Source organism: Pipistrellus hanaki, assembly GCF_964339955.1.
Source record: "Pipistrellus hanaki genome assembly, chromosome: 18".
NCBI lineage: Eukaryota > Metazoa > Chordata > Mammalia > Chiroptera > Vespertilionidae > Pipistrellus > Pipistrellus hanaki.
The window spans coordinates 5,450,011-6,026,726 of NC_140520.1; the positions used below are offsets into that span (position 1 = coordinate 5,450,011).

General features: G+C 46.9%; 3 protein-coding genes across 8 annotated transcripts; 1 reads left to right on the top strand and 2 right to left on the bottom strand.

Annotated features, from left to right (window-relative positions):
- Positions 1-6,913: 6,913 nt before the first annotated feature.
- Positions 6,914-150,440, top strand: VAV3 (vav guanine nucleotide exchange factor 3). Of its 3 annotated transcripts, XM_084866071.1 has the most exons (28): positions 6,914-7,388; positions 27,684-27,800; positions 53,128-53,186; positions 54,336-54,401; positions 55,280-55,388; positions 55,967-56,059; positions 57,053-57,121; positions 59,411-59,514; positions 61,195-61,294; positions 63,406-63,501; positions 64,933-65,001; positions 67,568-67,654; positions 69,320-69,405; positions 71,694-71,826; positions 72,194-72,303; positions 83,184-83,285; positions 83,825-83,925; positions 90,574-90,599; positions 95,594-95,639; positions 119,771-119,907; positions 131,496-131,561; positions 133,493-133,527; positions 134,234-134,350; positions 134,914-135,001; positions 142,849-142,978; positions 144,700-144,783; positions 147,227-147,378; positions 147,997-150,440. In XM_084866071.1, the coding sequence occupies exons 1-28, from the start codon at positions 7,185-7,187 to the stop codon at positions 148,036-148,038; spliced, it is 2,628 nt and encodes an 875-aa protein (XP_084722197.1). In that variant the 5' UTR covers positions 6,914-7,184; the 3' UTR covers positions 148,039-150,440. The 3 variants fall into 3 exon arrangements, with proteins under 3 accessions (XP_084722197.1, XP_084722195.1, XP_084722196.1); XM_084866069.1 differs by lacking the exon at positions 144,700-144,783; XM_084866070.1 differs by lacking the exons at positions 147,227-147,378; positions 147,997-150,440 and adding an exon at positions 147,009-147,204.
- An 18,590-nt stretch (positions 150,441-169,030) lies between these two features.
- NTNG1 (netrin G1) lies at positions 169,031-364,331 on the bottom strand. Of its 4 annotated transcripts, XM_084866077.1 has the most exons (10): positions 363,421-364,331; positions 354,617-355,346; positions 262,007-262,647; positions 226,896-227,068; positions 218,752-218,778; positions 208,392-208,457; positions 205,740-205,799; positions 198,816-198,983; positions 192,333-192,467; positions 169,031-170,764 (listed from the first exon to the last, which is right to left on the bottom strand). In XM_084866077.1, exons 2-10 carry the CDS (start codon positions 354,860-354,862, stop codon positions 170,487-170,489), a joined length of 1,794 nt encoding a protein of 597 aa, XP_084722203.1. In that variant the 5' UTR covers positions 354,863-355,346; positions 363,421-364,331; the 3' UTR covers positions 169,031-170,486. The 4 variants fall into 4 exon arrangements, with proteins under 4 accessions (XP_084722203.1, XP_084722200.1, XP_084722201.1 ...); XM_084866074.1 differs by lacking the exons at positions 198,816-198,983; positions 363,421-364,331 and adding an exon at positions 363,094-363,246; XM_084866075.1 differs by lacking the exons at positions 192,333-192,467; positions 205,740-205,799; positions 208,392-208,457.
- Positions 173,383-410,764, bottom strand: PRMT6 (protein arginine methyltransferase 6). Its single transcript, XM_084866078.1, has 2 exons — positions 409,270-410,764; positions 173,383-173,396 (listed from the first exon to the last, which is right to left on the bottom strand). The coding sequence occupies exon 1, from the start codon at positions 410,721-410,723 to the stop codon at positions 409,521-409,523; it is 1,203 nt and encodes a 400-aa protein (XP_084722204.1). The 5' UTR covers positions 410,724-410,764; the 3' UTR covers positions 173,383-173,396; positions 409,270-409,520.
- Between the last annotated feature and the right edge of the window lie 165,952 nt (positions 410,765-576,716).

The window sequence follows — 576,716 nt, forward strand, 5'->3', positions numbered from 1 at the left end:
TTAGTAAATTTGAGGAACTGCCCTTGGGGTCACGTGTCAGCTGCCAGCAGAGATTTAAGAGCAACTACATGAAATGGCAGCCATGTATACATTTACTACCAGCACAGCCACCCCACCTTGCTGTGGCTCTCTGTCCGCTTCTCTTTGGGGAGACGTGGAAGGGGTAGGATTCCAGCGTGGGGCAGAAGGGGAGTCCTGGATCAGCCGAGTGCATTCCTCTGCGGGAGAGAGAGGAGTCCAGTTTCTATGACGATCCACAGCGGCTGTGCCAAGACTGCCAGCCGGAGTGCCCAGCAGCGCTAATTGCCATGCGGACATCCGCTCATTAGACTCTGACCTGGAATGACTGTCACCCTTCACAAGGTCAGCAACGAATCCTGGGCTGGGCCCCGGCTTGGTCTCCTTCATCCTGGCTTGATTTGGGTCAGACATGCAGCTTTGGCAGGTCATCACCCACCTTGGTCGCGAAGGGAAGGGTACCTGTGAAGCAGGCGAAGGTCTCATTGGAAATAGAACATTAGCTAACAGTCCAAGAGCTCGGAGGGAACTGGCTGTAGTCCGCTCTGCAGGCTGCGGCGCTGTGATCTCGGGCAAAGTGTTTGACTCCCATGAGCCAGTCGCCTCATCAGTAAAATGAGGATATTCTCACCCTCAGAGGGTCGCCCTGAGGGGTGGGCAGGGAGGAGGTGGGATGGATCTCTGACACCTGTTGCATCTGGAATGAGGAAGTGCAGCTCAATGAATGGAACCTCCTTGGCCAGCGCCTGAGTGCCCCTGACCGAGGCCAGCCACCACCTGGACCATTGGTTCCAGCCTCCCCATGGAGGCTGTATCCTTAGTAACTCAGTTTCTTTCCTTCATCCTTCGCCTTCCTCCGTAACCAGTGAAAAGGGCTCAGTTTATGTTTTTTGTGTAACTCTCATTTTATGTTCTCACCTTACTTCTAGGCTTGTAGACAGAGCGACAGAGATGGAGTCCTTTGCTTTGGTTAGCTTGAGATGGAGCAAGCTTGGAGGATGGATGTTTGGGTGTATCCTAGCTAAAGAACTAAACATGTTTAAAATCACTGATCATCTGCCTCCTGCACCCTTTCCTCCTCCCCTAGGGATTGAGCCTGCAACCTGGGCATGTGCCCTGACTGGGAATTCAACCGTGACCTCCTGGTTCATAGGTCGAAGCACAACTACTGAGCCACACCAGCTGGGCAAGAACTAAACGTTTATGGAACACCTAATGTATGCCAGATTCTGACACTGGGGTTGTGAAACAGGACCTTCTATCAAGGTCACACATCATGCCGAGTGAGGCCAGCTCTTCCACTTATCAGCCTGGCGCCGTCTCCTTTCTGGGCCTCCTGTGTGTAATTTGCAAAATCAGACAGGACTTGGCATCGGCTCGGGGCCCCTAGGAAATCACAGCACGGTTTTCTGAGCCAGGCACCCAGCGGGGGTCAAGTATGAGGTCACAGGGAGTGAAGGCCGCAGGTCCTCCCGGGAGCGTCTCAGAGCGAGACCGGAGTCAGCCCCACTCCCTTCCTGTGGACCCTTTCCAGGCGGCAGCGCGATGGCAGCACGGTTTCCAAGTGGGATTTTATTGGTGTAAACACAACTGACAGCAAGCCTGGGAAAGACTCTTAGGAAGCTTTTGTATTTTTAAAATTTGTGGTTCCAACACCCACATGAGTTTAATCCTCCCCCTGGGGTTGCACTGGGACTTTGAACGACATCAATGAATTCCCACTGTGTCTGGCCCAGCACCCTGTGCCCCCGATGCTGCCGGGTGTGTGTGTGTGTGTGTGTGTGTGTGTGTGTGTGTGTGGGGTGACTCACTGGGACCTCGTTGGGGAGGGATGATGCCTCCCTGCATTGTTTGCTGTTGCAGACTTTGGTTTTGCTCTGTGACCATGGCTCCTGGTCTCCTCTGAACAGGGCATGTCCTCCTCCCGCCGTACTCAGAACGCCTAAATGTCAAGCGTATCCCCCCTCCCCACCTGCATTAAAAAAAACACAGTGATTGTCCAGCCGGGCGGGGCTCAGTGATTGAGCATCAACCTAGGAACCAGGAGGCCACGGTGTGAGTCCCCGTCAGATCATGTGCCTGGGCTGCCGGCTGGATCCCCAGTGGGGGACATGCAAGAGGCAGCCAATCCATGATTCTCTCTCATCATTGATGTTTCTATCACTCTTTCCCTCTGCTTTCCTCTCTGAAGTTATATAAATATATTACAAAAAAAAAAAAAAAAAACCCAAAAAACAATGATTAACCTCCCACCCCATTTTTCCTGCGGGTGCTGTCTGCCCCTTGAGGACTCAGCTCCCAGGAGTGCCGGGCAGGCGGGGAGGCCCGGGGTGCTCCCGGTTTGGGAGGGGTTCCGTGAGAGCCTCGGGTTGCCACATCTGGGGGCGGCTGTGTGATGAAAGGTGGCAGCTGCAATGGGAGAGTTTCCGGGAGGCGGGGCCAGGCGCCTCTCTCATTCCTCCCACCTCCATCCAGCTGCCATGTGTGTGAATCAGCTGCCCCTGGGCCTCCAGGGGTGTTGCTGCCAGATGCTCCCCTCCCCCCCTCCTGACGTGAGAGCCAGCTCCCTCCGGCTCCTCCAGCCCAGGGCCTTCTAGGGCTGCTGGGTGGCCACACGGCTGCACGCTGACGCAGAACCCGTGCAGGGCCGTGACAGTGACCCTGAAGGGCTGGGAGCTGCTCCCGGGTCGTGCCAGTGAGCACCTGGGCTCTCCTTTCTTGTGTCGGGTCTCTCCGCTGAGTGCAGGATCTGTGCCACCTCCCCTGTGCTCCTGGCCCCGGTCTGAGATCGATGCCAGCGTGCTCCTGTGGGCGTCACCGCTGGGGCGGAGGAGGCTGGCTTTCAGTCCGGGTCCCCTGAGTCCTCTCCTGCGTAGACACAGACACTAGAACGGGGGACACTGGGATCCCGCTCTTGCAGGTCTGAGCCTGCAGGTGTAGAGGAGCCAAGTGTCCCAAGGTTGGGGTCTCTGCCTAGCGGTGGAGGTCAGCGATGGTGGGATGTGCTTCAGAAAGCTTCCATCATCTGGGAAGACTGCCCGGGGTGGGGGTGGGGGGGCACCAAGTCTATCTGCCTGGCCCGGCTGCCGTGGCTGCCGTTCAGAGTTCTCGGCCTCGCCCATGGGCGCCCTGAGTGACTCCAGAGGTGAGTGCACCTGGTGGGCGGACCCCACCTCATCGCTGCTCCCTCACCTGGTGCCAGTGGTGACTCAGCTGGTCCGCGGGACTGCCCTCGCTCACCGCCACGCCTGCCATGGTGCTTCTCCTACCCCAGACTGGCACCTGACAGTGTTAGTTTCAGGTATACAGCATCATGGTTAGACAGTTAAATAATTTATAAAGCGATCCCTCTGATAATTCAAGTACCCACCTGACACCATGCTTAGTTATTACAATACTTAGAGGCCCGGTACACGAAGTTCGTGCACTGGGGGGAGGGTGTCCCTCAGCCCAGCCTGCGCCCTCTCACAGTTCGGGACCCCTCGGGGGATGTCCGCCTGCCAGCTTAGGCCCTACCCCCGAGGGATCTGAGATCCCTTGCTCCTTACCGCCTGCCTGCTCGTTCCTTACTGCTCAGCTCGCCACTCCTTAGCTCTGCTACGGAGGCAGGAGAGGATACCACCACCACTGCACTGGCCAGCTGTGAGCCTGGCTTCGGGCTGAGCGGCCACTCCCCCTGTGGGAGCGCACTGGCCACCAGGGGGCAGCTCCCGTGTTGAGCGTCTGCCCCTGGTGTCAGGGAACATCAATTGTGCCATTTGTTCCCTCTTAACCCTCGCTTAGGCTTTTATTATACAGATTATTGACTATATTCCCTGTGCTGCACTTTACATCCCCGGGACTGTTTTGTGACTGCTAATCTGTCCTTCTCAATCCCTTCACCTTTTTTTCCACCCAGTTCCCCAGCCCTTTTCCCTTCTGGCAACCACCACTCTGCTCTCTGTCTACGAGTCTGCTTCGTTTCTGTTTGCTCATTTATGTTGCTCTTTCGATTCCACATTTAAGTGAAATCATATGGTGTTTGAAAAAAGACACTATCTTCAAACCCAGATTTCCTTTGGATCAGTTTTCCCAAACAGCAAAATATTATCTATGTCTTTAAATGCAGAGACACGGAAAGGAGTAATTTCCTGCTGACTTCAAAAATCATTCGATTTTTAGAAGACATAGATCTTTTTCTTCGCCGATGCTAGCTCTGGCTCTTCCGAGTTGAGAAATGCTTTTAAATCTATAACGAAACTATTGCCATCTTCTTAGATAGTCCTCAAGACGTTATGAAAGGACAGTGTAAGTTTTCATCTCGGATTGTGAGAAGAGTGATTGATGAGCATGAGAAAAACAACGATGAGGCAGGTGTCTGCCCTACTATGTCCACACCGGAGGGGGCCCTGAAGCAAAGGCCTTTCTGGTCAACCTCACCCCGGGGCCGGGGACCACCGGCTTTGGTGGCCTCACGGGAGCGGGACGGGGGGAGGGGGCACGGTGACCCGCCAATCACACACAGATCACAGCAAGCAGCTGTGAAGAGAAATCTCAGCCGGCCGCCACATCTTCCGAGGCACTTTGCACGTAAGAGACGGATCAAAACGAAAGGCCCTGATAGCCAGCCGCAGGGAAATCTTTCACTTGGATTCAAGTAACTCGATTCCCCGGCTTGGCGGTAGGCGGGGGGCCAGCAGCCTGGGCTCGTATTGATAACCTGTCTTTGCAGCGGCGGTGGCAGCCCCTCACCCACGGTGCTGTGAGGAAGCTGAACCACTCAGCAGGCGCAGGGGAGCCTGGGAGATCAGTGCCGATCCTGGGAGGGCTGGGATGAGGGTTCACTGTGAATTATCCAGACGAGTTAGGATTTTCAACATTCTGGAGTTCTTTTGAAAAAAAAATTTTTTTATTTTTATTTTATTACCCTAGCCATTTGGCTCAGTGAATAGTGTCAACCCGTGGACAAGGTTTTTCTCTCTCTCTCTCTCTCTCTCTCTCTCTCTCTCTCTCTCTCTCTCTCTCTCTCTCATATGAACCGTAGCTGCCGCTCAGGGTTCTCGGCCTCGCCCATGGGTGCCTTGAGTGACTCCAGAGGTGAGTGCATATGAGAGAGAGAGAGAGAGGAAGGTAGGGGAGAGGTAGAGAGCGAGAAACCTTGATGTGAGAGAAACACAGCGGTTGGTTGCCTCTTGCACGCACCCCAACCTGGATGGGGGATCCAGCCAGCAACTGAGGTACATGCCCCTGACCAGAATTGGGGATCCAGCCAGCAACTGAGGTACATGCCCCTGACCGGGGACCCTTCAGTCCGCAGATGGACACTCAATCCCCTGAGCCAAACTGGCCAGGACAACTGTTTTTGTTTTATGAAGCTTCTTTCCCAGTTTAATTCCTCTTTTTGCAGGACCTGTGTTATAGGGTGGTTCTGATGTGTTGGATTTTGTTCCTAAAGATGAGATGTAGAGTTTAGGGTGATGCGTTGGCCAGAATTCTAGTTTAGAAAACACCTTGTCACCTCAGTCTGGACTGAGCGCAAGCGGAAATGGATGGGGAAGGGTGCGGGGAGGACATCCGGGGCTGACTGGCCCTTGAACACTGGGGTCTCAGCGTGCTCCCTCATCACAGGCCCGTGGAGGAGGCAGTCCCTGCCGACAGACCAGCGACATTTTTTAAAAATAACTTTCGACCTGCTTATAAAATTCACGTTTTATAAATGGGGGCTGCAGAAATGTAATCCTAAAACATGATCTGAAAACCAACCAGCAGGGTTTCCTATGTTACTTTTATTTTCACCTTTTAAAAAAACCTCACCTTTCAATGTAGAAGGCGGAGACCACATGCAGCCAGAACGGCAAGAGTTCAACGTGGCGATTTCTTGCCATAAATAATGTAACCACTAGTTTTGGTTTTGAGGGGCAGCAGTAGGAGCAAAAGGGGCAGCATGAAGACCCCCCGCCCCCCAAGACTTCAGAAATGCCGGTGTGCAGCTTCTGGTGGCTTGTTCCAACTTTCCCCGGGCGGACCCCGGGGCTGGGCGCCGGTGCTAATTGCTCTCGAACCCGGACCCTGTCACCGGCGCATGCGCACTGGCCGCCGGGCTCGGGGGCGTTCCCAGGCCGGTTTCTCCGGGGCAGGTTGTGTGCACCGGGGCCGGGACCGCGACAGCTCTGCACCTGAGCTGGGAAATAGAAAGCGTCTCTGTGACCTTCACCTCCAGCCCAACAGGCCCTGGGGCCGGGGGCGGGTCTCTGCCGGCGTGTGTGACACACACACACACACACACACACACACACACACAGTCATACACACACACACACACACAGTCATACACACACACACACACATACACACACACACACTCAGATACACACACACACACACTCTCACACACACTCACACACACACACTCAGATACACACACACACAGTCATACACACACACACACACACACACTCACACACACACACGCGCGTTCACGGTGCCAAAAACATCCTCGCGCGCTCGCAACTCCGAGGCAGAGCGATTCCCGGGGGGGAGCGGCGTTCAGGGACAGAACGGGGGGGGGCGGGGGGGCCATCTCTCCAACTTCCAGCGCTGCGTCCTCCGGGTGCTCCGCGCCCCGTTTGCACGTCTCCGGTCCGGGTGCCCCATTCCTCCTCTGCCTTCACAGAACCGCAGCCGCCTTTGGGGTTCCCGGGAGGAAGCCCATCGCGCCGGGAAGCCGCCCCGAGACCCTCCCCCGGCGCCCGGGGCGGTGCAGCTCCGCGCCCCGGGCCGCGGTGGGGGGAGGCGGTGGCGGAGGCCTGGGCCGCCCCGGGCCGCCCCCGCGCGGCCGCGCCCCCGGGCCGGGCTCCCCCCGCGCCCCCGGGACTCCGGCGGGCGGCGCGCTGGGCATGCTCAGTGGCCGGCGCCGGCTCGCGAGTCGGAAGCCCGTGCGCCGCCGCCGCCGCCGCCGAGCCGGCCGGGGAGCGCGGGACTCGCTGCAGCGGCGGCGGGCGCGGAGCGGGGAGCGAGCCGAGCCCCGCGCGGGGCCCCGATCCCCGGCCACCCCGCGGCGCCGGCCCCGATCGCGGGGAAGCGGCCGGCCCTGCGGGCGTCGGCGGGGCGCGCGGGAGCCAGAGCGGCGGCCGCCGCGTCCTCGCCGCCCGCCCCGGCCGGGCCGCGGCCCCCAGCCGCCGTCGGGCATGGAGCCGTGGCGGCAGTGCGCCCAGTGGCTCATCCACTGCAAGGTGCTGCCCGCCAACCACCGGGTCACCTGGGACTCGGCGCAGGTGTTCGACCTGGCGCAGACCCTGCGCGACGGGGTCCTCCTCTGCCAGCTGCTCAACAACCTCCGGCCCCGCGCCATCGACCTGAAGGAGATCAACCTTCGGCCGCAGATGTCCCAGGTGAGGAGGCCGGCGGCGCCCCGGCCCGGCCCCGGCCCCCGTGACCGCCCGGCGGATGCCTTTGTGTGGATGCACACCTCTCGGTGCGCCCGCCAGGCGCGCCCTGCCGCCCAGCCTCCTGCCTGGGGACCACCTTGCAGACCTCGGCTGGGGGAGGGTTGGCTCTTTGGCCGGAGGTGGCAGGAGGCTTTCTGGGCGGCGGGAAACAGTGCTGCCGGGGGACCCCCTCACCTACTTTTGTGCATGTGGGTGCGTGTGCGTGTGCAACAAAAGGATTCGGAGTCAGCCCCGTTACAATAGCGAAGCGGTGGGATGCACCGAGATGATGGGCTGAGTCTGCCTTTGGCTCGCGTCTCGTCCCCATGTTGTCTTGAAAGAGGAACCATGACTTCAGGGAGGACCCGAGGACGTGGAGGGCGTTCCGGGACCGTTATTTGCGCCGGGATGACCCCGGGCAGAGGGAGGCGAAGGGGGCGCCGCGGGGAGGCGCCCCGGGAGCCCCCTGAGCGCCTGGGGCCGGCGGGCGAGCGGGCGGCTCTGTTTACAGTCCTGGCGGAGCCATGTGTGAGAGGGAACGGGGCCCGGCTCTCTCGGCGGCAGCGACAGGAAGCGAGAAGTTTCGCTCGAGATTCCGCTTTCCCTCGCTCAGGGCGCGCAGGGCCGCCCGCTCTGCTGCGGCTGCGGCGGCGCAGGCTGGGCTCCGCGGCTGCAGGCGCCTCTGGGGGTGCGTGTGTGTGAGGGTGCACCGCAGAGTCAGCTCAGAAGGAACAGTGCTGCTGGGTCCTGGCAGAAAGTGGCTGCACAGAAAGTTGGTGAGCCCGACTCAGCACACCCCTGTCCTCTCTCACAGTGCAAAAAACCACCCCACTTTCAACTTAAAAGGGAGGGGAAAGGGGCCTCCATGACACATCCTGAATGATAGGGAACCTTGGCTGCCTAGCAACCAGGGCCGTGCCTTTCACCACACATTGACTTTATACACTTTCCTAATTATGTAGTCATCCCTTCTTCCGGACAGCAGTGTCTTATCAGGGCCCCCCAGCACCCCGAATCCGGCTCCCTCGCCTGTGTGCCTTCAGCCTGCTGGCCAGCTCTCCCCAGGCAAGAACAGGCTGGAGGCAGGGGGAGCCATGTGCTCTCAGAAGCCAGGCCAGTTGTTCCCCACTCTTCCCAGTCCTGGGTGGTGATTGCCGAGGCCTGGACCCCTTTTTGAGCGGCCCCGGTTCTGGCTGTGCTGTCCACGGGCTCAGCAGACATCTCCGTTACCCTGGGAGCCACCGGTGCCCACGCTCCCCCGGCCTCCGGCCTCCGAGGCAGAGCAGGTCAGGATGCTACGGCCCACCCGCAGGAAGAGCAGCGCTGAGTGCATTTCCTGAAACTCCGGTGTCCTGGACACCCCCCCCCCTCCCCGGGGGCTGTTCTCTAAGCTGTTCTCTATAATCAGGTTTTCTGGACAGCTGCGGATCTCCCTCTCTCTCTCTTTAACTTTCTATCCCTTGTTCCAATGTCAACAACCATAGGAAATCCTTCCAAATGTGTTTTTGCTGTTCTCTTTGTAGCACATATTAGATATAATTGAATCCTTTTGAGGACTAATGACCGTCATTAGAAGCAGCAGTAATGAAAATTGAGCCCTTAGGATGTTCTACAAAATCTGTTCCCTACGGGGAAAGGGGGGGGGGGGTGTATCACAGTGAGCACAGCGGATCCGAGCCCTGAGGAATCATTTCTGTGCTATCAGATAAGCCACCAGGCTGTAATGAGCTAAACAGCCCACGGCCCTCCCTAGGCTGCTGTGCTTTTTGGTTCTTCCGTCTGACCCTGAACTTCCTGGTTCCAGCTTCAGTGCAGTTTCCTCTCTCGTGTCTTCTGGGCGAGGGCTTCTCCCAGAAGTGCGCCCTGGAAGGGGCTGGCCCCTGAATGTGGCGGTCAGTTTTCCTCTCGGTTCTTGGCCTCATTTCAGAGAGACGGTTTCTAAACAGCTGGACAGGCGAGTTGGATTATTCAAGTTGTTATTAAATCCTCCAATGAGACTTCATTGAGCAAGCTGACATATAACTAACACCTGCAGGTGTCCAGCACATACTGGGTAACTTAATAGATAGCCACTATTAGCAAAATTATTAGAAATATCTCCCCCCTGCTATTTGTCATAGATTATAATGTAAATCTTACCACACTTGCAAGGTTACAGATTTTTCCGAGGGATGACATCTCCAAATATCTGCCTTTAGCTACTCATATATCTTTCTTGATAAAGGTTCTAGAAGATTCTGTCATAAGGTTCTTACTCTATCGGCTCTATTCATACTCCGTAGTGAATAACCTAGAAACCCTGACATGCATCCCAGCAGACTTCCCTTACCCTTCTGAATTTAGAGATGTCAATACTAGAACCCTAAGAGCCATCTGTCCACCTGATTGAGGCTCTACTGAAGGTATTAATTTCAAATGGATAGACTGCCCACGATCTTCTAAGCCAGGAACTACCTGCAAGCTCTCACTTTCTAGGTTTGTGGTATTTGAGGCTGCAATGAGCAGATGTTGACAAATGCAATTCTAGTTGATTTTTAATTTATTATTTAAATAGATTTTTTTAAAAATCGATTTCAGAGAGGAAGGGAGAGGGAGAGAGAGATAGAAACATCAATGATGAGAGAGAATCATTGATTGGTTGCCTCCTGCACGCTCTCCACCAGGGACTGAGCCTGTAACCTAGGCATCTGCTCTTGACCAGAATCGAACCTGGGATCCTTCAGTCTGCGGGCTGATGCTCTATCCACTGAGCCAAACCAGCCAGGGCTGGAATTTTAGTTTATTGATGTTTGGCTTGCGCTGTGGGACATGCCCATATGTCAAGGTTAGAGAGACAAGAACCTTGGAAAGGGGTGGCGATGGAGAGGGAGGAGGGAGGAGGGAAACCAGTAAAATGTGGTTCCAGGAATCCAAGTGAGGGAAGTGTTTGTAGAAGGAGTGATCAGACATGTCAAATGCTGCCAATGGAGTGAGTAAAATGAATGGAGGATGGAGTATTGGATTAAGCAAAATAAAGTTCTTTGGTGACCTTGATAGACACAGATTGGTGAGTGCTGGTCAGACACCCAATTGGAGAAGAGAGCCCAGGAGGAGAGGATGGAGACAGCAAGGCTTCTCCCTGGAAGTAATTTGGCTGTAAATAGAGCAGAAAAATGGGGCCATGGCTAGTGAGGGAAGAGGGATCGAGAAAGCATTATTTTCTTGTCACATAGAATGCATATTTTATACCTATTAAAAGAGTTCTTTTAGGTTGAGACAGAGTTTTTCATGTCTACATGTATGTGTGGGAAAATACGAATGTATACATATAAGAAAACATAGAGGACATAAACTGACTGTGTTCCTAAAACTTCCCTTCCCTTCCATGCTGTTCTTAAGACCATTTCCTCTCGGTCATCGATTTCCATTGACTATGGTTTTTTTTTTCATGTAATCTTTTATTCTGAGGACCAAGGGTTGGTGATGTAGCATTTCTAACAGAATATGCTACTATTGTCCCCAAGATTCCCTTCCAAGCTGGAGTTTGGTTTTGATGCTGTGACTGCTTAAGAAAAGGTAAAGAGAGCTGTATGTCTGCTCTCCTGGTGACCCTGCTCTCCTGCTTTCTTGCTACCGAGACAGCAGACAGAGGAGGGCTCCCCTCTTCCTGTGCCTGCGCCCACAGACACTGCTTCCTCTCCTGTTCTGTGGGTGAAAGATCAGAGCTCCCCACTCCCTCCCATGCTTCCTGCATCCTCAGCTCACCCCGGGATCTGCCCAGGTGCATGCAATTATGCCAGTAGTCCCCTTGTTTGATTCAGGAAATGTTTCCAGGGTAGAGTCACAGACTTGCCGAGCATTGGGTGTAATGGAGGGTGACTCCTAGGGTTTACCAGAACTCCCGGGGGGTAGGTGTCGGCGTCACCCTGTTTATAACTGTTTAATGGATGCCTGTGGGTCACAGGATGGGGTCCAGACTCCTTCACAAGCATGCAAGGGCCCCTGGTCTGGGCCGGTTTGTCCTCGGAGCTCTGCTCCACGCTGTTCCCTGACCTCTTGGTGGCTCTCTGTGCTGTTAAAAGGCTCTGACCCTTTGCACAAGCCCATTTCTCTGCTTGAGACGCCCCTTCTCCTCATTCTTCTGGTTGAAGAATCTATTCAAGGGTCACCCCTTGCAGTGAGGGCTTCCTTACTTCTCCCCGAGGCGTGGCTGGCCTCGTGCTGCTTTGTCTGGGGCTCGTGGGTGGAGCCAGCACTTCCCGCCCTGTTTGGCAATATTTTCCTCACCTGTCTCCCTTCCAGGCTGTGACCTGCCTGAGGCCACCCTAGGCCTCCTTGTTTATATGCATCTTTAGACACTGACACAGGGACTCATTCGTAGTACCCCTGCGTAAGTAGGCATGTACGAATCCGTTGATAGTGGATCGAAGATGGAGACTGTATACTGCCTTTTCAAACGTACAAGGTCATTAACACAAAAACCACCTGTTCACTACGTGGCATTGCTACACTGCTTACCGCCAGGTGAGCGACAGAACCTGTCTCAGAAATAGGCACGATAAGAGAACCTGCCTCCCAGAGTGCTCGTGAGGAATGAATCAGCCTGTGGCCCACACGTGCACATTTGCAATTTAGGTGAACTATTTGTATATCGTTATGACTACAGCTGCTGCAGAAACAAACGAGGTGGTGCGCTCACACCCACCGTGCCTGAGCTAATCGTCACACACGTGGACAGGCTTGTTATTGATCCCCGGGCGTTAGATACTCTCCGGTTTGTGGTAACTTGTACGCACACACAGTTCTCGGCGGATCCCAGGTTAGAATCACAGCATTCGAAGTGGAGTGCGTTCCCCTCAGCCAGGCCCTGGCACCTCTGAACGCGAACCCCAACAACGTTCTCTTTTCTCGCCGCGTGGCTCTCTTGCCGTGCCCCCTCAGAGAACGTTCTGGTTGGTCTTGTGGCTGTCGGAAACAGCACCTCCATGCTAGTTGGATATTGGGTCATCATTTTGCTTCAGGGTATCGAATGGAGCAATGGGGTGATTATGTACACATCATACTGTTCCGTGTAAAGTGGGAGGTAGACCTTTGACACGCATGTGATGGTTACAGGAAGTAAAACCAGATAGAAAAGCTCAGGAGAGTTAATGAGAGGGAAGGACAAAATGAGGGTAGCTGGTCCTCCTTTGGCCTTTGAACACGATGTCCCCGACAGCTGGCCTCTTTCTATTCTTCATTTAAAATTTTATTTTTCAACGACAGTTTACAGTCAGTGTTATTTTGTATGAGTTTCAGGTGAACAGCATAGTGGCTGGACAATCATATACTTTATAAAATAATTCCCCGGATAATTCCAGCCCCACCTGGCTCCAAACTTAGTTATTACAATATTATTGGCTATGTTCCCTGTGCTATACTATATACCGAGACTGTTTTGTACCTACCACTCTGTACTTTTCCATCCCTTCACCTTTTTTTTTTTTTTTTAAATAAATATATTTTATTGACTTTTTAGAGAGGAAGGGAGAGGGATAGAAAGCTAGAAACACTGACTAGCTGCCTCCTGCACAGCCCCTACCGGGGATGTGCCCACAACCAATGTACATGCCCTTGACTGGAATCGAACCTGGGACCTTTCAGTCCGCAGGCTGATGCTCTGTCCACTGAGCCAAACCGGTTTTGGCCCCTTCACTTTTTACACTCAGTTCTTCATCCCCCATCCCCTCTGACAGCCATCAATCCAATCTCCAGATCTATGAGTCTGTTTCTGTTTGTTTGTTTGTTAATCCTCGCCGTTGCTTTTCGGAGAGAGCTTTTCGGAGAGAGCGGAAGGGAGGAAGGGACAAGGGGGAGAGAGAGAAACAATGATATGCCAGAGACACATCTACTGGTTGCCTCCCGCATGCACCTTGAACCTGCAAACCAGGTTCATGCCCTTGACTGGATATCAATCTAACCACTAGCCACCCCAGCCAGGGCCGTCAGTCTGTTTCTATTTTGTTAGTTCGCTTATTTTGCTCTTTAGATTCCACAGATGAGTGAAATCATATGGTATTTGTCTTTCTCTGTCTGACTTATTTCACTTAGCATAATACCCTTCAGGTCCATTCCTGTTATTGCAAACAGTAAGTTTTCATTATTTTTTTATGGCTGACTACTATTGCATTGGGTATATACACCCCAGCTTTTTTATCCACTCATCACTGATGGGCTCGTGGTTGCTTCTGGTGCGTGGTTGCTGTAAATAGCAGGTGACAGCGGCCCTTGAGCACATGGTGAGTGTTCTCTTGAGCTGGGTGGGCAGTGCCTGCATTTTCCTGGGCAGCAGGGACACTGGTGTTTTAAATGATACCCTTCAGACAGTGGCCATTTTTCTTTTCTGTATTATAACCACTCTTGTAGATTCACAGACACTTATTACTAGCTATTGTTTATTTACATATTTTAAACATTTTATCACGTTTATTGGGGCACCATTGGTTCCTAAGACTATCTATGTTCCAAGTGTGCAATTCTGTATGTTCATCTGCATATTGCGTCGTGTTCTCACCACCCACAGACCAGGCTCCTTCCGTCATCACATACTTGACCCTCTTCACCCTCTTCTGCTCCTCCCTCACCTGACCCATTTCCCTCTGGTAGTCACCATACTGTTCTTCCTGTCTAAGTTTTTTCTTTGTTTTTGTTGGTTCATTTGTTGCTTTCAGTTTTATATTCCCCATGTGAGTGACATCATATGGTGCTTGTCTTTTTTCCGTCTGACTTATTTCATGTAGCATGATGCTCTCTAGATCATCCACGTTGTCGCAGATGGCAGTATGTCATGTTTTCTTGGGGCCGCGTAGTACTCCACAGTATATACCTATCACTCTTCTTTCTCCAGTCCTCTGTCACTTCGGTGTTTCCATGGCTTGACCGCTGAGAATGATGCTACGATGAACATAGAGGTACATGTCTTTATGAATAATGCCTTCAAATTTTTAGAGTAAGTACCCAGAAGAGGGATTGCTGGGTCGTAGGTATTATTAGCTGGCTGATTAGGATACCGTAGGTCCTCCCTTAATGCTGCTGATTGCTTCTGTGACCTTAAGTGAAACAACGTATAAGGAAACCAGTTTTACCGTAGGCCCACTGATAGAAATGAGCCGAGTTTTTTGAGGACCTGCTGTATTATCATATCCCTTTCTCCCCCGTCAGCACAGACTCTGCGTGGTGTGAAGACCCATCACGAGTTTGCCTCCTGCCTCTCCACAGTCTTGAGCATTCAGTGAAAGAACATTGAGCGGCAAGAGAGCGGCCACTTTGGACTTTTCTGGAAAGTTATTTAGAATCGGACCGTGTGCTGCTGTCAGACTGCGCTTTCAAAATCTGTGTTGCAAGAAGTGTAGTCAGCTTTCGAGCTGCTTGCTTAACAGGAAGTCGGCAGCACATGTCACTCACATGGGAGTTCTCTATCGGGTCAATTAATATGGAATATTTAATGAAACACTCGATACCCACCTCCCATGATTTTCAAAGTGCTTGTCTTAAAATAGATCTGAAACAGCTGCTCTAACAGACGTGAATGGCAGGAGCCTTCCCCGCAGCGTGGGGCAGATTTAACCAAAGGCACCCAGCTCTGGTCCCAGCTCTGAGTGCCTCAGCTGATACTGCTTCTCTTTGTCTCCACCTTCCATACTTACAGCTGTACCAGCAAATACATACAGAGCCACATGCTAAAGAAGCTAATTTTTTTTTTACACGTGTTTAATTCTCACCCGGGAGGCCTGTGGTTCCTAGCAGAGAGCTTTGGGACAAGGCAAGGCAGACATGTTGGGTCCTCTTTTACTTGTGGAGTCTCGGTATCCTCACATCTCAGGCAGGAAACGGTCAAACCTTTGCAGCATTGTGGGAAGAATGAGACAGTATCTGTAAAATGCCTGGGGCATAGTAGAAGTGACACAGGATTTTATTTTCTCCCCCCCCCCCCCCCCCCCACTTCCACGTCTAAGAGGCCGGAAAAACAAGATCTTATCGCCCCTGCACAGAGGGGGAAATTGAGATGCCCACTGGCCGGAGGGCAATTCTCAAGGTCACACGGACAGGATGTGGTGAGGACGGGGCTTGAGACCAGTTGTCCTAATTCCCAGTCCTGTGAGGTTCCTCGTTCCTGCCACCACGCTCAGGGGATAGATAGATGGATGGTGAACGGCGTGAGCAAATGGCTGGGAAGAGGTTTGCAAAAAGCACGACCTGCTCATAGACTTTTTAACGTGCAGTGACCCTGCATTATTTTGCATTGAAATTTGCTGTGTTTAAAATAGAAACATTTTAAATAACAAAACCGGTTTTACTTATTATCTGGTCTGATGATCTAGTCGGTAGACGATTTGCTTTTTAGTAATCTCATAGCTGCTGTGCTTTCCGTGTGGTTCTGTCTTCATGGGAGTCCGTGCCCATGATGTGATGGATTGATTCAATCATCCATTTGTCTACTAAGTATTAGGGGTCATAATGGATGCTGAGGCTTCAAGGATGGATCCTTAGTCCACACGGCATGGATTTTACCTCCGACACGTCCTGGCAGACGGAGCTGGGCAGGGAGATTTGAGTTGGTGGGTGTTTGATAGGCGGGAGATGCTTCTTTGGATGCATTGTTCATTTTCTATATGGAAGGTATGACACTAATGTCACAAAATGGGCTCTGTGTGTTTGAACTGACAGAGGCGACTCAAGAGCTTCTGGTTTCTTGGTGGATGCTCGCTCAGGCGTGCCGGTGGCCTCTGGAGACCACAAACCAGAAGCAGTAACATCCAGCTTCTCAAAGTTTTCGTGACACCTGGTCCTCTCTGGGACTCGAATGGACTCAGTATTTCCTTCAAGACCCAAAACTCTTACTTGGGGACGAGAAAGCAACCCCCCCCCAAAAAAAAACAAAAAAAAACCCAAAAACAAATAAAAAAAACACCCCAAAACAACAAAACACCCCCTATGCATTTCCCACCAGGGCCGGCTCCTTCATCCGGTCAGTTCACTTCTGCATTGCACTCACCCAGAAGCAGGGTCCCTCCTGGCCCTCACTCACTCACTCAGCCGGCATTTATGGAAACACCACATCCAAGGCCCTGGCGAGGCCCTGAGGCGTAACTCGGGACCCGGGCCATCGGAGCAGGGTGCTGGGGGCTGACCTCCTCACCCTTCCCCGTGCTGCCTGCCGGAGAACTTCTGAGTGAAAGTCCTGGAGGTGACTCAGCCTCTTCACGTCTGTCCTCTCTCAGACCTACCTGCTTGCCCAGCAGGGGTGGCGGTCTGGTCTCTATAAGGGAGGCACAGCAGAGCGGCTTCTGTCTTCAAGGAGGAGATTTACAGCTGATTGTTTGTTTACTTTGTTTTGCTGGAGTGAGAACCTGCATCCTCTGAGCTACATGTGTTAACATATATTAGCTTTTATCGCTAAGAAGTTCCCACTTCCATCTGATTCCTGTATGTATGGTACCTATTGCTCATTGGGTTTCTCCCTCAGCAGGAAAGGGGAGTGTGTATTACTTTGACTTTGAGGGGCTGTGCAGCATCTGTGGCCTAGCCCACAGGCCAGCGGCTTAACCAGGCACAGCTGTTTGTGCTGCTGTCTAGGCCTGAGCAAGGGCAGGATGCACTGGTCCTGGCTGGGCTTCGTGGGTGGGCTGAGGCGCTGATAATTTGGGGTTTGTGGGTTCAGCTTGGACAGGTGCTGCAGGTGAGGCCGAGGGAGAGGCTGGCCCTCTTCAGGCATTTGTGGAGGAATAGCATTTGCTGCTTGGACTGTGTTTAAGCCAAAGCTGCAGGCCAGGACCTCAGACTGCAAAGTCACCAAGATTTAAGGATCTTGTGTGCGGTTCTTCCTTTATTTTATTTTATTTTTTAAAAAAAATATATTTTATTGATTTTTTACAGAGAGGAAGGGAGAGGGATAGAGAGTTAGAAACATCGATGAGAGAGAAACATCCATCAGCTGCCTCCTGCACACTCCCCACTGGGGATGTACCCGCAATCAAGGTACATGCCCTTGACTGGAATCGAACCTGGGACCCTTCAGTCCACAGGTCGAAGCTCTAGCCACTGAGCCAAACCGGTTTTGGTGATTCTTCCTTTAAATCATGAGAAGGAGGCCACGGTGGGGAATGAAAAATTGGCTTCACCACATTCAATTAATTTCAGTTCCAGGCCGAAGGAAGGTCCTGGAGGGACTGACCTCACGTGACTTTGTAGTTTACCTAAGATTTTAATAGAACCCCCATCCCAGGACCCACCTCCATGGAGCCACTCTGAGCAGACGGAGACAGCTCCCTCCCTGCAGGTGGGTGGGGCTTGACGGCCCCTGGCCTGGGCTGAGCTCTGCCCGGCCCGGGACAGAGGCACAACTCGCTCTGCGCCTGATGTCTGCTCTGGATTTGTTGACTATATCAGTTCCGCCCATCAGGCCATTGAACTGTGACCACCTACCGAAGAATTGTAGATTTAAAAACTATTTCCTTCTTCAATGACAATTCACATTCAGTAGTATTTTGTGTTCGCTTCAGGTGAAGAGTTGTAGATTTTCTTAATAAGCAAATAAAAGGGAACACAACTGTCCAGCCAGTGTGGCTCAGTGGTTGAGCATTAGCCTATGAATCAGGAGATCACAGTTCAATTCTCCATCTCCAGTGTAGGGTGTTCAGGCGGCAGCCAATCAGTAATTCTCTCTTATAATTGATGTTTCCATCTCTCCCTGCTTCCTTCCTCTCTGAAATCAATACAAACATATATTTTTTATTGATATTTTACAAGAGGAAGAGAGAGGGATAGACAGAAATATCAATGAGAAAGAAACATTGATTAGCTGCCTCTTGCACACCCCCTAATGGGGATGTGCCCGCAACCAAGGTACATGCCCTTGACCGGAATCGAACCTGGGACCTTCCAGTCCATAGGCAGACGCTCTATCCACTGAGCAAAACCGATTTCGGCCAAACATATATTTTTTAAAATAGGGAATGCAGCCACCCTCACCTTAAGCTGTATTCCCGGGTGGGGATAGACAGTCCCCATGAGCCAGTGAAATAAATGATTGCAAACCCAAACATGAAGGTGGTGGTTACAAAGGTCTGAGCCCAAAACCCTCTGATTAAGGAGAAACTACAGTGGTTGGGGGGAAACTTTGCCAGAGGGGACAGGCCTGGCGCTGCCGGGAACTGACAGAGGTGACTCAAGAGCTTCTGGTTTCTTGGTCAAAGAGGTGACTCAAGAACTTCTGGTTTCTTGGCCTTATCTGCGAAAAGGAGCAGGTTAGAAGAGAATGGAGTAGGCTAGGTCAAAGGTTGACCTATCTGATGAGAGAAATGAAGGGGAAAATGAGCTCAGGCCAGAATAGAGAGAGAGAGAGGCAGGGAGATCCCCTCCAGTGGTCCTGATGAGAGAGGGTCAGGGGCCTAGAGGACAGGAGTGTGACGAGAGTCTGAAAGGCTTCCACAAGGATCCAGAAAGAGCTGGAAATTGGTTTTGCACAGCTCAGGGCCGTGTGTGGGTTTGCCTTTTGTGCCTTGCCTAACAGTTTTCGCTAGAATAGGTTGAAACGCAACTGACTTGTTTTCCCACGATGGAAGCCAGCCAGGGCTTATGTGTGCCCGTGGGGGCACCTTCCCCAGCTCAGAGAAGCCTTCTCCCGCCCCGCCAGGCTGTGGCCGCGGGAGGTGGCCGTTTTAGCTGGGCACAGAACACTAGCATTGGAGAGGAAAAGCCCTGAGTTTATTGGGGTGACCTTGGTTAATAAGTGGATACAGGTTTCAGGGGCACAGTTCGGTAATACATCATGTATATCTCATATTGTCAGATCACAAAGGGTCTTGTTCAGGATTTCGGATGCCACCCCCAAGTCACCATGGACTACGTTTGAAGAATGCTGTCCAGCTGAGGCCTACCTACCTGTGTCAGTGTTACAACGATGCCTACGTTGTATGAAAGCCTCATCCTGAGTCTTTTCGAATTTAATGAGGATGTTGGATCTTCCTCTGAAAACCTTAGGATGAGTGTTCAAAGCTTTTTAGCCAGTGGATCATTCTATACTTTCTTTTTTAAAAAAAATATCTTATTGATTTTGTTACAGAAAAGGGATAGAGTTAGAAACACCAATGAAAGAGAAACATCGATCAGCTGCCTCCTGCACACTCCCTACTGGGGATGTGCCCGAAACCAAGGTACATGCCCTTGACCAGAATTGAACCTGGGACCTTTCAGTCCACAGGCCGATGCTCTATCCACTGAGCCACACTGGTCAGGGGCAGTATATACTTTCTTAGGCTTTGTGTGGACGTGGTGGTCGGGAGGTAAACAGTTGTCGGCGTTCCCTACTCACTCGGCATTCAACATGCATTTCATGAGTGCGTTCCGTGTAAATGGTGGAGGACACCATCCGTGTCAGTCTAAGCATGACATACGTGATCCGTGTCCCCGAGAAGGCATTGAAGTCCAGCAGGAAGGAAGTGACGTAGAGCTGTGTCGTCACTCCTCGCATTTTTTGTGCAAAGGCCTGGAGGGACCCAGTTAGTCACGCAATGGCTTCATCCCGGCCTCCAAAAGGAGGGACTCCTCCAAGGTGGTGGTGGTGTTTGGTTTTTTTATTTTTGGTAAATAATCACGTATATTTTGTGGTATCTGTCTTTCAAATCTCCAGACACTGTGATTGTGTGGTCACATGCCCACTATTTATGGAAATAGGATTGTAGTGTGTGTGATGGAGCAATCTGGGGAGGGGGAGGAGGAGAATGGCGTGTACAGACTCTGTGCCACCCTCGCCGGGCAGCCTTTGTCCGCCCGCTTGTGAGGTGTGACCATCAGGGCTGCCCCCATGGCCCGCCCTCCCTTGCGTGACGGGTGGCATTCAGAAGGCAGTGAGAGGGATGCCCGCTTGGCGTCCCTGCCTTTTAACGAATGACTGTGTACAGAGTCGCAGGATAGTTGAGGAGGGAATGCACTGGGAGGAGGTCTGTCTGATCTGGGTGGTTAGACAGGAGGTGCCAGCCCAGATTCCATCCTGGCAAGGCGGTGCAGGGAGACCTGCTCCCAGGGCGCCCCCACTCGCCCGCTCATTGTTCTGGCACCCTCAGCAGCCCTTGGCCCTCTCACACTCAGCATTCTTCCTCAACTTGAAATTCAGGCTCCGTGCTGTAAGCCAGGCTCGTGGCTCCTCCAGGAGGTGGGCTGTGACTCATTCATGACTCAAGTGACCAGCTTCGGTTTCCTCCCAGTCAGTCCAGCAAATGAATGAAAGAATCTAAAGCCCCAAATGCAGAGTAAAGCGGAAGAAAAGGAGGATAGTGATTTGTGCACCATCTGCTGTTTCTCTAGATTGTCCTATTTTTTTTTTTTTTTTTTTTTTAAATCTGGCAGTGGTTCTCAACCTTTCTAATGCTGCGACCCTTTAATACAGTTCCTCGTGTTGTGGTGACCCCCCCCAACCATAAAATTATTTTTGTTGCTACCTCATAACTATAATTTTGCTACTGTTAACGAATTGTCTTTTTGTAATACGAGATCACATCAGATGAATGTTGCGACCCACAGGTTGAGGACCGCTAGCAGGGTCGCCTAAGACCATCGGAAAACACAGATATTTACATTATGATTCATAACAGTAGCAACACTGCTCTAGACCATGACATCAGTAGGCCATGTTTTCTTTCTTCTCCTTGTTGTAAATGTTATTCCTTCTAACCTACTGTCCTTTTACACCTTTCCCTCTGGATTTGCTGGTTAACCTCCAGGTGTTTATTATATGGGGGTAAAGAATGGCAGACTATTCCACTCTGTTCTGAAGGTTTTGGTCCAGATTCACATTTTCCATGATTATTTCTTAGCAGCTAAAGAACTTATGATTCTGAGCTAAGTAGAGGTGGATCTATTTTTTTGTCCTGGAGATGACATCTGAGAAAGTCTGGAGCTGTGCAATACTTACATCTAGCCCTTTCAGAAGATAACTTCAGAGACTTTGCTCTTGCAAGTTTTAAAGGATATTCATATTTTTAAAATGAAGTACACCATAGAGTTCTTACAGCTCCAAGATAAGCATATAAGGCCCTTTGAACATTTCAAATTTGAGTAAATCCAAATTTTTCTTGGACTGGAATGAAGAAATAGAGCTTTCTGAGTATGATCATAACGATAATGTCAAAAGCCATTTTGTACTCTCTGTCCAAACAAGGCTGCCCTGAGACCTGTGGTAGTGCTCTCAGATTTTAATCAGATCGCTCTTGCGAGCCAAGCTCCACTGAGGCCAAAGAAGGAAACGGAACACGTGCCCGCTTACTTAGGACTGTGGGAACATTGCTTTAGCTACAGACCGTGTGCTTTATTTTTTCCGCATTTTTTCAAGCAACAAGATTCACATTTTAGGTTTCAATTAAAATTTAAAGCATTTGCAAATACAATGGCAGGAAATGGGCAGAGGAGCCTTCACTTTTTTCTCCCTCTAGCCTCTGAACTTGGAAGTGAGCTAATGCATGTGAATCGATCCTGAGGACATTTGTATCCAGAATTTGACATGAACATATTTTGAGGAAAAAAGCGGGTCCAGGATATCCAAAACTACTACCAGTGGAACCCTATTGCAAATGCAGGATGTTTATTTTATTAAAAAAATTTTTTTTTCCAATTACAGTTTACATTTAATATTAATTTGTATTAGTTTCAGGCATACAGCATCGTGATTAGACAATCACAACTTTACAAAGTGGTCCACCTGGCACCAGTAGGCTTATTTTCAGAAGCCATCAAATGCAAACAAGAAGAGAAAGGTCGCTTCCAATCTCGCCTGCTCCAGATCACCCCTGTTTCCTTTCAGGATAGAACAGGAAAGCAGAAAGCACTGTCAGTGTTTCAGCAGGAAGAGGGGTTCGTGGGGGATGACACAGGGAGCGGGTATTAGAAATACCTGATGTATGACTGCTGGGAGGCCAGGAAGAGTGGAATCTCAGGAAGCCACCACCTAGGAGCTCAGTGACCTGCAGCCCCGGAGTGGATGATTGCCAAGCCTGTCTGTCACCCGCGGCTGCGCACACAGCCTGACATTCGTCCCCACTTCCGTCTGCCGCTGCTTGGGGAGAACACTGCTCCTCCTCTCTGGCCTCTGGTCCACACCGCCCACACCGAAATCCTGCCAGCACGGAACCTGGGAAATGTAGTTCCCAGGCTCCCAGCCCAGGGAAGAGTTGAAAGAGAGGCATGATAGTGAGGACTCGGCCAGGAGGTTGTCATGGAGACAGGGGTATCCAGGGTGGGTAGGCATGAGCCCTTTTCATTTTGGAGTTCAACCCCAAACCATGCGTTTATCCATGAACATCCACTAATGCTTCACGCATGTTCGATATCATTTTCTTTTTCTTTAAAAAAAATATATTTTATTGATTTTTTACAGAGAGGAAGAGAGAGGGATAGAGAGTTAGAAACATCAATGAGAGAGAACCATCAATCAGCTGCCTTTTGCACACCCCCTATTAGGGATGTGCCTGCAACCAAGGTACATGCCCTTGACCGGGAATCGTACCCGGGACCTTTCAGTCTGCAGCCGCCGATGCTCTATTCACTGAGCCAAAAACGTGTTTTAGCTTGGTTCAATATCATTTTTGAGAGAGAAGGAACGTGGTGTGGTGGCAAAGAGCAAAATTCAATGGAAGAGCGCTGTGAGATGGAAGATCACGTCCGTAATGTCATAGTCTTCGTACTGTGTTTAAAGCGACAGCAACGATAAAACTGCTAAGGACATCAGCTGGCAGGCACATATCTCAGCATCTTTCTCGAAGCGACGTGACCTCGGGCCAGAGGCTTAGGTTCCCTTATCTGTAAAATGAGGAAGATGCTATCTTCCTCCTCTGTGACTATCTACTTAGGGAACCCGACAAAAGCACATGGTGCGCCCTCACTCCACCAAGTAGTTCTAGACTCCTGATTCTGATTTACGCTGGCACTCGCTGCATCCCCTGAGCGGTTGGGGGTGGTGTGCTGTGTTCTGCCCAGTGCTAGGCCGGGGAGGTGGTCCAGGGTGGCTCTCTTCCTGCCCCAGAGATGGACCGAGGCTCCTGGAGTGGCGGCTCTCGTGTGGGATTCTCCGCCTGGTTGGGTGATAATGACAGCTTTCTGTTGTATGAGTTGCCCTTGAAGTCTGAACTCACGAAAGTGTCTGAGGAATGGTAATTAGAGAGCATGAAACCAGAGTTTTCTCACCGTGAATTTCCTGAGAACCACACTGATGTTGTTATCTCCCGACTTGGGCTAGAGGAAGCAGGCCTGAGCCCCGTGCGTGATGAGAGGGTGTGGAGACCCACACGGCCTGTTATTTGCTCATTTGGGAAGAGACAAAAGTATTGTTTAAGCTGTGGAGGGGAAGAAAAAAAAAAATCACATATCCTTTAAGAAGCTTGAAGCATAATACCTATGGACGATGAACAATGTCTCTTTGTCGCAGTGATGGAATAAGAAATTATTTTTTAACTGCAGAAGACTTGAGCTAGGCTTTACCAGAGGAAGTTGCTAAAGTACATTGAGTTAGGAGGGACCTCTGATATTTCAAGTAGTTTTTTGTTTAAGTAGCATGAGCCACAGAAGCAGCACTGGTGAGTTTTGAGTAGGTTGATAGGCCTGCCCAGAGGTAGAAGGCAATGTTGATAGCTTCATTTCATTTTTTAGGTCTGTCTTTCTTCCTCCCTCCCTCTCTTTCTTTATTCTTTCTTTCTTTCTTTCTTTCTTTCTTTCTTTCTTTCTTTCTTTCTTTCAGACGGGGTGAGGTCTCTGGCTTGTCATGCAGCCTTTGCTAGATACTAGGTTTTTACAAATAAGAAACCCAAAAGGTGTTTCTTATGTATATAGTTAAGGGGATATATAGGATGGTTTTCATTGAAATAGCAATTTTAAATTTAATTATAATAATTTCTATAATAATCACTGAGACTTACCTTAGGAATGTAATGAGAAGTTCTTGTAAGCAGTTCCTGGGACTATAGACAATATGCCATGTATTTGGTCTTTCTGTCTATATGTCTGTCTGTCTTTCTTCTTCCCTTCCTTTCCCCTCCCTCCCTCCCTCCTTTGCTTCCTCCCTCCCTCCCTTCCTCTCTCTCTTCTTCCCTCCCTCTCTCCCTCCCTAAAAACAAACTAACAAAATAAATTCCTTGAGAGTCCTGAGCCAGGTGCTCAGCATGGAGACGTGGCCTCAGTCGTTGACAAGACTTCCCAGGGGTAGAGCTCACTTGGTCATGTGCCCTGTGCCCTGTGCCGCTGGCCATTTCCAGCAGCAAGAAGTGAGGCCTCAGGAAGCAACCTGTGGGAGAGAAGCTCTCGCTCCGTCGTGGCTTGTGGCCACCACAGCAAGTCTCCGCATTCCTGGAAGCGGCTGTGATGGGCTGCGACAGTATTCTTTCTTAAAGGGTATTAGTAAGTGGCTGCAAGACCCCTTCCTGCCTTTCTGGGCATCATCAGTGCTTCTCCTGGGAATGGGCACTTCATCAGAGGTGCTAAGACTTCAAGGATCATTCTATGATGAGCATCTTTAAAAAATGGAGGGAAGGAGAGGGAGAGTGAGAGAGAAACATTGATGTGAGAGGGAAACATCGATCGCTGCCTTCCACACACCCAACTACCAGGGATGGAGCTGTAAACCTGGGCATGTGCCCGAACCGGCAGCTTTTTGGATCATGGGATGACGCCCAGCCAAATGAGCCACGTGGCTAGTCGATGAGAAACTTGAATCTGGGAGTTTTCCTTTTATGATGTAGGAACAATCCTTAGGCAATCTCAGCGTCCCAGTGGCACTTCTGTCTTCAGTCAGCTCTTGACTTGTATAGGAAGCAGCTTTTGCAACACGAGTTTCTGTCTAGTGTTTACTTGGGTGGCCATGCTTGACTTTGAATATATTTGTCAGGTTTTGGATTCTTTAACCTTTCCTAACTAGAAGGCAAAAAAGCAAGCAAACAAACAAAGAAGCAAACAAAGAAAAAAAAAGAAAAAAGGAAAAAAGGCAATACTTTATTATTATTATTATTTTTAAAGATGTGGCTTCCTTTTATTAAGAAGATTACAGGTTATGGGACAGCTTGGTTGCAGGAAATGGAGTCATGCCAAAGGACACTGGAAGTAGTTTGAAGGCATCCCCGGTGGTCAAATTTGGGACAGTCTGAACATGGAAAAGAAGGATGGCAATTGGTTATTACACAAGGAAAAAAAAGTGTATGGAGGAGTAGAGGGGCGGAGAAGGAATGATAGAATTAGAAAAAGCGCTGTTTTGCAGTCCCAAATGGAATAATGGAGGCAAGAATCAACGAGTGCTATAAATCCACATGAAAAATAATTAGGAAATAGGACAGCCACCTGGTTCCAAATCCTCACCCCAGGTGCTTTTGTTTTGTTTTGTTTTTTCTTTTTACTGATATAAAGGGGGACGTGCCCCTTTACCACAGAGATGTGGCCGTATCCATCTAAACCAAGCGACCCAGCGTGGCATCAGTCATAACTGGATAGCATAGCGTTCCCTGTGCCCTGATGGGAGGGAAGAGGAAGTTCACAGTATGAGAGTATTTCTGCCAAAAAGTGTTCAACGTGTGTCTAGACTTAGCTTTTGGCCCACAGGAAATACAAGGGATGGACGAACAGATTTTCATAATAAGACAGAAGAAGGATGTCGTCGATTCAGAGTGATCAAATTTGAGGAATTCCTGGAAAAGCGGGAGAGTACCAGTGACCTCTTCCAGACCCAGCACATGTTTGTGGATGCAATAGCATCGAACTAGCTCCGGGGCGAGTCGGGAAGGCTGGTTCTGGACAGAAGGGAAGGCCCGTTGTACAGTCCTGGCTCGTGTATGCCTGCCACAGTGGCTGCGTTTCACATACACTGCATGTAGTTTGCTTTCAGCGCTAAGACCTGCTGAACGAAGGGCCGGAGCGCTGGGCGGCAGTCACGGTGGTCTTTCCCACACGGGGGACGGCTGACTTGGGCGGGGACTCTTCGGGAGGGGCAGGGGCCATTACATTTGCTCCTGGGTGAGCGCTGAGTCGGCCACTTAATTATGTCAACAGAGCAGTTGCAGAGGCTGCCAGAGAGTCATTATTGTCCGTCTTGGCTGAATGCACGGCTTTTAATCTCTGAGAAGCGCAGAGCCACGCCGGGTCCTGCAGGTCCCCCCTGCATGTTTCAGAGAGAGCAGCTCCATTGTTTTTGAAAAGTCTTTCTCATTCCCTCTCCCTCTCCCTCTCCCTCTCCCTCTCCCTCTCCCTCTCCCTCTCCCTCTCCCTCTGATTACCTCTTCAATCCTCTATTTCCTTTTGCAGCAAAATTTGAGAGTCTGTATTTCCACTTTTTCTCTTCCCATTGTCTCCTGGACCTGCTGCCATCCACCGCTCCTTCCCACCCCCACATAGCACCTGCTTTTGTCTCGGGAGGCCGGGGCCTTCACACTGCCCGGCTCCGTATCCAGCGCGGGGCCGAAATCTTATCTGACCGTCAGCGGCTGCTGGCCCAGCCCATCACCTCTTCCTAGAAACACGCTCTTTCCTTGGCTTCAGGGTGGACTGGTCCCTGGGCTGGTCCCCTTTCTCCCTGGTGGCTCAGCTCACCTTCCTCCTCATCTCCTGGCCTCCTAGGCTTACCCAGCCCCAGGCCCTCTCCTCTCTGCCTTCTCCCAGGTTGTCAGACAACATCCTGGTGAAAACCACGGTTGTGTACACACCGTGTACACATACTCCAAAATCCTAGCTTTATTTCTATTTAAAAAAAATATGTTTTCTTTGATTTTAGAGAGAAAGGGAGAGGGAGAAAGAGACATTAGTGCTGAGAGAGAATCATCAATCGGTTGCCTCCTGCACGCCCCCTCGTGGGGATCCAGCCACAATCCGGGCGTGTGCCCTTGACCAAGAATTGAACCTAGACCTCCTGGTTCATAGGTTGACACTCAACCACTGAGCCACGTGGGCTGGGCCTGGTTTTATTTTTTCTATTGCACTTTATCACCACATGAAAAGAAAAACTAACGTTTTTTGTTGCTGAGTTTGTTCTGGTCTGTCTGCGTAGAACGTGGGTTTTACCAGGACAGACGTCTCGTCTGCCTTGGTCCCAGCCCGTCCCCTGTGCCCAGGAGGGGGGGGTGGGCTGCTTGGTCAGTCCTGCTGCAGGGGCCACCGAGCAGCAGCCTCAGGGACGGAGGGCTTCCCCTCCCGGTCGCTTTTTACGGCATCCGGGTGTGACCGAGGGCAGGCAGTGTGTGCATTCACGGCATACTCATCGCTGTTTCTGTCCCTCAGTTTCTCTGTTTGAAGAACATACGGACCTTCCTCTCGGCCTGCTGTGAGACGTTTGGGATGAGGAAGAGCGAGCTCTTCGAGGCTTTTGACCTGTTCGATGTCCGGGACTTTGGAAAGGTAACGCTGCGTTTTATATTCTCATGTATTTTTTTTTTTTTAATTGGAGAACCTTTGATCAAATACTTGTTTCTTGTTGAAATAGGACATGTGACTTAAGTAGCCTACATATCTCAATTATTTAGTTGAATTTCACATTGGTGGCTGAACCAATATCTATTATCTATCTATTATCTATCCATCTAATCTATCTCAGTAGCACTGGTCTCAGTGACATTAGAATTGTTGCCTATTTCAAGCAGTGTAAGAGGAACCTTTGGTGCAGAGGTCAGTAACCATTCTCCATCCTTTAGAGCTAGGGGGGCCCTCATGTCTGGGGACCAGTATTGTTTCCCTCCCGTCCTCGATATGCCCCAAAGACTCCCCATTTTTGGAAGCTGGGAATGTTCTGTTGCCCCTCTCTATTTGACTTGGGTGGGGGGCTTGGGGAGAGGAGGCCACGGATCACTGAAATGTTTGAGGTTGTGAAATAACTCCCTTACCAACAGCTATTTCCAAGGACATTTGTCACGTGGGAATTTGTTAACGTTATAGTTCTCGTGTGTGCCCCAAACACGTGTGTGTGCTCGGTGACTGGAATCGCCCTTCCAAAAGGGATGGTCACTTATTTTGTAGCCTTTGGGCATAAGGTTACACTTCCTGCATGTAAGAAGCCATAAAAGAGGTAATGACGTGAGTCTCCATGTCCCCATCCCCCGATTCCAGTCCTTCTGTGAGCTCTGAACCCCCCCACCCGCCAAAGCCCCACATGCATCCCGGCAGGACATGGGGCAACCTGTGCTGGTGTCCCACTCCCTGCGTGTCTCCCGGGGACCCCTCCTGGCCTCCGGTCACAGGAAAACGCCCCCGACCCAGGGCTCCTCGGCGTGGCTCGTGGCGGGTGCAGGTGCCTCGGGGACCGCCCTGGGCCTGGCTGGGAAGATCCTCGTTGGCTAGTGCCCACGGATCAGCCACGAAGACAGTTCCTGTCTGTTTTCACAACCCAGGATGAAGCGTTTGACATGTAAATCTCTCTTCTTTCAATTATCTGTTTGAACTCCCACTCTTGTTAGAAGTTTGACGTTTCTCCCTCGGAGTATTTTCCATCCTGAATTACTCAAGAGTCCCCGGGGTGTCTGTGGTCCACGGGCCCTAATCAGCCTCACTGCCAAGCTCCACGTGGCACTCCGTCTTCAGCCGTGGCCTGCCATTCGGGGTCCTGCGTGGTTCCGTGGACGGCTCTGACACCCCCAGCCTTCTGCCCGCCCCCCCAGCACTTCAGTTGGCCCCCATGGTGACCCGGCCAGGCCACATGCCCCCAGCTCTGTGGCGAGTTCTCTTCAGGGGCCCCCGGGTTGCTTTCTTGCCAGCACACTTGGGTCAGGGCCTCCTTATTATTAACCGGCTGCCTCCTGCACACCCCCTGCTGGGGATCCAGCCTGCAACCCAGACATGTGCCCTTGACTGGAATTGAACCCAGGACCCTTCTGTCCACAGGCCGATGCTCTATCCACTGAGCTAAACCGGCCAGGGCGAGGGGGTGGGGAGGTCTCCTCATCCAACCTCTATGGAGGTACCGACTCCCGCTCTCCGAGCAGCATTGGGGACCTCTGGTCTCCTTCCTCCCAGAAGGCCCGGACTTCCCTGCCCATCAGCCAACTGCCAGCCTGCAGCCGCCCAGCCCTCCAGGGTCCCCAGGAGACCACCTCTGTCCGCCCACAAAGGCCCTCTTCACGCTCTCCCCCTCGGTGGGAGGGGGCCTGTCTGTATTTACATAACTGAGAGCTCTCCAGTGATTCCTTCCGGACAAAGAGAGCTTGGTCCAAGGCCTCCTTTGTGTCTGTTTAGACGAGAAAGGGCAACGGCCTCTGGCCTCTGGAGAACTGTCTGGACGGCTGACACCATGGCGGCATCATTAGCATTCTCCTTTGTGTTTGCACAGAGCGGCCTTCTGAGGAACCTCTCCCTCTCTTTCTGTCACTGTCGTTGCTGCTATATTTCACCGGGGGAGTCAATGCCAGGCCGCTTTTCCCATTCGCACCGCATCTCACAGAACCCTCGTGCCCGAGCCACGCACGGGTCATTCTTCACACGCTGGTGATGACTCAAGTTCACGTTGGGTCTGCTCTCTAGTAGTTTTTTGAGCCAGTTCACAAAACCCTTCACTGTTTTCGAGCCTTAATACAGTTGAAAACCTCTAGAAGGGCGTTGCCCAAGGAACCCCCTTGTCTTGAGAAATATGAATAGGACGCCTGGGAAAAAGCATCCTTGTAAACATGAGTTGGGTAAACGTGCAGGCCGTGTCCTCCCGCTGTGGGAGGGGCATGGCACGCTAAAGGCACTGACAAGTCCTGCTTCGGAGACGGAAGCAGTGCGGTTGCAAACTGTGCAGCCCATTGCCAGAGCAGCGGCAAGAGGGGCCCAGAGTGAGCTCTCGTTAGGGTTGGATGTGATCTGTGAAAGGGAAGGAGAGAAAACAAGAGGAAGGAACGGAGCAGGGGCAACTTAGCGCGCTTCTCTCCCTTTTCAATGAATATAAGAAAAATCTAATGGCATTTACACTCACTTCTGTAGATATATTTTGCATCCCAGTCAGTCTTTTATGTCTCATTTTTTTCCCAAAGGTTTTTACTATATTTGTCCATTCTTAATTTTCCCTGTATTTCAATCAGCACTTGCTGATTATCTGATGGAGACTTGGTCTCTCTGGAACACTTAAAAGCTTTTCTGGGGTGTGTGTGTGTATGTGTGTGTATGTGTGTGTATGTGTGAGTGTGTGTGTATGTGTGTGTGTATGTGTGTGTGTGTGTATATGTGTGTGTGTGTGTGTGTGTATGTGTGTGTGATTATTTCTTTTAAAAATGAAAATATTGATTGTTTTGTGCTAGGAAACTTTCTAGGAACAGGTTTCTCTGTTTTTGAGGTTACGCCAAACATGCTGCTTAGCACACCTGTTCTTCTTCCATCTCCGCTGTGTTCAGAGGCCCTCAGCCCTGTCCAGCCCTTTTAGTGTAGCTTACCGAGGGCACATGCATACGGGGTTCATGGAGTCTCAGCTGCTGTCCCTCGGGGGTGAATGTGATGGCTGGGAAGTCCCCAGGGGGCTGGGTTGACTCCGTTAGGTGGTAGCACAGTGGCCCATGACTCGTCCGTCCAACAGCGGTGATGTGAACCCTCGGCCGTCAGGCCTTCAGCTGTTGTGCATGTGCATTTCCTATCCACGGGCTCCTGTGGAAAAGGAGGGCAGTGTTTTCCGTGTTTACTCGCCCTGTTATCTTTTGAATGGCTTATGCACATCTGTAGGGGCCCGGGAGCCCTGGCGCTTGCCCAGTGGGCAGAATGGAGGGGGGAGGGGCAGGACTGGATGGAGCAGCAGGAAGCCAGCCTCAGGAGCGCTCTGAGCACCAGGCAGCTGCAGGAAACAGTCTTGGCAGCGGCTGCAGCGGTGGGTCAGCCATGCATGCTTCCTCCGGAGAGACGCCAGCTTCTGAGTCACTTGTTTTCTGCCTGCAGCCCCCGTGTCTTCGGAGGACTGCAGTGGAGACACTGGGTTGGTTCTGGATCTTCCTCTGCTTAGACGGCCTCGGGGGTGTGAAAGGTCCCGCTGAATCGGTGTGTTTTAGGACTATTGGTGTCAGGACCAGCTGGTGGATAGGGCCGTCAAAGTCATTAGGTTAGAACCATGGTCAGTGTGGCTCTTCCACTAAACACGTCGGCCTGGGAGAGTCTATGTTGAAGAAGTGGCGTTAGAAGAAGTTTAAGTTTAAAAAATGTGGCTCTCAAAAGAAATCTCAGTCGTTGTACTGTTGGTATTTGGCTCTGTGGACTAATGAGTTTGCCGACCACTGGGTTAGAATGAATGGGTGGCACTTACATCTTCCAGGTGTTCTCCTGGGAACTGTGTGCACCCAGCTTCACACGGAATGTGCTGGGTGACCCCAGGCCTCTGCGTTCCCTCGCTGGTCTCCTGTGTGTCTGTGCAAAGGAGCTGAGGGGGGATGCTTACTGCTTCTGAGTGGGCAGATGCGTTACAGATTGTTTCTGCTCTGTAGCTGCCTCTCAGAATGTGTCTCAGAATGATCACCCTGGAGTCATTGTGTGAGGGTAGAGTCTACCACTGTTACCGGTCAAGTCTAGGTTAGGTTTTTTTTTTTTTTTTTTTTTTTTTTTTTGTGTGTGTGTGTTAATCCTCACCAGAGGATATTTTTCCATTAATTTTTTTAAGAGAGAGTGGAAGGGAGGGGGTGAGACAGAGAGAAACATCGATGTGAGGAGACACATCTATTGGTTGCCTCCCACATGTGCCCTTATCAGGCCTGGGGATTGAGCCTGCAATCGAGGTACGTACCCTTGACTGGAATCGAACCAGAGACACTTCAGTCCCCAGGCCGAAGCTTCATCCACTGAGCAACTGGGCAGGTCAAGTTTTGAAGACGATTGATACCACTGGGTGTGGGTTGGGTAAAGTCACAAAAATGCACTGACGGCCAGATCCAGGTGGGAACGAACTCTGCGTCTGCCCCTGATGTCTGTGAAGCCTTACGTCGCTTTAGCGAAACCACTGCTGACGGTTTTCTAGTGGCCTTTAGGTTTTCGGGAGGAAGCAGCAGAAAAACATGAACTTACTGACTGTCAGATGATAAAGTACAATTTCTCAGAGAGCTAATCAAGTACACTTTCATGGCATTGTAGACAGTGAAACTGCTCTAGAAGGGGGACGGTATTAACGAGCATTGCTTTTTCAAAAATGTTGTTTTCACTTGGAATTTTCATAAGTAAGTAGACGTTTAGGTAGATAAATAAAGCAATCCAGCACACACACCATCTTTTCTACACTGTTCTGGGCTCCCAGTTGGATTCCCTTCTATAGTACTTGAAAGATTCTGAGTGATGGCACAGAATTTTCCTCTGCAGCAACAGTTCCAATTAGTGGATGGTGAATTATTTAGAAAATCATCACTAATCTATTTTCCTACCCATTGGCCCTGGAACAGCATAGAATTAATTCATAACTCTCCTATGGGACAATCCCTCAAACACACGAAGCCCCCTCTTAAATCTTTCCATTTTGTTTATAACCTGCCCAAATCTGAGAGTAACTGGAAATAGCTTATCAAGACAGCACATCGAACACAAGCAGTTAAAGGTTACAACATCTCAAGACGAGGAAGAGATGAGTAGCTAAGTGGAGGAAGAGGCACTGTCATCATACCCACTCATCGGAGGACGAAATTTATCGCCCAGCTCGTCCTGATGAGTCAAGGGAAAAACATAATCCAGAAAGTGAGCTTTTGAATGAGCCATAAAGCCTTTGTGTCCAGTAGAATTTGTACAGAACACAGTAAGAAGTCCCAGAATGAAAACAATGACAGAAAGAAACCTACAGAAATTTAGAAAGATTACTATGCAAAATAGTTGTGAACATTAGACATTTGCTTTATCTGCCATTGTTTTATGCATATACTTTGCTAAGAGGATTGAAACAGATAACGTTGTATATAACGTTTCCAGGGTCATGCCTGACACATGAGAAGGTGCTAGAAAAATGGGAGTTGATAAAATATATATTTAAACATTATTGGTCAGTTGAAATCGGTTTGGCTCAGTGGATAGAGTGTCGGCCTGTGGACTGGAAGGTTCCAGGTTGGATTCCGGTCAAGGGCATGTACCTTGGTTGCGGACACATCCCCAGTTGGGGGTGTGCAGGAGGCAGCTGATAGATGCTTCTCTCTCATTGACGTTTCTAACTCTCTATCCCTCTCCCATCCTCTCTGTAAAAAAATCAATAAAATATATATATATATGTGTGTGTGTGTGTGTGTGTGTGTGTGTGTGTGTGTGTATGTATATATATATAAAATATATGTATATATATATTTTAAACATTATTGGTCAGAGACAGTGACTTCATATAAACCTCCGGTTCCCCTTTCTTCACACGAAACCTCTCTTTTCACTACTGTTGGCATTGCATCCCTTTGTGGTCAGGGTATGAACTGAATTTCTCTGAGGAAGCAAACAAGAGCGAGATGAAAATGTAGAGAAAACAAAATGCACGAAACATTTACTACGGATGGCTCCGTGATAATCAGTAGCCTCGCTACCATGTGTGATCCGTTAGAATTCTATCACATGCAGGCTGAACCCCATGACATTGCTAATATTTGACACACTTAGTCTTATGCGGTTTAACCTAATATTTTGGCTCTAGATGGCTTATGAAGAAGATACATAATTGTTTTAAAACGAGAAGAGCTGTTAGTGTGGATGATAGAATTGATACTTTCTGCATGCCTTTTTTTGGGGTGTGCGTGTGGTAAAACTAGAACCAAAGAAGCATACGTGGTAGGGAGTATGTTTTTCCTTCAACACAAAGGGGAACTTGGAAACAGCAGCGCACTACTTCTGTTTCCGTGACAGAAAAAGTTCTTGGAATTAGTCAGGGGACCCGGCTTTGTGTCAGGAAGAGCCATCCAGCTCTGTCTCTTAGTATTGGTGACCCTGTCCTTTGTTAAATCATCTCTTGGCTAGTCAACCAAAATGGAGTGTTGACTATTTGAAAATCCAAATGGCCACAAATCTGGCTAACTTTTAGCAGGCTCTGTGTAATTAACATAAGGTCTGTATTCATCTACCCAATTCTTTAAAAATATATATATATATTTTTATTGATTTCAGAGAGGAAGGGAGAGGGAGAGAGAGAGATAGAAACATCAATGATGAGAATCATTGATTGGCTGCCTCCTGCATGCATGCCCTCTTGTGGGGATCGAGCCCACAATCTGGGCATGTGCCCTTGACCCAAATCAAACCTGGGACTCTTCAGTCCACTGAGGGCTCTATCCACAGAGCCAAACCAGGTAGGGCACATCTACCTGATTCTTTGTGAAGTTGTAGTTCTATGTTGACAAATGAATACATGTTAGTACTTTTTGCTTAATATTGTTAGGTCGGCCTTCCCAAATTTCAGTTTCCTTAAGAACAGTGAGTTGTCCACCGAAACCGACTTGGCTCAGTGGATAGTGCATCTGGTCTGGTCTGTGGACTGGAAGGTCCCAGGTTCGATTCCAGTCAAGGGCATGTACCTTGGTTGCGGGCACATCCCCAGTAGGGGATGTGTACAGGAGGCAGCTAGTTGATGTTTCTCTCTCATCATTGTTTCTAGCTCTCTATTCCTCTCTCTTCCTCTCTGTAAAAAAATCAATAAAATATATTAAAAAAAAGAAAAAGAATAGTGAGTTGTGGCGTCCAAGATAAACAGATTTAAGTTTATTTTTTAGACTTTACTTTTGTCTGGAAAGGAAAAAGCATCCTAAACTAGGGATTGGGCACCAGAGCGTTGGAAAACATTGTGTGCTGCTTCCATGTCCACCGATGGTGGGTACCAGGCACTCTTTTCAATAGCGCATTTGGGGATTTTGCCCCCTCCCCGCCCCTTTGCTTGATCCCTTCCCCCAGTGACCTGTGGGGAATGGACCCGTGGCTCCCTGGGGAGTGTGAAGGTGCAGCTCCCTGGTGAAGCTGCCCAGATGACCACGCTCACACTGTCTGGCCTCCCCTTTGCCCTCTTCCTATTACCAATGCCAATAAACTAGCTCATTGCAATGATAACACAGTGAGTAAATGGAAGCAATTTCTCTATAGTTCTCAAAATATTCTATAGCACAAGCACTGTATTGATACGGCCATGCCTTTTGTAGGTGGGTAAATTCCTGTTGGTTGAAATACCTTTAAGATGATGCATGTGAAAAACACAACTTACTTATCACCTGCTTCTTTGCAGCCACACCCTGACTGGCAGGAGCTCTCTCCCGGGGCCTGCTCCCTCAGGGGCGGCTTCCTGCGGGATCATCACTTCTGGTTCCCTCCCGCTTCCTGTGCATTTAAAGAGCCTTCACCGAGCACAAGGATAGCATGTGGGGTGACTTTTCTCTCTCTCTCTCTCTCTCTCTCTCTCTCTCTCTCTCTCACAAATAAAGATGGAAACAGTCTCTTCCTGAGCCCGTCTCAAAAAGAACACAATGCTTTCCATTTAGTTGGCAAGCACAATTAACACGAAAGGTAACAAGCAGTTTATGATTGAAACATAAGATTTGCTTTTTTGTTCCTTTTCTTAGTGTTTTCCTGGTGAAGATGGGGCTTGGGATTACAATCGAATTAAGATGGAATGGATGTGGGGGGGACAGTTTCAGAGAACGCCCTCTCAAGGCCAGGGGAGGCGGACACAGGAAGTGCATCAGGCTGAGGGAGCCCTCTTCTCCCCCACTCCTGCCTCCTGTCTCTGCCCCTGGCTTTGGGAATGCGGGGCTGCTCAGTTTCTGTTGGGGGGGTGGAGAGGGGGGAGAAACAGTTGCTTCACTCCATCCCAGCTGCACCTGCGCTTTTTCTGCTTTTGCTGCGGGCACCTTCTGGAATCCTAGAGCCACTCCTCTCCTCCACGTTCTGAGGGGGGATGCCAAGGGCACACTTGCCTTGAGGAGCTCTTCATCCTCTATCACCCGGCCATCGGCCACCCGAAAGGAAGGGGTGTGATAGACTCCGTTAGATGCTTGGACGCTGCAGGGAGAGTTCACGGCGAGGAAGAAAACCCTCAACCATGGCTGGTCATTCTGAGAGTTTTGTACGTTCAAAGGAAGAAAACTTGGGTAGACTTAACCCTGAAAGGTAGAAGTCGGTAGGGAGCAGGGAAGGCTGAAGAACCGTTTCAGATGGTGGACAGAGAGAAATTGCATTTATTTAAGGAAAAGGGGTGGAGATATTAAAAGCGAAGGGCTCCACAGCCCCGAGCCAAAGGGTCACCTGGGTCCATGATGGCAGCAAAACATGCTTAGGAGAGTGCAACAAGGAAGGGCTCAGACGCAACCGAGAGCCCAGGTGGGGCCGTGGTGGCTCACTGGGTGGTCAGAGGAAAGGGGGCCTTGGTCACGGGTTCTGGGGATGAGCCTGGGACCAGCTGCCACTGCCCATCTCTCCCCTGGTTGCAAGCCTTGTGGGGTCCCGTGGAGGTTAGGGGATACATGCCTGTGGGGGAAGAGGGGAAAGGGAATGGCATTGGGCCCTTCGCCCTGAGAGCATCCCTTCCCTGCAGGTGGAAATCTTAGGGGCGTGTCTCAACCGGAGCTTCCTGAGCTTTGCAGGTGAGCTCTCCCCTGATTGGTCAGGGCCAGAGCAGGGTCATTAGTGTAGCGTAATTTACTTTCCAATGATTTTTTTTTTTAAGTTTAAATATGAACATTTTAACAGTGTTCATGGTTTAAATATGAACATGGAAGCACAAAACACCTTAGAAAACATAAGTCCGTTGGGAGGTCGAGAGGTGTTAAGACACCGATTGTGTTATATCCTGTGGTTGGTCAGTGGGAAGACTTCATACATGAGAAGAAACATTCTTAAGTTACTAAAGCTTTGCCTTTTACATTCTCTCACATAAAAATTCAGTTAACAGTGAAAGCCGGGAATTTGAAAACGCTGAGGGCGGGGGTCTGTGGGATGCCTGCTGGGATGGGAGCTCATTCCCGACCAGAGCAGCCTGCGGAGGTGTCTTACCCATCGGGACTCACACTGCCATGCGGACGCTGTGGCGGACGCCCTGCCCGCGGAGCGTAGAAGCTGAAGGGGACCTGAGGCAGCTTCCGGTCTAACCTTTTCCTCTTCCGGAGGAGGACACGGAGGTCCAAGAGAGGACCACTGACTTCTCCCTGGCCATTCTCTGTGCTCTTTCGGAACCATTTTTGCTCTTGGCACCTTCTGGCATCAACTACGGGCTATTCCCACCCCTATCTCCCCCCCCCCCCCCCAACAAATTCTCCAACTTTCTGGACTCCAACAAGGTGTGGCATCTTCATTCGGTTCCGACACTAACCACGTGGTGTCGTGTAGCCCCCGAGGTTCAGGGCTCAGTTCCACAGGGTGCTCCCACCTCAGGTGACAGTCCTGAGTGTTGGAAGCTCAGGGTACCCGCCCTCTGTCCGACGTGGCTGCAAAGTCGAGCGTTTGCACAACCCGCTCCTCAGAGTTGATCGTTTGCTGGAAGGCTCCCAGGACTCATGGAGGCACTTAAGTTCCTGGCATTAGTTTTGAAATAAACTGGCTTTGAATTAACACAGACCTGCCCTTCTATACAAAGCAAGCCTTCCTTACTTGGGCTTGTTGTTTTCTAAGAGCACTTACCCGAGTGTTTATTTAACTTGATCTTTTTCACAAAACAGTGAACCATCTTGGGCTGTCCGACTTCTCCAGCCCTGTGTATACAGCCCACTGACTGTCAAAAAAGCTAAAAGGAACCGGAGCCCCGGAGTCCATCTTATTAGAGGAAAGAACATTTAATACTCAACGTAACCACTCAAAAATAATGAACTGAGAGGATTGAACATCAAGATAAAATCTAGGAAGTCCCCCGAATTCTTAAATTCTAGGTGCTTTCTACCATCTCGCTTTTGGGAGAAAGCGCCTCTTTTAACTTTTTCTAGATAGTCTTTGCTTTATCATGTTGGCACTCAGATACCTCCCCTTTCTTGATATTTGGATATAGCGTTTCTCTCTCTTTTTAAATCTATTACAGATGATCTATCCAGTGATTCTCATCACTGATGTTTCTATCTCTCTCTCCCTCTTCCTTCCTCTCTGAAATAAATAAAAACATATTTTAAAAAGTGACCTGGCATAATAAAATTAGAAGCCGACAGCAGCCTGCTTCTAATGTGCCCGGTGTTTCCTTTGGACTTGAAGGCTGGCTGGTTCCTCCTGGTTGTACCTTCCTCCTGTCGTCTAGTGATGCCCTTGGCCTTGAGTGACATTCGTCCTGAAGCCCATCCCTGGCCCAAGAGGAAGTGTTCCTGAATGGAGGCTGTGATCTTCCGTGAGGGAGTGACAGGCGGTTTAGCTACTACATTCACGTGGAGTGCGTCCATCTAAGTTTTGCTTAAATCTTAGTTCTTTCCACGAAATAAAACGTGTGTGTGGTGTGTGAACAGCAGACCTCCAACCGGAGAGGGTGCAGGCTCATTCGAAAGGGCCCTGGGGAAGGCCCCTCATTCGGAGTGAGAGATACAGACCCCAGAGCCCAGTGGCCACAGTTGCCCGGGAAGGACTAGCCCCGCAGGGAGCACATTCCTGGCTGGACCTCATGAACGCACAGGAGGTGAAATTTTTAACTCTTAGCTCACCTAGATTCCTGTTCACAACACAGTGCTGTACTCATACCAGTGCCAGAGATTTTATTAAACTTGTGTTCATTGCACTCACCTATAAAAATACAGAGAAAGCCTGTCATCTGTTTTGACATGAAATACATTCCTTCATTATATTACAAAAGATTGTAAGCCATACATGGGCATTATAAAGATGTTTTTCAAGAGTTAAAAATCGAGGTTTAAAGTGTTTAATGTTGTGTTCGCGTGTGCTGGGCTGAAGTCAGTGGAACTAACTTTGGTAGGTTACTTGTGACTTCAGCTGCCAAATGCCCCCACTTAGAGGACAAAAAAAGATGCGGTTCTTTCACAGGAAATGCTGTACAGGACTGTGGTTTATGTAAAGGAAATGCCCACCGAGAGACACAAATGCTGTTAGTAGTTAATGGTGCACTTGATGCTTGAAGTGGAGCTGAGTTGGTATAAATAACTCTCACCCCAGCTTTTATGTTCATAATTGATTCTAACCCTTTAGGCAGGGCTTGGTAGTGATAGTGACTCTGGGTTTTCGCATGGCCTGCTAATGGGATGCAGGTAGGTGAGGGGACCGCATTCAGGCCATGAAGACAACGCAGACAGGAGGGTAAGGGGCTTTGGTTTGACTGGGACAGTGTCACATGACGAGTCAACCCAGATGGAAAGCCCCTATAGCGGTGTAGGAAGATTGGATAATGGCGGGGCCATGTCCCTTAGAAAACCTAAGTCAGGGACCTCCCATACGTGTCATCTCATGTGCAAATCTGAGCCGCTGGTCAGGGCTCTCTGGACCACTGCTGAGAGGATTTAATGTCTGGGGTCAAACAAAAGAAGGGTGATTTGATCACGACTAATTTGGGACATTGGCACCATGCTGATCAGACTTCCTAGAGATGCCTCTCCAGGTTTGTTCATCGTTATTTCTTGGGTGTGATTTTTCAGCCAGGTCTGAATCCAGCACAATGGCCTGCTTCCCTCTCACGTTTCTTGGCTGTGTAGACGGGAGGACAGACCCGGCCAGTGTGATGGCAGTCGGAAAGTGCGACACACAGGGAATGCCGATTTCATGTGTAGGCTAGTTCCGTTCACTCACACTCGGGCTTGGAGAGACAGAGGGACGAAGGCAGATGGTTACGTGCCAAATGGTGCTTTTCTTTCCACTCCAAGCAAGTCTCCCATGTTACCTCTGTCCGGCTGAGTCTCCGCAAATTTGATTTTTGCTTAGAGAAGCCTTGACTGGTTGTCCCACGGATGGTTTGGAGCAGAAAAGACCAGATAGAGCTAAACATATATTCCTATGAAAATACTGGAGACACGACAAGGAATATATGGAAGGTGATCTATGAGAAGTAATTAACTGTTAGGCCATGAATAGGTTAACTTCTACTAAAGATTTTTCTAAGATGAATAGAGCAAAGAGTTGCAATGAAAACATTTTTAAGATGAAAACTAGCAAACGGTGATAGTATTTAGTGCTTAGACACAGTTGTCATCCGCTTTAAAAAATAGCAGCTCAGACTGGCATTGCACCCTTTCCTTTCCCTGTGTCTCCTCCCTGGTATTGATATTGCTTTCAGGTCCTCTCCAGACCATCGATTTGATTAAAGCAGATGCGATCTTAAACACTTGGCCTTTGCAGCCCCAGCCTCTCAGCCTTTTGTGAGCGCGCTTGGCGGTAACGAGCTCAGGTTCCCGAAGGCCCTTGGTTTCTCACTGAGACGGGAGTGAGGTTCTTCCTGAGAAGCGTCCCCTAGCACCTATCAGCCCCCCTAGCACCCATCAGCTGCCGTTTGCAGAGGTGCCGCCCACGGGGGCGACTGTGAAAATGACCTTGTGAGGTTTTCAGTGTTTCTGCACACTCACACGCACATGCACACGCACACACACACTCACACTCATGTTATTACACTGAGCCACTGGGATGCCTAGGGGAGGGTGGGGGTTCTCATTCCCTCTGTTCACAGAGGAAGCACAGGAGGGTCAGTGACTCCCAGGCTAGCAAACAGTGGGGCCAGAGAGACAGCCAGCCTCACCCTAGGCAGACAGCCACCTGGGAAGCTCTCCCGTTTCGCTGAAGGACGCTCCAGAGAGAGAGCTCGGGAGCACCCCCTCACCTTTCCTTAGACAGAGTTATCTATCGCTGATGCTGCAGCAGGAAGAGGACCAGAGGTTTGCCTGTTATAAGCTGGTTGTGAGGCATAGGCATCGTTTTCAACACTGGAGAGCAACGTTGGTACGTGCCCTGAGAAAGGCACGGGTCCCCTTAGTCCCAGGAGGGAGGGTCAGCCGTGGCCGAGCATGGGGGGAGAGAGATTCGGATAGCAGGTGACTTGAAAGTGAGCTTTGATCGACCCTGGCATTTGGTGAGAACCCATTTTATTTTGATGTAGAATAAGAGCGTGCTCTTTGGGCAGAGGCGTTGGGGTAGGGAAGGTCAGGATGTTTGTGGGTAGGACTGCAGGGCAGTTTGACAGGTTTCTGGGAGGAGAGTAGATATAATTATCCATGTGAGATGAAAAGAGCCTGATGGATCTCTATCAGAGTCCTTGCACATGCCCTCCCCCACTCTGTTAGGGAGGGATAGGCTGCAGAATCTCCCCCACCCCCTCTAGACTGTTGTCTTTGAAATGAATCATAATATTTAGTAAAGGGTAATTATGTGCATTCTTATTTTCTTATCTGATATTTCATTGTTATTCCTCTCCACTTACATAGTTTTTAAAATCCTCACCTGAGGATATGTTTTTATTGATTTTAGAGAGAGAGGAAGGGAGAGAGAGAAACATCAATGTGAGACAGAAACATGGATCAGTTGCCTCCCATACACGCCCCGACCAGGGATCGAACCCACATCCTTTTGGTGCACAAGAAGACGCTCCAGCTAACTGAGCTACCCGGCGAGGGCCCATCATTGTAACATTTGTATTTCTCCTGAGGTGTCTGAAAACACTTTGCTTGCAGAACATTTTCTTCTAAGGACATAATGGCACGAATGGTTATTTTAGGAAACTTGAATTCTAAGACTAGCAGTTCTTCTGTTAGGTCTTCATCTATAGTAAGTCTGAAATAGAAGATTGCTTCTTTATTTTTTATTTCTATCAGAGAGGAAAGGAGAGGGAGAAGGTGATAGAAATATCAATGATAAGAGAATAATTGATCGGCTGCCTCCTGCATGCTGCCTACTGGGGATTGATCTACAACCCGGGCATGTGCCCTACTGGGGAATCGAACTGTGATCTCCTGGTTCATAGGTGGATGCTCAACCACTGAGCCATGCTGGCCGGGTGAGAATTGTTTCTTTATATTGTACTAGAGGCCTGGTGCATGGAATTTGTGCACTCGGGGGTGGGGTTCCTTTACCTGGCCTGCACCCTCTCACAGTCTGGGAGCCCTTGGGGGTGTCTGATGGTTTAGGCCCGCTTCCTCCTAGAGCAGGCCTAAGCCATCAGTTGGGCATCCTTATCATGGCTGTGGAGGTGAGAGAGGCTTCTGCCACCACTGCTGCACTTGGCAGCTGTGAGCCTGGCTCAGGGCTTCTGGCTCAGTGGTGCTCTCCTTATGGGAGTGCACTGACCACCAGAGAACAGCTCCTGCATTGAGCGTCTACCCCTGGTGGTCAGTGCGCATCATAGCGGCCGGTCATTCCACTGTTAGGTTGATTTGCATATTAGCCTTTTATTATATAGGATTTCTTCAGAGACAGCTTCACCAGCCAGGGAGGCCACTTTCAACATGACTTCCACAGATGGTGGCGTTATCCACCCTGCCCTTTCAGGCATCGAAGTCGTCAGGCAGTTTGCCTTGTGTTCTTTCTGCTGATCGGCAGGAATTAACACTTGCCCTTCATTGTCAACGAAAAGGGACAGTGACTCCTGCTTCCTACGTGTATTGGACTGGAAAGATTTTCAAGAATCGGTCGTCAGAAACATGAGGGTCAGCTATTTTTGTCTGGCAACCCCAGGCGTGAGGAGAGGACCAGGCGTTGTTGTTCAAGCTGTTGTCATAGAGTTTAATCCTGGTGTCATCACACCGCCCTGCCGATGCAGCCCGAGGAGGAAGTGCCGGGCAGCGCAGCGACTCTCACAGGCCCTGCAGAGAGCATCGTAACAAATCCCCCCACCCTCACTTTTTCCACTGAGAACTCAGCAGCGATATGTTTCTATTATTCTGACAAGTACAGTGTGAGCAGCCACACACGCATCCCTAAGGTTTCAGAGATTGGCACTTAGATTTGTTTCATATCACTCACTGTCTTTTTGTTGTTGTGATAAAAAATGTTTGTAGACAGCAAAAGCTTTCATGCTCCCCATGATTTTTGTTCTCCCTCTCCCCAGAGCTGAACAAGGGTGGGTGTATATTCAGTCTGTGAGCTACCAAGAGAAAAAAAAAATAGTCCCTATGTGTGAGAAGTTGCTAGTAATTACATTTTGAAGGAGAGCGTGAAGTTGTTAAAGACAAACTATTTGGTTTCTGTGAGGAAATATGTTTTGCTATTTCAACTCCAGCCCTGCGCCAAAGGTTCAGAAAATTTTGTAGCCTACTTTCCTCCCCACACTTGAGTGAAAAACACAGATCACTAATATTTAAGATAACAAACAGAAAAAAATATCTACATAGTAATGGTGACTTCTTTCTAGCAATTTTGGTGTCAGGAAATCTAGTCCAACAAAAACTCTGTATATATTTTGATTAAAAGAATCAAACTCCTTGGGGAGGTCAGACACTTGAGTGGAGGCCTATAGAATAAACTCCTTTTCATTTATTTTTTGCCCCAATGATGAGAATGAAATGGTAAGAGTGAGGGATCAAGAGGGAGATGAATAACAGCTTCCTGGAGTTCACCTGTGTGATTGTTTTGTGCTTTTATGAGTCACTAGAGGCTTGATGCACGAATTCGTGCACGAGTGGTGTCTGGCCGGCCCACCCCGATGGGAGCCGATTGGGCCAGGCTGGCAGGAGGTTGGCCAGCTGGCCCTGCCCCCGATTGGGGTTGGGGAGGACGATCGGGGGCCATGTGGCCGGTGGGGGAGTAAGGGAGAAGGGGCCGTGCGACTATGGCCTGCTGGCTTCGCCCCTGATGAGGGCCCTATCAGACCGGTTGGCTGCTGCAGTGCGCGTCACAGCAACTGGTTGTTCCGTCGTTCCAGACGCTTGGCTTTCATATATACAGATAATTGTATTTGTAAATGTCATTTATACTGTTTGTGTCTTTTAAATATATATATATTATTTGCAAAAAATGACACAATTCAGCTTATTTAAAAATTGTTTTTGAGATGAATGTGTATGTGTATGTATGTGTGTGTATAGTGCCCCCCCAAATGGATGCACACATTTTACATAATTATAAAGGCAGTGTTTATTAAAATACATTTTATTTTCAAAAGTGAGCCAGCAGCTGTTACAGTGTATATCCATTTTTTGGGGATACCCTGCAGTTTTAGTTCATTCTTTTCACTATTTTAGCCAAACCAAGATAGAATATATCATGTTTTGTGGATCCTAGTCTTCCTTCTGCAGAAGCAAATACATTGGAGTCTGTGGGTTCTGAGTAGTTACTGCTGAAAGCAGGACCAGCATCTTATGGTCAGACATGCTGGGGGTGCATCTCCACGGAGGCTAATTGAGGAAAATATGTCCTGGTTCCTGATTGATTAGTGTCGGCCAGCGGAGACTGAGATCAAACAGGGGGGTGGATAGTCTTTCCTTTGGGAGACTTGCCTCTGGGTGTGTCCCTGAGCTGCTGACTCATCATCACATCCAGATCCTCTTTGAGGAGGGACCAGTCTGCTCTGCCCCCTCATGCCCTTGAACTTGACCCACGTGGCAACCTGGTCACAGCCCTTGCTCAGGTCACAGTCCCTCTGTGCCATTTAGTGACAAGTGTGGGCCTGTGACCCTTTCTGAATTAATTGCCTCCTCGGGAGTGGTGCACAGAGCTGTAGGGATGGCCCTTGGGAATCCGGGCTCTGAAGCCTCTGGTTGCCTGGTGAGAGGGTGGACTTGAATGCAGAGAGCGAGCTTGGAACAGTACATTGCATGTTTCCCCTTCGAAAGCCATGCACTAATATATGCATCTCCCATCCTTCCCCCTGAATGTCTCTCCCTTCTTTCGTTTTTGGCCCGGGCATAACTGTAGACTTATGGCGTCTCTGCGAGGTTCTGTCCCGCCCGTGGCACTGCCCTCTTGGGCTCTGCCAGCCTCTTGAGAGCATCTTCCTCCCCTCTCCTCAGCCTCTGCCCATGACGGGCGTCCTCTCCTGCTCTGTGGGCCGTGGCCGTGGTCATTGCTGACCTGCCTCCTCCGTCCTCTTGTTTCCCCTCTGATCCGGCCTCCTCTGCTCTTCCTGTGCCTCCGGCGGCTCCTCCTGTCTCAGGGGAAGCACTACCCTCCTTCACAGCCTGGCAGGCTCCTCGCCATCCGCCCTCACCAGCTCCGCCAGCTTCCTGCCTTGTCTCCTTTGCCCCAGGGGCCTCGCTGTGGCCACTGTTCCCTGTGGCCCAGACCTGCCGGGCACCGGCATGCCCCCTGCCTCTCCTGCTGCCACCACCCTGGCCCCAGGTGCCCTCCCTGCCGGTGGCACTCAGACAGCTGTCAGTGACCAGCGCTGCTGTGGGGCTGGGTGGGAGGGAGTTGACTCATTCACTGGACGCTCAGTGGGGAGAATTTCTTTGTGTGGCCAAATGTTTGTTCAAAGGGAGAGACTGTTACGGAAAATAAGGTCTTTGTACATCTGTAAACTTCTAGCGGCGTTTCATAATTGAAAATGTGTTGTTTTTATTACATCACGTCATTTTCTAGTACCAATAAATTATGCTGCAGCCTGACTGCTAAACACTTCTCAAGTGCCCCGCTGGTATGGCTCATTGGTTGAATGTCGACCCATGGACCAGGAGGTCAAGGGTCGATTCCCAGGCAGAGCACATACTCAGGTTGTAGGCTTGATCCCCAGTAGGGGGCGTGCAGGAGGCAGCCCAGCGATGATTCTCTCATCATTGATGTTTCTATCTCTCTCTCTTCCCTTCCTCTCTCCGAAATCGATAAAAGCATATTAAAAAAATTCACAAGTAATTTTCTTCACTGTCACATACAAACATAAAACATAGCAAGGGATTTTATGAATGATTGCTATGATGCTCCCTCTCATACTGTCTGGGCCATTTGGGAAAGAAGCGTAATGTGAGCGCTGGGTCGGTATTCTAAGGCGTGTGATAAAGCCGGACCTGGTCTATAAAAATGGGTTGTAACCTTGATTGGTCGCATAAGCTAGTGCCGCTGGGGACTGAGTTTGCTGTCATTGCTTTGGCATGTTGTTTAAGTATTTTCATTTCCAGTGCATTCTGAATGTATTTTCCTGGTTTCTTTCCCGAGTTGATAAGGCCCTTGGTTTATAAGGTTTCTTTGTTTTTCATAATAGTTAGATGGGGTCCTGTACATTGCACAAGCTAATCCAATGTGATTTGACTATAAATTAGAGGCGCAATGGGAACCCCGAGCCCAGATGCCACATGGCGGGTCCTGGGGGGATGGCTGGGGTGGGGGGACAGGGGAGGAGACACCCAGTGCTGACACAGCAACCTCCTTCTCCCTAGAAATGGGATCCCGTGGTGCGGTGCTAACTGCTGGTTCATTCGGTGCTCTTCTTCTCACTGGGAGTTAGTGAGGTCGGTGTCCCAGGAAGCGGCTTGGGTTGAGTCTGAGCACAGTCACCTCAGCACATTGCTGAGCTGGCAGAGCCGTTCTAAGAAGGACTGCCAGGCATTGCTTCAAGGCGCAGAAAAGCCACACGGCCCCTCAGCCCCTCAGAGCCTGCGGAAGGATCACAGGCACAAGCTGACAGGGCAGCAGCCCCTCCTCCTGGGCAGGGTCCGCCCCGCCTCAGAGCCCCGGGAACAGCTGACTTACAGAGGAGCCCTACACTTGGCAGCACACACGGAACTTTAGCATTTCCCTGCCCTTTGGCCTAGAAACTTCGCTGTTAGGACCTTACCACCAGGAAATAAATAGACACATGGGCAGATACTTACTTATCTATTTGCTTGTTTACCCATTTACGTGTTGATGGACATTGGGTTGTTTTCACCTCTTAGCCTTTGTGAGTAGTTCAGCTACGAACAGATGTGTGCAGGTATTTGAGTACCTGTTTCCAATTCTTTTGTACATACTTAGCCGTGAGATTGCTGGGTCATAGGGTAATTCTGTGTAACTTTTTGAGGAACTGCCAAACTGCTTTCTTTCCACAGTAGCTGCATCTGGTCACACTCCCAGTGGCAACATACAGAGGTTCCCGTGTCTCTGCACCCTCCCTTTCCGAAGGAGTGACAGCTGTCCTCAGGGGTGTGAAGTGTCTCGTTGGGGTTCTGATTGGCATCTCCCTGATGGCTAACGATGCTGAGCATCTTTCCCTGTGCCCAGCGGCCATTTGTACCCCTTGGGAGCAGTCCCTAGGTAAGGGCCTTTGCCCGTTTTTAATTGGGTGGCTTACCTCCTTGTTGTTGAGTTGTACGAGTTCTTTATCTATTCTGGAGCGTAGACCGTTATTGAATACCAATACATATTTGCAAGAATTTTCTCCCATCTTTCTTTTCACTGTCCTTACAGTGTCATTTGGAAAGACCAACTTATTCTTTTTTTTTTTTTTTTTTCTGCTCGTGTGTTTTTGTGTCCGATCCATTGCCAAACTGCATGTCGTCTTCTTGGTCTTAGCTCTTCTATGGACGTCCTGCTCCATCCTGAGCTCATTTTTGTGTCTGGTGTGAGGTATATCCCAGCACCATTTACTGAAGAGCTTACTCTTTCCCCGTTGAATGGCCTTGGCGTCCTTCCTGAAAATCAGTTCTCTCTGTCCTTAAAGGTTTATTTCTGGTCTCTTAATGACATCCCAGTGGGTGTATATGTTTTATTCTGATGCCTTCACCAGTTTTGATGACTGCAGTGTTGCAGTAAGTGTTGAAATCAGGACTGTGTGTCCTCCACATTTGTTCTTCTTTAAACATTGTTTGGCTGGTTGGGGCCCCTTAATTTCCATCTGAAGTTGAGGATCAGATTTTTTTCCATTTTGTTCCACTTGGCTCATTGTGTTCCCCACCCCGTCTCCACCCTCCCAAAGCCTGCTCTGCACTCCCACGTGGGCCAATATTTAGATCCAAAAGTAATTCTTATCATTGGCATTGTGAGAAGCTGGGGAAAAGCTCGAGTGTTCAACAGTTGGGTGTTCAAGGGAGCGCAGCTCCTAGCTCTGGAGGACCGTGACATTGAAAGGATAGCCCTAAAAACCAGTGATATTGAGGGGGGGAGAGGGGAAGGAGGGAAGTGCTTTGGGTCACTGGGACACCATGAGAGTCGGGAACAGATCTAGGGTCTCTCCAGGCCTGTCTATAGTGTTTTGGAGTGGGGGGTGACTTGTGGGGCAGGTGGCCATTAATGGGGGTTTGCGTCATGATCATGATGTGTGCTCATTGGGGGGTTGGGGAGCAAGGGCCAGAAGTGACCTCCAGCTGAATTAAAAGGACTGGCTATTTCTCAGTTTGTACACTGGGTACCGCTTCCTTTCCCCACCTCGTAGCCACAAGAAAATTAGCTGCCAACAAAAATGTCGCACTGTCAGAAAAGAACGCGTAGCGCTTTAGAAGCAGTTTGAACAAGGGTGCGGCTGTTTGGAAGTTTGCTATTTTTTGCACATTCCCTGCTTTTTCTTTTTTTTCCAATCACTTTTCCTAAGAGCACTTTCTCAGCCTGCGTTCTCGTCATTCCTATCCGCTCCCCCTGATCACTAATGGCCTTGGTTTGTGAGCGCTTTCTCAGCATTCACGTCACTCAGCCCGCACGAGGCCCATGTTTCTACCAAAGATGCACGTTTGGCTTCACACCTTTGAGAACTCCTGTGTCAGCCACGCCTCCCAGGACGGTGGGTAAAACATCGCTATTTGGAGAGCTGATTAAATATGTATGTTGAAAGCCTTTTACTAAACCAGCCCATGGATTCTGAGATCAATCAGCATCGGTCCAGGGTGTGAAAATAGCTAAAATTGTGTCTTGGCTGATTGCGGTAGCCCTGCCTGTCTGTGAGCGATCGGAGTCCGGCCTGGCCCCTCATGCTTCTTCAGGGGAACAGAGACCTGGCCCAGCTCTGTTCCCGCTGCTCCCGAACCCCGACCCGCAACCCACTGGCCCCCTCACTACAGAGAGGAAAGAGAGAACCCTATGAGCACTTTCTGTTGCTTTTATTTTTATTTATTTATTTTTAATCCTCACCTGAGGATATTTTGCCACTGACTTTTAGAGAGAGTGGAAGGGAGAGGGAGAGACATCGATTACTTGGTTCCTGAAGGCACTCCGATGAGGGCCAGGGAACTGCAATCAAGGCATGTGCCCTTTCCCGGAATCGAACCCGGGACCCTCCAGTCCTCGGGCTGATGCTGTGTCCACTGAGCAAAAACGGGTCAGGGCACCTTCTGTTGCTTTTAAAGAAACATTTCTCTAAAGTTCCACTTAGTGCTCTTTCAACGCAGAGAGAGCCAAAGGCCCAGACAGTTTCTGGGCCGGCCCTGGCCGGTGGGTCCTGCCTGACACAGGTCCAGGCAGCAGCCCTGTGGGCGACTCTGGTCACAGGGACCTTGTAGGCTCCTCAGAGTTCTGGGTCAGCTGTTGTCCCAGGGCACCCTGTGGTCCCCCCCCCCAGAACACAAGCACTTTCTAACTGACGCCTGGATGGCACCCTCTGGCAGCCTTCTGCTCCATGCGATGAGCTAGAGCCAATTCAGCAACTGAGGCAGGAGCTGGGGGGTGTGGCCTGAGGCAGAGGCGGAGGGAGAGCAGGAGGAGTGGGATCCGAGGTTTCTGAGGATGAGTTGGGAGGACTTAGACCTGGTGTGTAGGAGAAGTACAGGTCTAGGAAGTCTCCCAGCATCTAGCCAGGGGAGGCAGAGGCAGACTGTGGGGATGGGAGGAGCAGGTGGGCAGGGGAGATGCCCTGTGGGGTCTTCAGAGGTGGAGAGCAGGGGCAGGAAGGCAGGTGGGCAGGGGGGATGCCCTGTGGGGTCTTCAGAGGCAGAGAGCAGGGGCAGGAAGGCAGGTGGGCAGGGGAGATGCCCTGTGGGGTCTTCAGAGGCGGAGGGCAGGGGCAGGAAGGCAGGTGGGCAGGGGAGATGCCCTGTGGGGTCTTCAGAGGCGGAGAGCAGGGGCAGGAAGGCAGGTGGGCAGGGAAAATGCCCTGTGGCGTCTTCAGAGGCGGAGGGCAGAGGCAGGCAGACAGACACAGCGAGATCTCGGTGCCGTGAAGATAAGTGCCCCTGAAACAAGGGCAGGTCTGTTTGGTTTAGAAAAAACTTTGCTTCGTGACCTCATCTCTCAGAGCTGTAAACCAGGTCGGAAAAATATTACTCCAGAAATGGCCACTCTGAGGCTGCTCAGACTGAGCAGTGCCAGTAAGTCCGCACAGAGTGTTGGCGCCAGAGCCTGTGGGGCTGGGGCCTGCAGGGGACCAGAGGCCGGCGTTCTGGCCCATCGGGCATCTGCGGACAGTCAGACATGCAGACCCACGAAGGTCCGGGAAGTTTCTCGTCGTCCTGAGTGTGCAGCCAAGGTTACCGCTTCTAAGCAGCCATTGCAGCCTCCCCCTCTGTCCCTCGGGCTGAGGGGACAGCGGGCCTCGCTCTCCCCTGGGCTGTGGGTGGACCTGGCGGTGCTGCCCACCACCCGTGGTCTTCCCAGTAGATGGGGGGCGGGGAGGTTAGACGATAAGAAGTATATAATCTCAATTTTGTTACTTTTCTGATGATGATGATGATGATTGATGAAGGCATTAAAGATTGTGGGCTCGATTCCCAGTCAGGCACATACAAGAATCAACCAATGAATGCATAAAGTGCAACCACAAATCAATGTCAGGAGAACGGTGGAATCATTGTGTTCTATACATGAAACATTACACAACATTAAAATCAACAAAGGAGATCTGTGTGTGTGTGTGGACACAACTGTCTTTTTCTTGTTAAGTGTATTGTTTCAGAGAGTGAGAGAGGGAGAGAAAACATTGATTTGTTGTTCTACTTACTTATGCATTCATAGGTTGATTCTTGTATGTGCCCTGACCGGGGATCGGACCTACAGCCTTGGTGTATGGGATAATGATGCTCTCACCTACTGAGCTACCCGGCCAGGGCTGTGATACGTTGTTAAGTGACAAAAGCATGTCTGGAAAAATCTGTATAATAGGAACACACTGCCCCACTCCCTATCCCCCACCCCACCCCCCACCCTCAGTTGTCCTGGTCCTTCCCTCCCCTGGGCATCAGCCACTTGTCGCCTCTCAGTCTGTACTGCTGGGGCTCAGCTCAGACTCCCTGTTTCTCCCCTGGACGGTGGCGAACACCCCCAGCGAGTCTCCCGATGCCTTGTCTGTACCCCAGGTTCTCCCGCCCGAGTGCCTGCCCTCCACTTTGCGGAGGGATCTTCTCAGAGTGCAGCTTTTATCCCGCTGTCTTCCTTCTTAACCGTTTTCCTCCATCCTCCCCAGGCTCCGGGGTCTCACCCCCTCGCTGGAGCCCGGAGCAGCCTGCCCACCTCCCTTCCCGCCTCCCACACTGACTCTCAGGCATGTTTCCCGGAACTTTCGTTGTTTCTTTACAGATGCCACCACGTTAACAAGCAAGGTGTAGAGGGCGGTGCAGAAGGAGCATTGTGATGTGGGTTCGTGGTTGGTTGTGGGACTGGAAGTACTTCACACACATTCTGACTAGCTACCCCCTTTTCTGGAGTTAAGGACCGCAGTTTCATCTTGTTTTGAGGCGGCCTTTTAGAAGAGAATACATTTCAGGGACAACAGCGCCGACTCTCCTGCCTTGGGCACTGTTTTGTTCTGTCCATATCCGGGGGTGGGCCTCTCCAGCGCAGGGGCCTGAGGGTTCGGTACTCGTTTGTCCCGGGGTCACTCTGCCTGCACAGTGCACAGCTGTTCTGCAAACACGCCTCGGACTAAGCAGTCTCTGCTTTGGCTGCACTTGGAGCTAATGGGGTGGTGTGTGTGTGTGTGTGTGTGTGTGTGTGTGTGTGTGTGTGTGGTGCTCCATGTATAATCAGAAGAACCCAGAATCGAGAGAGGGTGCCGGGAGGTGCTCTCTAAGGCATGCTGCATAGTCTCTTGTCATGCTCCTCTCCTCCGAATCTGTATCTTTATTTTTATAGCACCAACTAGTGGGAAATGCTCCTTTTTAAAGAAATGACAGGAGTTCGGTGCAGCTTGCTGATGTTCAGAAACACTTGTACTTTATAAACTCATTCATGGCAGGAGGAAAGGGATGTAGCGCTGTTGTCTGGCTCCCTCTGGTGGGCAATCATATGGAAAGATCAAACTCCAGTTTAGCGGGGGAGAGGGACGGGCTGTGAATAGTTCTGGTTATTGGTAGTAAAAGGAAGAGAAAATGCATCTTGTGGATGTATGGTCATTCTCATGGGAAAGCTCCCCAATAATAGCAATAGTAAAATGCTCAGCAATACTATTTTCCTTTTGATCGCGTCGCGACACGGCTGAGACCACAGTGTCAAACAGGAAAATGGTAAGCTACTAATGCTGCAACCGTGGCTGGGTAGGCCTTCTTAAGGGACCTTGAAACAGTAGATGAGCAAGGGTAATTAAAAAAACTCTTTTTATTGAAACACACAGAATTAGAATAAGGTGATTTCCTTAAAGTTGGAGATTTTCAGGAATGGCAACCATTTCAATATTTTGCATGTGTTACCTTTGTAGTCCTTACTATAATCTAATGATCATAATAATCTGATGAAAAAAACTGCAGCCCAGAGACATTAAGTAGTTTGTCCAAGGTTATCTGACTCATGAGTGGGAAGCCAGGATTTGAACCTGTGGGGCCTGGCCCCAGAGCCCCTGTGCTACATCACATTGCCACACGGAAGGCTGACTGGTGGAACCTGCTGTGATGATGGGAAAGTCTGATGTCTGTGTGGCTATTGAGCAGTTGAGGTGGGGCCACTTCAAGAAAGGGACAAAATTATGCCGAAGGTGCTTTACTGTCACTCCCAGCTCTCCCACTCTGCACCTCTTTGGCGTCTGCAGAGTCACGTGTCTGCTGTCATTGTTGTCAGATTGCTGAACTGCTCTTTGGGGAAAAGAACTTATCTTTCCGGGAACACGCTTTCAACGAACCCGTCCCTCTGTTCTCAGGTGATAGAAACACTGTCGCGCCTCTCCCGAACGCCCATCGCGCTGGCCACAGGAATCAGGTAAGCTCGTTTCTCCGCGGCCCACGTTCAGGGTCACGATGGCTCGTTGAACGGTCACTGTCTGCAAAGCATGTTGCACGCGAGGACTGCCTCTCACCCGTGCAGGCTGTCCGGTTTGCAAGTGCCAACACACGTTTGAAACTTTGTGACCAAGAACACATTCATAGAGCCAGATGAGATCCGTTGGCTAAACACGGTTCTCATTTTACTGGTGACTGTCGTTGATACGGTTCTTCTTTTTTTTTTTTTTCTTCCTTCAACCTTTCTACACATGTGATTCACCAAGACAAACACACATGCTGGTTTAAAGAGTAAAACGTTGTCTCTGTGGTCTGATTTCTGGAACTTGGTTAGACGTGGATTTAGAGCATCATGTGCATATTACCAGAAGGGTCATAGAGGCATGAGGCAGAAAGGATGCTCATGGCTAGGAATAGGGATCCATGGCAGTGATTGCCTTTGAACGGGAGGCAGAGAAAACATCCTGTTCTCCCTGAGGCCACTTACCCAATAATGGAGCAAACACACACAACTTAAAACACCTCAAAGTCTAAGGAGAGGAATATATCAGAGCCAGTAATCATTTACACAGGACACAGTATTCTTTCTCCTAATCATTTTCATTATTAGCTTGTCACCCAGTTGTTTGTCAAGAGTGATTGTCACCCAGTTGTTTGTCAAGAGTGATTGTCATCAGTTACTTGCGAAGGGTGATCACTATCCAGTCATTTGTCAGTCACATCAGCATCCCATAAAGTGGGAAGAGCTGGTGTTGAAGGCAGGCCTGCTCTCTGCCGGGGAGCTGAGGGGGGGCTAAGGGGGAGCCAGGAGGTGAGCCTGCGGAGTTGTGGCTGGGGGGGGGGGGGGCGGGGGTGTCACTAAGCACAGCAGCCTGTCTGTCCCCAGCTGCTCAGAGGACTGGGGTGACAGCACACCTGCTGCTGATGCCCTGGGGTAGCAGGCGCCTGGTCTCCCTGGGGAGCCTCAGGCCCAGCCGCACTGGGAGAAACGCCAGATGCCGTCTCAGATGTGGTGACTGACCAGCCCGCGCCGGCGGCAGGCGGGCTGACACGGGTCATGAGGCAGTGCCCCTCCTGGATGTCGCTTGCTCACCTTGTTTCCTCTCCCTCCTTCTCTCCCGCCCTCCAGGCCCTTCCCAACGGAAGAGAGTGTCAACGATGAGGACATCTACAAAGCCCTCCCCGACCTGATAGAGTACGTGAGCTCCCGTGTCATCACTTCTGCGTCCCCTGTGGGTTGTAGCAGTGGGGGGTGGTGGGGGTGTTAGCTCTGTGCTGGGAAGGAGAAATGGCTGGCGGCTGAGGTGTAAGAATCAACCCCAGGCCCGGAAGGGAAAGCGTCCGAGAGAGTGACGTCCACTGGCTCCTGGCTGCCTCTGTGAGTCCCTCGCGTGCAGGGCTCTGAGGAGCAGAGAGGCAGGCTGCTGCCAAGTACAACGTGAGCCCTTCCCAGGCGAGTGGGTGGTGGAGACGGAGGAAGGAGGCAGTGAGGGGACATTGAGCCGACCCTGCACCCCTCTCCTGGGGAGGCAGCACAGACAGCCCGCGTGGCAGCTCCAGGAAGGTGCCCTCCGGCAGGAACGTGGTCTGAAGCCCACTCACTGCACGAGGCCTTGGCAATGAAAAGCCTGCAGAGAGCGAGGCCTCTGAGAGACTGTCACATCCTAGGTCCCCTTCAGCTCCCCATCTTCTCCGGGTCCTCGTCTTCCTTAGTGTGACCAGCGGGAGGCACACGGTCTAAGTCCCGGCCCTGCACGCACCTGCGCTGTCGTGGGCAAGTCCAACACCTGGTTGTCCTCTTGACGTGAGGTCATTTATCTGCCTGACCGCACCCCCGGGGCCGGGCCTGGGGGGCCGGGCTCCCACTGCAGAGGTGCCGTGGGCGCTGGGCGCTGTCAGGTGCTGTTGTCTCTGTCATTGTCCCTGTTAGGAGGGACGGGCTGTCCCCAGGCCTTCGACGCCACACGTTCCACTTTATGTCCCCTCTGGATTTCCTACGGGAACCAGGAGGCTGCTCCCAGCTCGTGCATTTCCTACCAGACAGTGACCTTCCCCCTGTGCCCTCCGTTCCAGCGAGACGCGTGCGGAGGACGAGGAGGGCCTGTATGACTGTGTGTACGGCGAGGACGAAGGCGGCGAGGTCTACGAGGACTTGATGAAAGCGGAGGAGGCGCAGCAACCCGTAGGCACTTGCTTTGCTTTTTTTATTTTATTTTTTAGTTACTCTGAGTATTTTATTGGAAAAATGACCATTTTAGAGACTCAATGTAATTGTTTATGTAACTTCCGCTGGATGTTTTTTTTTGTTGGTTTTCTCTCTTACCTCTGCCCGCGATGTGTATATTGGAGGCTATGTCAAATCTAAAAGAATAGTTACCTGCTTTGTAACAGAAGATTTTCTTTCTTAACAGTACAATCCCATGATTCCATGAGATTAAGTCCCATGGCTCCTCTGCTATGGTTTTGCTGGGTGACATGTCATTTGTCACTCCGATTTGGTTTCCTTACCAGAAAAATGAAAGGATGAGACCAGAGCTTCCCCATGGTTGTTTTGACCCATAAAATGCCATGTGTCTATGGCTCCAGCTGCAGTGACAAGTCATGGTTACCTGGTTATAACCATGCCAATTTTTTGGTTAGTGTTTTATTAGACATAGAAAACGTCAGAAAACCAGCAATGGTTTTGATCTCTTTCTAGCTACTGCCAGAGAGATTAACACGTGAATTGGATTAATTTCAACGGGATCATTCTAATTGCAGAAATGTCCAGAGAATGACATACGAAGTTGCTGCCTCGCAGAGATTAAGCAGACGGAAGAAAAATACACAGAAACACTGGAGTCGATAGAGAAGGTAAGTAATCAGGTGTCACTCTTGAGGCCCCTCCTGCCTTACCTGGTGAATGTGTTGGGCTCAGTGTTTCCTCTCTCTCTCTCTCCCTCTCTCTCTCTCTCTCTCTTTCTCTCTCTCTCTCTCTCTCTATATATATATATATATATGTGTGTGTGTGTGTGTGTGTGTGTTCTAATTTTCAGTAGAACTTTGGATTTACAGATCTCAAAGCAGGTTTAATCCTTCCACAACTATTTATTTGATTAGAGCACATGTGTCAAACACAAGACCCGCGGGCCAAATCCAGCCCGCCAGGCCTTGCAATGTGGCCCGCACCGCGCTGTCATCACTGCACTCCGCTGTCAGTTTATGACATTGTCAGTTTATGACTGTTCAGTAAACCATTCGGCCCTCGATTTAGGCTGGATTTTAGATTTTGGCCCCTTCTCTGATTGAGTTCGACACCCCTAGATTAGAGGGCCAATGCATGAAATTTGTGCAAGGGCCTTGGCTCCGGACCCCGCCTGCCACCACTGCAGCTGGGGTCCTCTGCCTCCTCTGCCTCGACCCCCACCCGCTGCGGCTTTGTCCGGAAGGAAGGACACCTGGAAGGATGTCTGGCCTAATTAGCATATTACACTTTTATTATTATAGATTCATTTTAGTCTCTGTGTGCGGGGATTGAGAATATGGCAGTGAACACAATAGAACTCTGGTTCTCGGTCATGAAAGTTATAGGATTTTATAATACATCATCTGTCTGTTCCATTGTGTGCTCACCACTCTAAGTATTTTCTGCTTTAAATGTATTAACTCGTATTTATGTATTCCTATCTCTGTTCAAGTGTATAATTTGCAAGGCAGAGGAAATAGCTTCTGCTGTTTCTTGGGCATTCATAATACTGATAAACAACGGACTTTCAGCCAATATTCATTGTTTGTTGATGACAATCTGTTATCTAGATTAGGATGAGTTGTGCTTTCTAATTCTCATTCTCTCTCCTCTCCCGGTAGTACTTCATGGCACCGCTAAAACGGTTTCTGACAGCAGCAGAATTTGATTCTGTCTTCATCAACATTCCCGTAAGTGAAACTATGCTAGCTAAGCATGGGGTACTTCTTAAAACCTTTATTGGGGTTCCAGATCCCTGTTTTAGCATTCTCTGGTATTCTTTAAGAATGTTGACTCTGTTTGCTGCCTCTAGAGTTCTTACAGCTATATTCTCAAGAAATAACTGATAAGTCATACTCTTAACCAAAAGTCACTCAGAATTAAGGTGACCAGATGTCCCGCTTTTGGCGGGACAGTCCCGATTATTAACAATTTTTCCCGAGTCCCTCGGCGTTTTAAAAAAGTCCTGATTTTTGGAAATAATTTTAACAAATTGTTAAAAATCGGGACTGTCCCGCCAAAAGCAGGACATCTGGTCACTTTACTCAGAATACATGCACAAGACACGTGGCTAAGGTTCCTGTGGAGGGAGTCTCAGTTAAATAGTCCCCGGGCTCCTGCCTGTGTTTGTGAGTCCCCTTCCGGCCCTCTCACTGCTCCGTGTTCCTCCAGCCCCTGGACCCCATCTTATGGACACCATCCTGCCTCCTTCCATCTCCTCTGCTTCCTGCCATTCCTCCACTGTCATGGTGTCTCTTTTCTGCTTCCAGTTCCTAGTATATCAACCTTAACTCCCAGGCATGTCCCTTGACTAGGAATCGAACCGAACCGTAACCTCCTGGTTCATAGGCCAATGCTCAACCATTGAGCCACGCCAGTGGGCTCAACAGTCTATTTTAATGGAACTCCCCCCCCCCTTTTTTTTTAAAATAGGTTTATGTAAGCATTTCAAGTTACAGAGCACCTTCCATGGTTTTTTTTTTTTAATCCTAAGAGAATATTTACTTGGAAGCATGAAGCCAACCAAACGCTATGCCAACTGAGGTCATGCTGGGCCAGACTCATGTTCCGAGGCCTCTGGAGCTGGCTTTGTCTTATTGGACAGCTTTCATGTATAAAACATCAGCCTTTATGTACAGGCGTGCCTGCATCACCTGACTGGCCCGTCTGGTCTGTTTTGCTTCTGTTACGTACACAGCGGACGTGCCCCGGTCGGCTAGAGGTGGCACGTTGGTCTTGTCCTTCCTTTGGGCCCAGCGAAGACATTGACTGATTTGTGACTTTGCAGGAGGAAAGGTCACAACGTCAGGTGGACAGTTAGGATGTAACCTAGCGCATGTCTAGGAAGGTGAGAATCTGGAACCACCCAAATGTGGTCATTGTAACCGAGGACCCCATTGGACAGGCCTTTTCATGAGCCTCAGCCAAGGACAGGCCCGCCCGGCCGACATGGCTCAGTGGTTGAGTGTTGACCTAGGAACCAGGAGGTCACGGGTTCCATTCCCGGTCAGGGCACACGCCCAGGTTGGGAGTTCAGCTTCCCAGTGTGGAGTGTGGAGGAGGCAGTGATCCAGGACTCTCTCATCATTGCTGTTTCTCTCTCCCCCTCTCCCTTTTCTCTGAAATCAATAAAAACATATAAACAAACAAGTACTCCCTCCCTTCCCCCAAGCCAAATGACAGGCCCAACCTGTTCCTGGTTCCTGTGGGCAGTGAGGTTGGCAGTGAGGTCGGAGGGATGCTCAGGGCACAGGGAAGGAGATAGTGGGGGCCAGCCCCCTTGGTTCCATGTCCCCATTTCCTGGCTGTGACAGGCAGGACCGTCTGACTGGAAATTACTTGCCTGACATTCTGCATGTGAGGAGGTGGGGTAAGCCTCCTCATCCAGTGTATCTGCTCCTCATTTCTACCCCAGTCATGGTAATTTAGCCCGATGGTTGTTGGCTCAGCCCTGGGACACCACTAATTGACCAAAGCTCAGATCTACATTTCCATGCCCCAAGGACACAGTCCTCACTTATCTTGTCAATAAGACATTAAACACTGGGGCAGTTGAATTTAAACATTTAAATTACAAAATGAAAATGAGCGGTGCATATTTTTATACAAGGAATGAATTGCCCTTTAATAACCAGTGAAATAATGTCTTTTGCACAGGACATTGGCATTCCGAGTCAGATCTTAAACAGCTGTTTCCTGTGGCCTGTCACTCTCCCGTCCTCTTCCCTCCCCTTCCCTTTCCTCCTTCTCTCCACTTCCTCCCCCTCCTCCCCCCTTCTCCTCTCTTCCCCTTCTCCCCTCCTCTCCCTCTCTCTTTAGGAGTGTGGTGGATTCTAGCAGGTTTCTGTGCTGAGTGCCTATAGTGTGTCCTTGGATGGCAATTCTAGCAGCATTAGGGGTTCTGGGTTCCGGTGATTTTTTTTTGTTTTGTTTTGGTTCTGATTTCTAACTAACTTTGACCTTGCTTTCTTTTTTCTAAGGAACTTGTAAAAGTTCATCGGAACCTAATGCAAGAAATTCACGATTCCATCGTAAATAAGCACGACCAGAACTTGTATCAGATTTTCATTAACTACAAGGAAAGGTAACTTCTGAATTTACAATTTTGGGGCTGTTCGCTGGTAATCGTAGTGAGGGTCGGTGTGACATCACTCACAGGAATCACCACTGTTCGTGGGGACACTGTGGGGCAGTGGTTAGAACTCGGGACCGGGGGTCTCCGGGGGCAGTGAGCTCCCTGGGTGTGACTGGACAGTAAGAAAACAGAAAAGGAGGAGAAGGAGGGACTCTTCCACTCTGTCATGGAGCCCTGGGCTTCAGGAAGTCTCTCTAACTTGCCCACCTCCTTTCCCCATCCGTATGTGTCAGCTGTGGGTGAGCTGCTACCCCGTGCTTTTTCCAACTCTAATATGTTACCGTTCTCCATTGTGGGTGTTTGATTCATGCTAAAGTCAGTTTCCCTTTGTCAGTTAGAAAAAAAAAAAAAAAATCTTCCCGACAGCTCACGTGAGTTTAACATTTTACACCAAGCACAAGAGTTCCTAGTGCTGACTCAGAATCGGCTCAGCCATTGCTTTGCATCGACGACTAGACAAACACGAACTTTCATCAGTAGATTTAAAAGAAGCATTAAGTTTCCCAGCCTCTTTGGGAAACGGCTGTGTCCTCCGGGGACCCCTCTGGGGAGCAGGCTGAGTCCCTGCTGTGTGATACACCTTCTGCGCGCACAGCTCAGGCCCCTCGTCCCCGCTTCAGAGGCTGCATTTTCCTAATTAAAAAGGAGGACGGAGAGGAGGCTTACGAATGAATGGAGTCACAGGTAGAGGTTATGGTACAATGGTAGCATAGCAGCCTGTTTCTGTGTGTGAGCACACAATAAAAAGGAAGCACCTTTGCCGCTGACATGCAATGTTCGATTAGTTTCTGGTGGACAACATAGTGAGTGGACATTTATATACCAGGAGCTTAGCCAGGAATTTTAAATTTTGTTGGTGTGACTATTTGCACTCAGCATCTATAGTCCTCAAGCCAGTTTTTAAAACCCACCTGCTGTAAAAATGTCCTTGAGGTGAATGCCAGTCAGATGCAGAAATAACAGGAGTCATTTAAAAAAAATATTTTATTAATTTTTCACAGAGAGGAAGAGAGAGGGATAGAGAGTTAGAAACATTGATGAGAGAGAATCATCTATCAACTGCCTCTTGCACACTCCCCACTGGGGATGTGCCCACAGCCAAGGTACATGCCCTTGCCCGGAATCGAACCTGGGACCTTTCAGTCTGCAGGCCGACGCTCTATCCACTGAGCCAAACCGGTCCCGGCAGGAGTCATTTTTAATCCATCACTGTGGCCATCCTCCTTCCATGGCTGGCCGGGCGGTGTGTGTGCATGAGGACGAAGGGAGAAGGCTGAGCGGAGAGGGCCTGGGAGGGAGCCATTGGCTGGGGTTCCCGAGGCCGTGGATGTCGAGGTGGAAGTCCCGCCTCTCCTCTCGCATGCCTGTGCTCCGTTGTCCTAGATCAGTGTTTCCCAAACCTCTGACATGTGTGCACCCCTTCTGTAATTTCCGTAACGCTGAGCGCCCCTCGTACTCATGAGAACGTAGAATTAGGCGCAGCTAAGCACGGTGCAGTGCATATCCCCGCCAAACTCCGGTGCAACGTGTACCCCCACCAAACTCTCCCCGGACCCCTGGGGGTGCGAGTACCACACTTTGGGAAACACTGTCCTAGAGGTTTCCTCCTCTGCCTCTTTCCCTCCCCAGGCTGGTGATCTACGGGCAGTACTGCAGCGCCGTGGAGTCGGCCATCTCCAGCTTGGACTACATCTCTAAGACGAAAGAAGACGTCAAACTGAAATTAGAGGTGCCTGCAGTTTTGTCTCTTAGTTTATGAACTAACCTAAGGATATGTCTTTTCACGCTCAGTGCGACAGTTAACTTCCCCATGTGGTCTCCGTATAACGTTCTCAGGATAATCTCACGGCCGCTCTGTAAGGCGCGTTAGTGGCTGCCTTACACGAGGACCGCGCGGTGGGAGTGACAGCCGCGGGACCCCCTGAGGCCGTGGCCGCCTCAGGAGCCCATCTCATCAGAGCCTCCTGAGGGGGAGATGGATGTGGGCAATTTCCTCATTTTGGGGCTGAGAAAGCCTGTGACTTAAGGACTGAAAGGAACTAGCTTTCCCCGCCCTCCTCCCCACCCCCCAGTTTTAAACTGACTTCCACCACATAACAGCGTGAATGGTAAGAGTCTAACGCTTCTGCTCCTGGTGCCGTGTTCAGATGTCATAGAACAGGAAGTGTCGGATGCGGCCTGTTTTAAGGAGCTGAATGTGCAGAGTACTGTCCCTGGGTGGGACTTTCCAGGGAGAGCAGACCCATCATTACCCCCGAATTAACCTCCCATGTGAGACCCATGACCCAGAACGCTCTCTGATGCATGGAAGCAAGCAATCAGCGCAACAGTTATCTTCCCAGTGACCTGCGGCAATCGGCCAGGCTGAGCTGGCATTTGTTCTTGCTTAAGATCCTCCGTCAGACACTCATTAGGCACCACGGTCATTAGAGCCGATGGAGCTTGCTTTACCGCTTCTGGTGATAATATCGTTTTATGTTCCAGAAGAGCTAAGTGTGGGCACAGGGAAACCAAGGCACGAGCTAAGGAGTGTTTCCTTGATCATAACTTCTTTCCTGAGCACCTTCCCAAGTCCTTGGTCTGGGATGTGCAGTTGTCTGAGAGTTTTGGACTTACTGAGTTGCCCACTAATAATAGTATTTTTATGAGCTCTGTTTTTTAAATTTATTTTTAGAGAGAGAGGCAGAGAGGGAGAGAAACATCTACCGGCTGCCTTCTGCACGCCCCCTACTGGGGATCGAGGTCACATCCAGGGCATGTGCCCTGACCTGGAATCAAACCGGTGAGTGACCTTTTGGTGCACGCACTGGGCAAGGCTCAACCAACTGAGCCATTCGTTTTGAACTACACTGTAGATATGTGAGAAACAGTAAAGTACTAGTTTAAAATACATTTTTAAAAAAGAGTAGTGTGAGGTTAAAAAAAAAAAAAAAGAAACTTGAGGCTTTCGAAACATAGACTCCTGTAGTAGTTTTACACTTGAGCATATTCTTGGAGTCAATCATTTCATTTCACTCAGTTCAACAAACACATAAGCAAATCCTAGATTCTTAGAGGAATGGGAGACATCTTGGGGAAGGGATTATGTACAATAAGAATGAAAAACACGCAAGGCACACAGAGAGAGCATCGTTTTGATTGGGGTTGTTGCTGAAGACCTAGACGTGTAGTCCTTGTGGAGAATGCTGGGTTCTGGTGGGAACTGGGCCACGCACATGGCCGTTGGAGAGAACCGGGGTGTGCTGGTGGGGAGGCCCACGTGGGTGGGATGGGCCGGGGTGTGGGTGGGATTGGGGACAAGGCAGAGCTCTCAGCCTCGGAGGAGGAAGGCCCTGGAGGGCCCCACAGGAAAGACTCTTCATCTTCAAATACAAAGAGTTTTTCTTACCGATTCATATTTAGAGCCGAAATGCCCCAAGTTTGGTTTGTTTTTTGGCTTTTCATTGTAGGTGCTTTCTATTTTTTTGAAAGAAGGCTTGTTAAGAAGGAAAAGATGTTTATCGTGCAGTCACAGTGTTGTGTATGGCCTTCACGTCTTCTTGTGTTGGCTTTATGACCCCCTTTGATAAAACTAACAGGGTCTTTAAAATATATATATATATTTTATTGATTTTTTTTTTTACAGAGAGGAAAGGAGAGGGATAGAGAGTTAGAAACACCGATCAGCTGCCTCTTGCACACCCCCTTCTGGGGATGTGCCAGCAACCAAGGTACATGCCCTTGACCGGAATGGAACCTGGGAACTTTCAGTCCGCAGACTGACGCTCTATCCACTGAGCCACACCAGTCAGGGCACTAACAGGGCTTTTAACCCACGTTTTAAAAACCACGTTTCACCAGGAATGTTCCAAACGGGCCAACAATGGGAAGTTCACTCTCCGAGACTTGCTCGTGGTCCCAATGCAGCGCGTGCTGAAGTACCACCTTCTCCTGCAGGTACGTCACTCACAGCCCCTGCTCATTCATTCCTTCCACAAAATGTTCACGAGGCATCACTGTGTGCCCGATGCGCCTTGTCTGGGGCCCGATCCCCTCGCAGTTCTCAGCGATCAGTGGGGGGCGATGGGAAATAACAGCTGGAAACTCGCCTTCCTTGAAACCACTGTGATTCTCCTTTCTCACAAGGTCACACTTCCTGTCCCTCAAACATAGCTGGCTCCAGACACTATAAAAATTAAATAATCAAGTCAGAACAAATATGAAGATCCCTTCCGCCAAGTCCTTTGTAGTCGGTACTGATCACTTACTAGATTCTCGATATTGCTATCCACCCGGATTCGGCAGGTGGATTCTGCGAGAACTTTTGCCTGATGACCATAACCTAGAGAAGCTGTGTCAGATTCTAGGTTGCTTTCTGCTCTTGTAGATGATAATAAGGCTACCTGTATTTTGAAGGGATTCTCGTTATAACCCCGAAGCTTATGGTTTCCACGGTTAGTCCTCTAATGAGGGTGGAGAGTCTTATAAATTTAATTTGATGGCTGTACCAGGAGACTCATTAGTTCTGCTCCAAAGGAATGTCCTACCGCATTAGCCTGTCTGCTCTGCTGACGCTTGTGAAATGTTGTCTTAAACAGGTCTCCTACCTGCATGTGAAATATGATTTGGAGTCTTCTGTGCTTTGGACCTCCTGCATATTACATTTCTTGCACCGTAGCTGCAGAATGATTAGTCATCCCTATTTTTGTTCTACTGAGAAATCAGAGAAATTCAAACCCTGATTATTTCTTTAAAATGCATTAAAACATGTATGAGACCTAAACTCAGAGCAACTTTACTCAAATTGGATTTTATGAAGAAATAATAAGGAAGACTAAGGCAATCAGTTTCTGAGACACTGTGGAACTAAAAACCTGTCCAATATAAGAGGATAATTTATTTAGGAACGTCGGTTACTAAATGCCACTGGAAGAGTTTAGAAGGTGCTGTTTTCAGGATACATCTGTTTGTATCACAGAGCTTTAGTCAGACTTCTCAAAGTATAAAATGTGACTATCCTTTTATGAAATTTAGCAAACGTTTTCCTAATTCTTCTTGGATTGTTTTGTACTTTAAATTTTGAAAGTATGTTAGTCCCATGATGATGGGCACTTGGGTTGCTTCCAGATATTGGCTATTGTAAATTACACTGTAACTGAGCATTGGGGAGCACATGTCCTTTCAAATGAGTGTTTGGGCTTCTTTGGATATATTTCCAGAGCGGAATTGCTGAGTCTTATAAGGCAGTTCCACTTTTAATAGTTTGAGAACTTCTCTACTGTTTGTGGCTGCGTAAACCTACATAAAGGGTTCATTTTTAAATGTTTTCTTCCTTACATTTGGGTGTTAATTTGATGAGAACAGTACTAAACCGTGTCTTCCAAATAGGAACTGGTCAAGCATACCACCGACCCCTCAGAGAAGGCGAATCTGAAACTGGCTCTGGATGCGATGAAGGTAAAGCGATGCGCCGTGACCTTGCTTGTGTTTGATATTCTTGCCTAAAAACAAGAGAATGCTCTCTGCTAATTCATATGTATGGTGTGCTAATCTATATATATATATAAAAGCCTATATATATATATATATATATATATATATATATAGGCTTTTATATATATATAGATTACATATATATAGTTTGACAGGTAGCTGTGATGTGAAATGACCAACAGGGAGCAGATGCTCCGACTGGTAGGTTAGATTGCTGTTGGGGCCCTGTCAGCCCTGAATCTGCTTTACCCACACCCCGGACCCAGAGAGGAGGGAGTAGGAAACCCGGTTCCTCTCGGAATCAGTGGTGGGTTAGATTACCACTGGGGCCCTGTTGGCCCCGAATCTGGTTCACCCGCACCAGATTCCCTTCCAATGTGCACGAATCCATGCACCGGGCCACTAGTATATTATAATATACATAAGTATTTGTATAGTGTTGTTTTTGGTGGGGAGAGTTGAATAGTTTTTAACTGAAATGCATACATCTGCATGAATTTAATTGTTAGACAAAGACACATAAAACCAACAGGTGAATTAAAACAACTTAAAACTATATATTTTTATTGATTTCAGAAAGGAAGGGAGAGGGAGAGCATGAGACAGAAACATCAATGATGAGAGAAAACCATTGATCCGCTGCCTTCTGCACGCCCCCACACTAGGGACCAAGTCTACACATGTCTCCACTGGGAATCTAACTGTGCCTCGCTGGGTCATAGGTCGCTGCTCAACCACTGAGCCACGCTGGCTGGGCAAAAATAGTTTTGTTACTTATGAATGTTATGACAACATCCATAACCTTCCATAGCATGGTTGTCGTTGACGTTCTCTGCGTGGTCACTGATAGGACATGGCCGGCTTGTTTAAGCATCAGCTGGGCGGGTGCCCGCGGAACACAGGGGTGATGCACTTGCTCAGCCGAGGCCTCTGCCAGGCTTCCTTTTGGGGGTGCTGAGCGTCCGTGCACATGAGGTTCAGGTTGGGTTTCTGTGCTCAGGGAAGCCTGGAAGTCAGGAATGACCAGTAGACAGAGGCCCACTTTCTGAGCACCTGGGGGCTCTATAAGACCCGACTTCCACGCCATGCTGGACTTTGAGAGAAATATTCGTCCCTAATTTATTTATTTTTATATATTTATTTTTATAAATATTTTATTGATTTTTTTACAGAGAGGAAGAGAGAGGGATAAAGAGTTAGAAACATCGATGAGAGAGAATCATCGATCAGCTGCCTCCTGCACACCCCTTACTGGGGATGTGCCCGCAACCAAGGTACATGCCCTTGACCGGAATCGAACCTGGGACTCTTCAGTCCGCAGACCGATGCTCTATCCACTGAGCCAAACCGGTTTTGGCATTCATCCCTAATTTAAAACAGAAGCAAATGTGTCCTCAGAGCAGCACGTGAGGTGATGGTGAGACGGTGACGATACTTCTCCGTGTCTCTGGGCCGTTTCCCAGCTGGCCCTGCTGTTCCGCTGCTCTGTATCCGCCCCGTCAGGGCCCATCACCCGGTTCCTTATTGTTATAAAAAGTCACACCAAGGGTCTGATGTTAAAGTGATCATTTATAGATACAGGCTCTGAAAAGCCAGACTTTCATTTAGAACAAAGCTCAACACTGCCTTTTGTCCGAGTTCTGTTCCCGCTGCTTCAGACGAACCGAAGGGAACAGAAATGATGAAAAAGACCCCAGAACATAGAATCGAGAGCGCGTACAATAAAAATAGCTGGTTGCTTCTGTTTCCTCTAAAATGGGGGCAGCCGATTAAAAATAGACGACCAGTGTGAACGGTGCCCGTTTCACGGAGTTCTCTGCTCTCTCGCCTCTACCCCCTCTCCTTTCAAAGGAGACGGGATTGAAGGCTCCCAGGAACAAAGACATGAGCTGATGGCGAAAAGTGGGCCTGCCAGATTCCTTGTCTCACTTTCCGTTACCTTCCCCTTCCTCTCTGAGCCCTCCCCTCTGCCCTTATTCCAACCCGCATGGAATGTCCTTTGTTAATGTGTTTGGAAGGTACATTCTCTTGACCTGTTCCCTTTCTGCTGTTCTGCGTGGGGTCACTTGGTTTTTATGCTGTTCTTCTCGAGGGTGAGGTAAGACCTCTTTGGTCTTCCCAGCTGTCCTCCAGACATAAAAAAAATAAATACATTTCTATTGCTCTCTGAGAGGAAGGGAGAGGGAGAGAGAGAGAAACATCAGTGGTGAGAGGGAATCACACATGGGCTGCCTCCTGCACACCCCACACTGGGGATCGAGCCCGCAGCCTGGGCACGTGCCCTGACCTGGAATTGAACTGTGACCTCCTGGTTCATCGGTCGATGCTCAACCACCGAACCACCCTGGCCTGGCTGTCCTCCAGAATTTTTAACATGCTCTTGGTGATCAATTTTGACGGATTCCATTGCCATTGAAAAGCCATGGTCCTTTTTCTGCTCCCAAGGGAACGATGTGCTTTCTTTCCAACAGCTCTCACCTCTTCTCCCATCTCAGGGGCCTTCTTTTTGTCCCTTCTCGTTCTTCCGCAGGACTTGGCACAGTATGTGAACGAAGTGAAGAGGGACAACGAGACCCTGCGTGAAATCAGGCAGTTCCAGCTCTCCATAGAGAACCTGGTAAGTCAGGGTCATTCCGTCGGGCTCCCCTGCCCCGCCAAGCGGTGTTTTTGAAGAAAAGACACTTTACTTTCAGTGTTCCAATCCCAGTTTATTTTCCCTCTTCCTGTTTGGCCGCATCCACACAGAGGGCTGGGACACCTGAGACAGTGGCTCTGCCCTCTCCTTAATCACACAGCTCCTTCCCCCGCCATCCACATCCTAGACCGGTGGTCAGCCAACTCATTTGTCCGCAGAGCCAAATGTCAACAAGGTCAACGATTGACATTTCTTTGGAGAGCCACATTTTTTAAACTTAAACTTCTTCTAACACCACTTCTTCAGCATAGACTTGCCCAGGCCGTGGTGTTCTGTGGAAGAGCCACCCTCAAGGGGCCAAAGAGCCGCATGTGGCTCGCGATTCGCAGTTTGCCGACCACCAGCCTAGACCTTGGCGCCCTTACCGCCATACACACTTACGCTGATTCCCGTGCATTTACTCATTGTACGTGTATTTGCTGGGTGACTCTTACGCACCCGACCTTGAGCTTGGGGCTGAGGCTGGAACTCTGAGCCATGCCGTCTCATGGTGGAGGAGGCAGGGAAAAGAGAGTTTAAAGAAGCTGTTTTGAGATAGTGCTGTGAAGAGGGCGATCCAGTGGGATCAGAAGGGGAGGCCTCGTTTCGATAGGGTGGTTCGAAAAAGCCCTTGTGAGGGAGAAGCCCCTGGAGCCTGAAGCATAAGAAGAAGCTGCAGCACAGGGATCGGGGGGGGGGGGGGGGGAAGGATTCCAGGCAGAAGCCACAGTGTTACTGCTGGGGAGACGCCCCCTACTGGGGATGGAGCCCGCAGCCCCGGGCACGTGCCTTGACGGGGAACGGAACCGTGACCTCCCAGTCCCTGGGCCGATGCTCAGCCGCAGAGCCGGCGGGCTAAGTGAGAACTGGTCATTCTGAGACCTCAGAGCAGGGACACCCTCCTTGGCTCTTTACACCAAAGTGGGTCCCCAGCCGTGCATGCCGCCTGTCATGGCAGTCAGGTATTTGTAAATGCAGACTTGTTTGTTTCCCTGATGGCCAGTAGCGCCACAAGGGCCAGGTCTCTGTCATTTCACCTGTGGCGGTGGCTGACACCATGGATACCCAAGAAACACTAGTTCCTGCAGCTTCCTGGTGACTTGGGTTCTTGTGACGAATGCTCCTTTTGGGAGCTGCCTTCCTCGTTGGGGTAAAATTAGTTAATGTCCTCGGCCTGCCTCCCAGGAGGACCACGGACAGGCTGGTTTTGAAAGTGTATCATGTAGACCTGAGCTTTTTAGAGTAAGTGCTCTGGATGTGAGATGATAAAAGTTGTAGTGTAACAGAGAGTTGTTCTTTTTTAAAAAAATATATTTTATTGATTTTTTACAGAGAGGAAGAGAGAGGGATAGAGAGCTAGAAACATCGATGAGAGAGAAACATCGATCAGCTGCCTCTTGCACACCCTCTACTGGGGATGTGCCCGCAACCAAGGTACATGCCCTTGACCGGAATCGAACCTGGGACCTTTCAGTCCACAGGCCGACTCTCTATCCATTGAGCCAAACCAATTTTGGCCAGAGAGTTGTTCTTAACATCCTCACTGACATTTTCCCTGGGTTTTTATGTGACAGTGAAACACTGAGACACGTACATTTTCTCTTTTAGAACCAGCCAGTGTTGCTTTTCGGACGGCCGCAGGGAGATGGTGAGATTCGAATCACCACTCTGGACAAGCACACAAAGCAAGAGAGGTGAGGCAGAGGCGGTGCACTTTCCGAATAGGTCGTTCGTGTCCGAGCCCAAGGAGACCTCAGACATGGCTCCTCCAGGCAGAGTGGGGACACGGAGGAGGAAGCTGAGGGGCAAGCCAGCCTCCGTGTCCTAAACGTTCCTCATGCACATCCGCCATGGTGTCCCCTCTGCATCTGTTGATTTGTCTAAGTTGTTAAGTAGGAAATGGCAGCCGGGGTAAAAGGACGTATACCTGACACTGAGAGGAGAGAGGAACCACAGCACCGATAACTACCATCACACACAGTGGTTTCATTTCTTGGGTCTACATTTTAAATTAACAAAAAACAATACCTGATGCCTGAAGGAAGATGTTTGAGGAGGATCATTGCGTGAGTGAGCCTTTCTGGAGGGGAATTCGTAGGTGGAGACCTTGGAGATGAGTTAGCTTGGCATGGTGTCCCAGACTCTATGTGATTTTCATCACTTGGTTGAAACTGCCCTTTCCTGGAACCTGTGCAGATGAGAAAGCCAGCCAGCAGGGGGCAGCATCAGCGCTTGCTTCCTCCTGATCCCCGGGCTCTACAGATAAGCTTCCAGGAGACACACATCCTTTTAGCATCTCCAGGAAAATAGGCTTTGAAAGCGCTGCAAGTGTTAACGCTGCGTGAACGTATCATTATCATAGTTTCAAAAACGTGTGCGTATAAACCACAGAGTTTTCGAAAGGTACAAGATTTGGTATTGGGTGATGGGATGATAGTTTTCTCCCCAGTTATGTTGTTTTTATTTTTTATTTATTTTATTTATTTTTAAAAATATATTTTATTGATTTTTTACAGAGAGGAAGAGAGAGGGATAGAGAGCCAGAAACATTGATGAGAGAGAAACATCGATCAGCTGTCTCCTGCACCCCCCCTATGAGGAATGTGCCTGCAACCAAGGGACATGCCCTTGCCTGGAATAGAACCTAGGACCTTTCAGTCCGCAGGTGGATGCTCTATCCACTGAGCCAAACCAGTTTCGGTTATGTTGTTTTTAAAAAGAAAAGAGGAACAGCAGCATGTAAACTTCACCATGTTTTCTCTAGTTTGCGCTTTGCTCCTGTGCCTCAGGCGGTGGTCCAGGCGGCTTCTGCCTGCAACCCCGAGGAGCAGCCTGCAGGGCAGGAGCGCGGGCCCACAGCTGGGCCAGGCGGGAGCCCGCTCGGCACCTCCCTAATAGCATGACCTTCAGCCAATGAACTCCCCGGTCCTCAGTTTCCTCCACAATAAATGACGGTACTCATACCTGGCTCCCCAGAAGGCCATGGGGGTTACATTGTGTCCATCATCCCAGTGAAAGGCTTTCGAGCTGATCCTAATAACCTCAGTAGAAGTTCATGGCCGTTGCTTTCATTCATATCATTCTGTAAATCGCTAGCTTTTAAACTAAAACAAAAGCAATTGTTCAAGGGCAACACTTTTTATGGCTAACCTCAATTGTTTCTTTTTTTAAAATATATTTTTACTGATTTCAGAGAGAGAAAAGGAAAGGGAAAGAGATAAAAACATCAGTAATTTACCAGAGTCATTGATCGGCTGCCTCCTGCACGCCCCCTACTGGGGATCGTGCCTGAAACCCCAGGCATGTGCCCTGACTGGGAATTGAACAATGACCTCCTGGTTCAGGGGTCAACGCTCAACCACTGACCCACACTGACCTGGCTCAGTTGTTTCTTATAGCTATGTTGATTGTGCCTGTTGTTCTTATTAAAAGTTTTCTTTTTTCCCCCCCTATCCCTAGTTGGTTTGGCTCAGTGAATAGAGCCTTGGCCTGCGGACCAAGGGTCCCGGGTTCTATTCTGGTCAAGGGCAGGTATCTTGGTTGCAGGCTCCTCCCTGGCCCGGACCCTGGTCAGGGCTCGTGCAGGAGGCAACCAATCAACGTGTTCCACATCGATGTTTCGCTCTGTCTTTCCCTCTCTCTTCCGCTCTCCCTAAAAAGCCAATGGGAAAATATCCTCAGGTGAGGATTAAAAAGCAAAATAAAAACACACAAATAAAAATGGGTTTCCTGTTCTTTTTTAAATAAGGAAACTGAGGTACAGTGAGGCCACTCGTTTAGTTAGGAGTAGTGAAGGGTACGATGCTCACAGTTCATCCTTTCCAAAGTGCAGCACTGCCTTGTCCTCAACTCAGAGGAAAAATGTTTGTTTGGTTTAATTCTGTGTATAAGAGAAGAACAAACACGTGCTTCCAAACCATTTTAAATCAGCCTTTCTCTCTCTCTCTCTCTCTCTCTCTCTCTCTCTCTCTCTCTCTCTCAGGCACATCTTCTTATTCGACTTGGCAGTGATTGTCTGCAAAAGAAAAGGTGACAACTATGAAATGAAGGAAATAATAGATCTCCAGCAGTACAAAATAGCCAACAATCCTACAACGGATAAAGAAAACAAAAAGGTGAATTCTTGGAGATTCATAGCTGCGGTTTCCTCAGGACTTTGAACGTTCAAGGAAAACGGGCTCATCCATTCCCGGGAGGGGTAACTCATCGATTTAGGAGTTTATGTTTTTGGAAATTGATCAGGGGAAAGAGTGGGACGGTGTCACAGCTGATAGGCTCATCCCAAATGCTGGTGACCAAGACAGTCTGACACATTTGCATAGAAATGGTTGTGGATGTGAGGTTGCCTGCGGGGGTCTTGCTGGGTCCCAGGTGAACGTTACGAGAGGCTGTGGATGGTGATGGTGGTGGTGCAGTGGATTTGGGAACGTGATGTTACTCATGCATGATCCGTATTAACCTGAGGAATATTAATTTTAACAGTGGTCTTATGGCTTCTACCTCATCCATACCCAAGGACACAATGGGTTAGAATTTTATTGCAAAACAAAAGATTTAAAGAAAAAATGGCTGGAACAGTTTGAAATGGCTTTGTGAGTATTTCTCCTTTTAAAAGTGCTTCTTCCCTTCTGCTTCCCTCTCTGATGAATAATATGTGTAGAGGCTGCGGTAATGCAGGCAGGAGCCCGTGCTGCTGGCTCTCTGCTTGGCGACCTCGGTCTCTGAGGAGAGGTTTGGGTGAACTTCTCCAAGGAAAAGCAAGAGGGAGCTCTGGCCTTCTGTTTGGATTTTTCTTCTGGGCGTATCTTAATTCTTCAGCTTCCAGCACCCACGGAAAGAATTATTCTAATGATAAACTTTTACTGTTATTACCATGTTTTTAATATATATGCATTTTAAAATGGAATAGAAATGACTTTCCCCCAAATACATGCACACACATACACCCCCATGCACACCCCCCTATGCACATACACACACATGCGCACACACACACACACACATATACACATGCACACACACACCCATGCACACACATATACACCCATGCACAAATTTTGTTTTGAATAGAAAGGTTGATCCCCTCCCACCTGCTCGTTTTGAACTCATTTATTGTTCGGATCCTGGAGGAATTGCCGGGCGCCTTGAATGAAGGCTTTCAGAGCTCGGCTTCTTTCAGGGCTCTTTGCTTTGATTAAAGTCGCAGCTCAGCACAGAGGTGGGGATAATTCAGACCTGTTCCCAAAGGAAGGGCGTGGGGAGATGTAATTACATAAGAACCAGCCATTCGGGGGTGTGTGTGTGTGGGGCTCCTTCCCGTCTTGATGCTTATGGATTATGACCCGGCTGTGGAAACACCCAGAAATGGAAACTGTTAGCAAAGGTGGAACTAAGGAAAAAAGACACCCGTGCTTGTGTGATCTGCTTCATTTGTATTCTAACATTTCTTACCATTGCAGACAGAGTCCACCAGGGCCTTTTTCTGTGTTCTTTTTCTTTGCTTTGTTTTAAGAGACGCCCCTGTGTATATAAAATGGAGGTGGGATCAGATGGTTTTATTGTAGTTCTGCAGTGAGAAGCTATAACGGATAGGATGGTGCAGGTAAAATATTTTAAAGCTTATAGACTCTCCTGGACTCAGCAGCAATCACCACCACGAGCTGTCTGCAGAGTCTCAGCCCCGTTACCGAAGACCTCAGAGCCTCAGTTTCCCCCTCAGTAAAACAGGGACGAGAGTGATTTGACCTGCAGAGCGTATGGTCAGGCAGAGGGCTCTCCCACAGGAGCAGACCTGTGTGTTACCACCACCATGAACATTGTTCTGTATTTAGGATCCCAGGGTTCTACCGTGGGGACTTCGAACACGAGAGGGCACCCCCAGGACACGCCTCTAGGCCTTGAGATTGACTGACCTTTATGGCGCCAATGAAACAGAAGAGGGTAGAGCTGTGGGCATTCACGCAGTGGCTGTTCTACAGCCCCCTTTGGTTCGGGGCACAAGTGGTGCCCTCAGGGACGCCTGCCCAGGCCTCCCAGGCCGAATCATAGAATCATAGACCTCGTGTGCTTCCCTAGAGAGGCTTCAGGTGACAGAGGGCACCTGCGCCAGCCGGTGGGATGGGCGTGGCAGGGTGCTGGGCTGATGGGCAGAGGCAGCACTGAGCAAGCGCCTTTACTTCTGCGGGGAAGGCGTGCGGCTGTGTCTTCTCCAGGGTCTTGTGCAAACATGGCATCGCTGGTGAGCAGAGGAATCTGTGCAGTGGGGAAAGTTACGTTTCTTGCCCAGAGCAGACATGGGGACTTGGCCTGTGTGCTAGGGCGGGGCAAAAGTGGGTTTACAGTTGTCCCCGTGGACAATAATACAGTAATTAATAAATAGTAATACAAGAAGAAATCCTGGGTTTGGGTACTCACTACCATAAGCCTCCTTTGGCCCCACCTGTATTTTTATTCAGTTGCCGTAGTTTCCATGACATTAGAAAATGTGGCTTTGAGCGCCTACAACGATCAGCGTTCACAGTATGGTTCGGAAGCTGTGAATGTGTGTCCCCGACCCCTCCTTGCCAGTGTGTGTTCATGAATTCCGTAAGATTTAAGCCAGTGGACATTGTCCTACCCGCATGATAGCTCGGGAAGCCAGCCTTCGCTGGAGCATTTCGGCAGACATGGCCAAGTTCAGGGCTGTGTCATTGGCGGTAGAGTTGGGGGGTCTCAGGTCCCAGACTTTTCTTTTTTCTTTTTTCTTTCTTTCTTTCTTTTTAAAATATATTTTATTGATTTTCCACAGAGAGGAAGGAAGAGGGATAGAAAGCGAGAAATGTCGATGAGAGGGAAACATCGACTAGCTGCCTCCTGCACACCCCCTACTGGGGATGTGCCTGCAACCAAGGTACATGCCCTTGACCGGAATCGAACCTGAGACCTTTCAGTCCGCAGACCGATGCTCTGTCCACTGAGCCAAACCGGTTTCTGCCCCAGCCTTTTCTTTAGCCACGAAGGTGTTGGCATAAGCAGCTGGCCTCCAGCCCTTTGTCTAAAGCCGGAATCAGTTTCCTTTTTCTTTCCATTGTGACGAGGAGCTAGAGCAGCGGCGTCCAACCTTCCCCGTCTTGTGGCCCACACACACTGGTCACTGCGGTTCTGCGCACACCCAGATGCGTTCTTTGCAGATCTGACCAAAAGAGAGGTACAGCTTTGGTTCATTCAACTGGATGGCTATTGCTGTGCTGGCTGTTGTCATTTTTTTTTTACTTGACCACCTAAGCCAGGGGTGGGAAGTATCTGGCCCGCGGGCCATATAAGGCCCGAGAGGTTATATGGTCTGGCCCTGCCAAGGCATTAGGAGCCAGTTAGTTAAATGTTTGACCAAATACAGCAGGCTAATTTTTCAGTGGATCATTTTGTATGGCCCGAGAACGATGTTATAAATATCCAATGGCCCTTGGCAGAAAGGTTTCCTACACTAGATTTAAGGGAAAAGAGGTCAGTGGTCCTGACTGAAGAATCAGATATTGCATGTTTTAAAAATTCTTGTGGCACACCACTCTAAAGTCCCTGACCTAGAGCATCAGACAGTTTCTTTAACTGTCCCAGAAATAAGGCAAAGTTGGGTAAAATATGAAATAAAGAAAGTGGATAATAGAATAAGACTTTTTAAATAAAGATTTTTTAATTGATTTTTTGAGAGAGAGAGAGAGAGAGAGAGAGAGAGAGAGAGAGAGAGAGAGAGAGAGAGAAGTGAGAGAGAGAGAAGCATTGATCGGCTGCCTCCTGCACACTCCCTACTGGGGATCCAGACCAACACCTGGACATGTGAATTGAACCGTGACCTCCTGGCTCATGGGTTGATACTCAGTCACTGAGCCACGCCAGCTAGAATGTATGTAAGTACATTTAAATAGCAATTCTAACAAATGAAGGCAAGCACTAACCTTTGAATAGAGGTTATCGTTGGATGAAAACAAATTCTCTAACAAAAGATTTTAATATTGTGCTGTCAATATCTCTATCTCAGACATCGATGATGATGGGTGGACAGCCTACCTTCAGGGCTGTGGGAAAAATCAATGGTCTTTTAAAAATTTGAGCTCTGATATTTGCCAAGTATTTCTGCTTCCAATAGAGGGAAAGCATAAGAAGATGATGCAAACAGGAAAAAAAATCCATCGATCTATTCGTAAAAAGAAGTGGCTCCCACAAGATAAGTCACTACAAAGCAGAACTGGATTAGATTAGACCCACACAGGCTACAAGAATTCAACCGGTGTGCTCTGGCCCCAAGGGGCATGTTTCTTGGATTAGTGCTGCCCACTACTGGCCGCGTGGCTCATTGTAGTTTCAGAACTGTCAGAGGAAGTCACTGATTTCAAGCAGTGATTTTCAGCCTTTTTCTTCTCCTGGCACAATTAACCAATTACTACAATTCTTTGGCGCGCGCGCACACACACACACACACACACACACACAAATATATATATATTTCCCCCCCCCCAATATGACAAAAAATAGGTATAACTTTTTGCTTTGTTGGCTGTTGTGGTTATTTAATTTGACAATCAAAGGGAAAAGAGGTCAGTGTCCTATCTAAGCGGACAGGGATTGCGTGTTTTAAAAATTCTTGCTGCACACTGGGTGAAAATGGCTGGATTAAAGTAATCAATCCATTCTCTACATAATAATACTTTGGCTTATTAGGTGTTTAATATCGAAAAGCCCTCCTCGGTAAAAACCAGTCATCAGAGAGCCTCTTGGGTCCCCCGTTCTGTGTGCTTTTTGATGGAGTGTTCTCAGCCAGTTCCTTTGGCTTTTCGAGACGGTATGTCCACAGATTATTCCAAAAATAAGCATTTGGTGGTAATAAGTCTTCGCTGGTCTGATACGGAAAGTATACTGCGCAGTGACTGAGGCTGATTTTCTGCCTTTATCTCATTGTTTTTGGTCTCTAGGATGGCTTTGTGTATCCTTTTGTTACTAAAGACTCAAATTACAACCTCCCCCCCCAAAAGATGGTATGTTCGACGAGATGGGCATAGACTATCAATTTTATTTTTGTTATGATTTTGAATGTAAGGAATGCCTTAATTATAATTAAGCTAATTTTCTGTATTATTTAATCATCATTCTACTTCCACAGATGGATTAAGGCTTATTGAATTTTCCTGATGGTTTACAGAACAGGTCCACAGAATTCAAAGCGGAGCAATCACCTGTAGGGCATAAAAGCCTTAATCTTCCCAGAGGGACCACACATAGCATTGTCTGGCCTGTACATCCACACACATTCTTATAAACACACACACACACACACACACACACACACACACGGTAATAACTGTCTGATGTCCTTTTGAGAACCCAAAGAGAAAAGTGTCCTGATTGTTGTGTAGAGAGAAAGGAGAGTACACTTGCACCATTATTTTTGTATCAGAATTAGCTTCTGCACTTCCTCCGACTCCTCTTGCCATTCACAAGCCTTCCACACATTCAAGAAAGAGGCTGCAAGAAAAAAAAAAAAAAAAAAAAAAAGGATCACCAACATTTTCCAACCTGCCGCCCGTTGAGCCGGTGAATGGCTGCAGAGTCCTCAGACCCGCCTGGGTCGCGTGGGCAGTCGGTGGTAGCACCGGGCCCTTCTGCATCTGGTTTCTCCTGCTCTCCCCCCTAACCCCCCACTTTGAACTCCACGGAAACGTCTCTTCTGTTTGGTTTCCTACTGTGTTTGTGGGATGATGTCTAAGGTCTACACAGGGACACCTCAGGCTCCTTAAGCTTTCGTTTCATCCTCGCTGCCTTCCCTTTCCTCCAGCCCATTCCAGTGATTACCAGCGCTTCCCTAATCAGTAGACACTTAACTCCAAACCCCTTTATGAAATCCGGCTTATTGGCAATTTTACGTAAGTGTGAATTCATAGGGGTGCATACGTTCTTTCTGATTGGTGTTTCAGGTTCCTAGAAGTGGGCACACTGGGTCAAATGGCAGTTCCATGTTTATTTTTATTTTTAATTTTTTGAGGAAACTCCACACTGTTTTCCACAGTGGCTGCACCAGTCTGCATTCCCACCAGCAGTGCACTAGTGTTCCCTTTTCTCCACTTCCTCACCAGCACTTGTCACTTGTTGATTTGTTGAGGGTAGCCATTCTGACAGGTGTGAGGTGATACCTCATTGTCGTTTTAATTTGTGTCTCTCTGATGGTCAGTGACTTTGAGCATTCTTTTTATATGTCTCTCTGCCATCTGTATGTCCCCTTTGGAGAAATATCTATTTAGGTCCTTTGCCCATTTTTAAATTGGATTGCTTGTCTTCTTTTGTTAAGTTGTATGAGTTCCTTACATATTTTGGAGATTAACCTTTTATCAGATGTATCATTGTCCAATACATTCTCCCACCCAGGGGGCTCCCTTTTCGGTCTGTTGATGGTTTCCTGTGCTGGGCGGAAGCTTTTTATTTTGATGTAGTCCCACTTGTTTACTTCCTCCTTAGTTGCATCTGCCCTAGGTGATGTGTCCTCAGACATATCGCTATGTGAGATGTCTGAGATTGCTCTGCCTATAGGATTTTTATGGTTTCACGACTTAATATTTAAGTCTTACTCATTTTGAGTATATTCTTGTGTGTGGGGTAAGTTGATGGCCTAGGTTCATTTTTATTTATTTTTTTGCATGTATCTGCCCAGTTTTCCCAACACCATCATTGTCACCTGGACACTCCTGGCGGGAGGGACTCCCAGTAGCGCCTAGTTCATTATCCCCAGCCTCTGTGGCGTGCGGACACTGCATGAGGTTGCTCCGTGGCGTTTCTTCTAGTAAATCAAAGCCCTCAGGATAGCCCAGCTCCTCCTCCGTCTGGAAGGTGGTCAGGTCACCGGGGCCCTTGAGAAACCAACAGGCCCTCACCACAATTAAACAGGCCAGGAGGGCCCCGCCTCCTGGCCCTGACCTCGGGCTGTTTGTTATGCATGCAACCCTCCTCCCATGCCGTGGGGCTTTTAAAATGCACCCGCAGCAGCCGCTTTAATTTAAAAAGCCAGGGTTCGATATGTCAAAGCTCAACTATTCTCCGAGAAGGAGCTTTAATGCGTATCTATTATTAATGCGCTATCAAAGCAGAGCCCCGAGTTGATTCCCACAAGCGAGTCATTAGTCAGAGGCTGCGCGGAGCAGGCCCGCGCGGTAACAGACGCATCTCATTTCGGGGAGCCTGGCTATCGGGGGAGAGGAAGGGAAGGAGAGGCAGGAAGTCTGCCTGCCGTTTCCAGTTAGGAGAGAGAAAAACGGAGTTTCATAGAACATCGGTCTTATTCCTTCCTGGCCACGGGGACAAGAGACGCTTTGGAGGAAAGAATAGGAAAGACAGGCCTTACCACGAGGCATCCGGAAGGGGCCTGGGCGGTGAGGGATCCATTGGGAGCTGTGTGACCCCTTCTAAGCTTTGTGAAGATTTAATGAGACAAATATTCGAAGTGTAGCGCTGTGCTCGAATGCTAATTCTCTTAGAGGACTGAGGCAAGGAATGACTTAAAGAATAATGAAGCTTGGCCAGTGTGGCTAAATGGTTGAGCATCGACCTATGAACCAGGAGGTCACAGTTCGATTCCTGGTCAGGGCACGTGCCCAAGTTGTGGGCTCCATCCCCAGTGGCGGAGGGCAGGGGGGTGGTGGTTGTGCAGAAGACAGTCCATCAATGATTCTCATCACTGATGTTTCTATCTCTTCTATTTCTCCCTCTCCCTTCTTCTCTGAAATAAAAAAAAATACATATATTAAAAAGAAAAAGAAGGAAAACAGTAGATCAAATGCTCTGTTATAAAAGCTGGTGGAGACCCACACGGATTCTGAGCCATTTTCTTTGCACCCAAGCAATGCTGACTAGTATTTGCCGATGGAAGCGGACAGGTTGCGATCCTCCCTCTTGCCTATGACTTTGCTTTCCTCATACGCTTGCTTGGGGATACCAGAAAAATGTCAAATAAGTATCAGCTAAAACCAGAGAGAGGACAGGCAACCACAGAACAAGAATACTGTGTGGTATTTGCTAATGCTTTGTCATGCATGGCCTGCTTTTGCATGTTTCTGGATCAAACCGGCGACTCCTAGGTTCCCTCTAATGACAGCTGAGCTTTTCTGAGCACCGTCCCGTGTCCTGCTTCTGTCAGCACTGCCAACACAGGTCCAGCTCCCTACGCGACCCACACATGGGATGCGGTGGGGAGAGCTGCCTGCTTCATGTGGGCCCCTGGCCACTCACAGAGCACAGGCTGACAACATCGCTGCCGTGTGGGTCTGGAGTCAGCAGTTCACCAGTGCTAGCCGGTCCTCACCGAGCACCAGGCCCGGGCACGTCCTGAGCGCTTTCATGCCTTCTCCCCATCGGGAGTGGAGGTTGATGGGTATTTCTGGTGCTGCTCGCCCACGTGCCCGGGTCACGCTGCCGGGTCAGGTGTTGGGACTTCAGCCCAGGTGAAATCCGGCCTCCGGCCCTCAGCTCTGCTTCCAGATTCCGCTGGGCCCCAGAAGCTGTCGGGTCAGAGAGTTAACTTTCACTCTCTAGCATTTTATTTTATTTTATTTTATTTTATTTTATTTTATTTTATTTATTTTTTAAAATAATTAAAAAATATATTTTATTGATTTTTTACAGAGAGGAAGGGAGAGAGATAGAGAGCTAGAAACGTCGATGAGAGAGAAACATCGACCAGCTGCCTCTTGCACACCCCCTACCGGGGATGTGCCTGCAACCAATGTACATGCCCTTGACCGGAATAGAACCTGGGACCTTTCAGTCTGCAGGCTGACGCTCTGTCCATTGAGCCAAACCGGTTTCGGCAGTAGCGTTTGATTTTAAATGTTAAAAGCGACGTGCAGTTAGCGTTTCCTAGCATTTCAACCATCCCCCTGCTGTCCCACCTGCCGCGTATGGTCTCCTCTCCCCCGTGCCACCCACTCCGCAGGACACTTTCAGGATTATTTCCTCTCTTATCAGACGCTCCTTGTTAACCGCCCCGTGTAATTCTCCTCTCGGCTTTTTGCCTTCTGAAAAGTCAGCTTATATTCCTAGTTAGCTGGCAGAAGTATTCAGTAGAAACGGTCCAAGGTCAACTTGAAGTGACCCTAAGAGAAAGGCTTCACTGGTTTCTAAAACGAATCCAGTTCTTCCCTCTCTGGGACCCACTGGCATGAGTTTCTGCCTGAAGGAGACCTACTTGGAGTCCGAAGCTCCAGGCTGATGAATTTTTCAAGGTCCCAGGACCGCAGGTGTTATCTGACAGCTCATCTGTGACTCTTACCTTAGCGTGCACGGAGAATGAACAGCCAGCTCTTCCTGGCCAAGGACACGGGGTTCGATGCGCTTTTCACAGCTAACTCTATGGACTCAAGAATCAAGTGGTGCCCGGCTGGGGTAGCTCAGTGGTTGATCGTTGACCATGAACCAGGAGGTCATGGTTTGATTCCGTGGTCAGGACACATGCTCAGGTTGCAGGCTCCATCCCCAGTAGGGGGCGTGCGGCAGGCAACCGATCAATGATCCTCTCTCATCATTCATGTTTCTATCTCTCTATAGTCTCTCTTCCTTCCTCTCTGAAATCAATGAGAAAAACATGTCTTTTTAAAAGGAGAATCCAGTGTTTTCTGAACCATGGGAAGAGAGCTTTGGTTCCAGATTCCCATCTTGTCTCTGCTCCCCCTCCGTGAGGGAGGAGGCTCTGATGTGCCAGTAGCAGCAGCAGCAGCAGCACAGAAGTGCCTCTGCGGAGCGGCTGAGCTGCTCAGCATGCACAGGCGTCCTCTCCTGCAGAGAGAGGTCGCCTGCAGCCTGGAGCGGGGAGATCCCAGGTGGCACCGATGCGCAATTGCATTTGCAGCACGCTCCCGTTCAGCCCACGGGGTGGAGGGCTGACCTCTGACCCCGCTGCCCCCCTGCCCGCTGCTCCGAGCGCCTTGGCGCATGTTTTTTCATGAGGCTCCTCCCGGCCCCTCGGAGCCTGCTGCCCGGCTGCCCGCCGGCGCTCCGCTTCCTTAGGCCGAGGCTCCGCGAGGCTGGGAGCTGCCGGGTGTGTGAGAGGGGACACCCCAGCTCATCGGTGTCTCACGCTGTCCCTGCAGCCCCCCAAATTGCCGTGACACCCCAGAGAGCATCGTCTTGACTCTCTAAGGGTAGCTCTGATTCGTACCCGTATGTAACGGACCCTTTTCTAATTTTTCTGCCTTGGTCTGGGAGCTGGATAAACTGCGAAGATGTAAAAAGTCCTCTAGAGACGGCCAGACTTAGCGGTTTCAATGGACCCACTGGTCACACAGCGGGAAGGATATGAAGGTGAAACTGCCTGGAGCTGTAGGTTTGGTGGTGGGAAGCACAGACCAGGGGCCGGAGGCCTTGGCCCTGCCATTTTCTTTGCCTTCACAGAAGCAACTGTGTCCTAGGTTGTAAACGAGTGACATCATTAGTACCCCCAGCCTTGATTGGCATGAAGTAATGATCAAACAAAATAAAGATCAGCGTGTGGTTGTCACCGTGTCTGTAAAGAGGAAATGCCTTGTGTCAGTTGGCATTAGGCTTAGTGTATTTTTGTGTATGGGTAAATGAAATATAAAACAGCCTGGCAGGTGTGGCTCAGAGATTGAGTATCAACTCATGAGCAAGGAGGTCACGGTTCGATTCCCAGTCAGGCCTCATGCCTGGGTTGTGGGCTCGATCCTCGGTGGAGGGCGGGCAGGAGGCGGCCGATCGAGGGCTCTCTCTCATCATTGATGTTTCTGTCTCTCTCTTCCTGTCCCTTCCTCTCTGAAATCAATAAAAATATATTAAAAAAACATAAATGATAGCATTTATTTAGCTTTACCTGGATAGTAAGGAAAGTGAATTGTTTGCTGAGGAGGAAGCTTTTTGTTTTGTGTGTTTGGTTAAGCCTGCGCTAGCTGCCTTCCTCCCTCACTGAGCTGCTTGGCTGCCCTTGAGGGAGTTGTTAGTGGTCAGACTGGCACCTTGTTCCAAACGTTTCATGAAATGATTTTGTTCACTTTTATAGACCCTCATAGCAGCCGCGTACCCGTGCGGAGGTGTGCTCAGTGGAGGGACCCTCTTCCCCGCCCCCGCCCCCTCCAGCTAGTTCATAGCTTAGGGCTGTGGCCAGAGGCAAGAAATGACTGTTGGGCTCGTTTTGTGTTTTCCCCCAAAAGGTTGGCTTCTGTGGCTATTCTGTAAAATTCTCTGGGAACACTGGATTCTAAGGAGGATAGGTCCCTTAACGCCTCACAGGCTGCTGGCTCTGACACAGTGAGGTTTCAGTGCAGGTTTTTACGCAAAACACACCCATGGCTCTTAGAAACATTGCGTGTAGGGATATAGGAATAGCTTTTTTGCTCGAATCAGATCTCCACCCCTTGGGATGGTGATGAACTCACGTTTCCGATGACTGGACTGCTCCTTCCCTGTGAGACTTTCTTTAGGAAGATCCTTCTCTCCCTTCTTCTAGATCCAACATCAGGCCAGACCACGCAGACTCCAATTTCCACGAGTTTAAGATGCACACCTTCAGCCGGGTGACCTCCTGCAAGGCCTGCCAGATGCTGCTCAGGTGAGCTCCGTGCGGCTGGGCCTGGCCTCAGGGCGCCGGTCTCACTGCTGAGCGCGGCAGGCCCCTGGCGCCCCAGCCAACATTCCAGGGGGAAGGGGGGATGGAGATCTTATCTTTTTTTTTTTTTTTTAAATATATTTTATTGATTTTTCACAGAGAGGAAGGGAGAGAGATAGAGAGCTAGAAACGTCGATGAGAGAGAAACATCAACCAGCTGCCTCTTGCACACCTCCTACCGGGGATGTGCCCGTAACCCAGGTACATGCCCTTGACCGGAATCGAACCCGGGACCCTTCAGTCCGCAGACCGACGCTCTACCACGGAGCCAAACCAGTTTTGTCATGGGGATCTTATCTTAACAGTGTGCACCCCACAGAGCCCTCCCGGGCCTTGAACTTGGGGTCCCCCAGGCCCTGGGAGGTCCCCTGCCTCGGCTTCGGCACACAGCACTGTGTTCCCCTGTTTTTCTCGCACTAATGATTGCATCAAGGCCGAGCTCGGCGCCTGCTCACCCCTCTGTCTCCCGCTTCGCCTTGCAGAGGAACCTTTTACCAGGGCTACCTATGCTTCAAGTGTGGCGCCAGGGCACACAAAGAATGTCTGGGAAGAGTCGACAACTGTGGCCGAGTGAATTCTGCGGGTAAGTCATGCTTCTAAATCTTGGGGTGATTCTGCTTCTCATTGGAACACAGAACTTGCTGACTGTAATTCAGGCCCCATTTACACGTGGGATGTGTTTATATATAGTAGCATCTTTGATTTGACACTCATGGACGAGCACAGGTTAGAGGATTGTTGAAAGTCATGTGACTTCTCTACACACGTGGCAGGCAGTGGGTTCAGTTTTCAGAGGAGTTAGGGAGGTTTTGTGTCCCCCATTTCACTCACCCCAACCCTAATCTCACTCAGGCTGGACCCATACCACCCAGACAGACATGTGGGGTAACAAAAACAAAACAAAAAGTTATTCTTCATTTCCATCTTCAGGTCCTGAATTCCTCCCTTATTCTCTTAAATACTCAGCTCAGAAATGCTAATGACTCCAGCAGTAAGCATCACGCAGAAAACTCACGAGTTAACGAATGGAATACATTGTCATTTCCCAGCATGGAACAAAGAGCAGTATTCTTTGGATTTTGTGTAAATATTTCCCCCTGGTTTTTTAAAAATAGCACCCCACGATTGTCTCACGAACCCGTCGCTAGCCATCGGCCATCGCACATTCAGGAGCCTTCCGCCTCTCCTCCTGGGCCCGCTCTTTCTTCTCTTTCTTTCCCGGCCTCTTTATTCTTTCCCTTTCTTCTCCTCTCTCTTTGTCCTGTTCCCCCGAGTTTCTCTGTCTGTGTTTTATCAATAAGACCTTTCAAAATCAGAGAAACTTTTTGAAGAGAAGAAAGGGATCTTGAACAGCTTGAGCTCAAAAGGCAGCCATGTCAACCTTTGATTTTCCCAAAGGGAAAGGTGGACATTGAATTATTTTGGATAATGCGAAGAAGAGGGAATGTGAAGAAGAGAATAATAGCTTGTTTTAGGACTGGCTTCAGAAAGCGGGCAATGTGGGAAACGGGCGAGTCCTATTAGAGGGCTGAGATCACAGCACACGCCTCACCGGCTCCTTCGGCGGACACCCGGCCAGGCCAGGGCCCCGGGAGCCGCTCCAGGGCCGGAGCGGGGCAGCTGCTGGGAGAAGGTCTGCCATTGGCTGAGCACGTGCACGGTGCCTGCCCCGGGGGCCTCTGTGTGTGGTGCCAGGGCACACACAGGATGTCTGGGCTCGGTCAGGGTGCTTCTGCAACTCACTCGAGCTCTGTCAGGTGAAGGCGATAAGGTTAGCACCCACTCCTATGTCTGAAGGTCAACAGTAGACTACAGTCCGGCCTCCGCTGCCCGGCGCTGGTCTGGTGTAAATTGTTCTCCCGTTAGCTTCTGTGTGGGTTTTATGTATTTGCCAAAGTTAGCCTGTATTGTGGCAACTAAACACCCCCAGTCCCAATGGCTTTAACTCATCCCTGTTTATTTACACACACACACACACACACACACACGCACACACACACGGTGCTGTGGCCCTGGCCCTCCGGGACAGCTCTCCTTCTAGCTCATGGCTCAGGATCCACACCAGTTCCCTCTTGTGGCTCTGCCTCTTCCACATTCGGCCTCCAGGGTTGCTGCTCTTAAGCCTCAGGGATTGTTAAGTGAGCAATGCCATTTTGTTTGCTCACAGCCCATTGGGTAAAACTGGTCATGTGACCTCAACTGAATGACAAGGGCCGCTGGGCATTGTGGTGGAACTCACGGCCTGTGTGTGGTGAGCCCTCCTCTCTGACGCTTTTCATTTCCTCTGGTCGATTATATGCTCCTTCACTACTGGAGTGTGTTCCTCATGTGTATCTCTCACTTAGCACCAGGTCCAAAGACAGGATGCGTAAGACCAAGTAGTTGGTCCTTTTCCCCCCAATAGAAATGTTTCCGCCCCACGCAATCCTTCATCTGTTGGATGTGGCTCAGTACCAACCTTCCAGCATTGGAAGTAGCTGAGTCACCTGTTTTTGTGGACGTTAAGCCTTCTCTGGATGTTAAGTCTTCCCAGGGCTCAGAAACCCTTCATACTTCATGCTCCGAATCCCTTAAATCTACCCAGTCTTCATTCATCCTTGAAGTAATAATTACTTGGCAAAAAATGCCCCGCATTTCTGAGTGAAGGAAGGAATGCGTTCTCATGAATATTCCACTTCGACAGATTACGAGCTCCAGTACAAGGGAATTATGGGAAAGGCTTTTTGATAAAGGCTGGCTGTTTATAAGACCCACTGCGCAGCTTGGAAACAGATTGGAAGGTTGGGGGTCAGTTTGTGTCTTCACATCTGGAACCTCACACGGGTGTAACGAGCAGGCAGTCTCACCCGACCCTCTGTGTCACTGAACTTGAGCGGACACCTCCCGCTCGCCATGGCAACCTCAGCGGTCAACGCGCAGGGACTTGGAGGTGTCTGCCAGCACTTCCATTTGCCCGTTTGGGTCAGTGGCATGATACAGTGATCATTATTAAAGGGAACTGGGTTCTGTTACATGGTTGGATTCCTCTTAGGGTCCGGAAAAGACTTGAACTCAAAGCCTCTTGCCAAGTATTGCTTATTGTTTTCCAAGATTTTGCGGTAGATCTGAGTGGTGAGCACAGGAGCCACACAACTTCCTCCAGAACTGGTACAGCCCCCACTGTCTTCTCGAGTTACTGCTGCACAGAAATGGCCTGTTTAGCCACTAGTAATGACTTGTCTGTGCCCGCTTTGGAGACCAGTGATAGTACTGGGTGTTGATTTGCTTGGTTTTAAGAAATATTGATAGAACTTCAGACGAGAGACCAAGCAGATTGCATTGTAAGACTCACACCGGGAGCCACTCGTATGGGATGGACACCTATAATAGGGCCAGATTTTTGTTTAAGCAAATGAATCATGGGACGTGAGTGCACAGCCTCGGTGGAAACCATTTCTCTCTCACACCTGCCCACGGCGCCCCGGGCTGGCTGCAGGCTGGAGCCCCGCTCGCCCCGCCCTCAGCCGCACCCTGGCTCTGAGCCGCACGAGCTAGTTGGGGCCTGATGAGAGAACCAGAGGTCTGAACCCCCCTCGGGCCCGTGAGTCACCACCTGGAAAGGTGCTTGAAAGGCCAAGAACATTTTACAGTTTGATCAACAGGAGCCCGGGAAGTAGGCTGCAGGGGAAAGGCGGGTTGAGGATGAAAGACTTTTGGACAACGTTGAAGAATTGACTTGTTATCCTAAGGCAGCTCCCAGGAGAAAGAGACAGGGGGCCGTGTCTTCAGATCTCACCCAGCAGCCATCCCAGCAAGCCGGAGGTAGACTCAGTGATGATCGGCCCTCGCTCGGGGTGTTGGGCCTGACGTGGGACCGTGCCCCAGAGCCATGTAGGGGTCTCGGCGCCCGTGTTGGCATTTGGGTGCATGGCAGGAGGTAAAGGACGGCATGGCAGGCCAGAGAGCGGAGCCGCGTCTCCCTAGCACCTCATCCGGGAGCTCCTTCCCTGGCTTCCCGGCCAGCGGGCACTTGGACCCGGGACCAGCCTTGCCGCTGGGCCCCCCCCTCTCCTCCCTGTTATTTTAGTCGAAGTTAACACGCCGTTGCATCGATGCGGTGGTCAGGATTTAGCTTCTGCCTGTGAATGAGTCAATCTGCTCAATCATTAGAAATGTGTCAGTACAGGGTCCTCGCTGAGAACTTGTGAACCCAGAACAGATTCTAAGAGTCATTTCCAGCCTGTTGGCTTTGGCCCTGCTCTCAGAAAATGCACAGAACCCTCCCACGAAATGATGAGTAAAAGGTCTGACTCCCAAGAGCCATTGTTTACGTGATCCTCGCGGCCTGCGCAGGTCAGAGTGTGAGCGGCCTCCTGCCAGGGCCTGGGGTGGGGGGGTCGGGAATGGGCCTCTTTCTCGGGGGGCAGAGTGCAGGGGAGGGTGGGGGCTGTGAGGACGGGGAGTGGCGGCCAGGGCCAGGGTCAGCCCCAGTGCAGGACCCTGGCCCTGGCCTTGGCCTGGCACCCAGCCAGAGCCCCTCTTCCATTTTCCTCTGCGGGTCACACGCGGAGGCCCGAGGAGAGCAGTGCCTAGCGCATCCCGTGAGGATGATAAGGAAAGCGGGTCCTCGAAGTGGGGGCAGCAGGAAGCGGGAGGAGTGAGGGAGGAGCGGTGTGTGGGGTGGCTCCCCGAGTCCGTTCTGTCCCCACTTGTGGCTGCCTGGACCCCACACCCTTTTTCTTCACTTTTATTTCAAAGAGAGGAAGGAAGACAAGGATAGAAACATCCAGGATGAGAATCATGGATCAGCTGCCTCCAGCACACCCCACACACTGGGGATCGAGCCCTCAACTCGGGCATGTGCCCTGAATAGGCAGTCACACCGTGACCTCCTGGTTTATGGGTGAAGGCTCAACCACAGAGCCATGCCAGCCATGCCTCACACCCTCTTGACTTCCGTGAGAGGCTCCCTCATGCAGGCGACTGGCCAGGATGCAGAGAGCTTAAATGAGGGTCTTTTTCCTGGACCCATTTTCAGGGTAAAGAGGTGCACACACAGCAGCCTGCCCACCTGGGAGACCATGGTCTCTTCCTGAGGCGCTCCTAGATGCCCGCCGGGATGTGGTGGGTTTTACAGGTGCATTTAAAAATTATATATAGTTTATTGATTTTTTACAGAAAGGAAGAGAGAGGAATAGAGAGTTAGAAACATTGATGAGAGAGAAGCATTGATCAGCTGCCTCCGGCACACCCCCTACTGGGGATGTGCCCGCAACCAAGGTACATGACCTTGACCGGAATCGAACCCGGGACCTTTCAGTCCGTAGGCCGATGCTCTATCCACTGAGCCACACCGGTTTTGACATACAGGTACATTTAATGCACATTGTAAAGGACCTGCTTCCCCACGACATGAGAACACCTCTGAGCAGAGCCAGGAGCAAAAGGCTCCTCTGGGATGGACGTGAAGGCGCATGCTTCTGTGGGAGCAGGCCCGGGGTGTGTGTGTGTGTGTGTGTGTGTGTGTGTGTGTTTTCCGATGGCAGAGGTCGTCTGGGAGTATGGAGCTCTGCTCAGTCTCCGGGGCAGGCAGCCTTGGACTCCCCTCCCGCTGGCTTGCTCTGCCTCCCTGGTCAGAGGGGAAAGGAGCTCAGAGCTGTCTGGGCAGATGGGGCTTTTTGGTCGAACCAGTGAGGCAGGTATTATGACTGCTGTGAGGACCCAAGGTCACCTCGCCCTGGGCCCAGACCCTCTCCCCAGCCAGCCTCTCCCGGCCCGCCCCCTGCAGCCGGCCTGTGTCTAGAGCACATGTGTCAAACACACGGCCCGCGGGCCAAATCCAGCCCACCAGGCCTTGCAATGTTGCCCGCACCGCGCTGTCATCACTGCACTCCGCTGTCAGTTTATGACATTGTCAGTTTATGACTGTTCAGTAAACCATTCGGCCCGCGATTTATGCTGGATTTTAGATTTTGGCCCCTTCTCTGATTGAGTTCGACACCCCTAGTCTAGAGGGAGGATGAGGAGTGGAGTCGCTTCCCGCCCAGGAACCCCGGGCAGAGGCCTCCCCCCGCTCCCCTGACCGCTGCCCGTGAAGCCGGGGTGATGGGCTGGAAAGCAGGTCCAGGAATGCAGACGCAGCTTGTCTCAGAAAGGTGACTTTTCGCCTGTGGGTTTTCTTTCCATGAATCAGGAGCAGCCAGTCCTTCAAATGAAAACAAAACCGGAGCAAAACTCCGGCTCCCTGCCCCAGGCGGTCACTCTGTGTGCACACCTGTGGCCGCCGGGCGGGCTCTGAAGGACGGGGCACCCCTGACCTCTGCTCCGGGGGCTCCCCGGCCTGCAGAGCTCCCATTGGGGCTTTCCCCTTCGCCCTGGCTTCCCCCTCGGTGTCTTTTTCTCTTCCCAGTCCTCCTTTAGAGGATCCTGTCGGGTGGGAAAAGCTCAGGCAGAGACGAGGACGGCGAGGTGTCTGCCTTTGCAGCAGAGGCGTTGGGGCCTGCCCGGGCGGCCCTGGGGGTGGGGGAAGGAGCAAACAGCCCCACGGGCCTCCCTGTGCAGCCGGGTCTCTCATTCCAGGGGGCCCTCTGCTTTCCTCTGCTCTCCGCTCACCTGAAGCCCGGGCCCTGCGTACCTGCGTTTTCAGGAACTAGCATGGAGCGGACGTCATGGTTTTATACATAGACAGGTCCCCTGCGGGGGGGAGGACAAGCCGATCGGAATCCAGCCCTCTGCTTTTTAATTTTTTTATTTCCCTCTTTAAAGCGAAATGCGTTCCCCACCCCCTTGAAATTAAAAGTACGTGTTGCAGCCACTTAATGCAAAAAAGAATGACACTCAGCATTGTCCTGTGCTCAGTGTGCAATGCTTGCAAATAGCATAGCGCCTTTGTCACTTGGTGTGTGGAGGTTCTTAAAACCAGGCGTGTTGAAAGTTCCCACCCCGCTTTCTCTCTGCACGTAAATTTAGTGTGAGCCGCCGCTTCCAGGAGCTTTATGGGGCTGGACTGACATTGCTCCACAAGCAGTTGAAAAAGCCATGCTTAATGAGTCACCCTCCCGGCAGCCAATAGGGCCGGGGCACCGGTGTTGCAAAACAATCCCCAGCCCAGCCCGAGGGACCCTGGAGAGTGATTGCAGGTCCCGGGCAGGGCTGCGGAGCCGAGCGTGTGACCGGCTGCACACGGCCCGCGGAGGCTGCTGACCACACGGACACTGTGCACTGACAATGCCCATCTTTACCTTTCTTTCAGAACCCGGGACGCTCAAGGCGCCGGAGGTAAGAGGAACCTTTCCGCCTTCCCAGGTCACGTTTGCATGTGGGGTCGCTTGCTAACAGGCGCGGTGAGCTTTTGGCCTGTTACGTGTGCCTCTGAGAGTGGAAGGAAACAGCCAGGGAGCAAGCCAGAGCGTGTGAGCGAAACTCGGGGTTCAGTCAGAGGTGCGTTCACAGTCACCCGCGGGAGGTCTCGCTGGAGGGAAAATGTGGATGGTTAGCTTAAGTCTGGTGTGAACTGGAACTTGCAGAATCTTACTGGTCCAGGTGAATTTCAATGCTGTGGCATTAATGGGTGGGTGCATTCCCCTGCCATGGAATGCCACAGACCCGGAGGTTTAGGACAGGCAGTGCCCCTGGAGGCATTGCCTTGGCAGGAGGAGGCTGGCCCTGTCTGTACAGAAGGAAGGTGGCCTCCTACCGGGAGGCTGGGCCTGTCGCTGTCACACAGCCTGTGGCTGCCGGGTGTTCCCTGGCATGGAGGTTCCAGCGTTGGCCACTAGGAATGTGCTTGTACATTGGAACACAGACATGGTTCATATGGATCCAGTCAAGATCTAGGAACCGTTTCCTTTGGGTTTAATGCAACCTCACGTTGGATGGCTTAGCACTGTGATCCCTGTCACCCCTTGGAATGAAGCCATTAAAAAAAAAAAAAGAGAAAAAAGAAAGATTGAAAAACATGGCCAGTTCCAGGCAGCCATGGCCGTGGCCTTCAACCCAAAGTAACCCCATTTCTTACCTGACCTCCCCCAAATAAGGTCCTAGCAAAGGAAATTAAATAGGAACTGTGTGTGAGGGGATGTGAACCTGAAATACATGATCGGAGAACTTCAGAATAAAAGAATGACAGAAACATGCCATGCCAGGTTATTTTAACACAGTTGCATCTCATTAAGAGTGCTGTCATAGTCATATGCATTTAATAGGCTGGTGTTCATATGGTTGGTAAAAATAATGAAAAGCACCGCAAGATATCCATAGGAGGTAAGCTATTTTCTGCTTTTCTTGTTTTGCAAAAGCTCGACCTTTTTTTCATCCAGGATAACAAGAGTGTGACGTGGACGTTCAGGTGTGCCTCTTCCATGTTCACACGGTATTTTAGACTCTAGATCGAGGGGATGGGTTGAACAAGATAATACTGGTTCTGACATGGGCCACATGGGGTGCCCCAGGGAAAACGAGTTACTGAGGAATTTAGTGTTTAGCCTGACAGGCGAGATTGCCATCAGGACCGTGAGGATTGCTCCAGAGGCGCCATGCAGACCTAGGAGAGCCGCCCCCTCTCCCCCTTGCAGGCTGGTGCCAAGGCTGTCAGTACAGGTTTTGAAACCTTGCAGACCCTGGGCTTCATCTCAGGGCTACTTTACCTCGATCCTGTGGGATACAGACGTTACTTTTCTTTCTCTGGGAAGGTCATTCCACTTGATTTGATTCAAGTTATGCCAAGAAAGGAAGAGGAGAAGTGGTTCATAGTTTTCACAGGCTGCTAAACAGCTCTCTCTGGGCATTTGTTTGTTTGTTTGTTTTTGGTGTGTGTATGTGTGTGTGTGTTCTTAAAAGTTACACATGAGGCTATCCTGAAAGGAATTCATGTTCATGTTGAGTTTTTGAAAATGTGGCGTCGGGGTTTTGGCAACTTGCCTATTAACTTTTGAATATAATACGTGCAATTTTTATTTCCTGTGTGAATATGCTAGTCCCATCTCTACTTTGGATGGGTAATTACAGCAAGCTCTTATACTGGCTCATTTCTCCGGGAACTTGAGCTCGATTTAAGGGAGAATTGGATGGTAGGAAGTGTCTTTCACTCCGTCCTCCCCGCCCCCCCTCTCCCTCCACCAACTGCTGCTGCTGTGATGTCCGGGAGTCTTCCCTGAACGGAAGGGTGAAGGCCTCTGTGAGCTCTGGGGCGCTTATTGCTTCCCCCCTCATGAAGTTCTCCTTTCCCTCCATGGACCTGCTTGTAGTCCTATGTGGTTTCCCTTTCCAGAGCCACGATCACACTGTTTACTGTTCATGTTCTCCCTCTTTGTCAAGGTGGGCTGGGTTCCAGTAGCCACAGGCCCCCTGGGCCTCCTCAGCCTCCCCTGGGACATGCACCTCACGTTTCATTCCAGCATGGGCTCCAGAGGCCACCTCAGCCCCAGGAAGCGAGGCCATCATTGCATACCTGCTTCACACTCACCTGCTTTCAATCTGTTCCCTCATTACCTTCAACACTGAGGGCGGAACCAAAGCCAGTTCCTTAGAGCAAATGAACCCGTGCTTGTTTTGTTGGTAAAACCAACAGAATTAGGTGTGTCCAAAAAGAGGCAAGAAGAGAGAGTCTTAGAGGATCAAAATATTTCTTTAGAGAGAGAGACAAGGTAAAAGGTGATGCATCAAGAAATAAAAGGAGGTTCTTTGGTGGTTGTATCTCCCCCGCCCCTCCCAGGTAGATGGAAGGGGATGGAGGAGGCTCTGAAGGCGGCCCCCTCCTGATCCCCTGGGGCCTTACCGAGCTCCGAGCCCACCAGGCCCTGCTGGGGACAAGGTCAACGCGAGTGCAGTGCCAGGCTTTTAAGAATGCATGCAGGGAAGTGGAGTGTGCTTACATATGCTCTGCTAAACATTTCCCAACAAAAGACTTTTTAGGTGCTTTTCAAGTATAATAAATTTCAGCCTCTCTAAATGCACTTATTCTGAGCTGAAATTTCCTCTTTTTTTTTAAATTGGCCAGATCTGTTCCATTTCCCACTCTCGCTGTAGAGAAGTTTCTGTTCTCAAGGTCACTGGTTTTTCAGTGATTTTCTGGAAGAAGAACCTAAAACCTAAGCAGTAGGGCAGTAACTTTAGCAGAAGAATGTGTCCTTTATATGAATTTAAACATTCCAAACATCATTAAGTTAATAAGGACAATAATAATAATAATAATAATAAGCTCTCACTTAATAATCCTTGCTATGTGTCAGGAACTGTTCCAAGCACTTAACATAAATTAACTCACTTAATTTTCACCACACATGCTATGAAGCAGGCACTATTATTACCCCCCATGGAGGTGCAATCTCCTTTGGAGATTAGGGATCCAGACAGGCACCAAGACTTTAACTAACTCATGATCTAACGGGTGCCTGGTGGTCTGAATTTGAACTTGGGCAGTCTGATTCTACAATTCATACTCTTAAAAATTGCCCTGTGTTCCAAATTTCCATCCTAATTTCTAAGGTAACGTGGAGTTACTCTTGAAATCGAATGTTCTTTTTCACATTCTAAGTGGATAGTTTTTCAATAGTACTGGTTTAGGGATTCTAGAAGGAAGGCACAAAGGTTGAATTCTTTTTTTGTCTTCCAAGCCCTTTGAGAGTAGATGGTGTGAGAGCAGTAGGAAGACAGCTCCTGTTCTGCATGAAGAAGGAGGAGGACTATGCAGGAAGTCACTGCCAACAAAATATCCATCATTATAACTAACAACGAAATATCCACCATTATATAGAAAATATTGTCAGTTGAGCTCACTTACAGAGAGAACTCCAAAATGTTTAACATAAAATTTCAGGCAGAGAAGTGTCTTTCTTTTTGAAAGCAGCTTTCTTCCAAATGATTGCATGTGAATCTGTGACTCACCAAGCTTCTCCTCTGTGCCTGGTTGACCAGATGGCTGGGACTACACTGCTCCCAGCGTCTCTCTCCCTGACTCGTCTGTCCAGTACAGATATCCGTCTCATTGGCCTGGGCTTCAGTGCTGATGGTCATGATTCCCATGAGCCTTTTCACAAATTCCTTTTGAAAAAGTTATATGTAATAGATTTCTCCAATCGGCTTTCCCCTGAGAACCCTGAACGTCTGCTTACCATGGCGTGGAGGCCCCCCTGGCATCTGTGGGGGCCCATTTTCCCCATTTAATTCATGAAAGGAAACAACAGGAGGAACCCAAGGAGAAACCCATGGCTAGTGTGTGCTGAGCAAAGCTGGGTGCGCCCCGAATGGAGCACAGTCTACACAGGTACAGTCCCCAGCACACGGGGGAAGAACTGCAGCTTGAAAGTCGAAGGACGTGGCCGTTATAGGCCCAGCCTTTCACCCAGATGTGTAATACACAGCGAAACCGAGTCCTTTTTAATCCGAGGGGTTACCATGGTTATTAGGTAGGAACAAGTTCAATATGGAATCGAATTTGTTCCTGTGCATTTTCAAAGCTTTCAAACCTTCCTTTTTGCATCTCATCTGTAATCTTTGCAATGCACAGTTTTTCTTATGGATTCCTTTTCTCTCATCAAAATGGGCTTTTACTGTTCACAGGCTGCATGCCTGTTTTGTTTCTTGAAGAATTAAGATATAGCTGACCCTCAGTTAAAATACCATCCTCATTTAAGTGTTTGCTAAGATCTGCACGTGCGGTCTTTGGAGCTATATCTTCTCCAGGTGCTGGTCTGTCGGGCCTCAGAAATCGCCGAGTTAGTGTTTTGGGGTTCACATTTTTTGCTGGGAGCATGTTCCGACCACGCTGGGCTGCCTAGGCTTCGCGCTCATCACTCCTGTAGCCATTCTGACTTCAGAAAAATGAGCACTCACACCCAGAGGTGGCAAATGGAAGCATCTTTCTTTCCCCCAGTCTTACAAGTATTAACAAAGCCAGTGGAGGGGTGTTCAGGTGGAAACCTTGGAGAAACAAAAAGGTTAAACTATAAAAACAAGCTTTAGAACCCAATGTGTGCATTCAATTTAGTCACACCCTTTCCTGGAACAAGGACACCATTCATTGGCTTTCCAAAGTGTCAGAAAGTAATACACTTTAAAAACCAATTTATTCAGTTAAATTTTTTTGATTAAACATTTTAAACATACGTTTGAGATAGTAGGATAACAAACCCATAGATATCCATCATTGAAATGCAATGTAACCCTTGTATTGATTTTGAGCAATTTACTTTTTAAGGCTTCACGTTCTATTAGATCCTTCTCAGAGGAGTGCGCTTCACTAACACCAACTCTTTGTTTTGTCTTTCTGACAGAAACGGACCAATGGGCTGCGAAGAAACTCCCGGCAGGTGGACCCAGGTGCGTTTGGGTGCACGTGTCTGATGGTGACGTAGCAAGTGACTAGCAGCATCTCTGGGGGTGGTGACAGAAAGTCAGGCGGTGCGTTGGCCTCTGGTCCCCGCAGGTTGGTATGTAATGTGTGACCAGGAGTCAGCATTTCATGTGCCAATCATTCACCCGATGGTGCCACCTCGGCCAGGGTCCCGTGGTGAGTAACCTTCAGGAACACTCTTTTCCCAATCAGCACCTGAGCCAGTTATTTGCTTTACTGATCAGCCTCAGGGGGCCTGGTTAATGCCAGTGTATCCAGAACCCCCTCCCTTACCCACACCCCCGCCCCCCGCCCCAATCAGGGAAGAAAACCAACCAGCAAACGGGCTTAAAAATGAGCATTCTCTACTGGGATGGAGGGCTCATAAAATGGAGAGCTCCGGTACCCTTCCGGTTTGGAAACATGCTTTCCTTCGTCCTGCGTGTTAACTCGTTTCCAAATGAAGAGAGAACGGAAGGACTCTGGCTGCAGGGAACACGCGGTTGTTTTCCATGTCACGTGGTGAGGTCGGCCCCGTCATTATTGTAGGGCAATTACTTCACCGTCCATTAAGCAACGCCTTCCACGGTTTACTTTCCCGAGATCAGCTACCCACGTGGCCACAGTGTGTTGTGGGGGAAAGACGTTCGTGGCTCAAGGATCCCAACTCCATGAACTTGGTAATGAACCAGGTGGGACATGAAAGGAGAGTCTCGCTGGGATAGAATCCGGATCATGGGTTTGGTTTTCGCCTCATCACCAGTGTTCACCTCGTTGTCGAGTTTAGTTTTCAAAGCTTTCTAACTTTTAACTGCAGCCACACCCGTAGCAGCCACGCCAGCTTGTGAGCTGTGTGAAAGGATTTATGGGGCTTTGTTGCCTCCAGTTAGAAATTGCCTCATGGACTTGCCGAGATCCGTTCCAGTCAGTTTAACCTCAGAACACAATTGAGGCCATTAAAAAAAAAAATAGGAGTTCTGGTGGACTCTGAATAGTTCTAACTTTCTCAGGATGTTACTACCCTTTCCAGAGGATTCTGCAGTCATATGTCCAGGTTACTTCTGTTTAGGAGGAGCGTATGACTGTGAGCAGAATATTTTCCTTATTTTGTGTGAATTGAAAAATGTTTCAAAAAATTAACCTTTATAAATGTTATTTTAAAAATATTTTCTCTTCTGGATTTTTCATTTAGTCTACCCCTCTCCTCCACAGAGAAATGCATTTTTTGTTTGTTTATTCTATTTGTAAGAATATGTTTGACTATGAACAATGTATAGCCCCAAATTTTAGGATCCCTAAATTTTAAGGCTTAGATGACTTAAAGGGATGTCTAAAGTGAATTCACAGATGATAAATATGACAAAGTGGACTCATCATGAAATAGTTTATCCTCCTCTTTTCTAAAGGTGATGGCTTCGTAGAGGTTATCACTCTTCAGTTATTCCTGTTTGTCCAAAAATTTGTCCGAAGATCAAAGACTTGATGAAGATTAGACTTAGAAATACAAAAGACGTAGTATTATATGTTATGCTTGTAATTTTATATATCTATATGTCTGTCTGTCTATCTGAGATCTTTCCAGTAGGTGTTATAAATATATGAGTGTTTTCTCATTGTTTGACTTTTTTAAAAAGAGCAAGTCGTCGATGGCCTTTTGCGTTACAGCTCCTAATGTGATGGCAGCTACTTCTCCCCGAAGGTGGCTTCTGACATCAGCCTTGAATGTGTGTGCTAGAGTCTTTGCTGTCTTTGCTTCTTTCTGTCGCAAGTTGCAAAGCCTTGTTCAGAGCTAACCCTGCTCGCTAACGGCCTTGCTCTGCGTCAGTCACCACGTGACTGCTGTTTGGCATCCCTTCCGCTGTGACTCCCGAGATGTCTAAACGAGGGACCGGCAAACCAAGGGCATTCTTTTCTGTGCCAGCCTTTCCTGGACGTTCCTTTAAGCTATCTTCAGCTAATTCTGTGGTCTTCTCCAAGAGCGAATAGCCAGACTGCACGCTGGGGCCTCATGGGGGGTGTTGTAGAAAAGAGTGATGAGACAGGTTGGGGCTCAGATGGAACCACTGCACCAGATCGGTTTCAGGGCCGTTTCAAAGGTAAATGGCGGGTCTTCTCTGGGGACCTTTTGTGTGGACAAGAACTCGTTGTGTAGGAGGTGCCTAATACATATTCCCCACTGGGCGGAGGAGGGAGTAGAATCGTTCTGCATGCCTTGGCTCTTGGGCAACATGGAATAATCCAGTTGTAGGAAGCCTGGCTCCGAGCCACATTGCCTGGGCCGGCGACCCACCCTAGCTGTTGATTGCAGTTGACCTTCGGCAACTTGTGTCATCTCTCTGCTGTAGCTCCCTCCTTTGTCAAAGGAGACTAATGACAGAACCTTCCTTACAGAGCTGTTGCGAGCATGACAGGAGCTAGTACGTGAAAGTACTGGCAACAGTGCCGCCTATGCAGTCAGTGCTAAGAGGTGACGATTCTTATAGGTGCTTTGAGGTAGAGCATGTTATTTCATACTGGACACTCCGTCACGTGTAGGGGAACCAGTAACACTTGCCAGTTATTTCTTTTCAAACAGACCCAGCATTCCATGCTGCATTTCCATGGAAGCTCGAAGTTACACAATCACAGCCATTTTCAGATAGGCCCTTCCTCTCTGCTTGTCTCATGGCCTCTGTGGCATTTTGCTTTTCTTTGAGTAGAGGAACCAGTAACATTATTGGCCCGGAGTTTTGGGTGAAGTTAGTGGTGTTTGTGATTGCAATAAAGAAGAAAGGAAAACTGCTCAGTTCGAAAAGTTAGACAGTGCCTGTGGAGTTCTTTTCAAACCAAGAAAGATATGAATTGTAGATTTGCAGTGTGTCTCGTTAGCACATTTACAACATTTGCTCTTTATTAATAATGGTGGTTAATCATTATAAACAATATTTGCCAGTGGTTTTGCAGTTTGGTTTCCATTTCCTTGTCTTCTGTGCTAAGACGTTTACCAGTTTATGATCTTGGCTGTTTTCTTGTAAATGTAATAATGTGGTAGATGCAAATGCTGGTCGCTCTTTTGGATTTTTTAAATATAGCGAGGTATTTTCATCAGTTTGTACTTTTCTTCCTGAGACATCAGATGTTAGATTCAGGAAAATACCACTTAGAAGAGACAGATCAATTATTTCAGGAACACGGAGGTGCTGGGCCTTTTTCAAGAACATGAGATCATAAATCTCAAGGAAGTCTGAGCACCGGTATGATATTTTTCACCTAAAGTGGCACTCAAGGTCAGAGCGGCCAATTAAATTTTAACTGAGCTTTAAAAATGTCCTTCTGTCTAAGTGTAGGAGATGCAAGATTGAGTTTGCTTGTGGCACATCTGTATACCAGGAAATGTGTTCTTTTAATGAAATCCATGCCTTTAGACGTTTGCAAAATTACCTTATATTTGCAGGACGCATAGCATCTTGCATTCTAGTCCACGGTCACTAGCGTTTAAAAAATGCCAGCCATTGTTCTGCGTTGGGCTTCCTGGAGATGAGATGAAGCAGAAGAAATAAGTGTGCAGGTCCCTCATCTCCTTCTGATCGTAGGCTATGCATCAGATTGGGGATAACCTTGAACAGCAAACGGACAGATAATGGTTACATTGATAAGTGCTCTTTCTTGGGGTTCATCTTGATTGTGAGGCTACTGGCTTGGAAACACGGTCTCGTTCACAGAGATCTGATGTGTCTCAGCAGAGCCATCTGCACAGGCGGCCGCCTCTGTCAGGCAGGGAGCCTGCGCATGGGACGCGTGAGGGGCGCACAGCTGACCCAGAAGTGGGTTCTGTGTGAAACACTGCGGAGATCTTACTCGATCATCGCATGACGGAGACTGTTTCCCACCGAAGGCATCCCCGTGTCCGCGCCTCGGCCGCAGGGCCTGCTCCCGGAACCCCGCCAAGGACCCATTTGGAGTCCGTTGGCTGGGACAGGCGCTGTGTTTCTAGGAGGAGGGGATGCATCCCACTGTTGCCCACTCCCATGCTGGTGTAGATCGTCCATCCGATTAGAGAATTGAGGGAACAGGAGCCGGCTGCATGTTTGGTGGAAGGAAATGGGGAGAAAGGTGCTCCCCTCCCCTCCCCCCTTGCTGGAAGTGTCAGGGCGAGAATGTGGGCAAATGAGGGAAGGCAGCCCTTGAGGCATCAAGTTTAAGCCACAACCTGCCTCTGTGTCAGGAAAGGAGTAACGAGGAGAGGGAGAGAAGGGAAGCTCTCTTGGATTTTTGGGTCTGTGTCAGGTACTTGCACCGATAGGGGACCCTTTTAACCTCAGAGGCAGCCCTGTGCAGTGGGGTCGCCGAAGGCTATGTAGTGGGGGGATCGGGGTTCGTGCCCTGCCTCTCCACTTCCAAGATGTATAATCTCTTGCTCTATCATCTCTGAAATGAGAGCAGTAGTAGCAGACATACCCCCTCCCATCACTGTGGAGGTTAAATGAGTTAATAGAGCATTTAGCAACAAGGTTGAGTTCGCTCACAGTGAGTGATGGTTTTATTACTACTTAGTACACACTTCTGTGTTCATTTCCTTTTACTGTGTAGCAAGTTACTGTAAACTTAGCAGCTTGAGGCAGCACACACTTATTATCTCCCAGTTTCTGTGGGTCGGAAACCTGGGCGTTGTATGGCTGGGTACCCTGCTCCTGGGTTTCTCACAAGACCTCACAGAAGGTGTGAGCCAGGGCCGTGTCTCATCCGAAGGCTCAACCGGGGAAGGATTCACTTTGAAAGTCATGCAAATACTTGTGGGCAGGATTCGGTTCTTTTGGGTTGTGACCTCTGTTCCAGCTCGCTGTTGGCCCGGGGCTGTCTTAAGTTCTCAGCCACATGGGCCTGCCCAGCCTGGCTACTTCTTCATCAAAGTGTGCCAGCCAAGAAGGTGACAGTCTCCTAGCTAGATGGAACTGAACATCTTTACAACACACTCATGGAATGACATCCCAACACCTTTCTGTTGACAAGAGGCAAGTCACAGGTCCCACTCACATTCAGGGCAGGGGATCAAACAAGCTCTGAATGCCAGGAGGCAGAGATTGCTGGGGTTTATCTTGGGGTCTGTCTGCTACAAACCTCAGAGGGGACACTGCTATTTTTCAGTTGTGAGAACCAAAGCTCGGAGAGGTGAGGTGATTTACCCAAGGTCACACAGCCCCTGGCCAGTACCAGGACTTCATCGTGTGTTTGGCTCTCTGAATCTCGTTCTTCGAGAGGTCTTCTGAGTCCCCTTCTCAGTGCCCACCCTGAGGACAGAGGAAGGCTTATTTCCCGAAGCTTGTCTGTACAGTACAGTGCGAACAACAGTGAGTCTGGCCTATTTTGGAGGGTTCACTAGGGGCTGATGATAGGAAGCAGATTTATGGGCGATTTTATTTTACGCGTTCTTAATTTTGAAAATGTTCATCTGAAATTGCTACAGCATTTCAATTAATTTGGACGGGAAAAGCTGAGCACCAGGAGATTCCCCAGCAGAAGATGAGGCAGCTAATTAGAGGTTTGAAACAAGCAACTGTAGACACCGGCCCAGAGACACGCTGGGTGGTGACAGCCAGTGGAATGTGCTCTGCTGAACAGGCTTGAGATGGAGGGAATGGTTCCTGGCAGTCTCAGCATCGAGCTCCAGTGCCACCGAGTAAAAAAAGCCATGTTAGTGCTCATGTCGTTCTGGGAACCTGCTTTCTGATTATTTTGGAAGGTTTTCTTTTGGAAAACCAGAGGAGTGGCAACAGAAACACAGTAAATTGTCGTCAGAGTATTTTTCATGTCATTTATGATATTACATAAACTTTTAAAATATCATTTTTTTCTGAGTTTAAAGGTAGGACAGCACATATTTCTTTTTTAAAAATAACTTTAGTGATGTTAGAATTTTGTAGTTTGAAAAAGTTATCCTAAAAAAAAATTCAGACTCTATAAGGAAGTCTAGAAAAGATTTCTGGACAATTTGCCTGTCATCAGATCACTGATACACTCACCTTAACCCTTTTATTTTGTTGCATATTTCCCCCCTAGTACTGTGTGTGTGTGTGTGTGTGTGTGTGTGTGTGTGTAGGCACATGTTTATAAAACCTTGGTATTCTCTATGTGGTATCTGCTTGTATCACTTCATGTTGTCTCATGAGCATATTTGTTTATTCATTTGTTCATTCAGCCATTTGACAAGCCTGCAGGCTGCGCGCTAAGTTTACAAGGAGAAAGATGTGTTTTCCTTACACAGCACACAGGGACACGGAGCTGAGGTCAACTCTGAGAGCAGGGAAGACGTTCGGGGCTCTGCCTCAAAGGGCACAGCCTTTGGTGAAGTGGCATCTGGAGGTGGCGTCCACACTGAGACCCAGGGTGTGAGCAGGGGACCCACAGGATATGAGTGGAGACCACGGTGTCAGGCAGAGGAAGCAGCCCAACAAGGCCCTGGTTTGAGAGGGAGAGTGATGTCGGATGAGAATTTAGGGGCAGCCACACCAAGATCTTTATTCTTTCACATCAAGAAATTTGAGCTCTAGCCAGTTTGGCTCAGTGGATAGAGCATTAGCCTGCAGACTGAAGAGTCCTGGGTTCAATTCCAGTCAAGGGCACATGCCCGGGTTGTGGGCTCTATCCCCAGTTAGGGAGCAGGCAGGAGGCAGCCAACCAATGATTCTCTCTCATCATTGATGTTTCTGTCTCTCCCTCTCCCTTCCTCACTGAAATAAAATATATATGTATATTTAAAAAGAGAAAAAGAAAAAACCTATTCTGTGCTCATGAGCAGAAGGTGCCTCTTCACCAGAGGAAGGACAAGGTCAGCCAGGAGGCCGCAGAGGTCATCTGAGCCACTCTGCGAAGGTACCTTCAAGTCTTCCACAAACAATGAAACCGTCTCAGCATCCTTTATTGTTGGGCGGGGGTCTTTCTAATTTTCATCATTATGAAGACCACTTTGAGGGATTTCTACGCATGAATAGCCTTGCTCAGATAGCTGGTTGTTATTATATGAAATGGGGTCACAGAAGTAGAATTTCTGGGTCTACACATGAATTCCGTGATTCTATATATATATATATATATATATATATATATATATATATATATATATATATATGTTGCAACATTGCCTTTTATAAATATTACATTGAATTACACCCCCGCCATTAGTGGTGCATGAGGCTGTCTTACTAGATGCTTACCAAGAGAGTATAATTTGTACTTCAAGTCATTCCATAAGTGAAGTATATTACTGTTCCTGTGGTGTCATAGAAGTTCATAAGATAATATGAACTTGATTTCTAGAGATACAGATTCCTTTTAATGTCTATTGACTGTTTTATTACTCAGTAAATTATCTGTTTATCCCTTACCCATTTTTTTTTTTTTCTGTTCAGGATTTAGTGGTTCTATAGGATGTCAACCTTATATTTGTTGAAAAGTACTTCAGGTTAATGACTTGTTTCTACATAAAGTTTTAAATTTGCATATAGTCACATCTACTGGCATTTTATATATATGGTCATCCTCTCCCTGCTTTTATGCTTAGAAAGTTCTCCCATTCTGAATTGTGTCAACTACTGACTCCTAGTCTTATTGCTTAACTTATGTAGCATATTATTGACCCATGCTGTCTAACTTATTTTTTACTTAAGTAGTAGGTTAAAATTCTGGGAGCGGTTGCAACATGGACATCAAAGCATTTTTAAGAGTTTATAGTACAACATTCCACAAAGTGTAAATTTACCTTTTTATATGTTGTTTAACAGCCCTATTCCATGCACACTTTTTACTTCGTGCTTTGTTGCATACATATTTGGCTCAGATCATAAGTTATTTTGTATAAAATATGTCACAATGTATGTTCTGTAGAGATAGAAAGGGAATACTGTTTTAAACAAACACAAGCATTTAATGTTGAGATTTCCGGGCCTTCCTGTTTGTAAATTATGACAAACTAAGATGACTTCTCCCAGGAGTAAGATTACTTACTCTTCCTCCTGAAGAAATATTTTGTGACTATTCATTTGAATTCCAACTATCTCCATTGCTCTCTTTTCCCCTTGCAAATAGACATCATCCTTAATTTTACCAATCTCTTCTCATCTTAATGTATGCAACTACTCCTGGAGCCGAGACTAGACCTCTTATTTTAAAAGATCTATTGTTTTAACAATTTTTAAAAATCAAAATAAGAACATTTTAGCTTCCACTTAAAAGATGTTGTATCGTATGTCCTCATTTCCAAATCAGGGTGAAAATTCTTCGTTTTACAGCTTTAATCATGTTGCCATGAAAACATTAGGTGTTCGCCCCGCCAGTATGGCAGTGTGGCTCAGTTGATTGAGCGTCAACCCGCGTCCTATGCACCAGAAGGTTGCCGGTTTGATTCCAGGTCAGGAAACATGCCTGGGCAGTGGGCTCGATTCCCAGTGGGGGGCATGCAGCAGGCGGCCAATGGATGTTTCTCTCACATGGATATTTTTATCTTTATTCCCCCTCCCTAACTCTCTCTGAAATAAATAAAAAAAATTAGGTGTTTAATATATAGCCTTTCTTGGGGAAGACAGTTGCAAGCAGGTATAGTAACGGCTTTGGTGTCTGTCACGTTGCTCCTGGTGATCTGTCCGGGGAACGTGCCTTCCCATGTCCAGATACCAGCAGTTTTGTCGGAGCTTCCTGTGACTTTATTTTATTTATTTATTTATTTTAAAAATATATTTTATTGATTTTTTACAGAGAGGAAGGGAGAGAGATAGAGAGCTAGAAACATCGATGAGAGAGAAACATCAACCAGCTGCCTCTTGCACACCCCCTACCGGGGATGTGCCTGCAACCAATGTGCATGCCCCTGTCCGGAATCGAACCTGGGACCTTTCAGTCCGCAGACCGACGCTCTACCACTGAGCCAAACCGGTTTCGGCGCTTCCTGTGGCTTTAAATGGCCCCAACGTGTCTCGTGATCCCTTCCATTCAGAGCAGAACTTTCCTTCTTGAGCCTGAGAGTTCCCTTCCAGCCTGTTTAGAGCACATGGTTAGGATGAGAAGGATGAAGAACGAAAATATTCATAGGTTTCTCCACCGCCACCTGCTATTCTAGTGCTAATGTTATAGCCTTGAACTCCCAGAGGAAGTCATTTGCCATTTAAAACCTCTAATGCCATGCGTTGGGCATCCCATATTTTACAAGTTATGTATCTTCCATTTGAAATTCAAGCAGCATCCAAGAAAAGAATCCGGCCAATGGTTTTGAAAAAAAAAAAAAAAAAAAATGAAATGGCAACACCTTCTTGGAATCTGACTGTTCAAGGCTGTTTTTTTCCCTAGCAAAACAGGAAGAAATTGGGGAAAAGCATATGGACTCACATGGAGCATATGATGTATTTTCAACTTGAATTGGCACTTTACTCATATTTGTAGTGTGACCTAAAATTAATTCTGGTGGAGCAGCTAGGTTTGAGAGAGAAAAAAGATCTCTATCTGGGACTAAATCAACATTCGGGGCATCTCATTAATCACCGCCTTATGTAACTGCCTTTCCCACCCAACGAGAAGCTACTGGGATGAGAAAAGTTGGTGATATTAATGCCAAGTGCAGATCTTGCCTCCAAAAAAGAGTTCATTAATCATCATCGAAGCACAAGAACAAACATACTTCGTGCCTCTTGCCAATTTTTATCAATAACATTTCTGAAAGGCAAAAAACTCCCTTATTTTCCTATTTTTTTCTCTTCATCTGAAAAGGTTTTAATTTGGCTGTTATTTGATTTGGGATAATGTTATGTAAATTTAACAAGCTCTGAGAATGCCCAGGCATGCTATGTTGCAGCAAATGTATTCATTGAGATTAGTGCCTAACTGGAGACAACTGGAGACCCAGGTCAGCTACTTCCTGCCTGTGTGGTCATCGCATACAATGATGTACTTGGTACAGGGTGACTGGCCAGCCCAGGCATGGACAGAAATGGGTATCAATCAGGTAGAAAGCAGAGTGGGCTTCAAGGTAGAAGACATGGGTTTCAATCCAGGCTTCTGCATAAATAATTGGGCAAGTTAATAGCCTCGGTTTTCTCCCCTACAAAATGGAGGTAGACATGGTCGCCTGACCTTTATCATAAGATGACAATGATCATAAATGAAGTAATGCTCTCATTAAGATAGAAAACCACACCTCGTCATGACATACAAATCAGTGTAACAAGATAACCGGAAGTGCCAACTTGTGGACTCTTCATTCTTTTCATAAATCTCAGCCTCTCAAAGTTAGAATTATGTGGCAGATGAATTGTTTGGGTGAAATTTTAGGTCAGCCATATCGTTATTTCATTACCACCATTTACTGGCCATTTTACTGCTTTTTTTTTTTTTTTTTTTTGGTGACTGAGTCTTTACATCTTTTTTTTTTTCTTTCTTTCTCCTGATTTTAAAAATTATTTACAAATGAGAAAAATGAATGAATACCATGGCACTTAGCCATAGATGAAAGCAATGACAATCTAAAGAAAAAAGAAAGGAATAAAATAAACCACATGAGAGAAAACAGGTGTGCTAACAGAAATGGTCATAAATAGAAAAGAAACGGATGGGCAAGAATAGTTGGCTTCTGTCTCCTTGGTCTGCTGGCTGCCAAGCATCACAGAGAGGGATGCATCCATGGTGAAATTTGCAGGCACTCTGGAAAATGTGTTGATTTCTTACTTATCCCTACGAGAAGACACCCCTTTTTTGTTCACTTCTGTGGTCCCCTGTTAGAAGCATTGTTCAAAGCCAAAAGAACAACAAAACATTTTAAGGTCACGGTGGAAGATGCAGCTGTGAGGTTTTGGAAAATCACAGAAGATAGGTGACCAGCAACAGTAATGGGGGGCTCTTTGTGTACCCCATAAAGGATATGAGATGTAAAACACAAAGCAAAAAGAGATCAGCCAGGCTGGCATGGCTTAAGGGTTGAGCATCAACCTATGAACCAGGAGGTCACGGTTCGATTCCCAGTCAGGGCACATGCCCAGGTTGCGGGCTCGATCCCCAGTGTGGGGCGTGCAGGAGGCAGCCGATCAGTGATTCTCTCTCATCATTGATGTTTCAGTCTCTCTTTCCCTCTACCTACCTCTCTGAAATCAATAAAAATATATAAAGAAGAAATCGTAAGGACACAGAGCCAGGCTTAGTGCATTTTTAGGTCGAATGGTCCGGAAAGAAGAGGTTGAACCCAGTAGACGAGAAGGGGGCTTTTGTAAGGTGGAGGAGAACTAAAGAGCAAGCGAGACTTTTCCTGTCCTCAAGTTTAAATAACACTGACCCAACTCGCCTTTGTGCCCTGAGATCTTCCTGACCTTCTTATCAGCTCTTGACTTTCTCCCCTGGGGCTGTTCTCCGCAGAGTCAGCACTGGCTCCCTCAAAATCCCCGAGCCCCACCCCCGATTGCCTAAGAGCCGGAGAGAGTTGGAAGGAGCACAGGGCGGTGAGTGGCTTGGGAACGAACTGTGCCAGGTGCTCCCGCAACAAGACCCTGCTAGCTCCACGCACAGCCACCCCAGTGGCAGGCTTCCCTGAAAAACACGAAGCCTTGGGAACTCCTCCTGAGCCACCGACATGCCTTTGGGAGCAACTTTTTCTAGAACGGTCCCTTTTCCTCTCTCCAGTTTGCACAAGCATCAATCCCGGGACCTTGCTCCAAGTGCCTCCTCTCACCGTAATAAGGGAGAAGGCAGTGGGTGGTTCCCTCAGCTCTTATGCTGTGCATTTCACATGCATAGGCCACAACTTCCAATGCTTACAGATGACTTAATACATTCGTTGGCATGTTGAAGCAACCCTGGGGCGAATACTCGGGGGTATTCATGATACTCATGGACTAGGTGAATCCTTTTTTTTTTTTTTTTTTTTTTAATTATATATTTTATTGATTTTTTACAGAGAGGAAGAGAGAGGGATAGAGAGAAACATCGATGAGAATCATTGATCAGCTGCCTCTTGCACACCCCCTACTGGGGATGTGCCTGCAACCAAGGTACATGCCCTTGACCAGAATTGAACCTGGGACCTTTCAGTCCACAGGCCGATGCTCTATCCACTGAGCCAAACCGGTTTCAGCTGAATCCTTTTTTAAAATCCGCATGAGAAGACCTGTGGGGTAGATATTATACCCACTGCACAGATGAGATTGCTGCCCAGAGCGTTTCAGGCAGGAATCGAGTTCACATAAGTAATAAACATGGAAGCTGAGCTTTTAACCACAGTTTTCATAAAAAAAACAACAAAACAAAACAAAACAAAACAAAACAAAAAAAACTAAAAAAAAAACTTACAAAAATTTAAAAATGTAACCAGCGCAAGCACGAGGCTTTTAACCTGGGGGCCTTGGGCAGGGGGTGTACGCTCACTAAAGGAGTGCACTGTACCCAGAGCTTCCTGCTGGGACCAGGGTGGCCTCAGATGTGGATGGAGCCAGAGGCTCGGGGGAGGGGTGAGTGAGCAGGGTGGGCTCCAGGGAGATGCTCTGGGCCGAGAGCACGGGAAGAAGCAGGCTGAATGCTAATTCCCGAGGAAAGAGGCCTCTGACCTGCGCGCCGGGCTCCTGGGCGGTGGGCAGCTTTGTAATTGCACGAACGTCCGGGTCCCGGAGCAGAGGGTGACCGGGAGGTGACCGGACAGCCCGGGATGGGCTTTTCTGAAGGGCACTCCTCCCCCATCTGCCAGGGGGAGTCACAGGCAGGTCAGCGGCCCCTGGAGGACCTGCCGCCCCGGTCACTGCGGGTCAGCAGGGGAGGAAGCTCCCTGGGCCGCTCATTAGTGTGTCTTCCTTTGATCTTAATAGGATTAGGTGAGACAGGCACGGCCAGCTGTCAGGAAACGACCGGCTAATGGAGCCATGCCGCCCTCCCTGTGTATTCCTTATCCGCACGGCCCTTCCCCTAATACCTTCGTGAGGATTCGTGTGGGAAGGGGTGTGGGCATGGCAGTGGCATCTTAAGTAATTCATACACGTCAGTTATGTTTTCCCATCTCCTGCCTCCCTGCTGGTCCCGTCCATGTGCGTGCAGTCGTAGCAAAAACCATCGCCAGCGAAGGGTCTGGGGCCTCAGGACAGGAGTGCCCCTTTAAGAACCCTGTCTGCACCATTTGGGTTCCCAGGCAGCTGGGGAGGCCTCGCTGGCTTGTCTGTCCTGCATGGTGGCCCGGAGCAGGCCTGCCCGTAGTGCAGAGTGCGGGCGGGGAGACCCAACAAGGAATGAAGGCTTTAGGCCAGGGGTCTTCAAACTACGGCCCGCGGGCCACATGCGGCCCGCAGAGGAGTCTGATCCGGCCTGCCAGGTTTTTTGGGCAGTGAGCGCAGCCGAGGTGTTACAGTAGGAATTAGTAGTTCATATAGTCCGGTCCTCCAGCTCTCTGAGGGACCGTGATCTGGCCCCCACTTTAAAAAGTTTGAGGACCCCTGCTTTAGGCCGTGCACCTTCTGGTCCCAGTGGTGGAGTGCTCCCCTCCTCCCATCGCCACACAGAGCGGCAGCTAAGTCATGGAGCAATGACCTGGAGAAGCATAGGAGGACCCGCTGGAGGAACACTGAGAACTAAGGATAGAAAGGAGCAGCCTCACCAAGATTGCTTTTCAATGCAAAGATGTGAGGCTGAGTGGTTGGCGTTGCCAGCTCAGTGCTGAGCTCTGCCCTCCCATGGTGCAGCCCCCGGAGCTGCTCAGCCGGGGCCTCCCTCTGTCCTCGCCCAGGGAGGGGCTCCCTCGGTATCCACCTTCCAGAAGTGCTGGGCGAGGCTTCACGGGGAGAGGGCATCCGTAGAGCATCGGCCCAGGGTCTGGCTCCGTGTGTGCCCTGAAGAGACGCTCACTGTCGTCATGGCCACCACCATCAGGACTGGGGATCTGGGCGGGTGCGGGAGGCGAGCCGGAACCCGCAGAGGCAGGGCCCGGGCTGCAGGCGCCCAAGGCCCACGGCGATGCTGTGGTCCGTGCATGCGGCCGGCTCCCAAGGTCCTAGCTTGTAATGCTCTTAGGAAAGTTAATGGTGCGTGGATTCCTGCGCTCGGCTGCCCTGGATCTTGATCCGGGCTCCGCTGTTTACAGCGCTGGGACTTGGCACCAGTCACCTGGCCCCTCTGAACCCTAACTTCCTGTTCTGGATCCACCGGAGAGGACTAGTGTGAGGCTTACATGAGTTAACATACAGGAAGCTCTCAGAACAGGGCCCGGCACATGGTAAGCGCTAGACTAGGTTTAGCTAGCATTACTTATTTCTATTTTTTTTAAAAATTATTTACTGATCCGTGGGAGACAGGAAAGGAGAGAGAAACAGTGGATGTGAGAGCACAACACTGAGCAGCGGCCTCCTGCCCACCCACACCGGGGATGGAGCCGCCCCCGGGCAGGTGCCCTGACCGGGAATCGAACCGTGACCTCCTGGTTCATATAGGTCGACGCTCAACCAGTTGAGCCACACCAGCCAGGGCAAGCTAGCGTTGCTTTGTAAAGTGAAATCTCTTCAGTTACCCTGAGACAATGCTAGGAGAGTTTCCTCCGCAGAGATAATGACAGCATTGAAAAGGCCGTGGATAAATGTTGAAAGATGCTGACAGCGGGCGGGCCGGTGGCTCAGCAGCCTCAGGGGGAGAAGCTGGGCACAGCTGGGCACCATCCAGCTCACACTGCAGGAGGCAGCCGGCAAGGTCTCAGCCCAGCAGTTTAGAAGTGAAAGCAAACAAGCCATTTACATTTGTTTTTATCCTTTGGAAATTAAGAAAATGGGTTGTTATTGAGGCTAGCAGTTCTTTTTTTTTTTAATGCTTACTTTTCAGATGAGTGTATCTAAACAATGAAAATCACCATCTGTAAATATTGGTGAGTCTACACCAGTGTTGTTAATTTTCCCCCCCAGACTTCAAGAACAATGAATAAGAGAGTCTCAACCCACAGCAACGTAGAATACAGAAATGTTTATAAGGTGATATCCTGATATGTTTGGCAAGAATCTTCAAGTGAAAATCGTTTGTCTCTCAGATCAGCTGCTCAGAGCGAAATCGAAACAATCGGAGATCCATTTAGGATTCGTAAGAGCTGAATCGGAGCATCAGTATTTGCTCGGATTCTGGAAGGAAATTTGCTGGGACAAGAAGGCAAGGCGAAGTAAAATACTAGCACATTGGCATTTTTCTGAAACAATTTTTTTTGGAAACACTCTTTTTTAGAAACACTTTTTTGGGCAATTGCCTTGAATCATATTGCATGTAATTCTGTCACTTTCTAACTTGAATATCTTTGCTGAAGGAGCTTATACAGTCATGGTTTTGGTTTTGATTTTTACTTTTTTTTTTTTTTCCAATCCAAATCTAGAGTTCAAAAATCTAGAGAAAGTTCAAGCTTAGAGAGAGGTCCCCGAAGACCCAGAGGTATTTTCAAAGCCCTTCCGATGGAATAGTATGCACATTTATTTTATTGAGAGTGATATTTGTTTTCTGTCAGAAATACTTGAATTAGCACAGTGTATTTAACTTTTTTATTAGTAGAGTTTTTTTTTAATAAGCCAAATTTATACAATGCTGTTCAACCATGTAAAATTTACTATGTTAAAATTCCATTTGAGTAGTCACACATGGGAAGTATATTTTAATTTGGCATTGGTAATTGCCACCTCCCCAGAGGTTTCCAATGAGTCTCCACTAACCAGATGCACTACAGTAACACATCTCAATGATAAATGCATCCATTGGCTTCATCAATAGTTTAAAGCAGTGATTCTCAGCCGCAAGAATGTTTAAAACATTCGATACCTGACGATTTTCCCCTTAGATTGCCAAGTGAAAAAATGACAGCAGCCAACACCACAATAGCCATCCTGTGTGAATGAATCAAATCATATCTATTGTTTTGGTCAGATCGGCAAAAAAATAAAATAAAATAAAATAAAAAAATATTTTTTTGGTGTGCCGCGGAATTTCAGTAATCTGTGTGCACCGTGAGTTGAAGAAGGTTGAAAATCACTTGTTTGCACACTGGCTACTGCAGGTATCTTTAAAAGATGAGCTCCCAGCACATATCCAACATGATCAGGTTCATAGAGAACAAGACGTGGGAACCCCGGGGAAGCTTCGGGAAGGCCCAGCAGCCTTCGCAGCCTGGGCAGCTGTGTGCAGTCCCTGCTGTACGTCCTGGGGGTGGGGGTGGGGGCAGTCCCTGCAGCTAATTGGCGTCTGGCGGGTTCTGAGCTCACGGCTCCCTGCCAGCATTTCAGCTGGTAATCCGGTGAGTTAGAAACTTTCCGCTTCCTTTCCTGGCCCCTGGCTCACATGCCCTCTGCCCTTCTCTACCCGTCAGGGGCACAGGTCCCCCTCCTGCGAGCCCTTCTCTCTGCAGCGGAGGCTGATCTCTTAGTGAATATGCCTGTGAGAACCTCATCACAGGACCTGTCAGTCTGGTGGATGTGGCCTTGTTAGCACCCGTGGCCTTGAGTAAGATCCGCTGAGCTCTCGGTGCCGGAGTGGCGTAGGAAAGATGACTCTTGGGTCCCCAAACCATGGATCATCGAGGAGCAGCCGCTCCTGGGCTCTGGGCGTGCTCAGTGGTAGCTGGTGCCCCGTGACCGCATCTCTCTGGTTCCTCTTTATCACCCTATCGGAATCCCTTAGGGAAAAATCCAAATTGCTGAGAATAAAAACTGAGACGGTATTATTCTGTGCATGTTTTTTGAGCGACTCTAATGTCTCAGCCTTAACTATAACTTAAAAAAAAACAAACCCAATTTGTCATATTTTAAAATATACTTTTATAATGCTTTATTGATTTTTAGAGAGAGGGGGAAGGAGAGGAATAGAAAGAAACATTGATGAGAGAGAAACATCATTAATTGGTTGCCTCCTGCCCGCCCACCCGCCATCTGGGGTCAAGCCTACAACCCAGGCATGTGTCCTGGTTGGGAATTGAACTGGTGACCTCTTGGCTCATAGGTCAACGCTCAAGCCCTGAGCCGCACCGGCAGGGCACACTATAACTGGAGGAAGGGGATAGGTGCATGTGCGGATATTAATTCGTGGACAGCCTCACTTTGTTCAGGGGACTCAGTGTGCTGAAAACAGCAGCACATTTTTAAAGAAAACGACACAATCACTTTAAATACTGGGCTCTGGTTTTAAAATTTCAGGGCTACGCCGTGGGGGCAGTTAGTCAGCTTATGAATTTAAATTTCCCTTGCTTTCCGAGCTGTTTAATTCTTTGCTTATGGGCGCATAATGACTTGAAAATCGAAACAATTATTGTTCATTTAGGAGGAAAAACACTTCTCGCAGCCTGTCTGGAGGCTGCCAACTTGACTCTTCTTGGCAGATGCGCGGGGAAGTGGGTTATTCCTGAGCCCCAGAGAGAGAGGCAGATCTGGGCGAGAACCGCAGTCCTCAGGGCCTGGAGGGGATTGGCAGGCGGTACCTGTGCTCAGCAAATGGCCCTCACTGGCCACCAGATCGGTACCAGCAGAGTCAGTCAAGAAGTACATTTTGAAAACATGTTTATAAAATGATCTTTTAAGTCTTTGTTCTTTGATGAAGAACATTGACACGGCCTTCCAAGTACCCACCAGGCATTTATTGAGACTGTTGGAGACCAAGCCCCCTAGGAACTGTGTCAGTGGCCTGACTCAAGCTTCTTGGCCTGTGAAGATTGCATTGGATGGGGGAGGAGACAAAAGAACGACATCCGGTTTACATCCAATGCAGTCATTGCTGTAACAGTCATTCAAAGGGTGGTGGAAGCCGGTGGAATGGGCAAGGCCAAAGCCCCCTTAGCTGTGGGCAGTGCCAGGGAAGGGTCCTCCAGCCAGCACCCCTCAGGGCCTAGCACAGAAAAGTGTCTTCCCAGGGGGAGGAGAGACAGCCTTTTTTTTTTTTTAATGCATTTTTTTTTATTGATTTCATAGAGGGAGAGAGATAGAAGCATCAGTGAAGAGAGAGAATCATTGATCGGCTGCCTCCTGCACGCCTCCGAGCCTGCAAACCCCCCCCGCCGAGCTTGCAACCTGGGCATGTGCCCTTACCAGGAATGGAACTGTGACCTCCTGGTTGACTCTCAACCACTGAGCCACACCGGCGAGACAGCCTTTTCTTGCACACATGTGCCACCTGCCTGCCAAGTGTGCCCAGAGGGGGCTCATTCTAAGTTGCATGCAGGTGCAGTTGACGAGGGGCAGGCTGGTGGCTGGTGACCTGTGACCGGAATGTCACGGTAGGTGACTGCTGCACCATGCATGTGTTTAAGGTCAAGACAGGGAGTTGTGGACTGAATTTTGCAGAAAAACCAGGGTACCGTTGAAGGTTTTGAGCAACAAGAACAAAAAAACGGTCACTGAAAACTAGATAAAAGAAACATGTTAACTGTGTAAAATTTAGAGAAGCCAAACATTTTTTCAATGTTGCACACCTTCACAGAACTCCTGCTAACATGGGGGCGGGTGTCTTCACAGACTGGGAAAGAAAGAAAGAAAGAAAGAAAGAAAGAAAGGAAGGAAGGAAGGAAGGAAGGAAAGAAAGAAAGAAAGAAAGAAAGAAAGAAAGAAAGAAAGAAAGAACACTGCTTTGTAACCTGCTTCTCCCTTCTCAACATGTTTGAACACGATTCTGCGTCGTTAGGCCGTCTCCTGTAACATTATTTTTAAGTTTCAGCTCACTGTGCAGGGATAAGGCAATGCCCTCGATTTTATGTAACTGATTTGCTATTGCTGTGCATTTCGATCGCTTCCAATGCTTTTCATATCATCAGCGACTGGCATGAATGTTTGAAGGATCATCCTAATTATGTTGTGTAAATTAACTTTTCATTGTTATTTAAAATTCCATGAATTTTTATAATTTTAATGAGAGCACGTTCTAAAGTCCCATTTTTTTTTATAGAAAAAAACGATCTCGCCCACATCATTACACAGACGGGAGTCATGTGACCAAGCTCGCTCCGTACCAGGGCTTTCTCCCCCCGAGGCTCCCTCCTCTGCGCCCCTGACAAGTTCTTCTTGCCTCATGCTCCCGTAGTTCTTACAGCATTGGTACCATAACACTCATGATGCTTTGTAACAATTGCCTGTATATCATTCCCTTTTTCTCTGCTGGATTTTAAGGACACACTGAGTTGTTGATCACTTCCATTCTAAGCACAAAGTAAACATTTGCAAGATTAAAAAAAAATATTTTTTATTGATTTCAGAGAGGAAGGGTGAGGGAGAGAGAGATAGAAACATCAATGATGAGAATCATGGATCGGCTGCCTCCTGCACGCCCCACGCTGGAGATTGAGCCCGCAGTCCGGGCATGTGCCCTGACCGGGAATGGAACTGTGACCTCCTGGTTCATAGGTTGACACTCCACCACTGAGCCATGCCAGCCAAGCCATTTGCAATATTAAAAAAATAATAATAACAAATGCAGGGATATAAGGATGCCTTAGGAAAAGATGAAGGTACAGAAGCTAAAAGTGCTAACAAACAAATGACCTCCCAGGTGGCTTTGCAGCCCGTGTGGGGGGGGGGGGGTCTCCTGGGGGGTAGGGGGGGCAGGAGGAGATAGATGCAGAGTGAGTTTCGGGGTCCGAGGGAAGCATGCGGCACGGGTCTCGTGCGTTTCTGTGTCTCTGGGAGGAGGGACATGGCTGTCTAGGAGAACTGGCACATGAGTTCGTTTCTTTCCTAGTTCCCTTGTTTTCAAGCCAAGGGAGCTGCCTCTTCCAAACGCCTTCCCACTCGTCATCATTAAGATGAAATGACAGTTATGCAACTCAGCCCAGCAAAGGAGCCCACACCACGTGTGGCCCCCAGAGAGAGGAGTCCCGGGCAGTGCCGCTGTGCCAAGAGCAAGAGCCACGCGGTGGGTGAGAGAAAGGCACGCAGGGCCAGTCTCAGGACAAAGACGTCACGAAGAATTAAGTTCTCGTGCCTAAAACTTACTACTATTATTACGTGTGATCGCCAGAAAGGAGAAGGAAAGAAAACAGCCTAGGACAGTGGTCGGCAAACTCATGAGTCCACAGAGCCAAATATCAACATTACAATGATTGACATTTCTTTGGAGAGCCACATTTTTAAAACTTAAACTTCTTCTAATGCCACTTCTTCAACATAGACTCGCCCAGGCTGTGGTATTTTGTGGAAGAGCCACCCTCAAGGGGCCAAAGAGCCGCAGGTGGCCCGAGAGCCGCAGTTTGCCGACCACAGGCCTAGGAAATTTGAAATTCTGCTCAGGAGTAATAAAAAAAAAAATAAAAAAAAAAAAAAAAAAAAGGATTCTTACTTTTCGGCCATGACCTGATAGATGTGGAATCTGCTCATGAATGTCACCTTCGTACGTATCCACCTCGCCTTTGTCAGATGGCTTTGTTTCCTGAGCTGACGTCCTCCTTTCATTACTTGGGATGTAGACGTGACTGTCTTCCCTGAGAACGTGCGGTAGGAGAGGCTGAGGCTGAGGCTGGAGGTCAGGCCTGGATGTGGGTGACACTGGCTCATGTCCCCCTCTCTGGGGACAGTCGCTGAGGGCATCATAGCGGGACCGTGCCAGGTGGCGAGAGGAGAGGGGACAAGGCACGTTCTCTGTCAGTGGGACTCCGTTCACTGCCATTCATGGCATTTCAGTCCGCAAATCCCGACCCCGTGCAGCCGTGAGAGTGGAAATGAAGTTCAGAGTGGCAACGGCACGTTTCAGGGAAAACAAGTTGTCTTTGCCAACTTACGCACACCGCAAACACTGCTTAGTGTGCGATTCTCACGGCCGGCTTGGTAAATTCAGGATACGCCTCTGGTTACGGTTGTTGGAAACCCTTCAAAGCAAGTATTTTCTTAGACAAAGAACCTTTAGATACAGTGGAACCATCCACTTGTGGAGCCTGAGCCTCCTCGCTTCACTGGCATTGACCTTTGCACCTGCAGTGACCTCTGCCCCTGGCTCCATGTCAGCCACCCCTTGGGCCTCGTCACCTCCGGGAGAGGCTCCATGTCTACAACATCGCATCCCAAGATCCGGTTCTCTCAGCCTGCCACACGGACCCTCTGCTGGTCACCCGCTCCCCTCTGTGCCCACTGACTTGTGGAATCAGCTTGGTTTTGTGGCCCAACACTATTGTCTGTGTCCGGACCCACCTGTCAGGGCGCAGCTGGCCGACCTGCAGAACCTGCTGGAGGAGGTCATTCAAGCACAAAGCTTTGTGCCTCTGACTCTGGGGGCGTGGATGCCCCCTCCCTCTGCCTGGCCGATGCCTACTGAACCCTAGAGTCCGTTTCCCACTAAGTCTTCCGAGCTCCCTGGTGTAGGAGCTAATGCTGAGCACTTTCCTAGCGACCTGTCTGTCACCATCACAGCAGCGTCACCCTGGGCGAGAGGGCTGTTCCTCTCTGTCCCTGCCTCTCTGTCCCTGCTGATGCTCAGCTCTTTGAGGGAAGGCACCTTCCTCATCTCGTATCCATTCTTGCATCCTGATTGCCTCTTGTATCTCATGACCCAGTGAAACAACCACCAACCTGTGTAGACAAATCCGTTTTAAGTGTCCGTGGACTCCACCAAGTGTCACACTCCAGGGAGAGGTTCTGTTCCTCGTCCTGGAGGATTCTGTCTTCATTCACGGGCAAGAAACAGGCCAACGAAGCCATCAGACTCTGTCCAGGAGTCCAGGTTTTTCGTGGTATGTAAAGTTCGTGAGGAGTCAAGGCCTGGTTTTGGAATTCAGTGTCGTGTTAGCTTAGGATGCGTGGCCCGCGGGTGTTTTGTGATCCGTGATTGCGTGTGAACCGTGCTAAGTGTCACTGTGAGAGGTGAGGCAGAACAGGAGTCAGGCTCGGGCGCTTTTTCCGTGTGCACTCCTGTTTTTACCAGGGACCCTATCTTCCGGATGGTTCACGACTTCTTGGCACAATTTCTTATTATTTTAACATTTTCTATTTTTCTTTGTAGTCAGCAGTTTACATTTCAATAATCATCACTTTCATATTTTTTATTATACCCGTGGGATGTAAGCTCCATTTCATTTTACTATTTTTCAGATAATTAGAAGCAACGGTATGTCGAACCATTTAAATAGCGATGGATACTAAATCTGAACATGTTGAAACCATAGCATAATTTTTATTTATTTATTTATTTTTCCTTTTCATTACCATAGTTTTTTTTTTATTTGTTTTTTTTTAATAAAACTTTTTAATTTGTCCATTACAGTTGGCATATAATGTGAGTTTCCGGCACAGACCTAGGGACCAGGCACCTATGTCACTTGGGAGGCAGTGAGAGAGCGTGTGAAAGGAGCAGGGCAGCCGAGCAGACGTCGGGGGGAAGCTCTTTGGGCCTCTGCAGAGTGCAGGTCGGACCACACTCCACGGAGAAGAGCTGTCGACGGTTTTCTTTGGGCAAGACAGACAGAGTCTGCTATTGGTGTAAGGGGCGCCATCTCGTAACACCTGGCGGGGCGATGTGCCAAGAAGGACGTGGGATTTCAGCCCCCCCGCACCTGAGGCCCCGGGCGGGCGGGTGTGGCAATCGCGAACGTGTCCCAGCTGCTCCGGAGCTGAATGGGGCTGAAGGGCGCTGCCCTGATCGGATGGATAAGAAGGCCTCGGCAAAGTCCTGCTTTCTCCCCTGCGGGCCGATTGTTGGGAAGGGAGTCTGGAAGACTTCGTTAAATGTTTGCTGGAACCTTCCGTGGGGATGTGGGATCTTTCCTATGTAACTGGGCCATCGGCAACTCAGTGTCAGGCCTCTTCCTTTCTGTATCCATGCAGCCTTTTCTGCTGGGGACAGTTTCTCCAGAGCCCAGCGTTAGAATAAGACATTCTGAAGTGTTGCCCAGCCGGCGTGGCTTGGTGGTTGAGTGTCAACCTATGAACCAGGAGGTCATTGGTTCGATTCCCGGTCAGGGCATTTGCCCGGGTCTTGGGCTCCATCCCCAGTGTGGGGGCGTACAGGAGGTAGCCGATCAGTGATTCTCTCTCATCATTTATGTTTCTATCTCTCCCTCTCCCTTCCTCTCTGAAATGTGTGTGTGTGTGTGTGTGTGTATTAATTTTTGAGTGTCGTTAGCAATGGCTAAGGTCCACGAAGGTCCCACAGCCACACGCTCATGGTCTTGTGCAGGGGGCAGCAGTTTCACTGCCCAATGAGAAGGCGGCTGTGCGGTGATATTGTTGGTGCCATTAGGTCCTCCTGCGGTGGACGCTCTCAGCAGTGAAACTCTGCACGAAGACCTTTGTCGCACCTTCAGGAACCACAGAGACCAGGAGGCAGCTGCATTCCTGGTCTTTGTTGATGCCATTGTCTTCCACACGCCCCCTGTCCTGGCTCTGCTTTGCAAGCCTGCCTTTGAGCCCGAAGGATTACTCCACATAAATGTCTCAAGCGTGGCTCCGGCACATCCATCGCCGCTTTGCTTTTGAATTACGAAGCTCACCTTAAGACGCGGGCCTTACGCGGGCACCGCGCTGCCTGCAGATGGGGAGCCGGGGCGTGGGGGGAGGGGGGGGAAGGTGATAGCAGAGAGGATGGAGGGGATGAAAAAATGGTTCTTTCCCATTAAACCAGACCTGATGTTGTTCTCTGTGAAGCAGGCAGTAGGTGGAAGAGAAATACCTTCTTGCCCACAGACAGGCTGATGGCGAGGGCAAGGGGAAGTGTGGAGGGGATGGGGGTGTGCATACGGGTCCTACTGCATCGGCATCTCGGGTGGGACTCATGCCACGGTGGTGGCTGCAGATGCTTACGGGGATGCCGGGCTAGGAAACCCTTCTGTGAGTGATGGCTCTGTGAAACCTGTTTGGCTCAGTGGATAGAGCGTCGGTCTGCGGACTGGAAGGTACCAGGTTCAATTCTGGTCAAGGGCATGTACCTTGGTTGTGGACACATCCCTGGTGGGGGGGTGTGCAGGAGGTAGCTGGTTGATGGTTCTCTCTCATCAGTGTTTCTAGCTCTCTATCCCTCTCTCTTCCTCTCTGTAAAAGATCAATAATATATATATATATATACACACACACACACACACACACACACACACACACACACACACATATATATACTTATATGAAGGCTTTCCCTTAAAAAAAAACAAAAACCCACACCTTGGGCTTCCCGCATCCTCCTCTCCTCCACTTCAACGCTGTGCTCTTCCTTGCAGGGTTGCCGAAGATGCAGGTCATCAGGAGCTACGCCGGGACGCCGCCCCCCGCGCCCCACGAGGGGCCCCCGCTCCACATCCAGGCCGGGGACACGGTGGAGCTCCTGCGGGGTGACGCGCACAGCCTGTTCTGGCAGGTACGGTCTCAGGGGCGCCCGTGGACGGGAGGGGCGGCCAGGCACCGCGTGGGGGGAAGCTGGTCCTTACTAACCTTCCTCACGTGGACCGATGCCAGGTGGCAGTGAACGTGAGCACACGCCGGCCGCCCTCCCAAGGTGAGGCTCCGGCTCAGGCTGTCCTGGCCGGCGGGGCGCTGGGTCTGTGGAGGGTCCCCGGTCAGTCCCTGCTCTGTGGGCCGTGATGCCGTGACGGCTGCCTCACGCGTCTCGGGACCCAGGCGTGTCCCATGTCCTCCAGGGAGGGTGCTGATTTTTCCATCTGTCCGGCTTCTTACTTGTTGGGGCGGAATGATGACTTCTGATCGTCTCACACGCGGGCCTGGAGGCCACAGCCTCTCCGTACCACGCGGTGCTGCTGCCTCCTCCTTCTTAGACATCATCGTTTGTCCTTCTGCTCAGTGGATAGGAGCACAAAGCCTCTGAGGGCAGAATGATGGCTTGGGAGCTCTCAGGAGGACTGAGAACTGGTCGATGACAGCGCGTGCGTGTCCGATGGGGGAGGGTGTGTGACAGGAGCAGGGGCAGCTCATGTCAGGACAGAGAAACACAATTAGCACGTCTGTTTCAGGCCGGCGAGGGCGTATTGAGTGTCAGCCCCATCTCCGCCGCTCAGACACGGCTCGCACTCCGTTACCAACTCCGACATCAGGTCTCCCGTCTCTGGAAAGACTGTTCACGCGTGCTGGCGCTAGCGATGTGTTTGAGCGTTCAGAGGCATGTTAAAAGCTCATGTGCGTTTCCGGCAAAGTGGTGGCACGAGTGGGGATTGTCCCACGGTTCCCTCTAAGCCAGTCAGAGAGATCGGCGCAAACAGGCGCTCTTCTCTGCTCTTGATCGAAAGGAGCTGGGGACGAGGAAGGACGGCTGGTTCAGGCCAGGCTTAAATGTCAACACATAAGCCCCTTCCAGGGAGCGGACTGCAGTTGGTCTGGCTGAACCCAGGCGGGATCATGTGTCTAGAACCCCAGACCCATTTACTGCGAGCCACTGACTAGCTGACAAACCCATTAGTAAGGTCCCATGGTAGTTATGGCCATTAGCCCCCAGCTCACCGGTTAGTTAGTCACTGGTAATAAACCATCTCATTAAGTGTAGCTACAAAACGTGGTGTTACAACAAAGGCAGTGCTTTGGCTCCGATAATTACCAGACAAAGGGTACGTTTTCAAAGAACTAGGATGCAATTAACGTGTACTTGGCCACAGCCTTCATACTGAACTTGACTGACTTGTTTTCTTGGGTTCACAAGGCACCTTGAGAACTTGCAATGCCCCCGGGCTGTCATGATACAGAATCAGGTTTCGTTTTGTGGTCGGTACCTGTGGCAGGCCCCCGTAGGAAACTGGCCCGAGTGTGGTCTTACCAATGGAATGTTCTAGAACGACGGACTCTTTCCTCCTGTGTGGAGAATGCTGCTGGTTGGACCCCTTTGGAGTCAGTGAGTCTGCAGGAGTCCACACGCATCACTTTGCCAGCTCGTGCTCACAGAAGACGGGTGCCTCATGGTCTGCATCCTGCAGGAGCGACTCCTGCGCTGAGCTTCTTAAAACTGGCTTTGGAGCAGGGAGTGCCTCAGCACCGCTCTCGCCTGCTGCCCCGATGGTTCTCCTCATTTGAGGTTGCTGGAATCTCCACCAGAAGAGCGGGGGTTGGGGGGGGGGGGAGGGAGGGGGAAGGCTTGTCTTCCCTGGGCTGGGAGATAGGAGAGCGCAGCTCACTTTGCTGAGGGTCAGTCACCAACCAGCAGAATCAAGTTCAGGAGATGCTAAAACCCCTGGCGGCCTCGGCTTTATCCTCTGCAAAAGGCAGAATAAAATAAATAACGTGCTCATTACTGCTATGGAACAAAAGCTGTCATGGACACAAGAGTTCGATCGCAGTGCTCTTAAACGAATCTTCTCTCTGTCAATCCACTTATCATCCATCCAAATACTAATAACATGCCTGCTATGTGTCCACCGCTGTGTTTCATACTGGCAGGACCCCCAACAAGACCACTGGTATCCAACCTCTTGGTCTTCACGATCTGAGGAATGACCAGAGCTCACCAATGATGAGATTTGTTTCTGTTCTAAGTTTCTGGTAGGGCGTTTGTCAATCACATCGTCACCTGTATATCTAGCGGTAAACCTGTGGAGAAGAACCTAGATGAGTTATTGGGATGGTACAGTGGCTTGGCGTTGACATTTAAACATGGCTTTTGTCCTGGTCACGTGCTTTGGAAATGTTCAAGAAATGATGCTTTGCTAACTAAACTGTTCTCCCCTTTGTTTTTTTTTTCAAGTGAGTCACTTCCCACATTAGTGTAGAAAGTCGAATATTGTTGTAGACGGACACGTTTTCTGAATACTCTGTCCAAAGAATGCAAATCCTCCTCCTCTGTCTATCAGGAACTTTCTCTGAATAGCTATCAATCTCGTCTTATTATTATAACCACAGTAATTTCCAGTGCTATTGAAGTGGTGGGCTCTCTGCGGTCTTATTGTAACTTCTTTCCAACAATGAGCTGCCAATTAGCTGTAAAACGGTCTCTGTCACATCTTTGCATTGAGGAGACTTATTTGGCACCGTTTTCTTTCTCCTTTGTTCTCTTCTCTCTCCTTGAAAGTTCTGTGACATTGTCTACAAGTGAAGTGAGGAGAGGAGAGGAAACGGGCCAGTTAGGGCAGTTGCCCAGTTCCGTCATGAGGCATCCTTTGGACTGAGTGTGACAACGTGTAGAACAATCCTGATCCTGTCGCTGACTGAGGATAAACCTGCTGCTTTCAGGTTGTTCACAAGGACTTAGTCATGAAGGAGAACATGCTTCATGATGAAAGAGATTGTTCAGATAAGAAGCTTCATTTTCCCAGGAAAAAAATACAGATTATCAGGGGTGGGGGTAGGGGATAGGGGGGAGAGAATGAGGGAGGGAGGGAGGGAGAGAGAGAGAGAGAGAGAGAGAGAGAGAGAGAGAGAGACAGGCAAATGTAAAATCATGCCATGTCATGTATGGTTTCTATACAGTAGAGTGCTTCATATGTGTTTTCTTCTTAGAATTAAGCTTTCTAACTGTGAGGGGTTTTATTGGCTCCACTGTCATTGATGAATGCCCAGTGTCCCACGGGGAGGATTTTGTAAGCTAGTTGGGACCAAAAGGCAATTACAAGCGGTAGAACTGTAATCATGGTGTCAAAAAATGTATTTTTATCCACTGTGAGACTTAAGTAACCTAGAAAGTAGTCATGACTCTTCACACTTGCAGACCAGGCATCCACATGGCCTTGACACCAAGAGGTGAACATGTGTCTGCACACATTCTGATGAGTGCACAGACAACCACGCAGAGGGCAGATTCGCTCCGTGGTTTTAAGAGGCCAAGTGCCTCCATCTATAGGATGGCATTTGCGGAATTAGAATCAGGCTCTCCCCAGACTTCCGGTCCCTTCCCCTCATCCCAGGCATTAGGCGATCCTCCTGTGCTCCGGAGGGTTGTTCGTAACGGCTCCACCTCTGAGGGAAGCACACCTTTCCAGCAGTCTCATTCTGCTTTGGTGGAACCGTCAGGAATCAGAACCTGGCTTTGTGCAGCAGTGTGCTGCGTTAAACATTTTTGTAAGTCTTGGCCTCAAAGAAAAGAATGGAAAGTCAGCAAATAGGCTGAGCTTTTGGAGAGTCTCAGGAGGAAGGACTCACCCTGCGTACACTGATTCCAGAGGCCAGGAGCCCGTGGGAGGGGCGGGGGTGGGGGTGGGGGTAGGGGCAGTGCTTGTCTTGGCCCAGGCAACAAGGTGTTAAACTCCACTCTCCCACGTCTTCGCCCACAAGACTCTGGTCCCCAGTGCGGCAAGGTGACCCCTGTCTTCTGTCACCTTGTCCAGGATTTCTGCTGCATTTCGTGTTCAAACAAACAACAGCCTTCTTCTTCTTCTTTTTTTTTTTAATAGATGTGTTTTTCTCACTTTAACCCGGGGGGGGGGAGTTGGGGGCGGGGAATGAAGGGTTCCTGGGAGGAGTCTTTTCCAGAAGAGGCATGTTTTCTCAGTCCTCAGTCATGGATGTATGTTTTGCCTCCTGCCTGAAATGTCTTTCTACCTGTATTCTCTCAGCTGCGTCCTTCTTGATCATGGAGGCTCAGCTCAGTTCTGCACCTTCTCTGAGCCAGAGAGGCTTCCATCAGACCCCCCACTGCGCTGTACCCCAGTGGCCTGTTCACCCTTCTCCCTGCCTGGTTAGAGGACTCGGGAGAGCTGAGACCCCAGCTTCCGTCTCTCTATCTCTAGCCCTTAGACGGAAGTAGGCAGCCGGTCCACGCGCTTAGAACCGATCACTGTTCAGAGCTGCTATTTTCAGAACATGTTCTTTACAGGTTTTCACATTCGCTGTTTATTAACTCAAGTTACTCTCCGTGTTGTTATTTGAGAGACCATTAAAATATTCACTCATCCCATCAGATCTAAATGCATTTCAGTTCCCTTGGGACAGTCTGCAAGCCATTTAACCTTGTGGCCTCAAATTCCTCACCAATAAAATGGGGATTTGAACACGTAAATGACACACAAGGGTGGGGTAAGAAATCATAGGACGTAAACCTGAAAGAAAATGGAAAAGGAGAAAGAGTAAATGTCTGTGTGATAGCTGGTGACTTTGAAAGCCATGCTTCCTTTTCCAGAGGTGGGAAAATGATTGCCAGGTTGGTTTTTAATTTTTTTTTTTTAAATTTCATCTTTCCATTTATAATTCCAAGAGTTTCATACATAGAAGACCACTCTACCCTCCCTATCCCTGTACTCAATTTTTAAAATTCTTTGTTCAGGTGTTAAACATTCTTTTTTATAATTAGACATAAAAGCACAAGCGAGGCATTCTTAAGGAAATAGTTGTCAATGAACAGGCTGAAATCCTGAGCCCAACCCTTCATGGACCGTGAAGAAGAAAGAGGGGGACAGAAGGACAGACAGGTTTACAAGAAGCAAACTGCCCAGGGACTGGTTTGCTAATGTGTGGACTCAACTGAACTGTTGGTGTTTTGTGCAGGAACTTTAGGCAACCGGACCCTCCCTCGGGTCTTGACCCAGCCCCTCCTGGGGGCCAGGAAGTGGGGGGGGGGGGGTGAGTAGGTCCTTCCTCCCAGGACCTCTCTCTGCAACCTTCATAGTCAAGTCACATCCAAGGATTCTTTGCTTTGCCCTTGATCCGGAGGAGACCTTTCTAGTCCCTTCTGGACCACGCAAGACTATGAGCTACAATACAATCTGCTAAGACTACGTCATTGTTTTCTCCTGATCTAAAAGCCAAGTGTCCGGCTGCACCAGAGTCAGCGGCCAGTGAAAACATGAGAGCAATAGCTTCACAAAGGTCAGAGCCCTCCTGCGGGGACGGCGTTATCAGGGAGCCAGCATCTCTGGGAACCGGGCCTTCCCAGCTCATATTCCTGCCCAGGGCATTTCTGTGTGAAATCCCGAACCTGGTTTTTGCTGGAGCACAGCTTCAAGGTGCTCCTCAGTTGACCTTGGCTCTGCTTCTCCACTGCCTCTCACCGCGTGCCTGCCTCCGGGGTGAACTCGGGGGAGCCGGGCAGCGTGGGGTGGTGGCTGCGGGGTGAGCTGCTCTGGGAAAGGCTTCATCAGGAGACCTTGGTTTGACCAGGTGTGTACCTGAGACACACGCGATCCATCAGGGCCCGGTTACAGGAAAGCCGGAGAGGGCAGAGGTGCCTGTTGGAGGACGAGGGCCGGGAGAGAGGCTCAGGGAGATGATGGACAGAAGGACAGGCTGGAGGGAACATCTCCCCGGGGTGATTGCCAGCTGGCCCTGACTGAACAGATCATCCATGGAGCTGGTGGGAATGCTTCCAAGTGGACAGACGGCATGCTTTCCGGGACTTGGCGAGGCTCCCGACAAAGTGGGCGAGGTCCTGATTGTTTACCCTCAAGACGGACACTCTGGTTAGCAGTTCTTACTGGTACTGTTCCTGTGCGTGGCCCAGGGCACAATGCAGATCACCGTGTGTACCCAGAGGAGGACTCTGCCCTCTACGTCAGACAGGGACGGTCACCTCTTCGCTTCCCAGTAGAGAGGAGCATTGTTTGGGGAAGTGCTGAGGAGTTCTGTGGCGGCCCCTTTTCTTCCGTTATCTTATCACCACGGACGCTAGGGTCTGCCGTGATAAAAAGTTTGCTGCAATCACAGGATCCCTCCACTGGGGCCATCGGCCTGCAGGTGCATCTGGCATGACGATTGATTTGATACCACGGGGGTTTCAGTAGAGTGTGCACCTGCCCTTAGAGGCATTGGACAGAATAATTGATCAAATGATAGCGTCCACTGAATTTTAGTGATTCGTGGTCATTTGATTTCCTGAAGAATGCAGGGATGGATGTAATTCCTACCAAGTCAAATCCTGTGTGTCCCGGAAAAGAGAAGACTTCACACGGAGCTAAAATGAAGGTCATCAGGGACCTCAAATGTCCTTATCTTCTATAAAGAAGTGCAACCAGATTAAGAGTGTGTGGGTCAGATGCTTCTTGGAAGCAGGAACTTGCCTGTAGGGCTTGGGGAAGATGCTCAAGTGAGCAAAGAACTTTGGTGGTAAGGGAGACCTCAGAAATGCTTGGGTGTCCATCTGTTATTTCACAGCTGAGGATGTGGAAGCCAAGAGGGTGAAGTGACTGCCCCCAGGCCAGAGGGCCAGGAGTAGAACCCCTGCTCCCTACTCGCCATCCACATCTGATGATTCCTCATCAGAATTTTCCGACCCCCCCCAATTCTGCAACAAACTATGAAGATAACCAAACGAAAGCCAGTCAAGGATGTGGCATCATCTGAGTGAGATCCTTCAAGATAGTAGCTAGGTCTATTCATTTTTAATCCCCTGGTCCCCAGCTTAGTGCCTCAGCCATACTGGGAAGTCAGTACACCTTGCATGGAAGTACTAATTCTGTTCTTGGTAGAAGATCAGATTTTTTAACCATGTCTGATGTTGCTTGAGCATAATGTGTGTCGAGCTGTTCCTCAGAATATTTGCTCTGTGATCATGATGATTAAAACTACCAAATAGGTCTGTCTGGTGCGGCTCAGTGGCTGAGCATCAGCCTATGAACCAGGAGGTCATGGTTTGATTCCCGGTCAGGGCACATATCTGGGTTGTGGGCTCTGTACCTGGTGGGGGAAGGGGGTTATGCAGGAGGCAGTCATCGATGATTCTCTCTCATTATTGATTTTTCTGTATTTTTCTCCCTCTTCCTTCCTCTCTGAAATCAATAAAAATATATTTTAAAAACAAACAAACAAAAAACATACCTCCAAGTATAAGAAAACATTCATTAATAGTTTGCCAGGATTAGAATAACAAATTTCTAGGTTTCAGACTTTTGTGAAGCCGGTGTATTTGGTGTTACATGGCTTCTCTCCAAACAGGATTCCTTCCAAGATGTGGTAGAACTTTGCTCTGCTTCCAGATTGGTGTTAAGTAACCAGGTGGGCTTGGGGTTACCTACAGGCAGAGGGGCTTGCGCTTGCCGAGTTGTTGATCAAATGATAGCATCCACTGAAAAGGGGCAGCTGCAGAACTCCTCAGCACTTGCCTCTGGTTAACAATCAAAGTTATTCTCACCAGGAAAACGCAGTTATAAGATTGGGATTTAGGACTGCGTCCTGGACAGTATCTTACCCAGCAAGCTCCTTCCCTGTGGGAGAAGTCCAGGGATACATGTTTGGATAATAAGGAGAATGTTCCACCGAGTTTCACTCTGCTGTGACATGCATCTCACATGTGGAAATACAGCTTATGGCTTTTTCGTGTTTTTCCCTTAGTGAGCATTTCACAACTTTACATTTTTTTTTTTTTGAGTTTTTGACACTTCCGTCTGCCAAAACTTCAGAGATGCAATCAACACAAACAATTGTGTGTTCGTTGGAAGAAACTTCCACTATCCCTGAGGGATTAGTCCTATATTTCGATGACTTGATATAATTATAATCCCTTACAAATGAAAGATACATTTCATTTCAAAGATGGTAGACGGAGGTGCAAGTGTCTTTTTGTCTTCGTCATTCAGAATTCTGAGCCATGGCAGCCCCTTAGCTACAAATGAACCAGGCTAGTGCTGGTTGATTGTTTTATGTATTGGACAAAAATTAAAGATCCTATTCTCATCTGACTAAGAGACGACAAAAGCTCCTGGCTTACGGCTTAGTTCTGTGTGTGCGTATTTTGGAATTCATTGTAATGACCATTCAGTGTAACCATATGCAATTGTGCTTGGCGCGTTCTCAAGGAAATCGCCAGTGGAAAAATGCACATCTCACTTATCACAGAGGAAGCAATTACGATGGAGGAATGGGCCTCCAAGCAAAGAAGCATTCGGGCATTTGAGATAAAGAAATGGCCTATTTGGAATGCAGTATTTCCTGCTCAGGAGAAAATTCTGGGTCTCTGTTACTCGTGGCTCAGGAAAGCTGCCTAAAAGTAAGGAAGATGGTGGGACTAGACACAGGACCCAGCATTTCTGGTTTAGTAACATGGACAGGCCACCTAATAAATGAGAATTCAGAAGTGAAGCGACCCATTGAGAGTGATTAATAAGTGCATTGTCGGCATCATGGGAAAGAGGTCTTTTTAGCGTTTACTGAATATTTTCACACCTGTTAACTCTTTGACGCTTGTTGCCCTGGTGAGGCACGCATGGCAGATCTTGTCATTACCCTTGCCTGAGGTGCGCCATGTTTTAGGTGGAGCTGGGAGTAGAATGAGCAAATCTGATGGACCTCCCGTCTGACACTGCCTTTCTAAGCTTTCCAGGACCCAGCACTGACAGACATCTGGCCGATGACAGTGGGGGTCACATGGCTGCAGCTATAGGCAGATCACTCTTTACCAACAACCATACAGACAGGGACTATCCTGGTCCTCTCTCCTTTGCCTGTCCTTTGGTTCTGTCGCATGTACTCACAAAACTTATGAGAGTAATTCCAAAAATAGTGCTGTAAGCTATCCATCCATCTACCCACCCACCCACCCATCCATCCTCCCTCCACCTCCTAATCCATCCCTCCACCAAATCTAATCTATCTATCTATCTATCTATCTATCTATCTATCTATCTATCTCTACCTACCTATCCTTCCAGTCAGTAAGCTCATTTGTATATCTGCCTCTATTCCCATCATTCAGGGCCACCCTGTATGTGTTGTTCCCTGCATGGAGCCTCCCACTGTGTCTCTCTGGCAGTCTGAGAGTGACGGGCTGGGTGACAGTTGCTCTGGCCATTACCCAGTGTGATCGATTGCCCAGTAATCTCCCCAGCGCCATCATGCATATGTTGAAAGCGTTTAGGGCATTGCAACTTGGGGGAATTTCCGATCTTTCATAAATAACCACGCATCTGTCCCTTTAATCATGCAGCTTCCCACGTCTGTTTCCAATTGCCCAGCGCCATTCCAGGAGTGCGTTAGCACCCGGCCCCAGTGGCATTATGGGGATAAATGAGCCGCGGGAAAAGCTGCTGTATTTTTCTTAAAGCAATTCTGTCCCCTTTCTACAAAGTCAGGAGCGAAGCAATTTGCAATGAAGATTTCTGTAGGATGTTCTCTGTCCCGGGAAGCCATCGCTGGCTACAGGTTTTAAAAATGCAGTTTTTGACCATCAGTACTTTTCTCCGTACAAGTGGGTCGGAAATATCACTTCTGCCAGCAAATTCAGAATAGTGTTAATTCATTCCGATTCACTGTGGGTCTTACAGAAGAAAAATGAGAAGTAGTTATAACCTGAGTTCAGTTAGAAATAATTGTCTGGTGTGCATTGTATTGATGAGGTTCAGGAATTCAGGGGAAAATTGTTAATAATTTCAGTTTGATATGCTTTCCTGCGGGGAAACAATTTCCTTTTTAGGGAAAAATAGCATTTTTAAAATAAATTCTAATTTAAGATCATTTTGTTCTGGTCTATTCCCATAATGAAGATTATGAAGTCACATCTTTTTTTTTCTCATATACAGCCCATAACCCCATTTCTCAGGTTCTTTCCGAAAGAAAATACTTTCATAGGAATGACCCCACCCGTGCTGCTCCATTTTACAAAAGCGCCATCACTGTAATCTAGAGAACGCCCCGCAGAACAAACACACACAGAGACAGTGCCGCGGGGGATATCAGATGACACGTCCTGTCAAGGAGACGTGTTCAAGCCGACCTTGAAGTTGCGAAGGGACTCGCAAGAACAAAGGTCAGACCGGAGGGTAGCTGAGAGAGTCTCGGGCATTGGAGGAGGCGTAGAAGGGATGGAAAGTGGGTTATCGGACCCAGAACGAGATGCCCGCACAGGCGTGCCACGGGGAGGGAGACGCAGCTGCCCGTCTCCCCCTGCACTCAGTGCCACGCCCCGCGGGCACACAGGGATGCTGCTTCCAGAGGGAGACGGGCTCTGGGCACTTGGTCTTGCTTCTCTTTGTGAAAAGCCACAGACTACGCAGCCTCCAGCCATCACGTGTGACTCATCCGAGGCGCTGAGAAACAGCAGTTGGTAATAGCAAAGCCACATAGGCCCGGTTTCCTAAGAACTGTGTGATGACCCGTTCTGAGGATGGCAGTCTGCTCTGAGGAGAGTTTGTATTTCTGGAAAAGAAAAACAATTTCGAGGTTAGTGCCATGAGATTATTTTTAAAAGAGGAATTTGGCCGAAACCGGTTTGGCTCAGTGGATAGAGCATCGGCTTGTGGACTGAAGGGTCCTGGGCTCCATTCTGGTCAAGGGCACATCCCCAGTTGGAGGTGTGCAGGAGGCAGCTGATCGATGTTTCTCTCTCATCAATGTTTCTAGCTCTCTATCCCTCTCCCTTCCTCTCTGTGAAAAATCAATAAAATATTAAAAATAAAAGAGGAATTTGATCAATGGTCTCCAAGAATACATTCTGAAGTATTTTATTTTGTCTATTTTGTGCGTCAATTTTCCTTATTCTGCTGTTTCTTTCTTCTTTCCTCATTTACAGTGCTGTTTAGGGTTAAGATCCTCTCCTCCAAGGTCATCATTGTTCTCTTCCCTTAATTAGCATCATACTCCTTTTCCCTAAATATGAAAGTCATCGGAAACATCACCTTATGCTGTGCTTTCCATTTCCGCATATCTTGAACTGTCCCTTGTCCTGGAGGAATGTGCTCACGAGTTCTGTTAGCCACACCCATGATAACCATGTACATCGAATCCCTCATTAATTATGGAGCCTGCCTAAGACCAATATGATCTGCTTGGATTAATGACCATGAAATTGAAAAACAGAGTATTGCTTATTGTCCCCCGGTAGGATTGAGAAATGTCAAGTTAACAAAACCGAATGGTGGTTTGGAGAGTCAAGCTTGAATTCTTAGTTTATAATCATGTTCTGAAACCACGTGTAGGGTTTAACGATCTTGAAAGCTCTCTGCTCTTTGCTTCCGTTCCTGAGCCGAGTGAGTTCCCTGCATCGGATGCGCCAGGCTTGAGGACCCCGAGTCACGGCCGTGTCCCTAGTGTTACGAAGTTATCATTTGTGTTAAATTTGTTCTTAATTGGGATTTTTTCCCCCTAATTCAGGGTAGAAATTTAGCCACAGGAGAGGTTGGATTTTTTCCGAGTGACGCTGTCAAGCCTTGCCCATGCGTAAGTATGAGTATTTTATTTCTTCTGTGTTTTTTTTGATGTTGTAATTAATTGTTCAAGGATGTGCAATCAATGCTGGCCTGGTTGCTCATTAATTTTGTCAATATTTCTGGAGCGATCATATTATTGTGTGTTTGAACGCTTTGGCCAGTGCTATTAAAATCCCCCAATTATTATGATTTGATTGTCAGAAAATATTTTTCAAAGGTAGGAGAGTATGGTAAGAAGAAAATTTAACTTAGTGGAATTTGTAAAATTAAATTGTCTACAAGGTTTTAGGAGGATTCTCCAAAGCTACAGATCAGCTGAACTGTACCAATTTCTCTTCTCCCCTCCCTTCCCCCCGCCCCGGTGAGATGGGGGTCTAATCTAGTCCCAGTCACGCTGGGTTACAGAGAGATGTTACACTTGAACTAGTGTGTTGGAAAGCATGCTTCAGCTTGTCACTGCTGTTTACTTAATGGTATAATGACATTTTACGAAATCATCAAGCACATTAGGTTGATACAAGGAGAATCATGAGTATTTACTCAAATATTATTACAGACGACTATAAACTAATATGTGCAGTCTAGTGCTTTATGAGATTTATAAATTTCTGTTTAGGGGTGACATTATTTTATCATCATAATTTGCTGTTTAGGGTGGATTTTTCTGAGGAACATTTAAAGTTCTTGGCTCTAGGTAAATAAATGTTTTTACTAAAATAATGGAGTTGATAGTTTGGGAAAAACAAAACCACCCTTAATCTGTCGTAGTTGCTTTATTTCAGTCCTTCCTGATCTCTATACTGGAGCATCTTTTTTTAAAAAAAAGTATTTTTTTTATTGATTTTAGAGGGAAAGGGAGAGGGATAGAGAGCTAGAAACATCGATGAGAGAGAACTATCGACCAGCTGCCTCCTGCACAACCCCTACCGGGGATGTGCCCACAACCAATGTATATGCACTTGACTGGAATCGAACCTGGGATCCTTCAGTCCGCAGACTGATGCTCTATCCACTGAGCCAAACCAGTTTCGGCATGGGTCACAGTATTTAAATGTTGATAGTTTTAGAGATGTTTGGCTCTTCATCTGCAAGGACAAAAGAGTAACTGCCTACTATGAAACCAGGCATGCTCACATTGGCCACACCTCTGAAATACGATCGCTTTTACTGTTAACCGGAAGTTAAAAGGCCCAGGAATATGCCTTTGTGCGTCCATATTACAGAGTCACATGATTTCATGAAAACTTTCTGAACAAGAGACAACCTGTCTGCACTCCTGGGTTTATCAACTTTGCCCATATACATAGAGTGTCTTTTATTTGTTATTCCATGAGTATTAGTATACCCGCATTGGCTTTGTTCATTGTTTAGTTTCCATAAGCAACCGGAGGGATTTTTCTTCCTTTTTCTTTCGTTGGGAGCTTAGGAAATGTAATATCTTTTTTCTCTTTTTCAAAGAGAGGAAAAAATGAATCTTTTCCATGACTTTTTCCTGAAGTTCAGAGTGTAGACTTTGTGTCACAAATGAAGAGGCCACCTGAAGGACGTACTGTTCGCTGGGCCTGTTTCCCAATGTCTGGAGGAAGTGGGGTGCTATTCGGTTACCCTAACATTTTCCTTTTAATTTTCCACGAGAGGACTAAACTGCCTTGATTAAAAAAAAATACCCTAAGTTTCCAGTTCATATTTCTCCTGTTATCTCTCCCCTTGGAAGTACAGTGGCAGCAAAATGAAGGAAAAAATGGATGAAAGCCAGGTGAATTATGCTCTGTTTCCCTGACACAGACCGTGATTCACTGTGGACGAAATGGCGGGTGGACAGACCTGGGGCTGTGCTACTGAGGGGTTTCTAGCTGAGTCAGCTGAACGGGAATTAGTGATTGATTTCTAAAAGCTTCCCTTAAGTAAACTTAATCTATTTTGGCTTTTTTTATATCCTAGGTGCCCAAACCAGTAGATTATTCTTGCCAGCCTTGGTAAGTATTAAAAATGTTTATGCAGCCGAGTTGAAATGCCAGACCGTAGTTCAAGGGCGCCTGAAAGGAGGGGGTGCCAAACCACATTCCATGTCCATGAGATGGATGGGGGCGTGTTCAAAGGCAACAATAAAAAAAACTCTTAAAGACATGTTTTACTCGGTACTGCTAGTTGCTTAAGAAAATAGCTTTTAGCCAATATGTGGGCTAACAGAGTTCATCTTCCATCCAAAAATTAGTTTAAGAAATAACTTAAATTGTTACTGGAGTTTTCTTGAGAAAGATGCTCAAAGTAGATTTCATTTCATAGTATACATAGGAGAGGTGAAGTGTTGGGGTTGTGTGGGTATATGTGTGTGTGCACATGTGTGTAGTGTGTACATTTGTGTGTCTTACCTTAACTCCCTACAGCTCTCTTTAGCCTGGTACCTATTGGCTTCTCTCCTTGTCTCAGTCAGCTATTTGATAAATATTTACTGTGTATGAAACATGGCTCATTTCACTCCTGTTAGCTTTGTAGAGCACTTGTGTTTGGAAGAACCAGAGGAAGTCTCTTCCTTATTCCTTTTGAAGTGATGGAATTCGTTGGCACAGAAGTCAGGAGAGCTCAGACCTGCCACGGAGTTAAAATCCTGGCAGGTGTTTACCTGTGGCTTCTGTTCTTTTCTGGGCACATGACACGGATGCCTCTCCTTGTCTCTTACAGGTACGCCGGGGCGATGGAGAGACTGCAGGCGGAGACCGAACTGATCAACAGGCTGAACAGCACTTACCTGGTGAGGCTCCGGACCAAAGAGTCGGGCGAATACGCGATTAGCATTAAGTAAGTAGGTCAAACACTTTTACAGAAATACAGCTCCTGTTGCAGAACTGCATAGACCCTCCGACACGTGGAGCCCTGCAGGGGAAAACCAAGGATGTAATTACAGCAGGAATGATGCTTCTGTCCAGACAGGTCGTTGCCACTTGAAAACACCGTTAGAAAAACACCGTCAAGTGGTAAAGGCTGCTAATTGGCATGTCCGCTCTCGTCCTAACATTGTATTTGGGTGACTTGACGTGGATGTTTTTGGTAAATTCTAAGAGTATACATGACTCTATCTCGTTTTATTTTGTTTTCCTGTATTCTCCAGTGGGACTTACTGAACATATTGAGCATAATGATTGGTCAAATTAGTTTCCCTTCTCCCTTCAAAGATTGGTTGTATCTCCAACCGACCTAGTAAATATATTTGGTAAATGAGTTGTCACCACTGTATTGGCACAGGTATACATTTTGTCTTCTGAATTAATTCCTATAGCGTTATTGGGGCATGCCCTCTGGCCATTATTGATTTCTTCTGATTAAAGCCACATTTATATTCATACGTTATTCATTGCCCACAGGTACAATAATGAAGCAAAGCATATCAAGATTGTAACAAGAGATGGCTTATTTCACATTGCAGAAAATAGAAAATTTAAAAGTTTAATGGTAAGCATTGATTAGTTCGTTTCAATTTGTGGGCCTTATTTTTTCTCTTATTGGGAAGGTCAGTTTAATTCTATAGTTCCATGGAAATTCTGCTCACTGAGAAGTTGTGTGAAGAGAATAATTTTGCAGCAGATCCTGAGAATTCTAATTTTAAGAATTCTAGTTGTTTTATAGTGCTCTCCCTAGCCATGGTTTTCATTGTAAAGCAAGTTTTAGACAGCATTTCAGAGTTGACACTCCTTATGAGTCAGAGTAATAGACACATTCAAATATAGTGACCTTTCAGTTCTCGGTGTGACTTTTGTCTTGTGTTGGATGAAACCCAGCCAATGTTGAATACTCACCTCTGTCCTCCCCTTCCTTCCTCCACGTCTACCTCCTCATTCAGGTGGAGGAAGGTATTTTAAATTATAGTACAAAAAATTGTCATTGTAATTGGTGAAACAGTTCTCACATGCAGGCTCATTTCAGATAAAATGCAATATACTGTCACATAGAAACACTTTTTGTATTGTCTGCCATTTTAAAAAATATGTTTTTATTAATTTCAGAGAGGAAGGGAGATGGAGAGATAGAAATATCAGAGATGAGAGAGAACACTTGATTGGCTGCCTTCTGTACCCCCCCTAAAGAGTTCGAGCCCCCAACCCCAGCTTGTGCCCTGACCAGAATCAATCCGTGATCTCCGGGTTTATAGGTGGACACTCAACCCCGGGGCCATGCGGCTGGGCTGTTTTCTGCTATTTTAAATGGTCTGTGTTCTCCTTCATGACTTTGCACAATTATACATGAACAAGGTATCATTTTTACCTTACAAGATCTCATGGGACCTTTACATTGAAATTGAAATTGAAATAGTGTATATATATATATATATATATATATATGCAAAAATTTCTTTATAAGAAAAAAAATTATTTAATAAAATATATAATTTTAAATAATTTAATACAATCATTTAATAAAATATTCCATTTAAATAATTACAACCTACTAGTTGTAAGTGGCTAAGAATGTTATGTATATGCCATATAGACAATGCCTGTACCTCCCTATCCTGTCTGTGCATTGCTGATAGTAAAGGAGTTCCTGTTGCCTTAAGAGCGGTCTCAGGTTTGTTTCTTGGGTTGAGGGCATGTCCTGAGATGATGACAATTTGGACCCAGGATGTGGGATGCGTGGGGAGTGGCCTCCTGGGTACATTGAGGAGCATCAGGAAGGACCTCTGACTGGCCGGGCCATCCATTTAGTGATCCAGGCTGCAGCCTTCCAGAAAACATCTCTAGACACTTTGCAGATGTGAACAGCAAAGCCAGAGCGGAGAGTAAGAGTCTCCGTGCAGGCAGCTGGCAGGCCTTCTCCAAAATCCTGGACCTGAGCCATGGCGGGAACGGGGTTTCCAAGAAAGGGCGGCATCCGAGTCAAAAGGAGAGTCAGAAACCTCTCTGCACAGAAATTGTGCCGTCCCCGTTCAAACACGAAGGCGGGCAGCAAGATCACATCCTGGGAAGTGGAAACGGCTCCAGGCTCAGGCCCCCGTGCGGGCTGTGACTCGCGTCCTCTTGGCCCAGCAGGCTGTGCGCAGAGAGGAGCGGGCCTGAGGAGCACCCTCCCGCCCGAGGACCTGGGATGCACAGATGCTGAGTGACGGCCCAGCCTAGACATGATCAAAGAGTGCAGAGCGTTCGGGCATCTCCTTGCCCCTGCAGAGCACGCCAGCTCGAGTCTGCACCTGCAGGGCTCCCTGGATGGGAACGAGGCCGTCCACGTATCACAGTTACTAGCAGGCATCAAGCTGCTGTGGGGCCAACGCTGAACTCCAGCCCTGCCAACTTGGAGAATAACAGCAACGGCAAACCCCCTAGCAGAGGAGCTGAGGGGACTGAAGGAAGGAAGCGTCTCTGGGAAGGGTTGAGCAGTGCAGCTCTGTGCCACCCAGTTCTGCTCCAGAAAGTTCTTCAGCAGCTGCGGTCCGATGGGAAAAGCCAGTGATACCACAGAGACTGGGTTAGGGACAGAGGTCCTTGGCTGGAGAAAAGGTAGAGACCCAGGACTCACAGTTTGCACAGAGAGCAATGCCCTCTTTCGCAGCGATCTTCTGGAAGGGGTTTTAAGAGCCCCTGTCCTAGAGCTAACATGAGCAACCCTCATCTGACAGGTGAAATGCCACAGCCGGAGACACATGGGTATGATTTCTTCCATATCTGGGATCTTCTGTAAGGCAGACAGCACGGTCAACGTAAGGGAAGGGATTAAGAATTAATAGCAAAACTACACTGAAACTACAAAACGTGAGCAAAGGATATGTCAATGACCAACTGCATCTATAATGGAGATCCTATAAGATTAAAATGGAGCTGAAGCCCTGGCTGGTTTGGCCCTGTGGTTTGAGCTTTGGCCCATGGACTGAAGGGTCTTGGGTCTGATTCCGGTCAAGGGCACATACCTCGGTTGTAGGCTTGATTCCCAGCCCTGGTTGGGGTGGGTGTGGGAGGCAACCAATCGATGTGCCTCTCTGTCATATCAATGCCTCTCTCCGCTTCTCTCTCTATCCCTCCTCTCCCTGTTTCACTCTAAAAATCAATAGAAAAGTCCTCCAGCGAGAATTAACAACAACAACAACAAAATGGTGCTGAAAAATTCCTATCGCCTGGTGACATGGTAGGACAACACCTGCCCCCGTGTCTGTGGTGGTGCTGGTATGCAGACCTACTGCGCTCCAGCCTCTAAAAAGCATAGGACATACGTAACACTCGATAAGGACAGTGAACAACTGTGTGACTAAGTTATGTATGGACTATACATTTTTTAAAACTATATTTTTATTGACTTGAGACAGGAAGGGAGAGGGAGAGAAAGAAACATCAATGATGAGAGAGAACATTGATCTGATGCCTTCTGCATGCCCCCCACTGGGGATATAGCCTGCAACCCAGGCATGTGCCCTTGACCAGAATTGAACCTGGGATCCTTCAATCCACAGGCTGATGTTCTATCCACTGAGCCAAAGTGAGTAGGGCTTGACTATACTTTTAATAATTATTTTAGGGTGTACTCTTTCGGCTTATAAAAAATAGTTGGCTGTAAAACTGTATGCTGGGTTACACCTTTATCCATTGAGTCTCTCTATGGCATTATCTCTTGTGCTTGATTCAGTCTTGTGTGTGATTTTGCTCACTGTGTCCTCTACACGTTAGCATGACGCAATCGCCTAAGGATGCCTTTCTGAGAACCATCCCCATCATTACTCCTGACAGTAATTGCATAAGGAATGAAAGATAAGGAGCTGATAAGTCTGAGGAAAACACTTTGGCCCGTTTAGCACCTGACTGTAACAAATGCCGATGAGATAGCTGAGCGTGTCTGGAGCTGCCCGGTTCTGGGCTTCGGTTCTTGTTGCACACAATCACATCGCGTCCTCACTGTGGCAGCTGCCGTGTGTTTGCAGGATTCAGAAAGGACGCCACTGGGTTCTAAAGATGCTTTCAGGTCAGCACACCCTCCTGGGACCAGAACCTCAGCATGGTACTGTCCTTGGACCCTGACGTAGGAAATACTACGAGGACCCGAGATCAGGAGGGACGGCTCCTGCCAGGAACCGGCCCCGTGGGGAGGCGGGGGAGGCTCATAGGCACCATCACTGGGCATGTGGGGCCACACAGCTTCATAGCGTTTCCTTTTATCCTGTTGGCGTCCAGTCGCACAGCTCCCATGTGAGGGGTCTGTGGTTTTGACTTGTCTTCTTAAGAATAATTCACTATCCTCCCATCTTGGTGGCCAAGTTCTGTCCTTCTACCCCAGAAGCTGCTTGGGGCCTGGGAGGAGATTTTGATCTGGACCAGGATGTACAGCACCGCCAGACTCCAGGACTGGTGTTCAATGAGCCAGTTCCCCAAAGAGAGGCTGGGCCTCAGTGGGCTGGGACCTCACTTGTTCCCCTCGGGCTTCCGTAACTCGGTGGATCAAGATTTTTGGTGTTTTCCTCCTCATTAAATGCAAATGCTAAATGAATCTCTGCCTCCAGATTACAAGGCATTAATTTTGTTCTAATTGTCATGTGTGCCAGACCATCCAGGGCCAAATGCTGTTTATAAATCATCCCCAGTGCCTGTTGCCCGGGTAACCGGAGTGACGGGGCTCATTATTTCTGAGAGAGACCGGAGTTGCCGACTCCTCTGTGTGAGTGCGAGATAAGGGAGGCTTAGCCGTCGCTTTTGTTTAGAGTCGTCTTATTTACTTGTAGTACCTGAAGGTCAATGACTGTAAGCAGGGGCGGATTAGACCGAAAGGCTGGAGGCAGAAAGGCATCCATGGGAGAGGATTCAGGCGGCATCGTTTAACTCTACCTGCTTAGGAACGTGTGGGAAGGCTCTCCCTCCTCAGACTGTAAAAATGGAGCCAGAATGTATCCCGTGCTTAGTGAAGTGATAAAAGAAGCGTTTTGCAGCTTACTCATTCGCATGACCCTAGGGCTTGGAAAATCTGCTTTTCTTCCACAAAAAGTGGAGGTGGGTAATTATGAAATGTTCCCCAAGTCCTTCTCAGTATGATCACTGGAGCCAACTTCGCATAAACCTAAATGCATACTAATCTCTATATATAAAAGCCTAAGCTACCGTTATGGCTGGATGACCGGTTGCTATGATGTGCACTGAACAGGCAGGCAGGCGAGCAGTTAGGGGCAAGCAGTCCCTAAACTGGCAGTCGGACATCCTCCAAGGAGTTCCGGATTGCGAGAGGGCGCAGGCTGGACTGAGGGACCCCACCCCCCTCCATGCACTGGGCCTCTATCCAGAATTTAATGCATTGGGCTTCTAGTTTATGATAAAATACATAAAATCTGTATTACTTGTAACCAAATCACCTTGAAATTCAAAGTTACTGACTTATTCTTTACTGGTTTATTTTCGTATTTGTTACGTTTTACTCAGTTGAAATAAGGAGCCTGAAAGAACAGCCCTCTGGGGTCATTTGAATCATCCTCACAGTCTATGTGAGCACCGCTCTTTCAGAGCCTTGGCAGGCTTTCCCCTTTTTATGTAAAAAAGGTTACATAGTCATAGCCACCTCTAGAATTTAATCCCAGATTTGGCCTTTGCAGAACATGTTAAAAATCACTGTAATGCAAATGCCATATTCTGATCATTGAAACCATTTTGAGGATATAAATCTCTGTCTAATATTTTGTCGTTCCTCCTCCTCCTCCTCCTCTTTCTTCTTGTCAGATTACAAATTCCTTTTCTTCATCAAGAATCCCTGTAATCTGCCGAAACCGGTTCGGCTCAGTGGATAGAGCATCGGCCTGTGGACTGTAAGGTCCCAGGTTCAATTCCGGTCAAGGGCATGTACCTTGGTTGTGGGCACATCCCCAGTAGGGGGTGTGCAAGAGCAGCTGATCGATGATTCTCTCTCATCGATGTTTCTAACTATCACTTTTTCTTCCTCTCTGTATAAACAAATCAATAAAATGTATTAAAAAATTTTTTTAAAAAAGAAATCCTGTAATCTGGATCCAAGAAAAAAAAAGTTTTTATTGATTTCAGAGAGAGGAAGAGAGAGGGAGAGAGAGAGAGAAACATCAACGATGAGAGAATCATTGATCGGTTGCCTCCTGCACACCCCACATAGGGATCAAGCCCACAATCTGGGCATGTGCTCTGACCAGGTATTGAACCTTGACTTTCTGGCTCATAGGTCGATGCTCAACCCCTGAGCAACACCAACTGGGCAGATATATATATATATTACAGATAGAATGTGTGTAAGAGCCTAGCATCTCAGGTCTACGCGCATAAAGTTCCTGGTCCATATCAGGCTCTTAGCAAGTGCTCCTTCCCCGGGGCCCCCCTTTGTGTGGGCTTACCTTTGCCAGGTGCTGCTTCCTCATAGCGTGATGCAGGTGGGAGCACAGTCTGGAGGCAGACACCAGCTCTGTGACCTCGCACATGGGAAAGAAGCTCACTGGACTTCCGCACCCCTGGGGACAAGGCCCACCTCTCCTGTCTTGTGTGAAGATTGTGAGAAACTATGTAACTGGTCAGGGCATGGTGGCAGTGGTTATGATCCTCACCTGTGCCAGGCACGTCATATACTCTTTACTATCCTCCATGAAATTGTCTCTCATCCCCGTCTTACAGATGTGAGAGTTGGAAAATCTCCCTTTGCTTTATCCAGTGCTCAGCACCGCCACACTGCCTGTAGTCTGAGTGTGGTCTTTATCACCTCCTGTCTGTTCCCAGCCCAGAGGCTCTACTTAAAACAGTCCGCTTGGCCGGTGTGGCTCAGTGGTTGAGCATTAACCTATGAACCAGGAGGTCACGGTTGGATTCCTGCTCAGGGCACATGCGCGGTTGCAGCTTGTCTGCCATTGTGGGGCATACAGGAGGCAGCTGATCTCTGATTCTCTCTCATCATTGATGTTTCTCTCTCTCTCTCTCTCTCTCTCTCTCTCTCTCTCTCTCTCTCTCACCCTTCCTCTTTGAAATCAATAAACATATATTAAAAAATCAAACAATCCTTTCCTCCTTCCTGGCTTTTGAAGTTGTACATGTTCTTCAATTTAAGCCAGGCTGTATCATGAACTTCCTTCTCTCATTCTTCAAAAAGCACTCACAAAAGGAAGTTCTCTGTGTTGCCTTCGGACTCCCATAATCCCTCACTTTCCTTCAAGAGTGAGAACCCCTAGAGGGCAGGGCCCGATCTCCATAATCTTTGTGACCCGGAAACTCTCCACTCGGTCATTTTCCACAGGTCCTCGGAGTTAGGTCATAAATGATTCGTAGAGCATTGACCATCCTCCTTTTCTTATTCCGGGTGATTTTTGGCCCTATTGACTTGTTTCAGGAACTTGGAACACAACCTACAGAACGGAGATACTGAGTTGACATCAGTGTGGTTTATAGAAGCCATGAGTAGTTTCTACACTGGTTTTCACCTACTGCGCTGCAGTCAAAGCAACAAATAATTGAGTTAAAAGGGATGTTGCTTTTATTTTCATTCCAGCTATTTGTAAGAAATGTTATAGCTCTGGTAGTCATCTGATCATCATATGCATTTTCCCATTATGAATTCATTACTATTTAATTTCTGTTTAAAGTCGGGGAGGATTTGGAGTTGTGTAGAATCCATGCAACCAGCATCTCGTAAGAAATTTCCTGAACTTCCAGTGCGAAAGCAGACTGGAGGTTATTACATTGGGCTTGGGTGTATATGAGGCCAATGAGTATTAGAGAAGATCGGAGGAGCCACGTCAGTGACCTGTGTAAGTGCCAGAGGCCACACAGAGCTGAGACACGGCATCTGTGGACACTTCATCATCTACCACACGCAACGCCACGCAGCACCCATGGCTTATCAGCGCTGGCTCATCGTGGAGAAGTACATTGACAACCAAGTTTGCTCTTCGTGACGTCGGAAGGAAATGCAGGAAACTAGAAATTGCTCTGTATTCAGCAAGCAGCTGCTCCCTTTGTTTTTGTTTAGAAAAGCAAGTATCTCATAAATAGGAGCAATAATTGCTGTTCTGAGATTGACGTTCAGTTGGTTTCTTTTCATGGAGTGCAGTATCTCTTGAGTCTGACAGAAGACTCACAGGATGCGCTCCATCCATGAGTGACAATAGGGACAACTGCAATTACAAGGGGCCGAGAAACCAAGACAGTCCCTGAGCAGGTGTACCGTACAGGGAGATGGCAGGGAGCGACTGTTATTTATTGTCCCATAGGCTTATGGGAAATTGCATACCGAATGGCCCATCCTCATTCACGTAATATGTGAAGGAGAACTGTGTATGCGTTTGAGAACTGGCCGGGCCTTCTTAACATGACCTTCATTCTCTTTGCCCTCAGGAGCTGGTGGAGTACTACAAGCACCACTCCCTGAAGGAAGGCTTCCGGAGCCTGGATACCACCCTCCAGTTCCCATACAAGGAGCCGGAGCCCGCGGCCGGGCAGAGGGGCGGCCGGGTGGGCAGCAGCTGTGAGTACCGCCCTCCGATGGGTGGGGGCACAAGGACGTCCAGCTTCTTTCTCCCAGAGTCTGAGCTATAAAGCAGTTCGCATGCTAATGCCTTTATCCAGGGGGTGTTCCAGCTCAGCAGTCAGACGGCCCAGCAGGTTTATTAAGACATTTCCACATACGGTTCTTTGTGCCAAGTTAAAAATCATGTTTGCATTCAGAGCTCCACAGAAAATGTAAAGGGTATGTTAATATGGAATTTTTGTACTTTTCAATGACTTTTACATCAGCCAAACTTTTTTTAATCTCTCAATAGAGGATATGTTTATTAATTAATTTATTTTTTTAGAGAGGGCGGAATGGGGGGAGAGAAAAGTAGGGAGAGAAAGAGAGAGAAACATCCATCGGCTGCCTCCCATAAATGCCCCAAGCTGGAATCGAACTCTCAACCTGGGTGGGTGCCGTGACCAGGAATGGAACCTGTGGCCCTTCAGGGTACAGGATGATGCTCCAACCAACTGAGCCACATGGGGCAGGGCAGCCAACCTCTTTTTATTTTACTCATGTCTGCTGTCACAGTTCCATTTGGGTAGCAGTACTGAAGCAAGGCGCATGCCCAACTCTCTCACATCCTGTGATCCTGTTTAAAGATGACTTCCGGGTCATGTTTCCTCTGTGGCCAGTACTGCTGAAAGCCACAGTCTTTTGGGTCAAGCACAGGTCATCAGAGATTAGCACGCAGACTGAAAGCAGGTTCTGGTTGGATGTGAGCTCAAGGCGGACACTTTGTCTCATCACGGCTTGGTCACGTGGTCTTCCTGCAGGTAGACAGAGCTGGGAGAGAGACCATCATGATGGAAAATGTGAGGAGTAAAGCGTGATCCCATTCTCTTAGTTTGATATCTTTAAAAAAACCAAAAACAAAAAAAACAAAAACAAAAAACAAACTACAACAACCATAAAACTGCTTTGAAGGCTAACGAAATGCAATTTTATTACTCCCAGAATGCTTAGCCTAAGCAAAACTGGAATTTCCAGAGGTATTTCAAAAAAGAGTTTGCATCTGTGTAATAGAGCTTCACCTCTCCCTCTCCCACCCCCAAAAGCAGAACCTGAGGGAGACATAGGTTACGTCAGGGCTCTGACAGCGTCTGCACCATGTCACATGCATCCGTAAGCAAACGCCGAAGTGATCTGTCACACCCACCGATAGGCTTGGCGTTTATTTGGATAACTTAACAGCTATTCTCTTCGGAAGGATTTCTGACAGATGGCCAGCCAAGGTAGTCACAGCACACTTGGAACTGAAATTTCACACTCCCATTAGAAGTTATCTTTCTATTTTTCAGCCCAATGTTACCCAGGTATCTTAGATTCTCAGAGAGGTGGAGGAGTTTTGTATTTTTCTCTCAGGTGACCAGAAGGAAGCGAATTAGTATTTCATTCAGTAGGAATGCACCATGGTCTATACTCCAAGACCTTTGGATTGTTCCCATGTCACAGGATTATAACCTTCACGTAAATCTGTGACTCTGCCCCAATGCTTTGTTTATTTGTTTATTTGAATTTTTATTGTTGTTGTTAATCCTCACCCAAGGATATTTTCCCACTGATTTTTAGAGAAAGTGGAAGGGAGAGGGAGAAACAGAGAGAAACATTACAGGCAACGGGGTGATTGTGTCGAGATGTATTTTTTTCCTTTGCCGACGCCTAAATGTTCTTTTTGCTTCTCTCTCTCTCAGCCCCCTCTCTGCTCTGTGGGTTTTCTCTTGTCCCTCCTCCAGACTTCAGCTTTGTCCCCCCTTCCTCCACTCCTTTCTGGTCAGGTACTGCTCCACTGCTCGTCCGTGTCGTTTCCATTTGCTTCTGTTTGCAAAGAAGACAGTTTGCTTTCTCCGTGTGGCTGCTCATGTAGATGCATCTCCTCCCCCACAGCCCAGGTCACATCCGCACCCACACTCCCTCCCCTCTGTCGCAGTCACTGCTCACCATGGCCTTCCACTCCTCCAGTGCGCACACGTGTGTGTGAGCCTGTGTGTGTGTGTGTGTGTGTGTGTGTGTGTGCGTGTATGCCTGTGTGTGCCTGTGTGGCATTCCACTCCTCCGGTGCATGTGTGTGTGTGCACATGCGGGTGCGTGTGTGTGTGTGTGTGTGTGTGTGTGTGTGTGGCATTCCACTCTTCTGGTGCGTACGTGTGTATCTGTGTGTGTGTGTTCCTGTTCACAAGCCCCCGTTCTGGTTCTGTATTTCAGCAGGACAGTTTTGATTCAACTTGTCGGAAGAGGTGAGGGAGGGATGAGGGCCGAGAGTATAAAGGAGGGCGTGGAATACCCTGTAACACTGTCAGTTTCCTGAAGGGTGGACATTTTAGTTGAGAAAAGCCAGCGTTCAGGAAATAAATAGAACATACGTCCTAACAGGGTCTCCAAATGTAAGAGTGAAATTCAGCACGATGGCTCCAGGGGGGTCATGCCCATCGTTTCGTGTCTGGGTATTTTTGTCTCGGTTTCTGTCATTAGCCAGAGAATTGATTTGGTTATTTATGGGGCATTGAGGAGAGTACATTATGGCTAGAAAAAGGACCTTTCCTTACAGATTTTAAAAAATAAATTTCTAAGTCCCAGCAGAACGATTTAGAAGGAGGAGGGCCTCAGAAGTCAGCCATCTAGCACACACCTCTCGTCTCACAGGCGAGAAAAATGTGGCCTCCGGAACCTCAGAGACCCAGGCCAGGCCTCCCGGCTCAGCCGATAATGGGCTTTTTCCGCCACGGGTATTTTTATGTGTGCCCATCGAGGCAAGGTGTGCCCTGTAACTCAATCGGAAAACGATTCAAGTGAGTTTTGTCCGAACAGTAAAATAAAACGACCCGTTTTCACTCCCTTTACACTTCTGAAGTCTGCAGCATTGCCATTTGTTTATCGTATGATTGACAGCTGGAGGCTAAAAACATTTCTGTCATTGCAAAGCCACGCATGCTGGGCCAGAGAGCCCGTGTCCACGTGCGTGCGCAGGCTCTGCTGGCGGCACAGGTCGCCATGGTGGCTGCTGGGCTCTGCGCACTGTTGCCAACACGGATGGTGTTTCCTGTTTGTTTCTTTTTATTCTACTTTAGTTCCTTCCATCCCAGGTGAGTGATTCTCAGAATCACTGAACGTATAATTGAAACACTTTATAACCCCAAAGAACAACAGGTAGGGAAGTGACTATATCAGCGTGTTATGTAGCACTCGCTACAAGCAGCTGGAATGCGTTTTCCTTTCAAGGCAGGTTTGGGCAGGCAGTAAGGGAGCTCCTGATCAAACAACCCGTTAGCGTCAACCATTCCAACAATCTGAATATAGGAGATGAACACGCTGAGATAGTTTTTAAAAGAAGTATGTTTTTATTGGTTTTTTAGAGAGAGAGAGAGAGAGGAAAGGAGAGGGAGCAAGAGAGGGATAGAAACAGCAATAATGAGAGAGACTCCTTGATTGGCTGCCTCCCCTGCCTCACAGGGGATCGAGCTCAGAACTGGGCATGTGCCCTGAACAGGAATTGAACCGTGACCTCCTGGTTCATAGGTGGATACTCAGGCACTGAGCCACACCGACCTAGCTGACACCATTTTTAATGACATACTTCAGTGAAGGTTTTCTGTGGGGCAGGATTCGTTGGAAATAAAATATGAACTATGTTTGTGAAAACCTGATTGAAGCTTCTTCACATACGTGAGATGACATATAAAACAATAACTGAGTTTAGCCCCAAATACGTCTAGCAATAACAACAAAGAGGCCGGCTGGGGGAGGAAGTGCCATTTAACTGGAAGCGATGAACTGAAGAATTTCTGAGCAAAAACAAACTGGTGGTTTTGAGTCTTAGTCCTAAAAGGTTCCAGCTAAAATGGAAAGCTTTCTGCCTGCGGGTTCTAGTTAGAAGCAGAGTATGTGGCATCCGTAGGAAGTATGTGCTAGTACTTACTCCTTAGATAGGAACCTTAAAAAAAAACCAAAAAAACACACACACACAAAAACATAAAAAACGAGTCCCTGTTTTGTCGTTTTGAAGAATGTGAGAACAGAACCGTGGCCTTTAGACCTTAGGATGTGACCTTGACCCCTGATTGCCCCGAAAGCCATCCTGCTGCTCGCCCCCAGGCTGCCTGCCATTGTCACTAGTCCATCTGAAGTCACACCTCCGCATGTGACAGCATCACCGACGCTCCCCCGCTTGGCCCCTCGGGTCCTCGCACCGCACGTCAGCGGCTCCCCGTCCTGTCTCTGCAGTGCTGAGCCCCAAGGTGCTGGGCATCGCCGTGGCCCGCTACGACTTCTGCGCGAGAGACATGCGCGAGCTGTCCCTGCTGAAGGGGGACGTGGTGAAGATCTACACCAAGATGAGCGGCAACGGCTGGTGGCGAGGAGAAGCCAACGGCAAGGTGAGCTCGCCCGCTCATGGCTCATGTGCTCTGCCCGTGAACGAAGGTCATGGCTGCTGTAGGCCCCCCTCGAGCTGCTGGGGAGCAGCCCTCCAACCGGCAGCCCTCACCTCCTCAGACTCTGGCTCCAGGCCCTGCTGGTGTTTCTTACCCACAGTAGGCCCGCAAGGAGCATGCACCGAGGGAATGTGGTGGGGGCATAAGCCAAGGTCACCTGCACAAGGGTGTGGCTTCTCATTGGGAAGAGGGTTGAGGAGCATTCCAGCATTAGTCCCTTGGCCTCAGAGCAGAAACCTGATGTGCAGACAGACGGTCTCTCTGGGCTGCTAATCTCAGTTGGTAGGAAAGGGACCTAGGACCTCTGTCTTCTTACCCCGCTGATTCTGTGACAGAAAGAGGAATCATTCCATACTAGAGCCACCCTTCATTTGCATATTCATTTGTGTGCCAGCCAATGGGAACGCTGTCCCGCTCCAGGAGCCCATACTCCCGCCTTACTCACCTGCACTGGGTCTGTCACTCCAGCTCAATGGGGTGTTGGGGAACCCACATGCTGGATGGACCCCTCGAGGGGCAGACGTGAAGTCACGTGGCTCAGTGCTTGCTTCTCTCCTGTAGGTGGGCTGGTTCCCGTCCACATATGTGGAGATGGATGAGTAGGTGCCAGTCCAGTGAGGTCAGGCTGGACACTTCGAGACAGGACAGACGAAGCCTTCACAGCACTGCGAGTGAACCGATGTGTTTGAAAAGCTGCATTTCCAGCTATTTCACGCCCTCCCTCCTGAGTCTTAATCCTGGGGTCTGAAAAGGCTGGTGCTGATGGACAGCTGGGCAAAGGACAGCAACCAGTGGGTCATCGCCGGGGGCCAGGGCAAAGCCCGAGCTTGCTTTTCTCCCCCAAAGAGCCCGGCAAACACATGGTTCATCTTTCTACTTCCTTCATCCAGTCTGACCCCATGATGCCACCATCAGAAAACGCTTCCCGCTGGTTTCTTCTCACGTGCCATTCGCCAGAATCTTTCATGGTCCAAAGTTCCATGTTGCCCTTCCCAGCACAGAGCCCATGAGAGCTCTGCTGTCTGGCAGCTGATGGAGGGTCCAGTATGACTCCTCGTCAGCTGATGGAGGGTCCAGTATGAGTCCTCGTCTTAAAGGGCCTCGCAGGGGGCTCGGGGCGAGCACTCTTATTCAGCTCCTTCTCTGTTGCTCTGGTCACAGTGGCGAGTCACTGTATACAGAGAAAGAAAGCACATAAAGGCAAGCTTCTCCCTGTGAGACCCTCCGCCCCGGTGACCTCCTAGGGTTGTTGTGGAGATGTGGTCTCTCGCTTGGTAAAGCCACCTCGGCTGGTAGGGGACAGGCGGTTGCAAGGGACCTGAGTGAGGACGTATTGTTTACAGAAGCAGATTAAGGGCTATCAAGTCATTTGACAGGAACAACAACTATAACACGGGTCTTTTTTTTCCTCCTCTATCCCCCCTTCCTCCCCCCCCCCAAAAAAAAAAAAAAAACAACCACAAACCTAGGTAGGATGGAGTCCCCAATTTCCCTCCTCTCCTGGAGCATTGACAACAGCACAAGCACAAACCAGGCTGTGTAGGGTTTTGGAAGGAAAGCACAGCGGGGTCCTGCCTGCATTTCTGGGACTGGAGGGCCACTAGGCATTTCCGGGCTTTCTCAGCGTGGCCCCCAGCTTCTCACTGAGGGTCTCCCCAACCCCCCCCCCCCCCCATCAGCAGCCCCTTTTTGGGGGTGTGACCCAGTGGGAAGAGCAGTTTCTGCAGCGGATTGATTTGACCAAACCTTCGCTTTTATGGGACACGTTCCCTCTGCGATGCACAGAGGCCCGGCCAGGACGCCCGCTGAAGACACTAACGGCCCTCTCCCGACAGATTGGTCTCTCTGCAGCATGAAGGGATGTCCACATGAGACCAGGGAGCATGCTGGGTTTGAAGCAAACCCAACCTGAGACGCATTAGCTCCGTGGTTGGCAAACTGCGGCTCGCAAGCCACACGCGGCTCTTTGGCCCCTTGAGTGTGGCTCTTCCACAGAATACCACGGCCTGGGAGAGTCTATTTTGAAGAAATGGCTTTAGAAGAAGTTTAAGTTTAAAAAAGTTGGCTCTCCAAAGAAATTTCAATCGTTGTACTGTTGATATTTGGCTCTGTGGACTAATGAGTTTGCCAACCACTGTCTTAGCTTAAGGAGCCAGGCTGGACGAGCTCAGTTGGAGGTTGTGGATCATGTCTGACATGAGGGAGGTGCCACCTGCTTGCTCCCCACCCCTCCTGAGTTCCAGAACCTAATGTTCAGTGACTGCCTCCCCCTGTAGCGGCCCCCGGGGCTAGGCCTTCTCAGATAGGATAGAGTCGGGACCTTTACCTCAGAATTATGTAAACTGTGATTGTGTTTTTAGAGAAATTACTATTTGCGAAAACCAGTTAAAGTTGTGTGTGTGTGTATGTGTGTGTGTGTGTGTGTGTGTGTGTGTGTGTTAGTGCGCATGTGTGTATGTATGTGTCAGTGATCATGGAAACGGATTTTATGAGATGTCTGTACAGTAGAGTTGTACCCTCACGCGGTGTCCCCATCTTCCCTGCAGCTGTGAGTCAGAGAAGGTATCACTTGTCGCTGTGTCCACGGAAGCAGCAGCGTCACGCACGCTGACATGCTCCCGGGCGGGGGTAGGAGCGGGCGTGTTTCCTGTGTTGTTACTTCAGCCACTCAACGGCCTTCCTCACTTGGGGCGGTGGTCTTCCTGTTGCATTTCACGGACCTGGGGGCAGTTCCTCGAAGAGGCAGCCGGAGCCCTTTTACATGTTATCCACCCAGGCATCTTTGTCTCCGTGTGACCTCCGTATGGACACAGATTTGTTCAATGCCATGGGTCTGTGTAGATTTCTAATGCCAAAGACAGAAGTCAGTGTTTTCCACATACTTTGTCTTGCCTGTATGCGGCCTTGTGTAACAGTGGGTTAGAGTGCTATCTCATTTTGTAGTATTTTGTAAATATGTCAATACAATAAATAGTTACTACATGCAATAAATGGGTGTCTCGAGAGCTGAAGAGTCTTTCCGCTGAATGATTCTCTAATTCCAACATACAACAGCCCCACTTCTCCATGGGGGGGATACATCCCAAGACCCCCAGCCCCTCTATGTATTACCATTTCCCCCATACATACATTCCTATGATAAAGTTTAATGTTTGAATTAGGCACAGCAAGAGAAGGGCACTAACAATTAATAGCAAAACGGGACAATGAAAATGATATACCGAGGTAAACGTGACGTGACCGCAGCCTCATTGTGTGAAATCAGGGCGACTTGAACATCAGCTTTGTGATACTGTGGCAGGTGGTCTGGTCACCCCGGTGGCCACTGGGAGATGGAGCGCTGACCATGGGAGACACTGGGCAAAGGTCAGACTAGCAGAGCAGTGTGGGGTTCCCTCATGCTACACGGAATGGCGTGCACCCTAAAACCTACGGATTGATGACTTCTGGGCTTTTCCATTTATTTGCATACCTTGGGTGACTATGGGTGACTGCTGCCATGGAAAGCCGGGGGCTGCAGAATGCCAACCTCATCGTGAACATGGAGTAGAAGCCCTGATTTTGACCAGGGAGCTCCCGGTTTGGGGCTGTCCCATTGCACTCTCCCTGTGTTTGTCCAGACTCCCTCTCTGTAAAGGTGCAGCCATATTGGATTAGGGTCCCATCCTTCCGCAGTATGATGGCATCTTAATGAGGTCCACTTGCCACAACCCTATTTCCAAACACAATCACATTTTGAGGGACTGGTGATAAGGATTTCAACTTTTGAATTTTAGGGGGACACACAACCTCTAACAGCTCTCTCCCTTACACTCTCAGATTATGAGAGAGCTTTTAAAAAACACAATAGCTTCAGAAGAGTGGCTCAGTGGTTGAGCGTTGCACCATGCACCAGGAGGTCACCGGTTTGATTCTCATGGCATGTGTTCAGGTTGCGAGCTCGATCCCCATTAGGGGCTGTGCAGGAGGCAGCCGATTGATGCTTCTCTCTCATCATCTATGTTTCTATCTCTCCTCCCTCCTTCTTCCTTCCATTTTCTGAAATCAATAAAAATATATCTAAACAAGCAAAAACCCACAAAGGCCAGCAGGGATGGGCGAAGCATGGGAAGAGAGATGCGTGCGAGGGAGAGGCTGAGCCCCAGGTCTCCACAGACGTGCCCCAGGTCTGTCCCACTCTGCCTCAGGGGTGTGGGTCAAGGTCAGACTTCGGTAGAAAGGAAAGGAGTTACCAACTGAAGCACCGCTCTTCTCCGCTGCATTTCTCAGCCCCCCCGGGGCTGTCAGCCCCACATGAACTTCCCCCCACCCCCAGCCTTTCTCACTGTGGGTGTCGGGATCACACATTTTCTCACTGGGAGAGAGAAGTGCTTAACCACCTTCCTGGGATGAGCTCATTAGGAACGAGCAACCTACTTACATGAATTAATGAAACGCTCCTGGGTTCTGTGCATCATACGGCAAAGGGAGGAGACGCGGGAAGAGGAGCGGTGCCCTCAGCATTTGTCACACTTGCTAGTGAGGTGTTCTTGCCTGGGTGGTTTCCATTCGTGGTGTGGGATGCCATGAGTCTACCTTAGTGCAAGAGAAGTGGTTTTCTTGACCTTTATTCAGTCTGTCAGGTCTACGCATGCAACTCGGGTCATTTTGCATTTTTCCTATTGCAATAGGATTATTGGACATAATCCTATTTTTAAGTCTTACCACAAAGATGACACTGGGTAGACGTGTGTGTGTGTGTGTGTGTGTGTGTGTGTGTGTGTGTGTGTTTGGGGGGGGTACATGAAGGCAAGTGGAGGATCCACCCTAAATTAACAACCCCGGGTGCCAAGTTCAAAGCCATTGAACAGAAAGGCCCAAGCAGACATCTGATGTAACTCTCCCGGGACTTCTCAGCACAGCCCCAAAGACAATTAAAATGGTGCAAGCAGCCAAACTTAAACTTGTAATCACATAGCAAGTTATTTTTAAGACAATTAGCAGCTTCAAAGTCCTTGCGATGCTAAAGCTCATACGTTTTTTTTTTCCCCCGGGACCATTTTGCAGCACAGCCAGTGGGCCTGTGGAAAGAGCCCAGAAGTTGGAATAAGTCAGAGCAGATGCCGGTCTTGGCTGCTTCCATTTAGAAGCCAGGAGACTCTGAGGGGCACCTCTGGTCTCCCCGAGGCTCAGTTTCCTCATAGGGAGGATGAAGGCATCAAAGTCCATCCCTTCTGGGCCTACTTCCGTTTGTCCCATTCTCTCGATCTGCATCAAGACACTCGTTGGCTAAGTATGTAGCTGGCAGATTGAGTTTGTAGATAGCACAGATAGAGAACTGAGGCTCAAACAAAATTGGGGTGTACCCGTCTCTCCTTAACGTCTCCCCTCCCTCTGCCTGACTCCCAAGTCAGCTCATTGCACCTGGGCAAGAGCCCCGCCTGGCACCCCTGCCCCCGGGTTTGCTCCCGGCCACATTGTGATCCTGTCATTCCCCAGAACTCTGCAACAGCTTCTGTTGGTTCAGTGCATGGATGGAGGGCTGACCCACAGGTTCAGGTGCTGGAGACACGTGGTGGACAAGGCAGACAGTTTCCTGCCCTGACAGAGCCTGCTTCACAGAGGGAGATAGGCCATACGTGATGCACATGGCGGGATACACGCAGGAAGTGGGAAGTGCACTGAAGGAAGTGAGAGCGGAGGAAGGAGACAGTGAGAGGATGGTGCTAGTTTAGACACCATAGCCATGGCAGGTCTCTGTGGGGACTATTTTCACAGGGACAGGGGGAAGGGTGGGAAGCAGTCATGTGACTAGTCATGTGACTAGTCACAAGACCTGCTGGTGGGGAGAAGGGCTTGTGCAGAATCCCAGGGTAGGTGAGCTTGGCTTGGCTCTTTTGAGCATCAGCATGTGGGCCTGTGTTTGCAGAACAGAGCGAACAAGGCAACGGCTGGCAGGTGAGGAGGGAGAGAGCTAATTTTGGGATCAGAGCATGTAGGTCCTTGCAGGTAATGGCAAGGACTTTAGGTTTTATTTTTAGAAAAAAAAACACCAAAAAAAAAAACACTGGAGAGTTTTGAGCGGGGAAGTGACATCACCAGATTGGCGTTTCTAAAGACTCATGTTGGCTCGTTGGTGGAGGGTCCCTGACGGAGGAGGAGACGGAGGCAGAGAAACTGGAAACGCATGGTGCATGGTGCAGGCGAGGCGTGGAGGCGGCCCGCACTGCGATGCCATCATGGGGAGGGGTGAAAAGCACTGGGGTTCGGGGTGCATTCTGAAGTAGCTTGGCCTTGCTTATGGCTTGGGCTCACGTGCCTGCTCACCTTCCTGTTGGGCCACAAGGGGGAGACACTGAGCATCATCTGTGTGGGAGGGAGGGATGGAGGACGGAGGCTCCTCTGTGATGTGTGACACCCTCGCTGCGAGACCAGGAAGCCAGGTGCGTGGCCACCGTCTCGGGTGAGAAAGAAGCGGAGGCCTGAGCAGGTGGCCAGGGCGGGCTCGGCCCTCGGCACTGTCCGCAGGCTGCTTGGTGCTTCTGTTTTGTTTATTTGTTCATCCTCACCCGAGGATATTTCCCATTGATTTTTATTTTTAAAATATATTTTATTGATTTTTCACAGAGAGGAAGGGAAAGGGAGAGAGAGTTAGAAACATTGATGAGGATGAGAGAGGAACATCGATCAGCTGCCTCCTGCGCACCCCCCACTGGAGATGTGCCCTTGACCGGAATCGAACCTGGACCCTCTATCCACTGAGCAACACCGTCCAGGGCTGCTTCATGGTTCTTGCTATCTCTGTGTTTGTGTGTTTGTTTGTTTGTTTGTTTGTGTGTGTTTTCCCCTGTAATTTTCCATTCCTTTTGAGCTTTAGCTTTTTGGACCAGTGCGATGCTGAGCTCCTCGGACACAGTCATTCACCGGGACAGGCGGCAGCGGCCCTGGGTCTCTGGGGACCTGGCGAGAATTCGGCCGGGCGCTGTCCGGAGCGGCTGCTCTGGGTGGCGTGACGGCCCATTATGTCCGCATAATGACGGCGACACGGTCATCGGCCGGGCAATTACACAGCGCTCCCGTTTTACAGTCTCTCGTAATGTCCCCCGTAACCCGCGGAGTAAATATTATCGCTGCTCGTTTGCAGACGGAGAAGCTGAGGTTCAGAGGGGTTAACGATGCATTAAAGGACGCCCAGCTGCTCCGGCCGGCCCTTCTGCCTCGTGGCTCATCCTGCTCCCACCTCCCAGTGGTTTCCAGGGTCTTCCCTCCCTGGCCTGGGGTCTGGGAGACGTCCCCAGGGCCTGGGTGCTAGCCCCGTGGAGCTCTCCCCCTCCCCGAGGCCGTCAGGCCCCCGTTTTCTTTTCTGTTCTACATGGACAGGATCCCTGCTCTGTGGCCTTGAACGAGCTGTGTCTAGGGCCCCACTGCCAAGGCCACGAGGCACCTCTCTCCACCGCAGGCGTGGGAATGAACCCTCTACCCGTCCCCCGTGTAGTCCTCGGGGATTCTCGGCTCTCCGTTCCAACGATGCCAGCCTGACACCCCCTCTTCCAGGCAGCTGGCCGCGGGCACTCGGCCACGTCCAGAGAGCCACGCGCCAAGCCAGTGGGTCTTCACAGGAGGCGTGTCCGGCTGACACTGAGCCAGATGTGGTGCAGCCGGGACCGAGGTCCCGTCAGTTCCCGCCCACCGTCCCGCCCGCCTCCGGAACATCCAGAGAAAAGGCTGGTTTCCCTTTTAACGCGATGAACTGATTGCACGTCACACTTCCCCTGAGCAGGTTTGTATTTGCTGTCACTGTAACTAGGCCACATCAGCATCCAGGGAAGCCACAGGTGCTGGGGACAGAGGTTGGGTCTCAGAGACTGTCATGTGCTTGGTGGCCACCAGGTGTCAGCAAACCTGGCTCCAGGAGGCAGGTGCACACAGGTGGCTGGGCTAGGAAAATGCCATTGATGAGTTCATTAACAGATTCAAACCCTTCCAGCGAGCTTGTTAGAGGAGAGCTGGGGGAGGCTGTGAGGTGTGCCATCCTGTTAGCCTACTGATGGAGGTGCCGGGCACCGGGGGTTGCAAATCAGATTAAGATGAGCCAATATCGATCGTCCATGCGGGCGCAATTAAGTCCTGAATAATTAAAGGCCGCCGTGTTTCCCAGCTCTGGCTCCATCCAGCGTGCGTGTGTTACCATCAGCAACGGGCGCTACACTGACAGAATCCCCAGAGGGACCGTGACGGAGAGAAGAAACAGGGTCGGGTAGGGAGGCCGTCTCCTCCGGGCTTTTGAAGACCCGAGGAGATCAAGAAATGGGTCTCAGCCCCGAGCCTGTAATTGTGACTCACGTCCTCACTAGAAATACGTTGCATTAGAGAAAGCCGTGTGTCTGAACGTGAACACCCAGCTAATGCAGATTTGCTTACTCAACGCTGGATCTGAAGGATCGGTCATCATTAGCAGCGAATCTGACCCTCCACCCTCACTGTTCTCTTGGTCTCCTGATGGCTTTCTTGGGATGGGACAGAAGCAAGCATCTGTAGGTGACTTTGTCCTTGTGTGGACATGACAGAACATACCTACCCAACCTACAAGGTATAGCCTGCCGCTCCCAGGCCTTAGGCAGACAGATGTTCCAACAAAACCTTATTGGCAACAACAGGCAACAAGCTGGGTTTGGCCCATGGGTCACATGTGGAAACCCCTTTCACATCCGCGTGGTTCAGGGTTTCGGTTCAGGGTTCAGGTTCTGGAGAAGGCCGCACACAAATGAAAAGAGACTAGAAAAGCATTAACTTGGGAAGTGGGGGCCAGGCGGAAGCCCAAGAGAGGACTACTCCTCGCTCTGGCTTCTCCATCCCTTTTATTAAGATTATGGGATACACCTGTCCCTCAGGCAGGAAATTCCAATATTGGCCAATCCTAAGACTAACAGGTGGAGGCTGCTGCAACTACCAATGTCTCAACCAAGCAATGAGTGATTGGCCCTGACCTTTCAGAGCAATTAAGGTAGACCAGCCTCCCAGATTCCCCGTCCACACCTCTCTGCTAGTGAAACCAGGATGGTGTCCGGCAGTCACTGATGGCTTGCACCCCTCCCTGCCTATCTTTGTCCACGAAATCTTTCTCCAGAGAGGAGTTGGACTGTTGATGATTTTCCTACTAAATCTCTGTGATGTTCAAGTTTGCCCGCCCTGAGTTTGCATCCCCCAGGCAAATCTAATTGGAATTTGGGGTGTTTCTCAAGCTACAAGTCACAGGGCACCTCTTGGTTTATTGCCAGGGGGGCCTGTGGCTCAGCTACGTGGAATTCCATGAGCTGTGTGTCCCCAGAAGCCAATCTTATTTCTCTCCCAATTCCGGAGCGGCAGCTCAGTCTGTAGCTCTTCTCAACCCCCTTTTACAGGAGAGCGATCCAAGGTAAGTGACCCTGGCCAGCGGGACAGCAGAGATTGGAGGGCCACTGACCTGGGCTGATTCTAGCTCTCTCAGTGCACAGTGTGGGCAGGGAAGTGGGAAGTGGTTTCAGCTCCGTGTCAGGACCACAGGGACAAGGTGTGGCAATGTGGGTGTAGAGGAGAATGATCAGGATTCTGGGGCGACACAAACAATACAAATCTGACCTCTAAGCCCAAGGTCGCTGCCCAACAACACCCTTCATGTGAGCAGCGATCATGACCTTGTGGGGCAGGGAGAGGCGCTGACTTAGTCCCGGCGTGGAAGCCGGGACCTGCGTCCGTGGATGGCTGAGTCTCCACGCCTCATTAAGCCCACGGTCGTGAGCCACCGTGTCTGCTTCTCAGCTGAGCGACGAGGGGGATGTGGCCAGAAATAGCCCTCCGACATCTGTGAGTGGCACCTGGCCCTGCCAGGCTTCGCAGGAGACTCAGGGAAAGGTCGGCGCCGAGGTCCCTTGTCAGCACGGCAGTTGTCTGACGCCTCGGAGGCCCTCCTGCAGCCAATGGCTCGCCTACGATATCCTTCTGTCCCCAAACTCTACCCCTGTGGGGGGCAACCACACCCTCTTCTCCGTAACTCTTGCTCTCAGTATGGCCCATCCATTTATGCCTCATACTCAGTCTCTCTTTATTTTTTATTTTTTAGAAATATATTTTATTGATTTTTTACAGAGAGGAAGGGAGAGTGATAGAGAGCCAGAAACATCGATGAGAGAGAAACATCGACCAGCCGCCTCCTGCACACCCCCTACCAGGGATGTGCCCACAACCAATGTACATGCCCTTGACCGGAATCGAACCCGGGACCTTTCAGTCCTCAGAACGACGCTCTACCACTGAGCCAAACCGGTTTCAGCTCTCTTTATTTTTTAAAATATATTTTTATTGATATCAGAGAGGAAGGGAGAGGGAGAGAGAAACATCAAAGAGCACAACCCGGGCCTGTGCTCTTGACCAGAATCGAACCCAGGACCCTTCAGTCCACAGTCTGAGGCTCTATCCACTGAGCCAAGCCGGCTAGGGCTGGTCCTCGGGACCTTTTGATGCAACAATGAATTTGAATCTTTCCACCGAGCACAGGGCCTGGCTCTTGGCAGTCTACAAACATTTTAGAAGGGAAAGAAAGCTTTTCAGTACAACTCTCTTGCCCCATCCTTGTTCTGTGTATACTCTCTCCGGGCAACCCGTGGGGGTAAACGTCGCCCCGTCTTTCCCTCTGCCCATCTGGTCTGTGCCGTTGGTCCCCGGTGGGACCCCTGTTTCCGCAGTGATGTGCCACGTGCCAGGCAGCGGGCATCAGCCCTCTCCATCTTCTCAACCCGCTCTATACCCGACCGCGGTCTGAATTCTACACGGCCACCTTCCTGGACGCTGGGGTCACCGGGGAAATGACAGTGTCCAGCTCACAGGCCTCGGAAGCTTTAAATGAGATGAGACGTGGGCTGTGCCCGGCACAGTCTGAGCTCCATGGATTGCCAGCTCTTCCTGCTCCGAGGGAGAGATGATGATGTTCACAAACGAGGGTCTGTTCGCCTTTTGGAGGTTTCATGTGGGAGCATTGTTTATGCAACACCCACTCCTGTCAATGGAGCTGGGAAAGCCCGCCACAGACCTGTTCCAGGGGAGCCACAACTAGATGGAACCGGGACCTTGGGGCCAGAGAGACCTCAAGGAAGACGGGGAGAGGGAGAACAGCAGGCCTCCCTGCGGACAGGGGAGAGAAAGATGCTGTTTGCACCATTCTCACCGCCAAGCGTGGTCGTGACTGGCTAAGAGGGGGGTGGGTCACATGACCTTCCAGGGGGACAGAGGTCTGAGGTGGCCAAGCAGCTGATGGGTAGTAATTTGTTGTGAGCCCAGCAAAGCGCCATCCTGAGAGCAGATGCCCCCTCCCCCCGGAAAAGGGTCCCCCCCAGCTTTGTGGGAAAGCTGGCAAAGCGGACAGAGTCGTGACCTCCAGGCACCTCAGCAGGAGACTGGCTCCCCCCGCGATGACCCCCAGGTGTAGTTCACGGCACGAGGCGGGCTGTGGAGAGGAGATGCTGACAAGGGTAAGACACGCTGCCACATGGAGGCCGCCTGACACCTACCGTTCAAATGGCAATGAAAACCATGACCAATGGAGAAAATGGAGTCCTCCCCTTCTTCCTCTCCCCAGCAAGACCCGGGCCGAGGGTGCGGCCAGCGACGCTGGAAGGGATGGAGACCACCCAGCGCAAGACAGAGCCCAGCCCCCGCCCCTCCTGCTCCCCATTGTCCTCATTAAAGAATTCACAGCCCTCAGCCTCCTCCAGCGCGTGCAGGAGGCCAGGCGGGGAGAAGGGCAGTAAAAGCACACAAGGCCTTTTTGATCGGGAATGAGAGAAAAATCTCACATGCCACACACCCACACACACACACACACACACATGCATGCACACACACACATACACATGCATGCACACACCTATTGGATGCATGCACACATGCACATGCACACACTCACATACACACACCTAATGGGCACACACACATGTGTGTGTGCACACACGCGCACACAGACCTAATGGACACACACACCTACTGGACAGACATGCACACATGCATGTGCACACACTCACACACCTAATGGATACATACATGAAAAATCTGTGCATTAACTGTGGTTGTTTCTCAGCAGGGGCATCTTGGGAGACTTTAACTTTCTACCTTTTAGTCCTTCAGTATTTTCTTTTTTTCCCCCTCCCGGGATATATATATTTATGAGGCCACTTAAATATATTTTTATTGATTTCAGAGAGGAAAGGAGAGGTAGAGAGATAGAAACATCAATGATGAGAGAGCATCACTGATTGGCTGCCTCCTGCATACCCACTACTGGGGACGGAGTCTGCAACCCGGCATGTGCCCTGACCGGGAATTGAACTATGACCTCCTGGTTCATAGGCCAGTGCTCAACCACTGAGCCAGTTTCAACCTCTGTTGTTGTGTAATCAAAAAGAATAACTAACGTCTCACACACATCCGAGGGACCCAAGCCATCGCCATGACTGCGGTGAGCCTGCAGGATGCACTGTGTTCCCAGGCTAAGTGTATTGGCTCGAAGGTAATCTATGCGGTTCGAAGACATGGTGATTTATGGACTAATTAATGGTGCACAACAAAAATACTTAGAGAAACTGGCCCTGCCCCCAACCCAAAAAGCCTCCCAACGACAGGGAGATGGGTTTTGCACGTTAGCAAATTAAATCCATATATATTTATGAGGCCATTCAAAATGCGGAGTCCTTTCCCTCACGTCCCGCGTAAGCAGAAATGTCCATGTATCAAAACCTAATTGTGCCAGGCCCCACGGCTTGGGGAATAAATTAAGTCTTAAGCTACCGAAGACATCGGACATTAATTTCCAGGCTTATTATAGCTCTGATGAGACGGGCGTTAATAAACGCAGCAGGGAGAAAAAGAAGGCCCACGGGACAAGGAAAACACACCTATTGGTGTTCCTCGGCCAACTGTTGTGTGTGTGTGTGTGTGTGTGTTTTTAAATAATACTTTATTGATATTTTACAGAGAGGAATAGAGAGTTAGAAACATTTTTTACAGAGAGGGATAGAGGGCCAGAAACATTGATGAGAGAGAGACATCGATCAGCTAACTCATGCACATCCTCTACTGGAGATGTGCCTGTAACCAAGGTACATGCCCTTGACCAGGATCAAACTTGGGACCCTTCAGTCCGCAGGTCGACGCTCTATCATTGAGCCACACCGGTTCTGGCAGGTGTTGATTGTTGATAATTCATTTAGGGCGGCAGAGGGATGTCTACACGGAGGTGTCATTGCCCCAGCAGCTTGTTAACAGGCCCGAACAGGGTGCCGAATACTTCAGAGGTTTGGAGGGGTTTGTGTCTTGTTTCTGAGGTGGGGAGGGAGTGGGAAGGATTTCATGGGATACAGTAAAACAGTCAACGTTCACCCCACAAACCTTTCCTGGGCACTTCGTCTGATAAAATGGTGCTGTAGGCTGCGGGTGGAATTGGATGGGTGCTCAGAGGAGGGAGCCCGTATTGGGGCTGGCCTTTGAGATGTCGGTCAGACTGAAAAATACGAACGAGTGGTTAGGACATGGTAGCAGGAAGGCGGGGACTTGCAGGATATGGAGGCAGTGGGGACAAGGACACAGGACGGGCCATGTGGGGCAGGCAGTGGAGAGCGTAAGTCACGTGATCATTTGGCAAAACAAGTTGGTGAGGGAACGTAATGGTCATAACACGGGAGGGATCGCAGGGGCCGGATGGTGGACGGACCAAAACGTGTGCTCGTCTGTGGCAGACAGCGCCATGACGGACTGACTTCCACTGAGCACCTCCAGGTGGTGGCCCTGTGCATGGATGTGCTCCTCATTCTCCAGATTGCAATGTTCGGGGGACAACGTCACAATGCAAGAGTAAACTTCGGTACAAGATGAAAACCGCGTGGTAATAAAATAAATGCAGGATCTATGCAGATACATGAGCGGGGCAGCTACTGTAGTGTTGGGGGGGCGGAGGGGGGGTCAGAAAAGGTTTGTTGGACAGACGACCTGAACTCAGAGTCCTGATGTAAGCAAGCTTATGGGAAAGAAAGTCACCCTGGGCTTGGGAAAACCGGAATTATACCAGGAAGGCCGGGGCTTTGATTGAGTTCATCAAGTAGTCCCTTCATGTTGAGTTTTCCATCCGACTACTTTTGCTGAGAACATCTGTGGCAGGCTGGCACGCGTTTTCCCCTGTTTGTCATTAAGCATCAGACGCTCTCTCAGAGCCCGTGATAGATCTCAGTTCAGCGTCCACGAAGAGATGTCAGGTACGCCTATATCTCGAACAGCGTCACTCTGAATGGAAAACGGGCCGCTTTCTCGCTAACAGAGCGAAGAATGACAGTTCTCTGGCGGGTGGCATCGATAACGCCGTCCATGGCCGGATATGTCTCCTCTTCCTGGGTAGGTTTACAGCTCCATTAGGACTGAGCAATCATTCCCCCCGCCCCCCCCCCCCCCCCGGAGTAAATAAGAAATTCGGCAGCAGCAATAACGTGTTTAAGTTGGCCCCTTAATATGTAACTACCTGCCACCTACCGACTCTAGTTCCATTAATTATTTATTCTAAAACTCAAGTGATGTCGCATGATCTGTATTCATGCGCTACTATTCAGAAGATTCCGCTTCAGCAGAATGTCTTGGGGGTGAAAGAAAGAGGATTGTACCTTTTTTATTTCATAGAGTTTTAAAGAGACTTGCACTTAAACTAATTGAACATTTCTATTGGCCTGGCTCATGCATTGTACGTATGGCCCATTGGTAGGCTGGCACACTTTCGCCGTGCCTCATGTGTTGTGTGTGTGTGTGTGTGTGTGTGTGTGTGTGTGATCCTGGTGTCTCTTTTCTCCTAAGGATAGGCCGCAGGGAGTCTCCTGGGCCTGCAAACATCTCATCACACTTGATTCCATTCAGGTTCATCTAAACTCGCCACCGTGCAGTCGTTCCTAATCAGTAGCTCCTGGCGTGATGCCTTGTTCGTGACGGTAACTGTTATGAACTATCTGAGTTGCTGTCTGCAACACGCAGCCCCAGGAAGCTCTGTGCAGCCTGCGTCGGGGACCTCGGGCTTTGAATCGTGAGTGTAATGCCTCGTCCCCCAATGCCCATCATAGCGGCCGCCCCAAAGCGGGGCAGGTGTTTGACTTCTGGAAGCCTCTAGCTTCTAGGGCAGTGTTTCCCAACCTTCTCTCATGATGAGAATCACCTGGTGGAGTTGTTAAAACACAGATTCCTGAATCCCAACTAAGAAGTGCTAAACTAGGATTTTTGAGAACATATAGGTAAAATTGCATACCTAACTTAGTGCTCTGTATATAACATCTGTGTTAGAGCACTAGTTAAGTATACAATTTTACCTATATGTTCCCAAAAATTCTAGTTTAGCACTTCTTAGTTGGGATTCAGGAATCTGTGTTTTAACAACTCCACCAGGTGATTCTCATCATGAGAGAAGGTTGGGAAACACTGTTAGGGGACAGAGTGGCCTGGGGTTTGGGGGTCTCCTAAGGGAACACATTTCCTCCTGAATTTACCATCTCTCTCTTTTAAAAAAATAGGGAGGGTATGTACGGGAGGGGGGGGCATTGGTATATGTACAAAAATAATAACTTAATAAAAAAAATATTCAGATTTCAGAGAGGAAGGGAGAGGGAGAGAGTGATAGAAACATCAATGATGAGAGAATCATGGACCTGCTGCCTCCTACAGGTAGAGGATGCAGCCTGCAACCTGGTGCCTTTGACTTGACTGGAACTCCGGACCCTTCACTCTGCAGGCCGATGCTCTATCCATTGAACCAACTGGCTAGGGTGAGTTTACCACCTCCGTTTCCCTTTTCAGGGGCACAGAAGCCCTTCCCCGCCTTGAGGAGGAGACCCCCATTCTGTATGCTTGTGGAGGCGATGCCAGGAGGGCCCCTGCCCTCCTCTCCTGCCGCCATCCATCCCAGCTCATTTCGGCCGATCCAACCCGGCCCTGAGCCATTTCCATGTTCCTGCTCCGCCCTGGGCATCACTCTGCACAGGCCAGGGTGTAGGCTGCCCACTGGGCCTGGGTGGTTAGCGACGGGAGCCCTTCTCCTGGGTGCGTCCTGTCTGCCAAGCTCCGACCTCCAACCTCCAACAGCTCCGGGGCCGCTCACGCTCTGCCCGGCCAGCCGCCTGCACCCGGGCCTCTCCCCACGGGGCTCTCCCCACGGGCTCCGCAGGTCATTTCTGATCCCGGATCCTGTGCATTGCCTCCCCCCCTCCCCCCAGCCCGTCTGGTGGGTTAGAGACAGCAGGAGCGAGGCCACAGGGCCCGTGGGCCGCGGGCAGTGAGAGGACGGGCTGGGCTTGAGGCGTGGGGAGGGTCTCTGCTTCTCCGCGTGGGAGCCGCTGGCAGGAGCCGCGCAGACAGCCCACTCGCGGATGGATCTCTCTCTTCCTCCCGCGTCTGGATGCCGCTGGTGGCGGCCCAATGCCTCCTCTTCGGAAACCATACTTTCCAGGTGAGGGACACGTTCCAGGTGAGGGACACACAGGCGCTGCGGGCGCTCTGATGGCACCGCTGAGTGCTGGGAGGCAACGGGCCGGCGGCTCTGGCCCTGTGCGAGCTGAGGGCACCTGAGTGAGATGTGGGCACGGGGTCCTGAGACCTGGGCACATGGCGCTGAGATCTGGGCACGGGTCGGGAAAGCCCCGAGTGTGGAGACCAGCGTTTCCGTGGGGCCAGGATGCCCGGTGGGTGGGGATCTGATGAGCACGCGCCTGCGCCTTGGCCTCCGGCCTCATGGACCTGGGCTCTCAGCCATCTCTGGGTCGGGGCCCGGAGCGGATGGCCATGCACCGTCTCCTGTTCTCCCGCAGCCCCGCAGGGGCAGCCCGGGCCCTCACCTCGTGTGGGGGTGCCTTAGGCAGGGGTTTGGGGAAGTCCGGAGGGTCTCCGCGGACGCAGGGAGGGTTTGAATGCGCCTAAGCCAAAGGCAGCATCAGCCTCACCTGGGAGCTCTTTGCAAATCCAACCCTCAAGCTCCACCCCAGACCGCGGAGTCAGGAGCCCCAGGCGGGCCTCAGGCCTGAGTACCCCTGGGCGCCTCTGGGGCCCGCTGGAGTCAGAAAGGCTCACTCCCAAAGGCTCACTCCTGGCGCAGCAGGACGGAGATGGAGGAGCAGGACAGGAGGGACCTGCCGCGGGCACAGGTAAGCCGCGGCGTCGCTGCCCTTAGGAAGGTCTGTTCGCTCTGCAGGGAGCACACGCAGCCGCTTTCTGCGGGATTGAGCATGCGATTCCGCCTGCAAACCTCTCATGCACACACGTGTTCCCTCCCGGGATGCAGGTTGTGGTAGTTCTTGTTTATTAATATTGCATTCTTTAGGTAGAATAAGAGTAAGGTGACCAGATCGTCCAGGTGTTGGCAGGTCAGTCCTGATTTCTAACAATTTTTCTCGCGTCCCGCGGCGTTTTTTTTAAAAAAAAAAAGTCCCGATTTTTTGAAAGATTGGAAACATTGGAAAGATTCTTTCCAAAAATCGGGACTTTTTTAAAAAAAATGCCGTGGGACGCGGGGGAAATTGTTAGAAATCAGGACTGTCCTGCCAACACCTGGACGATCTGGTCACCTTAAATAAGAGGCACACACACCCGAACTTGATTTCCACTCTGTCGCTCTGATTGAGAGCCCGCCCAGAATGCGTGTTCAGTAAATATTGGAGCACGGATGTATAGGGCCCCGCTGGCATTTACAATAACAATCCAGTAGGAGAGGTAACAGGTAAATCAGAATCAATCACACCCAGGGGTGAGGCTGCTGCCCAGGATTCTTGAAGAGGTGGCGGCCACCAGGCCCAGGTTTTTTTTTTTTTTTTTTTTGGTGAAGAATGTGGAGAGGCACTCAGATTTTAGGAAGACCGAACTAAAGCCAAGACGATGGTCCCCTGCGGGGCATTTTCAGGCTTCTTGGGTGGAGAGGTGTTCGGGGCCAGCGTGACGGTGGGTCTTGCGTCCAGGGCTGTGGGGTGGGCGGTTCGTCTTGGCAGAGGGAAAACGGGACTGCTGGCTGGTGGAAGTTGTCCTTCAGCAGCCATGACCGAACGGCAGACGCCCGAACCCCTTCCGCACTGCATCACCATGCGGGGGTCACACGGCGGCCCCAGACTCGGCGCCCCACCTCTGGCTCTGCTCGCCGAATCGCTGCTGGCAGCCACCTTGGCCACCTTCCGCTCATTGTAGACACATGTGAGGTATCGGAAGCAGCCAAGCTCACAGACAGAAACATGGGAGCCCACCTCGTGCTCGGAGCTGCAGGGTGGCACAGGAAAACCCGAACTAGCAGGCTCATTAGCGGGCTTCCTGAAGGTGTGTTCAGGAATGGACAAATGCGTGCACCTGTGTTGACGTGTGTAGACAGGGTTATAGACGTGAAAGTAGGGATGTCTCAGAAGTTTGATTTCACCAACAGCTGTCTAGAAGTACTGCATTTTAAATGGATACTGAGCAGGTCTAGTCAATGCAGGCAGGCATTCACCCTCACCTGGAAAGTAGAAGGGTGAGGGGGCGGGGCTTAGCGCAGGTGGGAACACAGGCTGCACCTGTTCCACCTGCTGCAGAACCCCACCACGTGACGGCAGGACCAATCAACCAATGATTGTTGGTGACGCGGTCACGTGATAATCATTCCCCAAGCATTGTTTACGAGCAGTGATTCTCAGATTTAAACATGGACTAATGTTGTAGGTATAGAACATTGAGTTACTACTTGTAGCATATATATATATATATATATATATATATATATATATATATATATATAAAGTTAAAATACAGTTACAAGCGAAACGCTCTCTTATTTGGAAATGGTCAGAACTGTCGCAGTATTGGTGCCGATGAACCCCGGGTACTTCTCAGGAAGAAAATTGAGTCCTGATTTCCGGAGACAAAGAATTGCTCACAACCAGATATTTGGGTCAGAACTCTGGGGGTGTTCCTTCTCTGTATTTTTCATCCCCAGGTGTGACGAAGGTGGTCCCATTGGATTTGTTCAAAACAAAACAAAACAAAACAAAACAAAACAAAACACCCTCGGGTTTTCCCTGGTGATTCAGATTGCGCTCGTTACCAGCTTCATCGCTGCCACTCTCACCGTCCTTGTCGATAAAGCCGGGGGATAGAAACGGAGGGGAAAGAACTCGAGTTCGGTTTCAGGAACTGCAGCTTTAAGGTCTCACACACAGTCCCATCTGTAAGTACAAGGGACACAGCGCTCGAAGCTCCACACAGTGTGTGCCATTCCGGGAGCAGAGAAACTGCCAAACGGGGATTTTAGTTAGCAGCCGACAGCGGGCGAACACATCTGCCCTCTCCCATCTAACACAAAGCTTCCCCCTTCAGGATGTGGGGGCTGACACCCCAGTCACCCTGGGTTATTGACTTGATGGTGGGGAGCGAAAGCGATGAGACAGAAGATCCGACTTCAGGGTTTCCTCCCACTGCCCCAGGCCACTCAGCAGCCCCCACATTCCACCCAGTGAGGCCCGTCTGCCTTCCCCCAGCCTGTAACTTGTTGAAGTTTATTTTTATATGTTTTTATTGATTTCAGAGAGGGAGGGAGGGAGGGAGAAACATCAAGGATGAGAGAGAATCATTGACCTGCTGCCTCCTGCACGCCCCCTACTGGGGAATTGAGCCTACAGCCCGGGAATGCCAGAAAGCAGCAAACAAATGAAACCCGCTGAAATGGGATTGCTTCAAGGGAGCACCCCCTTTAGACTCTCACGTTTAGAGGAACCTGAGGATCCAGATGACAAAGAGAGTTTCATGTCACACGGGCTCTATAGCCAAAGGGAATTTTCGTTAAAAGCAGATCACATCGCTGCAGGAAATGCAGAAAGCGGCCCCTCAATACAGGGACGCGAGCTATGCCTCCCCCAGTGAGATCCATAGAGACTCCTGGAGGTAACATGCAGATGGAGTGATGCCCATCGGGCCTTCATTAAATTTTATTTTTTTATTTTTATTTTTAAAATATATTTTATTGATTTTTTACAGAGAGGAAGTGAGAGTGATAGTTGGAAACATCGAGGAGAGTCATCGATCAGCTGCCTCTTGCACGCCCCCTCCTGGGAATGTGCCTGCAACGAAGGTACATGCCCTTGACTGGGAATGGAACCCAGGATCCTTCAGTCCGCAGGCTGATGCTCTATCCGCTGAGCCAAACCGGTTTCGGCATTGGAATTAGCTGTCGGCCTCCTGGGTACCGAAAGGTGCAGCCTGGCCCCTGAGCCTGTGACAAAGCCAGGAGCCGGTGATGACAAAGTGCGCCATGGCCAGAAACAGGTCTGCCTACGGTTGGTGCTAATCACCTCGAAGGCACCGCACACCCTGATTTTAACCGGGAAACCTGCCGTCTCAGGAGGGATCTCCGAGTCTGGGCACTGTGGACAGGTCAGGAGGGTTCCCGATCGAGAATTTGCTGCTGATGCTTCTCAGGTAAACGGCCAGGTTCCGACTGGCCACGCTGGCTCTGACTCATGTTCGTCTCCTCTGATTCATGCATCTGGAGAGGCTGTGAGTTCCAATAACAAACATTCAATCGGCTTAGAGGCGGGGCGGCAGGCAGGGCCTTCGTACCCTGTTTACCTTTGTGTTTTTTTTATATATATATATATATATATATATATATAAAACGAATTTTTTTCATTGTCTATTAATAGAGAAAGGTTATGTACTTTATTTTTTTTAAAATATATTTTATTGATTTTTTTTTTTTTTTTTTTTTTTTTTTTACAGAGAGGAAGGGAGAGAGATAGAGAGTTAGAAACGTCGATGAGAGAGAAACATCGACCAGCTGCCTCCTGCACACCCCCTACTGGGGATGTGCCCACAACCAATGTACATGCCCTTGACCGGAATCGAACCCGGGACCTTTCAGTCCGCAGACCGACGCTCTACCACTGAGCCAAACCGGCTTCGGCCCTGTTGATTGCCTTCTTGGAATTGGCTTTTTCTGGGAACAAAACCAATAAGACACACCGTTCCCTCATCTCGGGGGTTGGCAAACGGCTGCTCGCGAGCCACATGTGGCTCTTTGGCCCCTCAGGTGTGGCTCTTCCACAAAACACCACGGCCTGGGCGAGTCTATGTTGAAGAAGTGGCGTTAGAGGAAGTTTAAGTTAAAAAAAAAAAGTGGCTCTCCAAAGAAATGTCAACTGTTGTGTTGTTGGTATTTGGCTCTGTTGGCTAATGGGTTTGCCGAGCACGGCCTCACCTGGTGTTATTCATCAGCAGACGTCCTCCCTTCCCATTCCCCCCCCCATGTCGCAGGGAGTGGGGGATTCGGGGTCAGGGGATTCGGACAGAGACCAGGCTTCCAACCCAACACTGTCTTAGCTCATTGGGCCACCGAGTCACGGAGGTCTTCGCTGTCGTGAAGTCTCGGGCTGGGGCTGATGTGGTTTCTGAGGGCAGCGGAGGCGGCTGCCGCCACATCTGTCACCTGTGCTGGGAGTGGCATGCGCTGGTCCGGCCGCTGGGACCCCCCCCCCCTCCCCCCCCGCCTGCCTCCCCTCGCCGCCTTGCCCGGCAATCGGCCTAATCAGAGGCAGAAACAAGAATCGATCACACCTGAGGCGGTACTTAAAACGAACTTTATTCTCAGGCCCAGCAGTCACGTCTACTCGCTGCTGGGCAGTGGATAGTTCTTCTAGAGAGTTTGAATATAGTCAGAGTCCCGTTGCGAACACTCCATTCCCTGCCTCTGCCCGGGGTCCCCAGGCTGTTCTCCCCATGGCACTCCCTGTAAACACTGTGTTTGGAAAGACACACCGTCCATCCGCATCCCTTTCCCTGGGGTCGCACGGTCACATCCGTCTGTGACGATAGCATGGCTGAAAAATAAAAGTCTCTCATTCGTACTCTGCCAGCAGGCTTTGGCATAAGCTTGGCAATCGCTTAGAGTTATTTATTTAATTTTTCCTGTGGTCGTTTTTTTCCCCCCCCCGAGCGGAAACAGTCTCGGGTTTTGCAGAAGGTGTCCAAGCTAGTGCGGGTCCTCCACCTTCTCGGGCACCAACCCCGCCGGCTGCCCGCGGCCGGGCCACACCGAGGCCGGCAAAGCCCGCGTGGACGCTGCTGGGCAGCTGCTCCGGCCTCTCCGGAAAGCGCCCCGCGGATTCCTGGGCTCCCGTAGGCAGGAACGGTTTGACTCCTCGCCTCTCCCCGGATTAAAGCAAACAGGAAAACGGAATGTCCTTTGGTGGAGTCTTATGACACTCGCTATTGTATATGTAAACGGATATTCTTTGATGCCGGCGGCGCGTCCGTCCGCCCTCACAGAGAAATCTCACAACAGAACGAACGGGAGAGGACAAAGCAAAGCGTGTCAGTCTGGGCCGCGCGTGGAACGAGGGGGAAACGCGAACAGATTGTCTGGTAACACAAATCATCGGCAAGAATACAAAAAATCTACATAGTACAGTATCTCAAGAAAAATAACTTCATTTGAATACAAAAGGATAGATACACTTTCTCCTTCCCCCGAAGGGGCGGTGACAGGTGCGCACAGACTGACATCAGACAGGAACCTTCCGACCAACAAGGGCGACAGAGCAACGTCCACTGAAGCTCCGGCGGGTGGGAGGGGGCTCGGGGGCCGAGGCGGATGCCCTGACACCCGCGGTCATGGTCATGGTCACGGCGCCCCGCCCGCCAAGGTCGCTCCTGCGTGTTGGGGCCCCGCGCCCTAGGCGCAGCGGTGTCGGCGCGCAGACAGGAGCGCACCCACCTTCCCAGGTCCGTTAGTTTGTTCCTTCTGTCTGTCCTGTGCGGAGGGGCCGCCCCAGCCTTCCCCACGGGCCCTGGGCCCTGCAGCTGGCACCGGCTCCCGAGCCAGGAGGAGCAGAGCAGAGCCGCCTCGGATGGGTGGGTGCGCTGTCCACAGCTGAGGACTATGGCTTCGTTCAGTCGGGCCTCCCGGGGCGGGCGCTGCGGGGCGCGGGGGTCGGAGTGTTTCTGGGTCCGGAGCGGGGGCGTGGGCGGCGGCGTGGGCTCCCCGGGCCTCGGCGCGGCCGGTGGTGCTGCGGGGCCGCCTAGATGGCGAGCAGCGCCTGGGTCGGGATCGGGGTCGCGATCAGGGTCGCGGGAGGCAGCAGTGGCAGCAGCGCCAGCAGCAGCAGCAGCAGCAGTAGCGCCGCGCGGCCGCGCGGGGGCGCCCCCTGGCCCGAGCGCGCCCCGCAGCCGCCCGCCTCCTCGCAGCGCCGCTTCTCGCACAGGACGCCGGTGTAGGCGGCGGGGCACTGGCAGCGCGCGTGGTTGTGGCAGGTGCCCCCGTTCTGGCAGTGCAGCAGCTCGTTGTCGCACACGTTGGCTGCAGGGCGAGGGGGAGGGGGAGAAGCAGAATCAGTGTCAGTGCATTTGGTACAGCATGTTCGCAGCTTCAAACATGGCAATGGACAGGCGGATCCCGCGCTCCCCCGCCCCCTCCCGCCCCCATTCCCACCCCCATTCCCACCCCCACCCCCATCCGCATCCCCATTCCCATTCCCATTCTCCCCGCCCCCACCCCGCAAATGGAGCACGTGACTCCAATTTCCACACACAGTTTGCTGCCTCCCCTCCCTTCCCCCTTCCCCCTCCCCAATCCCATGGGTTCTCTTCCTATGGATTTCTGCTGCAACCTGGGACAGTCTCCCTGGCACGTGAGGCTGTCCAGAGCTAGGGCGCATCATCCCCTTGGTCTCTCCAGGGGACCTGCGGTGGCCCCCCCAGGCTTTTAAAGGACCAGTATCGCATGCAAGAACGCGGAGCTTGGAAGGCAGGGGATGCCCATTAGAATGCAAAGCAGGGCTGCTAAGTGACCAGGAACCTCCAAGGGGGTGGCCTTCTCCTTGAGGTGATGCCCGTGCCACATGCATGAGGACAGAAGCCAAGGGAAGGGGCCCTGGGGCTGGGGGGAGGGGGGAGAGCAGGGGCAGGCGGCATGCAGGCAGGGCAGCCCCGTGGGGGGAGAGGAAGCTGTTGCATGGAGTGTGAGGAAGAGCAGCCGATGGTGGCATCGATCCTCCTATGAGCGGAGGAAGGAGAGGCCAAGGTCGCTTTGGTTTCCCGGGATCATAAGGAATGCAGCGCTGAAACCCTGATTTGCAAAGATTCACCATGTTCATGGATGGGTCACATGTGTGTGAACCAGTCCAGACCAGCCAAAGCCGGAGACGGAAATGCATGGTCGGTCCCTGCCAGGCCACTTGCAATCTCCAGTGGTTTATTTTCCTCGGCATGCTGGGTGTTCTCGTTAAGGCTATGTGCTGCTTATTCTTTTAGGTAATCAGGGTTTCACCGGTTCAGCAGGATGTTAACCAGAACCCGGGGAAATGGAGACAGCAACAGGCGCCAGGAGCGCTTCCTGTGTGGGAACTCTGGGATGGGCGTGGGGGCAGAGCAGAAAAAGGAGGTTTTGAAAATAAATTGTAGCATTTTCCTTTTTTTTAAAAAAATGCCATGGTTAAATTTCACCAGGGGTACCACGTGAATCTCACACACACACACACACACTCTCAATATCAACTGAAAAGTATGTAAAACATACCCCCTCTCCACCCAGTACTAGTCACAGAGAATGCTGCCTTGTCCTCACTCCTGGCAATGGCCGGTCACTCCCTTTGCAGAGAAGCTTATAAGGGACACGGGAACGCTCCGAGTGCAGGGGAGCCGAGAGCAGGGCTGCTGGGTGCCCTCAGGGGTGATCACGGGGGTGGCCGTCAAGGGGCCCCGGTTACCGTCGCCCGCAGCTCCCAGGCCGCCACCCTGTGACGCTGGCATGAGGTTTGGGTGTCATTCTCCAGGGTGCTTGGCCTGCTGTCTGTAAGCCATACAGGCGACGCCTCATGCCCTCTGACCCTTCAGCTCCGAGTCTTGGTAGACAAGGAGGTGTTCCTGCTCTATCTACGCCACACGGCCGAGGAGTGTCCGGGCGACCTCTCGTTGGGTGGCGTGGACTCCTGAGGGTCACCCCCAAATCATAGTGTTTTAGAGGTCACGAGGCCCAGCATACCAGTGGTGAGAGATGAGGTCAGGGCCAACGCCTTCGTTTTTTTTTTTGGTGGTGGTGCTGAGTTTGGAGAGCATGCATGGGTTTTTGGGATTTCGTTTTGCTTCCAGTTCAGGAGATACTGTTTCGTTGGGGGAAACGTGGAATAAACAGACCCACGTGGCTGTTTCCACCTCCAGGTAAAGATGCTTAGCAGCTTTGCCAGGGAGCAGGTAGCTCAATGGGACACTTCCTCTCCCGGGGGCTCCGGAGCGAGGGGAGTCATCTGTCCCCTCATTGTCGATAATTGCTTGCCTTGAGTAATTGAGGAGAGATCAATAGTTCATTAAATGTCACGCCCCCTTAAAAAAAAAAAAAAAAAAGGAAACGCGGTTTTGCTTCTTCTTGGGCCCGAATGTAGGTCAGCTGTTGAAGAGAGGTATCTTTTTTTTCGGGAAGTTGGTGGTTACGTTAAAATTCAGTGCCTTCCCTATGTTTACCCAATCTATGGATGGATGATGATCATTGGGAGGAATTTAATAAATAAGAGGAACAAATGTAACCTCATGGAGTGGGGGTATGTTTTCTGTAGGAGAGACATAGGGAAAAAAGATACCTACGATATGTTCCATTACTTTATAATTCACTGCAAGACATACGGCATTGGGCCTCTTGATTGGGCTATTCCTTCAGCACAGACACAACCTGATGATCCGCACAGCACGCTCTGTGGGGACCGTGTGCTGGAAGCTCATCCACACCTCCCTGCACATCTCGCCTGCTCATCACACGCTAATGCTCTGTCTCTGTGCCACCCTGAATGAAAATCAAGGCGCTTAATGAATAAACTCGCACTAAACGCCACGAAGAAAGAGCCAGGAAACCTAACACTCTGCTCTTGAGGCGCTCGTGTCCGGTTGGGAAGATACAATTTATACGCGGAGGGATCTCCTATTAAATTCGTGAAACGACCCTTCTCCATTCCAGCCAGCGTGTCTGCTGTGTGGTGTGGCTGGCATCCGGCTAGGTTTAAAAGTTGTTGCCAGCCCTAACCGGTTTGGCTCAGTGGATAGAGCGTCGGCCTGCGGACTGAAAGGTCCCAGGTTCGATTCCGGGCAAGGGAATGTATCTTGGTTGCGGGCACATCCCCAGTGGGGAGTGTACGGGAGGCAGCTGGTTGATATTTCTCTCTCATCGATGTTTCTAGCTCTCTATCCCTCTCCCTTCCTCTCTGTAAAAAAAAAAACCAATGAAGTATATTAAAAAAAATAAAAAAATAAAAACCTTTTGGCAGAAATCAAACGCATGAGCATACACAGAAATAATTATGATACAAAAAATATATCTATACAAATAACAGATTCTAAAGGAGGTATTTGCATATGGCAGGGGCCCTCAGCCGCTGGGGTGAAGGGTGATGTGGGAGACAGAGAAGAGGGAAGGAAGGAGATTGTGTTGGAATTGAGGCGTGGACCAGGCAGCTGTGGGTGGGAAGGGCGTTATGGACGGGAAATGAGAAGTGAGGGCCCGGACTGAGCCACTGTCTGGATTCTATCAATAAGCCCACCGCCCCTGCGGAGTTGAGGCTGGAACCCTGCGGGCTGTCTCCTGGCTCCCACCACATGGGGGCGCTGGAGGGGACAAGGAGGGAGGGAGAGGGAGATTTCCTTTTCCTGGGCCATAGCTCTTCCCAACAGGATCACCCCAGCAGCGCCCCCCTCCCTCTGACCGACCAACATTGGATTTCAGGGCTCAGCATTTTCATGTCCCTGAGAGGTTCCTGCCTGACCCTCAGCCTCCCTGTCCTGGAGGTCTGAGCTCCCAGGGCCCCCGCCCAGCCTGTGGGAGGCCCCAGCAGCAGCGGAGGTGGGGAGGTGAGGGGGTGGGGGTGGGGGGGATTGCCACCTGTCCTCAGCCTGCAGGTCCGGCTCTGGGGCCTCCTCCAGACTCCCAGCCGCTCAGAGCCGTCCTCTCTCCTGAGACCTCACCCAGGCGTGGGCGCTGCCTCTTGCGCACAGTCACCCTCTTGGCGGGACGTCACTGTCTCCTCTTCATGTTTAAATCCTAAAACACCTGTGTGACCTCCAGGGCCTTCTTCCTGCTAAAAGCCTACTGAGGTTCCAGCGGGGCCTGGGGAGCCATGTGCGAGGAGTGAGTGAGTGATGGTGGGCAGGTGTGGCTGCAGAGACGATGGAGACGAGGAAAAGGTAAGCCCTGGCCCAGGGGGAAGGGGATATGCCAATAAGCACGGCATGGTCTCTGTGGAACCTGGCAGAGGGGTTTGGGGGTAATTGGGAGGCGGATGGAGGAATGGGAGGCATTCACGTCGAACGGAGGTTGTTGGCTGTCCGTCTGAAGTGGTGCTTTCAACAGGGGGCGTTGGGCAGTGTCTGCAGACGCCTGCCTGGCTGTCACGGCTCCAGGAAGGGCACGCTAGTGGGCAGAGGCCAGAGAGGCTACTGAATGCCTCGCCCTGCCGAAACCGGTTTGGCTCAGTGGATAGAGCGTCAGTCTGCGGACTGAAAGGTCCCGGGTTCGATTCTGGTCAAGGGCATGTACCTTGGTTGCGGGCACATCCCCGGTAGGGGGTGTGCAGGAGGCAGCTGATCGATGTTTCTCTCTCATCAATGTTTCTAGCTCTCTATCCCTCTCCCTTCCTCTCGGTAAAAAAATCAATAATTACATATATATATATATATATATATATATATATATATATATATATATATAAATACCTTGCTCTGCCCAGGACCCCTGGGCAGGAAGGATCACCCCTCAGTTGACGTCAGAGATAAGATGAGGAAGGTGGGGCGCAGGGAGTCAGCACAGCCATGAAGGCGGACTTTTTCCTTGTGGAGAGAGGAGGGAGGGGATGGAGGTGGCTCGGCCACTCGAGCTCAGAGACAGTGAGTGTTTGGGGCGGAGCCGTGGGAATTCCAGGTGACCGGAAGCGCTAGGTGTTGAAAGAGCCGGGTTATCTTCCTGGAGGGGAGGGGGTAAATCCACGAAGATGGAGATCCAAGAGAGACCCCGGAGTGCCGCTCACAGTGGACAGGAGCAAGGAACATCTCTCCCTCCCTCCCTCTTTCACATTGTTTTTTAAAAAATAGATTTTTATGGAGTTCAGAGAGGAAGGGAGAGGGAGAGAGAAACATCAATGAAGAGAGAGGATCATGGCTCGGCTGCCTCCTGCACGCCCCACCCTGGGGATTGAGCTTGCAATCTGGGCATGTGCCCTTGACCGGAATCAAACCCGGGACCCTCTGGTTTGCAGGCCGATGCTCTAGCCACCGAGGCAAACCGGTTAGAGCCACATCTTCTTACTTTTCCTGTAGTTTGGACAAGGAGCTGTCATGGGCTGTAGCCAAATTCCTCGGTTCTTTAACTCGATTCTGGTGGGTTTCTTGACTGGTGTACCCATTTCCTCTCCCCTGACCTCAATCTATTGTCGGTCGTTGATGAGGAGACTCTGATTCGTTTTCCCGCTCCCAGCCCCTTCGGGAGGAAGAGGAAAGCAGGCTGCGGGAGGGCCGCAGCCGGGACCCGGCTGTTGCTGCTTGTCTTCTCCTTTCCCTCTGTGACCTGCGGGGTCACTGGTCCCCATGATGGCCACGACGCTCCGTTACATCCCCGCAAGCTGGTTTTCTTTTCTTTTTGTCTGTGTTGGTCTCCTTCTAAGCTATCCATTTCGGCCGGCCCTGCCAGGAGCCGTCTGCTGGAGCAATGCTGGCTCTGTATTTATAGACTTGAAAGTTTCTCTTTCCGGCTTTGTCTCCCGCGCTTCAAGGAACCGATGTGATGCGTTGCCATGGCAGCCTTCCTTGATGGTCGTGTTAATAAAGTGACCTCGGCCTCCGGCACCTGAAACGGGCCCGGGATGGCCGCGGGAGCCAATGCTCCAAATTGTTCCTGTGCCTTTCAGAGAGGCGTCGGAGGACGAGCGACCCCCGCCATGCTGGCTAATGACAAAGGCCCGGCCCGTGTTCGGCCCGATGGAGGCGTTGGAGGGAGTGAGGCCGCGGGATAAAGAGCGGGGACGGTGACCCACTTAAATTGAGGGATGGGAGATAGAAAACGCAACCCACAGCCGAGCTCCTGGGGACGCGGAGGGACTTCACAGAACCGTGTCTCATGCCGTGGTGTGTGCATTTCCCCAGCTTTTCACACTCATGTCCCGCCACGACTGGCGGGGACGTGGTGCCGTGGAAAAAAGGTAGGGCCTGGCCAGCGTGGCTCAGTGGTTGAGCATTGACCTATGAACCAGGAGGTCACGGTTCCATGCCTGGTCCGGGCCCATGCCTGGGGTTGCGGGCTCAGTGCGCATGCAGGAGGCAGCCGATCCGTGATCCTCTCTCATTATTGATGTTTCTCTCTCTCCCTTCCTCTCCCTTCCTTTATGAAATCAATAAAAAATACACACATATATATAAAAAAGGAGCCCTGACCGGTTTGGCTCAGTAGATAGAGGACAGACAAGAGCAAAGAGGAACGTGAGGAGGGACGGCCCAGACTGTACTTGAACTCAGTCTGCTGCTCTGCCTTCTCTCCTGGGCATCCGACCAGCTGGGGAGGGAGGTTGGTCTGAATGAGCACCCCCTAGTGAGCCCACAGCCAGGCCTCCCTCAGGGAGCATCCCTGGGCTGCTTCCCCTCAGCCTCCCCCAGGGCGGGCCAGCTCCTCTGGGTTGGGTTTTGGGTTAAAGCTCTCCCTTCGGATGATGCTCTAACCCACTCACCCACACCTCTCGCCAGCCTCCTGCTGGCCTCCCACCGGCCTCGCTGCCCAATGGGCTCTGGGTCAGGAGAAAGGAGGAAAGGGGAGGTGGGGTGCTCAGGCCTCTCCCGCCTGGAAGGAACCCTCACTCTTCACTGCGAATAATCCCGAAGGACCGCCTGAACAGGAATAACCTCACGATGGAAGTGCAGGGTTTTTCTCCCCGTGACTTCTGCTCTGCGCCTGCTGTACTCTGCCCAGCCCCCTTCCCCCTAGCTCCCCACCTTTCCCTTCCGCAGGCTGACATCTCTGTGCCCCGGGGAGGGGGGCGCCTTCCAAGCCGCTCTAGCAGTGCGTGCGTGCGTGCGGAGGGTGGAACGCGCGTTCTATTTTGAGGCGGAATGAACGCGTCACCCGGAGCCAGAGGCCTCGGTTCGAGGAAAACGAAACCCCACAGCACAGCACCTGGGTCTCACCCAGGATGCGGGAATAGAGTTATCGGGGGTTTAAGACGCGGCCGCATGAATTCCATTCCTCTCTCTCTCCTCTTACATTCATACGGCTTTGCAAAGTTGCTGAAGGAAAAAAAAAAGCAATGAACCACTCTCATTTTTCCCCTCTTTGATATATTCCAGGTGATAATAAATAGTGTGAACCAATGCTATATAAAAACCCAATACCAACTTTTTCTTTTTTTTGCAGAGGGAAAGGGATGAATACACGTTTATAAAACATTTCCTGTGCATGGAAAAGGACTTTAAAAAACAGCCACCCGCCCAACTCCCTAAGCGCTTTGGTTGGTGCCTGCTGAGATGGAGGGAGCAGGACAAACCGAGGCAGACGCCGAATGACATTCTGCACCGGTGCAGCTTGAAAAGGACTTTATGGCCCACAGTCAGGGCTCCGCGTGTGGGGAAACCATGGGAATCGGAAGGGTTGGGCCCAGCGGTTGTTGGCATGCAAACGTGTTACGCTAGGGGCCGGGTGGGTACTGGTCACGACCGTGGCGGGAACGGTGAGATATCCCACACTTCCTTCTGCTTCTCTGGTGACTCAGTGTCACCAAGGCCATTGGGCTGTCTTTCCAGTACGTGTGTCGTGGAGATGGATAACATGTGAATTAGCTGTGTTTGCAGGCCTTTGTGACGGAAGCTGGGAGCACAGGGCATATTTCTGCCCATGTCACTAATGATACCTATTTTTTAGAGCCAGACGGTGGTGTGTGTGTGTGTGTGTGTGTGTGTGTGTGTGTGTGTGTGGAGGGGGGGGTGGAGGGCAGGGTGTGTGTGAAGGCAGTGACCTGCGTTACTGCCAGTGTAACAACCTACTTTTTTGTCCCTGACATGGAAGCTTCATGGGAAATAATTTTGTCTCTCGGTTTGTTTACGGCAAAAGGCGCTGTTGACCCTTTGAACGTGGACCGCTGGGCCGCACAGGGTGGCCGGGGGCTCCTGCCACGGCTGGCGGCTTTGGAGGAGGCCGGTGCGACACTTGAAAGGATTCCGTCTGCTTCCTGGAGGGGCAGGGCCTGCTTTTAGGAGACGGTCACTGGACGGGGCCTGCAGTGGGACCCGTGCCGCCCTGTGACTCTGACCGACGGCTGGGACGGGAAGGGATGTTAAGCACCTTTGTGTTGTGCTGTGTTCTTTGCTAGTTGGCATTAGACATGGCGGAGAGCACGCCCAAACTTTCAGATGAGAGCGTGTCGGGACGGGATGTGTGCACTTGGACTATCAGAGCACACAGCGTTCATTTTTAATGGAGAGCAGAGCCTTTCCCTAGAGCAGTGTTCCCCAAAGTGTGGTACGCGCACCCCCAGGGGTACGGGAAGAGTTTGGTGGGGGTACGCGTTGCACCGGAGTTTGGTGGGGATATGCACTGCACCGTGCTTCGCTGCACCTAATTCTACGTTCTCATGAGTACGAGGGGTACTCAGTGTTACGAAAATTATAGAAGGGGTACACATATGTCAAAAGTTTGGGAAACACTGCCCTGGAGTATTATGGGTAAAGAAGACCATCCCAAGGATGGGTTGATTTCTAATATCTCTAAGGAGTCTGGGATATAGAAATTAAAAAAAAAAAAAGCTTCCTTATACTACTCTTAACACAAAACGCCAAGAAATGAATATCCCGTTTCTTAGATACTCCGGCGAAGGATTAGAGTCATCCCTTTCTGATACTTTAGGAGAGAAGCAGCCTTGTACTACGAACTAAGTCTAACGATATAAATAATGTATGTCTGACTCCAACGGTCATATTTATACAAGGACGTTGCAATTATCCTGCTATAAAGAAATCTTAATAAAAAAATAAGTTATTGTTGGATAAGCCACCAAACAGAAGATCTGTTTGCCACTGAGGACACATTTCCTTCAGCTACAATGTGGGCCTGCCCGCCGCTGGATTCCCGCTGGAACCCAGAGAGCCCTCCCTGGTGTGGGGGTGGGGCTGTTCCTCCACCCGTACCCTCAGTTCACGGTGCTCCAGGTGCGTAATTCCCTGGCTCCGTGGTCGGCAAACCAAGGCTCTCGAGCCTCGTGTGGCTCTTTGGCCCCTTGAGTGTGGCTCTTCCACAAAATACCATGGCCTGGGCGAGTCTATTTGGAAGAAGTGGCATTAGAAGAAGTTTAAGTTTAAAAAATGTGGCTCTCCAGAGAAATGCCAATCATTGTCCTGTTGGTATTTGGCTCTAAATTGACAAAGGAGTTTGCCGACCACTGCCCTGGCTGCAGGGCCTCGCGCTTCGGTGCGGCCTCAGGGAGAATGGTGTCAGGGCGGCGTCTCTGAAAACAGCACAAAGGTCATGGTCGGGGGGCTGAAGTCATGCATTGTGTTACGTGAGCCATTGCATTGCAACGTGTAGCCAGACTGAGCTGTGTGCGGACCGATAGGAAACCACGTGGGCCCTCGAACCCTGGGTTACAAGACTTCCTGGTTGGTGCGAGACACAGGATTTGGGGCTGGCTTTGCATGCTGTCTCCTTCGAATACTAACACCCCCTTCTCCCCACTAACACCCCGGGGACACAAGACGCCACGTCTCCACGGTGCTTTCTGAGCAGCAGGCTGCTCCTCGGGGTGCACGGGAACCGTGACCTGGGAGCTGGGTCCAGGAAGCCTGGCTGGATGTGGTTAATGGAGGAATACATTCCATGTGTAGAGGCAGGGAGGAAGGTCGGCTCCTGGTGTCAGAGGGCGAGGGGGCAGGGAGAGGTCACTGGCCTCTGTCGTCAGTGCTGGTCTCCACCCGGAAAACCCTTTCTCCGGTGTGGGGGCGTGTTTATGTCCAGGAACACCCCGAGGAATGAGCCCTGGGCTCGCTTCCCTCTTGTCCAGAGTGAGCGGGCCTTGTGGCTGGGCTCGGCTCTGGGACTGGACACGGCAGACTGCTCCTACCTGCAGGGATCAGAGGATTGAGCCAAAGCGGGGCTAGCTGGACCCATGGCCGTGAGTTTGTGTTGCACCAGGGACTGAGAGGCAGATCTGTCTCATAACAGCTCTGTCACCTGCTGGCTGTTGGCTTTGAACCCATTACACTCTCTGAGTCCCAGGTTCCTCCTCTCAAATGGGGATAGCCCAGCTGGTGTGGCTCAGGGGTTGAGCATCAGCCTATGAACCAGGGAGGTCAGGGTTTGATTCCTGGTCAAGGCACATGCTCGGGTTGTGGGCTGGATCTCCAGTGTGGGGTGGTACAAGAGGCAGCCGATCAATGATTCTCTCTCATCATTGATGTTTCTCTCTCTCTCTCTCTTTCTCTTTCCCTCCCTCCTTCTCTTCCTCCCTCCCTCCCTCTCTCTTCCTCCCTGAAATCAGTAAAGATACATCTTACCTAATAATAGACAAACATGTAAATTGACTGTACCTCTGCTATGCCACCAGCCAATCAGGAGTGATATGCAAATTAACCCAACAAAGATGGTGGTTAATTTGCATACACAGGCCCTGAGTGATGGGGGGGGGGGGCCGGGATGCAGGTGTTCTGCCCCACCCCCGGTCTCTCAGGGCCTTGGGGCAGTGTGGGAAGTGGGGCCAGAGCAGAAAGGGGCTGGGCCAGAGTGGAAAGGCGGTACCGGCATCTAGGGAAAGGAAAGCCCATTCTAGTACAAATCTTCATGCATTGGGCTTCCAGTGTGAAAGTAGATAAGTAAAATAGGTATAGCAGCATTTATTTGTAGGGTCACTGGGAAGAATCAATGTAATAATACGTGTGAAGCCCCCGAGCATGCTTATGGTGCCTGGCACATTTATTACTCAAATATGCTTGGATGCAGTTTGATTTAGTAAGCATTGACAGTGTGGGCGTCTGTATCTGTAAGACACCAGCCCATTCCCCTCCATGGTATTCATCTTTCCTGCTTATGAAAGTCACGGCCGTTTGTAAAGAAAGACACAGTCAGCAGGAAAAGCTTAAGCCCATTGGAGGGAAAGAATTGGGCTGAGCCTGAACTGCAGGCACCCCTGGGGGCTTAGTCATGATCGCTGCTGTGTTTTCAAAAGCGTTTGCTGGAGAGGGATGTCGGCTTTTGTCCCGGGAACGAGGCGCCTGCTGAGGGGAAGAAAAGATCCCCGGGAAACGCCCATCTTCTTTGCAGAGACGTGTTTTCCGTGTCTGTTTGGGCTCTCAGTACACGGATGATGCTTTTGTCACCCACGCTCTAAAGAAGCACTATTTTCTGTATTCCTGTGGCACTTGGAGCCAGGGACCGGCGGTGCCTCGCCTTCTTCCTGACTGGGAATCGAACCATGACCTCCTGGTTCATGACCTTCAGGTCGATGCTCAACCACTGAGCCACAACGGCTGGGTGATTATTTATTTATTTATTTATTTATTTATTTAATATATTTTATTAATTTTTTTTTTTAACAGAAAGGAAGAGAGAGGGTTAGAGAGTTAGAAACATCGATGAGAGAGAATCATCCATCAGCTGCCTCCTGCACACCCCCTACTGGGGATGTGCCCACAACCAAGGTACATGCCCTTGATTGGAATCGGACCTGGGACCTTTCAGTCTGCAGGCCGACTCTCTATCCACTGAGCCAAACCGGTTTCGGCTGGGTGGTTATTTATTAATGAGACCCTCAACCCAGGGTCTCTTGTTCTGCCCTGCTCCTTCTTACCCCGATTCTCCTATGATTCCTCACTCGATATGCAGTTATGACAACATTCATGTTAGAACAGAGGATAATGTGCCAGTATCATGTGGGGTGAGAAGGCACATGTCAAATGCACTGACTGAAGCGAGGCTGGCCGCCCGTGACCATGAACCCCACACCGGCCTGCGGCTGGTGGCTGTCACACTTCCCTCGCACTCTCCTCGCTCTTCACAGGGCCTGGCTCCTTCTCATCATCACCGTTCGAGGTGACGAGGCTGGGCCTGCAGGAGGAGGAACGCCGCCTCTGGTGCTTGGTGCCCTCCAGTTCCCCCTGATCCTCAACCTCATGTCCGCCAGGGCAGCATGACGTGGGGTCCCACTGTTCCTCCTCCTCCTCATCATCATTTTCTGCAGGAAAACTCAACCTCATTCCATGCCACATGAGAGTCTCTCTTCATTTGTCTCTTTTTAGTCTAAGAGCAAGAATCTGGACTCTGCTGAAACACAGCGCCTAACCTGAACTTGCTAACCCGCTGGAAAGGTTCCTGAGTTACACAAAAACAAAAACAAAAAGAGGGAGCTGAAGGTGTGTCTGACATCCCCATCGCTGAGGGTGCCGATAGTAGCCAAGCTGAAAATAGCCACCACCACTAGGGTCCTAGGGGGACGCGATGGGCGGGAGCTGTCCAGGGGTCACTTCCGGGGAGCGGCTCTATGCCCACATGGGGAACCTGGTCGGGCTGGTGGTTTCTTAAGGGGTCACCGTAACTCCAGACCCAGCCAGCAGGCAGGGCTTTGAGTATTACAGGGTAATTTCCGAGATTTAAGATGACCCTAAAATTGATGAAGGAGGGCTGCTTGGGGAGGGAGGATTTAATGGGGAGAAGCTCAGTGTAACAGCTTTATTTTCCTATTTGGAAGCTGGGAAGCTCAAAGGCACCAGTTTTAGAGACAAAATCTTAAATTTTGCAGTTACAGATTGCAATTACAACCAGGACTAACCAAACGGGCTACAGTGAGTGCCAGAGCCCGTTCCTTTCTAAGTCATTCTCTCAGGAAGCGGCTCTGACTCGCACTGATCTTGTCCTGCGTGTGGAAGCTGATTGCTTTCTTAAGTTCGTTGATACAGCCGCCACCATGTTCAGTGAAACGTTGAGGGCAGGAATCATCACTTACGGTTGTATCTCATTTCTTGCCCTCACTGTGCGATAGGAACCGGGCTAAGGAACATATTATTATTTAATTCTCACAGATTAAAGGAGGTGGGTCTGATTCTCACAGATTAAAGGAGGTGGGTCTGATTCTTTTCATTTCACCTGAGCAAATTAAGGTGAAGGGGAACCATGGTACACTAAATATCTGATGGAGTCTATAAGGGTTACGGCACATGACGTAGGTTGCAAATATTATATTTTGCTCCATTTTCTTTAATTTTTTGTCATTGTCCATCATGTTCTTACTTTTTATCCCAAGATTCCAAAATGAACAGGTGTTCATGTTTTTTAATAACCCCATTTATTTCTAAAAATATATTTGATAATTGAGTATAAACATAGTTGTTGGTTTTTTTTTTTGTTTGTTTGTTTTTTTGAGAGAGAGGAGGAGAAGGAGGATAAAGCTATGAACAAGAATAAAGCGGTCATATAAAGCGGTCATATTTGTATCTTTATACATTTGCCTTCCCTCTTTCTTAGAAAATATATTTTAAAAATATATTTTATTGTATTTTTTTTTTTTTTTTAACAGAGAGGAAGGGAGAGGGATAGTTAGAAACATCAATGAGAGAAACATTGATCAGCCACCTCCTGCATACCCCCTACTGGGGATGTGCCCGCAATCAAGGTACATGCCCTTGACCGGAATCGAACCTGGGACACTTCAGTCCGCAGGCCGATGTTCTATCCACTGAGCCAAATCTGTTAGGGCAAGAAAATATTTTATTAAGACAAGTGTGCAATGAGGACGTGGATTATAAAATATGGTAATTGGGCACCTGGTGAAATATATTTCGCAGCAATGCTAATCATGTGTGTCAAGATAAAAGGAAATTAAGGAGGCTTAAGTTTCCACTTCTCTTCAGAAAAATCAATTACAAAGCATTTACGCTGCTGACACTAAACAACAAATCCTGGGATTTAGTTAATAAAAAAGCTTCCACTTTTTGAAGGTTTTTCCATCCAACAGAAGGAATGGGGAACATTGATTTTTCTGAGGAAGAGAGGGCTATTTACAGCAGGTAGCTTGAAATCCAGGTGGATTCTTGATCTTAGCGTGTTTGGCTCAGAAATGGCTGGCCATCAAGGGAATACGTCTCCATAAAGCTGTTCCTGGCCTGCGGTGCTACAGGCCTTGGCTGCCCCCCCCCCCCCCGACTTCTGAGTCTAAGTAGGAGAGCCTCGCTGGAGCTCGGCTGGCATCTCACTTGGTGTTTAGAACACCAGGACTCAAATTCAAGGTTGGATGAAATCGCTCTGATGATGTACAATGTGGCCCTCAATTTTGACTGCATATCATCATTGTCTGGGGAGTTTCTGTTGTCGTCGTTGTTAATCCTCACCTAGGATATTTTTTTCTTTTTTTAAATAAAATTTTTTTTAATTGATTTTAGAGAGAGAGGAAGGGAGAGGGATAGAGAGATAGAAACATTGATGAGAAACATCCATCGGCTGCCTCCTGCACGCCCCACGCTGGGGATCGAGCCCATGACGCGGAACCAATCTGTGACCTCCTGGTTACTGGGTCGACTCAGTTCATTGTTATGAATTATTGAGTCTATATTATTGAGAGTCAATTCCTGAGCCACACCAGCCAGGCCTGAGGATACTTTTTACATTGAATTTTAGAGATAGTGGAAGGGAGGGAGAGAGAGAAAAACATAGATGTGAGAAACTCATGGATGGGTTGCCTCCTACACATGCCATTGAACAGGACCAGGATTGACACTGCAAGCCAGGTATATGCCCTTGACCAGGGTTGGAACCCGAGACCCTTCAGACCTCGGGGCCAACACTCTCACCTCAGAAACACTGGGTTGGGCTCCTGGGGAGGTTTATACCATGCAGATGCCCGGCCTGCCCTCAGAGAACTGAAGCAAGTTAGGTGGAGTGGGCACAGCGACAACTATCCCATTGCAATCTCAGCTCACCTTTCCCTGAGACGCCCCATGGGGCCACTCCCTGCTTTTGGATGGCCAGAACTCGGCTGACATCCTCTCTCCCTTTTGTCCTCGTGAAGCCAATGCCACGGAGGCGACAGCCGCCGAGGAAGACATCTTCGGACAAGCGCAGCGCCTGCTGCTCATCGCCTCTCCGATGAGCGGTTAATAATTCATAACAATTAACTGAGTTACGAGCTCCTCTCTTGATACGCTCGCAAACATGAATGAATTAAATGGTAATTGCCGTCAAAGTTTATGTTCCATTTCGTGTCCCCAGTAAAAGTTTATCTTGTGGAACTCACTTTGTATTTCCTTTTGATATATTCATCACTGAATGCAATGCACTACTATATTAAAATATTTATTATTCACCTATCAATTATTAACCACTCTTAAATGATAGGGATGAAAGAAAACAAACAGGCTCCTTGTTTAAGTTTGCATGATCCTCCTTCTTTTAATAGGATGTGGATTGGTAGACTACGTGCTGATAAAACGGAAAAAGGATGGTGTGGGAGACGATACGGAATCCTGCCCCTTCCACAAATTTCTGCAAGGTACATGTATGCCCTTGGCCTCCCACCACCGTTACTTTAACCCTAAGTCAGTGGTCGGCGAACTGCAGCTAGATAGCCACATGCAGCTCTTTGGCCCCTTGAGTGTGGCTCTTCCACAAAGCACCACCTGGGCGAGTCTATGTTGAAAAAGTGGCATTAGAAGAAGTTTAAATTTAAAAAATGTGGCTCTCAAAAGAAATTTTAATCATCGTACTGTGGATATTTGGCTCTGTGGACTAATGAGTTTGCCGACCACTGGCCTAAGTGATAAAGACATGCAACCCAGGAACTTCCCATCAGCCCATCCTGGGTGGAAGGCCGCATGCGTTGCCTCCCACTTTAATGTGCTAGGAATCCCCTGGGAATCCTGTGAACACACAGGTTGGTCTGGGCTGGGGCAGGGGCTCTGCAGTGCAACCCATGGGCAGGGCGTGCGGATGGACTGAGCCCAGGGGTAAGCTGCACTAGAGGAGGGTGTGCAGGTGACTTAGCCGCTTTCAGCCTTGGTTCGTGGGCTGTAAAGTGGAGATACCTGCTAAAAGGGTTTGATGCAGGTTCAACGAAGCCTGTGGATGGCAAGCCACGATTCCTGGCACACAGTAGGACTTCAGTTATTTTTTAAACGAATGATAGTGTGAATCATAAACGAGCGAATGAGTGAAGAATGACTGCATGGACAGATGAATGGATCGGGCAACTCTCTAGCCAGCCCATTTGCTGGGGAGATTGAATTCAACAGATTCAGCAAGACTCTTACGAAGCCCTTCGACCTCCTGACTGAATCAACCTTCGTGGCCGAAGGTAAAATGAAGGGCATCCATCTCCTCCTGAGTGTGGTGTGACCTGACCTCAGGTGTGTGAATGGAGGAATCCAATGAACATGATTGACTGATTCAGGCACATTTGATTAGGTGCACCTGCCAATAGGCGACTCACAAACTCCCCCCTCTCACAACCTTGGACAGTCTTCACAACTTCAGAAATTTCCAGACCTGATAAAATCAGATAGAAGTCATATGTCACCTCCATCGGTAGCTTAGCATCCTGGGTGCAAAATCATCAACTTCCATTTTTATTTTAATTAGAAAGAAAGGGGGTGCAATATCTCAGGAGAAGCCTTATCATCCACCCACATGCCGTCTAAGTGGAAACTGGTGGGAAGGAGCCAGCATAGGCATGGACAGTGCTGTGATTGCCACCTGTTATCCAGCCCCGAGAAAATGCCCGGTTACCCCGGTAACAGGCCCACCTGTACACTCCCAAACTTTGTCTTTGTGCACTCAGAATCCGTGCGGACAGTGCCCTTGTCCATATTATAGATTTTCATGATAAAGAATACAGATTAACATAAGACTGAGTCCATAGGGTCAATACTACTAATTAAAAAGAGGTCTTGCTGTGATTCCTAAAAATAATTACATCGATATTTCATTATTTCGTAGTGTTTTTGTCTCTGAGACATACGCCTGCTCCCCTAAAGGTGCTATAGCTAAGAAATAACTACACCACATGACACTAATCCTACAATGGGAAGGAATACTGTTAAAAATGCATCTTAGCAGTCATTTCTGTCCTAAAAGATCCAGCGATGTCTGGATGACTGCTGGCTGCAGTGATGAGCTGGGATGGAGGCTGGACGCAGAGCAGATGAACTGTGCGTGAATTTCTGTGTATGTGCCCGTTTCCGATGAAATCCAATTTTAATGAGTTCACACCAGTTACTGAGTATTTAATGCTGGCCTCTTCTCCCCACTAGCATCAATAGATAACTGAAGGTTAACTATCCTTTTTAAAAAATAGAGAACTTTCCCAATTGACGTGGCTCAGTGGTTGACCTTCGACCTATGAGCCAGGAGGTCATGGTTCGATTCCCGGTCAGGGCACATGCCCGGGTTGTGGGCTCCATCCCAAGTGTGGGGCGTGTAGGAGGCAGCCCATCAATGATTCTCTCTCATCATTGATGCTTCCAACTCTCTCCCCCTTCTCTCTTCCCCTCTAAAATCAATAAAAAATATATTTGAAAAAAATAGAGACATGGACAAAGATGGGACCAAAAGCAGATGCCACTTACATAGAGTTGGGCCATGGCATTCTATTCCTTATGGGGGCAGAGCCACACGATCCAGAGTTTATGAGACTCTTAGGCTAAGTCGCACTCAACAGGGCGTTGGGACAGAAAAGAAGTGGGTTCAAAGCCCAGGCCTGCCCTGGATGCAGAATGATTGCCTCTGCTATCAAAGGCGAGGGCAAGAAATACATCCTCCACAGGGTCTGTGTGTTTTCCCCGTGCCCTCGGCGTGGCCGCCTGATGTTACTGTAATTCTCTCTGCGTAAAGCTTTTTGCTGATATTTGAGACGGCAGGCTGCTGCTGCTCATGGAGAGAGATGATGCCTCACACCAGCCTGAGCAGCCCGCCTGCACGGGGCACCCTCCCTGCTCTTCCATTAGCGGCTGATTGTCCCAAATTGATGCTAAATTGACTTGGCCGGCTCGGGCGCCTTTCAGTGGTTGGCACCGACCGTGGTCTCATCCTGGAAATTATATGGTCAAAGCCTTCATGTTTCTGGAAATCCTAACCATTTTGTTAATGTGAATTAGGGCCTGGTAAAGAGGAATTAGTTAGACACCTGCCTGTGGTACCCAGACAGGGCATGCTTCAATGAAATGGATGGATTTTATTAAAAAAAAAATTTAAAAAAATATATTTTCATTGATTTCAGAGAGGAAGGGAGAGAGAGATAGAAACATCAATGATGAGAGAGAAACAAACCGGGCTTGTGCCCTGACCTGGAATTGAACCGTGACCTCCTGGTTCATAGGTTGATGGTTTGCCACAGAGCCACACTGGCCGGACTAAAATATGTTGTTTTTTAAAATGGTTCTCTTCTGCCTCTGCTTCGCACTCACCCCTTTACTGAAAGGTCCCCTGCCTCTCCGTTTCTAACTGCTGTGCGAGTTTGAAATACATCCGACCCTGACGTGCAGGCCGAGCCCAGCTTTTCTACATGTTCAAGTGACGGAGATAGAATCCAGGGGAGGAGATTTCACGGCACGCGAAAATCGGATGAAATTCAAATTTTCCAAAGATTTTACTGGGACGTAGACCACACCCGTTCATTCTGTGTGGCCCACGGCTTCGGGCACAGAGGCTGACAGAGGGGAGGGGCCGGGACAGAGGTGGCATGGTCCACGGAGCCTCAGCTAAGGGCTCTGTCCCTTTACTGGGTGGGAGACATTGGCCCGCCCTTGGGACAGATCACCAAGGCCTCCGTGGCTATCGGCAAAGCGGGAACCACAGCATCCTATACAATGGCGCCGCGAACCCCAGGAGCCATCCTCACAAAAGCTCCGCTCGCCCCTTCCCCTGGCTTGGAGTTGGGGGGCCTTGAAATCTCGGGTTTCCCATCTACTAGTATACATCGAGGAGAATGCTCTGACATCCCTTGGGAGATAAGACGATGCACTGATCGACATCCCTGACACAATGGCAAATGCACCATCAAGAACTGTTGATAGCTTGAAAGGTATTATCATTCCCCAGAAACGCGTTCATATGCAAACAGGTCAGATCACTGGCATCTATCTTTAAAGGCGTAGAGTCTACCTTCCATTGTCCGTTCTTGCAAGGCCCCTACCTACATGGACACCCAGCCATGGAGGCGAACTGCATCTGAAACAGGCACACACGCAGAATTTCAGACTGACCAGGAGCCTTAGACCATCGGGAACCACCTAGGGCCGTGGTCGGCAAACTGCGGCTCTAGAGCCACATGCGGCTCTTTGGCCCCTTGAGTGTGGCTCTTCCACAAAATACCACAGCCTGGGCGAGTCTATTTTGAAGAAGTAGCATTAGAAGAAGTTTAAGTTCAAAAACTGTGGCTCTCCAAAGAAATGTCAATCATTGTACTGTTGCTATTTGGCTCTGTGGACTAATGAGTTTGCCGACCACTGGCCAGGAGGAGGTGTAGAGAGAAGACCTTGGTGGCTGAGTCCACAGTCCTTGGGAAGGCGGTAGCTGCCACCCCCAGAAACGGGCCCCGGCTTCACTAGACTTTAGTCCCAGGTGCCCTCCCATCCGGCTCACCTGTGGCTCCTCTTCCCCAGAAGCCTGCTGAGCTGGCGGCCAGGACTGGCCCTTCACCGGATTCACAATTCTTCCCCTGCACCTTTCAGCACCTGGGCTGGTTTTCATACTTAGACATTACATATACGGTTAGAAGAGTGAGATTCTCTCTCTCACACACACATACACACATCCTCACTAGCAGGTAAAGGACGGCTAGAGGAGCACCTCCATCAATCACTTGCCTCCTATAGGCATCCTGACTGGGGATGGAGCCCACAACAGCCAACTTTTTGGTGGACGGGATGACGCTCTAGCAACCAAGCCCCCGGCCAAGGCCAGGACTGCGCTGTCTGCTAATGCCACGCCCCCGGCTCCTGGATCCCACCTCACCTTGGCCCAACTTCCTGACGCCCGTGACATCGGAGCGGCGGGACATTCCACGCTGGCCTTGTGTTACGTGGCCCCGCACCTGACAGGTGGCTACTGACGCTGGGAGCAGCCTCCCTCACCTCCCGGACGGCCCCGGAGCCACGGGCTTCCCGCAGGCCCCGCGTGCTGGCACTTTTCCCGAGCGCCAAGCAGGCAAAGAGCCCTCCCGAGCTGCGCGGTCCGATGTGGTAGACATATGCGGCCATCCCACCTCGCAATATGGCCAGTCCTAATTGAGCTGTTGTGTGTAAGCACAGAACCCACGTCTGACTGCGGAGCCCGAGGGAGAAATGTAAACCGTCTCCTTGATCATTTTAATGCTCATTACGTGTTGCAATGATACCGGTTCAGATATTCCGGCTACGGTGAGTGGTCAGAATCAACTTAGGTTTATTTCCTTAAGTTTTTTTTTTTTTTTTTTAATGTCGATAGCCAACCAAAGATGGTTCCCTATCTGGCTTGCACGGTTTTCTACTGGGCTGGGGCTTTGCCTGGTGTTCCTCAGAGCCGGCCGGCCGGCTGGGTACCGATGGATGCAGGTTGGTGCAGAGCTAAAATGCAGAGAAGGCTACGCAGGACGCCAGGAAGCTTCTGTTCAGAGTTTGAAATTCACATTCCTCCGATACACCACCTCCCCCGACAAGGCTTTCAAGAAGGTCTGAAGACCCCCGAGTGATGAGGCTGGACTGGGCGACCCCAGCCTCCGCTCTGGGCTCCCTGGATGGTGCCCAATCGCAGAGGCGTGACATAGGCATTGGCGTTTGCCATGTATTCTCCCCTGGCATTTACGTGCCCCTTAGATGGATTACCGTTAGGTTTCTGGTTAAGATACAGGGATGGGAATGATAGCCAGGCTAGCGATACGAGATGTAGATATTATCTAATTTATGGGCTCCGGGGCTGTAGGGTCCCTTCTGGCTCAAGAAATATATGAACCACAGACACACCGGCCCTCGTTCCGCAGTGAGGGCTCTCAGGCCGGGTCCCTATTGTGCCGCTGGATTTACGATCTGGCCAGATACGCGGACCCGCGTGTGATATTTCAACGTGAGTGGCTCTAGCCATCAGAGGGGCCCGAGCCGGGCCTCAGACACCCGCTGGGCGGCTGACGAATTGCTCTCTCTCCTCGCCATCGAGTGTGGCATTAGGTGGCGTCTACTTCATTATTTTAAAGGAGAAACACGGATAGTCAGTGCTTCTAAGTGAAACCTAAGAAAGAAATGTCCACTTGGCGAATAGAACGTGACCAACAGGCTTCCTGTCTTTATCACAGTGGGTGAAGGTGAAGAGGAAGGAAGAAGAGCGAGTGGGAAAGGGGATGACAGAGAAAATAAAATCCCACATCTTCCCTAGAGCAGACTTCGAAAAATATCCCGACTTTATAAAGAATGGCTAAGATCGCCACTTCTGGAACTTGTTAGAAAAGTGGCATTTGGGCCCTGGCTGGTGTTGCTCAGTGGTTTGAGCGTCGGCCCACCCACTCAATGGTCTCAGGTCTGATTTCTAGTCAGCCAATCCATGTGTCGCTCTCACATCAATGTTTCTTGCCCCCTCTTCCTCCCCCTCCTCTCTGTTTCTCCCTCTACTCCTCTATCCCTTCCACTCTCTAAAAATCAATGGAAAAGAATATCCTCAATGAGGATTAAACAAAAATAATATAAACATGATCAAGACAATGGCATTTGGTTGGGAAGCAAAGGCATTCTTGAAATCCTTTCCCAACGCCAGTGCCAGTTGGCACTTGCCAGGCAGTGGGAGATGCTCGGGGAGCTTCCCAGGCTCGGCAGGGGTCGGGCTGGGCCTTTTTCTGCTCTGAGAACCACAGGCACAGCCAGCCAGGCAAGCAGGGGGGCCATGCGGCAGCGGGCGAGGGCAGCGCCCGGTTACTTACGTCGGCAGCCGGCGTGCCAGGAGTTGCCCGGCAGACACTCATCACACTTGGGCCCCGTGGCTCCCGCCTTACACTCACAGAATCCCGAGTCATTACAGCGCTCGTGGACGGAGCCCAAGGGGTTACAGTAACACTCTGCAGAAACAGACAACACACGGGCTGGAGAGCCGGCCCGGGCCCGGGGGCCGCCGAGACCCATGTGCCACGTCCATCACCGCCTCGCTTCCTCGAGGAAAGACGCCGCGATCGAAACGATTTGGCAAGGCGGCCGCGGCACGTCCATTGACTTCTCTGCTCGGCCTCCCAGGAAATCAACCAGAACCTTCCAGGGAGACAAGGCATCGTGCTCCCCGCCAGGAAGGGGCCTGATGGAGGGGCCATGCTGGGGGGGCTTAGACGGTCTCATGGACGCCCCCAGCAATGGGGACAGCCAGGCTACATCACCCACCATCAGGGCCAAGTCTGCACGAAATGACTCCAACGGGCTGACCTGCTACATTCCGGATCCGGGAACTGCCGGACAGGACATGTTTAAAGTGGGACACGCATGCACTCTGTCCATTCCCAGGCAGCTTTCCTCTCTGACCCGGGACGACACCCAGGAGGGCCTGATCTACGAGGCCAGGGCGGCTTTTCTGCCGCTGAGATGGATGCTTAGAAAGGAAAGATAAACGCGGAGCTCCCACGGAACTGTCTGTGCTCGAGGCTTTCCTCACTGGATTGTCTGAGCTGTGGGTCATAAGCAGGAAACGGGGTGTTTCCCTGACTCCGCCCACAGTCTCACGGGGGGCATTTTTAGGGCCCGAGCATGGTTGGGCTTGAGGGCCGGACCAGGTCGCCTGAGCGCTTAGGACCAGCTGGGTGGCAGCGTGTGGAGTCCGGGGGACAAAGTTTCTTGGCTGATCACCCCACTGTGGGATCATGGGCAGGTGCTTGGGCCCCTCCATCTCTCACGTTCCCTCTTGAACCAGGGTCCCAGGAAGAGGTTTTCTTGTTAAAACACACACACACACACACACACAACAAACCCCAAATAAAATGATACCAAGCAAACAACCGAACAACCGCTGTGACCAGCCCGGGGAGTTCCGGTTCAGTGTCACCCAGTTGAGCAGCCGTTAGCCACAGAGACTCAGGGTTTGACACCACGGAGGGCCACAGGCCGGCTCTCACTCTTTCTGTCATGGGAACTAATGAGCTAACTTCTTCAAAGAACGCGGAAGGCCTTAGCACGGTGCCTTATTTCATGGTGATTAAATCATTTTTTTTTTCTTTTTATAGGTCAGCATTCTTCCGCTACAAACATGTAGAAGACGAACAGGTATACACAGGTAAAAATAAAACGAGGTTAATTCTAAAACGCTGTCTCTCCTGGACTGGCTTGCTTTGTCCTTAATAGCTAGTTTTATTTTAAATAGGCATTTTCTATCTTAACGTGTGTGTAGGGGGTTGTTGTTTAAATTTTTCCAAAAAAAGTTAATTCTGTTATGGCGTTAAGATGTTTTTTTTTTCTGAGCCTATGTGTAAGTATGTACCTATCTCCAAACTGTCATGTGTGTTCTACTGTTTAATGTGTATACGCTGACTATAAACCACCAATATTTTGTTAGCCAGGTAGTAGAATTTTCTCTGGCCAGTGTGAATTCACGTACTACCCTAGCCAATTAGTCCATAAAAAGTTGATTAATAGAAGGGTTTAGATGCAAAAATTTGTAAACAAAGTTGTTCCCACCCCCCACCCAACCCCAACCCCAAAATATGAAATGTCTGAACCCCGGTGTATGCCAGGGGTTGTCTTAGGAAAGGGGTGGGTGTAACGAACTTCCTCCAGCAGTCATGAGAATAAGTGATAAGATGAAGTGCAGTCTACATTCCACCATCCACACAAATACTTTGGTTTACAGTGGTTCTCAGCCCTTCTAATGCCTCAACGCTTTAATACAGTTCTTTTTAAATATATATATATATATATATATATATATATATATATATATATATATATATTATTGATTTTTTACAGAGAGGAAGGGAGAGGGAGAGAGAGTTAGAAACATAGATGAGAGAGAAACATTGATCAGCTGCCTCCTGCACACCCCCTACTGGGGATGTACCCGCAACCAAGGTACATGCCCTTGACCGGAATCGAACCTGGGACCCTTCAGTCCGCAGGCCGACGCTCTATCCACTGAGCCAAACCGGTTTTGGCTTTAATACAGATCCTCATGTTGTGATGACTCTCAACCATAAAATTATTTTCATTGCTACTTCGAAACTGTAATGTCGCAACCTACAGTTTGAAAACCGCTGGCAGGGTCCCCTAAGACCATCAGAAAACACAGATATTTACGTTACAACTCATTAACAGCAGGAAAATTACAGTTATGAAGTAGCAACGAAAATAATCTTATGGTTGGGGGTCACCACCACATGAGGAACCTTATGAAAGGGCCACAGCATTAGGAAGGCTGAGAACCACTGGTTGAGAAGCATCTGTGTTATGGATGGGACCATGCTGAGCTTCAGGTGCTGGGGGGAGGAGCACGGCCTTGGAGATTCTCTTTCCTTTTATGAAACTAGGAAGAACAGGCAGAGCTGCTGGACTAAAAAAAAAAAAAAATGCCATGAAATACTTTTGGAGGTTTGACTGCATAGCTATCCTGGGATTGATTCATAGGGTCAAAGTGTCTTGCGTTTGTTTTGCTCTACAGAAGCGACTGCTGATGACCTGAACCTGGGTTTCCAGGGGAATAAAAAAATAACACAATATCAGCGGAGCTCCTGTTTAGTAGCAAGGGCTGAGCCCTGGCAGTGATAACCTAAGGTCCCCAGCCAGGCATCCGCTAACTTCCTGCTTCCTGCTTCCTGCTTCCTGCTGGAGGGTCTACAAGACAAGCGTGCAAGGACGTCCTCTCCATGTAACTGCTGCGTCACACGAGACAATGCCAGGCATCTCTGGAGACATGGCTGTGCTGGCATGTGAGTGGAAATGAGTCAAATGCACCAGTGATCCCAAAGCAGCGATCACCGCGGCAACAGGGACCAGCCTGCATTGGACATTTGCTGGGATATCAAATGATGCAAACAGTGTGCATCTACTTCAACAGTGTCCGCGTTTGGTCAGAGGTTAGGGGCTGTTCCCTGGTGGATTTGATGGCCAGGTGTTAAAGAATTGGGAAGTGCTTTAAAAAAAAAAAAAAAAAAAATATATATATATATATATATATATATATATACACACACACACACACACACACACACACACACACACACGTATATATATATATATATATATATATATATATATATATATATATATATATTTAGAGAAGATTTAGATAAAGTTCACATTTTTGTGAGATCCAACTTTCTAGTTTTGTGACAAGGCATTGGATAGATCCCCATGCATTTCCATGGGTGCCTTCTGTAAAAAACAAACCCTCCATTCCTGGTGGTGTATCCTCCCAGATTTAACCCTCAGTCCCGCCCTGAGCCTGGAGCCCTGAGGGGAGTGTAATTGTGGGGCATAGGGAGAAGGTGCATGTGGCTGACAGGGCTCACCAGGAGCCTTGGCCATGAGCCACAGGCTCCCCAAGAGCAACCCTCCACCTCAGTCCCGATTTCCCTGCCCTTGGTCCCTCATGTGGGAAAACTGGAATCTCAATGTCATTGATTCATTGCACATGTGCATATATAGACTACAGACAAAAGACCGACCATGGCTTATACCAGCTGGCCACACTTTTCAGTTCATTCTCTAAACACCCCCCCCTCCCCAACCCCCTTTTAGGAAAAGGGCCACATGTAAGGAGTTGGTGTGTGAGGGGGACATTGTAGCTACTGGCTAATGTAGATAACGGCACCTCTCAACACCAGTCTCTGCTTACCAAGTCCTTTCCTAGGTTTGAAGAGTGAAAATACGTGCTTCCCAGATTTCTAATTTCTAACATTCCCCAAAGGTTTAGGATTTTAATGAACAGACTTTCTAGAAATGGAAAAACAACAGCAACAACAAAAAAACCCCCAAAAAACAACGGCTCTTGATTTTTAAAAAAAGCATAAATAAATAAATAAAAGTCTATTTAAGCTTTCCATATTTTATCGGCAGCTTATGTTTTAAAAGACAAAAGCAGAATGGGCTGGCTTCTTGTCTGTGGATAATCAAGCATGGATTTATGATACAACTATATCTCGGAATCGGAGTGGGAGCACAGATTTTGTCCTTCATAGGTTATTTTAAGGACTGGGAAAAGTCCCAACTTCCTCAGAATAAAATATTACTCCAAATAAAACATATCAGGGCGTTGTAACATTACCTGCAATGAGAAAGTCCCTGGGATACAAATCTTTTCTCTTGAGGCCTTTTTTCTTTAACTTATTTCAAGTAACATGAAATTAAGTAAAACCTTTTAATCGTACATAAATAAAAACAGATTTCATCCCTGTGCTATTTATTATTTTACCTTTTCTCTTGCTTCCATATTTATAGTGTGGCATTTATGTATTTTTACAGATGACATTCAGCAACATGGAACTCTGCATTCAAAATGCAGACAGCTACACTTCTTTGGGTTGTTAGTAATATTCTCAAATCTCTGTAACCCTGTTGTGTTAGAAAGGCAATTGAATTTCTGTTCCTAGGGTTGGAGTGAAATTGTGGCTCTCATTCAAAAAGCATTCCAGACTTTGGAACCTCCAGGGAAGGTGGGTGGGTGGGTGGGAAGAGATCCACCAAAGACCTTGTATGCGTATATGCATAACCCATGGACACAGACAATAGGGAGGTGAAGGCCTGGGGCAGGGAGCGGGGATGGGCTAAAAGGGGTCAATGGGGGAAAAAGAGGACGTAGGTAATACTTTCAACAATAAAGATTAATAAAAAAAATCCTATAAGTTAAAGTCTGAGAAGCATAGCTTTGCTAATTGGGTCAAGGTGGCTGGGAGACCATGCTCAAGCTTTGAAGTCAGAAAAGGGACTCTTTGCTAACACCGTATGATGTGGGTCAACTCGCCTTACTTTTCTCAACTAGAAATTGGGAAGTTACCAGTGGAAATTATCCCTGACTCCTACTCCCCCTCCGGCTTTGTTACTAAGGATCAAGTGAAAAAAAAACACAGTCACATGTCAGCACACAGTTCACCGAGTGTTTGCCGTGAGTCCTATAGGATCCCAATGTGATCGGGATGACTTACGTACCTAAGGCACACGGCCATTACATAGCACACTGGGACTTGAACCCAGGTCTCCGGCCTCTAAGTCCAGTGATTTCTCCACTAATTCACAAATGATAAGTGAGGAAGGCTTTGAAAAATAGGACATACTGGAGATATACACAGTGGGATGTAAACTTGGCCCAACTGAGAGGATTCAAAACAAGGTGCACAGCTATTTCAATGAGACACCTGGCAAATACCTATATGTCCTCGACAATCCGATTGGAGAATGATGATCCCACAATTGCATATTAATTGGGTTCCTTTTTTTTATTTTTTTTTTATTTTTATGAAAAGACCATCGGTCATTTTTCACCTCCTGTATTCTGTTGAAATTAGTCTCTATGTGAAATATTCTACCTTTAAAATGGGTTGCCTATATGGTTATACCTACTGGTGTGGTAATGGATACACTGCCTGCGCCATTTTGAATATATGCATCTCTCCCTAGCAAACGATGACATGAAATTCCATTTATTGGTTCTTACTTTCCCATCCGCTCCCTTTTCTTAAAGACAGATCCCACTCTGCACAGGCAGGGGGATGGGAAGGCCACTTGATTCTCTCCAGTTGACATGGTCCACCGTCATGGTGGGTGGGGACAGCGCCCCAGGGACCCAACCCCATGGACTCAATTTTCCAGGGCTCACGAAGCTAAGGGAATGAATCATCTAGAATAATTCTGAGAAATTGCTTCTCTTTTTTGGGGGGACTGTAGAAAAATCCAGTAAATGGAATTTCTTTTCTGTGGTTGAAAAAGGCAGGCAAGACTTTTCTACATTACCAGCTGCATGTGGCTCTCGGTTGCAAATGACAATAGAGATAACCAACCGATATTTGTTGATGAGCGATTATGGGCAAGAGGTTGCACCCTAACCTCTCGCATCCTAACCTCGACAATTCAGGCCCCCACAATGAGGCCCCATTCTTGAGGTTGAATGCATAGCTTCACTTTAAGGTTAGGTTGAAATGACCCGATTTGAGGAATTCATGCAAAAGAAAAATCAAAAATCCCTTTCTCTCTGAAACATTTTTTTCAGCTCATTATCGTTAAAGCAACAGCCACGTAAGGATTCGCCATCTACCCTCCCCAACTACGATTTCACCCAGCACAGGTGAATGTTCAGTCTACCACAGGGATGCTTTCCCGGTCGAGAAAGTTCCTTCTGGCTCGGCCGTGGTGCACACCCCCAGCCTCTCCGCCTTCCACAGCTCCCTGTAGGCGTGGGAAAGGCACAGAACAGTAGCTTCTGAAAGGAGAAGGGGACTGACCTATGCACACATTCTCATCGTCCAGCTGTGCTGAAGCATTGCGGAAGTAGCCCAGCCTGCATAGCTCACAGTGCTGCCCTCTAGTGTTGTGCTTACAGCTCACGCAAATGACTGTGTTTAGCAGATCGATATAACTGCATCGATTGGAGTGGCCGAAGCATTCACAATCTTGCAAGGAAGAAGAGACATGTATACAGGGGTGTATACGACAGCGTCAGAGTCATCGCACACTACATGCTCGAGTAGGATGAGGGGTGGAGGGGGGATGGAGGCATGGCATGACATCGAGGCGGTGCGACAGGACACATGGCGGTGGCGGGTGGCTGTGACGGGCATGGAGGGAGCATCTGTTTTGAGCGGGGGTGGGGAGAGAAAGGCTGGACATTCAGGACATGACAGAGCTTGTCGCGTCTTGGCAGACAAGACGAACAGAAGCATTGGCAGGTGCACACCTTTTAATATCCGGGAAGGCTTGGCTTCCGGAGATGCCAGAGCCTCATTTTTTTGCACCCCGAGAACTTTGCTGTCTGTATCCCTTCCCCGTTTTTGCAGACTTACAAGAGAGTGGGTGGGTTGGGGGTGGGGGGATGCGTGTGAGCATCTAAGGCCTGACTCTGTCATCACCCACAGCTCCTTGGATTAGAGTCTCTCACTATCCATGATGTCAAGAGAGGAACTCAGTCAGGAGTTCACAGAAGTCATGGCCAATGGAATAGGGATCCAGACAACTAGATATTCTTTGCTTTCGAGTTTGTTTTTTTTCTTCCCCCAAATGTCAAGAGGCAAGAGGGCCACCGAAAGCATTTTGCCAGGCCAGATCTGCATGTCTGCTATCATGTGAGAGAAAGTATAAAGAGCAGGGAGTGTAAAAACAAGGTATTTTTCTCCTTGGTATTCTCCTTCCAAGTTTCAAGCTAAGTCCTTCTACAATAGAAAGATCAGGCAGTACTGTGTCCCCAGGTTTTCCCCGCCTTATCCCCTCAAAATGTTGGTGGCGCCTCTGATGCTTAGGGGTGACCATGATAAGAACTAGCCGAGGAAATGGGGCCGAGGGGAGGAGAACAGGTGGGGAAGTGGGGAGGGGACTGGATTGTTCTCTGTTGCATCTCAACCAAAGCAAGAGGTTGTTCGTCGAATTCAACCTCTTTCAAAGAAGTGATGGAGACAAAGCCTCTCTTGGTAGCCATAATGGTCCAATCAGACCCTTAAAAAAAAGGCGAGGGGTAACTAGATGGGGAATCTAATTTGTCTTCTCAAACGATGGGGGTGGACCTAGCTGGACATCTAAGAAAAAAGTCAACCATGGCACCGCAAACCTGTTTACCTAAAAACACTCCTCTTAGTAATGCCTGGCTTTCATGTTATCTCACTATGAAGCCACAGACAGTCACAACTTGAACCCATCCATCCATCCATCCATCCATCTATCCATCCATCTATCCATGCATTCAATCAATACTTAATGGGCTTGTCTACCATATGCTAGGCATGATGGGAGGAGCTGAGTTAACCTTTTGGCCTAGATAAAATTTTGGAAGTATTGCCTTTGATGACCAAAATAAAAAATGAATAAGCATAATCACACATAAATAAAGAAGAAGGAAGGACTAGCCTCCTCCTCCTCCTCCTCCTTCTTTTTTTAAATTAACCTGCTTCTACCCATCAGAATGCTATGGATTTATGTAGTGGAGAGCCAGTTACTGCAGCAGAGCACTGAGGTCAAGGTTCTAACAGAATGACGTAAAATTCGGACAGAAGCAGAGAAGGACACTGAATGCGGTGAAGAGTGAGTGGATGGTCCCAGGAACAGGGTCAGCATCTTGGGGACTCAGAGGCAGGAAGAAGGGGAGGTTCCTGCGGGCGAGCCGCTGCCCCTGTGGAAGGCTGTCTGTCTCAGGGCAGGTGTGCTGGGTGGGGATGGAGATGGGCATCCGGGGACCCAGAGCGAGGAGAACACAGGGAAGCCCAATGTGGGAGGTGGGGTAAGAAGATACATGCATACGTTTAGTAGTTTTAGGGCATGTCAAGCTAGAAAAACAATACTAGAATGACAGGTCACCAAATTAAATTCTCTTAGGAAACAACAAGCATTTTGCCCCGATACACTAGATCTCCCTGAGTTACAATTTCCTTCAGTGGCATTTCTGACGCACAAGGGAACCAAGGCCTCGAAAGCTTTCCTTGGTTGAGTGTTTGAAACCGGGAGAAACTTTCTGGCCTGGAGACACCTCAGAGAAGTGGTCACAGGGAGGAGACCCAAGTCTGAAATCTCGTTCCCAAGGACTTCGTCCATCTGCCTGGCCTCCTGAGGAGGGGGCGGCCCCTTTCTGGAAGGGGACTCAGCGGACATCCTTCATGGTCCCTACCCCAGGTTGGTCCTCGGTGCGCCAAATGCAACATCTTTTGTTCAAAAGCATCCTTGATGGCATACATTCATCCTAGGAGCTTTTCGGAACGATGCAGGAGTCCCCGTTGTTAAGAAGCTAGTTGAGTGGGTAAGACAAGCAGGTGCTCAGATAGGAAACAGAATGGCTAGGCTCAGAACACCCAGGGTTCTGTGCACGGCCTTGGGAGAAACTAAGGAATTCCAGAGGAGCTAGGGAAAATGACTTCACACTGGACTTAGTATGAAACCTCTGATCGCAGGTGGAGTGTACTAAAAAAAAGGAGGGGCTGAGCGTTCCAGGGGGAAGGAGTAAAGTGTGTGCAGAGGCAGGAAGTTGGAAAGGTTCCTTTGTGGGTGTCTGAGGGTTCGGTGACATCTGCCCCATGGCCAGACCACATCTGAGCTCCATCTGGCCAAGTTCATCCAAGAAAAAAAAAAAAGGTATCTGTAGATTTCCAAGTTCCACACTCTTGAACCCAGTCTGTGAATGTCAAATGGGACTGGCACTGATTTTTTGCATTTAAGGAATAGTTCACATTTCTGGGATGGCATTCTATTTGTTTCTGGATCCTCTTTGGAAAGCCAATATATTACTTTGGATGAGAAGAGTTAAATAATATAAATTATATAAGTAATTATATAGCGATACAGGGAATCAACATGCAACATTATAAACTTACTTCAGAAAGTAAGTGAATATTTTACATGCCTTACAATCTAGGAAATGGGCTAATGGTCACCTGATTCTTTTAACACTGCCAAGACTCTTCCCAGACTTTGATAAAGTTGCCTTCCTTGGCCGTGATGTATACTTGAGAATGTAAAATGAGAAGAAGACCTTGGATAGGGATTTGAAAAACATGAGGACACTAGATAAATGCAAGACATTTCAGATGTAATTCTGAGACTGCCATGTTCCTTTTCAATATTCTGTGAATTTACCACTTCCCAGCAATGACTCTTCCCACAATAGGCACAGAGTCCATGAATGATCATTCATGCTATCGTCTGAGATGCATCAGCATTTTAAGATCTGGAAGGAATAGCTCAATGACTCTTGGAGCGTCCGGTTCACAGACCTACCATCTCCTCCCTTCCCTCTTCCCAAGAATGGAGTGCATGGTTCATCCTGGTAATTCCTTCCTTTCACATATCCTCACTCCCTCGTCCCCTGCCCGCCTCACCCCAATCATTGTCTCCTGGGCAAATCTGGTCCTGGTTATAGCCAACTCTCTAGCTCTCTGTGCCTGGTTATAGCTAACTCTCTAGCTCTCCATGCCTATACACCTAGTGGCTGAATGCAGGGGGTTTATCCAACTGTTTTGAAACCAGTCTCACTTTAAGTTCATGACCATAACTCTTCATGGGGCCCTCAGAGCTTCCTGGCAACCCTTCTTGGCAACCTTCCTGAGCAGAGGGCTTCTCTCTCTCTCCTCCTCCTCCATGCCCATCACTGTTTCCCTCCCTCTCTGCCCTGTCTGCGCACACGTCTCAGGGCACAGTCATTGGCCCTCTTTGCCCTTTAGGCTCACCCTGGAGCCAAGGCTGCTTTTGTTTTGTTTATTAATCCACACCATGGATATATTTTCCCACTGAGTTTGAGAGAGAGTGGAAGGAAGAGGGAGAGACAGAAGGAGAGAAACATGGATGTGGGAGAGACACATCGATGGGCTGCATCTTGGACTCACCCCAACCAGAGCCAGGGATCAAGCCTGCAACTGAGGGACAAGCCCTTGACTGCGATGGAAGCTGGGACCCTGCAGTCTGTGGGCAGATGCTCTACCCACTGGGTCACACCGGCTCGGGCTATTGCTGTTTTTTAATCCAGCTTCGAGACTTTGTAAGCTCCCCAAAACACTGTAAACCCCTGATTTGGCAGACCTCCATTTAACAGACTCTGGATTTAACGGACAACATTTCTGGTCTGTATGTTTTTAACCAAGATTTGCTTAAATTAACAGGGTTTTTTTGTTTTTTTTTGTTATTAATTCACTGTCATTAACAAATGTTAGCGAATAGGCCCTTTGTGGGGGAAAAACATTGTAGTAATTTCACCAACATAGCTAAATATCACATACCTACACCTATTGTCCACATATTTAAACCCAAGGGTTCTGAGATCGATTAGCATGTGATTAGCTTCCTGGGGGCTCATTGCTGTCACCCTTTCCCTCACCGGCTGTAAAATGCCTCCATGTTGCTCAGCCCACATGCCAAACCCAACCCCAGGGCCTTTGCATGTGCTGTGCACGCGGTCTGGAACACTCCACCTCTTTACACCCCTAGGACCTGCTTCCTCGATTTTAGTTCTCCGCTCGAAGAGAATTCTGGGACCACTCTGTTTGTAGTAACAACCCTGGACCCAGACACAGGAATCCCTCCATTTCCTAAGCCGTGAACGAGGCCCCGCCTGCCAGACCCAGCAGGGGTTCTCAGCCTTGGCTTGATTGAGATTTTGGACCAAACACTTCTTTGTTGTCCTGTATGTTCTAGCATATCCTAAGCTGTGACCACCGGCATTCCCCTGGGGGCCAAAATCCCCAGAAGATATATATGAGGTCATAAGAGGCTGTTATGAGAGGAGGTAGGAGCTCAGACACCGGCCAGCTCGGTGCAATGAGCGCGAGTATCTGGAAGGAGAGGCTGTGTCTGACCTTGGCTTTCCAGGTCAGGACAGCCCCACACCTGCGAGGCAGGGGCAGGGAGAGGCTCTCCCTGAGACTGGCCTGGAGAGAAGGCAGGTGGGAGGAGCAGGGGGCAGGAAGAGGAGGGGTTAAGTCTTTCTCACTGTCCCCCCAGGGCCTTACCGCTGTCAATATCAGAGCACTGCGATTTCTTTCTCTGGCCTAATGAGGAAAACGTATTCAAGGGCAGGGCTGGAGGAAATTCATTTTGCTCAGAAAGGAAGGGTTTGGGAAAAAGGACTGGAGATGGAGGGTGAATGAATCCCAGCTGTAGCAGGATGTCCCCTTCGCTGCATTAACAGGCACCCGCCTCCGAGGGGTGCCAGACAGATGTGTCCTCCTCCCCGGGGGTGGAGGGGGGCAGTGTCCTAGCCCTGACCCTCCCCAGCCCGGCTGCAGCTTTGCTCTGCCAGGCACCCCCTGAAGTGGCTTCTTTCTGCCTCCACAGGGCCGTGTGGGCGGTATTAGCACCGTGACACCGAGAAACCAGGGATCCCATGGTGGGGAGGGGGGTCCAAGACCAGGTCAGAGGCCTCCTGAGCACCCAGCGTGCTGACAGGACATGGAAGGCATGGACTTGGCGAGAGGCCCCGTTGCTCCCTTCTCCGTCACCACCCTGCTTGCTCTGGGCAGGTCATCCCAGGGCAGAGGGAAAAGGACCTCATGACCACCTGTGACTGACACACACACACACACATACACACGCATGACAACCAGCTCTGGGCTGCTCTGCTCCTAAAGGTAGAGTCCCTGGGCTTCCAATCCATTTGGAAACCCCTCAAGTTTGCTGCGTGAAAGCACATTGGGGGAGGGGGGGGGTAGAAGGGGAAGAGGGAAGGGGTGTAAGGCGTGGCATCAGTCCTACTGTCTTTGCTTTCCCCATGTTCTGACCAGTTTCCCCTTTTCTCCAGGCGCCTCAGGAGGACCTGTTGGAGTTGATTAAACTCGGGAAGAGGATGTGGCTACATTGGCTGAGGAATGGGGAAGCGATTACGGCCATTTTCCCCAGGTGGGTCAAACAAAAATTAGATGTAGCTCATTAACCTATTTATGGGTAAGAACTGTTCACCCCAAAAAAGAAAAACACATGCCCAGCAGCCAAGGGTGGAAGACAGGACACACCTGTCCCATGGGACATTTAAAGAAAAAAGGCGAACCAAGAACAGGAGTCTTTAGGTTTCCTGGGGGAAAAAACACACACAACCACCACCACCACAGCAAAAAAATATTCATTCTGTGACTGAGCCACAGAGACCATACACGAGTCCCGGAGGAGAGGCTGCTGCCTCTCACTTAAAGAATGTGGCCCGATGTTTACTTCGGGGTCCCAATCACTGCCTAGGCCAGGGTCAAGCATCCCTGATATTGGTTCAAATTCATGCCAGATAAGGTTTGGAGATAGAAATCCCAAGGGCTGTCATCTGTCCCGATGCCAAGTGGGAGCCACACACAGACCCTGCCCTTCTGTTCTCACGAAAAGCATCCTTGAAGCTCACACTCTGTGCACTTCCGTGTTCTCAGCGCGAGTGGGTAACCATGTTAAGACTCTCATGTTTGTGCTACACGGGCACCTAGGCTGTCCTGGTTCTTATTCGCACACGAATCTCTCGGGAAACAAACGTTGCAGCGTGGCTGGTTTACAGCCAATTTCTGGGTGAAGGTTTTTTTTTTTCTTCCCCTCACTCCCTCCTACAGATGCCATTCCCGGGACCATCGGATGCATTGCTCAGTGTCAGTCCACATGCCTCACAGAGAAGCGGATGGGTACACGTCACAGGGATTCCAGATTCATACAGTGCAATGTTTCACAACACGGCGCGCGGGGGATCGCTGTATGAATCCCAGAATGCCTACCTCTCTTGTGGTTTGCAACTTGGACAGAAGGAACGGTTGGCAAAGCTACTTTGGGAGCCACTGGACGGGTTCAAAAGAATGAACAGCACGTTAGAAAGCATCGCGACATGTTCCCACGCCACTGCTTACCACCAACCCACGGGGGAGGAGCCCTGCTCGTTCATGGCAACGACTTGTGTTTCTTCCATCACGAAGGGGAGTCTTATCTTTGGCTGAAGATGGCTTAATGTTGTCTGAAATAAAGCTTAGAGGCTTCCTTTTCAGGGGTAAGAGTAACTACCACTTCCATCCAGAATCTCGTTAGGCAAGGTCAGTCCAGGAGCAATATGGCTCCTGCGGTCCCTCTCTTAACACAGTAGTTTGCCTCGTGGAGTTGATCAGCTATATCCGTGGTTGGCAAGCTGCGGCTCGAGAGCCACATGCGGCTCTGTGGCCCCTTGAGTGTGGCCCTTCCACAAAATACCACGGCCTGGGCAAGTCTATTTTGAAGATGTGGCGTTAGAGGAAGTTTAAGTTTAAAAAATTTGGCTCCAAAGAAATTTCAATTGTTGTACTCTTGATATTTGGCTCTGTTGACCAATGAGTTTGCCGACCACTGAGCTCTATCATTGCCTCCGTTGGCCATATCATCCTCCCTATGGGACCACCAGCTACCTAGACACTGGTCACATGACCTTGTTGAACTGAGAAGGCATCACAGACCATGGTGACCATGGTCCCCCATTCAGCAAGCAGTACCTGGGCCTGGGTCTCAGGGTCACCTTGAACCTGTCTGCCTTTCCCCACGTGGAGCACCTTGGCCATGAGATGGTTTGCTAACGGCAGGGGTTTTGCTCTATGTTTGCCCGCTGCTTCTTTTCCGATTACTCGCAGGGAGCTAGTTGCCTGTGGAAACAGCCCGAACAGCGGAGAGCTGCGTGCTCCCTGCGGATGTGGACAAGATAAATCACGGCCACACAGACCCGGCCTCCGCGGGGAAGCGCACCGTTAGCTAAAACTGCATGTTCAGGCACTTTATTCCACGGGGCTGCTTCCCAGATATGTTCACCTGAACTCTATCCGCGTCCTCCCTCGGGGCGGCCGGCAATGGCCGAGGACACTACTGAGAGCCTTGTGTCCCGTGACACTCACAGGACACACAGCGGGGCAGTGACACGGCTCTGTCCCAGGGCCCGAGCGAGGCCCATGTCCGTCCATCTCCGCACTCACGGCGGAGTCTTCAGTGTCTTAGCCTGTCCGGTCTAATCTGCTGAGTCTGAAATCCAGGGGGCAGGACCTCTAACTCCTGCTGTGGCTGAGACTGAGCGGATTTCTCCCATGGAGGAGCGCGGGAACTCGGGGAGACCCCTTTGGGCATCTGATTACAGCAATTCGATTTCCTAGGGATGCCTTAGCTAGACAGTCTTCATTTCAGCCCTTGGAGGTCTCATAACAGCCTTCCAAGTGGACTCCCCCAACCCTGCTATTTTATGTAGCAGCTATTTTGGGGTCCTCCCTTCCCCTACATCCCCCTGAACCTGGACTCACTGGAGTTTAAAAGGAACAGCCCGCAGGGAATGAAGGAAGGGGAAACCAAAGACATGCCCTTTTTTTCTCCTGAGAAGGGAAGAGGCACAAGAGTGCAACTGCCTAGCTGTGGTCGGCAAATCGCAGCTTGCGAGCGACATGCGGCTCTTTGGTCCCTTGAGTGTGGCTCTTTCACAAAATACCACGGCCTGGGCGGGTCTATTTTGAAGAAGTAGCATTAGAAGGAGTTTAAGTTTAAAAAATGTGGCTCTCCAAAGAAATGTCAATTGTTGTGCTGTTGACATTTGGCTCTGTGGACCAAGGAGTTTGCCGACCTCTAGCGGGATAAAAGCCTCCCTGTGTCCAGATCGAGCTAAGGCCTCAGTGTTGGTGCGAGTGGAACGCTCCGCTGCAGCTCATGCATTTTGGGGCCCAGTTTTCAAACGTTCTGTTTCCTCCCGTGTCATCGCACAGCCGCCTGCCAGTCTCTCTTACGTACGTTTGTCTGTCTGATGCTGAGAGTCAGGAAGTAACGAGGGCCCCACGGGCAGACGGAACACAGGAGGGGGGGCTCTCAAGGCCAGCGGAAGTGGCTGTGGATTCACAGCAGGTTACAAGAGGGAGGGGAAGGCCCCCAGAGGGAATGCACCGTGATGGATGGGGCGGGGAGATGGAGAGGGAGACAGAGATGGGCGGTGGAGAGATCTAAATGTCTATAAGTCAACAGAAAAAGAAAGCTGGTCTGCTGAGGGGCTGCCATCCCGCCTTGGCATTCACTGTCCCCCACCCTCAATGCAGCGAATGTAGAGTTTCCTGAACAAAAGTAAAGAGGAGGCAGGAGAGCGGTGCCAGAGCCACTCACAAGCCCTTAAGCCTCATTGCTGGGGCCCTTCGCTGGGATGGCCACGGCACCTGGGACGGTCCTGGGACGGCCTGCCCTTCCGTGTAATACAGCGCCCACAGCTCCTCCCCATCGCATCCCCCCTCCGCTCTCTCTCCCTGGAGTATTTCTGGGACACTCTTCATGGCAGAGTGATTCTTTCATAGACATGGCGTTTATGACCATGCTCTTCTGTGGTGCTAAAATGGGTTTCCCCCCTCCGCAGGCGGGACTTTGATATCTGTCAGGATCGGACATGCTCCTACCTTGTTTGGGGTTAGAAACCTCAAGAGAAGAAATATTCGGCCACATCCTATTAAACTTGGAAGGATCTGCACGTGTCGGGGAGAGATCAGGGCACGTTATTGTCAGTTCTCACGCCACGGGGTCGAAACAGAAAGACACACACCACACGCCTGCCCTTCCCCTCGGCGTGACGCGCTCCACAGAACACAAGACAAGCCCCGGATGACTCCCCAAGCATTGAATGGACATTGGAGAGAGAGCCCCTCGCTGCCCGGCTCTGGCCATCTGCTCTCGTCTAGAATCTTCCTACGCAGACGGGGGACGGCAGAGATTCAGCCTCCGCAGGAGGCGGGCGCCTGGAGCCAGGAGATAACAAGGAAGAGTCATTTCTCCCTTGAGAATCCCGGACTCTGCAATTTATATTTACAGATACCAACTGGCTGCATTCGTCTTCCCGGAGAGATTCTTTGGGGTGTGTTTTAAGTGTGAGCCATTATCTCTGCGAAGCCATGGATCAATTTCCTCTTTTTACTCATGCAGTTTCTCAGAGAGAGGAAGAGAGGGGTGCCCGGTGGTTGTGGCTGAAGGAGAAGGGTCCGAGGTGCCTCTGATCTTACCTATAAGGTGCGTGTGTTTGGGTGCGTCTATCTATTCTCACGATGTTTTTGACCTCAACATACGCGTCTGGAGTTATTGGTTCCAATGCCGAAATAATGGCAAGCATTGCTCACTTAAGAATGGATGCAATTTCTTTCTTAGATTCACCCGTATAAAAAACAATGACTCAGACCCAGTGGGTGTGGCTCAGTGGTTGAGCGTCGACCTATGAACTAGGAGGCCAGGGTTCAATTCCTGGTCAGGGCACATGCCTGGGTTGCAAGGGCGTGCAGAAGGCAGCCGATCCATGATGCTCTCTCATCATTGATGCTTCTATTTCCCCCTTCCTCTCCCTTCCTCTCTGAAATCAATAACAATAAATTAAAAAAAAAACCCACAATAAAAACAAACAAACAAACAAAAACCCATAAAAACAATGACTCAGGATCAGGACTGGATGCTTTGAAATGTTTGCTTAAGGAGTCTAGGCCGGTGGTCGGCAAACTGCGGCTCGCAAGCCACCTGCGGCTCTTTGGCCCCTTGAGTGTGGCTCTTCCACAAAATACCATGGCCTGGGCGAGTCTATTTTGAAGAAGTGGCGTTAGAAGAAGGTTAAGTTAAAAAAAATGTAGCTCTCCAAAGAAATTTCCATCGTTGTGCTATTGATATTTGGCTCTGTTGGCTAATGAGTTTGCCTACCGTTGGCCTAGGCCATTACAATGAGAGCAGTCATTTCATGAGTCAGAACTACCATCTGCTAAGCTCAGCTCCCAACCCCCTCCTGAGCGATCCTCTGGGCCCAGCTGCACCCACAGGAGAGCTCTCACCTCTGAACTCGGGGGGCTACTGTCGGTGCTCCTGGCTGCTCCCTTCCACGTGAGAAACACACGTGTGCGTGTCGCTGGCTTACATCTCCTAGGTCTGTTTCTCATCCCCATAATTCAATCGGATCTCTTTGAGGAAGGGCAGACCCTGGCAGAAGGCCTCTGTAAGTATCTCATAACCGAGTAATTGATAGCAAGTACCTCGGCGACTGTAAACAGGTATCATCCGCTTGTTTCCTCCATAATTAGATGAGAGCAAATAACGTTCGTGTAAGACATGGAACTTTCACTCTCATTTTGGTTCTTTAATATCTGTTAGAGAGCTGATATATTGTTGCTGTGAGCATATGATACACACAAGAGCTAAGGAGATCTTAATGCGTGTACTGCTATAGCTGTCAGCATCTATGAACGGGAAAAGCATGTAATAATTTTCCACATGTGTCTCCGGGCGTTACTAAGGAGACATTTGGTAACAGGCAGGCAAAATATGCCAGTTGTTGACTGCATGTTGCCTGTCCCCTGAGCACTCTGGTGAGGGAAAAGCATGAGTCCACTTGCACTGGGATGATCACTTAGGAAAAGTGAAAAATTTGCATTTCCAAGGAATTAATGTGATTTCTAGAAATTGTTCAGAAAAAAATTCAAACCATTATTGTGGCTCTAAATAAAAATGATTTGTATCACTAGCATCAAATTAAGAACATTTTAGTTTGTTGACATGTTTCTAACTTTTTCCTGCAGGAGAGGGAAAATAAGTGATATGTTCAGGCAGCCAGGGCTGCAAGGACCTACCCTTGCATGAATTTCGTGCATCGGGCCTCTAGTTAATAGTATAATTGAGGGAAATTCTATATTATCCTATCCCATTCCAATAAAAGTTCTTTGCCTAACGAAGCTTTGAGAATTTCTACCCATGGGCCACTGGTTCGAGGAGTTAGAAATTACAAATAGGAAAAAATGGTAACACCTCGATTTGAATCCCAGCTCTACCACCTGGACATGTTCCTTACCTTCTCTGGGCCTCACCTCATCTGTGGGAGGGGGGTGATGATTCTCTCTGCATGTCCCTGTCAGGGCTGCAGAGTTAGCATTTGCTTGTCCCTGCAGTGAGCTTTCAGTAAATGTCAGCTTTTGTTAATCTAATTGTGGGTGCCATTGTAATAGAAATCAGATAACTGTCGCCTAAACAGTTCCTGCTGAGTGGAAATTGAGAAAATAATGGTGTGCCTCCTGTTTTTTTTTTTTTTTTTTTTTTTGCAATTTTAGCTGTTCCCAAGCAAGTGATTCTCACATGTTAAAAAAAAAAAAAAAAAAAAAAAAAAAAAAAAAAAGCTTACTTTAGGGAGCAACCCAGTTCCAGGGCCAACATCCATGAATACTATTCAGAGAGCAACAGAAATTATTTTTGGAATACTGCAAAAAAGTCTTGATTTTTCACATTTAAAGATAAAAATGCTAATTTCCAAGTTTCTTTCAAGTTTAGAAGCACACCAGTTTAGACGTATCCTGCCCGATTTACTTTTTCTTTTTCATTTCATGAGTAAACTCAGAAAACTGTGACAATTTGGTTGTGGCACTCAAAGTTCATTTCCATGAATCAGAAAAATGGGGATTCCGGTTCTAAGCATGGGGCTCTAAGAGAATTTTTTTTTTTTTCTCCTCTGCACCCCAAGGAAAACTCTGTGTGCTGCCAGTTGGGGGGGACTATGCTAGAATTGCCAAACCTGACTGTCTATTGCTGAGTCCATAGTGTAGCAAGCTGAAAGCATGCTCGAAGCGGAAGGCTAAGAAGGGTTGTTCGAGAGCAGTGGTTGGCTCTTTGACCCCTTGAGTGTGGCTCTTCCACAAACTACCATGGCCTGGGCGAGTCTATTTTGAAGAAGTGGCGTTAGAAGACGTTTAATTTTAAAAACTTTGACTATCAAAAGAAATTTCAATCGTTGTACTGTTGCTATTTGGCCCTGTTGACTAATGAGTTTGTCGACTGCGGTTCTAGAATATTAGCTTGTCTTCTATCTGTTTTACAAGGCATTCACTCAGCATGAACTGTAGGTGGCGTTCACCTCACTCTGTGGACACTATTTAAACACAGAGCAAATCCTGATCACCTTTCCCATGTTTGTTCTAGAACAGCCTAATCCATCCCTTTCCATACTTAATGAGAAGGCAACCACCCAATGTCATGGTGCCCTGAGAGGAGTCCTGGTTTAGACATGGACACGAGCTGAGAGGGGACGCAGCTGACCTTTCAGCCTCAGCGGCCTCCTCTGTGAGATGATGTTGGAACAGAGCTTTTGAAATTTCTTAAGAACATGAACTTTCAGGTGATGTTTGGGTTTTATGATAGGGTGAGGCACGGGGAGCTACCCTGGGTGGAAAAAGCCACTGCAGAGAGGGGCCTGGTGAGCCCTCCTTCAATGTGCCCCTTTGGGGAGCCTCTCGGGTGGAGGCAGAGGCCTACAGCCCCTCGGGTTGATACAGTGACTGTGGCTGATCCTCAGGGGACCCCGAGATAGCATTCTGGATGCCTAGAGAGGAATCCATACAAAGCTCCAAAGCTTTCCAGCAGAAATCCTCAGGCCGATGGGATAATCTCCCATCTTCACAGCGTGCTGCCTGTTCTCAGAAACATGGCCTCGTTAAAGCAGTGGGGAGCATACCGGTCAGGTGACAGCGGTGGGTCTGTCCTTGAGACGACACGCAATTTTGTTTTGCTATAAGCAACTGTCTTGATTTTTTTTAAAAAAATGTTTTTACTGTCACAGACCATGGGCACGCATGTTTTCTAACCTGTGGAATTTACTTCATGAAATGTTCTGTGTTCTACAATGTATCTGACATCTGTGCCGTCTCCCTCTTCCTCAGCGTGCTGGGGGCGTCAGGTGCTAGAGGAACGGAGTCCCCTACCCCTCTCCTCAGACATGCTCCCAGTAACTTCTGCTGTAACGAAAATATGGCCCGACTGGCGTGGCTCAGTGGTTGAGCATCGAGCTATGAACAAGGAGGTCACGGTTTGATTCCCAGTCAGGGCTCATGCCCGGGTTGCAGGTTCAATACCCAGTAGGGGGTGTGCAGGAGGCAGCCAATCAATGATTCTCTCTAATCCCTGATGTCTCTCTCTCTCTCTCTCTCCCTTTCCCTTCCTCTCTAAAATCAATAAAACATATATTTAAAAAAAATATGCGTGTTTTCCCAGGTCATTGAAGTTCCCTGTCCAGAAATGGACAGTTCGGGGACCAAGAGGCCCAAGTGCAGTGGAGGGGGCAGGAAGGAGTCTGCGGTGGGAATCACTGAATCCTGATGTCTCTCTTCCACGGGGTCTAATGTTAGGAGCTTCAGCTGTAGGAGCCAGATGGCCTTCCTGGCCTTGCAACATTGGCTGAGCCCCTCGCTACCTCTGAGCCTCACTTTCAACTCTCGTAATGGAGCTCTGTAGACTCGAGGGAATATCCCCCTCCTTCTACACAGCCGCTCTGCCTCATGCTTCCCAGGAAGCGGAGCTGTTCATTGGCCAGCTCACCACTGGTACCCCGGCCGGTCAATGACACCCACCCTCTTAGCGTGGGGTCCACAGTTCCACATTGGAAGGTGCATCCTAGGACCAATTCAGCAATCTTGGCAAATCTTGGTTTAAGCTAGAAATTTCCAGGTTCCCCCACTCCACAGAGATAAAGTCCAGATATCAGCTCACACTTAAAAAGTGGCTCAACATTCTAAAATCGCCTGGGACAAGATGCATGCCAGAAACAAAGTCAATTGGCTCAAGGTGGGCAATTGTCAATAAAGTTTGCTAAACCTCTAGGATTTTTTTTTTTTTTTTTTTTTTTAAAGGAAGGGAATACTTCCCCCATCCTTCATTGAAATAATTGATTTCACCTTCAGGATTAAGGAAGCAGCTGCGTCCTAATGTTCATTCAACTTTCGGGTAACCACCAAGGTTTCATGAGCACGAGATGCTAGTTACACAGATATGGAATGGATCTGAGATGAGGATACTAGGCACACAAGAGATCCGAGTCCCTCAGCTTTCCTCCTAGAACATGCGCAAACAGCTCAAAATGAACGCAGCTTTGTCACAGAGCTACGCAGGCCTGAGCCTTCCCCCACCTCCTTATATAAAACCTAATTAGTTAAAGGGCAATTCAGATGAAACTTTTATTTGAGGGATTTAGGAGTATTAAAGCAAAGGGTGAAGGCAAACAAGGCTGCTCTCTGCGTAGCATGAACACGGCCGCTAATAACCTCGAGCTGGGACGGGGCTGACCTTATGATTCTCCTCACGATCCAGGCTTCCTCTGTACATCGGTATCAAACAGAAATGTTTGGATGCTACATGGAGAGCAACCTTGACAAGGTCTCCAGCTCTAAGGCCCTCAAGTATGAAAACAGGTCTAGGCCAGTGGTCGGCAAACTGTGGCTCGAGAGCTACATGCCTCAATCAGATTGAGGACATTTTTAGCAAAGGCCAGCTTAGAAGTAACCTAATGAAGTTAATAACAATGCACTTACCTATAAAGTTTAAGTTTTAAAAAATGTGGCTCTCAAAAGAAATTTCAATCGTTGCTCCATTGACTAATGAGTTTGCCGACCACTGGTCTAGGCTTTCCCAACCGGCTGATGGACCCCTGTAGGTGACACTTCCCTTGTTTACTGGTCCTGCCGATTACATCAAATTATAGGTGGATGTTTGACTCTGTGATGAAGGCGATGCTCATTGTAAGAGCAAACAGGAAAATAGAACTATTTCCCTTACGTGAATGATTGTCTGGAATTGAACGCGTTGGAGAGGAGGGGATGGCCAAACACCTCCACCCACATTCTATGCTTTTCATGCCAGTCATCTGAAAGTCATTTAAGGCAATCGTGTTTACTTGGGTTCACAGAAAGACTCCCTCTCTCTTCTTCTGTTGCTTTTCAAAGAAATACTTGGATTTATTAAAAAAAAAAAAAAAATTCCAAGTTTTCTGAAATGGTGTTTTCGGACATGATCTTTCATTTCAACGGATGGTCTAGCTTTAACCTCCGACTCATCTCATCCCTTTTTAAGGTGATAATCACCCACACAAACCCATCTGCACCTGAGGCCAATGCTTGCTGCTCTAATTATGTTCTTTCTAAGAGCCGTTTCCACATAATTAGTGAAATCACTTGCTTTTCAGGATGAAGGACCAGATAATACATGTTAGGAGGTAACAATTAGTTTGCCACCTTAACAGAGACGCCCACACCAAACCAACTATTAGTTTGGATCAACAGCATCAACAAATGTTCACTTGAATGAATTGTGAGTTTGCTTATCCGGGCATAATACATTAAGACAAAAAAAGAAAAACCTGAATGAATTACTACCCCCTCAGGTACCCAGGGATTCTGGGGATGATCTATTTTGGGATTCATTCATTGCTGACAACATCACCAGTGTTTTCTTCAGTGGTGGCCCAAGTACATGGAAATGACTGAGTTTTGAGAAATCAACAACCTTTGGGGATGACTGGACAACCTACTTGCTCATGGAGAGACAGCAGCAGCTACCAATGACCTTAATGGGAAATTTGTTTCAAACACGTTTAGCAGATGATCAGAAAGGATGACCACTCTATTTATGCATTTGAACCTGACTTAATACAGGTATTGGTAGTTCGAGATCTATATTGACATCTATCAGGGCTCCCACATCTTCAGCCCTTGTATGTATGTGAACTTATGGTTATATACATTAATAATTTACGTCGATAATAGACATCATTCGTGTTCCTTGAGATGCACTTAGCTGAAGGGTCTCCTGAGGGTGAGGGCATCTTTCTGCATATACTTGGTGGAACTATGGTCATTGATTCCTTCTGTGGGATGAAGGGAACAGCCCTGGCCAAGGTTTGTACCTGGAACTCCCCTTCTCGAAAGGGCAGTGAGTTATCTATCATGAAGTCCTGCCCCAGAGAGGAAAGGAATCCAGCAGAGTGCCTTCTGAGCCCACAAAGGAACCATGAGGATGCCACTAAAGCAGCCTGGAGTAGAGATATAATCATGTCTGATGGGCTATCATACGTCTCTGGACGTGAATGCCAGGCAACAAGCAAGCTAGTCCTGCATGATGTTGGGTGACCCCAGGAAGCTCTTACATCCTGTTTTCTGGAAAAATCTAAGGGAACACCCACCACACTCCACGGAGAACAGCCAGAGGCCCCGTGAAGGCAGGGCACAGGTGCCCACGTTACCTGCTGGAGGGTTTCGGTTGGGGATGCATGAGCTAGATGTTCCCAGTCAATAATAAAGCCGAACACATCTCCCCAAGGCACAACGCAGCATCCTTTCGGGCCACCAGCGATTTGAAATCAAAACAAAGCCCCACAGAACGGGGGTTCCCGATTGGGTGTGTAAAAGGTCAGCATCTGCTGATGCTCGGAGATGAGGCATGAGGTGAAGGCGGCGGGATGAGATGGCCCGTGGATGGCACAGTGACAGGTCCATGCAGCTCGCGCCCCGCACGCCCCACACAGAAACACTCCCGGCCCCAGAGACCCCCTTTCCGTCCGTCCATTTCTGACACGTCAGACCGGCCGATGGCCACGGCGGCCTCCACCATCCGCCTCCGCTCACTTCCCCTGGGGACCCTGTCTGCTCTCAAATGTGACCCGCAAGGCCTGAAAGGAGCAGGTCGTGGGGCGTGGCTACAGTCAGGCAGAAAAGGGGGACTCTGAGCGCTGCGGCCCCTGCACCCCTGGGTGGCCTCCCTCAAAAGGCCCCGTGGGCAGTGCAAACGTCAGGGGAAGCCACAGACTGGCTGATCTGATTCGTAGGATTCATGGCAAAGGACGTAAGCAAGGCTGGGAGAGGAGGAGGAATTCCAAAGACATAAAGGGTCTAGGAGTGCAATAGCGGACAATTCTTTATCAGTTGATGGGACCATTTCCTAGATCCCGTGGTCTGCAATCTGCGGCTCTCAAGCCACATGCGGCTCTTTGGCCCCCTGAGGGTGGCCCTCCCACAAAATACCAAGGTCTGGGCGAGTCTATGCTGAAGAAGTGGCGTTAGAAGAAGTTTAAGTCTAAAAAATTTGGCTCTCAAAAGAAGTTTCCATTGTGGTCCTGTTGAATATTTGGCTCTGTGGACTAATGAGTTTGCCGACCCCTGTCCTAGATATTTCAGTAGGTGGAGAATCAGGTAGAAGCTGCAAAGGGAGATGAGGCTAGAAACTGGGGAACAGACTAGAACTCTGTGATTGGGCTTAACCCACCAGGCCTGGGAGGAGCACACGCGTGTCTGCTGACCCACCCGAGGGCCCGTCCCTGCCCTGTACCTTGAGGCCTGCGTCTGTGACCTGTCCGCTCCTCTGCAAGGGGCAGCCCCGAGCGCTCTCCGCGATCCGCAGAGAGGACGCTGTGTGTGCGTGGCTGGGGGCCTCCCGTGGCTGAGAACACGCCTTCCCTCTGCACCCGGCACCGACCCTGCCACGGCTTAACCAATCCGCGCCGGGCGGGCCCAGGCTGCAGCAAACGGGGGTTTGTGTTGCGAGTGGGAACACCTGGCTGGCATTTAGAAGGCTCGGGAAGCTGTTGTACTTAAAACCGTGGTTGGCAAACTGCGGCTCGTGAGCCATAGGTGGCTCTTCGGCCCCTTGAGATTTTAGCAAAGGCCAGCTTAGGAGGACCCTAATTAAGTCAATAACAATGTACCTACCCGTATAGTTTAAGTTTAAAAAATTTGGCTCTCAAAAGAAATGTCAATCGTTGTCCTGTTGATATTTGGCTCTGTGGACTAATGAGTTTGCCGACCACCGGCTTAAAGGATGGGATGCTGGGATGGTCTCGCTGCAGCAGTCACCCTGCACTGCCCCAGGACAGGGAGGGGAGACAGCTGTGAGAATTCCTCCCAGGCTCTCTTCCTCGGGGCTTGCTTTCCCGTTACTCAGCAGCCAGAGGCTGGAGCCACCAGGAAGGGTGCGATGGGTCAAGATGGGTGCGATTCTGCCAAGTTCTGAGTCCTTACCGCTTTTCAGGCCAATGTCAGGGGTCCTTGGCTCCTACACAATGAGAAAGCTCCCGCCCCATTCTCCCTGAACAGCTGGGAAGGGCTCTGGGTTGGGGCATCAGACCTACTTTCCCTGCGGGCCCAAGGGGCATTTTCTTTTTGATTCTTTATATTTCCATGAAAAGATTTCTTGTAGAAATTTCTAGGAGCCAGGCTCCTCCATGCTGCATGTATTTTTTGTTGTTTTGTTTTGTTTTAAATCCCTCTTCTTTAGCAAACTTAAAGCTAAGTCATCAGGAAAACCTGGACCTTGGTATTTTAGGAGGGAAAGACAGACAGACTGATTCGCTTTTCCCTCCAGAAAGACGAATCCTGAACAGAACCTGCTTCTTTCAGGCCTTCACCACGACTGACGCTGCTGGGACAGCACAATTCCCTCCCCCTGGCTTCCGGGATTCTCCTTGGAGTCTAATGGACGCGCAAGCATTCACTGGCGTCTGTTCTGATTTTCTAAATCTGTGGTCGGCAAACTGCGGCTCGTGAGCCATATGAGGCCCTTTGGCCCCTTGAGTGTGGCTCGGTTGTATTGATAATGAGTTTGCCGACCACTGTGCTAAATGCTGGTGGAAAGCTCGTCCAGGGGGAGCGTTCCATCGGATTGTTGGTGACTAAATTGGGCCAATAGGACTGTTCCTCTTTTGGCCAAATGAGCTCAGGTGACTCCAGGAATTGCACCTGAGAAGCGGCCCTCACTGGTCAGACTGCAGGGCAGCTGGGCTGTGCCTGAGCCCCAGGGTCTGCCCAGGTAGCCCTCTCACGTGGTCTCATCACATCTAGGCCGAGAACGAACCCAATCATTCAATCCACCGAGAAATTACTTGTATCAGAAATGGAGGAGGGGAAAACAGATCTGAGGAGCAGAACAACAAAGCGAAGCTAGCTTTGACTGCTTGGTGATTTTTTTTTTTTTTTTTTTTTTTTTACTTACTACCCATACTGGAAATACTGGGGATACCTAGGGAAAAAGAAAAGAGAGAGAGAAAAGCTGTTAGATGTGTATTAGTTAGGCGTCGTGAACTCAATATAAAAATCTCAGAAACATAACACGCGATAACATCCGGACCATGAGGGCATCGGCTCGGAGAAAGCAGTGTCTCCATCCCTCCGCGGAAGCCACTTTGCTTTCGCTGTAGAATTCCAGACTCATCGGAGTCGGGAAATCCAGGCTCGGCTCCCGCAGTTGGCTCGAGGCAGCTTCATATCAAATCACATGCTGTGTTGGCTTATAAGGTGAGCGACATGTGTTTGTGGTTCAAAAAAGATATTAAAAACTCGGCTTCCGGGCACAGAGGACCAAACAGACCCAGCGTGGACCTCTGCAGAGAAACCCACATAACAGACTAGGTCTCTCTCAATGTGCTATGTCTGTGGTCAGCAAACTGCGGCTCGCGAGCCACATGCAGCTCTTTGACCCCTTGAGTGTGGCTCTTCCACAAAATACCACGGCGTGGGCGAGTCTATGTTGAAGAAGTGGCGTTAGAAGAAGTTTAAGTTTAAAAAATGTGGCTCTCCAAAGAAATTTCAATCATTGTACTGTTGATATTTAGCCCTGTTGATCAATGAGTTTGCCGACCACAGCCCTAGGTGGTTTGGCTCAGTGGGTAGAGCGTTAGCGTGTGGACTAAAAGGTCCCGAGTTCTGGGTTGTGGCTTGATACCCAGAGAGGGTCATGCAGGAGGCAGCTGATCCATGATTCTCTCTCATCATTGATGTTTCTCTCTCTCTCCCCCTCTCCCTTCCTCTCTGATGTCAATAAAAAATATTAATAAAAAGAGGAAGAAAAAAAAAAAAAAACCCTGGCCAAGAAAGCAGAGGCACAGGCTGTGGGTTGGGAGCTCTCCTCTTGCCCCCGCTGCCTGTGTGACCTCGGGGTAAGCTGCTGAGTCTCCAGGAGGCTCAGCTTCCTGCCTCACAGTGTTGTTGCAAAGATGACAGAAACTGACTTATGGGAAGCACTCAGAACATGGCTTGCAGGTGGTATGTGCTCTCGCCATCTCTGCTACGATGACCATTGTCAGGGGTCCTCAAACTTTTTAAAGTGGGGGCCAGATCACGGTCCCTCAGAGAGCTGGAGGGCCGGACTATATGAACTACTAATTCCTACTGTAACACCTCGGCTGCGCTCACTGCCCAAAAAACCTGGCGGGCCGGATCAGACTCCTCTGCGGGCCACATCTGGCCCGCGGGCCATAGTTTAAAGACCCCTGGTAGTTGTTCATCAAACAGCCCCATGATAGATATCGCCAATGAACAGGCAGAGATTTGCATCTTCTCTGCTAAATTCGGGGTGAGAGCATGAGATGGAAGAACAGGGATGCTCTGCCGTGGACCGGCTGGGTGACTGGGGGCAAGCTCCCCGCTCTACCCCGTCTCCTCCCTGGCGCGGGGCTAATGCTCTCTCCCGCAGAGGGCTGCTGTGCACGCTGACAGGGATAATCCATAAAAGCGTCTGACACGCGGCATGCGGCGCGTACAGGACAGCTGTTAATGAGCCGTTCGGACGTGCTGGTTACATCGTGAAGTGGACCAGCAGGTGGTAACTGGAGGAATCATTAAACTTCTATTTTCGTATTTATTTTTGAACCACCGCCCTCTGCTTATTTTAACGGATCCCTGTAGATTCCTAGCTTTGTCTTCTTTAAAACCAAGAGCCCTTTCCCTATTTCTTCGGAGGGAGCGGAGAAGGAGGAACAAAAGCTGGCCATTATTTTTTAACACCTTGGGAGGACTGAAATCCTATGTTCCATTATTAGATATATTAAAATTCTCTAGATTTTATTTTTAAAATATATTTTCTTTGGTTTCTAGAAGGAAGGGAGAGATAGAAACACCAATGATGAGAGAGAATCATTGATTGGCTGCCTCTTGCATGCCCCACCCTGGGGATTGAGCCTACAACCTGGGCATGTGTCCTGACCAGGAATTGAACCGTGGCCTCCTAATTCATAGTCAACACTCAACCACTGATGCATGATGCATGCTGGCTGGGCCACAGTCTTTCAATTTTAAATGAACAGAGTTTATGGGGCTTCTGATCAATTACTGATCACTGATCAACACAAACCGGAGACCCCAGTTTCCATTTCCATGTTTCAGCGCTGTCCAGTGAGGCAGCTCAAGCTGACCACGCTCTCTGCAGAGGGCGGCAGCACTCCTGACTCACAACCAATAGGCTCCCTTGCCACAGCGCCTTGGTACTGAAATTTTTTTTCCTTTGCAAATCCCCTGTTGAGTGAGGAATGATGGCCGCATCATCATTTTAGTACCAATGGCAGGAGGCTCCAAATTTCCCCGTGATTGAAAACCCTGCTCCACTGGGGGAAGCTGCTCGCCTGTGTCATCCATCAGAGAGAGTGGAAGGTGGGCTGCAGGAAGAGACGTCTCATGTGCTTGCAAACGCACGGGGAGCTAGAGGGCCATGCATAATGCAGAGTGAAGTTCTCAGTTCTCGGGGTGCGTGAGCCACTCCCCAAGACCGATGAGGCCCTTGCTGCAGTAAAACACTTCAGACTCATGCAAAAACGGTCTCCATTCCTCCGGGGAGCCCAGGGCAGAGCGCCACCGTGTTGGCTACAGCTGCAATCCTCCCGAAGCAAGGCTATTGTGAGGTCCTGTTTTCCATCAGCTGACATTTGGATGCTTAAAATGCAGGCTCTTCCTCACGTGGCGGCTGGCCTTTTTTGGAGATGTCACCAGGTGAGCCATGTCCTACTCCATTGCTGTCAGATGGGAATTGCTTCGAAGAGATTTTTTCCCGACTGCTCTTTGGAATAAAGATTTTTGAAGTTGAGAACAGCTGACTGTCAAGGGATGCCTGCTGGAATAGTTTCAAATGTTCTTCTTTCCCTCATGTTTCTTATTTAATGTCCAAACACCTGGGTTTTGGTCCTCTACAGACAGCTGGCAAAGAATTTAATAAACCCATTACACTTATTAAAAAAGTTTCGAGCACGGGAAGGGAGGCCCTGGCCAGCAGCCAGCAGCCTCTAAGGACTCTACCCGTGCACGAATTTCGTGCACTGGGCCTCTAGTATTCTTTAAGTGTTTATGGAATTAATTACCTGGTGAACAAATAAGTGAACTTAAAGAGCCCTATAATGCCCAGGTGGGTACATTGATCAGGGCTGCCCCTGCCCCCTAGTCAAACTCCTGGTCAAGGGACAATTTACATATTAGGGTTTTATTATGTAAGATAACCCCATTCTTAAATGGCTAGCATTTTAGCTCCTGAAGTCAAACAGAGCTGAGTTTAAGTCTTGCTCTGTCATGCATTCGCTGTGGGACCTTGAGGCACCTAATTAACCTCTCTGTGCTTGTGTCTCCTTATTTGTAGAATGCGGGGAAACAGTGAGGATTGAAGGCAAGAAAGCACGCAAAGCACTTTCCAAAGCCTAAAAGCCTCTGGCAAGCTTAATCAAGAGAAACTAGCATTATTGTTCGAATGTGGGTGACCAATAGTAAGGGTCCATCTATTGCCAAGACTCCGGAGAGGACAGAGCAGTTGATGTGGCATGGGAGAGCCTAGGCAGGCTACGCTGAGGAGCTGACATTGACGAGCAGTCCTGAAAATGAGCAGGATTTCCACTGAGAGCGAAGAGAACGGGATGACTTCAGGATCCAGCGTGTTGACTTTGAGATTTGCACAGCTGGCAAAATTGTCTGGATTCATTAGAAAAACTCAGACTATAATTGGTAGATTACTATTGAACCAATAATACTAAGAACTAAAACCCAGGTATAGAACCAATATTACCAAGAACTAAAACCCAGGTATAGATCGGAATATCAAGGAAATGAAAAACACCTGTAGATCGAGAAGAGGCAGAGGTGGGGTGTCAGAAAATGTAAAGCGAGGGCAGAAGGGGGTTCTTCGAAGACAAAGAAACAACAAGTAGAGATCCAGGGAGAGAAGCAGAGACGAGAGGAAGTCACTGAGGTCCCCCGAGAAGCAAGATGGGGGTTAAGACACAGCAGGGTTCTGGCCCTCCTTCTGAGCCTGACTCGCTATGTAAACCTCCAAGGTTCCTTCCCCTCCACTGCCTCCTGATTCCACGGCTACAGCGTGAACACAGTAGCATCTTCCTCGTAAGGTGGTTGTGAGTTAAGAATGAGCTAATGCACTTAGAGCACGTTGGCAATTGTCTGGATGATGACATATATGTGTTAACCTGGGAAAATATAAATCGATCAATGCAAATGCAATACCAGAGAAAAGAAGAGAACCACCGCCAATTACTTCCCCTCACTCCGAGGAGCCCTGGGTCGTGTGCAACAATTCAAGTTGGATTTCTGAGCAAACAAATAATGTCAGTGTCAGACCAATTTAATTTTCTTTCTTGGGAGAATATGAGACCGTGTCGGTAGAAGGAAAGTGGGAGATTGAATGCAGCTCAACTAGCTGGGCTTTCTGTCTGCCTCCATGACATTTCTGTCTACAGCCTGAAGGAACTCATTAGAATAGCCTGTCCCTCAAAGAGTAATTTAGAAATAGAAAGTTATTAGTGTCCTACAAACAAGAAATCTGGGAAACAGATTAAATTGGCTACTTGACTACAGGATTCTCCAATTTTTAAAATAAGGTAATGTGAATAGCTAAGAGTTAGGATAGTGGACAGCATTTTTCAAAATTCCTTGGCCATTAAATTCTTTTAAGGGTCATAGAACATGGTATGGAAAGCAGTTTGGTGATATTATATTACTAGAGGCCCGATGCACAAAATTCATACAAAGGGGTTGGCCCTTGCAGCCCCATTTTCGTCTGGAAGGTTGTTTGGCTGTCTGGTCTAATTAGTATATTACGCTTTTATTATTATAGATCCTTCCTGGAATGATAGTTTCTAAGGTCAATTATTACATTTGTAGCATCTCCATGTAGAAAAATATTTTGTTTTATTCTGCAGGGATTAGAACGGAAAGAGGTGCGGCCTAATACTTTTACTCATGAGCTGATCAGTGAGCATCAAGAGAATCTGGACAGCATTGCTGTGGACTCAGAAGCCAGAAGTAACATTCAAAATGGGATTCCCTCAGAAATAGCACGAGGATCCACAGGAAGAAGAAGAGAGACGTCTTACCGATAAAACATCACTTCTACCCACTTCTGTAAAGAAATAAGGAAAAGATTTCGATGCACACCCCCAGAGATTACCCAGCATGGGTGTTGTTCCCAAGTCACCGAGGAGGGGATGCTGAGTGGTCAGAGACGGCAGCCACTGCCTTTTTACTTCTTACGTTTTCCATTTTTGAATTAGGATGTGGCATATCCTAAGTGTCCCTCTTTGAGAACTGACTTGCAATTCACCAAATGGACTCACAGGCCTGTGTGTGTGTATATATGTGTGGGAGGGGAAGGGAGAAAGATGCCTGCATGCACATGAGCCCATGAGCTCATGTATGCACATGCATAAGAAAAAGCCAGTATACAATGAGAACCATAACAGCTCTAAGTGTCCTGTGCCTGACTTTAAATTCGCACACTAAACAATGAGATTTCCTGGGCCAGAAACCACGTAAGAGGTGTGCACATCTGAAAAAGGAGTTACTGATGCTGACCCGGTAGGAAAAGAACCCGGGGCCAGTGTAATTCTTTCTCTATTTTTTTTAAAAAAAAAGGCAGTTGGAAATGCAGAGACACTCACTATTGATGTTAAGGAATAAGTTTGATAAAAAGGAAAACTGTCCTCCAATATGGGACAAGCCTGCCTGGGAAAAGAATCCCGAAGATGGACTTGATTTGAATACTTAGTTGGTGGCAGGTGCCATGCCATGCACACTGCTGCACTAGCTCATTCTGTTCTCCCAGAATGCCCTGGGGACACGCGCTGCCGTGATCCTCACAGGACAGCTGGGGGCACGAGGGTTGGAGAGGTTCGTTGACTTCTTCTCAGTCACATGGCTAGTGAATGGACGGGGCGGTATGGGATCCTGGAGGCCGTGCGTGCTCCACCACTGATGCCAGGTAAGGGGTTGCTTCCATTGTGGGAAGTTCCCATGGCAAGATGGGACCATCGTAGGTAAGCTTTGGAGTCTTGAACCTCATTTCCTGATGCTGAGAATTAAAACATTAGCTCCAACTTCCTTGGCCACCGCGCCCACCTGTTACCTTCCTAGTTTACAGAGATGGGGGAGAGTCTGACCGTCTATGGAAGGACAGGAAGAGGGAAGAGATGGATGGACGATGGAATCGACGAGGACACCTGGAGGAGGGTGCGTTCCTGGGGCCGGGGAGTGGCCTGACGTTCATTTCCACGAAAGGTGTGGCTGGCACAGGGAGGTCTCCCCCGTGAGAATGTCTTGAAATAAACAGACGTGGGAGCACAGTTCCAGGTGGAAGAACAGGGTCCTGCTTGCGTAGAAGCCAACGCCTTGGACGGCAGTGTGCCCAGCTGCCTCTCTGGTGGCCTGGACATGTTGGCCTGCCCCGCGGGCCCGCGGGGATGCCAGCCAGTGATGGTGAACTTGACTTTCTCCCGTCCTGTCTCACTAAAGATGCGGCAGACGCTGAGAATGAAATCGGAGCCATTTTCACGGTGGGGAACTTTTAAACTCAATTTGATGACCGTGGCGATGGCGATGCTCAGATAGCTGGCCACTGGGTAGCAGAATAAATAACCTCTGGGGTTCCTTCGGAATTCGTGAGCGATGGCCCGCGGTGATCCGGGAAAGCCCGGGAGAGGCCCAGTTAATAAAATCTCCCCGAAAAAAATCAACATTTCTGCCCAACAGGGCTTTGTGTATTAATTTCAGGAGCTGGATGGTCATTTTTCCCTTTTAACACAGATAGAAGCCGAATCCCCTTACACTGAGCGATTTTTTCCCTCTGCTTCACAGAAATGTCATCATCATCTCCTGCCCCCACACTCCACGGCTTGTCACTGGGCTCATTGCTCTTGCATGTACCTTGATAAGGCCCTGGGGCCGGTGGCACTGGTTTTAGGTTTTGGCTTCTCCCAGCGGTGGCTTGGAGCTCCTGGTAACATTCCCTGCCTTGCACGGTGGCTTTGCGAGTTTTCCTGCTCTAGTAGCTTCTTCTCGCCTGGGTGGGTGGAGGTGCAACCTCACCCCTTCTCTGCTTCTGAAAGATGGCAGCGTGGGCTTGTGCCAGTGGCTAAGGGGCTCATCCCCGGGAGTGGGCGAATCATCTGGAAGTGGTGACCTCTCTCCTTGAGTGTGTCACAGCGTGATTTCATGGAGGGCACATGAGAGTGGTCATGGGGCACCCCCAGGACTTCCTGTAAGCACAGGTAATGCCTCTTTTCACGGGGACACAAACGTATCTTTTCTCATGGTAGCCCTCGCATGCCTACAGTCACTCTCTTTACCTAAACCAGGGGTGGGGAACCTTTTTGCTGCCAAGGGCCATTTGGATATTGATCTCATCATTCCCAGGCCATTCAAAAATCATCACCTTAAAAACTTAGCCTGTTCTATTTGGTCAAACGTTTCATTAACTCACCCCTACTGCCTGGGCAGGGCCAGATCAAAGGATTTCCCCGGCCTCGTACGGCCCGCGGGCCGGACGTTCCCCGTCCCTGTTCTAAAGGGCGTCTCTGCTAACAGGCCCCAGGCCCCGCGTGACATTCTCAACCACGGGGTTTGGAACAAGCCCATTCTTTCACTGGACAAAGTTAGGCTGCGGCTAACCTTGGAGAGGGAAGCATTTCAGAACAAAGCTCTCTCGGGTCTCCCGGTGTGAGACGTGGGACTGCAACTATTTAGAGACTCTTCCAGTGGAAGTTGTTGGTGGTTCACGTCGAGTTAGAGTTCTAACGTCTTTGTTAGTTTTATAGGAAACTAATCTGGGGGAGGGAAGAGAGCACCTGTTTCAGCCACTGAGAAAAAATATCGCCATCATCTCCCAGCCCACGTGATGGGAGCACCGGCAGATGGAAGTGAGTGGGCTCCCTGTGCTGACATGGGCTTAAAAGTGCTGAGACGGGGCCTGGGTCTTCAGCTGCATTCCGGAGAGGGGACCGGCGGCTGGGAAGAGGAGTCAGAGGAAGAGGCCGGGTGCGATGGGGAGGAACACGCGGTTCATGGCGCACAGAAGCCGGGGTGGGAGGAACTACTCACAGGTGTTGGCGGTGCCCTTGGGGATGGGGAGGTAGGAGCCCGGGCTCCACGGCCGGCCCTGGTAGTTCTTCTTGCACTTCCCGCAGTCGGGCCCCGTCGTGTTGTGCTCACACTCACAGGCCAGCTTGCTGTTGTCATACACGCACACGGTGGCGTGGAGGTTACATTTGCACCTGGGCGGGAGAGACAAGAGGTCATGGTCAGGGAGGCCGGCCTGGGGGTCATGGAGCCTTTGCCTACCTGTGTCATGGGGTGGTGGCTCCAGTGCCACCTGGGAAAAGGCGGAGTTGCAGTACCACCCTCAGAATCTTTCCAGTGAGTGCCCTGGGGGGGAGGGGGGGAGGAGGTGGCTAGGGTTCTGACACAGCCTGTCCTCACAGCCCACCGCGAGGAATGCTGATCCCAGTGGGCCCGAGTCTGTTCTCTGGGGCCTGAAGCTCCCTGAGACAATCCTGCTCTGAAACCAAGGAGTTCCTCCCCTCCTTACTACCCCCCTCACCAGGCATCCACACCACGGCCACACCTGAGAGGTTCTGCTGGGATACCATCACATCTATGACAATTGCATGTGGGTTGGAACTAATGTTCTGCTCTGTTCTCCCTGAGACCAGAGGACAATGCTTTTTGTTTATTTTTATGTTTAAAAAATATTTTTTATTGATTTCAGAGAGGAAGCGAGAGGGAGATAGAAACATCCATGATGACAGAGAATCATGGATCGGCTGCCTCCTGCACCACCTCAGAGCCCGAAACCGGGGCATGAGCCCTTGACCGGGATCAAACCCGGGACCTTTCAGTCTGCAGGCTGATGCTTAATCCACTGAGCCAAACCAGCTAGGGCAATTCTTATGTGCTTAAGAAGAAAGATAGCCACAGGACAGTGTGCTATTCCAATGTATTTCATGGAGCCTCTGTGGCTCTATCAGCGGCTCTCATGCCTCAGCCCCCATCTCCCATCAGAAGCGTTTCTCACCGAGGCTCCTAACCAGCCCTCAGGTGCCCCCCTCACGGACAATGCACTAGTCACCAAGGAATCTGAGAATTGGGTCACCTGGCGCAGGGAAAAGATGCTTCTGTCTCCTAGCAAAGCAAAGCCTTTGGGGTCCTTAGCCCGGGCCTCACCTCCGGAGCCTTCCTGTGGAGCTATGATCTATGAGAGGCCACAGCAGAATCTGCAGTTTCCACAGAAACCATTCACGCATCCAGCGTCTTCGACTGCAGAATTGCAAAGGCCAACCTGATGTCTGTGGAGGGAGCAGGCTATAAATGGTCACACCCCAGGCACGGGCCTGGTCCTCTCCATGAAAGCCTAGGTGGATGGAATGACCTGAGCGGAGGACATTCGGGAAGGAGCATGTCACTCAAAGGAGAGCCAGGACACTCTAAATAGGGGGGGGGGGGGGGGGGTAAGAACCAAGATCTTCCACAGTCAGAACCTGAGAATGTTTCTCTGTGTGCATGTATTCTTATTTTTAAATATGTTTTTATTGATTTGAGAGAGAGAGAGGGGAGAGGGATAGAGATATAGCAACATGGATGAGAGAGAAACATCATCAACTGGCTGCCTCCTGCACCTTCCTCTCCCCTCCCACTGGGGATCGAGCGTGAAACCTGGACCTGTGCTCTGACCGGGAATCGAACCAGTGACCTCTTGGTTCATGGGTCGACACCCAACCACTGAGCAACACCGGCCAGACTGTGTGTGTGTTTTTAAACTAGTGTGGCCTCTTCCAGGATGCGGGATGAAAACACAGAAAGAAAATCAAGTTTCATAAAGACAAAGAAATACGATGGCGTTTTCCATCGCTGTCCTCTGCGGCAGCTGGCATGAGTCGGGAAAAGAAGCGATACTCCTCCTTAGGGAGGAAAAGAAGGCTCCTCAACAAGGGCTGCTGGTTTCTCTGGTGTCTGTCAGTGACAGCTGAGCGCGCGCCTGCGCGGATGACGCGTTGGGAACGCTGACCCACACTCACGGCAGGGAAGCAGAGGGATGGCTCCGACCAGTCCAAACAGCGGCCAGGCTCACTTCTGCCTAACAGCCCAGGGCATCCATGTTCCCCGGGGATAAGCCTCAGCTTCCCCCTGGGATCTCCTACAACTTGTGGCATTTGTAGCTACACCCTGCCCTCTGCAGAGCCATCGGTGGTGATGAGCTCTAAGGCCACTATGCCAACAACCCCGATTCCACACAGACACAGACACAGACAGACACAGACACAGACACAGACACAGACACAGACACAGACACAGACACAGACACAGACACAGACACAGACACAGACAGACACAGAGCCTCCGGAAATGGACATGAGCGCCATCTCTGACAAAGAGAAGAGAAACATGGTTCAGTGAAGAGAACTAGAGAGTGTTCCGTTAGGAGCGGGTCTAGTAACAACCCTCTCCGTGCAGGGAGCGGCTAGTGCTAAGCTGCCTGTTGACAGGAGCTCTCTCCTTTCAGCATCAGTGCCTTTAGTTATGGGTGTGTTTACACGTGGAAGATGTTAGGGACCTACGTGGTAGGAGCACCCATGTTCACTGACTTGGCACCTTCTCTGGTGTCAGAAATTCCAAATGAGGAAATGAACAATGGGACCTTCCCCCCCCCCCCTGTCATCCCCCCCCCCCCCCCCCCCCCCGCTGGCAAAGAATAGGCTGGTTTCATGTGTGAAGACCAAGAATGCAATAATAATACATTGGCTGATATATCTTGTTACTGTTAATACTTTCATACATGCAGTCACTTCTGAGATGCAGGCAATTTCCATCCTAAAGACTTCATATGCACTGCGGAAATAGTCTCTGAATAACAAGAGGAGGTGAAAGAAGAATAGATTAATGTTTAGTGGGTCATCTTCACCTGCCCAAAAGCTTATGAATCATTCTGGTCTCAACTCAATTCATGACTCTCCCTGGTCTTTTCTGCCTCCTCTAGACACCCCGCTATCTACCTTTCTGATTTCCTAAATGCTTCTGTGTGTTTAGTCTGGTGGATGGCTGCTTAAGACTCTGTGCTTTTAAAATTTTTACTCATTGGCATAAATCTCTCCCATCTTAATGCGTGCGTGTCGGGTGAAATAGCTACTTTGCACCTGGTCTTTCCCATTTGCCTCTTCAACGTTTTCCTCTCTCTTCTTGAGTTTCCTACGCTGGCTGTCTCTGTGTTCTCATCTTCTCATCTCGCTCTTTCCAGCTACCATAGCTTCTCTTGCCAAGTTCATCCACAGCCCTGGCCGGGTAGCTCAGTTGGCTGGAGCATCGTCCCATATGCCAAAACGTTTCAGGATCAATTCCCTGTCAGGGCACATGCTTATGTTTCAGTTTGATCACCCCTTGGGGCACAAACAGGAGACAACTGATTGATGTTTCTCCCCCTCCCCCCTCTTTCTTCCTCTCTCTAAAAATCAATTTAAAAAACAAACATATCCTTGGGTGAGGATTTTTTAAAAAAATGATCATCCACAACCTCCTTGTTGAAAAGCCAATGGATATTTTCCCTGCCTCAAGAGCATCTTACTCCGTAGACCATTCCCTTTCCCCTGCTGGATTCTCTCCCCTGTTTCCAGAACCTTCTTCTCCTGTGTGTTCTCTTCCGGGCTATTGTGAGGGTTCTGGCCCAGCAAGGTCGGCCTAAGTGACTCTCCTTGGGCACCCATATCCCGGTTGTCCCTTAGGCTTCTTCTGTGGTCCTTAACTGCCTTTGAGTTATCGGCAAGTGAAAGCAAACTTGCATCCATTTTTGTTCCCAGAAAAAAAAAATAGACATATGCAAAGTAAGCTCATATGTTTGAAAACAGTTCAGGAGATCCAGGGGTTCTGTGTTACCTACAGAGATCCAGGGAGCCCCCTCCTCTCCCTCCATCATCACCACGTGAGGATTATCTGATTGACGTGTTGGTAAGTCCTGGGTCTCCATCTGCGATCTCACTCCTGGGCATCCCAGACTCCACACATCCCCAACCACACGCTTTGGCTTCCCGCTCTCACTGAGTCCTCCTCCTGCGGGTTCTGTCTCAGAACACAGCGCCACCTTTCAGTCAGTTGGTCGAGAATGACTCCTCTCTTTTTCCTACCACATCTCCTTGACATCACTCAGCCTCTCCAAAGGTTCTGAGACGCCTCCTCCTGACAGCTCTCAGATCCACCCAGTTCTGGCCACTGCCACTTCCCTCGTTGAGATCAGCATCATCATCTTGGGTCTGGTTTGTCGCGATGGCTTCTACACAGAGCCTACTACCGGTACCTCCAAACACACTACTCTCTCACCCAATTTCCACGCAACAGTCCAAACCATTGTTTACTCCAAAATATGTGGGCCAACCTGGCTTAGAACCATAGAAAGATTTCCCATTATTCTCAGGAGAGGGTCTACACTCTATAACACGATCTATGAGTTCCCGGGAAGTCTACGTCTTCTCCCACCGGAATGCCTTTCCCACATGCTCCTCTGATGCAGGCAAGGCCGGTCACTGTCTCTACGACAGCCATGGGTTGTATTTTTTTTAAATAAATATATTTTATTTATTTTTTAAGAGAGGAAGAGAGAGGGATGGAGAGTTAGAACCATCGACGAGAGAGAATCATCAATCAGTTGCCTCTTGCACACCTACTTGGAATGTGCCCGCAACCAATGTACTTGCCCTTGACCGGAATCGAACCTGGGACCTACCAGTCCTCAAGCCGACGCTCTATCCACTGAGCCAAACCGGTTTCGGCATGCCGTGGGTTGTGTTGTCACTGTGAGCTCCTGGGAGTGGCAGTCCCATCTGCCTGATTTACCACAACATCCCTAGCATGTGTCAAGCGCTGGTGCATAAGCACTCAGAAAATATTTGACCAATAAGCAGCTGGACAGAGCCCTGCTTGGACACCAGTGCAAACTGTGACTTCAGCTGCAGATCCTGGCCATCTGTCCCCGGGCTTTGTGTGGTCTATGTCCTAGGGCTGGTCATGTGGAAGTGGACATTGAGGCGCCCCCCGCATTGGCCCGTATTTGGAAATGACTCTCTTTCATTTTCTACAGCTCAGTGTATACTCAGCCATCAGACATGTAATCCTCCATGGGAACCCCTGCCCAGTGGCTGTTCCTCCCCCGGGGGAAGATGGATTTCACAATGCCGGTGATGGCTCTCAATTCTCAGGGGTCATGACCTCCAGCCTTGTGATTTCCCAGACGCCTGTTGGTCTCTGACAGAGTCATTATCCACTTCCACGTCCCCCCTCCTCCCCCAGCTCCCACCTCTAGCAGCACCTTAGGCAGGGAGGGAGGCTACCAGTGGAGACTGGCGGACTTTGCTCATCTGTCCGATGCTCTGGAGCACAGCCTACGCACCAACCCCAGTTACACACACACCTTGCACCATGATGTTGCCCACAGAACTCACTGCCTTGCTTGTACCTGGGAAATCCACTTGTGTGTAAATGACCAAGTGCACACACGCTGTCAAATACGGGCACTGCTGAGATGGACTTTTACACAAAGCGAGCCTGCCCTAGTCCGTTTGGCTTGGTGGATAGAGCGTCAGCCTGTAGACTGAAGGGTCCTGGGGATCGATTCCAGTCAAGAGCACATGCCTGGGTTGCAGGCTCAATCCCCTGTGGGGGGCATGTAGGAGGCAGCCGATCCATGATTTCTCTCATCATTGATGTTTCTATCTCCCTCTCCCTCTCCCTTCCTCTCTGAAATTATATATATAGATATAGATATAGATATAGATATAGATATAGATATAGATGATATAGATATAGATGATATAGATATAGATATAGATATAGATATATTTTGAACAAAGTAAGCACTAATCTGCAAAACGATGGGCTGCCGCGTGCTCCTGCTCTCACCCAGGTCCGCACCCCTGTGTTCCGGTGACCAGCTGCCACGTGTCAGTTTCATCTCGCTTGTAAGAAGGTTCCAGCACGGAGGTCTGTGCACCTGCCAGTCGGTATGAAATTAACCCATACAGCCTGCCTGTTGGTTTTTTTTAAATTACATAACTTAATATATTTATCCCGGGAAGCATGTGATCCACCCGCATCTCCTGGGAGTCCCAGGTGTGTGTACGGAACCTAGGAGCTGCCTTCCGGAGGCGCGGAGACACAGGCGTTTGGAACGGGTTTTTTCCGAAGAGGCGGACGCGGAGGGCAGCCAGGCCTCTGCCGGTGGGTCCAGCTGGCGCTGCTCTGAGCCGGAGGAGGAGTGAACAGGCGGGGGGTGAGGGTCTAGCACCTCAGCCCTCCCCAGCCCCGGAGGAGCCCCAGCAACGTGCTCCCGGGGCACATGCCCTCTAACCTCGCAGAGGAGACCTCATTATACAGTTTTACTTAATGAAGGTTTTTCCTTAATGAGCGTCCCTCCACCCCCGTATTCATTTCAGGTGCTGCAGCACCTGAGTCAACCTCCCTCTGCCCCGATCTTTCCAGGATTCGACCCCCCTTTCCTTCATTAGCCGAACCCGGACTCTGACAGTAGTTGTCACTGGGAAGCAAACATTCTTTCAAGAGAAGTGTTTTTATCAAGTCTGCAATGGCCCGAGTTCAAGGGCAAATACGTATCTGCTTATGGGGTAAGCCTTGGAAAGCAGCCACACACTGACAGACCAAGCAAGAGGCTGGGTACCCTGCGTGTGCTGGGATTCCTGTCTTATGAGAAGCACTCAAGAGAGAAGAGGCCTGGAGGCTCTAGGAAGCCACCCCACAAATCGAGGGGCAGTGTGCCCACGCTCCTGAACCCATGTCTCCCTGGTATATGGACACCCCCACCATGGACCCTGGCGGGCTGTCCTCTCCTGGACTCTGCTCTTGGAAGAACTATTTTTGAAAACTGGTCTAGGCCTATTTTTATTATTTTATTTTTATTTTTTTGAAGCAGAGAAATGTAGTTAGTTACACCGTTTTCTCTAAAAATAAAAACTGAGATCTTAATCAGTTCTCCACGGACACTGGGATCTTAGGATCTTCTCTTAACTACAGAGGCTATGGGTTCGCTCCCAAAATTCATGGAACGAGGGCCAGAAAGCCTTCTTGCACAGCTGAGCCGTAAATGACTTAGAGACCCTTATGACACCTTTAAAACCCTCTAAAAGGGCCATTTAAACTTTACTTGAAACCCTAAACTTACCCAGAGCGAAGTATCAGATGGCATGATTCACTAAATGGCTGGTTCTTTTAGGTAATATGAAACATAGCCCCTTTTCCATTGCTCGGGCCTGCCAGGGAGATGCGAGTGCCAGGACTATGAAACATAAACGGGAGCATATACATCTGAGAGGACGCACGTACGAGACAGACGCAGGTATAGGATCGCGAGATCTGAACCGCTCCCCGTGTTCCCCAGGAGTCTGCTTAGCTAGGAGGTGCTGAGGGTGGAAGACAGCTTTAACGAGACAATTATCACACTCCGGACGGCCACTGTTCTCGGCGTAAGCAATCAATCTGAACACCGGGATGCAAAGAGCGTGTTGCATGAAAATTAAACCAAGGCAAGGCGAACTTGTCTACTCTAGTTCTCTTTGAGGAGACAGGAAATTGAAGAGTTCCCAGTCCCAGAAATACTAATGATCGTAGTTCATGGTTCCAGGATCTATAAGAGAGATCTGTAAGAGAGATGCAGCACGTGGTGTTAGGAGTGTGGACTATATTCCTGATATAAGAGGCAATCACAAGACTCGGGGATGTACTCACGCTATGTTCACATGGACTCAGCCATTCCGTGGTTTACCGCGTAACCAACGGCTAAGTTAAATTTCTCTCCTGGTTTTTCTTTTTATAGAGAAAAACGAACAAGCCCCACATAAGTGAAATATTTCTTTCATCTACTTTTCTTAAAATTTCCAGTTGGATGTGCACTCTACCATGATGCTTCATTGGGTACTTCGTTGGATTAAGAAATTCGTCTCCTGTCCTAACTGGTTTGGCTCGGTGGATAGAGCGTCGGCTTGCAAACTGAAAGGTCCCAGATTTGATTCCGGTCAAGGGCATGTACCTTGGTTGTGGGCACATCCCCAGTAGGAGGTGTGTAGGAGGCAGCTGATCGATGTTTTTCTCTCATCGATGTTTCTAACTCTCTATTTCTCTTCCTTCCCCTCTGTAAAAAATCAATAAAATATATATATATTAAAAAAAATAAGTATACCTCCTTCGGTATTCTCTGAGAAACCAGGACAACAGAAACAGAGGGTGGGAACAGGCCTCAAGCTCTCTGTGCGGGAAGCCGGTCCCCGCAGGCTCGGGCTGCAGACCAGGGGAGGATCTGACGCTACAGAATTCCTTCTGCGGTGAGACTGGCGGGTGCGTTTCTGAGCTCCCATAAATATGCATTCCGGTCGTCTTTCACAAAGGTCCGATTTCCTCCAATGGTTGTATTAGAGTCCGATTAAAAATGAATCAGGCTGAAGGTATCGCTTTATGACTGGGCTGCGTGTTGAATCTGTACAAAAGAACACGCTACCGCAACCTTATTCTCTACTTTGACTTTTCGCTACAAAATCTGAGAGAGACATTGAATTAGATTCCCCTGGGTGGTATGGAAAATGGGGGAAAATACCTCCCCCCAAATTCTCCCTTCTCTGAGAAGTACAATAATACCGAGAGAGAAGAGTGCATCCAGCAAAACCTTTGTCTCCCCCCCTCCCCACCCCCCACTGTTTGGAGGCCTACTTTTGTTAACAAGCCTTGGAAAAGTTGCAATTTAGAGATGAGGGAGGGAGGGGGAGAGAGAGAGAGAGAGAGAGAGAGAGAGAGAGAGAGAGAGAGAGAGAGAGAGAGAAACCCACCCACTTGCCGAAACCACTTGGCTCAGTGGATAGAGTGTCGGCCTGAGGACTGAAGGGTCCCGGGTTCGATTCTGGTCAAGGGCATGTACATTGGTTGCGGGCACATCCCCGGTGGAGGGTGTGCAAGAGGCAGCTGGTCGATGTATCTCTCTCATTGATGCTTCTAGCTCTCTATCCCTCTCCCTTCCTCTCTGTAAAAATCAATAAAATACATTAAAGAAAGAAAGAAAGAAAAACCCACCCACTAAAGGAACTTGATCTCAGCTTGCTGTGACCAGCAGACCAATGACCTGAACTGTGTCATATAAGATGAGGATTAGAAATAAAGGCTCTAAAGCAAAACACCAAGAACTCTGAGACTAGAAATAAAGAAAAGTAACGGCCCTGGCCGGTGTGGCTTGGTTGAGCATTGTCCCATGCACCAAAACGTTGCCAATTAGATTCCCAGTCAGGGCACATGCCCAGGTTGTGGGTTGGATCCCTAGTCAGGGTGTGTAAAAGAGGCAGCCAGTAGATGAAATGTTTCTCTCCTTCCCTTCCTCTATCTCTAAATCAATAGCAAAATATTTTTAAAAAAAGAAACGCAATGATTTCTGAAAAAGATCCAACAGATTGAATATGGTCAGGTAAATACAAGTACACTGAGTGGCCAGATTATTATGATCTCTGATCGCCTAATAATCTGCCCACTCAGTGTATTTATTGGAGGCCCGGTGCATGAATTCGTGCATGGGTGGGGTCCGGCCAGCCTGCTGGTTGAACCTCCTGGCGTCCCCTCTCGGCGGCCCAGAGATGGCTCTGTGCCCACCCAGCGGAAAGGGCCGGGGCGGGCAGGGCTGCCAAGAGCAGATGCTGACTGCGCTGCGGCGTTTAATCCTCAGGCGGCGGGGAAAGGTCAATTACCGCACTTAGAGGAATGAAAGGCGCAGTAAAAGTCAAATAGATGCGCCATTAGACGGGTGTCTCAGGCATGAAAATGAGGCTTTCAAGGCGGCTTACATGAATGCCCCGGCAAACACGGGAGCGTGCTGACAAAGAGGAAGATGCGAGGCTGACGGTGAGGCTGCCTCCGCCCCCCGAGGGGCCCACGTAGGTCTGTGCAGTCCCTGCTGGTGGCTGTCAGGACCTGCCCTACGCCAGAGGTGCCAGGCGGAGCCGGGACACAGGTGCTGCTGCCAGCCTCTGGCTCTGGCCCGTCCTGCTCCCGGACCGGCAGCACCCTGGGCTTTTCTCCTTCCCCAGCAGCCCACTGTGCTCCTGACCTTGATCCTGGCCCGGCACCCAGCTCGGCTCTCCTGTCTGGGTGCCTCCGGAGCCCCAGGCTCATCCCATTTCCCGGAGCTGTGACTCTTCAGTCCAAAGCTGTCTGCCTGCTGCCCCGTCCTTCAGACCCTGATCTCCACTTGAAACCAAACCGACTTGCAGGCATGTGGCTTCTGCACGGTGGGTGGCTGGCTTAGGGGAGGCTGACCCTGGCTAGTTCGCCCCGGTCACTTCCAGCACCGGGTCCGGGGAGGGCACCCCCTCCTAAAGCAGCTATGTGGCTGTGTCTCTGGATGTGTCTCCTCCCCCGGCCATGCCCCTGTCAGAACCGTCCTGCAGGTGGAGGTGGAATGAAGGCAGCAGATGTGGGAAAAGGGGACAAAAGCCACCAGGAGACAGAACCCCCCTCACACCCCTCACCCCGCCCAACCCTGGAAGTCATGGGGATAGGGTGACAGAATACAGGGCGTCATCCTACACTAGGTTGGAAAGATGATTCAGCCATTTTTATTTAAAGATCTAAGTAAGGGTAACGCCACTAGGCTAGGGACTAGTGAAAGGCCTATCTATCATCTATCTATCTATCTATCTATCTATCTATCTATCTATCATCTACCTATCATCCATCTATCTATCTATCTATCTATCTATCTATCTATCTATCTATCTATCTATCATCTACCTATCATCTATCTATCTATCTATCTATCTATCTATCTATCTATCTATCTATCTATCTTATTGTCCCCAGCACAGGTCACTTCATCTCTGTGTTCATGGGTCATGCGCCATAAGACTTCCCGCACCTTCTGCCTGAGTTTCAGTTCCCTACCTCTCTGGTAGTGTTTAGGCATCAACAGTATTTTTCAAATTTGGTTTAAAATCTGAAAGTTTAAAATTTGAAAGTTTAAAATCAAGTCATTCATATGTACATATATACATATATGGCACCAATATATATATATATTGGTGGTATAATTGCAAGTTTTACAAAAATGAGGAAAATTGCCATTCTCCAAGAATACCATTGCCTTTCCAGGCTCGATCCTGATGCAACAAAAAAATGGACACACACCCTGATAGTCCAGGTTTAAGGATCACACGGGAGGATGTTTCCTGGGGGTAAGTCTGCCCACAGGCACACACGGAGTTTGTTAGGCCATAGATGACCGTTCACTCAGCCACAGCTTGTTGGGCGTGTGAAGTGAACGAGGCCCGCTGGTGTCTGGCCCTCAGGAGGCTCAGCGCTCTTTCATGAGTCTCCAACCCACGTGTTTCTATGTCCCGTCTCCATCCTTAGGGTCCTATATGTGAAAAAAATCTATTTGGGGCAAATATGAGGATCTACGCTTTCCTTAGGGGCAGACACTGGGTTAGAATGCCCACGTCTCCGTTCAGGATGCAGCCCATTTTCCAATTAGATCTGGTAGGAGCAGCGATTTATCATGCGGCTTAATGCCATTAAACATTTATCGCGCTCCCCGAGTGTGCTCGGCATTGTTCCCGCTTAGCAGCCCCGTGTAAAGAAGACTAATGAATACGTGCGCGCTCCATAGATCAGGCAGGCAATATACATTTTAAGAAATGTATAAATATTTAATCAAGATGTTCTACAGTCACTCTGACAGAGAAACCTCAGCTCTTTGCATTGCTAAAATAGGAGTCTACACAACAATGGAAAAGTCTACCGCTCTTGTGGGCAAAGTGAGCAGAAAACACCTCAAGATAAACATTTCAACGTGACTCCACGCCCTGCCTCCTAAGTTTCCCAGAACGGTACTGAAGATCAGAGAACATCTTACATCCCCAAGAGACAAGGTGATTGAATTCGGCGTCATTTAAAACTAGACCGAAAATGTGGGAGATTTCATAGGATCCCCGTAGCTTCTATGTTAATAACTTGGAAGGGATTTGAAGTCTGACTTTATCCTTTCATGCTGAATGCTTTTGAGTATGAACACACACACACACATACACACACACACACACACAGAAATGGGAGCCTCTGTCTACAGCTCTATAAATTCTATTGGGTTGGCATTTTGTGGCTCCTTGAACATCATCCTTGACTCTAACCCCTTTTGTCCTAAAGTTGATTTTAGCTCCGCATTTCCAGGTCGCTGGGGAGACTGAGCCAAAACAAACGTCGCTTTGAGACAGATTTGGGGTCTACATCTAAGTGAAGGTGCTGTGACGTCTGCGCAGGCGCCACCCTCAGGAAGTCTTTCCGTGATGGGTGCGGTGAACCTCGACTTCCGGTCTCTCCAGCTGGTATGCCCTGCACCTGTCTCCCCACTGTGGGAGGGAACAATTGGTGTGTGGAACTGTGGCAGCATGGAGGGACCTGGAGAGCATTATGCTGAGTGAAGTAAGCCAGTTACAGAAAGACAAGTATCACATGATCTCCCTCATATGTGCAATCGAATGAACCAAATAAACTGATGATCAAAAACAGATCCAAAAACATGGAAGCATGAATAGACTGCTGAACCTCAGAGGGAAGCCAGGGTAGGGTGGGAAGGGGGTAGGAAGAGATCGAACAATGAACTTGTATGCATACCAATCTATGCATATCCCTGGGACACAGACAATGGGGTGGAGAGGGCCTGAGAGTTGAGGGACAGGATCAGGCTGGAAGAGGTTCGGGCGGGGGGGGGGGGGGCGGGGGGGGGCGGGCGGGGGGGGGGGAAGGAGGACCTATGTAATACTTTCAAACAATAAAGATTAAAAAAAAAATTGCAGCCAAAACCGGTGTGGCTCAGTGGATAGAGCGTCAGCCTGTGGACTGAAGGATCCCCGGTTCGATTCCAGTTAGGGGCATGTACCTTGGTTGCGGGCACATTCCCAGTAGGGAGTGTGTAGGAGGCAGCTGATCGATGATTCCCTCTCATCGATGTTTCTAACTCTCTATCCCTCTCTATAAACAAATCAATACAATATATTTAAAAAAATTTTCAGAGCTTGAAATACCACCTGTGGACATGGGTACAATACCATTCAAATCTGTCCCTTAACTCTCCACCACAACTGTATTTCCCCACACCAACAGAGCCCCAGGCGAGCTGTGACAGACCTGGGACAACCGCTGCTGTGGCAAGGAGCAGGCACACATGACAGAACGCTTATCTGTCACTAGCTTGCTGGCCGAGGCGACGTAGGCAAGGCACATGGACCCAGCGGGGAAGGTGGCGCATTTGTGAATGGAAAGAACACGGACTTGCTGTGGAGTTGCTGGCTGCCGCTGGAGAAACAAAGGAGGCTAATTTCATGCTGTTTAATAAAGCCTCGAACGAAGGTGATGTAGAATGAGGCCTGATCGCAGTGGTGTGCTGAGAACCCGCCCTCCGCCAAGCAAAACAAACGCGGTGCCATCTTAAGACCTTTAAAATAGATTTTAAATTCTTAGGCGTGCGGGTCCTGAGGGATTATGTTAAATCGTTCTCACAAATCGTATCTCGTGCCAAGTGGCATATAGAAAAAATATGCAAAAATATGATCCTGTTTCATTGAAGATTCGGTCTATTCCGTATGATGGCTGGATTTGAATTTTTATATTTGTAGACATCATCACATTGCATATGGTAAGCGACTGTAAAATAGGCATATGTAAAAAATTATATGGGTTTACCTATATGCAAATCGGTAAATAGACTCATGTGTATAATTTCAAATTATCATTGAATGCCTCAGAAATGGGACTGGAATCCGGTTGCTTCTTTTGTTTATTATTGCTAATCCTCACCTGAGGATATTTTCCCCATTGATTTTTAGAGAGAGTGGAAGGGAGAGTAGGGGCTGGGGGAGGGGGAGAGAGAAAGAGAGAGAGAGAGACATTGATGTGTGAGAGAGAGACATCAATTGTTGCCTCCTGCATGTGAGGCCAGGGGTTGAACATACAACCCAGAAAGTGCTCTTGACTGGGAATCGAACATGAGGCCCTTTGGTGCTTGGGCCAGTGCTTTAACCACTGAGCTACACTGGCCAGGGGCAGTTGTTTCTATAAGCACACCATCATTGGTGGCCTCTGGCTATGTTTTATTGGTAGGAATCATCACTTTTTTTTTTTTTTTTTTTTACAATTCCTAATACAATTCCTATTGTGTTGCTGGCCCATGGAACCTTCTGGGGAGTGCAGGACTGTCTCTTTGTTCTTTTCGGGTGCTTCCCTGTCACCAGCGAAGAAAAGAGCAGAGAACAGATGCTGAAGAAAATACTTGTGCTTGACTGAACAGCAAGAACGTTGAAGTATTTCTGTCACAAACCGCTTAGACTGATTTGATTGGAAATAGGATGCAATGATAAGTAACCATCCGCCATAACAGAAATGTTAAGAAAGGTGGAGGAACTTAAAAAAAAAAAAAAAATATCTGAGAGATCTTGAAATCCTCAACTGCCCTGATTCTATTTCTGCTGGAAATGAGACTCGCACCGTTGCCTTGTGCTTGACAGTTTATGAAGTGTTTCCACAGCTATTCTGCGGTGACGCTTCTCGGCGACTGGGGATCTCACAGATGACGGAGATGTCTCCCTGGGACCGCACCTCCCCTCCCCGAGCTGCGGGGAGGGCGCCACACCTGGGTCTGCAGCCCCCAAGTCCTCCCCCCACCCCACCCCCCGCCACCACCAGTCCCGCGCCCCCCCCCCTCCCCCGCACCACCGCACCCCGTGCTGTCAGCTTGGGCGTCGATGAGCTGGGGTAACAGCCATCAACAGCTCATCCTCCTGCTCAGATCCTGCTTGACCAGCAGGCCGGCTACAAAGAGAATGGACTCAGGATCACTGGCCTCCTGGGATGGCAGCAGAATGGCATAGCGCCTGCCCTATCCAGCCAGGGGTTAGGCACTGACAGGTCCCAATGACCACACTACCTGGTCTGTGCCACCGAACACCAGACGGTGGTGCTCCAGGGGCAACAAAAGGTCTCATATCCTAACTCTGCTATGCTGCCTGCAGGTGCACCTGGGACACCACTATTCTAGGTATCCCTTTGGGTGAGATATACCCTCCCCTTTTATTTATTTATTTATTACTAGTGGCCTGGTGCACGAAATTCATGTGTGTGTGGGGGAGTCCCTCAGCCTGGCCTGCACCTCTCCAATCTGGGACTCCTTAGGGGATCAGGCCTAAACCAGCAGTCAGACATCCCTCTCACAAGCAGGGACTGCTGGCTCCTAACTGCTCACCTGCCTGCCAGCCTGCTTGCCCCCAACTGATCCCCCCTGCCAGCTTGCTCACTCCCATCTGCCCACCCCACCCTCCCCCACCAGCCTGATCACCCCCAACTGCCCTCCCTTCCTGGCCTGATCGACCCTAACTGCCTCTGCCTCAGCCCAGCCACAATGGCTTTGTCCGGAAGGATGTCCAGAAGGTCTCCCGGTCTAATTCGCATATTGCCCTTTTATTAGTACAGATTATTTTTTTTAAAATATATTTTTATTGATTTCAGAGAGGAAGAGTTAGAAACATCAATGACTATAGAGAATCATGGATCGGCTGCCTTCTGCACGCCCCACACTGGGGATCAAGCCTGCAACCCAGATGTGGCCTTTGACCAGAACCAAACCCAGGACCCTTCAGTCTACAGGCCGACACTCTATCCACTGAGCCACATGGGCTAGCACTACCCGCCCCTTTAAAAAGCACTTATGTTACTGCGATGAAACATCATGGCGCACAGACTTGGGAAACTGTCCGGAAGAGAGTGTTGTGGAAAGGGGTTGGGGGTCCGAGCTCCTCTGATGGGGGTTTCGGGGCTGGGAGCCTGTGGGGTGCTTGTGGCGATCCTCTGGTTGTGGGGTGGATGGGTGTGAGAGGACCCTCTCTCTAACTGTGTTCAGGGCTCCCCCTGTCCCTGTCGTCATCTGTGACGCTGCAGCAGCCTGCTCGTGCTGAGACCCTGTCCATCACACTGGGGATCCCAGAAGCCATCAGCGATGCTAATTTGGGGAGACTCGCTGACACGCAGCCTGTCTCTGGGTAACCGGGTACGACACAGACTTTCTCCCACGGAGGAATCCGGTCCCGAGTGTCAAAAGCGACACCAGCTTTCGGCAGGAAGGGGAGGTGTGGCACTGAAAAAAGGTTGGCTTTTCTCAAACCATTTTGCCTTTTTTTTTTTTTCTTTTTTTTTTTTTTAGCTGTGAACTTACACATGGCCGCATGCTCTCCTTGAAAGTCATGTAACTCATGAGTTAAAAGAGTGACACAGGCGTCCCATTAGCAGCAGTATTGAAGGCAAAAGGTGGCCCAACGAATCACTGACGCGGTGGTCACAATAATCTGGCCACTCAGTGTATGTATTTTTAAATGAAGGTATGGGCATTGTTTTTCTTAGACATTATACTGTGGCATTTTTCTTAGACATTTTTCTTAGACCTTATACTACAGTATTGTACAGACATCTCTTTAAATGGACCGGGAAACCGAAACCCGTGTGTGACTGGCATTATCGCGATATTCGCCTTATTGTGGTGGTGTGGAACGGACCCTGCGTGACCTCCGAGGTATTCCTGTAGCTCATCGTGAGGAGCTCCAGGAATCAACAAAGTACATTTTTCTTCCAATCACCTTTCCCCCCCCACAAAGATGAAAGTACCCATACCCTTGATATTTACTTTCAGAGTTCACATATTCTTGTACTTAAAAAAAATCTCTCTATTGCATGTTTAGGACTAGTAAGATGTTCTCAGTATCTAAAATGAAGTCCACAATAATAGTTCATTTTAAATTCTATATATTCAAAAGCTTCATCATGTATTTGAATGGGAGGATGAATTATCTGAGAGCAGGCAGACACGACAAAGGCGTCATGGGGCTTACACAGTGGAGTAGTATGTAAGGCTATGGTTCTGTAGTTGGAGTGTCTAAATGTTCCTGAGTTATAGGAAGCAGATGAAACTCCAATATTCTATCTAACGAAATGACTTCATCTATATTTCAAATGTTTCTGATCAATATTCTCCTTTATTTTGTATCAACTCACCATTATAACCGCATGTAATTCAAAAGCTAAGGACCGGCTACCCCATTAAAAATCATTTACAGTTGCCACGGTGAAAAAAAATTGTTAAATACTGCCGAGGAAAGCAATGTGTTTATATTTTTATGTTAAAAATACACATTCCCCCATGCCCCATTTTTCTCCTTCTCTGTTAGCTTTTAAAGGCAGACCCTCTGCTTTCTTTCAACATGAACTTAGCGATTCAAGCTTTCTGGCCATTTCTCAACTCCTCCTATCAGATCTGTCAAGGAAAGAATGAAATGGCTTCAATTTTTAAGGGACTATGAAATGCCTGTGAAAGAAATAAAAATAGTAACAATGAACACCTGGCCAGGCTTATATGTCTGGATAGCGATTCTTCAGCTCATGGCTTTGCCAAACAGATATTAGGACGGAGGTGCCCAGAAAAGATGTTATAAACTCGGATCATTTTTAGCTTTTCGTTCCTTTCTCAGCTCACTGCAGGTCTGCCGTCTCTTCCGGCCCATGACAACATAAACTTAGCAATTCGTTGTCGTTGCTATGATGGCTCAGTGAGGCCGGCCTGCGTCCTGGACCTGGCCAGCAGGGAAGAGCGCCCACCCTGTGCCCTCACACACTGTAGGTGGCGCTCTCTCACTCAGAGGAGGAATCCACACCTGCATTGTGGGCTCCCATTCTGACTGGGGTGGGGTCTGCCAGCGAAGATATTTGCAAATCCTGACTGTTGGCCTGAGAAGTGTTGTTTGGTTTGGAACCACTGGTATAGGCCCAGATGGACTGAGGTTACACAAAACCCTCCCAGAACGAGCCTTTTCTATGTATTCCCAGAGACCCCACATATATTTCCTAATGACTTGACTCGCTTCACAAAACAACCCAACTCTTCCTGGGGAGGTTTCTTCCCAGGTCGTCAATTGTTCAAGAAGCCATTGCTGAGAGTACCCTCTCTACCAGCTACAGTGTCCCCCAGTCTTGCTGCTCATTTGCATTTCCGAAAGGGCTTGTAAAATACGCCCATGTCAGCCCCATGCCAGGTATGCAGCCACGGGGTATGATCGTAAGTGGAACCAGGACTGGGAGGCACGTTCTAGGCACCGGAAGGTGAACAGAACAAAGGCGAGTAGAACAGACTCTATTTGTACTTCCGTGAAGGAAATGGCACACAATATTTAACAGGACTTCAGTTTCTGGCGCCACGACAGTCCAGAACTCACTAGGACCTTCTTACAATGCCAGAGCTAAGAATACTCCATAAACGCTTTGGAGATGGTGGAAGAAAGCCTATGGGCATCAGGAATAAACCCTCAAACCACGTGAACAGTGAAGCTGTGTGGGAATAGTGACTGAGTTCTGTGGCCTGGCACTTGAGGGTGTGTGTGTGTATGTGTGTGTGTGGGGTGGTGGTGGTGGTGGATTGATACCAAGATAAGACCATGAGCCAAGGAGGTCAAAGACTAACCTAATAAAGACGGAACGCAGGAGTGGTCAGGGTCTCGTGGGAAAAGGTAAATGGATGTGTGCATGAATTATCCTCCCACACTATTTCCCAGGGCCCATCCACCCCTAAAGACAGGAAACTTACTTTCTCAAGGAAAAAAAAAAGAGACGATGGCAGGAATAGGGGGACTCAGAGTGAACGGCTGTGTTTTGAACTCCTACTATGTGCAGGTTCTGTGTAAGGGCAAGCGCAGGAAGATCCTGGCTGGATGGGCGTGAGACGAAAGGCTTAGGGAAGCAAAGTGGACGAAGGGTTAAATCAAGACTGTCTGGCAATAACTTGCAAATGCTATTCTGGTCCTCTAAGCCTGATCGAAGCTTCTTTTTAAGCGAGGCACTGAACATTTTATCTGGGATATACATTTTTCACTTGTTTTGACATGTCTGAAGATTCTTTTTCAAAATTTGCCAAAAAAAAAAAATCTAAATATATATTTGTGAGTGCACCTTGAGAGAAATCTATTCTCGATCCTGAACAGCCATCCCAGCCCACGTGGTCAAGCTGTCACCCAGGGGAGGCGCCCTGGCAGGTGGCAGGCAGGGTCTGTACCCTGGACACATTTCCGGGGGGGAGAAGGGGGTCAGCCAGCATCTGGCTTGCTCTCCAACGCGTGCTCGCTTGCTCCAGTCTTGTGATCCTCACGGATGCCAAAATGACTTACTCGGCCCTGTTTGGCTTCTGGCCGCCAACGATGCTAAATTCACACTCTGAGCCAAAGCACTTGGTCGTGGGGCCGGTGTCTAGGGAGGGATCGTCCCCGAGGCTGGACCGCTGCTGGAGGAAACCTTCGCTGCTGCAGGGTGGCTGCTGCCCAGGGTTTCTGAGGCTCCAACACTTCTCCTTCTCGAAACCCACGGGAACTGCAAACCCCGGCAAGTCAGACCGCATCGCAGTGACCACAAAGGAACCCCCAGACTCCACCGAGTCCAGGCTTCTCGGCTCTGCTTCCCAGGTGGCTCCTGGTGGTTGTCTGAGCCCTGAGGACCCCTGGGGAACCCCCTTCTCAGAAAACAGATCAGTAACGTACATCGTCGCTGCCAGGTGTACACTGAGCACCCCGGATCCTGGGAGGACTATTCCCAAGTACCTCTTCCCGTGCCGGATACATGGTTAAGAAATGAAGCGTGTTCAACCCAAACTTTTTTAAGATATATTTTTTTATGGATTTCAGAGAGGAAGAGAGAGAGAGAGAGAGGGAGAGAGAAATATCAATGATAAGAGAGAATCATTGATTGGCTGTCTCCTGCATGCCCCACACTGGGGATCGAGCCAGCAACCTGGGCATGGGCCAAGACTGGGAATTGAACTGTCCTAGTTCATAGGTCGATGCTCAACCACTGAGCAACACCGGCCGGGCCAATTCAGAATGTTTTTAAAAGGAAAAGAAAGAAGAACATAGATCTCAGGCAGGCAACAAGCACCCTTTTTATGTGGGGTTTACTTTGAAAGGGGGAGGGGCATGGAGAAGGGCAGGGAAGGAGGTTGGAAAGAGTTTCTCTCCAACGTGCTGAAAGACAACATTCAGACCACGGACAAGGAGGGCAGTTCTGTCTGCGACTGGAGATTCTAGGTCAGTGGTTCTGTGCTGCAGGGTGGCCAGCACAGCTCAGATGAAATGCCCTCTGACAATGCCATCCCAGAGAAAAGTGCCGTTGCAAAGGAGAAAGCCAGTCACTCGCTTCCCTGGTGGCTGTGTCCGTGACTTCTATGCCACGGCCAACGGCAACTGTCCAGTGAGCAGCTGGGCTCGCTGCCTCCCGGTGCCATGCTCAGAATCTTGAAGAGCCCCCTCTGGGCTCTGTCTTTGGGGGGTCACACCAGGAAGAAGAGTTCATGGTTCCAGACACTGCATAGCAGGAAGCGATGCTGGCTTCTAACCTGTTTGAAGGTGTGAGCTCTCCTGTATGCCGATAACAGATTCTGGCACCAAGCAGCGTGAAGACAGCTTATACCACCTAGGCTTTCCACATAGCTTTTGAACACTGGAAATGTGTGTGTGTGTGTGTGTGTGTGTTTGTTGATTTCAGAGAGGAAGGGAGAGGGAGAGATAGAAACATCAATGATGAAAGAGAATCATTGATTGGCTGCCTCCTGCACACCCCCCACTGAGGGTTGGGCCTGCAACCGGGCCACGTGCCTTGACTGGAAATTGAACCGTGACCTCTTGGTTCACAGGAAGATAGATGCTCAACCACTGAACCAGACTGGCTGGGCTTGAACACTGGCTTTTAATGCCCAGGTTTGTCAATGAGACTAACTCAAACCTTGAGAAAGCTTTTCGTTATCAGAGCTACAACACTACGTGTGTGAACCCCATTCTCCCTTTGAACCACGGAGTCCTGCCTTTTGGAGGAAGACAGAGCTATTGTGGCATTTTGGAACCACCCCATGCATCTCTGTGTTCGAACGGCATGGGGCTGCTTTTCCTGATAGAAAAAAGAAGATATATTGCTTTGGTCTGTTTTTTTTTTTTTTTTTTTTTTTTTTTTTTTTTTTTAAACACGTGAGACATTTTACTCACAAATCAACCTCTTCTGCTGTTTTAAAGCAGAGTATTGACTTCCGGAGGGGAAGGCCAGGTTCGAGAAAAGGATCCTTATCATTGAGAGAAACCAACACCTGCCTTTGTCTAACCAGACAGGGTCAGTGTTGTGGTCCAGGGAGGTTTCAGAACAAACGTGAGATAGTGTTTTGCAATGGAGGATCTTGCGTGAGTGTGTGCCTGTGTGTATGTGCGTGTGTGTGTGCATGTGCATGCGCGCGCGTGTGTGTGTGTGTGTGTGTGTGTGTGTGTGTGTGTAGTATTAAGGGGAGGTGTGAAATTCTGCTTTGCATCTCTGAAATATCTTCAGGCCCAAGAAGAGGGCGCAGATCTCAAAAACACAGCAGAGTGACACATTTGCAGACCAATACCTCATCAAGTGGATTTGGAAAAAAAAAAAAAAAAAAAAAAAAGGAAAAGAAAAAGAAAACACCGACAGATGGGATGTGTCTGCCTGGCCTCCCTGCTGGGGTGCGTGTCACCGACTGCGGGCAGAGAGAGCGGGAGGCCCCGCAGGACCCGCCTGCTGGGCGGGAGGCGGCAATGACCCAGACGCACCTCTCTCTACAACAGACTCAAGGTTGATGAATGCCGTGTCTTTGCAGCTGGCTTTTGTCGCCTCTTCCTCTTTCCCTAGGTGCCCTTGCCTCTCAGAAAAGAAAGGAAGAGAGAAGGAGAGGGAGAAAGAAAGAAAGGTCAGACCATAATTCTGCAGCACAGCGGCTCTCCATGTCTATTTCCATGAAAACGTTGGTGAGCCTCATCTGTGGGTTTAAAGAATCAAATCCTTCTGCTCCCGGTAATTAAGGAGTGACGGTCACCCACCATGAGCAGGCACACAGGAGCCAGGCTTCCCGGTGAAGGTGAAGGTGAGGTCCCTTTGGGAGGGAAGATGTGATCGCGTCTAAATGAAATGAAAGTGGTGTCTGGCGCCCTCATGGCCCTGCAGCCCGGGACCAGGAGCCTCAGACACCCTGCGGACCCTTCTTTCTGGGCTCCACCCCTGGAGCCAGAGCTCTGTGAGGGTTCAGCATCGCTGTGCAAACCCAAGCCAAGAGCCCAGCTTCTCAGACACACAGCGGTGCCACGTGTCTGACAATCAGGCCCATCTCTCCGTCTCCGAAAGGCTGTGGGGCGCCTTCCAGGGCAGCGGCCGGTCTGGAGACAGACAGACATGCACTCACTTTGGAAGCGGGGGCATCGGATGCCTGCGGCCTACGGGAGGCGCCTCTGTGGGTGAGAACAGACCCAGGGGGATGTTTTTAGGACAAGATCCCCTTTTGCCTTTTAACAATAAAAAGCGTGTATGGCACCGCGGGGCTGCCCACCTCCCGGCAGCCTTGGCTCTGTGCAGCGGCCCCGGGAAGCGAGCTCTTCATTGTCTAGCTCACCCGGGGACAGGCCGTCTGCTGGGCTAACGAGCTCTCCCGCAGCCTTCTCTCCCGCTGGCAAGTCCCCCACAGCACAGTCTTCAATCAGATCCAGTTAAAGCAAAAGGGAGGAATGGAGGAACATTAAAAAAAAAAATTTAAAAAAGGAAGGCTGAAACCGGTTTGGTTCAGTGGATAGAGCGTTGGTCTGCAGACTGGGGGTAGGTGGAGAGTCCCAGGTTCAATTCCGGTCAAGGGCATGTACCTTGGTTGTGGGCACATCCCCAGTGGGGGGTGTGCAGGAGGCAGCTGGTCGATGTTTCTCTCTCATCGACGTTTCTAACTCTCTATCCGTCTTCCTTCCTCTCTGTAAAAAATCAATAAAATATATTTTAAAAAAAGAAAAAAGAAGGGCCCAGAAAGCCACGTGAGCAGTAGGCCCAGAGCCATCCCTTCCATCCGGCGCAGTGAGGTTGGGCGCTTGAAGGTTCCCATCCACCAGTTCATTTCGAAGCTTGCTCTCTCACGGCCAAGGTGCTCCTCAGAGAGTCACAGCGCTGCGCACACCTCCGGTGGATATTAATGTGATAGATCTTTGTGGCAGATGGCACTTAGATAGACGGGTGGCGACCTTGACGGGGGACTGATGGGAAAGGCCGGGATGAAGGAGCACTCAGTCTCCTCGGAAGCTCAGAGCACGCCATCGGAGACCTGGGGCCCTGCCGCCCGTCCTGGGACTGACTTCCTCATGCTTTCCCCCTGTCCCCTGGAGGCCAGCAGACGTTCCTGGGGCGCTCCATGACAGAGTCTAATAGAGGGTGTCGGGGGAGAAATCATGGCCCCCCATCGCACACGGATGATCCTGTGAAGAAAGATGGTGGCGTGGATGATGGAGGAGTGAAGGGGGCAACGCGGATGACGCCAGGACCATTTGTCCAGGGCCCGCGCCTGGCTGGTGATGGACGGCTGCAGAGGCGTACTTGCAGGAGGGACAGACAGGGATGGAGAGTCTGTTCCATCCATGCGAGCAGAGGTGACCATCGGGTTATTTACTGGCTTCTCTCAATCTCTGAGCAGAATTTGAGGTCTCTGTGCAGAGGGAGATGCCTTTGCAGGGATTCTGCCTCCGAGAGGTGTCCAATGGCTGCATTAGAAGCAGCCCAGGCTGGCCCTGGCCAGTCGGGCTCAGTGGATAGGATGTCGGCTGATGGATTGAAGAGTCCTGGGTTGGATTCCAGTCAAGGGCACATACCTCGGTTGCAGGCTTGATCCCCAGCCCTGGTTGGGGTGCATATAGGAGGCGGCCAATCGATGTGTCTCTCTCACATCGATGTTTCTCTCAGTCTCTCCCTCTCCCACTCTCTTTAAAAATCAATGGAAATTCAGAAGGAAGGCAGAGGTGGGTGGGTGGGTAGAGATCAACCCAAGAACTTGTATGCATACATACATAAGCCAAAGACACAGACAATGGGGTGGCGAAGGCCTGGGGTAGGGCGTGAGGGTGGGCTGGAAGGGGTTCAATGCAAGACATATGTAATACTTTCCACACTAAAGATTATTTTTTTTTTAAATCAATGAAAAATATCCTCAGGTGAGGATGAACAACAACAAAACAACACAGCTCAGGCTGTGTTCCCAGTGGTTGAACGAGGCGTGTGTAGAATTCCAAAAGGCCAGGGGAGGATTCGTAATGTTGGGGTTCACAGAGGCAGCTCGTTTTAGAAAGCTGGTATTTGAGTGGCTCAGCCACATCCCTTCAGCAAACTCCCCGGCGTGGAGCAGATGGTCCCTCCATTAACAACCGTTTGCATTTAACTTACTGCAGGGATGCACGTACCACATGCCACCGAGCAAAGCGAAAGCACTCGGTGGCGACTAATTAAGTGTAAAGACACATCGCTTCACGCACACTTCTCGTAGCTCACGGTTTTAGTTGTGTCAAGCGCTTCTGTCTGAACTCTGGCGTCGGCCCCGCAATCGTGGGGATGCTGGAATTACGTTTCTATTAATACTTCTGCCACACACCTCCCCCGCCCCCAGGAGGTCAGCCTTTATATATCACCATTTCCCTGATCGGTCAGCCACATGTTGTTTTTTAAAAAGCTAGAATGCTTGTACGTTACTATCAAGCCCACCCAATGCTTATTTTAAGAAGCCGGGTTTGCCTGGAAAATAGAATATACCCAATAGAACATACTCAATACACATACTCAGAAAAGGCCGAAATCAGACAGAGTGACGGACGTTAATGGGGTTCTGAAAGTCCTTCCTGAATGTGGGATTCTTCTGTATCCTGCCTTCTCCTCCTCATGCCCCTCAGCCCCCAAGGGTTCCTGGGAGTGACCACACATAATTTTTCCTTCCCCTGCTCCGACTCCTTCCCAGCCTCTGGATGTGTCTCTGAACTCAATGTGCTTTTTGAGCCCGTGACCCTGACCTCACTTTCCAGAGCAGGTTCCCTGGGGCCCGAGGAAAGACAGAGCTCAGAGTAGCAAGCAGGACTGCGTGCCACGGATAAGAAGGCCCACACTCCTCCCTGATCTCCGAGGACTCTGTGACATCTCTCTTTCCTTCTGCTGACCACCAGGGTCAGCGGACATTGCCATTCTGTCACTGGGTGGCAAGGTGATGCGGGATGAAGCCATGAATCTTTCATAACAACGGTTGTCTTACTCAAGAGCCCTCTGTGCAAAATGTCAGAGCAGGCCAGCCATCATGGGGGTGGGGGGGGGCGGCGGTGTAAGGAGGATGGCTGCCCATCTGCAGCCCAGGGGCAGGGACAATAGACCTGCCTGTCTCCAGAAAATGCCCAGTTCTCATTCTCATGGAGATTTCTCCCCACGAAGAACTCCTGGAATACGGGGACGACCAGTGGGACCTGCTGGAGTCTTTAAAGGGGAAGGAAAGAATTCAGACGGATAACAAGAGTACCTTAACAAGGATTGCTGGAGTGTGAATTCTGTACCAGTGTCCATATGAATGCAGCCCAGCCACGGGGAAAAGAGGAGTTCATAGAAGAAGAAAACGTATTAATGGTTCATACTGAGCAGGCCAATAGGTTGCAGTGAGACGAATGCAAACATAATTGAAAACAAAGCAAAACTACTTTGGAAGTTGCCATATTCCATTGTAGCCACTATTCCCGGGCCCATCATCATAACCATCATCGACTTAACATGTACTCGGGTTTTGGCGACATTAAGAATACTGAAAATTACTCATCCACGTGGGTCCACATGTTGCATTTTATAGACGAGGGGACTGAGACTGAGATAGTTTTAAGTCATGTTGTTTTTTCCAGTAGCAAGTGGAGGAACTGGGATTTGAACTCAGGCCTACCTGCTCCAAGCCTTCCTGTTTTCATTAAATAGAAATGCTATTTGTTAACAAACCTAGGTCTCAACTTAATATTTTCTTAATTTCGTTTATAGCAAAGACTCAGGGAAAAGAATACTGGCATCTTTACAAATGCTGCTGCTAGCAGCGACATCTAACAGAATGGTCAATACCAAGGAAAGGAGCAAATAATCAAATTGCAAAGAAGCCTTGTGGTTTAGACTCATCAATGCTAGGCAAACATTGAATGTGTAACCCGGGGAGATACCCTTTTATCTCTGCAGGACTCTTGTTTTCCACAAATAGCATTTCTGTTTAATGAAAACAGGATTAACTTTTATTGAAAACTGAGCCTGCCTGTTCGGTCTGATTAAATACTGGGCCGTCTTGCAAACCCACATTGTTCTCGGTGTTTCTGTGTCTGGAACAGGCTCACCTGTGGACACATTTCCCGGATGTACCCATATCAGGGAAAAGAGTAAGACAAACGTCTTTCTAAGTGAGCATGAGTATTGCAATAGGGCAGGAGATAGTTCCAATCATTAGATCACATTCAACAATGTGAGCGGATTAATACAAACAATGCCATGTGGTTCAGCCTGAAACACGAAGGTAATCATTCAGGAAGAACCTTGATGAAGGAGAGGCCATCCGAAGGTCCTCTGGAAAGCATCCTACATCCCAGAGGTCTTCCTCCTCCTGCACCTCCCACTGTTGCCATAGCAACCTTGTGCCTGTCCCCATCACTCCACAGATCCCATGGCTTTATGATTTAGCTTGTGACAGGCCTTCAATCCATCCAGACGGTAGCAACTTGAGGACGGGGGCTGTGGCTTCCCATCTCAGTAGCTCTAGCCACTGGCATACTGCCGGGAACTAGTAAGCACTAAATATTGGATGTCTTAAAAAATACATACACATGCATTTTCCGAGCGCTCAATTGCCGTTTCTTCCTTTTCCGATTGAACCCATGGGGATGAATACTTATTCCAAGCGGGGATACGTTGCTTGGGACACCCTGTGTTTGCCTGCTTACAATTATTGGCATGGTATTTTGCATTTTTCATGGTTCTTGAAAGGGAGGTGAGGTAGGTACGGCAGCCTCCCCATGGTCCATGGTTGTGCTTTCCACGTGGTCAACTGTGGTTGAAACTAGGAAAAGGGAGAGTCCAGAAAGACACATTTCAGAGGTTTTCAATCGCGTGCCGTGCCGAGCACCCTGCCCTGGTCAGCGGGACATGAATCCCCGCTCCGCGCAGTGTCTCCATGCTGTGCCCGGTCCCCACCCCTCAGCCACGGAGGAGCCAGTTCAGGTATCAAATGGGCTGCGGTGGCATCACGGTGCTTGTGTTCAAGTGACCCTCCCGCCCCCCTCAAATGGGTCACTGCTCTGCCCTGTGACTTTAAGGCGTCTCCACCATCACAACTATAAGGAACTTTTTTTTTTTTCTTGTTGTGTTCATTCTCTCAATCAATCTAATTGATTCCTACTATGTGCCAGGCCCTGTTCTAGGCACTGGGGGCAGATCAGTGAGGAAAACACAAGTACCCTCTGGGTCCAAATTCTGCTTATGCAACAGGATCATCTTCGGCTAATTTATTAACCACGCTGTTTCACATTAAAAAAGAAAAAAGAAAAAAAGAGGGAGTTCGATGAGATGTTTCCATGGTTTCTTTCAGTAATAAGAGAAATGATTCTGCAAAGCTACGCCACTCTGACTACTGGGCATACACCCTGCACATACAATCCCAACCCAGGCGCTCATGATGCTATCTATTTCTAACCTGCCAAATCGCTGACCCCTTCCACGCCCCCTCCCACCATCTCCCGGCCCACCCCCTCCCCATCTGTTCCCCGTTCCCAACAGCCCTGGAGGAGCTATAATTACACATGGATGTCACCCATATGTTGTAACAGCTTCGCTTCCCTGATATTCTGGCGAGACCGAAGGAGGGAAAAGCAGCCAGGGCAGCAGCACAAAGCCTAGACGAGGCGACCCCCCTAGCCGCAGCCCTGGCTGAGGATTGCTGGGCTCTCCTTTGTCCGTTAACACCCCCGAAGAGCCAACGAGAAGGCAACGCGCCTTTAATGAAAACTGGCCCGTGGTTTCTATACAGCAAAAAAAGAATGAATTAAATAGTAGTCCATCTCATTTGCCTTTAAAGACACGATGTTAGTTTATTAGTGCCATTAGAGTTGGAAGAGATTACATTCCAGAGGAACAGAAATCCCCCAGCATCTCCATTTCTCTCTAAAACACACCAGATTGAGTCACTTGGCATTTCATTTTTTTTACATCGTTGCTGTCTCTTCCATCACAATTTCTCCGGCTTAAAAACAAAACACAAAATATCCCCATCGTTGCCAATGCAGCATTCAATTTCCCATCATTCTTCCGTGCACAGGACTCCCAAAGGTTCAGAATGTAAGAGTAAGAGTGAAAGAAAGAAAGAGAGAGAGAAAGAAAGAAAAGTGTTCCCTATTATGGCTAGCCTTTCTCCTGAGATGCTCTCATTTTTCTCACCCAGTGGAGTAACAATATAGAAAGGATGATAGCAAAAATTAGACCTTGCTGTGGAATATCAATCTGTTCTGAAGTGCAAATAATAAAGATGCCAACCTCGGAATTCAGGTAAAACACAAGGGCAGCCGTGAGGACCGATGCGCCCCGTCTTCCCTTGCTTGCTCCCGTGGCTGTCGCTGGACTCCAGCTTCCTCTATACATGGGGAGTGAGGAAGGAAATGATTTCGCTTTTCTATGATGTGGCATTTTGCCCAAGGATCTGGATGCTTCTTAAGAAGGAGACATCTTTCCTCTTTGATGACCCACTCGTTTAAAAATATCTATGGCATCGAGGAAGCGAGGATAAAGGGACAGGCTCTTAAAAATGGGTTGTTTTTCTGCACCCCAACGAAGTGCATAATTTAATTGGAGGGGTTATTAGATGCATTCTCTCCTTATAATGGTGCAAACCTCAGAGGAAAATGAGCTGCTTATGCATAGTTTCTCTTTTTAATTCAAGCAATCCTTAGGATGTAAACTATATGCTTCAAATCGGGATGGTACTTGGCCGTCCACTTAAAATGGGTCCCTGCCACCAATGTTTATGTTAAGTGTTTCCAATGGCAATGTTGGTGTTTTCTAATTTTTATTTATGGTTACTAGGCTTTTCATCTGAATACTCTTATTTACTGAACTTCATTCCCCTCTTAAAAGAAGAGCAAATTAAATTGAAAAAAATCTTAGATGGTAGAAGAGTTAAATATTCATTTAACTTGGAAAGAAAAGACTTGGGGGATAGGATCATTGACTTCAAATTTACATAATTTTGTTGTATGAAGGAGGCAGGCACTTAGGTTCAATATGGTTTCAGAAAAGAGAATATAACCTAATAGGTGGAAGCTAAAAGAAAAAGCAGGTTTTCTTCAATGAAAAGATACACTTCCTTAAAATAAACCAAGGTAGTTGGCCATTTCCAAGTAGATCCTGGAATATGTGCGGCTTATTTTACTATCTGATGATGCCCATGAAGTGAAAGTAGTTGTTGATATTAAACGTTTATGGGAAAATATGAGAACCAATTAATACTAAGAAAATGCAGCTCATTTCTTTTTCCCCCCTCCCCTTTTAAAGTGAGAAACTATCACCACAATTTTATTTTCACAGTAAGACACCAGGAGCTAACACAATAGAACAAATGAGCCCAATAATACATAGAGAGTAGATGAAAATGAGGGAAGGAGTTCTGATAAACACTCCCAGGACATTCTGAGGGGAACAGAGCCCCAAGGCCTAGGGGCTAGGGATGCGATGGAAAGATGGCTCGTTGGAGAATCTCCTGGGTCTCTTGCGTCTACTGAGCGCACACCAGGCTGGGGTGGCTCATGCAATGACAAAGCACACGGTTTCTAACTAGCAGCCTGATTTTGTCCTCTTCGGGCCTATGGGATGCTTTTAATGTCATGGAACATCTCGGGTCCTCAGTTTCCTCACCTGTAAAATGAGGCTAAGCAACCCCTTCCTCCCGGGTCTCTAGTGAGGATTCAAGAGAAGAGGGTACCTGGCCAGAGCCTTGTAACCTGAGTGCTATTAAGATGTGAGGGATTTCTATGTAAATACTGACCTAGATTTGGTAGAATGTCCTTAACTCATCCTCCTCTTGTTATGATTTCTCCCTCTTTCCCAGATGATATTTTCAATTTCCTTCAGAAATTACCACTTCAGTGACAGTATTCCACGGAGTTCTGCAAGTGTTCCATAGATGACCAGTCATTCATAATTACACCGGGAAAGAACCCTCTCATTCCGATGTCATTCATTCTCTAAACTTCCACCATCACATGCAAGGAGATACTATCCAAATGTGTACATTTCCAGCTCAGAGCTCTTTCTGAAACACCAGAGGAGTGGTTTCAAATCCTTACATGGACCCTCCACTCGGATTCCTGCTAACGGCTTTCAGTCAGCCCTTCTCTCCTTCAAATCTGATTGGTCCACCAAGTCCTATTGGCGGGGTGAGCAAATCTCAAACCCCAGTGTTAGGATGGCTTCTGTAGGAATTGGGGAGCTTTTCTGGGCTCTCCATTTAGCAACAGGACTTGGGATTCCAGGTGCTCCACAACTAAGCAATGGCCTAGTCCTCCTGGTCTCTCCCCGCATCTCCTTGTCCAACATAGCCATGTGGGAACAGCCTCTCACTCCATGGCTTTGGAGAGCTGACATATAGGAACCCACAGGAACGTTACATTTCTATGGCCTGGGGAACTCAAGGTCCAAGGTAAGGGTCCTTTAGACCCGTGATTGGCAAACTGCGGCTCGCGAGGCACATGCGGCTCTTTGGCCCCTTGAGTGTGGCTCTTCCACAAAACACTATGGCCTGGGCGAGTTAATTTGGAAGAAGTGGCGTTAGAAGAAGTTGAAGTTTAAAAAATTTGGCTCTCAAAAGAAATTTTAATCGTTGTACTGTTGACATTTGGCTAATAAGTTTGTCGACCACTGCTTTAGACCATTTCCCATGATTTGTCCAACTACATGGAGTTCCTTAGCAGGTGTGCTGTTCTGAAGCACAACGGGTCACCTAGAGTATCCCTCAGGCCCTGGCTGCTCCACATTCTAAAGCGCACATTTCAAGACCCCGTGCAAATGTCACATCCTCATCCAAGCATTTGCGAGGCTTTCTGCATTCAAAGAGCCACTTCTCTGCTGCCAGGGCACTTTCCCCACACCCATGTGGCAAAAGCACCGAACCCACATGGCCCTCCTTCTCTGTTTACATGTCTGTGCCCCTGTGGGCATCAGCTTCTTGTGAGCACTGACTACGCCTTGTGCTTCTCCATATGTCCACCGTCTAACCCAGCGTCTGGCCTGGGGCGGAGGATGAGTAGTTACTGGTGACGGAAGGAGGGTGTTATAAAAGCAGAGTCTGTCGGGTGGTGGTAAAAACCCAACTTCAATGATTAGGGCTCACTGGGAAGAAGGAAAAAGGCCAGGCCCCGTGCTCTGGCGCCTCTCACCTGACAGGTGAAGAGTAGACATTTGGGTAATGAATTCACATTGCGGCTGAAAGACTCCGTGAACTTGCAGGATGACCAGAAGCCTTTTGTCTTCCGCAGATCCCTTGTGTGCTACCTGGTTTTCCCTAAATTATCTGAGGAAGTATGGGGGTGCCTGACTGCTTTTATACTCTGCAACTCCCTGCGGTGTTCTTGCTTACTCGATATCATACACTTTCCCGTGAAGCGTTTGAAAGTCTTGAGTCAAGAAAGTGAATTTCCTGAGTGTAGCGAACACCTACGTGGTGACATTCACACAGGCAGGCTCTATGATCATATCTGCTTCCTTCTGAGGGTGATGGCGCAGGGCCGTTCTCACTCCTGACACCCAGACCCAATGACTCTGCCCAGGGGCCTTTCCCTGTCATGGGATTGGGGAGGGACAGTGGGTTCCCTCTGGGGCAGCACCAAACGGGGGTAGAAGTGGCACTTCCATGCCAGCGGCGCCTGGCTCCTTTCTCAGAGACGAACAGCAGAGGCTCAGGAGGCAAAACCATTGTGCCAGGAGTAGCTGATGGCCAGCCACCTGCAAAGCACTTGGGTAGGTACTGCCAAGGGTATGACATGGGTGAACGCCATGGAGGAAAATGATTGGTGATGATGTTGAGGGACACTGTCCAACAAGACAAGTAATGGAGATGCTGGTGAGAGTTCTCTAGGCCACTAAGGAGAGGTCTTACCATTCGATCCTAAAGATCTTGAGGTTGAAAAAAAAATTTCTATTATCTTGTGATTGAACCCAGTACCTTGAGCCATTAATTACAGACAGAGGAGCGTATTATCAGATGTGCAGGTGTCTTTCCAGTTTGACAGTGATTACAATAAATCACATGACTTCCTTGACACTGTTCACCTCAAACAAACACTACATAAGGCTAAGTGTATGTTCTCTAAAAATCAATGCCTCCGACAAATATAATGTCCAACTTTTCAATTGGATTAGGAAATGCTGAGGAGGAAACAAAACACTTCAAAATCAAAACTTTCTGTGTGTAGCTAAGAAAACATCTTGTACCTTAGATTTCACAGCCCGTGGGCTTAGCTCCACGGAATAAAGAGATGTTCGGAACAAACATCTCCTCACCATCCCTCCTCTCACCTCTCATTTGGGTGGATTTTATTTATGCATTAGACGACCTTTTTTGGCCATTAGAGCCATCTTGCTTCGGCAGTTAATTAACACAAGTACCATAATTTAATACAGTTAATGCTACTTGATGTCCTTTAATGTACCTTCCATTAGTGATATTATTGTAGTATTACCCTGTAAATTAAAACGAGATCAGGACGGAGAGAGGCACTCTTTAATTAAGGTGCTGGCACACCGCGCCCGTCTATTACTCATTAGGGAAAAGCAGCCTGATTTACGGAAGGGGGACATCCATAAGTCAGAATTAGTCCCTGGAGATCGCCAGCAGCCAGCTTCTGGCTCTGCGATGGGACTCAGCGCACAGCTAGAGGGAGGAAGTGGCGGCGGAAGAAGTGTGTAGCCAAAGAGGGCCGTGATGCTCACGATGGGAGCTTAGGATTTGTCACCAGTAGAATAGGTCTCAGGTGAGTCACACACTGCAAAGAACCTAAATGCGACCTTCGTCTTATGACCATCAAAAAAATCATTTTTTTTTTTTTTTACACCAAACGATACCCGCCAGGATGAAACATAACCACCAAGTGCATTTGGGCACAAGAAATAAAGACCATGGAGTTCATGGTCAGCCAACTTCAAGATCTCCCTCCTGCCCTTGTTGCTTCACTTAACATTTCAAGGTCAAAAAAAAATCTTGTATTCTCTGCCCACTATTCTGTGGCCATTTCCCTAACCCACGCCGGTTCCCACATTATTTGTGGAGTGACAGGCAAAAATAAATATCATTAGAATGGTCATAAACAGACATGGAAAGGCACATTCAATGTCGCGATCATTCCATGAACGGAGAAAGGAGGAGCGATGGAAACAACTCGTTGGGGACGTTTCCGTTGATGATATTCTTGAAAAGGAACCTTCAGAACTTTCTTTTCTAGATCGTCAATCTCCCTTCAGGGCTCCGTTAGACGGCATGCTGAGGAAAAGACAGACGAGGCCGCACCGTTCAAGGGTGAAACGTCTATCAGCTTCTAGGCTGACAGACCTGCCATCCGGGCTGCCGTTCCCTCGCGTGGCTCCACGTTCCTTATATAACTTAGGAGCTGGAGACACGCCCGCACCACGGGCCTTACTTCTGGAGTCCCTCCCCCAAGACTAAAAATACCCTGGCCATCTGGCGCCTGGCACAGCACGCGCCAACATTGGCTTTGCCCTGAGGAATTTGGACAGGAGTTTGGAGGTGACAGAAGGGGACCCGATGGGAGGGGCTCACCTCTATTACACCTTTGTCTCCTGCCCAGCTGCTTCCTCACCAGCTTACAGGTGACTGGTGAACAGGAAAAGGAAGTGGGTGAGTCCCGTGAAGGGAGGGAGGGGGTTCCTCCAAACTCCTTGGGACCATGGCAGTGCGTTGGAGGGTACCACCAGGGTGAGGGGTAAAAGGAAAGTAGTAAATCTTGTGGGATTTTGCCCGGCCTGTGACACACCTGAGAACAAGGTTCAATTCCTGGTCAGGGCATATACCTGGGTTGCAGGCTCAATGGGGGTCCTGGTTCTAATGATGGAAGCTTCCCATGTAAACATCCTCAATGTTTTTGGTAAATTGCTCAATTGCTCAATTATGTATCAGGTACATTATCAAAAACTAAGGCCGTGGTCAGCAAACTGCGGCTCTCAAGCCACATGGGGCTCTTTGGCCCTTTGAGGGTGGCTCTTCCACAAAATACCATGGCCTGGGCGAGTCTATTTTGAAGAAGTGGCTTTAAAAGAAGTTCAAGTTTATAAAATTTGGCCCTCAAAAGAAATTTCAATCGTTGTCCTGTTGATATTTGGCTCTGTTGACTAATGAATTTGCAGACCACTGCCCTAAGGTGACCGTGTCGGATACTGCTTAAACTCTTCCACCCGTGCCTGCCCCACAGCAAGAAGAGAGCCTGACTCAGAGCCACATGGCAGCATATCTTTTTAAGACCATAGCAAAAAAAAAAAAAAAAAAACCCAGAAAAAACACAGCTTGCCCTTTTTAAACAAATGTGTTGTTTTCCCAAAATGCGTTTGGCTCTGATTGAACTCATTTAAAGAAACACAGCTTCCGTTTCAGAGATGTTTGCGCCAGAGAACAAAACCACAGAGAAGCCTGCCCTGGGGAAGGCCTTCTCTTGCGTTAGGAACAACAGGAAGATGTATGGCCGGTTTTCCAGTCCCCGTTCTAAGACGCCATTCCCCCCTTTTGCTTAAATTCTATGCAATCTGCCAAAACTGGTTTGGCTCAGTGGACAGAGCGTCGGCCTGCGGACTGTAGGGTCCTGGGTTCGATTCTGGTCAAGGGCATGTACCTTGGTTGCGGGCACATCCCCAGTAGGGCGTGTGCAGGAGGCAGCTGATGGATGATTCTCTTTCATCGATGTTTCTAACTCTCTATCCCTCTCCCTTTCTCTCTGTAAAAAAATCAATAAAATATATTTAAAAAAAAATTCTACGCGATCCTGCCAGGTTCTGGCGTACAGTCAGCAATTCTGGGCGCAGGAGTCACTGCTGAGCGAGAAGGGTCTCAGGTGCCTCAGGACCGACCCCCAGGCTGGGGCCCCTGAGAATCGGCTGCAGTAGAAACTGACAAACATCCTCCAGGTGCAAGAACAACCCCTTCCCCTGCCCCCGCACCCCGAATTTCCTATGTACACACCCGGCCCCGCTCGGGAGGGATGCTCTCTCACCTGCCCTGCACCTTGATGTCCGAGATGGCGTAGAAGTAGCGCGCCAGGTGCAGCTCGTCCACGAAGATCTCCCCGACGGCCGGCCGCAGCAGCCGGAGCCTCAGGTCCGTGACTGTGAAGAAGTCCCGGAGCTTCTTGGTGGTGTCCAGCTGGCCGTACAGGGAGGCCATGTTGCGCAGCCAGGGCCCGGCGAAGAAGGCGAACCGGTCCTTGATCTCGAAGTGGATGATCTTGCTGTTGGTCGTGTAGCCCGTGGAGTACTCCTCGGTGCAGATGATCTCCAGCACCGTGTGCTGCGACAGGTCCTTCACGGACTTGGGGTCCATGTGGAAGGCGTCCAGGCAGTCCGTGGCGTAGTACTGGTAGGGCTGCCAGGTGCGCCCGTAGTCCAGGGACTTCTCCAGGATCATCTGGTCCGGGCGCCCCGACTCGAAGGTGATGACGATGTTGTCCGTGAGCTCGATGGTCTTGCTCCAGGACAGGGTGATGTTCACCTGCAGGGGCTTGGGGTAGTCCTTCCAGGTGGCCGACTGCCAGAAGGTGGACGGGTGCCTTCCCTCGAAGTCGAACATCAGCTCTGGGGGGTGCGCCAGCTCCGGGGTGCTCGCGTCGCACTCGTTGTTGCACATGTAGGGGTTGCCCTGGGGAAGAAGAACACAGAGGGGGCGTCACACACGGGCTGGGCAAAGGTAGGCCATCCTTCTGCTGCTAAGAGGCCGGGAGAGGAAGGAAGGAAGGAAGGAAGGAAGGAAGGAAGGAAGGAAGGAAGGAAGGAAGGAAGGAAGGGAGAAAAGGAGGGAGGGAGGGAGGATGGAAGGAAGGAAGGGAGGAAGGAAAGAAGGAAGGAAGGGAGGAAGGAAAGAAGGAAGAAAGGAAGGGAGGAAGGAAAGAAGGAAGGAAGGGAGGGAGGAAGGAAGGAAGGAAGGAAGGGAGAAAGGGAGGGAGGAAGGGAGGAAGGGAGGGAGAAAAGCAAGAAAGAAAAGGAGAAAAAAAAGAAGAAAGGAAGAAAATAACCTGTTTGCAGTCATTTTTATTTTTTTTTTAGTATCTTTTTAATTTGAGAGAGGAAGGGAGATGGGGAGAGAGATAGAAACACATATGATAAGAGAGAATCATTGATCGGCTGCCTCCTGCACTCCCCACCCTGGGAATCAAGCTGTAACCTGGGCATGTGCCCTGACCAGGAACTGAACTGTGTCCTCTAACTGTGACCTCCTGGTTCATAGGTTGACACTCAGCCGCTGAGCCATGCCAGTCGGTGGCAGTAATCACTGTTATTTGCCCTAACTGGAGACTCCTATTGGATTGCTTGAAAAGAAAAAAAAAAGTATGCTAATTTTCTTGCCTGGCTTCTTTCCAGGGACGCCAGGAAGTGGAAATGGTTTACATATCACGTAAGCGTCCCAGAAGCACCCAAGACACTGAGCGGCTGTCTGCCAGCCGGCCCCAAACCGCCGCGGCCGCTCCCAGAAGCTTCTGGAAAAGCAGGGAAATCCCTCCGAGCCTCCAGCACCTGCCCCGGGAGCCCCGTGCCTCAAACAGCCAGGTTCCTGGCGGAGCTCTGGGAAGAGCAATGCACCGCAGACACCTGCGTCCTGATTGGGCAGCCACAGATCATTAGAACGCGGGCTGCTCTGGGCTCCGGGGCCTGGCCCACACATCTGCCGCCCCATTGGCCAGCAGCCGGGGGGTCGCTCAGGAACACGGGGCGGGCCTGTGCTCCGACATATCAGACCAGCACATGCCAGTACTGAACTGGGAGGCTGTTGCAAAGAGCCAGAGGACCACTGCTATGCGCCCTGGGCCGGCCACCGTCAGCTGCCCATGGACGTGAACCGCTCCCATGGCTCTCCGCCTCACCAAGGCCCCTTCCCTCTATCACACCAGAGGCTGAGCAGGGCCCTTCCATGGCCACAGGTGCTAAACCCTCTCTGCTGCCCCCATGGCTGCTCTCGGCCCTCCCCTGCAGCCTTTCAGACAATCCACAGGCTTCCTGATGGCTGTTCGCCTTGTGTCCAAGCAAACAAGGGGTGTCGTTGGCATCCAGCCCTGCAGGTGTTTCCGCCTGAGCCTGACCGGGGAATGCTAAGCAGGGGCGGGAGGGAGAACCGCCCTGGGACCCTGCCCCAGGCCTCCTCTGGGGATTGCAATTAGATTCTCTTTATGCCCCTTTGTACCGAGCTCAGCTCTTGTCACCATCAGACCTGCGGGCTGCAGGAGCCCGGTCTCACATGGTGAATTTCCACTCCAGACGTGGAGGCTCGGTTTCCGCTGACGCCGGTGAAATGTGAGGGGGGCATCGGAGACCCGCCGGGGCCCCAGAGGCCGCCTCTCCCACCCCGTCAGCGACTCCTGCCCCTCGCTTTCCCCATTAACGCAACCCGATCCCAACGCCGCCACAGGTGCTGGATCCTGCGCATCCCGAGCCAGGGCAGGGGGAAGGGGGCGGTGATGGGGGGACGGGGCTGTTGCAGAGATACAGGCTGGGCACCCGAGATAATGGAGATGTTGCTGTACCTCCCTCTCATGTTTCAATCCCCCCCCACCCCCCCCACCTCCTGATCCCGGTGTCTGCGGTGCTATTTATAGGGTCCCCTTCAGAATGAGCCAGGAGGGGAGGATACGTTTCTGTTCCAGGTGGAATAAATCACCAAATTTATTATTATTTAAACTCTCTTCAGCAGCCCGGGGAGCCAAATGCAAAACTCCGAGAAGCAGGCGCGGGCTTTTTTACGGAGGGCTATAAATACGGCGGAATCTGTCGGGATTTATAAATCCTAAATGCACGGAAACGCACGTTGGACTGGAAGGGGTCAGATTTACACAGATCGCACCTTCCTGTGAGATGCGCTGAGACAAACACAGTCCCTTCCGAACCCAGCAGCACGTAGCCATCTGCACCATCATCAGCCTGGATGCCGCCCCCTCCTCCTGACACAGGTGGCTCCCTGGAGGTCATGGGCCGTGGTCGGCAAACTGTGGCTTGAGAGCCACATGCGGCTCTTTGGCCCCTTGATTGTGGCTCTTCCACCAAATACCATGGCCTGGGCGAGTCTATGTTGAAGAAGTGGCGTTAAAAGAAGTTTAAGTTTAAAAAATGTGGCTCTCCAAAGAAATGTCAATGGTTGTCCTGTTGCTATTTGGCTCTGTGGACTAATGAGTTTGCCGACCACTGGTCTAGAGGATGGGACATAGGATAGCAACTCAGCAGGGCACCCTGAGGGAGCCCCACGCAGAAATCCCTTGACTTCAGCAGAGATGCGCAGAGCTTCTCAGAGGGCCAGTGGGTGCCAGGACAGAGGAGGAGGTGGGACAGAGTGGTTCTGGGAACGGGTCCATGCCAGCACCCCGGGCTTAGGAAACACCCACAAAGATGTCTGTCTAAATAGCATGCATTCCCATAGTCACTCAAAGGCGTTGCAGACTGACACATGATGTAGCATGTAAGGGCCAGACGCTTCACCTGCATTATCCTGGGTCATCCTTTTCAGCCCCGCCTTTCACAACAGGAAACTGAGACACGGGGTGATGGGGAAGGTGCCGAAGGTCACACAGCGAGGTCAGGGAGGTGGCAGAGCCGGCCCCCCTTCTCCTGCCCCTGCCCTGCTGGTCTGTTTAACTCCCAATGGACTTCCCATGATGCAACCAAGCCTTGGAAGAGGGCGGCCGGTACAAGGAAGGGTCTGAGGTCCAAGGAGTGTGGGGAACACAGCCTCACATAGTCTTGGGTCCGAGAGTTCTAATGAGCGTGATCATATGTGAAGTTAAACTTTCTTTTTACTTATTTTTAAAAAATATTTTATTGATTTTTTTTTTATAGAAAAAAAAGGGAGAGGGATAGAAAGTTAGAAACATCAATGAGAGAGAAACATCAACCAGCTGCCTCCCCCCCCCGCACCCTCCCCCACGGGATGTGTCTGCAACCAAGGTACATGCCCTTGACCGGGATCGAACCTGGGACCTTTCAGTCCACAGGCCAACGCTCTATCCACTGAGCCAAACTGGCTTTGGCAAAGTTAAACTTTCTTTAGCTTCTTGCGATACCTAGTTCCAGAAGCTCATCAGACCATGGACCCCCTGTTTGTTTTAGGAGCCCCTGCTTCTATAGTCCATAGCTAGTGCACTGAAGAGCATCCTTGGAGAGTCTCTGCTCTGTATGACTCTTCTTATACATACATACATACCTACATACATACATATATTTATTGATTTCAGAGAGGAAGGGAGAGGAAGAGAGAGATAGAAACATCAATGATGAGAGAGAATCATTTGTCAGCTGCCTTCTGCACACCCCACACTGGGGATCGAGCCCACAACCCAGGCATGTGCCCTGACTGGGAATTGAACCGTGTCCACGCTCAACCACTGAGCCATACCAGCCGGGCTATACTGCTCTTAAAATGCCACACAAGCACCGCACAACCCAAAGCCTGAGCCCTTTGTTGAAGACACGCCTGGTGAAGCACCCAGCCTCTGCTTTTGACCACAGGGCCATCTGCTGGGGCTTGGCGGGACGTGGGCTCAGGATAAACGCGCACATCCCCATCCCGCTGTCAGCCATCCAGACGCCTGCCGGGGCAGGGAGAACAGGTCCCTGCTCTGCACCCATCTGCTGTTTTAGGCACCAAAAGCAAGTGAGAAGAGCTTCGTGCATTCGCTAAATGCCTGCTGTATTTGATAATCAGTGATTGCCTGTGATGTCACTATCGTTAAGGCCCTTGTCTTGGCTCCCGAGACATAGCAGTGAACATATCTGAGTCGTTGCTTTTGGCAGTGCGTCCCTCTTTGTTGTGGGAGGTGGGGACACGCACCAAGGAAACAAATAGATAAAGTTTTAACACGTTACATGCTCTGGGGAAGGAGGCAGCCTATGGAAGGGAGGAAGGGCAGTGGAGGAGGGATTCTGATGGGATTTTCCATTGGGAGGTCCCGGAAAGTCTCCCCTGGGTCATGTGACCTTTGAGAAGATTCAGAGCAATCCCCAGTTGACACTGGAGGTGATCAGAGGTTGACCAGAAGGACAGTTTTGTCCTTCATCTACTTCTCTCTCCTTCGTGGTAATGTTAACAGAACAGCAATTTATTGAAATTGATGGGTAGACAAATCATTTCACATGAGAGCTTAAACCAAATAACTGTAGATACCAAAAATAAATAAATAAATAAACAAAAAATAAAAATAAAAAGAAACCAATAGACCTGTTCTTGTTTCCTACTCTTTTTAGGAGATTAATGATTTGCTGGCCATTAACATAATGACTGAGAGACAATGACATTGTGAAAAAATTAGCAGGATTAAAAATATATATATTATTCTGGCTCACTGAGAAGAAAGCTCACATTTTAGAATGATAAAGAAAGAAAAGAAGAAGGCCAAGGACCGAAAATGTTACCATTCTATAGGAAAAGAGCTGGGGGAGAGACTTTTTTATCCTAAAATATGTAGTGTCAATATTTCACAAGGTTGTGATCTGAAGTGCTGTTGTTACCGAGAATTATCAATATGAAAACAATTGCTGTTAAAGGGATTAGGTTAATTGCATTTTCAAGTACTTCAACCCCACCCTAATCCTCTCTAATACTACCAACAAAGAAATTTCTGTAAGAAAAATAACTTCCCCCCTACTTGTGAAAACAAAGAACTTCTTGCTGCTAAATCCAACAGATTCCGGCATTAGCGAGTATCCATAATTATTTTGTAGCCAGCAGGCATCCTAAAATAGATCTTAAGTCCCACAAGCAGCAGATCCTCAACTGTCTATGGACGAAAATATTTTATGACTGTGCTGATAATACCGACACCCTTAAGAGAGGCCTACATCATTAAGCTGACTCGCCTGCTAAATATTTTTATAACAATGAAAAGAGGAAGGAGGTTGTGATGCTTAATTTCATTTTAAAAATAACACTAATATTTTACCTCTGGGAGCACTGAAGTTCGTTTTTAATTAGCACTTTGCCGAGAAGTGGAATGTGTTGTTATTCTTCCCTAATGTGCTTTCAGAACTTCCAGGGATAAGGACAATTCCAGACCCGCTTTTATTATTGTTCCTACGGATGGGAGTGCCTCCTTCTGACAAGGAACACCTTTGAAAACAACCACCTTTCACCTAACCTCTGCTAGACCCTCAGAGTTAAAGAAGAAAGAAAGGAAGAACATCCTAGAGAAGCAGCATTCAGGCAAAGCCTGTGGTTCCTGCTATTTTGAACTTGCCCTTCCTCTCTTCACTCACTGGCAAGCTATCGGGAAAAACAGCCTGAGATGTAGGGAATTCTCACTGTGAGTCGCATGCCAAGCAGGCACGCGTATACATACAAGTGTCTGTGCACAGCGCCCGGGGTCACACGTAGACGGGTTGTGAAGTACAGGGAGGCAGAGCCAGCTCACGCCCACGTGTGTCTGGCAGGTCCTTGCCTGTTGGATTGGTGAGAGGCACGCTGGGATAGCACACTCACGGCTCTCAGTGTGGCCTAGAGGTAGACCCCACGAGGGCTGTATCAGTGTCACCGACATGGCCCTGCCCGGAGTGTCCCGCCTCAGGCCGGCCTGTAGAGGGAGTGTACTTGACTTCGTGTGGGAAAGATGTCACAGGACGAGCCCGGGTGATGTGGAGAGCACGTAAATTAAAGCTGGGGACAGTGACACAAAGGAAGGACTTCAGGTAGACAAAGCTCCCGGACAGAGCCTATGCTTTGGTGCCCTAGAAATGGTGTGGGGCCCAGCCAGCATGGCTCAGTGGTTAAGCATCAACCTAGGAACCAGGTCATGGTTCGATTCCCGGGTCAGGGCACCTGCCCGGGTGGTGGGCTTGATCCCCAGTGCAGGGCATGCAGAAGGCAGCCGATCAATGATTCTCTCTCATCCTTGATGCTTCTATCTCTCCCTCTCCCTTCCTCTCTGAAATAAATATAAACATAAAACACACACACACAAAACACAACATAACCTACATATTATGTCCCAGCTGTAGATATTCTAAACCTGCTATGAGAAAAGTATTTAAATGTCAGAGCGAAAATCCCAAATTTCCGTTTGGGAAATGTGGCCGCCCTGAGAGCCACGGAGGAGAGCTCTGGGTTCGAACTCCGGCCTCTCCGTCTTCTAATGAGACGCCTGCCCGGGCAGCCACGCTCCAGGCCTGAGGGCAGCCGCTGCTGGTCCTGTCTCCTGCCCGACGCTACTGACCCCACTCGGACCCGGTCCTCAGGAACGAAGACAGTCAGCGTGGGAGCCATGTCGAAGATTATGGCCGTGACAGACACCTGTGTGGGTCCCCCCGGGGGACCTCGGTTAGCACCTCCAAACCCCAGACAGCTTCCGAGGTCAAGACAGGCCAGGCTTCTGAGAAGGAGCCAAATCCATTCTCAAGCCACAAGCCACAGAAATGGATCCCACAGAACAGCCTGAGCCATGACTTTGCATAGACAGGAGAGAAAAAAGGAAATAGTAATGGAATCGAGGGGTTTTGAACATGAATGTCCACAGAAAAGCACCGGAGAAAGGTGACATTATGTACAATCGGTAGGGAAGTTGCTTTTTAAAATCTATGGTCTTAAAAACATAGCGCTTAAAAATCTTTGGTAGGAGATCTGGACTTCAGTCTCAAGAGATGTGGAAACAAGCCCTTGGGTTAATAAGGCACAGCTGAAGCGAGCTGACTGCGTTTAGGTTAAAGCCAGGGTGGGCAAACTCATTTGTCCACAGAGCCAAATATTAACAGTACGATTGACATTTCTCTGGAGAGCCAAATTTTTTAAACTTAAACTTCTTCTAACGCCACTTCTTCAAAATAGACTCGCCCAGGCCGTGGTATTTTGTGGAAGAGCCACACTCCAGGGGCCAAAGAGCCGCATGTGGCTCGAGAGCCACAGTTTTTCAACCACTGGGTTAAAGTAACTCGAGGGTAGCGGCACTATCAGGAGGGTGGGGGTGGGGGTCCTGGGACCGCCCTGAGGTGTGGGCCAGTGGGAGCATCCTGAATCCTGCAAGTTCTCACTCGAGTCTCAGAAACGGCTGCCTTCTTCTCTCCGGGGAGAAAGCGAGGACGAGACCCTCCCACCTGAGGTCCATTTCCTGAAAGCCACCGGCCTCTGGAGAGGAGAGAGAAACAGCAGCATGGCCGCGCGGAGTGGCCACTTCATCAGGAGAAGCTCGAGGACCTAAGGTGACCGCATATGACCTTTTCTTTTTTTTTTAATTTAATTTTTTTTTATTGAGTTTTTACAGATAGGAAGAGAGAGGGATAGAGAGTTAGAAACATCGATGAGAGAGAAACATCGATCAGCTGCCTCTTGCACGCCCCCTACTGGGGATGTGCCCGCAACCAAGGTACATGCCCTTGACCGGAATCGAACCTGGGACCTTTCAGTCCGCAGTCCGACGCTCTATCCACTGAGCCAAACCGGTTTTGGCGCATATGACCTTTTCTAAAGCGATGCTTTCTCCCTCATACTCTGCAGCTTCCCCCCTTCCACGCCCCGCCCCACACTCCCCCCCCCCCCCCCCATCCGATTCCTCCCTTCCCAGCTCACTAGCTGTTTCTCAGGCACCCACCACGTTCAAAAGTCATCGTGAAGAACTCAGAAGAAGTCCAACCAGATGTCCCTAAGTCAGGAGTAGGGAGGAGACCCACACAGCAGCACCCTCACACTCCTCCAATTAGCTGCCTGTGCTGCTGGAGCGCGCCCTGGAGTAAACAGAGTCACCAACCACACCATGCAACTGCCTGGCATGCCCTTCCACCCCTCGGCACATCATTGACCACATATTTACGTTAGAACAGACACACTGCCTGCAGTGCAATGCCAAAATAAAAATAAAAACGTGCAAGCCTTTTTAGGAAAAATCACAGAGGGGCGTTTCAGGCCTGGGCCAGGCTTGGAGGCACGTGTCAAAAGCCACTAAGGAGAGAATGAAGAAGCAGAGTCCGGGGGTGATAATCCCCCTTCCTTCCCAGCCTTCCTGCTCAGCAGACTTCCCCCAGACCTCCCTGGGCTGGTGGAGCAACGCTGGCCTCACCACGAAGGAGCCTGAGTCACACCCTCCCAGCACCAAATTCAGCTGGAACATGTTTGCTGCCCTCACCGCTCTGTGGGGGCAACGTGGGTGGCATTCTCCATCCATGCACATCTCCTTCTTTTCAAAGAAGTGAATTTGGCCTGGCCAGCTCTGGCTCAGTGGTTGAGCGTCATCCTATGAACCAGGAGGTCACAGTTCGAGTCCTGGTCCGGGCACATGCCCATGTTGCATGCCCGATCCTCAGTAGGGCCATGCAGGAGGCAGTGGATCCATGATTCTCTCTCACCATTGATACTTTCCTCTCTCTCCCTCTCCCTTCCTCTCTGAAATCAATAATTTTTTTTTTAAAGTGAATTGGCCACCCTCCTGCCACTCAGTTTGATACAGGATATGTATTGCAGCAGTGTGTAAAGTTTAAGGTATATTGAGAAATACTTGGTGAGTCCAGTCCCCACCATTAGTACAAATTCAATGTACTGCATGAAGTTAACATGAGATAAAATTACATAATACAAGTGTTTAGTATCTCCAAGGCATGCCGTAAGTGCTCAATAATTAGTAGCTAGCATTAAACACGGGCCACCTGCATTCCTTCACTTGGAGAATGACAGCGAATGTTTCCACTTTCCAAGCAGGCAGCATCGGGCATGCCTTCTTTCTCCTCAATCTGTTCACCAACCAAGTTCCCTAGATCAACCCATCACCACAGCTTCCTTCACACCGCCGACGCTTTCTTTAGTTTTCAAAATATTTACAATTTTAAGAATGCTTTCTCCAGCGTTACTGTAATAGCCTCTTCCGTGGTCTCTCTCCATATATCGTCCTCTTATAGCCTGTTTCCTAAGAGCTGCTACAGCGGTCTTTCTGAAATCCAAATCTGTCTGTGTTATGCCCCCTCTTAAAGCTCTTTAAGGGATTTCTCGTTACCTTCAGGAGGACAATTCAAATTTCTTAGCCTAGCTTGTAAGATCCTTCAAGATTGGGCCTCTGTATTTTATTTTTTATTTTTTACTAACTCATGTTCAGACCTAATAAGTTAGTCATACATATATGTGTATACATACACACACACATTTTATACATACACACACACACACACACACACACACACATATGTATTGTGTGGAGGAGGAGGAGGAGGAGGAGAAGGAAGAAGTTGTATGAGTACCAAACCAATAGTAAACATAACCTGGTCAGCTGTTGAAAACAATGCCCAAGATGAGAAGCGGAGTCTTGGAAGAATTGTCTTAGTCTTAGTCTTTTCATGGTTGAAAAAGCCAAAGGCAGATCAGCCAGCAGGACTAAAAATTCTTTAAAAATTAGATTTGAAAGAATGTGAAATGGATGGCCAAAACCCCAGCTACAACAGGATGCATATATGTATTATATCTCCAGAAAGGTGATTAGAAGTTCCTCAGTCCCATTGTTCTCGAGCTATTCCAGAACTTAGGGTAGAGGATAAAGTGACTCTTTCTGGGCCAACCCTTAGAGAGCGATTGGGTCAACTCCCCTAGAAGAAGGAGGAGTCCACAGATCTGGTCATAAAGTGAAAAATACCATTTAGTTAGAGCTGGTTATACTGGTGACTTGCAATCCATATTTGAGTTAATGCATAGGGTATAGAGAAATCTATATATTTGAATGTGAAGAGAAATACACATTTAATCTGACCTCCAAAAAAAAAAAATGAAAAGGCAATTCATATCCTAAAGAATGAAAAAAAGCCCATATTTTAAAAAAAAAAATGCCAGAAGGAGAAGATAAAGTACAAGATCAATAATGCCAGATACCTGAGAGAAGATAAGAAGTAAGAAAAATCTGTGTGATCTGTCTTGAAAGTGGTTGTCAATGACCTTGGAAATACTCCGTATAATAGTGTTGAGGCAGAAGCCATTGTACTAGAGAATGGTGGAGTGATTAAAAAGGGGTGGCCGGGTGGGTGGAATTTCTTTTGAGTATTCTAACAAAAGAAATATCAAACAAAATGAAACAAATATCAAGCAGGGATTCAAAACACACATTGGATAAGTCAGAAAATAAAAGGGGAAATGGGATAATAGTTTTATGGGGAAGAGGATCAAGTAGTGAACTTTATTTAAAATATATTTTATTGATTTTTTTTTTTTTACAGAAAGAAAGGGAGAAGGATAGAGAGCTAGAAACACTGATGCGAGAGAAACATCTATCTGCCTCCCGCACACTCCCCACTAGACACGTGCCCGCAACCAAGACACATGCCCCTGACCGGAATCGAACCTGGGACCCTTCAGTCCACAGGCCGATGCTCTATCCACTGAGCCAAACCAGTCAGGGCAAGTAGTGAACTCTTAAAACGGATCCATCTTTGATGACAGAATGCCAAACAACGTAGTGGGAAAAGAAAAATGACACCTACTCATGGAAGCAGGGTGATGTGTGGGAATGAGCTGCTAGCATCCACTTCACAATTCTGGAGACAAAACATGGATTCCCAGTGCAGAAAGCTCTCCTTCCTGTTGGCTAAGCCTTCCTAGTTAGTCGCCAGGATGCTGGAAGACTAAAATTATTGGAGAACTGTCGCCTCCCATCCCTCACCTTCTAATTGCATTAATCTGCGGTGGTTAACGCTCACTAGCAGCAACCGATATGAGGATTGATTCGAGGCAATTTCAGATCTCCCTCGATATGAGTTCAGGCCCGCATCCGCGGAAAATCTATTTGTCCTGAATGGATTGCGCTGGTCTACTCAAGTGATTTCAGAATGGGGAAGTCAGAAGAGATTGGATTTTAAATATTAGATTATTTTATATTGGACTCGGGATCTAATATTAGATATTAAAGTGTAAAATCACATTGTCCTTATTGCGAGGCTTCTTCTCTCCCCTGCTGGAGGATCAGGATTGTTGTACAGGGTGGCGTGGGAGGGTTCAGGAGCCTCCGGGTGCGGGAAGGTGTGGGCAGAGCTCACCTCACGGAAGGCTGGGCAGCCCTGGCTCTCAGGTGAGTGTCGCCGACGTTACGTGCGGTCCTTTATTGACACAGGATGGCCAGATCGTATTTGGCTGTTGCAACAAAAGAAATGCCAGGCACAAGGGAGCAAATACCAAGCTAACCTAAAGAAGTGATGAGTCCTAACCAGTTTGGCTCAGTGGATAGAGCATCTGCCTTCAGACTGAAAGGTCCCAGGTTCGATTCTAGTCAAGGGCATGTACCTTGGTTGCAGGCACATCCCCAGTAGGCAGTGTGCAGGAGGCAGCTGATGGATGTTTCTCTCTCATCGATGTTTCTCTCTATTCCTCTCCCTTCCTCTCTGTAAAAAAATCAATAAAATATATATTTTAAAAAAGTGATGAACCTGTTTGAGTCATTTGTGCTGTTGCCCTTCAGAGGGACATCCTGGTGGCCAAGGCACAGCCTGGTATGTCGACACCATAGAAGAGGCAGTAAGGAAACACAAATGGAGACCATGAGTCTGAGGATCTAAACGTACAAGACCAAAGCAGGGTCGACACTGCTTTCCAGCAGCACTGCTTTGACATATGCTAAGAATAATCGGTATTGAGTAATGCTTTAAAACAATATTAAGACCAGAAACAAAACGTGCCATTTCGAACCCTCACAGGAAACAAGTATTTGATTTTTATTGAATGTTGGAAAGGCCCAAGTTCTTCAGAATAATCACTAGCAAATTTGTTTAGAACAACAACAATAATAAAAGTGCATATTTATTGTGGACCTACTATATGCTAGGACTGTTATGAGTACTCTATTCAAAACAAAAAAACCCCAGCAAACCTGACACACACACACACACACACACACACACACACACACACACACACGGGGGCGGGAGGGGAAGAGGGGAGAGAGAGAGAGTTAGTTAATAATAAAAGTGCATATTTATTGTGGACCTACTATATGCTAGGACTGTTATGAGTACTCTATTCAAAACAAACCCCCCCCAGGAAACCTGATACACACACACACACACACACACACACACACACACACACGGGGGGGGGGGAGGGGGAGGAGGGGAGAGAGAGAGTTAGTTTGATTTTAAAGAGAAAGGGAGAGGGAGAGAAGGATAGAAACATCAATGATGAGAGAGAATCATTGTAGACCAGCTGCCTCCTGCATGCCCCCTACTGGGGATCAAGCCCACAACCTGGACATATGCCTTGACTGGAACTCAAACTAGTGACCTCTTGGTTCATGGGTCAATGGCTCAACCAACGGATCCACACCTGCAGGCAAGACCACCTGATGTGATAACCTCCTATGCCAACTGGTACTCCATTGGGGATAAGCAAGTGACGATCAACCTTCCTGGCACTTGGCAATTCTAAGAAAAATATTTTAAATTTGCCCTGCACAGAGAATATGCTTAATCAGGGAGTCAAAGCAAATACATTGGTCCGTTAGGGCTTGTTCAGAAACATTCTTCAGTCAGGTCCACGGGAACCCCAGCCAGGCCGGTGCAGGCAACCACCCCATCACAGCTGCCACCCACGTCAGCAACTGTCAGACACCACTGACTGGAATACGCATCCTGACTTCAGCGACGCTGCAATGCCAGGGACAAAGTGCAGCTAGGATCGATTGAAAAATGATCGCAACACACATGCCAGGGGCTAGAAGACCCTTTTGTTCATTTCTTGTCAATGATTTTATTTGTGAATAACTTGGGCCCAATGGTGACATATTCACCACTATTTTTGCACATCTGAGTATGTCTCCTCATATGAATGTCACAATTTCCTTCCAGAAATCCTAGAATCGCTCCGTGGGCTTCAGGTCTGTGAAAAGACACTTGAAGACTAGGATGAACGGTAACGTTAACTCCTGCTGAATAAACCTAATGTTTCTACTCTCCAACTTAGGAAATTCATCATCCCCATCTTCTAGTTAAAAATTTTAACAAAAAAAAGAGTTTGTGTCATTCCCCTGATTATTCAGTTACCTGGGCCATGATAAACTCCTTGAACTGCTATTTTGGGGTCCTTTCTCTCCCCAGAATTCTAAAATACGGCTTATTCTATCTTCCATGATGCATTCTGATCCATTGCTGGAGTCTATAGGTTTTTATCTCCATCACTGACCTCCCTGCCCATTATATTCTGGGCTCATTTTTTAAACCCGTGATTTCATTTTCGAAGTATTCTGGGTTTGGCTGATTCGATTACCCGCAATGTCAGGTCTGCTTTTTACTACTTTCAAATAAGATTTTTATTTCAGTTATTGTCATTTTCATTATGTAGCGTGCTCTTCCTACCCGGGCCTGCTTTGGCTCAATAGAGACAATGTCCTCTTTTATTTCATTAGGAATAAAAAGTAGGTAATTTTCCAAACCATAACCTCTATTTCATGGAATAGATCCGATTTACTCCTTGAACCCTGAGGACTTGACTCTGGCCATGGGGCTGACTGGATGGTCTTTGAGACCAACGTTGGATGTTTTCAACCTTGAAGGTAAGGGTTTGCTGGGGTGTCTTCAGCAGCAGCCACTGTTTTGGGGAAGAGATGACTGTGATCCTGCCACCTTCACCCTCAACCAGCGGAGTTCATGGTCCAGAGCACATAGGTAGCCCCTGGACAGCTAAGAATGCAGATTCCAGGGCTCCAACCCCAGTGACCTCAATGCCGCGCAGCCCGAGGGGCGTGCCAGGCACCAACATTTGTTAAATGTTTAGTATGAGGTTTGCAACTGTACAATAACACAGAAGAACAATAAAGTGAGCCACTCTGGACCCATCACCCAGCTTCCGACAGTTACCATATGACACTTTGTTCGCCAGACACTGTGACGTGAAAACAAGGGCAACTTCCTACTGTTGCAGAGCTCATGGGTCCTGGGAGACCACTGGTGTCTGGGGCTGAATAAATGGTGATACCGCTCACCAGGGCGATGAGGTGAAGCAGGAGCTGCATGGACACTCGAAGGGCTTTCTCTCGGTGCTGCTACAGGGTTCCAGGATGAAACTTAGTGAGCAGCTGGCCGTGGGAATCTGGTGATCACCAGTGGCCAGCGGCCAGACCCAGGGGAGGTTCTAAGTGGAGAGATCAACGGGTTGAAAATGGAGCCTGGGTGAAACCACCCTGGAGGGGACACATAGAGTCAGATGTGGACAGAAAGGAGCAGAGGTGGGTGAGCCAGAGGCATCAGAAGAAAAGAACAAGAGTGGGTGGAAAGAATGTGAAAGTGGGACAAAGGTGGAAAGAAAGGGAAAGAAAGAGGTTACAGGATCTTCTGAACCAGGAGCCCACTTTCGGAAGCTAAATAAATACTATATCTACACATTCAGTACTAGAGGCCCAATGCATGCAATTGTGCAAGGAGCTCAGCATCCACCCCTATGGCGGCTACCTCTGCCTCTGCCTTGGCCCCAGCCCTCTGCAGCTTCTTCTGGAAGGTTTTTCGGAAGGACGTCCGGTCTAATTTTATTATTACAGATTTGTTGAGACAATTTTGAATCTCCCTTCTGTCTTCTCTTATAATAGCATCACTCATACACTTTATGTGTGTATATATATATATACTTCATATACAGTCACAATAACAGATATGATTTATTCCATGCTTACGATGTCCCTGGTTCTTCATAAACATATCATTAATTTCCAAGCAAACCTGTAACATCCTTATTGCGTCTCTGTTTTTAATGATGAAGAAACACAGTGTTCCCGTAACGGATTCAAAGAAGAGGGGAGTGGCGCTTAGCTGGGCAGATGTCAAGGTCTGACTCTCTGTACTCACACCACCAGCCCATCCCTCCCTGCAGGGCTCAGCCGTCTCAGCTCCGTGCCTCCAGACGCATCTTCATTAAGACACAGGGAAGCCAATGACTAACAGCAAGGATACGTGCTATTTGCCAAGCCCCTGGGAGAAACTGGATTACTGAATCCCCCGGAGAAGCAGACACAGGCGGGTCTGCTGATATGAAGTAATGTGAAGAGGGAGAGATCTGCAGCGAATAAACCAAAAGAACGGACCAAAGCTTTAGGTAATGAGGCTTAAAATAATCACCTGGAAAGGCAACCAGCAGCAAAGAAAGGAGGTTGAGTGAGGCCTCCAGGAGAATCAAAGGGACAGGAGTTGCTCCGCTGGGCTCCATTTTCAAAAGGCAAGAGCACAATGATCTTCCTGCACTTCGAGCCCAGCCCTCCCGTAATTGCACAACCCCTCTCTGACACCGAGAACCGAGCGCGCTGTAAAATCCACGGGACGCCTTTAATTAAACGTTGTTCTCAAGAGCAAACAGGGATGGATTTTGCAAAAGGGCAAGTGAGAATCAGGTGTCTGCGTGCTGCAGAGACGTCCCTATTGGGTGCGCGTCGGCGGATAGGATGTTGGATGAAAACCCTCCCATCGGGGCAGCTCGCGGTATGTGCTGGAACACTCTGCACTCGAGATGAACTCAGACCCACAGCACATTGCGTTCTGAGGAAATGCCACAGCCTCGTGGAAAAGTAAATGATGCCAACGAAAGCCTGGGGGAGATGCTGAGGTGGTCCCAATGGGCACTGAAGAACTGTCAGTGCGCTAATCTCTACCACTCCACTGGGAAAGCAAAACCACCCCACCCTCCTAACCATGGATTCCATGGAACTGATGACTTTTTCAGGTCACCCACTTCATCTGCTCTTCATCACTCTACTGTCTAACCCAGTGGTCAGCAAACCGCGGCTGGAGAGCCACATGCAGCTCTTTGGCCCCTTGAGGGTGGCTCTTCCACAAAATACCACGGCCTGGGAAAGTCTATGTTGAAGAAGTGGCGTTAGAAGAAGTTTAAGTTTAAAAAAATGTGGCTCTCAAAAGAAATTTCAATCGTCGTACTATTGATATTTGGCTCTGTTGACCAATGAGTTTACCGACCATTGATCTAGCCCAAGTGTGACTACTGATAACCAAGGTGTGGCTACTGACTCACCAATAACAAGACAGATGTTTGGGTTATCTGGGTTCTTTTTTTCATTTTTTTGATTCCAGTGGGCATACAATATTCTATTAGTTTCAAGTGTACAATATAGTGATTAGACATTTATATGACTTAAGAAGTGATTACCTAGGCAAGCCTAGCACCCATCTGGCACCATACATAGATATTACAAAATTCTTTAAAAACTTTTTTATTTTATTGATATCAATGCCTACGATGTGAATCTGGTGGTCACCAGTGGATGGAAGTGGGAGAGAGAGAAACACACTGATGAGAGAGAACCATTGATTGACTCCTGCACACCCCCTATTAGGGATTGAGCCCACAACTTGGGCATGTGCCCTGACTGAGAATCGAACTGTGACCTTCTAGTTCATAGGTTGATGCTCAATGACTGAGCCATGCCGCAGGGCCAACAATATTCTTAATTATAGTCCCTATGCTGTATTTTCCATCGCTGCGACCATTTCCATCACTGGCCATTTCTATACCTTAATCCCTCCCCCTTTTTCATCCATTCTCCCAGTACCCATCCCATATGGCAACCAAACACTTTTCGGTGTTTATGAGTCTGTTTCTGTTTTGTTTGTTCATTCCTTTTGTTTTTTAGATCCTCCAAGGAAATAAAATCATACAGTATTTGTCTTTCTCTGTCTGACTTATGTCACTTAGCATGAAGATCTCTTGGTCTACCCAGGTTGTTGCAGAAGACAAGATTTCCTTCTTTTATCTACGGCTGCAGGGGTTATATGTCTGATTGTGTGGGAAGGTGGTGGAGTGGAGAGAGGAGAGGAGATCCTTCGCTCCTTCCCAGTCATGCTCAGAGCTGGCCCAGTTTTGGTTAGACATATGGCAACCCATGGGCACGCGGCCTACGGGCACTCAGAGTAGCTAGCTCCGGATGTCCCTGGGGATGCAAGCTGGAACTCTGGCCTCATGAAGGCCCAGCGCTTGCCCATGGTTCTCAGATGTTGCTGTGAGTCAGAATCACAGGTGACATCATTATTAAACATGCAAGCGCTTGGACCACCTGAGTCCTACCACATTCAGCCTCTGGAGGTGGAGCCCTGGCATCTCGGGTCTCCTGGGGCTCCACGGTGGGTTCAGCTGGGCCTCCCAAATGAGGAGTCACCATTCTGGCCAGGGGGTCACACCTCAGGGGCCAGGATGCTATCTACTCCCTGGGCAACAGATGGTGCTGGCGGACGCTGGCTCTGCCCTGGCGGCCAAGGTCCTGGTTGGCACTGCTGCCTATCGGATTTACTCTTTCTTTGCAGAATCCTTTGTCTGCTTCCTACCATGTGGAAACGAAAGAAACAAAGGAACAAAGCCAATATACTGTAAACATATGGAAGAGGAAGTGTCTGAAAAAATATATAGAGAAAAAATCATTCCTTTCAGGAAATTGTGTGCCCCGTTAAAAATAATGGATTAAAAATAATACATGAAATAATGACTATAAGTGAGTTATATTCATTACTTCATGGAGTCCTCACAGCATCTAAGGAATGCACAACTATGTCCCCACCCATTTCACAGATTAGAAAATTGGAGCTTATACCCTAGTCAGTTTGGCTCAGTAGATAGTGTCCTGGGTTTGATTCCAGTCAAGGGCACATATCTCGGTTGGGTTGCAGGCTCCTTCCTGGCCTGAGCCCTTGGTCTGGGTGTGTGCAAGAGGCAACCAATCCATGTGTTTCTCTCACATGGATGTTTCTCTCTGTCTTTCCCTCTCCCCTCCACTGTCTCTAAACATCAATGGAAAAATATCATCAGGTGAGGGTTAAAACAACAAGCTTAGAGAAGTCACAATAGAGAGTGGCAAAGCACTGACAAAACAGTCTCCTTTTTCACTTCAGTATTTGATCTGCATACTTCCAAGATATTGGGAACATTTTATAAATAACATTGCTAATGGCCCCCTACTCTTCTCTTCTTGGACACTACCATTTGCTCATCCAATGCTCTTAATCCAACAATCCTATATAATAAAAGGCTAATATGCAAATTGTCCCCTCGACTGGGAGTTTGACCAGGAGTTCTACCAGGGGGGAGGGCCAGCTGGCCAACCTCCTGGCTCCCTTTTCCCCCCCACCTCCAACCCCACCTGTGCATGAATTTGTGCACAGGGCTTCTAGTGGATTATAAATTGCTATAATGTTGCAGTCACTATCTTCATGAATTTAGTTTTTTTTTTTTTTTTTATGTTTCCAATTATTTCCTAGAAATTGAGTCAATATGTCAAAGAATATAGATATTAAAAAAATATAACTCTTGGTGCACATTGCCAAGTTGCTTTAACAAAAGACCATAAACATTTCTGCACACATTTTTCATCTGCTCTGGCCAAAATGCTTATATAGCCATTTCTCATTTTCGCTAACTATATATAAATCCTAGGTGGCCATCTGTGTACATTTATCTTTCCCTAAGTTCCTGATTATTTAAGCTCAGTTTCTAAAGATGGAATGGCTGGATCAATGGGCACTCACATTTTAGAGCTGTAACACTCATGGTGTTTCTCAATTGTCTGCCAGAGGACCACAATTTTATTCCCAGCAGGAAATGTGGGGGACCATTTCTTCATACCAAACATTTTGTTTCTTTCCGAATTTTATTTTAATTCTCACCTGAGGATATTCCCCATCGATTTTAGAGAGAGAGAAAAATAATAGAGACAGAGACAGAAAGAGAGACATAATGTGAGAGAGAAACATCATTCGGTACTTCCATATGCGCCCCGAGTGGGGATTGAACTCTCATCCTTTTGGTGTATAGAATGACGCTCCAACCAGCCGATGCCACCTGGTCAGGGCTCTACCTGAATTTTTAAGAACTAAAGTAGAAAAGCTTTTCACACATTTATTGACTTATTGTCCTCTTCTTTCTTTCTTGCAAGCTTTTTAAAATTTGTGTCTTTTGCTTTTACTTTATAAAACTCTTTGGGTTGCAAGTCTCTTTTTATTATTTATTTGAGAGAGTTATTTATGTTAAGACTATTAGCTCTGTGGAATCCATTGCAAAGTACACCCAGTCTGTCAATTGCATATTTCTTACAAATGGTTTTGATGGAGTACAGTTTAAATTTTAATATGATCACATATGTCAGTGTGGTCCTTTATGGTATAGAGAAATGTGTTTTCACACCACTAAATGTAAATACTCACATCTAATTTCCTTCTTATGGCATTATTTAATCTTTAAATCATTTGAAACACATTTTGCTGTGGGGCATAATATAAAACCCTAATATATTTCAGGTAGTGAATAAATTTAATCCACAGCATTCCTTGAAAAATTAATTTTCCCCTTATGTGAAATGCTACCTTTACATTTATGAAAAAGACTCATATACATATAGACATAGTCACATAAACATTGTGTATGTATGTAGTATGTTTATACATATGCACACAATGTACAGATATATACACATATACATATATATACATATATATATATATACACAAATATATTTATGCATTTGTATAAAATACTTTGAAATATTTCTGTAGGTATAACCAAGATGTTAAATATTATAATTCATTGATTTATCTATATCTGTCATTCATTTATTTAATGCATATTCATGAATAGATTTCTACATACAAGCATAATTAGATAATTTATACTCAATCCTATTATTATACTAGAGACCTGGTGCACAAACTCTTGTATGGGTGGGTCTGGCTGGCCTGCCCCGATTAGGGTTGGGGGTGGCCATTGGCAGTGGAGCCTAGTCTGGAGACAGGGCCACAGGTGATTGGCTGGCCAGCCCCACCCCCTGGTTGAACTCCAGGTCTAACTCCCTTCAAGGGGACAATTTGCATATTAATCTTTTATTATATAGGATTGACAGGGAAGAGGTCTCACTATTTAATGAGAAGTTTTGCTTTCCTCTAAACTTTAGGGTACAAACGGTCCCTTTTGGTCATTAAGCACTTCATCAGCTCAAGTACAACAGCATGTTTTTATGTAATTTTACAGTTTTTGTTCGGATCCATATGAAGAAGATAAGTTATTTGTGGATAAGGACTGTCTGTCTTCTAAGTGCTCCTCCCAATGGTTGGAAAATGTAGGCTTATATGCACAATACACATTTGAGATTCATTTATTCTCTTAATTAAAAGTTAAGTATAATTCATTTACACTAATTTTACAAATGAAGCAGATCCAAGAAGATCAAATGATTTATCCAAGATCATACAACCAATCAATGACCTGGGTCTCTTAGCTTTCATTCCAGGAAACTTTCTATCCATATACCTTTTATTTTTTTTCTAGCATTAAAAAAAATCATTTATATTGATTTCAGAGAGGAAGAAAGAGGGAGAGAGAGATGGAAACATCAAGGATGACAGAGGATCATTGATTGGCTGCCTCCTGCATGCCCTCTGCACTGGGGATTGAGCCTGCAACCTGTGCATGTGCCCCAAGTGGGAATCAAATTGTGACCTCCTGGTTCATGGTTCAATGCTCAACCACTGAGCAACACTGGCTGGGCTTTTCCTAGCATTTTGATGGCTTTCTAGCTGGGATGCTCTGTGAAAAATCTTGGCAAGAAGTCAGGATGGGTGAGGCTCTCAAGCCATGACTAAGTGTGTTATCAAATCATAAGGAAACTCATATGGATTGTGAAATCATTCCGTTCTACAGTTTAATATGTGTGTAAATAAACATTATGTGTCTGGCTAAGTTATTAGTGAAACAGGAATTAAATACATACACTGGAAAATAAAATACATATGGCAAAGTGATAATGCTTCTTGAAGTAAAGAAAGAAATCTTAAAGATGGCTCTATCATATGTTGAGGTCAACACTTTTTCAGTGGAAACATATTGTATTTGAAATTATAATTATGCTTAGCAAAAAAAAAAAATACAATTTATATGAAAATATTCCTTGCTTTATTTCCCAAATCAATGGATAAAAATCAATTAATATAAAAAAATTAAATCTATTTCTGATAGATTACATTCTAATATATGTACTAGGGAATCTATGAACAAAAATCTGCAATAAATATTCAAAAAATTTTTTTTCTGAATGCTTTCTCTATGCCAAACTGTATGCAGTATCTATAATAATAAAAATACAATATGTTAATTAGACCAGTCAGCCAAATGACCTTCTGGACTTCATTCGGGACATCCTTCTGGACAAAGCGGCTGCAGTGGGGCCAAGGCAGAGGCAGAGACAGTTGGGGCAATCAGGCAGGCGAGAGTTAGGGATGATCAGGCAGTCAGTTAGAGTGGTTAGGGGCAATCGGGCAGAGCAGGTGAGCAGTTAGGGGCGATCAGGCAGGCAGGCAAGTGGTTAGCGTATTATCTCTACCCTTTTTATTTGGGTAGAGAGGAGATATGTAAAAAGAAGGAAATGTATTCTAATACTTTATATAAAGTCACATATTCACTATGCACATATTGTTAGGTTTCTGGGTCCACAGCTGGTAGCAATTAGACTTTCTTTTATAAATGAATATGCCTATTATTCTTTTGTAACAATGAGTCCTATATGTGCAGGAAGAAGGAGTCTCCAAAATGCCTCAAAAACCCCACATAAAAACAAAAAAACAAAAACACAAAAGCTGCTGTAAGTAGCTATATAACTTTGCACAGGTTTTAAAAGTTTTTATAAATGTCTAAACATCACTGTACATAAGGGTGAAAGATATGCCACATTTGCTTGGCCTGAAAAAGTGTACTAATGATTTGCAAAACTCAGAATGCTGAGATTTATACTGTTCCTTGCAAAGTCTTTGGAATTGAAATAAGGGAGATTATGAATGTCACAATGAATCACTTCAATAACCAATAATTAATACTTATCTATAAGCCATTCTATAAGAAACAAAACAAAACACGAAACAAAAAAACCACCGCAATCAGCAGACAATAGAAAGCGCATTGACAAAGGCACTTACTCTTGAAATATTCACCCTAAGGGAGAAACTTGAACAATGCATTTCTCTCTTCTTACTCCCATCCTTTTATTATAAAATCTTTTTGCTTCTCATAGTGTGCGGCTATGACAAATATTCACACACCATGTCTGCACTATCTGTGGGGGAGCAGGTATAAATTACAGAAAGACAATCATGGCGTGCGATCCTCCACGGTGTTGGCTAATGGGTGCTGTGACCAGTTTCCTTTTGCTAATTTCTCCACGGACAGTTCCTATGTCCTCAGGAGAAGGCCGAGCCATCACAGGGACAGCTCACCATCCATAGCAGGCATACAGAGAATTTCTTGTTCTTTTAAAAACATGTTTTTATTGATTTCAGAGAGGAAGAGATAGAAATATCAGTGATGGGAGAGAATCATTGGTAGGCTGCCTCCTGCACACCACGGTACATAAGGTTGAAGCCCACAACCTGGGCACGTGCCTTTGACCGGAATCGAACCTGGGACCCTTCAGTCCACAGGCCGATGCTCTTTCCACTGAGCCAAACCAGCGAGGGCTACAGTGAATGTCTTAAAACACTCTAAAGAGCACGGGGTTGTGACGGAGGAACGCCAATGAGGTCCTCGGGTCTTCCCCGTTTGGCAAGTAGGAGAAGCCAAGTTCATGCTCCCTTTCCACCCTCAGCCACTCCTACACCAAGGAGTGCTCTTCATTTTCCCACAAGCACCTGCATCATCAAGGAACACTGCCCGAGAGGTGGGGCTCCTGGGTAACCCCAGCCGGAGAAGCTAACACAAAAGCAGCTTCAGGCCTCACACAACCGCTCAAGGGAGTCTGAGGCGAACACCTTCGCAGATGACAGTGACTGCGACGGATCTGTCTTCATGGGCTCCCGGACCTGCCTCCTCTTGGGAGGAGAAGCTGACATTTATTCGTTATTGTTCATTCTATTGCTAGCTCCCCTGGGGAGCAAGGGTGAAGGGCTCCCCACCTCTGATGGGAAGGACAACAAAGGCGATTGCCTCCACTTGGGGCCTCTGAGGCGAGGCGCTGGGCCCATCTGCAGTGCCAGCACTGTCCCTGGGCTATCGATCCTGCCCCTGTGGGTGCCAGGCACAGGCTGGCTTTCTAAAACAACCCCAAGGTCACGGCTGGTCACAAAGCTCTCCTCGTTTCTGATGATTTCTGGCCTGCGTTGATGCTGCCAGCGTGTCCGCTGCAGTTTCTAATAAGCCCGAAGGCTGTGGATTAACACTGAATGTCAAGCGCCACAATGAGAATCGATGATCGCACGCGGACACGCGGTTTTCATACATGAACATGCGGCCTCGGACCTGCCATGAAGGGCAGCACCCGCTTCTGCCCTATTGGTCATGGCTACATACGCGTGTGAGCTCTCTTGTGTGAATGGGAGCCTTTGATTGGGAGAGAGTCAACATAAATAAAAATGACAACAGTACGTGGAACCCAGTTCCTTTCATTTTTCTAAGAAGGTGCATTGATCACTCAGCTGCCCATTTCCCCTAGGATCCATCATCAATAAGCATGTAACCCTGAACTCATGAAAGAGCAAATATTTTTAATGCTCACCCAGGGATATGTTTTTATTAATTTTAGAGAGAAAGGATGGGGGAGGAGAGAGAGAGAGAGAGAGAGAGAGAGAGAGAGAGAGAGAGAGAGAGAGAGAGAGAGAGAGAGAAAGAGAGAGAGAGAAAGAGAGACAGAAAAAGAGAGAGAGAGAAATCAATGTGAGAGAGAAACATTAATCGATCAGTTGCCTCCTGTACTTGTCCCGACCAGGGATGGAACCTGCAACTTGAGCCTTGACTCAGAATCAAACCCACAACCTTTCGGCGTATTCCTATACGGCACTCCCACTCCTTCAGCCACCTGTCCAGGGCACGAAAGAGCAAATCGAAAGCTGGACCGCCACAGAGTAATGTCTACCACCATGGTGCAGGCTGGAGGTAGGCTTTCCTTGATTTGCAAAATATATACAGCGTCATTCTTTAGAAACAAGTGGTATCACTTATCCACTCTACTGCAAATGATTCTACATGGTTATGCAAATTATTTCTGAATTTCATCCAAATTTTTCCACAGCATCAAGTGATATAAACTCCATTTTGGGGAGAACTCAGTATTTCCCAACTATTCCACAGAAACTTAACAGATGTCACAATATTTTTATATGAGTGGCAATCAATGAGAGATAATTTACCCCCTGACATGCAGCCATGACAAACCTAATAAAATGTGGATTTAAGAATGCTGTCCTCCTCCCCAAGGGACATCATTCTGTGCTCTTAACTCCAGGTCCGTGGATGAATGGACCTAATGGTAGCTATCAATGGACTTCCATTCTATTGTGTAGCTCCCTTCCTTGTTTAATCTATCACTTTTTATCACAGTAAAGCCTAGCATACTCATTAACAAAAACTTAGAATGTGCAAAACTCTGTCAAAGAGTAAAAAGCTCCCATGATTGTGCCATCACATTGAATCATTAACGTTTTAGATGTTTCTTCCTCTCAAATCTCTTTTCATGCATTTTTTAAAAACCCAGTCAAAATTATACTATATATAATTTTTATCCTACCTTTTTTTTTTTAACTTGTAGTGGGTTAATATTTTCCATGTTGTTGCAAATGATGATGTACAATTTTTAATGGTTAGGAAATGTTCCGTGAAGTGAATTTATGATTAAGTCGATTTTTTTAAGTAGAGACCATCATTTGCATACACATAGTCTAATGAAGGTTTCTGAAAGGCATCTGTCAGTCAATACTTGAAGACAAGTCATTGGGAGGAGGTACGTGCAAGCCTGCAGCTCCGTATCGTAAGACACAGGTTAGTTCTTTTTGCCTCTGTTCAAACGCTTGCAAACCCACTTCACTGAGAGTGCCTCATAGGGCTAATCTCCTGGTGTTTCCTTCTTCATAACAATCTATCTGCTCACTGAGCATCTATGGAGCATCTTCCGTGTGAAGGGGACTGGGTTGGTCTCTGTGAGTGAATAAGGAGGCTTGAAGGAGGGGCACCTGCCCTCTGAGAGCTAACACCAAAGAGAGGAGAGAAGTAAACCAACAAAAGGAAATGACGGGGAATATCATAGGAGTTTAAAACAGGGGAAGATCGCATGTGGCTGAGATACTCCATAAAGTTGTTGTCCTCAAGAGTGAGAGCATTTGCACTGAGCGTCCAGAGGAGGCAGGCAAGTGGAACCAGCGGAAAGGGAGAATCCAGATATAATGATTTGAGCAGAACACGGTGTCATCAGGAAGGGCATGTGACTGGAGAACTGAAAGACAGCCTGGAGCGTAGGAGTCAGGGGCTGAGCTAATGACGTGGCTTAATCACCAGGCGACGGTGCTTCGACTCCATCTGTTGTGCCATCGGGAGCCATGAGCTCTGCAGCACAGAGGAGCATGCAGCAGAGGAAGATAGCGACTACGGCGGTCATATGTGAACTGGGGTGAGCAGAGAAAGAGTAACCAGCAGGGTATTCAGGTCAGATTTCCTGATATGGGCTAGGCCGGAGGAGACTAACTCATTGGAAATAGTGAGGCAGCCATCCATCTGACTTGCTTACTCCAAGGCAATCACTGAATACAAAGGAATGATGTTACTACAGGTACTTAGAAAACGGAAAGTGAAAGCGTGACAAGCTAAAGGGGTTATCTGCACCAATATCACCCTATGTGCCTGGCACTCCTCACCTCAGGGATTGGGCGGGGGGGGGGGGGGGGGGGGAGGGGAAGGCCTTGCAGGTTGAGGCTGAGTGGGCTGGAGCCTGCTCTGGGAGGAGTTACCCTGGACCATCATCGCATCCTGGGAAAGAAGAGAAGGTAGGTCCTCAGAGGCACAGAGCACTGATGTCTGAGGAAGGTCACGGAGACACCCACACAGCAGGACTAGGTGACACCTGTTTCATCTCCTGGGAATTGGGTGGCGGGAGTTGGAGGGAAGATGCTCTCTGCAGAGAGGGGCTACATGCCGTTCCAGGAGTGGAGTGCAAAGATGGCAAGAGCTTCATTTAGAAACAAGGCCATCCCAGGATGCTCTGGAATGAGACCGGACGACCGGGCCCTACCATGAGGTTAGCAATCTGGAGCTGGCTGGACCCAAGGTGAACTGGCACCAGACAGTGAGGTGGGGGCTGGGTAGACTTCCTCCTTAGGCAAAGGTCCTTGGGGGGAGAGCCAGGGAGCCCCAAGTGCCTGCAGAAGGGGGTGGACCAGGGCCCGGCCTGCCACATTGCACTCTCAGGAGCTAGTACTTGCTCAGAAGCATTGCCGAAGTGTCTCGCCTTTCATCGGTGAGGAGCGATGGAGAGACCATCTCTAAACCCCGGGGGGAACATGTGATGGAAGACAGATGTTGCTATATTAACTCACTGCCCATCTCACTAGCAAAATACACTCAGCGTCTGCGGATGCCAGAGCATTAATGAGGATCAGCTGGCACGGAGTCTCAGGATGGGGGCTCTCGGCAGGGGGGCCAGGACAGCCCGGCCAGGGTTGGCAGCACATGGGGCTTGGCACTGTTTTGGCAACTGACTCCTTGGCAGCATCAATGAGTGTTTTCAATTGAACACACCAAAGGGGCGTGTGGGGTTGTGCCAAACTGAAGAATAACAGAACTTCCGCGGTGAGAAATTAGTGAAGTTCCCTCTGCTGCTTTATGAACGAGATGAGCAGCTAAGCGTGCTCTCTGCGAAGGATTCTGGGAGTTGGCAAATTCCCTTCCAAGGAAAGCATGTGTCAGCCTCCGCTAACACTTATTCGTTGCCTTCGCTGCCAGGCATGATTCCCGGGGCTTTCTACCACCTTCTCCAAGTGTGGGTCCAGGGACTGGTGCTGACCGGCTCATGGCTACCTGTCTGTGATAGGGATAGGGAGCCTTTGCCAAAATCGTCATCCATGTGCCACTTTTTCTTCTTCTTTTAAAAAAAATATATTTTATTGATTTTTTTACAGAGAGGAAAGGAGAAGGATAGAGAGCTAGAAACATCGATGAGAGAGAAACATCGACCAGCTGCCTCCTGCACACCCCCTACCAGGGATGTGCCCACAACCAAGGTACATGCCCTTGACCAGAATCGAACCTGGGACCCTTCAGTCCACAAGCTGACGCTCTATCCACTGAGCCAAACCGGTTTCAGTCAATGTGCCACTTTTTCATTGGAAAGTCTTTGTAGGAAAAAAAAAAAGTCAGCCCATTACATAGTGTAGAAATAGGCGATTTACCTTCTGGTGCACGTTCCTGGTCTTGTCCTGGGCAGGTAACAAGGAACTCATTGGCCTGCAACGTTCCACAAAGCACATTTTGGGTTGGCTTGACTTCTGTACTTAACCCCACTTAACCAAGGGAATGAGCCAAAGCTAATTGAGAAAAGTGGAGGGCCATGTGCTTTTAATTTTGCAATCGGTCCATTTCCTCAGCCCCAGGCCAATGACATGAACATTTCATATTTCGTAACAGGGCGTCGGGGGATGATGTCGAATGAAGGCAGAGAGGTAAATGCGTATTATTTATGGAAGTCAGTGAGCCATAAGAATAAAAGCAGGAATGATAAAAGAAGTTGTTTCTGGGCAGTGAGACTGAATGCATTCAAGACCCTCTATCTCAGGTTTTCATAGCTGTGGGCTACCCTGTGTGTGTGTGTGGTGGGGGGGGTTGTGAGCCCCAAAGACTCACAGAGCAGGTGACATGTATCCACATGAGACCATTACAGAGAAGCACGTAATTCATATTCCAAATTGGAAAACAACGTAAGCTTGTGAGAAGAACTCCACTCATGTCTCATCTATTCATTTAGCACCTGCTGGGTGTGAAGCACCCACGGGGCACCTGGGGGCAGACGCATGGAAAGAGGTGAGGGAGAGAGGGCAGCAATGGCGTGGTTACCATTTCCTGGGCCTTTATTAAAAAACAACAACAAAACTAAAGCAAAGCAAACCAGTCCCTTCTGGCCTCCCAAAATCAAAGCAAAACAACAAATAAAACCCTCCAACACACACACACACACACACACACACACACACGACCACCACCACCATCGTTGTTGTTGCTTCAGATTTTACACGTCTGAAGGCGCATCTCTGTAACCCCGGATCATCCTCAGGCGGGTATTCTGTAACCGTAGAGTGTATCCCTTGCTCTAATTTCCCAGCCAAGACCTTCTTCCTCCAGGACCCAAACACCCTAAGGTCTGAGGCCAAGTTCGTAGCCCCAGTTCTAAGCATCCTTGTCCACACCCCACGGCTGCCCCTCCCCCCATGGCTCTCATGCCATGCATCCTTCTCAGGGCCTCCTGCCTGGGCACCTGTCAGCTTCTGGGTCACTCACACCACTTAGCAAAGCCTGGCATTGTTCCAAACGAACAAACAAACAAACAAACAGCATAAAAAGCAATAACCTGTACAGAAGGGGGGGCAAACAGACACATTCCATTCCTTTAGTAAGAAATGGGGAATTATCGATCGCTGCTTCTTGTCATCATGCAAAAAGCGAGCTGCTTGGAAACAAGGGCGGAAGGACCAGGCGAGGCTATCTTTTTAAGTATTTATGATGCTTTGCGTGCACTGCCTCCTGCAGACGGTGTTACTAGAGCGCCTAAGTGCTTCCGATGTCTGCTTAGGCAATCTCACTTCCCGGGGAGCCAGGTGCATGCCAGGGATCGCTTTCAGGAGCAGCTTTTCAAGCGACTTGGTGAGCGGACTTCAGCCTCAACCTGAAGACCTGGGGTGGGTGGGGGCCAAGGGCTGGGAGGCGAGAGGGGAGGTGGGAGATATCTGTAATACTATCAACTCTAAGAAATATATTTAAAAAAAATAAAAGGGATTGTTTCATTTAAGCAAAAGCATGAAAGAAAAAAAAATACAGTCACAGGGCTGCCACAAATGAGTAAATTATACTCTTCTTAAAAAAAAATATTTACAAAAAAAAAACAAACAAAAAACATACACACACACACACACACACACACACACACAAATGCTCAACATCACCCTTTGACAATCACCTGAAGTCCACATCACCTTTTACTTGCTAACCGTGTCCAGATCGGGGACAGGGCTCCTTGGGGTGCGTGGCCACCTCGGAGGGTTTTGGGGACACCGAGCTGGGCACATAACCTTCCCAAGAGGAGCTCCCTCAGCCCGCTCCAAGCGCCTGTGGGACTTGCCAGCTGGGCTCAGAGGAACACCACCTATCCCTCAGGATTCTTCTTAAAGTGCTCATCTGTCAGCCACTGGTACCCCGTGCACCCATCAGCCCCCCAGGGAGTTACAAACTTGGGGGGTAAATGCAGAGAGTCGTTAGTGTGTGATATAACTTCTTCCATGGCAGACACCAAGCCCACTGTTCTGTTCCACCTTCTGAAAGCAGATACTGAGAAGGAAACACTGCCATGTGCAAAAGAAATACTCAAAAAAATAGATTGAGCAACCTATTTGGGGTCTCTTGCAGAAGATGAGTTGTATCTAACATAATAAAAATGTAATATGCTAATTAGACTAGACAGGCGAACAGCAGAAGGACCTTCCGGACGAAGCCGGGCACCGCAGGTGCGAGGGCCAAGCCCCTTGCACAAATTTCGTGCACTGGGCCTCTGGTTTAATAATGTTATGATTCAAAAGGCTAAATGCTATTATTGATGGTGATCAGGAAACGGGCCCTGTGGGAAGACAGGGTGTACACAGGGGCAGGCACTCCACACACCTGTGTGCTGAGTTGCTGGAAAATACGAGGCTATTTTCCCGAAGCTGGTTCCCATTTGACTTTCAAAAGCTCCCGACAACGCTCCTCAGTCAGAAGGAAATTTTAACTGGAAGAGACGGTTTCTGCTGGAAACTCTGCATCATTGTTTTTAAAACAGGCACTAGACAGGACAGAACAGGGTCTTACCTTCCCGTAATTCCCTCTTTTTATAAATGCCATTTTCCCCCCAATGCATTTGAAAGACAGCGCCTGGCCTAGATTCTGAGGTTACTAATATATATGCATGAGCCAAACACGATTGGAGTTGAGCCTGCAAAGTGCTAAACCTTATCAGGCGCTTGGCTCCGATGGTAGCACTGTGTTGACCCAAAGATGGAGAAATGTCTGTTTAGCCACAGACTCAGAGAGCCCATGCTGCTGTGTCAGACAGGTAGGCTGCTGTTTGCCTACCTATTGCTTCTTTTATTTTTTTTTAATTTTATTTTTTTAATTACAGTTTATATACCTCTATTACCTATTTTTAATTAAATATCAATCCATACCAAAATAACTGAACAATCCATTTGGGACTCATATTCACGGAGGTTTGGTGTCTGTCAGTTACCCACATGCTTTTGTTGTTTTAAATACAAGCTTCTGAGTGTATGTTATTAATGATTCATTAGCTGAATCTGTAAAAAAATGGAAAAGGAAAACTTGGGTATTATAAACTTAACTAAGAAATGCATGAAGAGGATAACTTTGTTTAGAATACACTTGTTGAGCTCCAACTGGTTTTGTCTGATCACCATTCTTAAGATTGATTTCAGAAGGGAAGGAAGAGGAAGAGAGAGAGAGAGAAACATCAATAATGAGAGAGAATCACTAATTGGCTGCCTCCTGCACGCTCCTCACTGAGGATCGAGCCTGCAACCTGGACATGTGCTCTGATCCAGGAATCGAACCATGACCTCCTGGTTCATAGGTCGACACTCAACCACTGATCCTCACCAGCCGGGCCTAAGTCAATCTTCTTTACAAGAACATGCCTTTCACTGAAAAACTTAATTTTTAAGTTCAAAGAAATATGTCAGGTTTTGACAAGGACAAAGGAGGGAACTGCTCTTTGGAGAGTCAAGTCCATACACGCAGGCAACTCTGTGTCAGCCAGAAAGTTAGCAAAATGGTATTTTGGAGATGAATGGAGCTTTCGTGAGTGTTTAATAGAGTCTCTCTGACGGGATAGTTGATCTTAACAGAAATATGAGTAAACACCTATTGAATGCTACCTGCTGTTTATTTCCATCTTCATAATCAACATATTCTTCCCATTTCATAAGTGAGGAAACCGAGTCTTGGCGACATTACATACGTAGTTTTATGGATTCATTGAGATGAGAATTCAAAGAGCTTCCTTTCAAGTTGATATCTGCCCGATCACACCGCCTGAGCTGTGCGGGGATGCTAGTCAGTGAGCAAACAGGCCACCACAGCAACCTGTAGTGGGACTCTCAGATCTTACAAGAACCACGCTGCAGAAATGATAACACGGTTTTGATCAAAGCGCCACAAACTCCTGACAAGTGACAGGTCAGACAACGTGGAAACAATAACACAACTCTGGAAGCTCTAATTGGGCGCACGCACTGAGCTCGTTTCCTGTTTTACAAAGCCGTTCACTGTCCTCCGTCTGCCTTTCTGCTCAAGGTGACTGGTTTTGGGTTTTCACCAAATTTGGAGCAATGTATTGTGCAGAAGCCCACCTTGGAATAATGCAGCAGCATCACAGTCTTTTTCATATCAGCGCAGAGTGTGTCATGTTCTGTGGCCTCTCAATGGCATCTGAGCATGACTAGAAATGACCACGCCAGCGACACAATCGCATGGGTCACCATTGGGAAGATGACAATACAGAAGCTGTGTTCCAGCTGCTGATGGCTACCTACCTGCTCAGTTCAACTTAGATTTCAAAGCAGACATTTGAAAAGGGGAAGAAAAAAGGTCTCTAACAGGAACTCAGAGAAACTGCTATGGGTTTTAGAGACAAGATACAAGACATGAGCAGGCGTGCTGCTCTATGCTGGCACCGAGGATCTGACTCTGTAACAGCGGCTTCTCCCGCTGGCACTCTGGGGCTGCATTTTTAACGGAGAAATCTCAATCATGAACGGCCCCTTCAGCCTTCACAAAGAAATAAAAATGGCAGGGACTGGGTCAGCCTCCAATAAACTGTGAGGGAGGTCAAAGGGCCAATGAGAAGACTCTCTTGCGGTCCCCTTATGGAACAACTGGGTGGCAAAATGGTGGTGGGGTGTGGGTAAGAATTCTGGGAAACAGAAGGGTGAGTGTGAGTGTGAGTGTGAGTGTGTGCTGTGGGTGTGTGTGTATTCTATATACAAAGCGGAAAGACGTCGGCATAGATCTGTTCAATCGAATGACTAGAGAGCTAGGATTCTAGATGAATCCCCTGTCATCTCTGACATCCATCGACCAAGATCGCTTAGTTCCTTACAATGTTTCAACAGACTACGATAAAAAGACCCCTAGGAGAAATAGCATAATATATATTTTTTAAAAAGAATGTGGCATTTTAAAATATTTAATTAAGATGTGTTTGGGTCGTGTTTGGTTGTCATTATATCTTATTTCTATTTTTTTAAAAATAATAACAATACTGACTAATGCAACTCCCAAATCTTTGAATACTCAAACATTAAAGTGAATGCTAAAATGGATTTTCCCCTCCTAAAATTAATAAAGGCAAGTGCCGTAAGCAAAGCTCTCAAACACGTCTTTCCCGTGGGGAAGCTCGGCGATTGCCTCGGGTTAGAGGCTGTAAGGAGACAAATGCTAAGTGGGAAGTCACGCAGCACAAAATCGGGAAGAATGTCTCTAACTCGAGCTAATTACCCCCGAAGACAGGAGCCGGGGAACAGAGTCTTCACCAGCTCATCCTTCTCACTACATTCTTTAAACAGTTCGGATTCACCATTCATGAACTGAAGAGACCAGCTCCGTGATGAACCCCTCAGTGGGAAGAGTATCAAATGGGCCTCAGACATGCGTAGAGGCCTTTCCTTCTCATCAGGATTGTCTACCCCAGTCATCCACACCCGAGTCAGTGCACGGTTTGTGTGAGATAACGGTTTGAGGTCCTTTGCCGCCAGATGGTGTAGGCCAGTGGTCGGCAAATTGAATAGTCAACAGAGCCAAATGTCAACAGGACAACGATTGAAATTACTTTGGAGAGCCAAATTCTTTAAACTTAAACTATATAGGTAAGTACATCGTTATGAACTCAATCAGGGTACTCCTAAGCTGGCCTTTGCTAAAAATTCAAGGGGCCAAAGAGCCACGTGTGGCTCTCAAGCCTCAATTTGCCGACCACTGTTCTAATGGGCTCGTTCTCAGTCCGCTCCATTCGCCACCACAGCGGTCTCCCTGCTCAAGAGCACTGCCACTGAGGAGCAAAGCTGTGCTCCAGGGCACATGTTTCCACTGTGTCCACTACCATCAGGTGGACCGTTATTTCTTTGTCCCCTAGACTCCCCTTTTTGGGGGCAAAGGGAGGGTGTTTTTTCCATTCCTTTTAACAGAACGCAAATACGTTCCTGGGAATTGTGGGTTCCACATGCTCCAGGCAACGTAAGAGGTTCCTAAGATCTTCTCATTCACATATTTATTTAATTCCCAGCTACCACCTTGAGTAATTAAAATGCACCACGTCCCTCGTACTACATGAATAAGCATTTAAAGGAGAAAAACAGAGTCCTGGCAAAAAGAAATCATTCTGCAAAACCCTCTGGTATTGAGAGCACCCACATCTCACACACGGGAGAAAAGTTGTGGATTGACAGTTGAATGAGGCCAATAGTAAGACCGAGGCAGTTAGCTTGTCGGGGAGGGACAGAGAATGAGGGTAAAACAGACAGAGCAAATGTGAATGATTCATTACCAGCACAACAATATTTTAGGAAAGAAAATAAAGAGTAGAGCGTGAAGAGAAAGGCCTGGGAGTGGGTACTAGAAGGTTCTGGATTCCCACCTATGAAAATCACCCAAAACAAGGACTTCAGAGTTACACGCCGTGACTTTTAAGGTCTTTGCTGTGGTAACCGCCTTGCCTTTGATGCCTTACACACCGTGATGCCTAATGCCAACCAAAGACCCTCCCAAGGACGCCTGTCAGTTTACGCCTGTGATGGACAGCCCTGGGTTCTTTCCAATGACCGTGACTTGCTCTCTTGACCTGGGAATGACCTTGTGTGGAAGGCTGTAACTCAAATGGAAACAACCGGAGATTTTTAAACTGTGGACTGCTTGGGCGCGCTGGTTGAGTAGAAATATACTAGAAAAGCAAAACAAAACAGGAAAATAAATAAAAGGGAAGAAAATGGAAACCATCAGTCTAGCATTAAAAAACATTGGTATTTTAGGAGCGCCTGCTTACAGTACAGTGGCTTTCGGGCTTTTAAAACCCAATCATTTTCATAGTGCCTTTTTTTTTTTTTTTTTTTAAGATCAGCTTTTCCTCACTGGTTTTTATTTCTTGTCCCTGATTCCAATCAAATGTTGGTCACCACTATCAGAGAGCGGGCTAATTGTTAGGGCTTCCTTGGGGTATTCTTTCACCATTTTCACTCTGGGCTTTTCAGGAGAAAAACTTCCCGCCCCTCCCTTCCCCGCTCCCTTCCTTCATCCCAAGGATTAAAACAAACAACAGCAGCAATCAAATGGCTTTATTCTCTGTTTGAGTGAAGATGATCACACTTTCATACTCACGTCTTTTTTTAAAAAAAATTTTTTTTTTATTGATTTTTTTACAGAGAGGAAGGGAGAGGGGTAGAGAGTTAGAAACATCGATGAGAGAGAAACATTGATCAGCTGCCTCTTGCACACCCCCTACTGGGAATGTGCTCTCAACCAAGGTACCTGCCCTTGACCGGAATCGAACCTGGGACCTTTCAGTCCCTAGGGCGACACTCTATTCACTGAGCCAAACCAGTTAGGGCTCATACTCAAGTTTTTCCCTCTGGAGGTCAGAGGTCAAAGGTCAAGCATGCCCCTGTGTGCTCACTGTAGGAACCCTGCTGCTCCCTCTGGTTAAGAGAGTCACCCAGTGACGTGGCCTTGTGGACCCATGGAGACAGTCCCTGAGTTTCAATCCCGCTCTGCCACTTCCTTGTCTATGAACTCAAGTGCATCCTTTCATTCCCGTGCCTCGGTTTCCTCATTTGGAAAATAAGTACCTAAACGTGGTTTTTAGTGAGGAAGTGAGTGTTTGGACCAGATCGTGGCATGTTAAAATTGCCACCGAGTGTCTGCTGTTATTATAAACTGTTTATGCATGACCCCCGACTGAAGCTGACACTCCAATTGTCTTCCTTTTATAAATAATACACAATACAGAGAGTCTGTTCTCTGTTGTTTTTATTTTCATTAGATTTTTCCCCCCTTGGATCATTTCACTGAGGGAGCAGATGAAATAACAGGCTTTAATTCAGAGAGACGAACCTGCATTTTTAAAAATGTAGTGACAAGGACAATTTTCCCGGTAACATCTTGGGGATTTTTTTTTTTTTTAACTCCGCTATTATTAAAGTGGGAAAAAAAACCCCACCAAAAACCCCAAAACTTCGTAGGGCCATTACATACTTATTAAGCGCAGCCCTGGGCAAACATTAAATAAAAAAACACTTTATCCCAGCAGAGCATTCAACTTGATGAAATTCATCCTATAAACCCAGATGTGGTTAATCCTACCTATTCAGGGCAAAACGGACGCAGCAGGTGGAGCTGGGGATTAACCTGGCCGTGTCTTTCATGTGATGCTTTAATCCCAGGGCCTGGAAGCGGGAAATAGGAACGAGGGCTGATCATCACAATGTCCTAATAGCAAAGCATTCTGGGGAAAGGCTGCTTGGGTTACGAAAGGCCTGAGGCCCCTCCCCAGAGAGCAAGCCTGGGGAAGCAGGCTGGCTCATGACTGTGGCTCATCATTAATGTTTCTCTCTCTGTCCGTCTCCCTTTCCTCTCTGAAATCAATAAAAATATATTTTAAAAATTAAAAACGCTCTAACGGATTTGGCTCAGTGGATAGAGTGTTGGCCTGTGGACTGAAGGGTCCTAGGGTTGATCCCGGTCAAGGGCATGTACCTTGGTTGTGGGCTCAATCCCCAGCAGGGAGAGCGTGCAGGAGGCAGTTGATAGATGTTTCTCTCTCATCCATGTTTCTAACTCTCTATCCCCCTCCCTTCCTCTCTGCAAAATCAATAAAAAGAACAAAAAGAAGTATAAAAATTAATAAAAACTGGCTGTGTAGAGCTAAGCTGGTATATTTGGATACAAGTAAGTGACTTGGGCAGCTGGGTAGCAATTCACTATATTCATGATGATGTCCAAAATGACTGAATTGTTGGGTTTCGGCCCTTTCATTGTCTTAGGTAAAGAGGGGGCAACTTCTCCATTTCAGAAGACCTGACTGGGACATGGACAGAAAGTACTGAAGAGACGGGTGCACTCTATCACACATATTCTTATTTCCCCATTTACATTTCAACGATAAGAGAAATATTTAAAATGAACACATGTCACAAGGCTGACTTTTCTCAAATATTTCCCTAGACCTAGTTGTGCGCTAGTCTTGAAAAGATTTTTAACAAAAGTAAATTCAGTGATATTCTCACAGCAACAAAAATATTTTTCATTTTCAATGATGACCCAAACTGGGTTCTAAACTGGTTTATTCAGTCCAACACTAATTATACAGGCAGATAGAAAATGAATAGCATATCATCTTAAAAAAAACACACACACCAAAATCCTGTATATTTTGAAGTTGATTTGCCATTCTAATTTAGCACGGGGAAAGACCTCAAGCAGGGAGCCGAGGAAGGAAGAGAGAAGTGGGAAATTCTGACCAGAAATAAAATTCTCCCTATCTTTCAGGGAAGCAAAAACATTTCAAAGTCAAATCTGTCAGAAATGGATATTAGCTCAGCTTACAATAAAACACACACACACACACACACACACAGAACCAGATTGGACATTTTGACAGGTAAAGTGAAGGCATACAGGATGGCTGATTAATTCAGCTTGAATACGAGCTACTAATATAGGACACAAGACCTCCTCTTGGTTAAACCTTCCATGTGCTCTCCAATGTCTGCAGAGGAAAAGCCAAACGCACGGCTTTCAAAGACCTTCCTAGTCTTGCCTGACCTTCCTCGCCCGCCTCCACTTCTGTCTCCTCCTCCTCAAGCATAGCAACATCTTGAGCAGGTGCTCTCTGCGACTCCAGCAGATGAAGTGCCCTCTGCCTCATTAGGTCCTCCCCTGGGTGCTCCAGGTAACTGCTCTGGGCTGGTCGGCCCTTTAGGCTAACCTTGCAGGTCCTCCCACAAAGCCCTGCTCTCTCTGGAGCCAGGGATCATGACTTGCATTCATGTAGAAAATAAAAGTATAGGGTCTGAAATCTCGTTAAGTAAGCAATACCTTTGCTCACGGGCTGACCAATGGAATGAATGACTGAATGACTGACTGAATGAATGCTGCCCCAGCAATCCCCCCGTGCTCCTCACCTTGGTTCGTGTCTCCAGAGAAAGACCTTTGGTGACATGAGAACATTGATGAGAGGCCCGTGGAAAAGGCAATTAAGCTAAACGGAGGGCTGGGACTAACAATGGATCAATACTGTCATTTTTTGTGTGAAGAGGACAGCCACATTTAGCCATCAAATAATTACAGAGACCTTTAGATGTGGGAGGTGTGACCGTAAAGTAATGAAATGACTTCGGTAAACACTAGATGAAACCAGTTTCATTGATTTAAAGTTGCAGTCTCACAGACACAGTTAACATGTCCCCTTTAATGAAGACTAGAGCTATAAACCACCCAATGAGTTGCCCAATACACATTTTTAAAAAATATTTTTATTGATTTCACAGAGGAAGAGAGAGGGAGAGAGAGAGGGAGATAGAAACATCAATGATAAGAAGGAATCATTGATTGGCTGCCTCCTGAAGCCCTACTGCCCCCTACTGGAAATCGAACCCACAACCTGGGCATGTGCCCTTGACCAGAATTGAACCCAGGACCGCTTAGTCCACTGGCCGACACTCTATCCACTGAGCCAAACCGGCTGGGGCCCCAATACACATTTTCAATTTCCTCAGAGTTTAAGAGTTCAACCATGTAAGAAACTTATCTATTAGAATAGGTCTGAGCTGGAAAAGGTTTAATAATGTGTGAAAGGGCACTGGAAGAGGCATCAGGGTTGCTGAGAAAAACAGACCCTTATTTTTCAGGATTTTGAGCAATTTCTAAATATGCTGAGTGTACAGTTTCTAACCCTGGAAAACTTGTTTCATAGGCAACTTTATACCCATCATAGTCTCAGCCCCACTTCCCAAGAGAGCAAACTTAGTCTATCAGAACGGAAGACTTGGTGGTGGTGGGGGGTGGTACATGGACAGGGGCCACTAAAAACTTGAATTACTAGAATTTCATCCTGGACTTGAACACAGAAACAAGAGAGTCACGACAAAGGGAAGTGTGTAAACAATTACATTTCATGATACCATCTATTAACTTGATACTTTCCCATCTAGTTCCAACTTTTTAAGTCACAAAGAAAAAGAAGAATTCCATCAAAATGGCCCTAAAGAGATTTACAGCTGGGGGAATGCATTTGCTTTTTTAATTTCTAGTCTTTGAACCATGGTAGAAAGCCAACCAACTCAACAACAACTGTGCCTCATCTTCTCAGTCATCAGCGTTCCATCCATGTCCCGTTCCTACGCTCCGGGCTGTTTCTCTCCTTGGGCAATTACAGACTTCAACGGAGCAAAAGGACCTCTGCCACCAGGACATAGAGGTTGAGACGGTTAAGCATCTTACATCCGCGATGGTTTGAAATGTTGAAAAAGAGGCCATGTTGGTCAATGGCGGATCTTCCAAAATTTCCAGCCAGACAGGGAAAACTGTGACTCAACCAGAAGGGGGGTTTTATTTCATTGTCATTTTCCCATTCGCCGGGCTGTATGTTCGTTAACATGCCTACTTAATTTTAACCCACCCTATCAAAAGTCCTAAGCAGTAAATACTTAGTCCTAAATACTTAGCCGTGGGCCTAAGTATTTACTTCGACTGTTGTAGCTGTGTATGACTAGTAGACCTAAATAATAAGGTCAAAACAAGAAAAAGAGAGAGATAATCTTCAGCTTTCCTCTTCTGGGCAAAGGTACAGTATATGTGGCAGGGATACACGAAGTCTCTTTCGGTTCTAACATGGCTTGTCTAATACAGCAATGAACATTCGGTCCCAGAGGGACAGAATACACTCATGCTCACCCATTGCATTCCCCGGTCCCCAGAGGGAGAGATTAGTCCAGCCTTCCGCCAAACAAAAGGCTGGTCTAGTTTTCAATCTTAGCTCATTTGTTTCTTTCAAGAGCACTTTTCTATTTCAACGTGTTACGCCCCCATGGCACTGTAATCCTATTAATGTAAGTCCTTCCCGGGTGCTGGGGGTCACCCCTTGAGCACAGCAGGAAGCGGGCGTTGTTGGCGTTCACACAACCCCAGGTGGCTTCCCTGAAAGAACACACTGTGGCTTCTTTGGAAGGAATGGGGGGCTCTCGCGCGCCACCTTGAGGACAGGCTCAAGCAGCCGTGGCCACAGCCACCCCCACGTGGCTGCTACGGGGAAGTGGGGTGTGGGACAGTCAGGAGGTCCACAGATCACCAAGTCTCCCTTTGCTATTCCAGCTTCCAGGAGACCAAGAACATCTTGGGAGGTGCTTCTTCTCCTCCTCAACCCCACCATCCAGAAGGAGGGCTGCGTTTCCAGACAGCAGGGTCCACATGAACTCCATTTCATGCCCCTGGGCTGCTCCTCCCCATGGGCCCCGGGCCCGATGGCCACGCCAGCAGCCGCGCTGTGGGCGTTTGTGTGAAGAACACACTTTGCGCAGCCTGGTCTCCACATCTCAGCTTCTCTGGAGCATCTGAGTGTCAACCAGGCCCCCTGGGCTTTCAGGAGTGATGGATCCCGAATGATGTTTCCCCCACAGAAACCACACGGCGAATAGAACAAGTAATCAATCTTCGGAGCAGCAATCCGGCAACCACTTAACGAACGTCATACACAAACAAAATAATTAATCTGAGCCCCATCCCGAACGGTGATTCATCTCCTCGGCTCCCAGAGATGTGTCCGTCGGCTCAGTGTGCGCGGTCCTGCTGCACAGCTGGCCTGGTGGAAGGTGGCAGGGGCGGGGCAGCGGGGCGGACTGGTTTGAAAGTATGCTTACTTCACGAGCAGCGTGTGACACAAATGTTCATGCGTGTGGAATGCTCGCTCCATTGTCTGCGGAGACGTGTCACTGTCAGGCCAAACCCAAAAAAACAAATACTTTCAAAGGAGAGAAGAAGCAGGCCGGGCATCCTTAGGCATGGGGCGTCAAAGGCCTGTGGCCATTATAGTGCCGTCTCGACCAACCCCTGCCTCCTGGGGGATGGCAGGCCCGCTTTGGGGTCAGTGCTCTCGGGCAGGAAGAGGAAAGGAAATGGAATGAAAACTACAGGAGGGTCAGAAGGGTGCCGCCCCTAAGATCTGCCACCCACAGGTGCGGGCGGGAGAGGAATGGGTTGACCTTCCAGAAGGAAATGGTTTGCATGGGGGAGCTGATTCTGTCAGCTCAGGATGGACGGGGAGATATAAATATAGCTGCGTCCTTCCTGGAGATCTTGAACTTAATGATTTCAGAGATCAGCCATGACCCCTGGCGTCCTGCAGACCAAACCTTCATGGCAGGTTGGATACTGCAGGTATGAAAAAAAGGAGCCACTGGCTGCATCTCAGGGGACACTTGGTCCAGGAGTGTGGACAGAGGGGAGTTCAGCCTCACCTTACACAGCAGGGCAGACCCTACTGAGGAGCGGGCTTCCTCAAGATTGTTTTTAACCCAAGGAATGTGAGGGAAGCCTTCAGATTGTATTCCCTCGCCCCCCGCCTTTCCCCCCACCCCCCACCCCCATAGGCCAGTGTTGAGAAATTTTCATGAAATTAAGATGGTGGGTTTCAAATGCTCGGTTCCAACACCTTCTCCCTGGCATCCTTTAGTTCTTGGGTGGGAAAAGGAAGTAGAAGCAACAGACGCTCTAGAAGAAAATGCTAAGAGATCTCGTACCTCGGAGATGGTGACCCTTCGTGGTGTTGGCACCACCCATGCCCATCTCTAGTACTGGGAGTGTTCTCCACTCACCACTCCTACAGCAGGGCTGCTCTCAGTGGTCACGATTGTGCCAATGGATGTTCTAACGTAGACTTTAGCTAACAGAAATGGGAGTGGACAGTTGAGCCAGGGACCCAAACCACAGTCTGGTCTGAGCCAGTAAGACAACTCTTTCCTAGGAATTTGGAACTCAGGTGCTGAGAGCTGGAGTCTGTGAGCTGTGGGAGCCCTGATGCAAAGCCAAGTGCTATGGGCCTTCGCAAGCAGAGCCTACCCATGTGACTGAAAGCACATGTGGGAAAGCAGCAAAACCGAGCAAACGGAGCAAGTCAGTCTGCTAAGAGAACGAGGGGAAGGGCCCAGAAGAGAGGGAAGGAGCACAAGATGCCCCAGAACTGAAAGAAGTCTCCCCTCAGGCGAACCCCAGGTGACCTCTACCTGCAATTTCCTGTTTTCTGGATGTGGGTGTGATTGCTTGTGGGATTTATTCAGTAAACACTGTGTTTACAGGCACTGGTTTCTGGGACATTCAATATAACATTCCTTGAACTAGAACTGGAAAGAATCACCAAATAGAAAGAGCTGGGCCCAGGCATACAATTAGCAAGTAGCGCATCAGCTGATTGGGGTTAAAAAGAACTACATGTGATGGGGCTTTGGGAAAAGATTCCATAGGGAAGGGGGTGTCAATGAAGACTGTAACAGCCTGGAAACCCTTCCTCCCCCCCAACCCCCCAATAATGAAAGGCAAAAAACTTATAAAATGCTTACAATAAGCCAGGCACTCTTCAAAGCATTTGGAAATATAAATCATTTGATTTTCCTAACATTCTCTGACATGGATGTTATTATCCCCATTGTCCAGACGAGGAAATGATGCAGAGAAAAATTAAATAACATCCTCAAAATCACAGAACTAATAAGTAGGGGGAAGTTAAGCATGGGGCATGTAAACCCAACGTATCTGTTGTTATAAGTAGGTAATGCAAAAAACAAACAAACAACCAAAAAAACAACCACCAACAACAAAAAAACCCCATATTACAGGAATGTATCATGGCAACATTTTCTAAAGTGGATCTCTTAATACATTATGGATATAAAGTGTAACTATTAGCTTATAGTTTTTACATATATGGGATGTCACCCCAAAATGTATATACCCTTTGAATAATTATTACTTCTGATGGGTTAAATCTGAAAAGAAAGAAGCATCAATTGAGCTTTCAGCAGTAAAGTATGTATACCTATATTTCTGAGGACACCATATATATTATATGCATATATACATATATAATCTGATAATACATATGAACAAATATATAGTGTAGATGTTCAAGAAGTTATTTTTTGTAGTTTTCTTCAAACTCGCCTAACCACAGAACTCTTTTTTAGGGTGATCTCATCCACATAACACATTTTGAAAACTTTTATCTCAGGGAATGATTAAAGCAGTCATTTCTTATGAGACCAAGTCCAAATGCATGCATAGCTCCACAAACTAACTTTCTGATTTCAATCAGTAGAATATCTAAACGTTGGATGAAGTCAACCAGGAGGATTCTCGCAATTTTTAAAAGCAGTTAGGTATCTGCACAACTACCGCCTTTCTTATTCATGAAAGGAAAATATGAAACTCAGCACTTTGGATATGAAGAAACACTGTCTTCAGTTTTTAGCATCCTCCTGCACTTGGGATGTGACCGGAATAAGAAAGCTGGATAATAATTGACAGGTTAATAACACTGTTTATATTGTGATTGTCATTATAGATGCAGTGAACTCACTTTGATAGCCACAAGCAATGAAAAATGCTTAAGTCACAGAAGACTTAAGGACAAGTGGATAAGAATATGCATATATCATCTTTTTTTTTTAAATGTATATTTTTATTGATTTCCAAGAGGAAGGGAAAGGGAGAGATAGAAACATCAAGGATGACAGAGAATCATGGATCGGCTGCCTCTTGCTTGTCCACTGCTGGGGATTGAGACCACAACCAGGGCACATGCCCCACCGAGGAATTGAACTGTGACCTCCTGGTTCATAGATCAATGCTCAACCACTGAGCCACACCACCGGGGGTGAATGTGCATATACAATCTTAGCTCCATGGTAAGATTAACTCCTTGTTGCTCTCATGTCTGCTGTAACAACAAGTTTTTAACAGCATCTAAACCTCCCCCCTCAGACCTCCTCAAACCAAATACTAGTTCCGCCATCTGCTTTTCCCTTTGTAGAATTGAAGAAGACATCCTATTATGTATGTGACCATCTGGCATGTACCTGTTACTGTCATTGACCATCATGGGTGATCATGACTGAATCCTCAGCATTTTTTTATGGATTCAAAGCCTGAAACACAAGCATCTGATTGGCCAAATCACAGTCACCAACACACACCGAAAGACGCCATGCTTACAACTGTATGCATCATCTCATTTATTCCTCCAAACTGTCGGACGAGGTGGATACTATTGCTATACCCACTTTACAGAAGAAGAAACTGAGTCTTAGGTAGTGGAAGTCCCCTTTCCAAATCCAACCCCTCAGCTCCCAATGAATAACCCCCTTCGCTGGACTTCCCTCCCACGCATGGCTCTGGGACCTCCTGTTTCTTGTAGAACCAGAAGAGAAAGAGAGGAGAACAAAAAAAAAAGACCAGCTGATGAAGCAATGATCATTTCAGGTGGCATTAAGGATGCGATTGTGGGGTGACTCAGGGAGCAGCGCCTCCCATTCAGGATTCAAGAAGCAAGCAGGGGTGTGTGCACAGGAAAACCTCAGGAATCTAAGATGATCCTTATGGACAATTACCCTCCCGGCTTCTCCTTCCGAGCCAGGCAGCAGGCTCCTGTGAAACGTACCCCTGTGAAAAGCCAAGCAGGGAGACAACCTCATCTCTGAATTCACTGCGTTTCTAGGGTGACGGTCACATCCATAAGCCACGGAGACATGGCAAAAAAATGTGACATGCCTCTCTAGGAATAACGCAATCAGTGCCTGGCTCAGAGCTGTGGTTCTCGTCAGGAGGGAAACATACAGGAGTTTTACCGTTTACATGCCGGTGTTGTGTGTTGGGAGAAGTTACCTTCTGGTACATAGACGTTACCTCCTTTAGAAAAGGGATTGTGGATTTTATAAGATTTACTGCAATGCGCCTGTCAGTAGCCAGTGTGTCTCCAGGACCCTCGCATGTTGTTTTTAATAACTTACCACGAAGAGGCTCTGAGTTAGTGACACGCGAGATTCCGGCAGGCGCAGCTCCTGCGCTAACATTTTTAGCATTCGTAAAAAATGCGTTTAAAATTATAGTGTGTGTGTATTTCAGGAAATGGGAGTCGACGAGAAAAGTCAACCTTAAACTGTGCCTCTGACGGCTGGGCCTGCCAAATGAATTGAGACCGAGCTGCATTTCCATACTGTCAAACTGGGATTAATAAGTTCATAGCACTATTCCTTTATGAACAATTGCATTTTCGCTTTTATTTCCCACAAGGGCCCTTTTGGCTTAGACGAAAAGAATAAAACCCTCGTGTCGGCATCAGGACAGAAGCAGGTGGAACACACCTCGCGTGCCCCGAGGTTCCTGCCTGCTCGTAACCGCGCACACATTTGCCATAAACCCATCGGAACCCTTTGCAGCCTGGACTCTGAAGCACCAAAGAAGTTCCCATATGGAAGTAAATGCTTTCAACTACTAATTTGGAGATTCAGACTTTACCATTAGGTATATGAAATAAACTTTTTTATTTTTAATCTTTATTGTTGAAAGTATTACACATGTCCCCTACCCCCCTCCATTGACCTCCTCTAGCCTCTCCTCCCCCCCCCCAACCATCACCCCTACCCTCCACCCCCTCCAGCCCCACCCCAGGCTTTCCCCACCCTATTGTCTGTGTCCATGGGTCATGCATATATGCGTACACGTCCTTTGATTGGTCTCTTCCCACCCATCCACCCTCCTTTGTTTTAAGAAGGTAATAATAGCCAAAACCAGTTTGGCTCAGTGGATAGTGGTCAGCCTACAGACCAAAAGGTCCCTGGTTTGATTCCGGTTAGGGACATGTACTTTGGTTGCGGGCACATCTCCGGTTGGGGGTGTGCAAGAGGCAGCTGGTTGATGTTTCTCTCTCATTGATGTTTCTAACTCTATCTCTCTCCCTTCCTCTCTGTAAAAATCAATAAAATATATTTAAAAACAAAGATAATAAGAAAGATAAATATCATTTATTGAGCACCCAATGCATGCCCAGCTCTGGATCAGCTCTTGACCACATTCATTATATCACCGAACACAACCACTTGTGGGAGAGGCATTAGAATGGCCATTTTATAAATGAAAAGTAGGCGTATTAATGGCTAATTTGCCCCAAAGCACCCACTAATAACCCGGGGAGGACCAGAACCCCATGTGGCCCGGCCTTGGTCTGCCTAACGGAGCTGACTGTGCTGAGAGCCCTTGCCCAGACTAACAGTTTCTAAATCACTCAACGGCGGTGGCATCACTCTAGACCGAGAAAATAGTATTGATTACAAGCATGGGTGAAAATCAGCACAATGAAGGCGAATGAAAAGAGATGTATATAAATGGAGGAAAGCAAATTACACTTGAAAAATCGTTTCAATTGAAAAACGAGGCAGTGGCAGCAAGAGCAGAGTTTTTTTTTCTTCTTCTTCCGAGAAGGGAATGAGCCGAGGGCACATTTCCTTGAGGGCGAGATTCTGACTTTTCTCCTGAACCTGGAGGTGCCCCAGTGCCAGGACAAGGTCAGACCCGCACGGATGCAAACTGGGTGTTGCTTTAAGCTCAGTTTGCCCACGAGCACACCCTGGTTTTGCTCACAGCTCTGGAGGCGTAAGATGGAGGTGCCACCATCACAATTCATCGACCCCTGCATTTCCCGCCATCCGTTCGGATTAGGCTGATGGTGCAAGAAATGCTCACCTCTGAGAACGAACTGCCCAGCTCACTTCCTCCCCTGCTCCGCCATCCCCCCTGCCCCCGGTGCCCCGTGGAGGTGGGGTGAGCCCTCTGGGCCCCTTCGGACAGGTCTGAGGAGGGCTGTCAGCTCGCACACCCAGCCCCCCATAACTCTCCTGTATAACACTCCCGGCCCGCAGTGTCTGCAGGAGGAAGATGCAATCTCATCAGCCAAGGGCTCCGACACCAGACAGGTTTCCCTCGCAGCACAGGGCTTGGGCTGTGGAGGTGCATGCTGGTTACAGCGGCTCCTAAGGGACGGGAGGCACAGCCTGGCAGGGGCCATACCAGGACCCAGGCCCTGCTGCCTGCTCACCCCCTTCACCTGGGGCAGGGGATATGTGTGTGTGTCTGAGACACACACATACACACACACATACACACACACACACACAAACACATAGAGACAGAGAGAGAGAGTCAGAGAGACACAGAGAATGAGACAGAGAGAGACACACAGAGAGATATAGAGAGAGACAGAGAGATAGCGAGAAGGAGAGAGAGAAAGAGAGACACAGAGAGAGACAGAGAGAAAAATATATAAAGAGAGACACACACAGAGAGAGGCAGAGAAACAAAGAGAGAGATAGACACAGAGAGAGACAGAAAGATAGAGAGAGAAAGAGAGAGACAGAGAGAGAGAAAAGGAGAAAAAAGAGAAAGAGATTGAGAGACAGAGAAAGAGAGACAGAGATAGAGACAAAGCAAGAGAGAGAATCAGAGAGAAGGAGTAAAAGAAGAGAGAGAAAAGAGAAAGAGAGGGAGAGAAAGACAGAGAGAGCAAGCAAGCAGGAGGTGGAAGAAGAGAAGAAAGGGAGGGAGGGGAAGAGAGAGGTCCAGGAGGAACTCAAAGCGATAACAATATACACAATTACTGAAATAATGGGGCATTTATCCCATCAGAGGAGCTGAAAACAGAAGCCCCGAGTGGAAACACTGAAAGCTCTAACGCGAGCTCAGATAATGGCAGTGTCCACGCCGGATGATAAAAGGGGCCATTATTTCTAATACGGGCCTGGTTGAGACGGAGCAGATGTGGGGACACAATGCAGGACACCCCACGTGGCACCCACTGCAGGACAAGTTACAATGCGGGGGGCGTGGCGAGGAAACCAAACAGTCAACACTTTAAGTTTTCCGGCGTGTGCGTTTCAAAAGCTACAGGCGACAGAAAGGGAAAAAGAAATACTTCGAAATTCTAAAGTTTGATCTATGTCATTCGAACTTTTCTCTCCATAGGATGACTCCTTGCAGATAACAGAACATTCTCATTGATAGACTAACTAGAGGCCCGGTGCATCAATTCGTGCACAGATGGGGTCCCTAGGCCTGGCCAGAGATCAGGGCCAATCAGGGCCGGGCTGATTGGGGCCTGCTGGCCTGGGGGAGGGACAGGGTGCAGGAGGTTGGCTGCCAGCCCCAAGGAGGGAGCCAGCCCTCGGCTCCTCTGCATCTGCCACCACCCACCCCTGGTTCCCTTTCACAGCCCAGAGCCTGAGGGTCCTGGTGGGGTCAGGAGAGGAGGCAACAATTGCCAGGCTGGGCATGGAAGGAACGGATGCCAGATGCCAACACCACAGCTGCCAGCCAGCCGGCAGCAGGCGGTTGGCTGTGGGTGTGCACTGACCACCAGGGGCCTGCCCCGTGATGGTCAGTGCGCGTCATAGCGACTGGCCAACTGGTTGTTCCGGTCCTTTGGTTGTAACAATTGCTTAGGCTTTTTTATATATAGATAGCTACCTACAGCAGGTAATCTCATGTAGAAAGTTATTAGCATTGTACATTCGCTGTAATCAGAGGTGTATATTCAAGTGTATGTGTTTTATCTCTGGAAGTCATTGTCACGGGTTGAAACAATGCTTCATCGCTGCATGGTGAATTTACCGCCAACATATTTCCAAAGAGGAAGTTGGTAATTTTTATTTTTCATTTTGGAATAAAACAGAACCTTCGTAAAGTGTTACCTGGATACATCCCCCACTTCACCAGACAAAATGAGGAGTTCTGATGAACTCTAGACTCTCAGTAATTCATGGAAAGAGTGGGGATGTAAGGAACCTTCTCTCACTCTTCCTGTCTCTCCATCTTCACAGTAAAGTGATTCAAGGGCAAAGGTCCACAGGGTGAGAAGTACATGTCCCCAAGCCCTTGACCCTGGCATGTGTGCTTCACTCAAAAGCAATATTACTAATTTACCAGGCAAGTCTCCCTCGTTGGTTCTATGCACACGCACAGGGACATGCTGAGTGGGAAACACCAAGGTATACTTTGCTTGTTTTCCTTCAATGTGTCTTAGAGACTGTTGGGACCTTTTTAGACTGGCAAATAAAATTCTTTTTTTATCAATGCGCCATCCATAAAACATATAAAATCCCAATTTATGTCCATGTTGGTTGTTCTCGGCCTTTTTATGAGCTTAAACTTGTTAAGAGCCAACTTAGAGGGGTCACTTTTCCATTTCCAACATTTCCTCTTTTTTCCTAGAAATGCTCAAATTCGATTCTGATGTCATGACAAGCCAACACTCGTGCAAGGCCCGGACAAGGTGGCTCAGTGGTTGAACGTTGACCTATGAACTAGAAGGTCAGGGTTCGATTGGGTTGGGGCACATGTCCTGTTTTCGGGCTCCATCCTCCGTAGGGGGCGTGCAGGAGGCAGCCAATCAATGATTCTCTCTCATCATTGATGTTTCCCTTTCTTTCTCCCTTTCCCTTCCTCTCTCTGAAATAAATAACAATATATTTCCCTAAGAACAAAAAACCCGAGCAAGAATAGCTGCAGAGCTCCAAGGAGAAACACCCCCCGTGGAACATACATGTGAGCAAAAAAGACTTTGTATAATTTTTCAAAGGAGTCAGAGTCACATTCACCAGGTATGAAGGTTTTCAACGAGCCCCTGGCTGCTCTGATCCCGCCTCAGAACTTTTAATCAGAAAGCCGCTGGCAACCTTCCCTCCGAGTAATCAGAAGTTCGCTCTCCTGTATCTGAAACATGCTCACCTCTTACTGCAAAGCGTGATTCCTTCTCAAATACGGCTTTTCATTATGCTGCTCCCTGATGGCACTTAATCCTTCAGCATAAAGAAGAAAAAAAAAATGTCCCCTTTAAAGTTTAAAAATTCAACCTTGGCTGATGTAGCTCAGTGGTTAGAATGTTGTCCCATGGACAGGAGGGTCATGGTTTTGAGTCCCAGGCAACCAACTGAGGTGTCTCTTTCACATTGATGTTTTGCTCTCTCTTTCTCTACCCCTCCAACCCTTCCTTCCACTCTCTCTAAAAATAAATGGAAAGGAAGTTAAGAATGTGGACATTCAACAGAACGAAGGTTATTTTCGTAGCCCAAAGGTTCTAGGCAGCTAAGTGAGACCCAGCACCCATGACATGAAGGAGCTGAGGTGGCCATGTGACTGGAGGGAAAAGGATTTTTGATTGCTGGGACAACTGAGTCCTACTTCTATTTCTTTTTGATACAGAAATGACAGTGACAACCTTATACCACAGAGCAAGGTTACGGTCAGAGGGAGCCCGAAACTTACCCTCTGCTCATTCTGGAGATCACAACACAGGCAACACGAACCCATTTGCTGGGCTTGTTTGTTTTTTCTTTAATTATGCTTTTATTGACTTCACAGAGGAAGGGAGAGGGAGAGAGAGACAGAAACATCAACGATGAGAGGGAATCATTGATTGGCTGCCTCTTAATGGGGATCGAGCCCGCAACGTGGGCACGTGCCCTTGACTGGAACCCAACCTGGGCTCCTTCCCACTTTTTATGCCCTAAAATATGTCCACAGCATCCAACAATCTCCCAAATCAACTCAAGCAATTGGTCCGGCTATGAAGACGTGGTATAACCGTGATGCCCTTGAGCCACTGACTGCGCTGTCTTGGGGCCACGCCCTGGGTCCTCCAGGCAGGACTGGGTACCACCCTGGACTCTGCTGCTTCGGTGGCTGCCATGCTCTGCCCATTGGAGCTGCTGTTCTTACACAGTGTAGGGTCTGTTTAGGATGTGGGGGGGCGGGGGTCTCCCCACAGCTGTTAGCAGGGCTCAGCAGCAGTGGCTGATGGTTTGCCTCTTCTTGCCTCTTTCCTGATATCCTCTTTCCTGATAGCACGGTCACTGAAGGCCGCTGTCTCCCGGACAATAAACATCGCTGCTCCCATTTACCCCCAGCCTCGCTGTCCCGGGCGGCCTCCTGTCCAAGAACCCATTAGTGATTTATCAGAAGAGCAAAGGTCAGGGTGCAGGCGGCCCCGGAACTATTTTGCATTTGATTTCTGGTTCTAATAACATCTCTATCGATTCAGGGTGCTCTGGCCTAGCCTGGGCCAGACACAACAGATCAGTGTGTTTCTGAGCTGTCAGTCGCAGAGGATCCGAAGTATGGGAGTCTGTGAGCTGAAGGCCCCTGGCACAGCCCAGGAGCCCTTAAACTTGACCTGAACCCCCAGCCTCCAAAGGGGTCCTAAGGAGCTGCCTTCTGCACTGTTAACAGAGGAAGACAATTCTTGTAAATGAAGAAGTCTCGACAGCTATTTCCAAAGATCATTGACTTCAACGAAGAGCAAAAGAAGGAAAAGGTGCTGAATAATTAGCTATTTTTTTTTAAAACCTTAAAACCCACAGTAACTTTAAAAGATACTAACATTGAGCCTATAGTCTTTCCAAAGAAGAAACGAAAAACACAGAGGGCTGGTGAGATGAAGGCATGCCACCTCATTTCAAAATGACGGAGAGATGGAGGGACTTTTTTCTGGCAGAGAACACCGGATTTACCTTTGTTCACCCTTTACCTGGTCAAGGATACATTCATTCCAGTTCCTCTGGAAAAGCATGTTCATGTTGCACGTAAAAGGTTCTCTCGCGCTTTGTCACGAACTCCACAGGGAAAAGCAAATTGGACTCATAAGCCAGAGGGTGAACTGGGTGGTAATGAGGAGCATTAGATGCATGGAACTTGTTACGAAGACCAAGGTGCACATGACTGTACACATTTCAGGGTGTGGGGGGAGTGCAGCAAAAGTGACCTTACAAAATATCTAAAACCTGGCATGGACAGCCAGAGGTGCCCACAACTGTGCCCACTGGAGACCCCGCAGTCCTGGGACGCCATCAAGTGCAAAGGCCATGTGAACAGGATTTGAGCTAAACAGCCCAACGTCACTCCTGGCTCATTTGCTAGTTAGTGAAGGCACCTGACCTCACCTAGTCTCCTGATCCAGAAAAATGAGGTTTCATTCCACCTGAAAGGGAAAAATACCCCCCACCCCATTCCTGTTGGTAAAGTTGGAGAATTAGGCTGCAAGAGCCCTACTATCTTCACTTCCAAAATTAAACGTTTCAAAAGCTGCTCTGCAATTGTTTCTGGAAGGCACGAGTTGCGTGTCCCTCCGGTGTCATTGGATCCCTCCCACGTCAGAGCATGGCTATCTGTCTGGAAAGACAGGGGTGTGACTCCCAAACTCCTTTTATTTTTCCTAAATATATTTTTATGGATTTCAGAGAGGAAGGGAGAAGGAGTGAGAGATAGAAACAGCAATGATGAGAGTCATTGATCGGCTGCTTCCTGCACGCCCCCCACTGGGGATTGAGCCTGACACCTGGGCATGAGCCCTGACTGGGAATCAAATCGTGACCTCTTGGTTCATAGGTCAACATTCAACCACTGAGCCACACCACCTGGGCGACTCCCAAACGCTTGACGTTTCAGAGCTAAACCAGAGTCTCGCACCTGCCTCCTGAACTCAGACCCATGGGGTCTCAGTCCTACCATTGTCTTCAGCAGCAGGGAACTCTGGGAAAACTGCCAAGCCTTTAAAACCCCAGTTGCTGCATCGCTAGAACCGGAATAATTAGAAGGAGCTGAAGTTACATAAGGCGTGGCGTTGCCGGGGCCTGCATACGGACAGCGCTCCATCAAGTTAGCGGCTGTTATTTCTCAGGACGGCTCTCACCGTGCTAGTCTGGGGGAGGACCTCTTGGTCTGCCTCCTGCACACCCCACACCGGGGACCGAGCCTGCACCCTGGATATGTGCCCTGACCGGGAATCGAACCGTGACCTCCTGGTTCATGAGTTGACCCTCCACCACTGAGCCACCCAGCCGGGCTCACCCGGCATTTAGAACAGCATGGCATAGGCAGTCAGGCATCAAATATGATTTTTATTGATCACATATGTCTGGGGAAATGTGAAGGAAAAAACTGTCTGGAGCATCTCCATATCCCATTATTTCATTATCTTAAATATATGTTATTCCTGATCTATTACAATTTTTTTAATCCCACAGAGAGGCAAACACCAAACGACCAAGGCCTCTCTGAGCCCAGAGGGATGGCCACGGCAGGGCTGCTGAGCGTAAACACACCTCTGGCTCCAAGCGAAAATCCTGAGCTGCTTCTGGATAGATGCCAGTGAAGACAGCACCACGCAGGGTGGTTCTTACTATGTGGCCTCCAGGGAGGAGAACTTTGTATAAAAAGGGGGCAAAAGACAGGGTGGGGCCTGGCCCGTGTGGCTCAGTGATTGAGTGTCATGGGTTCAACTCCCAGTCTGGCCACCTGCCACGGTTTCGGCCTTATCCCCAATAGGGGGCATGCAGAAGGCAGCTGATCAATGGTTCCTTTTAAAAAAAAAAAGTATTTTTTAGTGATTTTTACAGAGAGGAAGGGAGAGGGATAGAGAGTTAGAAACATCGATGAGAGAGAAACATTGATCAACTGCCTCCTGCACACTTCCTACTGGATATATGCCTGCAACCCAGGTATATGCCCTTGACCGAACCTGGGACCCTTCATTCCGAAGGCTGACTCTCTATCCACTGAGCCAAACCGGTCAGGGAAGATCAATGATTTTTTTATCATTGATATTTCTATCCCTCTCTACCTTCCTTTCTCTGAAATCAATAAAAAATATATTAAAATAAATAAAAACATATTAAAAACAAAACAAAACAGACGTGGGGGTAAGTGGAGGGGAGAGTTGTCCAAATACAGATGCTCATACCCACCAGCCATCCTGAATGCGCATCAGACAATGAAGTAATTAATTCATAATCAAAACCCACAGGTGAGGTCCGTATCCCAGGACACTCCCTTCCTTCTAGGGAGCAGGCAATAGTCAAGACCGTGATTGCCAGGAAACTCACTAAAAGGTCTCGACTCCTGGGCCGAACGTATTCCAAGACGCCACGAGCACATTTCTCCCCGAATAGAGGATGCAATTTATCACCTGTTAGGGCTGATTTCCTCAGGGGAGCTCCTTTCTGGAGAGGGCCCGGGACTGTGCACACCGAGTTTCTTTTTTAAAAAACAGCCTCATCAGAGATGCTTGCTTAAGGACCTCAGGGTTTGCATAACAATGCATGATCCAAAGGCCACTCACTCCCAGTGGGATGCCGGCATTTAACGGACTTCATAGGAAACAACAGTCATTTTATTGGAAAAAGAGTCCAGCTGGATGGGATGATTTTCCGAGACCCGTAAAGCACAGCAGAGAAGTGACCTAAGTCTACCGGTGCCTGGGAATACTTCCTAGCTCTCATCCTCAGGGTGCTGCTCATTTACAGCAACCTCTCATGGTCCGAGCACAGGTTTATACGCTTTCATGTCTCTGTGACGTCACGTCAGGTTGATGGATTCTAGGCAAATGCATCCCTCATATCTGAGACAGTCTTGAAACAAAGGCACAACAGAGCTAGGTATCATGGGAAGAAAATGCAATTAAAACGATAAAAAGTTGCCAAAACTGGTTTGGCTCAGTGGATACAGCGTCGGCCTGTGGACTGAAGGGTCCCAGGTTCGGTTCCGGTCAAGGGCATGTGCCTTGGTTACGGGCACATCCCCAATTGGGGGGGTGTGTGTGTGTGTGTGTGTGCATAAGACAGCTGATTGATGATTCTCTCTCATCGATGTTTCTAACTCTCTATTCCTCTCTCTTCCTCTCTGTAAAAAAAAAAAATCAATAAAATATATATTTTTTAAAAAGATAAAAAGTTAATATACATTATATTGTCCATAAACCAGCAAAAACACACATTCTGATAGAATCTGTGCATAAGCCTCATCCCACATGAAGCAAAGTTCGATATTCCAGCTTCCAACTTTAATTTGCTCCTCTGCAGTCTGAGCTATAGGCACTGTCATTACCAGCTAATGTCGACGCCGCTGAGTGCTATTAGGACCCTCTGTTTTGACTAGACTATTATATTATCAAACATGAGATTGGGCAATTTTACACCCACTCCTTTTATTGATTCTGACTAGTAAGTAGGTAATCAATGGTGATTACAAGATGCAAAGCATTCCAGAATGGAGAGAAAATTAAATTTGGCTCATCGCTTCTGTTAACTGTACAAATATAATACCTTTAAGATGAACAGCAGGCTGACTTTAATATAAATAAATACATCGCTTAAGATCCCAAATCAACAACAGAATTTATGAGACCGCTTCAAAAGGATGATGCACTTAAAAGAAAATTATATTTTCGAAGGAATTGCTCTCTTTAAACTGTTAGCGATATAGGCACATGGTGACACAGTTATTGGGGGAGAGAACACAAGGAAGGTTTATGAAGAGTAAAGAGGGAGACCAGCTGGTGTGGCTCACGGATTGAGTACCAACCCAGGAACCAAGAGGTCACCAGTTCGAAGCCAGTCAGGGCACATGCAGGGTTGCAGGCTGGAGCCCCACTAGGGGGTGTGCAGGAGGCAGCTGATGGATGATGTTTCTATCCCTCTCCCTTCCTCTCTCAATTAAAAAGAGGGAGGGAGGGAAGAAGGGAGGAAGAGAGAGAGATGATGATGAGATTCCTGCTGGGGATCAAGCCCACAACCTGGACTTGTGCCCTGACTGAAAAACCCTGGTTCATAGGTAGAAACTCAACCACTGAGCCACACCAGCCAGGCCTATCTTTACAAATACATCAGATTTCCTGAGGACAAGGTAGCCACAGTGCCCTTCCCTGTGGGTCCCAGTCCATCCGCTGACAGACTGCCTGCACCAGGCACACCCCTGGGACGCCTGCAGTTCTTGTAAGAACCGTTCCACGGGAAGGCCAGAGGCTCGGGGAAAGCCTGTAGCTGGGGTGGGGGATGGGGGTGGGGTAGAGGGCAGCTGGGCCTGCGCGTTGTCAGGGTTCTGGAGAGACAGCCCAGAGAGGAGGTTTGAATTCTGACTCTGTATGTATTTGTTCTTTAGACACAAATTCACTTTCGGGGCCATTAACATATCCCAGTGGGTCTGAGAGCCGAGCCACTCTGAGGGAAAACGCATTTCCTTCCCCGGGAAGAGAGATCACCAGCTTCTCGCCTCCTTCTCACACGACCATTCGCAACAGAATTCACAGTAAATGCAGAAATATGCCTCCACATGACTTAAGTGAAGGAATCACTTGGGACTAAACAGAATATTTTTAAGCCCCCAAAATACACGGAAACGTTTCTGAAACAGTCATGGCATCGCACACGTTCTAGGCGTGGAACATATAAGGTGTTGTGGGATCAACTCCCTCTCTCCCCCCCGCCCCCCCGCCCCGCAGGCAGGTGGACACACCAGCAGCTCAACCTCCAAGCCTCTTCCCTATGTATCCTCTTTCAGAGCAGAATCCTTCTAGAAGTTCCCATTGAAAAGTAAATGAACACAGCCTTGGAGTGGAGCAGAGGTGCCGTCAGTGCTCACAGCCTAAGAAGGCGTTGGACAGACAGGAGGATGAGCCCAAGAGGGCAGCAAGGGACCCCTGCCCTCCCCCCCCTCCACCCCATCCGGCTTCACATTCTCCCTGTCTTTAGTTTGCAGAAAAGGTGCAGTTAGTTGACAAGCAAATGACTCTCGTGTGTACGATGAGGCTGAAAGGCCAAGGCTGCCCCCCCTCCCCCCCCCGAGGACACGCCTGTAGGACGCACAGAACTGATGTCCCTCAACCAGTTAGTAAGTGGGGCCGCTGTCCTGAGAGCCCTTCTCCATTTGGGACATTTCTACTGTTTTATTTTTTAAAATATATTTTATTGATTTATTTTTAATAGAGAGGGAGAGGGTGAGAGAGAGAGTTAGAAACATCGATGATGAGAAGGACTCATTGATCAGCTGCCTCCTGCACGCCCCACACTGGGAATTGAGCCCAAAACCCAGGCCTGTGCCCTGACTGGGAATCAAACTGTGACTCCCTGGTTCCTAGGTCGATGTTCCACCACTGAGCCACACTGGCCAGGCTAGCTGAGTCTCCATACTAGGCCCCCCAAATGTGATTTCCGGTGGCAGGCAGTCTCCTCAGACAGGCTCCTACGCTTCCAGATGTTGGAGCCATGATGCAAAAAATTGGAACAAGTATAATGGGCTTGATGGTGCACAATCAGATCGATTCGAATTAGTGCTTGGGCCCACTAAACATGAACGGCCGATGGGTTTACACGAGATTAAGATGGAAAATGGCACTAAGTACAGTCTTTCCTGACAGCGTGAGGGGTTGCGAGGCTCAGATGAAAGTTTTTCATTTTGTTTTTATGTAAGTGATTTCCTAGTCACCCCAGCTCATGGTGGGCTCCAGAGCCTGGCGCTGTGTCTTTTAAAGGCAGAGCGATTCCAAAGGGAGGGGGGTCATTGCCTTGGGGTGCTCCCAGTGGGCCCCGACTCTGCTCACTCCCATCACCCACAAGGCACATGGAATGCTGAGCACACAGTAGGTGCCTCATGAGCCACGTTTTCTTTCCCCTTCCCCTCCCGGACAGAAGCGAGGGAGTCCTGTCTGGTTGTTGTAGGAACAGCTGGACACAGGCAATTAAACAGGGTAGGGCAAAAGTAGGTTGACAGCTGTCTGTATGGAAAACACAATAATTATACATAATAATAAAAAATAAATAAACTGTGCTTAGAGCCCTCACAAAGGTAAACCTACTTTTGCCCCACCCTGTAGTTCAGGTTAAACGGACTCAGAAACTGCTGGACTTTCCATGTGTAAATTCTTGGGGAGGCAGATTTTTGTTCGGGGGCCCAGGCCCGGAAGCACCAATGAATAATTCACTACCCAACGCTCAATAATGTCAAGATTCTTTTAAAGAAACAAGCTGTGCCGGTGGACTTTTCATATGTTCGGTGACACCGAGTTAACAAGGTGGAAAATGGTTTGGCACTGCTGTTCCCGTAACCACATGTAATGAGCACGGAGTTTGGACCCCAAGGAACTGGGGCTTAGAGATAAGTTCCAGCGTTTACTGGCTGTGACCTTGACGAGGCCCCTGGCTCTGGGAGTTGTTTTTGAAAGGGGTCGTCTTTTCCTGGCGGTGTTGTCCTGAGGATTCAAAATAAAATTTGTCAAGTTCTTGTACAGTCTCTGACAAAGAGCCCTTCTCCGGTGATAGACTAGCATTCTAATAGGCACGCCAGCAAACTTGTTATTATTACATTTGCAATTGATAGAACAGTCATAGCACAGGTTTAAAGATTCAACAAACATGCGGGATGATGTGCCTGACACGGAGGGCAATTAGATGGCTTGCTCTAAGCGGTCTGACCATCCCCTGAGCCTTCGGATTCTATAGAACGCTCTCCTCCAGGAAAACAATGACATCGTGGAGATTTATGAGTCTTAAATATATTTTAATATATCCATAAAGAGATGGGAGCTCTTTTTGGAAATAAGACCGAAGGAGCCATTGATCAGGCTCTTGACGGGGGAAATAATTTCACTGCTCGGCTGCACTTTTGCCAAACACATTCCTCCCCCATCACCCGGTGGAAAGTTGGGTATTTCATTTCCCGAATGTTGCCCAAATGAATTGTGGGAGTCCAGCAGAAGTGCCTGATTGTACTTTCATTAGACTTCTTTGCCTCCAGGCCATACAGGTGCAATGAAAGAAGAAAGAAAATTAATTAAATTTATGGGCATGTTTATACCCTCCAGGTGTCATAAAATGCACTGGCGCAGACATTTTTCAAGTAATTAAGCAGACATCTCTGTCTTTCCTAATGAGTTGCTGCCCTTCCCTTTTCAATCTGGAGAGAGATCTCATCACCTGCCTTCTGTCCGCTGATGGGCTTATTCCCCCAACAAGTCTACCCTCCCCTCGCTCTGCCCTGTGCTGAGGGGACTGCACACTCACAACATGAGGCCCTCCTGTCCGCAGAAATATTTCCAAGGATCAAGTGGTAATGGCGCTGGGAGTGGGGGCCGGAGGACGTTAAAATGGACCTGTTTGCCTAGTATATGTGTTACTGAAGATGCTGGTTTATATTAAGAAATATTGTAAGTGAGGTGTCTTAGGAACAAAGTACTTTATAGAAAAATGATGTTCTGTGAAATACTTGTGTGGAATATTAAAGAGTAATATTAAAGGGCACAGGGAATGACCACTCTGGCCAACCCCTAGGTGGTAAGAATGTCATCCTGTACGCCAAACGATGTGGGTTCAATTCCTGGGCAGATCACATACCTAAGTTGTGGGTTCCATCCCCAGTCAGGGCAATGGATCCACGTTTCTCTCTCATATTGATATTCATGTATATACTAGTATATTTGACAGTATCTCAATTACAATATTTTTTATATTCACCTGAGGATATGTTCATTGAATTTTAGAGAGCAAGAAAAAAAGAGAGAGAGAGGGAGAGAGAGAAAGCAAAAGAATTACAGGCATTAATTTAGCCTGGGACTTACATGAGATAAAGTAAATGTAATTTTAAAAAAATATATTTTTTATTGATTTCAGAGAGGGAGGCAAGGGAGAGAGAGATAGAAACATCAATGATAAGAGAGAATCATTGGTTAGTTGTCTCCTGCATGCCCTCTACTGGGGATTGAGCCCACCACCTGGGCATGTGCCCTGACCAGGAATAGAACCATGATCTCTTGGTTCATAGGTTGATGCTCAACCACTGAGCCACGCCACCTGGGATTTTGACAGGGTGGGTGTGGGCAGGCTCCCAGCAGACAAATAGAGGTGAGGCCACGTGTAACGAGTTGACAGGATGCTTCCCCAATGCACCCAGCACTGCTCAGGACCCCAAAAGCCTTGGAGAGTACTAGCTTAGCTAACCAAGTGAACTAACTACCATAATATCATCAGGGTTATACACAATAGAGCACACATGTCATTGACTGCATTTGGGAGCAGGAGGTGAGCACGGTGGGTGGTGATCAGAGAAGATACACAAGGCTGCGGTCCAGAGGACAGTGTGGGGAGGGAGGCCCCCAGAGGAGGGCTGGGCCAGCCAAGCTGAGCCCATGGTCGATGGTTGGATAAAGGAGTGAGAGGAAGAGCTCCCGATTGGGGGCACAGGGGAGGAGGGCACTGGTCTCCCCAGAGTGCAGTGTGGCTGGAAAGCAGCATAAACAAGATTAGAGAGGCACAGGGGGCCCGGATTAAAACGGAAGGCTTAAAGCCAGGGAGAGAGATTAGAATGTGAACCTTTTGTGTAGATTCCTCGGCGGTGACAGGTAATCAATGCTTTGCTTAAAAAAATCACTTGAAGAAATCTTCAAGATCAACCCATCTAAACCTATCCTCTCCGCACACCCTCTTCACAGAGGAAGAAATGTCTGGAAAGAGTGTTTTACTACGATGCACCCAGCAGCGGTGCAGGACAGCCTGAGGCCCTGGGACCCAGCTGAACACAGGCCTTGGTCTCCGCCTCCTGCATCCGCATCTCAGCTGCAGGCCACCTCTCTGCAGGGCGAGCCCCGGGCCCGCCTTCTCCATCTGCCCGGTGACCAGCCCTGGCAGGGTTACCTCCTTATTCTCTCCGTGTCCCTTTTGTCCATCCCCAGAGCCACTGCCTTCATTCACGTCTTCATCATTCCCGACGGGAGCCCCACGGGAGCTGTTCTTTCTTTTCTCCTCGCTTTCAACTGTGTCCCGTTCCAGGTCATTCTCCAAATGACGCAAGTGGAACAAGATCAGGGCGTCTAAGCCATGCTTCACTCACACACTCAGAGCGTATAATTAAGGTGTACAAAATGCTGATGTGATATATGTATACATAATAAAAAGATGACTACAGTCAAGCTAATTAACATATTTCATATAATTACCATTTTGGGTGTGATGGGTGCACCTGAAATCCACCCTCTTCGTGTACTGCTAGCGTTCGAGGCAGTGTCATTAAGTCTAGTCATCAAATATCTTTCTAAAGTGCGTTATTGTGTGACTGTCCTCGGAGCAGAGCCCAAATTCCTCTGCTGCATCTAAAGCTGAGTGCTCCTCCGACATCCTCCCAGCAGCCCCCTGGCCCCACCCCACCCCACCCCACCATGCATGTCCTCTCCAGGCATACTCACAGACCACTGAAGCTTGGCAGCCTTGGCCCAGGGCATTCCCCCTTTCTGGAATGCTCCTCTCCTCCTCCCTCAGCACTCAGCTCCAGCATCATCTCCTCAGGCGGTATTTATTCACACCCAATTGCCAAGGACTAGGATCCTGACCTAGCCAATTTAAACCAAACCTGGACCAACTTAAACAAAAATGAGGAGCATACTGGAAGGCAGGACCACTGTGGAGCTGGGCACAGATACTGCCTGATCTAAGGACACGTCTATTGTCCAATCTCTCTCTGGACCCTGTTACTCTCCACCACCCCCTAATATAATAGCTTCATTTCTTCTTCCTCTGGCCACCACACACTGAGGCTGAGTCCAGGAGTTATAGTTTAACTCCCTACTTCTGCATGAGTCACAGTATGGCCTTAACGCTTTGGGTCTCTGAAGAGCTCAGGGCACCGTGGCCCCTGGAGACCAGAACCAGTCTATCCCCACAGCGGTGATGAGGAGGTGGGCATGGGGCACCCTGCAGATCCATTCTCCCGTCAACACCAGAGGCAATGACAATGCAGCCCCTGGAACCTGAATGAATGATCAGAACTGTTGATGCACCTGTTTCCACATCTTCAATAGGCAAAACGTGTTCAACCATCTCCACTGCCACAAATATAAAAGCAGGCCTGGCCGGTGTGGCTCAGTGGTTGAGCATTGACTCATGAACGAGGAGCTCACGCACTGTTCGACTCCCAGTCAGGGCACGTGCCCTGCTTGTGAGGTTAATCTCCAGTGTGGGGCATGCAGAACGCAGCCGATTGATGATTCTCTCGCATCATTGATGTTTCTATCTCTCTCTCCTTCTCCCTTCCCCTCTCTGAAATCAGTAAGAAGATACAAGAGAATGTTGTTCTCACAAAAGAAAGAAAGGAGGTAATGGATTTCATAAGGACATTCCATTATGGCGGCCACTGAAATAGTCACTTCACTTTACGAGGGCCAGAGCTGGGACTCTGAATTAATTATGGTAATTCTGAAGTATCTGTGCAGGAGGAGGACTGTGTGTATGAATAAGTAAGTGTCTCTTGGTAACATTTTTCTGATGAATAAATCAGTTTAAAATTGGAAATCTGTGTCCTCTGGTAATTTGTGCTGAGCCTCCTTTCCTGCGTGATCCCTTTTCAAAATTCACACACCTAGGAGACACTCCTTAAACACTGGTTGAACGGCTGAATGCTGATGTGACACTGAGATAATACTTTTAGCAGCTCTCTAAAGCAGTACCCGTTGCATATTTTTCATAAGCAGAGAATTGCAGTGATTACAGGCCTGCAATGAAATTGAATCCTTGGGTAGAAATTACAAACACTTATGCCTGCAGTGAGTTAGGGTTGTACTTCACATATTCAAGTCTCACTTTTGTTTTTAAAAATGGAGCTCTGGCTGGTGTGGCTCATTTGGTTCCAACTATCATCCCATGCACCAAAAGGTCACTGATTCAATTCCCGGTCAGGGCACATGCCGGAGTTTCAGGCTCATTCCCCAGTAAGGGGCATGCAGGAGGCAGCCAATGGGTGTTTTTCTCTCACATTAATGTTTCTCCTTCTCTCCTTCCCTCTCCTCTCCCTCTAAAATAAATACATTGACATATTGTTTGTGTGTTTTTAATGTTTTAAAAAATGGCATAAAGACAACATGCATAATATGTTAAACTATGGAACCAGACACAGTTACAAAAGAGACTAAAATTGGTGAAGAGGACAATGTCCTGCTACCTGAAAATATAGTAATAACTTCATTAAGAAAGCCGGGCAGGGGGGCATAACTGAATGGAATAAAATCATACAAGAATATATGGAGAGTAAATACAGTTTTATTAAGAAAATCCTGGCATCCTAAAATGAGGGTGTGCCCTTCTGAGTCTTGAAAGTTTATCTTAGCACCACACCGAGAACACTGTTCAACTTTTCAAAGTGGGACATCGTTTCTGTAACTCATTGATTAGGTAATAATGATTTTAAAAAATCAACTAATTCCAGGAGGGCTTCAATAACAAATTCATGTACAGGAGACGCACGGGAAGCATATGATATTTTGGTGTCATATTCCTAATATCCTGAAGTTAAAACCAGCTGTTCCCAGAACATCACCCACTGCACTATTAATAAGGACAGAATAAAAACTAAACACACCTGAATGGTGGACCTGGAAATTGTCAAGTGAGACAATTTTAGAGCTGAACACCTTCGGAGACCACAGTACGAGTTCTCATTTTCCATAATGAAAAAAAGGAGGCCTGAAGGGCTTTCGTAGCTTGCCTGAGGTCTAACAACCGACAAAAAGCAGAGAGTTGCTGGAAGTAGACTCCGAGTCTCTAGCTGTACATGTCTGCTATTATATGTGACTCTCCTAGTGACTGCAAAGGATGGGGAGAAAAGAGAAGTGAGTAAGTGTCAGATTTTAAGGCAACTATTATTCCTGTCCCCTAAATGTGAGCATTAGAATCTTAGATTTTTGTGTATTTAAGCTCAGTATATGCAGACTAGAGTTTGGGAATCAGGAATATACTTTCTGACTATTGAAAAATTCCAAGCATATGTAAAAGCAGACAGAAGAATATAAGGAAACCTTCTTCCTTCAACCATGACTTCACAGCCAATCTGGCTTGATCTATCCCCTCCCTCATCCCGCCGCCTCTCACAGTACAATCTTGAAGCAAATCAAAGAACACACCCCTGAGTGCATCAGCGTGTGTCTCCAAAGATAACTAAATACCATCCTCACGGGTAAAGAATCACTAATAACTCCTTAACGTCACTTTAAAGCCAATGTTCAAATGTTCCGTTGTCCCTAGATGTCAGTTTTAGAATTCATTTTTAGCCAAGAATAATTTAAATTCTACTAAGTTATTAAAAAAAATAACCAAATAAACTCTAGGGATGAAAGTCACACTCGAGTCTACCTTTAATAACAACAGTATATCACTGCACCTTGAAGAATGGGAAAGACTGTGTGTAATTACAAGGGTCTGGAAATAAGGTCATTATATTTGTATAATCACAAAATAAGTGACCCAATGTAATGCACAGAAGAGTATTTTAAAAGGGATGAGTTTATGATGGAAAAATGCGGTGGTCAAGAGGAAGGCAATGCTTACAATCCTAAAGGTGGTGCTCCCCACTGTCAGTCATGTCCATACATCCCCATGATGCTGGGCCAGGGGCCACGTAGAGAAGATGAAATGGAACCTGCCCTGTCTCTGCACTCGAACATAAGCTAATAAATTATCACAGGGGTTAGAGGGCAAGCACGGCTGAAGAAACCAGGAGAAACTCAGCTGAGGTTGGATGCAGTTGTACAAACCTACTGATCTCTCAGGGGCCTCCTTATTGGCACAGAGAGGAGTAGGCAAGAGGTCCTGAAGTCTCTCACATATCCAACAGTCAATGATTATAAGTAGTGCCTACCATTCTTATTCATTACTAGAGGCCCGATGCAGGAAATTCGTGCAAGAGTAAGCCTTCCTTCCCCCAACTGCTGGCACCTGCCTTGTCTGGAAGGTCATCTGGAAGGACATCCGGAAGGACGCCCGGTCTAATTAGCATATTATGCTTTTATTATTATAGATGGGCAACTTAAAAGCCATCATGGTATGATTCGATTGAATGGTGAGACTTCATCTGTCACAGTGTCGGAGGAAGAAAAGCCCAAAGTGGCGACTACTGGCGTCTCATTAGGTTATTAAGCCACCTAGCGAGTTCTTTCCTTTCTGTCTCACACATCCATGGGTATCACCCCGAGATACACTAGCGCCCCCTGTAGGTCCGCCAGATTTAGAAAAGGAAACCACAGCTTGCTCAGTTAAACTTGAGTTTCAGATCAACAAAGTATCATTTCATACAAAAGTTTTATATACTAAACATTTTCATTATTTACACGGGACTCAAAATTGAGCTGGATGCTCTGTCTTTTCACTGGCAGCCCTAACCCCCCTGACATATACACGTGGAAGGAGTTACGTTCCTGTTACAGACCAGGAAACAGAGGATTAAGTAAATAATCCATCAATGCAGGAAAGATATATGGCAGCAGTGGACTTAGAACACAGACCTGCCTAACTCTAAAACATAGGCATTTTCACTGCATTTTTATCGGTCCCTAAGCACATAAAGGAAACAATTTAAGGTTTCTTTACATATGAAAAGAAACTTTAACAAATTCCAGAGAGGTCAGAAAAAAAGGCCAGGAGAGAGAGGTACCCTCCCTTCAGGAGAGAAAGTTATCTTAGTGACCAAAGGAAAAGGAGGGTTGGCCAACTCCAGGTTCATTTCTGATTCTAACCCTGAAACACTTAGTACCTACTTAAGGGCATTGGTTGTACGTATAATGCCGGTCTACTGTGAATTCTCCTCCTCCGATTTCTTCTCTCCTGTTACCTATTAGTCTCTGCTTACCTTGTTTATGACACACATGGAATTTACAAAAAGGGAAATTCAATTCTTTTGAAAAACAGAGCCGGTGGTTCTCGTGTCACAGGAAGCCACTGCAGTCTCCATTCCATTGTTCACAATTAGTCAGAGGCTCCTGCCAAATGGGAGCCGGCTGAACGAGAGCGAACATTAGGGGCAAATCCCTCGCGGTGCTGGTGGCTTCCAAGGGGCCTGAGGTGCCTGCACACGTGGCTCAGCGACTGTCACAGCCGCTGCTGCGCCCATCCAAGCGTTGCCATTGTGCCTCCCCTTTCACCACCAAAGGCACACGTTGGAAATAGAAGAAAAACAAGAGGAGGGGAGCTGTGCCCCTCAAACAGCAAATGCAGGAAAAGAGGGGGAGGTTCCAGGCTCATCTATGTGTCTCTGGGGCCCCGGGAGTTGGGAGGAGGAAGGCAGTGGCCAGGCTGCAGACACTGACACTTTGGGGCTGACCGCTGGACGCTGGGCCTTGGAGGGGAGGAGAGGACTCCTGGGGGGGAAAAAATACAGGGAAACACACTGGACCTGAGAGCATGCCTTCAGATAAGGCAGGGGTCCTCAAACTTTTTAAAGTGGGGGCCAGATCACGGTCCCTCAGAGAGCTGGAGGGCCGGACTATATGAACTACTAATTCCTACTGTAACACCTTGGCTGCGCTCACTGCTCAAAAAACCTGGCGGGCAGGATCAGACTCCCCTGGGGGCTGCATGTGGCCCGAGGGCCGTAGTTTGAAGACCCCTGGATAAGGCTTCGGAACAAGGCCCACCCACTTTCCTCCCAGGAACACTGAGCGAGCTTATTCCCCCAGGATGGATGTGTGGAAGGAAGGTGGCCAGAAGCAGGAAGTGGGAGTCGGACAGGAGGGGGTGAGTGAGAACCCTAACAGATGCTCACGGCTCTGGGCTTCTCCCAATTATTTTATATGCTAGCTAAAATAATTTTTCTATATTGTTGTTGTTGTGATTTTCAATTGTGGTAAAAAAAAATATGCAATACAAAATGTATCATTTTTATCACTTCCAAGTGGACAGTTCAATGGAATTAAGTACATCCACACTATTGTGCAACCATCACCGCCATCCATCTTCAAAGCATTGTCACTCTCTATCCATTGAAAATCACTCCCTTCACCCAGGTCCTGGCAACCACCATTCTACTTCCTATCTCTATGAACTTGACTACGAGTCTATGAACTTTGATTATTGATTTCAAAGAGGAAGGGAGATAGAGAGAGAGAGATAGAAACATCAATGATGAGAGAGAATCATCCATTGGCTGACTTCTGCATGTCCCTCTATAGCACATGTGTCAAACACAAGGCCCGAGGGCCAAATCCAGCCTGCCAGGCCTTGCAATGTGGCCCGCACCGCGCTGTCATCACTGCACTCCGCTGTCAGTTTATGACATTGTCAGTTTATGACTGTTCAGTAAACCATTCGGCCTGCGATTTAGGCTGGATTTTAGATTTTGGCCCCTTCTCTGATTGAGTTCGACACCCCTACTCTATAGGGATAGAGCCAGCAACCCAGGCATGTGCCCTGACCGGGAATCTAACCGTGACCTCCTCGTTCACAGGTCGATGCTCAACCACTGAGCCATGCCAGTGAGACTGACCTTGACTATTCTTGACACCTCACTCAAGTGGGATGATATAGTATTTGTCCTTTGGGGTCCGGCTTACCTGACTTAGCATCATCTCTTCCAGGTGCACTCACGTTGCACCACGGATCAGAATTTCATTCATTGTTCAGTCTGAGTGATGCTCCATTGTGTTTATGAACACCACCTTTTGTGGATCTGGGTTAAGGTCAGTGGACATTTGAGTTCTCCTCCCTTTTGACTATTGTGAATAATGCTGCTGTGAACATTGCTGTCCAAATGAAGCATTAAAAAACACCTTTTGACTCACATTTACCTACCAGGACATAGGCGTTTGAGACAACTGTTTTGAGTCTTAAGGACTTTCTATTTGTGTATACATTCAAACCAGAACTGTCTATCTGTCCAGGGTGATGTATGGGGGATTCTTGTACCAGAGAAGAGGCTGGGCAGTTGGTGAATTGCACACGGGAAGGTCCATTCTGAGAGACTTGTGCACTGAGACCGTCCATGAAGCTACCTCTTCTAGAGGAGTTCGATGCTCAAGTTGTCGAGGAAACATGGAATCAACGCTATCTGAGCAGCGAAGAGTGATTCTGACTGTGATGGGAGTTTCAACTACCTATAGAGATGACCAGTTTTTCTTTCATAAAGAAAGAAACAAAGAATGAGTCACAAATTTGTCCCCAAACTTCATTTGCACTTTTATGTTCACTCAAACTCCTAGACACCCCCCATTCGGACTGAATATCCATGCCTATTTGGTCATAGGAAGGCCCTCGGCTGGGATGGAGTTAATACTCTAAAAAACGGCATTGATTTGTATGCCACTAACCAACGTGAAGTAACTGGGAGGGACCCTTTCCAAATGGAAATGAATGCTGCCTTAGCTGGATAACTTACTCCTTATCCTCACATTTAAAATCCACAGGGGACTCTCCGCTGCATCTGAATGTTCCCCCTTTTTTTATCTTCCAGCTAAGTCGGGAATCCTGATGCCAAAATCCGCCATTATGTGGATTTGTGAATGTCTAGAGGGTTCTGGGTCCATTAACCAACTGATAGATTACCCTGAGACACAGCTACAACGTTTTCATCTTCAACCGAGACGGTCTCTCTCCAAGCCTATCCCTGTGAACTCGGGAAGAGTGTTGGTATTTTCTTTAGACGCACACCTGCAATTCCTAAAGAGGAAGGCACAGCTCTTGGTTATTAATTCTAAACTTTAAAGTAGGGGTGTCGAACTCAATCAGAGAAGGGGCCAAAATCTAAAATCCAGCCTAAATCGCGGGCCGAATGGTTTACTGAACAGTCATAAACTGACAATGTCATAAACTGACAGCGGAGTGCAGTGATGACAGCGCGGTGCGGGCCACATTGCAAGGCCTGGCGGGCTGGATTCGGCCCGCGGGCCTTGTGTTTGACACATGTGCTTTAAAACAACATTAAGCCCTGGATCCTGACACCAGCAAGGAGAGAGCATTTTGGAATGTATTCATTCCAGACTCCAGAGCAACCATGCTTAAGAAGAGGTATTACTCAGGTGGTGGAGCGAGAAAGGGCTGCAGCACGTGGGGCCAAGTTAAATAAGAGACAATGGCATCCCGGCTGTGGTGGAGACAAGGCATCTGAGCATCACCCCTCGTCTTACCTCCTGATGTTGCAACCTGCCGACGTGAGGTCAAGACTTTCCCAGCTGAGCCATAACTGGTTTGGCTCAGTGGATAGAGCGTCAGCCTGCGGACTGAAAGGTCCCAGGTTCGATTCTGGTCAAGGGCATGTACCTTGGTTTTGGGCACATTCCCAGTGGGGGGTGTGCAGGAGGCAGCTGATCGATGTTTCTCTCTCATCAATGTTTCTTACTCTCTATCTCTCTCCCTTCCTCTCTGTAATAAATCAATAAAATATATTTTTTAAAAAAATAAAATAAACAAGTGAATTCATAATTAAAAAAAAAAAAACAATACAAAAACCCTACAGAGTGTGGTTAGCAAGACCAAGAAATGAAATAGGTGCTGACTGAGAACAAAATAACGGACGGGTCTCTCTCTAGAGACAGCAGGGTCCAGTGGCCGAGGGGCAGTCTGGGAGTCAGACAGTCCTGGGTGAGATTCTAAACTCTGCGGTAGGAGGTCCATGTATGCATACAGCATACGGCAGGATGACTGGGGAGCACGGCTTAGAATCTCGAAGCATAAGGATGCTAGAACCTCTTTCGCAGGGTGTCACAGGCCAAGGAAATACGATATTTTATTCTCTTTCCTCCCACAGACACTCCTGAGGCCAGCACAGAGCCCTTCCCACAGTAGGACACGGAGGAGTATTTTGTTTTTTATGACGATGGGGCTAACGTTTACCAGACGTGACCACCCGAATTGGTCATTGCTTCGGAAAAGGCAAAGCAAAATGTCATGGCCTGGGTTGGCCCGTCCGCGAGGAAGGCCTCACCACCACAGTCCCTGCTGATCAGGGACCTGTTTCTGTGGCTGGGGAATGTCTCTGAAATGAGATGCGGGGAGACTGAAATGCTAAACTCGTGCCCAGGCGTGCTTTTATTCCCCATCCCCTCCTCCCTGCCATCCCTAATGTTAGATACGGATCATAAATAAATGTCTCAGCTTGCATTTCAATAAAATATATGTATGTATTCAGATCTTTCATCAAATGTTAGAGTTTTAAATATTTTAACCACCGAAGGGAAAAAAAACCCATTGGTTTGGGGACCTGGGGATGCTTAGGGTATTTTTATTTTTTTAAGAGGCATTGCAAAGAGGGCAGGACAACATCTAGGACAGCCATCCAGCCCAATTCCCCTCATAATTATTACTGATATAAAAAATGGGGGGACTATGGAGAGTTCTCCAAGAGTTTTTCACCTAAAGGAGACAACCGGAATGAGATGCAAATCAGGGCTCTTATCTAATGAATAATGCAAATGAATGTTCTGCATATATAGCGAGTCAGTCTGCAGGAATTCTCTCTGCCTCACCTCACATTTCTCACGGATTTAAGCACCCTGTGTCACAAGAAATTAGAGAAAGGAATTGCCAAGCAATGACAGAGGCCTGGCGCCCCAGGCCAGCACAGACAGCAGGGATAGTGAGATGCAGGATACAGCCCTAGCTGGTTTGGCTCAGTGGATAGAGCATCGGCTGCAGATGGCAGGGTCCCAGGTTCGATTCCGGTCGAGGGCATGTGCCTCCATTGTAGGCTTCTCCCCAGCCTGGGCCCTGGTCGGGGCTTGTGCGGGAGGCAACCCATGGATGTGTTTCTCTCGCATCGATGTTTCTCTCTGTCTCTCCCCCTCTCTTCCACTCTCCCTAAAAATTAATGGGAAAATATCATCGGGTGAGGATGAAGGACAACAAAAGAGAGGGGATACAGAAGTGATGCTGTTTCCCTTCCCCTGTGAATGAAGTTGTCTGACACATACACTGCGATTGTCTGTGTGGCTATCACTTAAAGCAGTGTTTCCCAAACTTTTGACATATGTGCACCCCTTCTATAATTTTCGTAACGCTGAGTGCCCCTCGTACTCATGAGAATGTAGAATTAGGTGCAGCTAAGCACGGTGCAGTGCAAATCCCCGCCAAACTCCGGTGCAACGAGTACCCCCATCAAGCTCTTCCCGTACCCCTGGGGGTGCGAGTACCACACTTTGGGGAACACTGACTTAAAGGAACCCTCGATAGGACTTTTTCAGGAGGGCACTGGGAAACTTTACAAAGCCAAGCCTCCCTTCCCTGAGCCCATGTCCCCCCCCCTCCCCCAAGGGGAAGAAATAAATTACTTAGGAGCATTTGTCTTTCTCTTTCCCCCCCAACGAATGGAGCTGGAGGTTTTTCAGCAGCCCGGGCAGAATCCACTTAACACTGCACTTTATGCAAAGCTCTGGCTGCTCCAAAGGCACTCAGTCGCCTAAGTAACCTTTGCAAACGGACCCTCGCTGACTCAGCACATCATCCGTTGATGGGAACCGTGAGTGTGCGCACAGCTAGCTTTCCGTCCCTGGCTATTTCACCGCGCTGTGTTTTTACATGGAATTCACGGCTATGGTCTCCGGTTTTCTCAGGCGGCTGCTCTGAAAGCGGATTTATTTTTCTCGTGTAATGTAACTGCACCTGCCTCGTGTTTTCTGTTGAATCCCTTTCTCTGCTAATCTCAGGTTTTAACCACCTTGGAGGGTGTTCCACTAATCTTATGCACGTGCGATGTGCAATTTTCCACCAGAGTATATTAGGAGAGCCCTAAACATTTGGATAGAGCAGTGGTTGGCGAACCGTGGCTCGCGAGCCACATGCGGCTCTTTGGCCCCTTGAGTGTGGCTCTTCCACAGAATACCAGGGCCTGGGTAAGTCTATTTTGAAGAAGTGGCATTAGAAGAGGTTGAAGTTTAAAAATCTTGGCTCTCAAAAGAAATTTCAATCGTCATACTGTTGATATTTGGCTCTGTGGACTGATGAGTTTGCCGACCACGGGGATAGAGCATCGGCCTCTGGACTGAGTGTCCCAGGTTTGATTCCAATCAAGGGCACATGCCCTGGTGGTGGGCTCGATCCCTAGTAGGGGGTGTGCAGGAGGCAGCCGATCCACGACTCTCTCTCATCACTGATGTTTTTATCTCTCTCCCTCTCCCTCCCTCTCTGAAATCAATAAATATGCATTTTTAAAAAAGAAATAAAGAAAATGGCTTCAGGGATTTTGTAACATTTATTTGAAAGCTCAGAGAATGTTTGTGTTGACACCCAGGGGCCATTTGGCAACATTGGATGTATTTTTAAAAAAATATATATATTTTATTGATTTTTCACAGAGAGGAAGGGAGAGGGATAGAGAGTTAGAAACATTGATGAGAGAGAAACATCGATCAGCTGCCTCCTACTACTGGGGATGTGCCCGTAACCAAGGTACATGCCCTTGACCGGAATCGAACCTGGGACCCTTCAGTCCGCAGGCCGACGATCTTTCCACTGAAAACTGGTCAGGACTCGGGAGGCATTTTTGTCATGTCTGAGGGTGCGTGCTACCAGTACCTGCTTGGCAGAGGCCAGGGAGGCTGCTCAGCACGCCACAGTTCACGGGACAGCCACCGACAACAAGGAATCATCCGTCCCCTTCCCCCCACATCCATCGTGCCCAGGCTGAGAACCCCCACTTCAGACTGTGTACATCTGCTCCAGTGCCAGGGGAACGGGCACCCAATTGGACCAGCAGCAAGAAGGGCCAAACGCGAGAACAAGAGAGGGTGGCGTTTTTGGAAAACCTGGACGTGGCCAATGAGAAGGAGAAACCTCTGTAAATGGAGACGGTGAAAAAGTAGATTCTGCCTATCCTTTTTAGCCAATTCCCTAACGGGCACAGCACCAGAGCTCGCCTGCGGACCTCCACTTTGCTCCCGTTCAGACGCGCCCCACGGCACCCTCACGCCTCAGGATAAGAGCCTGGGCAAATGCTCTTAATGGTCCTCCTGCGACATGTAAGCAGCTGAACCAATGGGCACGGGCAATCCTTGGATGTCTTAGCCGAGGATCAATACGGCTGAGTTATTTATAAGGGTTAATTCAGCGAAATGCTTTCAGTGAAATGCTTTCTTAAGAAAGCACCTGCTGGCCACGTCTATGAAAATGCAGAGCGACTTCCAGTTCAGCGTCTGAACAAACAGCGTAGGCAGCATGCACTTTCCCAATAGCTCCCTGCTCCAGCGAGTTGCTGACTGTCCTCTTAACTCTCCCTAAATCCAGCTCCCCTCCCACAGGGGTCCTCTGTGAGCCATTAGCTTCCCTCCCTGCAGCTTTCCTACCCAAAGGAAAGTTCCTGGAGGGGAGGGGCCTTGCTTTACTCAACTCTGCTTCCCTCTATGCGCCCCGCCTTGGAAAGAGCGGGCCCTCCATAGGCAGCTATTGATTGGCACTGAATCGCTGAATTCAATTCCAACCCGCCCCCAGCAAGAGTCTGTGCTTGTCAACACAAGGATGACTTATGCTCCCAGGCAGACAGAACCAGCAGACAGGGTGACCGAGCTGCACCAGCCTGGCCTCCCTCAGAGCTACCTGTGGTCCTCCCAGGCCCGAGGCAATGCCTTTGGAATTTGCATGGCCACTGAAGGATGGTGCCTGAGAGCTGCTGGGATGGATGTCATTCCCGCAGATTTCCTCATTGTCCCCAAACGCCCTGCTATTATTAGAGCCCAGCTTTTTGTTTCAAATTGTGTAATAGCTTTTCATAGAAGACATCTGTCTTGTAACTTGCCTTTCTTAGGAAACACACACACACACACACACACACACACACACACACACACACACACAACAAAACCAAGCAGAAAGCAAAGGGGAAAACAATGCCTCGGTGACATTAATTATCCCAGCGTGCTTTTCAGAGCTCCGGAAGGAGGTGAGGAGCGCTGATTGCCATTGAAAGGAGACCTGAAGGATGCAGGGCAGCCCTGCAAACCCCACTCACTGTTCTCAGGGCTCTAAGAAAGCCAGTGACATCCTGATGGCTACCCGGGGAAACAATCAATTTCTCCGATTAAGTTGCCCAGGGCGATGGCCTGCTGTGTGCTGCTGCCAGGCTCCCTGGACAGGCAGGTCGCTGCATTCTAAACGCCTCTTGCTTTCCAGCAGCAAGTCGGAGCCGGGTATAAACTACCAGCCTGATCTTGGAATCCAGGAGAGACTGGCAAAGAAACCTCTCGTTCCTACTGCATTCCTGTTGCAAGCATTCATCCTAACCCACTGCCTCTTCTTGAGTTGGGGTTCTGATGAAGCCCCCACGAAGAACACTGGGCCTGGCTGGCGTGGCTCAGTGGTTGAGTGTGGACCAGGAAGTCACAGTTCTATTCCTGGTTGTGGGCACATGCCTGGGTTGCGAGCTCGATCCACAGTGGGGGTCGTGCAGGAGGCAGGCGATCAATGATTCTCTCTCATCATTGATATTTCTTTCTTTCTTCCTTTCTCTCGCGCCTTCTCCCCTCCTCTCTAAAATCAATAAAAATATATTAAAGAGACAAAAGAGAACCACTGGGAATAGGTCTGCTAGGCAAGCAGCATAGCTGTGAAAGTCAGAAACACTGGCCCAACATGAAGCTGGTTTTTATAACAATTGCTCTTGGATACTTAACGGGATTCTAGCATTCACGCATTCATCAGCCATGCATTATGAATCAGTAAAATATGTATATTGCAAAACCATGGCAAGCCAGCATTTCAAATTCATTCATTCATTCAACCACCCAACCGCTATTATTTGGGAATATCTGTTAGGTATTAGTAATGGTTCTAAATTCTGAAACTATGGTTGAATCATCATTGCCCTTGAAAATCTATGGGCTGATATGCAGCTCCCAACCCTGACCTTGCATTAAAATTACCTGGACATTTTTTTTTTTTAATATCTGTGAAATTCACCCCCAAATGTAAGTGCAGACATTGCCATTTTGTAAACGCCCCCAGGAGGTTGGGACCTGGGGCAGGGGATGAGATCCTCCCTCAGACAGGTGGGTGAACTGCACGGACAGTCAGACTGCATGAACTGCAGTGCAGTGTGGGAAATGCTGGCACATACATGGACAGGATGTGAGGGGGCACCTTGGAGAGTCATACACATCGGCCTGGATGGGGTGGGGGGCGGTCAGGGAAGCTTCATCCACAAAAAAAACTTATGGTTTCTACAGAAGAACAGAAGACCTTCTTAAAACCGTCAGAGAAGGAGGGAGACGAGAAGCAAAGAATGAAGAAAGTAAACAAGAAGACCAGAGCAGTCCAGAGCCCATGAGATGTGGCTCGGGACAGCCAGGATGACCCTGAGCACAGGCTGGGACATTCGGCGTCTGACCATCACCGCAAGCCACCGAGACCAAAGAAGAACCCAGAGTCTTTGAGTCAGCCAGAGACCTTGAGGGAAGAAACTCCTTAATCCCAGATTTTAAAAATCCTTCCGGAGTCACCGCCCATGGCTTTGAGGCGGTAAGACACCAGAGGGAGGGACAAGGCTTTGCTGGGAGATGGAAGGAGTCTAAGCCTTGAGCTCAGAGCTGGTGAGGATGCAGAGAGGACATCAGGAAGTGTTGTAGTTAAACGCATACACAATACAAAAATAAAAAATAGTTGTTGGACATTTTTAAGCATCAATAACTCAGCCATTCATATTTTTAAATATTAAAAAGGGCACGGAGTTGGGTATTGACTTGAAATACAGAAAATGTCATGCAAAAAAAAAAATATGTATCTGGTTTAGAACTGACAAAATAAGGCCACAGGGCCTGTTTTCCTGACATAGTAAGGGTTAGATTCCAACACAGTGAAAATGTGTCTTATTAAAATGGGGTCGGGACACTAAATATCTGTACATTGTGACAAGTAATAAGGGTCCTGCTATTAATCTCCTATTGCTATTAAGGAATTCAAAAAATAGAAAAGGGAATTACGGGCCTACATATAATATTTAACGTGAGAAATGGTTGCCTGAATTGGATGTGGGGGTCAGCAATGATAACTCTATAAATTATAATGAGTTTTCTAAACCGAACCTATAGAATAGTTGCTTGTAACACAAAACAAAAATGATACCAATGCTACATCCAATTAATTAATTTGCCATTGGTTTTGATTATCAGCATAAATAATTATGTTCAGTGTGCATCTGGCCATTAACCTTAATGATACCATAGCTGCCATTTAAATAATTACTTTTTTGGTAGTATCATCAGTAACAATATTTTTTGCTTGTAATTAGTTGATTTGTCATTCATTAAGATTGCTAATTACAATTATCCTATGAAATCATCACCCACCAGTGGATCACAAAGATAAATAAAATATTGCCTGGGTACCAACACTTGTCAACCGCTTTAATTTTGAAGTATGCCACAGACATGGCCCAAGAAAAACGGAAATAATTTATTCGTCTTCCTTAGGCTCCAGCACACTTTCAGTTTCATTCCCTCAGGGTCTGAAACTAAACCTTTGCATAAGAAACACAAATAGCTCATCCATTTTGAAGATGGTTTTCTCAGACTTCCCAAACAACAGATACGATGGTCTTTTTTGGGTGCACCAACTCACTCGGCTACAGCCATTTGATACTCAAACACTAATCTAGGTGTTGCTGTGTAGGTATTTTACAGATGTGATTAAAGTCCCTAATCAGTTGACTGTTAAGTAAGAAAGGTTCTCCTGGATAATCTAGGTGGGCCTGGCTTACTCAGGGGAAAGGTCTCAAGAGCAGAGCCAAAGCTCCCCTAACGAAGAAGCTCTGTGGACAGCAGTTTGAGACCATGCCTAAGGGTTGCAGTCTGCCTTTCCTGAAAGCCCCCCCCCCCCCCTACTTCTTACCATTTTGGACCTGCCTAGCCACACTCCATAATCCCAGAAGCCACTTCCATGACATACATCTCTTTATATACATATTAATTCTGGTGGAACCATATATGATACAGCAGGCTGTAAAAGTGGCTTGGGTGTTATATCAGAGTCAACAGAACATAAGAAATATGCCTTGTCCTAATATAGATAACTCACCATTTAAAGTTGCATGATCAGATAGCCATTCACTTCTTTGTGAGATGCTATAAGAATGCAGGTATCTATTGAAAAGGTCACAGCATAAAAGGTTCCTATCAAGGTCTTCACCATTAGAGGTCTCCTACTCCTGCTGGAGCCCCTGAGAGTGTGGAACTGGAAGAAGAGCTGTAGAGACTGGGGATGAGTATGCAGCAGATGGAAGAGTTGCTGCCGCACAGCTTGGCAAGTGCCAGTCGGGCAGAATTGGCACTTTCCACCCAAATCTCTCTGGATTCCTGCTCAGTTAGGAGTGTATCTTCTCCCTGGTGATGTATATCCATAGATTTCCTTAGCTGAAGGATAGTTCACACCATGTATCCAATGGGTCTAAATAGGCCCTAGCTGAATAGGTTTGGCTCAGTGGAAAGAGTGTATGCCTGAGCCCTGAAGGTACCGGGTTCCATTCCAGTCAAGGGCATGTACTCAGTCACAGGCTCCATGGCAACTTGTTGATGTGTCTTTCACGTCATTGTTTATCTGTTTCTCCCTCTCCCTTCCACTCTCTTTAAAAGTCAATGGGAAAACGTCCTCAGGGGAGGATTAACACATACACACACACACACACACACACACACACACACAAAGAAGAAGCTCTGAAATACTTTGTTGCTGCTCTTTTTAAAACATTTCTTGCCACTCCTTATGAAATCTACACACTCAAGAAAACAGTTTAAGAGAGTGATTGCAGGGCTTGATGGGGATGAGTGGAGGTGGGTGTAGAGGGGCTAAATGGTGCTGGGAAAAATAAAATTAACTTTAAAACAAAAAGAAAACAGAGATTGATAGACTACAGAGTTGAGTGATTCACGTGTAGGGTAACTGTTGGAAATGGATAGTTTTATTGTCACAATACCAATAAATGCAGGTACAGCTTAGATAGAAAAAGTAGGCTAGCCAGCCTTTAGAGGACTTAGTGATGGTTTTGGCAAATTTCAGTGTCAAAAACATGGTGCGTATATGAAATGGGTCAATTTGATCCATTTTTTAGAATGTCATGTGATCATAGAAACTATCCAAAAACCTCACAATATTGCTGTAGATTTTGTTGCTGGTGGTTTCTCTGAGTCAGCCCTCTATGGTCTAGAGCAGGGATGGGGAAGATCTGGCACCAGGGCCATATGAGGCCCATGAAGTCATTAGGTCAGGTCCTGCCCAGGCATTAGGGGTGAGTTCATTAAATGTTTGACCAACTAGAACAGGCTGATTTTTAAGTTGATAATTTTGTGTGGCCCAGGAATGATGTTCTAAATATCCACATGGCCCTTTAGCAGAAGGAAGGTTCCCCACCCCGGGTCTAGAGACAGATGGGTCTGTTCTGAGATTGCAGGATTCAGCCAAAGAGCATAGAGATGAAAGACATTGCCATGGACATGAAGACAAAGATTTTTGTGTTTGTCCTGGATTCGATTCAAAAGACAATTATTTTAACATAGATTTACTACTGGGCTTATTTTGTTGACCTTCGCAAATGTCACCCCAAAGTCATCCCACTGCTCATCTCCTCCAGGGAGCAGAGATGCCCATGAACTGGCAAAAACCAGAAGCTCACTGTCAAATGAAAGATATTGCACATTTCTACTGAGACAGAGAAAAAAAAAATCTCCCGAATATTAAAAAAGAAAAATAAGATCTGCATCTCAACAAAAGACTCTCCTGGACAAGGTGCCTCATGCCACAGATTGGTAATTACTTCACCATAAACATCCAGGTACAGCTTCTGGGAACGATTGCTATTAGCATCTCCCTTAACATTTTTCTGAAATGGGAATGAGAATGCTCCCAGGACTTCCTAGGATCCTCATGGCCGCCACTTAAAGACAAGCAGGAAGGCAAAGGCAGAGGAAGACCCCAGTGAGAACTGCCTGGCCCATTCTGGACTGTGGCTCCATGAATGACCTCCCAGTTCCACAGTGGAACTCCCATTAGTTACACTCGGAAATTGCAGGCCACTTTTCCTCTGAAGATCTCCCAAGTTCTTTTCTGCTCTCAGTTTGTCAATAGCTCGAGGCCTCTGCCCCTAAGAGCCCCAAGGAGTCTGTGCCGGCATCATTTCTATGGAAACCTCTCATCACCTTGTGACAACACGAGCTAAGGGGTCAATAATGTTCTTACCTAACGGAAGACACACCAGTACACATGGAAAGAGAAGAGGGTGGCTCTGAAAACAATTGTAAACTCAAGGGCGATATATTTACATTCTTCTTAAATTGACTCCAGTTTTCATTCAAAGATTGAATTAATACATGTTATACACTTAAGACAGTGCCTGGTACAATATCTACACTAATAAAAGAGAAATATGCAAATTGACCACACCTCCATGACACCCACCAGCCAATCGGGAGTGTATATGCAAACTAACCCAACAAATATGGTGGGTAAATTTGCATATACAGCTGTGGAGCACTGGGATGCCTGCTAAGCAGAGAAGACTGAGGGCTCTGGCCCGAGTGAAGGCCTGGGTCCCGGGTGCCGGAGGAAAACCAGTGCCAGCAGCCAGGAGAAGAAAGGCCTATTGCACAAATCTTTGTGCAACGGGCTTCTAGTACTCAATAAAAGTTCATTATTGTAAGTTGACAAATAGGTGATCATCCAGCACCTACCATTTCTCAGTTATTGTGAATTAGAGCCAGATATCTCACCTTTTCAAATATCAGCTGCCTGGTTTATAAAATGGGGCTTTTCCACCTACTTATTAGGATTGACATGACTCAAAATGCATGAATCCCTTTTTAAGTTATTCTTATACAAATGTCAGTTATTAGTATGACAGACCTGGGACTTGAACTTTGGACACTTTGGGGGTCACTGAGAAGAATGAATTAAATGCATTTATGTAGCACCACTATTTCATAAACTGGGGAAGATATAACCCTAGCGCTCTGCCACTGATGGGTAGACTTTTTAGAATGAAGTTCTTCTCGGGGCTCATGCATAAATGCATGCCAGTCTAAGAATGGCGGTAGGCTCGTGGAATTGTGAGGATTTGCTCTGGAACACTGAGAGCAAATAAAATAAAAGGGCACTTGAGCAATTCTCCAAATGCTTCTTACTAGGAAACAAGGGCAAAAACAATAGCCCAGCATGCCAGTAAAAACATAGTCTTCAGTCAGCATTTTGGGGAAACTGAGGCTCGGACTAGGGTGATGGAGACCCTCTGAGTCTCAGAGCTCCAGGACCTACATCAGGCTAGTTGTTGGTTTCACGTTCTGTGTCCCCAGTGCTATCTGACTGTGGCCATCTCTGAGCAAGGACGCTTGAGCTCATGCTGCTGATGGGCGTAGCTGAGATTCAACCTTCACCCACCTGCTATTGAGCATACCTCAGCTATGCAAAGCTCATCTCCCTGCCAAAGGGCCTGGTAGGTATGGAGTGCCTTTTCTTTCTTGATCTGAACTTCATACATTTCCAAGTTAGTTATTTCAGTCAATCTTCACAAAAACCACGCAAGAGACCCTGGGACACGGGAGGCTGAAATAGGGAACTCATCCACATTACTTGGTGAAGACTCAATACGTGTTTACTAAACTGAATCTCCAGGTCATCTGTGAAGGACCCCTGGCCCGTGGTCACGGAGCTTGCAGGTAAACAGGTAATGAGGATCACAGTGACTGTCGCATAGCCCTTCCCCCACCCTTGCAGAACGCGACCTTTTCTAAAGGACCTCCACCCACAGCTTAGGTTTAATGATGGATGGATCAGCCATGGGAGACTATGCCTCCTATAAGAAGTGACGTTTGGGGACACAGAGGGACAGCTGAGCAGAATTCCGATTAACCCACGAGGGTCCAGTCCGATCAACACTGATGACCGCTGAGCTGGATCCCCCAAAGGGAATTCTTCTCAAAAGAAAGCAAAAGACAAGGCCCCTTAAGCTGGGTCGTCCTTGTCCTTCTTCCAGAGTCTAAGAGCAGTTCACTCTTCCCCCTGAGCTCAACTCCCTGGTGGTGCCACCATCAGGCGGTCCTCTGTTTGCAATGCCTCCTTCCCTTCTGCGCCCTCATTTCTGCTTAAGGAGCGCTGGCAGCAAGCTACTGTAGTTTCCTCTTCTTGTGCACAGTTTACTTCACAAAGCTCCCTGAAGGCAGAGCCTCTCCGGCATGGTCACCTCCCTTGAAGCTCACAGAGCAAGGCTCCATGGAGCCAGGCATTCCATCAGCCCTGCAGAACGGGACTCACCGGAGGGAGCACCACCAGGCTAAAGGACTAAATACTCCCAGGACCTACCCCCCAGGGTCACCTTCCACCAGGTTCTGCCGGAGGAGATAACCTGGATATCACAGATGATGGCAGAGACCATGTGAAGGAGAACTCAGGGTGGGGGGAGTGGAGCTGAAGAGGCCAGTGAGGGACAGTAATGCAAATTAGAGGGCAAAAGCAGAGAGAGCAGAGACACAGGAAAGGGGATTGCAAGGACCTTTCACTCCACACAGTGTACCGAGCCCTTCCTGCGTACCAGGTGTGGCACTAGCTGCTGGGAAATCTTGTTTTTGTTTTTTTTAATTTATTTTGTTTTGTTTGTTTTTCAAAACTGCATTGAAAAAGCTGCAGGGCTAGACACAATGGACTAATACTCAGCCATACAAAGGAATGCATCTTAACCCCTTCAACAGCCTGGATGGACCTAGCATTACACTAACGGAAACAAGCCAGCCTGAGAAAAACCACATACTGTGTGATCTTACTTATATGTGGAGCCTAAATACCAAAATAAAGGAACAGACAAAACAGAAACAGACTTCCAGATACAGAGAGTAGACTGGTGGTTGCCAGAGGGGAGGAGGGATAGGGAGACTGAGTGAGAAAGGCGAAGAGACTGAGAAGGACAGACTGGCAGGTACAGAAAGTCCCCGGATGCACAGCACAGCACAGCACGGGGAACACAGTCAATAACGCTGTGATGATTATGCACAGTGCCGGCGGGGTACTGGGAGTATCAGGGGACCACTGTGGAAAGCCGTCCCGCCTGCTGTCTCCTCTCCCAGCTCTGATGCAAGGCTCCCCTTCTCCGAGGGAGGCAGAGGCTCCTGCTGACTCTCACAGTCACCCTGAGGAGGCAACTTGTGCAAATATCATGTGACCGGGAAAATGCAAAGGGAGGGTTTCCCCTGCAGCGCTCTGCTGTGTGTGTGTGTGGATCAGGAGCCCTGGATGCCTTTGAGAAAGGGGGTAACATCTCGGCCAGAAAACTCGATTTCGGACAAAGCCTTTCCCCATTTCCTACACTTGAACTTCCCTTCCCCTTCTAAGCCTCCATGAGGGCCAACCCATGGCGCCCACTGCGATATTCTGTTAACAAGACAAGCTTTTATTCGTTTCCGTAGAGGTATTAACCTTGTTGCCGTTTGTTTTAGTCAAAATGTCGTATGCGGCTGATGAAACACTGACCCCATCATTGGCATGTCGGTGCAAATGCCACTGTGGCTGCATCATTTCAATCCTGGGCTATTGAGAAAACGTTTCTTTTACTCTAAGACAGCCATTGTGGGGTGATTTTGATGTTAAATGCTGGCTTGAAGCCAAAGCCCCCTCAGTACTTAGTTCTTAGCTCTTAGGGAAGGGCAGCCAGTCCACAGAACGGAAAACTCCAGGGCAAACACGAAGAGGGTCCCTTAGGAGCAGAACAGGAGGCTCGGAAGGACTTCAACTTCTTAGCAATGAAGATGATGGTCACCGAGATGAAGGTGATGCCTACCCGCTGAGTCCTGCCTGGGTCCCGGGCGCTGTGCCAGGGGAGCACTGCCTTATCTTTCCTGGGAGTAAAGAAGGGAACTAACTTCAGTCGGAACTCCCACCTTCCAATCTGTTGGCATCCGAATGTCATATCCCTGAAGGCATGCCTTCTCCCAGGTGGACAAACCCACTTCGGAATGTCCCAGTCCCAGCACCCTGGAAGCGTCCCACCAACGGGGGAGATTCATGGGCCCTTTTTCAGGAGGGCAGAGAGAGGTGGATGCCTTATGGTTGCCACTCCTAAAACAGTCCTCACTTGCCCCAAACCAGTGGTCGGCAAACTCATTAGTCAACAGAGCCAATATCAACAGGACAATGATGGAAATTTCTTTTGAGAGCCGAAAACCGACGTCTGTGCATGGGCCATGGAGTTTCAATCACACCGCACGTGGGTGGCCGCACGTAGTATTTTGTGGAAGAGCCACACTCAAGGGGCCAAAGAGCCGCTGTTTGCCGACCGCTGCCCCAAACTAACAAGCCAACATACACGACGTGAGCTGACCCACCTCCCCTGCCCGTCTACATGGCAAGTCCCTGGCGTGGTTCTCAGCGGGAAGAGAGCCCACCCGTCATGGTCTGAACCCACCCCATCCCAGCCCCGCAGCACCCTCAGTTCCCAGCACAGGGACCATTCAGTCTGGTGAGGGATGAGGCGAGGTTTATATATCACCTTGTAACATAAGCAAGGAGACTCCCATTTACAAGAGCTGTCGGGGCAACTGTCACAGTCCGGCGATGAAGACAGTGATGTGGGGGGAGGGGAATGACACACAACTAGACACGACAGACAATTTTGAAAGCTGGGATTTTTGTGTAAAGTTGTGCAGGTCACAGCCTCTCTTTCAATTCAGGCGGCCGGATGATGCGAGATGCCACTCTTAAGGGCTGGTCCAAGGAGTTAGCTCCTGTTTCAGCTCAGGATTCGTTTCTCTAAATTCCGTCTTTCTTTCTGTGGATTCACCACGGCGATGAGTTTTTATGAGTGATGCTCAAACAACTTCCAAGTGATTTACTATGAAGTACTAATTGAAACAAAGATGAGTGAGGTTGAATTAAAGAAGGAGTTGCGGAGAATTCCTAGATTTCTCATCTTGAGCAGCTAAGTAAATATAAACGAATGTTTACAGAAATGGAAAAGACTCAGAATTGAGGCAAAGAAATGAAACACGTCTCATAATAAACATGTTAAGTTAAAAATGCACCCCTGGACATCCCCGGGGAGACAGCAGGGAGGCAGGGGGCTCTGTATTGAGATGGTAAAACTAAAAAAATCAAAAGTACCCCACTAATGACATTTCAAAGCACCCCCCCCCCCCTTAAGAAACATAATTTTTCTTTTTAATTAGCCAACAGCCGCTGACTTCCTGTTCTGGCTCGAGCTGGTGAACGCGATATGCATTCGGGCCTCTAGGATTTCCAACAGCTTATTTCCATGTATATGAGCACGTTCACGGGAGAGAAAGCAGGAGGAAAACAAACACTGCTGATTGGCTCTCGTCCCGCTGAATGAAGATTCATCACAGGACGCGGATTCCCGACGTTCCCGGCCCTCTGTTGACAGAACCCAATTTCCTGGAGTTATTTCAGATAAAAGGCTCTTTAAATAACAAAATCACAGCATTGTAGCTTGGAGTCCAAATCATAACTGTGATTTTTTTTTTTCCAAAAAGATTTTTTTGGGGATGGTTTTAGCCCACACGCAGCAAATTGGATTAGGGGAGAGCTGACCGCACAGGGACACGCGTGTCAGACGGGTTTACAGCCTGTTCACCCTAGTGAGTTGGAAACGTTACTTCATCTCATGCCTCCATTGCTTCGCTCCTCATTAAATAGGACAATGATAGGATCGAGGATCAGATCAACCAACAAAGGCTGAGCGTTCGGTACAGTGCATGGTGCCATGGAAGGTCTTGAGAAATATCAGTTGCAAATATCCTTTGTAAAAAAAAAAAAAAAAAATGCAGCCTGCCCTGGCTGGTTTGGCTCAATGGATAGAGCAGCATCGGCCTGTGGACTGAAGGGTCCCAGATTTGATTCCAGTCAAGGGCACATGCCTGGATTGTGGGCTTAATCCCCAGTAGGGGGCGAGGAGGAGGCAGCCAATCAATGATGCTCTCTCATCGTTGATATTTCTGTCTCTCTCTCCCTCTCCTTCCACTCTGAAACCAATTAAAAACTTTTTTTTTTTTTTTTTTTTAACAAGTACAGCTCAAGTTCAATTCAATAACACGCATTGAGTTCTACTTCCCACATGCTCCGCACTATGGAGGCAGCCACCCCCTGCAGTGGGGGCGCAGAGTGGGACTCTGCACCATGACTCTCGCTGAGAAAGCTGCAGGCACCACCATCTCCAGTGAACGCACTGGCCACCAGCTTTGTGTCTACGTCGTGCGCACACTCCCGCCTGCGATTTGTGCTGGCCACATGCCTGGGCCTGTCCTCTCCCTGGAGAGAGGGGTTTGGGAGTGAACTGGATTTCCTCAGTTTACCGTTTTCAAGAAGGAAAGGGAACAACAGGAATGAAACAGGAAGTTCCCGGTGAGGAATCACTGTTCAGACACAACCTGATGACCCTGCCAGCCGCTGGGCCTCTCGGGGACACTCACCCGCTAGGACCACAGGGCTGTCTCTTTGTCCTGAAGCCGCATCCAGCTCAGTCCTCCAGGTCATGTTTGGACATCAGTGTCCAGGGAGGTCAAAGGGTGAAAGCCGGTTCTGGTGTCTTCCTCAGCTCCCGTTGTTAATGCTCACAGGATGGACACAGGGAATGTCTCTGCTCCCAGAAAGATGAGAAAAAAACGTCCAAGCTGCCAGCCTCGAAGCCTTTCCCATGAGCATGCATGTGAGACAACCTTCTTCATGTTCTCCTCTGGCGAGGAAAGGAATTCTGAAATCTAAACATGGCACATGAACAGGAGCCTGCCCCTTGGGCCAGTGAATTATAGCCGATGCATTCAGATGCCGTGCCTGCTGCTGTATACAAGTTGCACACTGTTAAAACACATGCATTTTTTTCCACATGTATAGCTTCATAAACAGCATCTAGTTTGACATGTTTTCCAGTGTGCAACTGCTTCCAAAGGCTAATTCTGTAATACGTCATCTGTATATGGCCCACTGCCCAAAGTCAGGTCTTCTGTCACCATATATTTGACTCACTTTACCCCTTCCTACCCCCACTGCCTTCCCTCGGATAACCATCATACTGTTGTCTGTGTCCATGAGGACTGATTTCTTGTTTGTTCATTTGCAGCTTTCATATCCCATATATGAATGAAATCATATGGTTCTTGACTTTTTCTCTCTGATTTATTTTGCTTAGCGTGATAGCCTCGAGATCCATCCATGTTGTCGCAGATGGATAAATATTTTTAAAGCCTTCCATTAGAAATGGGAGAAAATCCCTCCTCTCGGCTCTCAGTGTTAGAGCTCGGTGTCTTTGCCTCTCCCAGCCCTCTCTGGAGAACATCACCCCAAGCTGCCTATAGATTGAGAGTGCTGGTCTCACTTCTCCTCCATCCTCCGGTACACTGTTTGGTATTCATTTGGCTTCAGACTCTCCTGTACTTCCTTTGACTTCATTGGTCTTGGATTCTCACCACCGCTGCCAGGTTTTGCATGTCCTATATGCTCTGTTTGCTTCACTGTGCATGCAGTTGTCTGGAATAGTATCTGTGAGGCATGAGCCCAACAGAGAGAGACAAGGGCACTTGTGGGCATTGAGAACACTGTCTGAGAATGAGATATCACATGGGCTAGTTCCAGGTTTTGTTAACAGAGCCATAATCTTTTTTTTTTTTTATTTTTTTATTTTTTTAGAGAGAGAGAGAGGAGAAGGGAGAAGAGAGAAATATCCATGTGACAGCACAACATCTCTGGGCTGCCTCCTGCATGCACGAGCCCTCCCCCACCCCATTCCCTCCCCCACCCCCACTGGGGAATCAAGCCCACAACCCGGATATGTGCTCTGACCAGGAATCGAACCAGCAACCTCTTGGTGCCTGGGATGATGCCCAACCAACAGAGCCACACCAGCCAGGGCATCCACTGCTCCTCCCAAGGCTGAGAAACCACACACTGTTATAACAACGCAGCTTCAAGCCAAGTCCAATGGTCCCCTTCAGTCACATCGCCAGGCGCCAGGCCTGAGTCCTCTGGCATTGCCATAGGCCCTGATGGGAAGTAATGGAAGGAAGGTTGCACTCACCCAGAGTTCAAGATCAGGAAGGGTCCTTTCTACTCGCCTCAATAGAGACGAGGGCGCTACTGCAGGCCCCTCGCCCAGGAAATGCTTCAGACAGTGATAAATCAGAAAGATTGATCTCCTCGGAACTTAATTCACTTCAAACACGAATTAAACTTTCCCAAGGAAAAAAGTCTAAATAATGAACTAATAACAATGGAGTGTTCATAATGAAGGAACGGAAGGTTTTTCAAAAATTCCATTCTGGCATAATTAAGGGATAAATCAGTTCGAATGAAATATGTCGCTGTTATTAAAACTTCATTCATTTATTGAATTATGCTTCGTGCGGACGGAGTGCATTTTTAAGATTATTCGATTATTACATAAGTCAATGTCATTTCCCCGTTTGGGGAAAATTGATATTAATGCCTTGTCATTGAAAATGTAACCGAGTTTATCAAATTAAACTTCTCAGAGGCCACCTGATAGCCACCAGATGGCTTTCCTGGGCTGATGTCAGGCCATAAATGTAAGTTATGGAGACCCCGGAGACGCCACGTCCCTGCTCCCTCATCCCACTGGGTCCCCTCCGAATCATAAAACTCGAAGGCTTGCCACCACGTTCATAAATCCCATTTAAACGTAATGAAATACGCTCTTTTTGCAGCGCTTGCAATAATTAAAGTTTGTTCCCCTCCTTAATAGGAGCCTACATAGAAATGGCACTATGCAAAATGGTCGTTAATAGACCCGTAATGGCACTTGAAGAAACGCCTATCAAGGTCCCCATTAGTAAATTTCCTCAAGAAAATCCATTTCCATTTCCAACCCTGACATTTTATTTAGAAAAATTACGCCCCTTCTTTTCATTATTTCAGTAAACATAATGAGGGTATTGCTAACTACCCCGCCGAGGACTTTCTTTTCTGCGCTTTTTTAGTAATCCGAGCCTCCTTGTAATTAAAGGCGTGCTACATTAATGACGCCCGGCGTCTCCAAGGGGAACGCTTAATGTCCACCTCATAATATTAGGCCCAAATTACATGCCCAGAAGACTTCTTAATAATCTTGTGTTTCCTAATTTGGTTTTGATTGGCTCCGGAATCCATCGCTGCACCCAAGGGCCCTCGTTTCTCCAGTCATCAGCACTTTGGAGCCGCAGATTGCACGGCTGCCCATGACTCCTTGCGCCTGCAGCCTTCTTTCCGAAGCTTCGACTGGACTTATCCCGAGAATGAGCAGCCGGCCGGAGGTCAGTGCAGACAATCTGGCCTGTGTGTGCGAGGCGCAGGGGTGTGGCGTGGTGCTCTGGGCGCCACGTCTGTCTGAGCACAAAGAACGGCTCCGGGTTGTCCCTCAGCGTGGCTCGCAGGTCCATGCAGCCCCTTTGCTCTTTCTGCACAGAGAACGGACGGCAGGAGGCAGAGCACCTGTGTTTTCGGACAGAGCTGTGTCACCTGAGGCTTTGACGTGGCTCAGAGCAGGCGGTGACCCAGACTACCGTGGTGGACTAGCCTGAGACAGGCCGCTCAACCCTCTTTGACCCTCAGGTCCCTCCCCCTGAACTGAAACAGCCATTTTTATGTAGCCACCACCACCTTAAAAGAAATGTATACTATTACATTAAATAGAAAATGTACGACCTCAATATGCACTATTCATACAGATAGGGCATCCTGGAAAATGATACGCATTTTGAATAATCATCCATTCCAATGGGTTAAATCCAAAACGAAAGCAACATCAATTGAGCTATCAGCTGGGAAGTGTGTGTACATTTTGTGTACAAGTGTGTGTACATACAGGGTGTGTACATGTCCACCTCATAATATTAGGCCCAAATTACATGCCCAGAAGACTTCTTAATAATCTTGTGTTTCCTAATTTGGTTTTGATTGGCTCTGGAATCCATCGCCTGTATATTCATTTATACCTATATCTATACGTAATCCCCTAGTCCATTATCCTGAGTAGAAATGGCAGGATTCTCTCATAAAACTAATGTTTAAAGTCCTTACTAACACACAACAACTTAAAAATCACCAGACACCAAAGAGTTAGTAAGTAGGTCACTCAGGCTAACAAGCAGAGATCTGTGGTCCAATGGAATCATGTGGTCCCTTTTTTTTCTTAAACGCCCCCTCTGAAGTCAGCGTGGCATTCACGGATGACACAGAATGACGAAGCGAGTGCAAAGAGCAGGGGCACAGACCCTCAGTGCACTGCCAGGGAGCAGGAGCCTCACAGAAAATAAATGGGCCGTGGGAATGAGAGGGCACTTCTCTGGCCGCACATCCCCTCGGCGCTCAGCTCTGCCGTGGTCACAGCTAATCAGGGTGTCGCCGGCTGAGCAGGTGATCGCTGAGACCATTTGGCATGAACATTTGCATATGAGGGCTGAGCGGGACTGTGTGCCGGTGGCAGGTGCCCTGATGTAATGGGCCATAACGACTCAGAAGGAGCAGACAGCATGCGTGTGTCAAGGAGGGGCGAGCGTGGACGTCGAGACACAAATGACTCCGGAGTCCATCGGACCTGGGGCTGAGGGGCCCTCAGCAGGGCTGAGGTGATAGCCTCCGGAGGCAGCCTGACCGCCGAAGCCCAAACCTGCCCAGAGAATGCATTTCTGCCCTGGGCCGTTGTCGTCAGCATGGCTTCCCACAGGCACACAGACAGGCCCGAAGTCTGCATTCCCAGGACGGGTGGTTAGATCTCTTATGCCAATCATGTGCATAGGAAGGCGTCCAAATGCAGCCTCGATGGGTACTGTCTCATATGCCTTGCACTCTCCCTCAGAAAACGGCTGGGCTCATTGACAATCTGAAACCCACCAAGGCGTCCATGCAGCGGCATCTGGTACAATGCGGCCTTTTCAAAAGACTATCCTGTGGGGTTTCGTGTGAGTGAGCGTACAGAGCACACAGGGGAGTCCGGGGCAGTGGTCGGCAAACTCATTAGTCCATAGAGCCAAATATCAACAGTGAAACGATTGGAATTTCTTTGGAGAGCCACATTTTTGAAACTTAAACTCTTTCTAACACCACTTCTTCAACATAGACTCGCCAGGCCATGGTATTTTGTGGAAGAGCCACACTCAAGGGGCCAAAGAGCTGCATGTGGTTCTTGAGCCACAGTTTGCCAACCACAGGTTCAGGGGATGGCGTTCAGCATCATCATTTGAATTCTGTTTTCCCTTTTGGTCTCTGACATCCCTTAGCCAGTAGGCTGGTAGGCACTGGCTCATGGAAGGGCCCTAGACCATGTCCCTGCGAAAGGCAGGTAGGAAGTTCTGTAACGTCCCCTTTCCCAGCCGTGATGGGGGGAAGGGGCGTATGGCAGACACCCCCCCACCACACCCCCCCCCCCCCCTGCTCCCAAGCACACCTTTGGGCACAAGAGACAGAACAGGGCTAAGCAGGCATTCTCTGGCCAGAGCTGAGATGGGGAAGCTGCACGTCAAATAACCCATTGAAAACGTCCCTCGGGGCCCGTGCAAGTGGAAATGCTCTCTGAACAAGGAGATGTGCCACTTCACTGAGACGTGTGAATCACTGAACATGTCCCGAAGTGGCGCATCATTTCAAGGGCATGAGAACCCATAGACAGTGCTAGAGTGTTCTTAGTAATAGGAAGAGCCTGGCCAGTATGCTGAACGGTAGAGCGTAGACCTATGAACCAGGAGGTCACTGTTCTATTCCGGGTCAGGAGTTGTGGGCTCCATCCCCAGTAGGGGGCGTGCAGAAGATAGCTGATCAGTGATTGTCTCTCATCATGGATGTTTCTATCTCCCCTCCCTCACCCTTCCTCTCTTTGAAATCTATGAAAAACATATTAAAAGATAAAGAAATAATAATAGGAAGAGCTGGCCCCGAACTCCTCTTGTCCTATAAGGAGTAAAAGATCATACAACCTATTACCTGCTTGCAATTTCCCCATAGATTCATGACCTGATCTGGAATCTGACCTTTCCTGAGAGCTGATTAAGGCCTTACATAAAGCCCGCCATCCCCTGGCCTTTCCCCAGACTTGCTGTGATTTTGCAAATCTGTTGGAATGAACTCCTCTCCTGGAGGTCTCTGGTACCCAAGGGACGACTTCTTTGCAAAGCGCATGCCTGCCCGCCTCCCTTTGAAATACTCAGTCTTCCTGGGGGACTTTAGTCATCTTGACACCTAATCGCCAGGCTCTTTCTCTTGCTCCCCACAGAATTGGGTTTAGGCAATAATTCAAACCAGTCCCCAAAGGCACTTCTGAAAAATGGCAAGCCCTTAGCTTTCAGGTGAGAACACTCTTTATTGCTCAAAAAAAAAAAATCGTTTCCTGTTGCAAAACCTCTTCTCCAGGGCTAGGTCTGGGATGATCTTATGCTAACTGGGACGGTTAACAGATGCTACTTTGATGAATCATTTCACTCTCCTGCAAACGCCCGGCCGGGTTCCAGATAATAAAGCCAGGTAAGAAGACTATTAAAATCTGCCGCACGGTTCTCTCTGCTCCGTGAAAAATGGGGTCACGGTCTCTGGATGGAATGAAGGCCAACTATGACAGAAAAGCAATGCCCTCCCTCCCCCCACAGCCACCGCCACAAATGAACAGGCTGCCTGAATGTCTTAGCACGTTGTTGGCGTACATCACAGCAATCACCAAACTCTTCTACTCATACCTCAGAGGTGTGCTGTCAGCAATGTCCCTGAGAAAATTCAGTGCATCACTCCAGGGTTACCTCTCCCATAGCATTTCCCTTTCCACCCAGAACAGGTGTCAGACCCACCTTGAGGACAATGAACTCCATGCCTTTGCTTATTCAAAGGACAGCTCAGAAGGTCCCCAGATAATATGGTTTCATCCAAAGCTGTCGACGTATCATGTTGGTGAGACGCCAGGGGAATTAGACTCTTGTTTCTACCTATTAGCCTGGGGGACAACTGGTTTTGTTACCATTTTGTCTCTTCAAGTCGCAGAACCTAGCAACGAAGTTAAGTGAGGACTTACTGTACCTGAATTTGTATGTTCCGTGTCATTAACCTTCAGCAAATATGTTCCCCCATCCCAGCATTCAACTCTAAAACACCCATGGCAAACCGCGGCCCTTGAAGACCAGGGGCAACAGGAACTGACAAAGAAGACTCCTCTGACTGGCTTATTTTGCTCAGCATAATACTCTCCAGGTCCACCCGTGACGTTGCAAATGGTAAGATAAACAACACATGATCTCACTCATAGGTGGAGTCTAATGAACAAAATAAACTGATGATCAAAAGCAGACCAGGACACAGAAGCATGAACAGACTCTTAACCCTCAGAGGGAAGGCAGGGAGGGTGGGCGGGAAGAAATCAACCAATGAACTTGTATGCATATGCGCATCACCCGTGGACACAGGCAATGGGGTGGTGAGAGCTGGGGGGAGGAGGGTGACAGGAGCAGGCTGGAAGAGGTTAATGAGGGGGAAAAGGAGAACTTATGTAATATTTTCAACAATAAAGATTTAAAATAATAAAGACGCCACTGGCAAAGCTCTCCACAACACGTTAGCCCCTCTCTCTGCCCCTGCTTCTCCTCTCACTGGTCTCCTAACCAAAGATTTCCACATCCCAGCAGTTTCCCGAGGAAGAGAACCATGCCATCCAGTCTAACCTCGAGATGTGAAACCTGGGACTGGCCTTAGATCCCCACGGGAGGGACCTCTGCTGTGGAGGTGGTTCGCCCATAGGTTTTCTCCGGACCCTATACCATACGGCCTGCTCAGATCTCCACTTCAATCCGAAATTCAACTGCAGCTGGACGTGTCCTTTGACAACTTGAATACAGTGCCCTTGTCTCCGTGAGACCTCAGGAAAGTGGAAGCTCAGGTCCAGAGGCTGCATCACACTGTCACCAGTGGTCCCAGATGGGACTGGCCTGCACTGAGATGACCCATACCCCACCCAACAGATCCAGCTCATCAAGGGGTTGAGTCTTTGACTCACCACATTGGTAGTCACACACCACAAACCCCCACTGACTAGGAAACCTTCTATTCAAAGGGGTGGCCTCACTCACCATCGCGCAGAATGTCTCGGGAGGGTCTCCGCACGTGATGTCCGGAGGGTCCAGCTTCACTTTCAGGTACTTGGTCATGTCCGTAGATTCCGGCTGACAGGCCATGTAATCCCACACTTTGCCTTCTTCTGTGTAGATCTGGGTCTTGCACAAATCGTAATGTCCCCACACCAGGGGGTAGGGCTGCATCACTGATGACACAGTAACCCAGAGGGCGTGAATGGACAGGAATCGTGACCAATACATCTCTAAATTCTTGGCGATCTTGGCTTATCTGTGGCCTGTGTCTATTTTACACACACATGGATGTCTATACGTAGGTAGGGCCGGATATTTTAAAAAAAGAAAAGAAAAAGAGAATGAGACCTCAACGTTGACACCAAAATTGACAGTGAAGGGTTGAGATACTGGGCACTCAGGGATCTGGAGGACTTTGGCGGAAAGCTAACATACTGATGTGGCGGGCGTTAACAGCAGCCTGTGGGTTTGTTGTTGTCCTACAGGGGGGGTCCAGTTGGTTTTTGTCCAAGATGTCCGGTTGCGGGTGGTGATTCAGCAAAGGGGTGGCTCTCTGGCTGAGCATCCAATCACCCTGGGAGATCCTGGGTGTTCGTGGCTCACCAGGGCTTCTGGGATGCACTCAGGTGTCAATATTGGAAGCAAGAGGGTGAGTGTCTCTAGGTGGTGTCTGTGTCCCATCAATCATTCTCTTCTTCTGGCACCAACACCCCTGTAGAGACGATAAGAAGGGGAGTTATCGCACTGAATTACCAAATAAAGGAAAGGTTGACAGTGAGGAGGTTGGATACAACATAAAGCAAATGGGTGAGGTATGGGTCACCTTGACTCAGGGACTGGGTTGGAGTGAGCAGGCCAGAGAAATCAATCCATCTGGGGGAGAGGGGGGATTTCAATAGGAAGGACGGAACTCTTGCATGTCACTAAGGTGTGTGTGTGTGTGTGTGTGTGTGTGTGTGTGTGTGTGTGTTCTGGGGTAGTTACAGGTTTTCGCTTCAAAAACTTTATTTCCATCTTCACCAAACTGAGAGCAAGGAGCTGGCCTGGCTAGATGATCTCCCAAAACAATGAGGGAAATGAGTGCTCTTACCACATTGGCAAAGACGTGGCAGCTACCCGTGTGCCTTTTGTCTCTTGGCAAAGAGCCTCTAGAAATCTCCCAGTTCCTGCCTGGCAACCCCCTTGGGTCCCCTCCCTGCAGCAGGGATCTTTCACTTTCTCTCATCTCTTTGTCCACAAACCCATTCTTCCATTTCATGAGACAACGGACTCAGACCCGAACAAAAATTTTGGGTATCATATCATCTTTGGAGGCCCCAGCAGCATCAAGCTGCAAGTGGTCATGGAAATGGATCCCTAAATAACAGCCCTTTTGGTCTGTGGTCCCTTAGATCGCCCATCTCCAATGCCCCCCACTGCTGGTCTGGTTGCCCCTAACTGCCCCCCCCCCTCAGCCTGCCTGATCACCCCTCACTGCCCCCTCCTACCAGCCTGGTTGCCCCCAACTGCTCCCCCTCCTGGCCTGGTCACCTCCAACTGCCCCCCTGCTGACCTGGTTGCCCCTCACTGCCCCCCAGCTGACCTGGTTGCCCAGTGTAGCCTGCTGTTTGGTCATTTGGTCATCCCTCACTGTACCCCCTGCCCGCCTGGTCGCCCTCTGCAGCATGCTGCTCTGTCATTGCATGAGGGCATCCCAATCAATTTGCATATTACCCTTTTATTAATACAAACACACACACACACACACACACACACACACTAATTGCATATATTTCTCGGCTTTTGTGAGTTGGAGTGAAAACTGGCTTTATTTGTACTAGTCTGCCCCTTCGGAGTTGCCTGTGACTTTGAGGGAATTTAGCATCTTTTTGTTCAGTTGCATTTAATCATAAAAATAATTTGGCACTCTGAAAAAAAAAAAAAAAGATTCAAAGTAAAACCAAAGGAGGAAATTTTCCCTTGCTCGGAATTCTCTATTCTCTCGCATCTTTTTACAGACATGACGTCCGTATCTGTAGTTACTTTCTGTGGCAGAAGAAGAGAATTTGTCCCAAAGGCGAATATTAAATACGCCGCTTTAAAACAAAAAGCCCGGTAGTAAAACGCACAATTTAAAATGCACATTTAAAAATAGCTGAGGGTGACTTAACAGGCCGCGAAGCAGAATAATATGGCGCTAATTCTAAGAGAAAATAAAAATGACTGTTTCAAAATGCTCTTGCTTAACTGATAATGCAGCCTCCGCAGCTATGGGGATAAGTCACTGGTGGGTTGAGTTGGCAACTTTTCTCTTTGGCGATCACAGCCTATAGCTAAACAAATGATAAAAGTTGGATTCCAGGTTTCAAAGCATCAATTTGCTTAATTAGTTGGTCCATTTTGTCCTAGTCCCAATCGTTATTTTCAAAACCACCGAAAAAGGGCAAAAAGCCCAGAGTTCCAGAAAACAGCCTCAGAGACCCTTTGAGTGACAGGAAGCAGCTTCGGTATGGGCGTTCCCTGTCTTCAAACAACCTCCTAAGAGGAACCTGCTCTTTCAAACAACGCACCATCTTAAAACGAACGGAGCCACGGAAACCACGAAATGCCAGCAGATGGCTGAATTGTGTTTCCATAGCAAAGTAATTTATAATAATTGCTTTATGGATGCAAGCACCATTTTCATTATATCCCATTCATGAAATGTTATCATACAGCTGCAAATGGTGATATTTCCTATTAGGAAAAGTTGAAGAGTGGATGTCACTAAGGTGTGTGTGTGTGTGTGTGTGTGTGTGTGTGTGTGTGTTCTGGGGTAGTTACAGGTTTTCGCTTCAAAAACTTTATTTTGAAGTTCCTGGGAAGCAATAATTAGCAGTTTGTCTACACATGGATCAACTACCCATTTGAATCTGCCTCCTCCCTGGAACGGAAAGACTACACTGTGGCCCCAACTGGTTTGGCTCAGTGGATAGAGTGTCCGTCTGCAGACTGAAGGGTCCAAGGTTTGATTCCCGTCAAGGGCATGTACCTGGATTGTGGGCACATCCCCAGTAGAGGGTGTGCAGGAGGCAGCTGTTGGATGATTCTCTCTCATCAATGTTTCTCTCTATCCCTCTCCCTTCCTCTCTGTAAAATATCATTTTTCTTTTTTTTTTTTTTAAAGACTACATTGTGTGCTGAGCACTCTTGGAAATCTTAAGCTAAAAAGGAAAACATCCCCAGGGAGCATGTGTGTGGCTACTACAGCCTTCTGTGTTTTTTGCTTTGTTTTGTTTTGTTTTGTTTTGTTTTGGTGTGTGTGCGTGTGTGTGTTTCAGATTCACTAATAGATGTAAGTTGATATTTTCAAAAAACATCCACCACTTTGTCAGGTAATAATCGGAAGAGGTGTTAAAACAGTATACATGCACATTTTCCAGATGATGGTTTAACAGTGTTTGCTGCTTTATTATAACCAGAACCAACACTTTCATTCTGTGTGTGTGGGGGTGTTGGGAGGGGGGGGGTGTGTTACAACGGAAGCACTATCAACTCCACTTGACCAGAAATTCACTTCAATTCTCAGTATCAAATGAAGGCACAGCAACTTAGTTATCAAGGACCATATGTTCCTGAAAACCCGACCTGGATGGCAATGACCCTGAGGTGACTAAGCGCTAGGAGTTAATTCTTAATCTTCTTTCAAAAATATGACCCAATCAAAAAAAAAAAATGGGGGGGGGGGGACATACGTAATACTTTCAACAATAAAGATAAAAAAATAAATGACCCCAAGTACATATTTGAATTCTTCCTGAGGCTACTCCACTTTTTTAAAAAAATCAATGGACGTTACCCCTGCCCGCCCCCCCCCCCCCAATTCCACTCCTTCTGGATGACTGTCTTTATCCACAGGTGGCCCTCCCACCACCACAAAATAAAGGCACATGGGAAATGCGGGCATGAAGGAAGTGTATGCGAACCTATTTCTAGTTCCTGACCCGTCAGCCATCCCACTGTGGTGGCCTCTCATTAAACTCTACGGGGACGATAATGATGGTCATTACACAGAATTATGGACTAGACCATTGATCGGATGTAGAGAAGTGACAAGGGAAAATGCAGAGGAGTGCAAGATATTTGAATACGGGGCCCTTGCAGGCCTGGGCGACAGACGTCCCTGACAAGAGGCAGCCAATTATAGCTCCCATTTCTGGCACATAACCAGTTGTGATTAATAGTTTTCCATTCCGCTACAGACGTACTATTAATGTATTAAAGATGTCAGGCTCTGGCAAGCACTAAGATGGCGTGGCCCGGGCGGGCTGCGGGATTTACATTTAATGAGTTCCCGTTGACACGGGGGGAGGGCACGGGCCACGCCGGGGTACAGGTCAGGAGGGGAGAGGTGCGGAGCCCTTCTTCCACGGGATTCCTTGCTTCTGTCCTCATTTTCTAGATGCGAACATGCCTCCCCCAGCACGTATCCTTCTTATTAGAGTTCCCTTAGCTGTTGGTGCAACGCACACAGGTGCAACATTCTCTCGGTGGGGCATACGTGGGGAGGGGTTAGGGGTGGGAATGGAGGGATGAGGACAATTATGCGATACCATCATCAATAAAAAAATAATAAAAATAAATAAATAAAATACGATTTTTTAAAAAAAAGGGCTAATAGGAAATCAAAGCTATGAGCTCTCATGGTACACAGAAACCTGTCCACATTAGGACTTTTGAACGAGTTGTAGAGTTTTCAAAGAAAATAAGACCAAGTGAAAATATTGTTTTTAACGTCTCTTATTGCATGACGGCACCGGTCCCCATCTGGCGATGCTTGCCAGCAGGTGAGAATCACCAATAGCTTCTTAAAAGCCGAGTTGTGGCGGCAAATAGCTAGGCAACCCGATTAGGAGAGAGGCAGTCAACGACGCATGTGGGGATTTAATAATCAAAATGAACCCCTGCTGGTCCAGGGCAGAGCTACTTGCTAAGGGTTGTGGGCTTTGAACATGTCCCTCACTCACAGCAGGTTTGCAAAGTCTAGCTCTTGACTTTGCAAACCTGGGGAACTCACCACGAATCCAACAATGCCAGCATCTCTCTCCCTGGGCACTGAGATGTCCTCTTGGCTAAAAATACCCGTTCACATGCCGGGAGCTCTCCCTGGACCTCTGGCTGGTGCATACATCTGCAGCGCCCACAGAAAAATGTAAAACGGTGTCAAGCCCTCATGTAGATGGGTGCTATTGATCTGGACTAACACCGGCTATTAGATGGCCTCGCACACATGGAATGTGATCTTTCTCTGAGATTCTGTAGCTGATCTCCCTCCTCCTCGGATCAGCTCTGCCCGGGGTAGTTCCCTGGGCCCTCTCCTGCAGCAGAAAAGAAGCCTTCCCCAAAGACGACATGCAGGTAACCATGACCAAAAGAATAGGCAGTGACAGTCCAGACCCATCGCCAGTTTCATCAGCGGAGAGGAAAACACCGAGAGTGAATCCCCAGATTCTAGCGGGCTTTCTGTCCTGTAATCTCCCCAGAGGTGGGGGTGTTGGTAGTAGGCTATTTATGCCGTAAACACTTGGGGCACCTGAAATAGACAGCGATTGACTCATTCCTCATAGACGTGAAGGGTTTTTATAAATACACTTGTGTTTGAATGGGAAGGAACAAAAGACGATCGTCATAGTCCATTGACTGAGGCATATAAGTAACACCTCGTACAAATTCTACCACCTGTCAAAATTAGCAGCCTCCGACACTGCCCTGATGAGCTTGACCGGAGCAGGCGGGGAAGCAGGCGGAATGTTCCTGGCGTTCAGTTAGCGGTTGCAAGGTGAGCTTTTTCTCATCCTCTTCCCCGGGAACGCTTGCTTCTCTCCTTTTGTTAACTGTCTCTCAACATAGAAGGGGTTTAGCATGTTCTGCAACTCGATTGGCATTTTTTTCCTACTCGGACTTGATTGGCTGTTAGGGGCAACTGCCTATCAGGAGATTCTCAACAAAAGCAAACACACACCTTTGTGTGGGAAGGAGCTCTGCCTGCCCCGGGGGAAGGCTGCTCAGGGAAATTAGTCAGCATCTACTTGGCAGGATGCGGGAGGGCGGGATAATTCACAGGATCATTTCAGAAGCAGCAGAGTCTAAAGGAACCCATGGCTTCACTATCACAGGGCAGCAAGTCTCGCCTCCTCCAGCAGGGAGGTCCAGAGAGCTGAGCCTTCAAGAGCACAGGGGAGGAGATCTACAGCCACCTGAAGTTTGCAAACAAAACTCTGGGTTCTGAAGATTCAGTTATTTTTAGAGGATGCTAAATCCCTTACGGAACTGCAATACAATACAATACAATACAATACAATACAATACAATACAGTATAATACAGTTCACACACACACACACACACACACACTCACTCATTTTTGTGTGAACGTGCAATTGACTTGTTGAGTCGAATGCAATTTGATTTCTTCCGGAGCAACCTGGGGCTTTTGCAACTAAAACTCTCTCCCAAAGTCTTACAGCACTGAGGCAGCAAACATATCAACTACATGGGCAACAGCTTCCTTTTTGAAGCCTGTTACTTGGTGATGCCCCCTGCACAAAAGGGAAGCAGAGACAGGTATTTGCTCCAGGACACTGCAAAATAACATGATTTGCCTCTTCTTTAAAAAATAAAAAAATAAAAAAATAAAAAAATAAAGGTAACCCGCGTCGCTTTCACGCACATGCCCAAAACGAACATCTCCACAGGAAAACAGCTTTCTGTGGCAGGAACCTCTTTTCTTACAGAATTCTAATTTCCACCCTAGGAAGTGTCACCCAGTTAATAGTCAGACATATGGAATCCCGGATGTCCTTCTGTTGGTCTTGAACTTCGTGGCACCCCGAAAAGGACTGGGAACGTGCCCCTCTCATGCACGGGAGCTGGGACAAGCGTGACATGAGACGCTGAATGGATTCCGTTCTTTGTGCTGAGATCCACATGCAAAGAGTCACATTTTATCCTGACACAACCCTGAAAGTGCTGACCTCCCCCCAAACCTCGGCCAGTTATAGAGCAGCTCTTTCTGTTCTTTGTTTTTGCCAAAGAGAAGGGGGTAGGGGTACCCGTAGGCATTCAGAGTGGCACCGTTCCAAAACTTGCGGAAGCCAGGACTTGCTCATTCCCGGGGGTTAGACATGCTTTGCAAGGGCTGGGCAGATCCCCCGAGCCTTGCCCCTCCTCCGATAAAGCCAATGTCCAGGAAACTTTCTCTAACAAGCCTCACTGTTAAATATATTTGAATCCAAGGTTTTGGTTGTCGGGCCTTTCTGGTGTGATTATCCCCCTCCCCCCCCATTCCTATTTCTGAAAGATAAGAAAACTCTTTTCAGTCATAAACGAGGGCCTTATTTCTAGAGCAGAGCTACTGCCAGATCCACCATATGTTGAGTGAAATGCTGAATCCCACTCAGAATTTTCCATTCTGAAGATCTGACATTTACCTGTGCCTGGGCCGGGAGGAGGATGGGGAAGGGGACGGGGGACAAAAGCCTTTACTCTCTGGAAATCGATAGGATTGGGAACGCACCCTCTGGCCTTTCCAGATAAAGCTGCTTTAGAATCCCCCGCTGGGGGTTTCTCTCCCTTGCCCTGTAAAATGACAGCCTCCTAAGTGGATTTCTGGAAAAAGAAAAAGAAGAAAAGAAAAAAAAAGTCCCCAGGTGAGGCCAGTAAGATAAACAGCAGAGGGCGCAGTTTCTTTTTTTATCCAAGTTTGCCCGCGTCTGCATCACTTAATTGGTTATTTTGGGCCCAATAACAGCCAGTATTATTTGTATTATATATAGATATCCACAGATCCATACCAGAGAGAGCGACTCATTGTCCCTAGCCGGATCCATCCACCGATAACGCAATGCCAGCAAAGAACCCGAGAAACCCATGCCTAACTGCATCCCCACATCCAGTGCTCCCCTCTGCATTTTCCCTCTTACTCCCCAACCCCCCACCCCAACCTGGGGTAGCCAGGCTTTCCTCCCGCACCAATAAAAGGGATTACATGCAGGAACTTCAAATGCAATCAGTGGGATCCGGGCTGCAAAGGGTCCATAAGAGGGCAAGCGCTCCCCACCCCCCAAAGCAAAGACAATTGGTGAGAGGAAAAAGGGGACCCTTCAGGGCATGGGGTGTGCTCAGGTGTGCGGAGGGAGAGCGCGCCCTGCGCCCTTCCTTCTGTCTGTCCGTCCACACAGCCCAGCATCCCGCTCCCAGCACCCCGCTCCGCACACAACGCGCCAGGCACCAGCTGCTGGGGCGCAGCCCGGAGCCCGAGCCCGAGCCGGGGTGGGAGTGCGCGGGGGTGTGGGCGCACGGGGGCTCCTGCCGCCTCCTCCCCGCGCTCCGCAAACTTCCTCGCCCACCGCGGGGCCTCGCCTCCCGCCGGCACCTGGCACTGGGGGAGCATCGCGGGGGGCAGAGGGGCTGCAGGAGGGGCACGCGGCGGGTGGCACTCACCATGTGGCCCGGGGACCCCTGCGCCCGCGGGAGCCGCGCGCCCGGCGCCGGGTGGCCGCCCAGCCCAGCCGGGCGCACCCCCTGCGGCGGCTGCAGCGGCGGAGCCCCGGGGGCGCTCACAGGGCGGCGGCGGCGGCGGCGGAGGTTCCCGCCGAGCCTCCGGGGGGATCGGGGCGCAGCGGGAGGGACAACGGGGTGTGGACCCGGCGGCACCTCCGCAGCCCCCACCGCAGCCCCGCGGTCCCCATCGCGCCCGCCCAGCCCGCAGCCGCGGGAGGGGACCTGGAGCGCCCCGCGCCCGCCCGCCCGCCCGCCCGCCGCCGTTACCTGCCCTCCGGCCCTGGGGGCCTCCCGCGTCGCTCCCTCGGAGCCCTCTCGCCCGGAGGGGGGTTCCTTCCTTCCCGCAGACGTCCTCTTCCCAAATGCAAACGCCCGGTGACTGGGGCAGGTGGACAGGAGGAGGGAGGATGGAGGCGGCGCGGACGGGCAGGTGCCGCTCCTTCCAAAACCGGGCGAGGAGCGACGCGAATGACGGGCTCGCGGCTCCGGGAAGTCCCCGCCGTCCCGCCCGCCGCCTCGCGCCGCTGCCGCTGCCACCTCTCGCCTTAAACTTTTACGGAGGGATTTTTTTTTGTCCCAATTTATATATATTTCCCCCTATCCTTTAAAAAATGTTAAGCTGCGGGTCGATGTCCTGGTCCCCCGGGCTCAGCACCAGCAGCCGGGCGGTGGTACCCCGCTCGGCGCAGCTTTCCTTTAATCTCCTTTTTATTTCCAAAGGAGGACGAGGAGGAGCGGAGCTTCTTGGTCCGAAGGGACCGACGCCGCCGGGACCGTTAGGAGCCTTGGCGCCCAGATCCTCCGGTGCCGGAGCCGGAGCCGCCCGGCCTCGCTGCGCGCATTCCTCCGCTCAAGTCAGAGCTGTCAGCGCGCATCCCGGCGGCGATGGCTGCGGGGCGCCGCGCTCCCCGGGTCCGAGTCCGTGTGCGGAGACAGGCATGGCCCGGCCCGGCGCTGCTGGATGGGATGGCGGTGCCCGGCTCCCCGCCCTGCCCGCCCGCCCGCCGGACCCGCTCCCCGCGGCAGCGGCTCCGGGCAAACTTCGGGGCGGGCGTGCGAGCGCGGGAGCGCGCGGGGTGGGGGGCGGGAGGGGCGCCGGGGAGGCAGCCGCGAGCCCGAGCCCGGAGCCCGGGAGCCGCAGCCCTCGGAGGGGTGGCCGTGTGCACGCTTCACTTCGAAGCGGCTCTCCGTCTGCCACCAGCAGCGAGCGGAGGGATGGCAAAGCTCAGGCTCCCGGACGCGCGCTCCGAGCGGTCCTAACTCCCGCGCTCCTCGCTGCGGTGGCAGCTACAGTGGCCACCGGGGCGCCACTCCGAACCTCAGGCTGCGGAGGCTGGGGACCCCCTGGCCCCCTGCCCCGTCCAGAGATGGTCTGCTAGAGCGCGGTTTCCTGGCTCTTCTCCTGTGCCTGTCACTCCCGCCCTCGCCCATCCCACTCCTCACCCCCAGTTTCCCCTCGAAGCTTGGCCAGAGCGCACCCCCAGCCCCTAGCAGGGCAGGCAACTGTGTTTCAACCAACACTTCCTGGGCCCTACAGCGCGCCCCTGGAACCTCCTCACTTGGACAGCCGTGCTCCTTGGGGAAAGCTGTAGCTGAAGAAAGAGGGGTGTCTTTTGGGGCCTCCTTGCCTTTCCCAAGACGCGGGGCAAATGTCCCCCAAAACTTGATTTATATCAGCTTGGGAAGGGGCTGGGGGCTCCGATCTACCTGGGATCACTCCTAGCTAACCAGTAACACCAGCAACAACAACATCAAGGCTCAGAGAGGGAAAGACTTCCATGAGAAATGACCATTGCCTCCCTAGGGGAATTCGGGGCTCTCAGACCTCCATATGCATCTCAAAGACACCTGCGTTTATACTATTTCTCCTGCAGGGACAGTGAGCAGGAAGGGCAATGGGGCAGGTGAGAGGGAGGACGCCCCCGGAGGCCTGCTGTGTGGGGTTGGAGGAGCCCTGGGTCTCTGTGGGCGGGGCCTGATGAAATGGGGGATACTCTGTGGAGGAAGCAGTTCTGGTGATAGTGGTGCTCAGACCCGGGGCAGCTCCCTGTGCAGGACCCAGTGGGGGCGCCCAAGGCCAACAGAGGGTCAGCCATGGGCAACCAGGTGTGAGCACCTGGGCACTCATTTGGGGCCCACGGGAAGGAACCCAGCTACAGCAGAGGCAGCGTTTTTTGCTGGTGACTGGGTGACTGGGGGGAGGGGGGAAGATAATAACAGAGGTGCCTGGGGGAGAAGGTCTGAGTCTATAGCCAGCCCCTTCCCTCCCCCCTCCCACCCCAGCAGCCAGGGAGGAGGCAGAGATTCCGGGCACGTGGGCCTAACAACATCTGAGAGGCCCAGTGAGTCCTCCCTCCCTTGACTGCCACCCCCCCCCTTCCAGGGCAGAAAGCTGGAATTCCCCTGCTTTTCCCCCTACTCTTCTCCCCCCCCGCCTCCCCCCCTCCCCCCCCCCCCCCCACACACACACACAACTCTGTGCTTAAGGACCCACAGCACACAGTGGCTTGCAGGGCTGAAACTAGAAGGCATCCTTTGCCATGGGCATTCCTGACCCGTGAATGAGGTCCCTCTCCAGTTGGGTCATTTATCACATCTGCTCTGCTATTTTCACAGACTCAACAAATCACCAACCAAACGCGTAGATCTCAGCTTGGGCAGGAGATGAGACTTCCCAGAAGAAGATTCTCAAAATGAGCCCCCCCCCCCCCCTTCCCCTCTGAGCAGAGCCCTCCCCTTCCCCCAGGGAGGATGCTGGGAAGGACTTTGGGCGGAGCCAACAGTCTCCCTTAAACCGGAGGCCCTGTGGACTCACACTCACATACTAACCAGGCTTTCTGCAGTTGACTTTTGCACATTTGTTTCTCTCATCCACACCCATCGGGAATTGACTGTGGATATTTTCTGGGCATCAAAGAAAACCATGTAGGACAAACTTGCTTTCCCCATCATCCTTAGCTTTGTCCATCTCTACCTATGAGACTTCCCTTGGAAAGAACGATGTGTCTGTCTGTATTTAACCTTCCCACTCTACTCGCCCCCCCCCCCCCCCCCCCATCCTTCCAGAGGAGGACTGCTTGACCTTTGGCTGCAGAGCTCTGGCTGGTTCCCATGCCTTCCCCGTTCCTCTTCAACTCAGATGCTCATTTATGTGTAATCCTGTTGGGTCTCTAACTGTTGTTCCTTTTTCTGAGGTATCAGCTGCTTAAAAACCTTCTTTGTAGATATTTGGCAGGGCTCCGGAAGTACATGTAACGTCAATCTGCCAAACGGGTAGGGGTGGCGTATTTGCAATCTACCTGGTCCAAAAAGATACGGGCCTTCTTGTAAAGGCTGTAAGGGACTGGATGTAAAGTAGGCGGAAGATCAATGTTCATTGCAGGTGTGAGTAATTCTTCTCCAATCCCAGGATCCGGGTATGGCGTCCTTGGTCACAGGAACCAACTCCCGCTATGTTAAACGAAGACTCAGATTCTGAAAACAGCCAAGTCAGGGACAAGTTCTCGTTGGGCCAATTACATACAATGTGATAGATGCTTCTTCTAGCTGCTGCTGGTACCCAGTAGAAATGTCCTTGCAGGCGGTTGTTAAACTCTTAGCTTGTTCTTGCCTCCAGTCTGTGCTCGGGAACATGTTTTATCACAGCGCCACCAGTGGCATAGTTCTGACGGGTTTTTTGAAGTCCGTCCCTAACAGGATTTTTTTAATGCTTAAGTATTTTGACACTTAAACCTCTTAACAAGCCCTAAGTCTCTGGTCTGGGCTCCATCCCTAGATTACCCAGTCCTCTTACCTTGACATTTTAAATTTATGCAAGTATCAAGCATGCCCAGGTGAGGTATATCCACGGCCTCATGTAGTTCTAATAGCAGATCAAAGGACACGTTGTTGAATAGAAGAACACCCACACGTTGACTGTTACTGATTCTAGAACATGAAGGACAGAAGATGGTCTAAGCCACTGATAGTGAGTGACTGATGAAGGCAATATGACTATTAGCACCCATATATGCAATGTGTAAAATTGTCTGAAAATAAAAAAAATTGACTGCTTGGTTGAAATAATATATTTTAATAACAGAAATGTGGGTTTGTGTTTTATTTTAGGAGAACACATGCTAACCTCAAAGATAACCTTGTTTAGTCAAATAGTTCATGTCTCTCTACTATTCCAAATTTATTATACAACCTAGAAGTGTTTTCGAGAGGGTAGTTTTTTTTGTTTTTTTTGTGTTTTGTTTTTGTTTTTGTTTTTTGTTTATCCTGCCTCATCCAGAAGAAATCGCTTTTTAATGTTTATGCTTCCAGAATATGTGATGCTTTTATTTTATTTTTAGATATCTTTATCCAACCAGTGAAACTTATCACAATAATGACAACCCCTGGGCTTTTACTTTTTAACCGATCTTAGTGTTTTAGACTCAACACCACAAAATCTGGTCAGTAATCTTCTACAAACTTATATTTTGTTGTGCTTAGTTTGTCTAAGATAATTAATGTCCTCCTTGGGAAAATAAAAGACCTACAATTGCACTGGTATGCGGCTGAAAAGTTCAGCCTTCACAAAGCAGCGGCCGGGGAGATCTCCTCAAGTGTCATTTTCATATTTTCAGCTCCTCTCCAGCAACAAAATCAGCAGCCTTTTCAGACTGACAAGGGGAAAATATGGATGGAGATTGAGTAATATACCCCTTGCCTGATTTTTAAATCTTTCCATCAATTCCATCCCAATGGTTCTTCAACTCAAGTAATTATGCCCCCCCCCCCCCGCCCCCCCGCTATCTGCCGGGATCTGTCCGAGATGCTGGAGGCAATGCAAACACTCTAGTCAGAATGAGCACAAGCAGGCTGGGAGAAGAGGGCCGAAGTGACTGCCCTGTGCCTTTTCCATGTTGTACTAGAGATTGATTACGGCAAATGCAGTCACCATGGTCAAGCTGGAGGCCCCTTTTTGTATCCAAGATGAGGTGAAAAGATCTGCAAAGATCTCCATCGGCCATTGGTCCAAACGACAGTGGAGGTCAGCCTCTGCAACGGGTCCTCGTATGTGGGATACATGTGGGCAGAATGCAGCGATGCAGAGCTGAGACCTGGCAGACCACCTCAATGACAACATCTGTGATGAAAGATACCCCAATAAGAGAACTGGAGCAGACAGAGAAGGACGATCTGCGACCACCACCGTGCCATCGGTGCAATGTGTCCTCTGCCCAGGTGTTTCTCTCTGCTCTTCTGGGCTTCCTGCTTCGGGGTTCAGGCAGAAGTCTGCTGTTCTGACATTATTAACGTCTTCTTGGTATCTGTGTGAAGTGAGACGTAGGCAACTGCCTCTCCTCAGCCACTTCCCGGAAACTCTATCTGCCCCCACGAGGCTGGAGGCTGAGTTTGTCACCAGGATGTTGCAACTGTCCTCCTATTAAGAAGTAATGGAGCCGAAACCGGTTTGGCTCAGTGGATAGAGCATTGGTCTGCGGACTGAAAGGTCCCAGGTTCGATTCTGGTCAAGGGCATGTACATTAGTTGCGGGCACATCCACAGAAGGGGTTGTGCAAGAGGCAGCTGGTCAATGCTTCTCTCTCATCGATGTTTCTAGCTCTCTATCCCTTTCCCTTCCTCTCTGTAAAAAATCAATAAAATATATTTAAAAAAAAAAAAAAGTAATGGAGAGGCCAGGGAGCTGCATGCTCCCCGCTCAGGCCAGGGTGGAGAGGCAGGAGCCCAGACTTCAGCAGGGAAAAGACCTGGGACCGTGAAATGTGCGGGTCCCTCGAAGGATGTTCTTTAGGAAATCCAGGGAGGTAGTAGCGTCTCAACAGCCCTGGGCTCCTAGCGAAGACACCCCCTTGCTGTGGGAACTGAGTGGGCCATTGTGCTTCTCTGGGCCTTAGCTCCCTCCTCCGGAAAGCGAGCTGGCCTTGGGATGTGATGTCAGCTGGAATTATCATTGTGCTGACAGCATAGGCTTTTGCATGCAGATTCCATGTCTATACTTGGCTGGCGAGTGTGCTTAAAATGCCTCTGCCCGTTTTTTAAAATTTGTGCTACCCCCATATTTCAGAAAAGATTTCAGGGCACTTACAAGAGACCATAATATGAATCAATGGCACCCCAATACATTTAATTTAAAAAAGAGAACATAAATATGATTTCTCCTCCCCCCCCCCCCCAAAAAAAAAAGCATCAGAAACAAAGGGCAACAAGAAATAAAGATGAAAACACTTTTCATAACTGCCATGCACCAGTTTCCCCCCTAAGCGGCCCAACGGACAATAAAAAAGAACAAATCTCATCATTTAATTACAGTAGCTCTGAGATTCTGTATATGCCAGGTACAGAGAAAACATATAGCTGCTCTTTATAATAAGACCAGCCACGCATTTTCCCTGGGAGTCCTCACAAAAGAATTTGAGGTGATGAAATAACTTTTTTTTTTTTACAGCCTTCTTGCCGAAGATATGAATAAACAGGGGGGGGGAAATGTTTCTGAGGAAAGGCAGTTGAATTGGAGACTTCAACTGATTATCTTGAGCACCTCTGGGAGAGGCGTGGATGCACATGAAATAATATTTGTTTTAAGAAAGAAGAATCTCATTTTCTCACTTCGGATGTCACATAAGAGCATGTTTACAAACTCTAAAAATTACATCTCTGTCCCTTGTTCCAGAGTCAAATATGAAATCGAAGCCAAAGAATCTTGGAAGATGGTCCTAGTTCTGTCATACAATATTGTAAAAATTCTAAAGAATAAGAGACTGGCCCTGGCCAGTGTTGCTCAGGGGTTAGAGTACCAGCTTGTGTACCCAATGGTTGTCGGCTTGATTCCTAGTCAAAGGCTCTTACCTGGGTTGCAAGTTTTGTTGTTGTTTATTTTTTTTTCAAGCATATTTTTTATTGATTTCAGAGAGAAAGGGAGAGGGAGAGAGATAGAAATATCAATGATGAGAGAGAATCATTGATTGGCTGCATCCTGCACACCCCCCACTAGGGACCTGGCCTGCAACTGGGGCTTGTCCCCTGACTGGGAATCGAGCCCTCGCCTCCTAGTTCATAGGTGAATGACCACTCCCTGAGCCACGCTGGCTGGGCCTAAGTTGTAGGTTTGATCCCTGGCCCTGGTGTGGCACATGCGGGAGGCAACCAATCGATGTGTCTCTCTTATATCGATGTTTCGCTCCCTCTCCCTTCACCCACCCCTTCCACTCTCTGGAAATCAATGGGAAAAATAAATACCCTCCTGTGAGGATTAACAGCAACAACAAAGAGAAGAAGAGACTAGAACATTCTGCCTGGTGCTGGGAAGCCTCTGAGCCTGAGCGCTGGGGGGCCTCGGAGCCGGGACATCGCCGCCAAGGTCACCCTGGGAGGCTTCCCTGTCCCCTAGTCCCGTTTTCCCAAACCTGTTAAACGTGGGGTTTGTGTGAAATATTAAGTTCCCTCCTTGGATAGGCCTGAGAGGAGCAACACCTGAACACTTCCGGTAATCAGAAACAATACTACCGTGTTTCCCCGAAAATAAGACATCCTCCGAAAATAAGACCTAGCACATGGAAAGATAAGACATCCCCTCAAAATAAGACCTAGCGCAACTTTGGGAGAAAAAATTAATATAAGACACTGTCTTATTTTCGGGGAAACAGGGTAGTAGCTGTGGCACTCTTCAGGGCAGCCCGATGATAAAAATCACAATGGAAGACCCTCCCACCCACTGACAGTGCTCTTCACAGTTGTTTTGGGATAGCAAAAAAAAAAAAAAAAAAAGAAAAGAAAAAGAAAAGAAAAAAAGTTTTCAGTGACACAAGAGTATGCATTTGATGGGAAGCCCATCACACAGTTATCATGATTTGTGTTTGCCTGATTATCTTTTTTTTTAAAAAAAATTTCTTATTGATTTCAGAGAGGAAGGGAGAGAGAGAGAGAGAGACATCAATGATGAGAGAGAACCATTGACCGGCTGCCTCCTGCACACCCCCTACTGGGGATCGAGCCCACTATCTGGGCACATGCCCTTGACTGGAATCGAACCTGGGGACCTTTCAGGGAGCAGGCCAAATGCTCTATCCATGCAGCCAAACGGGCTCGGGCTCATCTCTTCATTATGGCTTGTGTTAGATTTCTGTGAAAATCTCTACTCCCTGACTGAAATGAGCCTTGTGTGCAGAAGGACTCTGAGGACCACCTGGAATTCCTAATGCGATAGTGAAAGAACAGCTGGGACACTCTCATGGCCCTGATTTCAAGTGGGGTACACACACTCATAATGCATAGGACACAGCTCTGGGCGCCCCCCGGAAGGAGTGTTACCCAGATGGCCCTCTGGCCCACAGTCACCGGTGCGTGTGATGCGGAACAATGTAGGCGTGGAGCGCTTCGGCCTCTGACAGCTCACCAGGACCATGACATGTGGTGTTATTGCAAACCAGTCCAGGGCAGCCACAGCCCACAGCTGGGCAACACTGACCAATAACGCCTGATGGTTATTTTGGGTTGTGACTAAACATGATTGGCTTTGTTAGATGCAAAGGTATTGGCTGCAAATGAATGAGATTTTGCTCATAGTTCCCACTGGCTACCTTTAAATAACAGAATATCAACACAACCCCAGAATTTATAATTAACATGACCGTGTGTCATGTCCAAATAATCAGATCCTCATGGAACTTTGAGAGAAGCAGACATCAAAGTTTGTTTTTTTTTTCTCTGCAGCTGTTCTGAGAACACCTAAATGAAATATTTTCTCACTCTCTCGTCCGCCGTCCAAAAATACATGATTGAATGGCAGAAACATCCAAGGGCCTCCCTGATCTGGAATTGAAAGGGAAAGCGTAATCACATTCAATGGAACACCCATGGATAGAGTTCTAAATTCAATACATTTTTTTTTAAATAGTTTTCTTGATGTCAGAGAGAGGAAGGGAGAGGCAGAAATATCAATGATGAGAGAGAACCACTGATCAGCTGCGATCAAGCCCGCAACCCGGGCATGTGCCCTGACCAGGAATTGAAACTTGACCTCCTGGTTCATAGATCCATTCTCAACCACAGAAACACGTCAGCTAGGCTAAATTCAATATATTCTTTCCCAGATATCAGTGCAGTTCAGGACTTGAACTCAGATTCTTTTGCCATTGATTGATGTGTACCGGGAGGGGAGGGAATCCTTGCAACAAATCCTACAGCTGGCCAGAGCTTTCTGATTAAATTAATTTGTCAGCACAATATGTTGGAAGGTGGGGGGAGGAGGGTACCCAAAGTGATTAAAATGAGTCCGGAGAAGGAAAGGAGGAGGAGGTAACAGACGCATACTCAGAGCCTCATCTCACTTTAATTTTCTACCGCTGGTTACGAGCTTAATGGAAGGATTCTTGATGGCTTACAATCTTTCAGGATGGCCATTAGAGACAGGTCTGGATTAGGGGCTTTTGGATAGGGGACGTCATAGCCCTTGGGTGCAGAGTGCTTGGATGTGACTCTGACTCTTGCATGACCTTGATAAGTGACTTCGTCCTCTCTGGGCCTCAGTCTTCCGAATGGATAAAATGGGATAATACACAGCTCATACAGTCCCTGTTAGGATTAGGTTAAATGGTCTCTGCTGGGAATAATGTGTTTTTTGTGTTTGTTTGTTTTTGTTTTTAACAGAAATATATCAGGCATATCAATTAGAGAATAGATTATATGATGTTTGTTACTTTGGATTGTTTGAAGACATGTGAAACATGTAATATTTACACTTATCATGGCACATTTACATAGTATCATAAGACACTATATAAACCTTCAATACTGACTAATGCAAAATAAGTGTTGCAGGTACTTATCAATGATATCAAAATTAAAAAATTGTCACGAGTACCTGTTTTCTTCTTAGAAAGCATCATGTCATATACATATATATATATATATATATATATGTATATATATATACAATCTGATTTAAGGGGTATCTTTACATCTCATTGGATGGATCAGGTTCCAAGGCACAGCTCACTTGCAAGGGCCCACGAGAGATGCCATCTCCTGCTCTGGGTCTGCCTGGCCAGAGCAGTTTCACTTGCCCCGAAGCTCAGGTGGTCGGGCCTCTGTGGGACCTGCCTCTCTGTCCCAGCAATGACCTGTGAGAGCCTCTCCCAGCCCCACCTTGAAGGTTTGAAAACTCCCAGGAAACCTTAAAGGGAAGGAGCCTTCCTACGTCCCCTCCTTTTCTCCTTCCTCCTGGAAAGTAGACGTGAAGGTCAGAGCTGGAATGACCACCTGGAACCGTGACGCGGGCACCAGGTGTGGAGGATGGGGAGCAGAAGATAAAGGGCGCCGGCCTCCTGACCTAGCAGGTCACCCCACGAGCCTGCACTGCTGTGCTGAGAGGTGAGAGGCTCCTTGGGGTCTTCTTAGCCCAAACACCCCTCAACAAAGGCTTCTGGGACAGCAGCACAACGGCGGGACTCATGGCCTGCAGAACCAGCCCTGCAGACCCGAGCTCCCCTAAGGGCAGTTCCGTTCTTGTAGGAAAATGATAAATGAAAAATAACTCAGGGCAGGTGGGGGCGGTGAGGTGGGTGGGAGGTAATCAGCCAAAGACCTTGTGTGCACATATGCATCAGCCAGGGACACAGACCACAGGGCGGTCTAGGCCTGCGGTGGGGGCGGGGCGGGGCTGGAGGGGGTGGATCGGGGGAGGTGGAGAGACCTATGTAATACAACAATAAAGATTAAAAAATAAAAATAACCACTTGTTGAAAATTTTCAGATTGTTCCTATTGTTTCCATCTTCTAACTTGGAATCATTTAATCGGTTCCTTTTCTTTCCAAAGGCTTTTAAAAATCCCGAGTTTCTCACCGTTTTAAAGTTACTTATTTAGTGCCACAGGGGAAAGAATGAAGGGGAAACCAAGGTTATACCTTTTCACAGCAAACTTGTTCTAGACTCTCTGACCAGCAGCGCCTTTTTATTTTGTGTATGTGTGTGTGTGTGTGTGTGTGTGTGTGTGTGTGTTTGAAATATTTTTATTGATTTCAGAGAGGAAGGGAGAGGAAGAGAGAGGTAGAAACATCAACAATGAGAGAGAAGCATTGACCAGCTGCCTCCTGCACACCCCACACTGGGGAGCTCACAACTCAGGCATGTGTCCCAACCCAGAATCAAACCCTGACCTCCTGGGTCATAGGTCAACGCTCAACCACTGAGCCACACCGGCCAGGCTGACATGTTTTCCTATGAAACATATTCAGCAAAGGCTCCCTGACCTGCTGGCCTGCCGTGTTGTCCTTCCCTCCTGCCGAGCGGGGTGCCCACAACGATCTGATTCCTAACCCAACTGCTCCTACCTGAGGTCTCCTCTGAGCAGGTGCAGCCGATATATGCTGGAGCGAAGCATTCTGGGAGGGCGTGGGGGCCCGGAGCCAGCTGCAGCTGGAGCCCTGGCCCTGACACTGGCTGCCCCCTCTCCTCAGGTCATTTCCCTGCAGGTGTGCAGGTGGGGGTAGGAACGCCTATTTCCCAGTCTGGTTGGAAGCAGCCCTCATTTCTGTAGGTGCTCCCTGGAGGCGGTTCACCTCTTCCCTCCACAGCACACTGACCAACGCCAGCAGGACGGTTCTGACCCTATTTCTGAGGACTGTGCCAGGGTGTTTACCTACTTCTGGCCCAGAGGGATAGGACTGGCCTTGCCCCAAGAGCTACCAGCAGCTGTGTGTGTGTGTGTGTGTGGGGGGGGGGGGGGGACTCACCTCCCTTTGACATTCATGGGGAACGAGCCACTCTGCAGGTCAGGTGGTGTCCCCACTGTGGGGTCCTCCCCCTCGGCCACCCTCACGTTCCCTTCTACTGGATGGCACCCACATTTCCTCCGCTGCCCCGGCTTCTGTGAGGAGGTCAACCACCACTCAGCCCAGCTGATCAACCAGAGTGGGGGTGGGGGTGAGTGAGGATGGAGGACTGGTCACCAGGGCAGCTCCCAGTCCGGAGGGGAACCATGTGCATCCTGTTCGTTCAGATAAGGGCGCTGAGACCCAATTTCACTCACCCTGACATCCCCTGTCAACCACCGTAGCAACCAGCCGCTGCACACACACAGCCGTCGCGGAGGAAAATCCTTTCCAGACACCCAGCTGTCCCTTTGCCCTTTCTCTTTAGAACCAGGATCAAACCATTGCAACCTGAACTTGAACATTATCCTGTTACAAGTGTGACCGACACGCAGGTCTATGACTTATTCCATGGATCCCCTTCTAACTCATTCGTCATGCTTCTTTCACATTTACCAAGAATTTCTTCATAACAACCACAACAATAGGTGACATGTAGTGAAATCTGAGCGTGATCCTAAGCATTTTATTTTTATTTAGTTTTTACATGTGCTTTATTCATTTCAGAGAGGCAGGGAGAGGGAGAGAGAGAGAGAAAAACATCAATGAGAGAGAAACATCGATCAGCTGCCTCCTGCACACCCCCTACTGGGGATGTGCCCACAACCAAGGTACATGCCCTTGACTGGAATCAAACCTGGGACCTTTCAGTCCACAGGCCAACGCTCCATCCACTGAGCCAAACCGGTTAGGGCTTTACATGTACTTTTATTCATTTCAGAGAGGCAGTGAGAGAGAGAGAGAGAGAGAGAGAGAGAGAGAGAGAGAGAGAGAGAGAGAGTGAGAGAGAGAGAGAGAGAAGAGAGACTCTATGATCAGCTGCTTCCTGCATGCCCCACATTGGGCTTGAGCCCACAGTCTGGGCATGAGCCCTGACTGGGAATCAAACTGTGACCTCCAGGTTCCTAGGTCAAAGCTCAACTACTGAGCAACCCCGGCCAGGCAATTCTAAGCCCTGATCACTGGTCAGGACTGGGGACCCACTCATGCACTACTTTCGTGCATTGGGCCTCTACACACACACACACACACACACACACACACACACACACACAGAGAGAGACATATATATATACAAAATCATTTCCTAGTTAAGCATGTTTCTCAGCCTTGGCAAATTCTCCTGTAACTTTACAACACAACAGGCCCAGCTGTGAGCTGATGAACATTTTGCTTCTGCCTGTTCAATCCTGTGGTAAGAGACCCATCCTCCTGACCCGCTTGTGCAAGGATTCTGTTGATGTCTGACCAGGAGTGAAACAGCACATGCGAAGTCCTGCACCCACGGCACGCACAGTCACCTTTGACCTCATGGCTTACTCAGATTCTGCATGTTTCAAAGGATCAGATCACGAGTGATTAATATTTGAGCATCTGCAAAAAAATTAAGCTGAAATTCCAGGCAGCAACCCGGACTCATTTTCATCTACTGCCTTTGTGGTTTCACACTTTGGGGACTATCTGGCAGGGGTCTCTTTTGATTTGGGCGAATTATTAAAAAGTGTTTTTTATTGCCAATAATGATTTTTCAATAATAGGTCAGCAAATGAAGGGGTTTAATGATATATTTTACTGAAGGCTTAAAACTATCTTGGATTCAAAGTGGTGCTCTAAGATAAAAGTGTAAAGCTTGGCAAAAACAGAATTGTTTATTAGTTGTGAATTAATGCAGGTGAGGTGGATAACTAAGCGTTGCTTGTGTATCTGATATTCTCAACAGAGGCTGTAACCAGGGACCATGTTATCCATTTTTTTCAGTCCACCCCGTCCCACTTTTTTTTTTTTTTTTTTAATACATTTTATTGATTTTTTTACAGAGAGGAAGAGAGAGGAATAGAGAGTTAGAAACATCAATGCGAGAGAAACATCGATCTGCTGCCTCCTACACACCCTCTACTGGGGATCTGCCTGCAACCAAGGTACATGTCTTTGACCAGAATTGAACCTGGAACCTTTCAGTCCTCAGACTGATGCTCTATCCACTGAGCCAAACCGGTTAGGGTGTGTCCCACTTTTTTGGAACATGGTGGCCACCATACCATTCTGATGTACTTTCCCTTCAAGTGAATATGGTAAATGGGTCATAATACAAAAACAAACAAACAAAAATATACTACATGATTTTAGAAATAGAGTTGATGCATACAAACATACATAATACATGATGTAATAAAGAGAATATTTATACATTTTCTTCACATCTTCATAATGAGCTTAATACTCTTGAAAATATAAAAATGCTACCGGTAAATAGCCATGATGGCTCAGGCCCAAACCAGACCCAGCCAACGTGGGCTTCTGTTGAATGATGTGCCAATAATTCAAGCTTCAGTTGTGGGGAGAGGGGATGCTGACAGGGGGCAGCTACAGAGTGCTGACTGCCACCAGCGACCTACTGGATTTCAGTAACTACCCAACCCTACCTTGGTGCTCACCAGCTCAAACAGGCCCTGGTCTCCGAGTGCAGCCAGGAGCAGTGCAGCCTGGGAAATCACCACACTGCTTCCAGATGCCATCTTCGCCCTTACCTCCCCATTCCCACGTCCCCATATCTGTGCTCTGAGCCATCTTATCTGTAGCTTCTTACACAGGTTTGATTTTTTACCTTTCAGCTGTGCACATATGTGTTTCTCTCTTATCTTCTACCATGTCTTTTCCGAATTTCAAAAATATCCTTCAGGCTCACTTCCTCTGGAAAGCTTTTCTGACCCACCTTGGTTGGTCGGGCATCCCTACTATGTGCTCCTCTGGCTCCCTGTGATGTCCTGACTTCATGGAAGATAACCGCCTCTTTATTCTCCTGTTCCTTACTCTCCACGTACCCCAGGAGGACATGGTGTCGTATGAAGGCGATGGGTACATGGTAGAGCTCCCCACATTCATATGTCAGAAGGTTAAATCAATAAGCCACATGAACATGTTCCAGTAAATGCTTGTTATTATTCCAGTTGGAGTTAGAGGAACAGTAGAGGTGAGTGAGGGGAAAGAAAATGCCACGTGCAAATGGGGAAGTGCATGACTGGGACACTATCTATCATGGTTAGTTTCTCCATCCAAAATGCAAGGAATATAGAAAATGTAATCTTTTAAAATGAATTTTATATCCTAATGTCATTAGTAAAGATATGAGGAGCATAAAAACATTTCAATTTCCTAATCTACCATGGAAATGAAAACCATAAATAATACTGCAGGGGCATCATAATCTAGCCAGAATTAGTGTTCATTTATTTTTCAATTATTATTTAGTTATACTTAATGATTGATTCCCCTCTCAAGTATTGACATAACACGGAACGATTCTATGTTTCATAAACTCATCAATTCCATGATATATAGAGGAGCCTATTATTGTTTTTGCAAATAAAAGAATAGTTATGTGGGAATAGCTCAAAAGAGTGAAAGAGAAATCAACATCTAAATATTTTACCTTGGGAGTCAAACCGCCTGCGCATATATCTATTTTCCAAGAGAAAAAGAAACCTTTGCCAGAATCCAAGGGAAATAAGCAAACAGCAGCACTTGGGTAAGATATCAATAAAGAAACTCAGGAACCAGAGGGGTATAATAAGGTGCATACATTTGGGATACCACTCAGGAGCCTCTTACACTGTTTCCTTTCTCCATTAAAGATACTTGCTTGTTGCTGTTATTTTTTTCTTAGTCACTCAGTTCTGCTTTACACCCTCTACATCTTATCCTCTGTCAAAGATTTCCAGAAAATTTCTGATGGAGCAGTCCTCAGGGTGAAGGAGGGCTTTATAATGTGTCAAACTGGTTAAGCTGAACTACATTTCCCAGAATTCCCTTCCCTATGTGTTTCCTGCCACAATGAGGGGAAGAGATATTCTTTTGAAAGATCTGGAGGGTGTAAATGAAAGGGCAACCATTCTGCAGTTCACCACTCAATTCAGCAGCTGGGCCTGCAGCTGCCCCAAGGTTCCTGGGTCTTCCTCCGGCTTCTCTGACTCCCTGGGCAAGTGTGTGAGTCAAACCTCACGATGAAGCATTCTGGTTCTGGCTTCTGCAGGACCCCCACACCGCCAGTTGGACGCCAGCAGTACCAGAGGTGAAACTCATCTTCGTGAATTCAGCCGATGCTTCTGGTTCCAGCTTATTCTTATTCCTCCCCACTCTGCCCCCATCATCCCTTCCTGACTCTATTTGGCCTGTGGGACTTAAGGATCCACCCCAGATGTGGAGAATTAAGAGATTGCTTAGGCACACCAGCCCCCACAATCAAATGAGATCAGTTCCCTGTAACAAATCTATTTCTCTCTCTCTTTTTTTGATATAATTAAATTTACAGACATGAAAGGTCCTGTATCCCATGATAAAGGCAACATCGGTAATCCATGACGTGCATAGACAACATAAGCAACTCGGTGACTCAATCAATGACCTTCAGATCCCTATAATCAAGTGCCTTTAGAAGGCAAGGTTCTGAGTGACCAAGTACTTGCAGGCTTACGATATTAAAGTAAAAATACAGATTGTAATGGGGTCGCTTGGTGCTGGAGAACCTGAGGCCATGAGCCCCCAGTGCTTTAAATCCCCATCTCACGGACTGCATAAACGATGCGAAAGCTTGTAGGACGACCCCGAGGAAAATTCTTATTTCCTATGACAGTGGGATCAAGATTTCTGAAAAGCAAACCCAAAGCCTAATCTTGTATGTGGCTGGACTATAAGGCAGATTGAATCCCCAAACTTGAAAAGCCTCTTAAAGTTACGACACTGATTGATGACCCAAGATCTTCAGATCTTTTGAGCCTTCTTTGCCCAGGGAAGTGGCCTGCTCTCCTCTGCCTGGGTAGGGCAGTCTTCCTTTTCCTGAAGAACCTGTCGTGACCTCCCTTGACCTCGTTGCCTTGCAAGGCACTGCTGGTCATCCTCTGGACCTACTCTTGTCACTGTTCCCGGCCGAAAGCCAGGCTTAAGTCTCAACGGGCCCCAAGGGTTAAGGTACAAATCAAAACCTGTGATAAGGTGCAATACTCACTAAGAGAATAATTGCAGATTATGCTAACTGAGTTTGAGAGAAACCTGGAGGATACAAGTAGGAGCACATCTGACAGGTGTGGGATCAAGGTTCAAGGAATCTAAACTTGTATCGAGCCTAGAATATTGCTATAAGCACACTCAGGAGAGATTCTAGTTTTAAGAGGAAGAGCTAGAAATGGCCCTAACTTTTTTTTTTTTTTTGTGGGGGGGGGGTAGGTTGATTGCAATATTGAGTCTTTATCAAAGAAGTGAAAATGTCACACTGTAGAGGAAGGCATCCAAAGGGTTAGAGTGGTTGGAATATTAAAAAGAATTTTTTTTTAATTGAAGACCTGCTCTCCCACTTCAGGGAGGTTCAGAGGATACCCTTTCCATGAAGGTATGAGAAAGACATTTGGGGGTGGAGGTGTCCTCTAGCCTCCTAGAAGAGCTTTGGATAGAGTTTTAACAACACGTCCCTGGTACCTGGTAGGCAGCCTTGGGCCAGGAAGGGCCATGATAGGACCTCTTGGCCAAAAGAGTACATCTTGGGGTTTGCCTATGGGAGGCAATCTATGGGAGGAACAACGACAACAAAGTGATCATACAATATAAGGGGAAAACCAAAGTGGAATTTGTGAAGAAATGTTTCTCTGTGTTTGTAGTATCCTTCAACTTTGGAGAAGTAATTTAAGAAATAATTTTTTCAGACCTATTTAAGACCAAAATCTAAACCTGTAAACAATAACAAGGACGTGACCTACTTTGTGATATCATGTGATCACCCTGATGAGGTAGACATTTATCTGTGATTATGGGAAATAAATGAGGCCACCTATCATTATCTCAGCTTCACACTCACCTCCCCAATATCCTAATTTTATCTCTGCATTCATGAAAACAACTTATTCTTGTCATGTCACACTTGGAAGTTCAAATTTCCAGACGCTTTCTTTTATGGGTTTCTAGAACTTTCTGTCCTCGTCCCGGGAGCAGCTGAATTCCATGTTCTGCATCTCTACACCGAAGGACCACAGAATAAGATCCTCAGCCCCTTTCTCCTCACTGTCTTCTGGAATCAACCAGACCGACGAAGCACAATGGCATCTGGAAGATTCTATTATTTAGGCATTCATTGTCAGAGAATGCCAGAATGCCCTCCGTCCCGGAGAAAGCCCACACTCGAGGCTGTGTTTCCGCCAAGGCACCTGGAATAATTTCTCGAGCCTCCTCACCATATTCCTCTGAATTGCAACATCCCCAGGTATTTCCGTTCCCGCTTCTATTCTGAGGGACAAAAGGTGTTTTTCTGTGGTGGTTGGTTGGTTTTCACTCTGAGTTATTGTCACAGCGGTGAGCCGCAGTGCCTGCTGACAAAGGTGCCTGCTGCCCTGAGAGAGGCCTGGGAGACTATTTGCTAAAAGAGAGAGCAGGAGTGTGTGTGGACTCGGGAACGATGCTCGAGGGAAAGGATGCAGAGAAAAGTGAGCGGGAGCCTGCAGCGCTCTGGTCCTTGGGGCGGCCACGATCTGTTCCTCTAACCTTCGCTTTCCACTGGCCATCTCCTCGGCTGAATCCTGTTTTAGGAACAGAGCATTCACTCAGGAGGCCACGGTAATGGAGCCTCTGGTAGACACAACTACAGAAGGGGCTTGGGTAACAGAGCAAGTCCAGCTCTGAAGGTCTCCCCTCTCTCTAGAAATTTCAGAAGTGATGACCGGAGAATTCTAAGCATTCCGTTCATCTCAGCAGTTTAGGAATTCACAGGGTAACCTGCTCAGCATGGAAAGTCTGAAACCTATTTTGAAATAAAAATCATTAGGAACATTGTTTTCTAATACGTTTCACAGCTTACCCATGCTGAGAGGAAATGCAACAGAATGGCATGTTGTTCCTGGCCACACTGGGAACTGGGATATTATGAGGACTGGAATATTATGAGTCAGGAATTTCGGAGTGAGTGGCAAGCTCTAACAAGGTCTAGCACATGTTTATCAGTTAGTTGCCACTGCGTTATTTAAGCCACTAATTAGTATTGTAACCATTGCCAGATAAAATACATTTAGCCCAGTGGAGGCTTCATAGCTAGTGCTATAATATATAATATAAAAGAAGTAGAAGATCCATAACTGTTTGGCTCAGTGGATAGAGTGTCAGCCTGCAGACTGAAGGGCCCTGGGTTCGATTCCTGTCAAGGGCACATGCCCGGGTTACAAGCTTGATCCCCTATGGGGGGTGTGCAGGAGGCAGCTGATCAATGATTCTCTGTCATCATTGATGTTTCTCTCTCTTTCTCGCTCCCCCTTCCTCTCTGAAATCAAGAAAAAAAAATTTTTTTTAAATGTAGAAATGTTAGAGAAAGTTTTCTGTTGTATTTTCATATTGCATGAAAAAAAAAAAACGAGTAAAAGAAAGATGATATTGGAAAAATAAAAAAAAGGGTAATTCTGTCTCCTTGAAATCCATTTGTTTGTTTATGGTCTCAGCATTCATTTGGGAATTTACCAAATCATAAGAGATCTGAGTGACAAATGCTCTTTTCTGTTCTATGTTGTAAACTAAAGGAAAGCCTGGTGCTGGATTTTCACAGCTTACTTATCTGACAAGTGAATTGTGGTAAATTCCTCTTTAATAGCCATGGATAAGAAAGGCTATTTAGTGTGGTTCTTCTGAACAGAAGCCTTGATGACAAATACAACTGAGTTGTGAACTTCAACTCTGCTACTTACTAACCGTGATCTTGGGACAATGTCTCGGCCTCTCCGAATCTTAGTTTTCTTACCTAGAATAGTGGGGCTAAAAGAATAGTTCCTATTCATAATGTTATAGAAAGAGAAAATAAAGGGACATATAGAAAATGCTTAGCGTTGTGTCTGGCCATAATAAAAGCTCAGTAAATATCTGCTATTTTTAAAGCTGCAAGCTTATATAACCCCGTGACATTCATAGTATGCTTACAGAAGTTAGAGCCATAATTGGTGGGCCTTTAATGGAGCAAGGACCCACAATTTTAGATACAGTATGACTACACAAAGGAATTTAAAATCAGGTCACATGGGTTTACGTTCCCTGAGGGTCCAAATGAGATGGACAGAAACATCCAAAACAGCATAAAGATAATCTGCTGATAATCAAAAAGCCTAAAACCAGGTAAAGTAGTGAAGAGAGTCTAGGCAGGAATTCCTCTCCTGAGCAGGCCAGGAGGTAGCGAGCTTGGAATGGGGCACAGGTCAAGGACAGATGCAGGATTTTTAAGGGCATATTACACGGAGGGATGCTATATTGAGCCATAGACAGAATCAAAAGTCAGAATTAAACGCCTGGAAGGGGAATCATCCTATATAATAATAGCCCAGCAACTGAACAGTGGAACTACCAGATGATCGCACGACCAGTCGCTATGACATGCATTGCCCACCATATGCTCAACCCCAGGAGCTTCCCCCTTGTGGTCAGTGCACTCCCACAATGGGAGCACTGCTCAGCTGACTGAGGTGAGTGGATGCTCCCACATTGGGCTGATCCCCACAGGCCACGCCCCCCATCAGTGTAGGAATCCCATGCACAGGGCCTTTAGTCAAGTAATAATTGAGGAATGAAAACAAATGCTGGAAATGGACAGAAGAATTAGCTGATACCCTAGCCAGTTTGGCTCAGTGAATAGAGCATCGTCCTGCAGACTGAAGGGTCCTAGGTTTGATTCCAGTTAAGGGCATATGCCTGGGGTATGGGTTTGATCCCCAGTAGGGAGCATGGGAGAAGCAGTCTATCAATGATTCTCTCTGAAATCAATAAAAATATATTTACTTTCTCTATGAAATCAATAAAAATATATTTTAAAGAAAGAATTAGCTGATATATCACATGCGGGTATAGTTACAGCCAGGAATTGGTTTTATTTATGTATCAAACCTCGATGTTCACCTTTTATAATGATGATGGATATTAAGAAGGAAACCATTCACACTGAGTTGGAGCCCTGGTAAGAAGAGGTTGGTGGCGCAGTGGCTCAGGATGGTCAAATGTTGATTGCTTTGAAGGTCTATGTCTTCAACGTATCAATAACCTTTCAGCAGGAGATAAGTGTTCTCCTGAGGACCAGAATGCCTGAATTGGGAGTCATGTCTCTCTGATAATAGACTTCAATACTTTGGGCTGTGGGTGTGGAAGATGGGGAGATGGGGAAGGCACATTTGAGGGAGAGGGGCACAAGTGAGATGACAACAACCTACAGATTGCCCACGTGAACCTTCCTCCAAGCCTGCTCTTGGGAACTGGAGTTGAGGCATCATTTATTCTCAAGCTGCTAGTGGGAGTCACAGGGTTCTTTCCTAAGTTCATTCGATTGGATTGAACCCTTGGAAACCTCAGATACCAGGCTTTGGCGTAGGTTGTGGCACTGCAATCAATTAGGTACAAACTGTACTGCAATCAATTCGGCTGCTGAGATTGAAGGAGGGAGACAGATAGACACACTTTCTTCTGTGTTGCCTGTGACCTCCAGGACATTCAGGAGAGAACAGAGTGTCTACGGTCACGTCAGAGCCAGTCAGCAGAATTAACGGTTATTTCAGGACTCCCTCCTTCTTTGATTTTTATTTCTCAGCTACATTATATCAACAAATTTAAGGAATATTTTTGCTCCTGTATCAGCAATGCGTTTCAAGTGCAGTTCTTATTAAATATTTATAAAAACACAAGCATTTTATTTTTTTTCTGTACAGCTATTAGGCATTTTTTCTTAGCAGATAGTTAAATAATAGATATATTTTTAAATTATGAGAGTATGGACTTAGGCCCACACACGGATGCTCTTGAAGGAGAAAGATTAAAGCTCCTATTCTGACTAGGTTGGAGAAGACTGACATATTTTATGTTTCTTAATTATCTTTAAAGTTCCCCACTGCATTCCTGTTGAAAAGACTCAATTTACTATGTGCCAGGGAAAAGAATAGGAAGAACCTCCCAGACAACTGCTATTTCAGAGGAGAAAGTATTTCATTCCTGGGAGCTGTCAGAATATAAAACTTCCACACGAAAGACCTTTCTCACCTCCCTCTGTCCCCTCTCGAAGTGGTGGCATCGTTCGGGTCACCGTTGACATTCAACGCACGAATAAAATATTAATTTAATAACATGTCCCACCACATAGATTCCCCCCCACAACCCCTATTTAATAATTGGCAGTGCCTTTCGGTCTTTGCCTCACAAAACTATTTGGTGATCTATGAAAGCAATCTCAGACCAGGCTTGATGAAACTGATCCACCTCATGAGGGTTTGACTAGCCTACTGTGAGTTCTTTCACCCTTCTCCCACATTTCCTGTTCTCCCCGGAAGGGTCACTTCATTCAGCACCTCATGTTGGACCTTCCCTAACCCTTTCTTTGCACTGTGTACTTTTTGGACCTGCAGGGGAGTTGGATGAATCGACAGTAGCCTGCGGGGCTGGCTGGCTGCTGAAATTTTCCTTCATAGGAAATGGCTCAGTAGAAAAAAAGCCTACCCTCTTGTAAATTTACATTTGGGAAGCTTTCCATCTGCTGCAAATCTCATTCACTGTAAACCTACGTGCAGAGTCATTGTACAATCTTCAGCATTTGGTTTTGGTTGTACTGACTTTTACATTTTTTTGGGGGGGGGGGGCAGTGTGGAGACTTGTTTGAATGACAAGTCCAAGTTCATGGCACACATCCCCTCACCAGTCCTTGTTGTATTTTAATTAATTATTCTTTTCCTCAGCAGTCACTGTCTCTTCCTCTCCCTCCCCTCCTTTCCCAAAGATGCTGGCTCTGTTTCATTTAAAATGTGTCCATTTGTATACCTAATCCGTGTGGAATAGTGTTTTAAACCTTTTCTAAAATTGTATGTAAATGACATTGTCCTTTACATTAGAATTCTCTTTTTTCTTTCTCACACTTAAAAAAGAAATCCTCACCTGAGGATATGCTTTTTATTGATTTTTATAGAGATGAGATGAGAGAGAGAAAATCATCCATGTCAGAAAGAGATACGTTAATCTGTTTTCTTCACACATCCCATTGGGAATCCAACCCACAACCTTTTGATGGACAGAACATGCTCTCACCACTCACCCAACTAGGACTTTTTTTTTTTTTTTTTAATACTTTGTAGAACCCAGGCATATATTAACATCCACCTATGCTTATGGATGCACATTGAATGCATTGCTTCTAATTGCTGCATGATATTTTACAGAGTGTCCACCCAACTTAGCTATCCATTCTCCCAGCAATGGACCACCGTCCCCACTGCACCCCGACCCCTGGGTGTTGAGGGGTGGAGGTGATGCCCAGGAACTGGACTGCTCTCATGTCCTCCCAATCACTTGTGGCTTTGGACCCCTCTCTGTTTTGCTTCCAACCAGGTGCTGGCCAAAGAAGGGGGCAATCAGATCCACCCTGGGAGTCTTTCGTTGTTAATTTTTCAGTGAGAACTTTTGTTTCACTTCTATCCCGAGGGCTGGGTTTCAACAAAGGGAGCGAGCAGCCTGGGTGCTGGCCTGTTTTTAGAAACCAGGCCCCTGTCATTATTTTTAGAAGACAGGCTCTTGTTTGTCATGTGGAGGGGAGTTCAGACATCTGGGAGATGCAGACATGAAAATGCCTTACCACTGAACTTGCATCGCGCTGAACTGAGAGCGACTCTCAACCAACAGATGAGCCACGAACCACCTGGAGAGCCACGGCCCTCCCGGGGAAGAACTCTGGGCTGTGCGGAGGACCAGGTTTATAGGAAGGAATGAGAGAAAAGATGACTCTGGGACACACATGTCAAAATGACCTCAGCACTACCTTTTCCCGTCGCATTCTCATCTCCCAAGACCGGGTTGATCCCTGTGGTTGCGTGTATCTCTTTGATCTCATACTTTGAAACGACCCCGTCTTCTCAGTGGAAGGACTGGACATAGGAGCATCCACCCTTCTCTGCTGGGTGGACACTGAATGGAACATTCCAACGCTGCCTGGAATCTTCCACCCGGAAGCCAAACAGCAGGAAAAGGGAAGCGAACAAGAAACAATAAAACATCTTCCTTGACCCCGTGGCCCACCCTGGCCTCCGTGGGCATGGGGCTGCCGGGCCTGGAACCCCAGCTCTGCTACCAAACAGCTGAATAATCTAGGGTACACGCTGCCTCAGTCTCCCCCTCCACAGAGAGGAGATAGTGATGCTTACATGGCGGTTTGTTGTTAGGATTCCATGACACACATAATTAGTGTTCACTGAACGGCAGTTCCCATTATTGCTAACTTTGCGTATTATTTTGTATGTCCCATATTGTTTTGCTGTGAATGATAAGGCAAATTGCCTGAGGCAGCAGAGAAAGAGGGAGAAACGAAATCGCCATTTAAATTAATCCACTTATTCTCCAATATAAAACACAGGATGTATGTGAGTACCTGTTTCTAAATTCGGTCCAATTCATCTTTCTCACTGCAAGCAGAAATGTATGGTAAACATACCAGCTTGCTTTTGCTATTTCCCCATCAAAATCTCTCCGATGATTCCTTATCACTTACAGGGGGGAAAAGTACCCCCCCCCCCCTAAAAAAACACACACACACACACACAAAAAAAAACAAAAAACAAAACACCACACCATAGAATAAAATGGTGCGTGCTACCCCTTCCAGACTTCCTCCTCAGTTTTATTTATTTTTGTTAGCTAGGTCACGTGGTAGAAGAGCAAGTGGGATTTGAGCCAGGGCTGCTACCTCATCACCCGTGTTTAGGGGAGTGCCACTCAATCAATACTCTGCTGTCTTTGGAAAATGCAATCCCCCATAGTACCCTCCGAGCTTAGCAGAGTGCCAGAGACTCAACCACTCAACTGGCAGTTCCAAGAAAGGATGAATGAGAGATTTCCAGGGGAAGAAAAAAAAGTAGAACCAAACCCTTGCCCTCTAGGGAGTTTTAACCCTATCCTCGCCAGCTGCGGAGAATCAGAGACACCAATCAGAGTCTGGCTCCCTGCAAAATGGAAGAAATGGGTTCCATTTCTTTTCTCTTCCTTGTTTTCTTCTGAAAAGAAATCTCAGCACATCATGTTTTGAAACTGGGAATGAAGCGAAACTTGTTCTCATACCCTGATACCCAGTGCTCACCTCCCCCGCCCCCCCATGTCCTCACACACACCCACCACATTTAAAAATTTTAAAAAGTGCTGTATCCATCGTCTTTATAGTTCAACACAGACAGATCAAGAGGTTTTCTCCTACGAGGGAAATTATAGGGAGTTTTATGGTAAAGTATTTACTATTTAACGATCTCTATGAGTGTGAATTATAATTTTAAGATACTAAACCGGTAAGAATCATAAAATGATTCAGTGTCCAAAATTATTTTTAAGCGAATTAAATATTTAAAAAAATCAATTGACCTAAAAGTCTCTTATCAAATTGTTGGTGCCCCTCTACACCCATCCCCACCCCCACAAAAATCTGTGCCCATTTCTAGACTCACCAACCCATGTGCCCAGGTGAGCTGTAAGCTCTACTTTTTCCCTCAAAATTTATATTTTTATTGAGTTCAGAGAGGAAGAGAAAGATAGAAACACCAATGGTGAGAGAGAATCATTGATCCTCTGCCTCCTGCACACCCACACTGGGGATCAACCCTGCAACCCAAGCACGTGCCCTGACCGGGAATCGAACCACTACCTCCTGGCTCATAGGCTGATGCTCCACCACTGAGCCATGCTGGTAGGGCTAAAGTCTACTTTCTGATGAGGATACAGCTAATAATTACACTTCCAGGCAGCATATGACATTTTCTCAGTTCATAGTTATTACACAAAATATTAGTGGCTCTAAAATGAAAAGGTTTAAAAATTACACCAATAAGAAATACTTATCCAAAGATACACAGGACATGATAAAAGGCATGTTATTAAGCAACGCACAACAACCCGAAACCTAACTAGACAAAAACAGAACTATTTCTCAAACTGAGCATGGTGTCGCATCCTCAATGAAAACAGTTCTCCCTCCATTATTTCCATGTACTGGTGGTTGCATCTTCTTTAAGATTTGGAATGTCTTGCTGAGCTGCAGATAAAAGCCTCAAGTCTAAATTCAAGATTTTCCTTTTTCCTGGATCCCAGCCCAGCTCGCTGAAGCAGAGAGTCGCATTTATTACCATTCAACAGCACCAAAGGGACTTGGACGAAGAATGCGCATTGATTTACTGTGACTATTGGCTGCTGTGATTTGGCAGAAAACAGGGCGCACAGAACATTTTACTTCTTTAACATCTACTCAGGCAATCGGAGGGGGAAGCTGACGCGTTCAGCTGTTGACAGTTTAGAGGTGTGTTTTGGTTGGTGATTTGTTTGGCTGTTTAATCGTCGCATTTTTTAATTTAAACTGAACATTGATGAAGCTACACATGCTGGACCTTTCTCTTGCATGTATCTAATGATGGCTAACTACAGATGAATATAGCAATCCCTGGATGAGATATAGTCAAACGATAAACATAAATAGAACGAGTTCTAAGTGAGATGTACGCAAACACTACCAAGTCCTCAAGATTTATACAGTAGACGTAACTCTTCAGTAGAGATTCTAAAGCAAACCCAACAGGTATCTGTTTAGTAGAAGTATTGGCCATGCATTAATTGTAGGATAAATACCTATATCTACTAATGTTTTGTTGAACTTTCCTCCAAGGTTGACTTATACATGGAATCCCCACCTGCCCCCCCCCCTTTTTTTTTAAAAAAAAAAAAAACAAATGGCTAGTATCTGTCAGACATCTCACTAGTAAATCTGAAGAGCAATGGGCATTAGTTTGATCTCAAAAATCAAATATTTATTCATTTTTCTCTCTTAAAAATATTTTTATTGATTTCAAAGAGGAACGGAGAGGGAGAGAGAGATACAAATATCAACGATGATAGAGAGAATCATTGATCGGCTGCCTCCTGCATGACCCCCGCTGGGAATTGAACTATGACCTCCTGTGCCCTGGCTGGGAATTGAACCATGACCTTCTGGTTCATAGGTTGATGCTCAAGCACTGAGCCATGCTGGCCAGGCTCTTTCTTTTTATTAGTTGTTTAGTTTTTCCCAAGTTTCTAGTTTATCTTTAAGATATAAAGAAGTATTCATTGATTCATGAGTGCACTAATTTGACTGTGAAATCAGTGGATATGACTGAACTTATAGTATGTGCTAGGCACTCTGTAAGGTAGCATCATTATTCTAACTGTCAATTTATAAACAAAAGACATTGAACTTCAGTTGCTCACATGTGGGGGTGGCAGGTGATTACAGGTAAATTTTGCTGTATATGATAAATATACACTGAGTGGCCAGATTATTATGATCTCTGAATGCATAATAATCTGGCCACGCAGTGTGTGTGTGTGTGTGTGTGTGTGTGTGTGTGTGTGTGTATTTGAGGTCTGGTGCATGAGGGGACATGGGCGGTTAGCTGGCCTGCCTTCTGGTTGAACTCCTGGTTGAGGGGACAATTTGTATATTAGCCTTTTATTATATAGGATATACACTGAGTGGCCAGATTATTATGATGCGTTCAGAAATCATCATCATCTGGCCACTCGGTGTATAGTATAGATATACCACATACACACATGGAAGCCCACAAAGAGGAACAAGCATTTGCTGGAGGGTTATAGACATGTTTCTGGAGAAGGTTTTATTCCTGGGGCAGAAGTCTTAGGAAAGATCAGGATATGCTTTGTTGTTATGCCCTATTTTTTTTTTTTTTTTAATTAGATGGGATGCATTGCTAACTGGAAATGGTCTTTATTTCCCCATTTTTCTCATTGAAAGCATTAACATTAGGCTGCAAACATCCTACCTCCTCATCAGCACCGTTGAAAGAAAAGGTGCACAGATGATACAGGACGTTTGTCTGCTAAGCAGCACAACTTGATTTTTGACAATTTCGAAGTTTGTTACTTGCAGCTGAGACAAAGGTGAGAAAATAGGAGGATCCTATTTAAGGAAATCATAATGGCTTTAAAAAAAAAATCACCATTTAACTCACTGGTTGACAGAACAGGAAACAAGGTCATTGGCCACCATGTGTTTTATTGACATGGTTTTCTTCCCAGGCACTCCTTCGAGTGGTCCTTCTTTCAATGAAGCCATCCCCAAGGCGCTCTCTGTGATGGGATGGACCAGTGGTCAGCAAACTGTGGCTCTGTTGACTAATGAGTTTACACCGACCAATGACCTAGATTCTTGATTCCAATAATTACAGGCTGCTGTTGTTCCTTGTGATTAAGCCCCTATCCCAGTGGTCGGCAAACTCATTAGTCAACAGAGCAGCAAACCGCGGCTAGCAAGCCCCATGTGGGATGGACCATCTAGCAGCTCTGGGACTGAGCCTGACTCTACAACTTCCCACCTTTGGATCTAGAGTTGACTTGACCAGTAACTCTCATTTTTCTGGACCAATGTGCATATAAAACAAATACCCAATTAATTAAATTTTGAGAGTGTTCTGACCATAAATCTACAAAGAAGAGAAACTTTGCCTACATTGTCTTCCATCATCTCCTCCACACAAGTTAACACTAGGTGCTCCATATGTAAGTGTTGATCAAACAAATACACACCTGAATGAGTGTAAAGAGAAACTTTGAATTTATGGTTTTTACTGAGAATTTCTTAATGATAATGAAATACTTCTTTTATTTTTTTTAATTTTTTAAAAATTTTCTAATATGATTAGAATATTATAAAAACATAAAATTAATACAGACACGGTAACTATTTTCTACGGCTGCTGTAACAAAATCCCACACACCCAGAGTTTGAAAACAACACCAAAAAATGTACTAAATTATAGTTCTGGAGTTGAGAAGTATGGACTAGGTTTCATCGGGTCAAAATAAAGGTGTCAGTTTTTAGACACTCTTGGGGAACTTGTGTTTTTTTGCATTTTCTGGGTTCTCCAGGCTGCCTGCTTTCCTTGTTAGTCCTTGGTTTGTTGGCCCCTTGAACAATGGCTGGTTGAGACCTTCTCTGATCACACCATTTTGGAACACTCTTTTGCATCTCTCATCCACAGTTAAGGTCCTGCCATTTCAGTGGGCATGCCTGGGTAAGTCAGGGTAATCTCCCCATCTCAAGGTCATCTGATTAGGAACCTTAATTCCATTGGCAACCTTAGTTCCCCTTTGCCTGTCCCCAAACATATGGACAGGTTCGGGGGATTCAGAGGTGGGCTTCTTTGTAGGGTCATGATTGTACCTACTGCAGACACCAACCAAGGGGATGGAAATGATTGTTCTGTCATCGGCACAGGTGACATTCAGTCGTGGCTCACTATCCTTCATGAACTCATCCATTCAATGGAATTGTCACAGAGTTGGAGGGGCCTCAGTTACACAGAGCTGGGTGTCAGTCCCAGCTCTGCCTCTTCTAGTTTTGTGACCTTGGGCAAGGCAGTGAGGGAGTCTCAGGGTCATTCCGAGTGCGTGAAATGGCAATGTGTATTTCAAGAGTTTCATGAGGAATGAAGAAATATGGGTAGAGGCAGTATATATAATTTACAGGCCTATTAAAATATTGATTTATTCTCACTGTTCAGAAGAGAACAGAAAGAATGGAAGAGGAGCTAAACCTCTGATTCTGGCTTCTCTTGCCCCAGTGGTAATTATGAACTATTTGAAAGATCTGTCTGAAGCCATCTTGAAACTTTTGTGAGAGAAGGAGATGGATCTGCTTAGAAACAGGGGGAAGCGGGGAGGCTGGAAGTGAGCATCTGAGAAGATGACAAGAGGTGGCCAGACTCTGAGCCCTGGAGGACACAAGCATTGCTGGACCAGTAAAGAAGTATGTTGCTTGGCCAGCATGGCTTAGTGGTTGAGCATCCACCTATGAACCAGGAGGTCATGGTTTTCCATTCTTGGTCAGGGCACATGCCCAGGGTGTCTGCATCATCCCCAGTGTCAGGAGTGCAGGAGGCAGCAGACCAATGATTCATCATTGACGTTTCTATTTCTCCCTCCCCCTTTCTCTCTGAAATAATAATAACAACAACAACAACAACAACAACAACAACAATGGCTTTTGAAAACCAAATGGCAACAGGTTTTGAATTTTCACTCTTCATCAACACAATGAATTGACACTCCCTTCTTATTTGAAGTCTTCACTCCTATTCCTGGCAATTGCTTGCTCTACTGGCCTATCTGTTATTGGCTGTAAAATGCAAAAGCAACGTTTTCTGAAAGGCTCATTCCGTCTGATGAATTTATTTTAATGACTCAAAAGACACTTACTCTATTTAACCCAAGTGTGTATGCATATTGATATTATTTTGTTTTAATTTTTTAAATGTACATTACTTATCCAGCCAATTGAAACAGTTCTAGTCTGCCCTTATTTATGAAGGCCTTTAAAATTCCAAATGGCCCTTGATAGCATATTTGCACGACTCGAGTCGATGCCGTAAGTGAATATTAAGTCTCATAACTCAGATGAAGGGCTGTGGCTGCAGAACTCTCGGGTCGCTTTCTGAAGCATAATATCTCAGCGATTTGAGAGACATTTGTTCCAAATACCAGGAAAAATTAGACAATATGGTGACAATCCCTTCGCAAACTTCAACTGCGAAAATCATTCTTGAGCTCCGCTACCAGAAAAGATCAACTAAACCCACAGACATCTCTGAGCATTACAACCGATAAACACTGACTATGGCAATGGAAAATGCCATAAGGATTTTCATAGCCAAGAAGAAAAATATTCCAAATTAAGAAACCACTCTAGATATGCAGCTAGAGTTTTCTGTGGAAGCGGGAGGTATAAATCTCCTTTGTGGGATGCAGGTAGACAGGCCTAGGGTTCCTATGGTTCGAGTGGTTTCCCACTGCAGGGCCTGGAGCATAACACTTCTCACTGGTTTTGTCCTACATTGTAAATATCTCATTCATTAACATGTCTAGTCTGTGAATCACCTTGTTCCATTTTTTTGCTACACTATTTTGTGGCGGGAATGTACTTTTCTAGTAATTCTTAAATACCAGTTTTAGAGAAATTTGTCCACGACCTTCACTCGGTTTCTTTTGAGAGGGCTACCAAGTGCCAAAAGTGTGTTCTAACTCAGTGATTCTCAAACTGGGAACATTTTAGACCTTCCCTCCACTGCCCCTACCAGGGACATTTGGCAGTGTCTGGAGACAACGCTGGTTGTCAAAACCCGATCAAAGCGGGTACTGGTGGGACCTCGTGGGTAGAAACTAGAAGTGCAGCTGGAAACCCTGCTATGCACAGGGCACCCCACAACAAAGATCGTCCTGCCCAGGCTGTGTGAACAGCACCAGCATGGAGCAACCCCTCATTAAACCAAACCACAGTAGCCAAGTCCATGTCTACAGTCTGTTTGTTGGTAAAAATGGTTGGCCGGTAAACATCTATATCTGTAAAAGGCTAATATGCTAAGTGTCCATCTGGATAATGATGTCACACAGCAATGCCTTGCTTCTTTCCCTAGCAACCACTAGCCTCCTTGCAGTTTCTTCAGCCCAGGAACGTGACTTGCTTTATAGCCAGGTAGAAACATTCACACTTTAAGCAAATGTCTGTGAAGCGTTTTCCTGTGCCTCATCTCATTTGATCCTCACAGAAGTCCTGAAGTAAGTAGATAGGAGACTTGGTGAAATCCTATTTTTTTTTCATAGCTGGAAAATGGAGATTTAGAAAGTTTAGAAACTTGACCCAAGTGGAAAGAAGTAAGAAATGGTGGACCTTGAAAATGACTTCAGGTTTTCTCACTGAGCAGAATATAGTCAGACACTACTACAGTTAAATATTCTGCCCTTTGTTCTCCCTGAGTGATCTAAAATAATAATCTGCTTTGTGCTGATATTTATTGCTGTGCTGCTAACAATTACCTGAAAGAGAAGTTGGGGTACTTCAGTGGGCTGGAAAATGTTTAGCTACATAAGGAAGGCCTAATTAAGCAAGTTTATCTTTTTATATAAAGCTCTCACTGGTGCCAATCACGTGTGTGTGTGTGTGTGTGTGTTGTGTGTGTGTGTGTTTCAATCTGTCATTGTTGATTGTGAATTTGATTGACACTTCTATTATACAGAAAGGGCGAACAGCAGTTAAATCAGTAATTTCCCTTCTACGTCATACAATTATTCCTCAAACGACTAAAATAATGTCTGAGTTACTACCAATAGAATCACTAGCGGTCTAGGCAATTCACAATTCTTTACAAAATAACCACCTTTTATTTATTTTTTTAAAATATATTTTTATCGATTTCAGAGAGGAAGGAAGGAGAAGAGAGAGAGAGAAACATCCATGATGAGAGAGAGTCATGGATCGGCTGCCTCCTGCAAGTCCCCCACTGGGGATCAAGCTCACAACCCGGGCATGTGCCCCCGACTGGAATCGAACCTGGGACCTTTTGGTTCCCAGGCTGATGCTCTATCCACTGAGCCAAACCAGCTAGGGCAAAATAACCGCCTGTTTTAAAAAAATTGTACTTGTGCTGATGCCATTCTTTGTCCTGGAAAGGTGTTCGCCCCTCTTCCAAGCCCTGCTTAAAAATACCCATCTTTCAATAAAAATGTCTGACTGGTTATGACTTCACAACATCCCTCCCCTGGCTGAGAAGATCCTACTGGTCTGCCAGCATCCTCCCAGGCCATTCTCCACTCCCCCACCAAACAACTCAACATGGCTGCCTCTAAGACACTGCGCAAGCTTCTAGGTCGCACAGTGGGGTTTGCATTCCAGCCCCCACCTGCCTTGCCACCCCATATTTTCTCTCCTCTAATTGCACTTATGTGTCTGACTGTTGGACTTCTCCTTCTACACTGCAAGCCCCTCCGTGTAAGGGATTCTCACGTATTTCACTTTGATTCTGCCAATATCTGGTAAATATTTCCAGAAGAAAAAAAAAAAAATTTTCCTTTAAGAAGAAAAAAGTTATGCAAAATGTAATTATTTTATTCCAGCTGGCATGGTTCAGTGGTTGAACGTTAACCTATGAACCAGGAGGTCACGGTTCAATTCCTGCTCAGAGCACATGTCCAGGTTGTGGGCTCTATGCCCAGCGTGGGGATGTGCAAGAGGCATCCAATCAATGATACTCTCTCATACTTGATGCTTCTATTTCCCCTTCCTCTTCCTTCATCCCTGAAATCGATACAAATATATTTTTTAAAAGAATTTTAACAAATAATGTTATCGTTTCCCAAGCAAATGCTTTCCACAAAAGTACACGTGGCCCTTCTCCATGGTTCCACGATCGTATGGATCTCATGTTCCAGATGCCATCTGTGAACCCGGGAGCAGTGCTTGCAGGCCCCGCTTGTTCTGAGTGTAGACTCTCTGCACACTGTGGCCTGAGCAGGCTCGCGATGAGAACTATGCCTGCTGCAAAAATATGGACTCGCTGTTCCTGCAAATGCATGTCTGGATAAAAGCTGTCAATAATTACTCATCGATATGTTTTACTGCCCAGTTTTTTCTTACCCAGCATATGCAGTTCTTGTAATGTGTTCTGATAATGCTGGTTTAAAATAGCTACGATTCCAGTCAGTTCGCATTAATAGTCAACACACAGCTCACCCAAGGACGGGTCTTCTTTTGCAATAACCCAGTTATGCCACATAACCCACTTGTAGAAACATGAACACCTATAAGAGTTATCTTCTGGGATGGTTAATTTTATGTGTCAACTTGGCTGGGCCACAGGGGCCCAATATTTAGCTCAGCGTGATTCTGGATAATTCCCTCAAAGGTGGTTTTTTATAAGATTAACTGTTTCATAGGTGGACTTGGGGTCAAGTAGATTTCCTTCCTTAATGTGGGTGGACATCTTCAATCAGTTGAAAGTCTTCATAGAACAGAGACTGACCTTCCACCAGTAAGAAGAAATTCACGTGGACTGACTTGGGACTGGAATTTCAATCCCTCCCTGCAGCTCCAATCTGCTGGCTTACCCCATCAGATTTTGGACTTGCCAAGTTTCCACAATTACATGAGCCAACTCCTCTCCATAGATGATAGGTAGGTAGGTAGATAGATAGATAGGTAGATAGACAGATAGATGATAGATAGACAGATAGGTGATAGGTAGATAGATAGACAGACAGATAGATGATAGATAGACAGACAGATAGACAGATAGATGATAGATAGACAGATGGATAAATAGATAGACAGATAGATGATAGATAGATAGATAGATAGATAGGTAGGGATATAAATACATAGCTTGCTGGTTTTGTTTTTCTGGAGACCCAGGACTAATAAGACATCCTAGATTACCCTAGAAAAGTCAATCTACCTGCATAAAAAACATTTGTTTAACTAGGGGTGCTTAGAACATTCATAGTAAATACAAGATTAAAAACATCTGGTTTGTTAACCGGTAGATTAAGCTAAAAGGAAAGGGATGGAATACTATGTTGAATAACTGTGAACACCAGTCAAGTATTTATTCATGCAGCAATCCATGATTAAGTTTTTTTGTAAATTCCTCTATATAAACTAGTTTTATTAAATGCATACAGGTGGCATGTATCCTATCCTTGAAAGGGGACTGTCTGAAGGAAATAAAGCAAGCCCTCTGATCAGTAAGATGCCTAATAAACCACACACTGTGTAGCTTGCAGAGCAAACACAACGTGAAGACATTTTCAGGAAATGTGTAGGAATAAGAGCAGGCTTATGTAGCTCAGCCCACACTGACGTACGTGTCCCCAAAATGAACAAAAATAGGCGAGACACTTAAAACTCGGGATTGGTTTCAAACATATGCTGTAAACGTCCTGAAACATCTTTCAGAAACAGTATGAGCTGAACAAAATGGAAAGCAGACACTCTAAACTGACACATTTGAAATAATCCTTCCAAAGGGAGTAATTTGGCGTTTTAGAAAGTAAGTGAGGCAAATCTGTAGAATCCCCAGGAGCATGTGCCATTTGGGAAGGGGGTCTGGAGGTAAGGACTGGGTTTGAGAGCGACAGAGAAATTTCTCATGACAAGTTGAGTGTCATGAGATTTAGTGCTCGCCATGTGTGCCCCACAAAGGAAAAAAAAAAAAAAAATCTCTCCAAGTATAATACTTAGGGAAAACAAGCAGGTGACTTGCAAGGACTGAAACAATAGTTTGTTCCCATTTTTCCTTAGCGATAATAGGAAAACGGAAAAGGAATTCCTCTGGGATCGGAAGTGTTGGTGAACAGCTAGGCACGTGGTCTATCACGTACAAAGGACATCTGGCCTGGAAGTAGAAATGCCGGCCGTCCAGCTGCACCTGATGGCTGTCATGGGGAATTCTAGGCCAGCACGGAGGATCATCCAGGTTCCAGAGTTTTAACGTCAAATCTCCTGATCCTCACCTATTTGGATTGAAGACTGCTTGAATTTAAAAGGACACAGGACTGAGCCAAAGAAAGCACAGAAGCCATTATTTGAAACCTTTAGCGTAGAAGAAAAGATAGAAATAAACCTGAGCATCAGATTTTTATAACCTCAATGCAATCCAAATCCTAAATCTCAAGGGGTTATGTTGTGGATATCAACACACTGATTGATATGGATAAGGAGAGGAGGCAAAAGACCCAGTAGTAGCCAACAGAATATTGAAGGGCACAACTGAAAGACTGACAGCACCCAACTTCAATACTTACTGGGAAGCTGCATTAGTCAAGACAGCATGGTATTGGCAAAAACAAACTACAGCAAACACAAGTAGATCAACGGAACAGCATAGAACTAGACCCACATATAGTTAACTAATTTTCGATAAAGGAGCAAAGATAATCTTTCCACAGAGGGCACTGGGACACCTAAACACCTGCATGAAGGCAAATAAAAAAGGAATCTAGACACAGGCCTTCCGCTCTTCACAGAATGAACTTACAAAGCACCGTGGACCTACTTGTAAAACATACAACTCTAAATCTCTTAGAAACCAACCTCAGAGAAAACTTAGATTTTTTTTTTTTTGATACAACAAAGGCACAATCCATGAAAGAAATAATTGATAAACTAGACTTCATTAAAATTTAAAACTTCTGCTCTGCGAAAGGCATTACCAAGGATGAGAAGACAAGCCACGGGCCGGGGAACATATTTGCAAAAGATACATCTGATAAAGGACTGTTCCCCAAACCATGCAGGGGACGCTTTAAAAACATCTGGTTTAAAAAAAGGGCCCAACACCTTTGCAGAGTCCTACCCAAGGAAGAGGCACAGATGGTAAATAAGCATATGAAAAGACGCTCTGTACCCTGTGTCCTGGGGGAAATGCAAATGACACAACCAGGAGACACCACTGCTCCAGTGGCCACTTGGCTGCCGGGGTGCAGGCAGGTGCTGCCACTTTGAAAGACAGTCTGGTGTTTCTCACAAACGTAAACAGTCTCCCCACACAATCCAGCCTTTGTGCTCCTTGGTATTTATTTCTCCGAGGCGTTAAAGATGTGTGCCCACCAAAAACCACGGCCATGGACAGCCACTGATTTAATAACTGCTGAAGCTTCGAAGCAACTAAGAGGTCCTTCAGTAGGTGAAAGGGTAAGTCAGCATTAGTACCTACAGACCATGGAGTATTACTCAGCCTGACAGAGGCATGAGCTGTGGAGCCAGGAAGGAACGGAAACACACACTGCTAAGTGAAAGAGGCCCATCTGAGAAGGCTTCATGCCGTATGAGTCCAACTACAGGGCATTCTGGAAAAGGCAAAGCTATGGAGACGGTAGAACAGTGAATTGTGCATGGAGGCTGAGAGGAGGGCATAGAAGGAAGAGGCAGAGCACAGAGGATTTTTAGGAGAGCGAAGATACACTTCCTCATATTATAATAAGGGGTGCATGTCAGTATCCACTGGTCCAAGCCACAGAGCATACACCACCAAGAGAGAACCACAACCTGTGGGTGCTGGCTATGATTTCTCAATGAAGGTTCATCAGTTATCTAGGGTGTACCACTTTGGTGAATGATGTTGATAACGGGGTAGACTATGCATATGTGGGAGCACGTGTACCTTCCTTTCTGAACTTAAAAAAATAAAGTTCTTTTTGAAAAAATAAAATGATGTCAGGCTGCATTTATTAATTGTCTATTTCGTTCACGTGTTATCCTCAGACCCAGACACCTAACTCTGCTTAGCACGTAGTAGAAGCTCAAAACAATAAAGGTATTTCCATGGAAATTATGAGTTCAGTCTTTGGTAGACTCAGAACACGTGGGAGCAGTGGTCAGCAAACTCATTAGTCAACAGAGCCAAATACCAACACGACAATGATTGAAATTTCTTTTGAGAGCCAATTTTTGTAAACTTAAACTTCTTCTAAAGTCACTTCTTTAAATAGACTCGCCCAGGCCGTGATATTTTGTGGAAGAGTCACACTCCAGGGGTCAAAAATCCGCATGTGGCTCGGGAGCCGCAGTTTGCCAACCAAGGCCTTAGTGTAGGACCTGCACTTCGATGCTACAGTAGCTTCCTGTTGGGCAGCACTTGTTTCCCTGCTCAGGCCGCATCACTTCCTGAGCAGGTGAGTGCCTCCGTGGTCTGTCCCCCCTTGCACTGTCACCTCTCCTCCCCAGCGCCACTGTTCTGGGTGCTCAGCCAATGACCTTGATGTTGTGGGTTTCTGGAAAGCATCCTTTTGTGCAGGAAAGTTACCCCATAGGGCTATTTTACGCCAAAAGCATGACCCTCTCTAGATTGCAAGAGGACGTGCAATCCAACTATTTTCTCTTCATGTGATCATTTCACTTTCTTCTTTTTTCCCCCTTCAGCTGTCTTGTTCAGAAAATCACGTCCAATCTCCACAGAGTCCTTAAGTGGCTTAATTGCCTACTCAATCATCCAAACTCATCCCTCTTCATCTAACATCCCCATAATTCAGAACCGTTAGAGTTAAGTAACTTAAAATCAATCAATACGCATTGGGCGCCTGGAACTGTGCTAAGTAATTAGGGGACATACCAACGTCACCTAAGGATAAGCAGCACGCCTCCATTAGCAACTATGTTTTGAACATTTCTTCGGACGGAAGCAGCTGTCCCGAGTATCATAGAAGGAGATCCCCCATTGGGAAGGCGATGGCTGTGAGTACCCGATGTAGGGTCAAATATGAAACACGTCATTTTGTGTTTTGTGTTTTGTGTTTTTTTTTTTTTTTTTTTTTTTTTTACCTTGAATGAAACAAGAATTTGGAACAATTCTGTCTGTTTAACTGAAAATCAGCGAAGTAGAAATCCAGCCATTGGGATATCATCTGCCTATGGCTTGGGAGAGGGCGGGGGGAGGGAGGCGAGTGGGGATAATACTCACGTTACAAAGCAAGGTTGTAGCAGTGACTGCCCTATTTAACTTGGGACGAAACAGCTATTTTTATGGGACTGTGAACTGATGTCAAGGCCTAGGGGCACATGCTCACCTCAGGCTACAAATACCTGAGGCTACGGAGAGCATCTATGTTTTTACAAAACTTTTAGGTTTCCTTCTTCGCAACTCATTACAGGATGTCGGACATTTCAATCCCTTCTGCCCATGAACTTCAGGAGCCACCACCACAAAGGGAGCGCTCCCTTCCAGTCTATTCGTACGTTACAGATGACTGTAACCTGATGGTCACTCCAGAATAACGTGCTTGTAAGTGTCAGATTTAAGAAATGGGCCTCCCATATCCATCTCACCCCAAGGAGAAGGCATTCTCCCACCCCACCCCACCCCACCCGACACTTTTTTTGCCAGGGGCAAACTGGCCCATTGAAAGGGATTTTGGCCCAGTTGGCTTGGCTCAGGGGAGAATTTTACAAGAAAGGAATCAGGCCGGCATGCTCAGAATCCATCTGCTGTAGTCAGGTTCGTTACTCTTTGTCCATGAACCACTCCCCTCCTGGTTAGCAACTGGATGGTCATTGCAGAGACCCACGATTCCATCATAAGTTACCAAATGGTTTTCCAACCCCACCATTCCTCCTGCTTCATTGGCTAGGAGACTACAAACACCAACTGGTCGTCCCCGGCTACCGTTGGTCGTGACATGCAAGGCAGCGGGCCGTGGCATGGACTAAGGGGATAGCAGTGATGATGAAGAGTATCCAGTGTCAGAAAATGCATTTTGGCAGGAAAGCCCCCAGAGTTTGCAATCAGTCACCTATAGCGAAGAAGTAACTGGGCTGACCTCTGATGTTCTTGCTGGAGGAACTGGTGGATGGAGGCAATCCACTGAGCTAGGACAGCTCTGTGAAGGCCAGGCCTGGGGGAAGATGAGGCAACGGAGGAAGCATCAGACAATGCATCAAACAAAGGAGAAGAGGGCCCTCCAACCTGTCTGTTAGAACAACTTTGACAGAGAAGGACTTCCCAAAACAAGAAATGAGTTTTCTAATGGGTTAGATACGTAGGAAGATGTTTGGGTGAGTATTCAACCCAGTGCACATGTGGGTCACTGCACCGGCAGCCTGGCGGTGTGGCCGCGCTGGCTGAGCTGGCACCCGGGAGCGTGGGCTCCGCAGCACGCACGCCCGTCCTTCTGCAAGTGAAGGCTCTGCCGGAATTTCCATTATAAACTCCAATTTCCAGGGGTTTATAACTTGGCTACTTTAAAATCGCATCAGGCTGAAACTTGCAAGTAATAAAACATGTTTAAAAAGAGGCCTAATGCATTTTTTGTCAAGATCGAGTTGAAATATTGCCTATTTTTCTGAGATTAAAGTGACATGCAGTTAATATATGGCCAGACAAATGTTTAATTAAAAACACTTTTTATTTTCAAGTGCCTGGAAGTAATTACACTTGATAATAACGTCACATCTCGTATGTGTCGATTAGATATGGATGAACCCTCAAGCCCAGACGGAAGCAATTTTAACACATGATAGCAAAACGTGGCATAGGGGTTGGCGTTTGAAATACATTTCTTTCCAATAAAAGTTGTAAGTCGGTTAAGGTTTTTGTTTTTGTTTTTTGAGGAACAATAATATGTTTGATTTTGTTTTATTATTATTTTGCCAGCCAGGACTTAGTCTCAAAGTTATCGTTCAATTAAAAATATACCCCGTGTTATAGAAATGTACACAGGAAACCTATATGATCTTTTTTAAAAACAATTCATTTTATTGATTTTTACAGAGAGAAAGGGAGAGAGATAGAGAGTTAGAAACATCGATGAGAGAGAAACATCAATGGGGATGTGCCCTCAACCAAAGTTCATGCCCTTAACGGGAATCAAACCTGGGACCCTTGAGTCCACAGGCCTATGATCTATTCACTAAGCCAAACCAGTTAGGGCAAAACCTATATAATCTTGAAAATCAATATTGACCCTATAAATATAACAAAAAATAAGTAAGTAAAGATATATACCATCTTCTGTTTGGAAAACAGTATTCTCATTTTCTTTTAGTAACAGGATTTTCTCACTTGTGGATGCCAAGGTCATCTAAGGTGAGATCAGGTGAGCCGGGAATTCTACCTTAAAGTATACAAGCACCCTGCTCCCTATGAGGGATAGGAAGAAAGACAGACGGTGTATGGAGTGGAGACCAGCCAACACTCCATGCGACGTGCCAGGCAAGAGAGAGCAGCCATGCCCTTGGCTCCAGCCCCGTCCAGCCACCTTCTGACCTGCGGCCTGACCACAGCCTCCTGGGACAGTCCAGCCAAGATCATCTTGGCAACCAGCAGCCCATTCACAGAGGCCAACCCAAGCTGAACGTGTGGTCTGGAAGTATGAAGTGGATTCTATGCTTTCACACAGACAACGAAACTTCAAGTAGCCACCTTACAACCATGAACTTTAAGCAGCCACCTTATACCCATGGCATCGCTTTGTTTACGAGTCCTACTTCAAATCGTAAAAAACAAAACACAGATTACACAGGGGCTCGGTATCTAAGTTTATAATTGAATACTGAGAGTGCAAGAGAACTTCCGATTGGGAAAAGTCGCTTTCGTCAGAAAACAAACCCAGAAGCAGTTACAGACAAAACAAGGAGGTTTGTATTCATTAAAATGAAAAAACCCGCATTGACCCAAAGTTAATGAAGTAAAAAAATATTAAATGAGCGTATAATTAACAAAGAGCCCCCCAACTGCCATAAAATCTAATATAAAATGTGTAAAATCAACAGTAACTTCACAGAAAATGAAATGCAAAGGGCCAATGAATATAAGGAAAGATGTTCAACCACTAGAAATTAAGGTAATAAAATTGAAAATAAAAATCCAGCATTTCTTTTTTTTTTAGCCATAAGATATTTTTAAAAGGAGATTTTAAAAATCTATGTGAGTGAGAATATAAAGAAACAGGCTTTTGGAAATGTATATTTTGACAGCCTTCCAGAAGGCAATCTATTGGACTTTATTAAAATTTAAAATAAGCAAAAAACTTAGAGAAATCAACCCTAAAAGTGTGAAAATACCAGTATGTAAAGTAGCATGTATGAGCATATTAATTTAACATTTATTCATTAAGAAACAAATTTATTAAGTGCAGCAGAGAGAAGAGGATTCTATGCTCCATAACATGTAGATTTGCATAGAAATCAAGAAAGGAACAAACTAATTTCAGGTGATAATAGGTGCTGCTTATATTATAAAGCATCGGGTGTTATAATGAAGATAATCATGGTTGCAGAAGACAGCATGATATACTTTTTATGAAGTTCAAAAACAAGCATGCATAAGAGTTGGAACAGAAAATACTTTAGGGGTGACCCTGTGGGTGATCTATTATTTATTCTCCCCCGTTTCTGTCATCTGGAATTTGCTATAATCAGCATGCATTACTTTCCTAATGTCAAATGTGCTGTTAAAATAAATGGATTTTCAAAATATTTTCAGTAAACTTCTGGGAGAAGATGTATGTAGCCTCACTCTGGCTGTTGCCCTGCACCGTAGCCCTTCACGACTCATGCCCTTGACGAGCTTTTAGCTTTTCAGAACGCTGATTTAGAGAAAGCGGCCTGTCTGCTTCCCACCCCAATGGGAGAAATGCAGACGCATGCTAACCCCACAGGGACCAGCCCAGCGATGATCTCCTGGCATAGACTGGAGGGCGCATGGGGTTGTAATTTCTTCAGCGGCCTTTTGGCAATGTTGTGAGGTCCTGTCCACTAGGGGCTGAGGGGAGAAGAGAAGATTGGTGGACACCTACTTGTCAAAGAGTGGATGGGTTGAAGTCTAAGTAAACTGGTTGTCATTGTTTTAGTTAGGTCCAGTATTCTTGGTTGCAAACATTTTTTTTTTCCATACTAACATGCACCATAGTGTGAGACTTAGTCTTCTTGCACTGTCTTCCTCCTAATCATCACTTGAAAGGATTTTGATACATTTTTGGAACAGGCTCGGCAGTCTTCCATGTTCCTGACTGTTGTGGTTAAGATTCGACCAGGGTTTATTCTAGGTTTAGAGAGATGCTGCAGGACATCTAAGTTTCCTTGGCATGGTCTACCTGTCTCAGGATTCTCCACGCATTCAGAAATCTTGAGTCCACAAACAGAAAGTGCTGTGGGTTGGATAAAAGGATGGGATCCAACCAGCTGTCCACCCATCTGAGCAAAGTGAGACACCGAATTCCAAAGGGCACGAAGGGACATATTGCAGAATCCTCTCTCTTACCACCTTGTCCTCAAACTTCTGCAGATATTCCGGAAAGCAAGATGGCATTTTAATGCCAAAAGGTATTAGAAGAGAACAAAGATACATAAATTCCAACAAAACATGCAATATTTATTATAAGTGAGAAGGGCAATAAATCAAGAAAAAAAAAAAAAAAACACTGGGGTATGGAAGTGGAGCCAGATGTAAAGCTAAAACAGAGCACAAATCAGTCATAAATTTGGCTCAGCTTTCTAAGAGCCAATGGGAGAGGAACCATCCACCCAATGGACCGCATCCATTAGCTGAAATAAAACAGTTATTTACAGAACACGAATTTATTTCTGGAACTAACACTGTAGAGGAATTTTCCTCTGAGGTCTCATAATCTATGCAAAAATATTTATTTATTTATTTATTTGCACCTGGGAGAAATTTTAAGGATGGAATTGACATGAGGGCTGGCTTCTGGACCCTGCTTCGCAGAGGTTAACATTTAGGTGGAAGGAGGTCTTTCTGGGCTAAAGAAAGTGTGAAAATTATTGACCTAGGTCATTTTATTTCCTTACTGTATCCCAGCTCTTTGAGGTTAGGACTGACTGACTTACGATAGGACTGAATTGTTAGATAGTTGGTGTTTGTTAAATGGTGAACTGAATGAATGCCTCAGGGATGCCTCCCTGCTCTCCAGCACCAGGTATGTGTAGCCAGAATGACAGAGCTCATCTACTTTGGTCCTGTGTTGAGGATTCAGTTGCCTGAGGACCTCAGAAAGTGCCCCATTTCATCAGGTTTGTGAGGGAAGCAGGTACAGGGCTTGTTTCAATGAGTGCTTACTCTCTGCCCATCTTGAGATTCTATACACTGAAGGTGGATCTCCAATGAGACTCTTACACTAAAGACTTCCCCTCTCTCATTCATTATGAGATAAAAAAAAATAATAACATTCCAGAGGTATGCACTTTTTTATAAATGTTCTTTTATTGATTTGAGAGGCAGGAAAAGGGAGAGATAGAAACATCAATGAGACAGAATCATTGATCAGCTGCCTCCCGCACCCCCCACACTTTGATGGAGCCTGCAACCTGGGCATGTGCCTGACTTCCTGGTTCATAGGTCAACATTCAACCACTGAGCTATGCCGGTGGGGCAGTATGTCCTTATTAAAAAAAATAAATAAATAAATAAATAAAAATTAAAGCACATACGCACGGATTAATTGGCAATTCTGTTTGGGGTAAGGAATTGAAATATGTATGTTTCACTGCCAAGAATTAGCTATGTGACCTTCAGCTAATTCAGTATCTGTGACGTTTGTCTAGCATGTAAACCCAAGATAAATACCTGCCCCCCCAACACCTGTGCCATCCCACTATTTACCCCATTATCCTTTGTTTATTTAATTGTCTGGCTGATCCTCTAATTGGAGACAGAATCTGGGTATCATGGGCTTGTATCCTACGTGCTTGCTACAGTGGCCGTGGCAGTGTGATCATACGTGTACCGGTAAGCTGTTCCAGGAAAGCAGGTGGATCTCCCCCCTGTGCCTCTCCTAGGGGCTGGCAGCGCCTCCGTGGCTCCCAGGACCCTTGGCAATCAGCAGTGGTTCCTACAAAGACTGGACCGCGCCTGGAGGCGGAGGCATCTCCCAAGCTCCTCCTCTTGCAGCTCTCCTGGGCTGAAGGGCTCAGGCTTCCTTTGGGTCCTCTGGGGCCCTCACACATTGCTCTCACAGACAGCCATGCGGAAGCTGTCAACCAAGACCATACAAAACCCATGCTCAGTGCTTATCCTGCAGCCAGTTTTGTCTGTCCAACTGCTCCAGGCCTGTGTATTACTTTCCCACAATGGCAGCAGCCGGGAGATGCTGAGGTCTTCTTCCAGGCCCTGTGTGCTCCTATGTATTCACGTGTTCCCTCACCTTCCAATTGTTCTCCCCGTTTGGCCTGAGAGCACAGGAGAGCACCGGAGAAGAGCAGGTAGGGATTCTGCTGGAGGTCACACCGCCTGCGGAGCTGGGGCTGCAGCAGGAGCTGTCTGGCTCCGGGGTCCAGGCCTTGAACCGCTGGCCTGTGCTGCCTCTTGACTAACTGCATTAGTAGCTGTATTTCTATGCTAACTCCTTTTTCTCGGAGGAAACAGCAACAGTGGGGATTTTAAAGCCTTCTTTGCCTGATGATGAAATACCTTTTACTTCTCGAGTTCTCCAAAGTTTTAACCAGTGTTCCCTTTGTGTGCTTATACCAGTAATAAGAACTCTGTAGGACATATATTCAGAAAACCATGTTTAAAAAGGGAACTTGAAAGATGCTTTCATTGGCCCATACAGCAAAGGAATTATTTTAACATGTTAAAAACAAAAAACAAAACACTCAGAAAACATAAACACCAGAACTTGATTCAAAAGTGTACCCTAAATCCTAAATAAATGTTCCACTTACAATAGAGCTGACCCTAAAATAAGCAGCTGTTCAGGCCCCAGCTCAAACCACACCAGGCTTGCTCTGGCTGCACCATGCATGTAGGCTGCTAACTCCCTGCACGTGGAAGCCAGCAGCTGTGATTGCACTGCTTGCTGCTGGAGGATCTTCTGTGTTTTTGTACATTTCCGTTTCCCTTCATAAAGACAGACATTCCTGTGGTCACCAAACTTTAGCAAATTAGTTATGATACTTAAGTGCTTTAATACGCGTTGAATCAAGGGGCGTTATGACCAAAGCTGGTGGAGTACTTCAGAGGGCCAGTTTTCACACCTGTTTCCCGCTGGCACACAAACCCTACACGCAGCGTGACCCTGGAGCTGTCCTCTGAAGGGGCTTTCACACTTTGGAGTGTACCAGCAGCAGCCCTCAGCACACTCGACGTCTTTGTTCATCTCTCCAGACAGAACGTCAATGTTTTATTTGCCACGGGGAGGAGGGGGGAGCATCGGCGAAACAAATTGGATAACATGACTCACACTTCATTACAAATGACTTCCCTGAATTCACAACTTTCACAGTTGGCTGAGCTAAAAAGAAAAAAGGGAACTTTCGTGTTAAAAAGGGAACTTGCATTTGATTTACCGTAAGTAGGCCAAGTGAGAGATGATCTGCCTAAATGAGGGAGTTTTAAAGAAGTGGACTCTTCCAGCTGAGAACATGTTTCAGTGAGTGAGCGGAAATGATTTCCCCAGGGGGATGGATGGAGAGGGCCTGAGCCAGGCTCTGAGCCGATCGCTCTCAGCCTGTTCCATAAAATTATGGAAAATACATGGGACAGTTTCTTGATGAAATCTGAACAGTAAAGACAAGAATTAAAAAAAAAAAAGTTCTCTACCACTTCACTTGCAGGTCTCTTTCTTGATGTCTTAGACTGGCTGCTTAACGATGTGCTTGTTCAACAATTTGAGCACCCTATGGAATTAGTTACTACTAGTAAGTGTGAGAACAGGGTTATTTAACCTACTCCCTTCTCCTCCTCCCTCTCCCAGTACTATAGCCTAGAGGCCCCTGGGAAGGGAGGGAATTCCGAGAAGGAAGGAATATGGCCCTGGACAGGCAGGAAAGCCAGACCGGGAATGTATGGCCTCTAACTATACACCCTTTTCCCTGTCTCAGCGGCTTCAAGACGGTGTGAGGTGTTAGGGTTTTGCATGGAACTTTCATACAGACATTTTATTACGTGTTTTTTTCTTTCGTGAAACAAACAAACAAACTGAAATACAAGTGCTTGGTACCACATGCTTTTGAGGCTCAAAAGCCTATTCATAAACACGCTGTTTTCATCGCTGGGGGCATCGGGGTCATATTTAAAATAAATGTCGCTGGGAACAAGGGCGAGTGCAGTCAGTCAGTCTCCCCAGGAGCCAGGAGGGAAAAGGCAGGCAGACCATAATGCCCCCCGAGTTTTGCAGGCGGGATCTCCCTTTCTGCTGTGACCTCCCCCGCTTCGCCTCTACCGGGAAAGCCTGGCCTCCTCCTCGGGGGGCAGCTGCTGGGAGAGAAGCCACTGCCCATCCTCCATGGAGAAGTCTTTGGCCTTCTCCTCCTCGTCGCCCACTTTGTAGCGCAGCTGCACGCGCAGGAGCCGGTGGTTGTGGCTGCAGGGCAGCAGCATGATCTCCCCGGAGATGGCCGTGTCCTGCTCCACTTGCACCGGCTCGTTCAGGTAGAGGAGGGCTTGCTTCCAGTGCGTGACCGGGTGGAAGGGCGAGGTGGACAGCACCAGCGGCTTCCCCGAGTCCCCTCCCGGGAAGGTCACCTGGAACCAGAAGGCGAAGCCGTGCATGGCCGCCGAGCCGTAGCAGCTGAAGCGGAAGCGCCCCGCCACGCCGGCCTGCAGCTCCTGCTCCAGCCCCGCGCGGGCCAGGTCCAGGTGCGCCACGCGCTGCGGCCGGGCCAGCACGTCCTCGCCGCACAGGTCCTGCAGCACGATCTCCGACGGGCCCATGAGGCAGCGCGTGGCGAAGGCCTCCAGGCAGCTCATGTCCACGTCGTAGAGCTGCTTCACGTGGGCCCAGAAGCCCAGGCGCTGCTCCAGCGTCGGGTCGCTGACGGGCGCCAGGAAGAGCTCGGCCGAGGCCGGCAGCAGCAGCCCGCCCTCCTTCAGCCACTTGGCCCGCGCGTGCAGCACCGAGCTCAGCATGGACTCGTGCAGGAGCCCGTAGCCCATCCACTCGCTCACGATCACGTCCACCTGCTCCGGCAGCTCCACCGTCTCCACCTGCCCCGGCAGGACGTGCACCCGGTCCTCCAGCCCGTTGAGCCGCACCACCTCCCGGGCCTGCTGCCAGATGGCGCTGGCCTCCACCGCGTACACGCGCCGCGCCCCGGCCTGCACGCAGAAGATGCTGAGGATGCCCGTGCCCGCGCCCACGTCCAGAACCGTCTTGCCCCGCAGCGCCGCGCCGTTGCGCATGATGCCCAGGCGGTAGGCTTCGGTGCGGATGCGGTCGGCCAGCATCTCCTCGTGCACCGAGATGTCCGAGTAGCACTCGTAGTACTGCTGGTCCCGCTCCTGCCGGCGGCACCACGGGCGTCGCGGCCGGGCCACCTCCCGCTCTCCGCCATCTTCCTGCTCGGCTCCCTCCCCTCCTCCTCCTTCGCCGCCGACACCGCCGCCCCCCGACTCAATCTTTCTCTTCTTAGGCAGCGACATCTTGGCGGCTCCGGCCGACTCCCAGCAGGCGTTGCGCGGCGGGGTGCGGCGCCGGCGCTAGGAAGCGGGGCATTCTGGGACTTGTAGTTCGCGCTGGCCTTTGCCTCTTCCTGAGGGTTTGTGGGGCGGCCGGTTGCTGCCTCGGAGCTGGGCTCAACTCTTTCGAATTTGGTGTCCCAGAGTCATTTTCCTACCCTAGTCCTCACAGTCTGGGGTTCTCTTCGTCCCAGCTCTCCCTTGCTTCCTCTCTCTCTTCCTGCAGTGGGCACGCCCACTCAAAACTCAAAGCCCACGTTCTGTCTTTGCAGGGTTCCCAGATTTTATCCCAGCCAATCTTAGGGGCGGCAGCCTTCCCCTGTGAGCACCTCTCCCAGGTGGGCGGTGGGAACCCTGAAAGCTCCCCCGAGGTGGGATTTGGAAATTGCACCACACGTTTTTCTTTGCTCCTTGAATGGAGTTAGGGTGCAAAGCAGGTGTGAGTGGAACAAAAAAGTGACATAACAGTGTTTAAAAGCTGGTTCTGATTCCAGGCAGAACGCAAATGAATGGAATGATTAGGGCCCATGATATAACTATGTCTCCCTCTCTCCCTCCCCCTTTCCCTTCTTTCCTTCCTTCCTTCCTTCCTTCCTTCCTTCCTTCCTTCCTTCCTTCCTTCCTTCCTTCCTTCCTTCCTTCCTTCCTTCCTTCTCTTTCCTTCCTTCCTCCCTTCCTCCCTTCCTCCCTTCCTCCCTTCTCCCTTCTCCCTTCTCCCTTCTCCCTTCTCCCTTCTTCTCTTGTTCTCAATGACCCATTCACCTAGCACAAACAAAGAATCTTCATTGCCGTCCAAGAATTATGTTTTTGGTCTCTCTCTCCCTCTCTCTCTCTCTCTCTCTCTCTCTCTCTCTCTCTCTCTCTCTCTCTCTCTCTCTCTCTCTCTCTTTTTCAGGAGAAGAGTTGCTTGGCGTTTAGTCCTGCCCTGTTCATTCTGTGGCTCATTCAAGAGCTCAGTCTTGGAGGATTCAGCTGTGTGGCACAGTGAAGCCAGATGCCAAGTATAAGTGGTGGCCAGTGACAGTACCCGCCCCTCTCCCACCCCCCAACAATAGCTGGCTCCTTCACCCCTGGTGACCACTTTCCGCTGCTACTCCTTACTTTTCCCTGCCTCTGGGACTTTTTGGGACTCCCCTCTTCCTCTTCTTTCAGTCAGGCATCACCTCTTAGAAGTAGGATATATTTGTAAATACGTGTGATTTCTGTATGAGTGTCTGTGTTCCTAAGAAGTAAGGTGAGAATGACATTTGTCTCTGCTTAAAAAAAAAAAAAAAAAAATCACAGAAGAAAATTAACTGTTTTCTTGTAGTCGGGCACTATCTCTGTTTAACCCATGGGCCTTTCATTCCTTATCTGGGGGAAGTTCCTTCACCTCATTCTCACTGTTAATCTTCCTTAATGGATTAGATTTATTGACCTCACAGCCCCAGCTGTACTTCTAAGGGCTCTCAGTCCTGGCTGCTCATTACAGTCCTCTGTGGAATTAAGACAAACAAACAAACAAAAAAAACTCTATGCCCCTGTCCCACCTCAAACTAATGAAATCAGAACCACTGCAGTAGGGAAGGGGGGCGGGGCATCTAGTTTTTAAAATCTCCCCAGGGATGTGAGTGTGCAGCCAGAGTGAGAACTGTTTCTTAGAAAAAATGATCTTCCTTAAATCTTGCTTCCTTATTTTCTCTTGGTAAATACGGCCACTTTAATATATGCCTTCTAGACTGTCTGTCATCTGTACTTCTTTTATTCACTTCTTCCTCAAAAATACTTTCCTTCCATTTTAATCTATTCCCTTTTCTACCCAATTTTCAAAGCACTTATGCATGGTAGCATTTTAGAAACTGCTGAATATGTATTTTCCCCCCAAATATTTTAAGTATTTATTATTAAAAGTATTACATAGGTCCCCTTCTTTTCACCATTGACCCCTTCTAGTCCACCTCTCACCCCCCACCCAGGCCTTCACCACACTATTGTCTGTGTCCCACCCACCCCTGACCTTCCTCTAAGAACCCACAGTCAGTTCCATGCTTCTGTGTCTCTAGATCTATCTTATTCATCAGTTTATCTTGTTCATTAGATTCCACATAGGAGTGGAATCATAGGATACTTGTCTTTCTCTGACTGGTTTATTTCGCTCAGCACAATACTTGATAAATTTTGTTGGTCTTACCTCCAGTATCTCTGAGTCATTTTCTTTATACCCAAGTCTACTCATCCACCTTTGCTTGCCTGGACATCAGTCAGTCTCCTAAGAGATCTCTCAGCTTCTAATCATAACCCCATCTAATCCATTCTCCATGTGATTAGGAGAATGAGCTTGTTAAAACCCAACTGAACCATGCCGGTTCTTCAGTAACTTTCCTTTCCAGCCACCGAAACAGCACTGCAACGTCAAGTAACTTCTCAACTCATCTCATACTGCATTCCCAGCTCCTCCCAGCTCCTCACTGGGCTCCAGAGAGGCTGGCCTTTATGTAATCACAGCCTCTCTCCTGGCTCAGGTCTTCAACTTATACTCTCCCAGGGCCCGGAAAATTGTTCTTCTCCTCAGCGATTCATTTCCTGACTCTCCCCCCTACCACCCCCCACCCCATGTTGTAATTTACATCCCCTTTTTGTTCTGTACCATTTTCATTAGAGCAGCCTGATTTATAGCAGACATTGTTAAAATGCCATAACCTATATTTATACTTGAAATTGTTCAAATGCCATATTCAATACTCTAAGAGGGCCCAATAAATTTCCACTAAGTTCCTAGTAGCCCTGTTGTCACGACCTGAACAATTCAATACCAACGTTTTTAAGGAATCACAACTGCTCCTAATAACACCTCCCAGGAACTCTGCGTTTGCCATTTATCTGTTTAAGTCTGAGGTTTGCTAGCCGGGCCCTGCACCGTGGATCTAAAAGACACTCTACACATCAAGAGCATGCCGCATGCCTAGGCTTTGTATGTCTGATGTTCCAATCTGTTTAAATAAAAACCACGGCCTTTGAGCTCCGTTTTCTATGAGGAGTTTTCAGATTCTTTGCTCTGGAGTAGGTAGTTAGCAGTTAATCCAGGTGGCTGCTAGTCACAGTTGTTCCTGCCTTGACCTTGCTGTGGGGTATTCAGTGCTCGGCTAGTCGAAGCCACTGTGGCACACGCCACGCTCAACCTGCTGACAACTTTGCATGAAGAAGGTAGCCCGGTTCCTCATTTCTCCCACCTCTGCTCTGTACCTTCCTGAGGCTCAGCAATGCACTAGGTATGTAGGCCAAACCAACCAACCAACCAACCAACCAACCAACCAACCAACCAACCAACGAACCAACCAACGTTCTTAAATACAGTCAGTCTGTACAGCTTAACGAATGATTCCAGCACCGAGCTCTTCTGAGGAAAGCACTTCAAGACTAAATAAAAACACAGCATCTGATGTGGGTGTCTTCTTACAGAATAAAGAGGGATGTAAATTACAGCATGGTGGGGGTGGGGGAGATCATGAAATGAATCTCTAAGGAGAAGGACAGTTCCCCATGCCCCGGAAGAGTGTGAGTGAGGACAGGAGAGAGGCCTGTGATAAATGAAGGCCAGTCTCTTAGGCCCAGTGAGGAGCTGGGAAAACAGTGCAAGGTGAGCTGGGACGTTACATGCCTGCCAGGCCTTGCACAGGCTTTGATGCGCCATAACATCAGAATGGAATTGGAGCCTTTCTGAGAGAAAAGAGGACGTTTTGGAAATGGAGAAGTGATCTGTTTTTGAAGTCAATACACCACTGGCTTTGTAGCCTGGTTGTAGGTTTTGGGACCAGGTTAAAGCCCTTTTGTGCTGCATTATTTATTCTTCAGCAACATTCACAAATACAATGATTACACAGAAATTACTCACTCTAGGAAGGTGCAGAGAGAGCATTTGCACTCAACTATGGAGATCATCTATGACATTAATATCATAGAGATGCTGGTTGGATACAACAGGGTGAGTGAAAATAAAGTGGCGGGCTAACTGAATTTCAGCTTTTGAATTTAGGGGGGGAAAAAGAGAGGGTGGAGGGGGGATACATGGTTCCCAGGCACGGTTCACAGTTCAGATGCAATGTCAGTGTCAACTCTTAGCAAAGGACACCATGCAAGTGAACGTGAATATCCTTTTAATGAACTAGCTTCTTACACGTTGAAATGTTCTTTTCTATACTTGGGAAAGAATTCACAAAGAATAAGAGGGTGGTTTTAAATAGAGGTAATCCTCTAAGAAATGACTCCTGAGCCGTCAGACATATAGAAAAGCAAGAGAAACTTGAAATAAGCCTGATAAAGCCTGTCTGAGCCATTGTCTTCGTGTAATAGGTACTTTGGGTGAGGATTAGACTGTGCTCCGAAGTCACCCCGAGAAACCCTGTCCTTTATGGATTCTCCGCCCATCCCTCTTCTTACCGAACTAATGATCACTTTTCCACCTACAAGTGATGAATGAAGTCATTGAAGGCAATTATTGGGCCAAGTCCCAGTAGTTCCTGGATTAAAATCGTGGCTCTCTAATGAGCCGGTGTGTGATCTGTAAATGGTGATTCTCAGACCTGCCGGGGCAGCAGACTCCCCTGGGGAGCCTGTTAGAAATATGCCACCCGGGGTCTCTCTCCCTTAGATTTTGATGCAATGGGTCTGGGAGGAGCCAAAACAAATGAGTTTATGATACCCACACAGGATTGAAAATTCTGTGCCATGGTTGGTTCAGAGTACGTTCCAGGAAGAGGAGAGACTTTTAAAAATGAAGTATATTTCAGCATTTTGATTTGAATGTATTTGATATATTTTTATTTGCAACGACATGAAATGTATTTTAATAAACACTGCCTTTATGATTATTCAAAGCACATGTATCCATTCTTGGGGGACACGTGATATTTTGATACCCTCTTCTCCCTGCACAGTTTCTGTTGCTTCTGAGAAGCCTTGCCGCTGTGGCTTAGTTTGGTCCCTGTCTTTCAAAATAGAGGTCAGAATCCTTTGAGCAAGCCCTTCTAGGCTCCTGCCCGACCTGTTATACTTAGGCCTGGCCGTGAACCTGTGTGAAACCCAGGGCTGAGAAGGTAGGGCCATAGCATTCAGAGGGACAGTCACCCAGATCAGTGGTCGGCAAACTGCGGCTCGTGAGCCACACACGGCTATTTGGCCCCTTGAGTGTGGCTTTTCCACAAAATACCACGGCCTGGGCGAGTCTATGTTGAAGAAGTGGCATTAGAAGAAGTTTAAGTTTAAAAAACTTGGCTCTCCAAAGAAATTTCAATCATTGTACTGTTGCTATTTGGCTCTGTGGACTAATGAGTTTGCCGACCATGGACCCGGATGATCTGGGTCCATGTTGGTGGGATAGCTGGTTCTTAGGAAGACTTTTCAGCAACCTTTGGAGTTTGGCTTGATGCTCACCCACACCTCAGGCAGCGCATGCATGGCTGTGGGGTTCTTGGGTGCAAGTAAGATTGCCCCTCAAGTCCCGTTGTTACCTGCTCAGCAGGTGCCTTCCTGGGTCTGCTCTGTGACCAGGAGTCAGTTATTGGCTTTCTGGCTTCAAAACACCTGTTCCTTCTCTCTAACCCGCTGTTCCTCTGTGTCCTTATGGCTTTGTGGTTTCCAACAAAGCAAAACACCTTATGAGGATTCCAGTCGCAAGAACCTCAGGAAGCAGGCATTCTTCTTGTATGGCTTCTGCAAATTGGGGAACTGAATTCCAGAGAGACTCAGTGGCCAAAGAGCTAGAAGTCCTAGACTCTCCGATGGGTAGTGTTCCCCAGAGGTAGTGAGGTCTCCTGGGCTCACACTGGCATCAGACAAGCCAGCTCTTCTCCTCCCTGACCAGGGAGAAGCCTGGTTCCAGCCCAGCTCCGGAACCACGAAGCCCTGGGTGTGAAGGCTGGGCCAGACCCAGAGCCTGGCTCTGTGCAGATCTCACTGTCCCCAGCTCTGCCACCAGCCCGGGTCGCGCTGTACTGCGGCACAGTCCTTCTTTGAAGAGCTTGACAAAGTTGCATTTAGATGATCTATTTTAGTATTCCGTGTTTCTGAAAGGCAAGCCACCTGCTTTCAGAGGGGAGGAGCCGGAATGGAGAAGAATAGAGATGTAAACACGGTGACTTTTATGGGCAGAAGCAGGTTGTTAGCAGCATGTCTTTAAAATGGAAGTATTTCACAGCTGTTTTGGAAAATACGTGGAATGCTCCCGTGTTGTTAAAGAATATGCACAGGTAATTAATGTTAAAGTAAAACTTGTGACCTCATTTGACTGTACTTAGCATCATTACATTCATTAACTAGCTAATTTTATCTGTCAAATTATCGACTGGTTTCTAAATCCCTGCTCCCTAAAAATATTGATTTTTTTTTCATGAAAGGTGATTATAAATGAACAGGAACAATTTTCTCATGTGGTTTATGAAATTGAGCCACTCCCTGGCTTTATGAACATAACTGGTACTTCACCTATTTATTCTAAAAATGATGATAGGAAGGCGAGGAGTTATATGATGGTATGCTTTGCGATGTGATAGCTGTACTTGAGAAGGCAGAAGTAGAGAAATCTTCTCAACTACACCAACTTTATAATGCAAAAGAGCAAGAGAAGAGATCACTGAAAAATTTTATCTCCTCCAGCAAGACTTTTGCACCATGCCGCCTTCTCACCGGCCAGCTGCTCAGCTTGGCCGGGTCTGTGTCCTTTCACCAGATTTGGATGTTGAACCCCAACCCTCCATGTGATGGCTTTGGATATGGGGTCTCCGGAAGTGCTCAGGGAGAGATGAGGTCAGGAATGGGGCGCTCCGGGTGGCATTAGTAGCCTTCTGGGAAGAAGAGAAGGTATTGTCATCACCAGCCACGCTGACCCATATACTTCTTAGCACTGTGTTTTGTCTTACTGGACACTTCCTCTGATCTGAGTGTAAACCACCTCTGAGGAACCAACACTTGCCAAGACTCCTAGTTCTTAAAGAGAAGCTGAAAATCCAGATTTTTCTAGGACATTTCCTAATATTTTTAATATCGACATATCATTCTCTCGATAACACATTTCCATGCAGGATCTACCCACAACTCACACGTCTACAAACGTTGCTTTTGTTTGTTTGCTATTTTTATTTTTTAATTTTTCAATTATAGTTTAATATTCTTTTGTATTAGTTTCAGGTGTGTACACAGTGGTTAGACAACCATACACTTTACAAAGTAATCCCCTGGTATGTCCAGGGCCCACCTGGCTCTGTACATAGTAACTACAGTAGCATAGACTATGGCCCTTGTGCTGTACTTCAGGACCGCTGTGTAACTGCCAGTCTGTACTTCTCAGTCCTTCTCCTTTTTCACTCCATCCCACAGCCCCCACCCCTCTAGCAACCATGGTCTGTTCTCCCTAAATCTGTTTCTGCTTTGTACAAATGTTATTTTACTTACTTCATTTTTTAAAATATGTTTTTTTTTTAATTTTTATTTTAGCAAAAGAGGAAGGGAAAGGGAGAGAGAGAGACAGAAACTTTAATGAGAGAGAAACATCGATCAGCTGCCTCCCACAAGGCCCCAACTGGGAATCAAACCAGTTGCACTCAACCTCTGAGCCACACCATCCGGGCCTGAATAAATGTCGTTTTAGTATGTATGCCCTATCTTCTAACCTGTTGAAGAGAGTGTGTATTTTTATTCTCTGATTCCCAAGATCTATTATAAAATGGTTGGTAGTAAAAACAACACATGTTCCTGTTGATGCTATTTCTGCTTGCTCTTTCCCTGACCCTTTCGTTCTTTAGGTAAAATATTCCCCATGCCATTGATTCTTCCATTACCCTTCAGCTGTATTTTTTAGGTCATTTAGTTTCACTCCTTTGCTGCCTCAGGTTTTGGTTAAGACTCTTGTTAGGAGCCGTACTGGTAAAAACCTACTTGTCTGTACTCACCGCATTTTAATTGTTTACTTTTGGATCCAAAGATGGAAGCACTGGGACAGAAGTCTCTCTTCAACGGAGGACCTTGAACTCTACATAGAAAGGGATTGACGGATGCAAAGTGGGTTTCCTCCGTTTCTATGCTTTCCTGCTGTTTTTGTCACCCACTGTCTTGACTGTTTTTCTAGCACCGGTGCTGTTACTGCTCTGTGGCCCGATTTCTCTGAGTCTCAGTGGGAAGGCTTCTCTTTTATTTATCTATCTGTTTCTATTCGTGGGAATTAATCTTTAAGTGGCTCTACACCTGTTTATTCATTCTGCGAGGGGCATTGCTCACTGCCAGTGGTTGTTTTTGATGCGAACACTGCTTCTTGACTTGTTTTGTTTGGATTCCTGACATGTTTGCAGGCCTGTGGGATCTAATAAATAACAGTAATGAATTCCTCACCAGCTCCTGTTCTGCCTTCATCACAGGCTTCCCAGAGTCAAACCAGGAAAATGTTCTTTTTCTCCGGCTTCATATTTGGTGTATCTAAAGTGGTATATATCAAGGTGCTTATAAAATGAAGTTAGCTGACCTTTCAATATTGTAGTGCTGATAAAAAATTTTTTATGAGCTATTTTTCTGCAACTGGTTTTCATCATTTGATTTTCAGGATAGGAGTCCATTTTCATAGTCCAAAAATAACATAAAAAGTGCAAAAAATTTACACAGTGAAAAGTCTGACTCCAACCTTTTTTTTCTCTTTTGCTGCTCCTGCCACCTAACTACTTTTATCAATTTTTTATGTACTCTTCCAGTGTTTCTTTATATTAGTATTTATCCATTGTTTAAAACACAAGATAGCATTGTTCTGCTTCTTTCCCTTTTCACTTAACATGACATCTTGGAGCTTCTGCCATATCAAAGTATGGAGCACCACAGTCTTTTATACAGTATGACAGTATTTCATTGGATGGAGGCACCATTTATTTAACCAGGGCCTTACTGATGAGGATTTGTTCGCTTACCTTTTCCTAGGATGTTTCATATTACAACAAATAGGCTCCTGCAGACCTCTTGTCCCACATAGACTCATAGTTAAGTGCCAGTTTTTGAGCACCTCAATAGATATTTGGTATTGTGCCATGGATTTTAATAGTGAATATTTAAAACAATAAGGAAGTATTATTTTGGCTTTACAGAAGTGGGGACTAAGGGCTTAGGGAAGTTGAGTAACTTAAGTCACACAGCTGGTAAGTGGCAGAGCTGGGATTATACAATATCTGTGTACTTCTCTTAAGAAAAAAAAAATTTAGTTCTCACTGCACTGCTAAATATTGTTTAGGTCAGTTATATGATAGACAAAATCTACACTAATAAAAGAGAAATATGCAAATTGACCATCACCCTGCTATGCCCACCAACCAATCAGGAGGGGATATGCAAATTAGAAGGACAAAGATGGTAGCTGCCAAACTGCTCCAGGCACGGTGGAGTGGCCAGGTGGGGCAGGATGCCTGCTATGAGAGGAAGAGAGGGAGGGAGAATGAAGGGATCTAAAAGAATGGCACTCGGGCCACAGCAAAGACAAGACTGCAGACTCCAGAATCTGCAGGGAAAACGAAGATGGCAGACTCCAGCCAGAGTGAAGGCCTAAGTCCCTGTTGCCGGAGGAAAACCGGTGCTGGAAGCCAAGGGAAGCAAAGCCTATTGCATGAATCTCTTTGTTCAACAGGCCTTTAGTTTCATAAATACACCTTAATTATTTTGGTTTTGCCTAAGTAATTATCACTCCTAGTTAATGTGTTTGTAAAGTTAGTGCTTACATATTTTTAACTATCTACTAGTATTTGTTTATCCATCTTATCTATCCATCCATCCATTCATCCATCCATCTATCCACCCCCTGTGGCAGAATAATTTGTATAAGTGATTATAAAGAAAGCCAGCATATCTAAAGTGAAATATATTTTAAAAGTTTTAAAAGATAGTCTTTTTTAATCTCATAAAGTATAGGATTATGGAAATCCTAATTTCAAAATATATATATTTGAGCACCTTTTACCTGGTTATTGTAAAACACACCCCTCAAGAGAAAGCATGCTATTAATGCTAAAGGGAGTTTAATGAGGGACGTTCAGTTGTATCGGATAGAGAGGCCTACACGCTAACTTCCCATAAGTAGTGAGTGAATTTTTAAGCATATTTTTTATTTTCACATTAAAGTTAACTTAGATGCTGCTTTTTCAGAGGAATGTAATTAAATAATTTTCCAAGGCTTCAGAAAAAAGGAACAAAACAACTGTGCCTTTGTGTTTGTTTTATAAATCACAACAGTGGTTTTTTTCCCCTTAACATAAACGTGGTCTGCATATTGATTGCATTATTGATTTGACTCAATGTGTGTATGCATTTTGTTCAAAGGCTTTCTCTTTTTGCCTTGTGTTGGACAGTAGGCACTTTAAACTAATGTGTAGAAACCTAAGCCATGAGAACAAGAATTCTAATTAAAGTCGGATTTGCCATGGGGGTCTAGCTCCAGGTACCCCTATTCTGTTCCTTGCATATGCTGAGCACTCTGTTGCTCCCTGGAATTTTTATTAGTTTCCTGTGGGCTCTCTCCCTCTACTTCTATTTTTCCAGAATATCTGATCTATGAAGCACAGCTTTTGATTCATTTATTTTTTCTTCTTTAAATTCAAGTAATAATATATTATACCTTCCTTGGATGCTCTTATTTCTATACCATTGAGTATCTTTCATAATCATTTTCGTCTGTAGCAATATATGGAAACAAATGATTTCCCTTAGATAAATTATCACAATTTCCACCAATTTTCATACTCTACCCAATTTGTAAAAAGTTGTAAAAATATTCATGAAACAGAAACATAAAGAGACTATTTCTACCTAAAAAATCTTCAGAGCCTCCATATCCCATCAGTATTAAAACATTTAAAACCCATTAGTATGAGTGATGTGTATGAATGCACTTTGAAGTGCTTTTCAGGTATATCATTAGTTAACATTTTGACTGTAGTGATTTGGAAACTATCTCCTGAACCAACATTAGACATTTAGTGTCTTTATTTTTAACAGAGCGCAATTTACTTGTACTGCTGAAAATTCACTTTTAAATGTTTAAACTTAAAATGATGCAAAGTATGTTCTTCAGAGATTTGGAGTTTCACTATTTATGTAGTTTGCTTGTGATGGTGAAAACTCAGCACTAAATATTTGAGCTTCCAATCATGGGGCAAACATTCAGAGATAGCAGTCTTGCTGTTGGTCTGTTGGTCGGCGGTCTGCCTCTGTTTGGATTGGTCTTGGTGGGAAGTCATTGAGACCATTAGCAAGAGAGCAAACCCATTACAAATATGCAGGCTCTTGGAAAACCAAAGCCAGTGAACTAATGAGCCCTATTAAGGTGATTACGAGCGCTTTATATAAATGATGCGACAGTGGTGTTGGGTTCCTCGTGGTACCAATGATAGAAAGCCAAGGTGTCCCTATTTTTCTAAATAGAGATAAAGAGTCCTGGTGATTAATTTTAGCACCATTGAGTTCATTTGCCATGTGGCCACTAGACAACAGTTCCTGGGCACAAGATAATGGAGAAGACTCCTGTTTGACCATGGGTGCTAATACAGCTATTTGTCAAGAAATGCATCAGTAATGGGAGGTTGTAAATATATATTTACACACACATATTGATTGATTTAAGAGAGGAAAGGAGAGGGAGAGATAGAAACATCAATGATGAGAAAGAATCATGGATCGGCTGCCTCCTGCATGCCCTACACTGGGGATCAAGACCACTACCTCAGCCTGTGCTCAGACCAGCGATCTAACCGTGACCTCCTGGTTCACAGGTCGATGCTCTATCTATTCCTATTCGTGGGAATTAATCTTTAAGTGGCTCTACACCACTGAGCCACACTGGCCAGGCAGTACGACCACCTCTTGATAAGAAAGAACTATCCAAGTTTCCTGACACAGTTTGCGGTCTTCAGCGGCAGCCAAACCCCCGATTAGCACAAACATTTGAGAAGATTCTTAATTGCTGCCTTTACCTGAACATCTTGGATGGGCGATCACAACATTTTGACTTCTGTTTCTGAAGTCAACCTCAGGCTTATAAACCAGCCACAGGAATTTCAAACGTGGTCCCTGAAAGGCATGGATGACTGTGTGCTGGTGTGGAAAACATCTCATTTCAAAACTGTGTGGTCTAGGCACAACGTGGGTGGCTTGTTCTGAATCCCCACAGGGTCAAAGGGGTCATGGTCTGGCTTGGCTTTATAGCATAAGAATAGTTTTTTAAAAAAAGAAAAATCTCATAACACAAATGCTTTCAAGTTACTCAGTGGCTATCCAGTTAACTACCAGTTATAAAATTACTAGTGATTAATTATGTCAGGGTTTGGCGAGATAGGAGGGATACTTCACTCAATGTTTTAAATTGGTCTAAGCGGTTTTCTTAGGCCTTCAGTTGTGTGGTTTGTACAGTTCTTTGGTTGACTCATATCCATCTTTCTCTGCCTGGCCCGCAGATCTTGTTTTGCCGTGTTCTTCCAAAATATGACCCATCTGGCTTTGGGCCAAGAAGGCACCTCCGTCAACACTGTGCTTGCCTCCTCCCACAACTATATCTCAAAATTACAACTGCCCTAAAGGACAGCCATCATTCTGAGCCGCCTGAAACCTAGCAGAATGAAAGGCCTACAACTAAGGAATAAGAGAGCCACATTGAGGCTGGGAGGAGGGATGGAGATGCAGAATGAGCTGGGTCCACACCCACGTGTGGTGGATAAAAACCAGGAGGGCCCTAGCCGGTGTGGCTCAGTGGATAGAGTGTCAGCCTGCAAACCGAAGGGTCCTGGGTTCCATGCTGTTCAAGGGCACGTACTTCGGCTGCAGGTTCCCCAGCCTTGGTTGGGGTGCATACAGGAGGCAACCAATTGATGTGTCTCTCTCACATCAATGTTTCTATCTGTCTCTCTCTCTCTCTCTTCCACTTTCTCTAAAAATCAATGGAAAAATATCCTCAGGTGAGGATTAACAAACAAAACAAAACAAAAAAGACAGAAGATAGTTCCCTCCTCATCTCAGCCCAGTACAGCCCTGGTACCGCAGTTCAGATGCTCAAATTCCCATATATGTCAACGGACATGTGAAAAGATGAGCTTGGAAAGAATTCTGCTGAACTTAAATAAATGCAAGGCTACTAGATATCAATATAGTTACAATTTTGTCTAAGAAAAATATGTCCTCGTCATGAATAATTTATTTTGATACTTTTTAAAATGTGAATTTTGGAAATATAGAATCTGTTTTAGACACAGTATTCTACTTAGAGTCATGCTCACGTTTATCTATGACGTCCTATAGCAATTGGGCCAAAAGTAACTCTTCTGACAATAATGCACGTGAACAGACGTATGAAAATATGTCACGGAGATGAGGCGATTCTGGCTATTTATGGCCATTACTTTAGAACTCGCAAATTAGAGGCAACCAGGCAGAAATTCACAGCCGTCACAATAGAGAGAAATGCCAAATTTATGAAAACGCTCCGACCAATCACGCTAAGTCAACAGTGGTTAGCCAATAGTCAGCTCCACTGGCTGCACTGACAGCTTTGTTATCACCTATTGTTTTGTCTCTCGAACTGATGTTGGTTAAACCCATCAAGCCCCAGGTATGTGTATAAAATGACATTTCTTCACCAGGAGAAGTCTGGGAAGCTGGACGTCTCTATATGCAGAACATGTCTTACTGAAACGCAAGAATCAGGAGAGGTGTTTGTTGGAATGTGGGAGGTCAGAGAATCAGACGACTGAAAGAAACCATCTAGTCAGGCCTTCTCAGCGAGGGCTGTTTGTAGCCCCTCTAAGGGGAAGATGGGAATTCATTTGGGCATTTTTCACTGTCACGTGATTGAATGGCAGGGGCCCTATGGAATTTGGTGGGGGCGGGGGCCGGGGCAGGGGCAGAGATGATAGACATCTTACAATGCTTTCTGGATGGTGTGGGGTAATGAGGAATTATTTCTCCGTTCCCGATCAGGTCAGGCATCACCTGGTGCTTGGAATCCTCCCCACACCGAGTGCTTACTGTGAGAATGACGAACAGGAAATTCAATATTAGGCAACAGTGGAGATGTGCCCACAACCAAGGTACATGCCCTTGACCGGAATCGAACCTGGGACCCTTCAGTCCACCGGCCGATGCTCTATCCACTGAGCCACACCGGCTAGGGCTAACATGTTGTTGTTTTAATATGGAGGTTACCTGCATCTATTGGTTGCAATTTTGGGGTCTCAGCTGAAAACTCAGGAGGGGAAGAGCCTTTTGAACAATCTCCATTGAAATTTCTCTTAGCAAAGTCACAACTGTCTTTGTTTCTAAATGTAATGGATGGGTTTCTCTCCTTACCTTGATCTCTTTGTGATATTTAAAACTATCGATTAACCCCTCCTCCTGAGAAACCTGGCCTTGCTGAATTTCTAAAATACCACAATATGTTTTGGCTCCCTCCTGGTTCTGCCATTATCTGCTCTCCAAACGGTGGTGTTTTCTGGGTTCTGTCATCTGTTTCCTTCTTTTTCAGCTTCTGTTGGGTGATTTCCCTGTTCTCCCCCACCCACCTTAGTTTTCAACTTTAATAACCTCTAAGGTCACTTTTATCTTAATCCTTTTCCCTGTGTTCAGATCTCTCTATTAAAGTGCCATTCTGAATGTCTCCATCTGAATGCCCAATATTTTAGCTCTGACACATCCTGATATGAAATAAGCATTTGTTTTCTACCCTGAATGCCCTACACCGCTATATTCTTGTATTTCTCTCCCTCTGAAAGGCTGGGTTGGAACCAAATGATACTATTAGACCAATCTCCTTAAGGACAGAGAGGAACACAAACAGTTTATTTTGCCTCAGTATTAAAGGAATCCTGATTTACTTTTATACTTCCACCCATCTTACACAGCTTGAATATGTTTGAGCATTCCTCGCTGTAGTTTTCTTTTAGAGCTCAAGAAATATATATTTATAGATTCAGTTTGTAGATAAAACACTTTTTTCCCCATTAAAATTAGCTCAAGGACTTTGCTGAGCTTGCCACCACCATCAAGAATATATTGGTTTATACCCGTAGAGTCTTAATATTATGATTCTCTATGAAAAGATTCATTGTTTGCTTGAAGCTGCTTCTTCAAAGATCTTTTCTACGTGGAGCATAGAAACTTGTTTCCTGAAATATTATTTGTCTTATTCAGGAAAAGCCATTGGAAACGACTTGTCACCTGTTCACAGGGCTGAATGAATACATTCAAGAAAAATACAAAAGCAAAGAAGATATGAGTTCCCAAGGATGGTAGCCGCTCATTCTCCCTGAGAACTGTGATGCCGATTAGGGCCTGAATCAAAATCTCACATAAAAAATACACATCTCCCTCCCCCTCCCACCACATTCCTTTTGAGAACTCCCTATGGGGGGTGGGGGTGCAGGGGAGGGCAGTGTCTGTTTGAAAATGCTGCCAAGGTCACTCTGATCTACCCCCTGAAAGAGAACTGCCTCAGGTTGGTGGGTCTCAGACTTCCATCTTCCACAAATCAGAACTTGTGTCTGTTTTGTTTTGTTTTGGTTTTGTTTTTAAAATACATTTTCATTGATTTCAGAGAGGAAGGGAGAGGGAGAGAGAGATACAAACATCAATGATGAGAGGGAACCATTGACTGGCTGCCTTCTGCATGCCCCCTACTGGGGATCGAGCCCACATCTTGGGTATGTGCCCTTGACAGGAATTGAGACCAGAGACCCTTCAGTCCAAAGGCCCACGCTCTATCCACTGAGCCAAACCAGCGAGGGCCAGGACTTGTTTTTATGATTGGGGGTGGGGATGAAGTGTTTTGAGTTATAATTTTTATCAGTAAGGGCACTGAAATGAAACAAACAAACACACAAACTACCATGTATGATCACCATCTCTTCTACAGAAAGGACATTTTCATATGGAAATGTGGGTAGAACACACTCCAGGAGTAAGGAATAATCCTTCAAATAATGACACTGAGTGATAAAACTTGCCCCATGTCTTCCTTTGTAGAGGACCATTAAAGCATCCTCATGGACCAGTGCTTTCTCTACAGTCCAGAGCCACTGCCTCAGACGAGCTAACAGCCTCCAGGAAAGAGGAGATAACAGCGCTTTGCTTTCTTTACTCCTTATTTTAATTTGTCATTTGAGAGCTTTGAGTCCCTGTATGTCAGAGTAGCCCATTTCGGTTCAATTAAGCCTTGCAGTGCCCGTGTCCCTCTGTTCCGCTCCAGGGGACCAGCCGGTGCTGGGAGCTCTTGGCATTAGATCAGATGCCACTTTCTCTCGGTCCTTTATCCAGAGTCAGGTTTCCAACCCTTTGATGACTCAGCTCCATAATGTCTAAAGTTCTATTTCAAATCCTTCAAACTTGGGGTTTTAGGGAAGATGAGCTGCATGGCTGGAGGAGAGGAGTCTGCTAAAATCTACAGCCCTAGCTGGTTTGGATCAGTGGATAGAGCATCGGCCTGCAGACCAAAGGGTCCCAGGTTCAATTCTTGTCAAGAGTACCTACCTCAGTTGCAGGCTCCCTGGCCTGGGCCCTGGTTGGGGCACATGTTATGTGCAGGAGGCAACCAATCGATGTGTTTCTCTCACATCAATGTTTCTCTCTGTCTTTTCTTCTCTGAGGATTGAGCCCACAACCCAGTCATGTGCACTGCCTGGGAATCTAACCATGACCTCCTGATTCATAGGCCGATGCTCAACCACTGAGTCACCCCAGCCGTAGCTAAACTGAGCATTTTTTTTTAAATGTATCTTTGGGGGATCAGTGGCCCTCTGTAACTAAAGCAATGGCTTGTGAGGAAGAAGGATTGCATCCCCTTTGACAGAAAGGGTGACTTTCTGTTTGAATGAAAGCTGGAAACACACTTACTCTTTTCTGTAGGACCATGATTATATCTGTGTAGTACTTACTACTAAATGTCTCTTCTCTAACCGGCCTTCTCCCCCCCCCAAGTCATGGTAAGGGGAGTCGTGATAATGATATTAACAAGAAGCACTCCGTTAGCTCCTCCCAGGCGCCAGGAGCTATTCTGATGCTTTTTTCATTCATGTAATTTGTAAGTAACTCTCTGAATTAGGCGCTGTGACATGCACTTAGCAGAAGAGAAATCTCAGTCACAGAGAGTTTAAGCGCCAGGTCCCCCAGGGAGTGGGCACGCTGGCATCATCCTAGCTGGTGCTATGAACACAGGCGGCCTCGCTAGCGCATCGGCCCCTTCCCTGTTATTCTTTACTGTGAGGAGGTGAGCCAGTCTTGCTTCTCCATCCCTCTGTGTCCAACAGTCATGCTTATTCCTCTGTTTGTGGACAATGAACTTGGGACCAATGCATATTAGAACAGAGTAACCATCAGCCTGTAAAATCTCCGGAGATGCTGAGGTTGGGGAGCACAGGTTTGAAATCAGACCTATAAGGATTTGCATCCTGGGAGTCACTTACTAGATGGGACTGCGGGCTAGTGTAACCTCGCTCATCTGGGTCCTCATAGTTACACAGAATGAAACCTGTGTCTCAGGACACCAGGAATACAGAGAGGGAACAGCAGCTTCAGAACGGAATGGTTAGCAACTTTGAGCTCTTATGCCACCCTGGGATCAAACAGGGATTTGGGTGGTGGTTTTTTTGTTTGTTTGTTTTCTTTCCAGAAAATGCAGGGCCCTAGACTCACCTTGCCTATGCCAGGCTGAAACACTATCATCTTCCCACTATCACATCTCTGCACTGTACTCTTTGGGGGAGAGGGAGAGGCCGTGAATAAGACTGAAATGGGGCTTTCTGCTTGGTTTGCTCATGAAATGCCTGACAGCACGTTCCAGAACAGTAACACAACGCTCCTGCTCCTGCGATGTAGACAGATTCCAGCTGATTCACTGCATCCTTCCCTCATTAAAAATCCCGTCTCTGATTTCAGATTCTCCCCCGTGGACGATGCTCTTCACCTTCTGTCCTGCGTGGCTGTTCACTGCAGTTCACGCGGCAACATTCTTCACCGCCTTCTCCCCGGAGGCCTTGGTGCGCCCGTGATGGATAAAGTCATTCCACACGTGAAGTAGGCAGGGAATTGTCAAGCCTGGCACCTTAACGCCGGAACACATCTGAACTGAAATGAGAACGTCTATCGTTTTCAAAGGCCTCACCCAGTCAAAACTCCCTTTGAATACACGTCGAGGATTGGCCACCCGGCTGTAATGATTTATTAATCTTACACTTAATATTCCCCAGGCTGCCATCAAGTGTCTGAGGGGACGTGCTGCTAAGAATAACTTGCTCAGCACTGCAGAGCCATGCGGACCATTTCCCATGGGGAAAGAAAGAAAGAAAGGAAACACACTTACTCTTTTTAAGGAAAAAGAAACATATATTTTCACCTATCGCCAAGCCAATGGCGAACGGTTCTGCCCATTGGAGCTGAGAAGTAATTAGCGGCATGGGACGGAGGCCAAGCTGAAAATGTGCTCCTACTTCGTTAGTGATATGCCCATTCTGCATTTAGCTGCAATTTCTGTTCATTTTATGAATTTCCTTCACACTGCCACCACCTTAACAGGGATAACTTGCTTTTCTGAAATAGTAATTTACAAATAATGGCCATATTTTCTATAGATGCAAATCGGAATGGTATGAATAATAATAAGAAACCCTAAGCCACCGAAACCGGTTTGGCTCAGTGGATAGAGCGTTGGTCTGCAGACTGAGTGGTCCCAGGTTCAATTCTGGTCAAGGGCATGTACGCTGGTTGCAGGCACATCCCAGAAAAAAAGAAACCCTAAGCCAATTAGGTGCACATGTTATTATTATTATTATTATTATTATTATTATTAGTTTTTGGATGACAGCTCGATCTGACTTTTTTGCACCCCCACAGCAACTGAACCCTGAGCAGCAGAGTGGCTCCTACCAGCCTCAGAGGGTCATAGCATTACAGCCAGAGGTGAGGCTTATGGGTTCATCCCAGGCATCAAACCTTGGAATTATTCTGCATCTCCACTTGGCTTCATAGTCATCTTACTTTGTTTCCGGATGCGATACAGAAGCATTGAAATGGCGAGAAGTAATTCAATCTCTCAGACTTCCAAAACATGTTTCTGAAGTTTGACTAGCCCTCCCCCCCCCCAAGTGGGATCAATATCTGGTCACCTGTGTCAACTTGTCTCTGTTTTTAGAACAGCGGTTCTCAACCTGTGGGTCGAGACCCCTTTGGGGGTCGAACAACCCTTTCACAGGGGTCGCCTAAGACCATTGGAAAACACAGATATTTACATTATGATCCATAACAGAAGCAACATTACAGTTATGAAGTAGCAACAAAAATAATGTTATGGTTGGGGGTCATCACAACACGAGGAACTGTATTAAAGGGTCACGGCATTAGGAAGGTGGAGAGCCATGGTGCCAGAAGGATGGCAAGTTAGCTCGTGTTGCTTTTGCATCTCTGTGTTGGGTGTCAGTGGCGTGGGTCACTGGATGATCTGAGCATCTGAGAGCTGAGGGTGTGGAGAGATCAGCTATTCTGGACACTTAAAAGGCAGCCATCCGTCCTGGAGGGAGACGGACAGGGACATGGTGGAAAGAAAAGGTCACAGTCTCACGGCCAGTCGGTCTGGTAATGGTTGCCTTTTTTTTTTTTTTAATATATATTTTATTGATTTTCCACAGAAAGGAAGGAAGAGGAATAGAGAGCTAGAAACGTCAATGAGAGAGAAACATCGACCAACTGCCTCCTGCACATCCCCTGGCAGGGATGTGCCCGCAACCAATGTGCATGCCCTTGACTGGAATCAAACCTGGGACCTTTCAGTCCACAGACAGACGCTCTATCCACTGAGCCAAACCAGTTTCGGCCATGGTTGCCTTTTTATAAGTGTATGTGCTTGGCCTTCTCCGCTGCTCAGGGTGAGTCATTCTAGAAATGAAAGAAGCGATACGTTGATATGGATAAAGTGTTCCAAGAAATATGTGGCACTCAAAGAAACGGTGAGTTCGGAAAACAAAACAAGTCATTCCATTGGCAACTGTGACATGTGACTCTAAGCCGTGCCGTAGCCTGGTGAGGCCATCCCGATAGTAGGGTACCCCAATTCAACTCTGAAATGTTTGCTATCATCCCCCACTGTCAGCCTATTCTCCACAGGCCCCAGTCCTGTTGGAGACGCTAACAGCGCACGTGAAGAGAACAAGAGATGCGAATGCTTTGTGGAATCCTCCAAATGAAACCAGAAATGGATGTGAAATGGAATTAGCAAAAGCAATATTGATTTCAGTGTCAAAACCAACATTGGAGGGAGGAGAAGGAAACAGCTGCACCCTTAAAAAAGGAAAATGAGCGTCTACAAAGCAACACACGCTCAATGCCCACCTGGAAGGCGCTTCTGGAACCACGCGTGACAACTCAATGGAGGGAACCCCCAGATAAAAGGGGATCATGTCTGGGATCGTGTTTAGGAGACAAAGACGAAGACTATCAAGGAGTGAATGCTTTGCATATTTAAATTTTTCCTTTTAAGGATAATAATTTGAAGAAGGGGGGTGATATCATCAACATGACATCAGAGGTGACTCTTAAGGACAGTTCCCCTACTAAGAAGCCCAGGGCACCATCGGGCAATGGCAGAACCAGGACTGAGGCAGCAGCCCGGGGACTGAATGACGTTGTAGAGGAAAGTGTCTGTGGATGATTCCGTGGCCGTCTGCACATCCAGGAAAAGTGAAGGGACGCTGTTCACGTGTGGCTTTCCCAGTGGAAGAACTTCACTCACATTCAAACCTATTCGTAGGTCACGTCCCGAGCAGAGAGAGTTCATGTTCAGGTATCTCAGTCCTCACATTGCAACTAGAACAAGCAGACCTTCTGGTAGTGGTTCGATTCCTTTAAATCAAGCCACAGAATTTCAGTCAGCGTTACAAGTTCATTATCTTGACTGTGAAACCTCTGACATGATTCTGAACATGGTTGTTAGTTCCCTTGCAAAGGTGAACTCTGGAGATGTATTTGTGTTCACGGTGGCACTATGACTATACATTTTGCATTATCATATAGAACATGGTAAAAAAAATAGTTTCCTCCTAAATTAAAAAAACTCATGATGCAGACATGTTCAGGAAATATGACAGGGTACATGCATACTTTATAATCCAAGCAAACCATAGCATTTTATTTTATTTTTTGAAATATAAGCTGTAATTATCCACATCTACACAGGCTATGAAACTACATAATTTTTGTGAAAGAGCTGGTATTGAACACACAAAAATATCATCATGGCAGTATTTATTTCCTCTTCGTCTGGGCCACCACCAGATGAGATACACAATATAGGATTTAAAAACTAAGTCATGTACAAAACGTTCACATGTGCATCATGTAATATGTCAAACTGTTTGCTTTGTAGGGATAAATTTCAGTGTCTACCTGTGCTGCATGTTTTTTTTTTTTCATAATTGAATTTCCCCCCAAAGTTTCAAAAGTTGAAATCCTATTCTTACACTGTGATTAAATACTTCCAATTGTTTCATAACAACATAAAGTATTGTTAGAGAACTTCGTTATAAAAAAAGATCAATGGAATTATAGGACAATTAGGATGATTTAAAAATGGTTTCTTCCAGACTCAAATATCTCTCAAATTGAATTTGATGCAGCTTTGGTTTTATTTATATAAAGTTATGTTCTGGAGCATAATAAAATGAAATTGAGAAGAGCTATGATTTTGGAGAATCCAAATTTGTTGAAACATTCAAAAAGATTAAGAGAGTCAACATATTGACAAGTTGTAATTGTAAAGATATTTGTTGAACACTGGTCCTTTACGTGGGCACAGAAGATAGTATCTGTGAAAACATTTGAGCTGAGATGTTCCCATAAAATCCGGACTATCCTGCATTTTAGCAGTTTTGCTGAACACTCCATAGTTCTCAGAATATTCCATGTATGTTCTCAAATATAATGGCCTACGTAGAAAAGCCAGTTGGAGGTATCAAGAATAAATGAAAAATTATGGTTGTCCTTCTGCTCTGTTTGTCCAAAGGTTTAACATTTGGAGCAATTTATGTAAAGACTATTGGGCATGAGAATCTGAAGATCTGTCATCTTACTGGCAATGTGAATTTCAGCAGGTCTGTTGTCTCTCTAAGCCACAGCTGCATTATCTACTAATGAGACTGATGTTTGGGAGTTCAAATGCAGGAATACAAAGACACTCTGTAAATGGGAGGACTTTATGTAAATTCAGATATTATATAATACACATGGGCAATATTATATATAGCATCATTACAAAGACTCAATAGCTTAATCCGTTGAAGTTGGTAGTGATTTTTTTAGTTTAGAAACTAAAACATTTTTATTCATTTAGTTCAGGAACTCATGCATGTTGAACCCTGGCTATGAACCAGAGAGTATGTTACAGTGGCAAATAAAACAGAAAATTTCCCTACTTCATGGAGTTTACCATTGACTAGAGGACTTGGACATAAACACGCACAGTTATATAATTAAACACTGTGGTGACTTCTATGAAATAAATTAACTAGAGTCTATGAGAGAGGATAACAGCTGGGAAGTGGGCGCTAACTTAGATTGGAGAGTGGGTGTATATAAGATTTGAACTGAACCCTAATAGATGAGTTGGTGTTAGCCAAGTTAACAGTTTACTGATGGATGGGCAGAAACGAAGGAGCTTTCTAGGCAGAAGAAATAATTCAGGCATATCCTGAAGCAGACAGGAGGGTGGTGTTCCTCAGGAACTGAAATTGGGTCAATGAGGTTGCCCTGCAGAAGCAGGAGACGAGTTTGAAGATCTGGACGAAAGTCGTGCAGAGCCTTGGGAGCATGTTAACGAGATAGGTTTGTATTCTGAGTGAGAGGGGAGCCACTGAGCAGGCTCGTGGAATGGAAGACAGAATAGGGTTCCATGCTGGACAAGTTGGTTTGTAATGGCCCAAAATGACATTGAATGAAACGATGTTGTTTGAGGACCTGCTGTCATTCATTGGAGAGGAGTGTCATTTTGGGGGTCAGGACTGGCATACTCAATTTGGGCATCCATAGCAAAGACAGTATTTAAAATCATGGAAATGGATGAGACCACTCAGGAAGAGAGTCTAAGAGAAGAAGTACCATATCTGAACCCAAGGAACTCTACCATTGAGAGAGTGAAAAGAAGAGGAGCTAGCAAAGAAGATTTAGAGAGAATAACCAAATGAGTCAAACATATATTAAAAATAAGCATGTTATTGGTAGAAATCTGCAAGCTATTTAATGTTTTTTTTCACACACATATATATATTTTCATGTTACCTTCCCCCATTCTGCCCGCTCCCATGCTCCACTCCTTCCCTCCCCCGCCCCCAACCTGCTCGTGGAAAATGGATAACACAAATTCTAGACAAGGTACTTGAAAAGCACTAAATAAATGATTCTTCAAGGAATACTGTATATTATACCCATAAGTTATCTCATAGAATTCTCATACTAACCATTGAGAAATGGGTGTATCATCATCATAATTTATCCCTAGGATATTCATGAGAACATAAAGGTGGAAAGAGGTTAGGGCCTTAAGTACCAGCCCACAGTGACAGAGGTTTTTAAGCAACACAGGCAGAACTTAGCAAAATAAGCCAGTCAGAGAAGGCAAGTATCAGATAATCTCACTCATATGTGAAATCTAATGAACAAAATAATCTTTGATGCACGAAATAGGTCCAGAGACATAAGAAGCATGGAACAGACTGACAAATTTCAGAGGGAAGGTGGCGGGGGAGGTGGGAGGGAGAGAATAACCCAAGAACTTATATGCACATATGTATAATCCATGGACACAGACAATAGTGTATAGTGAAGGCCTGGGGTAGGGGTTGCAGGGTGAAGAGGGTTAATGTGGGGGGAAAGGAGGGCATTTAGAATACTTTCAACATAAATAAATAAATATAAATAAAAAATTTACTTTTGGAAGAACTAGTTCTTCATGCCAAATTCAAGTGCAATATTTGAGCCATATCTGCCAACCTCTGGGCATAGCCTTGCTTTTCCTATCACTCCTTTTCAGGACTTCTGAGATTTTAACGATATATATAGTATGTTTAATAATGTATCACAAAGAGAGCTGGCTGTGACAAAAGGGGATTACATTGTGGTTTAGTCCTAAATTAATAACCAGTAATTATACACATTAATACCACTTCCAAGATTGTTTTTTTCACCCGAGGAAAAGTATTTGTGCTTGTCATATAAACATGTGTGATGTACACAGTTAGTAAAACTGATAGTATTAATAAAAATCTTAATAGACTTCATGATTAGAATAAGATGATATTTTGATCCAGATCCCTAATTAGAACAGTACATTTACCAACTGTTCTCGAGGGAAAAAGAGCCAGAATTCATCATTTAAAGTAATACCTAATTAATCCTTCTTTGTAACAGATGTCAGCCTTATTTTCAAAGTTCTTGTAGAAATGACTTGCAGTATGAATCTTTTCATTGTCTATCTTGGGATATTTGTTTTTGATGCTATGATATATGGTTAAATATTAGTAGAGAAGAGATAGATAATCAATTTAACTTTCATTTGCGTCAGGCTAATTACTAGTAGAGATACAGAATTTTGAATACAACAAACATATTCATATTCCATCAGAATCAATTACTGTAGAGTGCAGTAGCGAATCTGCTAATTGAGTATAGTGGAGAAACACTGGGCTGGGAGTTTGGAGAGCAGCATTCTCTCATGATTCCACCACATATCACTGCATGAGCTCCGACAACTTTAAAAAAATAATTTTATTAATTTCAAATAGGAAGGGAGAGGAAGAGAAAGATGGAAGCATCAGTGATGAGAGAGAATCACTGATTGGCTACCTTATGTATGCCCCACACAGGGGATCAAGCCCACAGTCTGGGCATGTGCCCTGATGGGGAATCAAACCAGTGACCTCCTGGTTCACAGGTTGATGCTCAACTGCTAAGCTATACAGGTCAGGCTCATCCCATCTCTTTTGACTCCAAACATTGCATCTGCGTGATGAGGCTAATGGGTGATGTGATTATAGGGTCCTTTCTAGGGAAAAGGTTCATTACATGTTACAAACTATTTTGTGTCTGTAATTCACATTCCATTATTGTTTACTTTGTGCATATGGATATCCTAGTAGGTATGTGCACACACAGACACACATCTCTGTTTCTCCTGAGTGTCTCAGTTCCTTTCCACAGTGTTGTTTGATGAAGGAGACGAGCAAGATAATGACAGCTGATCGAGTTACTTATGCTTTTAGACATATGTCATCTATTACAGGTAGAAAGGGAGCCACTTACTCAGTGGCAGGTTTCAGCAAAGGCCTCTGGGAAGCATCATATTGCCATTTGAATGCTTTTTCATTGATTAGTCAGGAAAGATAATTACGACAGAATTTTGGAGCAGCAGCTTTAATTCCTATCAGTGCTTCCTTACTAGTATAATGCATATTTGTGTTCCAGTAACTACTTAGCAAAGATCACAGAAGGATAATCTGCTGACCAGGATACACACGGACTAGAATGTGTAAAAAAATGGTGTCAGTACTTGCTATAAAAATCAAAGGCCTCATCCTGTGAATAGGAGCTAAGATATCACTGTTGTTGAGGGTCAAACTAGATGATTGCCCTTGGATGACCATGGAGCACAAATGTAACCTGTGAGGATCTGTTGGCCCTGTGTTATCTCTTTGTTTAACAAAAATCCATGCATTTGGTAGCCTTTATGAAATACCAAAATGGCTAATTTTTATTGTCTTCTATTAAGAGCTTACTCTACACAAGGCCATGTTTCATGCATATTAATTACCTCCTTTATCTCATCTCACCTTCAGAACAATCCTGCAAGGTGGGTCCTTTTATTAACTTTATTTTGCAGATGAGAAATCTATAGATAATGAGTAATGTGGCCATGATCACTCAACAAAAGTGGAGGGGACCCAGGATTTAAATACAGACTTCAGAGTATTCTCAATATACTAGTACAGTGACGACAAAACCAACCAACCAACCATAACCAACAGATCCCTCCTAAACGTGTTTACCTCTATCCTAATTACCTATCTACCTATCCTAACTACCTCTATCCTAACTACCAGATGTATGCCCATCTGCCCAGTTGACTTATCTACTGGGAAGTCTGAGTCCCTTCTGGTCCACACTGTCACTGGACTGTCACCCTGTACAACCAAGGTGGTCTCTTTCTCCTGTGATTTCCCTGTGCCTGCAATGGCTCCATCATTCATCTATGGCTCAAGGCTGGGAATCAACACTGTCTTCTCTCTCTCTTCACTTGCTATATCCAATTATCCATGACATCAACCCAGTGCTATCACTCAAATACTTTTAAAATCCAATTGCTCTTCTCTACAGCCATGGCCTCCACCCTGGTCCAAGAGACTGTCATTTCTCATGTGGACAACTGTGAAATTCTCCAATATGGGCTACTCTCCTTCCAGTTTTGATCCTCAATCCATTCTCTACACTTCAGCTAGAACAGGGTTTTCCAGTCACATAGTTGATGGTATAACACAGCTGCTTAAGGCTTAGTAGTCCTTTTCAATACTGTTGGGTAAAGCCCAACCTTCCTTTAAATGCTTCACAGGTTTGCTTTTTGCTTACCCACCTGGCCACAACCCCTATTTATTTTACAACATTATCTTCTTCCATCTCATGTCACAGCCATGGTGCTTGCTTTTACCTTGGCTGCTTCAAGGTCTCTCTACACATCCATTTCAAATTCATGTAATCCTGTGACAGCCCCTGTTCTAAGCACTCGAATGTAGCGGTCGCAGGACTGACAGAGTTCACTCTCATGGAATGTTCTTTTAATGGTTTATATGGACAGAAGCAAAGAAAAGAATGCATTTTCAGATGATTCTGAGTTCCATGAGGAGAACACGGAGATGGGACAGAGAGTGAGTGGAGTGGAGGATATTCATGAATGTACAGATACCTGTGGTCTATGTAATCCAAGACATGGAAGAGGAACCCCAAGTTCAATGCCCGGCATAGACCACAGACAAGGCATCTGTCACAGTGGGCAGACCCAAGCTCATAACTGCACACTTTTCCTTTCCAGCTTCTAAGACGTTGTGAGCCTAAGTGGGGAGGACAGATTAGTCTCAGGGAAGTTGGATTAGTAGAGAGTTTTGCACTTTGAGCAGCGCTTTTTAATTTTTTTTTCAGTCAAGATAAACTGAACAGTTTCAGGCGCAGATAATGAATGATAATTTCTCCTGGCTGGTATTCACAAAACATCAGAGATCTATTAAGAGCTTGTCTACAAATCTACAAATGCCCTAATTATGGATTGAACATCAAAATATAAATCATCCCAAATCTAAATTGATTCATGAGTACAAAGACTGTAAAAGACATAGAAGTATCTTTGATTTATTTGTGCATCATTATCTCACAAATAATTTACTTGAAAAAAAAAAACAAAAACGGCTATATATATAAGTTGGGGCATGATGAGAAAATTCAGAATGCAAGGAGGCTGTATCTACCTCAATTCTGCTTTGTCCAGACTTTCAGATTGAAATGAAAGTAAAAAGTGCCCAAAGTACAGTCTTGAATCAAGTACCTTTTTCCATTTAGAAAAAGAATATTAAAGGGAAAATCTGAAGTCCATATTTTCATTCAGCAAATTACTGCAAACACATTGAAAAACAAAAAGACAACAACAACAACAGCCGAAGACCCGTGCCATTCTACAGGAAAAATATTCTTGCTGTTTCAAAGACTCTTCCCTGGGTAGGGTGTTCCCCAGGTTTTTAGAGCCACCTTCATTTTCTGTCCCTGCCCATCACATTGTGAGAGGACCAGGTCCCCAGGGTTCCTCTCTGGGTGTGCTGACATGGCTGGACATCCCAGAGCCAGTGAGCAGTGTCTGCGCAGTCTGGTTCGCTGTCCATCCTGTCCTCCGAGCAAGGAGTCTGAGTGCAGCTTGCCAAGGGCGCTCTGTGGGTGGTCTTGGCTCCAAAGTCAGAGCCATGTCAGACTGAATCGTTCCACCTCTGATCACAGAGCTCCTGCTTGTCCTGCGGGCTGCTGCGTCTCCTCTCTGCCCTACAAGGTAAGAGTCCTTCCCTCTGGCTCATTGGAAACGTTTTTCTTGCCTGCTGCACCCCAAGCCAAAAACTCCTTCAATTTCCTCCGGTTTTTCTTCTGATCATCTGGAATATTCCGCTCTTCTCCCAGGAGAGGAAGCTCAACTTTTTAAAACACGGTGAGTCAGATGGAACTTTGCCACTTGGAGACAGATATTCCGCTTTTACGAAGGAGCCAGCATGTAAGAGCACTTCTTCATTGACCTCCCAATTATTGGGAGGGCATAAATCACTCCCCTGGTAAGCTTATGGGCCTGATGTGGGGGTTAACTTCCCCCCGGTGCTTTCTGAGGACTGCCTATGCTCCGCCTGTGGATGTGGTGCATTCATAATGCATACTTGCGAGCATGTGAGAAAGAGCATTCTTCATTGGCAACAAAGTGGAATGGTAGTCTGATTGGGCATGTCCATTCATCGTCCTCCACTCCTGTGATGTAGGCCCTTTTAACCTCTTAAAGAAAGCATAAGCATCCACTGGAGTGTTGTTTTTTTTTTTTTTGGCTCCTTAAGCACAATATATATAAATGTCAAATGCCTACCTGACTGCCTGGCGGACAATAGATGCTGATTAAATGGCCACTTGATTTCATTTCTTCTAATTCAGCGGTCGCCAACCTTTCGGACCTCACGGACCACTGGTTGATGACCACTGTCTAATCTACTCATCTTTTAAAGTAATTAGCATACGTTTTCTCTGAAGAATTTTCATACTATATCTGTCACCGTCCAAATCATTTTCAACTGATGGAATTAAAATAGCGTGTTTGATAGGGAAAGATGGACAGTCCATCCGAGGACAGATTCAGGACTGGCTTCCTTTGTTTACACTTCTTTTTCTTCCTTTTTTTTAATTTTTATTTTAAACAAGGATGGAGCAAGTAACATTCCTAAAGAAGAAACTTATCTCTTTGTTGTTTCAAGGAAGGGACTTTGGAGTTCAATGGGTCTTCATAGTTTTTAAGATCTTCATAAAGTGACAGCTTATAGGAAGCAAATGGTACCTAAAGATGTGTGACTTTAGAAGGGCTTTATCAAAAGAAGCTTCTGTAAGAATACGTTTGTAACTCCTGTACCTGAAATATCCATCCATCCTTCTGACCCACTGCTTCATCTCCCCCAAAGGGAGAAAATGCTGTTGTTGTTTTCCATCTAAATCAGCCACACAAACTCTCTCTCTCTCTCTCTCTCTCTCTCTCTCTCTCTCTCTCTCTCTCTCTCTTTTTATATATATTTTATCTCGGAGAGGAAGAGAGAGTGTGAGAGAGAAACATCAATGAGAAGAAAGAATCACCGATTGGCTGCTTCCTGCATGCCCAATATCCTCGACTGGAATCGAACTCAGGACCCTTCAGCCTGTAGGCTGATGCTCTATCTGCTGAGCCAGACTGGCTGAGGCCCAACTCTTTGAATCGATGGCCTTGGAGGCACCAATCACATTGCCCTTCTTACCACAGATTCTTCTCAAGATGGTTTATTAAAAATGATAGAATTCTCTTTTATTTCCAACTAGAATAGATACTGCCACCTCCATGGAAGTGTTGCATTTTTTTTTTTTTAAGAATTCTTGAGAAACCCAAGGAAGAAATTAGTCTTGACTTATCAATCATGTGCAGAAGGAAGTATTGGCAGGAAAAAAGCGACTGGATCTGTTGCCCCCAAGTGCTTTGTTCTAACTCAAATTCTGTCAAGCCCCAAAACTTGCATCAAAAGTGTCTACTGAGAGGCAGGAAGAGGTACAAAAAGAAATACAGTAGAGCTTGAAACAGCATCGATTATTGAAATTCAATAAGCTCATGGAGAATTTGTATATAAAGTAGATTTATGTGCATTGGGTGAGCATGAAAACTAAAATAAATAAATAAATAAATAAATAAAATCTGTAACTTTAAAAGAGCTGACATGATTTTCTGTATAAATATTATGTTCCCAAGTTTCATTGCCTCCTGCTAGCTCTCAGCCGAGAGTGAATGCTTATGGTTGAGTCATAAACCTCTGGAAAATCTCAGCACTAGTTTCTAGTGGAGGGCTCACCCCACATTAATTCCAGGAGCGGAGGCTGGGAAGGGTGTATGCCGTGACCGCTTCTCTCACACCATCTCACATGCCTGCGGGCTCTGCCATTCCTTCCCAAGAGTGTGTACTCCACCGCCATCCAGTTTGTGCATGGCTTGTTTTATTTCGGTTTCTTTGCTTCTTCCGAGAAATGCTATCTTTAGAGGGATAATAAAGAGCTTCATTCCTACTGTTTGATCCAAGCAACCTGCCATTTGCGAAAAATCTAACCTCGTGAGGCTGTTTGGGAGAACAGCCCTCAGTCTTGGGTTTGAGAGGCGCTTTCAATGACAGTTATCCCTGGCTCTTACAGGTGACAGAGAAGGGGTGTGGTCTCCTCATTGGCAACTGAGAAACGATTTCAAAACTCTGACCCCATGAAAGGAAAACCCAAGGCTTCTGGCTACATCGTTCTTTGGTGACATGGCCTCAGTTTTTTAAAAAAATATATATTTTATTGACTTTTTACAGAGAGGAAGAAAGAGGGATAAGAGAGTTAGAAACATCAATGAGAGAGAATCATCGATAAGCTGCCTCTTTTGCCTCTTGCACACCTTCTATTGGGGATATGCCCGCAAACCAAGGTACATGCCCTTGACCAGAATCGAACCTGGGACCTTTCAGTTCTCAGGCCGACACTCATCCACTGAGGCAAAGCGGTTTCAGCTGGCCCCAGTTCTGATGAGCAAGGAAGCCATGGAGCAGCTGTTTAAGAGGATCAATGGACCACCCGTGCAACCAAGTAACTGACTCATGAAAACAGCAAAGCTTTCCCGGGCATCTCAGGGACCAAGGATGGAGGCTGTTTTCTTGCTCAGCGGGAGGCATATTTATAGTTTAACGTGCGGAGGGATTACAGCCATGTATTAGCTAGTGCTTAGGGCCTTGTGAGCTCTGAAAAAAAGCCCGAATCAATGTTAATGATATGTTGAAAAGGGGATAACAGGAAGACAGACATTTTTATTTTATTTATTTATATTTTTTGGTAGTCAGGTACCTCGGAAACTTCATCCTAAAATGGCCCAGGAAGCAGCCTTAATGAAATCAGCTAAGCTGGGACAGATCCATCAAGTCAATAACTACATTAGCAATTACATCCTTTTAGTGCAAAAGCAGTCCTGGGCCCTGTCTCCATAGCTATTGAGGGGATGTCTCCTCGGCCGTGCCTGAGAGGCCGATACCTTTGGCTGCCTCAGCTCTCCAGGGCTTGCAGTTAAAGCATTTGATGGATTAAGTTGGCAGCTAACAAGGGCCTCGCCAACGGAGTGTGCTGGGACTGTGTCTGGGAGCTCATGGAAAATTCTGAGAGGCTCTGTAGCCAATCAAGGTATAGGAATGGATTTGATGGCCCAGGAAAAATGATTTATTTCCTTCCTTCCTTCCTTCCTTCCTTCCTTCCTTCCTTCCTTCCTTCCTTCCTTCCTTCCTTCCTTCCCTCCATTGTTATAAACTGGCCATTCTGTTTTTTGTGAGTTACTGACAAAGTAAAAGGCTATATGCTACTATAGATGGAGATGCTGATAAACCACATTTTCAGTGGATTCTTCACGGAATTATTAAAATTGCAAGGGATCTAGGAGAAACACCTCGTCCAGCAACTTGCCCAAAGTACTCCTTTCCTCTTGCACAGACTAGCAATTCTTTAAAAATGAGCTTTATACAGCGGGTGTGTGGCCCACTATCTGTCCTGATTTTATTCTCCACTTCCTATTCTGTGCTGTGTATGTAGCCCATTATTATTATTATTATTATTATTATTATTTTGTATTTTAAAATCCACAAGCATTCCTGGACCCAATTTGGATCCCAAATTGCCTCTCTCCTGGGTTTATCAATCAGGCCCAGCTGAAGGTGGTTCCAGCCGGGCCCAGGCAGTTAGTCCTGCTTAGAACCGCTCTTACACGACTTACACTGCGGAACTCGCCACCCTCTCAATGCCAGGCTCTGCCTTCCCCGGATAACCCGCACGCTGCTTGATCGGCGCTGGTTTGATGCTCTTCTGGACATTTTTGCTTTAATTAATCTCGAAAGCTTTTTTTGGCTGGGAATCTCACAAAGCAAGCACCCCAGGAGCACTTCTGCCCTTAGCATTTATAAAAGCCAGCTCCTGGATTCCATGGATAAAATAGGTCAAAACTGGAAAAGCTAAAAGCGTCATAAAAATACAAAGTGCTGATCTCTTCTCATTTGGGAAAGTAACCTTGGTGGAGTGGGTTTGGTACAGCAAAGTGGTTCGACTTTCATTCTAGATCTTTCTTTTCCCCCCTTCTGTTTCTTTGAAGCCCTCTGAGAGCTTTCTATTCTGGGCCCCGGAGGCCCTGACTTCGCTTGTTCACCAGCAGAAGGAATCAACAAAGGAACCCATTCTATAATATATTTCGGAGCCAGCTGGCATCTGGAGGACAACAACCTACTGACACCCACCTGCTTTTGGAATAGATCAGCGTTAGGGTCCTAAGCCTGGGGGTCACGGGGTTACTGAATGCAGGGGCGCAGACGGGGCAATGCCGTTTGCCAGGATACCCCCCAACACTGATTTGAGAGGCAGGCTGTGTCACAGGGTCAGTAGCTGGATGTGATTCTGTTAAGCCCCTCCATAGGCTTACTCCTACTGAATCCATTTTTGCTTTTACCCTCCTCACCTTTAAGGTCTAATTCACGCTAAGCAACATAAATCGTACAGAAAGGCACAAGAATCATATGATTTCACTCCTATGTGGAATAGTACGCAGAAAGCAACACATGGACAAATAAAACAAAGAGACTCACAGACACAGACAAGAGTATGGTGGTTTCCAGCGGGGCTGGAGGTTGGGGTGAGGATGCAGAGGGCACAGGGGTCAAATACATGGGTGTGGCTGGAGACTAGACTTTGGGTGGTAAGCGTACAATGCAATATACAGATGATGTGTGATGGGATTGAACACTAGAAACTTAGTCTTATTAACCAATGTCACCTCAGTAAATTTAATTTAAAAATTCATAGGCCCACCTAAACCAGTTTGGCTCAGTGGATAGAGCATCACACTGTGAACTGAAGGGTCTCAGGTTTGATTCTGGTCAAGGGCATGTACCTTGGTTGTGGGCACATCCCCAGTAGGAGGGGATGATGTTTCTGAACGATGTTTCTCTCTCATTGATGTTTCTAACTCTCTCTCTCTCCCTTCCTCTCTGTAAAAAATCATAACATATATTTAAAAAAATTCATTCTCACGTGCAAATAGAGGCATCCTTTTAAAATGTATATTAACTAGTTCTCTAGTTCTGGCTTCTACGGTCCTCTAGTGCTGCTCTTCCACAATCAGATGGGAGCAGATGTGAATCACTATTATGAACAGCCCACCCCAAAGATTCAGAGATCGCTCCAACGGGATCTGGTAACCCTGGGTGAAATTCCGGGCGAGACGGGAGAGTGATCTAAAGGAAGATGGCAGAGGAAGGAGGAAGCCAGCTCCGAAGCCTCCGTGAGAGCGGATGCCACGTTGACTAATGCAAACACAGCTCCAATTTCCTCTAATTAGTTCAGAGTTAGGTGACAACGCATTTAATCAGCGCGCTAACAAGTGCGGCCGCTGATTGCTCTCGCCGCCTGTGTGTATGTGTTGACTGGAAAAGTAAATAAGATTACTTTCAGAGCCGTAATCAAGCGGCGCCCTAATTGTGTTACGGTAGCAACCTTCTAGAAGTACCGTGCAGCGGGGAGGAGTCGTGATGTCCCCAGCATCCTTTCCCTTCCCCCTGGACGTGTCACTGTGCTTGAACCCTTCGGGGATGTGATGGCTCAGTGGGCGCCCCCCTGCCAAGGAGGCTCACCCCATCGCCCCCCTGTTTTGTGACGTCTGCACGGCACTGGCACGGCTCTGAGGGCACCACTGGAATCCGCAGCAGCAGCAGCAGCTGTGTTCCCAGGTGGCTCAGCGTGGCCTTCGGCAGACAGAGGGATCTGTTCAAAATGCAGTGTTTTTCCAATTAGTGCAACACACCTAGAAGCCAGCGTGGTTTTTGTGTGTGTGGTTGGCAGTGAGATAGCAAGCAGGCGTCACTTTTCTCATCCTCTTCACGACCTACATAGGGCTGTGCATTGGCTTCTCTGACATCAATTAGGAGTGTGGTTTTTGCTATGATGTCGCATAGAATTGTACACCCGAAACCTTTATGATTTCATTAGCCAATGTTACCCAATACAATAGTAATTAAAAAAAAATTTTTAAAAAGTGCAGATTTCACTACCTTCTTAGAAATCCCTGGGCCATTCCCAATGGCTCTCCTATAAAGGGCTGCCAAGGTTCTCTCTTCCTTTCTACAACCTTATTCCACTTTCCCTAACTCCCGGAGAAATCCACGCTTGTACGCAGTTAGGCAGAGAAATAATAATTTAGCCCTCCTTTGTCCCCTCTACCTTTCGAGTTTTTTTTCTTTTTTTTTCTTTTCTTTTTCCTCCCAGAACCAAATGGCTCATCCAGGTGTGTTGTTGCGTCCCAGAGTGAATGTGTGCCTCTCTCTCAGGAGGCAGGAACTGCCTTGGTCAGTTCCAGTTTCAAATCACCTTCTCCCTCCTCCCTTCACTTTTGCTCATTCATTCACTCAGTCTTTATTAAGTACCTACTGTATGCCTAGTCATGGTCATCAAACCTGGCAAAGCATGCCTCTGCACCTGAACTGCTTACCTGGGTGACCACTGTCATTCTTGTCTATTTTATATATATATATATCAATAAGCTGCCTCCTGCACACCCCCTACCGAGGATGTGCCCGCAACCAAGGTACATGCCCTTGACCAGAATTGAACCTGGGACCCTTGAGTCCGCAGGCCCATGCTCTATCCACTGAGCCAAACTGGTCAGGGCCATTCTTGTCTATTAACGACTACTGTGACCTTAGGGGACATCAATAGAGTAAAAACGGGATAAAGTATATTCTTTCCTCAGAGCGCAATCATCCAAATGTTGTGTCTAAGGCTCTTCCGTCACAGAGAGCCAAACTACTCTATCAGCATCGATATTCCGGATAGTAAGAAAGTAAAGAAAAACAATGAAGACATCATGGCATAACTGAAGAAAAGCCAAATCCCAAGAGTTAAGAGTGTAATAGCCAAAGAAAGAAGCGACAGAATCTGGGTTAGAATTTAGATTCTCATCTTTTTCACATCTGGATCCACAACCCTCCTCCCCCTGCCACCAGTGTGACAATGTCTCTGTATTTCCTTGTCCCCCCAGAAGATTCCTTTAGAAGTCACCAAGAGAGAGCTGGCAGGTGCGTCCCTATTTAATGCAGGCCTTTAAAAAGAAGCCGAAGTAGCCAAAACTGGTTTGGCTCAATGGATAGAGCATAGGCCTGCAGACTGAAAGGTCCCAGGTTCGATTCCGGTCAAGGGCATGTACCTTGGTTGTGGGCACATCCCCAGTAGGGGGTGTGCAAGAGGCAGCTGGTCGATGACTCTCATCGATGTTTCTAACTCTCTATCCCTCTTTCTTCCTCTCTATGAAAAATCAATAAAAATATATTAAAAAAAAAAAAAAGGAGCTGGAGTGGTCCACAGTGTTGAAATGCAGGTAGGATGGGCTACCAGGTGGCCCATCGATCTATTCACCGGTTACTCTAAGATGATCAATTCTGTAATGACCCAAAGTTAGCATTGTAACAGGGCACACAGGAACTCTCAAAAATCCTGTTTTGTTTTGTGTTTTTCTGCAGCCGCGTTGAAAGTGAAGTCATTGGAAAGAGGCTGTGAAAACCTCAACTGTGATCTGAAAGCCTTAATTTAGAAAGCTCACTCATGGACCAGGTGGGCCCAGGCCGGAAATCCTCCCTCAGAGAACTCGGGGTGCTCGGAACAATGGCCGGATAAACAGTCAGGGCTGGGTTATTTTGCTTGCCTCCTGATCATTTCCGTAAACAAACACCAAGTAGCTTTGGGTGGAAGGCAGTTGCGTGTTTCTGCTCCTGTGGACTGGGGCTATTTTATCATCGGCAGGAAATTGGAGAAAAATAATTGCACTGTAAAAATGACTTTGGCTCGCTTCAATGTTTTTAATTGCCTTATCCCCCCCACCCCACCCCACCCCTAAAATGCATGGTATTTCATAGGAAGAAAAAGCACACCGAGAATAAACACTTTTATAAATAAACACCGAAGAGTATTGTTGACCGCCGTGGAAACCACCCACAAAAATAGGTTAAAGGAAACACTGCGGCTCTCCCGAGACCGGCTGGCCAGGCGGAGCTGGCTGCAGGCTCTCTCCGGGGCTGTGAAATGCTGTCACCTCGGTGAGGAGCGCCAGTGCGGTAAGGTGTACTCACCAGTGACATTTCTGCCCAGAATCCAGACACGGGCCACGACCAGCCCAAATGGACAAGAACATGGAAATATGTCTCCAGAGCAACTCCGCTGGCATTTCCTCCAGGTTTCAGCTCAGAAGGGGGCTTCTCTCTGCTGACAATCGAATTCCATTTCCCCGTCCCTGTGGATGCGTCCTGCTTTCAGTGCCCGGGAGGAGCGAGGGCCTTCCTTCGCACTGAAGTCACCCCCGAGTGACATCAGAAAGGGATCCGTCCGTTGTCACCCAGGGAACAGACGTGTCCCGAGGGAACAGTGTTTGAGGGAGGAGGGGCAGAGACCGGAAGGTGACTTGCTGAGAGAGAGAGGAGCTGGCTATTTGCAGGATTTTTAATGGTTCAGGCTGCAACTTTACATCATCCTATGGCTGGAGACTTGGCTGCCCTTTTCAAGAAACTAATTAAACCACGTCGTCCACCATTCTGATTAAAGCCAAATGAGGGTGTATTGACTTTCCTTGGAAATACCCTGATTTCCTTTCCCCCACGCACTGTGAATCCTGCCACGCACGCACTGCTCTTTCTGTCGCCCCAATCTTTGGCCGGCAGGATGCCTGCCAAGCAGGGAAACCAGGACTGAGGGCTATAAAGGAGGAATGCCACGTGTGCATATTCCAAACAAACGCAAACAGATGGAAGACACAGGCTGCAGTTCATTCTTAGGTGTGGCTTAATATCAACCGGAAACCGGGAACACATTCCCCGCTCCGTGTGGCCCGGTCTGAGTAACCGTCGGTGGCAGTGGTAGATACAGAGCAAAACCATGTCCTTGGGTCAGTGAGAAGCCATCGCAATGGACAGTCCAACTTTTTTTTTTTTTAATCTATTTTTAAAATTTAAAAATCTATTTTCATTGATTTCAGAGAGAGGGAGGGAGAGGGAAAAAGAGAGAGAAACATCAATGATGAGAGAGACTCATTGATCAGCTGCCTCCTGAATGCCCCCTCCTGGGGATTGAGCCTGCAACCCGTGCATGTGCCCTGACCGGGAATCGAACCATGACCTCCTGGTTCATAGGAATGACACTCAACCCTAGAGCCACACTGGCTGTGCAGACAGTCCCACTTTTAATAAAACACATGCTTCCTGGTCTGGTCTGTCTCCCCACCCCTCAGAGTTGAACTGATCTCCTGCGAGGGAGCCGCGTGGTGAATTGTCTAAGAATGAGGGCCAGGACAGCGGGAAGGCTTGGCTGGGCATCTCTGTTTCACTCTCTGTGACCTTGAGAGGCTCAGCTTCCTATTTATAAATTGGGGGTGAACACGGCATTCCACTGCAGGTTGCCATAACGACCAGGTATGGGCCACGCTTCCCACAGTGCCTTGGGCAAGGCCAGGGCTCAGGAAACTGTAGCCAGTGGTTAGGACAGAGGCATAGCCCCGTGGGCTATCGCTGCTGGATTAAGGAGGGGCAAAGGGACTGCACTAATGAATGAATACCACCAATGAAGCCACGCCTGGATGCTGTGTAGATGCTCTGCTGGGCCTGGGGACACAATGGCAAACAGAGGAGCAGGCTCTGCCCCCGGCGGTGCTTCTGTGGTGACGCAGGCATTATCATCTAATGCAATAACCACGCCAACAGCTATATGTAACTGTACTTAGTGCCTAGCAGGAAATATAACTCATGCCCTAAGACCGTGGTCGGCAAACTGAGGCTCGCAAGCCACATGCGGCTCTTTGGCCCCTTGAGTGTGGCTCTTCCACAAAATACCATGGCTTGGGCGACTCTATTTTGAAGAAGTGGCGTTAGAAGAAGTTTAAGTTTAAAAACTTTGGCTCCCAAAAGAAATTTCTATCGTTCTACTATTGATATTTGGCTCTGTTGACTAATGAGCTTGCCGACCAATGACCTAGACTCCTGATTCCAATAATTACAGGATGTTGTTGTTCCTTGTGATTAAGCCCTATCTCAGTGGTCAGCAAACTCATTAGTCAACAGAGTGGCAATTTGCCAACCACTGCCCTAAGAGAATATAACAGGGACCCCCAAACTAGACTCTGGGGTCCACACAGGCCTCCCCTGAGAAGGTCACAATCAAGCCAAAACTTGAAGGACCAGTGGGAATTGGCCAGGTAGAAGGGACCGAGACCTGGTGGGCGGGTCCTGGTGAGAGGTGATGGACCAGGCACACCTTGTCAGGAGCACGTAGTGTGCAGGGCAGCATTCAGACGCTAGAGAGGGAGGGAGGGTGTGATTCACTGCAGAGGTGAGTATGAGCGCCAAGGGGGAGGGGAGTGCCCACACCCTGCAGGGGAGGCAGCCAGCCCCGAGGGAGACCCAGGCCAGAGTGAAGGGCCTGGCATCGATCCCATCCCTGCTCCTCGCAGCGTGGCACATGGTGGCTCAGCTCAGCACTGAGGTCTGGGAGCTGCTTGTTCAAGTCCCCAACGCTGAGCGTATAGAATGTTCTGGAAGGAGAAGCAGTGTGGCCAAACGATGCAAAGTTCATGTTGGGTTTCTGGTGCAAATAAGGCTCAATTCTAGTTACTCTGTGCTTCTCGTCTGTTTTCTGCAAAGCGGATGATAAATTAGGCATGCTTTCTGTCACGGAAATTGACAAGATGAAGTGCCCGGTGGTCATCGCGTGTGTGATTATGGAAGGATCATTAACAAGCAAACATCTGGCCGTTCCTCCTGATGAATCTGTTCCTTGATATCGCTTGACAGGGAGAGAGGGAGGGGTCAGCGGATGCAAGCAGGACAGGCCGCTTGGCCAGGACCCCGCCAACGGACTCTCGTCGTCCCTGTTAATGAAGCATTCTGCATAATTGATTATCTGATAGGGGAAGAGATATCCGTCACCATGTGCCACAGGGCGCCGGCATTGGCTGGAAGCAGCAAACCCCTCAGAAGAACGTGTGCGCGGAGCTTGGTTGGTGGCTGGGCACAGTGGACCTGGAAGATGCGTGGGGGCTGCGTGCAGAGCACCCCCCCGCCCCCCGCTCCTGACACCGCATGTGGATAACGGAGGGGAAAGGGAAAGGCCTCCTCCAGTGTCCAGGAAGCCCCAGGCACAGGGAGGCATCGTCCGGGCACCCTGTTCCCGGGGGCTGAGGACACCTCCTGGGCTGACCACCTGCCAGGGCCAGGACCCTCAGGGACCTGCTGCGGGGACTGTCAGGAAGGGCGGGCCCAGGGCAGCCTCCCGCTCAGGCTGGGCTATTTCTGGGCCCTGCTGCATCCAGGCAAGCTGCTGGGGAACATCTTTCTAGACGCACACATGTCAAACACAAGGCCCGCGGGCCAAATCCAGCCCGCCAGGCCTTGCAATGTGGCCCGCACCGCGCTGTCATCACTGCACTCCGCTGTCAGTTTATGACATTGTCAGTTTATGACTGTTCAGTAAACCATTCGGCCCGCGATTTAGGCTGGATTTTAGATTTTGGCCCCTTCTCTGATTGAGTTCGACACCCCTATTCTAGAGCCTCCGCCTCCACCTCTCCAGGTCACATGTTCAACTTCTGAGTTCAGGGAGAGGGAGGGGGATGAACAACCAAGAAGGACTCTCCCTGAGCTCAGACAGGAGGGCCCCTTGGGCCTCTAAGCTGTGCCGTCCAACCCCAAATACCTTTGGGGCAGAAGCATCGTTCTAGCTGCTGCCTTCGGGGTGCCCCCTTTTGCCACTTCTCAAGCTTGAGGTTTAGAACCCCTGCCCTGAGAATCAGAAGGGGTGTCAGTCACCACCCCCAGGCATGGCTGGAATTCCAGGAGTGGGCAGTGAGGGCTGGGAAGGTACTTGCTAGGGGCAAGAACTGGGATGGTCCAGCCAGCATGGCTCTGAAGCTGAGCATCGATCTATGAACCAGGAGGTCACAGTTTGATTCCCAGTCAGGGCACATGCCTGGGTTTCAGGCTCCATCCCCAGTGTGGGGGCGTGCAGGAGGCAGCTGATCAGTGATTCTCTCTCATCACTGATGTTTCTCTCTTTCTCCCTGTCCCTTCTTCTCTGAAATCAATAAAAATATAGTTTGGAAAAAGAACTGGGATGGAGTTCAGAGTCCTCTCTTCTCCACTCTGTGTCTTCTGTGTCCACAAGGTGAGGGGAGAGGTGTGTGGTGACCTAATAGTGCCCAGAGGAACCTCATTCAAAGGAGGCGCCCTGAGCTTCAATGACCACCCATGGGTGTGCCGTGGAGAGACACCCTCTTCTCTCTCATGTCCCTCTGGTTCTCCATCTGGTGGTCTGGCTCTCCTTTCACCGTCACCAGCTCCTGGGTCCATCGGAGGTGTGCCCAGCGCCACCAAGATGGTTTGCCCGGCCGTGATGCAAGCCTGTCCTTGGCCCCCGCCTCCTCCCTCTTCAGTTCCAGGGGCACAGGCTGCTAAAGCCCCGTTTAGCCCCCGATGAGGCGATTCTGCTGCTCAGCGTGTTTCAGCTTCCAGTCCCTTTTTCTAGAGGAAAACCAAGAAGCCGGTGTGGTGTTCAATTTCACCCATTATCGGTCCCCAATGGTGAGGTGATGGAACGTGAGCCGCCTGGGAGGCTGGGCTGCGGGCTGGCATCTCAGCATCTCAGCTCGGCCAGTGGCTGTGCCACCTGGGAAGGTGCCCAATCTCCGGGGCCCACTTTCCGCCGGGGCAGGAGGCGAGGACGGTGGATGCTTATGTTTCCAGGCCGCTCTGTTCTAGCCTCTGTCTCACCGCTCTCCTCATCCCTGTGCTTGGCTTGGTGAGACCTCTGACTGTTTCCTAACACAAACCGTTCTTCTTCTCTTCCTCCACCTCCTCCTCTTCTTCCTCCTCCTCCTTTTACTCCTCTTTCTCCTCCTCTTCCTTCTTAAATATATTTTTTTGATTTCCAAGAGAAAGGGAGAGGGAAAGAGCGAAACATCAATAACAGAAAATCATTGATCTGCTGCCTCCTGCATTCCCACCACTAGGGATCAATCCTGCAACCCGGCATGTGCCCTGACTGGGAATTGAACCGTGACCTCCTGGTTCCTAGGTCAATGCTCAATGACTGAGCCACGCCGGCCAGGCCCATTCTTTTTATGTTTTGTTTCATCCTGTTGAAATGCTATCCAGTCCCAGTCCTAGAGGTTCCATGTGGCACATAGGTCTTCAAAACAAGCAGAGCCCTCGCTTTTTGCCTCTACATCAAGCATGTCAATGCTTTAAAGAAACGAGGCCTGTGGCCCGCTGGCTGCGAGTTTGACATGCTTGCTCTCCGTCAATGATTTTCATCCGTGAGCCACAGGAATGTTTAAAACATGCAATGCCTGATTCTTTAGTCAGGGGCACTGCCCTCTTTTCCCTTAGATTGTCAAATTAAAAAGGTCACGACAGCCAGCACACTAGCCATCCACTGTGAGTGACCCTTGTCTATTTATTAGCCACACCTTGGATTTTCAGCCAGGGCTTCACACAGTGTTTCCATATCTGCACCTATTTGCCCTTCACTTGCATGATGACTTTTTGGATTTTCTCTTCTCCATTACCATTACAATTATTTTTGGGGTTATAGCTACTGCAGGATTTCTGGCATATTCCGATCGTAAATACCTTGTCAGTTTGAGGCATTGCAACTCTTTCCCCTGCCTATCATCTCCTTCTTTACTCAGTACATAGACTTCTTGTTGGGCAGAAATCTTTTATTTCAGTGCAATCCTGCCAGGAGAGACATTCTCTGGAATTTGAGAAAATTGTGAACTTCGGGATAATAAGGCTGGGTTGATTTTTGAGATGCATCGATGACAGCATGGGCTGTTACTGAAATCTCATGTCTTATTCCATTCCTTACCTTTCAGAGGACTGCTTTTTTTTTTTTTTTTAAACTCTGCCTTTCAATCTGTGAAATAGCTTAATATCCTTTCAGAAAATTCTCTCTTTGTTGAAGCAAGCCGGTTGCTTTTCATTGCTTCCACTCCTAGGAACCTTCACCAATCTAGTAGGTGAGAAAACTAAAGGACAAAATGGTGTTCTCAGGGTCCCAGTCCCTCAAGCAAGCCTTGGTAACCTAGAGACCCCGCCACCAAAATGCTTCCCTCACAACCTCTTCACGTGAACAAAGAGCAAAACGCCTATATTCTCACACAGCGACGGTTCTACCCTTGATAGATGAATATGTTTCTTGGCCGGTGCCATGGTTGCATTTTGCTATAAATATATCCAGCAACAAAAGCATGACACTTGGATCCTTCAGGAGCACTAAGTACATTTTCACAGATGGACCTTTCAGTAAAAATCCAAAGGTCTTTTTTAAGAGAACGCTGAAGAAGCGAAGTTTTTGCATTTGGGAGTGACCTATTAATTTGGGCAGTATTTGCCTCCTCAGCTGCCTCCTTCCAAATATGGAAATGCTCAGACAGTAAATACACCCTCTTCCCAGCACCAGCCTGGTGTCCTATCGAAGGATCAATGGCGCTTCTGCGAGGGGCCATGCGTTACTAAATAATGTCAAAAACGGGACCGCCTTGGAGAACAGAGACGGAACAATGTTTACGTAAGACGTGCTCGTCTGTGCCAGGAATGCAACTCTTTGGTTTGTTGTTTTGAGTTTTTGTTCTTTAGCTGGTAATTGAAATGTGCCTGGATCCTAAAATAGAGACTCCTGAGAACAGATGTGATGATGATTCCTCCAAGGACGACAGTCTGGATTTTGTTACATTACAGGAAATGGATCTCTCAGGTCAGTGAGGGTGCAGGTTCTTTGACTTTTTTATTCTGGCACTTCTCAGTCTTGGTTAGTCAGTCCTGTGATTTTGATTCAAGAGTTGTGGGTGGGGCTCTGGGATCGGTACGCTTCCCTAGCATCCCTTGTGGTTCTTAGAAAGTTGGTCTATCTGGTGCCTCAGGGGAATTCTGTTCCAGTCTATCAGAATAGCACGAGGAAGAATTGACTGTCTAGGGGAAGTATGTGATATGTGCTACTGTGGATTTGTGGTCTATGTAGAATTTTAGGAAGTAGACTTTGCTGATAAGTGGCAAAATGATCAGATGCCTCATCTATAAATAGAACACTGGGTTGCAGGGGGAATAAATGCCATGATATATGGAAAGCACTGGTTTTTATTCACTTAGGGGAAATGTATTGAGTTCCCACCACGTTAAAGTTGGTTTAGAAGATGCAAGGCATACAGAGGTTGTAAAATGCAATCCCTGACTTGAAGGAGTTCATGACAGTTTTGACAAATATATCACAAATAATTGCAATTCTGTGGAGATGAGGATACTAATTCCACATATGTTAGGATTCTCTGGTAGAAAAATGCAGGGTTCAAATGCATTACAATGTAAGCCTTTTCATTAGTTCAATAAATATTAATTATTTGCTATGTCGGAGGTACTCCAGGCTTTCGTAATACAATTGTGAATTTGATAAAGATAACCCCATTCTTATGACAATTACAGGCTAGTAGGTGACAGGAATTTCAGAAATAACAGGAAATGAAAATGTAATATGGCAAGTGCTATGATTGCAGAAATAGAGTGTGCTATGAAAGCACATCACAGGAATGTCAGATCGATACTTCGGAGGTGTAAGGAGAGATGTCTAAGTTCATCATTGAAAGATGAAGAGGGTTCAAGCAGATGAGGAGGGAAGATCACCTAGAAGACTTGGCAGGGAGGGAGGGGACTCACAGCTGATGATCTGAGCATGTGACTAAAGCTAGCATGGGAGGGAACCCTACTGAGAGAATGCTGGGGAGGTGAGTGAGTAGGAGTCAGGAGTCATGGGTCTTGATGAGTAATTTGGACTTTATTCTTCATGCTGTGAGAAACCACTGAATGGTGTTTCACAAGAAACAGACATGATTAGATTGATGTTTTAGAAAACTACTCCAGCTCCAAAATAGAGAATTGATTTATAGACTTATAGATGGTTAAGACTGCAGGTGAGGGGGCTTGTAGACTGATATATGGATTGTGTGGAGGGGAGATTAAGACCTGATTTAGGATCATTTTGGGGGGGAGGATAAAGAGAGTTGGGAAGACCAGAGAGAGAGAGACGAATCAAGTAGAAACAACTGTATTTAGATATTTTTAGTCTGGGTGTAGTGATAAAAGCACATAGATGGTACTCAGATAAATAAATGCTGATTGAATGAGTCAGGAAAGTACGTCATGAAGAAGATGGAACAGGATTGTAATGAGTCTTATCTATTAGCCACATCTTGGATTTTTTACCAGGTCTTCCATATCTGCATCTATTTGCTCTTGAAATATACTCCTCATTTTGACTTTTTTCCCCCCCTTTAGACCTTGCCTTAATCCCCTTCCATCACCCAAGCAAAATGGCACAAGGAAACCAACAGCCTAGCTAATTGATATAAGTGCTAAGTTCCTACAGCATATTTCTGATAACAAAAAACATCACCCAACCTCTCAATAATGACCCAAAACGCTTGTAACGTTAAATGTTGAAATAAGCACGAACTATACATACATTTAAGAAAGATTACTGGCAAAAAAATAATGGTTTTTCCATCCAGCTTATTCTAGTCAGGGTCATGGATGTCTAGAACTTCTCCCAGTAGCTCAGGGGTCTCTCATTGAGAGATACCCTCTCCCATTACAGGGCCATTCACACCCACAGCCACACGCACTGAGGCTGGGACAACGTAGAGACGAAAATTTCTCTCATGCACACACCTTCAGGATATGGAAGGAAACCGAAGAAAACTCACAAGGACATGGGGAGAACCTGCCAACTGTACACAGACAGCGGCCTCCCCAGGAATTGATTTTTCTTACCTCATCCAAGTTATAAGGAAACAACCTTGAACGAAATGCCCTTATTCAAGGACGGGCTGTAGTTCAAAATTCTCCCACGTTCTCACTAGGCTGGTTAGTAAACACCATTTTTAGCGTTGGTTCTCTGGAAGGTGGGCTCGCTGTGATTTGAATTCTAGGATGTCTAAGGAGACATTTCCCTGGCAGCAGTTTTAGGGGCAGGACAGGAAAGCCTGAGCCAGAGCCATTTGTAGCTACTGGTCATTAAAAAAAAATCTATTAACCACAAGTCTATGGCAATGTGTTTTCCATTTTTGGTTAGGACTTGGAAAAAGCACAATAGAATTTCTCTTGGAAAAAATAAATATCTATTTTCCCTTTCACTAACTCAAATAATGGTGACCTTCTGGGAAAAGAATCACTGTGGACCAAATTCGCTCACCAATTATTTTCAGTTATTCAAAACACGCATTAGAATTTCAATAAAGATTTTAATGATTCTGATTAAAGCAGGTGAAAGGAAAACTTATATAAATGAGTTATTCTTGGCCAAGCCAATATAAAAATTTAACACTCTCCCTGTTTTTTAATTTATTTCAGAGATGAAAATTTGCATTTCATATATTTGCATAATTCCCCATTTCATCAATATTTCACATTTGTGAAAGTTTTCTACATAAAGTTGATTATTTGGCTTTATCTTCCAATAGCATCACTTCTATGTGCCTTTTTGTTTGTTACTTTAATTTAAAAAAAATCCAAAGGAAACAGAAGGTATATCTGTTATTTGTGACTGGATGGCATTAGATGAATATTTTAAAAGCAAGTTATAGAAATCTTTTAGAAGCTCATGCAACAGGTATATGTTTATTATTCAGTGCCTTCATGAAAAAACAGATTTTCAACTCCCGAGGTTATACGGTGAACATAATTTAAAATAAAACCTGAGAAAAGTAAAAGAGATTAAATAAATATTCATGAAAATGCCCTCTTCAGGAAATAGGGTCATTTGAACAGTCTATTCCATTAAAAATCGCTTTATTTCACTTAAATTGGTTACCTCGCAGGGAAGGAAGACATGAGAAGACTAAGGGATTGATTCTGGTATCTGGACAAAGGAAATGGATTTGAAATCTCTCCACTGCACTAGCCAGATGGAATTTATCACACACACACACACACACACACACACACACACACAAATCTGGAACTGATCAGTTGTCTTAACTTGTATCCTCGGAGGAGTGTCTAGAATCCACTTGAGTGCTTTGCCAAAACTTGACCAAAATGTAAATAATGATTTCCTGAATTTGAACACTAGAATGGTCTCAGTTTTAGCTAGTGGATAATTATGATCATTCCTGGAAAGCCTTCTTTATTAGAAGTATTTCATTACTTCGTTTTTTTCAAACAAGATATTATCTAATTCCTTCTGAGGATTAACATAGATTTAGAAGGAAGATCTGACCTTGAGGGATTCCTAGATTTCACCAAGATTTAACTGGTATCCAGCTCTTCACAAGAGGGTGGGGATGGCTTAAATATTTTCTTACCCACAGTGCTGTTCTCAGCAGACACCACCGGAATGCTCTGCAGCTGAATAGATATAGATTTTAAATCCTTACCTGAGGCTATGTTTTTATTGATTTTAGAGAAAGATGAAGGAGATGAGGGAGGGGGAGAGAGAGAGACAGAGAAACATCAATATGAAAGAGAAACATCAATGGGTTGCCTCCCGCAATCTTACAGAGTATGGGACAACACTCCAAACACCTGAGCCACCCAGCCGGGGTTGAAGTTCAATATTTTAACACCTAGGGTTGTCCGGAGATTTTGGACTATATGGGTTGTTTGCTTTGAATGGAATCTTCAATTTTTTTTTTTTTTTTTTGGAAACTGAAACCTTTGCATGCATTGCTACTTCATCCTCTGCATTTTGTCAAGATGGGAGAGACAGGGAATAAATATATTTTGAAACTTTAGAAGCAGAAATACAGTACATCATGACTAGCCAGGATGGTGAATGCAATAGGGGTTGAAGAGACAGTTACTTCGGAGGGTCAGACAGGGTATGCCCAGGTAGAGGAGGCAGCCACCACCCACTCCAGCTGATTGGGGTTGGGCTTCGGGGTCACTGCTGAATTTTCACTCGGAACCTCTCAAGGTTGTAAAATGCAGTGCAAGCAAAGAGGGATGTGTCGAGCGGCTGGATTTGGTCCACCACCAGTTTGCCCCTCCAGAGACACACATTTCATAATACATTCTAATATTTATCATTCGTTGCTTCTCTAAGGAAGTGATGCCTTTTAGATGGTATAAAACCGTTGTTGTGTTAATTCTTATCCCATTTTCTTTCCATTTTTGTCCTTAAGGAGAAGAACAATGAGTGTCATCTATTTTCTGCATGAAAATGCAATGCCTTGAAAAACTGCAGCCACCCCGCAGAGAACTTATTAATCTCCCAGGGAAATGGTACCAAAATATGCTTATAACAGCTCACATACAATGCCTCGCAGGATCGCTGCTGAGGGGACTGGATGGGACCCTGTTTGAGTGGGAAACAGAGGGTTTTGTCTTGTCTCAGTGGGGTGTCTTTAAGCTACTGCAGGGACTCCTGGTGGGTTGAAAGCTTTCGGTATGCATACATTTGCTTAATGATCCCAAACAGTGAAGGCTGAGTCAAAACATATTGTCATACAGGGCGCAGCCTCATACACTGCTCCTAATAAAGGCCATTGCTTTGGATAACGAATGATCTGAGATTGTCATGCCTTCTGTTTACCCTATCTGAGTCCACAGTGAGGTCTTCAGGAGATGAATTTCGGTGTTTGCAAGTTGATGGGACTCAAATCTGGCGTCGCCTTGCATTACATGTTTTATCTCTATGCAAACTTCTCTGTTCAATGATAGTGACCTTATTAACCAGAATCTTTTAAACCTTCTCATTCTTTGACCTGTAACAGCAATTTGAAAGCTTATATAGACAACCAAATAAAAATGATTATTATTTCAAGATATCAGGCCCGGCTGCTGTGGCTCAGTTGGTTGAGCATTGTCCAGTGCACAAGGGGTCACCAGTTCAATTCCTGGTCAGGGCATATGTGCAGGTTGCAGGCTGGATCCCCAGGGTGGGGTGTGCAGGAGGCAGCCAATCAATGATTCTCTCCCATCATTGATGTTTCTTTTCTTTTCTTTCTTTCTTTTTTTTTTTTTTTTAATATATTTTATTGATTTTTTTACAGAGAGGAAGAGAGAGGGGTAGAGAGTTAGAAACATCAATGAGAGAGAATCATCGATCAGTTGCCTCTTGCACACCCCCTACTGGGGATGTGCCCGCAACCAAGGTACATGCCTTTGACCGGAATCGAACCCGGGACCTTTCAGACCGCAGGCCGATGCTCTATCCACTGAGCCAAACCGGTTTCGGCCCATCATTGATGTTTCTATCTCACTCTCCCGCCCCCTTCCTCTTCATATAAATGTGTGAGTGGGTTTGAATGTGTCCTTTAAAAGCAATTCCCACAAGAATATGGGATCTTTGAATGGAGATGTTCCCTACTCATAATCTCACCAAAACTCACTGGTCTCCCACTTAAAAAAAAAAATATATATATATATTTTTTTTAAGTGGGAGACCAGTGAGTTTTGGTGAGATTATGAGTAGGGAACATCTCCATTCAAAGATCCCATATTCTTGTGGGAATTGCTTTTAAAGGACACATTCAAACCCACTCACACATTTATATGAAAAGTTATGTTAACTGCCAAGCAAATCCTATTTCAAACTTAGAAATCCTAATTATAGCCACTGGAGTGCGGGCGTGGTGAACCAGCAACCAGGGAGATGCCTCCCTAGCAAATGGAGCAAGTGGGGCGTCTTCGGAGGATGTGTGATTAATTATTTAGCGCAGGGAAACACTCTGCATCCAGTGCTGTGTCTACGTACAATTTTGCAGTTTCTTTTTCTTTCTAAACAGAACGCTAATTGTTCTTTTCCAAAACCGGGGATACGAATCACTTCATTTCTAAGTGGTATGTCAAACTAACCCCCAGAGGCAGTGCCTACTTGTGACTATATTGTAAATACGGCTGTGGAAATAAATGGAATGGACCATTTACAGCCTTCTTTATAATCCCTCACAGGCATCTCCTATGTAGGCAAGCATTTTGGCTTAACAATTTTTGACCCTTAATACAGAGAGAAGATTGTTAAAAATAATAATAATAATAATAATAATAATAATAATAATAAAATAGCCCATTCAGAACACGTTGCTCATTCAGTAGTGATTTCTAAGAGTTTACAGTAGAATGGAGGGAACTGTAATGACAATGATGTATTGCAAGTTATTTAAAGCAATTGAAAATGTGACATTAATGAAATTAATTATTTTCTTAAAATTTCAACCGAGAAGAGAAAAAGTTGGAGACAGAAATGTAGAACGATGTGGATACTATTATGGGCTCCTTAAAGGAAATTTTCTGGGTTCAATTTTTGCTCCCACCACCTATTAAGTTTGATGATGAGTTTGATCCCTTTGCTCACATGTCTGGGCTATAGTTTCTTCAGTTGGAATATGGGTCTCATCAGATGGGGTGAGGATAAGATGTAGCAAGCCATGTGAAACACTTTGATGGTACCAAACATGTAGTACACTCGATTATTGTTTCCAAATTAAACCAGAGTGGGGAGTGTTTTCTGCATTCAATAAAATATTTAATAGTCATTTAAAAATCAATGGTTCATATCAGCCTTTATAAAGAATCACAATAAATACCACGAACACTATCCTGATGGATAATGAAAAGGGAATGGGTAGAGATATTTTCTTTTTCCCTGAAGAAAGGTACATTATAAGAACATCCTAGTCTCCTACCTATGAGTCCTTTTTTGGATCCTTGTCCTTGAATGACATCTCTCATGGATATGAGGCTAATACTTTTGCTGCCTAAAAATTCATCTCTCTGACAGTCCTCTCTGAAGATGACTCTGCCAGGAAATAAACAGGCCACTCTAAGCATGAAAATAGATGTCACAAAATGTATGTCCCAAAATCTCACTCTTTACTAATAGAGGTGTCTTTCAGGCTTTCACTCAAAGTGTGTTTGTCCTTATGTGCTTAGTTCTATGAGAAAAAGATCTTACCCGGATTCCTACCAAGGAGATTAATAAGCAACACATCAGAAATGGGAAGCATGGTCATATCTATGTCATCAAGCATTTACAAATGGCTTGAAGAGAACAAGATAAAAAAAATTACAGAAGGCCGAATTGATGTAAAATAATAAGTCCTAGACCTTTGGGGGCTGCTATGGATCGAGATAGATCTTTTGTACATCAATACATTCTGGTGACACCCAAGATTGTAATGACACAGGATATAATCGATATTTATAAATAGTCTAAGTCATTGGGAAGTATTTGGATCTGTTTAGATTACTCTGTTTAAGAAGTTGGGGAAGTAGAGATACATCAGAATTTTCCAGTTGGTGGCCTGCAGGAAGAATCTGGCTGGTGAATGTGTTTTGATGGGTCAGTTTATTTGTTCATTTGTTTATGTTGAATTTATTGAGGTAACAATGGTTCACAGTAGCATACAGGTTTCAAGTATACAACTCAACAAAACATCATGTGCACCCAGCACCTGAAGCAAAGTCTCTTTCTGTCCCCATCTCCCTGCCTTTGCTCACTCCCATCTATTCCCCATCCTCCTTCTCTCTGGCTAACACTACACTGTTGTCTGTATCTATGTTATATGATCATATCTATGCCTATACCTATACACGTACCTATATCTACATCTTGCTTGTTTAATCCCTTCACCTTCTTTTATCCATCTTCTCATCCCCCCTCCACTCTGACATCATCAGTCTGTTCCATGTATCCATGCCTTTGTTTCTATTTTGTTTACCAGTTTACTTTGCTCATTAGATTACACATACAAGTGAGATCATAGGGTATTTATCTTTCTCTGACTTAGCATAATGCTCTCCAGGTCTAATTACTTGCCAATACCTAAAAATCAGTAACGTTTCACCTACATATTGGCATCTCTCAACTTCTTGGGGGGAGGGGAAGATGTGGTGATAATGACCCCCCATTCTCACTTTTCAACAACCAACTGTACAGGAACTCTCATATACTGCCAATGGGATGAACAGTATTGCCTCCATTCTGGAACACTGTGTGAACGTTTTCATAAAGCTATAACACTCTATCTAAAATGTGACCCTGAAATTCCGCTCCTAATATAGCCAAGAGAAATAAAGGTATGTGTCCACAAAAAGACTTACATAAGAAAGGTCATAGCAACTTTCATCACAATAGCCTCAAACTGGAAACTGTTAACCAGTTGTGGAGGGCACACAATAGAATACTACTCAACAACATTAGAAACAAAAATGAATTATTGATGCATGACAACATGGGTGAATCTCAAAAAAAACTCTTAAGGAGCAAAACAAGCCAGGCATAAAAAGTACATCCTGTATGATTCCATATACCATGAAGTTCAAGAATAGGGAAACGTAGCTTATAATGCTAGAAATCAGAGGAGCAATTGGTTCTGGGGAGGGGGGGGGGTTAAGGGGTGGCAGAGAATGGACTGGAAAGGGAAATGTGTGGGCTGCAGGAAATATTTTTTTGATCGTGTTGCTGATTATATGCATTGGCCAATATTTAGCTACATACTTTTGATATGTGCATTTGACTGTGTACACCTTATGCTTCCACAAATACTATTAGCACAAGAATAAGCAAAACAAAAGAACCAATCATTGGCACTGCATAGCTGCTATCTCCTTTAGCCACACTCTGCGGCATAGTTCCTGCTGGCATTGTTTGTAACTCTTCAGAAATTTTGATTGCTTAAAGGAGTGCATTGCTTTTTCATTATCTAGTTGCTTCATGTGCACATGTTCTTAGAACTATAAGCCCCCCTTGGAGGACTCACCATGTCTTAGATGTGTGTTTTGTCCCCATATACTAGTATTTTCTACCGGGTATTACTTTTGTGTGTGACTGAGTTTGAATTGAAGAATAAATATTTTATTCGGTGAAAAAATACCATAGTCGCACTTCCAACATTCCCTTTTTAAAAACTCATGACAGTATGGACACTTGTGATGACTTTATTCTTTTCTTAAAAGGCCACCAGCCAATGTGGGCAATGATTTCTTTTGGTAGCAGTATAGCCAATTGGAATCTGTCATCAAGTGGTAAAAGATTTGGGGGGAATTTGTTCTTTACAGAACAAATCCTTCTTTGACAGCCACTGAATGTGAGAGAAAACGAAGGTGGGCAAAGTCAAGCTCTCTCAGGGTTTCCATTGCTATCATGCAAAATTGTAAAAGAAATAGAGAAGTCAGCTTGTCCCTCGCTGTGTGAGACTCGGAATATACATAAAATATCGATAACTCCTGGAACTGGGTATTCAGTTGCTTGATGGATGGGTTGTCTCTCTGGATCTCTAGTCCCCCATCCTTAAGACTGAGCTAAGGACTTTCTGGAAGCTGCGATGATATAGGTAGTATCTAATCACAACACACAAATCCGAAGAAGCCAGGCTGCTAGTGACGCGTGATAATAGGGTTTGAAATGGAGGATAAGGGTGTCGTGTGTTTCTGCCTTCACCTCGGTAGACATCAACGCCCTGGCACTCTCTGTGCTAATTCAGACACGAGACAGAGATACAAATCAGCTTAGATGTTTGACAGCTTCACCACAGCAGGCTGCAGATCCATCTCTTTTTTTCTGCCCTTGGGACTTGACAAGGGAAACGCATTGTGGAGTGGGTTATAATGCAAGGAAACCATCGCCCATTAGCGGTTGACAGCTGTAGGCTTCTGTCATCTTCAAGAAGGAAAGGTGTCTGATACTGAGAGAGCTCACCCATAAATCTGTGTGTGATGGGGAGACATCCTGTGAGAATTCCGCACAGATGGGGACATTTCTGCACACAGCGGGCAAAGGTTCTCCCTCTGACTCTTCCTCTTAAATACAGTTCCTGTCTCCTAAGGGCTTCAGAGTTCTGTGCAGCATGCTGTGCTATAGTAATTAAAAAAATGTAATCAAATGCTGTGACTGCAAAGATAATGCAATGACTGGGCATCTTCAGGATGCCTTCTTTCTTGTAATATTCGTGAGTCTGTATCCCTCGATTTTTCCCACCTATCAAAAGCAGGCTCTTCTTGGGGCTCGGTGGTTCAATTGGTTGGAGCAACATCCTGGACACCAAAAGGTTGCAGGTTCAACCCCTGGTCAGGGCACATATGGGAGGCAATCAATCGATGTTTCTCTTTCACATCGATGCCTCTCTCTCTCTCTCTCTCTCTCTCTCTCTCTCTCTCTCTCTCTCTCTTTTTCTTTTTCTCTCTCCCCTTCTCCCTTATCCTCTCTCTCTCTGAAGTCAATAAAAATATATCCTCTGGTGAGGATTTAAAAAATAAAAAGCACACACTTCTGAAATGGCTGTTTGGGATCACAGTTAACATCTGGAACGGGAAAGGGGCGGAGGGACTGACTCTCTTGCTTGACACTTGAGACACTTACATGACTTTCTGTCTTCTAGGGCCAAACACTGAAAGAGTGGGGACTATTCATTGCCTCCATTTCCTGCCATCAGATGATTTCTTTCACCAGCACCATGAGATTGCTCTCCAAAATGGCTTCTGATGACGTCTTCATTTGTCAAATTCAACGGTCCTTTCTTGGTCCTCATTTTTCTTGATGTTTTGGTACATTGAACACATCTGACCACTTCCTCTATCACAAAACTCTTCCCCCGGCATCTATGTGAATATTACATATTTTTTGTAACTTCTTGTATGTTTCCTATGCTGCTTTATTTTCTTCCTTCTCTAGAAGACCTAAAGAATGTGATAATTTTCTCCACCTTTTCTTTTATCTCTTTACATCAGCCTTCTGAGATTTTATCCATTTGCATCTTCAAACACTATTGTTAAGAAAACAGCTTCTGCCCTAAGAGGTTTGGCTCAGTGGATAGAGCATAGACTGAAAGGTCCCAGGTTAGATTCCAGTCAAGGGCATGTACCTTGGTTGCAGGCAAATCTCCAGTAGGAGGTGTGCAAAAGGCAGTTGATTGATGTTTCTCTCTCATCAATGTTTTTAACTCTCTAGCCTCCTCCCTTCCTCTCTGTAAAAAAAATCAATTTTATTTATTTATAAATAAATAAATAAATAAATAAATATGAAAACAGCTTCCAAGAAAAAAAGAAAGGAAGAAAGAAAGTCATAAACCTCCTATGGAATTTATCTACTAAACTTTCATTTGAATATTTGAATGCCTTTAAAACAAGAATACTATTTCCTCTGAAATTCAGCATTTTCACATTTAATATTCTCTACTTCTTATCATTTTTTCTTTGCAATATTTGTCAAATATTTCTTTCCGGTTTCACTGAATCTAATCTAATCCTTAATCTCTCCCTATCACTTTGAGTCATTGCAATAGCATTCCACAAGCAAACTCTAGTCCCTACATGTTTTCATTTCTTCTGATTACGACCGTCTAATAGTTCTAAAATATAAATGGTATCATATTATGATCTTGTTCAGAGCCATTAATATCTTTCCTTTGCTCACTGAAAGCCCCATGAAGATAGAAACTTTATGTCATCTATTATTATACTAGAGGCCTGGTGTACGGAATTCATGCATGGGTAGGGTCCCTAGGTCTGACCAGTGATCAGGACCAATTAGGGCCTTCTGGCTGCTGGCCAGGGCCTTCCTTTGTTCCATGCTGCCCACTGATGGTCAGTGTATGCCATAGCGAGTGATCAAACTCCCAGTCTCCCAGTCCAACTCCTGAGGGGGCACTGCATATTAGCCTTTTATATATATACTCAGTTATTAGGTGACTGTCTGGCAAATAATAAGTTTTCAATAAAATCATTGGGTGAATAATGAATCATCCACTCTAAATGTGGCCTGAATTCTATGTTTTCACACAATTTGACCCTAATCTACTTTACGCCTATCTTTATTTGCTTCTTTCTGTGGATACCGAGTTCCACATACGTTACTCTACTCCTTCCTCTCCACATAGACTGTGTTCATCCCTTGAATAGCTCCCTTTTGAAAATTCTCAAAAACAACTTTCCCTTCCTAGATTTTCACCTTTTAAATCTTGTCTTGACTTACAATGCTGAAGTCGGACTTCCTTCATGAATCCCATCTGAAAACTGCCACTCATCTTCCCCTTGACCTGGATGGAAGGTTTTCTCGATGCTAGGAGCTTAGTGGGGTGCTCTCTATGGATCACCATCGCCTTTTCCCAACCACATGTGAGGGAGCTACCATCTCTTTTCTAGCTGAGAACATCACAGCTGCCAGAAGCGAAGTCATGGAGCAGTTAAATGGCAGAGGGGAGGCCTGAGCCTTGAACTTCCTGAGAGCCCAGCCTCTCAGGTCTGGGGCTTTCCCAGCTGTGACAGCCTCCCCAGAACTGGCCTGCGTGGTGGGCACTGCTCATGTGGCATTATTTCCATTTCTTGGCATGACGGTTTAGTATTTCATAGGTGTTGGAGTGCACAGACTACTATACTTTCTCCCTCACCCTCACCATTCATGGATCTGAACAGAGACATACACAATAATTACTTATCCCCTGGTGGGGTTTCTCTTGGGTCAAAACCCACCCTTTTGGCCTGGTGGATGAACAACCCAAATTGGGGCTTACCTATTTAGGGCTTTTTACTATCATTAGCATTAAATCCACTTGTTAAAAATAATAATAATAATTATATAATTATATATATATATATATATATATATATATATATATATATATATATATATATATATATACAGCAGTAGGTATAAAGTAAGGACACCTTCTTATTGATGTAAATAATTGACAACAAATATCAGGCATACTCATTTTAGTCATCTTAACGATCCGGGACATAGACAAGGCGGCCTTCTGAGAGGTCTCTGAGGAGAGAGGGCTCCTCCGCTAAATAAAGAGGGATGATCGTGCCGGGCGAACGTAAAAGGAGATGGCATTTGTACCAAATGTGATTTACCCGGACCGTAATGCTTTGAATTTCCCTGTTATTATTGAAGATCTATGTGTGTGTGACGAGGAGAGCTCCTCTCTTCTCCCAGCCAGCTGCTCCGCCCGTTCCAGCAGTGAAGTCACGATCCTGTGTTAATGGCTCCATAGTTTGTTCCGGGGCGGGGACGGGGAGGGACATGGAATGATGATGATGATGATGTCACAGGTTTGTCATTTTGACCTCACTGCAGGGCCGGGATGGGGGAGAAAATGGATTGCAAGGAATGGAATCTTTCAGGCAGAAACTGTTTTCTCCTTGTGACGAGAAATAGCATTACAACACGTACTTACAACCTGGCAGGTGAAAGGGTGCGTGGCTTCGAATGCTCCCAACTATCACCTTAGATAGAAGTCATGGGAAATTCTCTTACTTTAAAAAAAAAAAAAAATATATATATATATATATATATATATATTATTGATTTGAGAGAGAGAGAAACACCAATGATGACAGAGAATCATGGATCGGCTGCCTTATGCACACCTCACATTGGGAATTGAGCCTGCAACCCGGGCATGTGCCCTTGACTGGAATTGAACCCATTATCCTTCAGTTCCGAGGCTGAGGCTCTATCCACTGAGCCAAACCAACCAGTCAGGGCAATTCTCTTACTTTTGATGATGCCAGGATAACTCTGTCCCTCTGGCCCCAGGCCAGCCTCTCTTTGCTTGTCCATACACCCCCTAAAGGTCCTGATGCCAAAAGGACCTCCCTATCCTGGAACTGTAGTGTTTTCCTGGCTCCTAAGCTCGTTGAAGCATCACACTATACATCCTCTCTTGGCATCACCATCCAAGTGCCGCACTGACTCAGGACTTTCAAATGCATGCACGTGAGCTTCTGGTTTAGGCGGGCAGGGGCGAGGCAAGTTTATTTTTCCTTCTCAAATCCATCAGAAACAAGGACTAGTGATTAAAACAAACCATCTAACAAACAAAAATTCTAGCCAAAATGAAAGGCCAAATGGCTGCAATCTCAAACTACGAACTACTGGCACAGCCTCAAGATGATGTCAAATCTTATCTTTCTTTGTTAAAAATATTTTTTATTGATTTCAGAGAGGAAGGGAGAAGGAGAGAGAGATAGAAACATCAATGATGAGAGAATCGTTGATTGGCTGTCCCCTCAGCCCCGCACTGGGGATAGAGCCTGCAACCTGGGCATGTGCCCTGACTTGGAATCAAACTGTGACCTCCTGGCTCGTAGGATGACAATCAACCATTGAGACACACTAGCTACGCTCTTATTTTTCTTTTTTACTGAATTTATTGAGGTGACATTGGTTACAATTTTATGTGCATTTAATAGGAGCTTCTAAAATAAGTTTTGGAAACTGGTGAACATGGACACAACATTGACATTGGTGTTGATGTTGATTTTAGGATTCAAAATTCACCCCAAGTCTAGAAATACTGAGTGTCCTAGTAGATAAGGAATTATATATAACCCCAAGTTATAAAATAAATCAGACCCTGTGTTTCAATAAAGGCAGACTAGAAGAGGGGTGGGAGGATGAGAGAAGCGGAGAGAAGAGAAGAGAGGAGGGGAGGGGAGAGGAGGGAGGAGACACCCAGGAGATTTCTTGGAAAAGTCTTTGGACCAGTGTCATAAAATGAAATAGCTGTAATAAAAATGTCTTAAGACTACAAGAAAAAGAGTCCCTTTTGCTCAAATCACACTTGTTCAAGAAAATCTGCCCCCTTTACAGTTGACCTCATTGATTTCATCATCTTTGTATGGCACGTAGCACCCCAATGGTGCAGGTTATTGTGTACCTTTGAAACCCACCAGGGTCACAGACCTGAAGATTTAAAACAAAACAAAACACAGCAACATAGAACTCTGAACGTGTGTCGTTGAAATGCCGGCGTTTGTTCCGATAGCTCTTGCCTATCATTTGAAAATCTCTTTAAAGGTAGAATAGGAATACGTGTAGAGCAGTGATTAGCGTTCCGTGGTGAGAGAGGGGTGCTCCCAGAGGCTGGGGGTGGGGACTGTTTTCTGCGATGTTGTGGGCATGTGTGTGCCCATCACTTTTCCCTGCCCTAGACACTAACATAGAGTAACAATGATCTGGAAACCCAAGAGCAATCAATATCAATTCACCCCCCTGTGTGTTCTATTAGCAAGAGTTGGCAATTTCTGCTGTATTTGGGCAGAGCGGTGATAGGCAGGTATTTGCTGCCACCCACTGAGTTGCCCCAGCTTCAATAACATACATCTTTTTTTTTTTAATAACATATATCTTGTATCCTTTTATCTATAAGAGAGCTCATCTCAGCTCTATATAAGGTTTCCTGTATTTAAGCTTATCTTAGCTTTCACATTTATTCTATGCAAGGAACTTTACATTCCTAGACAATAGTCATAGAAGCGATACTTTTCTTTTTCTCGTTTTTAAAAATATATTTCTATTGATTTCAGACAGGTGGGGAGAGGGGGAGAGATAGAAACATCAATGATGGGAATCACTGATCAGCTGCCTCCTGCACACCCGACCCTGGGGATCGAGCACACAACTTGGGCCTGTGCCCTGACTGGGAATGGAACTGTGACCTCCTGGTTCCTAGGTTGATGCTCGGCCACTGAGACACACCCGCTGGGCTAGAAGCAGCGATAGTTTTCATTGAACCATTTTGCGTCCAGTTTTAAAACATGCTCATCAGAGAGACAAACAAAAATATAATGGACACCATAAACTGATGAACAAAAATATATAGAGAGACAAAGAAGCGTTGAACCGACTGTCAAACTACAGTGGGAAGGCAGGGGAGGGTTGGGGGAAGGGTAAGAAATTAACCAAAGGACTTGGATGCATGCATATAAGTATCACCAATGGACACAGACATTAGGGGAGGGGGTGGTGAGGGCATGTGCTGGGGGGTAGGCGAGGCCAGGGGGAGGTCAACGGGAGAAAAAGGAAAAAAGGAGACACATGTACTACTATTTGTAATACTTTAACAATTTAAAAAAAATAAAAATGAATTAAAAAATAACTTGGGGGGGGGGGGGGAAAGTGATCTATCATCTCTGGCTCCCGAGCCTATCACACTGTGAAACAGCTTTTGCCTTCCGTGTGTGGGCTGGGTTTGGATAATTGTTACTCACCATATGCTGGATGCCAAACCAGAAACCAACAAGAAAGGTAAACGTCACTCGTGTTTGCGGTTTAAGAAGTGTGGTGAGTTGCCGAAACCGGTTTGGATCAGTGGATAGGACTGTGGAATGTGCCCCACGGCCTGTACAGCCCCGCGATTGATGATCCATCATTTCATGCAAACTGGATATGTCTCAACCCCATTTTACTTAAAATATATTCTTATTGATTTCAGAGAGGGAGAGAGAGAGAGAAACATCAATGGTGAGAGAGAATCATTGATTGGCTGCCTCCTGCCTGCCCCCTACTGGGGATCGAACCCACAACCCAAGGCATGTGCAGTTGGCTAGAATCGAACCTGGGACCCTTCAGTCTGCAGGCTGACACTCTATCCACTGAGCCAAACCAGCTAGGGCTGTCTCATCACCATTTTATATCTGTCAAAGGCTTCCCAAGGTTTAGGCTCACCTACCCTTCCTCTGAATGACTTCGATCAATCCTACCTCCTGTGTCTTTACTTACCACTTTATTCCTCCCATCTTCCTGAAGTTTATTGATCTGTGGTGGTTGATTCATCACATCATAATCACCTTATTATTTTAGATCTACTAAATCAACATTTTTTAATGTGAGGCTTGGCAATCTTGATTTTAAGCAAGCTTCCTGGATGATTCTCATATAAATGAAAATTAGAAAACCAGTACATTATTCCCTGTTGGCCTGGCTTTTGCTCTGCTCTTCAAATATGTTCACTTATTTCCTAGTTTATAGTCTTTAAGTGTGCAGTTTCCTCTGGAATGTGAATTTCCCCCCTCTCGTTCCAAGGTTAATTTATAATTATGCTCAGCTTCCAATTTGCATGCTGCTTTTATCTTAAGGGTATTTTTCCTTAGGCTCTTGGCTGAGTTATATCTTTGTATATATTGTCTACTTCCTATAACTTTCTTTCATAGCACTTAGAGCATTGGCAATTAAATAGTTATTTATGTATTTGTATTTGGTGGGCACTTATGGAGGGATGAGACCAACTACATTTTAAATTCTCCTACCATCTAGTAGAGTAATTGAAAAATCAGCAGCACCATTAATCAATACTTGATAAATGAATGTATTAGTGATTGACTATTGCACTGGTGTGATTTGTTATGTTTTAGGGAACAGATTGTGATAGAAGAACTTCCAAATAAAGGGTTTGGACTCTTTCAAAGTAAAATGTTAATTGTCCATTCTTTTAGCTGAGACATATCACTGATATTTCATTAACCCTAGATGTATTTTAAACAAAGTTGTAAATAATCTATGGACTAGAAGAAAACATTGGAGAAAAGTAGTGTGGGCTTGTATTAAATAAAGATTTCTTAAATTCAATTTAAAAAGCACAATCCATTGTAAAAGAAAAGACTGATAAGTTGGGTTGCTTTGAAATGAGGCCTTTTGCCATATGCTGTTAAGAGACTGTTAAGAGAATTAAAACACACCGGCTGGGAGAAATATCTGAAATCTCATAGCTGATAAAGGACTTATACCCAGCTTACAAAATAACTCCTAACCAGCAGTAATAAGAAAATAATGAAAAAGTGAGAAAAAAATGTACACAGAGACTTCATCAAAAAAAATATAAGAAGGTCAAATAAGCCCAGGAAAAGATGTTTAACATATTAGTTGTTGGGGAAACGAGAATTAAAAAACCACAATGTGATACTCAGCATATGTATTAGAATAGCTATGACAAACAAAATAACGGACAATACCAAGTGCTGACAAGGGTATGGGCAACTGAAACCCCCCACACACACTGCCTACAGGAACTCAGAATGGTATGGCCACAACAGTTTCTGCTAAGTTGAAGATATACTCACCATTCCACCCAGCTACCCTAATTTTACGTATTTACCCAAGCTAAATAAAATCTTACATTCACACAAAAACTTGCATGCAAATATTTACAGTGGCTTTATTAGGAAAGCCCTAAAAATTGGGAGCCATTCAAACTAAGGTACAGTCATACAATGAAATGCAACTCAGCGATTGAAAGGATATTAATCCTGACACACACAACAGCATGGATGGACCTCAATCACATTTTTCATGGGAAAGGCACCAGACTTAGAAGGCTACATACTGTCGTATTCCATCAACATGCAATTTTGGAAAACATAAAACTCTAGGGATGGGACACAGATCTGTAGTTGCCAGGGGTGGAGGGGAGGGGAGGAGTTGGTTAGGGAGGGGCAGCAGGGAATCTGGGGGCATTGTTGAACTGCTCTAATATTTCCATTGTGATGGTGGTTACATGACTCTATGTGTTTGTCAAAACTCACAGAGTGGAGTGCTAAAAAGAACGAATTTCACTGCATGTAAATTATACCTTGTCACGGAATTGAAAAGAAATGTCAGTGGCAGAAACTTTTCCCCCCTGAGTAATTTTTGTTTTCAAAGCCCCTGTGTTATAACCATTAACTTTTTTCCCTGTGCTGAATATAAGCAATGGCAGCATATATGATTACATGCCTGTTTAAGAAGAAATGTGTGACAGTTTATAGATTTAAGTCGCCCTAACTGTTGTCTAAAAGTAGAGAGTCATTCAAAGCTATTTGACTAATAGCAACATAAGAAAATCCAGATTCATGCTAGAGTCTTACATTGCTGAGTGGCTGGATTCCACGTAGAGTGATTGATTGCATTATTGAGGAACACCGGTTTTACTGGTCTACCTATCAATTACCTTTTGCTCCAGGGCTACAGTAATGGGTTTTTATTTCAGAGCATTTCCCTCCATTTAAAACTCCATGATTTTTTTTTTTTTTCCAGTCTGATCGTAGGCCCATTTCTCTCTTGCTCATTTGTGGAAATAATTCCAGTTTTGTCTTATCTCGTGGAAAACTACCGTCTCTGAGAAGTGCTGAAAACACGGGTAGTGACTACTGCATTTTAAAATGACTTCTGAGGGAACAGAAAAGAATATGGAGGTCTTTCTTGGCACATTCTCATCTCAAGGGGAAAGGTCGACAATTCGAGACAAATCCTATTTCATGTCTCTATAAGGGGTCAGGAAGAGCCAGTCTTATTCACATATTGAAAAAGCCTCTCTTCACTTTATAATAAAGGACAAAAATTCTCACATTTACATATGCCCTTTAACATTTGAGATGAGATTATTTAAATACATATACATGTGCAAGTTATGTATTAGACTAGGAGACATTTTGCCTTCCCGATTACAAAGTTTCATTTCTCACCTCCCTTTCCTATAAAATCTCCGCCAAGGGAAGTGCCCAACAGCCTTAAGCTGTTTAAAAGAGGAAGAAGGTTTTTGTGTAAATTAAATTTATTGGGTGATGTTGGTTAATTAGAGTACATAGATGTTAAGTGCATAATTCTATGATACATCATCTGTATACTCGAGGCTGGTGCATGAAATTTGTGCAGTTGGGGAGGGTCCCTCAGTCCTGTCTGCACCCTCTCGCAGTCCAGGAGTTCTTGGGAGATGTTAAATGCCCAGCTTAAGCCTGCTTCCCGTGAGCGGGCCTCAGCCGGCAGTCCGACATCCTTAACACTGCCATGGAGGCGGGAGAGGCTCCCACCAGTGCCACTGTTCTCTCCAGCCATAAGCCCGGCTTCTGGCTGAGCAGCGCTCCCCTTGTGGGAGCACAATGACCACCAGGGGGCAGCTCCTGTGTTGAGCATCTGCCCCCCTGGTGGTCAGTGTGTGTCATATCAATCAGTCATTTCTGCTGTTCAGTCGATTTGCATATCAGCCTTTTATTATATAGGACTGCATGGTGTGCCCACCACCCAAAGTCAAGACTCTTTCCATCACCATATGTTTGACCCCCTTTACCCTTTACTATCCCTCCTCTCCTCCTCCCCTGATAACTTTGTCATAGAGAAGGCAAAATGTCTCCTAGTTTAATACATAACTTGCACATGTATATGTATTTAAATGATCTCATCTCATACTCTTGTCTGTGTCTATGAGTTTTTGTTTGTTTTTTTTGTTGGTTCATTGTTACTTTCAGTTTTCTATCCCACATACAAGTGAAATCATATGGTTCTTGATTTTTTTTGTCCACAATTTTCTGTCCAACTTATTTTGCTTAGAATTATATTTTTAACATCCATCCATATTATTGCAATGGTGGTATTTCATTATTTTCTTATAGCCGAAAAATATATGACGCAGCAACCCCTTTCTGGGGTATCTACCTGGAAAATTAGAAAACATTTATAGCAAAGATACAGGCATCCCTGTATTCATTGCAGCATTGCTCACAGTGGCCAAGACATTGGAAACAATACAACTGTCCTTTGCTAGATGATTGGGGTGGTACATATACACAGGAGAATACCACTCAGGAAGAAGGTGTGGAAAGGACACTGACGAGCATGCGCTGTCAATGTAATAAGTGTGACTGTATTTTCTCCAGCAGGCCCTTGAGCGTATTTTCACCAGCTCTGCTCCCTTCAGTAGTTTCCACATCCCAAATCCTTCCATCTTTCCTCCTCTTATCACAGCCTCTGCCCTCTTTCCCTTCGTGCTCCAGTCACAGACCCTTAAAGCAATGTCCTTTCATACAGATCTTCACTCCTTATTAGAAATAAGTCTTTGAAGATACCTTTCTTGACTGTATCCTAGCATTGGAAAATCAAAATATTTAGCAATTGCTGAAAGCTCTCGGAACTGTTATGTGAATGAGCTGGCAGGAAACTGGAATCAAATTGTCAAGCAACTGCTCCGACTGTGGTAAAGTGAGAAGGTTGGATTCTAAGCATCAGCCTGAGAAGATAGCAGCTGTGCAGGGAACACAGGCTTGATCGGGAGGGGCCCTGGTGGCCATAAATTGCATGTTGTAGACGGTGGTGCCTCCTCAGCATCCTTATGTTTCTAAGCAATTGTGCCTCCATTGAACTACTATTTGGAAGAACCTTCTGAAAATTCCCGGCAAAATGTGTGCTGTCAATAAATTCATGCAAATCTGCAAGCCAGAGTTCAGCAACCCATGGGTTCAAATGGGTAATATTAGTCCATCATTATCCGATGATAACATTTTAAGAACATGAATATTTTTTTAAATATATTTTTTATTGATTTCAGAGAGGAAGAGAGAGGGAGAGAGAGATAGAAGCATCCATGATGAGAGAGAATCATTGATTGGCTGCTTCTTGCATGTCCCACTCTAGGGATCAAGCCCACAACCCTGGCATGTGCCCTGACTGGGAATCAAACCGATACCTCCTGGTTCATCGGTCAATGCTCAACCACTGAGCCATGCTGGCTGGGCGATATGTTTATTGCATATGCATAATAAGCACTGCGCCGGAATAAATGCTCTCCTGCTACAAGTGGATAAAACCCTTTAGCTGCTACCCTGTTTTCTTGGTTTCCTCACTTAGCTGCTACAAGGCCCTCAAGGTTCTTCAACCTCCACCGAGTGTGCCCACGGATATCCGTTACTCAGGGCCTGCTGTCCCCACGGCCTCATCACTCACTGTGTCCACCGTGTCTTCTCTCCCAGGGGCAGGGGAAGGCTGGCCTTTGAGGTCGGTGTGTGCTGGCTTCTTCTCTCTTCCATCCATCTTGGCCGTTAGCTATTTGAAGCGGCTGTATTCATTATTCAGTTGCAAAACCAGAGTGATTTTCGTGACTGATGTTGTGGCAGAGTTGATGTTTTACTACATAAATACATATTTTATGATAGCATGATTTCTTCAGTTAAATATTATTTAATGCAAGAGTATCTTCTGGTATTTTCTTTTTCTTTCTCTTTTCCCTAATCTCCCCTTCTCCCATGTTGCTTTATGAACCTATTCCCGCACATTGGGCCCGATATTCTGGCCATCTAAGATATGCTCTTGGGAGAGCATGGCACTCTGGGAAGCTGCATTCACTTTTATAATTGCCTCTTCCCATGCCCAGAAAGGGAGGGGTGCCAGCCCTCTGAGAGTGGATGCAGCCCCCTGATTATAAAGGAAGGAAGGTTTTTTAAGCCAACCCTTCAGATCTCAGAGTTTATTTGGGTTAGGGAGGACCTTAATGCATTAAAAGTTTTGAATGAATAATTTAGGTCTTTCGGGATAAGATCTAAGATAGTTAACAAATGGACACATGACGTGTGTGTCCAACACACATTTGTGAATTTGCAAATCCAGTGTGGGAGAAGGTCACCCCCTCGGTTTCCGTTTTTTAAAATGTAAGATAAATGCATTATTCAACAGCTGCTAGGTTAGCAGTCGCCTGTGACGTTATTAGAGGAGTCAAATGAACTAGAGAGCCGACTTGGTATTGCACCCTTGTTTTCCTAGCCTCTTGCAAAGCATCTCGTACGTAGAGCATGTAGGGATTCCTGCTTCCTATGACCGGTCATAAGAATCCTTGCAACTGTTAGATGAGTCCCAGGCCAATAACAGGACCACTCTTAATATCTGTGGTTTCTACCTAGAGCCAGAGTATGAATGGAGGCTGGCCTCCCGGGCTCTCTGATGCAGAAGCCAGTAGCTGGCGCCCTGGCTGTTGGCCAGTCTATGGGCAACACAGAAAACCACCACCAACTACCCATTCTATGTTACTTTGCATTATCTGCCTGTACATCTAGGGACCTTTAGCCAAAACTACCCAATGTCCAGGGCCTTCCAGGCAGCATTCACAGTTCCTTTGCCACCTTTAGAATGCTTGGCCTACAGCTGTGGGCACAGCAATAATAATGCCACAGTGATCATGTCACTACAACTGTGTAATGACTTAGAGTTTATAAAACTCTTTGAATTCCAAACCAATGAGGTAAATATTAAGTAAGACACAAAGCAACTATATTTAAAGAGGAATGATGAATGACCTTGACAATGCTCCCCTGAAATTTAAATCCACTGTTTTCAATAAAGCCTTACTGAGCCCTTGCCTTCCTCTGCCAGGACTAGTACCATCTTTTCCTGGTTTAGCAGCCATTAACCTCAATTCCTTCTAGGCTCCCTTAACAGTTCTCTCTCTCTCTTTCATTCTCTCTCTCTCATTGCAATTTGTGCATTCTTTTTATTATTCTTTGAGCATCTATCTTAGCTCCTGTTCTGGAATGTGAGATGATAGGGAAAAAGAAATCTCTCTCACCTTTGCATCACATTATATAAGCACTTACTCCTAGAAGGCCCTTAGTCAGTGTTTGTTGGAGTTGAAATCTGGGCAAGAGCTAAAGCAACATCTGTTTAGTAAATGCACGTTGGGGTGAAGATAGGTATTGAGCAAACAAATTGTCTTTTATGCTCCACAGACTCCGAGACCATATCCTCAAAAATACTACATTGTGTGACCATGGGTCCGGTCATACAGGACACCAGCGATCGCCAACCTTTCAGACCTTACGGACAACCAGTGGTCCACGAACCACCGGTGAGCGACCGCTGCTCTGTACCCTTCCCTTCTACCTTTCCACTCACTCATTAGGGTTTTTTATTTTTATTTTTTAAAAATATATTTTATTGATTTTTTTACAGAGAGGAAGAGAGAGGGACAGAGAGTCAGAAACATTGATGAGAGAGAAACATCAATCAGCTGCCTCCTGCCCACCCCCCACCGAGGATGTGCCCTCAACCAAGGCACATGCCCTGACCGGAATCGAACTCGGGACCCCTCAGTCCACAAGCTGACGCTCTACCCACTGAGCCAAACTGGTTTTGGCTCATTAGGTTTTTTTTTTTTTTTAATATTGCTTAAGATATTTTAACAGTACCTCATAGCTGATGATTGAACAGTGGCTACTTTTTCCTCTATCACCTGTATGAACCCATATCTAAGTCAAGTGCTAGGGGCATACAGCTGCCAGGAGAGCAATTGTAAGTCACAAGTGGGGATGCAAACGGTGTTTATGGGAGCCCCAATTACTGACATGTCATTTGTGTTCAATGCTTCACATCCCTGGAGCACGTGAACTTCTAGAAACTGCATTTCCTTGTGTTTTCTTTCCCCAAACACTCTCTTCTACCCCTCAATCATCCTGTTACTTTTCCTCATTCTGCCAGACCGGGCCACGCCGCTGGGGAAGTGATGAGCCTTCTGCGAGTGAGCTCCTTTCTGGTGACTTTCGTTTTTCTTGGGCAAAGAATTAAAAGCATGTTGACCAATTAAAAAAAACAAAAAACACAAACTAGGAAGTAGCTCCGAGGCGTTAACTATGCTTTAAAATCGTGTTGGTTCTAGTAAACTGGGTGATCTACAGCAGAGGTTACCTAATTAGGAGAATGCTTCTTCCTGTGCTTCTGTTCTTTGAAAGTCTGGTCAAGTTTGCTGTCAGATGTGCTGACTGGAGAGGGTGACGGAGTTGGGTATCTGTTTTCAGTGCAATTCTTAAATATCCTAGCGCGTTGCTGTATTCCTTCCCATCTCCAAGCCAGCGGTCCTCTCTCAGGTTCATCCTCTTGACCGCTCAGCACAGCGTCACCTTGGACTATTTTTAATGTTTCCTTAAAGCCAACTCTTTCTCACCTCAAGACCTTGAAATGTCCTTTCCCCTTTCAGCCTAGAATGTTCTTCTTTTATCCTTGTTCTCGCCTTTCTCTGCTCCTCCTTTAAGCATTTTTTGGGGGACCTGTTTAGTATTCTGTTTTTAAGTCTGAGCTTACATGTTATGTTTTCAAGTACTTTGAAGAGAGCTATTAACAAATGAAGGGCCAGGGGAAGTTCAAAGAGGGTAGTACATAACATTTTACACAAAATGAATATTCACGAGGAAGTGGGCTGTGTGGACCTCCTATGTCCGTTCTCTGCTCAGGAGTCACTGCTCCCTCCCAAACCATACAGCTCTCCTCATCTAACTTTCCGGTCTCTGTGTGCCCAGCAGCTGCTTTGATCAGCCAGGTGTCCACACATCTCTGAGAGAAACCCAGCCTCTCTGACGTGTCCGTTTTGATGAAAACAGAGGAGTGATGGGAGAGCCTGCAGAATACATGTTTATAATGAGGCTTCTAGCATTCTCTGAGGCAGGCTCGGATGGTAACACTTCTTTCTAACCCAAGGCCTGGTGGGCGCCATATAATCAATATCACCTCCACTAACTTTTGTTTGTTTGTTTGTTTGTTTGTTAATCCTCACCCAAGGATATTTTTCCCATTGAATTTTTAGAGAGAGTGAAAGGGAGTGGGGAGATAGAGAAACATCAATATGAGAGAAACACATTGATTGGTTGCCTCCTGCATAGGCCAGAGATGGAGCCTACACCTGAGGTATGTGCCCTTGACCGAAATCAAACCCAGGACCCTTTAGTCCACGGGCTGATGCTCTATCCACTGAGCCAAACCAGCTAAGGACCTCTTCTTACTCTTAAAGCTAAACGATCTCTGTCCCCCCCTTTTCTGTGACCTATCAGAGGACACCAAGGAAGTAGGAATGTAATGTGATAACTTGAGTTATCAGAAGAATGTAGGTGAGAAAACTAGTTAAATCTAAGGAAAATAGGTAATTTAGTTAATAATTGCATTGCTTCCTTAGTTTTTAAAAAAATGCCCCATAATTATAGAAGATGTAAATACTGAGTAAAGCTTAGCAAAGGGTTTCTCTGAACTCTGTACCATCTTTGCAACTATTCTTTGAAATAAAACTATTCCCCCAAAAGTTTAACATGATAATACAGCATAATACATCTGTTTATAAAGTATATTTCTTCATAAAAATACATGTGCAAACACACAGATGAATGACAAGGAAAATGGGGTAGAAAGAAATATATCGTCAAATAATAACTGTGATTATCTTTGGGCTTTGGGTTATAGATTAATTTTTTTCACCCCTTAATATTTACCTATATTTTTCAATTATCTATAATAAGCACATTTTACTTTTATAATTAAAAACATGACAAAAGAAAAGGCAATGTAGTATAAACACAGATAATGAACAGCATTTGTTAGGGTTCTCAGAATGTTAATCAATGCAAATGAGAATGTTAACTAATCTCAAGTAATCCCAATAAGTATAGTAAGAGCTGGGAGCTAGGACTCTAGCTGGGTGAAGCATCTGGAGGGTATAGAATTGCTTCCTGTTCATTGCTTTTGAGAAGGAAATGTTTGTGCCCTTGATGTTTCTTCCTGTTCATAATTTAAAAAGAAAGATTTAACTTTGCAAATTGTTGGGTTTGTCTGAGCCTCAGTTTCCTCGTTTGGGACTAAGTTAAGAATAACAAATAATAGATCCTTCTTTTTTACTCTTGCCCTTGGAGACACCATGGAGGAACCTGGAGACTATTATGCTAAGCAAAAGAAGCCAGTCAGAGGAAGACAAGTATCACAGGATCTCACTCATATGTATCAATAGAATCTAATGGACAAAATAAGCTGATGAACAAAATAGATTCAAAGACATTGAGATAAAATTATTCCCCAAAGAACTTATATGCATATATGCATAACCCATGGAGACAGACAACAAGGCCTTGAGGCGAGGGTAGGGCTGGGGGCAGGCTAGAAGGGGTCATTGGGGAAAAAAGAGGGACATATGTAATACTATCGACAATAAAAATTAAAAATAATTAAATAACAACAACTAAAGAATAGAACTGGAAGGAAGTAAGTAGGTACTTTGTCAAGAGCTACACAAATGTTAGATATTATTAGTAGTAGCAGAGGTAGTACTACTTGTAAGTACTACTAGTAGTACTGGTAGCAACAGTAATACAGTGGTAATATAATAGTAGTTGCAGTGTTCTAATTTCCCAGTGCTACTACTGTTCAGTATTATTCCTGCAGTGTTCTGGGCTCTTTGAGGACAGGCCTTACCTTAGCTGCCCTTGTGTGCCCCACAGCTCCCTGGACGACTTTTCCAGCATATATCCAGTGTCCCAAAATATTTACTATATTGAATTATTATTAAATTATTCAGATGGGCTTCGAATTTTGTTTCAGGCCTCTTGGAAAACAACCAGATTTTAGAGAGTACCATCATATTTCAACGAAATGATAATACGTTTCAGAAGATCTATTTGACTGCTGAAATACCTCTTGTTGGCCTCATAAAAAAATGCAAAGTGCTTATTAATGTGTGATGGAGGACTGGTAGAAATAAGGATGGAATCTGCAGGGTTTTTGTAAAAATAGCAGGGGACTGATCAGGTCATAGTCTGTGCTTTCAACTGTAAGGGGCTGTGATCTCGTATAGAATGACGGGGATGGGCCCACATCTTAAACAGTATTTTAGCTTTCCCCACTTGCCAGGCATCCTGTGAAGCCTTTTGCTCCATCTTGTTTGAATTTCCACAATCTTGAAGGAGGAAAGCATTATTACTCCCATTTTTCTAGGTGAAGACATGTTCATAACTGGCTCAAGGTGACACAAAGACAAGGCCTGCCTGACTTCTGCATCTTAAACAAGGAAGTCTTTACATAACATCCATTTCTGTTCCATCTGTATGTTAGCTGGCTTGGGCTCCATAACATAATAACATACACTGGGTGGCTTGAATGACAGAAATGAATTAATGAATGTTCCTAGAGTTCTGGAGTCTGGGATATCCAAGATCCAGGGGCTGGCTGATTTGGTTTCTGGGGACAGCTCTCTGGTTTGCAGATGGCCACCTTGTCTCTGTGTCCTCACATGGCTGAGAGGCTCCAAGCTCTCGAGTGCCTCATCTTATAAGGGCACTCATCCTATCCTGAGGGCCCCAACCTCATGACCTCATCTGACCCTACCTGCCTACCAAAGGACACATCTCCAAGTGTTAACACTCTGAGGGCTGGGGCTTCAATTGATGAATTTTGAGGGGCCTAAGCCTTTAGTCTATGATAACGGATGAGCAGGTTGAGATTTATGACTAGTTTGATGTAGGTACTTGCAAAGGCTCTCTCCTTTAAAAGGCATCTTCCATTTTCTAGTCTAAGACAGAGCTGTTTCAGTCAGACAACAACCACAACAAAGCCCCTAACTGGATAGTGAAATAAGAAGGTGTTGTGAATTGAGTTAAAACCAGACCAAAACAAAACAAAACAAAAATCCCACACAAACCAAAATTTAGAGAAGTCAGGTTTTAAAGAATTTTTTAACTCTTCTATAAATAGGGATTATTACTGTAGCTGCTTTCATTAGTCAATTCGTACTCATCCTGGTTGACTACCTCTCTGTCTCTTAGGAGTTCAAGGTTCTATCCTATCTAGCAAGCGCATCTTTCAATGAACCTTTGTCGAGGGCTGTGCTTGATAATGACAGCACTGGACCACTCTCAGGTATTTCCCATAATAAGTAATTAATTCCCATGGCAGAGCTCCTTGTGTCCCCGTATGAGCTGCAGAGTAAAGAAAAACAAAGGAGCTAACATCACTGCTCTAGCCCTTGAGAGAACACTCCTCAGCGAGATCATGTTTTCTACTTATGCTTGTAACTTCTGCAGAAAACCATGGGCTGGAGATTGAATTCTGAAAGCTGTGTTACCACTTACAGGCACAGCTACTGTGGAAGGTTAGAGAGAGAGAGAGAGAGAGAGAGAGAGAGAGAGAGAGAGAGAGAGAGAGAGAGAGAACAAATGGGGCAATGGCATCTGACTTTTTGTCTATACTATGAAGGAACGAGACTATACAAAACCCCTTTGCCTGTGCCTATTATACTTCTTTGCACATTTACTTCCATGTCTCAAAATAAACAAAGTGACAAACATAATGAAGGAAAGCATATCAAATATGTCCTTCATTCCTTCTCTAATGCCCCACCAATGACAATTCCCTGTAAACATTTTACATGTATGCTTGCCTTTTTTTCGTTCTTTGTTTCCTTCAAAAAGAATTCTCCTTGTCTCTGAATTTATAATTTACTGAACTTAATGTATTAGAATTCCATAGAAGCAGGTGAAATGACTCAAACTCAGAATTAGTTTGGAGCGGTTTGATGCTGATTTTGTTCATTTTTCAATAATCAGATCAGTTGGCGATGTTCTATTGAAGCATCAGTCATTGCCAATTCTTTCATAAAATGACTCATCTTAATTAAATCTCACGGCCCACATTTCCACTCGCCCAGCCACACAAACAAGACAGTTCTATAACGCCCCGCTGAAAATAACCAAATCAAACCCCAGGTTGTAGCCTGCACATTTTAAAGTGGAAGGACTCCAGAAGTAACAGAAAATAACAAGGTTATCTAATGAAAGATAAACGAATCATAAAACTAAGGAACCCAAATTGCTGGTTCAAGTTCAAACCATATTTGAGCCAGATGAAGTTTTCCCACACTGGACCCTACGTGGCATTCAGGGGACTACCTGGTCCTCAGTCTTTTCCCACATGTTACATTGGACTCAAGCTACTAACAAAATGTGGAAGGTAGGAATGAGAGAATGCAATGGGCTGCATGCTCATTGGCCAACATACAAGATCCTATTGTTTTTTGGTCTTATTGTAGGTCGCAATCATTGGGTTGTTAGTTCTGTGTTCGCTGTCAGGGTTCTTCATGATTCCTTCCTTCTCTTTCTTTCCTTTCTTCTCCTTGGTGTTCTGGATGTCATGGTCCAATTCTTCAAGAAGGAAAGGGGCCGGGGTGTGCTCCCCTTCCCTGTGGTTTGTAAATGATGTGGGGATTTTGCTTGAAATTCAGTGCATTGCCATGGAGTGAGGAAAGGCTTTGAACATAAATTCCATTTAGTGGGCTTCCTGGAGTTAGAGGCTCTCATCTTCTAATTGAACACAAGAACAGAACACTTTCTTCAAACAGCAAAACGTTAACCAGGATTCCTAAGCAATCTCTTCAAAAAATGATGCGGAGAGATGAAGATTCTGAAGGAAACGAACACCTAGGCACAATGGGATGCCTTTTTTCATTATCTGTACTTGTTGTCTGCTTATTCCAAGCCCAGCCCTGTTCTACTCCGAGGAGGGGAATGTTCCTTTAAAATTCCCCCGCTCCTCTTACCAGAGGGACAAAACAAGGCTTTCCGGACTACAACACAAGAATGTGCACAGACAGGAAGTGTGGCTTCTCTCATTCTCTTGGTTTTGTTTCCTGAGATAATTTTGCAAGTGGCTTGCCTCTTTCACCAAGGCCTCTCTCTGCTTCTCCAATGATCTCAGTCTGCCATGCGGCCAAGACTTTCTTCAAAAGCAAAGAAGGAAGGGATCAGCTATTGCTACAGGAAGTTCTTGGGCTGGCATCCTCCAGAGTCTGGTAACTGGTATATGTATATTTAAAATATCTATCTATCTATCTATCTATCTATCTATCTATCTATCTATCTATCTATCTATCTATCTATCTTGATTTCAGAGAGGAAGGGAAAGGGACAGAGAGATGGAAACATCAATGACGAGAAAGAATCATTGACCAGCTACCTCCTGCATGCCCCACACTGGGAATCGAGCCCAAAACCTGAGCATGTGCTATGACCAGGAATTGAACCCAGAACCCCTCAGTCTACAGGCTGACACTCTATCCACTGAGCCAAACCGGCTAGGGCTGTTAACTGCTCTCTTCAAAGCTCCTTTCTCAAAACCAAATTTACTGCAAAATTAGTACCCAAAAATCACATTTGGGCTTTTTTTTTTTTTTTCTTTCATTTCTTTTTTTGAGAGAAAAAGTTTATAGTGCATCGGGTTTTGAATTTGTTGGCAATTGATTTCCAAAAGATTATGGATGTCAATAAGTGCCCAGTGTCCCCTGGCTGTTCCTGGTCTTGCCTTTGGCTGAGGGTCCAGCTGTTCAGATTTCAGTGATCCTGGTCCATTTTCTTTGCCTCCTTCTCCGATGTTCCTGTGAATTCTGCCTATGATTAATCTCCTTCCAATACATTTCTTTTCTACTTAAATTATGCAGAGCACATGTCTTTCATTACAGCCAAGAACTCTGACTGGCACAGAGGTTATTTGTATCTTTATTTTTAATATATAGTAAATATAGATTTACTAGATGACAAAATGATTTCTATTCCTTAGATTTTATTCTATCTTCATTCTCATTAGAGAGTCTCTTTTTAATTTTGTCAATCTCATAGGACCCAAATTATCTCTGTGATAGTTTACTTGATGTGTCCTTAATGACTGATGAGGTCCTAAGTCTACTGACTACAGAGCTATCACACTTAAATTTGCCTAGATGTATCCATTGACCATTCCCTGACTTTTTCTTACTTATTCATAAAGATTGTTTTATATAATATAGATTTTTTCCATCCAATATATTGCAAATATTTTTCCTAATCTTTTTTTTTCTTTGTTGATAGTGTGATTTTGTACACAAAAACATTTCATTTTAACTTGGTCAAATACACCCATCTTATTTATTATGGATTCTAGATTTCCATTTTAGTTAAGATTTTGCCACTCAATTATCTAGCTTTCCCTATGTATTTTGCTTTATGTTTAAGTTCTTAATCTATCTGGAGCTTATTTTTATATATTACCGTTGTGAGGTCCTGTGCAACCTCATTGTCTGCCAGATGGACAGCCAATTGTGCTAACCACATTTATTAAATAAATGATATTCTTGCTGATTGATTGAAAACTGCCTTTGTCAAACAGTGAATCTCTACATATGCTGTGATATATTTCTGGACTATCTGTGTTCTTCTACTAATCTATTTTTTTCTCCCTAGAGTACTATGGAATTGCAGAGAATTTATAATATCATGCAGGATAAATCCTTCTTTGTTATACTGTTGTTTTTTTTTTATAATTTCTTGAAATTTTGCCCTTTTGACTGGAAGATAATTTTATCCATTCATTCCATCTCTTAAAAAAAAACAAACAAAAAAATTTTTGGCTTCAAATTAAAAGTATATATTAATTTGAAGGAAATTAACAATTCAGTGATAGTAAGTCTTTCCCAAAATAAAATCTATCTTTTCATTGTTTGGTGCATTTTAATAAGACAATTTCTATTATGATCTTCAAAAAAGTCTTGCACTTTCTTATTAAATTAATGCCATGACATTTAATACATTTTTGTTGCTATTGTAAATGAATTATTTTGTCCCATTCCAATTTCAAGTCGTGTTGCTAGTATAGAAAATGCTATTGATTTTTTAAAATTATATCTTGTTTTTATCCTCTTTACTAATCATTCTGCTTAATCTTAGTTGCTCTACTACTGGAGTATTTCTTTGTTTTTGTTAGTGTGTTTGAGGGCTTAGGATCATTACAAAACAAAATTGTACAGAAATAGGGAGTTGGGAGAATATTACAGTAAGTTAATTGGATATTTTAAAAAGAGAGACATGTTTTAAGTCCTTCACTTTCCATTTAAAATATAAATCACTGGGCTGATGTCACTGTATAGAGTTTCTTCCATAGAGAGATGAAGTTACTTTGACAGAGAAAAATTAAAAGGGAACTCTACTTTTTTTTTTTTTTCCTCCAAGAGGATCATGGGTAGAGACAACTGAAAGAACTGAAACTGGGGTTAAAGAGATAGTGACTGAAATCTATGGGTCCACATGATCCTGTCAGTTTTGAAATCCTAGAGGGGGGAGGGAGCACTCTTGCCTTCTTCCCACTAGTGAGCTGAAGAGGTCACGCAGCCCCTGACAATATGGACTCATCGCCAACCACAAAGAGGGTCTGTTTTGTACTTGAAGTCCTCCCATGGGCCCTGGGTGGCACAGACACAGATTTGAACTCCAGTAAGATTGACTCGGGGCCACAGAAGACAGCAGGTGTCCTCACAGTGAAGTCGGGGGGGCGTAGAGGGGGGGCAGGGATGGGAAGGGTGAAGCAGCCGCACCAGGTGCAGGTGCAGTCTCAGGGAGACTGAGCCCAGCGAAGGCTGAGTCAGCAGAGGGGGGCCACCACGTTCTGGTCAAACTGATAAATAATGGATCGCAATCTCATCAGTCAAAGAGAGGAGCCCAACCGCCCGGGACAGGATAGAGCCAGCCAAACACTAGTGGACTCAAGATGGCACCCATCCAAAGACGAACACAAGGTCAAGTAAGGTCCTCCTGCACACCCGGGAGGCATTTTAAACAGGGCTCTGAGAAAGAAGGAAAGGATAGGCCATGAAAAATCCAAAAAGAAGAGGCCAACTCTAAAGAGAATCTTTAAATTAGATTAGATCCAGTGCATAAAGGTGATTAGATTAGATTAAGTGTAAAAGGATTTGCTTAAAATTAGATTTTTAGTTCTCCGGTTATGGTGAAAGAAAAATATTCACTGGACATTTGTCACAAATGGCAAGAAGGACTTTATTAAAGACCATCGCAGTGGGGGGAGACACTTAACACCATACACAAGTGGGACAAATGGGGATTTGTAGCCCACAGGCAGGGCGGAAGAAGGGATGGAAAATTACTGAGGAATTTGGTTAAGTATCAAGGTTTCAGGGAAAAAATAAGTTGATTATATAGGGAGGATGGGGATTTTTCTATGAAACCTGCTTAGCAAGATTTTTCTTTTTTCAAAAATATATTTTATTGATTTTTTACAGAGAGGAAGGGAGAGGGATAGAGAGTTAAAAACATTGATGAGAGAGAAACATCAATCAGCTGCCTCCTGCACACCCTCTACTGGGGATGTCCCGGCAACCAAGGTGCATGCCCTTGACCTGAATCGAACCTGGAACCCTTCAGTCTGCAGACCGACGCTCTAACCACTGAGCCAAACCGGTTTCTGCAGGACTTTCCTTTTCTTTTGCTACTACGGGGCTCAGCAGGCCAATGATGGGCCTTCCTCAACAAGAGGGCTCAGGGGAGTCTGACTACATTTTGGCCAACGAGGGGTTCTCTGACACTATTCACCGCTGGGAGCTCTGAAGAGATACCGGAGACATTTTACAGGTTAAGAGTAACCATGAGTATTAACAGGTATTTAAAGTTTACACAGTGCCAAAGATGTTTGTAAAGTCTCCCAGCTGACCTTCTAAGACAGGTCCAATTATTGTGCCCATTTCACAGGTGCAGAAAGTGGAAAAGTGAGGCGCCCTGGGGTGAAGAATCTCCCCAAAATGACACAGCCTGAAACTTGCTGAGCTGGGAACCTGCTTCCACAGAGCACACTGGTCCCCACCAACCTCTAGTCAATCTCTGATTCTGGGAACGAGCGCAGAATTGGCCATCGCCGAAATGTATTCACGACCGAGTAGATGCAATGAAGCCTTTCCTAAAAGGGATTCAGTGTCGGGTTCCGCCAGGAGAGACAGAAGCCGGTGAGTGCATGCCAAGCAGCGAGGACTTCAGCGGGAGGAACCGGAGCCTGACAGAGCCATGGCAGAGCCCTGGCCGAGGTCAAGGAAGCTGTCACAGGCTGCCTCCAATCTGCTTGTGAGTCGCGAAGCATGTGGTTTTCAAAGAGCTCACCTGGCGGTGGCCGCAAACCTCAGCAGCCTCAGGGGAGCTCCCACGGACTCTCTTAGGCGGTAGCACTGTCTTCCATGATTCTTAAGATCACCCATCAGCTGGCTTTCAGCTCCCAGTCTGCTTTCTGCCCACGCCTTCGGCTGACCTTCCTCTTCAGGGTTCCAGTTCCTGCAGAGACCCCTCCTCAGCGGGGAAGGGCCCTGGGTATGAGGTCCAGCTTCTCTGCCAGGGAGAGGGGACCCTGGAGGAGGGGATACTAACTTATTAACGTGCATACATACGGGTCCATGGCAAATCTTTTCTTTCTCAAGCGAATGCAAATTCCTTTTATGTTGATATAATGCTCTTTCTAAAAATAATATATTTTATTGATTTTTTTTTCACAGAAGGGAAAGGAGAGGGAGAGAGAGTTAATAGCATCGATGAGAGAGAAACATCCATCAGCTGCCTCCTGCACACTCCCTACCTGGGGTGTGCCTGCAACCAAGGTACATGCACTTGACAGGAATTGAACCTGGGACCCTTGAGTCCGCAGGCCGAAGCTCCCTCCACTGAGCCATACTGGTTAGGGCTACAATGTTCTTTTTGTAACTGTTTTTATACAAAGCTTAAAAAGTCAACTATTTCTAGAGAGCTACCCAGGAAGATAGTAATTCTTACCCCATCAGACCACCACCCTGAGCCTCAGTTCTTTAACAGCACAAAGGTCACGCCGCCAATCTCTCTCTGGAGTTGTGATGCAGACACAATCACACTGTGGTTGCTTTTGCTCAGATTTATTTCGGAATTCACAGTTTATTAGAACTCACAATTGGAAAGCACCGAGATTTCTGAGAGATCTTGTGTTCCTCATTATTTCAGAAAAAATTCAGTCTTTAATTTCTTTTATTTATTTTTTTAATCTTGAGAAAACGGATTTCTTGTCATTTTACTGATCTATTCATTCTCTCCCTTTTCTCACTTTCTTCTTTCTTCTGGTCCTTTTTATTAACACTTCTTCTTGGCCCAATTCTTCCCTTCTTCCCTGTGGATTGGATCTAACCTGCTTCCCCCTTTCACTCCCAGTCTGTCTTTATTTCTTTTTGTTTGTTTGTTTTTTAGGTCTTCCCTCCCTCCCAATTATGACTTTTTGGCACTTTCCTCATTATCTAAAATACAGCTGTTTATGTATTTGTCTCCTACTTGGTGAGTCCATGGAGGGCAGAAGCCAAACCAGATTTTCCTTTGTGGGCCCAGTGCTAGCGAGCACATGGCTGGGTCCGGCACTAATGCTCAAAAATATTTTGAGGAGCGGGTACTACTGTAGAATAAGCAGAAAATCTTAAAAATCCTTGTCATATGTACAAACCACATTAAGAGCTGGGACAAGCTAGTGTACTGTTTTCTCTTTGTCAAAAGACAGATTTCCCATTTATATTTTACAAGAATTTTCTTTTTAACATTTTGTCCTTCTTTGTGCTATTTCTTTGTTGTATTAGGACTGTGTAGAAAGAAAAGAGATTTAGGAGAGAATGAAGGAGGAGACAGAAGAGAGGGTGGTTAGAGTACCAGGAGGTAGAGATGGGAAAACAAAGCACAGCCTTCACCCCAGGGAGAAGTTTGATTTTATGCTTAACTGGGCCACTGAATAATGTAAGTACAGGAGCCTGTGGAGGTCTGAGGGAGCAGCAGATTACCAGCAAATAAATAACTACATCTCTACCTCTCTGGTGGCCCAGTTGGCTGGAGTGTTGTCCCAGTGCGCCAAGGTTGTGGGTTGAATCCCAGGTGAGGGCACATCCAAGAAGCAACCAATGAATGCATCAGTAAGTGAAACAGTACATCGATGTTTCTCTCTCTCTCTCTCTCTCTCTCTCTCTCTCTCTCTCTCTCTCTCTCTCTCTCTCTCTTTCTCTCCAATAAATTAAAAAAATGTTTCTTAAAGAAATAACTATGCCTCAATCATAAGGACTTTATGAAAAGAAGGTGTACATCACTGCTAGCATTCGAATTGGAGCTGAATGACCATGTTCAGTAACATTTTGGAAGACTTGGCTGAGATCAGTGGTGTCCAAATTGTACTCCTCATCTGAGTTCCTCACTGGTCCTCAGTCAGTCACCACTGAGGGGTTAATAGGGGGGAGGGGGCAAGGTTTCCATCCCCCTCTTCCATTAGAACAGCTCTACTTGTATTACTTTTGCATATTAGGGTTCCAAGTAGAGAAATGAAAAAAAGTCTTCCACTGATTTAACAGCATTTGAAAATAGCTATATTTTACTGATTCTCAGACTTGGCCGAGCATCAGAATCCTGTGGAGAGCTTCATAAAAATACTAATTTCTGGGTATTTTTCCATGCCTACTAAATCAGAATGGATGGGGCTGGGTTGTAATATCTTCATTTTTTTTTTATTTTTTTTTTTACCAAGCTCCCCATGCAAGTTTTTTTCTTTTTCTAGCTGGCTTTTGGAAATAATGACCTCTAAATCTCTTTCTAAATTTTACGACTCTATAATTCTAAGATCAGTTAGAGTTAAAACTGGAAAAAAAATAATCACCGCCTCAGACAGCTTCTTCTGCACTTGTAGATTATCAGGAGGTCTGGGCCAAAGAATAAACAAGCAAACAGATCCCTCACCCAAACAGTAACCTAAACCTGGTTTATGAGAGGAAAACAAAACGGCAGGTGTGGGCACATATTTATTACTTGAGCAAATATAGATATGCCTAAACAATTCTTATGATTGTGTTATAATGATTTATAATAAGAAACATATTCCTTGCATAATATTTGGTCTTCACCCATAGTTCCTGGCTCACAGCTCCCCAAACCCTTGGAGAACATCTCTTAGTAAATAGTGCAGGGTTGAGTCTAATCGAAGGATGCCCAGATGGTGTCCTGAGAATAGGGGAGAGGTGGGAAGTGAAAACTGCCCCCTCCCAGCCCCACTGTAATTGGGTGCAGAATTTTTAACAATATTTAGAATAACAAAAAGGAAGGATAGAACCTCCATAAGGAAGAGGGGAGCAAACTCATGGAAATATTCTGGGGCCTCACACACACGTCAGAATTTTTAAATACAAAGTCTCGGTGAAGCCTTATAATGGTTATAAGAGGTGAATGATATTCTCCTTTCAGAGAAAGGGAAACTGAGGTTGAGAAAAGGTAAGCAGTTTGCCCAAAGCCATAAAGCTAATACATAATGATGCTGGTATTAGAATTGGTATTTCCTATGGTCAAAGTCAATGTTCCTTTTAATACACTGCCCTGGCCCAGGGTAAGAGATTAGAAGTTTAAAGTGTTAGCTCATTCATTTCAGGAGGATTAGCAAATGTTTGGTGGAAATGGGCAGAGGCAGAGGATCCATATTCTCTCTCTCTCTCTCTCTCTCTCTCTCTCTCTCTCTCTCTCTCTCTCTCTCTCTCTTTTCCCTCTCCCCCTTCCCTTCCTCTTCTTCCCTCTCCCTTCTTTCCTCTCTCCCTCTTATCCTGCCCCCCCACCCCATCCCAAGAAAACCAAGAGAAAGCAAAAAGGAGCCTAGGAAACTCCCAAGTTATGCCTTTTTCATTTTAGCACCACACATGCCGAAAGGCTCAGAATTTCATTTGAAGGAAAGAGCAAGGGCTCTGGATCAGAATCTCCACTTGTGCACCCTTGGTGACCTTCCCTCTCTCTAAGCTGAGGTAATAATGCCGCTCTCCCAGAGCGTTAGGAGCGTTACAGGAGCAACCGAGCAACCTTAACATAACACAAGATTTCAGATATTTTAGAAAGGAATAGATGTATTGTACTGCCTCCCACTGGGAGGAAATGTAAGGCCAATCAAGGCAAATCTGAGAGGCAGATTATGCACTATGCATGCCAATGTCTGTGAGAGGCGGGTTTGAATGGATTCTATCATTCATTCTTTCATTTGTTCATTCGTCCATTCATGTAACAAATGTTTACTGAATACCTGTACCTCATACACAGTCATATTCTGAGCTGTGGGGAAGAAAAAGTCCCAGGTCTTATGAAACTTGCATTCTCCATGAAGAGTGACAAGTAAAAACAGAACCCTAGTAAGACAATTTAAGATGTGTAAAAACTATAAAAAAAAGCAAAAAAAAAAAAAGCAATCTGGCCATGAAATAAAAAAATGCATGGGGTACTGAGAGTACATAAAAGATGGGGGGTCAGCCTGGCCAGCATGATTCAGTGGTTGAGCATCAACCTATGAACCAGGAGGTTAGAGTTTAATTCTCAGTCAGGGCACAGGCCTGGGTTGTAGGCTTGATTCCCAGTAGGAGGTGTGCAGGAGGCAGCCAATCAATGAGTCTCTCTCATCATTGATGTTTCTCTCTCTCTCTTCCTCTCCCTTCCTCTGAAATCAATAAAAATATATTTAAAAAAAATAAGGGGGGGGGGGTGTCCAGAGAAGGCCTTTCTGAGAAGTGGCATGTGACCTGAGAACAGAGAAATACCAAGGAGAGTCCTGCAGTGGTATAGAGAAACGGTCCAGGAAGAGGAAAAGTGTGCCAACCTCAGCCCCTTGCCCTCCAGCTTAGCACCTTATCCTGGCATAGCCTGTCTAGCTGTACTGGGGTTCACCCTTCTGATCACCTCGTCCCAGGATTCTCTGGGTACCAGACCAGCACTGGCTGCATATATCACTGGAAACAATGCTTTATTTGGGTTCTGTTCTATTTCCGTGTTCAAGACCAGGTACTCCTTGTTTGAACTGCATTCCCTACCCATTCCCATGGCCCTACCCGGTCAAAACTTCTATGGATTCTCAGGAATGTACATGTGGTTCGGTTTCCTTGAGCACAGTGCCTGAAAATGTAGATACTAAGTACATTTCAGACCTAATTGTGGAATCCTTTGGAGGCTGGAGTATGGATAGACTGGGCTGGATGGTGTTCAATGTTGGGGAAAATAGATTCTAAGCATCCTGAGGTGCATGGGTTTCTGTGGGAGTCCATGACAGTGACTTGCTCACTGCAAAGGCTACTATGAGCTCCTGATGTCTCCTCTAAGTTGTCAAAGTCGGAATTTCCTGGAGGGGCATCTGTTCTGAGAAGTTTTGTTTCCCTGGCGGTCTTGTCGATAGCTAGCTGTTTATTGATGACACGCCGCAGGGGTGGTCGGAGCGCTGGTTCTCATACATATTCATCAATGTCTTGAGTGAAAGAAAAGAAAATGAGCAGAAGATTCTAAATGCGATGTGGAGAATGGCATCGGAGAACCAAATTGCACTTTAAACAGCCATGACAAGTTTATTCAACAGTGGAAATGAAGGATCCACCATGTATTCTCTGGTGCAACCCTCAGAGTAGCCAAGGGAGGTAACAGTGGATTAAAAAAAAAAGAAGGTGGGTGGGGGAGAATAAAGAAATGGAGGAGGGATGCAGAAAAATGCCACAATGACCTTTCACCTACCTATTTCTAGCCTCACCCCTGACCCAAAAGGACAGATGAACGTCCTCTCTCCCATTTTCAGTAGATCTGGATGCAGGAAGAGAGAGGAAGACGGTAACAGCAAGAAGCTAAGAGCAAGGGGACACCAGGGCTTCGTGGGGGAGTGTCTGCAGTCCCATCCGTGCCCTCTCCTCCAAGGAGCTGGTGAAGACATTAGGGGGCGCAGGGCTTGGGGGCACACCTGTGGGTTTCAGGCAGCTGTGGCTCCCACGGAACCCAGAGCCAGGAGTCAAGCTCGGTTTCCTCACTCTGTAAGCCCTCGCCGCCATGTTTGCATTCCATTTCTTCAAAATAGAACTCTCCTTGCTGTACGCGTCTCATTGCACACATTTCTTCAACTCTAAGCTCCTCGCCTTCCTATGGAAAGCAGGAGCCATGCCCATCAACTGGAAATAAATACCTACATGTGTCCCCCTCTCTTGAGGATAGGTCATGATGGATGAAAAAGACAGGGAATAAAAAAAGAAATCAGTATTTTTCCAGTGCTCGTTGAATGATGGGAAACTTCTCCAGTGATGCTGAGCTGTCTGACAATGAATGGAATGAGGCTGCCTCGTGAGGCAGTGATTTCCATCCCAGGATTGCAACACGGACTCCCAGTCTTTCAGACGGATGTTGTCCTGACCATTACTACCTGTGTTCTATGTTTTACTGGGGGGGGAGGGGGCAGATCTCTACAATCAATGCCTTCGGACTCTGAAATTCTGTGAAAGGACCATGGGAAGGTAGGGAGGAGATCCTAGGATGGCGAAGGCTGGACTGCAGAACCACACGGAAAGGGACACTCTGCAGCCCAGTGCGGCAGGTTGGATGGAGTCATAATTAACGCCCAGGAACTCCATCAGCTACTGGCTATGGTTAGCTTTAGGTGCCTGTCACAGAGGGCAGATCGCTGCTGCTAGACCTCTGTTCTAAGTAGCAGGCGTAAGCATTTGGTTGTGAACTTGGGATATTGCTGAAGACTGGGGGAACAGCCTCAAGGAGAAGTGACAGGAGAAGGACAGATGTGCATGTCTTATGGCGGATGGGCCCTTTTCCTGCCCTGCCTTCCGGCTGGAGTCTCCAAGTCTGGAGCCCCAGCCACTCTGCTTAGAGGAGGCTTCCTAGCCCTGACCGCGGCCTCATTGCCTAAGGAACGCATTGTGCCTGAGGCTGGCTTTCAGCTCTTACGCCCTCATCCTGCTGCCTCGGGGTAAGTGCACACAAACCGGTCATCACAACATCAAGGCCTCAGCTCCACACGCCCCTGGGACCCTCGTCGAAGCTTCAGAAGCACAGACAAAAATGCAAGCTGCATTTTGCATCCATCATGGCGTAATTTCTTTCTCTGCTCCACAGAATGTGCCAGATTTGATTCCTGGGACAATTCATATTGTACAAAGTGAAAGGAAGCTCTTGGCCTGTTCCTTCCATATGGCTGATTGATTCATCTCACACTACAAACTCTTCTTCTTCCTGAAATGTGATGGCTCGCGCTGTAAATGAATATATCATTGCTTAAATGGGGCGGCAGGGCGTAGTGTTTCCATTTCAAAGCCCCAGCCTCGGAGCTGGAGAGAACTGGGATTGAAATGCAGCCCAGACTACTTATTAGGTATAAGACACCGAGCAAGCTGCTTACCTTCTCTGCATCTCCATGCCCTTCGTGGCAAAATTGGGGTACTTCAGAAGCTACAGATCCCTCCCCCTGGGAGTCTTGCTTATTTTGCTTACCACTTATTGGCCACACACGTTCAAATAGTGACATTATTGTTTCACTAGAGCTGATGCATCTGATGTGTGCCAGGCGTAGGACTGGGCACCAGGAAGATAACAGTGAGTAAGACAGCATGATCCCTGCCGGTGTGGCGCTTAGAGCTTCCTAGCAAATACAGTTAGTTCAGCAGACAACTACCTAGTGAATTGCTTCACTGCAATGGTGACTATGCCCTGAAGGAGAAGAATGGGAAGTTAAGAGCAGCACAATTTACAGTAGTTAAGATCTGGAAACAGCCCAAGTGCACATCAGTAGATGAGTGGATAAAAAACCTGTGGTACATTTACACATTGGAATACTATGCAGCCATAAAAAAGAAGGATCTCTTACCCTTTGAGACAGAATGGAGGGAGCTGGAGAGTATGATGCTAAGCGAAATAAGCCCATCAGAGAAAGACAAGTGTCACATGATCTCACTCATATGTTGAATCTAAATAATAAAATAAACTGATGAATGTGAGTGGACCCAGAGACTCAATCATGGAACAGAGTGTGGAATTTCAGAGGGAAGGCAGGGGAGGGGGAGTGAGTGGGAGATAATCAACCAATAACCTTGTATGTATATACGCATAATCTATGGACACAGGCAAAGGGGGCTGGAGGGGATCAATGGGGGACATAAGCAATATTTTCAACAATAAAGAATTTTTTTTTTTTTTTAAAGAGTGATCAGTAGGGGAAACAGAGGAGGAACATTCTCTTCTTCCTTCCTTGGCGGGGCTGAAGACTGAACCTGACATAAACCAGATCAACAGGGGAAAAGCATACAGATTCTATTAAAATGTTACATGGGAGCCTTCACAAGAGAATGAAGACAGGCAGAAGGGGCTAGAACAGCAAATGTTCATACCTTTTCATCAAAGAAATCATCCATTTGTGAATAATTGGTGAGCTAAGGGGTTTGGGCTGAGAGTTGTAAATGGTGAAGAAGTAAGTAGGAAGATAAGGGTGAGTTGACCGGGGTTCTTTACCCAAATTTTGTATGTTTCTAACAAATATGGCTTCTTCCTCCTGGTGGAGGGAGGGTACCTCTCACATGAGCGTGTAAACTCTTGCTTTTAGGAAGAGAAAGGAAAGTCGGAGTATTCCTGCGCTGCTATTTCTTAAGTGCCTTTGATTCAAAGTCATCAATATGACAAGATGGCGAATTTGGAGATGACATATTCTAGTTTCCTTCAGGAACACGAGCGAGCTATTCTTGGGGGTTGGAGAAGGCTGATCTGAGAAAATGACACATAAGCTAACTTCCTTCCTTATTTACTGTTTATATAACAAGTGCTTATTAAACACTGGTTGTATCTCAGATGTCATCTCAGGTCTTAGGAATATTTTGGAGAAAAACATAACCAAGATCCTCCAAAGAACTTAAACTCCTGTGATGTTTTATGCTGACTTCATTCTCAGTACAAAACGCTATTAGAGACTGAGGAGAATTTGTTATAAGACAATAAAATGGAGAAGGACCTTTGAGGTGAAAGTCCTGGCATTTGCTTTATGGGCAAGAAGGAAAGCAGGAAGGGAATTTAAAGCAAGTCAGGGTGAAGCTTTGCCTGAGAGGAGAAATTTATGTGGAAAAGTTGGTCATTTGTCTGGGGAGCTCAGCGTGATGCCAAAGTGAGTTCTAATGAGAACGTTGCTGAGAGCTGTTGCTCCTATTTGGACGGGTGCTTGTTCCTTCTAGAAGGAACCGCTCTAGCTTGCAGACTCTGTGACAAAGCAGAGCATGCTACGTAATCTGTGGATTTTGCTGTCAAACTCAAAGAACACTCTGATACCTATTTGGAAATAGGAGTATTCTTCTCACCTCGGGCTTTCTAGTTCTTCTTCATGTGAGGACAGCCATGCTGGGTTGTGTGGGCTGTACTTTATTCATCTCTACATGTCTCCATGGCACCCATACGTATGGATGGAATCATCACCAACCTGCCCACCCCATCTCTCGGGTGACACATAGGGGAAGCTCAATTTATCAATGAGATTGTTTGCTGACTATGCCTCAAGGACCCAAATGTCTTTCCCTCACCACCTTATCTAGGCCACAACCGCTTCCAGCCTCCAAGCAGTACATGCACCCCCCAATTGGTCTACATTCCATGCCTTTGGGCACCTCCCCACCCACTTCTCCCCAATGAGTTGCCACACTGCAGCCAGAATGACCCCCTCAAAAATGCAAACCTGATCAGGCCATTTTCTGTTTATTATCTTCAGGATTTTTTTCTTTTTGGTCCTCTCCCCTCTTTCCCTCCCCCCTTCATTCTTTCCCACTCTCCCTCTCTATCCTATTGGTTCCGTCTTTCCGGAGAACCCTCACTACTGTTGTTCTCTGCATCTGTTCCCTCCTGTGAACAATTCTTAAGAGCTCTTCCTTTCTGCTTAGTAAAATGGAGGGCAAAACCATATGAGAATCTCCAGGTGGGAAAAGAAATGGACAAAGCAACCCAAATCATGAGAAAAGCTCTCAAGGTAGCAGGAAGGGGGAGGAACTTCCTCAGACCAAAAGAAAGCAGCAAAACCCTTCACCTAACATCACCCTCAATGGCTGTGAGGTTGGGGAAAAGATAAAGAACTCCATTTTTGACATTTTTCTTCGGCTTTCCGTGAGAGCTCCTGGTCTTTGTAATAGGGAAGTAAAAGACATAAAAGCCAGATGACCTGGAAAAAGAGATGCAAATACGTCTTCATTTGCAGAAGATGTGATTGTGTGTGTAAAAGACCCTAAGCATCCACAGGAAGAGGTACTAGAAGTAAAAACATATGTAGGGAGATCACAAGCTACAAAACCAGTATGGATAAATCAACTTTATTTCTCTATCCCAGCCATGATGGCATTAAAAAATAAAATTAAAAAGGGCTCTGTAAATGTATCCCTGTCCAATTGACATTAAAAAGCATGTACCAGCTAAGCATGAGTTGAATTAAATATATATAAGAACTGCACTGCACATGATATAAAAATTTCAGAGAAAGAAATGAAGTAGCTAAATAAATGGAGAGATGGCTCATGTTTAATGTAACTCATACTTCAAAAAAAATTTTGATTTGAAAAGAAAACTGGGCATGCAGCGTGATCAATAGTATACTCAGAGGACTCAGACCCCTCTCTCCACCTCCCACCTCCTCCCCTGGGAGGACACACACTACAGTTATCATCCATGACGGACACTTAGAGGACCCAATTCAGTGATCAAATGTTAAAATACTTCCGGCAGAGCCTAAACTTCTCCAAAACCTGTTACTAAAAGCCTACTCAAATGGAAAAAAAAATGTAAAAATATATTTGATCTTTCATATTTGGTGACTTAATTAAATAAAAGCAAACAGAAGCCCAAATAGCTTTTCATCACCCTGTGAGATGACAGATATATGCGTATATTACAGTATTAAACATCATCATGGGGTTATCACTCAGCTGGAAACAAATTGAATATTACTTTCTCTTGCTTTTTTTTTGTTGTTAAAAAATAAAAGCCCATCTTATATATATGTATGTTAAGAAGCCTGGTGTTGACTTATTTCTTCTACTACATTTTGATAGTACATAAAAATTATGTCTCCAGCTCAAAGATACATGTGCTTTTGTTCTCCCCTAGAAAACAACTTAGTAACAAAAGGGAAGTTATTAAGCAGAGAATAATGCCCCTGAAATGAGTGTGTTCTTTTGCTTCCATCTTAAACATGTCAGACTTCCGTTCCTGACAAGCAGTGATGAGCATATACACTGAGATCACTTGGTCTCCCGTGTTATTTTACTTGGTTGAAAAATAAGCTTTCAGCCACACTCGTCATGGGGAGTCTCCTTTGAAAGATGTCTCTATGGTTCAGTAAGGGGTAAACAAAGCCCTATTCTCAGAAGCCATGTTCCTCAGGCCAGCCTGCCCTCACCCGGGACCCTCCTCGGGCCAACCATACACCGGAACGTCAGACAGCCTAGTAGTCAGGAAGCACCTAAAACATAAAAGATCTCTCACTGACCTTGGTCAAAATGCAATTTACCTTCAGCCTCAGCCAGAAGTCAGATGTTAGCACCCCTCTGATAGCCGGTAAAAGGCAGATGAATCAGTGTCTTGGTAGGCACTGAGGTAACTTGCTATCATTTTAGAAGAAATAACTATCTGCTTGATTGTCACTCAGATCTCGAGTGCTAATTCTGAAGGTGTCATCAAGCACTGAGATTTGGGTCTAGTAGACACGGTGGAGAGTTTGCAAATCTCACTGACAGAACTAATTGACCGAAGGACAGGCGTGAACCCATTCCATGGACAGACCAAACACGGGCTATCCCCATGTCCATAAAACATCATCTTAATTATACTCTGTGGTGATGACAGTGATGGTGAGGACATTCTAGTAGGTAGCATCCCAAATTCCAAGCATGTCCCAGCATTTTAAGGCTTCAAAGCACATGGATGCTTCCAGGGTACCCTATTTATGGCAGTAGGTTCACATTGAGGTTGAGTGAAGACATGGAGGCCACAGCCATCGGGGGCTGGGGATGGGGTTGGGTGATGCTCCAGGTTTCACCTCCATATGCTTAGATATGTTTAGGCCAAAGTCAGGCCCTTCTTGGTGAACTTTGGACTTGACTTGCCACCCAACATCATAGCTTCCACTGAGGAAGGCAGGCATGAGAGCTCTAGGCTTCTCTTGCTTCCCCTGTTCTGCCTGTGTTTGCCAACCATCTTTCATCTGATGAACAGGTTTGAGGCCATTCTTCTCCACAGAAAGTCTTCGGTCCGGGAAGATGCTCCTTTTCACGGTTTAATTCAAGTTGAACTCCAACTATTCCCAACTTGTTTTGCTTCTTTTGCAACCTCATTTGCTTGTCCAGCTCTGATATATTTTTGTCATTCATCTTTCATCCGTTTAGTCTTCCCAGGGCCACTCTCTCAGGCTGAAACTCCTCGGAAGATTTCAGATGGCTGCTTTTCAGAGAGATGCGAGCTCCGTCAGGAGGCCATCAGTCCTGACCAGAGGGTTCCTGTTCTGATGCTCCATTTGTTCAGATCTGTCTCTCTCTCACTTTTTGCTTCCCCGGGGCTTTCTGTAGATCCCCTGTCTATTCTCCGCCCTTTGTTTCTCTGTCTTTGCTAGATCTTTTCTACAGCAAGTTCCTTCCTACCTGGAGCTAAAAATGCTCTTTCCCTGTTGATATGGGAAGAGAGCCTCATGCTTCTTGTGGCTGGTGGGTGATGATGCTGAGACCCGGATTACAACCACAGCCCCCGTTATTTTCTCTTACAGATCATGTCACTGTGGCTCATGTTGAATGTGCTGCGAACTACGATCCATACGTGTTCTTTAGGAATTGCAGGTTAGCCAATTTTTTTTTCATGTCTATATTTGGGGACATTCTCAAAAAATTCTGAACTGGAGATTTGAAAAGGTCATTTCTTAGATTCCAGCTCCATTTGAGATACTTTGGATTATTGATTTTGTCACTCAATGAAGGAGCTGACCCTTTCCTTAGCTTCACATCACTCACAGGTTGGAAGAGCTTCACTTCCGTGTATTTCTTTTAAGAAATATTTAGTGTATGCCATCCACACACTACATATTACGTCCAACACAGTATGGAGACCCATTGGGATAAATTTCCCTTTGAGCTGGTCACGGGCTGGTGCACAAACAAATAGGTAACTAGCTGATGACAATCCAAGGTAATATGATTGATGGTGACGATGCAGTCTTGCATTGGTTTAGAATCGCCCCAATTAGGGATGCCTTCCTTCTCAGGACAAGGCCTCACTCTCCTCCTTTGTAAAAGCAAAAACAAAAGCGGGATGTTCAAGGACATGAAAGAAAGAGTGCCATGAAAAGGCTAGTGTGTTAGCAACTTCAGACACCAGCCTTGACTTTCAGCCGCGTGCCCAGAGCGGAGGCTTGCTTTGTGTCTGAGCATCTCCAGGTTCCTAGGGGGCAGCGCTCCCCTGGAGGCCAAGGGGGATGCAGAGGTGTTTGGTCACCATCTCAGCCAAGCTCTCTGCATGATGGCATGGCTTCCATGGCACAACGCTGTTCTGATTTGATCTCTTCTAGGACATAAATAATAGGGCGTCATGGGCACCCATCACTTCTTCATTGCCAACCCTCGAGGGAGCTTTCACCAGTGCTTCCTCTGTTTGTTCAATAGCAAAGAGGGCACTTTCGGAATAAGGGGAGCTTTTCTCGGCACGTTGCCAGTGTTATCTGCAATATGTATATTTTGTGGACAGACACTGGTGGGTGTTACTTTATTCATTGCAGCATATAATAACCCTATTTGATCCGATTCCTTCTTCTTGAAAGAAGAAGAAAATCATTAATTGCCTACTGAGTGTTTTCAGATCCTGAAAGGGTCTTGCACTGATGGCCTCTGAGTAATTTAAAATTCTGTGGACAGGCCGAGAAGGGTGTGCCATCCTTCCTAATTTTCCCCCACAAGCTCTGAATTTTTCACAAAGAATGAATTGATCAGACATAGGAAGAGGAAAAAAAGTGACGTGTCAGGAAATGCCTTTAGGTTTGATCTAACTCATAAACCGGGGTGGAGAATACTTAGGGAATTGCTGATCTTTGATTGAAATTAAGTTTCCAGGTTGGATCCTTAAAGTAGAGCAGTGAGTTGGCCTGAATGACTGTTGTGATTCTTTTATGAGATGTAATCATGGTGGTTTGGAAGATTCAAATGTTATATAAAAGGGCCAGAGCATCCACTGAAAATTCATTGCTCCTTTTTTCTAGGCTTCTTCAGTTCTTTGTTTATATCTGTATGTTACAGATTTTTATATAACTGTAAAATTACATGGAAATAATATTTATATGCTAAGGTAAGTGTATGAGAGACACCCAGACACAAGAGATGGTGGCAGATGAGCTGCCTGTGACGAGGTTAAGTATCTTGTCCTGTGTGTGAGCATCTGAACAAGAGTGGGGCTCATTTCCAGGTCTCCTGAGCCTCTGGGGACTTCTTGATTGGCCTCCTTCAGCCTACAATGTTCAGTTTACAGAGACCAAGATGGTCCTCATTTCCCCTCTTAGCTTGACTAAATCAGGTAGGCTACTTTCTGGCTACCGACTTTTCTTTCCTCTAACACTTAACTTTAGAAAATGTGAGATCGGAAATCCTGTCGCTGGACCCACAACACAGGAATGTCTTCCTCAAGGACGTTAGGACTCCGACCTCCCAGTAACTGGGGGAGGACAGGAGCCTAGCTCTGACAACCTCCAAACAGCAAACACAGAAAGTCTAATGACCTTAACCAATCTACTCAAGTCCTCTCGTGCTTTTCCATTGGCTCATACTACTGCTAAGGAAATCCACCTGCCTTTTCTTTCAGTGGAGTTGAGTTAAATCTCTTGCCTCTATTGCAACAGTCTTGAATGAAGACTTCTTTGCCTGTTTAACCCATTTGATGGAACTTTGTTTCATGTGCAACGGGTACGGAGGCGCCAGAAAAACCAGAATGTGATGATGAAGAGTTCCTGTCACGTGGGCCACTTGAGTCACAAACCACAGGATTCTGTATACACCCTTTCTAGTCAAACCGATTCCTATTCCTGAAATACAGTAAGTCCTCTGGTTAAGTTGGAGATCCATTCCTATGTCGCAATGTAACACGATTTTCGCTGTAAGTTGGACCCACCTTCATAAACACCCACATCAATCACAAGGAGCACAGAAGCAGCAGCAATGAAGTGAAACAGTAAAAAAAAATCTAAAATAAAGATAACAATTCCTGACTTTTACTTGTGATAAATGAATAATAAAAAACATAAAGCACATAAGTCCATGCATAGAAATGACAGAACTTTTTTTTTTAAACAAATAAATGGGAGATGGTGACATAACCACGAAATGATGTACCTCAAGTGTGATGTAACCCGAGGACTGTCTGAAATACTATTTGAAACCATCAAATGCTAATGTGGAAATGGACTCTGGGTATCAGTGAGCCCAATGTCTTTGGTTTACCAAGGAGGAAGGAGTCACCTGCCCACAGTCACCCACAGATCACAGCTAGTATTGAAAGCTGGGGTTCCCTGTGTTTCCTATCTGTTGTACATTCATTCGAGAATCTTCAGGCTACTAGTCACAAAAGCACATCTTGTATATGGAAGATATCATTACGTCTCTATTAAAGAGTTTGGTAACAATTAAGAGGGTAGGGGAGCCATATACATTGTCATAATCTGTTTCTTATACTCATAAAAAATGCTTGAGCTAATGTCTTAGATGTAATGTGAAATACTATATCACAGACAGCATTGCTATTTGAATTAAGACCCACCAGTCAATGCCCTATATGGATTTAATTTTAAAACATCCAATTTTGCTTCAAGCTGTTAAGAAAATTAAAATGCATTATTTTTAGGTTTTACGGCCTTTTCAACCAGTTTGTTGTCAGGAGATGAATATTGCAATCTATCAGTTGTTTTTGTTTTTGTTTTTTTAATCCATGATGCTGTTTAAATAAATATCAGGTTTTCGTCTGTGCAGCTCAGTTTCTCATTATCATGCAACAAAGCCTTTCCAAATTGCCTGAGGTTAGTGCCTTTGTTAGAATCCTAGGGATCGGATCACATAGCTAAAGTCAGGAGAAAGTTAACTGGCCTGTATTTGAAAAAAAAATTATATAATAAAAAAAATTAACATCAAGGTCACACCACCAGATTTTGCTATTATCAGGCTTGAATCGCTAGAGATGAATGCTTGTAATGATTAATTCATAGCAATCTAGTGTATGTCTGTGTGGTCATCTGCATTCCACACATAGATTAAAAAAAAATTGGCTTGAAACATGTTCTCGGTCAAAGAGAATATGTGGGGTTTAAAGGCAGCTTAAAAAGAGCACCGTGAAACCCCTAAACGATCTCTTAATGTTTAATGAAGAAAAAAGGAGTCCAACATGGAATGGTTATCGCCTAAAAGTAAAAACATACGCTGCTCTGCTACCGAGTTGAAAGATTTATTACTCATTGACAAGTGCCTATCAGCCATGACTAGTGCTTGGTGGGAAGGACATTTTGATGATCAGTTTCAGAGGGTCAGCCCATCTAATTGGTGTTGTCAATGGAGCAAAGTGTCGTGTATCAGCTGCTCGGTGTGCGTAACAAATGGTCCAATGCTTCTTCTGTCACTTGGCCTAACAACTCTATGCATTTGAAAATGCAAGAGACCAGAACATTGAACTTGTTCAGGAGCTGAAGTACATGGTGATTGGCTGGTCCTAACTCCTCCCATTTTTTATTTTTTATATTTTGTTATTAATCCTCACTGGAGGATATTATTTCCATTGATTTTTAGAGAGAGTAGGAGGGAGAGAGAGAGGTAGGGAGGGAGAGAAAGAGAGTGAGAAAAACGTGGCTTGTGAGAGAGACATGTCGATTGGTTGCCTCCTGCCCATGCCCTGAAAGGGATTGGGGATGGAATCTCAACCCCCCAAAACATGCCCTTGGCTGAGAATTAAACCCACATTCCTTTGGTGCACAGGGTGGATGCTCTAATTACTGAGAGACATGGGCTAGGGCCTGATCTCCTCCCTTTTGAGTGAGAGCTCTTTAGCACCAAGATGTTCCCTTCTATGTCTGGGAATCAGTCAGCTCTGGCTGAAATTGGAACCCCCTCATATAATGGGAAGCTGTTGTTGGGGTTACATTTTCCAGCCCATCTTGCTGCCAGTACCACCCCAGGACTAGCTAGCACCAATGGAAAATGAGCGTGGTGAGAAGTGTTACTGCTGGACTGAGACTTTCTTAAGAAGCAGGCAGAGCTTCTCTTTCTTTCTCCTTTGGTTGGCTGAAGGCAGAGGGTTCTATGGCCCAAGGTGGAAGGGACCTGGGTCCATGAATGATCGTAGGGAGCAAGGCCGCTCACTGCCCAGAAACATCCACATTGTGTTGTTAAACGAGAGAGACGTCAACTCCTTGGTATAAACCCCTGCATGCTTAGGGTTGGCTTTTGTAGCTTGAGGCATGCTCACGGATAAGTATATATTCTGCCATGGGATCGTGTATTGATTTCTAACTATTAAAGGTATGTGATTACTACAATATTTCTCAGTAGACTGACTATACATTCTCGGAAGGAAGTTACCATGGTTTGTGCCTGTATTTAGTCACTTGTACCTGTGGAGAGATACAATAAAGAGTTTGCTCTTATATAACGGAGAGAATTATCTGGGCTTTGGAAACTAAAAACTTGTGCTAAAATTGCAGTGACATTTAACAGTTGTGTAACTTTGAGCTTCCTGAGCCCTGGGTTTCCCACCAGAGAAACAGAGCTAATGGGATCTGTGCGGTGAGCTGCTCTGAGAATCTCCGGCGCATGTCAGATTGCCTGGCACAGGGCACTGCTTAACAGGGATCATGCTTTACACGGATGCTCTGCAATGCTTTAGGAAGAACAAAACACTGCCAGTTAGAAGTAGGTGGTGGCTTGTAATTTATAACATGGTTTCAATATTTCATTTCATTCTGTCAACCCAAGTTTAGGACATTGCTATGGTTAGTGGTATTATTTTTTGCAATTAAAAGCAAAGAGGCTCAGAAGCTCTCAAAACTCATAAATGAAAATATTAAGAGACAGAATCTAAATCTCCTGATATCAAATCCCATAGTCCTGTTACCACCACAAAATCTTAAAATAGCTCAGTTCTCTTTTTTCCCCCTCTCCTATTCTTGGGCAAGAATTTGTAGAAAGTACTTTTATGTGATTGCTTTATAAGACCAGGGATACTGCATAGACTGAGTATAAATCTTAAGCAGATATTTATTTATGAACCTAGGCATGTTTTCTTGATCAGCCTAAGAAAATCTGTCAACCATTTATCTGGCTTATTAGGTCTGAGGACATTCTGAATTTTAACACTTATATCATCTTTGAGTGAATACCATAAACCAACTAATCTCAGAAATGATTTTTTTTATATATTATTTCACTTTGTAGTCATAAGAACCCTTTGGACCAGTTAATATAATTATCCCCATTTTACAGATGAGAAAACTGAGGCACAGGGAAATAAAGTAACTTTCTTGAGGTAACATGGGTATAAGCGGTAGTGCTAGCATTTAATCTTAGCCTGCCTCCAGGTCCTACTCTCTAAAATACCATGACATCCCATCTCTCAGGTCAATATATACCTAAATGATAATAATACTTAATAAATGATACAGATTTACAATTTAATGTCACTTAAAAGTTGAGTGATATCACATAGACAATAATGAGTGTCTAAGGTGGACTTGTTAAAAAAATCATTTGACCTTTGATCTAGAAAATTGCAACATAACTACCTTTTTTATATTATTTACTTATTTTTTAAAATATATTTTATTGATATTTTACAGAGAGGAAGGGAGAGAGATAGAGTCAGAAACATCGATGAGAGAGAAACATTGATCAGCTGCCTCCTGCACACTTCCTACTGGGGATGTGCTCTAAGGTACATGCCCTCGACCGAAACTGAAACTTGGACCCTTGAAGTCCATGGGCCGACGCTCTATCCACTGAGCCAAACCGGTTAGGGCTTAACTCCATTTTTATATATTTTCTAAAACAGGTCCTTGTCTCAATTTTTGGGGACTCACATTCCAAAAGCAAGTCCTGACAGGAAGAGGGATGGGTGCAAAGGAGGAGAGGCCCACAGCTGAAGGGACACAGAGGTAAGAGACAGATACAGAGTGGAGAGCCACTGAGAGGTTCTGGATGCAGAAAGAACCAGCGGAAGGAATTGGTGGCATGTGATGCTAACCAAACCAGAGGGAGAGGGCTCCTGAATTGTCAGCTCCCATTCAACACTGGTGGGTGGGGTCTGAGGCTCTGAACCAGTAGGACGGTGAAAACACTGAGAACTTCAGCCACTCTACACAAGGGCTACTCCTTCATAATTCACTGAGTGCTAGATCCTTGCAGGGAGTTTTGATGGACTTAACCATTACCCAGTCCCTGTCCCATGAAGATGTCCTCACAGGGGTCACATGTTTCCAAACACCATCCTGCTCATGTGTTTCTGCTCTTGAGATTGCTCAGAGTTCTTTTAAACATTCAATCACCTTATCGTTTTAGCAAGTACCTGTCCCATGTTTTTAAAACCAATGATCCTTTACTTGGAGCTTTATCTGCTTCCATGCATTAATAGGGAATGCATTATGGCGAATTAATGAAAGGGCAAACTCTGGGAAGGCAGACAGATATGGACTATCATCTTTGCTCATCCACTTCCTAGCTTCGTGACCTTGAGCGTGTTACATAACCTCTCTAAATCTTAGTGACATCATCTGTAAGCTGGGAAATAATAAAAGCACCTACTTCATAACCCTGTAGTGATAGCTTAATGAAATAATGTTTGTAAATCACTCGTTGCAGAGCCTGGCCCGTAATTAGTGCTCAATAAATACAGGCTCTTATTAAGCGGACGGTACAGTTGGTGACACTGATTTACTCTTCCTGGGTGAGCAATGTCACTCTCTTCTTGCTGGAAGGAATAAGCTCACCGATATTTTCTAACGGCGCTGCTGTTGCCTGGGCCCCACGTACAGAGATGAGAAGGGAGATGAGGGGACGTTGAGGGACTTGGCCAAGAGCCCAGGATGGGCCACTGGATGGGTGGGGAGTCCATTCAACCGGACCCTCCGACTCCACCACGTGACATTGCAAAGGCCAAAGGATGTGGTTTTCCTCCAGGATTATCTGTGTTTCAGTTCCAGCCACCCATATTTCCACATTGCCAGTTTCCTTTTGTTTCCAGGATGTAGAAGATTCTGGAACAGCAGGGATGAGGAAGTCTCTGCCTTCATTTTCACATTTGTTGAACTTTCTCGAGATACGAACAGAACTTATGAAAAATTAAGCCGAATGCCCAAACCAGCATTTCTCTCCTACATACGCCTCAGATTTCACCAGGGATATCAGGCTAACACTCCACACCAACCCAGTGACCCCCGACTCTAAGAAATTCAGCTTAGAATTTAATGAAAGGAGACGGGTTTCTCTTGGGAAGGCGGAGAGGGAAAGAGAATATATTCCCAAACAGTCGGCTCTCCTCAAGCACTGAAGATCAAGCCCGGCCTTTCTCTAATATTAATGAATTACTTTCAACATTTACACAAATAAATAAATCACTCCGAGAGTCCGGAGGCCCTGAAAACAGAAACGTGGCAGGCTGGCCACCTTGAGCCTTGTGCCGGCTTTGATTTATTTTGTCTCTGTGCCTGAGGGACAACATGGGCAATTCTCCTGTGTCAGGTAATTATCCTGGGCGGGCCATGCTGGGAAAGGACCCCAGGGGTTGCAAGCTGACCTTGCACTTTTATCTTTCCGCTCATGCCTGCGTATGGCGGGAGAGAAATCCTGTATGACTGCACAGGACTCTGTCTAATTCCCCCACACACTTGCTTGAGGTCCCTTGATCGGTTCCATGCTCCACAGTCTTCTTGCAGAATTAAAAGCAGGTAAAGAATCTTACAAAATAAAAATAAAAGGCCCCGCCGGGCGTGACTCCTTGGTTGAGCATCCACCTGTAAACTGGGATGTCATGGTTCGATTCCAGGTCAGAGCACATGCCTGGGTCCTGGCTCAATCCCCAGTAGGGGGCGTGCAAGAGGCAGCCGATCAATTGTTCTCTCATCACTGATGTTTCTCTCTCTCTCTTTCTCTCCCTTCCTCTCTGAAATTAATAAAAATACAATTTTTTAAAAATGTGCACTTGGTGAACTGACATGTTCAACTCCAATGCTGTGTGTCGGCCATCATCATGCTCTCATTTGGCTGAGATTTAAGTGGCGGCGGCTCTTCAGCCCTGGATGCCATGTGTCTGGTGCTTGAGGTCCAAGAGGCTGATGAAGAGCCGACATGGCTCAGACAAGCAGCTTTCTGACAGCGCCTGGCAGTCAGGCGGTGGCAGAGGGGACGGGAAATGATCTTGCAGCTGGAGGCATTGCATGGAGCACCGAATGTCTTCGGGAATTTCAGAAGTTCGTCTCCCAAACACAACGGAACGGAGGAGTTGTAATTAGTCGGGGATGTGTCAGAGAGCTGGAGATTGCCTCCTTTTCTTCCTTAGCTTTTGATTTTTGTTCTACTTCCTCTTTCTTTGCAACTCTTTCTGACATCCAAACGGGCAGGACTATTAGCCTTTGGGCTGCTCGGCGACCTGCTCCCTGCGTTTTCTGGGGAGTTTTGGCTGATGGGCTCCTGGGAAAGCTCAGGGATGAGGTGCAGAGCCACCTGGGCTGGAGCCCCAGTTCTTCCACTTGGGAGCTGTGTGACTTTGAATACGTTACTCCTCTGTTGGTTTTTTAGATATTTTAAAAAAATACATTTTATTGACTTTTTTACAGAGAGGAAGGGAGAGGGATAGAGTTAGGAACACCGATGAGAGAGAAACATCGATTAGCTGCCTCCTGTACACCTCCTACTGGGGATGTGCCCTCAACCAAGATACATGTCCTTGACCGGAATCGAACCTGGAACCTTTCAGTCCACAGGCTGATGCTCTCTCCACTGAGCCAAACCAGTTTTGGCTGATTTTTAGATTTTAAATAAATAAATCTTCTTACCTGGAATAAATCCACATAGTCATCGGTTCTATTCACTGTTGTTAAGAATTTTGCATCTATGTTTGTAAGAAATAACTTACAAGGTGTGTTTTATTTCCTTGTGTTCATTGGTAAGTTTTTAGTGATAGAAAGATGCTGACCTCATAGGTACATTAGGAATATTCTCTCTGTTTTCTGAAAGGTTTTGCTCTAAGACTGGCATTTCTTCTTCTTTACATGTTTGAATTCAACAGGCCTTCTGAGCCACAAGTTTTCTTTGTGGGATGGTTTCAATGACATTATTTTAATATTTGTTACTTATTTTTGTTCCCTGTATTTTATATTTAACATTTATAGTATTACACATTTTGTTAATACCAAGCTAGTCAGAGGTTATCTTCTCATCTCAGTTGAAACTGTGTTTCTCAAAGAACATTTGACTTTCCATCTATATTTTCAAATGTATTGGCATAAAGTTCCTCACACTGCATCCATGAGACAGAGATTCCTTCTGCTCTTTAGCTGCACCATTACCGCCCCAGCCCCCAGCAAAGCAGGGGCAGGGAGCCAGAAAGAAGTTTTAGGTCAAGCTCGTTGCTGCTGTATTTCAGATTCTTCAGAACATCAATAGCTCCGGCCGGTCCCCAGCACCGCCAGGGGCTCACCCATCTCACCCATCAGCAGGCATTCTGCTCCCGGGGTCTCCAGGAGCAGCTCCTACTTGGTAGTCACGGATAAAGAGCTATTCTCCCTAAAGACCAGTCTCTCGGGGTTTTCTTGCACCCAGTTCTTCAATAGTTTTATATAGAAGTACGAGTTTCTATATCTAATTTTTGGTGTTACCATGGCAACGGAGATCTTTGCTGTCCTTTCTATCCCAGCAGAAATATTGTTTATTGTGCTTAAAATTTAGCCAAATTTTAAAGAAAATCATAGTCTCTCTCTCTCTCTCTCTCTCTCTCTCTCTCTCTCTCTCTCTCTCTCTCTCTTTCTATAGTTGATCAAATTCTCATAATTATTTCTTTCTGGGTGAAAGAAAAAGAAAGAAGAAAAAATGTAGTTATGCCTTAAAGAATGGGATCACGAGGGTCAGGGAGCCAGCCTAGAGGTGTGAAAACAGCAGGGCGTGGCTGCATTGCGACTGCCTCTTACAGGAACTCTGTCACAGGCAGAGCAATCTTTGAATGGCAAGGAAGTGAAAGCTACGTCTTAAACACCCATTCTGAGTCTAAATCTCTAAAGTGGTCAGAACAAGAGCAAATCCTCTTTGGAGAAAAGTTCTCCAGGATTAGGCCAAAGTCACAGTTATGATCTCAAATAAAGATTTCCAAGCCATGTGCCAGTAAAGATGAGAAACAACATTCATAGATTAGCTAGGGATACACTGATGTCATAGTTGAAGAGAGCATATAGAATAACTATGAGGGATTTTTAAGGAAAGTAATATAATTACAAAGATAAAAAATAAACTATCAGAAGTGGATATGCAGAAGTTAAAAATAACTTCATGATATAATGACCCTCGTGGGTGTATTAATTAGCATAATAGACATAGTTGGAAAGAGATTTAGATAAAAGAAAGACATTTCTGAGACAATTTCCAAAATGCAACAAAGAGAAATAAAAAAAATTCAAAAATATATAAGAAGTGGTAAGAGATATAAATGAATAAAGAATAGTAATAATAAAAGAGTGAAGAAGGGACTTATGGGGCATGATCAAGCTGACCAATATATACGCTACAGGATTCCCAGAAGGAGAAGAGATAGAAAAGAGGGCAGAAATCTTATTCAAAGAAATAATAACTAAAAACTTTCATAACTGAGAAAAACAAACAGAGCAAACTACAGAGAGCCCAAAGAAATTTCCAAAGATACATCCAAAGAGACTCATTCCAAGATATGTTATATTTAAATTGTCAGAAGATAAAGATGAAAAGGGAATCTGAAAAGCAGCAACAGAAAAACAATTTGCTGCATAAAGTGACCAGTGGATTACTCGGCATAGACATTATAACCATGCAATGTCTTATGTAATCCTCATGGAAATGAAAACCAAAACCTACAGCAGATACATAAAAGGCCACGAAATCAGAGCATACCACTACTGAGAAAAAGCACATTTAAATCTCCATGTACTTGGTTTAAAAAGAAAATCTAGAGGACTCATTACATCTTATGGAAACCTTGTAAGAATTTAGTACTGACTAACAGTAAAATGACTCATCAAAACACATGGGATGTTCTGTCCAAATTTTCAATTCAGATTTGATATAGGTCTCTTAGGTTAATATTTTTATTCTGTTGCTCCCATCTTTTATATATAGTACTTTTTCTTGGCTACTATACTTACAAATAATTGCGATAAATGTATTGAAATCTCCTTTGAAGTTTCCTCCATGTTTGTAGAAAATGCATTTGAAAAGAACTCTATAGACTTTAAGATGCTTTTATGAAAACAAACCCTGAAAATTCAGAAGCGAAGTGGCTGGTTTCAGAGACCACCCAATAGCTTGGGTGCACTCTGGTGAGGGGGCCTTCAGGCTCACAACCAGGACGGGAGGTTGGGAGGGGGCAGCTGAGCGGCCCCAGCAGGAGTGACATTTCCTTCAAGAAAGTGGCGATGCGTGTGCTGAAAGGGCAGATAAATAATCGTTGAGTTCCTGGTGGAAATGAGCAGACACACTGACTGGAACATCTGCTGCCAAGGAGGCATACCCTGCAGTGTCCTTGGGGGGAAAAGGACCGGAGTGCAGGAGCATTCAAGTACTTGCTTTGAGGGTTGAGGGAGACACTACCCACAACCCATCCAAAAACCTGGATAAGATGGACTTTGTTCTAGACCGGCCAAATAAGAAACTCTGGGGGTGGGAGTCCAGCAATCTGGGTTTTCACAAGCTCTCTGTATTATTTGGTTTTGAGCACTACAGTGTGAGGGCCACTGCATTAAACTGTGCCATCTTACAATGGGGGATCGCAACTGGCCCAACTTGATCAAGGTTAACTCAGAAAACGAGTTAGCTGCCCCCACTCCAAGGAAAGTTGCAGTAAATCCTAAATGGGGACTGGCTGCCCTCCAACTTCTTTCAGTCACAGGAAATGAATGTATGGACTCTATGGTAACCCCTGTGGGGATCATCTTTTCGGGTGTGTGTGTGTGTGTGTGGGTGTGTGTGTGTGTGTGTGTGTTGGATATTGTACAGCATTAAAGCAACAGTAAGGAGGATATGCAGCTACATTAAAAAGACATATTAGAAGCTGAAATCGTTTGGCTCAATGAATAGAGTGTCAGCCTGCAGACTGAAAGGTCCCGGGTTCGATTCTGGTCAAGAACATGTACCTTGTGGGCACATCCCCAGAAGAGGGTGTGCAAGAGGCAACTGATCCATGACTCTCTCATTGATGTTTCTAACTCTCTATCCCTCTGTCTTCCTCTCTGTAAAAAAATCAATAAAATATATATTTTTAAAAAAGACATATTAGAAGATAAAAGAAAGACTATGAAAAAACCCTTACCTAGTAGGCTGGCTTTCCCCAAATCTGGGCCTCTCTCCCTGTCATCATGAGGATGGAATAAGAAAATGTAAGGCAATTGCATTATTAAATTAAGAAAAGCATAATAAGTTAACTGAGCTGTGCCAAAAATATATAACACAGTCATTAGGTCAACGTACATGGGATTTGAATTTTTGCTCGCTTGTGTTATTTGTGCCATGCCTAATCACATTTTTTAGCACAGAGAATCAAGTCTTGAATGCATGTGCACGTGCAATTGGGACTAATTGGAGTAATTAATGTATGTGTAATGGCTTTAGCTGGCTAATGTCTGAAGGGAGCAGAGAAAATAAGCAAATTCATGAGGTAGGTTTTAGATTAGCATCTATACCCAAGACAGTGTTGTTGTGTTTTTTTTCCAGCAAGAAATTCAACCTTCATTATGGCCTTTAGTTAATAAAGATGTGGTTGGATTTCACAAGTGAACCTGCTTCACCCTAAGGAGCCCAATTTAGCAAAGACATTTTACAGAACCCTTAGCTGCCCAAAACAGAAACTTCCGGCTCCATGATACTCTTATAATGTAAGGTAAACTAGAACATACAAAAGTAAATTTACCAATTTTCTCTTCTTCCTCTGTGAAAATGTTGAATGGTCTTTCTTTATTTCATCCTGTGTTTACATTCTGCCTGGTTTCATAATGGATGTGAGGCTACTTATAAAAATGAGTGCTCAATAATAAGAAAAAAAATATATAAAGAAATCAGGGAGAAAAGAAAATGAGAATTATTGTGATATATGTATAGTAGTATACACACACACACACACACACACACATTCCTCTGAAATGTAAACACACTTTAACAGCTGATAGCTCAATTTGGAAAATGGAAGGTATTTTACTTAACATTGCCTTTATAGTTACTCAAAGTGTGTGTATACATTTTTCTGGGACTATATACATTAAATCAGAGCAGGGAAATTCTATAAGGCTTTACCTTGGCTGTAGATGTGGCCCGGTCTAGCAATTCTCCACTCTGTGTTTTGCATGCTCATGTTTATAAACGACATTCCTTAAAGGGCCATGGGAATGGCAGTCTCTGGCATTATGAACAGCCCCGTGAGGCCAGCGCAGTTAAGGCCAATTTATCTCTCTAGCCATTAGGAAGAAAAAAGTCCCTACTCCTTCCTTCCGCTTCCCGAGAGTCCCCAAGGGCCGGGCTGCACCTGCTGGGCCCTGGATTGGCTTCTGATACACACCAGGTTTTACAGACACGGAGTCTGAGGCCCTGCCAAATTAGTTTAAAATAATGTCTTTTTATTACTTGTGCTTTTATTTGCACAGCATCGCTTTGTGTGAAATATTTATTGCTGTCAATGGCACACATTTCTCGTGGATAAATGCATTATTCAGTAAATGCATATTGAGAAGGTGCTATATGCCAGGTGTCGGTTCATGCACGAGGGAGAGGGAAATGCCACAATAAGCAGTCTTTGCCTTTAAGGCCCTTGCAGGCTCGGAGCAGAGAGGCATGGATTAACCTGGTGTGGCCAGGCCTGCAGAGGGTGCCGAGGGAGGACAGAGGGTCAGAAGAGGGAGGAGGACGCCTTTCCACATGTCCTGGGGGAGCAGGAAAGACACAGAAATGCCGCATCCAAGGAGGAAGGCATTAGGAGGGTGCAGCAAGGAAGAGAGAGAGAGAGAGAGAGAGAGAGAGAGAGAGAGAGGGCGCGAGAGCAGAAAGGGTTGGGGGAGACTTTGAGTCAATGGGAAGGGCTTATGCAAAGTAGACTTTGGGACCCACCAGCTTATGTTTCAAGAACTCTTGGTTTTGCATCCTGAAGCATAAGGTGTGTGTGTGTGTGTGTGTGTGTGTGTGTGTGTGTGTGTGTGTGTGTGGTGTACGCATCAAGGCTGCAGGGAATTGGGTAGAAATAGGGCTGGAAGTCCATAGGGAGGGGTCAAGTAACTAACGCATTACTTGAACGCAAACTAACGCGTAGGTTCTGGAAACGAACTTGGCCTCCGTGTGCGGCTAACAGGAACTTGCTAACCTGAACTCCCTGACTGGGTGGCGGTTCGGATGGCTTCTGTAATTGTCTCCTGCCCCCCCCCCCCCCCCCCCCCTGCAAACAAAGACACCGGGATCCCTGGATCGCAGCAGAGAGAACCAGCACCTTCCTGATGGCTGGGTCCTTGTGACACCTAGATCATCGCCTTCGTTACAGCAGAAGGATGCGCTGTCTCAGGGAACAGGCGGAGCCTGGCCGGAAGCATCTTGCTATCTTGGTCCTTGCTGCAGGGTTCCCACACCCTCTCCGACTTCCATCGCCTTTTGTTCTTCCGGCTTCAGTGGGATGGACACAGAGGAGACACCAGCCGCAGCTTTGGTTTGGATCTCCCGCCCTGCCCCCCTCTCCCCCGGCCAAGGCTACACTGACCAGCAGGCCGTGCTGCTACCCGCTCCAGCTCTCTGGCCAGAGGGGAGAGAGGGCAGCGTCAATGTCAGCGGGCCTCTGACAGAGAGAGGGGTGAACTTTGGCCCATGAAATAATGAGCGATTTACAATGGCTTCTAATTTAAATATTTAAAGAGAAACATGTTAATTTATTAGAAGACAAAATAAGTGAGTAAGACTCTCAAAAGAGCAAGAGTTTAGGTGAGTTGCATGTACGCTAGATAAGGTTCGTGAAGCCACAAGGAATCACTAATACAAAAACAAAACAGGTGCTAGGCTCACTGGGAAAGAAAAAAGCATACACAGTAATGTCATTCTGGGTGCACTCATAAATAACGGGAGGTTTCCGCTCAGTGCTGTTGAGGATAGGTAAGGTGAGGTCCAAGGAATGTGAAAGTATTCAGTTTATTAGCTCCTTACCAAACAGACGTCCATTGCCTATCATCTGCCACTAAGGGAGGGTGGCCTGTGCAGGAATGGAGGGCATGAAGGCCACAGGATTTGTTATTCAGTTCCCATGGAAACCGCCATTGACTGATGGTGTCACTGCATCCTCACCACATCCTTATCTTGGTAATTCAAAGTTTAGGAGTTGGTTACATAGGTGAGATGTTTTATTTATTGAGCCATAAACCAAAAGAAATAATGCCACAAGAACAGAAAGACAGACAGACATCCCAACTAGCTTCTATTACCTGAAAGATAATCAGGTAAGCAAGTGGCTATAAGACAGGCAATTTCACTCTGTACAGCAAACTGAGAGAGCATGTGTGTGTATCTATCTATCTATCTATCTATATCTATCTCTCATCTATCTATAATCTATTTATCTATCTCTCAATCTCTCATCTTTCTCTCATCTATTTATCTATCTATCTATCTATCTATCTATCTATCTATAATCTATCTGGATATATATAAAGAAATAGAGAGAGATAGAGATATGAGAGAATATGCAGGTCCCTTTTGGAATAAATTGGTATAATCCAAGTTTCTCTTATAAGCCTAACCTTTTCTGAGTATTTTTCTGACCAATCCACACAGATAAGCCTCATATAAAAGAGAGACCAGGCTGGGAAGCACACTGCCAGGTGTCACAGGTTCCCTGGATTTGCTCTGTAATTCCAGTGGAGTGCACACAGGAGAGGCGCCATGGAAGTGTTTAAGGAGATGAAGGACAAAGGGCGATCTTGGCACTTTGCTGGGGAAAGCAGTGAGGCAAAGCTGAAGGGAAGTGGCGGATGCTCTGTAGCATAGAAGATAAAAGAAAGTAATTGAAAGTTGAAAAAATTTCCCCCTGGCCAAGTTTCACTGAGTCCTTCCTGAAATAGTTATAATTTGTAAAGAGATGAACTTGAATCATGCCCATCAGTTGAAGGAAATTAAAAGTGTCATTGTGATGGCTGACAAGGATAAGAGGACAGAAGGCATACATTTAGCTAGTTCTAAACTCAGGATCAAAGCTTGCCATTTGAATGAGACAACAACAACAAAAATGAATTATCTTAAAATGGGAACTTGGTACATGTGGTTATAAATACGCATTCTACACATACACAAACACATTTCTATAAAAGTTGACATTGTTTTTTAATTCTTATATGATAATAGAGCTCTTATGGTTCATAGTGTATAATCAGGACATTTTTATCCTTGGTTTAATTCCTCCTACGAAAAACAACAACACTCAAATGAAATAAATCTGATGATGCAGGGAATCTTGGAATTTTATTTGCCAAATGACCCAAATACATTTTTTACATTTTGAGGGAGAAGCATTCCTGACAATCCCTCCTAGACTGGAAAATTCTTAAGAACAAAAGCTGTCTGTCCTCAGCATCAGCCTGCCTGTCCCACCAACGGCTTTTGCAAGGGAAAAGGAAATGAGTTGTGTTAGGGGTTCTCTCCTTTCAATCAAATCTGGGCTTGGGAAAAAAAAAAAAGACTCAGAAAGTAACCCATATCCTTGGGAAATAATGACCACTTTGCCCGATGGGGCCAATGCCGGGGAAGGGAGACTTCAGATAATGAGCTACTTGGAGTATCTGCTCAGCTCATGTCAAGGAGGCAGGTGATGAGAAAGGGCGAATTAGCCGTGTTGAGTGCAAGTTCGGTCCTTGAAACCAGGTCGGATGTGTTGTTTCAACTTAAACAAAGAGGGAGCACTCTCAAGAACCAGAGACTTTCCCGAGAGAATGCTCAGAAATGGATAGCAAGTAGGTCCATTCCTGGTGAACTTGGCAATGATCTTGGAGATGGCCTGCCTTCACCTCCATTGGCAATGGCCACACAGTAAAACACAGATGTGGGTGTTTTGGGATTCACTCTTTCCTGCCAATCCTAATGTTTCCTGTTACTTTGAGACAATAATGTTGGGTTTGGTCTGGGAGATGTATTTAGCAAGTGTGTTGCATGTTAGCCAGTGTTAAACAGTGAATAGTGTCATGGAAGATATGCTGAAGAAGCTACATGTTCCTGTCTCACCTTCCCATTCTACAAGGTGCAGTGGTTTAAGGCTTGATTAATCAGAATTCTTCTAAGTTTTTTTTTTCTTCTTCCCCATAGTAAATGTACCCTGTATTTTCCATTTAAATAACTTTTCATCTATGTGGACTGAAAAATATGAATATTTTTCTTATGTGTGAAAAGTAATTACCCTGTAGACTAATTAGGATGGCCAGCCTTAGCTTTCCTTAATGAGTTTAGAAAAAAAAGAGGACCCATGGTGACAAATACCAATTTGGAGATAGTTCAACTTAAAGTGAGAGGTTTATGAAAATGATGGCATCGCTTAGAAATAGCTGATCACGGAAGTCTGTCTCCCTGGGAGTGGTATTTATGTGAATTCTGGGACAGCACCTTTCTTTTCTTTTCCTAGAAAACTCATTGAGATTTCTTGAAATAAAGTATTTCTTAGTCTCTACACTCACTTGTTAAGAATAACACATTCGTGCCCAGCCGGTGTTGCTCACATATGAACCAGAAGGTCTCGGTTCAATTCCCAGTCAGGGCACATGATAGGGTTATAGGTTCAATCCCCAGTATGGGGCTTGCAGGAGGCAGCTGATCAATGATTGTCTCCCATCATTGATGCTTCTCTCTCTCTCTCTCCTCCCCTGCTTTCTTCTCTGAAATCAATAAAAATATATTTTTTAAAAAAGAGAATAGCACCTTCATTTGCCAGTGCTTGCATTAGCTCTTATGATTCCCATTCTGGAAAAACACCCATTTCAAAGACAAGGACAAGACCCTAATGTGTTCTGTTTTCCTCTGAGGACTCTCTCTCTCGTTCAACTGCAGTGTTGTTCACACGATGGGTTTCCTTCGAGCACAGAAGTGAAAAATCTGACAGCCACTTACTGCCCATAAAAAAGTTCCACTTTCTAGGCTCACACCCAAAAAGTAATTCTGGCTGTCTGTGGGTGCGACAAAATCTCTTCAGCGCAAAAACTAAATAAACAAGAAACTTTCCTCCCAAATGACTTCGTAAAATGGTTTCACCCGAGCGATGACACAGATTTGGATCTCTGGCAATCATGTCTCCTGATGTACTGCTGCATACTTCTAGGGGGACCCCGGGTTAACAAGCACAGCCTTAACGCATTTTTTTCTAAGTCAGGGTTCAGGGACATTGCAATGAACCCTATTGTTCATTCAGTCTCCAAGTTTCATTTGGAAGATGGATTTGATCAGTTCCGCAAGGACACTTGCAGGAGGAAGGCTAAGACTGCCACCAGCACTGGCTTCGCTTTTAAGCCTTTAGTTTTCACTGTGGGGATCCTTCCTTTGAGAACAGAGTGCTCTAAATGCGCTGAAGTGTTTGTTTTTCCCCAGCTCCTGGCTCGGACTGTCAGGGCCAGAGGGAGCATCAAAGACAAGTCAGAGGACACTTGGAACCCTTGATCCCACTTGCTCTCAGGATGGTGGCTTCTGCAATGACATTGGCTAAATATGGAGGACTAAGAGGGGAAGAGAGAGGCCCAGCTGGTGTGGCTCAGTGATTGAGCGCTGACCCATGAACAAGAAGATCATGGTCCAATATCCAGTCGGGGCACATGACCAAGTTGCAGGTTCGATCCCCAGTAGGGAGCATTCAGGAGGCAGCCAATCAGTAATTCTCTCTCATCATTGATGTTTCTAACTCTGTCTCCCTCTCCCTTCCTCTTCCTAAAATCAATAACATAAAAAGATAAACACTTAAAAAAATAAAAGAGGGCGAGAGGGGGTAAGTCATGGTTAACCTTCCTTCATCTGAGACACTATTCCTCAAGTGATCTCTCTTTTAAACAGGTCCAAAGAGTTTCATGTTCTACGTGAAGCTGGCTTTTATTTTCTTACTGTTCCACCCCCCTTCGCTGTTTTGAATATGTGTCCTACTTCATTGTTGGAGCCAGAATCTGATTTCAAAGTAGGACATTACGGTGACATAAATTACAGCATGCTGAGTGCTTAATCTTCTCGGCCTGACTTTACTGCTGTCCTGTATAAATAACACATAATAATTCTGCTTTATTAATACAGTGATCCATCTCTATGGCCCTGTGCTTGTTAATGAAGATTGAAAATGAAGGCCCCGGACTGTAAATTGGAAGTGATTAAACAACTGACAAAAAGTACTCCAGTTTTCAAGGATGAGATTAAGCTTTCTTTTATTGGAAATGTTTACACACAGAGTTTTGGATCCTCTTTGTTGTTTGTGTTGTTTGGAAAGGATTATGCTCAGTCACATGCCCTGCTGGGTATGCTTAGGAATAAAGGATTCATTGATTATGCTAATGAATCAATACACATCAATTTCAGGAAAAGGTTCTTAGGTGAGTTGTGCTGAGCCACTAAAATTTGATTAATTCTATTTCATGGGTCAAGAAAACTTCAAACTAAACCACTGAGCATGAAGAACAACCAATTCTTTCAGTCTGTACCCATTACCCAATTCCAAAGCCATTTCTATATTTTAAGGTATTTGTTACAACAGCAGCCCACTTCCTGATACCACCATCTATACATACACATTGTATATAAAGATGGTGGTATCAGGAGAAAAAAGAATTGTACTGTGTATTTGCTGTGTGTGTGTGTGTGTGTGTGTGTGTGTGTGAATATATCTGAGATTTCTTTCAAGGAATTGTCTTACATGATTGTGGGGCTAGCAAGTCAGAAATTTATTGATTCAAGTCTGAAACTCTTGGGGGTCAGGGGAGAGTGGAAGCTTCAATCCACAAATGAATGAAATGTCTTCTTCCTCAGGGAAATCCTAGTTTTGCTCTTAAGGCCTTTCCACTGAGTGTAAGAGGGCTTGCTCAGATTAGGAAGGAAATCTGTACTTAAAAATCAACTGATAGTAGATGTCAACCTCATCTACCACATACGTTGACAGTGACACTTAGGTGAGCACTTCACTGGGTAACTGAGAACTATAGTCTAGTCAAGTTGACATCTCAAACTAACCATCGCAGCCTTTGGCTATGCTTTCCAGCTGCCTGGCCCTGCTCCCCTCCCCTCCTGCTAACTCACAGTCACACGACAAGTCTCAGGATAAGTATCTTGTCACTTTGGGTGAACAGCTTTCACTGGGTCCCTGACCAAGATCACTCCCCGTGAGATGTCCCTGACAGCACCCAGCACGTCTACACATCACACTCATTGTTACCTAGCTACCACCCAAGCCATCACCATTTATTCCCCTTTACCCGCATCTACCTGCCCCCAGGGGTGGTGGTGAAAGTCAGAATAAAAATGAGATAATATGCTTGAAATTGGCTTGCACTCTGCGAGGAAAATAAAATTTACGATTATTTAAAGGCTTGTATCTACAGGCTTCAACAACTGAACAAATCTGTCCAAAAGAGAGAGAGAGAGAGAGAGAGAGAGAGAGAGAGAGAGAGAGAGAGAGAGAGAGAGAGAAAGGACCCACCACACACACCACAAATCAATCAAAGTCCTTATTTGGCATCATGTAGACAAAACAATTGTTGATCTGACGGTGTTTCACATTTCAACCGGTTGTCATGGCATCACGTTGACTGACAAAGAAAAGTGATGCTCTCGCCTCCACAGTTTCCCGATTTCATAAAACATTCAATAAAGAGCTCTGAAAACAGAGAGCAGTTTTAAAGTCTCTACTCAGGGCGCAGTTGGAGGATAGACTTCCGATCTTGCCGTGGCTGTGACCTGAATGCGCCGAGCTGTTTGTCTTTGGGAGATGCCTGAGTTTAGACTCTGCTTTTGACTTCTGGACAGACAGAAGAGAAATAGCCATGGGATTGGCCACAAGACGAACAGAGTGGCTTGGTGTTTTGTTTTCAGTTACCAAGAATATAAATCAAGACTAATTTAATGTTATAACTTAAAATGCCTTTAGCCTGACCAGCATAGCTCAATGGCTGAGCACTGACCTATGAACCAGGAGGTCATGGTTCGATTCCCAGTCAGGGCACATCCCTGGGTTGTGGGCTCGATCCCGTGTGGGGTGTGCAGGAGGCAGTCTATCAATGATTCTTTCTCATCACTAATGTTTCTCTCTCTCTCTTCCTTCCTCTCTGAAATCAATAAAAATATCTTTTAACAAAATAAATAAAATAAAATGTCTCTAGAAGATTATTAATGCCGATGTTTCCCGAGCTTGCATTTCACTTTATTAAAGGGGGAAGGGTGACCCAGGTTTCCTGAGAGCAAGTTTAATACCCTCCCCACCCCACATTGTATCGCACTAAAAAAAATAAATGGAAATTATGTGGGCTCTCATCTACCTTCCCTGGATTTGAATCTTCTCTGAAAACAGCATGTAAGGTGTCTAGAATTCTCAAAACTTGCCCCAACGTGACACACCTCCCCCACTTCTCAGCATCATGGGCGACTCATGGCTTCGGTCTGCCGACCGTGACATGGTCAGAGCTGTGCTGCTGCAACCAGTACTACCCTGACAAGCTCTAAGAAGAGTCCTTATTCCGTTAGACAAAGGACGGGCAGACTTCCCGCAGGCCTGTCTAACGATGGGAAGGCTGATCGCTCCCCATCTCACAGCCCATTTGTCTGGGGCAGTTATTCCGAGTGGATGGATCCCAAGATGCTTCTTTTCCTTTAACCCAGCGTTTCCCCAGGCAATCTGGACGGAAGGCCTTGGTCTTTGTTATCGGAGCAGAGCAGGGGCCTCATTCAAACACTGCCTGGGGGCCAGGAGACCTCTCCCACTAACGAAAACAAAATCAAGCAAAGCAAACACGCCTGGCTGTGGTCTCAGGACCCAGGCCCGTGGCTCTCCGAGCGCTTTCATGGGGATAGAACCGCACAACCATTTAACGATGGAGGTTTCAACTGAGACCAGAGACATCCTGTTAGGACCGGCCCTACTGAGTGTGCAGAGAAGACAGCTCACTGAAGCTCAACATTTACGGCGGAGAACTGGCTACCACGTTGTTGTCTGTTAGAGAGATGCCGAGCCATGGGCCACGCTGGTGTAGGGGCCATTTAAAATCACCTGTGTCCTCACATCTTTTTTCTGAACTCGAGAAACCAGCGTTTCCTTTCTGCATGGGTGCAGCTCTAAGAACCATCGTGTGTTTTAACTTCTACCCAAAATGACAAAACGGAGCCAGGCCTCATGTTGGAAAGGCAGCAAATCCCACTGAGGCAGAGACATCTCAGCCTGGCCAGCACCTGGGAGCGGAGGCGATTCGGTGCACTGGCATTCTTGGCGCTGGATTGACGGCATACATCCTCAGACCGAGGACTACTGCACTGCTTATCTGTCCCCCCAGCTTCTCAGTCACCTGGCTCCTGGGTGACAAGGCCACGCTTTCCCGTGTCAAGGGGCAGCGGCGGCTGTCACGGAGGACAGCAGGTGGCCCGGCACTCACTCCATCTCTCCTTCGGCTTCGCACAAGGTTGCAGCGAGCAGTTGAACCGCAGCACAGAAGCACACCCTGCCTGCGCTCATTTACTTAACAGATGGGAGAGGTAGATGGAGGTGAATTACTGTCTTGTCAAAACGTCCTAATGGCTTCTGGAGTTACCTTGCAAAGGGTGGAAGTTCAGGGGCCTGAGGGACTGGGGGGAAACCACATTGGTTTTCGTGGTGAGCGTTATCTGCCAAGTGAGAAGAGAGAGTGAAGGATTTCCTAGGATTCCTCATCTAGGCCTTAAAGGGCCACAGATGTCTTTATCTCTAAGCTGGTACTTGCAGGGGCCGCCAGAAGGAAATGGGATTTTGCCTGCATGGTGTGGCTCAGTGGCTGAGCATCTATCCCTTGTAAGGAGAGGTCGGTCACCAGTTCGATTCCCAGGGAGGGCACTTGCCTGAGGTTCCACGCTTGATCCCCAGTAGGGGGCGTGCAGGAGGCAGCTAATGTTTCTTTCTCTCTCTCTCCCTCCTCTCTGTGAAATCAATAAAAACAGATTTAAAACAAAACAAACAGAATGGTATTTTAACAAAGGACTTTGGGATTGAGTGGGGTTATATGAAACCGTGAGCATTTTGGGTTGCTTTCCTTTATTTTTTGGACTTCGGCCTCTGCCTCAGAATGTCATGGTTTTAATGAACAGCTCAGCTCACATTAAAGAGGACAATGTTCTTTGTCTGTAAAGTGATGACTTTTTACTGAGAAACAGGGATCCCAAGTTGTAGTTAATATATATTTAGGCTGGTGGGAATATATTCGGATATAAGTGAATATCTGGGCCTGGTCACCTATGGAATAATGCTGTATAGCAGGGGTCTTCAAACTACGGCCCGCGGGCCACATGCAGCCCCCAGGGGAGTCTGATCCTGCCCGCCAGGTTTTTTGGGCAGTGAGCGCAGCCAAGGTGTTACAGTAGGAATTAGTAGTTCATATAGTCCGGCCCTCCAGCTCTCTGAGGGACCGTGATCTGGCCCCCACTTTAAAATGTTTGAGGACCCCTGCTGTATAGGCTCAGTACAGACACTCAGGAAATAAGGGGGTTTTATTAATGTCATGCCTTTTTGATTTTTGAAAAGACTATATTCTTCTTAAATGTTAGCCTGCTTCAAACTGTCCTGAATTTTGTTTGTGTGATTTGAGAGTACGGGCCTGTGGCATCTCCTACAGAAGCGAGTTTCTCAGTGTGGCCCTGACTGCAGTGGCTCTGACTGCCGTGGCCCTGACTGCCGTGGCCCTGACTGCCGTGTGTCCTCAGTGGCCCTGAATGCTGTGTCTCCTTTTCTCATTTCTCTTGAGGTTGGACAGCATTTTTTATTTTTTATTTTTTTGCAAAATACTTAGAGGTTTGAAAACACCTCTGAATCTTGCATTAAAACGCACGGTGTCCCCTAGGCGGCAGAAAGGAAATTATCTTGGGCTTTGGGAGTTCGTTTCCCTTCCTGCCAAGAAAACCCACTATTCCTTTGACAATGGCTCCGTGGCCGCCTGCAAAGTGGGCCCCGGGCCCTTCCTGCCGTCAGATTCTAATCCTCCGAACAGTGAGCCTGCCCGTCAGGAATGGCAAGATGGAGCCAATCCCAAGGTTTTCATAAAAAACCCACGATGTTCCAGGGTTTTCGACGTCTGCCCGTGCTACGGAAATGGAAGATGCTGTTTCACATCCAAGAACACAATTAAAGGCCTACATCTAATTAAGCTCGAGCTGGGTGACTCAGGCTGTCGCCCCGGCAGGAGCGCAGAGAACAGGAGGCTGAGCACATCAAGACCAGAATCACTTACTGGAAATGAGTGACCACGGTGCTTACGGAGGACGTTTCCAGTGTCCAAGCCACACGGTCACATCCGTGCTCAGATGAGACGTGGTGTTCTCGCGGAAACAGCCTAAGCGGTGGGTTGCTCTGACCCAGCTGTCACACAGCAGTTCCCGGCGTGTGTGTCTGCTTCGCGCTCGTGATGGAAAACCCACAGGTCAGCTGGCAGCCACTAGGCGATGACGGCTTCTATCAAGCCCCCAGAAATGCCCCATTCTTCCCTCTCCCACCAGGCCCTCCTCGGCAAGATGCACGGTCTGGGAGGGGGTGGGGAGTAGGGAGATGCAGCCTGCAGATGTATCCACACCATTGCCTGCTGCAAAGAACAGTGGGCTGTAATGTAGCTCAGTGTAGCTCAGCACTGGGATATGGCTCTAAGGGAATGATATCAACTAAAAAAAATTACACATAATCCACTTGGCAGGAACATAAACTGCTGGGCAGGTCCGATCGTATCAAAGAGAAACACTTGGAAAATAGCGTTGTCCGGGTATTGCTCACTCGGATGTACACTGAGTGGCCAGGTGATGATGACCTTTGAATGCATAATAATCTGGTACTCAGGGTATATCCTATATCATAAAAGACTAATATGCAAATTGTCCCCTCAACCAGGAGTTTGACCAGCAGGCAAGCTGGCCAACTGCCCATGTCCCCTCCCTCTGGCCAGGCTGGCCAGACCCCACCCATGCACAAATTCATGCACTGGGCCTCTAATATATATACACTGATGGCCAGTTTAATATGTGTTCAGAGATCATCAAAATCTGGCCACTCAGGGTATAAACAGTGTCCACAGAGCAGCAACCCTCCCACCCTCCGCAGCATCCTGTGGGCCGAGATGTGGAGCTGGGGACATACTGTGGGTTCGCCCCAGAAAGCTCAGTGCTGCTTAGGATCTAGCCAGGTCTTCTGGTTGCAGGGCAGTCAAGAGCCCACCAGGAAATCATGCAGGGACCTGATCCTCTCAGTGAAATATCTTTAACTGGAGGCATATTCAGGCCACATGGGTAGATACAGACTGTGTCTGGGGCGATGGGTGAGGGGCGAGTCGGAAGGCGGTACTGAGGGCGAAGGCACTGGCATGTGGATAGAGCACCTTGTGCATCCGAAAGCCCGACTGAGGCGCAGACGCAAATGCTACACGGTGACCGCCAAGGCTTGGCCTCCTCGGAGGAGCATGTGGCCAGCTCTACTCTGAGTAGGAATCGCTGGGAGGACTGTGGGCACAGGAAAGAGAGAGAGAGCACAGTTATGGGACTATTGCAGCAGCACAGGAAGTGGGACTGCAGCCTGAGGTGGGAAGAGTGGAAGGGGAGGACAGAGTGACACATTACACAGATGTTACAGAAATTGTTTTCCTGAGACGATTACTTGGTGATTTGATAAGGACATGAGGGAAAGAGAGAAGTCGAAGATGGTAATAACAATCATAGTGCAATCATAGTCTGTCTGTCTGTCTATCTATCTGTCTATCTATCTACCTACCTACCTACCTATCTATCTGGTGTCCCCAAAAATGTACACACATTTTAACAGCTGGTCCTATTACATGTTGAAAACGAAATGTATTTAATGAACACTACCTTTATAATTATTCAAAAATGTGTATACATTTTTGGGACACCCTGGATATGTAACCTGTTTCTCATAAAACCCATTATTATACCCATTTTATCCTGAAGAAAACTGAGTCTCAAAGCAGTCATGACAGGCTGAAGGTCATGAATAAAACCCTTGGCCCAGGCACTAAACCACAGGGGTCCCGTTAAGCCCTTCCCAGGAGTTCATGTGGGACAGCTGCCCCCATTCAGGAAAAGAGTGGGTTGCTTTCATGTTTAATTATTTCAGTTTAGAAATTTCCTTTGAGACTTTACCCTTTATTTGTGTAGGTGCATGTAACAGGCAAGAATGAAACTTGTATGTCTATGTCTATTCTTATGTCTCAGAATGTTGCCCTGGTATTATAGTAGTTAAGTTTCAGGGCTATGATAGAATCAACAAAGTATTAAAAAGAGGCAAACTGACCATCGTTCTGGTTTATTGTATTGTTTTCTTGATGCGTGAAGCCCTCTGTGTCAGCTTTTTCAAAGAAAGTGGAAAACTAATCATGCAATTTCCTAAATTCCCTTCAGTTTCTGAAAATGAAAGCCCAGTTCCAGATAATGAAGTTGAGCGTGGTGAGATTTAAATTCTACCCCAATGAGTTACGTTCACTCCCAGCTACTTATTCCAGCGTTTTTCAACCGCTGTTCCGCGGCACACTAGTGTGCCGCGAGATGTTGCCTGGTGTGCCGTAGGTGCAGACAAGACAAGAATTTTATAATTTTTCACTATTTTGTTTACTTAATATTTCATAATAAAGTAATTATAAAATACTTTCTTTGTGTTTATTTGATTCCTATTCAAGAGAATTACTTTATATATAGTCAATATAGGCACAGAGTTAAATTTTTTAACATTTTCTAATGGTGGTGTGCCTCGTGATTTTTTTCATGAAACAAGTGTGCCTTTGCCCAAAAAAGGTTGAAAAACACTGACTTATTCCAATGAAGGAGAGGGACCCTGGATCACCGAAATCCATAGGTAATTGAAAAACCGAATTTAGTAATACTTCTCCACCTCGATCCATATCAGACTTTTTATTGGCATCCTAATCAAGTGACAGAGACTCCTCATTTAAATTTCACTTCTGTTCTCTTTTCTTCTCACTGAAGTTGGAAGGGAAATGCCTAAATTAATAAAAAGCCAACTGCAAAGGTGCCTGACTCCTTGCCAGGGGCAGGTCAGAAGCGGGCTGCTTAAAACATTTATAGTATGTAAAACAGTGATTAAGCCAAAAGCTTTTAAATATGGTTATTATGGATGAGACAAATGGGCTTTTAACTGTTTGTTTTTTTGTGCGTTTTTTTTAATGTATTATCATTAGAGATTGAGCTTTGTAATTCTTTTTAAAAAATATATATTTTATTGATTTTCCACAGAGAGGAAAGGAGAGGGATAGAAAGTTAGAAATGTCAATGAGAGAGAAACATTGACCAGCTGCCTCCTGCACACCCCCTACTGGGGATGTGCCCGCAACCAATGTACATGTCCTTGACTGGAATCGAACCTGGGACCCTTCAGTCCTCAGGGCAATGCTCTATCCACTGAGCCAAACTGGTTTTGGGGAGCTTTGTAATTCTTTGAACTGGGAAGAAATAGTTTCCATACTGGCCCTGTGTTGTTTTTATCAGGAAAAATGATGCTGGGGACAAAGTAGCAGATACAGACTAGTAACCTGTCACTGGTTGTTCTGTAAGTGTCAGGGCCGCTGAAGGAGGCATGCATGAGGCCAGAAGGGATAAGGGATGATACATGTATTAGGTCATCCGGAGAACCAGAGGGCTGAGCTCCAAATTGGCACCAGCCCCAAGGGACAGGGCGTCAGAGGTCAAAGGCCGTTAGGGGGCTTTTTCTGGGCAGAGAATTCTCTGGGCTGGTCCAGATCCCGGGAAAGTCCAGAGGGGAGAGATAATGGTCTCAGCAAGTGGAATGTGGTCCAAGCAGAAGGCAATGTCGGCTGTGAATTGGTCTAAGGGTCTGTTCCCAGGGCAGGGGTATGGGTTCAGTTACTTGATCAGCCCTAACAGTAAGTTTCTGAACATACCAACATCTCAGTGTGGGCATCAAAGGGTAAGGAAGCCTTTGGCAAAGTGGCCAGGGTATCCTGCATTGGTAAGTGGGTGAAGCCAGTGGTCGGCAAACTCATGAGTCAACAGAGCCAAATATCAACAATACGACAATTGAAATTTCTTTGGAGAGCCACTATTTTTAAACTTAAACTGTATAGGAAGGTACATTGTTATTAACTTAATTAGGGTACTCCCAAGCTGGCCTTTGCTAAAAACTCAAGGGGCCAAAGAACCACATGTGACTCCCAACCTGCAGTTTGCTGACAACTGGGTTAAGCGTTGCACGGTGTGCTGCAATGCTGAGTTTGTTTGGCCTTGCATTTTAGTGACTACGAGATTTCATTCAATGATACGTTAATTAAAAGTGCTATATAACATCAGTGCGAGGCATACAACATTCAGGTGACCTTTGTACACACTACCAAGTGATCACCATGACGTCTAGTTACCATTCATCACCTTCATCCACTCATCCATTCCACCCGTCCCTCCAGCCCCCTCCCCCTCTGGTAACCACCAATCCGTTCTCTATATCTACCCTGGATCCTCTGTTAGGATTTGCATCCTTCTTTCTTTACATTTCTCCTTAGATGGAGGTGTGGATGCGGGGTAGAACGATGCTCTTGACCATCAGAGTTGGCCCCAGATAAGATTTGCCCCTAATTTTCAACCATTCGCATTTTGTGTGATTGGTCACTCACTGTCCCCCGCATTCATGGAGAGTGACTATGGACTCAAGGATGTTTGGTGCTCTCCACTCTGTGGACACAACCATCTAGCAAGGGATTGATCTCTATGTGTGGTAGGATTTGATATTAGTCAACCGATTGATTCAGCCATCTAATGAGCACAACTGAACATGTAAAAGTTACTCTTCCGTGCCCTCAGGTTTGCAGAAGTAGAAATCATAGGAGATCTGACAAGCATGTTTGGAAATTCTTCCACAGCAGAATGATAACATTAGTGGAAATGTTATGTATTAATTCAAAGAATCATGTATACAGATTACCTCCGACCGTAGAAAGAAAACATTTCAAGTAAAGTGCAACGGTGCTTTAAGTACCTATCTTGTTTTCCTAATCATGGAGAGCTATACCACAAAGGTTAAATATTTTAAATATTTAGCAAAATGTATCTTTTAACCTTCCCTCTCTCAAAAGGCAATCCAAAATCTATTGAAGTCATTAAATTAATCCTTGGTGACCTCAGCAGAATAAAAATTTCATTTCTTTAGCATGCAAATGATGCTATTAATGTGTGGAAATATACAGCACAAAAGTCATTTGCTTGTCTAAGTGAATTTTGTCCTCAGACCTGCAATGTGTTTCATATGCAAGCAAGAAAGATTAGAAGCAGAGTAAAATTTAATTTGACAGAAAATGAAAAATGTTAGCTTTGTTTTTACAGATAAAAAACTGTTTAAAAAAATTGTTTTGGAAAAGGGCTTAAAATTGGCTTCGGTGATGAACTTTGAGCATCGTGGAAGTTCATGAAAACCTTGAGGAGGAGACCTTCCAATGATCTTTGAGACGTGATTTTGTTTTCTATCCACAGATCAGTATAAACATATTCCTAGGTTCCATATCCCTACGTAATCAACCAACTGTAGATTGGATAGGAGACAATATTTTCTATCCATTAGGTATTCCCCGATGCAGAGCTTTAAACATATACATTGTCTGATGCCATTTTACATAAGGGCCTTAAGAAATCTTGGATTTTGATATCACCAGGGGTCCTAGTACCAATCCCTGTGGTTACTGAGGGATGAGGGTAGTAAAGTTTTGGGGAGTCAAAAGTTATACAAAGAATTTTTACTGTGCAGGGGCAGGTGCCCCTGATCCCTGCATTGTTCAAGACTTGATAATGACTAACTTCTCAGACTATCTTCTTTCACTTAGCAACATGTATTTCAGAATCTTCCATGTCATTTTGCAGCTTCATAGTTCATTTCCTTTTACCACTGAATATTCCATGGTATGAAGTTATCACAGTTTTTACCCATTCACTTATAGAAGGACATCTTATTGTCCCCCCCACCCCCCCCAGTTATGGATAAAGTTGCTATAAACTCTTTTGTGTACATATTATATGAAATTCATTTTTCAAATAAGTTGAGTAACTAGGAGCTTAATTTTCAAATTCTGTGTAAGACTATGTTTAGTGGTGTGTGTGTGTGTTTTATGTGTTTTCATTCATTTTTAGAGAGAGAGGAAGGGAGAGGGATAGAGAGAAACATAGGTGAGAGCATAATATCATCAATCAGCTTCCTCCTGCACGCCCCTACTGGAGATGGAGCCTGCAATATGGGCCTATGCTCTCACCAGGAATCAAACTATGACCTCTGGCTCATGGGCTGATGATCAATCACTGAGCCACTGTGTCTGGGCTCGGTTTTTCTCTTTTATGGAGCATGTTTCTAGTTACATCTAAAAACTTATTACCAAACTAACATAACTCAAAATTTCTTCTCTGCTTTCTTCTAGGAGCTTTTTAGATCTGTGATCCTTTTCGGTCCATTTTGATATAAGTGGTGAGGTTGTACCTCGGTTCTTTTTTAATTTTTTTAAATTTCTGGCTCTCTATTCCGTGCCTATTGTTGTGTCTCCCCCCCGCCCCCCCACCACCAATACCATGGTTTCCTGACTACCATGGGCTTATAGGAAATCTTACAATTGAGCAAATGGAATCCCCAACTTTGTTCTTCTTTGGTGTGATCTTGGCTATTCTATGCCTTTTGCATAGAAAGGGAACTTACTATCTCAGATCTTTTTATGTAAGAGACCAAATGAGAGATTCTTCCCAAAGCGAACCCAGGGATACATACCTACGGGCCCTGTTCCTCTGTATTAGAGCTAGAGAGTCTAGTAGCTTTAAATACCAGGGTTTTGCTAATTACACTAACAAAATACTGAACATGCCACTTTACCAGACATCTTTTAGCACATGTATTAACTTTACTGGTGAGAAAGGAACAACGAACTAGATAACGTAAGTGTTTGAAAGGAAATTAATTATTATTATTGTGCACTACTGTCAAATGAATTAAAAAACATAAACCAGTTGTGGGCTCAATTCCCAGTATGGGGCATACGGGAGGCACCCATCACTGTTTCTCTCTCATCACTGGTGCTTCTCTCTCTATCCTTCTCCCTTCCTCTCGGAAATCAATGAAATGTATTTTTAAAAATGCCGTGACCCATTGGAGAAGGCAGAACAGTACACCACTGTGCAGCAGTAAGAGTGACTAGTGGCTTATGTTTTGCAGATCGTGTGGGAAGAAGACAAATCTCAAGAAAGTCGTCCAATGTGGCTGATTATTGCCTATGCCTCTACCTTGTATATTTTTGCAGGGTTGGGATGCCAAGGAATAAAAAGAGGCAGAAACTGCCCTGAAGGTAGCCATCGGAGTGCACTTCAATGCTCCACTCAAGTGCTTTCATGGAGACAGGGAGGAAAGACCCAGAAAGGTAAGCAGCCTGCCTCGGTGAGGCTCAGGGGAGGCAGGGCTAATGGCCAGCTATAGTTGGCTCTCACCATTTCCCTCTGGTGTTTGTGGTTGCTGCTGCTTCTGAGGGAGAATGAATCATCACCATAGGATTGGGGGTGGATTTGAGGGTAGAAGGGGCACGCAGAATGAATAATCCACTTACTCCTATTGCATCTCCCCTGCTCTCCTCTACCTTTTGTTTCTCCTCCAGCAAAACAAAACCCAATAGTTCGGGTTTCCATAATAGTGTCAAAGCCCCACGGTGAACAAATCCCATTTTGGTCCAGCATAATGAATCTTCGCTGATTGTAGCGTAGCTACTCCTGGCTTCGTCTTTAAAACAGAAAACACGTTTTTAAACATTAAGGATATAATAGAACACCGAAACTGTGAGTGCAGGTGGGAGTGGTACTCACTAAAAACAGAAACAACTTTCTGCCATTGTACTGTGATCTCCTTGACTTTCTTACCTGGACTGCTGGAGAATTAGGAAGACAGTAGGAGGGATATTTCTATTGGAATACATTTGTCAATTTCTCTTTTTAATATCCTATGACCTATCAAGTTGCTCTGGCCCAGAACTGTGTTTTAATAGCAACAACAACATTTATGATCCGCTAAGCACTGTATTACTTTCCCAAGATAAAAATGAAAATGCCACACTATTTCCAGCCCCCAACTTGCAAAAAATTTCAATGAACACCGACTGATGCCCAGGCTGTTATTGGTGAAGTTGTGTGTGAAACTGATTGGATAGATGTACCCAAAGAAGGCTATAAATTTTTTTAAAGCCCTGGCCATGGCAAATCCTAAATCTACAGTTTGGGAGGAGAGGGGCGTAGTCAATCCCTAGCGTGGGAGTTGGGCAGAAATGGACCAGAGGAATACACAGAGAAAGCCAGCTTGCTCAGGTTTTGGGGGTGTGGCTTCAAGGTTTGAATGGGAGTGAATCCTCAACTTACTGGCAATAGCTACACAGGAAAGCTACACGCACCCAACTAAACCATGCGCATTTGGGGAATGATCTGGTACATCAGACTATGCACACTTCGGCTCTTCTGCCTTAAATGAAGACAGAGTGTGGAGGGTGGGTGGGTGCCCATCCCAGCTCCCCCCTGTGGGTGTGATTAAAGGGTGAACGGGGATCACTCCCCCCGGCCCCCAGGGGCACCACCCTGCACAGCATCTCGGGCCTTCAGCAGGGAATCATTTTGCAGTGAAGGAGCTACTGCAAACAGTCCCAGCCGAGCAATATGTTTTATCCAATTCACTTTCTACTTTTAAAATATACACTCCATTATTCTTGGCACCTGAGGGTAATGCCGATTGAAAACCAGCCATTTCATGTTAAAAACCGGTTTCTAGTGACACAGGGTTGAAGGGTGGAGGCGAGGGGCAGAGCGAAGCAGGAATACAGCACCGCCCAGAGAGAACCCTGGCAAGCTGCTCAGGCCCTCCCAGGAGAGCTGGCTGCAGATGGCCTGGACTCCGAGTGGACAGGATACAGTGTTCCAGCCACTGGAGAGAGGGACCACCAACACCCCCTCTCCTTTCCTTTTTCTGAAAATGCAAATATTGCTGCTGTTTTCCATGGCAGAAGTGCTTTCCTGCGGAGTGCAAACGCCCGCATGAGGAGGAACCGGGTCCCATGAGTTCTGCTATGGATGGTGGTGAGGTGTAACTCGCATTGCTATGGCCACGCGGGGCCCAGTATGCCCTTTTCCACGGAGAGGGCCTGCCTCACCCGCCCAGGTCCGCACAGCCTGTGCATGTAGACACGCACTCAGCCAGGCTGTCTGCTCCGGGGCGTGTGCTGGTAGCCACTATTCAATGCTAGAGGCTTAATACATATTTTTTGAGTTTAATATTTTTCAGACATCTTTCTATGCACAACCACCTTATGTCCTTCATGAATGCAAGCATATGAAACATACTGCGTCCTCATCTCTTAACTGATATATAATTATAACAAGTTTTGATGCCCCTGTGTGGCTCTCTCTCTATCCCAGTGGTCAGCAAACTGTGACTCGAGAGTCACATGTGGCTCTTTGGCCCCTTGAGTGTGGCTCTTTCACAAAATACCATGGCCTGGGCAAGTCTATTTTGAAGAAGTGGCATTAGAAGAAGTTTAAGTTTTAAAAATGTGGCTCTCAAAAAGAAATTTCAATCGTTGTCCTGTTGCTATTTGGCTCTGCTGACTAATGAGTTTGCCGACCACTGCTCTACCCCAATCTGTACCTATGTACACATCACAGATATTTAAATCCATTATTGTCAGGCACTTCTTGCTGTGTTTCATAATTGTAGTCACCAATGAGACCGTTTGGCAAACTTCGATTTTTTTCTTTGAGTGAATTCTTCTTCTGAGGTTGCCCAATCAAAAGATAGGCAGTTGACTCATTTTACAATGATTGTGGTCATAAATGATCCTACATGGTCTGATGGGATTGCATGTTTTGGGAGCTCTAAGGTTCTGTCTTTAGTCCGATGTAATCGCCTTTACTTTATCAGTGTTCCCAGTGGACGGTCTCTCCTTGATTTTCCACTGAAACTACGCAGTGTTTTATATTTCTGTCAGTTCTGTGATTGGAATCATCTTTAAGAAAAGACATTTTATTTCTTTTTGCTATACAAACCCAGAACCAGGAAACTTCAGAATCAGAGAGTGACATTCAAAAAACACACGCAGATGTTGAACGGAGTTTCATGCCTCACGGCGCTCCTCCTTTGCAAACTTCTTCCTATTTGTAAACACTCAAGGTGACATCATTGGTGAGCCCTTCCCATGTCATTCGTCCCATGTCATCCTTGCATTTCATAACATTTTTGAGCTACTTGCCAATTTTAGAATTTCAGGCTGCTTTTTTTTCTCTCTCTCTCTGTTGGTCATTGATTTTACCTAAACCTTGGTTTACCTTTACAACGAATTCCTTAGTATACTTTTGCCGGAATGAAATCAGACCAAGAAATTCTACTGATCAAATAGATACAGGTCTATATAAGTAAAGGAATCGGATTGGTGGTCCTTGAGCTATTGATGCTAAGTGGAAAGGGACCTGGGCTCAGGAGGTAAGGGATGCTGGTTTCAGTTTCAGCTCTCCTGTTTGCGGGTGGTACGATCTTGGGCATCCTCTCTCGTCTCCGCATGCCTCAGTTTCCCTATATGCAAACTTGGAGGTTGTAATGTCTTGATGGTGGGGTTGTGGTGAAGATTAAATAAAACGTTGTATGCAGATTACTGGGTACTTGGGAAAAGTGATTCAGCAGAGGGAGCCTGAGCCAGGGGCACCCCGCCAAACCGAGCCTGGGCTTCTGACTCACAGAAATCATGGGATAATAAGAGCTGGGTGTTTGCAGCCTCTACATTTTGTGATACTTTGTGAAGCAGCAATAGATAAACAAGAACCATTTTCATACAATAGACTTCACCTTTTTAGGGGCACAGCTCTTTGAGTCTTGATAAATGCATCCAATTCTGTAGCCATCGCCACAATTCAGACAGAAGGCGTTTCCATCACTTTCACCCACAAAAGTTCCCGCTTAATCCTTTCTGATCAATCTCTACCCACTCCCTAGCTCCTGGCAAAGTCTGGTTTGTTTCCTGTCCCTATGATTCTGCTTTCCCCCCTAGAATGTCCTTTCAATGGAATCAGACAGTATGTGGTCTTCTACCTCTGTTTCTCTTTCACTGAAGATAAGTTATTTTGGATTCATCCAAGTGGTTAAACAGGTGGTCGTTAATTCCTTTTCATTGCTGGGCGGTATTTCATTTGCTGTGTGTACAATGGTTACTTCTCAATGACCAGACGACTAGCATTTTCAAAACAATATGTTTTTATTGATTGTTAGAGAGAGAGGAGGAGAGAGGGATAAAGAGAAAGAAACATCGATGAGAGAGGAACATCACTGATGGGCTGCCTCCTGCACGCCCCCACGGGGGATGGAGCCCACAACCTGGGCCTGTGCCCTGACCAGGAAGCAAACCTTGATTCTTTCGGTGCATTGGAGGATGCTCAACCATTGAGCCACATCAGCTAGGGCTTAACCTCCGTTTTCAACACCTACACCATGAGGCACTATATGCAGAGAAATGCTTTTAGACTTTCAATAACAGACGTCACAGGACATCTCTCCATGTTACTATTGAGTTCCCTGACCTACATGACTGTTGTCCCTGCTGAGTGACGTTACTTAAGCCTCTGATGTCGGGTTTGTTGTTATTTATGGCCAAACTGATCCTCAGATAGCAGTACGGGTTGTTTTTCAGCAGGAGTCCCATGTAATCTAATGCACTTAAAAAAAAAAATATATATATATATATATATATATATATTTTATTGATTTTTTTACAGAGAGGAAGAGAGAGGGATAGAGAGTTAGAAACATCGATGAGAGAGAATCATCGATCAGCTGCCTCTTGCACACCCCCTACTGGGGATGTGCCCGCAACCAAGGTACATGCCCTTGACCGGAATCGAACCTGGCACCCTTCAGTCCGCAGGCCGACGCTCTATCCACTGAGCCAAACCGGTTTCGGCTCTAATGCACTTTTAAAGTAGAACATACTGCTGGCCTGTGGAGGATGGGATAGATGGTGTCAAAGAGGAAGGCAAAATGACAAATGATGAATGCATTCATAAAACATGCTCCAAAAGACGCTCCGTAGTGACTGACCTTTGTGTTTGCTTTTATGCCATTTGCTTGGTGGGTTGACCTCCTGGAACCGTGATCACAAACTACCAAGACTGGGCACCTGGAAACCACAGAAAGGTGTTCTCTCCCAGGTCTGAGGGCTGGAGGTGGAGACCAAGTGTTGGCAGAAGCTTGCTCCCTCTGATGCCACCAGGTAGAGACCGCCCTGTCCTTGTCCGGCTTCTGGGATCTCCGTGGTTTCTCAGCTGTGGAAGTGTGAACTCCAATCTCTGCTCCACTTGACATCCATCAACTCATGTGTCTGTGAGCTTCTGTCTTATAAAGATACCAGGTCCCGGATGAGGGCCCAAGCCAACCCATAGTAGGGGGTCCTAGGCTTTGCCTGTTAATTTTACTACACGTTCTATCTCTTTTTAAATACTGTTTGTTAAGCTCCATAAATGTATATGCTCTGAGAGCATTTTAAAGGTAATCTTCATATTTTCAGAAAGAAAAAAGGGGAGAGGGAAAGAGCAAAAAATCAATGATGAGAGAGAATCATTGATTGGCTGTCTCCTGCATGGTCTCCACTGGGGATCAAGCCCCAACCCCAGGCATGTGCCCTGACCAGGAATTGAACCCTGACCTCCTGGCTCATGAGTCCATACTCAACCACACTGGCCCCTGGGCAATACCTTTAATTTTTAATAAATAGCAGTTTCCATTTTTTAAATTTATAACTGTATTCTTTATAAAAACATTCCTCATTCCAAGATGATCTCTAAGTGTATCTGTTTTCACCAATTATACTTTTTAATATTTAAAGAATTGATGCTTTTGATCATTCTAGAATGATCCCTTGATTGGGATCTTCATTTGCTTGTCTTTCCTCATGCCTTCTCACCTGTTCCATCAGCAAAGAGACCAATCATGTTCTTTGCCCACATAATCGCTGCATAATACAGGCCCTTCCATCCCCTAATGGGTCTTTCTTCCTGGTCCTGGGGTGAGTGAAGCTATTTACAATGCAGTCCCAGGACCTTGTCAGCAGTCGTGAGGACCTGCAGGCCTCCTCCTCTGGTATGAAGTAGGTTTCTCCTGGGAAACTCTGCTCTTGCGAATCGACCTTCTCCAAGTGTGGACAGCCACTAGATGGGGGCTCTCTGAGGGCTGGAGGAGAGGGACAGCTCATAGTGGAGGGCAGGCCTGGCTGTGAAGGGGAAGACACTCTCAGTCTCAACACTCAGAAGAGTGTGGCCAACAGGGGAACTCACGTGAATCACAAGCTGTTACGATGTGCACGTGCCTTTGCTTCTGTTTTTTAACAGAATAAGGTCGTTCGATCTTTAGTCGGTGGCCGGGCTCCCTCAGTGGCCATCCATCTCTCCCCGATGCTGGGGACCTGCTCCAGCCAGCAGACCAGGTAGCCAAGGAAAAAGGTCATCTTCTTGCCTGACGGCAGACTCTGGCGTCGTTACCGCACAAGTCCCTTTACAGTCATAATTGTCCCTTGCAAAAATATAGTGTGACAGCGGAACTCGTAAAGCTGCTGCCTCTGGAATAAACAGGAAAGGGCACCAGCTCGTTTCCCAGCACCGTCTGCACCGACAGGCCTCGGCTCCCATCTGCATGGGGAGCAGCGACCGCGGGAGCTGTGATGGACTGCCCGCCTGAACTTTACTGCGAGCTGCATCTGCCGGCACTTCATCTGCGCCGGTTGCAGACACAGGATGACTCTCACTGATATTCCATTTAAAGAGACAGTGGTGCTGTCTCTTTGCTTACGTCCAGGGTTCCACGCAGTTTGAAGTGCAAGGAGGGGGAGCTTGATAATCCAAGTGTGTGTGGCATTTTCAATCCGAAAAATAAGCTAAGAAAAACAAAAAGTATAGCTGCCTGCATGGTTCTCCCTCTGTTGGATGAAGGATGGAAGAGACTGTAAAGCCACGGTACAGGTTACCACCCAGTTCCTCCCTGGGAACTGGGTGGACATGCATGAGTGCATGGGAGTGGGTGGAAGGAGTTTCTCAGAATCTCTCACTATGTTCCACACAGCGTGCTCGGCCTCTCTGTGCATGATGTCATTGCATCTGCTGACATCTTTGGAAGGCAAACATTAGTTCAGGTAGGTCTCTAAATGCCACCAAACTGTAAGTGCTGGAATTGGGGTTTGGATCCAAGGCTACCAAGTTTCAAAACTTGGCCTCCCCAAACCGGATGTCCTAGCAAAATTCATAACAAGGAAAAAACATCTGGGTCAGGATTTATAAGGAATAGCCCAATGAGAGAAGTGGAATGCTTGAATTGAGCTTCGAGGAATGGCTATCATTCCTATATCTGGGAAACTATTAGGAAGTTGATTTGAAGTATATACATTTTTAAAAAATATATTTTATTGTTTTTTTTACAGAGAGGAAGAGAAAGGGATAGAGATCCAGAAACATCGATGAGAAAGAAACATCAACCAGCTGCCTCCTGCACCCCACCTACTGGGGATGTGCCCGCAACCAATGTACATGCCCTTGACCTGAATCGAACCTGAGGCCTTTCAGTCCGCAGACCGACGCTCTATCCACTGAGCCAAACTGGTTTCGGCAAGTATATACATTTTTGAAAAATTAAAGAAAACATATAAATCAGCTTCTGTAAATTCCCACCGAGTTCAGAACTCTCCAGCAGCTGCTCCTGGAATCCTAACTTCTGACCCTGTCTTCAGAACCCTGTATGAGTTGGTTCCCTGCTCCACTTCCGTGGGATGTAAAATATCCTAAAGGCTACACGAATGTCTGTCTTGCTGTCGGCTGCATCCCCCCTCCCCAGGTCTCTGTCAATCACAGGCCTCGGTAGACATCTGCTGAGTGAGCGGATGAAACCGTGGTAGCCTGGCCTGGCTGTGGATCATCAGGGCCCGCAGTAACTGAGCGTAAGCTCGGATGTAACAGGATAAATATCGGGAAGTAGCTGGCTAGAGAACAGAGTGCATTAAAGAGAGCAGGATGCAAAGCAGGGCATCTTGATATGGCTGTAGTGATGCTATAGTTTCTTGTTTTTTGATGAATTTGCATCAAAATGGCTCTGGCAAGATCCACGAGACAGTGACAAAAATATCACATGGCAAGTATTCATTGACTTCTTTTCTGCCTACAAAAAAGGAGCCTGCATTTTCTCTGTTCACCTTTGGGAGATTATGCTGATCAGATGGTTGGAATTGTCTCCCACTAGACAGTCTCCCATGGAGAAGAATTTCGGGGAAGACAAGTTGGGTTGATGCACACAAGAGATGTAGGAAGAAAAAACTATCAGGAAGGCAAGGAGTGGAGGGGACTCATGCTGAGAGAGAAGAGAGGCTGAGGGGTAGTGTCTGTCTCGCACAGGGGTACTGTGAGGCGTGAGCTGGGCACAGGGGGCTGGTGAGGACCTCTGGGGTGCAGTGTGATGGCTGCTGGGACCCCGCAGCTCTTCAGGGTGCTCTGGGGAGCACCACGTGCCATGTCTCTGCTGGATCTGTGTTTCTTCTAGACTGACAAGGCCAAGGTGAACCAGGATGAGCCCCAAAAGGTGGACGTGCCTAGCAGATGCATTTGGTTGCCATGTGTGTGCTTATTTTTATTAGAAAGTCACACATATTTTTGGCCCTGACTTCTTTCCCAACCCCCATTCCCACCACGCAGTAAGCATATAATTTTTTACAAGAAAACAGCCAATACCAGGTTAGCAATTTATGAGTTGAACACCTGTTGCTTTTTGTCATTGGACAAAAATAAAATGTATGTCTGTCATTAATGATGAAGGGAAATAATAGAAATGCTATTCCTTTTCATCTGAGGATGATAGGAAGGGAGTGGCACTTTTATCGCTGTCCTTACTGGGCGGTGGTCAAAGTTAGTTTCTTGAGTATTAAAAACCCTGGAAAAAATAAGAAATAAAGCTCGTTGCATAGTTAAATAAATCCGAGAGATGCTGAGTTGAACAAAGCTAAGCAGATTTCTGAGCTGCGAGGCCTCCAGGGCTTCCAGAAACTGCTGATGCTACACGTACATGTCCCAGAGGGGACGGTCGGCTGTGTTCTCAGAGTGGGGGGCGGGCAGTCTAGCACACTGACTGCAGAATGCAGATGCCGTGGAAGGCGAACAGATGGGGAGAGCGAGAAGGTGCAGATAACCCAGAGGGGAGATGCTGAGACCCCGCCTCAGAGGTGGTGGAGTGAGAGGTTGGGGCGTTCTCCATGCCGTGGTAAGGTGTGTTCCAACAATGCAGTATAAGGTGGGCATCCTTGAGGTTGTAACTAAGCCATATAAGAGTGCACACTCCTACCTTTTTGTGAACCCATGTTGCTGCTAACGGAATGTTTCCATCTTTAACTAAACAAGACGGGTGTCAAACTCATTATAGGTTGCCTTGCCTACTGCATTACTGTCATTTATTCATCTTCGCCTCCTGCCTCAATCCCTCCAGCTCCAACAGGTCGAAGTCCTCTTTGAGTCTTTCTTCTCAGTATCTAGAAGCTGATTAAGAAACCTGCCACTTTTACCTCCTCATTACAGCTAATCCGTGTCCCCTTGTCCATCTCTCTGACTTCCCAGTTCTCTTCTCTTTTTCAGAACAAGTCTAATGGGTCCCTCAGTCCATTCTGGAAATGCTGCACTTCCCTGTTGCTGGACCATAGTCATCCTTCTGAGGGTTCCGTGACCTGGCCCAGACCCCGCTCCTGCCACCTGCTCCTCACCCGAGCCAGGCTGCTCTCTGGTACAAGCCCAGCATCCTTGGCACATGCTGTCCAAACCACGTGACCTGGCCCTCCCACTCTTTGAGATTTGGTGAAAGCTCAGTCATTCTTTCAGGTTGTTTACTTGCCCTGGGAAGTCAGCGATGAAGATATGACATGCACCTGTCCTATCCCCACCCCCTGTACTTCCATGTCGCCACTGACAGATAAGGATAATCATATGGCCCCACCGTGATTTCCTCCAGGAGGTCAGTCTTCTCTTCCTCTTATCTTCTGGTGAACTGCTTGGCCTGCAACTTTCCCAAGACTTTCCAAAAGCCGAAATAAATTACTCCCACGGGCTCCCCCTTCGTGCCCTGCTCCCAAGCATTTAAATACCGCACAACTCCATTGGATTCTGCTTTTGGTCCCATTTTATCTTTGTAAACACAACGGAAAAGTTGCTTATTTTGTTGCTAATTTTTACCATGTAATTTAGGAATGCTCAACTCCGTAGCAGCACACCAATTCCAAGGTCACTTTCCAAGCCTTTTGCACCAGTGGGACGGCGGTGTGCCCGTGGCGGGGGCTGTGTCTGATCCTGATGAAAGATTCAACGCTCTGGCCAGCAAGCCCGGTGCCCTCTGGCTGCTGTGGAAACATTTGGTTGGATGCCATCTGTTCTTGGTCATTTATTCATGTCTTGTTTGTTGATCCTTTCCTAAAGTCTCCTCTTGTTTATTTATTGATCAGCTCCTCTGGCCTATGCGCCATGAGAGTCAATAAGAACGTATGAAGCAATGTGCTCATCTAGGCCGGGCCAGCACAGCGAGGGGGGATGTGGGAAATGGGGACCCTTGGAGATGAGCATCTGTCCTGCAGGAACTTGTCTATACTTGGGGTGAGAAGTAAAAATGAGAAGATGGGGGGCAGACCACTCACATGACGCAGGTGCTGTTAACTTTAGGTACAAAGCACATCAAGGACCGGCTTTCAATGTCTCCTGAGCTCCATCGAGAGCTGCTGCCCTTCCCCCCAGCCCTCCCTGACGGTGGGGTTTCTAAGAGGTGTTTCCCAGGAGCTCAAGAAAAGGCTGCTCCTGTTCCTTTGCCTGAGCATCCTCTTGGGCATTTAACCCCCGAAGCGTGGGAGAGAGCTGTCCCGCCCCCGCTCTGCCCTCATGGGTTCCTTGACATGTTGGCCTCCCCGCCCGGCACAGTGGCCACTGGGGATGCTTCCTGGCTGTCCCTCGTCCTGGCACGATGCTGGAACCCAGGTCAGGCAGCACCTAGCTTTCTCCACCTCTGTTCCTGAGCCCTGCAGTGCATCTCACAACCATCCTGTGTCACAGTACCTCGCCATCTTTTGTCACAGCGGCCCCGCATCTTCCGCCCTGCCCCTCTTCGCCCTGCCCCTCTTCGGCAGAACTCCATTGGACAAGCAAATGTGTTCTCTCTTTACTCAGCTGGATTCCCTCTGCCTCTGGTCACCACACACCCTTCTTTCCTTTCCTCTTGCACCCAAATACACAATTTCCCATTCATATCGACTCCTGCAAACAAGTGCTGGGATATACAATAGCATCTATCCTATGTGTCCGGCCTTTATTCGCTCCTGAGAAGATCCTTAATGCAAAGCCATTGATCCGTACAACAACCCTGGGGGTGGGCGTTGTTACTCACGCTGACAGCTGCGTGGATGGCGTTGAGGGGACGCTGGCATTGAGGGCCCCAAGAGCGAGATCCCGTGGTTAGAAGGCGCCGGGCTCCGGGCCACCAATGGGGCACCGCAGCTCTCTGAGCGCTTAGATTTGTGTGCCTCTTGGTTCCATATAAAAATAACATTTTGATGACAGAGCAACTGACCAAGTGCATGTTAGATATGATCGAACTTGCTACTTCATAACTGTAATTTTGACCCACAGGTTGAGAATCACCAGCAGGGTCGTCTAAGATCATCCAACCTCAGGGGGAAGGCCGGTGTGTGTGTGGGGAGTGAAGGAGGGGGCACTGCTGAGAGGTCAACCAAAGAACTTGTATGCATGCCTATAAGCATAACCATGGACACACTCAGTAGTGGGGGGTGAGGGCATATGCTGGGGGGTGGGAATGAGCAGGGGGAGGTCAATGGGAGAAAAGTACTCAGATGTAATACTCTAAACAAGAAATAATTAAAACAAAACACTTAAAAAAAGAAATGTCCAAGGTTTTCTTGTCAATGACTCTTCTTTTCAGTAGTGTACTACTTCCATAAGAAAGTAGAATCTTGTTTCAAGGCTCGGAAAACGAATCTGGCTCAGGATATGGAAATTCACACACAGTGTGTAAAGTAGACGTGGGCGTATCCAACTGTCAGATTAGTAGGAATGACGTGTTGGATGGAATGCAAAGGTATTTTTTACAGAGTAGATTTTTAGAAGGGGAATAATGGAGAAAATGTAATATTCTTCACAGAAAGATGCCAAAGACCAAATATCTTCGTTTTTACACATATAGGTGCCTTTATCTTTAATTTGTCAGAAAATGATAACCCACTTCTTTCTGTGGAAATGTCCTGAAGAAATATAAACAGACTCTTGAAGCTACGGACCTTGTAGCTCTTGTACTTTAACTGGCCATTTAGGATCTTGTGCCTTTTTGCTGTTGACCGATAGACCTTTCCAGGTGGCTGTGGGAAGCGATCATTTTTCCATTTCTGATCAAGTGTTATCATGTTCAATATTGTGCAAAGATGCCCTGGGAGGTAAAGTGTATGAATAATGATGTTTTATGAGGGCAATTATTTCTCAGTGGATTATTCATTACTCACAGTGTGAACTCCGAGTGAAATTTACATTCTCTTCCTATAGTTCCATGTTACCACCAGTTTAGTATTATAAATTTCTGCCGGATGTAAGGTAATCATGCTTCATTTACAATGCTGAACTGTCTTTGAGTGAGTGATCAAATGTCTTTACCAAGCCTTTTATATTAATTAATGATATTTTCCATTTTTGATAGTGCCATCAATCTTACTCATTAAATGAGAAATCAGTGTTAATCCTGAATCATTAAATGAAAATTGATGATTAAATCTAACTCAGTTCATGATAGTATCTTTCTAAATCCCATGCTTGCCCTAATCTCCATGAAACCACATGTGTCATATGCTTGCTTCACAGATGTGTTTTAGCCTTTATACTCGCTTATTTTCCCTCAAATAGTTTTATATTTGTCCTGGGTTCACTATGGTGTGGATGTCTTTCTCAAATCACTTTTTAAATCTCAGTTCATTCTAGAGTCGAGTAGCCTGCCTTAAAACACCAGCAATTTTTAAAAAATATTTTACCGACTTTTTTTTTAATAGAGAGGAAGGGAGAGGGAGAGCCAGAAACATTGATAAGAGAGAAACACCAATCAGCTGCCTCCTGTACACCCCCCACTGGGGATGTGCCCGCAACCAAGGTACATGCTCTTGAAAGGAGTTGAACCTGGAACCCTTGAGTCCGAAGGCTGAAGCTCTATCCACTGAGCCAAATGGGCCAGGGCACCAGCAATTATTAATCTGTGCGTTTTGAGTGTTTAGCTCCCGTGTTCTGGTCATGCACCTGATCTCCCTAAGAATATACACCTTATGAAATTATGAATTAAACTGGGTGGTTTCACATCAGCATAACCATTGCTTAGAATTTATTTTGAAAAAACAAACAAACAAAACCACCACTGATTGTTGGGTTTTTCACTGGTATCCAGGGGAACTGCACGCTTTGTTTCTCTGTGCGATGGCTTTTATGACACCTTTCCTTTGGTTTCTCAGCGCTCAGCCCGGGGACTTGCGGCTGACAAAGCAGAGGAGTGTGAGGAGTGACCTGGGGAGACACAGTGGCCAGCTGTTCAGTATCGTGATGCCGCTGAAACAGATAAACCTAATGACAGGCCCTGGCAGCCAGTGTGCAGAGAGGAGCCAGGCTGTGTGCTGGAGCCACAGATGAATCCTCCCCTGCGACGCCCCCATGTCCTCTGAGTAAATGCTGTACAGAGGGGGGCAGGGAGAGGGTCTCAACATCCTTCTAGCAATTCACTTCCCAAAGGGCAGCAGCCCCTGCCCCCAGCCTGAACAAAAGGTGTGCCTGGGGGTGCTCAGAGGGTTATTCCAGTCCGCGCTGGAAGCCAGGCGCCCAGGCCACAGGACACAACCCATTTACCCCTGAGCCCCCCTTCCCAGGCTCTGTACACTCCTGGCGGTCCCATGTGTGCTCAGTTTCTTTGGCAAACTCCCTGCATCGCACATGGTGCCTAATACCGTCTGAAGTACCTCTAGTCGGAGGTCATGGTCACTCGCAGCTCCCGCTCAGAGATTTCAGCATCTTCTCAATCAGCCTCCTGCTGACCCTCCCCAGCCACTGTATACCCAGAAGCCAGCGGGATGCTTCTTAAGAGCAGGTCTGACTGGAACCATTCTTGCCTCCTCCAAGCCAAGCAAACTCCAACTGGACAGGGTTCCTCTGCTAGACCCTCTGTGACTCCTCCCCGGTCTATGCCAGGGGGCCTCTCCCTCGTGAACCTGTGCCGGGGCCTGCTGCGCTGCACACCCGCTCCCAAGCTTTCCCCTCTGCACCCCACTCTCTGGCCACCGTGACAAGGTCTGTCTCCAGTGTCCCCTGTCTTCCCTCCTGCTTTGGGCTTGGGACGCTCTCCACCACCAGGCACCGGCCTTGGACTGGCAATGGCCTCTTCATCCCTGTCTTCCATTTAGGGGTTTCTCAGACACTAGGGTGAGTTTAAGGGTCTTCAGACCATGTTCCCGTGGTACCCCCCCGTCTCCCTAATTTAACAGTTAACAGCATTGGGCAGCGTCTGTGTCCCATGGCTCTCAGGGGACTCCGGGTTCCCCGAGAACACAGTCCATCCCTGTGCACCATCCTGTCTTCGTTGCCATGGTGTCCCACGAGCATCTCCTTTGTCACCTGGTACTCGCTCCACCCGCGTTTGGGGAAGGACTGGGGCTGATTAGCTAAATCCAACCCACAAGGTAGAAACTCCAAAGTTGTATTTTCTGAGGCTGCAAGTTGCCTTGATATGATCATATCAAATAATTGAAATGATGAAGGAATTATTCTTCTTTTAATAGAGCACACGTGTTGATTTGCATTCATTTGCCAAGCTAACCTTTCTGTAAGTCACAGACCTATCCTGTAAAATACTCCGTGTGAGTTTAGATTTAACACTTTCTCTCCGGCTTCATCACTGCATTTTAAGGGAAAAAAAAATTACTTTTGAAAAATAATAAAATGTTAAATAATAAATGATCTCTTAATTACAACCATTCTTACCAACTAAATGCACTTTTGAAAAATAAATAATCTTTGTTAATAAAAAAGCACAAAAAAATCTTGCTCCTTGCAGTAAAAATTGTAAAATATATTCTTTAAAAAAAAATTGAATTTATCGGGGTGATACTGGCTCATGAAATTACACAGGTTTCAGGTACACCTTTCTACAACACTGGAATGAATGAATTCTTCTTTTCCACAGTTCATTTTCCAATTCGTTATCTATATGTTTACACGGGCAGGAGCCTCCGCACTTTGCCGTTGGGTGGAAACTATTTCCATGGCACATAATTGCTTTTTTAAATAAGCTAGAAATGCATTCTTCTCCTCAGTAAGCAGGAAGGTGTCCTTTTATGGACCCATGTGTGTAGGCGTCTATCTGTCTGTGAATGCTCATGGCGATTTCACGTGCATGATGCTATTTATTCCTCCTGGCACCACCCTGAGGTTAGCAGTGCCACTGTTGTTGTCTCTGTTTTATGGATGACACCGCTGGTTCGGTGGTTCCTCCTGAGCCCGCGTCTCCAGACAGTGAGTGGCAGGCTGAGTACATGGGGTCACCAAGCGGAGTCCTTTCTTTTTAGTTCTGGGGCACACTGAGATGGCTCTGGTTCACAAACTGCAATAGTTCAGACCATAAACCTCATGAGAACAAAGCCCATGTATGTTTCCTATGGACCATTACTGGGAATTCTCTTCATTGCCTTTCTTTTCTTTTCTTTTTTTTCTTTTTTTTGTAGAGGGGAGAGTGCAGGGAGAAAGAGAGACAGAGGTTGAAAGAGATTGAGAGAGAGAGAAACATCAATTTGTTGTTCCACTTTCTATGCATTTATTGGTTGATTTGTGTATGTGCCCTGATTGGAGATAGACCCACAGCCTTTGCATTTCAGTGGTTCTCTACCTTTCTAATGCCATGACCCTTTAATTCAGTTTCTCATGTTGTGGTGACCCCCAACCATAAAATTATTTTCGTTGCTACTTCATAACTGTAATTTTGACCCACAGGTTGAAAACCACCAGCAGGGTGGTCTAAGACCATCAGCAAACACAGACATTTACATTATGATTCATTAACAGTAGCAAAATTACAGTTATGAAGTAGCAACGAAAAAAATTTTATGGTTGGGGGTCATCACAACATGAGGAACTATATTAAAGGGTCGTGCATTAGAAAGGTTGAGAACTACCGCTCTAACCAATGAGAACCCAGCCAGGGCCTTGTCGCCTTTCAAACATTTTCTATTTGCAAATGGCACCCAGAGAAAAGGGGTGACCTCCTAAGGCGCTCGTCACACCAGACGGATGTAGAAGATTGCAGTGGGATGGCAGAACAGAGAGAACGCTGGCTCTGCTGTTTACTCGCTGTGTGTTTTTGGACCTCTCCTGAATTCTGATCTCAACTCCGTCATCTGGACTTTCCACCCCTGAGCTGGCAATTAAACACAGTATTTCTTGCTTCATAGAGTTTTTGTGGGAAGTAAATGAGATAATGTGTAAGAAGCATGTACTGCAGGCTCTAGCATTTAGGACACGCTAGATACATATTGGGGCCCTTAGAGAGAGCACTGTTCTGTCATTCATTTCTCCTCTTCTTGGGACATAGAAATGCTCATGTGAAATCAAGGGTTGTATTTTAATATTTTTCAAATACAAGGATGTGTTCTGCAATTGTCTGAGTTCTAAGAGCAAGAAAGGTCCTTGCTTCAGCTGGTCTACTTCATAATTCTAAATGTTTAGGCCTTGAAGTTTGTCCCCAGTCCTATCCCCAAAAGTAAGCCAGCTAACGAGAAGAGTATTAAAGAAAATTAGTTCTCAATTTAAAACACAGGAACCAACGAAATACTCCGAAGCATCAAAAGGAGAGAGAGAAATCAAATCATGTCAAAGGTCATATGAAATTTTAAAGGGGAACTTTCATGTGAATTCCTAGAAACTCATGCTTAGTAAACTGAAACTAAGGTCTGAACAATGAACCCAGGAAAGACTAAAACAATTTCTTAGATATAAAAAAAATAAAACCAGCATCAAAGAAATTTCATTTAGGGGAGGAGAAGTGTCCTTGAAGAAAAATCCAGTAAGTGAAGCAGAAGAGAGACAGGGGTAATTTTCCAAGGGTACATAAATAATCTCGTGAGAAGATGGAGACGGCAAACGCACCGTGTAAGTACAGGCATCCCCAGAGAAGAATACAGAATGTGAGCGCCTGACTCAGTGAGGGCATACGAATAGGAAACAGTCTCGAACTACAGCAAGCAAATACATGCCCAAGCTTGGGCACTGAAAGAAATTAAAGAGGTATGTTCCTAGGAAATGGGTAGTTGTCCACCATTACTAAAAGACCTTAGCCATTTTCAACTTTCATATGCAATGCCAATACACGACAGAATAACATATCAAACAGATACGGATGAAATAATGTATCCAAATACCTTTTCCTGGATAAAGCCCTCAAAGATGTAATCCAGCACCTTAAAATGTGGAACTGCATATATTGAGCTCAGCAATGATGTTGTTCTTTTCTTAGCACCTAGTTTATTTAGGACGTATTCCTATCTCATTCAAATTGGTCATTCCTTAATCTTGCATAAGTAGATATTTTACAGGTTATATGTTATGATATACACAGACACCTCAAAAAGACTCCTGGGACCAATGATGAGCATCCAAGTGTTAAATAATACAGATATCTCAAAGTATAGGTACAATTTTGTTCCAACAACAGAATATTCACTAAAAAAAAAGGTGGCTGTTGTTTTTGAAGAGATAATTAGATTTAATTAAACAGCATCATCAAGATAGGGGAAAGACTAATAAAAACAAATTAGAATACAGAACATCAAAATTAAAGGAGAGTTGGTATTGAAAAATATTAACTGGTTTGAACTGCTGGAGCAAAGTAGGATACAAAAGAAAAAAATGAGAAAATTAATGAACTCTACCTTAAAGATGAAAAAAAGATATTTGGGAAGTGTCAGAAGGTAAGAGAGAAGCTATTAAAGTGTTCAACTCATCTTTCCTCAAAGACAGTGCGGATAAAGACTCTTTGAGTACTTCAAAACTAGTAATCTATGCATATAAAAGCCTAAGTGGACCATGATGTGCACTAACCACTAGGGGTCAGACGCTCCAACTGGCAGGTTAGGTTGCTGCTGGGGGTGGCCAATTAGGATTGGGAGAGATGGGCCAGACATGCCCTGGAGCCCTCCTGCCGACGACCCCAAAGCCCTCTGGGAGCTTCCAATGTGAGTCCACCAGTGCGGGTGCTGCATCCTGGAAGTGGAGTGGCCCGTCCTCCTTCCTGAAGGGGACAGGACACAGAGCTGAGGAACCAGACAACAGTGATGATGAAGGTTGGACCCCACGAAGTTCTAAGGGGAGTGCTCACGCTGGAGGGAGCCCAGACCCCATGGAGGCTCCAGGAACCCAGACCTCCCCCTTTTAACAGAAGAAAAGAAGCTACCCACGTAGCACTGTTTTCTTAATCATTTATGGAGAAAATCTTTGCGCACTGAATTCTGGGGCATAGAACTTGGAGGGCAACTCCCACTTTCAGGCATGGTATGCAGGCTGCAAGACAGAATCCTTCAGAAAATGCGGTTGTTGTGGGCCTGGTGGGTGCACTGGTAAATGCAGGCAAGGAGAAATGTAGGAGCGTGGCTCCTGTTCTTTAAAATTAATTGGAAACTAGAGCTGAAGCACAATCATTAAATGTTCTGTAATTAGCCTAAACTCACCTCTTGCTCTCTCGTGCCTTGAAGTTTACTTTTTCAAAAGAAGATGCGGTGAGTGGCAGCCTTCAAAGAACCTCCTTTTTCTAATGAGCCAAGTTCACCCTTGCCAGAAAACTTTCCTGGGGCGATTCCAGGAAGCCCGACTGGAACAGATCAGGGGTGCCTTTTCAATAGAGGATTCTATTCATGAGGCAGGGTCTCCTGAAGGCAGTATTTGCCTTTGTTCACAGCCACTGCAGGCATTCTAGGGATATTCGAGAAATCCATTCCAGACATCACGTTCTCCAATACCTTCCCGAATGTGTGTCATGCTCAGTTTCATCAGCCTCAGTGCACAATTTTGGTTTTGAAAGCAACATTTCATATCACCCTTTGATTTTAACATCTGCCCTGAGCATCTCCCTGTGACAGAGGACACTGGGTGTTTGACACTCTCAACGGATGGAATTTTTTATTTGGTTCTATATTAACCTGCCACTTCCCCGGAGCTTTGTTTTAATATATTGAGGTTGGTGGTTTTTATATACAACTCATGCCAATCTACCTAAACCATGCTGAACTGTAATCCAAACATATAGGCTATAAAACGTAATAAAATATTTTCCAAGTGATGATATGCTTTTAGTTGTCACCTAGAAAGTAAGCTTGACAGGCTATTTGTCATAAAAAATTTGAAGCCCCAGATATTGAAATTACCTTTATTTATGTTTTATTATGTTCTTTATAAGCGAAGCATGTCAGCTTAATCAGTTTTCTTGATGTGTTTCCTTAGATCTGTTACTTAAATATTATTTTTCACTGTCTCCTCTAATACACACACACACACACACACACACACACACACACACACACATATATATTCTGTAACCCCTTCAAATATGTTTAAAAATATATCTCATTCACTATGTAATCTCGACTAAATTTAACCTCGGTTCCTTTGTTTTCACATTTTCTCATTAAAATAGACTGAGATATATTTGGAACTGTAAGTCATTTTTATGAAAATAAATATAGACCATAAAAATGTATTAGAATGAAATGAACATATAGAAAAAAAAGTAAAAAACAAACACCAACAAAAATAACCCAACAACAATCTTCTGAGAATTAAACTAGTAAAATTCTATATAATAAAAGGGTAATATGCAAATTGCCTGAATGGTGTAATGGCTGGTTGCTATGATGCACCTGACAACTAGGGGCCAGATGCTCAATGCAGTGCTAAGGATGTCCATGGAGCAGTGTAAGCCTTCAATCAGACATCCCCTGTGGGCTCCCAACTGCAAAAGGGTGCTGGCCAGGCTAAGGATCGGCCCCATCCCCAGGTGCATGAATGTCAGCACTGGGCCTCTAGTACACATATAAAGAGTGTGGTTAGAAGTTTATCATTGATATTAAGACAGGTAATACTGGACTAGGTGCATAACAAGGAAAACAATGTGGATATCTTGTGGCTGTAGGCAATTTGCCCCCACCTCTGAGTAACTGACAGCACAGAACTGCTGGAAGAGGAACCAGATAGCTATCTTTTTGGCAAGCCCAAGTAATTCTTTGGTAAAATGGGGAGGTTTACATGGAATTTCAGTTTGAAGCTTATATTTTGCTCATTTTTTTTGTGTGTGTGTGAAGTTAGTTTTCTCCCCTGTACTTTTAGAACTGGTTTTGCTTTAGGGAGCAAGTCTACCTTTCAGGTTGCTCGTGTGTGTGTGTGTGTGTGTGTGTGTGTGCGCGCGCGCGTGCATACAATGATATACAGTGGCTTACTTAGTAGGTGTAAGATGGTTGGCTTTTCCCATTGGATTCCTGGCTCTCTCCTTCCCTTGTTTCTGCTGTTCTGTCCTCATCAGCCTCGATCCCCTGGCTGTGTGGATTCCTGTTCTAGAGGGGGGCTCTAAGGGGTGCGTTTGAGCGTTCACAGGGGAAGGATGGCCTTAGCCCCTCAGCAGAACTTGAGGTGCCCCATTGACTCCAAGCACCTGTTACTGGGGGGGACCCCCAAAGTAGTGACAGTTCTCCAATTGGCCTGCTGCATGTCCCCTGACCACCTGCTGGATGTTGTTTGCAGGCCTGTCAGTGTCCCCTGGCTTCTGTCAGATCTCACACCAGGAGTGAGCATCCTTGAGGCTGCTGGCAGCCTGTCCCCACTTCTGGTTAGTTAGGGGTTTGTGGGGATACCCATCGTTTTGTTGTAAAGATGACTATGTGGTTTTGATTTGGTTGTGTAGTGACTTTACCCATTTTTATGTGGGAACTCAAGATACAAAAACAATGTGATGGCATTCTAAATGAATGGTTTAAGCAGTCCTACAGGAAACTCTGCCATACTCTGCCTCAGAACACGCCAGCTCCGGCTCCTGCCATCGGCCGACTTCCATCTGTGTGTCTCTCAGTTTGAATGCACGGAGGGGCACCTGAGTACCAGTTAGCCAGTGAGGGTTTGCGCATCCCTGTGTTGACCAAGATCTCATCTGAAACCGGTGGAGACAGCAACTGGTCCACATTTTTGTTTAAGACCAAACATTATAGATCAACAGGGGAAAAGGAAGTGGCTGCTTAACCTTTATGACAGCTTTTATTCATGGTTGCAGCTGATATATGAACACGTGACCCGGAAACATAAAGAGGACTTCTTTCTCAGATTACTGTCTCTGCCTTAAGTCAAGCCCACCATGTGGCTGATTCCAACTGGTCCTTCACATGCCAGTCCTGATCCTCTCGGGGCCTTCCCTGACTCATACCTTTTCCTCGGACCAAGTTCAAGGTTTGCTCTTTCTTCCATGACATTTTCTTCTTGCTGTTCATGGTCAGATTAAAAAAGAAAGACATAGCCGGGACCAGTTTGGTTCAATGGATAGAGCGTCGGCTTGGGGACTGAAGGGTCCCGGGTTCGATTCCGGTCAAGGGCATGTACCTTGGTTGCGGGCATATCCCCAGTAGGGGGTGTGCAAGAGGCAGCTGATCGATGACTCTCTCTCATCGATGTTTCTAACTATCTCTCTCCCTTCCTCTCTGTACAAAATCAATAAAAAAATATATTTTTTTTAAAAAAAGAAAGACATAAACTGAGAGAAGAACTCTCATGCAAAAAGAAACCAGGATGTGACTTGAGGGAACTTGGCTTCTCTGTCAAGTTAATAAAACGATGCATTGATTCCTGCCACTGAACCTGTGGTCATTTGCTACAGAAGCAATGGGGCTACCAATTCACTGTTGTATTTTTCTTCTTATTGCTGATCAATGACATCTATTTCTAGCTCGTGTAAAAGCGAACTGAGGGGTGTTTCATGGCCTGGAAAGACCATGTTCTTGATAGAGATTTGACGGCATTTTTCATTTTAAGACTTGCACCTCGTCTACCAGTTGTCCCAGAGAACTTGGAGATAGATTCTAGCCCCATAAATAGCAGAGTCACTTCCAGATGCCGCTTTCTCTGGGAAATGTTTTTGCCACAGGCAAGCTTTTATCTTCTCCCTCCCTGGTGCTTCGTGCTCTGGATGTCTGACCTTCCGAGAGGGAGGCGTCTCCTGACAACATTAGACCACACAGGCGCACTTAATCATGTAAACAGTGAAATCAGTCTCGCTGCTAATCCTTTATCTAATGGCAGATTTCTCAGCTGCGTGGGCTCTGATGGCGATGATGAAAGGAAAGACTTTGTTTTATTATTCCACAGTGCACGTGCCAAGTTGAGAATCCCGACGTGCACTGGTTGCAATTACAATTTTTAAGATCTTGTTTCTTTCTTTTTTTCTTTTTCTTTCTTCTTTCTTTGTTGATTGCAGATACATTAGCATTACTTTGGAATACAGTGTCACTCCAATTCCACTTTTCTCTTTGGAACGGGGAAGGTAGAAAGAAAGAAAAAGATGCACCTTGAAATATTTTATCCACAAGGACGACGTTCCTTTCCCCCTTTTACCTTTGTGATGTGATGGGCTGTGTATGTGGGAGAGAAAGGATCACAGGGATGCACCCACTCAGAATGCTTGGCTCCTAAAGGGCTTTGCCTTTTGTGCCATGACAAAGGATGCTAGCTTCTAAGGCTTGAGAATTACACCCAGCAGGAAGACAGAAAGTGTCCTCAGTGTCCAGGAGTAAATTAAGGTGACAGGAAGGATGGGTATGGTCTAGGTTTCATCTCTTTTGGAGGAAAGAGGAATAGGATGGTTTCTCACAGTGACACATAGCCATAGTTCTTCTTCCAGCAGGATAATTAAGTCACAGAAGCAGGTTGTGGCTTGGAAGATGCTACATTTATAAGAGCAGCCAAACAGAGCTCACTGCCTGGTGGAAGCCACTCATCTTAGATCTGAAGCTCAACCCAAAGAAAGGTGTAGTTCTAAACCTGATGCAGACATTATCTAGTTTAAATAATTGGATAACTGATAAGCAGTAAAAACCACTAGGTTATCTCTTATTTTGCTAAGTTAACCCTCCAACATTTGAAAATGCTTTGGTCATCATCACACACAACAAACTCAGTCACACACAAATGCTGTTCACTGCTGTTTTTTTTAGCAAGCTTTTAAATTCCTTGGATTATCCATTCTATTTTTTAAAAACTAGATTTTTATTGATTTCAGAGAGGAAGGGAGAGGGAGAGAGAGAGAGAAACATCAACGATGAGAGAGAATCATGGATCGGCTGCCACCTGCACACTTCCCCAACCCAGGCATGTGCCCTGACTGGGAATCGAACTGTGACCTCCTGGTTCATAGGTTGATGCTCAACCACTGAGCCACACCAGCAGGGCTCCATTCTAAGAATGGGTCCTCTCACTAGCCTCATTTTTTCTTTTCACTGTTTTTGCAAAGTTTGAAAATGCCAAGGATTATAACCCCAAAGTGAGTCTTTTCAACGTGAAGTCCTAAAAAGACACGTCAAGGTTGGGTTCTGGAAGTCAAGGTTTTGCTGATCTTCTTCAAGACAAATGGATCCCTCCCTTAACCTGGTCATGTCCCGCTATTTCATCTTCTCTTAGATGACAGTCCTGTTGCCAAAGCGATGCTGACAATCATATGCTTCCTGCTTGCTTTTTCACAGAAGGGCTAGTAAGACGAGAACATAAATAGCTGGAAAGCAGTGGCATATAAGCAGACAGCTCCTTCCCACCCCCACCGCTTCCAGTCTTTGACCTCATTCTTGCCACCCTCTTAGGTTCCAACAAAATTCCTTGGTTATTAGTTGAAAGATACTGAGATGATCATTATGCTAATTAATCATTATTTTAGGATGTCTAATGTATTCCTCTGAATAGATCACGTATAATTATGCAGCATTTGTGTGGAGAGAAAACAATGAGATTGGGATGGGAGCCGTGGTCGTCCGGACGAGGCGTCCTAAGACTCCACCAAGCCGACCCCTTTATGAAGCTGTTTGATTTTATCTGAGCGAGCACCCCATTCATCTCGTTACTTGCTCTCTGGAATGCTTCATTATATCTGGACATTAGACCCACCAGTGGTAGGTGAAGTGAATAGATTTAACATTTTTCTAAATGCACTTTCTATTTATGCAAATTCAGAGTCAGAGCAACCCAAATCTATTAATGAAAAACTAAAAATAAGGTAAGCATTACTTCCTCCATACTCCAGAGAAGGCCATTTAAAATCTCTCTCAGGGCCAAAACCGATTTGGCTCAATGGGTTGAGTGTCAGTCTGCGGACTGAAAGGTCCCAGGTTTGATTCTGGTCAAGGGCATGTGCCTTGGTTGCGGGCACATCCCCAGTGGGGGGTGTGCAGGAGGCAGCTGGTCGATGATTCTCTCTCATCGATGTTTCTAACTTTCTATCCCTCTCCTTTCCTCTCTGTAAAAATCAATAAAACATATTTTAAAAATAAAATAAAATAAATAAAATAAAATCTCTCTTAGGATGATAGGAGAAATACATAGTTCTTTTTTCCTTAAACCTGGGCCACGGAAAATGAGGGAGTTTATGTTGGATATTTAACAAACAAATTCTTTTCTTGTCATGTTGTGTTCCATGTTTTAAAGTGACTACTCATGGGCTCTTTAAGGAAGGGCATGCTGGATGGTGGACTGCTAAGGACTTAGCCTGTCACTAACTATCTGGTCCAGCCTGCATCCTTTCATTCTGCCAAATGGCCTCATCTCTGTTTCCTTCTATGTCAAGATGAGCAATATCCCATACCCAACAGGGTATTTCTTCAATAAAAAGATGCATCTCTTTGTGTATTGTGAGGCTCACATGGGCTAATCCACACAAAGTACTTTGGTCCACTGTCTGGCACAAGCAGGCACTCCATGTGGTATTTATTGTTCATGATAATGCAACTCATGGTCATTTCCGGGCATTCTGAATCGTAGCAGAATGTAGGATATTCAGAACAAATTATCCATCAGGCAACTCCTGGCTCCGTTTTATGGAAATACAAGTTCATACATAAGAAAAAAGGACAAAGACATTGGATGGTTGCATTACAAACACAGCCTGAATGATGAATAGCTTTGGGTCATTAGTCTTTCCAGTGACTTTTCAAATATGATTCCATTTATAAAACCCCAACTTAGAAAAATATTGTCCAGAAATGAACTATTGTATGGAGGTGGTACACTTCTCTTGAGAACATAATGGAGATATTATTTTCACTTATTTTGATGGTGGTTCTTATGCTGGGTTGAAGATAAACCTTCATAAAGAATTCAAGTTCTTTTAAAAAATTATTTTACTTTTTTGATTTTAGAGAGAGAGAGGAAGGGAGGATAGAAAGAGAAAAACATTGATGGGAGAAACATCAATTGGCTGTCTCATGCATGCCCCCTTCTGGGGATCAAACCTGGAGCCCAGGCATGTGCCCTGACCTGGAATCGAACCAGTGACCTCTTGGTTCATGGGCTGACCGTCAACCACTGAGCAACACTGGCCATGCTCAAGTGTTTTCCTCATGTTTCTGGCTTCCATTTTGTCGGTCTGTGAAGCACTTAATTTTTTATTTATTCTCCCTCCAACATGAGGAAGAAAGTTAATGGAGCAGGTTTTTTGCAGCCAATGGTGTTGTACTAGAATTTTCTTATGCCGTAATTCTCAGATGAGTGTAAGTATCCCACTGAAAATCACTAACTTCTCTAACTTCTGTATTATTCTTTGTCCCTAGGAGTTTTCTTTTAAATAAATCATTACAATAAGAAGTTCTTACTGAAATATGCTATGTTTCCTAAAGATAACTATTACATTTTTAATGAGTCTTTTTCCCTTTAAAACGTTAATAATATCTGAGTAGGAGTGTCTGAAAATTATACAATTTCAGAAAATTTATTTTGTGTAGTTTGTAAACTAAAAGGACAAGCAAAGAGACATGCAGAAAATACTCTCAGAGCTCAATTTTATAGGAAACTTGAATTGCTTTGCGAATTACTTAATTGTGCTAATTAACATTATTTGATACAGCAATGAACATAATTTAATAAAGTAAATGCTTAGTCCCTTTTCACCGTCTGCTTTCAGGAAGACTTGAAAACTGACATTTTGACTCTGATTTAAGGATCTTCCCAAGGTCTGGTGAAATACGCCAAGCCATCCATAAAACATAGTGCGAGGAATCCTGTGTCCAAGCTTTTAACCTTGTTTATCTAAATTCCACTGCTTCCTACAATTTACTATGTTCTTGATATCTTTATTACCGTTGCTGTATTATTTATCGCGAGTCTAATTGCAGTAAATGTTTTATATATTTCACCTCATTTACTCCTCACAATAAAACCTGGTGTGAGACTTTATTCTCATTTAAAAGAGGAGCTCAATAAAACTCGGTCCAGTTTAAGTGGATAACTTGCTCGCGGCTATGCAGCTACAATGGGCTGGAGCCAGGCTTCGAACCTGGACTTTCCAGTTACAGGGCAACCTGACGATGGTGCGGCAGGCCAGGAATACTGCTGGTCGCTGGGGAGAGTTACAGACACTGTCCCTGACTACTCTCTCCACCCTGTGATGCAGGTGATATGACCGAGGAGTGAATCGCAGAAAACAGAAAGGAACCAAGCATTTTCCTAGAGGCATTCAAACCATTTTCATAGAGGATGTGGCCACTGGACTGCATTTTGAAAGATGAGTTTTTACTAGGAAGTGAATCATTTTAGAAAAACTGTCCAAGACAGGTAAACGGGCAAATTAGATGGCCTGCTGCCCTTCCAGGCAAGGCTGAGAGGCACACAGTGGGGCCAGGGCTGGGGACCTGTGGCTGGTTTCTTATTGGCCAGGCTATCTGCGCTGTGCAGTGGGTAGTTGTTAACTTCTGGAAAACTGAGTCACACAAGCGATTCCTATTCATAGGAATAAAAGTATTTATGGTTAGTGAGGACACGATTGACTTCTACCCAGTACAAATGGGATGAGTCTAAAGATTGCATTGTATTGCCCTATGGGGTATGGGATATTAACCGATCTTGAATACATGCTTACCCATTTCAGCTTTCCTTACTAAAGAGTGTGTGTGTGCGCTCATAGGACCAATGCCCATTTAAAAAATATGTTTTATTGATTTTTGAAAGAAAGAAGAAGGGAGAGGGAAAGAGATAGAAACAGATACATCATCGATCGGCTGCCTCCTGCACTCCCCTTACTGGGGATCAAGCCTGCAATGCAAGCATGTCCCCAGACCAGGAATCAAACTGGTGACCTCTTGGTTCCTGGGTCAATGCTCAACTGCTGAGCCACACTGACCCGGCCCAATACCCATTAAAAATTATATATATATATATATATATATATATATATATATATATATATATATATATATATATTTTCCTAGCTGTTTCCTTTCAGATGCTATTGATGGCTTACTGGTTCTGTCATTAGTTAATGAGTTATATAACATCTTTCCCCAGGAGTTCATTATCTACTTGCACCAGAGTCATGTTCGTCACTCTTTGAAGAGTACATGTCAGCAATGTGGTATGAAAACGTTCATTAGAACAACCACTGGCACCCTGAACAGACGCAGAATTGCCCGGCATCTAGACCATGTCCATACACCTAAAGCACGAGAGGGGGAAGTCTGGGGACAGCCTGAGGCAGGTGCGGCCAGCGTGGTCATTTGTATAGGCCTTGACTGCTAGGCTCAGTCATGACTTATCACAGAGATGTACATGGAATGTTCGACTACAGAGACACATGGGTTAAAATCAGAAACCAGCTGTGACCTTTCTTTTTCAGGCCTTTGCAAGCCCACTTTGTTGGCACCCTTAAGAAAAATCACCATACGTGTTCCGGACATTCTTAATAAATTCTGATGAGACATATCAATTCGGTGATGAACATGCTCAGTTCCAGGAAATAATACAACTTTCCCACTTCCCCCAAGGCAGACCAAGGCAAGGCTGTTTCATCCCTAATTTATCTGCCTGGAATCCGTGCCTCTGTTTCTCCTCTCCCACCTCCCAGGTGATGTGTGACCCATATGAATCTTAGGTGACAGTTCTATCCAGGTTGGTACTAGGTGGGCTTGCTAAGCTTGGGGATCTACTCTTTCCCCATAGGGCATTATTTATCTATAATAATAAAAGTATACTGTGCTAATTAGGCCAGAAGTCCTTCCGGACAAAGCTGGGGCTGCGAGGGAAGCCATGGTCCCAGGTGACTGCTGGTGGTCGGAGAGAAGCTCGGGTCCCGCGTGCCAGAGGGAAGCCAATGCCTGCAGCTGATACTGGGGGAAGTGAGGAAAGTGGGCCCACTGTAATCAGAGAGAGGCAAGAAGGTCAAAGGAGGAAGGTAGCGATGTACTGATGGAAGCAGAGTCTACAATGATGCACTTTGATGATGGAGGAAGGAGTCAGAGCCCCTTTGGCTGTTAGCCATTGAGACTGAGTTCTGACTTATGATCTCTAGAACTGTAAGAGACTAAATCTGAGTTGTTTTAAGCCACCAAATGGGAAGGAAGGCCTACTCTTGCATAAATTTCATGCATTTGGCCTCTAGTTTTAATAAATAAATAAACAATGATTTTAGAGGGAAGGGAGAGAGAGATAGAAACATCAATGATGAGAGAGAATCATTGATTGCCTGCCTCCTGCACACCCCACACTGGGGATCGAGCCCACAATTCCAGCATGTGCCCTGACCGGGAATCGAACTCTGACCTTCTGGTTCATAGACTGATGCTCAACCACTGAGCCATGCAGGCCAGGCAAAGGCACTTTTTAAATGTGTACTTTTCATTGCTGACAGCATTACAGATGTCCCCTATTCTCCTGGTAGGGTACCTTTGAAGGCAGTTTGGAGAACCCTCTATCACTGGGATATGGAGGTCCTCTCTTCCAGTGCCATGGTGACTGCTATAATGATTTTTAAAAGGAATATAAAGGCCGAAACCGGTTTGGCTCAGTGGATAGAGCATCGGCCTGCGGACTGAAGGGTCCCGGGTTCAATTCCGGACAAGGGCATGTACCTTGATTGTGGGCACATCCCCAGTAGGAGGTGTGCAAGAGGCACATCGATATTTCTCTCTCATCGAAGTTTCCAGCTTTCTATCTCTCTTTCTTCCTCTCTGTAAAAAAGTCAATAAAATATATATTTTTAAAAGAGGAATATAAAGTACATAATGTACAAAATAAATGATTAATACATACCATATATATATATATATATATATATATATATATATATATATATATATATATTTTAAGTTTCAAAATATCTTCAACGTGTGATTGCAGCCACCAAGGACAAATAGAAGTATGTTTGAAAAGCTCAATTTCCTGTCTCATAGAGTCTCAACTACCTTGACGGTGATTCTAAACATAATTTTAAAATGATAACAAGATACAGATACGAAGACTGTTTGGATGGTTTCTAAACATATATAAAAATTATTTGCCGAATCACAGCTACTTTCTGGCATAATCATCTCGAGTTATTACACATTGTTGATTTTTTTTATGACCAAACTGATTGGAATTAATTTTGTTTGCTCCTTTTTCAGTTCCCAGGCACCAGCCTAATTGATACTGTGTTTCTGCTCCAGTTGATTAGTTTTACTGTTTATGTGCAATTTGGGGTTTGAAGGGAAACAATGATAAGCCGGCTGAGTGTCAGCATCTTTATCATCACGTAGCTTTCCCATCAGCATAGAACGTGGAAGACAAAAATTCATTAAAACTCACCTAGGAAAATTACAAATAAACAGTTCAGAAAAAATAGCTAATGAGATAGCAACAGAAATTGTCCGCACACAACGTGAGCGATCAGTCTTCACTAACCTGTGATAAAGCAGTTGACACATTTCCTGTGAAAACCCTTCTTACTTGGATGGAGGTGTTATCTCCAAAATTCTAAATGCAAGGAGTGGCTGGTATTCCTCCTGCTTCCTTACAAGGTTTTTTGTTTTGTTTTTTTCCCCTTAAATATATTTTTATTGATTTCAGAGAGGAAGGAAGTGGGAGAGAGAGATAGAAACATCTATGATGACAGAGAATCATTGACTGGCTTCCTCCTTCATGCCCTCCACTGGGGGGATCTAGCCCACAATACCCTTGGCCGGAATCGAACCTGAGACCCTTTAGTCCACAGGCTGATGCTCCAAAGACTGAGACAAACCAGCCAGGGCAAGGGTTTTGTTTAGTGATCTGCCCTCACTCTGAATTCTTTGCCTCACAACTTACCCCAGACTGTCTTTCTGTTTTCAACCCTCATCCAGGAACTACAGGTGAACTTCCTTAAAGCTCTAGGATGCAGACCTGTAGGATGGGGCAAAAGTAGGTTTACAGTTGCGACTGTGTAAAACACAGTTTGTTCATGTAGTATTAGTCATTCATTCTTGTGTGATTTTCCATATAAACAACTGTAAACCTACTTTTGCCCCACCCTGTATATATCTAGCATGTGGGTTTTTTAATGACTTCAAAAATTGTACCAATAACTTTTCCAATGCCCCAGCCTCTCAGTTCCTTAAACTTAAATTCCCTTGAACTTTTTAAACATTCCACTACAGCAACCTACTGAGAGCTTCCAGTTAATTATTAAACAAACAAACAAACAAACAATGAAATAAAGGAAAACTAATCAAACTATACTGCTCTCAAGACTTGAACATTGAATTTTCTTTCTAAGAATTTCAATTTAGAAATTATATTCCTTGCCCTTTGTGTTATTTCCCTTTATTTGCAAAATGTTATCCAGTCATAATTGTGGAGTGATGCTAGAAAAAATATTGAAACATGTTAAGAGTCCAATGTGGGCCCTTCTACTCATTTTTTTAAAAATTACTTTTTATTGATTTGAGAGACAGAGAGAAACATTGATTTATTCCACTTATTTATGCATTCATTGGTTGATTCTTGTATGTGCCCTGACTGAGGCTTGAACCCATAGCCTTGGTATATCAGGATGATGCTCTAACCAACTGAACTACCTCGCCAGGGCCTTTCCATTCATTTTTGCTGTGAACCTAAAACTGTTCTAAAATAATTAAGCCTACTAAAAACACCACAGACACAAATTCTCTACCTATGTAAGCCATCTAATCTCAGTGGTCCCTGTGCACTTACAGTTCCTTCCAAGGTTGTTAATAGTGTTTCCTAAGTAAACTTCTTGCCTTTGCAAGTTTTGCTTCTTCAACCTGTTCCTGGGAGACTGGTCTACCTCAGAGGTTGGCCTCTGGTCTTCTCTCTCATTCTACACATGGCAACTTATGAACATGTCTACTTTCATGACTGCAACTACAATCTTAGCAAGTTTTACACTTAAGTCTCCACATAAGCACTCTCTTCTGAGCTTTGCTGGTATATATCCAACAGTCTACTGGTCATGGAATTTAACTAACTGGGTGACCTTGAAAAGATTACTCAGTAATATTTTCAAGTAAGATTATTCTTTACTTGTCACATGGAGTAATAATAATAACAACAATAATAATTACCTCACAGAGGTTTTTGTGAGAAGAAAATGAGATAAAGATAAAAATGATCAGAGTAGTCAGTACCTATTAGTCTATGTTATTAATTTTATTATTTCACAATCCATGCTGTCCTTAAACTCATTATTTTCAATACCATGCCCTGCCCCCAAAGAAAGAAAGAAAAACCCTAATGCCTTATGGTTCATTAAGCCCAAGCTTCTGTCAACAGTGGTATCATCCATGGAGTTTTCCAGTCATTTCCGTGAAAACCCTTCTAGCAGGGGTAGAGATGTTACCTCCAGAACCCTGCATGCAAGAAATCCATTCTGAATCTCTTACTCTCTATTTACCTCCCCCATCTTGTTGGTCAGCAATCTAGTTGACTACGCTGGGATCCACCCAGCCTCCATTTTCAAAGCCATAGTCTTAATGTAATCACTTGTCATTTCTCTCTGGGGAAGGAATGCATTTTAGTTCCTTCTAAACTACGTTAAGTCTTTGGTCTTAATTTGATTGAATCTATTCTCCACATTGCTTCCAGAGTTCTCTTTCTAAAATGCAATTGTTTTTATTTTTTTATCCTCTCTTTGAATCCTTCCTTGACTCATTCTAATGTTCCAGATAGAGTCCAGGATTAGTGGATCTCACAGTACCCCTCCAAAACCTAAATCGAGCCAACATTTCTTACCTTTCTCCCATGAAATACCAACTTGTTATTCTTTCTTCTTCTTTCTAAAATGTCCCTCAGCTATTCTTTGCCTGGCTAATTTCTATTTTCCCCTTCAATGTCTCTTTGCAGTCTGAGCTGGGAACATCACCTGCCTGTCCCCATTACACCCTGTTTTCACATTTGCTGTAACATCTATCACTCTGTGATATCCTTGAGAATAACGGTGATGAAGCAACCTGGAAAACTTGTGCAGCATTCACGTGGCCAGCCCGTGTTTCAGGGCAATGGGGAGAGCAGTCTTTAAAGGTGCGAAGGCTGGCTGTAAGGGAAAACTTTTCTGCCTTTGGTTATATGGCTGAGACAAGCTACCAATTTTTGGGAATTGGGGACAGAGCTCCAGTCTTTTGATATTTATAATAGTCCTTCTGATTAAATCGAGTCCCTAGCCATCAGAATATCATTAAAGAGCACATGAAGGATAATCCTATATAGTTATTTCTTTTGACAAGAGAAAATATGTTAAAGTAACTGTCATAGTATTTACAAGATGGCGTCTGGAATAAGAATACTTTTTTATTTTAAAATATTCATTGGAAATATATACCATATAATACCCCCATGCAAGTGTTGCCCAGTTGAGAGGATGGGGTGAACAGCAAGATGGGGAAGAATTGGGGAGAAACAAACAACAGCATGTTGAGTGGGCCAAGCAGGAGGCTGAGCCACGGCCACAATACTTCAAATCGTCTTTCAGGTCAAGAACTAATTTTAACTCTCTTGGCATTAGTTTTTTCACCCATAAAATTTGATTAATTTTAAAGCTCATTCCAGATTTAATCATTTAAAAATAATTTGTTTACATATATACTTCTAATGACATTTTTTTAATTTGTAATCAAACTCTTTATATGATGGCATCTATCTTAGGAGCTCTCGGTAAATCAATATGATAATTAAGAGATTTACTCAACAAGAACTTACTGAATGTTTACTATGTGCTCAATGGTACACGAAACACAAAGTGACGAGAGATAAACGAATCACACCCTCTCTCTGTCCATAAACTTACTCAAAAGAGCCAAAGAGAAATGAGTGTGACTATGCCAAGTGCTACCTTGGAGACATACCAATAGTGGCAAGGGCTTCTATGTGAAGAAAAAATGAGATTGTCTGGGTGAGGACACGCATGCCCTGCAGGGAAGATGGCATTTAAGTTGAACCTGGAAAGATGAGAGGGGTTAGGACAATCCAGGGAGTAAGAAAGGCCCAGAAGTAGCATGAGCAGAGCCATGGAGAGTTCCTCTGTGTGCTGGGAAACCAGTCTCCTCCTGTTACTTTCATTGCCATGGAGCGGCCACTGAAGATAGGCAGTAGAGTCAGCCTTGCAGATGGAAAGAGGGAGAAAGTCCAGTCACTGACTGGACTTTGGTGCACTGGGGAGATGAATAACACATCATTCCAGTAACCAGTGTTGAGTATTATGATAGCAAGGAGCACAGGGTGTTATCGGGGCACAAATTTGCAAGATCTTCCCCGAATCCAAAGGGGGCAACAATGGAGCTCTGCTTTCTACACTGGGTAAAAGTCTGTCAAAAGTGGAGCATTTCTCTCCAAAAAGGAGACCAGAAGGAGTTGGGTAAGAAAGAGAGGTTAGAAAGAGGACCATTAGGAGTTCATTATTGTTGGATCATAAAATCAAAGATAGAGTATGAGATATGAGGCTGAAGAAAAAAGGGAAGGGGCAGGTTACAGAACCTTCATAGGCAATAAATACTGCACCATAACTTTGCTCTCTAGTTGGGATGAAGCTATTGGGAGCCTTTAAGCTGGAGACTGACTCAGTAGTCTCTTTATTTGAGGCGTGTGGAGGGCGGACATGAGGGATGCAGACCTGAGTTGAAAGGCTGAGTTAGGAGGCTACTCCAAGCAAGAGGTAGAGAAGGTGGAAAAAGTGCAGGAGGATGTGTGTGTGTGTGGGGGGGTGGGGGGGTGGGGTGGGGGAGCATTAACTGGATACATTTCTAAGAGTAAAATCGGAATAATTGTTCCACTATACAGGGTTGTGAGAAAACATTCCCCCGACCTCCAATATTTCTCTCTCCAAGTTTATGAACTGGCACTCTCTTGGTGATTTCATTGACTCTCCTAGCATATATATACATATATATATATATATATGTATATATATATATATGTATATATATATGAGAGAGAGAGAGAGAGAGAGAGAGAGAGAGAGAGAGAGAGAGAGAGAGAGAAATCAATGATGAGAGAGAATCATCATCAGTATAGTAGCTTGGCAGTAAGGTCTTCCCTGTCAATGTAATTGAAAATTGCATGCCTCCAAGTTGACACTCTTGATCTACCCCCTCTCCATTTCCTTACTTTATTTTCCCCCACAATTCTCAGAGGCATCTGGCGAGGCAAATATTTTATTTGTTTTGTTTATTGACCGTGCTCCTCCTATGGAAATTGGAAGTCCCCTGCTGGTGGGTCCTTTAGCTGACATTGTTCATTACCATACTCCCAGCACCTGGAACATTGCCTGAAACATGGTAGGTGCTCAGTACACGTATGAATTACATTACCAAGCAATTTCCAGATAGCTAATTCACGTGGCAGTTGAAATACAACACGAGTGGTTGTATCACTAGACTATTGAGGGCCTAGGGGGAACAAGCATGGTATACAGTAGGTGCTCAATATATATATTCATTAGATGGGATTTTAAAATGAATTAGTGGAAGTAGTATGAGTTTAATCCTGTAAGGCAAAACAGAGTGAAAGGGGGTAGAGATGATTCTGAGGATGGGAGATTTAGTGTAGCAAAGATAAGGCTGTGATATCGAGGTTAATTTAGAAAGAGGAACAATTGGAGATGAAGTGCAGCTGGGGAATGAGACCTGTACATTCTGACACAGCAATAAGCTGTATTACCTTTTGTGACATCCAAAATAATCTCTACCGTCACTGGTCTAGTTCAAGTTTTCATCCTTTCTTACCAGAAATGATCCCCCAACTGATCACTGTGTCTCCAAGTTTGATTTGCCAAATCCATTCTTCCTCTTGCCACGTCTTGATTTTGCAAAATATATATTGGTTCCTAGCTTGCTAGCTTTCCGTCCCCCTGACATTCCTTATACTTATATAGTTGGCTCTGACTCTCCAGGGGTAAGTAAGTAACAAGATATACCGAGAAGCGTTATTATAGGATAAGGGCTCCAGCCTCATAGAGAGTCAGGAACTTCTCTATACTTATCAATACATATTAAACATTGATATTTAATTGTAAGTTTCACCCTCTCGAAACTATGCCTCCCTGATTTTCTATTCATTGAAAGTTCTTCCCATGTAGGCACTTGTCAGGAGTCACCCATATTCTCTAATGCTTTCGCTTCCTGATGACAAATGTGTGGCATTTTGTAGCCAGGTTTTGGGGAGAGACACAAGGTGTGCTAATAGCACATGCATAACTACCTTCCCCTGCTCCAATGTGAAGGTGTTTCTGACACAGCCCTGTAATTAATGAGGATGCACGTTCTAGGGTGTGTGCCAGTAATTTGGCGATGACAGAAACATATGCCTTGTTTGAGGAACCTGACAGTGAGAGGAGGAGGGAGAAAACTTGCTAGGATGCTTATTCCAGTTGACAGTCCTCCCGGGGTGACAGTAATGGGGCTTTAGGCAGGTTGATATACATCAAGCTATAGCCAGGAGCAAGACCAACGCTGCCTGAGAAACTGAAAAGGCTGTGCGAGTGTCCCCGGGGCAGATCAAGCAGCAATGTTTCTTTTAGCAAAAAGCAAATCACCAACCCCCTTAGATAATCGACTAATGAATGGGGCCAAAATCCAATATCTCTCCTAACCTCAAAAGGCAGGCATCCAGGCCACAATTAGGGGAACCACTTGTGAAACCACCATTTACCTCAATTAGACATCTGGAAGTCACCCTTCTTCTCTCTCATCCCCAACACCCCATCGCTCCTAAACTGTTATTTTTACTCCTAAATATTTCTTACATCTGACCTGGTTTCTCTAGTGAGAAGACTTCTCTAAAGAGAAAACTTCAAATAGTCCCCGTAACTGGTCACATTCAACACTTGCGGTGAGTGGAGAACTGGACCCGGTACTAAGGATTACAGAGCTGAACCAGATCACGGGGCTGCAGGTGGAATAAGGTTGCTTGAGGCTGTAGGACTGAATTCCCAATTTCCTTCCTGGCTGTCAGCAGATGTGATCCCTTTCTCTCAGAGGTCCCCATGGTTCTTTGCCATGCGATTCTTTCACACAGAGTAGCTTCTTTTATTCAAGGCCACCATGAGAATTTCTTGCTCCAGCAAGCTAAGAGAGAGTTTTATATAAAACTAGAGGCCCAGTGCAGGAATTCATGCATGGGTGGGGCCAATTGGGCATGCCGGCCAGCGGGAGGGGCTGTGGGTTGTTAAACTCCTGGTTGAGGGGACAATTTACATATTAGCCTTTTATTATATAGGATAGCCTAATTAAGGGAGTCACATCCCTTTCGCTTTGCCCTACTATATTGTCTAGTTACAGGTCCTATTTGGATTCAAGAGTATGGGTCTGTACTTGGATGTGATTCACTGACAGTAACCTTAGAATTATACATAGCCATCTCCTCTCCCACACACAGTGTGCCAGAAGACAGTAAGTATTACCCTACATAATAAAAGGGCAATATGCAAATTGGCCCTAATGGGGGACCAACTGGGAACGACCGGCGGCTATGATGCACACTGGCCACCAGGGGGCAGATGCTCAACACAGGAGCTGCCCCCCCGGGCGGTTAGTGTGCTCCCATAGCGGGAGCTCCGCTTGGCCACAAGCTGGGCTGACTGCTGCAACTGCAGCAGTGGTGGCGAGAGCCTCTCTGACCTCCTCAGCAGCACTAAAGATGTTCAACTGTGGCCACAGGAAACAGGCCTAACCCGCAGTCAGACATCCCCCAAGGGCTCCTGGGCTGCCAGAGGGACGTCTGACTGCCAGCTTAGGCCTGATACCCCAGGGAAGACAGGATCTGTCATGCAGATGGGGTGTAAATGAGAGTGGGCAGGGGAGGATACATTCTCATTGTTATTCAGGTTAATGTATATTTTTACAGTTTCTTAATAGTGTCTAGTAGAAATGATGTATCAGTGGAAGGATGTGAAGAAATGGTTAAATATTGGAGGACTTAGTAAAATTGAGTTAAAATAACCAGAAGAATTACATGACAATCTGTGTAGACAAATCTGAGAGCAGAAAAGGAGTAGTTCACACAATGAATTAACATTTGAGAAATCAGCCTCCCACAAAGGGAGAACAGTACAAATGAGTGCTGTCTCCCTCAGGGATTTCCTTCCATCAGTTAAGGATGTGGCTTTCTTCTTTTTAGTGCTTGTAATTCATCCCAGCAAGTCCTTTATTTTTAGGAGGGATGCTTTCCTCAGCCCCACTCATGGTAGGATTGGATCTCTTTCAAGCAGCTATTTTTGGTCAACAATTTATACTCCTAATTTGTTTCCTACGTATTATCATTGGATAACCCACCAGTCTTCACACACCCTATTTATACCCCTGGCCAAATGAGAATCTCAAAATCCATTAGCATTGGAAGCATGAACTTGTCTTCACAATATTTTGGATGGGAAGAATCCAGAAGGGACAAGAAGGGTCTCATTCATAGGTTCCATGTTGCCAGCGTTACAAATGGCCCCCAAAGATCATCACCCGTCATAGATCCTCCCTTCCCCCAACTGATGGACGGAGAATGACGTAAACTCCACCTGCAGCATAGACATTCCTGAGCACCTAACCAGGCACCATATACGGACTGTACATTGAACCACCAATCAGCACCTGCCAAATACCCTTTATCCCCCCCGCCCCCGATTCCTAAGTATCTAAGTGCCTAATCATGTGCCTTACATGAAACCACCAGTCAGCATGTGCTGAGTGCCCTAAGCCCCGTCCCTTCCCATTCCTCCCCTCAAAAGGCACCTTCACCCTGTACCTGCGCTCTCTTCCTTTGCTAGGCAGCCTGGCAATGAAGGTTTCTCCTCTAATAAAGCCTGTAGTCCTGGTCTTCGGCCCTCTGTCTCATCTCTCAACCACAGGACTTCCCTCTTCAGCCACACTGGGGATGTCCATTTCTGTAAGAGCGGTGACTATTCTTCCCACTCTGTTTTCGTCTTAGCTCATTCAGGCCTCCGTACCACTGGCTGAGATGCTTACAAACACCACGCACTGTTTTCTCCCAGTTCCGCTGTCCTCTGTCTTTGCAGCATTCCATCTCTGGTCCTCCATGTCCTAATCTCATGGCTGGTTCTTGACAAAAACCAACCAACCAAACAACCACCCAGTAACATTTTCCCACAAGGCCTGTCTGCTTGGCTGTGAGTGCATGAGCCTGGGTCAGTAGCTACAATATTGGTGTCAAAAGTCAGAACACATTTGTTTTCAGACCAGTGAACATCACCATCCTACACTGCTGCGAAAACCTAACCGCCTTCCCCAATTTAAGGGAAATGACTGTGTTCTTCAGTGTAAAGATGGATGTATAGGGTGGCATAGAGAGAGGAAAGGAAAACAGGGACAATCTATTGTGTCAACTCATCATTTCATTTGCGCTGCATAATTATGCAAATTAATGTCTTGTAGACAGATTTCCATACTGAATCTAATTAATGTGTTGGTTTGTGTGCTTATTATATAGAACCACAGCTCTGTTTCCCCCCCCCCTCCCCCCCCCCCCCCCCCCGTTGAGGTTATTAACATGTCCCAATTTAGTATTATCTGAAAATAACATGAATGGCTTTTTTCTCTCTTTCAAAGAGCAAACAACGAGGCTAAATCAGTAACACTACACTCTGTCCCCATTGTGTCCTAACTGCTGCTTTTTTTCATCAGGACTTGGTTTAATTATTACCTTCCAGTGGCCTCTCACTATATGCAAATTACCCTGCATACAACAGTAACACAGATTCTTAAGCATCATTTAGACCCTGACTGTTCTTTTTTCCAGGAGCCTATATTTTTCTTATTAATTAATTGTTTTCAGAGAGAAAGGGGAAGAGAGAGAGAGAGAGAGAGAGAGAGAGAGAGAGAGAGAGAGAGAGAGAGAGAGAAACATCAATAATGAGAGAGAATAATTGACTGTCTACTACATGCTCCCTAGTGGGGATCAAGCCCGCAACCCTGGGCATGTGCCCTGACCGAAATCGAACCTGGGACTCTTCAGTCTGCAGGCCAAAGCTCTATCCACTGAGCAACACCAGCTAGGGCTATATTTTTCTTTTGATTGTCATGACAAAGCCCTCTAGCTCTTGCTCCTCCATAGCCAAGAGGGTTCACATAATAGACACGTATCTCATCTTCACTCTCATGGAGCAAATCACACAACCCTGCAATGCTCTCATCCATCGCTTCAAATTCATTCCAAACACCTCTGGTATGCTGGAGGTTGTTTCATTCCTCGGCATTTACACATTTATGTTGTGTATATTTTTAACAATTTAGGATTCTCTGTCTGAATGTTTTTAACTTCCAGGTAAACTTCTTAGATGTTTAGAAATATTTTTGAGTCCTTCCCTTAATCCCCAAATTCATTAATTCTCCTAAAATACAAAATGGCCACTGCTTTGAATGAATTTATTTACTTTTATGTTTTTCTCATGTCTTTGTTCATCTATCCCAATACAGTGTGAGAGGAGGGGATAGATTCAAGCAACAGGAGTTAAATCTGCTTGTAGTGATCGGTGGAATGTTGAGCAAGGGAGACAAAGGCGGGTAGAGAACTCCCCCTATTCCTGTTCTGAGGGATGGAGTGCATAGAGACGCCTTAACCCAAATCTGGAGCAGGAAGCCATCTCATCAATCTTACAAATGAATCCAATCAATACAACAAACCACAAGCACACACCTGCTCTGACCTCATTGGTTCTTCTCCTCATCATTTGTCTGCTGTGCCTGGTAACTATACTTCAGGAAAGTGTTATCTGGGGTTGCCAACTCCATTCTCCATCGGCTTGTCCTCTCCGCTCCTCTAACAGGGTCCCTGCCCTGGCAGTTCACTGTGAAGGTCACCAAGGACTTCCATTTGATCAAAATCGAATGTTTCATCATTACTCTTGCTGGACGCCAAGCACCGCTCCTTGAAAACACATCTTTCTCTTGACTTCTACAATGCTATACTACCCTGCTTCTTTCTCTCCTTAATCTTGATTGCTGGTTTGTCCTCTTTGGATTACTAAACTCTGGAGAAAACCAGTGCTTACATCTTCTCCCACAATTTGACATCAATCCAATCTTTCTAGTAGACTTCTCTTGTCCCCCGGCTTTAAATACAAGCTATCTGCAGTAGCTTTTACATTTATATCGCCTGCATTGTGTTTTCCCTTGATTTACAGACTAGACTTTTCCGAATTCCTCACTGAGACATCCATAGGCATATTCTATTAGTTTATATCATTCTTAGGACCTTAAAAATCGCATCCCTGGCTTGATGGAAGAATTATGCAGACACACCGAGTCATTGCCCCAAAGGAAATGGCTACAGAGGTCAATCCCCAAAATGGAGTGAGTTAAGTAGAGACATAGAGGGGAAGGTGCTTGCAAAGAACCATCAACCTCCACCTTCATCAACTCTGTATCTACATCCCAGAGCTGAAGCAGAGACAAGGCTCAGAGCTCTGCGTTAACGAAGGCCTGAAAGTCCTCCACCCTCTTTGTCTTTCTGGAAGAGTCAAGAAAAAGTGAAGCCTAGGTCGATTTCGAATTTTATCATAACGGACTTGTTGTTTATTCCCAACAAGTGATGTGGACAACCTCTTCCTACTTCAAAACATAACCCAGAGACCAATGGATGTCTTCACATAATGCTTTCTGTGCTTCTTATTGATTTTTGTATTGGAATTTTTCAACAATGAAAAAACTACAGAGTTATGCCCAGTCATAGAAACCTGATAATAAAAGGTAGACATATTTTTTTAAAGCCGGATTGATCACATTCCTATAGTGATAAAGTTCTAACTTTTCATTTAATCGATAATGGGCATAGTAAGAGATGTCATGCTTTTAATTAATATTTTATTGAGAATTTAATATAAAAGCATTTTCATAGAATCTTATCAATAAAGAATAATTAGATGAAAGCAAAATAGTCCTAAAGTCTATTTTAATCCATGTTCTGGAGTCATAAATGTATAATTTTCCCATTTATACACGCATACCCAAAGATAATATTCTAATTAATATATTACAAATACTATAAATCATTTTAGTTAAAGTAGATTAATGAATACAAACATGTATTTTTCAAATGATATGTTAAATATCCACTCCCCTGGAATTCTGGGGATACTGTCAAACAAACTGTCTTTTCTATCATCTAAATATTATCTTGTCATGCCCATAATGGGCTTCTCTGAATATTCTAAAAATCAAGTACACCCTTTTTACCTTGATTTCCCCCCAGACTTTTGGTACTTAGCCATGGACTACATTGTCTTCCCTTACAATTATTCACTGATCACCTACCAATGTTGTGAGCCTGGTTGTCAGGGATCAGCCCAGAATCCAGCCAGAGTACCTGCCCTCTTGAACCTTAGAGTTTGGTCCAATTTTTCTCAAACTTCACTGAGCATGCGCGTTGCCTGGTTCTTGTTAAAACCCAGTCTCTGATGTGGCAGATCTGGTGCCCGGCCTATGACACCTCACATGGAAGGTTTTATGTAGAAGATTTTTATCCTCCCTCGGTGCTGCTGGCTGTAGTGACTCCTATTACTTAGTACAGTCCTATACTTTTGTTAAGAAATGTACTCTGTACATCAGATTCCTTATATATTGTTTATCATTATTTTGGATGCAGTTCTGTTCTCTCACTCAGTTGTAGCCCCTTTGATAACAGGGACTGACTGGCGGTGTTTCCTTATCTCTGGCAATGCCTGGTGTGCCCGGGGTCACAGGAGCTGCCCCGTGAATACTGAATAGGCGATCGTCCACGATGGAGGCTTCACTTTGCATCAAGGCATCAAGGCTGAAGGAAGCAGCACTTGATTTCCCAGAGACCCTAACATAGGGGTGTCGAACTCAATCAGAGAAGGGGCCAAAATCTAAAATCCAGCCTAAATCGCAGGCCGAATGGTTTACTGAACAGTCATAAACTGACAATGTCATAAACTGACAGCGGAGTGCAGTGATGACAGTGCGGTGCGGGCCACATTGCAAGGCCTGGCGGGCTGGATTTGGCCCGCGGGCCTTGTGTTTGACACATGTGCAAACACAATGGTCCTGAGGATCTGGGGGAGGGACTTCCTCCCTGGGAAGGACTGCTGCCTCCCAGCCACCTGCTCCCTGCCAGTCAGTCTCCTTTTCTCTCCCCTACCTGCAAGTGTTTCAGTGAACAGCGTCATAACGCAGTCCTCAGTGAGGGCGCCCAGGGGAGAGGAGGGCCTGGGCGGAGGGTGGCCACGGGCCTGTCTGTGGGAAATGTGCCTGGGAACACGGGGTCCCATTGCTGCCACAGCGCCTCTCCGCAGCAGCAGTGGGGATGCGGCCTCCTCCCAGTGTTTCCATCAGCCCTGAGCAGGTGCGTCGGGAGCCCGGGTGGTCAGAAGCCGCAGACCGTCCTGTCCATGGGTCAGAGGTCTGCCTGCCAGGGCGCTGGGCTTCCAGATCTGAGATCAGTTCCTTCCGGCCCTTTGGTTACTTGTTCCAATAATGCAAGTGTCCCTGAGCACGTGCGAGGTTATTTATGACAGAAGTGCCTGCAAGATGCCACCCACAGACCTTCCACTGCTTTCTACCTTTGAACCCCCTTCTCTCTAGCTGACCTCTCAGAGGGAGTTTGTGTGCCTTCCCAGAGCTCTGATCTCTCTCTCTCTCTCTCTCTCTCTCTCTCTCTCTCTCTCTCTCTCTCTCTCTCTCTGATTCTGTAGTGTTACACAGGGGCCCCTTTCCACGCCTCACACTGGCAGTCCCCACGCTGGGCCCATCCCTGTCTCAAGGGGCCCTGCCTTTCCTTCCCCGCAGGTGACTCCCCTTGGCCATGGCAATGAGCTCTCAGCACCCACTGAGCACAGACAAAGCGCAGGGAGCCCAGACCCAAGCAGCCAGTCCCCTTGGCAGGACCGTGAGGTAGGTGCTGACCCCCGTCTGTCTGTCTGCTTTCAATCACAGATGAGCGGCAGCAGGGCCTAAGCAGCTCCCCCGTGCCACCTGCGAGAGCCAGGGTGAGGGTCTGCCTCGGAGAAGGCGGGCTGAACCCCAATCCGATGTCAAACGCTCCAGCTGCCTCTGCAGACCGGCCCTGGCGGAGCCTTCCAGCGTTTAATTAGGCAGGACAAAGGAAAGGCCCGTGATCGCTGTGTGAAACTGCCAGAGAGGAATTATAAATACAGGGGACACATCATCAGTCATTAACCCCAACCCCAGACTTCGAGGGGAGCCCCCAAACCGAGGGGGGGGTGCACATATACTATATGTGCTTGTCTCGCACCATTTCGGCGCGTTTAATTCAACTATAAATTCACAAGGACAGGATGGGAGTCCCATCTGGAGGGGGGAAAGGCTCTACAAAGCCATTCCCTCACCCTTAGGGGGAAAGGAAGCTCACAGGGGGTGCGAGTGGCGCCCAGGCTTCGGGTTGGACTTTTGCAGGATTAACTTACTTCCCTGAGATATTGTGGGGGCAGCAGGGAGAAGGGAGTAAAGGACTTGGGTTTGGGGTTAAGGAAGGGAGGGAAGTCTGACTATAAATCTTCAAAGAGACATTAGCAACTCAGGAAAACCACGTCCTACCCCACTCCTGGTCAACCCCAAATGTTCTCTCTCTCTTTAAAAATAACTCTCACTAACATATTAGCTTTTTTAAAATTTATTTTTTTATTGACTTCAGAGAGGAAGGGAGAG

Coding starts and splice junctions, on each gene's coding strand:
- NTNG1 (XM_084866077.1), bottom strand. CDS start 354,862: ATGTATTGGTCACGATTCCTGTCCATTCACGCCCTCTGGGTTACTGTG. Junction 218,779..226,895: donor CAAGGGCACCGCCAACACCT/GTGAGTAGTTCC, acceptor CTTTTTCCCTAG/GTATCCCCAGTATTTCCAGT. Junction 205,800..208,391: donor GGTTTCTAACCCCAAACAAG/GTAGGAGCATGT, acceptor GAACCCGTCCAG/TGGCTCCCAAAGTAGCTTTG.
- PRMT6 (XM_084866078.1), bottom strand. CDS start 410,723: ATGTCGCTGCCTAAGAAGAGAAAGATTGAGTCGGGGGGCGGCGGTGTC.
- VAV3 (XM_084866071.1), top strand. CDS start 7,185: ATGGAGCCGTGGCGGCAGTGCGCCCAGTGGCTCATCCACTGCAAGGTG. Junction 61,295..63,405: donor ACGTCAAACTGAAATTAGAG/GTGCCTGCAGTT, acceptor ACGTTTCACCAG/GAATGTTCCAAACGGGCCAA. Junction 134,351..134,913: donor GAATACGCGATTAGCATTAA/GTAAGTAGGTCA, acceptor CATTGCCCACAG/GTACAATAATGAAGCAAAGC.